The following is a 494,133-nucleotide window of genomic DNA, read 5'->3' as shown; positions in this document are numbered from 1 at the left end:
ACTTAAAACAACGTAACGGCAGAGACAGAACGAGCCCAAATATCTTAACTACAGAAGCCGTGAGAGTGGGAGGAAGGATGGTCCTCTGGGTAAAACACTGGATTAGGCCTCAGGGTTCATTTCCCGGGTCTGCCACTGGAGTTGCTTATTCTCTCTGTGCTTCAGTTCCCCATCTGTAAAATGGGGCTAATCATATTCCATTTCTCCTACTTCTTGTCTGTATTTTTTTGGCTTATTATCTCTTAGGGCTTAGCTGTGTGTTTGTATGGTACAAGAAGGTTCCTGCCCCCCTGCCTGGCAATTAATTCTGCCCCTAACCACCAAATCAGTCCTGTCCTCCCCCATCTTCATATCAGTTCTACTCCCACATCTGTTTGGCACCCCACCCCCAGCCTCCCGTCTCCTTGTCCTGTAGCTCCTGGAGTTCTTCACCCTTGTTCCCAGGCTGGAGCAGGCTGAAGTGGGGTCCCCCTTCTTCCTTCCCCAGCCAAGTGTAGCTGGGGCGGGGAGGGAAGGGAATGGAGCCACTCTGAGCTGCTGGGCTCTTTCTGTTCCTTCATCCGTCTTCCCTCCAGTGAGAATGGTGTTGGATTGCTGAGGGGTGGGAGAGAGATCGCTGATGGATTCCTGCAGCAGGCCTGAATGGCTGCTCTACCCTAGGAGGCAGGCAAGTGGGGAAAGCAACCAGTGAGAGGTTAGTATGAAAACTATACACTCCTCAGCAACACAGTTTGTCTCCTAGAAATTGTATTTCCTGGGCATGCAACCCATTTTGACCTGGCGCACTTCAAGCTCTAGTTGGGGTCTCTAAGTGCTACCTTAATATAAACAAATAGTCACAAATAGTGTTGTCTTTCTTCCCATAAGGAACTAGTTACTATAAAAGCTAGACAAATATTTATCAAAGAGGGTTCAAGAACTGAAAGTTTGTCTTCATTTTAAAGAACAAAGAGACATGTTCAAATTCTGATGCAATGGCTGCAAAAAGGTTTATTCAAAAATTTAAAATGGATGCACCTCACAGTATATGTAATTTCATCCTTTAAACCAGAACTCAGCACTACTCAGTACACTGCTCTTAATGAACATTAAAAAGAAAATAAATGTAATAATTAGTACTTGAATTTTTCTCAAGCCTGTCTCTACTTATTGTTCCTCTTGAAGCTGTCAATCTTCATAGTGAATGACAGACAAGCAAATATGTTAGTGTAAATTACCTTTTCAATAGCCAGTCCTACTGTAATCTGCAGGGATTTTTTTCCTATCTCAATAAAAACTCACTATAAAAAGACATTATGCTGCAGTGTCTACATCTCCCTTAATCCCCTATTAAACCTTTTTTAACACACATATTAGTTGATTCCCAAAAACACTTTGAAGTCTTTTAAAACCGTGGATACTGGCTCATAAGAGGCTGCTTCAAAAGCCAGAGCTCTCATATTCATGCTGGAAAATCTTCCTTTAGCACCTAGATCTTTTGAACTGGTTCCATTTTATATCTGCAGCAAAATACAAATCTAAATAACATCACTGCCACTTAGAAAATATTTACATACATTGGCCAGATACTCAGCTGCTGCTGGGGATGTAAGCCAGGAAAGACTATAGTTCTCTGCTTTTATCGGTTATTTGCAGTGTTGTTGTAGTTGCTTATCAGTTATGTTATTTGTTACACATATGTGGTGTTAGAAATACTGCTGCAGTGACCCAGAGGTCTGTGTAACAAAGATCTGAGTTTCAGAGTAACAGCCGTGTTAGTCTGTATCCGCAAAAAGAAGAACAGGAGTACTTGTGGCACCTTAGAGACTAACAAATTTGTTAGTCTCTAAGGTGCCACAAGTACTCCTGTTCTTCTTTTTAAAGATCTGAGTGGTTTTTCTCTACATTTTATGTATTTTCAAAGCTATTAAACTAATAAAAAAAAAACCCTCTTAAAATGCAGTCTGACGAGGCAAATACGGGATTTACATGGTCAGTTTTAGAGGCCAGGCAAAAATTAACTCAGCTACTCACTCTGTCCTTTTGCCAAAGCTATTTTGAATGTAAAAATGTTAATAGCACGTACTTAAGGCACTTGGACATGATCAATTTACTGGTCTTTATGATCTATATATTCACTTTAGTACAACAAAGAGGGAACAGATAATATTGCAAACTTCTTGATAAGAATGTGAATGAGATTAATGAGGAAAAAAGCCTTGAAATTTCTTCCAAACTAAGGGCCTCAAACCCATTCCTGACTAAAGACCTCTCTGCGCTGCCTCAACACAAATAAATAATAAATAAAACAAAAACTACAATAGGCAAAATTTTGCCTCCTACAGAATGCTAGGGAGAAGGCCTACTGCCTAGAGGCATTTTTGTTATCTGGTCTTCATCTCCTGTTCTTCCCTGCACCCGGCAGCCAAATATTGCTTGATACTTGCATGGGTGCATTAGAGGATAGAGGAAAGTGCTCCCTGCACCTTCATCCCCCTCCCACACACCTGCATTGTGCCAACTATGATTTCCCGTCAGATATATACATCAGAAGGAGGCTGGGGAAATTAAGCCTGTGTGTGACATTAGTCTTGCCCTAAGCAGGAGGTGAATTTTGATGCCTTAACAGCTAGTTGGGACTTTACATCTCTATTCTCCAGATTTGAAGGATGCCTGACCCCACACATCCTGACCTTCAAAGTCACATCCTTGTCACTTTATCCTCACGCACAATTATTTCAAATTTGGTGACAATATATACCTCCAGACCAGTGGCACCGCTATGGGCACCCGCATGGCCCCACAATATGCCAACATTTTTATGGCTGACCTGGAACAACGCTTCCTCAGCTCTCGTCCACTCATGCCCCTTCTCTACCTACACTATATTGATGACATCTTCATCATCTGGACCCATGGGAAGGAGACCCTGGAAGAATTCCACCATGATTTCAACAGCTTCCACCCCACCATCAACTTCAGCCTGGACCAATCTACACGGGAGGTCCACTTCCTAGACACCACCATACAAATAAGCGATGGCCACATTAACACCACCCTATACCGAAAACCCACCGACCGCTACGCCTACCTTCATGCCTCCAGCTTCCACACCAGTCACACCACACGATCCATCGTCTACAGCCAAGCACTGAGGTACAATAGCATCTGCTCCAACCCCTCAGACAGAGACCAACACCTACAAGATCTTCACCAAGCATTCTGAAAACTACGATACCCTCACAAGGAAATAAAGAAACAAATCAACAGAGCCAGACGTGTACCCAGAAGCCTCCTGCTACAAGACAGGCCCAAAAAAGAAACCAACAGAACTCCACTGGCCATCATCTACAGTCCTCAGCTTAAACTTCTCCAACGCAACATCAGTGATCTACAACCCATCCTGGACAATGATCCCTCACTTTCACAGACCTTGGGAGGCAGGCCAGTCCTCGCCCACAGACAACCTGCCAACCTCAAGCATATTCTCACCAGCGACCACGCACCGCACCATAACCACTCTAACTCAGGAACCAACCCATGCAACAAACCTCGATGCCAACTCTGCCCACATATCTACACCAGCACCACCATCACAGGACCTAACCAGATCAGCTACAACATCACCGGCTCATTCACCTGCACGTCCACCAATGTTATATATGCCATCATATGCCAGCAATGCCCCTCTGCTATGTACATTGGCCAAACTGGACAGTCACTATGCAAGAGGATAAATGGACACAAGTCAGATATCAGGAATGGCAATATACAAAAACCTGTAGGAGAACACTTCAACCTCCCTGGCCACACAATAGCAGATGTAAAGGTAGCCATCTTACAGCAAAAAAACTTCAGGACCAGACTCCAAAGAGAAACTGCTGAGCTCCAGTTCATTTGCAAATTTGACACCATCAGATCAGGATTAAACAAAGACTGTGAATGGCTATCCAACTACAGAAGCAGTTTCTCCTCCCTTGGTGTTCACACCTCAACTGCTAGCAGAGCACCTCACCCTCCCTGATTGAACTAACTTCGTTATCTCCATACTGATTTCTACCTGCCTCTGGAGATTTCCATTACTTGCATCTGAAGAAGTGAGGTTCTTACCCACAAAAGCGTATGCTCCCAATAATTCTGTTAGTCTTAAAGTTGCCACAGGACCCTCTGTTGCTGACCCCACACATGTTTTCTATGTTGCTGCATCTCCTCTCTGCCCCTGCACATGTTGAGCATTAACTTACTCTGCCTCATTAATTTCACTGGGACTACGCATGTAAGGATGGTACGAGTGCCTGAGAACTGGCAATTCCTAGCTGAATGTTAATTCAGAATCAGCAACAGTAGTGATACAGGGTCATTTCTCAACAGCTGCAACATACAAGACCTTGACTTAAGAGGCAACCACTGCCAGCAAGGTAATATGATCGAACCCACTTAGGCACGTTTGAAAATCCCAACAGATATCTATCTGCATCCGTAGGCCCTAAATACCTTTGAAAAACTGGCTGTTAGTCTCTCTCTGTCCCAGTTCCCCACCTGTGAAATGGGGATAATAGTACTTTCTACCTCACAGGGATGTTGTGAGGTAAATACAGTAAAAGGTTGTGAGGGACTCAGATACTATTGTAATGGGGGCTATTTAGGATATGCCTACACTGCAGTGTAATCCCTAACTAAATGCCTGACCCTGTGCAATTCTGAGCGTAATAGATGCTACTGTTACACTGAGCTTCTTCAACTCCCATTTCAATCACTAGGAGGTGAGTGCCCATGCACCATCTTGAAAGAGACACTAAGGACCGCCTAGGACTAGGGCTTTCAGAGGTTCTCAAACTTCATTGCACCATGACCCCCTTCTGACAACAAAAATTACTACGTGACCCTGGGCAGTGGGCAGGTCAAGGGTGGAGACAGAGCCCTGCTTCTCCAGGCCCCAGCAAATCTAACGCTGGCCCTGGCGACCCCATTGAAATGGGGTTAGAACATAAGAACGGCCATACCGGGTCAGACCAAAGGTCCATCTAGTCCAGTATCCTGTCTACCGACAGTGGCCAATGCCAGGTGCCCAGACGGAGTGTATCGACAGGCAATGGTCAAGTGATCTCTCTCCTGCCATCCATCTCCATCCTCTGACAAACAGAGGCTAAGGACACCATTCCTTACCCATCCTGGCTAATAGCCATTAATGGACTTAACCACCATGAATTTATCCAGTTCTCTTTTAAACGCTGTTATAGTCCTAGCCTTCACAACCTCCTCAGGTAAGGAGTTTCACAAGTTGACTGTGCGCTGCGTGAAGAAGAACTTCCTTGTATTTGTTTTAAACCTGCTGCCTATTAATTTCATTTGATGACCCCTAGTTCTTGTATTATGGGAATAAGTAAATAACTTTTCCTTATCCACTTTCTCCACATCACTCATGATTTTATATACCTCTATCATATCCCCCCTTAGTCTCCTCTTTTCCAAGCTGAGGAGTCCTAGCCTCTTTAATCCCTCCTCATATGGGACCCGTTCCAAACTCCTAATCATTTTAGTTGCCCTTTTCTGAACCTTTTCTAGTGCCAGTATATCTTTTTTTAGATGAGGAGACCACATCTGTACGCAGTATTCGAGATGTGGGCGTACCATCGATTTATATAAGGGCAATAATATATTCTCAGTCTTATTCTCTATCCCCTTTTCAATGATTGCTAACATCCTGTTTGCTTTTTTGACCGCCTCTGCACACTGCAAGGACATCTTCAGAGAACTATCCAGGATGACTCCAAGATCTTTTTCCTGACTTGTTGTAGCTAAATTAGCCCCCATCATATTGTATGGATAGTTGGGGTTATTTTTTCCAATGTGCATTACTTTACATTTATCCACATTAAATTTCATTTGCCATTTTGTTGTTCAAATTTGAAGTTCATCAGAGTCTGCTTTGGTCTTAACTATCTTGAGCAGTTTAGTATCATCTGCAAACTTTGCCACCTCACTGTTTACCCCTTTCTCCAGATCATTTATAAATAAGTTGAATAGGATTGGTCCAAGGACTGACCCTTGGGGAACACCACTAGTTACCCCTCTCCATTCTGAGAATTTACCATTAATTCCTACCCTTTGTTCCCGGTCTTTTAACCAGTTCTCAGTCCATGAAAGGACCTTCTCTTTTATCCCATGACAACTTAATTTACGTAAAAAGAAGAACAGGAGTACTTGTGGCACCTTAGAGACTAACAAATTTATTAGAGCATAAGCTTTCGTGGACTACAGCCCACTTCTTCGGATGCATATAGAATGGAACATATATTGAGGAGATATATATACACACATACAGAGAGCATAAACAGGTGGGAGTTGTCTTGCCAACTCTGAGAGGCCAATTAATTAAGAGAAAAAAAACTTTTGAAGTGATAATCAAGCTAGCCGAGTACAGACAGTTTGATAAGAAGTGTGAGAGTACTTACAAGAGGAGATAGAGTCAATGTTTGTAATGGCTCAGCCATTCCCAGTCCTTATTCAAACCGGTGTTGATTGTGTCTAGTTTGCATATCAATTCTAGGATAGGTTCCTGGGTTAGTGGTTTTGTTCAGTGATGTGTGGTTGCTGGTGAGTATTTGCTTTAGGTTGGGAATCTCCCTAACATCCTCAGCCGTGAAGACTGAAGCAAAGAATCCATTTAGTTTCTCCGCAATGACTTTATCGTCTTTAAGTGCTCCTTTTGTATCTCGATCATCAAGGGGCCCCACTGGTTGTTTAGCAGGCTTCCTGCTTCTGATATACTTAAAAAACATTTTGTTATTACCTTTGGAGTTTTTGGCTAGCTGTTCTTCAAACTCCTCTTTGGCTTTTCTTCTTACATTCTTGCACTTAATTTGGCAGCGTTTATGCTGCTTTCTTTTTGCCTCACTAGGATTTGACTTCCACTTTTTAAAGGAAGTCTTTTTATCTCTCACTGCTTCTTTTACATGGTTGTTAAGCCACGGTGGCTCTTTTTTAGTTCTTTTACTGTGTTTCTTAATTTGGGGTATATATTGAAGTTGGGCCTCTATTATGGTGTCTTTAAAAAGCACCCATGCAGCTTGCAGGGATTTCACTTTAGTCACTGTACCTTTTAATTTCTGTTTAACTAACCCCCTCATTTTTGCATAGTTCCCCCTTTTGAAATTAAATGCCACAGTGTTGGGCTGTTGAGATGTTCTTCCCACCACAGGGATGATGAATTCTATTGTATTATGGTCACTATTTCCAAGCGGTCCTGTTATAGTTACCTCTTGGACCAACTCCTGCGCTCCACTCAGGACTAAATCTAGAGTTCCCTCTCCCTTTGTGGGTTCCTGTACCAGCTGCTCCATGAAGCAGTCATTTAAAGTATCGAGAAATTTTATCTCTGCATTTTGTCCTGAAGTGAAATGTTCCCAGTCAATATGGGGATAATTGAAATCCCCCACTATTATTGGGTTCTTAATTTTGATAGCCTCTCTAATTTCCCTTAGCATTTCATCATCACTATCACTGTCCTGGTCAGGTGATCTATAATAGATCCCTAATGTTATATTCTTATTAGAGCATGAAATTTCTATCCATAGAGATTCTACGGAACATGTGGATTCACTTAAAATTTTTACTTCATTTGATTCTACATTTTCTTTCACATATAGTGCCACTCCCCCCCCCCCCCGCATGACCTGTTCTGTCCTTCCGATATATTTTGTACCCTGGAATGTTTGTGTCCCATTGATTGCTCTCAGTCCACCAGGTTTCTGTGATGCCTATTATATCAATATCCTCCTTTAATACGAGGCACTCTAGTTCACCCATCTTATTATTTAGACTTCTAGCATTTGTGTACAAGCACTTTAAAAACTTGTCACTGTTTATTTGTCTGCCCTTTTCTGATGTGTTAGATTCTTTTTTATGTGAATGTTTATCATCTGATCTGGCCCTTATATTATCCTCCTCCATCCTCTGCTCCTGATTATAACCTGGAGATTCTCTATCATTAGACTCTCCCCGAATGGGTTGCAGCCCACTTTGGGGTCCCGATGCACAGTTTGAGAAACGCAGTGTTAAACATATCACAGCAAAAACAGTTTAAAGTCCTTTGGATAATCTAACCTGCCACTGACACAGAGAAAGCAGTGGATACTGATACTGAACATGTCCTGTCTCTGCAATACTAGCTCTTCTACTTTCTAGGCTGCAACCGCCCTGGAAAATTTAGGACTTGTAATTCAACATCATTGCAGCTCCACCAGTGATAACAACAACGGCAACTGCAGTGTAGACAGGACTCAAACATTTTTATCACCATGTTGTGTCACCCTGCTGTTGTAAGAGCACTCTAATATCTGTATATAGGCCAAAAGTGACTCGATAAGGTGGCAGTTGCTGGCACTCAAGAACATGCAGCACAGTTCCTGGGTGTTGTAGGACTCAAAGCTTGTTGTTGTACACTACAAATGGTTTCCTTTGCAAAGCTCTTTACAGCAGCTCCCCATACCTACCATAAGGAGGGTCAGATGACCACAGGCAAAAGCACTGTGCCCTATCTACACTACAGACTCCACTGCAGCTAACACTGATGAGGATGCGGTAGTGCTGAATATTGGATCCTAATTTTTCTAGGGTGGATAAGGCCTTAAATATGATATTCAACATTCCCAAAGGAATAACAATTGAAAATAGATATTCAGTCTACTCTAATCTGTTGTATTCATCACCCATTACCATTATAATGTTCTTGTTTTGATTATATTTTGATTATATTTAATTTAAAAATATGTAAGGCTCTCTCACACTCATATATATTTACAATTGTATAGTTACTTTATATGGTTACTTTGGAAGGCCTCTCTTATTTGACATGTTATTTGCTCTTTTTAAGTGAGTGGATATGTACCTCATGTTTTAGGAATCTGCCTACGAGATATAAATCCAGCAGAGAGAAACCTGTAGACCAGTGATCACCTCCTCGCTCCCTTTTCATGTTTTTACCTTTGACAGCTAAGTTCTCACTGATTCATTGAGTTGGATATTTTTCTTTACCACTCTTACAATTTCTGGGACTGTCATAATCATCTTTGTGGTTGGTGCATTATCGCTGGCATCGGTGAACATTTCCAAGGCCCCATGTGGATTTTCTATATTACCATATCCAAGTGAGTCATTCCCCCACCCTGGTTTCTTTATCAGTTGCTGCTTGTGGTTCAAGTTATACATCTCTCTCAGACTCTCTTTCAATCTCCTTGTCATTCAAAGCTCCAGGGAAAGCATTCATACCAACATTGTTCTACATTCATATCTGAGAATGTCTTCTGACCTATTACCATGCTGTAGAAGAGGTGATCATCCTTTATTCTGTAACCTTTAATGAAATTATCTGTCTCAGCCTGCAAGAACTGTTGACATCTGTGCTTTTAGAAATGTAAATTGCTGACATTATTCAGTTCAGTTTCAGGTGTAACAAAATATGATTCAAGACATTTAAGACTTTTAGAATAAAAATGATGAAATAAATGTCACCATATTAACAGTATATGTACCACATTTTTAGCCAATTGTTCTAAGTTTGTAGATACAACCATCATCGTTATATCAGTAACAATTAATCCTGTGCAAAGTGGGTGTAAAACACTACCAATTCAGAATGGTAGCATTTTACTTTCACTTCACACTGGTGTAAGTGATTCAAATGTTCCAAGGCAACAGAGAATGAGATCCATAAAATCCGTCCCTGCAGAATTATCACTGTACAGTCAGTTTAATCAGAAATGTAGCTACTATTTAAATTTTTACTAGTTCTGGTCAAAAAACGTGAATTTGTACAGGTAGCATCGTGTGAAAAGTATTTGTAATTGTGAGTGTAACACCTCAGGGGCTGATTACATTTATTCCATCTGGGCTTCGCTCCATTGGTGAAAATAAAATTAACAGTACTCCCTAGTCTTTGTCAGAACATAAGATATCTGTATATAAAAGACCCATTAAAAATGGCAACAATTACTCCACAGTTTGGTTTGTGGCACAAACATGTCAAAATGGGCATTTTTTGTGTAAACTAAGGATTACAACATTGTTTAAATGTATTGTTTGAGCTTTTTGACTGTTTTTTGTGTGCTTATAAATGGGACATATGTTGTCCCTGTATAAACTGTATTGGTGGTAGTATAAAAATATCAAGATTTGTTTTTTAAAGAGACATTTCCCAGTGACGCATGTATAAATATGCAGAGCCATTTACAAGGTGATTTTTAAACTATTAATTAAACAAGCCATTAGTCATCCAGCCATTTACAGAGTTTCCATACTGTACAGGAAGCCTAGCCATATTAATGTGCTCGAGGCTGTTAGCATTTGCATATGTAACACCGACAGACCCCGGCCGGGGGCGGGAGGGATTGAACCTCTGGAGCTTAGTGCATGAGCCTCTACTGCATGAGCTAAAAGCCAACTGGCGCTTCGCTAATGCTGTAGAGCAGACTCATTATATCTCTCTCAGAGTGGTCTCAGTGCCATTAAATGGGACAGAACACTATACCCAGAAGGTGTCTGGGTTACACATACTCAGCCAGTTTAAACAGTCTGAATTTTAGGGGACTCAGTGCCAGTTATGCACATAGCAAAAAGGTGAATCTATCCTTTAGCTAAACACTAAATGCCACATATTCCTGTTGTGCTAATGTTGTACAGGTTGGTAACCTTACACAGACAATCCAAACGCAAACGATAGTTCAGCACACAAACCTTGGTCTTTCAGGTATTTTACAGAAATCTAATTCATGAATAATCTGCATTTATCTGTCTACATCGATTCCAAAGGCCAGAAGGGACCATTGTGATAATCTTGTCTGACTTCCTGTATAACCCAGGCCATAGAACTTCCTTGATATAATTCCTTTTGAACTAGAGGCTGAGCATATGTCTTTAAAAAAATCCATATTTGATTTTATGTAGATGCCTGAGTCTCCCTTTAGTTACACCAGTTTTATGCTGATTTAACAGCTTTGAAATCAGTGGAGTTACTCCTAGTTTAATCCTGCCTGTGTATATAAAAGAATATATGGGGATACAGTCCCAATTACTATAGTATCTGAGCACCTCACAGTAATTAAGGAATTTATCCTTACAGCACCTGTATGCACAAGGGAATTACTTTATTCATATGTAGCTCTTTCCTCACTCCCTTTTGTTGCTATGCTGGTTGCACAACTTTTGGGCATGCCTGTTTGTTCCAGAATCATGACAGAATATTTCAGTATGTAGGGTTTATTACTGTTAGAAAGAAAGAAAAATTCTTGCATTCCTGAAGAAATTATAGCACCACTTGCTCAGGCACTTTACTGATTTACTTGATAGGATAAGTGACTAGAATTCACTAGACTAGAGTTTGGTAGAGTTAATTCCCCTTTTAAAAGGCCCAATCATGGAGATTAGAAGCCTGATTCTTCTCTCACAAACCACGTGAAATCAAGGTAGCTGTAAGATGGTGTAAGTGGGAAGAATCAGGCACTACATTGTACTTTCGCACTCCACCAATCCCTTGAATGCAGAATGCTTCCTTCCACCTGGTCTCTGGTATTATTGCCCATGTTGGAATCATTAAGAAAGCCATCAAGATACTGTACTTTGTGCTCTGTGGGATAGCTGACTGGTTGACTGACTCCCCCTCTCATTACTGGCCTTCTGCAGTCCTTTTTCAGCTGATTTAACTAGCTGATTCAATGAAATATAAATAGTATTTCAGATAAAGCAACACCTCCTTATAATACTTTTCTAACATCTTTTCTAATCTCACTTCTGGATACATAAAAAGAACCATAACACTTTCTGATGAGTTATTGAATCCTTTCAGAAACTTGATATATGCTCAGTGCAAGGTTTATTAAAGTACGAGGGATATAGGCATATGCATTTGCAAAGCCAAGTAAATTATTCTTGTCTGTTTCAGCTTTACAAATCAATTGATCTATCACACTAATGTGTGCCAAGATTTCTGAAAGCAGGCACTCCTTTTTTGCACAGAGGTGTCCAAATATATACTGATCATTAAAAGTTCATTTTTTAAAATCAAGCTTAAGCAGCTGAACATCAAGATATCAGAACGAGTTATTATTCAGTTTTCTTATCCTAATTCTGTATTCTTTGTCTAGATACTAGTGGTTGGTACCATATAAATATCACAGACCAACAAACAGAGAGAGCAGATACAATTATCTGTCATTATATTGAGGTGGGGAGAAGTATTTTCACCAAAATCTTTGCTTAGCAAAGAAGTTAACTGTGTAGTATCCCCAGGTTCTCTCACTTCATTTTATTTATTTGCTTTCCACCACCCATCATGCAGGCTCTGAGTGCATATTTAATATTTAAAGCAATAGGCACAATTTAATAACAAATGTCAAATTAAATAGACTCCAACTTGATCATTAAATTCTTTGCCTTCATCACAGTCAGCCCCCACAAAGACAAAAATCTGAGTAGACAGATTGGCCTTACTCTATGTCCGGAAAGTCAACAACTTGGGGCTCAGTTCTGCAAACCATATTCACCTGAGTAGTTCCATTGACTCAGAAACTCAGTGAGACTTCTTATTACTTTAGCAAGGACATTTAAATGAGTGAAGTTTGCAGGTTTGAGCATTGCAGGTCTGTCAGGCCAAAAGGGAAAGCAAATAGATGTATAGATTCATAGATCATAAGACCAGAAGGGACCATTGTGATAATTCAGGGAAGTTGTATGGCCTGTGTTATACAGAAGCTCAGATTAGATTAATTCCTATCCACGAAAGCTTATGCTCTAATAAATTTGTTAGTCTCTAAGGTGCCACAAGTACTCCTGTTCTTTTTATTTGAACTAGAGCATATCTTTTATATAAACATTCAATCTGACTTTAAACTTTCCAGTGATGGAGACTGCACCACATAGACACCACAGTTCTGGGTCACTTTTCACTAAATTCACATGAATCAAATTTAAAAACAACGAAAGAATGAAAATGGGTAAATTCTCCTTGAGAGAACACAGAGTGTGTCTCTTCTATAGCAAACTGCAACTGAACTGAACACAAAGTGGCAGCTACTTCCCACAACAATCAGGTTCCTAGAAATTTAAAGGAACATTATTCAGGAAACAAAATCATAACAATTGCCCAGTGGTATACACCACAGCTAATTGCATGCTTTTCTTTTTTATATATATTTATAATTTTATATTAGTTTTCCGAATACAACAAATATACCAAAATACCAGCTATTGCATACATTTCTAAAGTACCTGTTATTTTGTCATCTGGTGTATCTGATGAATGATACATCAGATTCCCACTGTGGGGGGGCTGATTCTGAACAGTGCAAGTGTAGAGCATTGCCTGTAGAAATACAAGATGGGCAGTGACATGCAGAACAAGGAGTGTACAGGAACTCAGTCCTGCTCTGAGAATTCTTCGGTGAGACCATCTGTGTTCCTGATTAGTGACAGAAGTAAGGCCCAAAAGGAGAACACATAGTTAAATGTTTCATTATCATAAGAATCTACTCCTAGACACTATGAGGATAGGTGCACCATGCAGAATAAATAAAATAGATTGCCTTGATGTCCATATCTTCTCAGACACATCCATTTTCTGCCCAAGCCTCTCCCCTTTTTACTCTACACTTCTGAGCTGTAGCTTGTGGGACTGGATACTGCTCAATGTGAAGTACCAAGGCTACAACTTTGCCTTACATGCATACCCATGAGCATCTTGCCCCGGTACCCATCAAATACAATGTTTTGTAGAATCAAAGGCAGCTATACTATCTCCTCGCCTCCTCAGGCAGAACAAGCTGCTCAAAGGGAGTGGCCATTTAGGAGCATGTGGCCCATAGGATTCTATAACTCACGGCTGTAGAAGGCCTGCACAAAGAGATGAGGCTTGTTTGCTCAAATGGTGGTAGAACTGGTTTTAACCATATCTCCAGTAAAAGAAAATTGCAGTTAAGGATCCTCCGTTGAGAAAGTCTTTCTTCTTCCCCACAAAGTTCTATAGATGCCACTTTCTTAAATAACTTTTACATTAACATTTTTAAAAGTTGCCAAAGTCATGACAAAGGTAGAAAAATTAGTCAAAGGTAAGTTAAATGGAACAAAGGAGATTTAACATTAACATTCATTTTCAGAAGTGACTGAGTGATTTTGGGTGGTTCCATTTTTGGTTGTTCAACTTGAGATGCTTTAAAGAGCTTGGTTTTTAGAAAGTGCTGTGCACTATCCCTTTAAAGCATTTCAAGTGGGGCACCCAAAATTTCTGGTCACTTTTGAATATTTCAGCCCTCGCATTTCTCCATATATGTACTGAGAATTCTAAAGATTACACAAAGAAGTTAAGAAACAATTGAAAGTAAAATAAAGAAAGTTTACACAAGACAGTAGGATAAGTAGTGGGAAATATTTCCAAAACGCATGCCAGTGTCACTTCCTTCTTTACATGAATACAAAACACTTGCATGCTCTACATATATTGGCATATCATAATATTTTAGAAAATAATTTCATGCTGTACAGTGATGCAAAATTCATTATTCATGTGTCAATATCTTTCATTTCTTTAATCCTAGATACAGCAGTTTCTTTTGATGACCAGAGGAAGTGAACATAGTTAATGAAGATGAAAGAAAGCTGTAACTTCTATCCAAAATTCAGTGTCTATTTTTATTAAACTTTTTTTGTTTATTTTTTTCCAGAGACACAGCACAATCCCTCATAAGAATGGCCATACTGGATCAGACCAGTGGTCCATCTAGCCCAGTATCCTATCTTCAGACAGTCACCAATGCCAGATTCTTCAGAGGGAATGAACAGAACAGGCAGTCATCGAGTGATCCATCCCCTGTTGGCCAATCCCAACTTCTGGCAGTCAGAGGTTAGGGACACCCAGAGCATGGGGTTGTATCCCTAATCATCTTGGCTAATAGCCATTGAAGACTATCCTCCATGAATTTATCTAACTCTTTTTTTTAATCCTGTTCTAGTTTTGGCCGTCATGACATCCCCTGGCAACAAGTTCTCCAGGTTGACTGTGTGTTATGTGAAGAAGTACTTCCTTTTGTTCATTTTAAATCTGTTGCCTAGAGATTTCATTGGATGACCCCTGGTTCTTGTGTTATGTGAAGAAGAAAATAACACTTCCTTATTCATTTTCTCCACAGCAGTCACGATTTTATAGACCTCTTTATATCCCCCCTTAGTCATCTTTTTTCCAAGCTGAAAAGTCCAGGTCTTTTTTAATCTCTCCCCATATGGAAGCTGTTCCATACCCTTAATCATTTTTGTTGCCCTTCTATATACCTTTTCCAATTCTAATATATCTTTTTTGAGATAAGGCAACCAGAACTGCATGCAGTATTCAAGGTGTGGGCATACCAGGGCTTTATATAGTAATATATTTATATATTATATTTACTGTCATCTTATTTGTCTCTTTCGTAATGGTTCCTAACATTCTGTTAGCTTTTTTTGACTGTGCATTGAGTGGATGTTTTCAGAGAACTATCCACAAAGACTTCATAATCTCTTTCTTGAGTGGTAACAGCTAATTTAGATACCATCATTTTGTATATATAGTTGAGATTATGTTTTTATGTGCATTACTTTGCATTTATCAACATTATATTTCATTATATTGCATTTTGTTGCCCAGTCATCCAGGTTTATGAGATCCCTTTGTAATTCTTCACAGTCTGCTTTAGACTTAACTATGTTAAGTAATTTTATATCATCTGCAAATTTTGTCTCCTCCCTGTTTATCCCTTTTTCCAGATTATTTATGAATATGTTGAACAGCACTGGTCCTAGTACAGATCCCTGGGGGGACCCCACTATTTACCTCTCTTCATTGTCAAAATTGACCATTTATTCCTATCCTTTGTTTCCTGTCTTTTAACCAGTTACCGATCCACGAGAGGACCTTCCTTCTTATTCCATGACAGCTTACTTTGCTTAAGAGCCTTTGGTGAGGGACCTTGTCAAAGGCTTTCTAAAACTCCAAGTATACTATATCCACTGGATCACCCTTGTCCACATGTTTGTTGACCCCCTCAAAGAATTGCAATAGATTGGTGAGACATGTGATTTCTCTTTACAACAGACATGTTGACTCTTCCTCAGGAAACAGTGTTCATCTGTCCTGTCCCTATTAAATACAACACTTGCTCAAGGAATTCCAAGTAACTCAGCTCCCTTGGAACCAGGTTCATCTCATTATGTTTCTCTGCACCATGCAAAGAGGATTCACCCTAATTACTTCAGTATTGCAGACTTCCTCCCTTGGGATTTCCACTGAGGAAGAATCGATTTAATTTGCACCAAGGAGAAAAGAGAGAGGATACTGTGTCCACCCACATGCTCTGGTCTCTGGCCAGCATTGTTCAGTTTTGGGGGGCTATGCTGCTCCACTGCAGCCAGCCTGCTCCCCCCATCCTAGTGAAATTTCAATGAGGATTAATCATTTACGGCCAAGTTAGGGCCTACACTGCACAGTGGTGCAGGAAGAAAAAGGAAGAAAAAGACTAACCCCAATATGCTCCTCCCAGAACTTTTGGGTTTGGACTGCTAGGGGTAAAAAGGTGCTATGCACTTGCTACTCCACCCTGAGCGGGCAGGAGAGGAGATGGTGCCATGGCTCCATCAGCAATGTGCCATCCAGCTCAGCTGAGCCAATGTGTGAAAAGGTTAGTGATCTACCATGGGTAAAGGATGGAAGCAGTTAGTGGAGCAAAGGGGGAACATGGACAGTGTGTGTCTTTCCCTGAGCTGCTATGGAACAGGCCACGTACATGCCAGTCCTTACATGGTGCAAACTGGGAAACCACAGCCTCATCCTTAATGCTTATGAAAGCACGTTCAGGCGTTTGGGTAGAAGGTATCAGAGACGTGCTAAGTGTGATGATTATTCTCTACTCTTGCCCAAAGAGTGACATTTTTGGATTAGTATATTTAGAGCACTCTCCTCCACACTAAGCTCTAGCATTTAGCCATCACCTCGCTTGTGCATACAGGATGAAATTCACCCTTTCCAACACAGATCTTGAGCAAACAAGCTTGGTACAAGGAACTGAGAGCGATTTGGGAGGAGGATGGAATTCATCCTGCCAATTGGTGGGTACATTAACTAAGATATCCATTTGAAGTGCTTCCCTCTTGACCAGCCTCACTGGAGGTTATAGCCCATCTCTGCAGCATGGAATAGGAGTTCTCGTGCCCTTAACGTCCATAAATACCTTTTGGACATTAGGGGCAGGGAATTGCCATCATGCCACCTCTTTGAAAACTTCTGTGGTGCTCTGTGTCCGATGTGGAAGGTGTGAGCTTATTGCTCCCAAGTCAATGAATTATTCACCTCCTCCTTGTGAGATATTAAAACACCTTCCAAATACAGAATGTAAGAACTTATTTAGGATTCAGACAAATGAGACATTGGGTAAAATTTTATGCGGTCACCAAATTGCTTCAATACCATGACCCTAGACCTTTTGTCACTAAAATGGTTCATGGTAGTTGCCACAGCTTGTAAAATAAGTAAGTTGTACACGCTTTCCATTCTGGTCATTATTCTGAATTTGGCTCATATTAGTTCACTGTGGTCATTCAGACCAGTCATGCTTTCTCTGTATGGCACTGCCTGTGAGTCTTGAATCTCTTCTGTAGAGCTGATTGACTTTTCACATTGCCGTTTTCAGGCACCACACCAAGCTCCACCATCTCTGTCATAAGCTGTTTCTGCGATACCAACTCCCCCCCGCAACAAAACCCACTTATTGTGGTTGACCTAATGATTAACTTCTTGAGCATGTAAGAAGCTGAGGCTTTTAATCATTTTAAAGCTGCTTACTTCTATTTAGGGCACTTGTGACGTGCTGCAGAACCACACTGGCACAACATAAATCCTACCCTTTGGTGTTTTTAGCGAAGGGCACTGAGACAGGCGGAATTACTGTCTGCTTTTGCTGAAACAAGATGAAGACACCACACACTCGTGTAGAGAAGACTCAGATGCAGAGTGACCTTTTTGTCACATTAATGGACAAAAATTTGCAGTAGGAGACTTGAGTCCCTCCCCCTCCCAGTAAACAATAAGTATTTGGTGCTGAAGTTTGTTTATCTATTAGATATTTTTAGGCCATCTGGCATCATAGTTACCTAAGCACCATGAAGGGAAGTTAACAGAAAGAATTCTAGTGTATTTATATAAAGGGAAAATATTTTTTAAATTCCTTATTAGAAGGAATAGAGCCAAACCCTTACTTCACTGGGAGTTGCAGTTGCTCATGATTGGACCCAAGCAATTTTAAGAACGTCTTCTGGTGCTACTAATCAGATGTTAATTTCTGTTGATTTTGCTTGCTCTGTGATATGTACATACACACGCTTCTTTTCCCACCCCGATTTCTTTCATTTTGTATCTTTATCCACTCCTTCTCCTTCCCTGCCATTTTCTTTTGATAGTGTTGCTGCTCACAGGTCTGGGCAGAGCTGGCAGTTACTATGTGAGCTTGAAGCAGCTGACCTCCCAATATCACACTGTTCAGGACTTCCCCAGATCAAATGCAGCCCCGAATTAATTGTGAGCCTTTGAGGAGTAGAATACAGGATGTGAAGATAGCAGCTGGCCCAGAAGAGAGTACTAGACCATCATCATTCTTGTAGGATACCTGGGAAAATAGGGGCAGAACACAGCTTGGATAGGGAAGACCCTAAGGATTCAGGTTAGTTTGAGCTTCAGGTTCGTTATTTTCTCTGAACCAGTTCATCCATCACTAGTTCGGATACAGATAGGCAAGCATATATACTGTTACCTTTCACTATATTTCTCATAACATTTTAGACTGTCTGTAGCCATTAAAGATTGCATCCTATGGCAGATTTTGCAGGATTAGGGTCCTGGTTGAAACTCCAATTCATACCTTCATTATTTATCTTCCCCTATAGTTTAACCTACATGAGTTAGTCTTCACTTTCACTTTTACAAACACCCAATCTTGCTGGAGCAGGATGGCTGCTGGGTTCCACGCCAGAGCTGGTTGTATTTCAGAGGCGCTGTGAAATGATTCTTTATCCCTACAATCCGTAAAACATTCTATGAGCCTTCTGAATGAAAGGAATATGGTCCATTGGGTAGTTTAATAAACTGGGGTAGACTAAACTTGCAAATGGAGCTATTTGTACTTTCACTGGTTAGCTGTAACTGAAGTACACACAGTTCAGTGTGTTTAAATATCCACACTGACTTGGTTTCAGAAGCTTAGATCTGCAGCCCTCTGGCCACACTAATGGTAACCTGAACTGGTTCAGTTGCAATGTACTCTGCAAAGGTCCACTGATCAGGGCAGGGATTGAGCAGAGACAGCAGGACTCTCAGGAGTGGAGCAGCTTGGCTGGTAAACCTCCTATACTTCCCAATTTGGTTCTCCTCTCTGCCTATTACCAGCCATACACCCACATTTTGCATTGCACATCTTTACCTTCTGTAGAATATTCATTGTGTCAGGCAGAGGGGAGTCTAGATATTATCATCTTTTTGTTACCCCTCCCCTGCAAACAATTTCCAACTGGAATGTTTACATTTTCTCTGCCTTCATAGGCAAAGTAAGCAGCACTCCCTCCATGGGCATTCTAGCTCCAATAGAGCAAACATGTCTCCCAGCATCTGAAATGGAACCACAAATGTGTCTCTTAGCTGAATAATGGAGAAAGCAAATTTCCATACTGGGTGCAAAGTCGCAAGGCAAATTTCACGCTCACAAACCTTGGAGGATAATCCACGTAAGTGGATTCCTGTGTGTTCAGATCGTTCTTTCCAGCCTTCCAGAGGCATGAGCTCCTCTGCTAAAAGTAGGTCATACAGGAGTCCCTGTCAGCTTGCCTTCTAGATCTACCTTAGAGTGAGCTCAGCTTGTCTTCTAACTGCCTATGCCAAATTGGGTGGTGACTTGGAGCATGACTTTGTTGTCCCTGGCAGGGTAAACACTTCTGAGAAGACCCATCCAAGTGTAAACAAGAGCAGGCAGGGGACTTGTACAGAAATAGCACCTCAGGTCCTGGGATAATCCCTGCAGGGAGAAGAGAGGTCAAGCGGCAGAATGGACCACAGCAGCTTCAATACTAACAGGACACATTGAATTTCTGAAATCTTTATTATAACCTCTCATTTTAAAATATTACCTTATTGTTTGGGTTGGTTTGTTTTGTTATGTATGACTATGAAGTAGACAAGAAAGGCAAAGTTAATACCAATTGGCTCGGCTATACACAGGATCCTCTATTTTCACAATCCTGTGGATAGAGAACTAGTCACAGAAGCCTGGCTGCAGGATTTAAACTTTAATTATTAATAATAATGATACTTGTTAGCCCTGCTGGTTACAGATGTAAACTTCCTGATGTGTTCTTAATGAAGTGTCATCTTTTTGAATCTGCAATATATCCTGAAATGGTGGCTCAGCAGAGACATAAGAAGTCCCCATTCATATCAATTGGGCGTTTACTCTGAAACCTATTGATAACTTAATAGCAACACTGTTAACTATTCCACTGCTGATGCTGTCAGCAGAATCAGATAATGTTATCCTTTGCTGACCAAGGCAGTGGTAAACTTTGGGAGTTATGAAACTAGTTGCCATCAAGAGTTGCTGAGACAGGGGAACTAGGAATTCAAGCACTCACTAAAATATTAAGTCACTTCTATCTCTGCCCTCAATGGAGAAAAGATGCTAGTGCTAAAGATCCCAGTGGTAAAAACAAGTTCATTTTTTCCTAGGGGAGAAAAGCCTCTGCTGCTCCATGCCTCATTTTCTCCCAATATCTTCTAGAAGGTAGTTATATATTATAAGTACATTGAACATTTGGGACAATATCAAATTTAAATACATTCCAAAACTTCTACAGAATATAATAGCAAATAAGAAGGAAATATAATAACTCAGAACCGGAGACGCAGTGTGATCTGGTGGATAGGCAGAGCACTCAGGAGACCAGGGTTTGAGTCCCAGTTCTGCGACTGACCAGCTGATCAGACCTTGCACGAGTCACTTCACTCTCTGTTTTCCTTCCCACTCTTTCTCTGTCTTGACAATTTGGATTGTGAATTCTTTGGGTCAGGTACTGTTTGGAACTCTTTGTATGGCGCCTAGCACATTGGGGTCCAGATCTCAATGGCCACCTCTAGGAACTATTGTAATATAAATAGTGATAACAGGAACACAGTACTTGTGTAGCCTAATTACACTAATGATTAACAAAAACCCATACATTTACCGTCATGATCAAAACCAGCTTAGACTTCCCAACTACTGACTGGGAGATATTGGAGTGTGAGGTGAAATAACTCCTATACACGGGCTCAACACCTCCCAGGAACTAGTAAGCATCATACAGGCTCATGCTCCAATGTGCATAAATCAGTTACAGATGCTTTAACTAGGAGAATTATTTAATAAGTTCATCCCCTCCCCCAGAGGTATACAGCAAGAACACTAAGTCATAAGGTGTGCCAACTTTATAATGCTGTTAATTGTGTCTTTGTCTCGGGTGCAACAGATTGGTCGCAACACATCCTGATTGCTTATAATGTGGGGAGTTATAACATCAGAAGAGGCCTTCTTCACAGGCGATGTGTGAGGCAAGGTATCAAATTTCCTAATGTAGCCATTCGCTATCCAGGATCACATCATAAATCATTCATTGCCCATCACTTGGGTCTTGCAGAACTGCTGGATAATTCTATCATACACAGATAGCTTTTAGGTATGGAGATTTAATATCTCTCTGACAACAGTAGAATCCAAATCTGTGGTATTTTACTACTACTATCACTTTAATTTAGGCAACAGTACCGATCCACTGAAAAAAATTCTCATCCCAGAAACCATCAGAAATAAATTACAGCAAAGCTTAAAACCTCACCAGATCGGTGAGTGAAAGAACATTTGGCATTTTAAAAAATGAGGTTCAAGTACTAGAGTAAGTCTGGCATCATGACACTGCAACATTGTACTTCTGAAATATGTTAGACATTTCTAACTATGTGGGATATGACTTAGTACCAGCAAAAATGTGTTATCTTTATTTTTATTAGTCACATAGCATTATAAAGCAGGGCAGAAGCTGGGGTAGCTTGCCTGGAGGAGTTTTCAGTATTGTGTTCCAGAGTTTGATACATTTGAAAGAGGTCTGAAAGAAATGGTACATCAGTGACATTTAGTGGCGCCTAGAAACTATCCATTGAATGCGTTAAGGTGTCACCAACAGGGTGAGGGTTAATATCGTTTTAATCGAATGATGAGTTCACAAGAATTCTGTTCTGCCTGTATTTTATTTATTTAGATTTAAATAATAAAAAGATGATTATGTAGGCCTCGAGGCACCCTAAAATGTAATTCGTAATTCAGTAAATCCCAGCACCATTCAAATAGTACTTTCAAACAGGAACTCAGCCAGTCAGCTAACTACAGAAACTTCTTTCCACCCCTTGATCATTGTGGGAAGCGTACCCTCAGCACTCTCCTATGGAACACTCCACTGTTTTTCCAGCTCCAGTAGGTTAGACAAAGAAGGGCGATTCTACACAGCCTGCATCGAATGGCTCTGATTAGTTCATAGAAATCAGATTAAAAATATGGTGAAAGTGGGCTGTGCCAGGAGCCTTTCATTCATTCTGGCAAGCTCTTCCTTTAATGTCTCTCAGCAATGCAACTCACAGTGAGAGGCACGGGTGGCACTACATCATGCAGCAAGAGACAGATTGCTGAAGGCTTTTGCATATCAAAGCCCTGGAGTACTGACATGTGCAGGAGAGTTAGTGCATTGGGCAGATGGTGCAAAGTCACTCAAACAAGCTTCCCCTTCAGGGCAAAGATGGTGGCTCCTCAAACAACCCATTGCTCTAAATAACGTCAGGGTCTTTGTTCTTGAGGGATCAATTTTAAAAGGTCCAGCACTGCTGTTTGTGTTAGCACCTGTCTCCTCAGAGGGTCCTTTCCCCAGTAAGACAGTGTCAAGGTTTCACACACACACACAAAAATGGGAGAGAAAATTACATCCCCCCCCCCCCTTTTTAGAAGGTTATTGATCACTGTTACAAGCCTCTGTAAAAGTAAACTGAATAAAGTAATAAAAAATACAACACAGGCAACAATTCTCTCCCAACAAAAGCTGGACTAAAATGCCAGATGTTTGGCTGCCAACCTTTAGTGCAATCTTGATCAGACAACCATCTCCAACAATTTCAGTGTTCTAGTGTCATTCTTCTTATTCATTTTTTAAACTCCAGCAACGTCTTAGGCACTCAGCTGGATACAAAATGAAGAGATTTTATGCCCCAGAGAGCTAAAAGTCTAAGGGTATGTCTACCCTCCAGTTGGAGGTGTAATTTCCATCTTGGATAGACATACATACTCCAGGTCTGATTGAACTAACATGCTAAAAATAGTAATGAAGCCACGACTGCATGGACAGTGGGACAGGTTAGCCACTCCAGGTACAGTAGGAAGCCCAGGGCAAGGAATAACCTGGGGGCCTGATCCAAAGCCCATTGAAGTCAATAGACACACTGCCAATGACTTCAGTGACCTTTGGATCCGGCCCTTGAAGGGGTTTGCTTTGTTTTTCACAAGGGGCTCCCCAATTCCTTAGGCCCCTTTGGAAATCCCAGCTGTAATGTTTGGATTGGTTCACTTCTCACAGACACATGGAAGAAGCACATTTTAATGAGGGACTTAAATACAGGAAGAGGGTGGGTTGGTGAATCACAGTTGGGAGACGTTCCTTGCAATAGGGGTGGGCTGTGGCAAAAGGCCTGGAGTCAGGGAATGGAGGAAACGAATGAGCCAGGGAGGTGGCATGGTTGGAAGAGCACAGGGAGATGAGATCAGAGACGAGGGCTGGCTTAGAGTTGCACGGGGCCATAAGGCGAGGGCAAATGGCATGATTCTCCACTCTCTTGCACCTTGTGCAGTCATTTACATCTGTGCAAAGTGGGTGTAAAACAGTTCCATTTTGATCTGGTAGTGTTTCACACCCATTTTACACAAGGGTATAAAAGGCAGTGGAGAATCAAACTGGAGAAGTTTCAATTTGAGTCAGAGATTATATTATTACAGAGGTGACAAAGTGACTCTATAGCCAAAGTTCCATTAAGATTTGCATTTAAATCAGGGATCAAACTTCTTTGCTCTGTACGAAGATTATTATTTAGCTTCCTCAATTTTATTGCACTTATTTCTCAGTACAGAATCAATTTTATGAATGGATATTTACTAGTAACTTGGCTAGTTTAATTGATAAGCATTTAAAAATTACCCCTTTTTTGAATGAGTCCAAATCTTTCTTCTGATCCTTCTAGGAAAGATATCCCTGAAGTCTGAGAATTAAAAAATTGACTCAAGGATGACTCCAAAATCAAAGATATTGGCTGCTTTTCTTGATATGCAGTTTTTTTGATATATGAACAATATAACTATTGCTACTGAAATTGCAACATTTCTTACATAGTATATTTTCATCTAATTAATTTCTCCAAGAACATTTTGCAGGGACAATAGTAGCATGTAATTCACCCTCACCAGTTATTTTTGATAGAGTTGTGCAGCGTACTTTTGTAAGGTAAGTCACCTATAATTAGGCTGTTAGAGAAAGCATTCTGAGGGCCGAGGTTTTGGTCTGAATGCACTTCACTGATGTAGTCACCAGAGCTGTGCAGAGGAGAAAAATCCCATTTTACAAAGGATTTTGAAATTTGGCTTCAAAATTTTCTACAAACAAAATTCTGAAAATAATTCACTTCAGACTAATCAAAATGTTTCATTTTGGTTTTGACTTTTTAAAAGTTTTATATTATAATATGAAATTTAAAAAATTGGAACAAAAAGTTGTTTCAAACGGAAAAAGTCCAAACAGTTAGTTCTGAAAAATGTTAATATGGGACATTTCAACATTGTTGGAACTTTCTGAAACAAAATTGTGGTGAAATTGATACGATTTAACAACGCATTTCAATGTTGACAAGACGGCATTTTCCAAGTTTCTGAAGTATTTCTGACCAGTTCTTGTAGTTCTCACCAGTGCAAACCCCCAGCGTGGATGTGCTGCACCATGTACAGCAGGGCTTGCAGAAATGTGGCTTAGCTTGGTTTCAAACTGGGGTAAGTTACATTGATGCAGCACAAGGGATTGACAAGAGGGGACGGAAAGGACAATTATACCAGGTACCCCGAGCCCAGGGCCTCCCAACATTTCTGTAACTGGGGTGCAAAGGAGGAGAATTGGGAGGGATGGGCCCCATTTGGGGTCCTAATACCAGCCCCAAATGTATTTCATTGGGACTACCCAGCACAGCTACAATGGAGGTGAGGCTGGGAGCTTGGACAAGCGCAGTTATAATGCTATAGCTACACTGGGTCACAAAGCTCTAATACACAGACACCCTTAGTTACATGTGGCTAGTTACATAATTCAGCTCTTTACCGGCTGAGCGATGAGCAAGAACCTGCACTCTCACTTTTCTCCTGGATCATCGACAGCCTGCAAGAATGGAGGAGGCTGTCCTGCCCTTTTCTTAAAGACTGTAAAGAAGCGCTTTCTAAGGTGTACAGGACAGGCCTTCCTCTCTCAGCCCTATGGCAGACCTTACCCACTGTTCTTGATCATTGTCTTCCCCGTCCTCCCTTTGCCTCCACCCCACTGCAGCCCTCTCTTATTTTCCACTAATACACTATCCAGTGTAGTCACATCAATCTGTGCACGTACAGTTTTTGCAAGTATAAGAATTACACGTATAAAATGTTATTCATATAAAAATATATACATAGAACTAAGGTGATGACACTGGATTAGGCAGTGGATGGGGTGCAGAAGGTGCCTTCCTGGGCTAGGGATTGATTGAGGGTCTCAGGAGCAGAGCTGTATGGGCAACAGGACTGGGGAAATTAAGGAGCCAGTGAAACAATTAGAGCTGCTCTGTTTAAATGTTATGCTCTCAGCAGAGAGCGCTTTAACTGCCACTCATGTTTTCTTAATCACTGCTTAAAGCTATACAAATTGCCAAGCTGCTGCTGCTGCTTCTCATGAAAAGGGGACAAATCTGGAGCACTGGTGAAAACTTTCACTATTGGGAATGCAACCTTTTAAACGGAGATATACATATGTGACTAGCTTTGCAGCCTCTGTCTCCAGCCCAGGGTGCTTAGCCCCCAAATTTGATAATTTACATACATCTATTTAAAAAAAACTAGGAAATTCCTACACATAATCTTTGTTAATTCAGAGTTAACGTTGTTCCAGTGCATTTTCTCATGGAACTATAAACACGGAAAAGAAAATAATACTTCACCGCATCTCTCACACTTAACATAATGCAGGTCCCCAAGTCCATTGTCATCATAATACCCAATCTCACCAGCACACTAATACGTGTAATTTCAGTTCAACGCCACCCTTGGTGCACACATTAAAGACATGAGAAATCACCCTACAATGCACAGCTTGTAACTATATCATCTGTAATATTCTAACTGAGCATCAAGAGCACATTTGGAGAGGCGAGTGGGAGGAGGAGACTGACTACATGACATTTAGAGACAAACTGATATGACACCGACATCTCTTGGAAAAGCGCCGTTTCTTATTTGAAAAACAGTTTAGATTGAGTGCAACATGGATGGCAAGATTTAAAATTAGACTTACAAGTCTTCATCAAGGGAGAATTTAATTGCAGTGTTCAATCAGTCCACAAAATCCTACAATGACAATTTAAGCAGACAAAGTAATTCAAAACAAATCTTGAGACGTCTAAGAAGATAAAGTCCTTCTTTGGCTGAATCACTTGGTGATGATCTACTCCACACAGCTTATTTTCTCCTGTTCCATTATTTAGTGTTCTCATTGTAATACTCTCGAATCCCAATTTCCATGACATCTTCCTGTTTATTTTTTTAACAGTAGAAATGTGTCCAGAAGAATAACGACTCCCGTGATGTGCCCTGTCTCACCTGAAATGTACTGCAAGCAGGCGGTAGATCTGACTTGAGAGGGACAGACACATAAAGCTCCTCACATTTAAAACATCTGATTTGCCCTTTATTAGCATGCTTTAAAAGTGCATAACTATTGACTTCCAAAGAATACGAGACATGAAGAGAAACGATGTCTACAGTAAAAGCTGAAATGCTCTCCAGCACCTATAAAAACAAACTATCCTTAGTAGAAAACTTTATACTCTGAGTGTACTTATTTGAGAGGTATTTCCCTCATATTAGCTCAGGGTATGATCTTCAAACTAAGCCGCATTAGACCCATTCTTTTCTTGGATAGGAGACCTTCGTGGAGTCTTCACCTACTAAGGAAAAATATAATATAAATATATTTTAATTAGCTACAAGTTTGAAAGAGTCTGCAACTCATTTAACCTTGACTTCAGCAGGCTCCTGAAAGACTTGACCTGCCTGAACCATTACTTTGAAGCCACCTCATTGGAAACATGCAGAATTCTGCTAACATCCATTCTGTACAGAGCCCTGTACAAAGCAATGCTTTTAGCAGTGTTTCATTGCTCCGTCTCAATTCAAATATCAAAGGTAATGGTCATTTCACACTTAACATTATATTTATGCCCATGTTAAGATCCCTGTCACAGCAGAGCAAAGGGACCATAGCGTAAATGAAAATCTAGCCCTATTATGTTTAATCGCTTAAAATAACAAAAAAGCATACAAGTCACATTACAATTTATGTAGTACAACATAAGAACATAAGAAAGGCCGTACCGGGTCAGACCAAAGGTCCATCTAGCCCAGTATCCTGTCTACCGACAGTGGCCAATGCCAGGTGCCCCAAAGGGAGTGAACCTAACAGGCAATGATCAAGTGATCTCTCTCCTGCCATCCATCTCCACCCTCTGACAGACAGAGGCTAGGGACACCATTCCTTACCCGTCCTGGCTAATAGCCATTAATGGACTTCACCACCATGAATTTATCCAGTTCTTTTTTAAACTCTGTTATAGTCCTAGTCTTCACAACCTCCTCAGGTAAGGAGTTCCACAAGTTGACTGTGCGCTGCGTGAAGAAGAACTTGAATGCAGGCATTCACTTTTAATGTCCCAAATTAAACAAGGAAAGCCTAGCAATTGATAAAACTGCCCTTGTAATAAGCCCTGGTTCAGCAACGCACTTAAGCCCATGCTTAAGTCCCACTGAAGTCAAGTCCCTTCTGAATAGAGATAGATGCAATCATTTGCTTAAGTGCTTTGCTAATCAGGACAATAAATGGCACCTGATGTGAGCCCTTTATTTAAATATGCTTGTAATCCAAGAGAGAGACACTGAGTGACTATTGTCTTGATGTAGCAAACATTGTGGGAAGAGAGGATACCTAGCTAACATTAATGGTTGGAAACTTCCTTCTAAAAGTATCTCCCAATACATTTCAATATGCTAATGGCCATGCATAAGGGTGCACTAGTATACTTAACAAGGGAAATTGTGCTCCCTTCAGTTTATATTCATATATTGTGTTATAGGAAGAACAGTTCTGTTCTTTTGTTAAATGTTAAGCATTCCTCCCCTGCTTCTGACCAGCTGAGTTATTCCTAGTTTGGTTAAATGATTGATCTTTAGAAACCTCCCACAACAGGAGGAAAAAAATCAGAGGAAAATCCTTTTCAGTCTGCTGAGTTTTATTAGATGAACAACTTTCACGTGACACATTAGTTTCCATCTTTTATTCATCAACTAGTAATAAGCAGCTGGAACAAAAGAGAAAGGCCGGGAGATGACAATACAAAAAATGTTCTTCTACCACCCACACCCTTGTGTATGAATATAGATTAGCAGTTCTCAACCTTATAGAGCTAGAGAGAGAGAGAGTCATTTTGCCCTTGAATGGAGTCAGAGAGAGCTACAAAGTGATTGCAGTGTGGAATCCTGGCATCATATTATTTAATGTCTGCATCATTGCCACCCATCATCATCCCATATTGATGTAACGTCATGCCACTAACAGCAAACTTCAGCATCAGGATGTCACTGGGATGCATTTTGTGGGAAGGGGGAGTTGTGTTTCTCCTCTTTCCCACTCTGTTTGGAGTACTGTGTAGGGGTCGGTGGCCCGTGTCTGTTTGGCCAGCACTGTTTTGTCACAGGTGGCATGATGAGCACTCTTGTAGATCAGCACTCTACTTGCTTTGCCTAAGAAAAAGCAGTGAAGAGACCGGAGGTCAACCAGTGGATTCCGCAAGAGCTCCATGCAGGGCCCCGACTACAGCACGAGGCTGTGGACACACAGATGAATCATCTGTGAATAGTACATTTTGTACTTGGACTATTTATGTGACAAAAAATATTGGTAGCATCAACACTATTCAAATAAAATGCAGTCATGGACAAAAAAGCAACAACTAAGTGACCCTTCCAAAGAGGAAAAGAGTCAAAACCTATGCAGTTGTACAGGAAATCTAAAGACAGACTCATTACCTGTCGCCTGGTAAGAGGATGTTTTCCCCTCAAGTCCTAATGTTTAATAAAACAGGCCACCAGATTAAAGAGGAAATTACTGCTAAAAAGAACAATCAAGGGCACTGGAGGACTCTCTCTGTGACACACGCTTCTTTCTTTTGCTCCAGGTTATTTAGTATTTTTATTTCTCTACTTATCCATACACTCAGTTTGAGGCCTCAGACATTCCAAGAGACATGTTTTTCTTAATTCAGTTTTTTCTGAATAAGATGATTTGCTTTTCAAAAGAAAAATCACTCTAAAAACAGAAACTAAAATTAGACTTACCTTTACTGCCTTCTCTCTCACTTTTCTGGCTTTTTCAAGCATTATCCCTGACCAGCTTTGAAATTATACAAGAGATGTTACTGGTATTTTGTCTGCTGAAGATTCTTGAGTGCTACATATGAAAGCTTTTCCTGAACATACACTAGCATATGCAAAGACTTTATTTTCATTCCCATATTTTTAAATGAACGGGAAGCAGTAGGTAACTTATTCATCTTTAAATGTTTATTTATAAAATAGTAGTGAATTACATAATGGGGAAGGATATTGGATTGACAGCTCTGAAGACTGAAAGGGCATGTTTTCTCATTTACACTAAGGCCTTTTTATACTGCTCTGGGAGTGCCTTTAAAGTGGGAATAAATCATATTAAATGTAATTTACGCCCACCTTAAGGGCCCTTTTTTTTCCCTATTGCTGATCTCTGTGCTTTTACTTTCCTTCTTTCATCCATCAGAGCAATTATTTCATTTGTTCTAGACAAGCTTTTATTAGCTATTAACCTCTTACAAAAACACAAAGATTGACAACAGAAAACGAAGACTAAATAAAATAAAGAATAAATGCATAAATCTGAATGGCTGAATGAGAAACACAAAGAAATTGAACAATTGGATAAATAGAACAAACAAAGTGAGATGTATCAAAAAAAAAATAGTCTTCAATTACAGATGAAAGGTGACCAATATGACAAAAACTGACAATTGACAATGCATAGTCCCTAAAGACAAGAACAAGAGATAGAGAGACTATATCCAGGAACTATATGGTCGTAATAGACCTGAAAAACCTCCACTTGATATTAATCAAGTAAGCCCACCAATAATGGATGAAGAAATCATGGCAGCAATAGAGAGACTTCTGAATGGAAAAACGCTGAATTGTGATGGAATACCAGCTGAATTGTTAAAAGGCATAAACAATGAAGACTTGAAAGCTTTGTTAAAGAAGACAGGAGACTTTATAATCTATAACAGTGTTCATTTTGGGGATTTGGATACACAGTTTGGTTGTAAAGACTACAGAACAATCAGGCTACTATCACATGCCTCTAAGACATGGTGAGTTGTTGAAGATACAATATAAGGAACGGTTTCAGAGTAGTAGCCGTGTTAGTCTGTATCCGCAAAAAGAACAGGAGTACTTGTGGCACCTTAGAGACTAACAAATTTATTTATTTATAAGGAAAGATTGATAAGGAAATGAGCAAACAACCTTAGGGCCTCAAATATGAAATAAACACCATTATGAACCTGAAGCTCATACCAGAAAGATCAGCTGAAATGGTGAGAACAGTACACTCGTGTTTTATTAACTTCCAAAAAGCATTTGACAGAATCTACCACTACAAATTGCTCAACATAATAATGTCTGTAGGGATTGCTGGATATGAACTCCAAGTAATACAACAATTATACTGGAATCAGAAGGCAATTATAATGGAGATGAAAATGAAAATCTATAGTGATCAAGAGAGGACTGAGACAAGATTGTATAGTGTCACCAACTTTATTCAACATTTATAGCGAGTGATTGATTAAATTAATTGAAGAAACAGAAGAAGATATTAAGATGAATGGAAAGATGAGTGAATAACTGTGATGAAGTGGGGATTTGTTATGTTGTATGTGAGCCTATGTGAGTCTGACTGTTTTGCATGAATGATCTGTGTGCCTCGTTTCCCTGTGTATTGCACCAATGTCTAGGTGGTGGGAATAAGCATGTGTGACCTTTGTGGGGGTTGCTCCAGCTACCTGCATGGATAGTATGGCCGCCCCTTTGTAACCTGAGACCCAGGAGGGGGATGTGACGAGGTGACTCTTGGCCTGGGAAGCGAGACAAAGGCCAGAGGAGGAGCAACGGGCAGGGTAGGGGCCAGGCAACTGGAAACGAGTCGGTCATGGCTGGCTTGGAGCTCGGGGGAGGACCAGAGCCCTGGCTCTGGGCTCCCCTCCCCCCAAGATGGACTTGGCTGAAAGTCACTGATTTCTGTGCTAACAAGTTTTGTCCTACGCTGTGTTCCTGTCGACTAATAAACCTTCTGTTTTACCGGCTGGCTGAGAGTCATGTCTGACTGCGGAGTTGGGGTGCAGGGCCCTCTGGCTTTGCCAGGAGCCCTGCCTGGGCAGACTCGCTGTGGGAAGCGCACGGTGTGGAAGAGGATGCTGAATGCTCTGAGGTCAGACCCAGGAAGGTTGAAGGTGTGTAAGCTTCTTGCCCTGGAGACAGTATACTCAGAGAGAGGAGGCATGCTCCCCCAGAGTCCTGACTGGTTTCGTAGGGAGTAGTTCCAGAGCATTGCCCCAGTGGCTCCGTGACAATAACATTCACTATGTATATGACAGTGCTGTTGGCTGAGGCAGAAGAAGGTCTGATGAAGCAAGACTAGCAAGAGTGAAAGAGACATTCTGAAAGAATAAACATCTGATGAGAAGGGACATAAATCTGAATACTAAATTCTAACGTTTACAAAACTTACATTTGGTTTATGTTAAATTACAACTGTGAAACATGGTCATTCAAACAATTGATAATACAGAAACTACAATCCTTTGAATTATGGTGTTATGCAAGAATTCTGAAAATTCATGGATAGACTGTTTGCAGTGTTGTTGTAGTTCTGTTCATCCCAGGATACAGGAGAGACAAAGTGCATGAGGTAATATCGTTGATTGGACCAACTTCTGTTGATGAAAGCAGCAAGCTTTTGAGCTCCACAGAATTCTTCTTCAGGTCATGGATAGACTGTGCAACCAACAAAAAGATATTGGAGATGATTGGAACTTAGCAAATGCTAGTCAGAAATCTTATCCAAAGGAAGATTTTATTTGCAGGGCACATTTTAAAAAGTTCAGCAGGCAATGCATGTTTACGAGCTCTGTAAGCAAAAGTTGATGGCAGAACATGAGGAAGAAAAAGATCTTGGATAGACAATGTGGTATCCTGGGTGAATCAAATGGATTATTCATCCACAAAGAGATTAACAGAGGATCGTTCAGAATGGGCAACCATGGTTGGTAATCTCCAGTAATGGAGAGGCCACATAAGAAGAAGGCCTTTTTACACTGCCTAAGTGGTATAAAGGGGCCTCAGGGTAAATGAGAATCTGGCTCAAGGTGTCTACAGACTCTCTGCCTCCCCAATATGTCTCAAGTTTATTCTGGAGGGATCATCTTAATGTGAGAGGGGGATATTCTGTCTCCATGACCATTCAATCCTTAGGGTATGTTATGGTGTGGACTGAGATCATCAGACCTTTAGTCCCACTCACATGTTTGTTTGTTTGTTTGTTTGTTTTTTTAATCCTGTTACCTACAGATGATTTTTTAATTAGATTTTGTAAAATGTAGACCATTCAAATTGTTGTGGAGCATACATACATACATAAAAAACAACACCATGCTCAATTAGCCAACTGAAAAACATCCAATCAAACACAGGTCCTCTGCCCTAGAGAACCCCTGACTTCAAAGAGAGAGAAGTAACTGTCAGTCCAGGACAAAGGTGTACCCCTACTTCTATGCCCAATCTCCAAGTACCATTCCAAAATCCAGATCATATTGCCAGTCCTCTAAAGCAGTCATGTGCCTTGGGTTTCCATCATTTTGGAACACTGATTATCTATGTCACAGCCTTGGCAACACTTCCTTACATTAAACATCTCCAGCTTTCACACCATGAGTTTGAAATTGCCCTTCATCTTCTCTCAGATTATGGCCCACAGTAATGTTTTGCTCTGGTGTTTATCTGTAGATTTTCTTTTCTTTTCTATCATCATTCACCATCTAAACCAATCTGCATCTCTATCCTGTTAGATAAAAGTACAGTAGGTATATTGCAATTACAATCCTATGAAGGTATCTTATTTAGGACCATCATGCTTGGATTCATGAAGTTTCCTCTTCCTCCTTCCATCTCTAGGATGTGATCCACCCCCACCCACTCTGTGAAGGTGTCAATGTGTTTGGCCTACTCAAAAATTGCAGATGTTGCTGGAGCTACCAGAGGCACAAACCATCTGCATGGAGGTTTTGTTCCTCAATTTACCCATCTGGCTTCATGGCACCACAGGGTCTGATAAAATCCCTGTGGGTGGGTTCACATATTAGAGGAGGAATCCAGCAAGTTAACATTGACTAAAGGCATGTGAATTTTGCAGGTGATGGAATCTTTGCATTAGAGATTGATTCACCAGGAACCAGGCCCTTCTTCAGATCCCTGGCGCCTGAACCCAGTGGAATACCTACTGGTAGGCAGCCAAAGAATTTGGAGAAGGGAGGAGGGGAAAAACATGTCACAAAGTGAGCACTCCCTCATACTATGCATCTGCAGCCTTGGTTGCCGGTTCCCTCCACTCAGGGAAGATGAGGGAAGATGTGGGGCTCAGCTATTTCAGCAAATGACAACCTAAAAATAATGGCCTACAATTGACTGTAATCGTATTAGTTTGCTTTGCATTTAGATTTCTCAATGGCTGCCTTTCAGAAAGGCTCATCTATCCACTGCAATGCAGATCTTTAGACTTGCCAATTGCAATTTTATCATATAAATAAATAGTAATTGTAATCAGACGCTTATCTTGCTACCATAGAGCCTAAAGTTACGCTTTCCCTTTTCCCTTTGTAGCAGAGCCCTCAGAAGTGCTAGAAATGACATAGAGTAAAAGAGAACTTCAAAATAAAAAAACAAAGTTCCAGGATCATCACAACTCAGATTTTATTCAACAACAAAGTTGAAGGAAATATTGGATATTTTTTCCTCCCCGGACAAATGTTTCCAATGGATATTAAAAATAAAAACATCATCTCTAAATAAATTCACAATGTAATTATTTTTCATTAAATATATTTGTTTGGCCAAAGAACAAAAACAAAAAAGTTAGAACCCGTTGTACAAAAACAAAAAATAAATCCCTTGCAAACTTGTAACACTGTAACAATGATGATGCCAATTCAGATGTCTCACCATTTTCATTAATCTGTGGAAACTATTATTTTACTTTGAACCAAAAAAGAAAAAACCTTGGATAGCATTAAGCCAATTTTAGAGGCAATTGAGGCTTAGAATAGCTACAGGGAGAGAACAGAACGAGTGCCTTCATTCACAATTTGTGCTAGTAATTTGGGAGAAATATAGGGCTAGTTAAGAGACGGCGGAAAAAGAAGTTAGAAGCATTGCAGTGTTATAGTGCACAGTACAGCGAAAACCTGCAAATGACTCATTCTAGGAAACTAACTCTAGCAGAGCACAGAGGATGGAGACACTGTTGCCAATGTAAAGGATAATGACAGTGATGATGGTGCAGAAGTTTAAGCAGTTAATACTTTTCATCTTTTTTTTGGAATCAGTTGTGAGCCGACTCTTGGGATGGGCTGGGAAAATCTTGCTCTCTCCACCTTCCACTTACAGTAGCTACTTCTCTCTACCTCGCAACTTCCAGATAAAGCACCTGCCAGTGCCAGGTTTGGTTTCGTAGGCATACAGTTTGGAAGCATCATATTTTATTTAGAATACCTATTCCAGCATTAAAAATTTAAAAGTTCCTCTGATGGACGCTGCTTAGTGGTCTTCGCGTTAGCCACATCCAATGGACTGCAATTAGAAGTTAATTAAAGCAATGTAGTTTTTGGCTAGCAATGGGGGATATGGGATATGGGGAAAGGAACAGATGTAGGGAATGGAAAGAAAAGTGAGTGCTTTAACTACAGTCCATAATCCAAGGTGTGCATAGAGAAGGTGGGCTTCTCTCTCTCTTTGTTTAATCTTTCCAGTTATAATATTTCCAGTTTAAATGCGAGTTTCAGTGGGCAGTTTCAGTTACAGTCATAAACAAAATCATAGTTGCTGGGCTCCTTTGGAATTGGTGGGGGAGCATCAGGAATCTGTATATTCTCTAAGTCGAGGAGACGCAGCTTTATCTCCATGCTGAGCAGTGTGTCCAAGTCATTTCGTGTCAGGTCACTCATCATATCCTTCCCAAGGAGGGCATTCAATCCATCGGTCCAGATACAGTACTGCCATGGAAGACAAGAACCTCCATTAAGTCCAGACCTAACCTACTTTCCCATGCAAACAAATCAGTTAGTGGGGAATTTATGGTTAAAGCTCTGCGCGGATATAAAAATGTGGATCTGCATCTGCCAGAATCAACCTGCAATCCATCCCACGATCTGCTAGCCATCCTTTACCTGTATCCACGTCAGCAAGCCTTCTCAAGGGCTAGCGACAGAGGGTGCGGGAGAAGGGAGCGAGTGGGGGTGCGGGGTCTTGCAGGGAAGAGGCAGCGCAAGGGTGGGGAGTGGGAGTAATGGGCAGTGTGTGTGTGTGGGGGGGACTCAAGGAGAAGGGGTGGTGCAGAGGGGGGGGAGGCTGGGGGCCTGGGCAATCGCATCATGTGCTGCTCCCGGGTGCTCACGAGCAACGGCACATGGCAGCAGCAGTGAGTGTTGCATCGCAGTGAGTCGGAGGGGTGAGGCGCCGGGGCCCTGCCTGCTCCAATCCCCATGGTCGGAGGTGGGCCTTGCTGCCCAGGAGCCGGCAAAGTTGAAGGTAAAAACAGAGGAGAATATTTAGGAAAAGATTACAAGGCCTCTGTTAGTTCATTAGAAGATGGCAGTAGTCATATGCTGCATTTTCCGGTGGAGGTGACTGAAATATTTACCAATTTCCATGACAATTTGCCCCTAAGAGCCAACATGGACTATAATTAAATTGTTGCAGAATTTATGGCAGAAAGAACCCAACATGTGTCCAATCTAGAGGTTGAAGAGGACTACATCTTATCTAAAACATCACTCTTAACAGTAGCTGAAGCTTTGGGAGCTCTAGAAACATTATTGTTAACTTCTCTTAACTGAAGATTTTCCATCAAATCACTTCCTGGAACGAAAAAGCTTCTAAGTGACATTGAAAAATTAATCCTCAGGAAAAGCCAAATGAGCTTCTATCAGAATTAACATCTGTTTGAAAGGTTTTAGCCAGAATTTCAAATGTGAAAGCTGCATACCTAATGCACTTTAGTTGTCCTTTCTTGTGCTAAGCATCCTTCTAAGTTTATGTCTGGAAATCCCAAATACTTTGAGACAATTATTTGTGATGCTTCCACCTTCAATTTGGAAATTGACCATTATCTTCCAAGGTGTATGCTTCTTTGGGGGTTGGCTGTTTTGTTTTGCTTTTTTATTTGCACCACTGGCTCACAGGGCTCTGTCACATCCCACACCATGGATACAGCAGAATGTATAGTGTGTTATGTACCGGGGCATGCTTAACAACATTAAACTGAGAACGGGGGGATGTGCCATTCAGTAGCATAAAAGGTCAATGTGTTTGTATCCATAAACTCCACTGATGGTATGGGAGTGCGGTCAAGACTAGCTGATGATGCCTGTTGGTGTTTAACAGTCTTGATAGTACAGGCCAGGGATGTTATGCTGAGGTTAACTTGATTATTCTGTAATCTTGTATGAATGGATTATTGGTCACACAGGAGAACATTGAAGTTTTATTTGTATTCACTTGGGAGAATTACCTACTTTCCAGTGATTAAGGTAGATTGAATTAAGAAGAGGAGCTCTTACCACACCAGAAAAGGAGGAGGGGGAGTTATGAGTGAGCACAGCTCTCCCAAAACAGGAGACAAGGGAGAGGCCTCTCTCTGTTTTATTATTATTTGTATTACTGAATCGCCTAAGAGCTCCACTCCTGGACCAGGATTCTATTGTGCTAGGTGCTGGACAGACACAGAACAAAAAGACTGTCCCTGAAAATGTACGATCTTTAGAGAGGAGGGAGAGCTGTGTTCCCCACCCCATCTCACCCTTGTTTCCCCTTACTTTAACATCTACTTACCTCATGCTTATCAGGAGCGATGAAATTCAGTTGGCCATTTGAGTCATACAATATAGAGAAAGCAAGCTCAAGCACCTCCTGGAAGAACACAGTCATAAAGAAACCCATATTAGAAGTCCATAAGAAAGAGTCACACATTCACACCTTGCTCTCTTCCCTGCCAACAACTCTGAAGAAAACTGAAATACTTTACCGTATGCACCAGAATAAAATGACACTCACCTGAAATTCTACTTTGTTTCCAGCCAATACTGCCATGGTGCCAGCATATCACAAGAGACACTGACAACAACAGAACCAACACTGGTGCCAATGGGGTTTAGGCAAAGCTAAAAATCTGAAATGAGTAGCAGTGACAGTGTGGGGTTCCAACTTAGGCTAGAGTTTGGGTTTGAGCCGTGCCATGGCTAGGGTCTGAGATCAGAGACACCGAAACCTCGCGAAGCCATAGCCCCATAAGACAGATATCTCACAAGGACAGTTCGTTTTGTGATATTTGTGCCATTGTTGATGCCGGAAATCTTACAAAATTATCCATTCTCAGGAGATTTCTTCCATTTTGGTTGCCATCTGAACTAGAATGGGCAAATGTGTCCCATGCGGGTTTGGAGCCAACCACACAGAGGGAAATCCCCAAGAAGCACAGAAGGTTGCCATAGCTGATTCCTCTTCCTCCTCTCAGGGCCCACTCCCACCAGTGTAGGGGGCATTTTGGGGATGGGAGGGGTGTGTGTTCAAACAGACCTGCACTCTGGTGCTTCTCACTAACGTAACACCCTCTAGAGGGCCATTACAAACTGCTGTAACATAAAGCAGCTCTGTAGCGACACAGAGTTACCCTGAATAATATAAGGAAGGAAGGCAAAAACATGGTGAAAAGCTACCTATGTGTTTCTCCTCACGTGCACTTCCACTGTTGCCTCCAAGAATCTGGCCCACAGTATAACCACCTTCAAACTTTTCCACCACTCCACCCCCGCCTACATCTCTACCCTCATTACTTCTACTCTCACTCCCCCCACTCCTCATGTTCCAGCCCAACCTTCTCTCTTCACTACCTCATTCAATTCCTTCCCGTTGCAGATTCAGTGCCTTATTCCATGCTGTCTTCTCTGCATTGTACAGACGCCTAAATCAGGTGCTAACTCCCTACCTCTCCTCCTTTGAACCCCTTCTGAGAACTCAGGAGTCCCACAAAACCTACTGGCAATAACTTCCACCTTCCATGCTCTGCTCTTCAAAAATGCCACATCTGTGTGTCTACTCAGATTGTAAGATCTTTGGGTTGGGCAGCCAGGGTCTGTGTATGTGTGTGTGTAGAAAATCTGGCTCTTGCTTTTATTTAACAGGTCATACTTGTTGCAAGTCCATGTAAGCTCTAGAGCTATACTATAAACTCTGACACAACACTAGGTACATAAGTGGTGTCTAACAAATACTGTAATAATAAGGATAAATTAATAAGTTTCTCAATGTGGTTCACATTCTTATTTCCATTTCAAATGGTTTTAGAGAGCATATAGTGCTACAAATAAAAAATGTTAGTTCCTCTCATGCAGTAGCTGCATCTATCTGAGATATTACTGTTTTTGTTGTTCAGTTATAAAGATCTCAAATAAGTTTTTTTTTTTGAGGGGGAGGTTGGAAAGAGATGATCAGTTTTCTCCCCTATGTCTCTGAACTGGAATTTTCAAAAGAGCCTAAGGGAGATAGTTAAGCATGCAACCCCTATTGAAAGTCAATGGGAATCAAGTTCCTTTGAAAATGCCAGCCTATGTAAATAAATAGTCAGCATTTATCAACAGTGACCACACTGCTATCTAAGGTACTGTGGTATTTCCATATCCTGAAACTAGCAAGTAGATGTGGTATATCAGTTATTGCAGCATGTCTCAATATCAGTTTTTACCGCACGCTAACAGTCATTAGTGAAGTGACTAGTGTAGCCTCTACTTGGTGAACTCAGAAATATTTCCCTCCATATCATGGGCCCGGTTCTTTTTACCCCCTTGCTTCCTGGTCAGTGGCCCTATAACACTGATTGGTTTTACTGGCTCTCTTGAAAGAGAGAAGAGATGCATACAACAATTGTTCCTACACTGCTAGAAGCTACAAGAGCACTGCTTCCTACATTCACGATACTGAGGATCAAAAATGAAACAACTATAAATCTGTGGTGGCTATAGCAGATATACCAGACCAGATTTGATCACAGGTACACAGAGCCAGAGTAGCTCCATTGACTTCAGTGGAGTTACTCCAGATTTACACTGGTGTAACAAGACCAGAATCTGTATTACAAACGTTAAGTTACACCCTATACACACTTGATCTGGTTGATCTGAAACTTCAGTATCACATGGCAAAACTTCTTGCTTTCCTCAGGGTGTGGGTATTATCTCAAACTTGCTGTATTTCTAGAACTTACAAAAGGAGCTCTCTGGGTTAATTCCCAGAGGAAGCAACAGCTCCTGGCTCTACAGATGCACTCAGCTATCAAATTGCTTATAGTTCATGCAGTTATTTTCTGTTTTAGGCATGTGTCTCTCAAGCGTATTTTATTAAGAGTAATGACTGCATTCCAGAACCAAATTTACCCCTGCCCATACAAGCCTGGCCTTATCTCCTCTCAGAGTATTATCAATTACTGACATCAGAAAATGCCAAGTCGTGAAACAAAATGCGCAGGGGAGGGAGCCTGTACTATGAAGCTACTGAGTTTCCAGAAGGTCACCAACAAATCCTGTACATAGGACTGGGGCTGTGAAAGAACCAATAACAAACAGTATGATGCTCCAAGCTCAGCCTTTCTGTCAGATATCTCCTCAACATTCTCTAGCTAACTCTTCCCCTCAACTCACTACTTGGGTTGAAGACCCCACTGGTAATGGATCCAATCCCAGCTCCTGCCTATATTCCTGCATGCCATGCCCTGTAGTCATTGCCATGTCTTGCACCCATTTTGCTCTATTATCACTCCCTTCTCTCCCCGTTTCCCATGTTCCCTTGTTTGCCTTTTTGTCTCTTTTGTCTTTTTTTTGCTGGGTCTTACTTTCAATTTTTCATTCAGTCCATTAACTTTCTCATTGTTATCTCCTTTCCCTTTCTGCCTCCCTCTGAAAACCCAGTTCTCAACCTCTCTGTGTTCACTTCTCCCTTCCAACTCTTTTCACCAGGTCCTCTCTCTGTCCCAGATCCATCCTTTCTCTCACAATCCTCCAATTTGCTCCCTACTTCCAACTCTGTTTCCTACTTCCAACTCTTCCTTCCCTGCAACCATTCCTTCATCACTTCTAACTTCTCCCTCTCGTGCTCTCTCTCTCTTCCTTTCCCCTCTTGCTGAATTCTTCTCTGCCCCTTCCTGTTTTTACAAGAGGAATCAATGCTTGGAACCAGAGATGTCTCTCTCATTGAAATAGAGTGTGAACACTCTGCTTACAGTTACTAGCCACTCCCTGCTTCAGCCTCATGGGGAATCCTTTACAGAAGAGATGTGAGCAGACAGGATCAGGGGGCAGGGCAGCTTTTGATAATCAGATTTGCTACTGGTTAATTGTTATGCTGCCAGTGCCTAAGGCCAAGGAGCACAAGCGATCACATGCAGCTGAAACCACCATGTGAGTGTCCTTCCACCTCATCCTGAGTGGTCTCATGGTTCCTACAGCCCACATCACAGGTTGGGAACCACCGGCCTACTAAGCCAATGCCAGAACAGGATGGTTCCCACAGTACACTACCTAGAATGTGTGCTGGTGTTCTTGTTCTGTGATAACCAAGGTGAAATCAAAGAGAACAGATGTTTCTGAAGAATGGAGAAGAAAGTAGATTAATTTCCGCTCACTAAAAATTCTCCACAGATGGAGAAAGTAAATAAGGAAGTGTTATTTACTCCCTCACATAACACAAGAACTAGGGGTCACCCAATAAAATTGACAGGCAGCAGGTTTAAAACAATCAAAAGTAAGTATTTCATCACACAACGCACAGTCAACCTATGAAACTCGTTGCCAGGGGACGTTGAGGAGGCCAAAAGTACAACGGGGTTCAAAAAGATTTAGATAACCATTGATGGACCTATTCTCCATGAACTTATTAGCCTGGATGGGCAGGGATGGTGTCCCTAGCCTCTGTTTGCCAATAGCTGGGAATGGGCAACAGGGGATGGATCACTTGATGATTCCCTGTTCTGTTCATTCCCTCTGGGGCACCTGGCAATGGCCACTGTCGGAAGACAGGATACTGGGCTAGATGGACCTTTGGTCTGACCCAGTATGGCCGTTCTTATGTTCTTAAACCTACCACGTCAGCAAATGGAAGGGATGACTGGGGAATACCCACGGCTAGATGAACATGTCTCTCATACTTCCTGGTTAAATGACTTTTAAATCAAATACAATTCATTTGCATAAAATATATTAATATTATATGAGAGGCACAAATGAGCCTAATAGTGAGTCTTAAAAATTGAACCCAATTTAAAACGTGAGCAAGACTAAACAACCATGGATTCAAATCTGCTTCTATCAAGCCATTCAAGTTTCATATGGCATCAAAATTCCAGTTCACCTTTGTTCCTATTTATTTCTAAATGATCCCAACGGAAGAATTAGGGCTGATGTTGGCCAATGGAGAAATGATGAAGCCACTATTAAGAACATTCTGCCAATTCTATTCCTTTGTGTAACACTGTCATTCTCTCATTTAATTTTCTTTTCTTCCAATGAATACACATACATATAACATATAACAAGCACCTTAATGTGTATTCCCTTTCCCTCTCTCTCTCTCTCTCTCTAGGTCATAACATGATGAAGGTGTCCTTTCAAATCCTCTCTTCAATTGTGAAACTTCAACCTACACTCTGTGTTTTGTAAATACAAAGAAAACAGAGTTTGTGAGATTTTGATACATCATTCTCAGCTGTCAAACTAAATTGAGCTAAAATTTAGCTAAGCAGTGCTTCAATATTCTGCACAGACTATTAAAATGTTGCAGACATTGTGCATACAGTCTGTATTACACAATAACTAACCTTCCAAATTCTGTTATTCCTAAAGCAGAAAACGAGGACATGGAAAAATCAACATCATAAATGGAGTAATGACAAAAATTACTACAGTCTGTACCAAAAACTGAATTCAACAGCTATGGATGTAATTATGTTACCTATCAATTCCTGACCTCCACATCTTTGGTTAGCAGCTTTATGTCAGTCTATTGCAATTTTACCCTAGGAAATGGAGCATTACTGACTGCTGAGGGCATACAAATCTGTAGCCCTTCTATTTAGCATTAAACTCTATTTAAACACTGCTGCTTTATAAAGATGACAAATTTTCCATCACCCAGTGTATGGTTTCTGTCTTTGTTTGTGTGGACAAATGAATGCCAAGATAAGGAAGCACTAGAAATACTTCATCTATATCATATAGTTGCAACAGACAAATGCTGTTGATGTCTCAGATGCAGCAATAAGTAGGAGCTGTGTGCAATCTATGGCGTGTATGTGTGTGTTTGTGTTCTGATTCAGAAAATTAACCAGGAAAATGTTTCCTTGCTTTTTTTTTTTTTTTTGGTTTGGCTTTGATTTTCATTTGACAAGGCTTTTCATTTTCAATCAGGAATATTCTATAGTGAAAGAAGATGAGGGTAAACTCTGTATTTCAAAATGACTATTCTGCTCTATGAGCCAAATACAACTGAGACTAGTTACCTGTATGGGAAACATACTCAAACAGAGCTTCTGAGATGGTCTGTCCCTCCAGCCACCCTGCACTCATCAGTGTAGTATCTTAGAATCAGTCATTGAGGGAACAGCTAGTTTCAGCTGTCTCAACCTGTCCTCATCTCTTTCTCATTGTAGGAAAAGACCAGAGGTGGGAATGGACAGATAAAGGTACATTGCAATGGTTACGGGGGGAAGCTTTCACTGCACCCATCCCCACAGTGCCTGGCTCCAGATCTGTCTTTAATCCTATGCTTTCATGAACATTAAACACACACATTTTGTTTTCAAAATTAAACACTACTGAAGTAGGAAACCCTTTTTTAAATATTTTATGCTTCAGAATCTTTCTAAGCATCACAACTAGAGGTGGATCCAAAGCAGAACTTCAAAATATTCCTAATTTCAGGCATTGATAGATTCAGATTCAAATCCCCTGGCTAGAACCCTGTGGTTTCAAGTCAGACCCAAAGCAATGAGGGTCTTATTCCCCCACTGAAATTCATATGCAGCACAGGATGGAAGTCTCATGAATATACCTGTTGGCCAGGGATTTCCACCTTTAAAGATGGCAGAATTTTCCCAAGATCATCGGATCTCCCAAGCTCTCGTAATTGGGAATTAACTTCTCAGCAAAAAAAAAAAAGGCAAGATTTTAGCACTATGAAACCTGAACACTAGTGCTAGCTTCAGCTTCTTGAACCCAACCTCTGAAAAATATCCTAAACCTAATCTGGATCTGAACACTGCACCTCTTCTCAATCCCACTGTAACGCTGAATGCATCATTGCCTCCTTAAAATTCAAATATCACATGGCATTCTTTCATCAGCATCCATTTCACACCTGGGTTTTCTAGCACACCTCAATCTGAAATTACGATAAACTGGACATAAATTGTATCTTTGCTGTGTGACAGATGCAGTGACAGATTCATCAGAGAATATGGTAAGCACAATTTATTTTTTTAATTAGGATAATGTTTCAGCAGGTAACATCGTTAGGCCACTCATCAATAGTTATTGCTACTCTGTTAGACTCCCTGGAACCCAGCAGGAGCCAGCACTACTGATCACTTCTCCGTATGTGTTGTGTTTATCCACAATTATCACAATGCACAGATGCCATGAAAGTTAAACATAGGGTTGAGCCCACTCAAGTAGGCTTGTCTAATAATTTGACTCACATGGTCTTAGATGAAAACAGAAAAAGACAGAAAAAGAGATGAATGTGTGTGTGTGTGTGTGTGTGTGTGTGTGTGTGTGTGTGTTCACATACAAATGGATTTGCAGCAAGCCAGAATGCAGTTATTTCAGGAAAGGTCATGTTCACAGTCTTTGTACTCTGCATAGTGAACAGTTATAATAATTTGAAAGTCATACCTTGTTTTGTTTAAGAGCACCTTTCTCCTTCATGTGAGGGCAGTCCTTCCCTGTCACAACTGCTTTTATATCTGCCACAGGTACTGCATTCAAAAAAAGAAAATGAGTGTAACCAAAAAGTGTAAGAGCTGTGCTGTCAAACAAGAGGCAAAACTGATGTGTCAAAAATTCCAGCTACTATGCCATTACCAGAGTCTGCTGTGAAAAAGGAAACTAAGCAAAACAACTGAAACAGGCATCACTGAGCCTTAACATAATGGATTCAAGTTTCAAATGTCCAGATGGCAATATGAACTAGGATTCTGCATCCTCCCTCTTGTTGAGACTTTTGATGGAAAATGGATTTTGTGTAGATGTGTATAGGGTTTATGTACACTCACACCTCTAGACCAGAGATTTTCAAACTGTGGTCCACAAGCTCCATTCAGGTGGTCCACGGATAGTACCCTCTAAGGTTTAGGCCTGGGTGGCCGAACACAAGTGAATGAAGGGCTACCCACCTAATTAGTTGAGCCATGCAGGTGTGGCTCCACTAATTAGGTACCTGGACCCTGGAGAAGACGCACATGTAAGGTGAGGTGGTGGCCTGGGGGAGAATAGGGGGTAAGTGTGAGGAGGCAGTGGGGTAAGAGGAGGTGGGAGGAATTTGGACATGCAGTGTAGCGGTGGCCACAGAAAGAGGTGACTTTCCTCAGCTCCAGGGCTGCGGCAGCCAGGGAGAGATGGCTCTCCTTCCCAGCCTCAGCTCAGGGCCTGCCCCGGCAGGGGAGAGAGGGAACATCCATCACATTAGAAAGGTAAGGCTACTGATATTAAAATATGAGTTGTGTGCTTTTATTTGTAGAACAAAAAAATGTTAATTGTTGTTAAGTTTTTTTTATATAACGCTTTTATCCAAAGCATTTTACAATAGTTAGCTAATGGTACAAACAACATTTGGAAAGATCATTAAATGGTCCACCAAGACCTCAGCAATTTTCAAGTGGTCCGCGAAAAAAAAAGGTTGAGAACCACTGCTCTAGACAACATATAGCAGGGGTTGGCAACGTTTGGCATGCGGCTTGCCAGGGTAAGCACCCTGGCGGGCCGGGCCAGTTTATTTACCTGCTGACGCGGCAGGTTCGGCCGATCGCGGCCCCCACTGGCCGCGGTTCGCCGTCCTGGGCCAATGGGGACAGCGGGAAGCGGCGCGGGCGAGGGATGTGCTGGCCGCAGCTTCCCGCTGCCCCCATTGGCCCAGGACAGCGAACCGTGGCCAGTGGGGGCCGCGATCGGCTGAACCTGCCGCGTCAGCAGCTAACTAAACTGGCCTGGCCCACCAGGGTGCTTACCCTGGCGAGCCGTGTGCCAAACATTGCCGACCCCTGACATATAGCATATATCTGTCTTATTAATTTAGATATAACTTTTTTATGTTGTTTTACACTTTATTAAAGACTGGCTGCTCAATCACACACTTGTGATTTTGATGGAGAAGCTATATAAAGTTTAGAATGACCAACCATCACTGTTTTAAAAAAAATAATTTTTAAAGTAAATTCATTCAAAAAAGTTTTGAAAAGTTTCATTTGTCACAGTCTCTGCAGGAGTAAACTTGGTGAGGTCACTAGAACACAGAGATAAATGCATCTGTGCTTCAAGTGGAAGTCAATTTTCCGGCAGTAATTACATTATGGAAAATCTATATACTCTAAATATAATATGGTCAGTGAATGACAGAAAGCTTCTACAATCTATAAATAACCCATTATCTTGTGACTTTGGAAAAGGATCATATGGAGCAGAATAATAACATGAAAGTCTGTCATTGCTTGAGCCCTTAGAATCTCTAATGGAAATGCTACAGTAGAGAATGCATTTTCCCCCCGATGGACTCAGCAGCAGAACACATATTTTATGTATTATATATGTGTCTTTTCTAGCCAAGACAACAAGCTGTTGTATCACTCACAGTGTTATGGTTGAAAGGACAACACAAAATATTAAAATACAATGCCATTTTTAATGGATTTTTTTTTACATACAGTAAACCATAAGCAGCAGAAATTATTCCTGGGGTTATCCATTCAACCTCTCCTCCTTCGGTCTACTTTAGGGTTTTAAAGTGCCACCCATCACTGGAGTCTCTAAGCAACTTCCCCATAGCAAAGATAGCGATAGCCGTAGCAAAGTCCCTAGTGGACTCCATGAAGTCATTGTCACTTTTCTCTTTTTAGGGTCAACACTCTGCTTGGGGTAGGTTTTTTTGAGGGACTGGGAGGATTTGGGGAATAAAAGGGAGTGTCTGAGTTGTGAGTATCACTTATGGTGAAAAGACTTTCTCTAAACTGAAGGCTTTGTAATGTTTCCTAAAGATGGTCAGACTCTGAATTCACCTGATCTCATCTGGAAGGTTGTTCCATAGCCGGATCCTCTCTACTGAGAATTTTGGTTCCCAGATCTCATATGCTTTGCCCTGGGTTTTGTGATCTGTATTGTTCCAGAAGTATGCAGCTGTCATGGTGATTCATAAGTCAAAATTTGGTCTTTGATGTAGCTGGGGCTTGATACATTAATCGCTTTGAAAATTAAGACCATTGCCTTAAACTGGCATTGAAAGCTGACAGGGAGCCAGTGGAAGATCTTGAGCATGGGTCTGATGTGGTCTAAGCCATAGAAGAGGTGGGCAGCTGCATTCTGTGCCAGCTGGAGCCTATGCATAATCTTCACATTCAGCTTCAGATACAATCAGCCACAGTATTCCAGCCTGGATATGACCAATGCACGGATTATTGTGGCTAAATCCTCATCTGGGAGGAATGGACCAAGTTTCCTAGCAAACTGGATATGAAAGAAGGCATTTTTGAGAACTGATGGTACCAGTTCATCCAAACGTAGTGAGCAGACAAAGAGGACTCCCCTCTCCACAAGCCACCTCGGTCTCATTTTCCTTTTCCTCATCCCTTTCCCCGACTGGTTCTCCTCCTTCTGCATTGGAGAATGGGAAGAGAGAAGGACCACTATGTGTTCCCCTTTGCTCACCCGATGGCCAGTAGGAGCGAGAAGGCTTGTCCAAAGCTGGCAGTGGAGAGCACAGTAATCTTTATGTCTAGGAGAGTGTAGGTCAGTACACTCAGATGGTAGCAAATCTCCGTAGTCCCACATTATATATAGGGTGACTCAAAAACTAGGAAGTCCGCACTTGGTCACAGGTTTTGTAGGTTCCCAAAACTGGTTCTGCATGGCATGTCTTGAACAGTAGCACCTTATTATTGGGCTCTATTTACATGAGTTGGATGGTTCTCATGTTCCATTAAACTAATTCCTAATGTAATGGCTGCTGTGGTAATCCATGTGCCCCCCTGAGCATGAAAAGTCTGTGGCACTCAAGGAATGGTGGCCCTCCCTCAAATTCTGTCACTATCTAATTCACTTGGTCACCCGACATACACATTTTATGGAGGATGGGGCCCAGTCACTAGAGCCACAGTTCAAGAGTGGGCTTCACTGCCTCATCTTTCACTCCAAAGCCACTGTAATATTTTTGCCCAATTTCTGTAACTGCAGAGCAAACAAATAGCTTTTCCCAGCGCCAGTGCTTTAGTGCAGTGATCAGAAACCCTGTCCTACATTCTGACAAAGGACTCCAGTAAAAGCACGAAACACCCTTGAGGCAATTCTGTACAGCAATGAAAATAAGTGAATGTGACTGTAAAATGCTACTGTTATGTGACTCCAGCTAGGTGTGTCACTCTCCCAGGCCAGCACAAAGCAGCACCCGGACATTTTTATGGGATGGGGGCAGAACAAAGATTTTGATTTCATTATTCCAAAGGTTTGTGTTAATTGATTAATAAAAATAAATCAGTGTAAGAAGTTTAGGTTATTAAGTTACAGTAACTCCTTGCTTACCGTTGTAGTTATGTTCCTGAAAAATGCTACTTTAAGCGAAACGATGTTAAGCAAATCCAATTTCCCCATAAGAATTGATGTAAATGGGGGGGAGGGGTTAGGTTCCAGGGAAATTTTTTTCACCAGACAAAAGACATATATATAGAGTGTGTGTGTGTGTGTGTGTGTGTGTGTGTATGTATGTGTATACACATACATTAAAACTTATACTGTGTGTGTGTATGTATGTGTACACATACACAGTATAAGTTTTAATGTATGTATATACTGTGTATATACACATACATACGCACACACACAGTATAAGTTTTAAACAAACAATTTAATACTGTACACAGCAATGATGATTGTGAAGCTTGATGGAGGTGGTGAAGTCAGAGGGTGGGATATTTCCCAGGGAATGCCTTACTGCTAAATGATGAACTAGCTTTTGGCTGAGCCCTCCAGGGTTAACCCATTGTTGTTAATATAGCCTCACACTCTACAAGGCAGCACAAATGGAGGGAGGGGAGACAGCATGGCAGACGAGACAGAGACACACTCCTTGTGTGTGAGAGAGAGGAGAATTATTATCCCTGTTTTACAGATGTGGAAGTGAAGCAATAAGAGATTAAATAATTTTCTCAGGGACACAGAGGAAGGCTGTAGCAGAGTCTGGAACTGAACCCAGATCTCACAAGTTCCTGGGCCATAAGAGCAGATCCATGCCACGCATGGATTTGCAAAGACAAGATCTGGCCACTCATTTTGGGTTTCATAATAAGATGAAGCTAAACAAGAAAATTGAGGTGAACAAATCAAATGGTGGCATAAATTGACTGGAACTGCTCACATCCTTCTGGGTAGAGCTGCCATTGGATAGCCTTGAAAAAAAATACACACTTTGCAAGCTCTACCATTACTGCAGTCTGACAAACTCTTTATAGACTGCCCAGAGGTATGTACTTGAGAAGAATGATTGTGACAAGATATACCTTAACCAGAGGAGGCATGGCATACTGGGCCCATTAATGGAGCTATTTATATTGCATTGTCTTAAAAGCAAATAAGTAACATAAAAATTAACTAATAGAAGAGCCAGCACATTTACATGACTTACATTTATCCTGCAAAGAATCATGGGGAACTTCTCCCTGTGGACTTTCTTCCAAGTCTCCGTAGTGCAAGACCTTGTGATTGGGCGATAATCGACAATACCAAAATTTGTCTGATAAAATAATACATTAAAAAAGGTTATCATCTGTTTTCATCTTCATCACCAATAGCACAGGAGAAAAGTTATTCATTTCATATGCTAAACTGCAGGGAAGTAGTAGTATGTAATGGTTAAAGAATGTGTGATGTGTTTTGAAGAGGGCAAGGACTTTCCTGTTCACGATAATTCACTTAATTAAGAAGAGTCTTTGAACTGGTCCTCTTGCAGCATTTCTATTTTCGTTCAGCCACCATTTACAAAAACCAGTGTTAAACAAGAATGACTTCCTTAGTTTTAAACTCTTCCGGGAAGAGACTTGGGCTAAGGTTTTCAAGAGAAACTAGTGACTTTGGGTGCCTAACCTGAGATGCCTTTGAGGGGACTGTTTGGAAGAAGTGCAGAGTGCTCAGTAATTGAGAACCAGACCCATTTAAGATGTCTCAAATGGAGCACCCAAAAATGACTATTTACATTTGAAAACTGTGGCCCTTGCCTTCTGATATGCTTTATAAAGCGTCATGTACATTTACTGTGTTACAGAACATAATAATAATTTCCCAATGGTTTCAATAACTACATCACCAAGACCCTTATTCTATAGATAACAAATAAGTCATTATTTTATATGTCCACAAATGCATATTGTTTGTCTTTTTTCATTTTAGCCTTCTCTCGGAGCCCAAGTACATTTACATTTCTTCCCATCTTCAGCTTCTTCAGTTATTATTCCGCTTAACAATATTTGCCAAGAACTGCTACCACTACTATATGCTGGCAGAGCCAAACTAAAATACTAGCTAATGTATAAGGTCACTGCCTGCCAATTCCCTTTCTGAAAGGATAACTCCAGACTACCACCCATGTACCAACCGTACCCCAGCACCTCTAATAAACAGACCACAGTACGCTGTCAGAAATGCAATTTTGTTACACCTGAACTACGACTCTCCTAAAACTTTGAGCAAGGTTGGACAAAATAGTGGTTAAAATGCTAGTGGATCCCTAGTTGCTTGTCTACATCAGCCCTCCCATCATTTCTATCACCAGTGGAGTGGCACCCATGGTGAGAAATTTTAGGGGAAAAGGCTAGCATGGACACAGCCCCAGAGCACTATACTAGCACACTGGCTTCATGAGTCTGACATTTTTAGGAATCCTGTAGGCCCCACTGTCCATGCTTTAAAATAAATTAAACAACCACCTAATGGATTAAACATCATAGATTTTTTAAACTGTGCATGTGATTCCCCCCCTTTTAGCTATTTTTCACTGTGTATTAGCTTTTTTCACTCAGTAAATGTGCAAAGATGTTTGAAAAATAATAAATGCAAATATTTTTCCATTTATGTACCACCTTCTCCTGAAAGAACTCAGAGCACCTTATGAACTATGGTGAGAGATTCTGATTTCAGTTATACAAGCATAAATCTAGAGAAACCCCAGAGTTAATTGATTTACTTTTGTGTGCCCAGGTTTAGAGTCTCGTGCTACGTACATAAAGTGCCACTGAAACAGAGCTATCCCTGGGATGGAAGGCTGCAGGTAACTAACTCATAGTGTGTTGCACAGCACTGGGGAGAAGGGAAATTGTACTCGAGAAACCAGAAGTCTCTATGCTTACAAAAATGTTATAGGGCCTTCATAAGAGAGCAGATAGAGCCCTCAGTTTATATGGTCTTATATAAAGGACCCATAATAAACTGCTTGGCATTCAATTTATGAGTCTTGGAAGAATGTATGGTGAATGAATTCTCCCTGGATTTGAACATCTGGTTCCAGGTAGTTTTACCAGAAATGTTTCAAACCTAATGCTTAGAAAAAAATTATCCTTAGCACTGGAACAACTTGTCCTTTTCATTCATAAAAGAGGCAGTTCTATTAAATACAGTATCAGAATATAATCTCTAGCTCTAATAGCAACCCCATCTATTTATGAGACAATTTTTACAATTTTGCACAGTACAAGAGAACATAGCTAGCAATTTCTTATGATTAAAAAAATCCTTTCTTCCTATTGAAACTCAGCATGGCCTTACTATAGTCTCAATACCTTTGGGCATTGAGTAAATGGATGGTGTCAATGAAGCCAATTAGTATGAAACGTGGAGAGAATCATCAAAGACTATGCACTGGAGTTATTGAAGGAGCTAAAATGGACCAGATCGTTAACATACTAATGACTAGAGCGTTTTAATAACCTTCTTCCAGCCCCAAATATCTAAAAAACAAAAACAGAAAATAGTGAGTGCTTACTCCTTTACATTATTTTTAGGAAGCAATGGTTTTAAACTAAGAAAGCCTAGCTAGGAAGGCCAATAAAATGATTCCCAATGTCAAAAGGATAATTAAATAACTAATAATCATAGACTGCTGCTCATAGTGTGTCCAGTGCAACTCTCCAGGAGTCTTATTCATAATTGCCGCCATGGCAAAACTTGCTGGCAGGGGAAATTATTTAAATGAGACCTGCAAAAGGAACTAATGCTATTCTGTCAGCTGTATGGTTCCAATGACCATACTACTCAGGCTGAGAGAAGGGCAACCAGTATATTAACAATTGAGAACAGACTTGGTTTTCCTTTTGGGTCTTGATACCCCCATCACAGCCACAGGCAGCTGGTTTTCAGCTTAATAATAATATAATATTGGCTTGATGCACCATCTTTAGGGATCTCCGCTTTACAAGGGATCATGTTGGTTTATGGGAGTTGTGTGAAGTAGTGCCGGTGCTATTTTACTACATGGAAGGTTTAGTAAATGCTTTGATTCTGTTGTTTTTTAAACTAAAAGATAAACTAAAAAAGGACCCATGCAAAATGGTGCTAAGTAATAAAAAAAGAGAGGACACCATGTTTATGGTTAGGGCACAAGAAATGTTAAGCTGACAAAAATGCATTTTTTGTCTTCCAGCTCCAAACAAATGAAAAGAAAATACAAGTGCAAGTTCTTACTTATTTTAATCATTTTTAGGAAGAAGCAGTTTTAAACCAAGAAAGCACAGCTAGGAAGGCCTGAAGTGCTTTTAAAAATGATTACCATGGTATCCAGGTACTGTGCCAGGATTTAAAAGACTGGAAAGGAATTTCAAAATGGAACTTCAACTCTGCACTCTGAAAAGTTGTGGGTCTGTGCATATATCTGGAGAAATTTTCTCTTCCTTGGTGAAATGGTCAGATCAAAATTGGGCAGCTTGCATTTTGCCCTGAACACTGTTAGTCTTAGGCTGAGTCTGATTTCCCTTGGTAGAGATGCTCCATAGTCTAGGGCCCTTTGCTGAGATGCTGGGCACAAGACCCTTAATTTTTCATCTAATGTTATACATGCTCTGATAAAACTCTTATTTAGAATGGGTGGCGTTGTGATAACTGGGTGTACAAATTTATCCTAATTGTTAGCCTAACTGGTAAAAAGTGGGTAACGGTTCAAGAATTATCACCATGACCTGTTACATAAAACTACTTAAGAAAAGATGTGAGAAGAAGACAGAAATATTAAGCTAATTTAAACAAAAAGAGTTTACTGATACCACTCAAGGACTGTGTTAAAATTGTGACTGGTAAACCAGAGGAGTAGCGAGTCAGTGGACTAAAATTGGTGCTTTGGAAATTAGGCTTAATTGGTGGGCACATAAACAGAGGATGGATTATTCCACTCATCACCTTTTCAGGGCCCTTAAAAAAAGAGACTTTGGGGGAGAAAAATAAAACTTTTTGCCATCAGTGTGGGAAGGGTTGTTGCTGTGACACCAGACCTTGATATTCCAGTGAGGCTGTCTGATGATCATTGCTGCATCAGTGAGGACCCCAGCCTGATACAGGTGTCTTCCCCTCCTTGCATATTCCTTTTCATCCCCAATCCTCTTCCTCCTATTTTTATTTATTTTTTAAAGGAGATATCCCATCTCCTAGAACTAGAAGGGACCTTGAAAGGTCATTGAGTCCAGCCCCCTGCCTTCACTAGCAGGACCAAGTACTGATTTTGCCCCAGGTCCCTAAGTGGCCCCCTCAGGGATTGAACTCACAACCCTGGGTTTAGCAGGCCAATGCTCAAACCACTGAGCCATCCCTCCCCCCAATTCTCTCTTTCTCTCAGCTTTTCATCTGATCCTGAGATTAACTGTATTGCACAGCACCAGCATGGTGAAATGAGATGGTCCATCCAGAAATGCTCAGCCTGGGAAGGACCAGTGAAGGATAGGAACCTTACCAGACCAATCGGATGGCATCCCTGAACAGGGAAGTGAGCCAGAGTCCAGAACATCCGTTATCATAGCCAACCTGCCAGCCCAAAGCATACATCCATGACTGAGCAGTCACCCTCTATCCTAAGAACATCAACAAAAGCCATATTTCCCCGATCTTTACTATTCTATCTCTTCTCTCCCTTCTGCATCTGTCCATGTTTTTAAAAGCAGGAAAGACTCAATATTTAACAGAAATAACCCTTTCCTCCATACCAAGGAGAACTGTTCGACTGAAAAGAGACTTTAACCAGTATTTACCGTCTCCACAAAGGAACTTTAACAGGTGTTTGTTTTTCATAATCAGCCAATTTCAATGCTTTTTGCCTTGTTTTGATTTTTTTCTGTTCTTTTTCCTTTTCATGTGTTCCAATCAATACATTTCTAACCTTTGGCAAGAACTGCCTAATGTGATTCCCATTGTATTAAGCAGGCTGTATATCAAACCCAAACCTTATTTAAAACTGTTTAATATTGGATAGTTTCAGGATCATGTTCACATCTTTAACTCTTTGGGCCTATAAATTCATCTAAATTAATACAACAGTAGTTTCTGGGAGGATAACTATAAGAAACAGTATTGAGTGACAAAGAAGGGCCATGATTTATTTGTACTCACAACTACCATGCTATTAAAACCTCCTAGCCAATTCTTAAGTCTGGTTTGCTCACTCTCATTGAATTATTGATGTTATTAGGGATACCAGCTTGATTACTAAGATTACAACTAGATAGATAATAATACAGTTCTCACAGTGCCTCCATCTGAGGACCTCAGAGAGCTTTAAAAACACTAATGACCTGATCTTGGCAACAAAGTACAGTAAGTATTATTTTTCCTATGTTTACAGATGGGGAAACTGGAGGACAGAGGGCTTAAAATGGCTTTGCCCAAAGTAATTTAGAAAATTTGAGGCTGAATTTGGAATAGAACACAGGTCATCTGATTCCCAGTCCTCTGCCCTAACCTTAACTATTGTTCCTCTCTAGACTTGTAAACTGGAAAAGGTTAAATCCACTTATTTTCCATTGGCTCATTTTATCATCACTTTACTTCACTAGGCCAACTATCCCCTGGGCTTAACTCACTCCTGGGTGTGTCACTGGGTAGAATTTGCAGTCCCATCCCAAAATTCATCCCTTGGGGAAGGACAGGCATCTATCCAGGCTGGGCCAGGTTTAACTTCACTGGGTTTATACTCAAGCAGTACGTCTTCGGGTGCTCTAGCCCAGTATTTACAGCTGATGGAATCTTCGATCTTGCTGGCCCCATTCACTTTGTGGTTTGTACTGAGTGCTTCAGATTCACAACTACTGCTGTGACCCCCTTCAGGGCATATTTTCTGCCACAGGGGGCTTACAGCTTGCCACTAGAGGAAACTGGACCAGTTAACTGTACTTTTTCTATAAAATCTGAAAAAAAAACGAACAATTAAACATCCCTCTTCCAAGTATATGGCAGCTGGTATAATTAAGTAGAGTTGCTAGAGAGTCTTTGTTTAGAAACCAAGTTTAAATGCTCTGATTTTTAACCGTCTAAACAATTTTTTTTGCTTAAAATATTTGATCTTCAAACAAGAGCAGCAGGACCCAGTTAACTAAATGGCATCTTGTATGCAGTGTTTTTGTAGCCATGTTGTCCCAGGATATTAGAGAGACAAGGTGGGTGAGGTATTAGCTTTTATTGGACCAACCTGATTTGATGGGAGAGACAAGCTTTCAAACACAGAGCTCTTCTTCAGATCTGGGAAATATACTCAGAGTGTCACAGCTAAATGCAAGGTGGACCAGACTGTTTAGCATAAGTAGTTAACACATTTCAAGGGACCATTCAAGGTAAAGTGGCCCATTAACCCTTCTCCAGTCATGGGTAGAGGGAGGGGGAGGTAAAAAAAAGTTGGGGGGGAGGGTGTTTAGTGGGTATAGCTTGTTTTAATAAACCATCAATCCAATGTCTCTACTCAGTCCATGATTTTTAGTATCTCGCAAAGTTACAAATTTAAGCTCCCAGGCTTTCTCTGTTGAAGTCATTGCCAAACACATCCATTTCATTCTCACCCATAACAATTTTACATTCAACAACAAACACTTTGTTCAAACCATGGGGGCAGCCATGGGTACTAGAATGGCTCACCAATAGGCCAACCTCTTCGCAGGCCACTCTGACAAAGAATTTCTGGACAAATGCACCAAGAAACCAACAATATACCTGAGATACATTGATATTTTCAGCCTCTGGATATATAACCTAAATTCCCTCATGGATTTCCACTACAACTTCAACAACCACCACCAATCCATTATACTTTCTCTAGAACACTCCCATACTAACATCAACTTCCTGGCCACCATGGTCAGCTTCAACAATGGAACTCTTCAGACAAGTATATACAAGAAACTCCTGGATCACTACACCTACCTTCACAGATCCAATAATCACCCCGAACACACCAAGAAATATGTTATCTACAGCCAGGCACTCAGATACCACAGAATATACTCTGAGGAGAAAGTCTGGGGTATACACCTGAACACATGTAAAACTGCCTTCACCAAACAAGAACATTTCACCAGAGAAGTAGATCACGTCATAGAATGGGTCACTCAAATACCCCGAGAGAATCTGCTTCAATACAGAAATAACCCCCCTGCACACCTCTAGTAAATACCTACCATCCCACATTGGCACCCATACAGGGGATCATCAAACAAGTACAACCCATACTCAATGGGAGCCACATCCTGAAAGAAATCTTTCCTCAACCCCCACTTCTGGCCTTCAAATAACCCCTCAACCTCTCCACATTGTCATCAGAAGCAAGCTCCCACAGACCAAGACACACCAACTTAAAGTGGCACCAGACCTACCAGAACAACAGATACAACCTGCAGACCCATCTCCACTGCTATGATGATCAACACCCTCCCCACACAACACAGTTTTCAAGATCCATGGATCCTACACATGCCTATCACAATATGGTGTACCTCATCCAGTGCACTAAATGCCCCAATAACAACTATGTGTGTGAAATGTGACAATCACTATGCTCTTGAATGAATGCACCCTGAAAAATAAGAGACAAAAACATCATATCACAAAGCACTCACTCAATATCTGACCTCAGTCTTCATCCTCAAAGGAAACCCGCACCACACCTTTAAAGACAAGCCTGGGAACTTAAATTCATCACTTTGCTAGATACTAAAAATCATGGACTGAATAGAGACACTGAATTTATGGCTTATTACAAGTCTATAACCCACCTAACCCTTACCTCCCCCCCCCCTCGCCATCTCCTTTTTCTCCTCCCCTCCTCTGACTTGAGGGGTGTTAATGGGCCACATCACCTTGAATGGCCCCTTGAAATATGTGTTAACTACTTATGCTAAACAATCGCTGTGACACTCTGAGTACATTTCCCAGACCTGAGGAATTCTGTGTAAGCTCGAAAGCTTGTTTTTCTCACCAACAGAAGTTGGTCCAATAAAAGATATTACCTCATCCACCGTGTCTCGCTAAACGGCATCTTACCACTTTATTAAATTTAGAATACCAGCTCTCAAATTGTAATCCGGGAACCATTGGTGAGCACTTGCTGATGGTCTACATAGTGTTGGCTCTTCACATGGTGCTGTTTCCAATTGCACTAAAGGCAAATAAGATACATTAAATCGTTTCCTAATATTACTGTTCCATGTAAACTGTATGCTGTGGGTGCCATAACAGTGTTGTATGATTAGGAACAGGAAAGGAAGTGGTCCACATGGTCACAAACAGGAGAAGAGGTGGCCCATGATCCAAGTTTTATATTGAAATACGATCCACACTATAAACGATTAAAGAATCCTTGGGCAAAAAATTCACACCAACTACAGCCTGTGGTCTTGTAGTGCTATTAGAATACAGGTAACTAAATGACCATGCGCATTTCAATATTGCTATGGGTAGATTCACCATTTTTCTTTTCAATGTTTTGAATTTATATTCAAGTACTTTTTCTCCCTCTGTAAATGGTCTTTTTTTATTATTTTAATTAACCTGAATATTTAGACAGAGATCACTGTGGCTCACTTTTATGTGAGCCTTAATTAATTGATTTGCAGAGCTACTTGAGGTATTAGGTTAACCAATTACCCCACAACAAACTCTCAGATTTCTATTTTTGCATTTTTATTTTTATAAAACAAGAGTAGGTGGAGGGGGCTGCCTGTGGAAAAGAGAATGCTGCAGAAACTAAAAGGAAAAAGGATGTGTTTTGAATTAACTATTTTCAATTAACACTGATTCATCTCTCCTCCTGGTTAGTGGAGACATTCAGCACAAACTGCAAAGGACTTTTTTCCCCTTTAAATTCCTATTGCTGGTCCCCTTTAAAAACATGCTGTCCCTGCGTTGTTAATTTCAAGGGTTATATAATCAGGCTTCCTATTCCATGCAAAAATTACTACCCAAGAGTCTTTGGCTGCAGTACATAGTTTCCCACTTTATTAAGATTCAAGAGAAATCGCATGTTATTAAAGACAAAAGGGCATTTATTCCAAAATAATGCACCCAACAACATGAACTATGGGTGTGCTGGGTGACAATGGTAATATATCTATTATGCCCAATAAAACTCACCTACAGGAAGGCTTTTCTACTACTTAGCTCCACCGGAAATAACTTTGAGAGTTATTGAGTGCTCTGTGGGATTTTGCTTGGCTCTCTTTCCCTTTCTTTCCAGGCTAAACTATGGGAGCAGACAGATCACTCCACGTTCTCAACTGGCTAACTCCCAGACAATAGTCACCATTTTAACAAAATAGTGATTCACGAAGCATTACGATCTGACATTACACAATGGCCTAAGAGTGCACAGTCTGTTTTTCCATTTCATTCTTCTTTGTTCAGAAAGTCTAACAAAATCAGAATACTAGTACAGGCATTCCCTTGTGAAACATACCAGGTAAAAGGTCTCATATTGTTTGGAAGCTTTTAGGGGTAATATATAGGGAAGCAAGCGCTCTCTCTCTCTCTCTCTCTCTCTCTGTCAACAGGCCCTTCAAAGGCCCTGCTAGGGCAACAATCAAAGACTTCTTGATATAGTGAGAGAGCTCATGCTGTTATGATAACCCCATTTTCAAGTACACAAGTCAGTGATATGACTGTAGATACTCCATATTCCATTTCAAGACCACCCCACTGAGGCAGTCATTGGCTTGGAGAATTTCCAGCTAAATCCAAATTTGAAAAAGATTGACCCCTCTAAGAGTGACAAAGTTTGCAAGCTCTCTACTCATTATTTCTTAAGACAATTCTTTCAACCCACTGTGACTAACCATTTGTATCCTATCACCTGTTCAGACAACAGACTTAACAGAAGTTTGCTCTGGAGTCTTTATCACAGAATAATGCCACTTAATTATTTTTTAAATAGCAATTAAATGGTTTTAGTTTCTGATGGGTGGCCTTGTTAAGATACCTCTTTGCACATTCTGCAGACTTGGAACATTTGCCCCAGGGGTTACATTAAAATAAATCATAAAAAGGATGCATCGAGATGCATGCATAATAAATCAGAGCAACTACATGACCTTACTGTTGTAACCATTGTCCTTATTCCTTACCGCCCCCCATTGTTGCTGGGTTTTTGTTCTTTTTCCAGTTACTTATCTTGTTAAGTCTAAACTTTCAGATTTGTGGAGATTGGCTCAGCTTGTGTGCACACAAGAGAGGTGAGAAGAAGACTCATGGAGGCCTCCTCACTTTGCACTCATTATTATTAGCTATTTGTTTTGCAGTAGCACCTAAAAGCCCCATTCAAGGAACCAAGGCCTCATTGTACTAGGCACCAGAGGCACACGTAACAGCAATGCCCCTCTGCCATGTACATTGGCCAAACCGGACAGTCTCTACGCAAAAGAATAAATGGACACAAATCTGACATCAGGATTCATAACGTTCAAAAACCAGTTGGAGCACACTTCAACCTCTCTGGTCACTCAATAACAGACTTAAAGGTGGCAATTTTGCAACAGAAAAGCTTCAAAAACAGACTCCAACGAGAAACTGCTGAACTGGAATTAATTTGCAAACTAGATATCATTAACTTTGGCTTGAATAGAGACTGGGAGTGGCTGGGTCATTACACGCATTCAATCTATTTCTCCATGTTAAGTATCCTCACACCTTCTGCACATATCCTCACACCTTCTGCACTGTCCAAAATGGGCCATCTTGATTATCACTACAAAAATAAAAGACATTCCCTGTCTCAAATTGCTTACAGTCTAAGTAAGCCCATCACGGTCCTTACTTTTTACTGGGCACAAGGTCTCTGTGAGTTTAGCATCAACAGCATTATTAGCTTCCTTGATACCAGCAGGCCCCCTGTGTGGGAGGAGGAGCATATGCAAGCACCTTTGCAAAAGGTGGCGTAGAAGCTGTCCCTGAATCAGTAAAAATGTATGCTAGAGTTCCTGATGGAGCGCAGTGGAGGCACCCCCCTTCAAAGTGCAGAAGTATCCTAAGGGCACAGTTATAACCCATAGATAAGTCAGCTCTTTGGGGGAGTGGGGTGGGTTTCACTCACGCCTTGAGCACTCCATTGCCGTCTGGTCGTGGTGCTGCCATTCTCTTTGGCTACCAGTGTCCCCCTGCAGGCTGTCAGCGGGCCTCTGTGGGCCTTATGTCACTTGGCCCTCTGGCTGGGCCCTTCCGGGGTACGACAAACTCAAAAATTAGGAACAGGTCCTTGCACATCAGGGCCAATAATAAACAACTAGTTTCTTACTCTTTCTGGATTAGATTCCCTGCCAGGGATTGAATCAGCAGAGTTCCTTCTTAATCCCAGCCACTGACTATGGCCAGTAACAGTCCCTGACCCAGCCTGGTTCCTCTGGCTGCAGCCTATGGAGCATCTCTCCTTGCTCCTCTGGCTCCAGCTAGGAACTGACTTGTGGACAGCATTTATTTCAGCCTGCTGAGTCTTGATTTGCTGTTGCTGGTCCCTAGCGGTTCTGACTGCCGGAGGCCAAATCTTGCTGGTTTCCCAAAGGCTGCTCTGTTCTTCACAGAGAACTGTTTCCTAGGGTGGGGTGCAGCAGAATAGTGGGGCCTCCAGTAGGGGGCCACAAAGGCCTGGTACACCCAGTCACCAGGCGGGACCATGTCTTTTATTTGCCTGCAAAGTAGCATGCACACCTATGAATATGATACTAAAGCCTAAATATGATACTAAAGCAATTAATTTGATTGTCCAATATAGTTCTTTGCAAGGCATGGTGCAAGGAACTTTTTGACCAGGAGCTGGATTTTAAACTTGTGTAAATCAGTATAATTCTGTTGAAGTGAATGGAGCTACATCAATATACACCGGCTAAGAATCTGGCTCATGTTTTTTTGAACTGACACTAGTTTAAAACAATCCATTACTTAAAGAACCCAAAATATTCCATCTTTCCTTTAGAGATTTGCTCAAACAACATTTTACCCAACCCTCTTTCCTCTCTCCCTCTCCAAAACTTTGGTGGTTCAGATAAAATGGATCCCCAGATCCAAACAATCCCAGGATTATGGTTTGATTTAGTAAAACCAAAGCCAGGTAATAATTGACAAACCAAAGCAAGTCTCCTTGACCACTCAGCAACTGCGCAGAAGATGCTGCTGAGAATGTACATGTCACATGTCCCTATGGAGCTCTATAAATATTTATAATGGCAGACTGATGGGTTTTTTTTTCTGAAAATCCTGTGCAATGGGTTCATTACATATTATTAAACATTACGATTATAAAGATTTAAAGCTGAATGACTTGGCCATCTTTTCTTCATCTTCATTTTCATCCTGGAAAATTTTCCAATTTGCAGTTTTCCAAAAACATCCATCAGCTTTGGTTAAGGACAGTGTACTGCTTATCTTCTAGGATGAGAATATTGCCGGGACTATATTTTATGCACAGAAAGCTGACTTTCATATCAATCTCTAGTTCTCAAATATTTATCTCTCTAGATTTACTCCTAGCTTTTATAGCTTTCTAATTCATGTTGCATTTACAGTAAAAATAAAAGTACAGAAATGTGAATCTCATCTAAATGCGGGTGGGAGTGGCCAGGTGTATGGAGGCAAATTTTGGAACCAACTTTGGGTAGCATGTTGAATCCACAGTTTCTCTCCTGAACTTCTGCTCCTGGGGAAGAAGGAGGCTACTGTTAGGGGAAACAGTGATGTAGAGTGTGGTTTGGTAAAGTGAGCTGTACAATCCAAAACAGAGCAATGGTGCATGTGGCTGAGAAGAGAGCTCTTCTATGCCTATCATTTATTCATCCCAAGGGGCACAGGTTATGGATTTGAGTGCTTTTTAAAATCTGCTAGCTTTTGAAATATTTAAGCATCACATTATATTTAATGTAAATGATCATAAAAGAAGAAAATTAAGGACAGGAAGTAAGTAGAGAGGGGTGGTGAGTTGTGCACACCACAAGTAAAAGTGATGGGCCTTTGATGAGGTATATAAATAATTAGTAGCACAATTTAAAAGCAGTCTTTTAAAAAAGAATGTTCAGTTTCTGAATACCACAGTAGCTGGGTGTTATTAATTTACAACCTTATTTTCCAGAGACAGGTAGATCTTTTGACTTTGTCATCAGCAAGATGCCAGAAGATTAAGAGAGGGTGCAAGGTATTTAACTCTTGCTGCAAAACCATTGCTTCAGATTTTTGTCAAATGCTGGACCTAAAATGACTGGACTTATTACAAAGTTCAGAGTTCATATGAGGAAAATTCAAAAATTCCCACTGAAGCATAGGACACTCAAGAACGAAATTAACTAAAAGATTCCTTGGGTAATTCCTTCTAAGAAAAGTCTTCATAGTTGGATCTAAACACTAATACTGCCAATAAGTTATGCTCCTGAGGTAAACTAGAATAGAGAAAGAACAGTGAAATGCCAGACTATCCAGGCCTGAGCAGTACCTTGTCGCCGTCGACTATTGAGTTTCCTAAAGCAGGTGCCTTCGACAAGTCGGTTAAGACGTTGCTGTTTGATCAGCTCTAAGATTTCAGGCTGAATCTTCTCTTTTAGCTCCCTGGAACAAACAAAACAAAACAAAACCAGGCACTTTTTAGATTTATTCACGTATCATTTTTTCTCACTGAGATAGACAGTGTCACAAGAGACTCAGCTTGATTTTGGGGATAGTAGTCTTACTTCAGCACCCAATCTGCTTCAAGGAGGGAAGTTGTCTAGTGGCTGGCATGCAGGAATGGGAGGTCCTATTCACATCACTGTCAGTAAGTCAGTATATGGCCTTAGGCAAGTCATTTAACCTACTTGTACCTCAGTGAAGCCATCTATAAAATAATACTTAGTATCATACATCACACATGTGATGCACCTCACAGGATTATTATGATGCTTACTTGATTAATTGACATAATCAGATGCAATGTTCTATGAAAGTGAACCTGTTATTGTTATTATTTAGTATAAGAGAGAAAAGATCATGCAAGTTATACAATCTGAAACACCAAGAGAAAATAGTGAGCAGTCCCAATTCCAGCTCAGACAAAATAATAACTGATTATACTGATTGTTTTTATTTCTATATCACTCTGTGAATTTACTACCATATGGAGTTTATTGAAAAGTTCTGCAGGTTTTGATACTAATGTGTATCTAGCGTTAAATGTTGGTTTCAGACACTGTCATGAGGATGCACAGGTGACTGAATTCATTGGCTATCTCCTTACTTAGATTCATTAAGAATACATAAAGGAGAGGTTTAAACATCAACTTGACAGCAAGTCTAGTAAGACTAAGATGTAACTGAATGTGTAGGGGTGTCATAAAATATGAAGTGTGTCAAGACCGTAATTTTGGGTTGCTGTGTGAATAAAGTAATACCAGACATCATTGTGTATAGCAGTAATCACAGTTGAGACTCAGGAAAGGAGTGCGATTGTAGAGGTAAATCAAAATTCCTCCCCTCTGGAAAACATCAGACTTTCCATCTATGTTGATTGCCATGTTCATGTATTACTTCATCTCACATGCCCTCTGCATGCAGAAACCCCACTGAAATCATAGCAAGTTCTGTGTATAAAGATTGCGCCCTTAATCAGATATGCCACAATCCTCCCAGGTACCAGTTAAACGCTTATGTACATTGGAACAGGAGTTCTTGATGCACAATCTGCTGTATATTTACAAGCTGTGAAAAATTTATCCATTCAAATATCATGTGACTAGAACTATAGAAACAAACAACCTTTAGAAAGTATTTTATTAGTACTCTTATGATTATTTTCAAATACCATAGTTTTCCCACTGAGAGCCCTAGTATGAATATTCTGCATGGTATTTATATACTGTCAAAAAACTTTAGTGCTTGAATAGGTTTCTTGGTTTTCCAAGCTGGCTAACTTCTCCATGCTCTTTAGGAAAGAGATGGAGAAAAGGCCCCCAAATACAACAGCAATGAGACACAATCTGGATTGGTTTAGCAGTTCTTTAATACAGTGTACATCTCACTGAAATGGCCTCAAGTGTTAGAGCACAGTATAAAGAACAGTTTGATATTTATGCAGTTCAATCCAGAAATTGGATAATTATCACTAAAGTGCACAGAATCATAACACTATAGAAATTAGACAAGAAAAACCTAAAACGGTCATCTAGTATATCCTAGTCCAACTGGTCAAGCTCAGTGTTCCTTCGTCGGGCCAAGGACTGTATAGTGCTTGACACAAATCGGGGGTCGTCTAAATAATAATACCTGAGAAAAATTAAATAATTCTTATTTATCCACTGTCAAACAGGTTTATCAGGTGGCTCGCCGAATATAGAGAGCACATTGTCTCTGCTCTGAAAAGCTCACAGCCTAAACAGACAGCATGCAGGCAAGGCACAGGGGAAATGTGGACTTACAAATTAACAAGGTGATAGAAGTGATGTGAGCTAAATCCCACTCCCCTCCCCTCTGAGATTGCAGTTTTGCCTTTCATTAACTCCCATGTTTCCTCCTCTTCCCCTCCCCCCGTTGTTGTTGCCCAACATAAACCAGAGGCAGAGAATGAATTTGAATGCTAGCCAATCCAAAAATAATCCTCAAAAGTGGCTCAGTATCTAAAGGCTTTCTTGCCATAAGACAGAGGGAGGAGGGAGCCTTCTCTCTCTCTACTGGTATGGCCTGCAACATTGCAGTATCCAAATGCCCCACAGAGAGAAATACCCTGTAATGCTGAGAAGGAGGGATAGCTCATTTGAGCATTGGCCTGCTAAACCCAGGGTTGTGAGTTCAATCCTTGAGGGGGCCACTTAGGGATCTGGGGCAAAATCAGTACTTGGTCCTGCTAGGGAAGGCAGGGGGCTGGACTTGATGACCTTGAAAGGTCCCTTCCAGTTCTAGGAGATAGGATATCTCCTAGTTTTTACAGATGGGGAAATTTGGCATGTGGAGATTACTCGGGAGATTTTCAAATGCATAAAGAAGAGCCGGTGCCCAATTCTCACTGATTTTCAATGAGCCTTTGAAAATCATCCTCTAGTGACTTAAGCCTAGATCCTTTGCCTTTAGCATGAGACCATCTCCCCTCCTGCCTGGTCAGCCTTCACCCTAGTGTCCTCAGCAGTGATGGCCAGTGTAAAATTGTTCTCTACCATACTTTTTCCAGTGCTTTGTCCAACCCCGATTTAATTTTCTTAAGCAACATGGCACCAAGTACTTCCTTTGCAGGTCTATTCCAAAACCTAATTCATCTCACTGTCAGGAAGGCTTTCACTCTTACTACTTTCAGATTATATAAAATGGGGTGGGATACACTGAGCAATCCTGCTAATTACTACCCACGGACCTAAATAAAGGACATTATTCTCTGAAGCATTTACATTTCCTCAATCACTGAAGTCAGTGGGAGTTGAGGGAGTTCAACCATTGTAGGGTGGGCCCAAAATCAGAAGAGCCACTCCACTTACTGGCAGAAATATCTCACCCTGCCTAATTTGAAAATCAAATCTGGAGAGCAGTAAGAGGAACACAATTTTAAATATATTTTGGGAACATTTTTATCTTATGATTTCAGAGTAGCATAAAATCCAGTTTGTGCATGGGGAAAGGGCAAGATAGCAAGGAAAATATGAGGAAGGGATAAAACAGCTGATTGCGTTTTAGTTTCTACTACATTCCAGTGATTTAATAATCACAAGGGTTAGGGGTCTGGAAAGGATAAAACACTTGAGAGAGCCAAATAATAAGGTATCACTAACTTTATGATTCTCCCCATTGGTCTCAGCACACCATCAGCTACTTGCTTGTAAAGCACACATCTTAGCTACTCATAGCTCACAAGATCTTTAGAAATTATTTTAATTTTTTTTAAAAACAACAGAGGATTTTTTAGTACCAATTTCATCTGTCTCTAACCCTGTACCTTTCCAGCTCCCAGCTCAGATTCCTTCCAATCAGCAACAGTCACTTTTTCTAGAATTGGGTATTTTATAGTCATTTAAATCATTATAACACAATAGAAAAGTAATCCCAAAGCACCTTTCATCTATTACATTGTATTCTCTCCTATTCATTAATGCTTCCTGAACAGTTGTTATTGACACTTTCCAGCCTAGCAGAAAATTGTTAAAGATAAAAGAAAGGTATAAAACCCAAATCCCTCCAAATGTTCCCCTCTGTGTTGCTGACTTACAAACAATCCGTCCCTTACAACTGCTTCATTTAACAAACTCTCCCTAAGCCATTCCAGCCTCCTCTTAAACATCATAATTTTACTTTTTTATTCACCCAGCTTTACTGCTATTTAGTTTGCCAAAGAAATGACCTAATGCTTTGCATAGCAACACGATCAGTAGCACGGGGCACACCGGCGATGGGCAAACTACGGCCCGTGGGCTGCATCCGGCCCTTCAGACATTTTAATCTGGCCTCAAGCTCCAGCCAGGGAGCGGGGTTGAGGGCTTTCCCTGCTCTCACATGCAGTGGCTCTCGGAAGCAGCGGCATGTCCTCCCTCTGGCTCCAACGCGTAGGGACAGCCAGGGGGCTCTGCACGCTGCCCCTGCCCCAAGCACCGCCCCCGCAGCTCCCATTGGCCAGGAACCACGGCCAATGGGAGCTTCAGGGGTGGTGCCTGTGAATGGGACAGTGCGCAGAGCTGCCTGGCTGCGCCCCCATGTAGGAGATGGAGGGGGGACATGCCGCTGCTTCCAGGAGCTGCTTGAGGTAAGCGCTACCCAGAGCCTGCACCCCTGACCCCCTCCCATGCCCCAACCTCCTGCCCCAGCCCTGATCCCCCGCCTGCCCTCTGAACCCCTTGGTCCAAGCCTGGAGCACACTTCTGCACCCCCAACTCCTCATCCCCACCCCAGAGCCCACACCCTGAGCCAGAGCCCTCACCCCCTCTGGCACCCCAACCCCCAATTTTGTGAGTATTTATGGCCCCCCCATACAATTTCCATACCCAGATGTTGCCCTCAGGCCAAAAAGTTTGCCCACTCTTGGGGTATACCCTTCCATCTTCTTTTCTTCTTCTGCTAGCCTTAATCCTATCTATATGGGGTCAGCACTTTTAGTCCTCCTTTTCCATTCCAATCTGTCTTGAAGCAGTTCCTCAGAAACTCCGCGGCTAATCAAATACTTTTGTATGAAATTCATCCATCTAATTTTGGATCTTCCCAACCCTTCTCATACTCTCTGCTTCTAAATTTAACACCCAGTTTCCTATATATTCTTCCGAACTTCTTTTCACATGCCCAAACCATCTAAGCCTGAATTTCTCTCAGCTTTTCTTTAATTAATTCCACCATCACACTTCCCTTAATTCGTTCATTTCAAACATAATCCAGCCTGGTAACTTTGAGCATCCATTTTAACTTTTCCACTGTATTCAAGATCTGCTTCTGTCTCCTCCTCAGTGCCCAGCATTCAGAGTCATACAAAAATGGATTTTGTAGATCTTATTTTTCAATTTGATAGGCACTCTCCTATCACAGATCATGTTGCTCACTTCCTTCCATTTAGTCCATGCCTTTCCTGTTCTGCTTACAAATTCCTTGTTGATTTCATCATTATCCTTTACTATTGAACCTAGGTTCTTGAACGTCCGTACATTTTGGTAATGGGTGGGCTCCCAGACTTAGAATTCCATTGTTTTACTGCAAGGTATCAATGAATCTACTGACCACATAACCTGTTTTATTTCTGCTGATTTTCATGCCATTTCTTTCAAATACACACCTCTATTTTTCTATATCTTCTTCACTTCCTCTTCGCTCTCCTCCACAAGTACACCTCTACCTCGATATAATGCTGTCCTAGCAGGGCCGGCTCCAGGCACCAGCCGAGCAAGCTCGTGCCTGGGGCGGCAGATTCCACGGGGCAGCATTCCGCCCAATCCTAGGGTAGCACGGCCGCTTTTTTGTTTTGTTTTGTTTAGCGATCCGGCCGCCCTGTAGGGGCGGCAGCATGGAGGAGGGGAGCGCCCTGCTGGGAGTGGGCTGTGCGCTTCATCTGCCCCAGCTGGTGCCAAGACTTCAGCAAGCCCAGCAGGGCAGCCCGCGTCCTTCCCTCTCCGCCGACTGGAGCAGCGCAGAGCCCTCCCGGCAGGCGGCGCAGCGGTCGGGGCCACGTGGCGAGTGCCCCGCTGAAGCCCTGGCCGCCCCCCTTCTTTCTCTCACCCCTCGCTCCCTCCCCCGCCCCCTCCCCCACGCTAGCCGGGGCACGTCTGCAACGCAGGGAATCCCCCTGCACCCTGGCTCCGGACGCACCGCAGGTTGTTTTTTTGTGTGTGTTTTTTTCCTGCTTTGCCGCTCCAGCTGTGCCGCAGGGGTTTTTTTTGCTTTGCCGTTCTGGCCACCCTGATTTTTTATTTTTTATTTTTTTTTGCTTGGGGCGGCAAAATAGCCAGAGCCGGCCCTGTGTCCTCGGGAGCCAAAAAATCTTACTGTGTTATAGGTGAAACAGCGTTATATTGAACTTGCTTTGATCCACCGGAGTGCACAGCCCTGCCCACCCCCCCTACCCCCCCCGGAGCACTGCTTTATTGCGTTATATCCGAATTCGTGTTATATTGGGTCGCGTTATATCAAAGTAGTGGTGTAGTACATCATCTGCAAAAAACGTGCACGGGGGGGGGGAGGCACTCTCTGGATGTCTTTTGTAAGTGCATCAAGCACCAACATGAACAAAGAGGGGCTCAGGGCAGAGCCTTGATGTGCCCTGACTCTTACTCATAACTATTCTATTTCTCCATTTGGCTTTTTAACTGTGGGTGCACTCTTCCATAGCCATTCAAAAATGATCCCATTCAAACACACCCTGTTTTCCCATGGATTTGCTGTTTTGCCAGAACTGGAAGTAGATAAGACTTGAGCTCTGATGTCCCAATAACACTGTGACCTTAGGGAAACAAATTCCTCCTTGCAAAACTGAGCTAATGCAATGATGTGAGTCTAAATTAATAACTAAAATAAATAATAATAATAATAATGCCACCATTCCCACTTCAAACTCAAACAAAAGTTGATTTGGAGCATTGTAGTCCAAAAGTTTGAAGAGCTATAACTTCTGTATTTTATATGTGGGAACATCAGCAAAAAGGCTCCTTCATGCTGGGCAATGAATAGTTACCATCCATTAGCCACATCCTACTACAGCTCTAAATAAGGCTACTGACTTTATATTCAGTTGTGAACAATTTCTTTCTAAGTATCTGCAATTCTTTAGGTCTCTGTGGAGAACCAAAACTACCTTCTCTGGCTTGTTCTCTCTTTTACACACAATGGAGTCATGATTTTGTACTTACGTTATTAGTGGCATCTACACAATTTGTGAGAGTTCCGTACATGGAGCCAAATCACAGGGGAAACAAAAAGAGCACTTTCCCTTCACAATCAAGAATAAGTGATCAGAGATGTAATCAAAATGGAAATTCATAGAATTTAAATCACCATGAATACAGTCATGATTGTTTGAAAAGCTTAGTTATTTATTTCTTAAGCTTAACATTTGTCTTGGATCTGAAATGAGTTTCTTTAACATTTACACTGCTTTTAATTGTATCATGGAATGCATTCATTACATTTTGTGGATGCAGACTTTACACTGTGACAATGGCTAGCCACACTGATATTTGGAATCCGAGAGCTTGTGCTGCACTAGCAAATTTCACCATGGTAGGCCAGGCTCAAAGTGAATATAAATAGTTGACAAAAAGAACAGGAGTACTTGATGGATATGCATCCGAAGAAGTGGGCTGTAGTCCACGAAAGCTTATGCTCTAATAAATTTGTTAGTCTCTAAGGTGCCACAAGTACTCCAGTTCTTTTTGCGGATACAGACTAATACGGCTGCTACTCTGAAACCTGAAATAAATAGTTGACTCACTGGGAAAGCGAGGAAAACAAGAAGCTTTGGGGACAGGTGTAGCACCACTAAGCTGCTTTGAATCTCTGGGTGTTACAAAAGATTGGCAAAGCACTGCTTTGAAGTGTAAGGATGCAAAGCATTTGTATTCCAGTTTTGAACTGATGCAAGACTACAGATGATATCAATTCTAACTGGGTTCTAGGTCCTAACATTCTAATAATCTGAAGACATAAAAGAATCATTGTCCCTTTGATTCCAGTTAGTATTATTAAAGTTTGTAACTCTCCTTAGTTTATGCTTTCACTATTGTCCTGTCCGAGAAAGGCCCATGGAGTTTGCACATAAATGTATTTTTGCGGATAAACCAAAACCATATATGAATCCTTTTGAACTCCAGAGTGATGGAACTGAATTACCTAAATACAAATCCATCTTTACAGTTTCATCCCATTCAACTTCAAATGTGGCCAACGTTTCATGAAATTTTGGTTTAAAATGATGGAACTCTCACAGTTTCTCAGCTGATCATCTCAAAAGGTTTCTGTTAGTCTGGGTCAAAAGACATGAGATTTGAGCACCACTGAAGATGAACCTGCCCTATGTCAATAGTTTGGCTTCAAGCCCTACCCCAGTGCAGATCCGAAGTCACTTCCATGGCTCATCTTTAGGATTTTCACATATAATGGAGATGCAGACATTTTGAGAAGCAAACACAAGCTATAATAGAGATACCACAACTGATACATAGCATTAGACCATATGGAATGAGTATTACACTGCATATATGTTAACAAGAAATCACCTAGAAATAAGTAACTGTACCTTACTAACATCAAAGATAAAACAAGCAAAGAAAAGATGACACTATCACGCAAACACTTTTTTATGGAGCCAATTTATACTGCGGCTAGTGCTCTGGGCTATTTCCCTGGCTCAGAGAAGTGATATTTTGAATCTTTACGGGGCATTGGACAGAAGACAAAATTTCACCTTAAAAAAATTAATGTGCACACACAACCACACAAAGCATGGAAATGGCAAAGCATCATTTGCTGCAAATAAGTCATGCTAGGCCCTATAGGGATTAGCCAAATCTGTTATAACTGAACTCAAAGAAACAGTTGAGATTCCCAGCAGAAGAAAGCATATGCACTTCAATCAGAGGCTATTCCACTGCTTTTGAGCAGTGCTCCCTGGGCAATTTTCCCCCCGGGTTCTCCCTGAACAGTTCACAAATGCTATTCACATTTGTTAGTCCTTCCATGCAAGAAGTGACTTAGAGAGGGGACAGTACTTACAGAATTGGACGAGACTGGAAATCTTCCTGGTTCATTCTCTCGGATTGACGGATTTTCAAAATTTCTGTGTAACTTAGATTCTGAAGTTTACTTTTGAATTGGTCCAGAGAGCTAGGCTTGGTAGTGAGTGCTCTCATTATTTGCTCTTTCACCACCTGCATTACCTGTGGACGAAAGCAAGAAAGTATTATTTTTTTAACTCTTTGGTTTTGATTTCAAATAATATTCCAGTGTATGTTGCAATTAGATGGTGTGGGGAACAGGAGAATTTTAATAATTATCCATAGTGATCACAACGCAAATTTTGCACCATGGACTGCAAAGGAGTTAACCTCTAATTGGATGCCACATATAACAACAAGGGCTCAACTACACTACAATAAATAATCCTCTTGGGGGACCCACTTACAATACAGTTATCTGCTAATACTGTTAAAAAGCAATTCCTGCTTCCTAGTGTGAATGGGACTGTCACTGTCTTACAGTACCACGCTATAGTCCTGCTTTGGCCAAGGCCATAGCCTGGTTTGGGGACAAAGGAGTAACAGAAGGTTGTGTCTCTTCTACATTATAAGATAGAACTACATTTTAATCATGTAAGGGGAACCAACCAAACAGAATGCCCCAACACAGTTTTTATCGTAGAAAATGGTATAGTCTGTAATAGGGTGACCAGTGTGAAAAATCGGGACAGGGGTAGGGGGTAATAGGCACCTACATAAGACAAAGCCCTAAATATCAGGACTGTCCCTATAAAATGGAGACATCTGGTCACCCTAGTTTGTCACAGTCCTGAGACTGAATTCGCTTCCTGGTTTCTGCCAACTCAGCCCAGGCTGTGGGGCCCCTTCAGAAAGTCTATGTGGAGACGGAATGCAACAGTGCAAACTGTTGGGGGTCTGGAGCTGGATGGATAGCTCACAAAGCTGGAGCGCATCCATAAGAAGGGCTTTATGGCACACCTAGTGGAGTTTAAAGCTGCCCTCCCCAGCAGAGGGCAGTAGCAAAGTCTGATAAGTGCAGTACTTTGCTCCACTCTGTATTGCATATGGGGAGGGGCGCATCTGATATATATATATGCAGGTATAACTGCTGTGTGATTATGATGTGCTTTTCTTTTCCATTCCAGTTTTCTCCCCCTTTGCCTTTCTCGAGACTATTTGGTTCAACCACTCGAGTTTCAACCTCAGCCTAGAGGGTCACTGATCTTCACACTGTCTCAGGCACCCATTACTTATTCACAAGGAGTAGAGTACATAGCGAAGGAAATGAAGCTAGTAACAAAAGAATATAAAATCAGGAGAGGGTGATCAATTTTCTAAGGTTGCTATAGGATTGCTTTTGAAGCAGTGCCATAAAAAATGCAGACTAAAGAATTAGAATGAAAGATGTCTGTACAACAGAGAGATATCTACATATTAACTATGTTGCTAGGAGAAAACTGTTGAGACACAGTTAACTTAGGGGATTTGTTTGGCACCAGTACCCATAAATATATATCACAGATTGATCTCTCTCTCGCTCGCTCTCTTTGCTTCTTTCCTCACTGCTGGTACAAATAACATACTTTGAAATGCTTATCTGATTCTGTCTTTAGGTGGAGTGGGGGGGAAAAAAAAGTTTATCAGACTTAAAAAGATTTTTCTCCCTCACAGCCAAGCCAGGCTGACAAGGAGGAGGAAATAGTAACATTCAGCCCAGATCAAAGCAGATCTGTGATAGGAATTAACATCTGGGAAAAGAGGATAGAAAATATTCTTGCATAGTTTTTTCTTTTCTTTTATTCCTTCGTCTTCACTAATATTTCTAAAAATGGAAGCTTGAGCCGTTAGCAGACCACGCATTCTGAAAAAGTTCCTTTTCCCAAATGTGTGTACGTTATTGTTTTAGTTTCACTGCATCAACCTTGAAACTGTCATCATCTGAGCTGTGTTTTTGACGTTCATTTCTTGAGATGCAACATCCCTTTTAGACATGAGCTATATACTCATTCTAGTCTTGCTACCAGGTGCAGTAAGCAAATTGAAGCAATTAAAAAGAGATAAGAAAAGCTCTCTATTGCATGAACGGCACACTCCTGAGCTTTTTCCAACAATCCACTTCCAAAAGATGATGATTTTTTCCCCCTCATAATTCTCCCTCTTCAATCAGGCACAAGTTTACATTTCCCCATCTACTTCCAAAGGGTCATTTTCTGCTGCCCTTACTCAGAGGAGCACTTTACTTTGAGTATGAACTTGCAGAGTAATAGACTACTCTTCATAAGTTTGGTAGACTCTGGCCCAAACAAAGTAGAGGGTCCAATCAATCAATCAATCAATCCACACATTTTAATATCCCTATCATTGTGGTATTTGGGCTATATCTATAAGATTTTTTAAGGATAATTCATCAGGTAAAAATATCTAGGATTCTTTATTCCATGTTTCAGCTGCTGTTCCTTCACCACTTATAGCGATGTTTGCTTTCAGGTGACTGCTGTCTGCAGTCCACCAGATAGACCTCTTCTAACTGGTTATTCTACTTAGCTTATTGGCATGGGGTGAGTGATTGATTTGGTTGTCTATTTCAAAGAGGATGTCTGCATGCTTTTAAACTGATCATTTAAGAGGAACAACTTTTCTCATTGGCTACATTCACAATATAGCTAACAGATTACGCAAGTCGAAGTATTAAATATGCCATCCCTGGCTACTGATTTTACATTACCCCAGAAATTAAATGTAAATGAGCATATTATCACGATGTTTGAACACGAAGAGACTGATCCAAAGTTGATGGGAATCCTTGCGGTGACTTCAATGGGCTTTGGATCAGGCCCTAAAGGAGTTTCTGAAGTCTAATGAAAAAAATGTCCATAAAAGAATAGCCAGAAACTGATGCTCCTAACGTAAGGAACAGGTGTACTGCTTATTCATAAACCCATACTAGACAGACCAGGTTCCATCTGATTTCTGGTTCCATCTTTCTTTTTCTGTCTTCTTGGCAGCAATTATAGCACCAGTGAAGGCAAACATGCCACCCCAGTTCAGTTTTTCCAATGAGCATGAATTTGGCCCTGGGTATCCCCTCTATTTATCAAGATTGTTACAGGTTCTAGTTGAGCATCTTTAACATAAAGACCTCAGATAGAACATGGTTTTAAAATACTGTAGTTAGCTCAGCTCTTATAGGCCCAATGCTGGACTGTTCACTGCAATTGATTTTTACATCCAACCAACAGTCATGATTTCTGCACCTCGTACTACGCAGTTGCTAACCTTAAAGTATATTTTCAAATGTAGATACTTAAAGTTAGGCACCTAAATAAGTGGTCTGATTCTCAAAGATGCAGAGCGCCCCCAACTTCCATTGAAGTGGAGTGCTCATCACCTCAGAAAATCAAACCATTAATTTAGATGCTAAAGTTGCAAACACTTACACACATGCTTAACTTTAAGACTATGAGTGATCCCTGTATTTGCAGTAGCTGTTGTAATGCAAATAATGTGTGCGTTTTCCAGTGCTATAATCTTGAAAGCTAACCAGAGGAGAATTGTTAAAGAACAATCCAGTCCTCTTTGTGACACCTTTTCCCCCATCAGCACAAGACGGCAGACTCAACAGGCATGCCTTAAAAACTAGTGCATGCCAGAGCTAAGCCATTGCGGCGATTATCTTCTTTTTAGTGTTAGTTGTGGAATGGTATTTAACAAGTCAACCTAAGTGCCACAGATGCTAGTTGAGTCATCTCCCTAGCATTGGGAACCACTGCCAAGAACTTCTTATCTGCTCAAAATCTCTAAAGCTGAGTTGCTAGCTCTTGATTACTGCTGCTTGGTAGATTAACTGCTCTAAGCTTAGGATCAACACATTTAAAAATTGACCTTACAGGTGTAATTAAAGGAACTCTTTTCCTCAGTATTTCTTAGGATATATCTACACTACTAGACCTATAGTGACACAGCTGCAGCTATGCCACTATAGCAATGTGGTGCAGACACTTACTACAATGATGGAAGGAGTTTTTCCATTGCTGTAGTAAATCCACCCCCTTGAGGGGAGTAGTTAGGCTCATGGAAGAATTCTTCCATTGACCTAGCAATGTCTACACTGGGGCTTAGGTTGGGTTTAACTACATTCCTTGTGTGTGAATTTTCCACACCTCTGAGCAACATAGCCAGGCCGACCTAAGTTTTAAGTATACACCAGGCCTCCATGTTGTTAAACATAAACATTATAAATGGTGATTGCAAATGCATTATATATTTTTTTCCCATAGGACATATGCAAGATTAGATTTTGAGGGGGAACATTTTCTCCATCTTGTATCCTTTTCGTTTGATTTTTTCTAGACTGATCCCCTGTTATGTGGTGAGGCAGAACTATGAGTTGGGCAGTTTGCTAAAGGTGGTCAACTTAACTGAGGCTAGTCAAAGAGTGGTAAAAAATTAAATATATTTTTTATGTTGTGGAGCACAGTGACTTAAGCCCAACTTACTTATCTGGAATGAGATGGCAGTGCCTTTCATGTCTATCGAATCTAACCTATCTACTGGATTTCTAAGTTGGCCATTACTATGTTATCTAACTTCATATACAACTTTTTAGATAGCTCTCAACATATCCTTGTTTGACGTCATCTCTGTCAAGTCACATTTTGATTACTTCTATCTTCCCACCACTCTTATCTTTTTCTCTTTTGTTCTCTCTTATCTCTTGGCATCGGAATTTATTTCTATGCAAAATAAAGACTATCCCATTCAAGTAGACAGATCAGAAGTCTGAACCCTTTGGCTTTACCGTAAGGGCTTGTCAACACAACCCCACAGGGCAGACTACGGAGGTATGCGTTGCAGCATGCACTGATGTGTTGCACCGTAACTACCCCCACATAGACCCTGCTAGCATGAACTAAAAGGTACCTAGTTTGCGTTAACACAGTCCTGTTTGAAACAAGCCATTTAAATATCAACACTGTTAACTTTTTCAGAACTGACCGTTTTAACAGAAACATCCAGCATCAATGCATCAGCACATGTGGTAGTTGTAGAGATGGGGTGGGGTGGGGAGGTTGAGGGGCAGGGGTGATTGCTTCCCTAAATCAGTTTTTGTAAGTATAGAAATACTGGCATGAAATTACAAAGGTCACAAGGATAGTTAGCAGTTTGAAACTTTCCACATAAAATCGACAGCAGTAGAGACTTCGCTATTGCTGTCGATTGCATATGGAAGGCACTCAGGACACTAAAGAAATAGGTGGCAATATAAAATCCAAAGATAGACGCCTGATAATTAAAATCTATGTATTGATTGTTTAAATCAAATACAGAAGTATAACTATCCAGAAAAAGATACAGGCCCAGATTTTCAGAAGTGACTATTGATTTGGGGTTCTTTGATTTTTGGGTTTTTAACTGGACACCTCTTAAACGAGTTTGGTTTTCAGAAAGTGCAAAGCTCCCACCCTCTTAAAATCTGGCCCCTTCTATGTGTCTCAAGTTAACTACTCCAAAACACAGGTACCCAAAATAACTGGTCACTTTTTAAAATGTAGGCAACAGTATAAATAGACAGTGCCATAGCCTCAGAGTTCTTCAAGGCTGATCTCTCTCTCCTCAAGTCTCAGCTCCAGGATTCATTCCTCAAATGAATTTCCTGTCCTCTGCCCAGGAGGAGAGTAGAGATTCCTACCAGGGGGTAGGAATGAGCATCTATTAGCCTCCTTTTCTATGCCTACCCTGGACAGGGAGTGGTGAGGAAAGATATGAGCTTGAACACGAGGTAAGGAGAACAACTGTTTTGCCTTTCAGCTCCTAGGGGCCATTCCTGAGGATGCTGAGCAGTAGTCTCCCCTTCCTGCTTTTTCCATCTTTCTCTGGTCTTATCACTCACCAGTGACAGCTGCTTCCCAGCTCTATGAGGCGCCAGACTGGACAGAGTGGCTGGGGATAGGAGGAGTGAAATTGTTGCTTGGCAGAGATCTGTGGAAGTGGGGGAAAATGAACAAGTACATTTCTCCTCAGATGTGGGCAGGTGGGAAAAGAGGCTCTATAGCCTAAGCACTATGCAGAAGATTATTTTGAGAATGAAGCCAGGAGGGAGTTGGAATTTAGGTATTCCTGGTGGAAGTAAAGTAGATCGCTTTGCCATTGCTATGTCTGGGTGTTCTGTAAATACAGTTCAGCGGAAATGGACCATTAATTGCTGCACTAGACTCATTATATCCCTGACCTACAGCACATCTGCAGACAAAGGAAATAGTCTGCTGGGAACTAAACACATGGCTTGGTTTTACATTTAATTTCAGGAGTACAATCTACTGGCTGCACTGACACATTTTCCTTGGTGAACACATATCTGCACCGGTTCTCTTGGAGACCTCCAATCTATTTATAACATTGTTTGGGGATTTTTTGGTTGATTGAAGTCAGAAATAGAAGCAGAGGCATGGACTCTGAGGAATAGCAGCTTGAATATGATGCAGTAAATGACAAAAATACGGGAAAAGGATTTCTAGGAAAGAAGTGATGTGGCTGGAGAGAGAGGGAAGGAAGATGACTTCAGTAGTGGCACATTGAATAGATTGAAGGAGGCAAGATAAGAAGAAAGAAGGCTGGAAAGAAGGGTATAGCTATGAAGAAGAAGGATGGCCAGGGCGGGGACAGGGGTGTAGAAAGGTGGAATGTTGTTATTGCAGCAAAGCTGTTACAGCTGCTCAGGGCTTCGGTCCTTGGAGCTCCAGTGTTATCAGCACTAGCAGAGAGTGCAGCCTGCTAATTCAGGAGACCTTGATGTTACTTATACGGAACAACCAGAGGCATGGTTTGGTGACAACGGCACTTAGCTAGGTTTATTGCCCTCAAGTACATTAACAACCTGGCAAGGAGTGTCTCAGTCAGCAGCAGCAGTCTTTGCTGTCCCCTCAGCCACACAAAAGGTTAAGGCAAGGTCTCCTGACATGTATAGATTAAGACAAACAACTGGAATAAACAATTTACATACCATCTTACATGTTTTATGACATCTGTTTGTTACTCCCCCTTGTACCTTTTTCCTGGTATTGCAGACAAAACATCCCTATTCATTATTCTGTAAAACCCTCTTATCTTGTGCTAGATTGGAGTGTATTTGTATTGGCATTCTGGAATGTATTTACGCAACTATTTAGTGCCTAGTACTTTCTAGGAGTACTTATGTTTTAGCAACGCTAGCAGCATCTTTGCCAAGTTTATGTATCAGACAGTGAACTTTAATACATGGCCTGACTTTCATTCACAGCCTCTGTTTCAGGCCTAAGGTTTTGCACTAGGACCAGTGCTCCTCTCTCTTTACTACGAGAGGTTTTAGCACTATGGATTAGCAAAATAAGGATGGAATCTGGTTTATATTAAAAGAGAAAGAAACCAAAGCACCAGTGAAAGATCAGATAGGGTGGGAGAAGGGTCAACGATATGAGAAGTCTGTGAACCTGGGAGACAGTACTACAATGGAATTTCAATAGTGACAGAGCAGGAAAGCAGAGGAGAAGGATCTGGAGAAGAGATAATGGAAGAAGATCAAATGAAAGGAAACAGAAGGGACAAAAGGAGGAGTAAAGGAAGGGGTAAAGGGTAAAGCGTGGGGGTCAGGAGACAGCCAATAGAAAAGAAATATCAACAGAGACTGGGATGAAGGAGGACAGAGTGAAACTAATGGTGGAGAAGAGAGAAATGAAAAAAGGTGTTTAAGAATGTGTGAAATGCAGGACGAATGAGACTAGGAAAAGGACTTGAGAAGAAAGTCATCAGCAGGAATCTTGCAAGAACTAATCATGTGAGTTTTCATGCATTTTGGTTCAAAAACTGAGAACAGCTCACAACATTTTGACAGAATTGAATCTGCACACAATCTGGCCTCAAAACTCATCTAAACATAATCTGAATCATCTGAACAGCACTTCCTGAGTGCATCTCTGATTTAAATAGGAACTACTGAGGGATGAGAAGCATCTTTCTTTACATTTAATATGTACAGAAGGAGATGAATATTTGCACCAAAAATGAGACTTAAATTGGTCTCCTTTTTGTTCATCATGCCCCTGGAGCAAGTGAGGCAAGAGATGACTCCTGAATGACAAAGCTTTTCTGCCCAAGTAAAATAATGTGCAAAGTTAATATGACGGTCTCTGTAAAGTCACTTGTTAGTTAATTGAAATCTTAGTTCAACCAAGATTACATTATTGCTTTCAGTATCTGACAAAGGCCCCTGGCAAAATAAAACATGCACAAATCATTTGTGGGTGGCATTTAATCCAGGGCTTTTCACTAACAAAATGTGCTTAGCTCCTCAAACAAGTTTTCAAGGAGGGAGAGGAGATGGAAAAGAGAGAGAGTGTGAGAGAAAGGGGGGGAGGAGGAGGAGAAAGAATGTCTACACTTTAATTTTTAATCATGTTTTAACATGTGATAATTAACATGCTGTAAATTCTAATGGAGACAAGAAACAAATATTTAGGTTAAACATGACTAGAAACAAATATTTATGTCCTAGAACAAATATTTGTGTGGTGCCTCCATCACAATTTACAACTGTCTTAGTAACCTGTTAATTAATATATGTTCAAACAGGACTAAAAGTTCAGCTATAGATTTGTGTACTCACAGATTGCTAGTATTGGGGAGGGATAGGGAGGAATAGGCAAACTTTTAAATCCACAATATCCTATATTAACTTAATATAAAAAATAGATACCAAAACAAGTTAAATTAAAATTAGAGGACCTGGTACTGTTCTAAATTACACTAGTTTATACCCCAACCAACTATTGAATACAACTGTTTAGAAAACAGAATTTCCATCCCATGGGAAAATCTGATATTTTGACTTTTGTTTTTGTCCTGAAATGGGATGCAAAGTTGAAATACTGAACATTCTCGTGGAATGAAAAGATCCAATACAAATTTGATTTAGGAATGTCAAAATGAAAAATTTCAAAAGTTTCAAGTGAAATGAAATGTTTCATTCCAAACTGTCAGCATTTTAGACATTTCCAGATGTCTAAATTATGATTAGAAACAAAACATTTCATTTCAAATTTTCTCATTAGAAAACCAGAAAACGTAATGAAAATGGACATTTTTCACACTTTTACAAAACTCCATATTTCATCAGGAAACCTTTTTGGTAAAATAATTTTGACCAGCTCTGTTAATGAAATGCAGATACTCTGGGGTTAACATTGGCATAACTGAGAGCAGTACCAAAGCAGGAATTTCAAATTAAATGCTCACATTTCAGCTTTAATTTACATGAACAAGAGAAAAGTGACAAAGATATGGCTCAAGGATGAGCTGGCAGCCCTCTTTAAATTTCCTGACCTTTGTTAATATGCATCATGGCTTAAACATTTTTTTTTTAATTTTGTTATATTAAATAGAGGAAACCTTCACAGTACATAATAAAGTGTACCTTGCATACTTTACTAGAGAGAATGGAATTGTGTCTTTGGATTGAGTCCTTTGTCCAGTGTACATACGGATATGCCTTTGTGAAGAAACACAGCAGGCGAAATCATCAGCGGATGTAATTTGGTGTAGCTCTGTTAAATTCAATGGTGCAATGGCAATTTCTATTAGCTGAGGATCTGCCCAAGGTTTGCAAACTACAGAGTCAGGTATTTGCAAAGCTGTACTATTTATCTGGATAAATTTGTATTTTATTATGCATCATATTTTCTAATGAGTAAGCAATAATAATTCTTAGGTAAACACCTATTTTAATATTCAGATCACTGAAGAAAGCAATGAGCTAAAAAACTTGTCTACAGAGTACCAATTCCTTAGCACTCTTCCAATTAACAGTTTAGTGTTTTAAGTGATAGGTGCATCAATGTTATCAAAAGGTTCATTCAGTGCTGGAAGAATAAAAAAATGGTCATAAGAATTAATTAAGCCATTTATAAAATATATGAAGCAGTGAATAGAGCAAATCCATTCTGACTAGTCAGATCTTAAATGTGTCTAGAAAAGCTATTATTATCTATTGTATAAATCCTTCTGAGTTCACAAATTACTGACCTGGCAGATCATAATAACTGTCTTCAAGGCTGGTAAAGCCCAAATTCTGATTTCAGTTGTTGCACATGTGCAAATAAACCGATATGCTAAAAATCTTTAGGAAATTATTTTAATTGAGAAAAAATCCTAACAAACATTCTCTCTGGGGCAGGGACCATCTTTTTTTACTTTGTATCTGTACAGTGTCTAGCACAATGAGGTTCCTGTTCCCTGACTGGAGTGTTCAAGCACTACTGCGTAACATAAATAATAAATGACAACAATGCACATTAATTATTTTGCCCCTTTGTATTAAAGAACTTAAAACAGGAATACAGAAAGCAAAGCCTGTGAGGCTATTCTTACAAGAAGAAATATGGTAACAAAGTTGCCATATTCTGCTACAAAAACTGCATGAGCTTTTGTGGTTTAAGCTGTGAGACCTGTGAGTTTTTGATTGTTGGGGATCCTGAGGTCTTTTTTTTTTTTTTTTTTACTCTCACACACAAAACTCCCGCTGAAGTCAATGGGAATTTTATCAAAGAAGAACTGAGGAAAAATTTCAGGATTTGGACTAAAATGAATTCATTTTCCACAATGATTTACCCCCTGCTTTGATCCCCAGCATTCCAGTCTCAGTTGACAACTTCTTCAAACGCAGTTACATCCTGGAACCAGTTATCATGGTGAGTTCTAAACAGCTGGACAGAGGAGTTCATAATCTCAGTGATGAAAGACCTTTAGCTATGGTAACAGGAATGGCATCACTGTAACAAAATCACTGAACTTATTCCATGTTGTAAATCTTGACACCTAATAAGTCTGCAGTCTTTCATTCCAATAACTTGGGGCTACTTGTTGTGTGTCTTGGGACAGGAAAAATCTTTTCAGAATTCATTGCAAGCCATTTGTTTTCCTTTAAAAGGATAATGTCAACCTATGTAGGCTCTAAAATGTAGCAAATTAAAAATAATCAGTCTCATTCGGAAGTTCCCCTAATGCCTCAGATGTAATTAAGCAAAGTTATATATCAGGATTTTCTTTTATTAACTGTCGTGGGTTCACAACGATTCAAACAGCACAGGTTGTGCTACAGTGAACATGTCCCATGTGCATATACATAGTTCAGTATTTCTGTATGGGGCGGTGTGCAAGTGGAGTCAAATGAACTGAAATGCTATTGCTCTTCCTGCAGATTCTTAACTGTATTGTGAAACATGAGTACAATCAAGAGCATGGCATATAGTGAAGCCAATGGGCTCCATAGAGCAGTTCTACTGTCTGAGCCCTGGTCTACACTGGGTGGGGGAATTGATCTAAGTATCCAAGTTACGCAACTTCAGCTACGTGAATAACGTAGCTGAAGTCAACGTACTTAGATTGACTTACCGTGGTGTCTTCACCACGGTGAGTCGACTGCTGCTGCTCCCCCGTCGACTCTGCTTGCGCCTCTCGCAGCACTGGAGTACAGGAGTCGACAGGAGAGCGCTCGGGGGTCAGTTTATCACATCTAGACTAGACCCTGAGGGTACGTCTTCACTACCCACCGGATCGGCGGGTAGTAATTGAGCTATCAGGGATCGATTTATCGCGTCTTGTCTAGACGCGACAAATCGATCCCCGAACATGCTCCCCGTCGACTCTGGAACTCCACCAGAGTGAGAGGCGGAAGCAGAGTCAACGGGGGAGCCGCGGCCGTCGATCCCGCGCCGTGAGGACCCTAGGTAAATCGATCTAAGATACGCCGACTTCAGCTACGTTATTCTTGTAGCTGAAGTTGCAGATCTTAGATCGATCCCTCCCCCCCAGTGTAGACCAGCTTGAGTGTTAAGGAGAAGGGCCAGGGGAATTTATATGGGATGCTGCTTGGAGTGCACTGGAGCTGGAGCCTGCAGAAAGTGTGTATGTTCTGTACATTTGACCACACAATATATCAGAATGTGAGATGACAGACATTTTTACAAATACCGGGTTTTAATACCTCACCCTGCATCCAGACTAGGGCTGTCAAGCAATTAAAAAAATGAATCGTGATTAATCACATTGTTAAACAATAATAGAATACCATTTATTTAAATATTTGGATGTTTTCCACATTTTCAAATATATTGATTTCAATTACAACACAGAATACAAAGTGTACAGTGCTCACTTTATATTTATTTATTACAAATATTTGCACTGTAAAAAACAAAAGAAATAGTACATTTCAATTCACCTAATACAAGTACTGTAGTGCAATCTCTTTATCATGAAAGTTGAACTTATAAATGTAGAATTATGTACAAAAAAATAACTGCATTCAAAACTAAAACAATGTAAAACTTTAGAACCTACAAGTCCACTCAGTCCTACTTCAGCCAATTGCTCAGACAAACGAGTTTGTTTACATTTACAAGAGATAATGCTGTCTGCTTCTTGTTTACGATGTCCCCTGAAAGTGAGAACAGGCCTTCGCATGGCACTGTTGTAGCCGGCATCACAAGATATTTATGTGCCAGATGTGCTAAAGATTCATATGTCCCTTCATGCTTCAACTTCCATGCTTGAAGAAGACATGCGTCCATGCTGATGATGGGTTCTGCTTGATAATGATCCAAAGCAGAGCGGACTGACGCAGGTTCATTTTCATTATCTGAGTCAGATGCCACCAGCAGAAGGTTGATTTTCTTTTTTAGTGATTCAGGTTGTGTAGTTTCCGCATCGGAGTGTTGCTCTTTTAAGACTTCTGAAAGCATGCTCCACACCTCGTCCCCCTCAGATTTTGGAAGGCACTTCAGATTCTTAAACCTTGGGTCGAGTGCTGTAGCTATCTTTAGAAATCTCACATTGGTACCTTCTTTGCGTTTTGTCAAATCTGCCGTGAAAGTGTTCTTAAAACGAAGAACATGTGCTGGGTCATCATCAGAGACTGCTATAACATGAAATATATGGCAGAATGCAGATAAAACAGAACAGGAGACATACAATTCTCCCCCAAGGAGTTCAGTCACAAATTTAATTAGCGCCTTATTTTTTTAACAAGCATCATCAGCATGGAAGCATGTCCTCTGGAACAGTGGCTGAAGCATGAAGGGGCATATGAATGTTTAGCATATCTAGCATGTAAGTACCTTGCACCACTAGCTACAAAAGTGCCATGCGAATGCCTGTTCTCACTTTTAGGTGACATTGTAAATAAGAAGCAGTCAGCAATATCTCCTGTAAATGTAAACAAACTTGTTTGTCTTAGCAATTGGCTGAACAAGATTTAGGACTGAGTGGACTTGTAGGCTCCAAAGTTTTACACTGTTTTGTTTTTGAGTGCAGTTATGTAACAAAAAAAAATCTACATTTGTAAGTTACACTTTCACGATAAAGAGATTGCACTACAGTACTTGTATGAGGTGAATTGAAAAATACTATTTCTTTTGTTTATCATTTTTACAGTTCAAATATTTGTAATAAAAATAATAATATAAAGTGAGCACTGTGCACTTTGTATTCTGTGTTGTAATAGAAATCAATAAATTTGAAAAAGTAGAAAAACATCCAAAACTATTTAATAAATTTCAATTGGTATTCTATTGTTTAACAGTGCAATTCATCGTGATAAATTTTTAAATTGCAGTTAATTTTTTTGAGTTAATCGCATGAGTTAACTGCGATTAATTGACAGCCCTAATCAAAACACAACAATCAACCCAAAAACTAAGGAGATCCTGGCAGACAAAAAATGTCATCTGTTTGTTTTGTATCTCTGCTCTTCATTGAAAAACTTAGAATTTTTTTAACCATTTGAAGTTCTGATTCCTTCCAGAAAAGTGGAGTGGCACAGATTTGCATTTGAGTGTACCTCCCCCCACCCAATGCACACGTGTGTGAACACAGACATGGACACGCACACACATCAGTTCATATTTACTATGGTAGTCATTTTATGGTAAGTAACACACTACTTTTTATCGCCTTCTGTTTCTTCCATTGCATATTGGGCTCTCTCTGCTTTCTCTTTCTGGACTTATGAAGTGTCCCCAAGAGCATACTGGGTAATACCAAATATCACAACACAAACCATGCATGGAGACACATCACTTTGTATTTCAAGGAAGAGACAGGCAGGGGAAACCCTTTTAAGTATGGTATTATTGTACTGGGAAAAAATATAAAAGAGCATTGCAATACACTGTGTGGCAGCTGTGAAGTGGGAAAAAAGCCAAAAAACACAGCAGAGAAGGGGAGGCAGAGCTGCATTGGTTGTTTCCATAGAAGAGTGAGATAAGAAGCCAGAAGAGAAGGGAAGCTGGGGGAAACAGCTGTCTGAAGAGCAGGGGGAACCAGATCTCAAAGCTTCACCTGCTCTACTTTAGGGAAGAGTTGCCCGCAGTTGTTAAAGGGAAGAGCAAAACCTCATGTCATTTCACCTGCCATCAGCATCCATGTCAAGGAGCCCGGTCTGCTGAAGACTGACTAGTTTGCCTGTCAACCATCTGCTCCCCAGGGAATCATGTATTTTGGGAGAAAAGGGCTCAGCATGCATGTGCACTCTGACTGATGTGATGGGTTTCAGTACTTTATGAGAGACAATAAAAATTGGATTAATTATTTTAGAGACAGAGAGAACACAAAACAAATTAATCCACAGCTTTTGGTTTATCAGTCCTGCAAGGAGGCTTAACAAACTTTCCTTCTCCTGTGGCACATCATTAATCATTGCCAAACTAAACATGATCTCAGCACGGTTGGTGGTGCAGCTCACTGCCAAAACCTAATAAACAAACAAGAATGATGGCTGTCGGAGACACAGCATGCAGAGAAGGGTAGACAGTGAATTTGGGATTACATTTTTACTTTGATGGAAGGTAAAAGGCTGCTGCTGCTTAAGGCAATACAGCTGACATCAATTTCCAGATCCTACATGAAAAATAAAGGACTCAAGTATTTTTTGCACTTGTTAGACACAGGGAATGTTATTTAACCAGGGTGAAATTCATCTTGGTGCCCCATATGTAAATCCTGTAATAGGGCACTGCTGGTGGAATCCATGGGCAGGGTGAGGGGCCATGGGATCCATGACAATATAATGGTCTTAATTCTCCACCCAAATTATTGAGAGAGAACCTGTGTTGCTTCCTGGTCCTAGGACTGAGGAGGTATTTCTTCATTACAGCTACTATGTATTCATCAGCATAAAGCCCGATTATCTGGGCTCCATAGAGTGAAGTGACTTTTTCCCTTAGTGAATTTGGTATGTTTGACTGGGGTAAATGTGGCTCAATTGTGGACATAATTTTAACAAAAAGGCAACACATTGTGAGCTTACATCACTTGTGAATTTCTGAGTCAGAGGTCTGGAAATAACAAAATGGCTACTATTCATAGTTCTGTCCTGTCTTACTTTGTGACCTAGGGAAAGTCACTTGCAGCTACACTGTGCTATGCTTTACCCATCTGTAGAATGGGTATAATAATATTTACCATATCTAACCCACAGTAGTACTGTAAGATTCACTCAGTGTTCATAAAGCACTTTGCGATCATCAGATGCAAAGGATTATGTAGATTTGAAATAATATTTTGCTTTTGTTCCAATTTCAGAAGCTGTCAGATTGGACTCCAGGAAAAGAAAAGCTCTTCAGGAAATCAACAAACTGTGCTAATGAAAATCCATGGGCAACACGATATCCTTCTTAAAGGTATAGAAATACTGGCATGAAATTACAAAGGTCACAAGGATAGTTAGCAGTTTGAAACTTTCCACATAAAATCGACAGCAGTAGAGACTTCGCTATTGCTGTCGATTGCATATGGAAGGCACTCAGACACTAAAGAAATAGGTGGCAATATAAAATCCAAAGATAGATGCCTGATAATTAAAATCTGTGTATTGATTGTTTAAATCAAATACAGAAGTATAACTATACATATCTAGAAAAAGATACAGGCCCAGATTTTCAGAAGTGATATTGATTTGGGGTTCTTTGATTTTTGGGTTTTTAACTGGACACCTCTTAAACGAGTTTGGTTTTCAGAAAGTGCAAAGCTCCCACCCTCTTAAAATCTGGCCCTTTCTATGTGTCTTGAGTTAACTACTCCAAAACACAGGTACCCAAAATAACTAGTCACTTTTTAAAATGTAGGCAACAGTATAAATAGACAGGGCCGGCTCCAGGCACCAGCTCAGCAAACAGGTGCTTGGGGCGGCCAAGGGGAAGAGGCGGCACATCGGGCTCTTCGGCGGCAATTCAGCGGCGGGTCCCTCGGTCCCTCTCGGAGGAAAGGACTGGCCGCCGAATTGCCACCGAAGAAGAAAGCGGCGCGGTGGAGCTGCCGCCGAAGTGCCACCAATCGCGATCGCAGCTTTTTTTTTTTTTTTCCGACGCTTGGGGCGGCAAAAACCCTGGATCCGGCCCTGTAAATAGATCCCTCCCACTAATATCATCTTCAAACACTGGTAGAGTGGGCAGCACGAGTTTGGAGTTTAGATAGCGCTCCATTATTATTTCTTTAAAGTACAATATTTTAACATGTACATTGGGATGTGCAAAATGTTATGATTAATTAGGAAAACTTTCCTGGACCAGAAATGCACATATTGCTTTCTTCAGAAAGGAGACTACTAAAAGGAAGGCAAGCCAGTGAATACTTAGACTTTAATAACACGTTTCAGAGTAGAAGCCGTGTTAGTCTGTATCCGCAAAAAGAACAGGAATATTGTGGCACCTTAGAGACTAACAAATTTATTAGAGCATAAGCTTTCGTGGACTACAGCCCACTTACATGCATCCGAAGAGAAAACTATGGGGCAAATTCATCCCTGGCATAATTCCACTAAGTCAACTGAGTCACACTGGGGAATAACTCGATCTCATCTTCAGAATCTAAGGAAGTCTTCTTCCCAACTTCCACCCCTTCAAAAAAGAAGAAGAAGAAGAAAAAGATGAAGAACCCAACTCAGCAATGCACATGGCTAACTGTAAGCATGTGGGCAGTCCCACTGAAATCAGTGTTAGAGTTAGGCATGTGCCTACGTACTGTGCTGAATCTGGAGCTTAGTTAGTCCACAGTTCAAGAATCTCCATATCCTGATCAAGATGAAGAACAATGATCAGTCAATTGAGCTAACACATCTGGTTGCACTGTAACAAGGAGCCACAAACAATTTGTGCAGAAGGGATTCAAGCTGACTACTGGTATTCTCTCTGCTGAACATTCCTAGATATTCCATCATTCTCACTGGCGGGTTAAGGAAGTGAAATGTTTCAGGAAAACAAAACAAAAAACAGTTGAGAACTTCTTCAGGAGCAAATCTAATAACTTTGGAAAACAAGCTGCTTCTACCTTAGAAATATTTTGTGTTCATTAAACACACACACACACACACACACACAGACAGTACAATGTGTTATTAAAATGGAACCCTCTCTGTATGAGCCATTTCCATTCTACTTTTCAAAGACAAGGAAAACTGAACATTTGGAAAATATTTTAAAATATGGAATTCATAGGGTGGGATGCTAACAGAGAAGCCATAGATTCAATGTCAAGGCTTGGTTTCTCTCTTCGTCACCAATAGCTCTGGTTCTCAAGCTGTAATTAGATAGTCCTAACACAGTTGTGAATATAAGGCCTGAATCTTATTTCACTAGCACCAGTGCAATTCAGGAGGAAACTTCACGTAAGCTAATAGTGTAAAACTGGTGTAAGTGAAAAGAGAATCAGACTGACAGGGAAAAACTCTCATTGACTCAGTGTAAGTTGGGTCTGATACAAAGGCAGGATCAATATAGAACTTGAGCTCTAAAACAGGGAACCCAAAACTCCTTCCCTCTAACTTGTGGATCCTGTTTTCCAGCAGAACCCTCCTCTGTTCCCCAGAAAGTGGCACTGATGCCCTGCGTTTCATACCTGGCCAAATTTATCTCGACTCCATTTACTGATGGGGGGGAGGGGAGGAATCACAAAGGAACTCTGTCACTTCTCTGAAATGGAATTAACAGATTAGCATTAAATTAACTGCCCATGTCTCTGTCGGAGCTACTTTTGCATTAGTGTACTTGGATTATCAGCTCTATGGGCCGAGACCATATTTCTGTTGTGTGTGCGCACAGTGCATAGTACACCGGGGCCCTGATTTCTGACTGGCATCACTACTGCAGTACAAATAATAAATAATAACAACTAGAATAAACCAGTGAACCAGGCGTGATGTTTTTTTAACTTAAAACAAAGTACTGGTTTAAAGTACTTAAAAAAATAAAACCAACCCACACCAATCTGGTAAAGTCTATTTAAATACTCCTTTGGTAAATGTGATATAGCTTTTAGAAAGCTTTCACTTTTTTAAAAAGAAAGATTTCACACTTTAAAAACCCCACATAGATACAGAACTATTATCAGCCTCCTCCTCAACACACTTTAGCAGAAGATTTATTTATTCCTGGGGTTTTGGCAGATTTCAACCCACCTATTATTTGTCATGTTCTTCCTTTTTGGTCAATTTGTCATTTTAATATTTTTTTTCCCCTCCAGACCCACTTCTCCTCAAAATAAAATAAAATAAAATAAAATAAAACATGAACAAAGAATAATTAGTCAAAAAAAATGCCAAGAATATTCAATCATTTTAACATTGTGGGTTACTTAGAGAGAAAAAGAGTAACAGCAGCAGAATATCAAGCCATGGTGTTCTCACTGTTGGAGCAGTTCTGGGAAGGCTGAGGAATTTTTTTTTTTTAAATCCCCATTTCAGATTTATTTCTCTTGACTTTTATATATTTGTCAACAAAGAGAGTCATAGAGTTTAAGGCCAGGAGAATCTACCAGATCATCCAGTCTGACCTCCTGTATATCAGAGGCACCAGCACCACTCAGCACCTGCACACTAAGCCAAACAACCAAAATATTATCGCCCCCTGCAGACTAGATTACTGTGTGCATGGGCAGAGAATAGGGATTGAGACAGGAGAATGATTGAGATATACCCAGTTAATCCTGGCAAGTTACCCAAACACTTGCTATAGAGGAAGGGGAAAAAAGTTCCAAGGTCACTGCCAATCTGACCTGGAGAAAATTCCTTCCTATCTCCATATATAGTGATCACTTAGACCCTGAGATGTGAGCAAGAACCAGCCAGCCAATCACCTGAGACAGAAAATGCTTGGTGCCACCTCAGTGTCATGGTCATTCCTGATGCCTCAGAAGAAAGAGATAGAAAACACAAATCCACAACAACCCCAATAACTCTGAGATGTGTGGAGGGAAATCTCTTTATGATCCCTGCAGGTGACCAACTGTAACCCTGAAGCATGAACTTTCAGGGACATACGACATCAACCAGAAGTAAGCCCCAGGGGCTGCTGAGCCCTGCACCCTACCATCACAAGCTAACCTGTATTACAATCATAAATATGTCCAGCTCTCTATTTAAACTCAGTTGTTTGCCCTCACAACTGCTATTGGTTGTCACCCCTTCTTCCCACCTCCACCCCAAGTTGAGAACATGCTGGTAAGGAGGTGGAACACATCATCAGTTAAGGCTAGGGACAGGAAAACAAAATAGCATGGAGCCCAGAGCTGCTCCATGCATGGAAGTGGTGTCAGAAGCTGAAAGGAGGCAGTCAGGCAGGAGACATGAGTTTGGCGGAGAGGCTGAGGAGAGTTATTCTGGTGTTCACTGAGGACTCCTAGGCAGGTGGAAGGACCTTCCCTGTGCTCAGGGGAGGGGAATGGAGGCAGCATTCTCTGTTTTGGTGTGTGTGTGTGTGGGGGGGGAATACAGAGGTGTCAATGCTGTAAAGGGCTTCACTTCATCATCAGTGTACCTTGTGTCTGATTTAACAAACCCTCTGGTGAGTGAGCGAAAGATATTATTGGAACAGACTAATGTCAATCTATGCAAATTTTATCTATAAAATTTACATCCCTGAGGAAATTATTATTAGGGCATGTTATCTCTTCAGAAAGCAGATCCCCTCCAACGTCAGTAGGCAGCTGAGTTAATGAAGTAACAGGGTTAGCTGCTATAACAGCTGTAACATTGCATGCACAATGCAAATCAGTCCACAAATCACTTACATCAGAATGTGGCAGGCAAGCAGCAGCTGTATCTGACACCCTTGATAGCTTCCTAAGCAGTGATGTGATGCCAGCGTTGTTCTCGAAGGGAGCTCCCACAAGCATATCCTCGCCCTGGCAACACGTTCCTTCTGATCCAAGTTATCAGCATCTTCCATATAATGTCAATCTAGCCCCCAGTACCTCTCATTTCCACCCTAGTTCCAATCCCTCTCACCCAACACCTCATGCACACAAGTGAACACACTCTTACATTCTAACAAACTGCAGTAGGCCACATGACTTGAACCTCCCCATAGCTTACTACATGTTCCCTTCTTCATATTCTAAACCCTCCTGGTAGCTCTCCTCACTTCCCCCTCCACCTTCCTCTAAGGAATGGCTACAGGGATAAAGAGAATGTGACCTGGGGTGGGAGAGTCCCCACAGCCTGCTCTCAGTTGGGACATGACAGACAGGTGCATCCACAGGGACTCCCTGCTCCCAAGTGGTGAAACCACAACTGCAGAGATGCCTTCAAAGTCTGTGGCTGCTTTACCCACTTGGGCACCAGCACAGCTTGGGAGGGAGTGCTTCCCGCAGTGGGCAGGGAAGAGTATGGAAGTTTTTAGTGACCCTTGATGTTCCTTTCTGCCAGCGTGCTCTGATGCTAAACCCTCCTCCCCTGCTGCTCCCCTCTTATTTGATCCTCTTCCCCCTTCTCCTCCAGGTGAAAAGTAGCAGGGAGAGCAAACTTAACTGAGAGATCAAGTGGAGCAAAGACAAAGAGCTTTTAACAAATCCCTACCCCCTGTGAGGAAGAATTTTTCCTGAAGTAATTGTGCCATAACTGCCTGTCTCAGGATTTCTTGCACCTCCCACTGAGGCATCTGGTACTAGCAAAGATACTGGACCAAACAGGCCACCTACAATTGCAATTCCTAGGGACTACCCTATTTCTGCTAACTCATGGCTGTAGCTGCTCTTGTCAAAAAAGTACATTATGGAAATATTTAAATGAACTGCAATCTTCTGCTGCCCCTGACCTTTACAGTTATTTCTGTTCTTCTAAAGCTATAGGAATAGAACTGAGCCATATTGTTTACCCCTCCTTTACAAATTATTTGGTACAAGGCAAACTATCTGTCCAAATGAACTTCAATTCAGAATTTGGGAAACTGCCAATTGCTAAGATATTACCAACCCGGAAGAGTTATATGTGTGTAATAATGTTGCCATTTAACTCTTCCTCCTCCTGACCTGCTCCCCCTTTTTAATGTAAATTAATATTTTGAATTATAGGACTATAAACATGGGGGTTACAGATGTGTGTTTTTTCCCCCCTTAAACATGAGGATTGTGGGTGTCTTAACAGGACATTCAAATCCTGTATTTGGATGCACCAACTGGTATTTATACACATTTTACATAGTGATTGCAGAGCTCAAATGTGTGATATTCAATGTGGATGTCCTATTAAGGTGCCTGCATTTGAAAATTGGCCTTCTTGTGTTTATTATGCAAACAACATTTCATTCAAGGTTCTTGCAACAAAAATCTCTTCCTAGCAAAGAAGTTTGCAGACTGCACTGCAGCTTCTCTCTTTCATTTTCTTTGTCCTGCAGGAGTGAAATCAGTTTAGGTTCCACTGGACAGCAAACAGAACACAAGATAGGACAGACAGCTACCTGCTGAAAGAGCCCCAGAGAGAAACCTGCCTGGTGGAGGATGTCGCTCTGAGTATAGTGACTGGAAGCATCAAAGAGTGCAGATGTCAGGTTTCCATCTTACCAAAGACACTTCGGTGATTAGGTTAGTTTAGTGATTATAATTCAGTGCAAATGTGTGCATGTACACATGGGAGAAAAATCTGTTGTGTGTGAGTACTTAGCTAGCTCCCTGAAGCTGTCTATATAGCTAGGTATATCTAAACACAGCACCACAGAGAAGAAATCCATGCGATAAATGTATCACATTCATAATTTACCACTCACCTTTGACATCATCACCTGCCCTCTGCCCTCTAATCCATCTCCCTTTGGGCTTATTCTAAAATCCCAACTCCACAAACAGCTACCAACAGCCTCTATTTTCTTCTATAAAGTCAACCTGACAGAGAAATGTTTCTGCCTTCTCCCCTCAAATACAGCAGGCTCCTTCACTCCCATACATAAGTAAATAACCAAAGAAAACATTTACAAAACATGCCCATGTCCCAAGATGGGTAAAATTCAGTCCTGGGCTAGTCGCAGGTAAAATAAAAAAAAAAGTATCACAGCTTTAAATCTCCTTATCTCACAGTTCTGGAAGGCTGGAAACAGGAAGGTCAATGCCATTGGAAAAGGGAGATCCCTACCAGCTCCAGAACCCACACTGTACTCACTTCAAACTATGCAGCATCATGAGATGCTGACATTTAAAACGGGAACATTTTTCATGTACAGAATGTTAGGTCATTCTCGGAGTTGTTTTACGTTTATTTGTTTTCATTTCTCTTTCCCTCTGAACCTTGGTCAATTGGACTAACGGTAACTAAGGAAGCCTAGTTTTTTTAGTCCCAATAAACTCTAGTTCATTCCTGAAATAGTTTTTCTCTAACATACATGCTCTGTTATAGTCACTAACTTGGGAATAACCTGTGTAATTCACTTGTGGCTTTGCCACTGGTAGTGGGGCTATTCCAAACTCACGCTGACAACACTTTTATATCACACCATCAAGTATTCCCTATGTATAACACATAGGTAGAGGGAAAGAAAGAAAGAAAGAAAGAAGCTTATCTGTTCATTCTTGGCTTTACCATTCCCAGGGGCACATCCTTAGTGTCATATAATGAAGACTAAAGTCCGCGGATAAAACCATTTTTATACTTTCAGGATCACAGCAAGCATATTTCATAACTCTCTCAGTATGCTTGAACATTGCTGAAAATGTAGTGCAGCGAAGCAGTTTTTGGCCTCATCTACAGTCAGGAATTGGCCCAAATAATCCATCAGTGCCCAGTAATCGGTGTAATCTATGCTTAGGAGTCAATTGGTGCTTCTGGCTCCTAAGTGTACACAAGGGGAAGTTGAAGTTTGCACCAACTAAGCTAACTGGGGTTTAACATTGATTACACGTAGCAGTAAATCTCAGTTAGTTCAGCTGGTACAAACCCCTTACTGTAGCCTTGTTTACATAAAGGGTATGTCTACACATAAAAAAAACCAACCAAACAAAAAGAAACATACCCCACACGGGTCGACTGACTTGGGCTCTCGAGACTCGCTGCCATGGGGTTTGTTTTTGCTGCGTAGATGTACCATGGGGGTCATTGCTAACACAGCTGCAGTACTGGCTGAATTGGGGTTATTACTGAATGCAGGCAAGGCTGTAGAATCTATAGGTAGTGTACTACTTGCATATACCGGGAACTTTTCTTTCGATCACATCAGCTCCCAGGTAGGAGATGCGATAATATCAGTGCAAGGATGACAGCAGTGAAAAATCCATCTCCTTTCGTCAAGGTTAACTGCTTAACCCGTTTCCTGATGATGGTATAGAACCTTGCACGCAGTTCAGTTCTGTAGAAAATAGCTCTCCCGATCACAAGTGAGCTATGCCAACCCCTTTTCACAGTGTTTTATAGGGGCAAGTAGCTTCCGTTTGATTAATGAAATGCCAAAAGCAACTACTGAAGCCCCACGGTGGTTTTGCCATCCATCCCAATTATAGCATCAGGAGCAAAATCTCTCATTCCTTGCTGTCAGAAAATGGGCAGGTTCAACTCAAGACACTGAAGGAAAGCTGGGAAATATGTTCATTATCACACAACTTGGGGAAAAAAGGCACCGTCAAGAATATGCAGCTAGGCCATTCTGCCTGTTACTACAGAAAAATTACCTACTCGTAATTTTGTCCCAACAAATGGATGCAAGCGCTGCCAGGCAGCAGCAACATTGGTTTAATCATAGTCTCTGGAAAATTAAACACTCTTGGTGCCTGTGATAGATTTCCCCCTCCTCCCTGTCCCTTGCTCGCTTCCCCAACCACAGTGCCAGAGCAGCTTTCCTCCTCTGCAGCACAGTGAAGAATGGAATACAAATGAATGTTTTAGACTCGATAAATCAATCTTGTTTTACTCACTCTTGCTTCCTCTGCTACTTTCTCTTAGAGCTTTCATCCCTCTACTGTCCCCATCGCGCACACACAAATATTGCTTTGGCTTGGCCAGAATGTTGCTTCCTTCCTCCTTTAGTACACAACAAAACAAATTAACCTCATCAATATGAAGCTTCCCACAGTTATCTTATGCACTCTGGGTACTACTACATCATCCGCCTTCATACTGGCTCCTCTCGTGAATTCGGCTCCCACTTGGGTACAATGGATGGTTATTAATTGTACAACATATTCCTGTCCACCCCAAATAAGATTTTCTTAAAACAAAGCAAAACAAAAACAACTTTCAGCAGAGACTAATCAGGAAACACCTAATTAGCTAGCTCTCCCTATTCGTAGGATGCATTCCAATGTGCGATATCTTCCTAGACAGAGACCTGCGAAGTATGGCTAACCTGGCTGCAAAAACATTGTTAGTTGGTCCTCTCTACATAGCAAAACAACCACAGTAGGATCTGGTTGTGTGCTGTATCCTTGTGTAACCCACACACTGTCTGGGTGTGGTGTTCTGTCCTATCTAGTGGTTCCGAGACCACTTAAAGAGAGAGATAAAATGAGTCTCCTCTACAGCCTTAGCTAACAGCCAGTTGGCTTTTAGCTCATGTACTAAGCTCCAGAGGTACCTGGTTCGATCCTGCCCACCAACAACCGGGGTCTGTCGGCGTTACACTTGCTCATCACTGACCCACCTTAAACACACACAGTTAGGAACTATGAGTTAACCATGTCATGTGTGGAGTCCATCTGTGAGCCGAGTCAACTCTGGTACAACCTGGTTACAAAAACTGAGTAAAAGGTTTTAGAATACGTGAGACATAACTGATCATTCACTTTTTGCCAGGCATTATGAAAAATGGAATTAATATCACTGGAAACAGAAAGCTGCTGTGTCTGGATGGATAGTGAAATGGGAACTCAGATTCACAACTAATAAAAGAAGGGTTTTTTAGTTGTTGCTGCTTTTTGGAAGGAGGAGGCAGTGATTGATGAAGGACAGAAACTTGATAAATAGCTGTTCTCAGCTGATGCGGGGTATTCTGCATCAGATATTCTGGGCAATGCAGAAGCAACCATTCCATCCATCAGATATTCTGGGTAATGCAGAAGCAACCATTCCATCCATTTATCAACATCCTGTATCTCTTTTTCTCAAAAAACAAAACTACTACTTCCCCTAATACAGCTGACATTTAAATGAGAATGAAATATTATTCAGAGAGGCCATGCTTATTTTTTGAGAGCTGAGAAATAGACTATGTACAACCATTTCAAGGTAACTTGGTCTAGCAACTCAAATTCAGCTCCAGGCTCCCCTACGGGATTTAACCCGAGCTACTAACCCGAGTCCTTTAAACAGGAAAGTAAAGTAGAGATCTGCTGCAGTGCTTCATAGGCACCCTTGACTGCGTCACAAACAGTGAAACATGATGCTCCATTATATTTCAAGCGTATTTTTGCCCCTAAAGGTGCAGGTGTCCCTGCATGCCCTCTTGAGGCCTGATGAGGTGCTGCAGGTGTGCCCCACCTTAACTTCCCCTGCTTGGGGTAGCAACAGATTCTCTTTCTCAGTCCAGGGGAAAGGAGAAACCAACACACACTAGCAAAGGAACATGTATTCTTTTAATAAGACTTCAATAAGGCTGCATGGTTGCTTCGGGAAAAGGAGTAATTACGATAAACAGTTCATAAGGTCCTGATGTCAGAACCCTGGTTCAGCTCCCAAACTGAAAGTTCACAAAACAAAGCCTTTGGTTAGGATGGTGTCCTACAGCTGGAGAGAAAACCACCACCACCCACCACAGCCCACATGGTTTCTACTCCCCTCTCTCTGAGGCTTGGTCTACACTACCAACTTAAGTCAGGATAACTACATTGCTCAGAGGTATGGAAAATCCACATCCCTGAGTGACGCAGTTACACCAACCTAAGTCCTAGTGCAGAGAGGGCTTCTCCTGTTGACATAGCTACTGCTTCTCGAGCAGGCGTACCCTATGCAGAGAGGAGAAGCTCTCCCGTCAGCAGTAGGTAGCATCTGAGCCGCTGCAGCGCTGTAAGTGTAGACAAGCCCTCGCTCAGCTTCCTCTTCTTGTTTATATAGCTCATCTCTAGGGCAGAGCTGGGCCACTTTGTTTACATAACAGGCTGTCCCAGCTGAAGGCTCTGGCCTGTCCCTTAAAGGGGTGAAACACTCCTTCACACTGTCCCATTATTTTGGTAACTACTAGGAGCGTCATGAGAACAGGAAACATCTGGCATTTACCACATTTTCATATATATCACAGTATGCTACACTATGGGTATGTTTACACTGGGGAAAAAAAGAGTCCGTTCTTCACTCAGATTAAAATAACAGTGAAGAAAGACATGGCAACTCAACTTTTAACTTGGTCTAGCAACTCAAATTCAGCTCCAGGCTCCCCTACGGGATTTAACTCGAGCTACTAACCCGAGTTGCCATGTCGTCATTGCTATTTTAACCTGAGTTAGCTAACCTGAGTTAAGAACATACTACTTACATTTAACCATTGGAACTTATGGATCTTAACAATGGTAGAAATATTTTTATTTCCAATGTTTTGTGGATGCATATTTATTTTGCTGATATCATCTGAGATACTTGCAATAGGAAAACATTTCTATTAAAGTAGAAGTGAATTTGTAACTTATTCAGAAAAGTGACTTTGCAAAAATGACACTGAGGCCCTAAAATTCCATATATATTGTTCCTAGGGACTAGAGTTACAAAGATATTTAGGCACCAAACAAGTGAGGTACCTCACTCCCATTGATTCCCTTAATTGCAGTCCTGCAAACTCCACCTGGAATCTGAAAGTCAAACTGAGCTGTTTCTGAGTCATGCACAGCCAACAACTAATGTTCTGCAATCTGAATCTGGTTCTCCATTCTACTGATGATGTGCAAGCACGAATAGAGTCTGTCTCACTCTCTCATAATTATATGAGCTTTGTATTGCTAAAAGGAGTAAACAGAAAAAGGAGTACTAGAAAAATAACATTAATAAATAAGAGGCTATGACACTAAATACACAGATGTAGGTCTATTCAGTAAGGTGGTGCTATTTTTAAATACTCATTTTTCAGAGTATAAATACACTAGCTCTAGCATTTTCTACTGTGAACATTATAATAAGCTGGCTATATTTTCTGCTGGGGTAAATTAGCACATTGAATACAATGGAGCTACATTTACCCCAGCAGAAAATGTTGTCCAGTTTGTGTTATGTGGGTGAGTTAAATGTTGGAATGAGAATCTTATAGTTTGCATTGCTGTCAGAAGCGTCAGTTCCACCTTGTGCAACTACTGTGGGGAAACTCTATAAAACAGGGGCAGAAAATTATCCCACCTCTTTACACTCAATTTTAATGTTGCATGAAGCATAGCTTGTTGTAAGCATCGTTGTTTTCACTGAATCCTCTACATTTTGATGTTTGCTGCTCATTGAGATGAATGTGGTGAGGAAGGCTGACTTTATCCCTTTGCTGTTGTTACTGCTATTGTTTGGAGGTGAACAGTTTTCTGTGAGGCTGCGTTAAAAGGATAGTGGTATATAACTTGACATAGGAAAGACATTCTTTGTATAATCTCAAATCCATAGTCTGCCCAACTGCTTGAGGAAGTAGAAGGGAGTACTCTGTCCACAGTTATTAGGTCTATCAATCAAATTAGCATGACACCGCAATCTTCAGTGTTCTCAGTAATTTGGCACATGATTCCTAGATTTTAAGGCCAGAAAGGACCATTAGATCAGCTAGTCTGACCTTCTGTACAATTCTGCCCAGTTACCCCAGTACCTTGTGTGTGACTAAAGCATCTCTTCCAGAAAGGCTTCCAGTCTTGATCTGAAGCCATCAAGAGTTGGAGAATCCACCACTTCCCTAAAAACTTGCAGTAATAGCAAGCTTACCTGTAGGGCCTTCAACAGTGATGATAACAATACACTGATGTTAAAGTGCATCCACTGCAAATTCCTTTGGACATAAGTTTGCATTAGAAACTTATGGAGTATGTTATGTTATGCAGCAAAACATCCTAAAATGGAATATAATAAGAAAAGCAAACCTATAAAGCTGAAGGCCAATCATTTTGCAAGGTCAGACAAAATGAACGGATTATAATGAGACAGATAAAAGGCAATTATAATGCATGTATTGTCTATGCATATCATGAACTGTATTCTCTAGTTGGACAACCAGAACTCAGATAAAAGCAGCACGTTATATTGCACCATATTTACATTCCATTCATAATACTCTGCTGAGCAAACAGCAGGAAGAAGATGCCCTGAAACCATGAGAGAACATCGATGTCAGTTTTAGATTGTAGTCTCATCCGTAAAGATTTTGCTAACAGAAATGTACACCTCTTGCCACACCCAAACTGCAAATGCTAACTGTGGTCAAACACTGCAGTCCTCCTATTGGGCTACATCTGTTTGAAGAGCTCAGAGAAATTAGACTATGATATGCTATGATGCTAGGTGACTGGAAGGATATCAGTGACCAGGTTTCTTGATCCTGACAGCTGTTATGGCTGAAGAAATCTACGATGGTGCAAAACATTTATTTATTTATGGCTTTTCATCAATTTTCATAACTGATTTTACCCCAGCTATGTCATTCATTTCAATACTTAATATAAAAACTCTCTAACCCCTTTAAAAGTGCTGGAACTAAAGGTGCTGGGGTGAGGCAGCACCCCGCCCCGTGGCTTGAAGTGGTTTCAATCATACGCAGGGTTTACAGTTTTGTTCAATGGCTCTCAGCAGCCCCACTATACACATTGTTCCAACGCCACTGAACCCCTTCCATCTTATCACCACATTTACAATGTGCTGCAGAATTCAAAATCAGCAACATCAACAACTGTATTGTACCAGCAGTCAGGGCACTGGATTTAGAGTGTGGGGATATTAGGGATGCATCAGTCAGATGGGATTTGTTCTGGGAAGGCTTTGGCAGCAGGCAAGAGGGAATCTGATTGTACCATTTGTGGAATGGTGTTAGTAACTATTATTTCTATTTATTTTATGACCATAGCACTTGGGAGCTCTAGTCATGGACCAGCAGTGTCAGATTAGCCACTGGGCCAATGGGGCCTGTGCACAGGGGCCCCGGCCAATTGGGGGGGGCCCAAAAAATGGTTGCCCCTGCGCCCTCTCCCCCCTCCCCCCAGCCTGGCGCTCCTGCTGGGGAGTGGGCTCAGAGTGGGGGGGCTTCCCCCATCCGCCCAGTGCTCCTGCCGGAAAGTGGAGTTGGGATGTGGGGGCTTGCCCTGCTCCACCTGCCCTGCACTCCTGCTGGGGAATGGGGCGAGCCCTCATGCCTTGACCCCATTTCCCCAGCAGGAATGCCGGGGCAGGGGTATGGGGGGACTGCAGGTGGAAGGGGTGGGGAGGGGCTCCCCATTTGCTTTGGCCACAGACCCCACAAAACAGTAATTCACCTCTGCGGACAAGCACCCTCTTGTGATAGGTACTGTACAGACAGAGGCTGATCAGGAATCTTCTTACTGTTTGGCAGATGGAACAAAGGGACACTGGGGAGCTGGCAGCTAAGGAGGGCAAGTTTCAGGTTATTGTTAATGGGTGGGAGGTTCTCTGTCCTCACTCCTGTGAATATGGGGGCTCAGATGTCTCCTTCTCCAACCCAGAGAAGCTCCCACCACCATCTCTGTCTCTCTCACAGAAAGGTCCATGTATTAGTTTGTACAGCATAGAGTAATTCCTGCTGTCTGATTTGTCAGGAATCAATTTAAGAACATGCTCTGCCAGGCCACACATGGTCACAGGCCCTCTGGGAAGCAAACAGCTGATTATCCACAAGGTCCCACACATTTCATGATTGGAGCCTAATTCTATGGCTATGTAATTGCAAAAGGCCTGAGTTATATTATTATTTTCTGTACCACATATGCAGTAGTATTATTTGGCTAGAACAGTGGTTCCCAAACTTGTACAAGGAAAGCCGCTGGTGGCCGGGCCGGTTTATTTACCTGCTGGGTCCGCAGGTTCGGCCGATCACGGCTCCTAGTGGTTGCGGTTTGCTGCTCCAGGCCAATGGGAACTGCTGAAAGCAGCAGCCAGTATGTCCCTCGGCCGCGCCACTTCCTGCAGCTCCCATTGGCCTGGAGCAGCGAACGTGGCCACTGGGAACCGCGATCAGCTGGACCTCCGGACGCGGCAGGTAAACAAACTGGCCCGGCCTGCCAGGGGCTTTCCCTGCACAAGCGGTGGAACAAGTTTGGGAACCACTGGGCTAGAATAACCATAATAGGGATTGCTAAAAAGAGAAAGAATACAACTAATGCCACACTCTACTGTGGACTATTGAAATTCATTGAGATTTTTAGCCTGACTGAATTGTATACACCTAGACGTGAAGATAACTTTCCGTAGTATAATTTTCAATAGATACGACTATGTAGAAAAACGGTCATACTTGGTACATGTACACACATACCACATGGAAGGCCAAATTCAGGTGCTCTTCAACTTTTAGCCACCAATGGGCATGTATGAATGCTGTAAAAGTGGTGTTACTGTGGGAACCTATTCAGATGCAGATGTGCCCTATGTAGACCCTTCCATCCCAAACAAATTCTTCTTACCAGGACTCTGAGCAATCTGCATAAAAAGTAGGGCATCCAAAATGGAGCATTCATGCTAAAACATGCTGCTTATGCCTGCATCTGGCCTGCCCTGAACTGCCCCCTTCCACAGTCTTGCTCACAGAAGACCTGTAGAATGTTAACTCATGTTAACTTACTGCAGGTTTGGAGGAATCCAGATTGCCCCTCAAGAGTTGTGACCCACTCAGCTGCAATTTTCCCCGTCACATCTGCACACACAGAAGAGATGGTGTGAAATTGGCCAAAGATATATGGACAGTGTAACTGATATCAGATTCTTTGTAACTCATGGGGAGAAAAGTAGCTCTTTAGTCTGGCAGTGTAATGGTATGTCTGAGCTATGCTGTACATCTGGAAGAAGCATGAATGAACTGATTTCCCTCTCTCACAAACAACATAAAGAAGAAGAAAAAATGAAAATATACTCAAGAATTCCCACCATTCCCACTTATGCTTTATCATATTCCCCCCCAAAAGCCCAGAGATAAACTCATTTCAGTTCCCAGAATCTTTTCTGAACCAATCCAAATCCACAAAAAATTAAATCTACAATCATTCATTACTTGTATGTGCAGTAGCCCTTAGTGGCCCAATCAGAATCAGAACCCCATTGTTTAGGCACTGTACAAATACATAGGAAGACATGGTCCCTACCCTGAAGAGTTTCCCATGACTGCATGGTGCTGCACTTGGGCCTTCACAGAATCAAAAAATGTAGGGCTGGATGGGACCTTGAGAGGTCATCTAGTCCAGCCACCTGTGCTGAGGCAGGACCAAGTAAACCTAGACCATCCCTGACAGGTGTTTGTCCAACCTGTTTGTAAATCCTTCCAATGACAGGCAGATCACAACCTCACTTGGAAGCCTATTCCAGTGCTTAACTATCCTTATATGGTTAGAAAGTTTTTCCAATATGTAACCTATTTCTCTTGCTGCAGATTAAGCCAATTACTTCTTGTCCTACCTTCAGTGGACATGGAGAAAAATTGATCGTCATCCTCTTTATAACAGCACTTAACATATTTGAAGACTATTATTAGATCCCTCTTTACTCTTCCTTTCTCAGGACTAAACATGCCCAGCTTTTTTAAACCTTTACTCATAGGTCAGGTTTTCTAAACTTTTTACAATTTTTGTGGCTCTCCTCTGCTATCTCTCCAATTTGTTCACATCTTTCTTAAACAATGATCTGCTTTGTAATCTGATTCTATAATTCTCTAAATCTCCAAAGAGACAATGTACACAGATGCAATAATAAGACTAGGCAAGCCAGCAGTAATAAAGTAAATATGTTCATAAACAGAATCTTGCTGAAAAAATAAAATATCAAAAATCACCTACTGTACAGTGATGCAGTATGGACATAAGAATGAAACAGAAGGATTTCATTCAGGAGACTAACATCTTATAATAATGTTCAATATAGATAAGGTATAGTTCTATTCCTGGCTCTGCCACTGACCTGCTGTGTGACATTGGGCAAGTCCTTCACCTCTGTCTTCTTGCATCCTGGTCTATTTACATTGCAAGCACTTTGGGGCACAGTCTCTTATGTGTTTTTACAGCGATCAGCACAATGGGGCCCCAATATCAGCTGGGACCTCTAGATACCACCATTATATAAATCATAATGAGAAGGCTTCAGGGAGTCCCTCTCATGCTCATATAATCAATCTAAAGGGCAGAAAAAGGACTGTACGGTGGTGGGTTGGAAAGCAATTGCTTGGAAATTTCTGCAGTTGTCTTCTGTGGTCACACGTAGGATGGGCTTTTAGCTATTCTATTCAACACTCCTAGCATCAGTGCCTTAAAATAAGACTGTATTTAGATAAGAGTCATACTGTTAAATCCCTGTGCAGTGTGCTTGGAAAATGTAGAGGTCTGCATTATAATCAATACAATGTCTCGCAAAGTAAGTTTGGAGAAGAGTTGTTGCCCACATCTATTTTACATGAGATGCTGATACATAGCGCAAATGTCATTGTAGATGCCATTAATATACCTAATGCTGGAGAGCAACCTTTTCTGGTTAAAAGCCCAGAAGCTACTTTTTGTGTGTCTCCCCCCCCCTCCCCATATAGCCTTGACAGTCCCTATACTGAGATCTTCTTCTGGATCTAGTGCAATGCCTTGAGCTAGTCATAAGTGTTGCTTGAGAAGTAGGGATTGTATCATAACCATGAACAAGTATTTAAAGTCTCTAGATACTAAGGGCCAAATTTTGTGCTCAGATGCATCTAGCTACCCTGGATTTGAGTGGGAGTTTAACTGGAGCTACTCACATACTTAAATGTTTTGCTGTATTGGGGCCTAACAGCACACATCCTAGGGCAGAATTAGGACTTAATATATAGGATGTAATAAATGAAAGGGGGTAATAACTAGGAGTAATGGAATGAAAGTGAAGAAAGGAATGTTTACGGCTGAATACCAAGAAAAGAATTTTAGACTGTGCAATCATGTCCTAAGGCACATGGAAAAGGTCACATGGCCTGGGTCATTTAAAGATGGACTTGACAAATTGCTGTCAATTGCTCTATAAAGAACAATCCTATTCTCACAGAGGGTCGGACAACATGACCTAAGAGATCTTTCTGATTTATAATTCATGTAATTCTACCCCATTAGGAGATGTAAAAAATATTAAACGTAGTAAAAATGTAATGCATTATATTCCTCTTTGGATGCACACCCAATTTAATGGGATGTCTCCCAGGGAACCAATTTTGTACCACAGCCAATAGCAACATCCATTGTTTAATTGGGACAGATTTAGCATAAATTCCACTTAATGGACACACATTCAGCCAATGCAATTAATTGTATAAAAATGGCACGAAATTCTACACTCTGGATTTTTATAACAGAATCTGCCAAATACAGAGTACAGGAAAAATAAAGGTAAAATAAAGATAACAATACAATGATTTCTCGAATTTTAGTTTTTATTCAGCAAAGGGCTATAATTTTGTCATCACCTGAGGTCTTTTTAAACCTTATTTTCAAGGGCCTCTCCACTTCATTGGTGCAGTTGCTTAACCAGGATGATAAACTGTCCACTGGTGCACTCCAGTTTAGAAGACATTACTTCATACTGCAAGAACCATTCCTGTCCTATTTTCTGAGCCTTGCCATATTATAATCTCTATATGGAGTGGGAGGGGGGGGGGAGTGGCTGCCTCACTGTGACATCCTGAGAGATGCATTTAGATTCCAATACAGTAGCTTCCAGTAACACTAGCTGAACTATGTAAAATGATCCCATTAATCATGCCTTCTACAGCCTCTTGCTCCTCAGCAGGAAGAATTCTTCCAAAAAAAGGAAAAAAAAAAAAAACCCAGTTCATTTAGCCTGGAGACATGGACAACTGCTGCTATTTTCTGTAGTTGCAAAAATGACAGCAGGCTCTGGCTGCAATCTGTTAAGTGCAGCTGGATCTAGAGCCTACATAAGAACGATGTTATTATAAGCCTTTCTAAGACACCCGCCCTGGTAACAGCTAGGTGCCATTGCATAAATAACATGGAAGTACTTCAAAACAAACTCTCCTCCCCTCATAGGGATAGCCATATAGACAGACCACGTGCCATGAATTCCATGTCGTCCACGTGCCATGAATTCCATCCTGTCTCCAATGTCCGGTACTTACAGGAAGGTTGATCATAATGCAACTAATTGGAGGATTTTTTTTTAATTCACAGGTAATAAACTAATTCCCTGCAGCCTGATGACTGACAGATGTTAAATAAATAATCTAACTCATTTGTTAACCTACTCATCATATCTCCTCTTTCCCTCAAGAAGCTTTTTGTTTGTCCTTTCTTCTGATCATCAGTACTGTAAGATATCCCATAGGATGACTGTGGAGTACAGCCTTCTTCCTTATATGGCAGTCAAATCAGACTATGAAGAGGGACAGATTTTATGCCTCTGAAAGACAAGTGGGCTATGGAAATAGAGCATCCTACTTCCTTGAGCACCTGAAACCCAAGCGGAGTATGGAAATATGGCACATTACTGTAAAAGTCCTCTGTTTATAAAAAATAAAATACACACACGATTCCCCTTGAAATAAACTCCAGTATCAGTGTGCTGGGCAACCTACATGGCTATTTATCTCTGGGCCAAATCCTGAGAGCTTTACTCATTCAACTTTTACTTGGGGTTTTGTTACACACAAAACTGTACTGCTTTAATGTTAAAAGGGTGTGTGGCAGGGCAGGAAAGCCATTCATCAGCTCCTGCCCCAGGGGAATAGATTGGGGCTGGGTAAATAGCCAGTGCTTGTCTGGGAACTGCCCACACCTACCAGCCTTATTAGCAGGAGCTAAAAGGCTGGGAGGAAGTGGAAGAAGGGGAGAGGGGGGCAGAGACCAGGAGGGAAAAGTCAGGCTCAGAGGGAGGAAGGAGCCTACTAGTCTGTTGCTGGTCAGGCCTGTGCAAGGCCAAGCTGTGTAAATAACCTGTAAATATAGTGGGAAACTGGTGGTGGGGAAAGGACACAAAATAAAGAGCATGGGTGTTGCACCAGCTTGAAGTGTCCTTGAGCCTTTAAGGAGTCGAGCCACAGGGCCGAATCCCATGGGGCGCGGCGTGCATCCCATTAGAGGGTGGACACAGTTATACTCATATAAAAGTGTTTATACTGGTATGACTTATTCCCATAAATTAAATTCTACCCCCATAAGAGAAGGGTAAGAAGCTATACTAGTATAAGGCACCTTTATACCAATATAACTGCATCCATGGTAGGGGTTGTACTGTGTGGTAGAAAATCACACATTAATTGAAATAGTTAAATCGGTACAAAAACTGTTCATAAAACAGACTTGTTTCTATTCAGCTTTCATTGGTTGTGATGGGAATTTTGACCAAGTAAGGAACACAGGATTTGTCCCTTTCTTTTCAAGCATAATAATCAGTTGCTGCATTTATATCTACAAGTATATAAAAACAAACCAAAGTGTTCAAACCTGGGTATTGAAAATCCTATGCTCCCAAATCCACTTAGGCACCTAAACAAAAGTGGCTCAATTTTCCAAGATACTGAACAGGTGACTACAAGTCAGGTCCTTTGGCTTCAAACAAACCATTTTTATTTAAGTGCCTACATTTGTAGTTAGAAGCCTAAACTTCAGACTCCCAGGTTTGAAAATTCGATCCCTACTGCATAGCTTTAAGTATACATGAGTATATATAAAATCCTGGAAATACCAGATCTTCTTAGTTGTCAGTTCTTCCCTCATCTATCTTCTGATAGCCTATTCTTTCTCTCTTTCTTTCGCTGTTATCAGTTTTCCATCTGTCTGGTTTCCATTATTATTTAAAAAGAACAGGAGTACTTGTGGCACCTTAGAGACTAACAAATTTATTTCAGCATAAGCTTTCATGGGCTACAGCTCACTTCTTCAGATGCATCAGAGCTGTAGCCCACAAAAGCTTATGCTGAAATAAATATGTTAGTCTCTAAGGTGCCACAAGTACTCCTGTTCTTTTTGCGGATACAGACTAACACGGCTGCTATCTTGAAACCTGTCATTATTATTTAAGTATATCATTTTCATACTTACTTTCCAAAGTAAATTACTTTCAATTTTTAATGACATATTTACATTAATGTATAATTAACTATGTATTTCTGATACTTGGTGCTTGTGTGGTTTAGAAAATAAATTATGGTAGACATTTCATTGTTAACATGTCTCAAAACATATTAAAATGTAATTAAATACCATACTGCAAAATCAGTTTTTCATCCACATTAAAAACATCCTACACATGATTGCTTTTCAAATTACAAGTGAGCCATAAAACCAATTTTATAATGAATATGTAAGAAAGAAAGAGGAAGCGAGGCAGTGTGTGTGAGTGAATAGAAATGACCCACCCTGACAGCCTGTAGGGTTGCCAACCCTCCAGATTGTCCTGGAGTCTTCAGGAATTAAAGATTAATCTTAAATTTAAGATTATGTCAGGATGAAATCTCCAGGAATATGTCCAACCAAAAGTGGCCACACTAGCCTCAACACGCTTACTCATTCCCACCTTACCAAATGCACCTCCTTACAGATCACTTGAATTAAAACCATTAAGGGGAGAATGAGCTGTGAGACATACTAAAAAGGTAAACACTCTCAATTTTTTGTTTCCATTATACAAGCTAACACATGGGACTGCCATTGTCCTGAATGTGAGTAATTTAAATGAGTGAATTAGAAATGGGAAGAGTACTTGAGATGAGTATGTGAAAGAAAACAATTAAATCCACCTGCTGGTATTTCTTGTTCTGTCTTTTCCCTTTGTAGAATTTCAACAGCAAAGCATTGCATTTTATTTCCTTTCAAAAATTTGTCAAGCTAAATTTATGCTATCACCACCATCCAGCTCTCCCCCAGTCTCCATAAATAACCAACTCTTGGTTGCCTTGTCATTCCTGCACGCTAGGCTCAAACTAGAACATTAAAAAAGCAGTAACTTCATGGCTGACAATTACACACTTATTTTTCAAATGGCAGAAGTGTGAAGAAAAGTCACCAGCCATACTGTCCACCCAGTTTGAGCTCTGTTGCCATAGCATTCTACTACCCTGGGATCTAACAACATGTATGTCCAGGTTGGCACTTTCCACCCTCTTTCTAAGAGGAACAGGTAGATGAGAATATGTCACGCTGCTCTGGCTCCCCATTCAGTCCTGGATCCATCCAAAGTCCTGGTCCGCAACTTCAAAGCCTTCAATAAGTTAGGCCCAACAACGTAAAAGGACAACCTCTTCTTCTGCACCATTTAAAGAATACTATGATTAGAAGTTTTAGTGCAGCTGATGATAGGCAGAAGAAAGCTTGCAGGAGTTAAAGCTATTTTTGATAAAGGGCACCCAGTCATGGAACTCTCTCCCACAGAAAATTGGGATTTATCCTGTTTACACGTGCTGCCTCCTTTAGAGCACACCGCAAGGCACATCTGATTGAACAAGCAAACCTTTCCGCAATAAAGGCAGCATTATTCTGAGCAGTGAGCTCTCTTCCTAAGTATCTGCCCTGAAGAAAAACCACCTATAGAAATCAGCCCCAGTGAGTGTGGAGAGAATATAGTTTTTTCAGGATGACATTAAAGTTCTAGCATTTGGCACCTACATGCCAATGTGACACTGTGTGCCTCAAAGTAGAACCCTGGAACCCCCATATTCACTACTGTGATATGATTATATGATTTGTACAATGCATGCCTTGTGAGGTATCGTTTGAGAAGTCTTGATCTGTTGAACATTAAAATCCTGTTGAATTGTATGTACTATCATTGTATGTGCAGTCAGGAATTATTGCAATATGTATTACTGAAAGATGTTGTGAGGTTGGGAGACGCCCACAGCCAACCTTTCAGTGGCAACAAGGACCAGCCAGACATGTCCTGATGTCCCATTAAAAGGGAATCTACACTACCAACGGCCATCCCAGAGACTTCTCAGAGAAAGCATGCAGGCAATGGAGATTGTCTGACCAAAGGGAGCAGCCTGACCTCCATGCCACAGCAAGGATCTTTCTAGCAGCTAGGAGAAAGTATAAAAGAGGGGAAGTGACATCATCACTTGGCCTCTCTACCCCACACCCACATCTTGACACCTGGAGGAATGTCTGGAAGAAAAAGACTGAACTGGGTAAGAGGGGTCCCAGGTAGTAAAGGGAATCTAGTCTGTGTACTGAGAAACTGTAACCTGCTTGTATAATCTGTCAGGGTGAAAAAAGCTGTTCAATTCAACTCTTGCTTAGACTAAAAGTTTAGGATTTAGAAAGTGTGTTTACTTTTTATTTTCTTGAGATAACCATATCTGACCTTAATGCCTACCACTTATAATCACTTAAAAATCTATCTTTCTGTAGTTAATAAATCTGTTTTATATTTTACCTCAAACAGCGTGTTTTGGTTAAAGTGCTTGGGAAATCTCAGCTCAGGTTAACAAGGGCTGTTGCACATCCACTATCCTTTTGTTGGAGTGGTGAACTAGATAATGTGCTTACACTGGCCAGGCTTCTGACCAGTGCAAGATGGTACAGTTCTGGGGTGCAAGGCTGGGGAGCTGGGGGGAATTGGCTGGAGCCTCTTTATTGATGGTTCATGCGTGACTGGGAAATTATTCATGTAACTCAGTTTGGTGTGTCCCTGCCTGTGGATGTCTCAGTAAGTGCAGTGCCTGTCAGAGGTTTGTAGCTTGACATCAGCATTACAGTGTCAGAGGCAGCCCAGGTTGGTAAATTTGAAGGGCTCAGCAGTCCCACAGCGCAGGTTGCATCCCGGGGACCCCATCACAGGGGTAAATAGTGCACTAGAAATACATGGAGAAAGGGAGGGTAAAAAGATGCACATTTGATGCGTTGGTTACCCGTCTGCATCACAGTATATATGGCAAATCTTTAGCATTTATATAGCACTTTTTATTACCAATAAGCTTTGTAAATTTACATTTAGAGCTGGTCAAAAACATTTGAATTTCAAAATTTGTCAATGAGAAAAGTGGCAACATTTTCATGAAAATTTTAGGGAAAATTTCTTATTTTTTGACCAGCTCTAGTTATGCTACAGTTCTGACCAGCCATCTCTCATCTCAAATTTAATTTTAAAAAACTTTCTTGAGACTCTTTCCTGGCCACCAGGTATTTCTCCCCTCCTTTCTTCATGTCTTCATGCCTTAGCCAACACTTACTGGATCTATTTTATACTGTTCTAGTTAGCATAGAAGTCTAATGTTCCAAATGAACTGGAAACTTTGAATTTTCACTGTGTTCAGTGTAAAATATGGGCTGGACCCTTTGGGGCTGTCTCTGCTTCCAAAGTGAGGACAGAGTGGATAGTCCCTGGTCATTACAAGGAGAAGTGACTGCACAGTCACTCTTTTTAACCTTAAATGCTATTAAAAATTCAAGAAAAGTCAGATTTTTTTTTTTGCCAGTTCATTCATTTGTTGAGAAAATTACCTTTTTTTGCTAGATTTTCCAGAGCTGTGAATATTTTCTCTGCTATAGATACATGCACCACTGTGCAGCAGGTTACAGCCAGTCTGTGTTTTTGGAAATATTAAACTTCAGACCTTTCCATCAACACACAGTTTGAAAATAGCTTGCTCGGGGCCAAAAACAGTGACATCAGCATTTAGGCCTCTCAAATTCTGGCTTCATCAAATCTGCATTCTTTTTTAAAAGTTTGATATTAAGATTTGAATTTTAAATAAATAACGGCAATTAAAGTGCAAATGTCACACTGGCTCAAATAATAAATAGATTCAATTAAATGAAAAAAAAAATTCTTTTTCTGTTGTTGAAGGTGTCCAGACATATCCCTTAACAAAACTTAAAACAATCATAAGTAAGCAACTTGCAGAAATTAGTCAAAGAAAAACCAATCGCATAAATCTGTTTCCACAGAGAATTTTAAAGGGGAAAAATGTGTAGCTTTGAACAATGTTAGAAAGGCTAACCATGGCATAAAGACCTAAGGGGTTCCATTCTCCTATTGAGCCATAAAACCCATGAGCTTTAATGGAATTACATAAGTAAACTTCCTCACACTCATCAATATAACACTCATCAGAGGACAAAGTACACGATTAAGAAATGCAGCTCCTCGGGTTTGCTTGCACTTCTTCGATGTGAACAACTTTTCCAGAACATTAATGTACAAAAGGCTCAAACACAAAGGCTTTGGGTTTGTATTCATTTTGTCCAGTTTCTGGGCAAAGTTAACTACTGAAGTTGATTTTTTAATTCAGCAATATGGTTCAGATACGTGGAAAACGCGTATCTTTGGTAATTTCAAAAGAGGAAACAGTTTCCAGGATAGATCTTCTCGTGGGTTATAATCATGCCAGGTGCACACATAATGTAGACATTCAAAGCATACAAAGGCTTGTAAACAGCAGAGTCTAGAAGCTATTTATTATTATGTAAATACTTTTCAAATAACTTGATGAATAGATAATCAACTAGCCTAAATTTCAGCCTTTTCATCTGGGTTTTACGAATTCAAGGTGATCTAATGAAGATGCATAAGTCAAAATTTCTCTTACATACAAGAAGTTTCAGAAACCTCAGAAAAATGGCCATCCTGTCTCTATGACATTTATAATCCAGATATAGGGCAAGGGCATAGGGTACACATTAGACATGTAGGTCAACGGCTCATCACAAAACATCTTAGCTAAGAAACCACGATGATGTTCCAGTTGCACAGTTTAATCTTAACATGACTTCTCCCTTCTTTAAAAAAAAAAAAAATGAAATAAAGGACAAAAATCAACTCTGGATTTGAACCAGAGCAACCTGATTTACTATGCAGTGCTTGGGAGGCAGTGTGCTTTTAGAAATGGTTCAAAAGGTTGGGGGTGGATCTGTGAATAAAACATTGAGGTGGTGGGGTAGGGGGAGGAGCAATACTCAAAATGATTTTTACTCACTTTGGGGTAAAGAAAAGGTATGTATTCTACTTTCTAATTATACATAAGAACGTAAGCTTTGTGAAACAATCTCGTGAGGCAATGCTAAGAAAGCCAGTAAGCGAAGCTTTGTCCCTTATCACACAATCATCATCAAACTCATAGGCTCATAAACTTTAGGGCCAGAAGGGAACATCATGATCCTCTAGTCTGACCTCCTGCACAGAACCTCAACCACCTACTCCTGTAATAGACCCCTAACTTCTGGATGGGTTACCGAAGTCCTCAAATCATGATTTAAAGACTTCAAGTTACAGAGAATCCACAATTTACACTAATTTAAAGTTGCAAGTGACCCATGTTCCATGCTGCAGAGGAAGATGAAAAACCCACAGCATCTCTGCCAATCTGGCCCTGGGCAAAATTCCTTCTCAATCCCAAATATGGTGATTAGTTAAACCCTGAGCATGTGGGCAAGACGCACCAGCCAGATACCTGGGAAAGAATTCTCTGTAGTAATTCAGAGCCCTCCCCATCTAGTGTCCCACCGGAAATATTTGCTGCTAGCAGTTGCAAATCAGCTACATGCCAGTTTCATCATACCATCCTATCGCAACATCGGTATTCATCCAGAATTCATTTAGACTATGGGTTTTCTCAGAAGCTGGCTTACTGCCACAGTAAGTCCTATGGCTTGTGTTATATAAAAGATCAGACTAGAAGATCACAATGGTCCCTTTTGGCCTTGGAATCTATGAATCTATAAAAAGTACAGTCCCCCAAAAGACAAAGTTTCTTCATCCCTTATGTTCAGTGATTTTACTCGGCAGAGTTACTCCGAATTCATACTGATGTGAAAACAGAATATTTTTAAAAAAAATAGAAAGGAATTCATTTAATATTTGAACAGTGCAATAATTGCATGTTAATTCTCATTATCTTTTATACATTCAGAAAAATGTCAGACTCACCATTTTTACATAATACAAATGTGAGCCATTGTTTGGTAATGAATGTAGCTTATTGTCCTAATGGAAACAGGGCATTTCTGGCTCCATATATGCATGTACTACCAACTGTCCTGTGCATTCTTCACATTATTTCCTTGGGAAGTTGAGTGTATAATGTTTGTCCTTCTAAACTAGCTGTGTGTTACAGTAAGTTAATGTCTTCCTAGGTTAATCACTATTCAGCCTGTGTACTTATTAAATATGTTGCCATAGGCACTGTAATTGCAGAATTGGGAGATGAGCTCTCACTTCTCTGGAGCTGGAAAATGATTATTTTTATGTTTGAGAAACAAGATGGGTGAGGTAATCTCTTTTATTTGGCATACACTTGTCCAATGCAAATGAGGTTAGAAGGATAAAGAAACATAGTGTCTTCTATCTCGTCTAGAATTTCATTGCAGAAACATAGTCATTGTGTACAGTTTACTTTATTGATATACGTGAAATAATTGCAGAGTTTGGGATAAAATACAACATGGTTTTACAAAAGGTAGATCGTGCCAGACCAACCTAATCTCCTTTGAGGAGATAACTGATTTTTTAGACAAAGGAAATGCAGCAGATCTAATCTACCCGGATTTCAGTAAGGCATTTGATTCGTTCCACATGGGAAATCATTAGTTAAATTGGAGAAGATGGGGATTAATATGAGAAATGAAAGACGGATAAGGACCTGGTTAAAGGGGAGATTACAGTGGATCATACTGAAAGATGAACTGTCAAGCTGGAGGGAGGTTACTAGTGGAGTTTCTCAGGGATTGGTCTTGGGACATATTTTATTTAACATTTTTATTAATGACCTTGGCACAAAAAGTGAGAGTGCGTCAATAAAATTTGCAGATGACACAAAGATGACACAATATGGAGGAGGACCAAAATATCATACAAGAAGATCTGGATGACCTTAAAAACTGGAGTAATAGAAATGGGATGAAAATTGAAAGTGCACTTAGGGACTAACAATAAGAATCTTTGCTGTAAGATGGTGATTTATCAGTTGGATGGAAGTGATGGAAATCAGGGGAGGAGAAAGACTTAGGAGTATTGGTTGATCACAGGATGACTGTGAGCTGCCAGTGTGATGTGGCCATGAAAAAGGGTAATACAGTCCTAGGATGCATCAGGGCAAGTATTTCCAGTATAGACAGGGAAGTGTTAGTACCATTATACAAGGCACTCATGAGACCTCATCTGGAATACTGTGTGCAATTCTGGTCTCCCATGTTTCAGAAGGATGAATTCAAACTGGAACAGGTGCAGAGAAGGGCTACTAGGATGATCAGAGGAATGGAAAACCTACCTTACAAGAGGAGACTCAAAGAGCTTGGCTTGTTTAGCCTAAGCAACAGAAGGCTGAAAGAAGACATGATTTCTCTCTATAGATAATCAGAGGGATAAATACCAGGCAGGGAGAGGAGTTATTTAAGTTAAGTGCCAATGTGGACACAAGAACAAAGTGGTATAAACTGGCCATCAATAAGTTTAGGCTTGAAATTAGACAACAGTTTCTAACCATCAGATGACTGAAATTCTGGAACAGCCCTCCAAGGGGAATAGCGAGGACAAAAAAACCTGATTGGCTTCAAGAATGAGATTGATAAGTTTATGGAGGGGATCATGAAAAGCATCCAGTCCTTGGGAAAGCTGGGGCCCCAGCCCCATCAATGGTCTTAAAGATCAAATCAAGGACCATAAACTGGATTTAGCGATAGACAGGAAGTCACAGTTCAGTGAGTCGAGCAACAGGGCGATGTGTTCTTGCCATCCTGTGTTAGCTGGAAGATGGCTGCTGCATACTGTACCATCTGAAGATTCTTTGTGTCATTCACTTTTATCCCCGGCCACAATATTGTGCAGTAGTCAGGTTTGGAAGTAACAAACATACAGATCACAGTGGTCAGGACTACACCAAACACTTTAGATGGTAGAAGTCACTTCTGCCTACTGATAACATCCTCGAATAATCCAGGAGGACTGCTTTGATGACTGTAGAATAGATGGTCTCAACTGAGAACAAAGCCAGGATTTGGCTAGTTATTCACAACAATTACCTCTTCCCACAAGCACTGCTTCTAATTTATCTGGATTAAGTTTCAACAAACTATTCTTCATCTGGGTGCTTAATTTCACTCAGGCACTGAGAAAGCCGGGTAATGGTTTTTTGGCATGAAGATGAAGGAGGAAAGGTGACTAATCTGTATCCTGTTGGCACTGGAGTCTATGATGATTCATGATCTCACATTGGGGTTTAACATACATGTTGAAATGGACAGGAGACAGTTCTCATAAGATTCCACAGGCAAGTACTCACGAGACAGAAGAACAATTTCCCATCTTAACCTCTGATTTTTTCCTGCACAGTGTTGCCAAGGCACCTCAGTACTAGCCTGCATCAGTTCTACTGTTGCAATTCCAAATTTCTCCTGAGACTGCTAATCATGTTGTGTCCAACTGTGATGGTTTTGTATCATGGACCAATATCTAGTAAGGATCACAAACTCATTTTCTCTTATTTCCTAAACAGAAAAAGATGTCCAACCCTACATTTTATCTATGCATATGTTCATTAAGGCAGATCCTTAACAGATCCAACAATGGAGCTATTACAATTTACAGAAGCCGAAGATTTAACCCATTGTTGTGAGGAGTTTGAGCTTGCTTTCTTTGAAAACGTGTCCCTCGCACCTCCAATTTAGATTAAAAAAAAAAGAACAGAGTAACCAACGCAGTAAAAATACCAAGCAAGGGTAGAAATCTCCACTCAATCTTATGTCACTACGCAAAATCATCTTCCACATTGTTGTAAAATTAAATACTGTGAATGCTACTTGAAACTAGATTGGGAGGAAAATGTTAGTTCGCTGGAACATCAGTCAACAAGCCCCTAATTAGAATGAAACCATTATTAATGGCATCACATTGTGTTATATTTTTACAAGATGCATTTTTCTTTTGTCTCTGACGAGACACAGGCTGGTATTTTATCCCTCTGAAGAAGCTTGTGACAGAAGAAGTGAGATTTCAAGAGCGAGAGAGAGAAGAGTCTGACTTCAGGGATGGCTCATGATTATCTAGGTTACATTAAAATAACATATTTATACAGTGCGAGAGAAATATCTAAAGAAACTAATTGAGATGTTTTCAGGAACAGTATGATACATGTAGACTAAAAATAAATATTTATTTTTATCTTTGGTACATCATACTTGAGTCATTTCAAAGTTTATGGCCATCACAGCATCTAACTAGCCACAGAAGCTGTCATGTGCTGTCAGAGCTGAAGAAACTTTGGAAGACATGATGTTTTAACAAGCATGAGCAAACCAACATGAAGTGGGCTAAAAAGAAGGGATTGCCTGGGTATAAAGCCAGATGAATGTTATTTTATTGTTGGGCAGTCTAACATATCATGATGAGAAAGAACAGCTTTGGATAAAATAAAAAAACCTTTTCTTAAAGGATAAATGTAAGAATTCCTGTTACCTATTTACTGTACAGAAAACTGAAAATCAGTGGAGCACAGGAAAAGTCTGCCAGGAAATGAACAGCACTGGTCCTTTAGTCCAGTAGTGTGTTATCATAGATTGCATAGAAATTTCTTCTTGATATTCTTAATGAATTGTGTCCTGGCACAGGAGGATTAACTACTTTAACGGCAGATGCTATCCTTACTTATAGAAATGTCAACTACTTTTAAATATCTTACTAAGCTATTTGCATACTAAGCTATTTGCATAGTCCAGTCTTTTCAGTCTCTCCTCACATAGAAAGCTCTCTCCAATTTCCCAGATGACTAATTCTTTCTGATTTGACCATTTCTATTTTTACTAAATCTATTTGAGATAGAGGGATGAAAAGTAAACTCAGAATTTAAAGTAAGGATGTACCATTGATTTATGTTTTTCTATGTTAAAACTATTTTTCTCTGTGGGTGAAAGACTCATTAAAACAACAGGAGATGCTAATATAAGCCTCCATCCAGCAAAGCATTTAAACATGTGCTTAACTTAAAATACAGTAAGTAGTCTGACTGAAGACAATGGAACTACTTACGTTTAAACTTTAGCTAATGCTTATGTGCTTTGCTGTACTGAAGCTTAACTGATTGCAGGAGAAATCATGAAACTGACTATACACAAATTGCTGAAATGCACAAAGTAAACAAACCTGAAAAATTATTTTAAATAAATCTTTCAATGAGAGTAATATTGGATGTCAGTTACTGAAACACATTCGGGGAGATGAGATTTTTAACTTTATGGTCCCTTTAAAAAAATGTTCCCAATTATTATGTTTGCAAAGAAAAGCTTACATTAATAGTCTGGTGGTGGAATGTCTGACCCTGAAGTCAGAGCTGAACAAGAAATTCAGACTGTTCTGCAAAATCCTAATGATCTTTTATCAGACCAACTTCTGATAAAGCTTTCAAGCCACACAGAGCTCTTGTCTCTCTCACCTACAGAAATTGTTCCAATAGAAGATATTATCTCAACCACCTTGTCTATCTAATATCCTGGGACTGATACGGCTACAACTACATTGCATTAAACCTAATGGTGACAGTTTAAATGTTATGCCTATTTTATTGCTGTTCTTTTCTAGGTCATATCCGGCTACTTGTGGGATTGTGGACAGAGTTTGCACTTGTGGGCAAGGACTAGGGTGGAATACTAGGTTTCTGTACTCCAAAAGTCCAGCCTCTCCCTATTATTTTACAAAATCCTTTGAATTTCCTCATGCTTTTTTTCTTGCCCCCTTCATGTCTCAGTGGCCTGGACTCTTGTGTACCACAGGGACAGGCTCTTTCACATTACCCAATATAGATTAGGTAGCGTAGATATGCTCTTCCAGGCTTCTGGCCTAAAGAAAACATAGAGTTCCACCTTGCACTTGCTCATTTATTATTAGTCTTTTTGACTCCCCCCCCCCCACCTTCCAATTTCATCTTTCATGTTCTTAATCTCCATCTCTGCTTGCCAAAGAAAAATGGTGAACAGGCACATAGCTCTCAGCAGGAGCTGCAGCAACGTTCAGAACAAAAGCTGACAGCTGTGCTTTTCTACACTGAGCACATTGGGTAAATCAATACCCCAGCAGCCCTGCTGCCATCTGTGGAGTTTCTGGAGCAGACGGGTTATTTATAGAAACTTGTTTGCGCAAAGCCAATATTTACCTGTCGGTACTGTCGAATTTTGCAATCCATCTTTGCCATTTTCATGGCATTACTGCTTTTCATGTCAATTGTGGACTTTTTTCTAAAGAAAATACTGTTGCATTTTTTAAATATGTCCCCTCCCCACAAGGGCTGGTTATATTAATTGTACAGTACGAGTGCATCTGGCTTGCATAGGGCCTTTGGGATCCGCCAACGTTGCTGTGAAGTTAAAGGGCGGTCAAAGTTAAAGAGTCTAATTCAGTCTTCTTGTTTCTGCAGCAGCAGTTCCACAACATTCCCCTGCCAAGGCCAGGCTGAGATTTTATGTGAAAACCAGGAGAGGCTGCTCTGCTGAAAATCTGGCTGGTACTGTTACTACCATGTATGCAGCCATTATCTTCTGCATAAGCAAAGGGGAAACTTTCTTGGGAAAAACTTCCACATTTGTCCTTAGACAAAATCTACAGCTGTTAAGTTGCAGGAGTGAAATGAGTTGGTGATCTCAGTCCAGTTCCTCACAAATAGGTGTGTCTACATCACAAAACCACGCAACTGTCCCCTGAGCAAGCAGCTCCAGCAGCAAGACCTAGGACTAAGTGGACATGGAGAAGGAACTAATATCTCATCCCTGTAAGTAGCCCATTAAGGTCAGGGTTGAGGCAAACTGATGGGGCAGCGAAGCTTGCTTGGATGTTCTCTGTACTGTCTGCTCTGTGGATATCCAAAGGACTTCATTTCCCAGAGCCTTTTGTGCTCTCTGAATTCCCTTATTTTTTTTTATTATTATTTTTTTGGGTAAATCAGAGATGAAGATAAATGGCAATCAGTATGCAACAGTTTACTTTTGATTACGTTATGTTTCCAGTTATATTCAGCATAAATGCTGTCATCAGTGCTGTAGTAGCTAAGGTTTTAAAACCAGTTCCTGAAAGGACTTCAGTTTCAAATTCAAATGAGATACCAGAAGCCTGAAGGTAAGCATTCTGCACGATCACCTGTTCACAATCTTTACATATACCGTGAGCTCACAGACTGGGGCTGGATTAAGAAGGGGAGGGTTTAAGATCAATGAAGCATTAAGGAGCAATAGCAGCATTTTTCAATAAACAGTTTAAAGAAGTGACTGTCAAGTCAGTGACCTCTGGAGCAAATACTAATGTAAATAGGACATTATACATATATTGCAGTGTAAGATATATGTAAATGACAGGAGGTAACAGGTAAACAGGGACAGTAGAAAACCACAATAAGGTCTTTCAGGAGAGTTCTTTGTTTTTGTTTTAATATTAATTATAATAAATTATTTTACTTAGACCAGGGGTTCTCAAACTGGGGGTCAGTACCCCTCAGGGGGTCATGAAGTTATTACATGGGCAGTCGTGAGCTGTCAGCCTCCACCGCAAACCCCGCTTCACCTCCAGCATTTATAATGGTGTTAAATATATTAAAAAGTGTTTTTCATTTATAATGGAGGGGGTCACACTCAGAGGCTTGTGATGTGGAAGGGGTCACCAGTACAAAAGTTTGAGAACCACTGACTTAGACCAATGCTTAATGGGGAGGGAAAGAAGGAGAGGTGGAACAAGGATACTTCTCTCCCTCATTACATAATTTTCTCCTCCGCCATGATTCTCAGAAGGGACCCACTCGTGTAGAATGGTTTCGGATTGCTTTTGAATATTGTTTAAAAAGCACGTGAAAGCCACAACACGAGGCTTGTCTGCTCTTAGACAAGGTCTATAAATTGCCCCAGGATAGATGTTAGAGCGCTCACAAGCAGGGCCGGCTCCAGGCACCAGCCAAGCAAGCTGGTGCTTGGAGCGGCAGATTGACCGAGGCGGCATCTGCCCAATCCTAGAGTGGCTCGGCCGTTTTTTTTGTTTGTTTGTTTATTTGTTTGTTTTTTGCTTGTTTCGCTCTGGCCGCCCTGTAGGGGGCGGTGGCACGGAGGACAGGAGCGCCCTGCAGAAAGCCCGGCAGGGCAGCCCTTGTCCTTCCCTCCCTGCCGACTGGAGTGGAGCCCTGCCGGCAGGCGGCGCAGCACGGCGGTAGGGGGCCGCGTGGCCGAGCCCCGCTGTAGCCCTGGTTGCCCCCCTTTTCTCTCGCCAGCTCCCTCTCCTTCCCCCGTAGCCGGTCCCCCTGCACCCGCGCTCCAGCCGCGCCGCAGGTGTTTTTTTGGTCTGTTTGGTTTTTTTGCTTTGCCGTTCTGGCTGCCCCGTTTTATTTTTATTTATTTATTTATTTATTGCTTGGGGCGGCCAAAAAGCCAGAGCTGGCCCTGCTCACAAGAAAGCCACTTCTCAAAGAAATGGAACTGCGTACATGACTTTTATCTGTTGTGTGAAGTGGGGATGTGGCATGTCAGTACCTGCCTCTCGTAACAAAGCAGAGATGTCGAATTATGAAAGATGCCATTTCTAGCACAAAAATTATACAGCACAAGAACTCCTTTTCCTCCTTGCCATCTCTCTAGTCTCCTGTTCTAGGCAACTGTGGATGAACCAATTCTTACTATCTGCAGATCTGCTGTAGAGCACGTTATGTGGACCAACAGATGAGTGTTTATGAAAGAAGATGCCCACAATTCACACACCACCCACATAGCTTCCCAGTTTCTACCTTCCTAGGCTCCTTAACTCACTCGCTCACTCGCTTTAGAGAGTACAATCCATTTTTTTTTTTAAATAACACAACAATATCTTTCTAATCAGAAGGGTCTCTGTAAGCAGAACTGGGACTTTCACACCACTTCACAGAATGTTGCTGCACTTGAATTCACTCTTAGTGGATTCCACTCTTGTGCCAGGTGGATAGAATTGGTCCCTTTCTGTGCTAGGAGGGCACAGCCAATGTCTGCCCCTGCTGCATCAGAAAACAAAGCCAAGCACCATTCCGAGCAGACTATGCTAGTGAAGCAGCATCACAGACATTTAAGACAGCTAATGATGTCAGAGATGGTAGCAGGAAGTACAATCCCTGAAGTGAAGAGACAAAGTCACAGTGACGGTAATGAGGAGGTACCGCACACACTGAGGGTTAATAAAAGACAGTCCTGGACTAGAGCCCGAGTCATCTGGCATGAATCTAGACCCTAAGAATTTGAACATTTTTGTTACTGGACTCCTCTCCAAATTGTTCAATTACAAATGACCCACTTTACTGGGACAACAGATGCCAATGTGGGCCTGGCACCTTTTAGCCTTTCCTAGCATTTTCAGTTTGCATACTCTGAATTATTTTTTTTCTGCTAAAATGGGGGCTTAGAACAATCTGAATGCTGCTGAGTAATATTTGGCTAGAGTGGTAACAATTTGAAACCATGTCCTACAATACTGGGGTGACTGAGACGCCACGGAGGTATGGCTTATGCTCTAATATCTGGACTAATTCAAAACCAGAGGCCACGTCCCAAAGTCCATACTCAAAGACCATATCAAGCCATGCATCAAAATCCTGCTTAAAAACAGATGGCACAATATGGCCAACTTTCATTGTTTCAATAAGGGCTGAGTTAAAATCTGACCAAGGACCTTCTTTCGGATGTGGCCTGAGCGGCTTTCTCTCAAGATGCCAAAAGCAACTGGGAGGAAGGATGGTCCTGTGGTTAATGCACTGCATTGAGGCATAGGGGATGTGGGTCCAAAATTCTGGCTCTGCCACATTCTTTTTGGATGAACTTGTGGCAAGTCTCTGAATCCTTCTCTGCCTCAGGTCCCCATTTTTACAGATGGGATAATACTTCCTTTCTTCCACCCTTTATCTATCTGATTTATTTAGATTAAAAAAAAATAAATGGAGATATCCTATCTCCTAGAACTGGAAGGGACCTTTCAAGGTCATCGAGTCCAGCCCCCTGCCTTCACTAGCAGGACCAAGTACTGATTTTGCCCCAGATCCTTAAGTGGCCCCCTCAAGGATTGAACTCACAACCCTGGGTTTAGCAGGCCAACTATAACATGAGTAATAATGAGAAGTCCACTTAACAAAGCACTTCCCAGATCATTTTTTTTTCTTTTCTAGAATGAAGCTGGTTTGGACCTGCAGATTGGCAAGAGAGGGTTCAACACCCCAAATATGCTACTCATCTGCTTACCTCTAAATCAGAAACAGATGAAGTAGTTGAATGATTACAGACTTGGCCAAGTGTTCCAATACAAAAGAACAGACAATTATTTAAACAAATCAAGATTCTTTTGAATCCATGGAAAACATATTAGACATTAATACAGCCTTTGACAGCACATTTCATAGCCTACCACTTTTTAAAGACATGCTGTACAATGGATACTATAGGTTGGCTGAATAATCAAACAGTTACACCAACAAACAGATGAAGGAGCCCCAGGAAAAGGAAAGAGAAAGAAGAGGAAAGGGTAAGAAGAAGAAGAAGAAGAGGAGGAAGAAATACAAGGGAGATATAATAAGGGTGACCATTGTTTTATGGACAGCTTGATGAAGGAGGTTACTTTAGTAGAGATTTTCAGAGAACTAGGGTTACTGTGGGCCAGATTCTGACATCCTTACTCATGTTGAATAAATAGTATCTTATTCCACCCAGAAGTCAATGGCACTACTTGTGGACTACGGTGCTACTAAGTGTAAGTAAACGTATCAGAACCTAGGTTCTTTTGTTCTGAAATGTATTGAAATCTAAAATGCAGAAAATTGCATGTGGCATTTCAACATTTTCTACAAGGGAGACTTCTAAATCACATGGTTTAATTCCCCCTCAGCTCCACCCCTACATCAGACAACATTCTCCTTCCTGGCCAAGTCTAAACATTGGCAATAAATGTCGCTTCAAAGGGAGTAAACAATGAGCAACGAAACCCTCCCAAAGAAGCCAAAACAATCCATCCGATCATATGGGTAGGAAACTGAGATTCTCATCCCCAGGCAAGATTCACCAGAGCAATGTGCTGTCCACTGGCAGAGGCAAAGGGGGTAATAAGGGGCTCAGTGCTCATTTGCAGCCATTTCTGCCATACCTGTGTGCACCAGTGTGGAGAAGCTAAGAAGTGCAGAGCACCTTAAGCTCCACTATCCTGAGAGAAGCAGAGTGTGGGTCCACACTATGGATGCAGTACATTTTTATTAGACACATATGTCCAAAGACAAAAGGAATTATGGAAGTTCAGCATGTCTCAGGATCAGGCTCTGAGGGCTAAATTTGTATCTGGGGTAACTTCATTCTCTTCAGGGGAGTTGGAGCTGCAGCAGAGATGAATTTGGCCCTGAGAAACAGCTGCAAAAGGTCAAGAGAGTGTATGAGAACAGTAGAATGGCTCAGAACTAAGAATAAACAAAGACCTATGTAAACTTAGATTAGCTTGAACGTCTCCCTTCAGTAGCTGTCTTTAATAGAACCAGTGGGTGCCTGTGGTAACAGCCTTTCTCTGCTTTTCCTTTTCCTATACAGCACCAGTCTGGTTCATCAAAGCAGGAGCTAATCTTTTATTTTACAATCTTAAATAAGTTTAATGTTATATAAGTTGAAGTTTTAAGACCTTGAAATATAGCCCAAAAGATCTGGTTAAGCAACTAAGTTCTTGGAGATTTGTTCACCCTTTTTCTCTTTTTAAACAAATTCTATAAATGTATCCTTTAGCTGGAGAAGAATTACATTTTTATGAAGCTTCTTTATGTTTTCTAGCTAATTGTTTCAGTTGTAAGTTGGCAAGCAATGTTCATGTTCCAGAAAGATAAAGCTGTCAGGTTCTAAATGTAACTGTATACTTCAGGCTTACCAATGAACAGCATCCATTACTACATCAGCTGCTACCATTAGGTAGGAAAAAAAGGTGAGAAGTGCAGAAACCTCAAAGGTCTACCATTTTTCATGCTGAGAGAGCTCTTCTTCCCTGTTATATTTCCATCTTCTTCTTTCTTAAGCACCATTACTTCACCAAAAAACAAAAACCAAACTAAACAAACAACAACAACCTGAGATGCAGTAGTGTGCTTGTAAGGACCTCCTGATGCCCACTGGCAGAGGGCACAGGGGTACATAGATCCTCAGGGATCACCAAAAGAATGTCAAGTAAGGTATCTAATGAAAGCCTGTGTCACACTGCTCATCATAATCACTGCAAGATGCATACATGGGAAATATGTGAGGAGTTATGTACATATGCTGAAAATTATGTTCTCTGGCCTTGTATCAATTATCCTGCTGTCACAGGAGCGAGCGAACGGGGCCATAACAGTGGAGCTGCTGAGGGCTCCCAGTGCTGCCATAGGGCCGGTGACACTCGATGCCTGCAGGCACAAGGTGCAGGGAAGGCTGTGGTCCTGGCTGGGGTCTCTGCTCTGCCCAGCACCTTTTACCTGCAGAGATCGGGTGTCACCAGCTCTGCAGCAGCACAGGGAGCACTCTGCAGCCCCATTGTCACATCAGTGAGTGAGCAGGGCAGAGCAGAGACCTCCAGCCAGGAGGAGGAAGGTATGCCCCAGGCTGAAGGGGAGGCCACCCAGCTGCTGACTGGCTCCTGCCCCCTCAATTATCCTAACTCCCAAACATCTGGATAAAATTTGTGTCCCCCAGCTAATTTGGATGGACTGTATTTTTAAATGTACATATACTTTTAAATGTCTCATTAGTTTTTAATGGCTCAGATTTAGGGAGTCAGATGGGATGATCTGCTTGTCTCTTCTGGCTTTAAACTCTATGACTCCATGGGTAACATCCTCTACAGGCAGGTTATATCAAAATTGACCACTCAAGGGTTTCTTGTATCTCTCTGACTAATTTGGTGCCTGACCCCGTGCCCACTGGAAGTCAGTGGAAAACCTTCAAGAGCAAATCCCTATGATTACTCCCAAACTGCAGTGTATTTATACACGGTGCTACACATTCGCTTTACCACCAGCCTAGCTACTAGTTATTTCTAAAGCCCCATGCTCTACTAGGTGCCAGGTTAAACTACTCTCTATTTAAAGACTATGAAGAACAGTGTTGGATCTTGATGAGACATACACCACTGACCACAGAGGGTTTGGATTATCACTCTTGTAAATCGGTGGTTAAGTGTTCTGAATTACTACAGGATTACAAGCAGAGCAGATATAATTTCATTCAAGGACTGAAGTGCTGTTGTCAAACAGTCAAACACACTTTGATCACCATGTCCATCTACCCTGAAAAATGTACATAAAGTATCAGAAATCTATTCTGTTCCATCTTCTTTTCTTTTTAAACATACAACATAAACCTTGTATAAGAAAAAATCTTCAGAACTCTGTACTGTTTTTAGCAGGGAAATAAAATGAGTTGAATGGCTTTGTGGAAACTGTATTTTTTATCATTTTATTTATATTTTTGGCTGTATTAATATGCTCATTTTAACTGAGTTCTTTTCAAAAGATGCTTTTAAAAAAAGACAGGTTAGAAAAATGACCTTGTTTAAGTTTGCAAAGGCAAGGTTTGATAAAATAACCGGTAACGATAGAGATCTATAAATTTCGGAGAAGTTTGCATTTCCAATAATAACCATGCATTTTGCATTAGTAAGGAGCCTTCCAGGACTGTAGGGCAAAATAAAATTCATAGTATTAACAGATTATTTATAGCATTTACATTGCATTTAATAAATGCCTTTTCTCCTTATCAAGACTTACAAATCCAAATGCCTTGATTGCCCTCTTCTCCCTTGTGAAGCATGATAGATCACTTTCATAGACCTCTACAATGGAGTTGGACATTTTAAAGCTACAGTAAAAGCAACTTCTGTCCCTTTCAAAGGTACCTCACCTACTTTACCTAAGGGCTTGGTTCTGCAACCCTTTTTCATATTGGCTAGCACTTCCCCATGTGGGGAATCCCCTTGAAATCAAGACTGTTCATATGAATAAGTACTACTTAGCACAAGTAGAGATCGTAGAATCTGGCACTAAGTAAGCAGTTCCTAGATAAAAATGAAAGCTGATTTATCCAATATTAACTTTATTTTGACACATCTGTGTCTCTTTTGTGGGATTCTCTAATCCATTAAACACTGCCCATTGGGACCATTGACTAACAATGTCCACACAAGGGCTATTTACGTTGCTAATATGATGGCTGTCATCTTGGCCAACACACCAGGGTTTAGTTAGAACCGGTGATCTCCACAGCTACAAGCATGAGCCGCTATCACTGGAGCTCAAAAGCCAGTGCTCCATAACTGGGGCCATAACAGCCTCATGATCTGCTATGCAAGCACAGATGGGGCACCTGTAACACACACTTATCAGGGGGTTATACTATCACTAGTTTGGTCAGAGTGGTTTTAAAAATGGTGGAAAGATTTAAAAAAAAAAATGTCCCCAGGGCTTTTGAGGCTTTGCTTTAGTGATCATTATTTGTATCAGCTGATTCAAAGAACAAAAACCTCACACTACTCTACTAGTGTAGGCTGCAGGTCAGAGGAGTTCAGGTGCAGGCTTTCAGCAAGAGCTCTACTCATTCATTATCTACCAAAATTATTGCTTTTTTTAACCACTGACTCACGGTGAGCGCCTCAGAGTTTTCCTTTTGCTTTACCAGAAAGTGCAGTTTGACATTCTGCACCCCGATGTCTGTTTTCCTCCACAGGACAAAAGGCCTTCACTAAAGATTGTGGGTAAAATCCAGTCTCCACTAAAGTCAATGGGAGTTTTGCTATTGACTTCAATGGGGCCAGCCTTTCACTCTGGGATTTTTGTTTTGTTTAGGCAACTCCAGAATCCATATCCCGGCTCTGATGTGTGTAAGCACCCTGATCCCCTAAACACTCTCCCCTTACCAGTGCCTCAGACATAAGTAATTTGCACTGAAGTTATACAGGCACTTGTGGTGGCTAGAATACAAGTGCATGATCAAAAAGGGTCAGAATTCAGCTCCAGGTGTCTGCATATGGAAGAGGAGGTCACGATGAAATGTACGCAATTCTACAATCACAAGAATTATACAGCTCAACCCTACAACAAACGACAACAACCTCTGGGATCTTCAGTTCAATAATCCGTTTAAATCATAACTCAGACTAACTTCTGGAACACGTAGCAGCAAATCCTTAGTGTTTAAGTTTAAAAGTATATATTTAACTGTGGTGCTTTCTTATATTTTTCAGGATGCAAATCTATCATACATTTCTCCTACTGAGAAAAATAAGTCTTATCTACTTGCCAATACTCAATATTGCCAAACAGTATTTAAAAAAACAAGTATTTCCTCCTGGGGTCAGGCCTGATAGCACACTGCTCTGTAATCCTAAAAGCTGTCATACAACCAGCAATTTCTTTGTCTTATAAAATCAGTGACAAAGTGTTGGTGCTCAGGTTTGTACCACTACACTGCCTGATATTTGCTCCAGTGAAGAAATTTCTATTTAAAAGTTTTTGGCTTATTGCATATATATTATATTAAAAAATCACCGTCATTAAATTCACAGGGCCTGATCCTTATTCAGGCAAAACTGTTACTAGCATCAGTGAGAATTTTGTCTGAGCAATACTACAGATCAGGCCCACTACTCTCAAATAATGGTAATCTTGCATGCAAGATTTATGGGGTGATTTATGGGTTTGTGCAATATATGAGAATCAATTATTTCATCAACTTTAAGTTCCGCCTATGACCTGGCTATTTGATTAGAAACCAGCACAATTCCACTGGTTTCAACCATAGAGGAGACCTACATTAAGAACACACTTATCTCGAAACCATGTTGTTGCCCTTTGGGTTTTTAGGTTAAATCAAACCTGGAACTCAAAAGGAAGACTCAGAGAGTGATAGCCCATAAGAATCAAAACAGAAGAAAACATTTGCACAACTACTATGAGTGGAATCCAGAGAGTTTTGCAAAGTTCTACTAAATTACTATTTAAAAATGGTTTATTCTAGCATTTAAAGACAGAAAAATCCTGGGCCAAACTTCTACATATAACAGAGCCTAAAATCACTGCACCTGTGCGTGCAAATTGGAACTTTTGGCTCAAACTGTGTTTGTGCATGTCTGCTTATCTTATCTGTGTGCGAGAACAGTCATGTGCGTAGAAGGGTGGGATTTTATGGGCATAACATACATTGTGTAGGGTTGCCAAGTTTGGTTGGACATATTCCTGTCGCCCTTTTCCAGGTTCTGGCAAACAAAGCTAGGGACACCAGCCCTTCCCCTTCCTGGCTAATAGCCATTGATGGACTTATCCTCCATGAACTTATTTAGTTCTTTTTTGAACCTTTGTTATAGTCTTGGCCTTCACAACATCCTCTGGCAAAGAGTTCTACAAGTTGACTGTTATGAGGAGTAAATAACACGTATTTACCTTCTACACACCAGTCATGATTTTATAGACCTCTATCATATCCCCCCCTTAGTTGTCTCTTTTCCAAGATGAAAAGTCCCAGTCTTATTAATCTCTCCTCATACTGAAGCCATTCCATATCCCTAATCATTTTTGTTGCCCTTTTCTGAAGCTTTTCCAATTCCAATATATCTTTTTTGAGATGGGGCAATCACATCAGCACTTAGACCAGGGGTTCTCAAACTGGGGGTCGGGACCCCTCAGGGGGTCACGAGGTTATTTCATGGGGGGTCGCAAGCGGTCAGCCTTCACCCCAAACCCCACTTTGCCTTTAGCATTTATAATGGTGTTAAATATATATAAAAGTGGTTTTAATTTATGGGGGGGGTCACACCCAGAGGCTTGCTATGTGAAAGGGGTCACCAGTACAAAAGTTTGAGAACCATTGATCTATCCCTTTCTTAATGATTCCCAAAATTCTGTTAGCTTTTTTGACTGCCGCTGCACATTGAGTGGATGTTTTCAGAGAACAGTCCATGACTCCAAGCTTTCTTAAATGGTAACAGCTAATTTAGACCCCATCATTTTATATGTATAGCTGGGATTATGTTTTCCAAAGTGCATTACTTTGCATTTATCAGCATTGAATTTAATCTGCCATTCCCATTTTGTTGCCCAGTCACCCAGTTTATACTCCCTTGAGATATAAATTAACTTCCTATATATTGGGATTAGCAGGCTCCACAGCGTTGCTGAGTCCCACTCTCACACAGGCGGGCAAGAAAGGTTGGGGACGAACGCAGTCTCGACTCTATCCTCAAATGCGCCCAGTGGTGTAGTTACATCGGTGCTTTAGGAAGCATGAGCTGTGATTGGTTTAGACCTGTCACAGGTCACACTACCTCCCCAGAGCAGCAGGGAAACTGTGTGGGGAGGGGGGTTGGGGGCGAAGGGGAAGACTGACTCCCTGAGTTGCTCCAGAGACAGCACAACACAACACTGCCCTTTACTATAGGTTAGATCACAAATCGATGATCCAGCCCAAAGATAGCATCCGAGTGTTATCACAGTACAATTTCGAAGGATATCTAAAACCTTTCATTGTTTTTTCCCCCCCAATTCTGCAAAATTACCTTGGGGAGGCTAAGAAAGAAAGAAAGACACGGTCACATCAGCTGTATCTTACCCTGAAGCTACTCCATTAATTCTTAGCATCCGTGGATGCATTATTTTTATAAGTGTGAATCCATTCAAATCTTTTCACTATCTCCCCCACTTTTAGCCATTCATTACTGTGGGTGCCAGGATAAAATGGCAATGCTACAGACATGGTTTCTAATTTTCTTTTTATCAGCTGTAATGGTGTCTGGGTAGAAACCTTTTCTGAAGTGCAAATTGGAAGTGGATCCATAGGTCAGGCTGCAAGCTTACTTATATTCGAAAACCTCACTTGAAAAACCTTTTGTGCGGCATCAAACATGCTTCAGGATGTGAATCTTGAAACATATACCTGTAAAAGCTTTTCTCAGCATGATGTTTCACATTATGAGGAAACTAAAGTACAAAAAGAAATGAAGACGACTAGACTGTGGTTCCTAGCTATATAATGAGCACTTTCTTCACTACAACAATAGCACTGACAAATGCAGTCCACCAATTCAGATTCAAAGTACACTGTTTGACACATTAATTTGACACTGGTCTAATAATAATCTTCTTTTTATCACATTACAAGATTGAATTAGCACAATACAGTAGAGCCTTGACTTTCCAAATCCAAGCTAACCAAAGTTCTTGATTACTGAAAGTCACATATGTCGTGTCCACGAATTTGGCATGTTTTTATAGGCATTACACTTTATGCATTGAATTAATTAAATGGATGAGCCTGGCAGAGTTCATACTGTAAAGTCTGCAGGAAAAGGGCTCTCTCCTGCAGAGTTTGCAAGCTCTGAAGCCTCTCCTACTGAGCATATAAATTCTGCAGGTTACTGGCACCCAGGACCGCTGCTTATCAGCCACTTTGCTTTTCTAAATGAACATCATGTCCCTCATTATTTGGGGGCGGGGAGATAATTGAATTTTTATTATAAGTGAATGCGTATACTGCACTCAGAAGTGTTGTGAAAAGGGAAATAATGCTATCGGTCTATCTCTATATGGCCTCCATTACTAGAACAAGTTCTTCAACCTAGATCTCCTGTATTTTAGGCTAGTGTCCTCAATGATAAACCACACTTCCTCTCATACAAGGAGGCTATCGCTGCTGCTTTGCCAGCTATGGCAGTATTTGCCAACTATAGGCATAGTCCCTCCGGGAAAGGAGGAAGGGCACTAGATGGTGGAAGGCAGGGCAGAGAAGAGGATCAGTATGGGTGAGGAAAGCTGTAGGTCCCAGAATCACCCCTCTCCCCTACAGACACACTTCAAACATGCTACCACATCAGCAAGGAAAGCAGATGAAAGCTCCCAGACAGTTACCCTATGTCCTAATATTACTTCCAGGAGCGGGAGAACTAATATAAAGATGGCTACACTGCTTGATGCTGGTACTACTGCTGTCCTCTTCCCACCAAAGAGCAGCATTTCCAGTTAGAGAGGGGGGACGTATTACACTGTTCTACACACTGACACCTTCTCCTTGCTGCCATCCATTGGAACCTCAGGACGGGATAGGGGAACTCTAACATTTAAGGCTCCGCTGTATGATAGTGCTGCCTCCTGCTGTCCATCACAGTCCCCTCAAGAATGCCAGTGCTGGTTGGGAGGATGGAAATAGGATTATGTTATATGTTGGAAGATGCATGTTGTGGATGGCAGTCGTTTTATTTATTATTTATTGTAATATTAATTAATTATTATTATTTAGAAGGGGCTGTGGTTTGTTTTTGGGGGTTTCTGGATCATTGCAGGAGGGTAGGGAAAAGTAGCATTTTTCTTTTTGTATCAAGAATCTGACTCCATTCACACTCTCTCTCTCTCTCATGTGAATGGGGTTTGGGATGGGCCTTTGGGTGATTTTATAAAAATGTCGGTGTCTGATGTGTCAACAGCTGGGAGTAACTGGCCAATAAATCTCTTTGTGAATTAGTGGGATGCCAAAGGGAGTGGGGCTGACTCTGTGGCGATATTCTTTGCCTTCCCATCGTAAGTACATTTTTTAAAGGATCTGATGCATATTGAGGAAGATGGCCCAGGGCAGCTGCTGCACTCTTCTGAGATGACCATGGACCAGTTAGGCCACCACACAGCACTGAAGGCATTTGTATGTTGATCAAAAAGAAGGTGCCAAGTTGACTGTCCACTAGATATGGGCATAATCAGACCTGGTAATGGTTACTGGGGTCATTCTGGATGAGTCTTACAAGGAGGAGATAGATGAACTGTTTTAGAAGCCTCCCTACCTCCCAAAACCCTCAAAGAACCCACTTCTGTTCTCATGCTGGTATAAATGAGAAGTAATTCAATTGAAATCAATGACTTTACTGTCAATTTATGAATTTTACTGTAAAACCTGTGTCAGATGGGAATCGGGCCCTAAGTGTAAGAGAGAAAGTGGGTGACATGACTCGAACTTGAACATGTATGTTTATACTACACAGTTCCAAATCATTCTAATTTGTATTGTAAGGCTTGCTTTTAAACCCTCAGGGTTTAAGATCTCTGTAATTGAGAACAGTCAAAAGTGTTCTTTTCAGAAAAAAAAACATTAAGTGGATACAATAAAATTAAAACACCGGGATAGGGTTAAGTGTGCTTCTAAAGTTCTGTGCTTAGCTGCACTCTAATTGCAAATGACATATGTGAGGTAAGCAACATGTAACTTCTCTTTACTAGATCATTCCTGAACAACTGCCAAAAATCTTTTTGCATGCCACCTAGAGCTTTAAGACAATGCAGGAACAATGGCAGGTCTGTAAAATCTGCCAGAGTTGACAGTTCCTATTGTTCAGAAAACTTTTGTGAAGCATAGACGTTTTCAGATTAATGCTGCAAAATGCTGAACAAAATGGGTGTCAAGCTAATCGATGGGCTTTCATGATTCAATCTTTTGTTTTCTTGCTGTTCCATTTTCATCCTGTGCTGACTATTTCTCGGTGTGCGCGCGTACACTTGTATCTGTGCGCAAACACTATTCAAGGTGTACTTGCGTGTTTGGAAGGAAAGGAGAAGAGGCATCTCTCTGTTATTGGGCCAATATTTGAATTTGGACACGTCGTCTTAGGTCCTCTCTCTCTCTTTTTTTTTTTTACTGTAGATTAACTTTTCCATAAAAAACTTATTTTGCACCACAACAGTAAACAAAAAATAGAACCCGCTTTGATTTGAGGTTATCATCCATGGCAGTTTTATTCAGAGCAATCTGTGATTTTATGTTCCCCACTTACCACCTGGCAAATGGAATTTGGCTTTACAGGTGTGCCAACTTATTTGATTAACAGGGTGAAAATAAACAAGAGGTAGGCAAAAATGATGACACTGGTGTCTTTAGCATCAATGCAGTGAACAGTTCACCTGGGTTCACAATGGCTACAGTGTTTCCACTGAAGTGAAATGAGGGTTACGTTCCAGGGAAAAATGAAATACTCCAATTAAAAATCTTTAACTATGTAAAAATATACAGAAACTGTGTAAAATCTACAGCCATCTGCTCTACTGTTTCTCTGTTAAAGGAAGCATCCCTTCTAGCCTTCTGCTGTATTTGCCCAGTAAAGATTAATGTCATGTAAATGAGGCTCTACAAGTGTATGAAGAACCACAGAGAAATGGTTAACACAGTAAAAGCACATATCTGAAAGCAAGTCGAGTCAAGTCAACAGCTAGAAGCAATTTACTGTACAATGCCTACTCCATTTGGTTTTGTATTTATTTTAAGGTGTTATTCTTGCTGCAGGAAAGGAGAAACAATTAAAGGTCTTTGCAATAAGGTCTTACAGCTCATCTCCCAAGAAAAATGTAAGCAAAAAATGTGGGCCAGATTCACAGCTGGTGGAAACTGGTATAGCTCTATTGAAAACATTTTTTAAAAAAGACACAGGAGCCCACTGAACAAAGTGTTTTCCAAGTCTACCCAGGAAATTAAAGCTACCCCAAGATGGCATCCTTCAGCACTGTATGTCCTGATTGCTGCCAACATGCCACAATCCTCACTGAAGTCCACCTGCTCTTCTCTTGCTGGAATCCTTATTGTCTGAGACTCTGACATTGTTTGCTTACACTCTAATATGCAGCATGCCTCTACTGACTGAAAACAACTGTTCTATATACCATAAAGGCCAAAAATCTAATTCAAAATGGATCTTTAATTTCAGCACTGATTTTTCTAACTCAGCCACCACAGTGGGTTGAAGCCATAAGATAGACTGCTATGATCCACTACCCAAAGCTTAGCAATTAAAGGCTCTCTCTCCCCACCCCCTTCCTTTTATCTGCTAATGTACAGGGATAGACAAGTAAATAAATCCCTTCAAACAAGGTTAGGGAGATATAGGAATTCTGTCAGTCAAACGGTATTTGGTTAACGATAGTGACTGAACTTGACACATTTATATTCTGTTTGAACTACATTTCTGAAGCACTAGCAAGAATTCAGATAACATTTTAGCACTGTAATAACCTTACAATATATTTCTCTCTAACCCAAATATTATCAGTCTTAAGACACAGCAGAAAGCAGAAAGCCATTGTTTGATTGAATTTAAGTGTGTATTTCAGTGCCTGTGAAAGGTGGTCAAAAGGACAGCCCTGGAAATTACAGCACAGGAGAGGTACACTCCAGGCAGTACACCCAGCTGTCCTTTCAATCAAACATGCCAAACCCGTGAATAAAATATAGAAATTTGGGTTGTTTTTGGCTTAATTGGCTTGTGAGTTGCTTGTTGGCTATTTTTGGCTTGTAGCTTGTTTGACTTGTAGCTTGTTCCTTCTTTTTTTTGATCGGCTCCCAGCAAGCAGGGGCAAGGGGCAAGCGGGGCAAGAGAGAGTCAGGGGTGCACAGTGGGCCCACCACAGTCCCAGCCTGCACACCGGGGGGATCTAGTCACAGAGTGTTGGGGTTCTTAGGACTGGCTTGTTTTGGCCTTGCTTTGAAATAGGATTAGCTTCATTTTTGGCATATTGTTAAAGTTGGGGTGCTTATTTACCACGTGAAAGTTGGCAACTGTGCTTTCAATGTGTCTCAGCCCTGACACAGAGGGACCACCTCTAAGATTGTGAGTGGGCACCTCTCTCTGCTTAGGCTGTCATCTGTGATGATGTTTTTAGTGATGCAGATGCCAATATACAATAGATGAATAAGCTGCCTACTAGCACAGCAGATACATTATTCTCTCCTTTCCAGGATTTAGTTTTCATCACTTAGTGCCACTTAGCATTGAGGGTAAGTTCCCCAATAATGGACAATGGTTGCAAACATATCATTTCTCCCCTTTGCAAAGATCAGGAAAGTGACTTAGTTTGTAGTCAAATTGTCACAGAATATCTGGGGACACTATTTTAATAAAAGATGCCCCAAGGGTCACTGGTAAATGTAGAAAGCAGCGACCAATACTGTAATGGTCAAGAAGAAAAAGAATTCAAACGTAACCTATGGTCTTCTGGAATTAGCGATGAATTAGCTTAAACGTCCACAAATAATTAGAAGAGCCAACTCCACCTTTCATTAAGAGACATCTTGATTGTATTAATATAATAGAATCGTATGTTCTATATTTAAAAAAATCATTTTCAGAGAATTCTTGAAAATTACACACACACACAATATATATTTACAATATATTTCTCTTTAACCCAAATATTATCAGACACACACACATATTCCTTTTCTAGCCACAACATCCTAACCAGGCTCTATTTCAGGAGCGGCCAAACTGTAGCTCTTTTACCATTAAAATGCGGCTCGCGGAGCCCCCCAATATCCCTCCATTCTCCACCTACCAGATTGGGGGGGTGGAGGAAGCTCAGGACTTCTGCCTTGCAGTGGGGTGGTGCAGTAGGGACTTCTGCCCAGCAGGGAGGTGCGTATCAGGGCTTCTGCCCAGCGAGGAGGGGTTCTTGGGGCTTCTGCCCTGTGTGGCGCACCTGCCAGGGCTTGGGGCTTCAGCAGGAGCAGGGCTGAAGCCTCAGCAGGAGCAGGGCTGAAGCCTCAACCCCCGGCTCCCGGCAGGTGTGCTCTGGCTCTCGAACTTCTGAAGATTGTCATATGTGGCTCAGAGGGCCAGTAAGTTTGGCCACTCCTGCTCTATTCCTTTCATGAAAGGAATGAGTCTTGTACAGTACCTCTGCCTGCCACAATATGTGAGGAAATATCTAGAGAGCAAAACTGTTCAGTTTAGCAATGTCTGAAAAGGAGACTCTTGGGATGAAATTTTCAGGCAGCAGTGTAGCAACTTAGGCTCACAGTAGTTCTTAGCATTGGGAAAGGAAATTGTGTGCTTAACTCCTCACGTACACACACCATGCTGAACATGGACCCCTAGAAGCAGCTTCATTCTGTGTTTCCATTAGGTTTGGTTATGATTTCTTCCAAAGATCATGGCCAGATATAGCCACAAAGGAAAACATTTGTTGTTTCTAGTTTCATCCTCTCTCCTACGTGCTATCCTGACCCAGATAAATGAACTGCGCACAGTGAGAGTCATCCAAGAGCTTTGAGCAGCAAAGCTCTCAGTCCAATGAGAAGTACCTGATCAAATATAAACAAGGATGGGTCAAAGGATGGGACGGTGTAACCCCACTGACTTCAACGGACGGATGAATTTGCTCCACTGATTCTAACTGTGCAGCATCTACTTAACAGGATCTAAACTGACGAGTCACAAGAGGCAGGAGAATCAAGTTCCAATGTATGCCCCCACCTGAGGAAAGACGGGTACTCTCTGTGCTTGCCCTGCATTCACTTGCTTAGTGAAGAAACAAAGATCTCTTTCTTGTCTCAGAGTTTACAAATAGAAGAGAGCTTGCCACTGAAATTAATTTTTAAAAATAACTGAAATAAAGGGCAGTAAAGGCATGATTCACTATGTTGAAAACAGTGATGGATGATCAACAACTAATGGTTGTTTTTGGCTGGATGTCTGAACTAGTGCCTTACAGATTATTATAATAATGTGCATGCCGACAGTACAACGTTGGTGACCACACAGGGGCAGCTCCTACTTCTGTGCCTGCAGTTTTCTATTCCATGTAGTTTGGGGTAAGAGATTCACTTTCTTTATTAAAATAGAGAAACAGTCTGAATTACCTAGCAAAATATAAAACCCTTCCATATACTAATCCTAATTAGGCTAAATGATAACCCAAGGCAATACAAACAGCTAATAGATAACTACTGTACGTCTGATGTCTAGAGACATTAATAAAACCATATCTAGCTAGATGTGAAACGAACAAATAAAAAGCCCCTCTTTGTGCTATTTACAGTTGTTGCTAATCTGCCTTCCTCTTCCTTGGTGGATAAACTATTTATTGATCTGTTCTCAGACTGAAATACCAGGATAAGTATACACAGAGATTTACTTACAGAGATCCTGTAGTTCCATCGTTCCCGATGACAAATTTGCCTCCTATACTACAGCATGGAAATGACTTAATGCTTTCTGTGGACGGAACAACGTGCTTCAATAGCAGATGGTCTCCGATGAAGCTCTTTAATGAGATCCGTTTTCAGTTTAGCTATGTGAAAGGAGACCCCCTCCTTTGCACACCTTTGCCCGGTGTATACTTCAAGTCCAAAAGAATAAGCATGTAGCTTTGCTTATGTTTAGAGTGTTGGAGCCCAATTGTGCTCCAATTGGCAAGAACATAGGAAACAGCAGCCAATCACAGCGAGCCTCCATTTCAGGGAAACTCCTGCCCATTTATTTAGCATCTTCAGAGACTATATTTTCTAGGAAGAGCGCCTCACTTCTAGTATCATAAAGGGAAAAATAATAGCTCCCTGTCTCTGTATCTCCCACTCCATCAGCCCTCCTGCTATTTTTTAGGGCCTGGCAATTGTCTAGGGAGAGTTCAGACTCATATCCAGCTTCCACCTTGCTGGGAGAAGAGGAGGGGAGAGCGCCTGAGCTTAACAATTACTGATTCCATCACCATGGAAACAGACTGGATGCAGCGAGCTAGATTTGTGTAGAACATCTGCTGCCAGACTCATAATCAACTGCAATCTCATCTTTTTTCCACTCTCACTACTTATTTGATTGAGAGTTTGCTTTCTCCTTACATATACCCTGGGAAAACACACACACGTAGTTGCTTTCCCTTTGCATACACACAATGTTAACGCATACATGCATATACAGACACAGACATATATTTGCTTCACCTCTACTAACATATACCATGAGAACCTGCACATACATATACGGAAGTGCACACATACATATATGTATGTGATGTGTACTGGCATGCCATCATGTACATATACACTGAGGGATATACACATCTCTAGCCAGACAGTATTGCTTATATATGTATACACAGATTGCTGATCTTAATGATATTTTGGGTTTGATTATTCATTCTATCAATCACAGGACAAAAATAGATGCACAGGCTATGAAAATGTTAGATTTAGCTTCCCAGCTTTTCTGTGGGCCCCAGGAAATATATTACTGTAACACTCGCATGCAAACCCAAACCAAGAGGATCTACAACCTGACCCTGGGCAATTTATTTCTACTGCTCAACTTTCGGAAATAACATTATTTTATTAGTGGTTTATAGGCACCTGTATGCCTCTTTTAATGACCTGCTCCCCAAATGGTCTTTAACATCCCCTACCTTAGCCCCCCAAGCCTTGACTCCAGGTTCATACTCACCATCCTGCCTACATGTTCTACTGTCAACAGGAAAAACCTTCATCTGCCATGTGGATTGCAATTCAGAAATATGGGTCATTCCTATCCAGCCCTGGAGCAGAAGGAGTAAGCATTGCGTGATTTGGGGAAGTAAAGTGGGGGATACAATGGGGAAAAAAAGAGGAATGATGGTCCAGTGGTCACTAGCCTGAGACTTAGGAGGCTCAGATTCAATGTTCTGCCACTAACTTCTTTGTGACCTTGGGCAAGACACTTAGCCTTTATGTGCTCAGTTATTGAGTCTGTAAAATGGAAATAGCAGCCCTGCTGTACCTTACAGGGGTGTTGCAAGGATTAAAGATTGTAAAGTGCCCAGACATTATGGTAATGGGGACCATATAAGTACCTCAGCTACACAGAGATGGAAACACCTCTCTGTCAATATATTTACATGAATGTGTTTGAACTTACTAAACAGAGAAGAAGAAGGAAGGGGCCCGTTATTTGGAAAAAAAAATACTCAAGTATTCTACAGAACCACTGTATTAAGTATTGTAAATGGCCACGTTTAAGAATCATCTGTGCTCACGTCACTAGGCTGCAATGCTGGCACATAAGCATTCATTTTAGAGAAAACAAATGCTTTTTTAATCATGCACAACAAACTGGATTTCCTATGGATTAGGAGCAACTTTTCACATTTCATTATCTTTTCTCAGCTTTTGTGTTACTAGATATTTAAAATAATGCAGTCAGCTGCTTTCTTGAGAGTGAATATCTTTATAAATCATTATCCAGCATTCTTGTCATTTATGGTCACTCTTTTAGTTTTGAAACATTAAATTGCAGAAGGCAGCCAATTTGCATTTTGGGGGAGGGAAGGGCTAATTTATAGCCAGATTTGTTAACCATCAGGGTGTGCTGAAAAAGCCATCTTTATTTCTCCAGGCATTTGGGATGAGGTTAGTTTGAGGGCAAGGGAAATAAAGTGAAAGGTTTATCTTATTTATATGCAAGCAAATGTACACAAGCATTGCAATTGTTTATTTTGTTATTTGTTGTTGTGTTTTATGGACTATGTGGATTTAAAGCTTTGTTACCACTAAGAGCTTAGGATAGCTACATAGAATAGAAACAAACAAATAAATAAAATAAAATAAAATGCAATACAAAGAAGGATCATACATCACAGTCCCAGTGAGCCTCTGCACAGTAATTTTGCTTTTAAGGCAATATTAAATTGGAGAACTTCCTAATCAGATGAATAGTTCTTTTTGCCAGTACTGTGGTATGATATACAGAGTGCAAGACCATTCATTCATGCTCAATCTGCTTAACAAATCACCATCACAGGCAAAGATGATGATCAATATTGTTTTGAAGTATAGGGTGAACCCTCCTTTAGGCTCAGTTTCCATACTCCTTGGTCATCTCCCCAATCCAACTGATTTCATGCTAATGAGAAGAAAGAGCATCACTGATTAAGGTGTTTGTTTGGAACTCAGGAAATCCATGTTCAATCCCTTCTGTGGTACAGATTTCCTCTGTGAGCTTGTGTAAGTGACTTTGACTGTGTCATCTTAGCTTCCTTCTCTGTAAAATGAGGATAATAGCACTTCCCTTCCTCACAAGCATGTTTTGAGGATAAATACGTAAGATTATGATGTGCTCAGATATTATGGTAAAGGGGGGCCATATAAGCACTGGTGACAGATGAACTATAGGGCTCCAGGGATGCAAGACCAGACCATTGAACCTATATAGAACAGGCCCATACAAAAATCAAGGTGAATCCATCAGGTCAAGCAGACACAGCAAACAGAAGTTGGGAAAAGATATTTTGTTGGTAGGAAGAAGTGGAATTAGAGAACAGCTGCATTCTCCCCATAAGACTGTGGATTTCCAAGTGAAAATTCACATGGAAGTTACTGCACGTTGACTCAGCAGTAATTATCATCAGTATTGTCTTCTCACCTTACAAGAGCAGGTTAGTACAATCAACAGCATTACATCTCCAACTGGTGCTAGAAGATGTTTGGAGCCTATGTGGCCTCCCAAAGAAGATAGACATCTACTGGGATGGGGTCTTCACAGACTTCCAACAGAATCACAGCAGCTGTAGTTTCTCTGTGGTGACAAAAGCTCCTTCTTTTCAATGGGATGATTAGCTGATAACTGCAAATTCTGGGTGAATGTTCTACCCACACGATAGTCTATTTGCAAGGTTGAAGCATTCATTCTAGAGGCAAACCCATATCTTTCTTTTGAGTCTCTACTCCCTCAGGCAGGCATTAATAATTAGGGCCACAGAAAATATTTAAAAACATATCAAAAACCTTCAAGTCTGATGATTTTTCATTCAGTTTGATTTAATGACTTTTTCTCCAAATTCATGAAAAAAATGATTTTTTTTCCTCTTGAAAATGGGCCAATTTCTTTTTACTAAAATTTTTTTGCACACTTTTGATAGTGTTTTTTACATAGAAATATGTGAGCTATCCCACAAAAAGCCAATATGGGAAATTTTACATATACAAGACAGACAGACAAAATTAATTTTAGGTTATATATCACATATATTGCCTCCAGACAGATATACAGTGTGGTTTGTAGTAGGACTGAGAAAAAAATAATATGCACATTGTGTGTGTGTGTGTGTGTGTGTGATATACACACACCCCTTTGCAAATCAGATTAGCCTGGTCTATAACCATAGCTCCCAGTGAAGTCAGAGGGAAATGCAGAGGCACAGAACATTTAAAACTCATGCCTACTGTAAGGAGATATGATTTGCTGTTTGGAGCACACAGCACTTTCCCCATTGAGATAGAATCATCTTTATCATCCTCTGACTCAAATGTACCTCTCCTGGAGATTACTGTATTTATAATTTGAGGAGTATGTAAGACTGCTCCTGCATCACTGGTCCTGCACACCCCTTCCTCCAGTTTGCTCAGTTGTTGCATCTTGTATTTCTCTATCTTGCTTAAAGTGCAGCCTGAGAATCAAATGTAGCCTACAGAGTTCTACAATGCAGCCCTGACCCCAATACCGAGATGTGAGGCAAAGAGACTATTTTTTTCAGCATGTGGTACTTCATCTTAATCAAAGCTGCCTTCCTTTCAGATGCAGGGGCTTCTAGCCTCCATAAAGTGCACCTCCATATTAAACAAGAATTCCACTAGTTTTATACAAATAAAGCTTGACCTTTGGGCTCCTGAGACGTCGGGCAATATCTGAAGACAGACACACCTGGTCTGTCTAGTAACACTGGGACTGCAATGCTTTTTCATCTCCTCTGACAACTAAGGTCCTCCAACTCAGCAGAACTTAGCACAGAAATCAATTATGCAGTGGCTGGGGGAATTGACAAGATCATCTGTTAAGTCTTTTCCACCTCTAATGTCTATGATTTATATGAAAGCTGGGAGGTCGGCAGCAGGTGGGCTGGAGAGTCATGACTTTGGGGTTCCAGTTCCAATTCCAATGCTAACTCGTTGAGACACTGAGGGCAAGTCACTTCACCTCAACATCTCTGTAAAATGGAATAATAATATTTGCCTCACTAAAAAAGGGCTTATGTGGGTTTATTAATGTCTGCAAAGTTCAGATATCTATTCTGAAATGAAAAATGAAAAATCATAAACTATAGATATTAATATGCATAACAATTATAATAGTGGAAGTTTTCAATTATGCTTGGCCAATGCAATAAGCAGCAAATATACCCTTCAACTTTTATAATTTGTTGAAGTCACATTCCTCTACAAACGTGGTTTCACTACTTAGGATCTCTTTTGCAAGATGATTCCTGTGTAACAGGAGTAGGAAATGAACAGACTTGAAGAAATAAATACACCAGCTATCAAGTTGATCCAAAATATTTACATGGGAAAATAAAAATGAGAACCTCAGGTTTAAAAAACAGAGTAACCAAAATCCATAAAATGGTGAATATTCCTCTTTGCAGTGGTTAGATTTTAAGGTCAGTGGCTTTTGATAAGAAGTATTGGGCACAGCCTGGTGACAATGACACCTGACCTTAGGACTTGAAATATCAAATGTTTATCTGAAAAAGCAACTCTAAAATGTGATTTAGGTTTGTAAAGGCCATACACAAGGGCAGTTTTTTATCCATCACCAAAAATAAATAAATAAATATCACAAACCAGCCCTGCAGCTCTCTGCAACCTATAAATCTAGTCATCTCAAATATATACCATATACAGTGGTGATTCCAGAACTACAGATCAATTATACATCAAGCCAGTGCATAAAAGATAGCTGAAGAATTCAGACCATCAACTCCAGAATTTCTATAGGTAATATTTGAAGCATAAAATTGCAAGGCCAACAGAAATGATCTCTGGGGTGTTACAAAATATAAAACTTCCCCTCTCTGGGGGTGTTACAAGCCAGACTTCTACACTTGGGTTTTTCGATTCAACCAACTATATAATTTTGTCCAATGCCAAAATACTTAATCACCTTGTCGAGAAGGACTTCCACATCTGTTAATCAAGTTAGAACTTTCCTTCTTTTACTCTCTCTGCTTTGAACGCATTTGGCCAGCACAGAAGTAATCTTATACTGCTGCACCCTCTGCCAACAATGGTCTACGGGGCATCTGGCTTTAGCTGCTCCCCTAACACTCACTTCACTAACGACAAAGACTGAATTTACCTCTGATGCAGAGAGTCCAACTCCAAGAGCATCCTTTAAGGTTCTCTGTTAGCATGAGGGGAAGTGAGCAGCATACAAGGGTGCTATTGATGCATTGATGCTGTTGCAATGAAGGGGAATAAAATAGATCTTTGCTTCCTACCACTCACCCTCTCCCTCACATGTGTATTAAATTGAATACTTGGCAGGAAGTGTGTATACGGGTAAATGCTAGCAGAAATATCAACTGCTCAGTATTATGTTATGCTCATCTTCTATCAGAACGTGTTGATGTGATCTCTACTTGGTCACATAAAATAATAAAAAGACGATTTATGGGTCATTTGCTTTTTATATTTTTAAGAGTAGATACGAAAACGAAAGGAGAAAATAATTTAATAAAATGCTCCCAGAAATGTCTATGCTAAACTAATGATTCTGGAGCTACCATGCTTTATTGTGTAAATAATCATGTATGTGTTTTTAATATGTGAATTACATAAAGAGATACTTGGGAACTATCTAAAGAGGAGATTATTCACCCCAGAGACTGCAGCAGTTTGTGTGTCAGTGCATCTGCCATGCAGCCACATTAAATCTGTTCAATTCAAAAGTCTCACATTTTTTTGTTGAAAGGGGAAAAAAGTTACTAGTGTGAAAATGTTTACTACCCTGAAAATGCAGTCTTAAGTATTAACCTAATATAACATTAAGAACAGTGGGCCAGAGAACATCACTGAAAACCTTTTAACTTCTACAGGACTTGTAGGTATTTATATGAGTGGCTTTGGAAAAACTAGCATTTTGATTTACTTTTTGTTAAAATTTGAACATTTTCTGATCTCGGCATTTAAAAGCAACAATCACATGTACAGCAGCCTTTGGAGAAAGTATATTAGTATGATTATGAAAATTTCATTAATAACACTATATCTTTCCATAGTGCCTTTCATCAGAGGATTTAGCATCAGTGAAGCCTCATCAGACCCTTACAAGGTAGGTAAATATCAGAACATACACGTAGAAGAGGGGTAAACTGAGGCACAGAAAGGTGACAGGGCTTTTCCAAGACTAAACTTAATGGCAGAGCTGGGAATAGAACCCAGAAGTCCTGATGACTAGTGTCTTGTTCGACCATTAAATAACATTGCCTTTCTAGAACAGCTCAAACTACCCTACAAATCTATCTGCCTTCCCCCCAACCTTGGGAACAAAATTAAGCTGAATAGAAAATAATGTAATTCACTGCTTATTACTTGCTTGCTTCCTTAAATTGGCAATATTGAAGGAAAAGTTTTGCATTGAAAATATGAATAAAAAATGGTCACACAGGGCAATTACCTAATAAGCAAATGTGCTCTATTTTTCAGACTACTCCCAGCATAGCAACATTCATGTATATGTATATGTAAATGTGCATGCTTGCACACACACACACACACACACATATATGCACACATGTGTGGCATACACACATGAATGCAACACATTGCATATACATATACACCTCTACCTCGATATAATGTGACCCGATATAACACGAATTCGAATATAACGCGGTAAAGCAGTGCTCTGGGGGGACGGGGCTGCTCCGGCAGATCAAAGCAAGTTTGATATAATGCGGTTTCACCTATAACGCGGTAAGATTTTTTGGCTCCCGAGGACAGCATTATATCGGGGTAGAGGTGTACATGAGTGTTGCTCTGTGCACTCACATAGTAGTCTCTTTTTTAAATTGCTTGTTGTATCCAGTGTTTTAAATGGAAGTTCCAACCAGGCTAGATGGGCTGGGGGAACATCAGGAGGAAAAGCTTCAGACTCTCCACTTTGGAAAGAAGAGAAATGGAGGGGCACTGTCTGGATGTAACAAATCAACAACAAAGACACCTGTGAAAGGAAAAACTTAACAACCTATTTTGATTTCACAGAATTTCAAATGTATATTATAAAAATAATGAATGACAAGCTCTGAAGACCAAGAGGAGATTCTGAAGCTCTGAAAGTGGCAACCTACATAATACCAGTAAATAACGCACCCCTGACCCCAACATACCCTTAGCCAAAAAAAAAAAAAAAAAAAAAAAATTAAAAAGGGAAAGAGTAAGCAACTTCCCACCTTCCGTTTTGCCTTGCAAATACAACTGCTGACTGAACAGATAGAACTATACTCCATTTTTATTCACGACTAAAGTTTTTATGGGTATAGTATTCTACCTGCTTCAAAACATTTCAAGTGACTACTGAAACTGTTCTCTCTCTTAAGACTAGTAGGAAGGACCAGCTGTTGGAAAGCACTCACTGAACCTTCTCTCCAACAAACATGTCTCACCATTTAGCCCACGCACCAAGCCCAACTGTGTGTGTGTTTTGGCTCATTTCGTCAAGGCTATCCCATCTGCTCAGAACTTCCTTCCAGTTAATGAGTCTTCCTCTAATTGATCTTCCGAATGCTTTTTACTTCTCTCTTAATCATCCACATACTAAACATGCCATCAACGCTGCAGCATCACCATGCCTGCCATCACAGAGACAAACCCCACCCTGCAATTCACTCCTCTTAAATCAAGCTCTCCCTCAAAGCATAAAGAATGGGGCTCTTTAGAAGATGCACACTGTATTCACAGCCACAGGCATTGCCTGTCAGCTGTGTCATGTGACTATATGCCAATATGAGTTTCCTCAGGAGAATTTTTATTTTAATTCAGAGGATAATGGTTCTGTTGGCAAAGCACCAAGGAGCCCATTACAACCACCCTGCCTTCAGTTCTTTGCTGTTCCTGACTGCTAACGCAGGCATCAAAAATTAAAAATGTACTTGCAGGGATCTAATTTAATATCATCCGTTTTCTAGGAAGATTTTACTCACCACTCTGTGGGTGTTTTGTTGTTGCTACTTTTTCCATCCTTTCCTCTGTATATAGTAGCGAATGCATGCTAGAACAGTTCTCTGAGAGGCACTATAAAATCAAGTTTTGTTAACAAATACATTTCACCTAAGCACCAGCGGTGGCTCTATGTTTTTTGCCGCCCCAAGCACGACAGTCAGGCACCTTCGGTGGCATGCCTACGGGCGGTCTGCTGGTTACGTGAATTCGGCGGCGTTTCTGCGCATGATCTGCCAGTCCCGCGCCTTCGGCGTACCCACCGCCGAATTGCTGCCGAAGCCATGGAACCGACAGACCTCCCGCAGGCATGCCACCAAAGGTTGCCTGACTGCCACCCTCACGGCGACCAGCACACTGCCCCCTGCGGCTTGTCGCCCCAGGCACGCGCTTGCTGCACTGGTGCCTGGAGCCGCCCCTGCTAAGCACCATATCAAAGATCTCTCAACTCAGAAGGAAAAATACCAAAACTGTTGGGCCTCCTAAGGTTGATTTCAATTGATTTTTGAAAAAGAATAGTACTCTCTAGATTTTCCATAAAAGTGCTAGATATTCAAGACCCAATAAAGAGACCAAGCACTCCAATTTTACCTGGAAAGTCTTGGTTCTCCAAATGATGTCACAGTGTCCTTGGAATTTCCACTGGGAAACCTTCATCTATCAGCATATCTGGGAATTTTATAACTACAAAATGTATATTCCAGACACATTTGCTGCACCACTTTGAAATGTATTGTACACCCTTTTCACTCTCATCAGGTGGCAAGTGTTTATTTCACGATTGTTCAAAGCAAAAGCTTGTCATAAATGAGCCAGGCGACACTGCAACATAGGTCTGATAGCTCAATGACCTGAGACTAGTCAGTCAAAACCCTCTTTCTGGTACTTCAGAGAGATAACATAGGAGAGAGAAGATGGACACCTGGCAGTTGCTCTGGCCCTCTGTGATCATCTATACAGTCACCAGAAACCACAGAGAGGAGGAAAGTCAGAGACAGAAAAACAGAACTCAGCTGTTTTTTAAATTATTCTTTGCTCTAAGTAGAGCCTTTCCAACTCAGATGCAGCAAATCAATGAAAGCAACTAGAATGCAGAGAATTTGAGTATATTGTTACCCTAAAAAGTAACATTATGGAACTGTGCTGACATATGATTGTGAAAATGCAGCTATCTGAATACCAAAGCATTTTACCAGAGTCGGCAGGCATAATAATCTTAGTGAAACAGACACAAAAAGGTCAAGGCCACACAGAATCAGTGGCCAAAGTGGGAGCAGACCCAGGTTTTCTTCCTCCAGGTTCAGTTCCCTGTAGATTGGAACACAAGCGTATTTACAGCACTTGGTCAATATCTTTTTATCTGTTATATTTCCACTTTATACTGTGTAGGGCTGCTTTAAATCCATCAGTGCCTTCATTTATAAACATTTCAGAATTGGTAGAAAAATAATTTTGAAGAGGTTTCAGTCTTCCTTAACTGCTCAGGGGGATATTTTCAAAGCCATATGCCGGGAGTATGCCACGTGACTCCCATTCATGTTAAAATTAGAGCCACCAGAATAAACCCCATATGCTGCTTTGAAAAAGTACCTTGGTGTGTCCACAGAAAATTTCTGCAGCTTAATGGAACCTGCACATTTTCTTCTGCCTGTTTTTCTTTCTCCAGTCCGTGAATATATTTTTAGCAGCTCTTAATTTTCTCCCCGGTAATACTTTGCACTGTTTTGAAATATGATGTGCTGCTGCTCTGATTCCTGCGCAGCCCTGTTATTCTAATTGTCAGTACAGCTGTAGGTACAGTATTTGCTTTTAAAATGTATAGCTTCCAATAACACCCCTCTCTGAAACAGTAACAACTGGTTGATCCCGTCACCCTCACTGATCCGAGCTAGTCCAAGGGTCTGCTCCTGCAGCCCTTACTCGCCTGAATAGTCCCACCTACTCAGGCCAGGTGTGTTCACAGTCTGCAGGCATCAGCCCAGCCTTCACAATGCATTAACAGAGTGTGGTTCAGCTAGATGGAGTCCCTGTCTCCCTTTGCATTTGCAATACCTTATTTGCACCTACCATCAGGTCATCGAGAGATGGAAGCACTCAGATTTCAAGGCCCCAATCCTGCAACCAAAACTTGTGCCCACATTGAGTCCCACTGAGAACAATGGGGTTGTTTATGGCATTTGCAGGATCAAGTTGCAGGATTGGGGTAGTTGTGAGTGTTACTGGCCCCAGCATGTCTCGGTGGTAACAGCAAGCGTTGCATATACTGCCCTTAAGCACACATCTAAATATTTGTCATGTACAACGATAATCGTCACCATCATTTAAAAATAGAGAAAAACGAACATTTTAACTTAATTTTTCATTTGACAGCTCAAGTTCTCTAATCTTTCCTGCTTGGGCTGTTATGTATGAAGGATAATGTACTGAAAGATTATATGACTGCCATCTCTTAGTTTTCTCCTCATCCTCCTCTTTGCTCTCCAAATCCCAACATATTATCACTTTGCCAGTTCATAACAAAAATCCACCTGACTCTGCATCTATAAACTTCATTGCTTTTAAATGATATGTAAATAAAGGGGGGAAACCGGTATCTATGCTGAAGGTGTTGCCTCCATGAATCAAGTCCTTGCCTACCAATGGATGTGTGCTGTCAGACTAAGTAAAATGAATGTGTTAGCCCTCTGAAGGAGGATAGTCTTGTGGACAGGTGATATGGGTTCAGTTCCCAGCTCAGTCCCCTGACTTTCCATGTGACCTTCAGCAAGTCACTCGATTTTTCTTTGCCTCAGTTCCCCACCTGTAAAGTGGGGATAATGATACTTCTTTTCTGCTACTCTTTGTCTTGTCTACTTAGATTATAATCTGTCGGGGTCAAGAATTCTCTCTTAATATATATGTTTGTACAATGCCTAGAGGAATGGGGTCACGATGTCAGTTGGGGCCACTAAGCAAATGTGCTACAAATAAATAACAACAACAACTTGGGCTGGAAACACAAAGGGCAAACTACAATAGAAATCATTAAAAACATTTACCAGCTGTGACAATCTGTACCCCTATGTTTAGCCCTTTTACGGGACTATGATACATTTCATACACATTGTACCATGTGAAGTGTCATCTGAACACTCAAAATTTGCTGATCAGTATTGTCCTGGTAAAATATGTATGTGGAAACATTGGATGTAAAATTATGAGATTATACTGCATTAGATTACTAAAATATTTTCCAAGTCTGGGGAGCAGTCACAAACCAGTTCCCCAGAGCTAAAAAGCTAGCCGATGCCTCAGCCAGGTGTCAACAAAATCAAATGGACCATCATCTAGTCAAAAGGCCATTCTTTGGGAGGAAAAAGGGTGTGGGCAAAAAATCTACATCTTGAAAAAGAAACAGCTGTGTAGGGTTCCCATCCACACAGACTTTTTGTCTCCTGAAACTCAGCTGGAGATGATTCTTGAAGAAGAGAAAGAACTATAAGAAAGAAGAGCAGGTGCCCCAAAATATCTCTCCTTGTCTCTCTATCCACAGCATCAACACCACCTGAAGAACAAGGAAGCAGAACTGGACTGGGGGAGGAATCCTGACAAAGAAATTCAGCCAGTAAGACTGGTGAAACGTGGTGAGAGACGCTTTGCTTTGAATTCACTCTAGCTTGTTAAGTAGGCATTTGTTGTGTTTTATTTTTATTTTCTTGTAACCAATTTTGACTTTTATGCCTCATTACTTGTAGTCACTTAAAATCTCTCTTTTGTAGTCAATAAACTTGTTTTATTGTTTTATCTAAACCAACGTGTTTGGATTGAAGTGTTTGGGAAACTCCATTTGGGAGAACAGGTTTTGTGCATATCATTTTCTATTAATAAAATGACAGACTTTATATGAACTTGTATTGTCCAGGAGAGTGCTGGGAAGTACAAGATGTACATTTCTGGGGGGGAAGTCTGAGACTGGGAATTTGCTGATGTTACTCTGCAGTGTAATTCATGGAGTGCTATAGCACTCAGACAATATAATTGGGAGTAACTTACTTGCTGCAGGCTGTGTGTGAGCAGACCAGGAGTGGTAGCTCTCACAGCAAAGCAGTGCAAGAGGCACCCTCTGTTGGAGAACTGAGGGCACACAGCTATTCATTGGTCCAGATTATATCCTGGGTAATGTCACACCAACCTTTACCATACATGTGCTATATAAGTCTCCTCTTCTAAGTGTCAGTGAAAACTGATCTCAGATATCACCATACAGTAACTTGGGACATGCTGATATTCTAATGGTGATTACTGTATCAGAGGGAGAATCTTCTCCAGAGCCTGACCTGGAATTTTTGGACAGAACTTCTCTTGTTGTTGGAAAATGCTGATTTGTCAAAACAAACTTTTTGTGAAAATGTATCAGTTTTGACAAAACCTTCATTAGAAAGGTTTCTTAGGTCCTTGATGGAAGTTCTCATCAAAACCAGACAAAGCCCCCAGAACAGGCCAGTAGTAAGGGCAAGCACTGGATCAGGCAGAGCAAGCCCTTGAACCTGGGTCTTCCATGTGAGTGCCCTAACCACTGGGCTATTCTGGGGTGGGGTTCTTACTCTCTTCCCTCCCCCCATCACATGAGGAATGAAAAATTCTGAAACCTCAACATTTTTCACAACCTATAATTCTTGTTTTCTGGCCAGCTCTACTCTTCTTATCTTCTTTAACGTTTGACAAATTACATGATATTGGCTCATTCTATTTTTTTCTGCCTTGGTTTTAAAAACACTTGGTTTTAAATAAACAGTGATTATTTATGTATATTTCATATTGAGCAATGAAACAAGTAGTTTGTAAATGTGTCAATCTCCAAAAGAGGAAGCCACTTCTAAGCACAGCCAGCATGCAAATTGTACAATTAACTCAGCAAAAATTAAATTAAACTACTGCCAGTCCCCCATTTGAATTTGGTGATTGTATGTCCTCAGGATAGTGGTGTAGCAGAAAACTAATGAGAAAGTCCTGGCTATCGTCAAATCAACAACAGATATTGAAGTGTTACTATAGTACTAAAATCAAGAAGCGTAGAGAAGGAAATTAGAATCATCAAATTCTTTCACATGGTAATAACTAAAGCAAATTGAGCAGCTATAAAACATTCTGTTCTTCTTTATAGCTTAAAGGCAACAAGGCAAAGAAAAACATACTAGTGCAACAAAGTTTTATATAGAGATTTTCATTTTAAAAATAAAGCAAACTACTCCCAACAGTTTTTCTGTAGCTGGTACCCATTCACATCGTGCGTGTGTGCATGTGTCTAAGGTTTATTCACTAGCTCAGTGGCAAAATTCTTGTCCTCAAACAAACATAGTCTGCTAGTACAGTGCATGTGGAGTTGGGCAGGAAAAAAAGAATTCCCAATTTGATTTTTTCATTATTAAAAGGTATTGTTTTTATTAGTGCATGTAAGGGACACTTTGCTTGGTCAAGTGCCCAGGTTCATATTTAGGAAGAGGAAATTGTAATGTTTGCTTGATTTTGTTTTTTTTTGTCTTTTAACTTAAATAATGCCCTTCAGTTTCCTTTCAGTAATGAAAATACATAGCTGCAAGCAGTCCCAGTTGTTCAGAACCCAGGGACTGTGGCCATTAGTACAGCCTGAGGGGTTTGTTTTGCCTTCTATAACTAGAGGCCATTGAGCAGAATAGCCAATAGACTAAATGAGAGTACCTATTGGGTGGTGAAAAGGGTGGTGGTGGAAAGAATCAGTTTGGCGGAGAAAGCTGGAATATGGGACTTGGCCCTCTTCAGCAGAGAAAGTGAGAAAAAAGCCACAGGTTGTGAGAAAAGTCCTACCATTCCTCCCTCCCCAGCCACCTGGATGAGCAGTAGCAGCAAATGGGCCTCTCTCAGCCCCTCAAGATGACAGCCACAGACCGGGATAAGTCTGTTGGGAGAAAGGGGTCATATGGGGGGGGGGGGGGGGAGAGGAGAAAGGGAGCTGGAACAGAAAAGCATCTGAATTTCTGAGTGTTTGTTCTGAATCCCACATTTGAAGTTCCTCAATCACTAGTTTATGTGTATTTTTTTTATAACATCACAAAATGGAGTTTAATAGGGAGGAGGAGTTACGAGCTGAGCATTCAGATTAAAAGTAACCTAAAATCCACCAGGATGGGTGCACAGCTCTTTGGCAGTTTCCATACGCTGGCTTAGCTGGAGAAGAATCCTTGGAAAAGAATCTTAAAATGTTGGCAACTATGAAATTGCCCTCTTTACTTCTGTGTTTGCAAAAATAATGATGTCCCAGAACCCCATTTGGTGTTTTTCAGACACTCTTCTCACTATGAAGTAGACTAAAATAAGTCTTAGATGGTTATTAATATGCTCACACTGTATAGGGATAAACTGGCTTTCCAATTTCCCTAGGACATTTGGTCAAGCACAACAGGACAAACACTTATTCTTATAAAACGTGCCAGTGGATTTTGAATATCCATACAGTGCAGGCATAAGCTTGGTTTATAAGGGCTAGCTCAGTGGTTTGAGCATTGGCCTGCTAAACCCAGGGTTGTGAGTTCAATCTCTGAGGGGGCCACTTAGAGATCTGGGGCAAAAATCAGTACTTGCTAGTGAAGGCAGGGGGCTGGACTCAATGACCTTTCGAGGTCCCTTCCAGCTCTATGAGATAGGGATATCTCCATATATTAAGGCCTTACCATAAGGACCCATATTAACAGAAGGGCAAAGGAAGGAGTGCTGAGTTTGTCTTGTTGGGACCTGAAGATTAAAGCGCTAAGGGGACAGCTACAAGTGGAACTGAGGGTGTGATTTCTAGCTCACATCAGACATACTTGCACTAGCTCTCATGGAGCTCTGGCAGAGCTGGTGCACTAAAAATAGCAGGGTAACCATGGTAACACAAGCAGTGGTGAGCGGTAGCACTGGCTAGTCACCCAGAGTACAATCTCAACCGGATCCCCTGGGTATGTACTCAGGGTGACTAGCCCATGCTACTGTGGCTACACTACTATTGTTAGAGAACTAGCTCAATGAGAGGTAGTGTGAGTATGTCTATACATGTTGGCAATCACAGCCCTAAATCCCAGGTTAGATGTAGCCTAAGATACACCTCCAGAGTGAATCATGTCATAATGCAGTTCAAACCATGTGTGGAATCTATTTCCCTAGACACTTGTGATCCAGGGACCTCTTGATACCAACTGGCAGCAGGAATAAGGGATGTATATGGGTTACAGGAATCCCCTGGGTCTGGTATCTACATTCTAGTTCACCCAGAGGAGTCAAGTGAGGTCTCTAATAAGTCTAGTATCAGAGGAGTAGCCGTGTTAGTCTGGATCTGTAAAAAGCAACAGAGAGTCCTGTGGCACCTTTAAGACTAACAGATGTATTGGAGCATAAGCTTTCGTGGGTGAATGCCCACTTCGTCGGATGCATGTAATGGAAATTTCCAGGGGCACGTATAAATATGCTGGCAAGAATCAGTCTGGAGATAACGAGGTTAGTTCAATCAGGGAGGGTTCACTCAGGGAGGTTAGTTCAATCTGCAGAGGACCTCACCCTCCCTGATTGAACTAACCTCGTTATCTCCAGACTGATTCTTGCCAGCATATTTATACGTGCCCCTGGAAATTTCCATTACATGCATCCGACGAAGTGGGCATTCACCCACGAAAGCTTATGCTCCAATACATCTGTTAGTCTTAAAGGTGCCACAGGACTCTCTGTTGCTTTCTAATAAGTCTGTGCCACATTGGTCATCAATCTCACTGCAAAACACATGTACAGATTTCATGTTAGAAGTTATGTCTGTACTCTGAAAATTATGTTCTTCAGGTCTGCGTCTAGGGCCTTGTTACCAATAAAGGTGAAAAACAGGCTCTCTTTCAGTCAAGAAATGTTTGTCTGTCTGTTTATGTGTAAATTAAGTATTATATGGTTCACAATGGGCCTCCACTCATAAATCTGAACCAAAAGCTAACGAAGGATTGTGAAATCTTCAAAGAGAGGAAATTAACAGGACAAGATGAACAGCAGGAGTTATCCTGTTTAGGGGTTATACAATGAACTTTGGAAACTATAATGGATGCATATGACCCACTAGACAGTCCTTCAATCTATGAGGACAAGGGGTCAGCGGGCTTGATCTTGTGAGAAGGGGGATCTCAACCAAACTGGTTGAAAATGATGGGGAAAGAACTTGGGGTAAGCTTTCTTGTAAGAGATAGAGGAATACCTCATTAATTAAGTTTAGTCTCTAGCAAGTGAGTTATAATCTTGTTTTATCTGTAACCATTTGTTTCCAATATTCATACTCACTATAACTTGAATCTCTGTTCTTTGACGATAAACTTATTTTTGTTTTCACTATAAATATATATAAGTGCTGTGTATACAGCAGAGCTGTGCTCTAAAAGTGCAATGTACTGATCTTTTAAGAATAGCAGGCCTGGTAATTCTGTGTTTAGGTGGATAAGGGGCTGAACACTACAGGGAACACTCAGAGGACTCAGGGGTTGGTGTGCCCCTATTGCTAACCTGTATGTATATATATATATATATAGAGAGAGAGAGAGAGAGAGAGAGGGAGGGAGAGAGGCCTTTCGGGGCCTGGAAGACAGTGCTTGTGTTGCCAGAGGCAGGTGGTTTCAGGGAGGTGATCCATAGCAAGCACAAGACAAATACAAGATTTCCTCATGCTATGGGCAGATGGTGGTGAAGTGCCTCATAATACTGGGTACCCTGTGAAATGTCATAGCACTTCAGTTCCTTCCAGTAGTAGCCTACCAGCCTAACATCCTTGATGCAAGTAGAGACCTTGAGCATTTCAGTTTTCATAGTCATGTTTTTTACTGTACTTAACTGAGGCAGCAAGTTCTTTAATCAGAGATTCTGGTTTCTATTCCAGTGATATTAACAATGGGATTGGTATTCATTTCTGTACTGCCTCTGGGCTCCAAGGCAATTCGCCCATGCGACCTCAAATTATTTGTCCAATGCTGCAGTCACGACTTGCACAATATTACATTGCCCCTTTAAGTACACTGACCCCACTCTAAGTACATTGCCTTTTTAAGTAGATCAGGAAGTTGAGACAGCAGCAGCTGCCTTCAAGCTCCCTCTGTCCTGAGCCCTGTTGTGTCCTTCCCCTCCTTCCCCCGCTCTATGGAGATAGGGTAAGCAGGTGGCAGGAGCAGGGGGGAGGGGGACACCCTGATATTAGCCCCCTTCCTTCCCACCCAGCAAGCAAGAGACTCACAGGAGCAGCTCCAAGGCAGAGGGCAGGAGCAGCACATGGCAGTGGGGGGAGGGTCAGCTGAACTGCCGGCAATTGATAGCCTGCTGGGCGGCTGCCACACAGGGAATTTAAGGGAGCAGGAAGCTGCCAAGCCACCCTGGTTCCAAGCCCCAACCCACTAGCTGCAACGGGCTGCTCTTTCTGCAAGCAGTGGACAAAGCTGGCGGCTGCCAAACAACATTATAAGGGAGTATTGCACAACTTTAAATGAGCATGTTCCCTAATTGATCAGCAACGTAACAACAAAACAACGTTAACTGGGACGACTTTAAGTGAGGAGTTACTGTACTGGCTTTCTAAGACTGCAGATAATTAGACTGAATCAGTGAGGAGATGTGAACAATTCCCATTTTGCTCACTGGATTAACTCAGAAGCTCATCTCTCACTCACCATGTCTCTTTCTATCCTCCAGCAGGCTACACTCATTTGTCTTTATCGCTTTGAAGGCTCACCAACTCTGCTTACCCTGGTGCAATGAGTCATCTAGATCATCTAACTGGTGACCTGCTGCACATTTTGTCAAACACAGGGCTGTTATCTCCTGTTCTAAGAATAGGGGGAAACAGCAGTATCTCTAATTGGCAAATGTTGGCTTTTTAATGGCAACCGCTGTATTTGATCAAGACAATACAAGAGATGTAAATTTCAGATGACAAACAAGGACACTTGTATAAGGACAAAAGGAAAACCTTGCTTTGTTTAAAAGAAAAAGCCATCTGAATGATTTTCACTCCCGCTCTTCAACCACAGTGCTGTTTAGATTACAATTACTTAAAGTGAGCCAATAATAATTTGAGTTCCTCTGCTACTCTAAGATAGGCTATAAAAATCTCATTGTCAGCTACATCATTCATCATGATAACCTCATTTCAACTGAAAGAAAATCTCAGACGTCATTCCTCCCCCCCCTTTTTTTTTATTCGCCTATAATAAGGTCTATAGTCTAGGGAGCTTTCAGGCTGAACCCTGCATTGTGATTTACAAAATGAAAATCTGGAATTATATGCTCACTGACATTTACATCAGCAGCAATTCATGCAGCAAAAAGCCATATGCCATGCACCTCTGATTTAACCAAATTATGGAAACATACATTACAAAGAAGAAATACAAATTCGAAGATGAGCGGGGTTCCCACGATTTGATTTTTATCATCACTTTAAACAGAGCATGACAGTGGCAATATCACAACATGTTTTGTTCGGGTGACAGTTTTAGTTAGTTTATATCATTTCACTGACTGACTGATACAGCTTGCATGAAAGTAACAGAATTTCTTCCAATGCCAAACATTTTTATGGAGAGTACAAAAAAGCATGGTTAGTAGTTCACAGTACAATCACCCTATTGAAAGCTAAGGGTGTTTATTGGCCCTATTTGCACCCACAGTGATGAAAATGAAGAGTGCTTTGAAAGCATGAAGAGGCAACAGTTTTTTTAAATTGCCATCTACAGGGTGTTAAAGCATGTATGAGATCTACAGTAACAAATGGTCTTAATTATGGAATGAAAGAGCGGAATCCATTCAGTCAGGGGAATCCAGGCTTTTAGAAAAGGAGACCCATCATCAGTTTGCAAATATTCAACAAGACACTTGTGTTTAGTCTGAGCTGTGTTGCATGATAGAAAGAAGGGGGAAACTAAGGCTAGACCACTGTAGTTCTTATTAGAAAATGAATAATAAACCACCATAGTAAAATAAAATCAGACACTTAAGCAGCAGGATGAAATAAACCTAAGATACTGCATATCAAGAGCAGAGATTTTTATTTTATTTACCTAGATGCTTTGATTGTAATGAATGTTTTGTCCACCCAGACCCTTTTGTTCCCTGCCCTAGGCAATCTCTCTTTTTCTAGGCAGCGCCCAAGCGGGCATTCATTCACCTCAGAGGGCAGAGGTGATCCACTGGCGGGGTGAGGGGAAGATATGCAGGGTCAAGTGCCAACACAGCATCTGCTCGGGTGGGAAGAAGAAGGGGAGGGGCCAGAGCTGGAGCAGAAGGGGCTGGACCAGAGCCATGCTGGGATGCTGCCTGGGAGAGCGCCTGGCGGTGCCGGCGGCGGGCTGCCCCCTGCACAGCCTCGACTACTGGGGCCAGCGGCCGAGCGAGCTGGATGCTTGGAGTCAGCCCTTGTCCCCGGAAGTTGAACCTGGGCAGGAAGCGGGCGGCCACTGCTGCCCCTCCCCAGCCAGGCTCTCGCTGAGGCAGCTGCTATTGTACATGGAGCAGAGAACAGGAGTAGCTCCGTCCCACTCCCTGCCCAGGTCTGGCTGCTAGGGAGGGAAGCCAAACATGCCAAGGGAGAGCTGACACAATGGGAGGACAGAGTGTCCCATCTCCCCCCACAGGTAACGTAGGGCGGGGAAGGGGCAGGAAGAGCCGGGGGGGGCCCTGGGCTGGGGAGGAGATGTGGGGAGGTCACATGTCCTCCCCTTTAGTTGGTGCCCCTCCCCCCACCCCCTGTATGGGGAGGCACCAGTCGTCTATGTCTGAGGACCTGTTTACACTTCAGCACTATACTGGTGCAGCTGTGCCACTGTAGTGCTTAGTGAAGACGCTATCTACTCCGACAGGAGAGTGTAGGTAATCCACCTCCACACCCTGAGGGACGTAGGTATACCAGTTTGTAGTGTAGTTTGTAGTGTAGACCAATGCTCAGTCTTCTCTTCATGCAAAATCACCTTTTCAGTGGAACACAATTTTTGATTTTTAAAAAACAACAATAATATGATGCCTACTGAAGTATTACCTTGTCTCTCTGCACTTCCTGTTTGCAATGTAGTTGAAAGGTGAACTGGAAAGCAAAGTAAAAGGTGAAAAACTGGCGCCATTGAAGTCAATAGCAAAACTGCCATTGATTTCAATGGGGCAGGATTTCACCCTTAAAATGTTTCCCCTGTAACAATTCCTTCCTGATAAAGACCTAAGTGATTATTTCACTATATCCTCTCCCATCCTGCTGCTCCCTTCATAGAATATTTCATAGAATCTCAGGGTTAGGAGGGACCTCAGGAGGTCATCTAGTCCAACCCCCTGCTCAAAGTAGGACCAATCTACAACTAAATCCCCAAATGGCCCCCTCAAGGATTGAGCTCACAACCCTCGGTTTAGCAGGCCAATGCTCAAACCACTGAGCTATCTCTCCCCCTGGGAGGACCTTGGCAAGGTCTTTGGATTACATAAAATAAGGAGCAACACAAATCTGTAACCTGAGCTTTATTCTTAGCTCCTTATCCTGATAAAATGATTCATGTGGCTGTACCTTACAACTACATGGAGCTCCCATGAATTCAATGGAACTCCATGCAGAGGTCACATAACGTTCTGCCTCCATGGATAATTTTACAGGATTATTGCATTAATCAGCATCCCACTTACTGCACAGCTCCAGTAGCCTGATGTGACACCACTATTTTAGGACGCTCTTCCAAAGATTACAGAGCCATCTGGCAAAGAGAAGGAAGTGAGCACATGATATTTTCAGTGTAAAAGCTAGAAGTTTTTTTTTTTTTTTTTTTTAAGAAGTTATGAGCTTGCCTTTGTATATCATAGTGGGCAGAAAAGGGCCAGCAGTTTTTTTTCTTATTGCTTCAAAGTACGGCTGTCAAGCGATTAAAAAAAGTAATCATAATTAATCGCACTGTTAAACAATAATAGAATACCATTTATTTAAATATTTTGGATGTTTTCTACATTTTCAAATATATTAACTTAAATTACAACACAGAATACAAAGTGTACAGTGCTCACCTTATATTTCTTTTTGGTTACAAGTATTTGCACCGTAAAAAAACCCAAAAGAAATAGGTTTCAAAGTAGCAGCCGTGTTAGTCTGTATCCGCAAAAAGAACAAGAGTACTTGTGGCACCTTAGAGACTAACAAATTTATTAGAGCATAAGCTTTCGTGGACTGCAATTAATCGACAGCCCTACTTCAAAGTTCAATTTAAATGCTTGATATGCATCCGAAGAAGTGGGCTGCAGTCCATGAAAGCTTATGCTCTAATAAATTGTTAGTCTCTAAGGTGCCACAAGTACTCTGGTTCTTTTTCCAAAATAAATAGTATTTTTAATTAACTTAATATAAGTACTGTAGTGCAATCTCGATCATGAAAGTTGAACTTACAAATGTAGAATTATGTACAAAAACCCCTGCATTTAAAAATAAAATATTGTAAAATTTTAGAGCCTGCAAATCCACTCAGTCCTACTTCTTGTTCAGCCAATCGCTCAGACATACAAGTTTGTTTACATATGCAGGAGATAATCCTGCCCGCTTCTTGTTTTATAATGTCACCTGAAAGTGATAACAGGCGTTCTCATGGCACTGTTGTAGCCAGCGTGGCAAGATATTTACGTGTCAGATGCATTGAAGATTCATATGTCCCTTTATGCTTCAACCACCATTCCAGGGGACATGATTTCAATTACAACACAAAATACAATATATATGAAAATGTAGAAAAACATCCAAAATATTTAATACATTTCAATTGGTATTCTATTGTTTATCAGTGTGATTAAAACTGTGATAATTGTTATTAATTTTTTAATCCTAATTAATTTTTTTAATTATGTGAGTTAACTGCAATTAATCGACAGTCCTACTTCAAAGTTCAATTTAAATGCTTATAATCTCAAAAAACCCAACTCAGTTAACTGTTTTTAAAAACAGGAATGCATTCTTTACAATATTAGTTGAGGTGGGGTTTTCTAAAGGGGCCTAAAGGAGTTAGTTAGAAGAGGATGAAAAATGTTATCTATGTGACAAGTGCCTTTGATTTGAACAACCCCAAATTTTCAGGTAAGAATGTTGAAATTTTAATCTGATTTTTGCATTCTGACCCATCTGTAGATACAAGACTGCATCTTCTCTACTTAACTTCCTGGTGCCTTTTGCAGTAATTGTCTTGGTTTGGCAATATAGTGGGATACTGATGTAGATCAGAAAGATATAGAGAAACATAGATGAAGTTATATACTAAGCTATTTTAAAATGAATAGCTGATAAAGGATACATTTGCTAAATGGATAAATTTCCAGTGCACTAAAAGGGCAGATTTAATAGACTATTGACCAGATGTGAGAAGAAATTTCTTAAATGAATAGATTTACAGTGTAACATACCAAAGTGCATAGTTTAAAACAGCAAAGCTAATGGAATAGATCTGATAACCTCACTGCACCCAATTATAGTCTAACAGGTTTCTACTATTCTTGAATAGTAGTTTTCAATTAAAAAACTCATGCTTTGTATATACGCCATATAGTAGACTTGTAAAATGAGTTATAATTGCCAAGAAAATGTGTTTAGCTAACTTCATGCATTGCACAATTAATAACAATATATTCATAGCAATTATCTGTTTCCAGTAAAAATTAATAGAGTGCTAATAGCCGCAGGTGGGTTAATTTAATTTGCACTAATCTGCCAGAGACTGAGGTATACAACATTTATTCTACAAGAGAATTATCCATTTTGCAGTCTCTCTGACCAATATAAACAAAGCATTACCAAATGAAATTCTAATCAGGCTAACAGAAGGGTATAATCATTCAGCTACCCCAACATTTTCCCTAGTTAAATGCAAACATTTCATTTCTCAGGTCAACCCAGAAGAAATTACAGTCACTGCTTCACAAATGTTGAGATGCCCATAAGAAAACAATAAACACTTTTGTGAACAGCTGTGAAGAGCTACTTAGCACACCGCTACTAAAAAGAAAAGCATGTTCTGCACACTGGATTTTACTTTTCACTTTTATTTTTCCATTACCTATTTTTTTCCCTTTCAGGTGGCAATGCAGGTCTTTTAATGTTCCCTTTCTCCTTTAATTGTCTCCCCAAACCTCATTCTGGTACCTCTTTCTGGCCATCCATTAAATGACTGGTTTCCTTCAGTAAAGGACATAAGCAGTTACTGTGATTCAGGGCCTTTGAGGGTCCTGGTAGATAGATGAAGGATTGAAAGACTTTTGGAACCAGTTGGGGATGCTCCATAAATCTAGAGTCAGTGTGATGCAGTGGATTGGGCAGTGGGTGAGCAAGGAGTGTAGTCTGGAGATCTAGGTCTATACCTAGTTCTGCAATTGATTTCCTATGTGATCTTGGGCAAGTCAGACCTAAAGAAGAGCTGCAATAAAAGATATTTCCTCACGCATCTTGTCTCTCTTGGGCAAGTCACTAATATCCTTGTGCCTCTGTTCCCTATATATAAAATGGGGATAATACTTCGCTAACTCTGAACAAAACCTGCTAAGTATTATTACTACTAGTCAGGGCCGGCTCCAGGGTTTTTGCTGCCCCAAGCGGCGCAAAAAAAAAAAAAAAAAAAAAGCCGTGATTGCGATCTGTGGAGACAATTCGGCGGGAGGTCCTTCGCTCCGAGCGGGAGTGAGGGACCGTCCGCCAAATTGCCGCCGAATAGCTGGATGTGCCACCCCTCTCCGGAGTGGCCGCCCCAAGCACCTGCTTGGCAAGCTGGTGGTTGGAGCCGGCCTTGCTACCAATAAAGGGAATCACTCGAGAGTGATACAAGACACTTTCTCCTCTTTTTTCAGTGTTTTGTGCTGCCCTATGGAAACAGAGTGAATGTGAATTTGGACATAATGTCAAGCGGCATTTAGAAGGCCTGGTCGGTTCTTGTTGTTATACTCATGAAACTGGAATTCACCAAAAAGTCCAAAATAAAGCCCAGATTTCAGACAAAGTCTGTGAGCTCCACACAGTTTATCACCATTCCAACCACACACTGTACCACCTTCTTGCCAGAGGATGCATCAAGGCAGATGACTGAGTGCTTGCCGTAGTGGCCCCAGACTGATGACTTCACTCTCCCTGGACATCTCCCATAGTCCCTACTTTCAAACAGCATTTGAAAATACTCTTTTCCCAAGTGTTCTCTATTCATCACAAGTAGTGCTGGACAAAAAAAAAAAAAAAAAAAACTTGCTTCCCTCAGTACACTGCTTACATAATTATTCACTTTTAAATCCTGCTCTTGAACAATTAGTCATATTCTAAACCTGTCCTTGAGTAATTATACATTCTAACTATGCCTACAACATGAAGTCACTAGAGAATCTGAGAAAGAAGCAACATAGTCCTTTAAAATCCTCACCAAGCAGAGAAATAATATTTTTCATTTTTATACTATGCTCATTGTCTTTTCTGTTATCTTGTCATAGAACAAGGAAAAATGTTCAGAGTGTTGGAGTGTGTCAGCAATAAATGTCATTTGTGGTCATCAAATGCCTCAGTGTTTGCTTTGGTATTTAATTACAGGATTCACAAAAGGTATTTATTGCTTTTATCTGCTGCCAGAGTGAATGTTACCTATTAAATTTACTATTGCCCAACACAGAGCACTGTTTGTTATATGTATGCCTGCAATATGTCTCATATGATTTATGCATGTTCTTAATATAATCTCATAAATTATCTATTTATGCCCCATTCCTGCATTGGGATCTAGTACCATGGACTACCACTGCCAGTGAGACATCCCAATAAAGTACCAGGACTCCTCATGGATACACAGGTCTAGGGCCTTATTGTGGTTTGTCTGGTAGAGTAACTTGAAATAACAGTTCTAATTGAACTTTGCAAAGTTTATAGCATATAGCATTATTTGGCAATAAAAATATATCTTCAGTATCTGAGAAGGATGACCTCAAATGACTACATGGTAAAATGTATTAATTATATTTCTGCAATGAGGGAAAATCTTGAGAATAAGTATCTTAACTCTTTAGTTAAAATAAAAGTTATAGTTTTAGTAATTTATTAGATTTCCTCCTGCAGCAGTTGCTTCAATCAAAGCAGGAGATGTGAGGACTTCAAAAGCTTTGGATTTTGGTGGTCCACGGCTTTATCTTGGGAAGGTCATTCTGTCAGCCTTCTTGAAATGATACAGTCTACACCTTCATTACCACTAGAAAATCTTAATTGTGAATACACTACAACAGATTTACTCCTTAGAGCAGTAGTATGAATTTTCTTGACTACCTAGGTGCTGTGGTTTCTGCAAGAAGAGACTTTTTATATATTGATTGAGAACCATTTGAGGTCAACAATAAGTCCAGGAAGACTCAGGATTTACAATTCCAATTGAACATGAACCTGCCAAGAAGCCTTAAGTAGGGCAGTCTGATGGATGAATGTTCATGCAAGACAACCAGACAGATCCCTCTGAAATGCTGAACTGCCTGAGTTTCAGTCCCTGCAAATTATTACAGCAGCTTAATACTTTGAGAAAGTGTTTATATTTAAGAATAAAAATAGTTGATTTATAACCAGGATTCTTGTCCTGAGGGAGAAAAGTTCACAAGGTATGGTTTTATTGGGGATGAGAGAGATTTGAACAGGAGATTTTGGCATGCTAATCACAGTTGGTTCTGGAGCCACCAACTTACATTTAGACTCACAGCTCTCAAAAGTCCTTAGAATCTCATACTCAACATGGATGTGACTCTGTGTGTGGAGGAGGGATGGCCTCAGGGGGTTGCTCACAGGGAAACTTCATGGAGGGTGCATATGACAGACATGAGGGAGATCCATGAGATGCATATGTACTAACCTACTCTGCTGTCAAATTCACTAGCTCACATGGCCAACTGCTCCTTCAAATGGCCAGTGAATGCAGGGGGTTTACAAAAACCAGGATGGTGTGACCCTGTTTACTACTCACTGCTGGGGTGCCTCCTTGTGGCTCATCTGGGGATTAGCTCTCAACTGGTTTGACACTCCCTTCTTTGGTTGCTTGCCCCATAGTGTGTGTGTATGTCTCTCTCTCTCTCTCTCTCTTTCTCTCTCTCTCTCTGGACTCCAGTTACTAGTTTTTGCAGTGAAGACACAGTCTCTGATGAGATGGGCAACAAAAGGCCAATCAGCACAAGCTGTTGTGGTGTGGTAGGTTTATGTGATCACCAAACATCTTTTACATAGGACACCAAACAGCCATCTCCCATTTAGTCCCTACTGAGCTAGATTTAAACCTGCACCCCGTTGATGAAAGGTTCTGTATTCCATTACCAATCCCCTGGACTAACTCAAAAGTGCCCCCTAGTTCACTCACATTAATCTCAAACCTGTTAGTAAAACTGAGACACAACCATCACATGTACCAATATACAACATGAATGATTACATACAGCTAGGAAATATTATATTTACAAAGGCACAAACCATGCCGCACTTTTACAAACAACAGCTGATGACATAGCATGCTAAAGGCTCTTTGATCACCTGTGCACTCCAAAAACAAGACAGGTTTCAAGTAAAATGGAGTTGTTTCCATTTGCGGGTCTAACTACATCTTAATTTTTCAACAATACCCACCAGATATAAATAATGTAAGCCCTAAAGTATGTCATAAAGGCACAATATAAGTTTAGCTGCCTGACTGAATTATTCTATACAGACTTCTACCTCTGAAGTTTCTGAAAAAAGGTTACAGTTGTAATGGTAAGATCCTTCTTCTTTAAGATATGAAGAACATTAGAGTCTCTTTCTAATACATGCGTGTATAATGGCCAGGGATGACAAGAAGTTTAATGAGGGAGAGTTTAAAAGAAGAAGTATGAGATCTTACCGATCTCTTTGAAAACACACAATAGAATTCTTCAAACCGTATGCTGCTATTTAAAAAGCTTTAAAATTAATGAACAGTGATGGAATCTCCCCAGCATGGAGTGTAGTGGCTGGATTTCACCACTGAAATAAAGTCTTTACCTATCGTTTACTGAAGCCTTAAAAATAGACTAAGGAATCAATGGGAAAGTAGTGGGGAGTTCCCAACAATTCGACTTCTAGTAGTGAGGAGGGATAGCTCAGTGGTTTGAGCAGTGGCCTACTAAGCCCAGGGTTGTGAGCTCAATCCTTGAGGGAGCCACTTAGGGATCTGGGGCAAAATCAGTACTTGGTCCTGCTAGTGAAGGCAGGGGGCTGGACTCGATGACCTTTCAAGGTCCCTTCCAGTTCTAGGAGATAGGATATCTCCAATACTAACCTTTCTATAGTGTGAGAGGTGGGGAATAAGTCTCCAAATGTGCACACAAGCTAGGCTGTAAAACTTCTTAATACCTCTAGAATGTCCAATTTACTTTGATTAATCAAAATTTAAATTAAAAGAGCTATCCCTTCTTCATTATGATTAAAGGCCACAGAGTAGCTCTCAAGCAGAAACATTAGGTTCCAAGAGCCTTACTCCAGTATACTGAGTTTCCAACTGAGTTTGGGGGAAAAGAATTCCACACCTCAAGTGATTAACAAATGGTATGAAAGTGGTACTTTCAGACATTACCAGGATGATAAAAGTTATTCAAACTAAAAAGGCTAAGGCTTATGAAGATAGAAAGTGAGGAGAAGCAATTTGTCACATATGAGAACAAACTGCATCCTTTGGGGATTGCTCGGTGCTGTCTCCAAAGAGGCACTCATCTGTAAAAGGAAGGGCTAAAAGATCCTATCCTTTTAAAAGTTTAAATAGTACATTACAACAGAGAGGCAACTGCGCTTGGTTTTCCAAAGAACCTCAGAACAATGTAACTGCTAAAAAATAAATATATTAATTTTCATCCTCCACTGAATCTTTTCGGGGACTGTCTGTTGTCAGAAATGAGACTGCCCTATTACACTAATCCACTAGGATAACTAGTTGTACATTTTCAATTCAGTGTGAGAGCAATTACATACTAAATCCTTATTGAGCTGGGATGATAATATAGCTTCAGTGATCAACATCCATTCATAAACTTGTTAAATATAGTCACTTATTATGATGACCTCTTAAAAAGTGTTGGCATCTTTATACACGTGAATTAAATTTTCAAACTATCCAGTGAATTGTCTTGCTGAGGCATTTTTGGGTAGTAAATACTTGGCGAGTCAACTACAGAAGTGTATTAAGAAAATCCCACACAAGAATAGTGTGCTTTTTTATGAGGATCCATTCCTCCCCTTGCCAGAGCATACGTCCTCATTGGCAGCTACCTGTATCTAAAAGATGGCCAATCCACACTGTGTCCTGAAGATCCACCACTACTTCATCGAGGGAATCCTGTTTTTCCTCACTTGAGCAGCCAACCCTCTTTCAGCTACATTTCAGTTTGGCATTAGGCATGAAGCATCCAAGTCTAATGCCAATAAGACTCTGTGTATTGAACACTGGAGCTGTTAGAGGCTCCAGTATTCATTCTCCATCAACTTCTCTATTCCCAGCCTTGGGCAAGAGTATCAAGAGCCAGTCAAATGGGCCAGCAAGGACGAGGGTACCTGCTGGCAAGTCTAGCTGAATATAGAATTCCAGACGTCAGTGCTCAAATCTCTTCTAATAAGTCTTAGCATTGCAAGCTTTGTTACTTCAAACTGCAGCTGCTGACATGCACAACACTTAAAATTGCAGCAGGATCATGTCCACTTTTGAATAATTTACCATTTCAGCACTCAGGTCACCCAAATGAAATGAAAGGATGCACAGAATTATCATTGTTGTACTCTCCCTGCATTATTTACAACCTTCAGGGCTGCAGCACTTCAGAATGGTATTAACAATATAAAAAGGCAAAGTTTCCCCTCAAGCCAGATTTATCGCATTTATCTTGAGAGTCTGCCATGTAACACAACTGAAAAAGGTCAGAAAGCCTCCACAGACCCTCCCATCCACTGCTTTTTGATTTCTCAACATTGACATGCAAGGGATTTACACAGGAGAAACTCAAGAGAAGTAATTGGGAGAGTAATGTATAAACCCCTTGTGCCTCAGTTAAGAGCACACATCCACGTCTTAGAACTTTGTCAACTAATTTCCCCTCTCTTGCCTTGTTGAAGTCTTCAGAGGTTGCCCTCATTTCCTTCCACGTTTTATTCAACAGCTGGATGCAGATGCAGAAAAACTCCTCAAATGATCTGTCGTGCGTGAAGAACATGGGGTGGAAATCATTGCAGGTCTCACTGGCTAAAGACATAAGAGAAGGGGAAAATAAAATATTAACAGGCAGGATCCAAACTGGAAAAAAACACCCACATCTGGAAAATACAGTAATTCCCAGGAACTGTATTTCTAATCAGGATAGAAGTGTAAACACGCCACATTGGAAAGCCAGCCCTGGTCTGCAACGTAAAAGTAAATGAAAGACAGTATAGAACCTCTTTGCAGGAGAGGGAAACTAGCTATTTCCCTGGACGGTCTCTCAGAGTGACAGCAAATTGTTTGTGTGGAGTTTTACCGTGCAGGCTAGGATGAAGAAAGTCATAGACAAAACTCCAAGCCTAGTCATCAAAAGAAGAACCTGCCCCACTGTTAGCAATATGTACACCAAAGCTATGCTGACTAAGAAGTGGACACTGGACCCAAGCAGTAAGAAGATAGAAAACCAATGTCTGATCAAAGAACAAGCTCCGCTAGCAGTAGCCGATGAGTTCCCGTTTTCTATGGCGGTATGCCAAGGAGGTATCAGAGAAAGTGATTTTCTATGTGAAAATGTAGAGATGATTAATATGTTTCCATTTATTTTAGTTGTATAAACAGCTAACTGGAGCCCTGTTCCACATATTGACAAAGGTTTTTTTAAAGGAAAAACTGAATAAAAATTTTCTCTGTGCAATTCTCTTCCACCCTAAAGTCAAGCATATGCTTAAAAACAAAAGAAAAAAAGAGAGATGAGAAGGCCTGTGAGACACAAAAAAGAAGAAGATATTCTGCCCAAAGAGGTTGTTCTCTCCTGTGGGACTTACTGAGCTATGGCCAGATTTTCAGAATCTGAGGGCAAAACTGAAGGCAATGGCAGCTGCTGGGAGTTCAGCACTTTTGAAAAACTGTCCACTGGTGGACAAATTTCCCCAAAGGACATTTTACCACATACGCTGCTGCAATTGACGCAGTTTCCCTCACCATGCTGCTGGCCAGTATCACAAAGACTATCGGGTAGTCTGAGCCCATCCTTGATACATCCATCCTTCATCTCAATTAACCTCAGCTTTCCTCCACATCAACAGCCTCCTAATCTTCCCTCATTAGCAACTCACAGACTCTTACCGCAGCAACCTCACCTACCATCAGGAACAAATGAGTGGTGCTTAGATAAGCAGCCTATGTGACATATTACTAGAACAGTCACATCATGTACCCTTTGGGCAAACTGCTTCCCAACCTGTGCTCCCATACAGGCCTCACTATCCTTAGTAACCTCTTCCTCCCGATTAAATTTGCCAGACTAGACATAAAAACTCTTTGGGGGTATCCAGACAGAACTACCTGACTGAGAGATGCCCAATGATGAGGAACACATGCCTCTTCTCCTGGGCCTGGCTCCTCTCCTGATACAGCCCCTTGGGAGTGATGCCTCTTTTCAAAACCTGTCTTTCTATTCGGTATGTATAATTACCTTTTCCATGGCAGTTGCTGCTGCTATAGGAGCACATTGTGCATGGAATTACTTAGTGCCTCAAAGAAAAAGGGTCTCTGATCTTTCCTGAGGTGCAACATTCCAATTATGGAGGCAAAGCTTAATCGCACACATGAGGTTTAATTGTAATGTCAGATTAAAATCTAATCAATTTCTTGACTATAGAGCTAGGGTCAGAGTTAATTTAGGAGTTCAGGTCTCATTCTAATCAAATTAAATCCATTCATTTCCAAGGCTGTGTAGTCAAGGGGGAATTTGGTCAAGGCAGCAGCTCAATTTCTGAGTAAGGCCTCAATCCCTTAAAAAAATAAAATGCCAGTGGCCTTGTTTTCAGAGCACCTTCAGCTTCCCTTCATTTCAATTGGAGTCATGAGTGCCCAGCATTTCCAATTATCAGGCCTTCAGCCTGTAATAAGGGCAGTGGCACAACAGAACAGGTTCTCTTAAGTCATAAAATATTATAACGATGAGGAGAAATAAAATAATGTCAGGCAGAAGAATACAGTCAGTGCCTTCAGACCATGAAACAAGTTAGTCACCAAGAGATATGCTGGCCTCTCTCTAATCCTTCTCAGAGCCCAGGCTAATCAAAGTTCCTTCTAAAAATAAATACATCAATACATCAAAATTACTGTGAAATTTATCCATTCGCAGAAACTTGATCATCAATTCCCAGGCATGCTCCTCATAATAAGAAGTACCAAGCTGTAGTCTTATTTTTATTGTAAAAAAAAAAAAAAAAATTGGGGAATGCCAATGTTCTTCTAACTAGTCAACAGACTGCAACTTTCCTACATCTTTTCAACCTAGAGAAAGAGTAAAATTAACTCCTCTCAATCCAAATGGGGCAACTCAAATCAATCAGAAGACCAGCACTAATATGTCTTAAACCATGCTAATCCCAACTAACCAGACTCAAAATTCAGAACTGCATCATGAAGAGGTTCCTCAAAATTTCCATAGACATCCAGATGGTAGAAAAAATTCCACGCTGAACTTCAATGACACTTTTGTTTGTCTGGAAAACGAATGTAAAACTATCCGGTTTCATGGAAGAGCCTTGAATCAAATATTATTATTAATATTTGGTAGTGTCTAAAGACTCCAACGAAAATCACAGCCCATTTTGCTAAATGTTGTATAAGTGCATAGTAAAAGAGAATCCATACTCCAAAGAGCTTTAAACCTTGTGGTGAAGACATTCAGCCATGGACATCTTACTTCTCTGAGGAGTGGGCAAATTTAGAGAGTGGTCAGTATTACTATGTAATATTTTGCACAGCTCTAAGTGGCAAGCTGAAACGGAGGTTCATTGTCAGACCAATTTGGGGAACATTGCATGGAGCCTACTTGTAATATTCCTGACCTTAGGCACAGCACTGTCAAACACATTTCTACTAGCAGGAACTAGTCAAATTTATTATTAAATAAGAACACACAAATATATGGCTACAGCTCAGGGACATAAATCATCATGGTTACTTATCTTTGTTGAATGTTAATGTTATCATCATGCCTATGTTTCTCTGAGACCTCCTTTGAAAGACAAATGAGAAGGAAAATCTGGTCTGTATAAATCAGGCTAAGAATTTGCTAATTCTCCTTTCCTAGCAAAATTCTTATACCTATTTCTCTGAGCTGGAGCTTTGTGTGCCACCTAATGAGATTCAAGTAGTCCTTCAAACTTCTAGTTCCTGAGTGTGACTTCAGGAAAGGAAGTGCAGTTAATGTACTGATCAGAAATGGCACCTGAGAAAACATAGCTAATTTCTGGAAGGCAATATTTTTATGCCTGCTTTTTCAGGGATTCACCCAAGTACATGTTGGCTGTCTATTTTAAAAGACATTTAGGCTCCCCAGATTACTCATATTTTAAATAGATTTGTTATGTTACCTTTTGTTGCCCCTCTCTGAGAAGAAAACAACAGAAAAAATGAAAAAAAAAATCACTTGTCCCTCCTTCCCCTCCTCATTTCTGGAACCCTCTTCTCATCAGAGAAAGAAATAAAATCAGGGCAGGGTTTTTCCTGATGCCACTAAGAATAGGTTGATCTCTGAATGTTCACATCAACGTGCTCTTGGAACGACAGTGTTTACAGTATGTTGTGATGAGTGTCTGACGTGGAGAACACTACAGATTTAAATTTCAAAGTGGGTATAGATTGCAAGAAGTTCTGCATCCAAGACAGTTCCTGGAAAGGATGAGTGAGCCAGTCCAACTGGCTGGAGTGTCAGCTTTTCAAAACTCACAAGCATGAATCTAAGGCCACTAAGTTGAGCAGAAGGTGATACTGGTATTGCACTGATATATGTAAGTTATATGGTTACCACTTAAACATACAGGTTTTTTTTTGGGGGGGGGGGGGGGAGGAGGGAAATTGACTGAACCTCTTCCTCTCTCTTACAAAATTCCCAGCACCCCTTCACCTTGAAAAAAAAAAACACCAGAAGTTTTTAATTATTATTGTTTTTAGCAATACTGGAAAAGTAATAGAAAGAGAAACAAAGAAAGAAGCAGGCACTGACAGAGCAGCAGGGCCTAATGATAGGGCACTGGATTCACACTCAGAAGAACTAGGTTCTATTCCTGGTGCTGCTGCTGGCCTGCTGATGGACCCCCCCACCCCCATGCCTCAGCTTCCCCATTGTAAAATAAGGATAATGATAGTCACCTCCTTTGTAAAGTACTTTTGAGATCTACAAATGAAAAACGCTATATAAAAGCTAGATATTAATATTACTACTACTACTACTATTATTACATGAAAATGAGCTTTAAAAATGAGAAACATATAGGCCATTATTTTCAAAATCAGCTCATGATTTTGGGTGCCCAATTTGGGACATCTTTAAGGGGCCTGTTTTTCAGAAGGCAGTTAGCACTTTCAAAAGGGGCCAAATTGTCTGAAAGTTCTTAGCAGGTATGAAAGCCCAAAACTGCTACTTACTTATGAAAAACTTGACCATATTGCACTATGGACTAAATAAGTAAGAGAGTCCATCTTCTATTGGAGCTATAAAAATCAACAAGATCAAAGAAAATTAATAATCATGAAGCATGATTCCTTTAGTGTAATAAGTAGTAGAGTGGGGGGAAGGGGAAAGGTCCATGAATATTTGTGAAAAATTAAAAACTATTTCACTTCAGTTGTACTCATACACCTTCTGTGCTGATTTCTGTGAAAATTTCAGTGGTAGTTTTACCTCACACAAACACTTGCCATAAACTAATTTTAAATTTACACATTCAGCGCACAGCATGACGATAGATATCTCAAAACCCCTCACAAAGTCCTTGCACAGAGACAATTAAACAAGCTAGACAAGGAGTTCACTTCACTCATAATGGCTAGGACCACATTCACACCCCATTGCTATTGTAAATGTAGGGAGAGTGAAAATTAAATTCTGCATCCAAGCAATAAATTGTGCACGTCTAATTTTACTAGGAATCTGTGACAGTCTGTACCCCTATGTTCACCTTTTTTACAGGACTATGATACATTTTGTACAAAGTATGCCTTGTGAGGTATTATTTGAAAACTCATAATTTGCTAATTATTATTGTCCTGGTAAAATATCTGTGGCAATATGACATGTACAGTTATAAGATTCCTCTGTATGGTATTACTAAGACATATTCCAAGTCTGGGGGAGCAGCCATAGATCAGTTCCACAGAGACAAAAGGCTAGTTGACGCCTCAGCGAGATGTCAACAAAATTGAATGGACTATCACCTGGTTTAGAGGCCATTCTTTGGCAGGAAAGAGTATGTGGGGAAAATCTAAATCTTGACAAAGAAACAGCTGGGGGATTCCATCCACACAGACTTTCCATCTCCTGAGCCTCAGCTGGAGATGATTCTTGAAGAACAGAAACAGCTATAAGAAAGGAGAACAGATGCCCCAAATTATCTCTCCCTTTCCCTCTACTCATGGTATCGACAACACTTGAAGAACAAAGAAGCAGCATTGGATTGGAAGAGGGATTTTGACTGAAAGAGATTCAACCAGTAAGCCTGCTGAAACATGTGGTGAGAGACACTTAGCTTTGAATTTACTTCAGCTTGTTAACTTGGCATTAGTTGTGTTTTACTTTTATTTTCTTGTAACCAATTCTGACTTTTGTGCCTCATTACTTGTAATCACTTAAAATCTACCTTTTGTAGTTAACAAACTTGTTTTATTGTTTTTATCTAGACAGTTTGTTTGGATTGAAGTGTTTGGGAAGCTCCTTTTGGGACAGCAGGATTTGTGCATATCATTTTGTATTAATAAAATGACAGACTTTATATGAGCTTGTATTGTCCAAGAGAGAGCTGGGCAGTACAAAATGCACTTTTCTGGGGGAGAGTCTGGGACTAGGAATTTGCTGGTGTTGTTCTACAGTGTAATTCATGAGTGGCTGGTTATAGCATTCATACAATATAACTGGGTGGCTGTGTGAGAGCAGACCAGGAGTGGTAGCTCTCATAGCAAAGCAGTGTAAAAGGCACACCAGGTTGAAGAACTGAGGGGACACAGCTGTTCATCAGTCCAGATTGTACCCTCGGTAATGTCACAGTACCTTAGACAAAATATGTGAGAGCCACAAAATAAAAGGTTGAAAAATGTCATACTCCAATTTATCTGCAACCTCTCCCTGCACTGCTATCCCCCTGAAAGATTCAAAGCCAGAGTGCTTCTTCAAGCTCTTCTGTTGATGTTAAGGATTATAAAGTCACTGTGTCAGGAATGGAAAATAATACAATATGATTAATCACATGTATAAACTCAACTTGGATGGTAACATGCACAATCAGTCCACAAAATAAAATCTGAAGATTTTATTGAGTACATTTGGATAATGAATACATTTGATAAAGCTGCTATATGATTGCAGATATTCCAAGAGCAGAGGTAGAGAAGCTAATTTAATCAAATAAATGATTCACTCAACCACATAAATAGGATCACTTGACATTAATGTTATCTCACTTAAAAGGGGAAAGAGGGATACCTTTTATAATAAGTCATTCTCTGCTTATTCCAAAGAACTCATCAGGTTTATCAGAAAAATACACTGAACTTTCCTCCAAGATGTAGAAATGATTGAAGAGCTGGAGCTGGATAATTTGTTTGAGAAAAGTCTCAACAATCAATCAATACGTAACTCTTATAATGTGTTTGTCATCCATAGATCTCAAAATGTTTATAGAGGAGATAAGTATCATTATCCCCATGTTACAGATTTGTACAGTGGTTAGAAAATGACTAGGACCTATAGAATCTAGTCCAACTGTACTACCATGACATTGCCTCATGTTGGGCATGACATTTAACCTTTTTCAGGGCTTGTCTACATGGTGAAGTAATGTGCTGTAGAGGGGTGTGACTTCTAAAGTGCACTAATGTGCTGCACATTAATTGGTCTGTGTAAACTACTTTAACATAGTGCTGTTTAAAACAGCATTATGTTAACACGCACTAGGGAACCCTTACTGCGCATTAGCACGCTCTACACGGACCAATTAATGTGCAACACATTAGTGTGCTTTAGAAATCACACTCCATATAGCACATTACCCCAAATGTAGCCAACTCCTTAGTGTCTTCTCTTAGTTTCCTGCTTAATAAAATGGAGATAATACTTTAACTGCACAAGGGTGTTGTGTGCTTAATTGACGTTTGTCAAGTGCTGCAAGATCCACGGGTGAGAGTTGTAGTGTGGGCAACATATACAATATACACTCTGCATCATTTTCTAAATAATATTTTCCAATAATAAAAGACAACATGAAGAGCAACTAAGTCTCACTAGTCCTCTCAAGAGAAGGGAGTATTGTAGTTTTTGCTTCTCCTTGAAAATGAGATATAGCAAAAATAACTACTGTCATGACCATTTTTACCCACAATATTGAAAATTCTCTCAATACACAGAGAATGTAAGAAGAAGTGTGCCTAATACAGCAGAAATATTGCAATTTGTCAGGATATCTACAATGCTATTCCCTACAGTCTACAAGCAGTAATTTTGAAGTGAATCTTTTGCTACATTTCTACCAGATGACAGGGAAAAAATGTAATTTAAGGCAAGGAAAGGTCATTGTGACAGGGCTACAAGAGCAATGCAATAATGAAGTAGTAATATTGCTGCCAATTGGGTAATTTTCTTTCCATTAAACAATACTGCTTAGAAGACTCAAGTACTATTAGAACAGAAGCAACTGAATTTTTTCTTAGGCCTTGGCTACACTTACCAGCTAGTTCGACGGCTGGAAATCGAAGTTCTGGGTTCGACTTATCGCGTCTAGTCTGGACGCAATAAGTCGAACCCGGAAGTGCTTGCCGTCGACTGCGGTACTCCAGCTCGGCGAGAGGAGTACCGCGGAGTCGACGGGGGAGCCTGCCTGCCGCGTGTGGACCAAGGTAAGTTCGAACTAAGGTACTTCGACTTCAGCTACGTTATTCACGTAGCTGAAGTTGCGTACCTTAGTTCGAATTAGGGGGGGTAGTGTAGACCAAGCCTTAGAAATGTACCGCATAAGATAATAACACTTCAGCCTCAAAACACAGAGCAGAAAATATTATAGACAGATCAGCTGCTTTTGTTAAATCCAAGTCAAGAAATAATTTGCTGAGGTTTTTTTCTGTGTGGTACGAAGCAAAAAGGATAAGATTGCTCAAGGAACTAGCTTTCAACGCTGTAGACCTGGGGCCAAGTTCACAGCTGATGTAAGAAGATACCATTCCATTGGTATCCACAGAAATGCACTGTTTTACATCAGCAATGAATTTGGCCCATTGTTTCAAATTCGCAGATGCAAAGTGTGACAATCAGGGTCCAGAAACCACCAGGGGAGAACAGAAGGTTTAAACTCCCCAAACAAGCAGTTAAACTAACTTATTGCTATTATGTCATTGTACTATAAAAATATATCAAGTATGGTCCTGTATGAAAGCTTGTAATGTTCTGAAGTTGATGGTCATTATGAGAAACGTATATAGCCCGTGGTTATGAATTTATATATTCCAGCATGTAGAAAACTGCTCTCGGGAGGGCAGTGAGCAGTCAAGCAGGTGGCAGGAGTAGGGAGCACCTCCCAAGCCAGGTGTTTACACAAAACCAGGTTCAAGTAACTATCCATTGTCCAGCCGAGGAAAAGACAATGATGGACCATTAGAGACAACTAGAAAGACATTGAGACAACTGAAATGGAAAAGAACATCTGGGCTGTCAAGCCAAGAGAGAATTTCCCCATTCTGAATAACCATGAGTCACCATGGACTAAGGGTAAAAACTAGAGGCTGGCCCATGGCAGCTTACTTAGGGTCACGGGGCTCAGGTTAAGGGTCTGTTTAATTGCGGTATAGACAATCAGGCTCTCTCTGGAGCCAGGGCTCTAGGACTCTGCAAGTTGAGAGGGTCCCGGAGCTCAGGCTGCAGCCCGGAGCCTGAACAACTACACTACCTAAGAACAGCCATACTGAGTTAGACCAATGGTCCTTCTAGCCCAGTATCCTGCCTTATGATAGTTGCTAATGCCAGGTGCTTCAGAAGGAATGAACGGAACAGGCAATCATTGAGGGATCTATCCCATCATCCACTCCCAGCTTCTGGCAATCAGAGGCTAGGGAGAGCCTTATGTTTGTTTTAAACCTGCTGCCTATTCATTTCATTGCATGACCCCTGGTTCTTATATTAAGTGAAGGGGTAAATAACACTTCCTTGTTCGTTTTCTCCACATCATTCATGATTTTATAGATCTCTATCGTACCCAGTCTTTCCAAATTGAAAACCCCCAGTCTTTTAAATCTTTCCTCATATGGAAGCTGTTTCATATCCTTAATCATTTTTTTGTCCTTCTTTGTACCTTTTCCAATTCTAATATATATATTTTTTGAGATGGGGTGACCAGGACTGCATGCAGTATTCAAGGTGCGGGTGTACTGTGGCTTTATATAGTGGCACTATGGTATGTTCTGTCTTATTATCTATCCCTTTCCAAATGGTTTCTATCATTGTTCGCATTTTTGATTGCTGTGCACATTGAACGGATGTTTTCAGAGAACTATCCACAATGACGCCAAGAGCTCTTTCTTGAGTGGTAAAAGCTAATTTAGACCCCATCATTTTATATGTATAGTTGGGATTATGTTTTCCAATGTGCATTATTTTGTAGTTATCAACAATGAATTTCATCTGCCATTTTGTTGCCCGGTCACACAGTTTTCAGAGATCTCTTTATAACTCTTCACAGTCTTTGTTGGACTCAACTATCTTGAGTACACTGCAATTAAACAGTCCCTTAGCCGGAGCCCTTGCAAGCCCAAGTCAGTTGGCACTGGCGTGCTGTGGGTGTCTAACTGCAGTGTAGACATACCCTAAGAGGGGCAGGAGGAAGAAAAAGCCTTCTAAAAGCAGGTTTGTAACTGAGGGTTTTTTTATTCAGAACTCAGGGCCCAGTTTTGGGCAAAAGGCTGTCCATGAATGCTGGATCCCTCTGATAGCTACGAGTTATGATGGGAAACTATTTTAAGGCAGTAGGTAACTAACTATAATTATTTTCTGTGCAACTTGTATACGTTTGCTTTCCCTGACAGTTTCATCTATGAATCTGTGTTTTTTCTATTAAAGAAGCTTTTTGTTTATTTTCATCCCAAGAAGGTCTGTGTGTGTAAGCCATGTGGAACGTGTAAGCTGGTATCTGGGGGGCTCGTTTCATGCCTTCGGGGAGTGACGATCCAGAGGAGAATGGCCTGGGTGTCTGATAATTAAGAATTTGGGGAGGAAACATTTGGGGAGACTCGGGACTGGAAGGCAGTTGGTGTCACCCTGAAAAGAATAACAGGGCTGGTGAGAGACAGGGTGAGACCTTGTGCTTGAGGGAAGGCTCAGTGGTGTCAGGGATCTGAACAAAAGCTGCACTGCACAATGGCCCCCAGGGTTACAGGACAGGCAGTGACAGAGCCTTTATTAGTCTGGGTGGACCCCAAAACAACACCAAAAAAAGTATGAATGTCATTTGATTCTAGTATCCATTTCTCATCAAAAAGGCACTACACCCTGGCTATCACTATAAGTGCCTGCCCAAAAGAGGCTTAGAACCAAAATAGCTAGGAGATTAGTACACCAATCTGCGTGCAGAAGCTTGTGCTGCCTTGCACTATGGTTGGCTTAAGACAGTGCTAGTGGTGACTCATTTCTACCAGCACTAAAGTTACCTACACTCTTATTTTGGAAATGGTTAAACAGAAGACGCTCCATGGGATAAACTGAGCCTTCTCCTCAATACTATACATAATATTTGCGCCACAAACTGTACCAAAATTACTCAGAAAAACCTGGGGTACAATGGGTGTCCAACTACTAGTTTGCATTGGCTGAAAAGTGTGTAACTGTACTAGAATGGGTCTAAAATAACTAGCATGGCGCAAAATGGCAAACTCACACTCCTCCCCAAACATTTCACACAGACATTTCTTTGAACCAATGGTATTTCTGATTAGAGGAGTTACAGAGAAAATGAAGGGGCAGTATATACCCCTCCAGCATGTAGCCCTTCTGCAGCCATAAACATCACCTTCATTTTGTCTGGGTTAGGATTCAATTTCATCCAGGCAATGGAAAACAAAGATGCTGTGCACCCTCATTTTGTCATACATGAGACACTGAGCTGCATGATAGCCCAAATCACCTCACTAACTCTCCCAAGCAGCTTAACATGCACCTTGAGGATGGGTGGTGGCAGACTAGAACCCTGCCCCCGAAGGATTTAAGGCAGATGAGTGATTGTTCAAAATCTCCCTTTCTGATAGCTTAGGAAAAAACCATCACAACAGTAAGCCCATCTACCCCACCAAAATGAAGGTGACAGGACCAGCAAAGGTCAAAATCAAGTCAACGTAACCTTGTGATCAACAGTATCAAGACTGCTGATAGACTTAAAACAATTAGCACTGACATCTGTCATATCTCTGTTACTAGGAAATCAAAGGATGAAATCCCTGCAGTCTCCCTGCTTTCCCAGACCCAAAACAGAACTGAAAGAAATCAAGGAAACCAGAAGAGTCTACAAGATTAAGCTTGCTTGGTAAGAAGAACTCACTTTACAGAGATCAGTAAATGTTTAGAACTAGCTGAACCAATCATATTTGCAATGGAATTGAAGACTTAAAGTTCTAGTTCAAAATTACAGGCAGCAAAAAGAAATCCTAAGAGCAAAGAAATTAAGATCACTGAGAATACTAGAAATTCACATGTGATCAGAAAAATCAAACTGATAACACACAGAACCAATGTCATGTTGATAAGGGCTTCCCCTTAACTTCAAAAGAAACATTTATAGTTTTGTTCGTGATGAAATAAGAGGCACTGGAAATGAAGAATGCTGTATGTGCCTCTGTATTGTGTCACGGCACATCATAGAGATCAACCAGGAAAGTACTCAGTTCCCCTCTCCACCCCCACAGTACTCCTGGAATGAAAAACACTTATAAATAACAAATGCAGTTTTAAAATCCAATGTTGGAAACCAAGTTTTGTTTTCAGGGACGAGGGAGCATTTCATTCAGATTAGTCACACTCTTCTATGAAACGGAGAGACTTTTAAGAGTCTGGAAATAAGAATGACATGTAAGGACTTTGAGTTGCTTTGTCTTGTCAAGATGAAAGTCTGTCGTGAAGAACATTCAAACCTCCAAATATTTCCTGTCCTAACATCATTTACAGTACCCCTGAATAAAAACATGGAATGACCACAACCAATTAGTGGAAGAAACCACCTGAGGAGTTTGAATTGCTCTTTTTCCCTTTGCAAAAAGTTACTTGCTTGGAGCAAAGTGTTCGTGTGACACTAAGTCCCCTGTGCCAGTTCCTCAGCTAGTGTAAATTGGTGTAGCTTAGCTGAAGTCAATAAAGTAAGCAGATTTACACCTGCTGAGAATATGGCCCTATGTCTTTATACTGAAATTTTTGTTTGCAATTACTCTGGCTGTGAAGAGCTCTGTGTAAGCTCGAAAGCTTGTCTCTCTCACCAACGGAAGTTGGTTCAATAAAAGATATTACCTCACTCACCTTGGGTCTCTAATATCCTAGGACTGTCATGGCTACAATACTGAATACAATGATGAAAAATTGTCAGACATACTCTCTGCTATGGGCTGCGAGTATAATAGGCCAGGGGAGGCTAAGTCTCCCCTGAAGCAGCCACCACCGCCCCGCCACCGGACGCCTGGGCTGTGGTGGCCACACCTGCACCCCGCCTCTTACCCTCCCTACTCCGCACCTTTCCCAAGGCCCCCATCACCTGCTGCTGCGTGGTGAGTTCCTCCTCTACTCCACCCCACACCTCCGCGAGACCTCCACCTCCCGCTGTGTCCCTCCTCTCCTCCCCCACCTGCTACTCACTGTGTTCCTCCTCACCCCCCAACCCCTGCAGAGTGGAGACGGAGTGTAGGCAGAAGAGACGGGACAGGGAGCTAGCCTCCCACAGGGGAAGCTTCACCTGCCACTCTCTGCAGAAATGCTGATATTGGAGATGGGGGAAGGGTGTGACTATTAATGTATAAGGTAACTTGACAAGTTTTGCACACTTAAGCAGAAGGAGATTAAAAGTTAGGATGGCCAACATTTCAGGAAAGAGATTGGCCGGATGAGTTCTGGTGGTGACTTTGTCACTAGACTACTTTGCAACAGATTTTAGAGGGAGACTGAAGGACTGATCACAACAATGTCTATGCCCAAATTAGGGTTAAAGTATAAATACAGATTAAGGTATTTATTTTGATATCATATGTGTGTAGGGTGACCAGATGTCCCGATTTTATAGGGACAGTCCTGATTTTGAGGGCTTTTTCTTATATAGGCTCCTATTACCCCTCCCCCCCCTCCCCAATTTTTTACACTTGCTATCTGGTCACCCTACCTGTGTGCCTGCAAATCAGGAACATCCCTTGTTTTCGAGGCATGTCCCAATGTCACTGTCAGTTTTACAAATTACAGTTTTCTTTCTACAGTTTGCATGAACCTCATTATTGTGTCTTTTGTTCTTTCCATAATATACGTAACATGAAGGAATTGCTGTGGGATCCACCTAGCTGTGTTTAACAAGCACATACAACATGAAAGGCCTAGCTAATACAGAAACACTGCTACTCTTGGCAGGATTCTAGTGGCTAATAGAGGGCTCACAAATTATTTAAGGGGATACTATTCAGTTCCCACAAACTGCACTCACGGACTGGCCACCTGCAATTGCTGCTTGCCATAATAGGGGGCAGAATTGAGCATGCATACACCAAGGAAATCACCTTATCAGGTTTATCACGTGTTGATACCCTACCCCCTTTCTAGCAACCCCCCCCCCCCTTTCCACATCCTTTAAGGGAACAAACCGTCTACCAGCTATAGAGACAAATCCACTGGATGACTGTGAAAGTGAGGGAAGCAAGTGGGTGTTATGAGCTTTCATAAAGAGTTGCACAAAGGAAGCCATTTTCAGTAAACCACCACCACCTTTACTGGTCCTACAAAATCCATGAACAATGCTACCTATTTTTAAGTGCTATCTACTAGTACATTTTCTATTTACTATTTACACATATACAGACACAGAGCACTCTTGTAAGACTGGGGGTGGCTGGATTGCATGACCAAGAACATACTCCTTTTTCTTTCCCCCCCGCTCCTTTGTAAAGCTTCTTGATGGACACCAAAGCTGTCCCCTATGTGCCCCCAATACCACTTCATCCCAGGATAAGAGTGCTGATCTTTCACTTCGAAAATCTGATCGCTCTAGATAGCACCAGCCTGCTTCTTCCCCTTCTGAAGGCACTCTTATTGAAAAGTGTATCCAGTTATGTGTAATTATCCATTTTCTTTATGATTACATTATTTAGATTCCACCACAGGTCACAGACCATGACTCTCCAAAGTCCTTCTGTAAGATACTTCACCATGAAGATATTCTGATTACCATTTCAAATCATGTTTTGACCCCTGAGAGAGAGACAGTTATGAATTCCGCCATAAATAGGCTGGCCACCTGTAAGTGAACCCTAAAGGAAACTGTGGATATCAACCAGCAACACAAGAATTGTTCTCATAAATGCTGCATAGAATTAGGTGATTTAGAGATTTTTAAGTCCAGTTAACAATATCTTCCACCCTCTACCTAAAGTCCCAGCTAAAAAGAACACAATGAAAAAAGACAGTGTAAAACAGAAAAGGTCATTGCATAAAATAACCAGTGAAAACAACAAACTGATAACAAAAAAGTCATTTTACAAGTGAGCAACTGCAGGAGAATCACAAGCAGGAAAAACAAATGAGCAGATGGAGAAGGTACCAAACAAGCCATCAAGCCAGGAAGGAGAAGAACACAAGGTACATCCTTTCCCTAAAACATTAGTTCTCAAACTTTTGTATTGGTGACCCCTTTCACAAAGGAAGCCTGAGTGCAACCCCCCTTATAAATTAAAAACACTTTTTTATACATTTAACACCATTATAAATGCTGGAGGCAAAGTGGAGTTTGGGGTGGAGACTGACAGCTCGCGACCGCCCCCCATGTAATACCCTCGCGACCCCCGGAGGGGTCCCGACCCCGTTTGAGAACCCCTGCGCTAAAATTATTCAGTCACCTCTCTAAAAACAGTTACAGTGAATTAGATACAAACTCTCTTACTATATGGAACCTACAGCCATAAATCCTTCATATTTCTATGGTATTGGTGTTGGCATACATCACATAAAATACATGTCCCTCGATTAAGCCCTGTGCTAGGCCAGCGGGGGTAAGGCCCCCAGTATGGGGATATTGACAACGTGTCTGCTTAGAGTCAGCCAGAGAAGCCCCACAAGTGTATGGGAACATGGCCAGCACATCTTGGAGATGATTCAGTATAAACCTAAAGTAGCTCCCACCAGAAAGGCTCCTAGGGTAGTTTAAAGCTGCCCAAGCACAGGTGCCCTCATTGGGTTGAATCATCCCCCGGATATTGTCAAAATATCAACAGGATAATAGAATGCAAAGTAGAGAAAAGAAAATGAATATTACTATAGTAATGTAAGCATTCTAATGTTTAGTTTCGGGAAATCTCCCACCAGTCTCATCCTAAAGCATATGTGGATTCTCAATGTCTAAAGTCAAATATGGTTCTAAGCTGTGCTCAAACAAGAGTGAAAGAAAATCTGCTTCCACTCACTACACCATATCGCTTTGAAAATGTGCGTAGTGCCATTGCCAGATAATAGACCAGGGGTAGGCAACCCATGGCACACGTGCCGAAGGCGGCATGTGAGCTGATTTTCAGTGGCACTCACACTGTCCGGGTCCTGGCCACCGGTCCGGGGGGCTCTGCATTTTAATTTAATTTTAAATGAAGCTTCTTAAACATTTTAAAAATCTTATTTACTTTACATACAACAATAGTTTAGTCATATATTATAGACTTATAGAAAGAGACCTTCTAAAAATGTTAAAATGTATGACTGGCACGCGAAACCTTAAATCAGAGTGAATAAATGAAGACTCGGCACACCACTTCTGAAAGGTTGCCGACCCCTGGAATAGACACTCTGCTCAAGAAGAGTAAATTTAGCACCATCTTCATTTTTCTTTCCCTCCTTCTCATCCTTCATCACAAGAAGTGTTATCTTGAAAATGCCTTTTTTCTAAATGGATTTTCCCCCCGGTATACTCTTTTTAAGGAAAACCTCTTGTGACTGGTTAGATGTTGGAATGATATGGGCAGATCCTTTGCAAGATTCCCCATTCGGCTGTCATTGCACTAAAAAGTCTCCCCTGGAGTATGTTCCAGGGCCTCTGTGAGGCTAAATTATGAGATTATGACAATAGTGAACTAGTGATTAGAATGGAAGGTCAACCCTTACATTTTCTTGTGAACGCTGTCAGACTTAGAACCCATGTCTCCCGGCCATAAAAAGCCCTAATCTAGAGTTCACCACTGCATCTCAGTTCTAATTTGCTCAGTAGCCTCTGGAAAATTACAGTGGCCTAAACTGAATTTTGCCACAAATGATCTCAATCTGTAGATCACATTTTTAGTTAAAAGCCAGGCTGGCAGAACAAAACACACACTGCGAAAGCAGACACTTGAACATATACCTGATTAAAAATCTCTACTCACAAAGCAGGAGAATGGTGATGGGATAGAGATCAAACCTCCTGCAAAATATTTAAATTAAATCCTCTGCATACAGTTAGCATGTTTGGACTGTCATCATCCTTGAGATCATCATCATCATATTAACTACTTATGTAGCGCTTTACATCTTCAAAGGGCTTTGCGAACAACAACATTAGAAGAGCATTAACTCTTCAGATGTCAATCCTAATCTCCTGAAAGGGTTGTAGAAAATCAAGCTAATTAAGCAACAGGTTTAACTGCCACAGAAGCTTTTTAACTGCAGATTTCCACAAGGCATATTGAGTTCAAAAACCCCTTTACCAGTGTCTTTTACTTCATTCATTAGAGCAAACTCAGCCTCTTGCTGCCTGTGGATGGTATGGGACAGGTAAAGCTACTGTTGTCAAAGTTGATACTATAGAAATGTTTAATTAGGCTGCAATAGTCCTCTACTTCATTGTATTCACCTTCTTCATAGGTTACAACATTAAAGCAACATTTCAGTCATCTTACTGCAACAATTTAAACAAAAATTATATTTTAATCTGAGAAATACATATCTATTGCTTCAGAAGAATTTTAGTGAGCAAGAATTTCTAAATGAGTCCTGCTTCATATACTGGTGAATATTAACATATGTAATTCATTACAATTCCAGTGAATGTTTGGGAAGTTGGGAGAGGAGATGAAAAGAGAATTCTAGAGAATGAAAGAACTGGAGAACCAGAGATCTGGTTCATGTTTTGCAACGCAGCAGGATCAATTTCATTATTCTAAAGTCATTCCTAACATACAGGTGACTAGTCTATCCTACAATAACTACAGTTATGGCAATTCTACAGTATCCCGTCAGCTTGTTCCATTGCTTAACTAGTCCCAAAGTTTTCTTCTGACATCTGACTTATACTTTCTCTATTGCACCTTAAGCCCATTATTTGTTTTGTCTTTGTTGCCTAGAAGAACTGTTCCCAGTCATTGTTATATCATTCCTTTATGGGTCTGTAGACAGTTATGTCTGTACTGGGACCAGTACTATTCAACATATTCATAAATGATCTGGAAAAAGGGGTAAACAGTGAGGTGGCAAAATTTGCAGTGATACAAAACTACTCAAGATAGTTAAGTCCAAAACAGACTGCAAAAAGCTACAAAGGGATCTCACAAAACTGGGTGGCTGGGCAACAAAATGGCAGATGAAATACAGTGTTGCTAAATGCGAAGTAATGCACATTGGAAAACATAATCCCAACTATACATATAAAGTGATAGGGTGTAAATTAGCTGTTACCATTCAAGAAAGAGATCTTGAAGTAAATGTGGATAGTTCTCTGAAAACATCCACTCAATGTGTAGTGGCAGTCAAAAAAGGGAACAAAATGTTGGGAATCATTAAGAAAGGGATAGATAATAAGACAGAAAATATCATAGTGTCCCTATATAAATCCATGGTATGTCCACATCTTGAATACTGTGTGCAGATGTGGTCCCCGCATCTCAAAAAAGATATATTGGAATTGGAAAAGGTTCAGAAAAGGGCAACAAAAATTATCAGGGGTATGGAACAGCTTCCTTATGAGGAAAGAATAATAAAATTAGGACTTTCCAGCTTAGAAAAGAGACGACTATGGGGAGATATGATAGAGGTCTATAAAATCATGACTGGTGTGGAGAAAGTAAATAAGGAAGTGTTATTTACTCCTTCTCATAACATAAGAACTAGGAGTGACCAAATGAAATTAATAGGCAGCAGGTTTAAAACAAACAAAAGGAAGTATTTCTTCACACAACTCACAGACAACCCGTGGAACTCTTTGCCAGAGGATATTGTGAAGACTAAGACTATAACAGGGTTCAAAAAAGAACTAGATACATTGATGGAGGATAGGTGTCAGGTGCCACTCTGTACTCTGTAATATCTGGCCAAGCCTAAGAAGGATTGGACCTGTTTCTTTGACACTAGGACAGGCCACTTTTGGATACCATCCACTTTGGCCTATAGGGGGTTGGTAGTTCCTTGACCCACCTGGTGTCCAAGGTAAGTCACTCTGTTTAGGCCTATTTGACGCTTGTTAGCCTTAACAGTTAGTCCTGCCTCCCTTATGCGCTCGAAGACTTTTTGCAGATGCTCCAGGTGTTCTGTGTCAATGGAGTGGTATGCCCATTCAGTCCATCCTGGGGTGGCTGAGAACATCAGTGTGAAGCTAGTGCACAGCTCCTTGATCTGCTGTCGCTGCATACGTCCAAGGGTCATGGAGAGGTCACCTCTTCAACACCACCATCACTTTTTCCTTCGTAGTAGACACCTTCAGGACACTCAGCGTCATCTCCTCCCTGGGCTGTAAACTGACAAACCTTTAATTCTCTGGAATAAAAGGGCTTTAGAGAATTAACATGGTACACCATAGGCTTTAGGTTTGAGGTGGGGAATGCTATGAGATAGTTAACAGCTCCCAGGTGCTCTTGGACCGTGAATGGCCCTTCCCACGACACTTCCATCTTCTGGGCCTGGAGCGCCTTCAAGACCATGACCTGGTCCCCTATTTTGAAGGAATGCTCTCTGGCATGTTTATCATACCAGGCCTTTTGCTCTTCCTGAGCATCTTTTAGGTTTTCTCTAGCAAGGGCTAAAGAGGTTCGGAGGGTGTTTTGTAGGTTGTTTACAAAGTCCAGAATGTTATTTCCTGGAGAAGGCATAAACCCCTCCCATTGCTGCTTCACCAACTGTAATGGCCCCTTACCCTCGCGGCCATACACAAGTTCAAATGGTGAAAACCCTAAACTGGGATGTGGTACAGCCCTGTAGGCAAAGAGCAACTGCTGCAACACTAGGTCCCAATCATTGGAGTGTTCATTTACGAATTTACATATCATGGCCCCCAAAGTTCCATTAAACTTCTCCACCAGGCCATTTGTTTGATGGTGGTAAGGGGTGGCAACCAAGTGGTTCACCCCATGAGCTTCCCACAGGCTTTTCATGGTCCCTGCCAGGAAATTAGTTCCCGAATCTGTAAGGATGTCGGAGGGCCAACCTACCCTGGCAAAAATGTCTGTTAATGCCTGGCACACACTTTTAGCCTTGGTGTTGCTTAGAGCTACTGCTTCTGCCATCGGGTGGCAAAATCCATGACAGTCAGTATGTACTGCTTTCCTCTGGGTGTCTTTTTTGGAAAAGGACCCAGAATATCCACAGCTACTCGCTGAAATGGAACCTCTATTATGGGGAGTGGCTGGAGAGGGGCTTTGACCCGGTCTTGGGGTTTTCTCACTCTTTGGCACACCTCACAAGACCGGACATAGGTAGAAACATCTTTGCCCATTCCCTCCCAGTAGAATGACTTCCCCAAATGGTCTTTGGTCCTGTTCACCCCAGCATGGCCACTAGGATGATCGTGGGCTAAGCTCAAGAGCTTTACCCAGTACTTAGTTGGAACTACCAACTGTCTTTGAGGATGCCAGTCCTCCTGGTGTCCACCAAAAAGAGTTTCCTTGTATAAAAGTCCTCTTTCTACAACAAACCGGGATCAGTTAGAAGAACTGAGAGGCGGCGAGTTGCTCCGTGCCACTGTCCAAGCTCCCTGGAGGCTTTCATCTGCTTCCTGCTCGGCCTGGAACTATTCCCTTGATGCTGGAGACATCAGTTCCTCATTGGATTGTGGACTTGGGCTTGGTCCCTCTGGAAGCAATGTAGGTGATGGGGCTGTTTCCATTGACTGTGAACCGCTCTCCGCTGGTGCACTATGTTGTATTTCAGGCTCCTGCTGAGCCTCTTGCATAGGTTTATCTACTGCTGCCAGTGCAGGCTCGCTGGTACCCTCTGGCATTGGAGTTGTAGACGGGGTTGCAAGCGCTGGATTCAGTGCTGGCAATGGTTCTGGTGCTGGTTGCTCCGCCAGTTCCAGTTCTGGGACTGGTTCTGTCTGGGTCTCTGCGACTGGATCCACTACTGCTGTCGCAGACATTGGCATGGGGACTGGTTCTACCACCTCAGTCTGGATCTCTGATAACACAGACTGGGCCCTTGTAGAAGGTGCAGGAACAGAACTAGGTGTGAAGGTTTGCTTAGCCTGGCTGTGGGTGACCATTCCCACCCTCTTGGCTAGCTTCACATGGTTGGCCAAGTTTTCCCCCAGCAGCATGGGAATGGGATAATCATCATAGAATGCAAAAGTCCACATTCCTGACCAGCCCTTGTACTGGACAGGCAACTTGGCTGTAGGCAAGTTTAGAGAGTTTGACATGAAGGGTTGAATTGTCACCTGGGCCTCTGGGTTGATGAATTTGGGGTCAACTAAGGATTGGTGGATAGCTGACACTTGTGTTCCAGTGTCCCTCCACCCGATAACCTTCTTCCCGCCCACACTCATGGTTTTCCTTTGCTCTGAGGGTATCTGGGAGGCATCTGGGCCTGGGGATCTTTGGTGTGATTCTGGTGTAATGAACTGCAATCTGTTGGGGTTCTTGGGGCAGTTGGCCTTTACATGCCACAGCTCATTACATTTAAAACATCGCCCAACTGACTGGTCACTGGGGTGAGGTGGGTTGCTGGAGACTGGTGTGGTGGGATGATAAGGGGCTTGGGGTTTTCCTTGGGATGTGGGTGGGGCCTTGGGCTGCCCCCGGTGGTAAGGATTTGTTTCGGGTTGCCCCTTCTGATATTTGCTCCAACTGCTACTAGTTTTTTTTCTTTTCTGCCACCTCCACCCATTTGGTTCCGATCTTCCCCACCTCGATTACAGTTTTGGGCTTCCCATCTAGGATGTACCTTTCTATTTCCTCAGGAGCACCCTCTAAAAACTGCTCCATTTGCATTAGGAAGGACAGATCTTCCAGAGATTTAACACTTGCTCCTGATATCCAGGCATCCCAATTTTTTACAATATGGTAGGTGTGTCAGGAAAATATCATGTCTGGTTTCCACCTTAGGGCTCTGAACTGCCGATGGGCATGCTCGGGTGTTAGCCCCATTCTAATTCTGGCCTTGTTTTTAAAAAGTTCATAGCTGTTCATGTGTTCCTTAGGCATTTCAGCTGCCACCTCTGCTAAGGGTCCATTGAGCTGCGGCCTCAGCTCCACCATATACTGGTCTGTAGAGATGCTGTACCCAAGGCAGGCTCTTTCAAAATTTTCTAAGAAGGCCTCTGTATCATCGCCTACCTTGTAGGTGGGGAATTTTTTGGAATGGGGAGCGGCACCGGGTGAAGGATTGTTAGAGTTATCTGGTAGACCCAGTGTAGCCCTTTCCATATCTAAGCGCTTCAGCTCTAACTCCGTATCCAAGCGTTTCATCTCCGCCTCTGCCTCCAACCGTTTTGCCTGTTTTCTCTCCTCTGTGTCCAACTCCAAACGCTTTAAGGTCATCTGTCTTTCATGTTCTCTTTGTCTCTCTTCAGCTTCAAATCTGGCTAATTCCAGTTTTTTCTGGACGTCACTTTCTGTCATCCTAGCCTTTCTGCACTTAGCCTAGCTTAACCTGAGAGCTAGAAAAAAAAAAAAAAAAAACAGCTTGTGAATTCCCTTGCAGGACTTAACTACTCTGCCCTGAGGCAGAGAAAAAAACTTCCAGCTGCTCTCAGCTAAACAAAAAAATAAATACATAAAAATGTCCTTTGAAAAAAAAAAAAAAACTTCCTGGCTTTCAAGCAGCCAAAAGAAAAAATGTTTTTAAACTCCTCAGGTCTGTACTTCTGGTTCAAAATGATCCCACCACGCTGTCACCATGTCAGGGTTCCCTCCCCACTCTGAACTCTGGGGTACAGATGTGGGGACCCACATGAACCCCCCCCCCAAGCTTATTTCTACCAGCTTAGGTTTAAAACTTCCCCAAGGCAAAAATTCCTTCCTTGCCCTTAGTATCGCTGCCACCACCAAGTGATTTAAACAAACATTCAGGGAGGGCCACTTGGAGCCCTATCTCCCCCAAAATATCCCCCCAAGGCCCTACACCCCCTTTCCTGGGGAGGCTTGAGAATAATATCCTAACCAATTGGTTACAAAGTGAGCACAGATCAAACCCCCTGGGTCTTTAGGACACTGAAAAACAATCAGGTTCTTAAAAGAAGTTTATTTAAAAAAAAAAGATAAAAGAATCACCTCTGTAAAATCAGGATGGAAGATAACTTTACAGGGTAACAAAAAGATTCAAAACACAGAGGATTTCCCCTCTAAGCAAAACTTTAAAGTTACAAAAACAGGGATAAACCTCCCTCTAGCACAAGGAAAATTCACAAGCTAAAACAAAAGATAATCTAACGCATTTCCTTGCTATTACTTACTATTTCTGTAATATTAGATGCTTAGTTCAGATATGGCTTAGCGAGATGTATTTTCCCTGCCTTGGTTCCTCGCTGACCCAGAGAGAACAAAGGAACACAAAACAAAAACCTTTCCCCACAGATCTGAAAGTATCTTCTCCCCTCATTGGTCCTTTTGGTCAGGTGCCAACCAGGTTACTTGAGCTTCTTAACCCTTTACAGGTAAAGGAGGGATTTTATGCTACCCTTAACTGTATGTTTATGACATAGGTCCATCAATGGGTATTAGCCAGGATGGGCAGGGATAGTGTTGCCAGAAGTTGGGAATGGGTGACAGGAGATGGATCACTTGATGATTACCTGTTCTTTTTACTCCCTGTGGGGCACCTGACATTGGCCACTGTTGGAAGACAGGATACTGGGCTAGGTGGATCGGGGATAAAGCAGCCCTGGAGAGGGCTGCAGCAGGCTGATTGGGAAAAAAGCCACAGCTGTGGTCAGCTTAATCGGGGCCCAACTGGGCCTTATAAGAGGGCTGGGGCCAGAAGCTAGGGGGCTAGCCTCAGAGAGAGAAAGACCTGGCTGCCTGGGAGCTGAGCAGGGTACCTAGGATAGAGCAGTGCTGGTGCAGGGCAGAGGGAGCTGGGGAGCTCCAGCCTAGTAAAACCCCAGGCTGCAGGCCAAGCTAAGGGCCCACAAACAGGTACTGGGGCTGCAGAGAGGCAGCCCAGATAAAGGCAGAGGCAACAGGTCTAACCCCCCTTGCTGATGATAAGTGGTATACGGACTGCAGTCTGCCCCAGTGAGTGGGGGCTTGATGGAGACTGGCAGTAGCCATTGAGGCAAGGTGGGAATAGGGGGTTGGGGGTTCCCCTGGGAGGGGAGACCCAGAGTGAGGGGGCACTACAGTGGGCAGAACCCCTCAGCAAAGTGCACTGGGGTCCAGGAGGGACACGGGGGCCAGCAGCAGGTGAGACCTCAGCCGGCAGAGGGTGCTCCAGAGCTGGAAAAGAGCTAATTCCCTGGACAACCAGCAGGAGGTGCCACGCCGGTGAGTCATCACCCCGCCACGGTCTTATTTTCCAATAATAATAAATAATGGCAAACGGAAAGAAAAAAAATAAGGTGTCCTCAAAACCTAAATGAAATACAAGTCAGGAGCCTTCAGCTGAAAATTCTCTTGATCAGATCTTAGCTTTATTTGAAATGGGTGTTAAGCTGCTTAGAAATTCTCTCCCCTTGCTGAGCAGACATTTAGCAATTTCAAACATGGAAAATGAAACTCATCTCAGACCAGAGTTTTCATTGCCTCTGGATTTCAATTCAAATTAGTTCTCAAAATTCAGCACAGGACATCTTGTTTATATAAAAAGTGTTATCCCAGACAAGCCTTGAAAGAAATGTTGTAAGGAAGATATTGTATATTAGCCCTTGGTTGTGGTTTTTTTTTTTTTTTTTTTTTAAATAAATCTAAAGCACTAGCTTACCACATTTAATCACATCCTGGAAAAAGCAGAAAATCACTACTCCATCTGCCAGGAGGTCTTCAAATCTCTCTTGACTGAAACTAATCAGCTGTATGAGTAACCTGTATAGGTAATTTGCAACTACCAAAACCTTTAAAAAAAGAAAAGATTTAGAAGAAAGAAAAACCTGCCTCCCAGGCTGCTGTGACAACTTAAAACAACAATATTTTAAAACAAAATAAAATAGACAGTGTTAAATGCCTCATTGAGAAAAGCTGCAATATCCTTCAACACCAGATGGAGAAGTTAGAAAAGATGGTTTCAAAATGGCCAGTGTGTCATGTCTGGGGGAAGAAAGTCTTTGTTAGATCAACCCCATAACAAAAAAAGAATAAGGTTCAATTCCCCTCTAGACAGGGGCGCTGGAACAATCTGTATGGCAGGGGTGCTGGGAGCCACTGAACCAAACTGTAACCCTTGTATATGATAGAAATCACTTCAAGCCAGAGGGGGCAGCAGCACTTCCAGCACCCCTAGCTCCAGCAACTATGCCTCTAGGGTTGAAAAAAACATAGCGGAGACTCATCTACTAGCAGACTAAGGGCATGGCTACACTTGCAGGTATAGAGCACCGAGAGTTAAACCAGCCCTTGGAGACAGCAGCAGGGAAAATGCTGCCGTATGTTCACACTGGTAGCTGTAAGCGCACTGGCGTGGCCACATTAGCAGCTCTTGCAACACCACAGAGAGCAGTGCATTGTGGTAGCTATCCCAGTGTGTAAGTGGCTGCAGTGTGCTTTTCAAATTGGTGGGAGTGAGACAGGCCATGTGTTGTGTGTATGTTGGGGGAGAGACTGTGTTTTGGGGGGCAAAGAGTGTGTCAGCATGTTGTCTTGTAAGTTCAGACAGCGGCAGAGGGAAGGGGGAAACCCCGACATCAGCCCCCAGCCCCGCCTCTCTCTCACACACACACACACGCACAAACGCCTGCCTCCACAGCAGGAGCATTCCACAGTAATGGTTTGCTTTGTGTCCTGGAGCAGATAGCATGCCAGCTGTCAGAAACGGAGCTTTGAAAGGGGAGCCGAGTTCAAACCAATGAGAAGAGTGGCCACTTGACTTCAAGGGATTATGGGATGTTTCTGGAGGCCAATCACAGCACAGTAATGCAACACATCATCCACGCTGACACCCAGGCGTTTCAGCTGGGGCGCAGCAAGCTTTATGCTCCTCGTGGAGGTGGATTACCAGGAGAGCTCCAGCTGCAGGGTCCAGGCTCTCTACATGCCTTGCCAGTGTGGACACCTGAGGAGTTAGGGTGCCCGGGGCTGATTTAATGCGCTCTAACTTGCAAGTGTAGCCAAGACCTAAAGCCACTATTTTGCCAGAGAATTCAAGCTCCTATTAACACAGCATTAAGGCATCTTCAGTGGATTTAATCAAAAAGTTAACCCAACATACTACTATTTTTTTTCTCATGCCTGGAAGATACGAGAGAAGGTTTTTTAAACTAAACCTGGCTATAGCCCAGGTTTCTAAGGGTACCGCTACACTGCACACATCTTACAGTGACATGTAGAATACACACAGTGCAAACACCCCTCGCACGGGTATAAATAGCAGTGGAGGTGGTGAGGCACTGCTTAAGCAAGTAAAGACATGGTTGAACCCATCCACTTTGGAACATAAAATAGTCCAGCTGAACATTTGTCACTGCTTAAGCAAGTAAAGATGTGGTTGAACCCTTAGGGTATATAGTCTACATGGCTCTCTACACACCCAAGCATTGCCTGCCAGAGCCTTTTACTGACACGTGTAGATACATGTAGCCTTGGACGCCCACAAGTTCAGACTAACAAAAGCTTCTGACAGAAAGCTTTTATCTGTAGTGATACTCCAAGTGAGAGTATAGTTCAAAATCACCCCCGCCCTTTTTCCCAACACGTGTTCAAAATAAGTAGTGCTGTTATCTGAGCTGATGCCCGATTTCCATGATCTCTCAGAAATATTAGCCCAGCTATCCAATTTGGAACATAAAATAGTCCAGCTGAACATTTGTCTTTGTAACATATTGGCCTAGTGCATAAGATCCTGACACCATCTAGTGGCTGGCCCCAGTGACTATGTGGCACCCCATCTTCTCATAGGTAACAGATCTCTCCTTTAAAAGAGCTCTGTGTATTTGGGGCCGAAGGTTCAAATCCCTGCTGACACTTCTGGTGTCCATAGTATAAGTGGCCACAATTCATTTACACTTGGAGAAAGACTTTAGGTCAAAATGCTTGAATTTCCATATGGATCCATAAGTATGTACCCAAATATGCACCACAACAGCAGTTTGTTATTGATTTCAATGGGAGCTGCAAGTGCTCAGCTACCTTGAGAATCAAGTCACTTTTATTTAGGTGCTTGAATGTGGATTTAAGTGCTTTATTTTAGGCACCCACCTATGAAAATGTTACACCTTATTTTCCCCTTATATAACTTCTCCCACATCTGCACACAGGTCTCATATCGGAGCAATTATCCTCCCACAGGAGCATGAATGCTTCCCCCTTTCACAAAGCCCAGTTAGCATGGCTCCTGCTTTGCCATCAAGCGTCACTGCGGAGTTAAATGGTGCTTAACCTACTCCCTGGAAAAGAGGTGAGCAAGAGATGATGACGTTATCTAAAGGAGAATGCTAGAATTTATAACATTATTGGCTTTATATACAACATGTGCTCATGAATAAGGAGGAACATGCCATTTTTAGGATTCTGTGGTAAGGGACAGTTGCAGTTAGCTCACCTCCCATCTCTTCCCTCCCAGTACTCCTGCCTCTCTCCTTCTTTCTCCTGTCCCTCAACCTGAGTGGCATACCTTGCTCTTCTCCTAGCATGCAAGAAGCCCAAACTCTTCACCCATATCATCCAAGGTCCTATGCCCACATCAGAGAACACAGCCACTAGGTCACTGCATGAGTCCTTGACCCTGTCCTGCTCATCCTTTGCACACTGGCTCACCAATGTTGATTCCTGACCAATCAGAGAGAGCCGCAAGGACCAGCAGTAAGGACAGGTGGCTCATAAAAGGAGGATAAATTCCCATCTGGGAGGAGTCAGGGCCAGTGGGCACATGTCTAGGTAAGATTCCTGACCTGGCATTACTCCCAGGGGCCAGAAACCCAGCATTCTCTTGGCACAGATCCCCCATCCAACCCTTGGGAACTGCCCAGTGTTTAAAATAGGTAATGTTAGCATAAGACAAAGAAGGATCCAGATCAGAGATAAAAACATGTAGAGAGTGTGCTCCATATTAATGGTGCATGGAGAACTTTGGGTGAAATCCTGGCCCACTTAACACAATGGCAAAACCCCATAGAGTTCAATAGCACCAGGATTTCATCCTCTGTGTTTAATGATGGAAGAGAAGGCTAAATTCTACTTTACACATGCTGTATGAAGCATCTGGAATACATAATTATTAGTAAGCTCAAAAACAGCCAATTGTATGTAAACGGTGAGAAGTGCCTCATTTTTCCCCAGGTAATTTTCAATCCTTCATTTACACCTAGATGCTGTATGTGATTTTTAATGCATCCTTCCTCTTTCGAAAAGAAAGCGATCTGTTGGTTATTTACTGGATACAAGCCATTTCCATGATTCAGACCCTTGTGCTTGAGAAGCAGACACAATAAACCATTAGTCAAGGCGAAAGGTAGAAGAGGATCTGATACAGATTTCGCAGAAGGAAACAGCATATGGCATTAGTGGGCACCTATAGAGACCTGAAAAATCAAGACATTTTAATGAAGAAACTAGGTAAGACAAAGGGAAGGTAAGAGATTTTCACGGACCCCACTTGTCTCTGCTACCAGGATACAGTGAATCCTGCAAAACATTTCCAGAGGATGCTTTTCCTAATTAATTCAAAGAGCTAATACTAGAAGGCAGGGAGATGATTCAGATAAAAACTTTGGATTAGAAAAGACAAATATCAAGTAGTCCTTTGGCAACTGTGTGTGAAGTGTTGCATTAATACACTGCTCTTTGTACTGGAATTTTCCTATCTGTGTATTTGCTTCTGATTCAGTGTGTTGTTGAGCCTAGAGGAAATGCTGAATTCTTGCAAACATGACATGGTCTGATATTTTAAAAGCTACTATATTTATTGCAGTACTTCCATAAGTCCTTTTTAAGTTTAGCCCTCATGAAAGTGAGGAACTAATCACAGCAACAGGAGCCAAACTACACGGACCCAGACTGTGACACCTTTTATTCACATTGGAATAATACCTTATTCCTTATACAGTCCCATAATTTGCCCTATCAGGCGAGTGTCTAGTCTTGGCATTGGGTTTAGGCGAGCCACTTGTGTCAAAGATCTTTGTTATCTGTCTTCCAGATCCAGCTGAGTCTACGTTAGAATTTTTCTGTGCTTCGTGTTTTGTATTCAAAGGAGTGCCAATGTCATCCAGAGAAACTTCTGTATCCCTCACATTTATGTCACAGTGACCATTCCCCCTACCTAAGGAGGGATAACTTCAATACCATTTCCAAAATAAAAGCTGCTGCAGATCAACACAGGGATTTTTCCTCCCCAGCTGCCAAGCTTACTGAAATAGTAAGTGGTCTCAGCACCGGCATAAAGAGTCAAACCAAACCTTGAATCATTATGTTTCCTCTCCAATACTGAAGGGGCCAATTGAAACATTTCAATTTTTTAAAGTTGCTTCCCTTTCAAAGTGTTTGAAATTTTTCATTTTTAAAGATTTTTTTTTGCCAATTTTGGGGACTTTTTCCCCCAAAATGTGTCCCAAACATAATCAAAATTGTGTGTTTATTGAAAACTTAGGACTTCAGTAAATGAAAAACACTGATACTTTCCCCAATGTTTTTGATAAAATATAAAAAGCACAAATTTGTGAGAAACAAATTTCAGCAATGTTAAAATATTTCACACACAACGTTTTTTGAAAAATAAATCCCATTTTCCATCAAAAATACTGTAATTGTTCTGATAAGGACTGTTCAGTGGCTTCCAGGTTATTTTTAAAATCATCTATGTAACACTGATTGATTTGAAACAATATATATACTTACTATTGACTGAATCAGCAAGTCACTAGGATCCTGTTTACAGGTGCTTTTTAAAGGAAAAGTCTTAAATGGGGGAGGGAGGTAGCATGCAAAAGCATTTTAAACCACCACTCTTGCAATTATTATAAACTGTAACACCACAGATTTCTCTTATGTTTTGACAGGCCTGTGCCAGAGAATCTCTCTCAGAAGTAGAAATTTGTGTGATGGGAGGAAATGCCTGAAAGGTACCAGTAGCAGTTAGTGAAGCAGGAGAGGAAGGAAGAGGTCTCTGACTGCTGTACAACTGACCTTGGCTCTGCCTGTGATGTCCTGAGAGAAAGAGAAAAATACAAAAGCTAATGGAGGTAATTTGTCAATATGCAGCCATCAGCTTGAGCTGTCTGAAGACTATATTCATCATGGGTACACCTAGCCAATGGAGCTCTGAAAGGTACACCTTCTGCATTAAATGTCTTGTCTTGGTTGATTTTAGTATCTACCACTTCCCTAAAGCGCACAGGGGACAGGTTCATCCCCTGGGCCCACCTTCACAGGATGGGATTTCACCCCGGGAAGGGCAGATGGCAGTACAACTGTCATCCTCCCTCGGGTATTCTGCCTGAGGGGGCAGCTTTTAAATCCAAACAGGGCATCACTGGAAGGTGCCTGGATAAGATGATTTTTCCAAGCTGACCAACCCTCAATCCCTGCTGAGTCGGCTCTTCCTACTTTTGGATCTGCAGGAGCTGTTACCAAGCCTCTTGATAGATCAGGATGACTGGTGGCTTGCATCCCTCTGTCCCTAACTTGGTAATCTTTCTGCAGGTGTAAGTGAATTTGGATCTCCACATTTTTCAGATCCAATGGAATACAAAATGTTCTCTTTTCTTACTGATTACTACCAAATACAAGGGTGAAACCAACCATCTTATATTCAGCTAGAAAGAAACTACAACCAAAATGGGATTATTTCATAACCATGGACATTTTCTAAAGGTTAAATCTTCAGCTGTGTAGTCCTTTGCACCGGATTATTTTAAAAACTGTAATAATAATAATTGTACTTTTGAAGCTATGATGCTCTGATTGGCTATAGCTCAAAATAGGTCTAAACCAATTGGGACAAGGCAAATCAATAATGTTACAGTGAGTAACTGTCACTCCGTTGCACCAACATCCATCAGATAAAACACTTAATTGTACATCAGTCAATTGATACAAGGGAAATAGAGTCATTGTTAGTATAGAACCACCGGATCAATACCTCCTGTTTCAAACACAAACATCTCTGCCTGGCTCTGACATTAATTACCCATAAATGTCTCAGGACTGATGTATTAGCAAGAAATCATTATCCTGTGACAGGATTTTTGTATCATTGGCATTCTCTTTTAACCCTTACACGGCTGACCGTACCTCTCACCAACGTCAGGCCTGATCTACACTCCAAAGTTAGGTTGATGTAAGCAGCCTTGTGCTTTGACCTACTTGTGCATGTGTTTACACTTCAGTTTGTTTCATACCGATGTAAATGCCCTGCTACAGCGATGCAGTAACACCACCTCCCTGAGCGGCACTGGGCCATGGTCGACGTACGGAGGTCAATTCAGTGTGAGTGTAGACGTTGCATTACTTATGTCAACCCTAAGAGCCCTCCAGCAGCTGTTCCACAATGCCTCAAACACATGAATCCAGAGTTGATCCTAGACATGTGCTGAACATGTCATTAAAAAACGTCCTGCATGTTTTATCTGCAGCTGCTGCTGGTGCGCCCTTAAGGAATTCCCCCTCCTAACCCACAGAATGCCTGAGCCAGCTAAGGAGGAGAAAGAAGAGAGCTCAGATGACATGTTCAATGAGATCCTGCAAGCAAGTGCCGCATCAGACCACAAGCAAAGGGTCTGGAGGGTGATAATTGTAGAGAACCTGGAGGAGGAAAGAGCAGACAGGAGAAAGGCCCAGGAGTCCCAGCAGTAAAAGGAGAGGGAGTTTCACCAGGACATAATTGAGCTTCTCTGGCAACAAACAGATGTTGCAGACTTTTGTGGACCTGCAGGTTCAACAATCATGGGCTCACCTCCCTTTGCAATCTATGGAAAACTCCAATACAGCACATCCCTATGCCCCCCTGAACATTCAACATGGCATCAGGGGCTACATCTTTACCCCTATCACCCCACACCGGGGAGGGGGGATATTAATGACAGCTTCATATACTTTTGGTTGCCATACTTGCTGTAAGTGTAGATAAAATGGGCATGTATGTTCTTTCCTCTTGTATTCCATTAATTTATTAAGTTTTTAATGTATTTGCTTTTAACTTGCAGAGATTTTCCTTTGCACTAATTTTGCTACTGAATAAAATTCTATTATGTGGAAAATAATTCACCTTTATTGGTTCACAACATATGCTGCAGAGTGCTTAGAAGTTTTGAAAGCACCCTCTTACTTGTTATTGTACAGCGCTAATTTGGTTCTTTTCACAGCTCTGTAAGTACCAGAGGATTATGTGTCCTGTGTTTGCAACGCTTATGACCATAGTTCAGAGCTGTTCAGGTTCCATCTTTCTGTCAGAGGAGGGCTGGGTGGGATTTTTAAAAAAGGCACAACAATTATGGGATATAGATGACATTATGGGATGGAGAGAGTTGCACGCTGGGATACATACCCACTGTACTCTGCATTGTGCAACAACACAAGCACTCCTGGTGCTTAAGTGCTGTGCCAACACAAGGAGCTAGGTATCGGCCAAGGGGAAGGGGCGGCACGTCGGGCTCTTCAGTGGCAATTCGGCAGCGGGTCCCTCATTCCCCTCTCGGAGGGAAGGACCTGCCACCGAATTGCTGCCGAAGAAGAAAGCGGTGCAGCTCAGCTGCCGCTGATGGCGATGGCGGCTTTTTTTTTTTTTCCGCCGCTTGGGGCAGCAAAAACCCTGGAGCCGGCCCTGCTTCTAGGGTGACCAGACAGCAAGTGTGAAAAATTGGGACAGGGGTGAGGGGTAATAGACACCTATATAAAACAATGTCCCAAATATCGGGACTGTCCCTATAAAATCGGGACATCTGGTCACCCTACCCCCTTCACTTTTACTGCTGAAAACTGATTTTTATCAGAAATAGAGAATCATGAAGCTGAGGAAATTATTTACATTAAAGGATGGAATTCCTCTGGCATTTTAAGTTTTCTGCATGAATGATTATTTTGTCTTCCTCGTTTTGGGTGTGTCCCATACACTGTGTCCCTTGGAAGGAGGAGAGGTATGCTGGTAATCATGCATCACCCCTGCTTTACTATACTGAGTATGTATTTGAAAAATCCAGACGGAGCAGCCAGTGGGCTTTCCTTGTAGATACCTGGAATGCTTGGCCGTGGCCCTGCAATTAATTAGCAATGACCCAAGAAGAATATAAAGACTGCTGAAACTATCATTATCCCAAAAGTAAATATTTTTGCAGATTAGACATTTACACCGTTAATAAATGCTAGGCGACATTATTTGATTGACAAGACGTTATATGAAAGTGTAATATTTATTTTTTGTTTGATTTAGTTATTGCAATGAATAAGTAGCAAAAATTGCCAACTCTCTCGGTTTTATTACAAAAGTTGCAATATTTGATGTTTTATTTAAATCCCCAGCTCATAGAATCATGCAACTATGTGAGAATTTCAGCATTTCTTTTAAAAAAAGCTTCTAGTTCTCACGAATGCAGAAAAAGGCTTGAAAAACCGAACCCTAAAGTAGCAGGCAAATTAAAAAGAACCCCACACATTTATTAGTTTAGAAATCTCATGATTTCTAAGCCGATCTCATAATTCTTGCATGCTTAAAACTGGCAATATTGCACCTATCCTGAGCAGTGGATGCTTTTGACATAATTAAAAGTACAGTGATAAAAAACCCAGCAGCCTCTCTAAAACAAAGAAAATGCACCATAAATAACAATCAAACCCAAATATTCTCCAAAAGCCCTCACAAACTACGGACCCTTATCTCATTGCCCCTCTCCCCAAAAAACTGCAGCACATTCAGGTTCTGGGTTCAATCTTTGAAGAGTACTACATGGAATGAGTCTAATTCCGACATGACAAATGCATGGACCACAGCAGCAAGGTCTGCATCGAAGAGAAACTGTCTTAATCTCCGGACCAGATGATGATGAATAAAAGCTGTTCTGGTCACTGCTGCTATGGATTGTCTAACAACAGCTGGGGAATCCAACACCACCCCCACATTGCAAACAAATGGTAGGCACACATCCTCAATCAAGGGGGCAGGAATAATTCCTTGCGCCATCTTTCAGTTGCTTCCTCCACCCTGATAGCATCATCTCAGACTTACCCAGATTGGTTTTTGGAGAGCTAGGCCTCCTCCCTGCCCCAAACATATGAATCCAGAGTTGATTGTAGGCATGTGCCCAACAGGTCATTAAAAAATGCCCTGCATTTTTTGGTCCGCACTTTGTCTGCTCTTATCTCCTCCCAGCAGCCCACTGGTGTACTGCAATTCCCAACTTGAAAAATTGACTAAGAAGGGCTCAGCGACCTCTGTGCTGAACCTTTGAACCACTCATCCCCTTTTTTCCCTTCAATTCTTGAATGCACAGGAGCCTTCTGAGCTCTCCGAAGTGACAAACTCCCTGGGGCAGCATTCCCTAGCAGCTACAAGGAACCTTTTGCAGCCTATTGGCAAGTGGTTACATCCCTGACTTGCCCAGATCCTCTAGATCAGTGGTTCTCAACCAGGGCTACACACACCCCTGGGAGTTCCCCTGTGGTCTTCCAAGGGTTACATCAACTCACCTAGATATTTGCCTAGTTTTACAACAGGCTACATAAAACGCACTAGCAAAGTCAGTACAAAGTAAAATTTCATACAACTTGTTTATTCTGTCCTATATACTATACATTGAAATGTAAGTACAGTATTTATATTTAAATCAATTTATTTCATAATTATGTGGTAAAAATGAGAAATAAGCAATTTTTCAGTAATAGTGTGCTGACACACTTTTTTGTATTTTTATGTCTGATTTTGTAAGCAAGTACGGTAGTTTTTAAGTGAGGTACGCAAGACAAATCAGACTCCTGAAAGGGGTACAGTAGTCTGGAAAGGTTGAGAATCACTGCTCTAGATGAGGGTGTGTTTGGAAGTCTGCCATAGGACACATCTCTTAAGACACACAAGATTCTGCAAAACGTATGTCAAGTTCTGAGCTGACCCGAGCAAAAGCCCATAGAAGTCACTGGAAGTTTTCCCATTGACTTCAATGGGCTTTGGATCAGGTCCTTAATCTGTATGGATTATACGTATTTCAGGGCAGGGACTGTCTCTTATTCTGCATTTGTAAAGCATCTAGCACAACGGAGATCCTGGTTTTGGCTGGTCCTTGAGGTACCACTTGAAAAATAATAATCTATATTGTTCATTTTTGTTATTTCAAATGCTATCTAAAAAAATGTAGATCACATAGAGTAAGTCGAAAACCATTAATATTACAATATAAAAGTTGTTTTAAGCATTAAATTATGAATTAAACCCATCTAAAGAATAGGAAAAAAGATTCTGTATATTTCAGGTCTGACCCAATTTAGTAACTCCAGACCACACTTTTAATAGGTCAACAAGAGACTCTCTGCATGTCTCTTGTTCTTTCAAATATAATAAGCTGCATCCAGCAAATGCAAGAGCAAGCAGTTTTTAATCCCGAAAGAGATAATTAGAGAACATGATGTGTAAACCCAAACAGGAAAAATATATTTAGTATTATTAAACATTGCTGACTTCTCCTGTTTAATTCACAGGTTTCCGACATTTCGGCCACAGTCAAACGGTAACACAGAGAGATAGCCCTTAAATCTTGGAGAGTAGCAACAAGCAAAAGTTTTTGCATGGTAGTGTCTGCTCAAGCTTGTAAAATACAAGTCAGCAATGGATGCCTGCAGTTTCTATGGCATTTTCTTTCATTTCATACTGCAAGGAACAATATAACTGTTATTGTACCCAAATCAGTGTTCCAAATATCACTGAATGGATATAAAAGCCACTTGTCTATGTATGATATCTTTAAAAAAAGAAAGGGGGGAAAAAAGCCTTGATTTATAATCATTCAGTTCTCCAAAATTTCAGATGAACCCTTTTTTGCACTTTCTGGGATATAGGGCGAATCCCATCTTTTCCCTGAAACTCAACAGGCCTCTAGATACATGTTTGCCCTTTGTACTCCTCCAACCCCCCCCCACCAGCCCAGAAAGGAAAAATATGAATTAATTAAAAGGCATGGAAGTCTCATTGAATTCTGAATAAATTATTAATGTGCTGCCCAGACCTTCCATATTTACATTCCCCTCCCACTGCAAAATTTAAACAATTCAGTTGTTTATTTGCTTTTCATTTCAGCTCATATGCAGCCAATTAAAACTGCAAGCTAATTTGAGAGAAATTATAAAAGGGACTGAACGGACTCATTGTAACAAGCCTGAAAAAAATATGAACTGCTTTATAAATACTTTAAAAACACAAGAATATTTGTTTGGCATTGAGCTGATGAATGAAATGTTTGCCAAAAATGGGCAATGTGCATGCACTTTTACTGTTAGAAGTATAGAGCAATGAACTACAAATTTAATGCAGCCAAGAGACGGGTTCAATGCACTAATAGGCTTCTCTAGTGTACTGCTCTGTCCATGCCTACGCTCCATTTTCAAATCATGTTCTGTTACACTATTTAGAACTGGCATCCAAGTCTCTGCAACGCTAGTTTGATGTAACTTCTGTGGGATTTGCATGAACCAGGGCTGCACAGAGCAAAGTGCACAAAGAAGTGATGTTTCACTATTTTGTTGCATGCAAACAATGGGTAGCAATCAGTCACCAACACACACATCCATTTCCAAGCACATAAGTACAGATCAGTTTCCTGGTAAAGGTATCGGGTTTTGACAACCACAGGTCATTTATATATGAATAAATTAAATAGAACCAGATTCTGATACCACCCATATACTGAACAGAACTTTATTCTGGGTTCAGTCATGGTTTTGCCATGAACTCTATGGTAGGGGCAACACGTTGCTGCACAGTCCTGAAAGCAGCCCAAACTGCACTCTCCTTAGTCCCAAACTCTTTCCTGATCTCCTGGCTGCTCTGGGGCGTGAGTATGGTGTACTGGGTAGATTTCTGGCAAAGTGTAAGCTCAATAAAATGGTCGCATAGCTGCACGGCTGATGCATAGCAGGGGATAGAGTCAAGGCTGCACCTACTCACTGTCCTCTTGCACTGGGGAGGGGCATATCAGCTTTGTGGAGCCTACATCCCCTCCTCTGCTGCTACTCACGATGTGGGTAACCCATTATGCCTCTGTGCCACTGTATAGTCTAGATTAGAACACAATTTGGCGCTCTGTGAATGCCCCAACTGACTTCAATGAGACTGTTGTGGAGTAAGGTGCTACTCAGTGGAAAAAGGAAGATAAGGTGTGGCCCATAGTATTGTGGCTTTTTGAGTTTCATTTGTTAACAAACAAGAATTGGTGGCAGGTGGCAGTCCGAAAGGTCCACCCCAGAGACCTTCTACATGCTTCCCAAGATACACAAGCAAGGGAACACAGACAGACCCATCTGTAATAGTGTCGTCACTTGCCTCTCGCGAGCACCCCCTTTTCTGGCTGATGTTTTCTTTGGCAGGTTTTCAGTGACTCAGCCCTCTGGCCAAATCACATACCCTGTCCCCCCTTCTGGGATGTACAGTCTCTAGTTCTTGCTCATGGCCCCGGTATGGGAACATAGCATCAAGGCTTCCTCCGTAGAGACACTGCCTTCTTTAACAGCTCAAAAGGGGCCCATCTCAGTACCCTTGGTTGGTGTCCTTTCAGCAGCCCGCCCTGGGCTCAGTCTTCAACCAGACCAGCAGGGCCCATCATGGTACATCACTGTCCATGGTCCTGCTACTCTTCCAGCCAGCCTTCCCTGGGCTCAGTTCTGCCTGCAGTGAGCTGTCCACGGGCCTGCTGCTCTTCCAGTAAGCCAGGCACCCACTAGTTCTTCTTCAAGCTCCAGGCAGCAACTGACTGCTCTGCCTTTGCTGCTGTCTTTTATATAGCCCTCTGCTCTTTTCTGGGGTGGGGTGAGGCAGAGCAGCAAGGCTTCCAGGAATGGGCCTCTGGACCTAGTCCACCCCATCACACCGTCACATCCAGCCCTGGCACTCTTACTGAATGAATAACAGCACACATAGAAACCATCCTCAAACCACTCATATGGAAAGGGCCAGTTTCCTCCAGGACATAACCAACTTCCTTCAGAAACTCTGCAACATTCTCAACCTCCCTTAGAACACCATCCTTGCCACCATGCATGTCACCTCCCTGTACACCAACATCCCTCACAATGATGTCATCGTTGCCTGCCTCAAATATCTTCAAGACAATGGACAACACTCGATATCCACCCAAACACATCGCCAAACTCACCTATTTCATCCTCACCCATGACAAATTTTACATTCACCAACAAACACTTTGTTCAAACTATGGGAACAGTGATAGGTACAGGATGGCTCCCCAATATGAGCCACCCTGAGGAAGAACTTCTGGACAAATGCACCATGAAACCAATGACATACCTGAGATACATAAATGATATTTTCCATCCTCTGGACAGATGACCTAAACTCCCTCATAGATTTCCACAACTTCAACAACCACCACCTATCCACCATACTCTCTCTAGAACACTCCCACACCAACATTAACTTCCTCAACACCATGACCAGCTTAAACAATAGAACCCAATAGACAACTATGTACTAGAGACCCCTGGATCACCACGCTAACCTCCACACAGCTAGTGTGCACCAAGAACCAAGAAATCTATCCTTGTGCCTGGCTGCAGATAGCGAAGTCCAGGATATATATGTGAACGCACTTAAAACCATATTCACCAAACAAGGATACTCCACCAGAGAAGATTGCATCATGGAATGGGCCATGCAAATACCCTGAGAGAACCTGCTTCAATATAGGAAATATATATATATATATATATATATATATATATATATATATATATATATATATACACATACACATATGACCGCACATCCTTAGTTATCACCTACCACTCCACACTGGAACCCATACAGGGTATCATCAAACAATTACAACTCATACTTGCTGGAGACCACACCCTGAAAGAAATCTTTCCTGAACTACCTCTTATGGCCATCAGCCTCCCAAGCTCATCATCAGAAGCAAGCTCCCCACAGACCAGGACACACCAAGTCAAAGCAGCTCCAGATCCTGCCATAACAACAGATGCAAAACCTGCAGACATATCTCCAGTGCTACAATGATCAATAGCCCTCACAACACACCTTTCAAGATCCATAACTTTTACTAATGCCCATTACAACATCTGGTATACCTCATCCAATGCACTAAATGCCCCAGTTATAACTTTGTGGGTGAAACCCACCACTACACTCTCGAATGAATTCACACAGGAAAATGATAAAAGACAACAACACCATAACAACCATGGACAAACACTTTTCATAAAATGATCACTTCATATTTGACCTCTCAGTCCTCATCCTCAAATGAAGACTGCACAATACCTTCAAAAGATGAGCCTGAGAGCTTAAATTCATAATTTTTCTGGACATTAAAAATCATGGTCTTGGGGGAGGGATAGCTCAGTGGTTTGAGCATTGGCCTGCCAAACCCAGGGTTGTGAGTTCAATCCTTGAGGGGGCCACTTAGGGATCTGGAGCAAAATCAGTACTTGGTCCTGCTAGTGAAGGCAGGGGGCTGGACTCGATGACCTTTCAAGGTCCCTTCCAGTTCTAGAAGATAGGATATCTCCATTAATTATTATTATTATTAATAAAGACACTGGATTTATTGTTTATTACAACAAACTGTAACCCATGAACCCCCTTTTTTGTCCTATGACTGCAGAGGAGTTAATGGACCACTTCACCTTGAATGGTCTCTTGCAACATATCTTGACTCCTTATACTGAACAATCTGTTCCACCTTGTATTTCACTGTGACACTCCGAGTACTTATCTCAGACCTGAAGAAGAGTCTGTGGAACTTGAAAGCTTGTCTCTCTCACAATAGGAGTTGGTCCAATAAAATATACTACCTCACCCACCTTCTCTCTCTCTCTCAAAAAAAAAAAAAAAAAAAAAAAAGTCAGTGACCTTCTCTTAACTTGCCTAAATGTTTGCAAAATGCATGTTAACAAAATAGCTGATTTTAAAAATGTATTGCCTTTCATAGGGCACATTGTAGCACATAATAAACAATCATGCCATGATATTCAGTTTACAGTAATATATTAAAAGTATTCTATCAATGGATTCTACACAGAGCACCAATAGGTTCACATCCTATATTTGTTGGTCAACAAATTCTACCCAACAAAAAGTCATTATCATTAAAGTAGCCATGAGAGCAAAACTCAAGAGGTTAGTGATTTCATCAGAACTCAAGAGTTACATTAGTCACCGCTTTCCTTTATGTTTTATACAGTGTGTTTGAAGTTCCATTAGGGTTTTAGCAAGTTTTTTTTCCTCTCTTAATTATGGATACAGGAACAATTTTGCATACCTGAGATTGTTAGAGATGTACAATGGCACAAGAAAGAAAAAAAGATCAGACCCAGTGGACCAAATGCTGATCTTTGAACCACTGACTGTAATGGGAAGTGTGCAACCATATATCTCCAAGTAATCCTGAAATTTAATTTAATTGCTGAAAATTTAAGCAATATAGTTTTACTTAAAAACACTGAAGGAGCAGCTTGTTAGTGGAACTTATGGGACCACTTTTCTGGTTAGAGACTGAAAAACATGTTTTCAAACCTTGCAGCTTTCCAGAATAGAAACTTATATATAGTTAAAAACATAGACCTTGACCCTGCAAACAGGTATGTGCTTTTCTCATGTGAGTAGATCCACTGAAATCAATGGGACAGCTCATATGATTAAATGGAGGAGGCTTTGCAGGATCAGGGACACAGTGATATCAAGTTTCACTAATAAATGAAGGAATATTGACGAAGGAAGGTTTTTAAAGTTAGTATAGAACAGTAAACAAAAAGGATATGGTTATTTCAGGAAGCATTCACTAGAATAACTTGGAGTTTAAAAAGGCAATCTATATGAAACAGGGTTAATTTCCCACTCATTATGACTGTTATTAAATGGTCTTCTCTGAATACCTGGAAAAATTCTTTTTCTCTGACTGGTGCTCCAATAATAGTTATTAAATGCTGTATTTGTTTTGTCTCTGCCATGGCTACAGACTCAATTGCATTATTTAGGGCAGTATCATTTGAGTGAGAAATCCATTATTCACTTTTTTTCCCTCAAGTGACATTTCAGAAGTCAGAACTGGTATTCAAAACTTGTTTATAAAACATAGCTGGGTGAATCATTTTCATAACACTTGCTCCATAATTTTACTCCCATCTTCACCTCTTTCCTCACCAGTGAACTTCATAACCCTAGGGGAGGAAGAATCCACAAATATGATTTCCCTTTACTGCATTTAGCAATCCATACCCACGCAAAACATATTCACATACACAATGTATATAAATGAGTCCCCTAGTGGAGTTCAACTGGTGCTAGGGGCCCTTGTACTGTTTTCCTCACAGTGGTGGGCATTTCCAAAAGTGTTATAGTGCCAGGTGTAAGGGTACACTTCTCCACAGTCCATTTTAAAGAGGTTGCAAGGGCGAGAAACATGCAGTATTATAATTTCCACTGCTCTAGGACAAAATTACTCCTGGACATATTACCTCAGTCAATGGAGACAAAAGGAAAACATCCGAGCAACGTGTTTATTGATTTGAGCACAGTCAATACCCAGCTTTATTGGATCTCCCGTCAAAAATACTTCAAGCAGGAAAACATCGGTTTCTTTGGACTTGTCTACGCCACAGACTACAGGGGTGCAAATTGAAAAGTACATCAGAGTGTTGTGATCTTAACTGCCCCATGTGGATACTGCTGGTGTGAACTAAAAAGTTCCTAGTTTGGGTAAAAATAGTAGTCTTACAAACTAGATACCTTTTAGTTTGCACCAGCAGCATTCACACAGCGCATTCTGCACACAACACTTGGTGCGCGCTGCAATTCACACCCCTGTACTCCGCATTGTGGCACAGTGTAGACATAACTGTACACAAGCTAGAAAACCAAACCAACCCTCCTTGGTTTCATGGATTTACTTGGATGAGAGAATTTATTTTTCCTGGGTTCCAGCTTCTCTAATTAATAGATCTCCATTTTTGAATAATTATTTAGTAGGCTCAAGTTTTTAGAAAGAGATTCACTGTCAGTTGATGAGCTTGCCTGTAAAATCATCATTTAATCATTACACAAGTTGTTCATTCACCTCAATTTCCCATTTCCTTTAATGCTCTTAAAATGTGTGTGTGGGGACACCTCCAAAATCAAAAGCAGAATCTCAGGTGAGATCCCTAATATACAGTTCTTTATGAACCTACAGTGTCTTCATTCTCACTGTATTTGCTTAGAGCCCTTTGGGGAAGGAATTCTGTTTTCTGAGTATTGCTTCTAGCTCAAATTATTCAGTATTTTTTTCTGTCAATATTACTTTTCAAGTCTATATTACCTTCCTCTAGAGTCAATGGCTCAGTTGTGCTTTCAGGCATAGCCCAGCACTGTGAGCAGGGTTAGTTGGGTTACGTGACATTAAAAAGACATGTTTTAGCACAAACTTTCAAAACAAAATTCACCTTCAGGTGAAACACTTGGAAGATTTCAGACCAAAAGTTGAAAGTTTTAGAAAGGTCTAAGTGGCAGAGGGGTCAGAAAAGAAACACACCGCCTTAACTGTAATAGTCATTACTTCTGCAAGCACATAACAAGATAAGAAAGGCCATACTGGGTTAGACCAATGGTCCATCTTGCTCAGTATCCTGTCTTCTGACAGTGGCTAGTGCCAGACGCTTTAGAGAGAATGAACAGAACAGGGCAATTATTGAGTGATCCATCCCATCGTACAGTCCCAGCTTCTGACAGAGCTCTGGAGAGCTTTTGGGGGACCCAGAGCATGAAGTTGCTTCCCTGTCCATCCTGGCTAATAGCCATTGATAGACCTATCCTCTATGAACTTATCTAATGCTTTTTTGAACCCAGTTATACTTTTTGCCTTCACAACATCCTCTGGCAAAGACTTCCACAGGTTGACTGTGCATTGTATGAAGATGTACTTCCTTTTGTTTTAAACCGGCTGCCTATTAATATCATCAGGTGACCCTGGTTCTTGCGTTATGTGAAGGGGTAAATAACACTTCCTTATTCACTTTCTCTACACCAGTCACGATTTTATAGACCTCTACCATATCCCCCCTTAATTGTCTCTTTTCCCAGCTGAACCCTCCCGATCTTTTTTAATCTCTCATCATATGGAAGTTTTTCCATGCCTCTAATCACGATATGATTGCTATGGTAGTGAGCGCGTGTGTGTGTGTGTGTGTGTGTGTGTGAGCACCATTTCAATGAAAACTGTAACAGAAGCAGGTCCCCAACAGCTGAGGTTCAATTTAGAGATTCTTTCACAGCACTTGCCTCGAAAACACCTGGCCTCTGCCATCAACTGCCAGTTCCAAGAATGCGATAAATTCACCAATTAAAAGCCACACACTGCCACATTTTAAAAAGTTTCATTAGTTGGCTAGAATTCATCAGATCAAGCTGGCAAATTACATTGTCCAATAAATCAACTAGAACACGAAAGCATCTTACATTAGGAAAACAGCCTTTTCGCATGAAATGATTCTTCCCTTCATCCTCCCAGTGGCTATGCTGACATTATTTACTGTTCCTGCTGTGCCTCTCCCACACCTGCTGATCTTGGCATCCTATTCCAACTAGCACAGGTTAATCAGATTTCTACTCCCACCATCAAAAACCTGCCAGTCTTTCTATCACTCTATATCTACTCAATTCCACTTTCATTCTACACAAAAGCTATGTCAGCTTGCAGAAATCAATATCCCATGCCAACAGATCTACTAAGATTTCCAAACAAAACCACTTTGCAAGTGGGAGGTTGGAGAAGAGAGAGAAAATAAAACTGAACAGATAAGCAGCCTCCTTGTGTTGTTCTATGTTTCGTCAATAGGTATTACATCATATGATTAGCACCCTTGTCCCTCCTCCCAAAATATATTCCCAGCATTCCTGTTTGTATGTGTAGGGCTATTTGGGATATTTTCATATATATACCAGGGGCTGCTTGTTGAAGTGACAAGATTACAGTCTCACTAGCCAAGATTAAATGAGATATTGTCAGACCCATGCATCTTCCCTGAAAGTGATGTCTCAGCAGTAAGATTGCAACTCCGTCATCTTTAAGAGCTGCAGTGTTAAATTCTTCCTGTATGAAAAAAATTGCACGTAAAGCAAATGTATTACAAGGAGAGTGAGAATTTAAAAAAAAAAATTGCTAAACATATTTGTGACAGGTTGGATCACAGAAACCCCCTTGGGGCTGCCAACTGATGTGTCAAGACTACTTCTGCCCCTGCTTTCCCTGCCAGCGTGGGACTCCAGAGCTTGCCGGCCACAAACACAGACCCAGCTCTGAACCACGTCCCACAAACCGCAAGCTTAATTGAAAGCAGCTTAAGAAGTGTTCCTGTCTTTAACACTCCGATGCCCAACTCCCAGTGGGGTCCAAATAAATCCATTTTACCCTGTATAAAGCTTATACAGGGTAAACTAATAAATTCTTCGCCCTCTATAATGCTGATAGAGAGATATGCACAGCCCAGGTATTAATACATACTTTGGGTTAATTAATAAGTAAAAAAGTGATTTTATTAAATACAGAAAGTAGGATTTAAGTGGTTCCAAGTAGTAACAGAGAGAACAAAGTAAATTACCAAGCAAAATAAAATAAAACACGCAAGCCTATGCCTAATACAGTAAGAAAACTGAATACAGATAAAACCTCATCCTTAGTGGTGTTCCACTAAGCTTCCTTTTACAGACTAGTCTCCTTCTATTCTGGGTCCAGCAATCACTCTCTCCCCCTGTAGTTACTGTCCTTTGTTCTAGTTTCTTTCAGGTATCCTTGGAGGTGGAGAGGCTATCTCCTGAGTCAGTGGAAGACAAAATAGAGGGGTCTGCCATGGGCTTTAATAGACTTTCTCTTGTGGGTGGAGACCCCCTCCTCTTTCCTATGCAAAGTCCAGCTCCAAGATGGAGTTTTGGAGTCACATGAGCAAGTCACATGTCCATGCATGACTCAGTTTTTACAGGCAGCAGCCATTGCCCACATGCTATCTTGAATGTCTCCAGGAAGACTTCTTATGTGGATTGGAGCCTTCCAAGATCCATTGTTCGTTAAGCGTTTTTTGATTGGGCACTTAATTTGCACATTCCTTTCTCAAGAAGCTGACCAAATGCTTTACTAAGGCTACTTAAAAATCAAGCAAGTACACAGCCAATATTCATAACTTTGAGTACAAAAATGACACATGCATACAAATAGGATGAATAGATTCAGTAGATCACAACCTTTACAGAGATATGTCACATGGCATATGTAGCATAAAACATATTCCAGTTTTGTCATAGATACATTCATAAGCATATTCCCATAAAGCATTATGGGGCACAACGTCACAATATTGACCTAAATTTTCAAAAGTGACTAGTGATTTGGTGATGGGGGGGTTCAAATTGTAGGTGCTCATCTTGAGACACCTCAAAGAGGCCTGATTTTCAGTGGGTCACTGTTTGACGCTTTCTGAAAATCAGACCCCTTTTTAAGGTATGTCAAAGTACCCAGAATTGAGGCACTCAGGATCATATCACCGCAGCAGGTTTCCACTACAAGCATTACACACGTGTGGGAAACCCACTTGCCCCACAGTGAGAGCCATTATTGTCCGCAGATTCTAAATTTTATTTAGAAAAAAGTTTCCAGCATTATGATTGCATGAGTCACCTTTCCAATGTGAATCTAGGATCTTGTGGATAGCAGTGAAAGTGACAAGATTCCTGTTTGTTTCCTTTTGTGCCAGCAGCAGCAGCAGAGAAAGGGAGCAATTCAGGGGGAGAGAAGAACTCAAAAAACAAAGCTGGGAGGAGTAAAATAGAAAAGACCCCTCACTACGACCTCCCTCAGATCAGCCAGGAGGCTCTGGTGTGGGAGGAAGAGGAGAATGTTGGAGCCATCTCATCTCTCATCTCCCTTTTGGGGTGGGTGGGTAAGAGTTTCAAATAAAGATACTTACTAGCCAGTGGCTCTGAAAAAATGAAGCCCATAAGCAAAGACCAGCACCTTCCTTTCCCCAGGATCGAAGAGTTGAAGAAGCTTAGCATCTCACAAAGACATTGGTCCTGGATGGTGGGGACACTTAGCTTAGTTTTGTCCTTTGGCTATTAGGTGCTTGGTCATTTTTTCAAGCCCTATAAGGGAAGGTAAGTGGGGAAGAGGATGTAGGCAAGATATTTGGTGTTTTTTTCTTAAAGTCCCAACTCCTGGAGCCATGTGATTATGTGGGACTCTCAGCTTTCTTTAAAAAATAAAATAAAAAGGCAGTTTCTAGCCCTCATGGTGGCAGAGAAGAGCTAAAAAATGTTAATCCTAAAGGCACAAGCACCTAAAGGCAAATAAAAAGAAATCAAAACTGATTATTTTTAAATCTCATCATTTTATGCCAATCTCTTGGGTTTTTTTGGAACTGACTCATGATTTTTGAATAGTTGGGGTTGACAGCATTGGGATAGTTAGAAAAGAGAAAGTACTGAGAGAGATTTTGAGCAGGGATTGGGGAGGAATGGGAGAGAAAAAGAAATAGAGAGGAGGTAGAGAACATAATGCAAGGACAGAAGAGAAAGAAAGGTGAGGAGGGAAAAAAACAGAAGGATAAAGAAGAAACAGACACTGAAAACCATGCAGGAACAGATCAAACATGATCTATTACAGGAGAGAAAAGTGGAGTGAGGCCAAGAAGGGAAATAAGATTGAACCCAAGCAAGAGATATCATGTTTCTATTTAATACATTTTTAGAAGTCAAGTCATAAAGAGTAGCAATTAACTACAGCACAAACAACTGTTTTAGAGATGAGAAGAGCTTTGTGTAAGCTCAAAACTTGTCTCTCACACCAACGGAAGTTGGTCCAATAAAAGATATTACCCACCTTGTCTCACATGAAACTTTGGCATTTTTGAGTACTTAACCATGTAACCTTAATATTCCCTTAATGAAGAGTTTTCCCCAATCCTCTAAAGCAATATATATATTATAAACATCTCTCTCACTCAATTTTTTATACACAGAGCTCTCCTAGGGTATCCTAAGATGTTTCTTTTAGGTTTCATTTTGCAAGGCATTTAAAAGTAAGTATACTAACCATGTATTCAAAGGAAAAGAAAGGACTGAGACACACATTGGGGAGGTGAAGTGGGGGGGCAAGATAGGATGAAGATCAGCAACCAACAACAAAAGTAGAAGGACTGGGCTGGCTTTACATGTTCCTAAAAGGCTTTATTTTACCCTTTTCAGTTGTGTATGAAAATTCAGGTGCCACACTAACAGAGATGGAGGTGGAAGCCCTCTATGTTTATCCACTGGGAACCGTATTTACAGCATAGGACAAAGCAGTGCAAGATTCCCAATCCTGCCCTACCAGTATGGCTTGTGGGGTGAAAGGGCAGTTTCAGTCTTTGACCCCTCTGCTGAGACTGTCAATGAGGGAACTAATTGTGGAAATTTGTTTATGTGATATGAACCTTACTCCGCTGGGAACTGGATTCAGACCAAACTATTATGCTCTAATACTGGGGTTCTCAACCTTTTTCTTTCTTTCTTATTCTTCATATAAAAGCCAGGGCCAGTGTTAGGGGGCAGCAAGCAGGGCAGTTGCCCGGGGCCCCATGCCATACGTTAGGGTTACCATTCGTCCGGATTCTGCCGGACATGTCCAGCTTTTTTGAGTTAAAAATAGCATCCGGGGGGGAATTTGTAAATGTCCAGATTTCCCCCCCATGCAGAGCGTGCGCGGCTGACAGGGCAGCCGGCCGGATTGTGCCACTCACATGGGGCTCTAGAGCCCCTCCTCTGCTTCCCCCTCCTCTCCCCTGCAACTTGAGACCACTCCCCTCCTCTCTCTCCCTCCCCCTCCCCCCCCCAGCATTTGCAGATCGCCCGCCAGCCGTTCGCCTCGGGCCTCCGGCAGTCTGGAGCTCCTCCCCTTGCTCCTGCTCCCTCTCCCCTGCTGCCCAGCGCGCCGCTCCGCAGCACTCTGTTCTGAGCGGCACGGTAAGGGGGCCAGGGGTCGGAGAAGGGGCAGGGAGGTTCTGGAGGGGGCAGTCAAGAGACAGGAGCAGGGTTGGATGGGTCGGGAGTTCGGGGGGGGCTGTCTGGGGGTTGGGGGTGTAAGGTTTTGGGCAGTCAGGGTACAGGTAGGGTCCTATGGGGCCAGTTAGGGTGGGGGGGTCTCAGGAGGGGGCAGTTAGGGGATAAGGAACGGGGAGGCTTAGGTAGGGGGGGGTTCTGGAGGGCAGTTAGAAGCAGGGGTCCCAGGAGGGGACAGGGAGCAGAGGGGTTTAGATGGGTCGGGTGTTTTGGGGGGGGCTATCAGGGTGTGGGGAGTGGTTGGATGGGGTGTGGGAGTCCCTGGTGTCTGTCTGGGGGTGGGGGTGTGGATAAGGGTTGGGGCAGTCAGGAGACAGGTAGGGGGTAGAGACCTAGGGGGCCAGTTAGGATGGGGGGAAGGTCTCAGGAGGGGGCAGTCAGGGGACAAGGAGCAGGGAGGCTTAGGTAGGGGGTGGAGTCCTGGGGGGCAGTTAGGGGCAGGGGTCCCAGGAGGAGGCAGTCAGGGGACAAGGAGCGGGGGGAGGGTTGGAGGTTCTGAGGGGGGCGGGAAGTGGGAGGGAGTGGAAGGGGCAGGGGCAGGGCTAGGGCAGGACGGGGGCAGGGCTCCTCCCGTCCTCTTTTTTGATTGTTGAAATATGGTAACCCTACATACGTGGCCCCACAAAGCTAAGTTGCTCAGGTTTCAGCTTTAGTCCCAGGTGGCAAGGCTCAGAGCCCCGGGCTGCAGCCCTGCAGGGCGGGGTTTCGGCTTTCTGCCCTGGGCCCCAGGAAGTCTAACATTTGCACTGCTCGCAGCCCCCCACTCCTGGTTGAGAACTGCTGCTCTAATGCCTAACATAACTGACAGAGATGAGTGATCTAACTTCTGTTTTTCTAGCAGTAGATCCCAAAAGATGGGATGTGATTTATACACACAGACTAACCCAATAATACCAATGAAGATTAAGTGCCCATGTCCTCAATCTGAGGACAAGGTTCTGTATCTGACCAGGCAAAGACACTGTAATTAAAAGAGACCATATCTGTGAGAATGGTAGGTAGGTTATTCATCAACGTTAATTTATTGTCACTGAATAGATTCTATCCTATCTGAAGGCACAACACTTTTTGTTCATACACCAGCAAAACATTAAATACATGTTCTTTAGACCACATAATCCAGAGTACAAACAGTAATCAATCTGCTCAAAGTGCATGGAGCTCATGGGACCTCTGATGGGACCGTAATGAAATTCAAAAGAACATTAGGAGCACAGGTGGTAAAGGGAAAAATGCTGCAGACTTACTACTGGGAATTCTCATAGCAGAGCCAGAGTCAATGCTATGAAATGCCAGAGTCATAAAACATAAACAAACAAACAAATACTCTATTACTTTTTTTATTTAATTTATTCTGCAAACAGACAGATATGAATGAGTGGGAGAGAGAAAAACATTTACTTCCCCAAATTGTTTCTGGAGAACCTTCTTCTGCAATAAAATGGATGACACCAACCCAGGTTCTTTAGCACCGCCTGCTCCTATGGACGTCCTACAAGACTCATGAAGTATTTCATTGTAGATGTCAGTGAGAATCCCCTAATATTGAAGATCATATACAGAAGGGTATCACTTTAAATAAAATTATTTTCCTGTTTGGAGCAGAGAACATAGCAAAGAATACACTCTTCACTCCATCTCAGGCTCAAAGTGCTACCATGTGACAGCAATCATATGCCTGAGTTTACCAGTAAGCAAGACGCAGCTGAGGGAGAGCCGCTTACTTTAGAAAAGCTATGCAAAGAAGGCGACATCACCCTAACTCTTATTTTCTCTTCCAAGGTGATTACTCTATTTTTGGACTCCTTTTTTCTTACTTAAATCCTAATAGGAGTCAAGACTGGACAGAGTAGGAAATCTGTTTTGTTTTTTTAATTTTGCCACGCATGACCTTCAGAGCAAGTACTCTGGAGTGGTTAGGAAATATGATTTTGAAAGTAGTGTGAGCAAATGCATCCCTGCTATTGAGTTGATTTACAGAATCATGGCCTTTGAAACAAGCCCTTGGTAAGAGGTATATAAAATAGACCTGATGTCCCACAGATTTTATACTGGTGTAACTATGTTGATTAGGATTTAAATTTTTACTGAAATAGTTATAGCAGTACAACTGCTACTGTGGACCAGTTCTACCAGTATAAAGGTGCCTTATACCAATATATCTTATTCCTCTTCGTTTGTGGTAATAAGCTACAGTGGTATAAGAACTTTTATACTAGTATAACATTATTCACACTAGGACAGTCGTGCCTCTAACTATAATCAGAATATGGCTTCCCTAGGGCTATACTGGTATAAATAAAAATAGTACAATTTGTTTTGTAGACAAGCCCATAGAGTTTTAGATTCTTTAATCTTTTTTCTCCTTTAATAAATCTCAACCCCACCCCTATCCCACAAAAAAATTTAATTCAGCAACTTTATTGTTTTTGTATCCATGAGCAGCTCATATTTGCCTTGAGCTTGTTATTCAAATTTACTTTACAAGTTTGTTTTTCTATTGTTCAATCACAAACAGTTTGCAGCAAGCATGCACACTGTGATGGCAAGTTGCGATAGGTCAGGAAACTCATAGGATATTGCAACAGAGGGTCCTGTGGCACCTTTGAGACTAACAGAAGTACTAGGAGCATAAGCTTTCGTGGATAAGAACCTCACTTCTTCAGATGCAAGTAATGGAAATCTCCAGAGGCAGGTATATATCAGTGTGGAGATAACGAGGTTAGTTCAATCAGGGAGGGTGAGGTGCTCTGCTAGCAGTTGAGGTGTGAACACCAAGGGAGGAGAAACTGTTTCTGTAGTTGGATAACTGTTTCTGTAGTCTCAAAGGTGCCACAGGACCCTCTGTTACTTTTTACAGATTCAGACTAACACGGCTACCCCTCTGATCATAGGATATTGTTTTTTTTTCCTGACTGGATGAGTCCATAGATTTTACTATCAGAAAGAGGATCTTGACAAAGCCACTGGGGCTTTACAGCTCCCAGACAGAGAGAGATGAGAGCTGAGATCTCCATGAGATGACGATAAATTGTAATCATTTATTATCTGAGCAACAAAGATATTGCATGAGGCCCAGACAAATGAGATTAGTGTAAGGTTTACTTTTAATTTTCTACCACAAAAGCAATGGTAGTTGTGTGTGTGGGTGTATGTACACACTTGAGCCTGGTTTCTAAATGTAAAGTCAGACCTTTGTCTAGCCTGGTTAATTGCCTCTATGCCAAGACTCTGGTGAGGCATTTGGGGAACACCATCCCTCTGCTGTGTCAAGCAGTGTCCCATCCGGTATAAAAATATACCACTTGTGATGTACCTGCCCAAGCATCTAAAAATTTGTTTTTTTCATTTGTACTGGTGCAAGTAACATTCAACCACTCAAAAGTTCAAATAAGAGAAAAATAAGAGGGGCATGAGCACATTTAAGGCAATTTAATTTTTTTAAACTAGAGTGAATAATTAAGGGGAAAACATTTTTTGCAGTACTTGCTCAGATTTAGTCAACAATAACTGTTGCAGTTTTACCAAAGCATCTAAAAAAACCATCATTTAGCACTGACAAGTAGAAGCCGTTCAAATTTTGTTTTAATCTTCAAAATGACTGGTAGCTGAAAATACTTCTAATCTCTTCAAGCTGTCACCACCCACCTCTGGAATCTGGGGGTGGAAAGGAGGTGGAAAGAGAACGCTGATGATGGAGCTGCTTGGTTATTTATTCATTGTTAGTAATAAAAATAAAACTTCCAGTATGTTTGAGACGATCTGTAAGGTCCTGTCTATTTGAGGACAAGTTGATTTCTGTTAGTTGTTGAACAATGCAAAGCGATGCTGTAACTACAGTACTCTTGGAAGACCAAGGAATATACATTCTATGGGTCTTGTGCTTCTAAATCTCTTAGGTGTGTTTGAAAATCTCCCCACCCACACACACACCTTTCTGTCAGTAGAACACTACACTGCTGGGTTCTATGAGTGTTGCCAACTCTCATAATTTTATTGCAAGTTTCATAATATTTGGTGTTTTTCTTAAAGCCCCAGCTCCTGGAATCAAGTGAATACATGAGAGTCTCAGTTTCTACTTAAAAAATAAGTAAATTTCTGGCACTCATAATTGCAGAGGACATCTGCAAAATGGGACTCAGGTGTATTCTAAAGATTCAAAAACCAGAATATATAAAAAACCCACATTTAAATTTTTTTTTTCATGATTTGTGAATGTTTGACTCATGATTTTTGAATGCTTGGGATGTGGCAATATTGTCTACCTCTAATCTGGTCTCCAACCTATTGGTCTCCAATCTAGAAGTTAGTCAGAGAAGACTGAACATTCTGCTCTTTAGAAAAGCACAATATGTACATTTTAAAAACCTTTCCTAGCTCCAATTACAGTACAAATTACTGTCAGACTGAAGTAATATGAAACCTTCAATTAAAAATATTCTAAGGCAAAACATTAAAAAAAGTCCATTCTTAATTAAATTAACTCACTCCCCTCCTCCGCCCAATACAATTAAAACATTCCATTGGCAATGTTGGAAGCACCAAAATAAAACCAAGCCCTTAATATTTAACTCTGTGAAATTTTAAACACAGTCAAGGTTCAGCTCCCTAGCTGTCATAGCAGCTTGCTATAATTACCCCTAAAGGCCATTTGATTTGATAATATATTCACCACTACATTACATTTACATAATGTTTTTCAATTATCTCTTAATATGCAAATATTAGGCTAAAGACGGGAGAGGCAACTCCAGTGCTCCTAAAACCTAACAGATACTATTTAAACAGAGAAAAAATTACTTTAACACAACATTATGACGGCACAGTTAAAAGAGAGAGTCTGGAAATGCAAAATGTTGAAAGTAGCTACAGCAGCCAGACTGCAAATCATGTATTTTTGGATGTGTATTTAAAAATTAAATATTCTATTTTCAAACATAAGAAAAATATATTTTAAAAATGCTAAAGAAAATAGGCTGCCAAACTCTTCAAAACTAAAGAGTTAGAATTCCTGACTGTAACAGGGAAAACTTGCTGCCAGTACTCATCTCTGAATAGCACTTCTCTGAAGTATTCCTCCCAGACAATCCTCTGAGATTTTTGAATAATGCTAATAAGAGCACAGCAAATGAAATATCAACATGTGCCCATGAGGTATCAATTCACCTGGCCTCTCCAGACCATGTGCTTCCCTTATCACTGGCTAATATATGAAAATTAAATGGCGTTTCCGGCCCTGCAAGTAGATTGGGCCTCACTGCAGTAATTCACACATGGCCAGTCACTGCCTACCCTCTTTGCTACTTATGAATGAAGCTGAATTCTATCAGCATTTTCAGCTGGCAACTGCAGGAGATGTATTCATATAATCAGCTTATACCGCGTATCTTAGTGAATAATGGCGATTGAAGGAGATGAAACCAAAAGACATAGGGCTAAATTGTGTTTAAACTTTAATCTCTCCTTTTTAAACGTGTATATATTATTCCTCACAAACAAGAACAGTCACTTTGCTCTGCCAGCTGAGAGCACAGAGACATGCTTTCTTCCACAGTAGTAGTACTGTCATCTCTTTGAGCACCCAAGCACGACCACCTTCTATATTTTATAAACAAGAAATAAGTAGCCAACTTGCTTTTTAAGCCCTTACTAGGGCTGGTTGAAAAAATTTCATCAAAATTTTGATTTGATGGAAAATTGGGTTTTTGAATGTACAAAAATTCTGGCAGAAAGTGTCTGCTTTTCTCAGAAATTTTTAACTTTTTATTGGAAAACCAAAAACCTGAAAGTCAAAAAATTTTTACCAAAACCAGTTTTCAGCTGAAAATTTTTGGTTTTCAAATGAAAAAAAATCAAAATTTGCAGTGGAAAGACACGCATTTTACAACCAGCTCTAGTCTTTAGTACTGCCCCAAATCACCGGGGTTTTTTTCTTTTAAAAAAACTTTGCCATCTAGTCTGTGAAAAATCCCTTCACTAGCCCGACTATCCTAATAGCAACTCTCCCATGCTATGATCCAGCCTCTTGGTTAGATATTTTTTTGAAGGCAAAACTTCCTGTCTAGGGAAGGCTAGTAGCATACCTCCCATTTCCTGAAAGTTCTAATTCAGGCTGAACTGAAAAGTTATGCCTACCCTAGAAATCCTGCCATGTTGGACTTCCACTATCAAACACGGCTCCCTCTTCCCCACCCTAAACTACAGCTGAACAAAGTTTAGCCACTAGTGTGGATGAGGATAAAGTGTATTCCACACCAGATATAGAAAGCTTGCTGACGGCTCAACTGAGGAAAGTTGGAGCATACTTTTTGCATTAAAAGATGAACATATGCACCTTATATGGTTACAAGTCAATAATTTTTTTTTATAAATGAGATAATTGAGTAAGTACCAGGTGATTAAACAAGCAACAAGCGGGTTCAGCTTGTCAGCTGAGGATGGTCAAAGAGAGACAGGAGGAGAAGGACAAAGACACACAGGATCTCAAAGATGTGAGATCTCTCCCCATCTCCTGCTCCGTGCCTTGGGATAAAGCCTCATGCTGTGAGGAACAAACACTTGAAAACACACTTTTAACAACTTTCCAAATAACAGTTCTATTTTCTTCTCATATCCCAAAGCTCGCACGGGAGCCAGAATTGCATCTCACAGCCCGTCTTCGGACAGAAAGCGTGTGTGTATGTGTGTTTGCATGTGCGCATCAACTGATATTCTCAACTGACTACTGTGAGAGGCTGCTGCAGTAGGTAGAAGATAATTATATCCCTCAAATAACTTATCAGCATAGCGAGTCATACATCTAATATTTATCTAGGGTGCAGGTGTGTTTTGGTCTCAGGCCCAACAGATTGCAAGAAAGAATTATGGCTCCTTTGGGTTTGACAGCCTGTCCCCAGTGTGTGTGTGCACCAATTAATGTATTTGGAGCCACTTAATCTTAGTCTGTGAAAAACAAAGACTGATAGGGAATGCAAAGAAAAGAAAAACAGGTTTATAATAAACTGGAAAACTATACACATTTTGTGATCCGACTCCAATCCTCAAAAAGATGGACTGAAATCTTGAATCCACTGAAGTTTATGGCAAAACTCCCATTGACTTCAACGAGGACAGTATTTCACCTAAAATCTCAGTTTTGACACACAATGTCATATTTATATTTTCTAATTGCACATGTGACTACTTAAAGAAAATAGACTTTTTGTTATGTGGCAGTAAAATTAACATTTCTTCTTTTTTTCAGTAGTAATACTGGAGTTACATGTTGAAAAGATTACATTAAAAGTATTTGTTCAATTTGAGCGCGTAGTATCATGGGAGATGTTTATGATCCAACTTCGGTGTGAGGGGATATAAGTGTCCAACAGTAGGATAGATTTCTTGCCACATATACATTGAGTGTCCTTAAAAATGCACAATTAAGCATTTAAACAGTTACTGTAACATTTGTGATAATTCCCACCTATGCACAAAGAACACCATATATCAGTGGTGGGCAACCTGCTTCCCGCAGCTCCCATTGGCTGGGAACGGTGAAGCATGGCCACTGGGAGCTGCGGGAGGCCATGCCTGCAGACGGTCAATGTCAGCAAAATGTCTCGCGGCCCACAATCAGATGACCCTGACGGACTGTGTGCGGCCTGCAGGCCACCACTGCCATATATATTGCAAACAATAAAAGCTATAAAGGGCCACTTTTTATGGATGCCCAGTGTGCTCTCTCCTTTGATACTGTTCACTATAAACCAAAGCAAAATAAAAAGCCACATGACACTGCTTTTATTTTACTGATCCAGCAATATTGAAACTTAAGATGAACATAAACATCTTTAAGATCTGTAAAAGCCTGAGGGTCTGTAGCTTTCTCTTGTCATGGCTAAAGCTGATCTATTGATCCCTGAGAAGGGCAAGTGAAGTTTAATTGTTAGAAGCTAATTTTTCTTAAGCTTTTCATTAGGAAGAATGTCTGAACAGAAATTAAAGTGATAGATGATACTTCAAAATGCACTGCAACATCAATGTCACAGAGTTTAAGTATCTGTCCTAATTGTTGTACCATTCTCAGGGTACAGCTCCAGATTTTCAGATTACTCATCTATATTAGTTTTACTTGCAAAAACAAAAAGATGTATTGGCAAAGAATTATAACAACATTTGTACAGTTAAGTTGGATACTTCAGAACTAAATGATGCCACAAAAGAAAAGATAATTTAAGGAAAACAAATTAAGATTTTGTTAAAAACCTTCAGAGGCTTATACTTTGGTCACGTTGATACATGTGTTGCATTAGCTTTCTGGGAACTATGAATGATCACTTTGTCCCAGTAAAAGTGTTCACACAAAGCAAATTTCAAAAGATACATGCATTATTATTATTTAATGGATTACAGTAACACCTGGACACTAACTGATATCTAGGACCCATTCTTCTAGGCACTTTACAAAGGCAGAGTAAAAGACAGCCTCTGCCACCCACCCCACCCCACATGCCTAAATAGATAAGACAGGCAATGAGTGGGAGAAAAGACAGATTATGATCTCCCTTGTACACATGGGGGACACAGAGATTAAGGGTCAAATCCAATGCCCATTGAAATCAAGGAGTCTTTCCATCAGTGTCAATGGGTGTTAGACCAGGCTGCAAGTGACTTGCACAAGGTCACACAGGGAGTCTGTGGCAGGAATTGAGTATATTAGCATTGGCTCAAAGTGTGTGTGTGTGTGTGTGTGTGCACGTGTGAGTACACACACACACAAACATATGCAAGCATGCACACACACAAAAATATGGATGCAGAAGCCTTCTCACAGTCATCAGCTCAAGTAACAAACAATACCATGTGACTCCTTTGATCAATCACAAATAAGCACAATAGTTTGAATTTTAAATATTCATAACAGACCCAAGGGACTGTCTACATGCTTCACAAGATACACAAACATGGGAATCCATCATATCTGGCCCATGGCATTCTTACGGAAGGAATAGTAGGGCTCTCATTCTCAAACTACTCACCACACAAAGAGCCAGTTTCTTCCAGGACACCACCAACATTCTTCAACAATTGTGCAACATTAACAACCTCCCTCAGCAGACTCTCCTTGCCACCATGGATGTCACCTCCCAGTACACCAACATCCCTCACAATGATGTCATTGCTGCCTGCCTCAAATATCTTCAAAACAAATGGAACACACTCAGATATCCACCCAAACAAATTACAACATTGTTTTACGAAAGGCAGATCATGCCAAACCAACCTGATCTCCTTCTTTGAGAAAGTAACAGACTTTTTAGATAAGGGAAATGCGGTGGATCTAATATACCTTGATTTCAGTAAAGCGTTTGATATGGTACTGCACGAGGAATTATTGGTTAAATTGGAAAAGATGGGGATCAATATGAATATCCAGAGGTGGATAAAGAACTGGTTAAAGGGGAGACTGCAGCGGGTCGTACTGAAAGGGGAACTGTCAGGTTGGAGGGAGGTCACCAGTAGAGTTCCTCAAGGTTCGGTTTTGGGTCCGATTTTATTTAATCTATTTATTACTGACCTCGGAACCAAATGTAGGAGTGGGCTGATAAAGTTTGCGGATGACACAAAGTTGGGAGGTATTGCCAATTCGGAGAAGGATCGGGATATCCTGCAGGGAGACTTGGATGACCTTGTAAATTGGAGTAATAGTAATAGGATGAAATTTAATAGTGAAAAGTGTAAGGTGATGCATTTAGGGATGACTAACAAGAACTTTAGTTATAAGCTGGGGACGCATTGGTTGGAAGTAACGGAGGAGAAGGACCTCGGAGTCCTGGTTGACCGCAGGATGACTATGAGTCGGCAATGTGACGTGGCCATGAAAAAAGCTAATGCAGTCTTGGGATGCATTAGGCGAGGTATATCTAGTAGGGATAAGGAGGTGCTGCTTCCGTTATACAAGGCACTGGTGAGACCTCATTTGGAGTACTGTGTGCAGTTCTGGTCTCCCATGTTTAAAAAGGATGAACTCAAACTGGAACGGGTACAGAGAAGGGCCACTAGGATGATCAGAGGAATGGAAAACCTGTCGTATGAAAGGAGACTCGAGGAGCTCGGTTGTTTACCTTAACCAAAAGAAGGCTGAGGGGGGATATGATTGCTCTCTTTAAATATATCAGAGGGATAAATACCAGGGAGGGAGAGGAATTATTTCAGCTCAGTACTTATGTGGATACGAGAACGAATGGATATAAACTGGCCGTGGGGAAGTTTAGGCTTGAAATTAGACGAAGGTTTCTAACCATCAGAGGGGTGAAATTTTGGAACAGCCTTCCGAGGGAAACAGTGGGGGCAAAAGACCTCTCTGGCTTTAAGATTAAGCTAGATAAGTTTATGGAGGGAATGGTTTGATGGGATAACGTGATTTTAGTTAATTAGTGAACAACGTGCAATTGCTGGTAAATTGTATCAATGGTCAATGAGGGTCTGGCTGAAGAATCTTGCCTGCATGCTCGGGGTTCTACTGATCGCCATATTTGGGGTCGGGAAGGAATTTTCCTCCAGGGTAGATTGGCAGAGGCCCTGGAGGTTTTTCGCCTTCCTCCGTAGCATGGGGCAGGGGTCGCTAGCTGGAGGAGTCTCTGCGACTTGAAGTCTTTAAATCACAGGATTTGGGGACTTCAACAGCTGAGTTAAGGGAAAGGGGGTGGGTCAGCTTTTGTGGCCTGCATCATGCGGGAGGTCAGACTAGATGATCATAATGGTCCCTTCTGACCTTAAAGTCTATGAGTCTATGAGTCAAACACATTGGCAAATTCATCCATTTCATCCTCACTCATAACAATTTTACATTAAACAACAAACACTTCGTCCAAACCATGGGAACAGCCATAGATACTAGGATGGCTCCCCACTATGCCAACCTCTTCATGGGCCACCTTGAAGAATTTCTGGACAAATGCACTAATAATGTATCTGAGATCTGATATTTGCCAGCCTCTGGCCAAATGACCTAATCTCCCTCATAGATTTCCACTACAACTTCAACAACCACCATCCATCCATCATACTCTTTCTAGAACACTCCCACGCCAACATTAACTTCCTCGACACCATGACCAACTTAAGCAATAGAACCCTACAGACAACTATACACAAGGAATTCCCAGATCACCACACTAACCTCCACACATCTAGTATGCATCCCGAACACACCAAGAAATCTGTTATCCATAGCCAGGCACTCAGATACCAAAGAATGTGCTCCAACAGAGAAGTAGATCACACCATGGAACAGGCCACTCAAATACCCCAAAAGAACCTGCTTCAATACAGGAGGAAAAAATTCTCTACTTGTCACCTACCACCCCACATTGGAACCCATATGAGATATCATTAAACAATTATGACCCATTCTCGATGGGAACATCATCGTGAAATGAATTGTTTCTGAACCACCTCTTCTCACCTTCAAATAACCTCCCAACTTCATCATCAGGCCCAAGGTCCCCCACAGTCCAGGAGACATCAACTCAAAGAGGCACTAGACTTTGCCATAACAACAGATGCTAAACCTGCAGTTACATCTCCACTGTAACAATGATCAATACACCCCATAATATAACTTTCAAGATCCATGGGTTCTGCACATGCTTGTCACAAAATGTGGTATACCTCATCCAGTGCACTAACTACCCCAACAACAATTAGGTGGGTGAAATGAGACAATTCCTCTTGAGTGAACTTGCACAGAAAAATGGTAAAAGACAAAACAGCATATCATCCATGATCACTCCATATCTGATCTCTCATTCCCCATCCTCAAAGGAAACCTTCAAAAGACAAGCCTGAGAACTTAAATGCATAACTATGCTAGATAGCAAAAATCATGGACTTAATAAAGACACTGGATTTATGGTTCATTACAACGATCTGTAATCCACTAAACCTCCTTTGTCCTATGACTGTAGAACAAACAATACCCACTTCACCTTAAATGATCTCTTGCAACATGCATTAACTTCATGTCTGTTCCACCTTGTATCTCGCTGTGACACTCTGAGCTGCTTTTCCAGAGTTCTGTGTAAGCTCGAAAGGTTGTCTCTTTCACCAATAGAAGTTGGTTCAGTTAAAGATATTACTTCACCCATCCTGTGTCTTTAAAAAATATCAAAATATACTTGTTGAATAAATTCATACCATCTTATTGAAGTCAATTATTAACGCAATCCGGTCAACCAAACCACTCCTGAGAGGGAATCCCTCTATTAATGCACAGAACAGTTACTGCATAGGCATTCGAAGTGCAAGCTTTCCTGTAGCATCCTACAAATGTGTCTGAAACTTGGCTTGTGAAGACTACATCTAATGGTAAGTGGTAAATTCATATATTTCATGTCCGGTGAGTCCTTGAGACTAATAATAAGGATGCCAGTTAGTCACAGTTGTGCTGCTGGTTTCTGTGATAGGGAAATCAACCTACAGGGGACAGGATATTATTTTCAGGGCTTGTGAATTCTGCAGATTTTGCTGTGGAATCCATCCCTCAGCCTCAGAACCGTGCCCCCGAATCCACGTATTGTTAATTATTCCACTGCTGATCATTTTAGGAGAAACATCCGCTGACATGTTTAGCCCACAATCCCAAACTGTCTCCCATATCTCCGCAGGTGCCAAAAGCCCCAACTGTCTTCTACCCAGCTGTAAAAAGAAAACTCTTACTCATTGTGAATATAAAAGTCTCTGGCGTATCAAAAATAGCATTACAATACATTTAATGGAATCATTAAAACAACACAGGGCTACTGTACTGAGTGTGTTGTTCAGTATGATATTTAATTCATTAACAAGCTATATTTACTTTAAATGAAGCTGCATCAGACCTTCCAATCTGCCATGAAAAAGTGTTGTCAAATCCAAGAATCTTACTATAGATTTTAGGCCCAACTTGCTGCAGAATACATGGGGCCCTGACTATTTTTATTAATGCTGTACTCAGAAATTAATCACGTAAGTGAGGAAAGAAGGTCCAGAATGGATTTCAAGACAATTTTGCTTTGAAGTCCAATTTGCATAGCATTAATCTTTCATGCAGCAGTGAGCAATGGGCAAAACTTAAAATGTTCAAAGATTGGTTCAGTTAAACACCAAAAAGTTTGGCTGCACGTCTCAGCTATCTGAATCATTTTAATGTGCAGAACCACAGTAGTCATTTCACAAGCCTAGATGCTACTTTAAGATTTTCGTTGCTTCCTTGTTCTGGGCAGGCCAGAAATATTGTGAAAAGAGCTTTTCTTGTTGTACTTGCATTACCTCTTTTTTCTATCCCCAAAGGAACCAAGAAGTGCAGAGGTGCACAAGAGATAAAATAAAAAAAGTTAATTCATCTGATGCTCAGAAAAGGTTCAGTTTGCAACATGGGTGACATTTGGGGATCTTATTCCAGTCAAACCTGTATCCATGGCAATAATCAGATTTCTTTCAGCTGAATATTTCCATTTGTTGGACTATCTGTGTTGACATTTATTTTATTATTTCTCCTGATCTATTTTTTTTTAAATACAAGATAAGAGAAGCCTAAACTACTGCTCCTGGGACTTGTGATAATATTTAAAAATACAATTGTTACTATTTAGCATGCCATCAGTTTCGCCAATGGTTTGGTAGAAAATAAACTTCCGTCCCAACATTCCTCATGTCTCTTCTTTCTCCAAAATCCAAGGAGAATAGATTCATAGATGTTTAAGGCCAGAAGAGACCATCATTTAGTCTTACCTCTTGTATCATACATTTCAGACGGTTACCCCAGCACTGACCCCAATAAATTGTGCTTGACTAACCATATCTTCCAGAAACACATCTAATCTTGATTTGAAGATAACGAGAGATGGAGAATCCACTCCTTCTTTTGGTAATTTGTTCCAGTGGTTAGTCCCCTGCATGGTTAAAAATGTGTGCTTTTCTTCTAATTTGAATTTGTCTGGCTTTAACTTCCAGCAATTGGTTCTGTTGTGCCTTTCAACACAAGATTAAAGAGCCCTTTAGCACCTGGTATTTACTCCCCAGGAAGGTACTTGTACCCTGTAAACAAGTCACCTCTTGGTCTTCATTTCTGATAATCTAAACAGACTGAATTCCTTAAGGTCCTCACTGTAAGCCAATTTTTTCCAATCCTCAAATCATTTATGTGGCTTTTCTCTGCACCCTCTCCAATTTGTTCATGTCCTTTTAAAAAATGTGGACACCAGAACTGTGTGAAGTATTCCAGTATCTCCCTCACCAATGCCATTATACACCTCCCTATTTGTCTCGCTGCTCCCCCGCATGTATACAGCCATGCATCGCAATAACCCTTTTGGCTACTGCACTGCAGAAGGGCTTTGCAGTGTACCCTAAAGGTTAAGAGTTAGAACAAGGACAGGAGCAAGTTCCAAAGCCAAGGGCCTCTCACAGATAAAGCCTTATGGCAGCTTGAACAGCTCTACTGACCACATGGGAAGAGAGGTTGTTTGCTTAAATATATATATATATATTTTGCCAAGATTCAGCTCAGATTTTACTGAATCAACTCTCAGCTTCACCTTAAAAGGTATGAGCATATTTATTGTCCCTATAATCAACTGCTAGTAATAAATGTCCAAAAGTCCCTTAAGAATTATGATCAGCTTAGAGTGCTTTGTCCCTTCTCCTGACCATTGTAATGGCAGGAAACATTTTGTTCGCATTACTGAATTACTGTTGAATTGTTATTACTGGAAGGTGTTAGATATCATGGTGATGGGAACAACAGGATAGACTGATAGATGGATGGATCAGCAGGCACTGTAGAGTCCCAGTTAAAGTAAGGGGCCATAGATTCTCTCCCCCCACATCACCTAACCATCCTTTACCCCTCTCAAGTGCCCACCCCAGAAGTCGGACCCCATCCACATTCACTAGCCCATGAGCTTCTACACCTACCTCTCCAAATTTGAGTGAGTGGAACTTGGTGTGACGGGTTGGATCACAGAAACCCCCTTGGGAGCTGCCAACTGATGTGCCAAGACTACCCCTGTTCCTATTTTCCCTGCCAGCTCAGGACTCCAACACCCTGTCTTGCTGAGCCAGACACTCCCATCTGCTCCAACACAGACCCAGGGTCTGAATTACTTGCCCCAAAGCTGCAGGTTTACTTGAAAACAGCTCACAGAAGTGTGCTTGTTTTTAGCCCTCAGATGCCCAACTCCCAGTGGGGTCTAAACCTAAATAAATCCGTTTTACCCTGTATAAAGCTTATGCAGGGTAAACTCATAAATTGTTCGCCCTTTATAACACTGATAGAGAGAGATGCACAGTTGTTTGCTCCCGCAGGTATTAATACATACTCTGAGTTAATTAATAAGTAAAAAGTGATTTTATTAAATACAGAAAGTAGGATTTAAGTGGTTCCAAGTAGTAACAGACAGAACAAAGTAAGTCACCATGCAAAATAAAATAAAGTGCGCAAATTTATGTCTAATCAAACTAAATACAGATAATCTCACCCTTAAAGATGCTTCAGTTCGTTTTTTCCTCAGACTGGACATCTTCCAGGCCTGGGCACAATTCTTTCCCCAGGTACAGCTCTTGTTCCAGCTCAGGTGGTAGCTAGGGGATTCTTCATGATGGCTCCTCTCTCTCCCTCTTTGTTCTGTTCCACCCCTTTATATATCTTTTGCATAAGGCGGGAATCCTTTGTCCTTCTGGGTTTCCACCCACCCATTGGAAAAGCACCAGGTTAAAGATGGATTCCAGTTCAGGTGACATGATCACATGTCAATCTAAGAGTTCATTACCCACTTGCCAGCACACACATATACAGGAAGACTCACAGGTAAAACACAGCCATCTGCAGACAATGGTCCTGGTTAATGGGAGTCATCAAGATTCCAAACCACCATTAATGGCCCACACTTTGCATAATTACTGTAGGCCCTCAGAGTTATATTTTATATTTCTAGTTTTAGATACAAGAGTGATACATTTATACAAATACAATGATCACACTCAGTAGATTATAAGCTTTGTAATGATACCTTACAAGAGACCTTTTTGCATGAAGCATATCCCAGTTACATTATATTCACTTATTATCATATTTTTATAAAACCATAGAGTGCACAACATCACACTTGGCACACAGGGTTGCAGCCCACTCAGGTTTGGTCTGGCCCAAAAGTGATCAGGCCACGGCACAAGTACCCCCCGGGCTCCACGGCCTATGGGATGGATGAACAGAATGAATGCAACATAAAAAAGCAAGAAGTAGGATGCTGAAGGGTTTAACTAATTTACCAGGTTAGACTGACATAACTAACAAATCCAAGATGACATGGGCACCTGATCTATTTTCCCTCACCTTCCCTTATCTATATAAGAAAATTGCCATCTTACTGTCATACTTTTATTGGCTCATGTACAAATTTCATAGCCTTATGAAAATGTAACTGAGGGAGGGAACGTAAGAACAGCTCCATTTTTTTCATCTCTGCAATATTTCTGGGGCTTTATGTTGTTCATGTTTGGAAGAAAAAACATATAAAGTTACAAGCAAGAAAAAAGTTTAAAATGTAGCTGTAAAATCATAAAATTACAGCATTTGCGGTATCAGGTCAGAACAAATGGCGCATCAAGTCTCATATGCTGATTTCTTCAGTGGCCAATATTTTCTATATCAGAGAAAGACTTAAAAGAAAAAAAATAAAACCGTAATGCACATTGTTGATTGTGCATGAAGAAAAAATTGCTTCCTGACCCCTGAAGCAATCAGCTTACTCCCTGAAGCATGAGATTTGATTACATTCATCTCAGCAGGCATAACCATGCAGACTACTCTACACCTCCTAACCCCCCTACACATTTTATTTGACAAAATGACACTGGATCTTTAAGAATTTCTAAACTCTTTCAGTTCTGCAGCATGGAAATCCGTTAGATTGGACAACAACTAGAGAGAGAAAGCCAAAAGCCTGTATACTAACGGTATCAACTCCAAATCAAACGGGTATTAAAATTGTGACAGTCTGTACCCCTATGTTCACCCCTTTTATAGGACTATGATAAATTTTGTACAAAGTATGCTTTGTGAGGTATCATTTGAAAACTCATAATTTGCTGATCATTATTTCCCAGGTAAAATGTGTGTGGCAACATTGCAAGTAAAGCTGTAGGATTCCTCTGTATGGTATTACTAGATATATTCCGAGTCTGGGGGGAGCAGCCAAAACCAGTTCCCCAGGAACAAAAGGCTAGCCAACACTTCAGCCAGGTGTTAGCAAAATCAAATGGAGCATCACCTGGTTAAGTGGCATTCTTTGGTAGGAAAGAGGATGTGGGAGAAAATCTACATCTTGACAAAGAAACAAAGAGTTCCCATCCACACAGACTTTCTGTCTCCTGAATTTCATAGAATCATAGAATATCAGGGTTGGGAGGGACCTCAGGAGGTCATCTAGTCCAACACCCTGCTCAAAGCAGGACCAATCCCCAGATGGATTTTTACTCCAGATCCGTAAATGGCCCCCTCAAGGATTGGACTCACAACCCTGGGTTTAGCAGGCCAACGCTCAAACCACTGAGCTATCCCTCCCCCCTTCAATTTGAGATGATTCTTAAACAAGAGAAAGATCTGTAAAGAGGAGAGAGGAGATGGCTGCAGGATTCTGCCTCTCTCTCTACCCACGGCATCCACAACACCTGAAGAAGAAAGGCAACAGTTGCGGACTGGGGAAGGGATCCTGACTAAAAGTCAGTAAGACTGCTAAAAGACATGTAGTGAGAGAGACTTTTCCTTTAAATTCACTCTAGCTTGTTAAGTTAGGAGTTAGTTGCAATTTACTTTTATTTTCTTGTAACCAATTCTGACTTCTATGCCTCATTACGTGTAATCACTTAAAATCTACCTTTTGCAATGAACAAGCTTGTTTTATGTTTTTTATATAGATAGTTTGTTTGGATTGAAGTGTTTGGGAAGCTCCTTTTGGGATAACAGGATTTGTGCATATCATTTTGTACTAATAAAATGACAGACTTCATGAGCGCTTGTATTGTCCAGGAGAGAGCTGGGCAGTACAAGATGCACATTTCTGGGGGAAAGTCTGGGACTTGGAATTTGCTGGTGTTGCTCCTGCAGTGTAATTCATGTGTGACTGGCTGTAGCACTGTTGCAGTAGAGCTGGGAGAATGTGAGCTGACAGCAAAGCAGTGTAAAAAGCACTCCAGGTTGGAGAACTCAGAGCACATAGCTGTTCATCAGTCCAGAATGCACACTGGGTAATGTCACAATAATATACTGGCACTTAAAAAAAAAAAAAGTCAAGAAAAAACAACCCTGTAAAATGATCAAGATTAGCACTAATGCACGACTGAATGGAATTCACTGCAATTAAAAAAACAAAAACAAAAACACACAAAAATCATATCAATGAGAAAGTTGTATATTTAACACAAGCTCTAGGATGATATACAGCATGAGTGATATAAACCCAGGTGGTTTGTAGTAAAATTTAAGTGCAGATCTGTTCAATAGACCCTAACTGCCACCCATCAAAACAATTAAATGGAAACATTGAGTTCAACATCTGTCTCTTATTGCCACTTACTCAAAAACTACTCTAAGCCTGGCATGACTTACTACAGAATTACTCACACATAGAAGGTAGGCTTATAAATGGCATTAGAATGTAAATCTGGTACCAATAATGAGAAAAGTCAGCACAAAAACTGCCTTCATAATATATACCACTGCAATCCTTAGTTTTCATTTGTACAAAGACTCATGTACGAGTCTGGTGTCTTCTTGTGAGTGTCAACATGGCAGTTGCACTGTGTTTAATATCAAGTTTCAACTGAAATGTGGAAAACCAGCAACAAGCATTGAAAAGGGTGAAGCAATTTTGTATAAAAAATAAATACTAGTAGTAATTAATGATGCAAGAGAAGGGGCTATGGTCTAGTGGTCTGAGCACAGGATAGCAAACAAAGAATTGCTCAGTTTTCATCCCAACTCTGACATCAATTTCCTCTGTGGCAATAAGCAAGTCATTTAACCTGACTGCCTCAATAAAGTTGGGGATACCACCAATTACCTGCTAAAATTGGGTTTGGTGATGAAAAAGTTATCGAATGTTTGTAAAGCGGATCAAAGCAGAGACATGTTGTACAAAATGCTTAACATAACATTCTTGTTACAGAATTTTGCAAACCCCATATCTCCAACAAATTTCACTACATCCAGATCTGTTTTTCTATCTGAAGTGCCCAACAGTCTCCCTCATGAAGCTTCATTACTGAAGGTTAAGCTTTCTTCAGGACTCCCACTTTTCTCAACCTCAGTTTTACACATTTTTGTAGTATCCCCCAAAGCCTTCAAAAACAGGGTTTTAACTATACCCAGTTTATATTTCAGAGGTTGGGTCCTTCAATAGAAGAAGCAAGTAACTAAAATCACAGGATCTCTACCACAGGAATCCATGCAAGATTAGTGAGATGCCAATGACACTTGTGCTTCCATTGTCACAGTAATTTGCAGGCATGCTTCCCCCAGGTCCGACTGGCAAAGTCCCCCGGGGAGGAGCAGTTTGCTTTCCTCTGCAGCATGGGGCCTGGGTCACTAGAGTAAGTGGTGGATTCTCTGTAATTTAAAGTCTTTAAATCATGATTTCAGGACATCAGTAACTCATCCAGAAGTTAGGGGTCTATTACAGGAATGGGGGGTGAAGTTCTGTGGCCTGCAATGTGCAGAATGTGACTACATTGGCACGATGGTCCCTTCTGGCCTTAAAGTCTATGATGTACCCCGCAACACTTCTGGGCCTTCCTTGTTATACTGTGTATTGTGGTAGTACCAAAAGGCTTACTCGGGATTGGAACCCATTGTGCCAGGTGCTGAACAAACACAAAGCAGGACAGGTCTTGCGGGGTTACCGGCCTATGCTATGGCATTGGGAATCAGAATGCAGCAAAAAGACATTTCAGGTTCAATTCATATTTGGTCACATGTTACTTGTATCTAAGATGGAAGGAAAGGGGGTGAGAGAGGGTGCCCAAGACCCCATGGCTGGTGGGGAAGGAGTGGGGATTTCAGTGTTCTGTCTGCCCTTCCTGCCTTCTCAGTTAAGTCTATTTGGGATGATGTATGCATGTAATGTGGACCACAACAATGTCGGCAAATCCGCTACTATGGGTGTGTCACGAGTGACTCATGGAACGTGAGCAGGATTATCACAGCAGATTTAGGGGTGCTACTGTATGATGGCACCCCACAATGCACAGAACCTCGTGTGTGGGGGGGAGGGAGGGAGAGAGAATCTTGGTTAGATAAGACCTTCAATTGATTTGCCCACCTCATCTCTCTCTTTCCAGGGTAACTTGATAGAACACACATGGTACCATAAGACAGAGCTATCCCAAGGGTACGAAACTCCCTTACTGAGGAAATCAAAGTTACTGCAGGCCTTATCAGGTTCAGGTCCAACTGCAAAACCTCTCTCTTAACCTAAACTTTCCCACAACAACAGCTGTAATATAAGACTAGTAACTAATGTGAAATATCCTCTTGTATCACAGCCCCAGTCCCTATTCAGGACACACTGAGGCCAATGGGTAAGAGGGACAGACAGATACCAATCTCGTTCTCTTAATATTTCAGCTACCCTGTTTTGGAGGACCTGATTTAGCAAAGCACTTAGCATACGCAGAATTTTAAAGCATGTTCTTATGCTTCATTGATTTGGGATTTGGATTTAAGCATATGCTTAAGTGCTTTGATGAACTGGAACCTAATTTCACAAGTTGTCAGTCACTTTGAGAATGAGACCAAATAAAAATTCAGATCCAAAAGCCAAACGCAACGTATGCACTTAGCCTTCTCCTCAAAACTCTGCTTGGAAGAGTGGGGTGCTTTAAAAAAGTCCATGGGACTCACATATTTAATACAGTGGAGCAAACAGAAAATAATCAGAGTCAAAAAAGCTGCTAGGCTGTCCATTATTTATGAAGAATGATTTATCAACTTTGCATTTTAAAGAAAGTTTCTACCATTTAATATTTCAGGAGCAGAAAATAATTCTTCGTGCCTTTTAAATGATACACTTTAGAAACTGTAAAAAAAAATCCTGCGTTCCAATACAATAATGGCTAGCTCTGAATTTCTAAAGAAGAAACAGTTGCAGCCTGAATGCACATTTTGAAACACAAAACATTAACTGTGAGACAACCCTTGCCCTAGACGGTAACTGCTGATTTTAAGACTACAGATCAGCAACACAGCCTCTATTTTCAATTGAAAAGGAAAGTTTCCGTACATGTTCTCCTAAATGTCAGTTCTAGTTTGTACTTCTCAACATAATAAACCAAAAGTGGTACTTGGCTGCTAACCACATAGGCTCTGACATATACAACTGCATATGTTGTTTTAGAGTTTGTTTGTTTTTCAGTTAATGTTATAAGATACTATATTTCATTATGGCTTTGTAAATGACCTTATAATTGTAATTTCACATAAACAACCATATTAAAAACACTAAGACTGCACAGTTAGATACTCAAAAGTCAAGAACTGTCACAGCATGTTCAACCTTACCCATGTGCATGCATTACGAGGCAGTATTTAACTACACAATGGGCCAGATCCACAGCTGGTGTGAATGAGTGTAGCTTCATAGAAGCAATACACACCAACTGAAGAACCGGCCTAATGCTTTTTAATACTAAACCTTGGCTACATAACGTACACACTTACAAAAGAACCCCTGTGCAAAATACACTCTGTGCAGAATATAGTTTTCAACAAGTTGTAACTTGATCAAAGCAAAACCAAATTTCACTAGGATATTAAAAGGAATTCCCCGTCAGCAAGAGCTATTTCTAGGTAAACACACACTTAAGCTGTACAGCTTCTCAAAAAAGATGATAGGATTTGCTGTTTAATTGTTATTGCTGGGAGGTACTAGATATACTAATGTGACCAACAGAATAGACGGATAGATCAGCAGGCACTGCAGAGCGCCATTCAAAGTGAGGGGCCATAGATTCCCCCCCCCCGTATCACCTGACCATCCTTTTCCCCTCTCCTGCCCAATAGCTTGACTCCACCCCCCAACTCTAGGTAAACATTAACTTTCTGTCTCTAGTGGTACAGCTCCTCCACAAAGGTGATAGGGTTTTTTTTAAGATGCCAAAAATATATTTTCCCCTCCTTTATCTTCATGCTCAAATAGGACTGACAATAAACTTTTTTTAAAAAACCAAAACAAAACAAAAGCTTACTCATTCTGGCCCCCCAAAGACCAGACATTGAAAAATTTTGAACTCAAAAGGTGAAAGCTTCCGGAAGTTACAAGTCCCTGAAATGAATGGTACCATACAAGATGGTGCCCATTCTAATTAGAAGCCAACTCCCTGCTGCCCACCCAGACTCTCTTAACCTTTGCTTCTCTGCCCCAAACATTCTATCCCTGACACCTCATATTGCCCACTTTTCCCAGGTTTGTATCTCTTACTGCTCTCTTTCCCTGCCTTCCCTGAATCCTTCCTCCAAAACGCGCTACCAAATATGTATTAGGTTTTTTAAAAACCTCCTCAGAATTAACACAAAATTCTTTATTTATTCATTTTTATTAAAAAATACTTTTAAGTGAATGGAAACAAACAAACCAACCTCACAATCTTTCTGTTGTAATGCACCTCTTCAAACAGGGTGCTAAAAAGATTGACGTGGAATGGTGACATCACCATTTGAAGGAGCTATACTAATGATTACTGATGTTATTGTGCACTGGCAAACAACTGAGTGGGGAGAAACCAGGATATAAATCATGGAAAATCATCAAAACGTATTATTTCCCCCCAAAAAAATTTAGCAGCAGAGACTTCATACAAGCCAGCAGTTGCACATATGAAACTCTTCAGTCTTATATCCTAGCCAGTGGCAGTAAGATTATTCGGGCGGGAGACACCCATGACAGCATATCCAACTATAATTGTCATGTCTCTTCAGTCTTATTACAGTTGTTCTATAACAGTCTGTAGTCTGAACTATTCATTTACTAATCCTTTTCTACTGTTCAGTGGGGGTTTTTAATGCTGGACTTCAAAACTGATACTATGTTATTATCTTGGATGCATACAGTCTAAGCAGCTATTTTGAAGGCTTTAAGTGATGGGCCAGCACAAGGCTAGTCTCTGCACAGGGAAGAATTTCACCTTTCTCTTCGCATCCTGCTCTTAAAAGCATTAGATGAAGTATCAGCCAAATCATACTTTTTAAATTGAACTTCTGATTTATGTTGCAGAGCCTGTGGGAACAACCACCAAAGTAACACTTATAACCATTAGCTCTCGCTTTTCTGACTTCCTCAGTTTTGTTGCACACTGCCGCAGTGGGCTCGGGGGCAAGAGGAAAGGAAAGACTTCATTAGCATAGAAAATGTAGAAAAAGAATGTGTGCGGTAGAAATTCAATGGCAAAGTTGTGCTGCCAACTTGGGCTGTATGGAAATGGAACTTGTGGCAATGTCTGTTGGCAAAGACAGGAACGATAATAATACTGATTTGTAACCGAAATGATACACAATGCACTGAGTCATACATTGCTACACTATACTAATTAAGAAATGAAAATGATAAATGTAAACACAGAGAAAAACTATATAGGTATAGTACTCAAAACTAATTGTAAACTGCTTGAAATTATATCATTAACTTTCTACTGTAATTTTGTTATTCTACAGTGCACTATTATAGTAAATGATGTATGTAATAGCTGACATTTATGTAGAACTTTAAATACTGTAATGTATTTACAAACTATGGGTTTACTTGCAGGTTTACACCTTACGAGCCCCTAGGTACAGCATCTTCAGCACACACACACACACACACACACCCCCCTGCCTACAGCTGACCTTTGTGTTTTCCGTAAAAAATGAAACTTTTAACCCACTTTTAACTTTTAGTCACCCCTAGAATGCCAGCACCCCTAGGCACATGCCTACTGTGCCTAACTGGAAATCCGGCCCTGCATACTTGTGCAAATGTACATGTGTAGCCTCGTTAAATCAGTGGAACTGCTCACATGAGAAAGCATTCAGCAACCTAAGTAAGGGCTGCAATATTGAATCTTTTATGTGGGGAACCTGAACATCACCCCCAAAATGTATCTATCTCTGGATAAAAGCTGACAACTGTCCAGCAGCACATAGCAACCCTGTACAATTAACAACAGCATGTCAAGAATATAGTATTTTATTCAACTGAAGAGAAAATTTAAATAGGAAGAATGTAATTACCCAAGTTAGAATTGCCCTAGAACACTGGAGTTACCACCATAATCATGCAAAAGTCAGAGGATCTTTCAGTGACCACAAGTAGCCAGGATCTTGATATTATCTCTCAACCAAAAGACAGTACCCTCCAGCGGCACAGGGTTCTGGAAGTATCTTGCTGGGGGCACCGGTTCAGTATGGACTTTGAGGGGACTATGCCACCTACTGAATCATAACACCAACAGATAGCTAGTATAATAACCCTAATGCACTAACAACAGCCTGGTTAAATGTCTGAAAAGATTTACAGTCAGGATGCCCATTTCCCATATTACACCCACACTCAGTAATGCACACAATTTGCCAAAAAACACTGGAATTAATACAGCAAGTTGCAATTGGTACAATACCCAATGTATAAGCATATACAAAACAAGATCACAATGGCAAACGCTTCTACTGAATCAAACGTATGTAGCATTCAATCCACTCTGAGACTACTGGGGACCCATGCGTCACCACCAGAAAAATAGTTTGGGGACAACAATGAAAAGACTCACACAGATCTCCATCTTAAACTGAAACGTTTGGTTAAATAAACAGGTTAGACTTACGTAGTTCTCCTACTTTCAGGATTTCACACAGCATCTTTGTCAGCTCGATGCTACTGCGGCCAAAGGGACATTCATGTTTGTCTTCTCGGCTGCTGTTTTCCAAGACAATCTGAAGTGGAAATAAAAATGGAAGTTGATTTATTTGGACAACATGTGTGTTGAAGTAATGTCCTCTATGCTCAGCATATACAGTGAACATCTGATTGTCTTAGTAATTTAAATCACAAAGTCACTTTGTTCTCATAAACTCAGGATTTTCGCCCTAGATATTAGAAAAATAAATAACATCAAGATTATTTTGGGGGAAATCTGTGGAAAGAAAGGAAGATATGTTCTGATCCATTTTACTGCTGCTGAGCTAAACACAGCCAATGGTGCCCCATGTTCAAACACGCCCATTTCTGAAGCACTGTCATTCCAATAGAACATTGTTGCTCTGGTTCCAGCTGTACATGCAGAAATCGGAATAGAAACCAGTGGCAAAGGAGCTGATCATTTTTACATTTAATTTTGTGTGTGCTGTGAAAGGAAATTAGATTTTTTAAAAAATAAATAGAACTATTAAAAATAAGAATAAGATTTACACTTGGGTTCTGGGTCCATAAAGGCCTATACCCATAAAGCCTATTTAAGTCATATGAAAATAATAGGGTATGAAGATGTGCTTATTGTATCTATAATGCAGGTTAGATTTCAGTAAATTATTCAGGAACAGTTCACTATAAAGGCTACAAATGTAGCGCAACCAAGCTCTACAAGTCTTTTGGGCATCTGCTACACGACAGTGCAAAAGCCGTGGAACACAATTTTTTTTTTTAAATAAATTCTGCACTTTGTGAAGTTATGTAACTCTTATTTTGGACAGCGCCATCCCAACCATTACAGATGGTCTAAAAATATCATTGTATAGAGAATAGAATATTATTTATGAGAATACAACAGATTTTGCATAAACTGGGAACGACTCATTTCTCATTTTGACTGCAACAAAAGCAGGACAAATAGGGCCTGAAAATGAAAGAAAACAAAAATTAATTCAAAACAGGTTTCCACTAAGAACTGGGCTTGTGATAACAAACTCTCGTACCAGCTTTTAAAAAAGAACCAACGCACAGGTCCTAAATAGCTACTGCATGGCCGGAGGAAATTATACTCCAAAGCAGACTTTTCGTAAGTAACATAGTACCTCAGATGATCTCTCAATTTACTTAAGAAACAGGTGTTCAGATACTGCTCTCTATTTGGTGAGATTTCTTTTTTCCAGCTTGCTTCCCCACCGTACCCTTACCTGGAAAACCTTTTTTTAAGATGGCATAGGAGAATTCAAAATGGCTTAATCCCATAGCTGCGAGGCAAACCAAATCCATACTTTTAAAAAGACTGAAAGGCAGAAGTTTAGGACAAAATAACAAACATAACACTATCTTATTTTTCAGACATGGAACAACTGGGGATTTTGAGGTGGAGGGCCAAGAATGGGTTCAGTATTGAACACTGTTAAAACAGTTAATTAAGAAATAAATCTTAGAAACAATATTTATTTGTACATTTAAAAAAAAAATCATTGTAAAGCCGTTAAGGCTGGCAGACATAACGGAATCACAAAAGCAAGAATTGAAAAGTTAAGCCACGTCACAGAACACAACTTCTATCAATAGACACATATCTTACCACTAACACAAAAAACATACACCATAGACCACAACCGTAACTCATCCCTTACATGTCACCATCAGATGTAATGTATAGGGTATAATACCAAGCTTCCAATAACCATTTCTCCACACTACCTCATTGAACACCATACAATGGTGAGAAGGAATAGGAGACGCAATTGGACTGCCCTGCCCATTATCACCTCAGACGAAACCATGAGCTGAAGCAAGGGTGCATGCATGGACCAACAGACACTACTACTTTCAAATTCTCTGGCTCCAGATGCATGGCGTACATGCATAAACCCTCAGTGAAATACAGTAGGGACCATCACTTGAAGAACAACAAAAGGCTACCATATACACGGGGGGGGAGAGTTATGCTCCATTTTAAGGACATTTCAGAATGCAACCTTAACTGCGGAGAGCCTCTGCAATAAGATGTGCCTAATCAGCAAGTCTCAAATCAATCAATTTATATTAACCGGGAAAAGACATTCCACAAAAAATTAAATACAAAAGCAATCCCTTTACTTCAGAAATCTTCCCACAGGAAGAGAGGGGAAAATGGGTTCTGAACTGTCCTCCAAAGATCAACAGATTCAGGCTTTGTCAGACAAGTGGAGGGAAACACATTCAACTCTCAAGGGATGAAATCTTGGCCCCATTAAAGTTAATGGTAAAAGTTCCATTGATTTGAATGGAACCAGGATTTCACCTTGCTATCTTAGGTATTTCTGAAGCACCTATCACCTTGCCCTTATTGGAAAGTCTTATGGAATGTAACAGAAAATGTTTTCTATGGCGATGAGTTAAAAACAAAACAAAAACACCCAAATGCTGTAGAATTTGATAGAAAATAATAATCCCTGCCATAGAAATCTATATGATTGCTTAAAACCAATCAACCCACACCCTAACAGAAAAGATTTCATTCTATAGGTTCTTACAACAATTCCTATTGAATCGTAATGGTTTTATCCCTATTAAATCCTATAGGACTCTTCCACAAAGGTGGTATTTAATAGATGGGTTAAAGAATCACTAGTATGTCCTGCCACCTGCCTCCTAATATTTAGTCTCTTAGCTGATGTGCCCTAACTGATCTCGAACAGCATCAATGGTATGTGAGGAGAAAGGCCTCTGAGTAGTTCAATGCTCTGCTAGAGGAGTTCTTTTTTCTGCTAGAAGTTTAGGATGAAACCATACCTAATTATTCAGTGCAATACCTGAATAACAGCTGTACCAAATCAAAGAAACACCTCTACAATTTTTGTTTTACATTCCTGAAGCCACCCTTCAGGAACAAGTGAACATCTCTCCACTATGCATTCTGGATAAGTCATCCTGTTTTAGAGCCCTTCTCATAGGAAAAAGTGATCTGCTACCCAGGGGTGGCTCTATGTATTTTGCCGCCCCAAGCATGGCAGTGAGGTAGCCTTTGGCGGCACGCCTTCTGGGAAGTCCGCTGGTAATGCGGATTTGGCGGCATGCCACTGGGACGTCCGCCGGTCCCACGTCTTCGGCGTACCCACCACTGAATTGCCGCCGAAGCCATGGGACCGGTGGACCTCTCGCAGGCATGCCGCCAAAGGCAGCCTGACTGCCACCCTCATGGCAACCGGCAGGCTGCCCCCCGCAGCTTGCCGCCCCAGGCACACGCTTGGTGCGCTGGTGCCTGGAGCTGCCCCTGCTGCTACCAGACCCAAGTGCTGGAGATAGGATAGAATGATACAAGCCAAATGCAATGCTTCATTTCACATTATTGAAATCACTTGTTTTATTTTTCTCTCTCATAATAAAAAAGAAAATCTGCATACTGGAGCGAGGGGCTGTTTTGACACAGATTTAGATACAGCTAAGGAAAGTGGGTAATAAAATCAATGCAGAGAGAAAAATGAAAGTGGAGGGGGAAAAGGCACTAGTTTTAGCAATATCACTGCTTCTGGCAAACACATTTTGTTGAATTTCACATTAACCCAATGTGTTAACATTTCATGAGTGCATAAATATTTAATGGTAAAACTGTATCTTCATATAATGTTAAAGCAGAATTACTGCAATCAATAAGAATGGCTGAGAAATAGTTGAGGCACTGTGTACTACTATGCACCAAATTAAATGGCAATTTGAGTAATCAATATGTAAAGCAGCTTCAGAATGCTCCTCTTTCTCCTTCCATTCAAGCATCCATATTTTCACATTTTCTGTGCAGAACAAAGAAGACATGACACATAGTAAGAATTCTGCAAGCAAGGAAAATGGAAAAGGCATAGCTGCAGTTAAACATGTGGATGTACATTCTACAGTTACAGATACTGATCTTTAATAAGCCACAACTACCGTAAAAACCAGCTTTTATAAACAACCCAGGAGAAATAATTCCTAATCTTGGCAATAGATTTAAAACATAGATTTAAAACATTCATTAGTATATCTGTAATACACTTTTCATAACTTAGGAATACCATATCCTGATGCAAAATAAAACATGAATAAAATACTGCTGACAAAGGCAGTATCTTTGTTTTATCTTTGTTTCCCTAAGCTCTCTGGTTGTGAAGGGGACAGAAATAGTCAGTGGGCAAACAGGTTTCTTTAGCAAGTTGCTCAAAAACACTAGCAGGGAGAGAAACATATCTAGGAAGTAAATACAAATCTAGACCAAAAATACTCATCCACCTTTGTATTCGATTTTATAACTTAGCTTGATGCATGATTCTATCTGTTTATTTGTTCCTCTAAGAAAAATTAACAGCCAAGGTGTCACCAAACCCACATAATCCTTATTCAAATGGGAATCCACAGTTAAGATATAACTCCTCTTGGCTTCATCTCAGCCACGAACTACCTGGCCGCTCTCTCCTTTCCTGGCATGGTACTACCTCCCTCAGTGTTTTCTGATGTTTATTATTTGCATTGTGATAGCACCTAGAGGCCCCAATCAAGGATTTGGTCCTCCACAATTCTAGGTGCTGTATACACATTTAACGAAAAGACAGTCCCTACTCCAAATTGTGGGAGTGCTGCATACTGCTCAATCAGTTCTCTCCTTCATTTCCTTCTATTGCCAGCCCCCCATTATGGTAACAATGTATGGTATACACATAATGGCTTCATCTTTTCTTGTATAAGAACATTTCAGTAAAGTTCTGAAAATTTTTCACTGGACCAAGGTAGTTTTCTGACCAGTCTTTTAACTGCTCCAAGGAGACTGAATTTGTTTACAGCCTCATAATTACTACAAAGATATTTAGTAAAACATTATCTGGTTTAACAAAACACAAGTTATGAAATTTAGAGCACAGGCTGGAACTCCAAACCTAACCCACCACTGTTTTAAGTATTTAAACCATAACTGGGAAATGAGATCAGCTATTGTTCAGAGATCACCACCCCTACACTGAGGCACTGTGAGGAAAGTTAAGACAACAGCTACGTGCAGTGCTCACATATTAAAAAGGATCCAGGGTGGAGAAAAAGGTAAAAAGATATAAAGAGAAAGAGGCCAAGGAAAAGGAAGAAAAACTACAGGGGAGAGCAAGCAGAAGAAACAACATGAGAGAAGAGACTAGGAAGTGCTCAGAGGAAAGAAAAGAGAACTACGAAGAAACAACAAATAAAGTAAAAGGGGGAAAGTATAGCTATGCAGAGTGGAGTAAAGCTAGAAAGGAAGACAAAATAAATCCTAAGAGGAACAAGTTGAAGATGTTACTGAAAAATAAGAAAGTAAGAATGGGTTAAATAAATGTGAAAGGGCAAGAGGAGACAATTTTTAAGAAAGTAAATGTTATTTACCCCCCCTTTTTTTTTTAGCATTCCCACCAGTAATATTCTATAGCTAATTAAGGGGCAGGAATTGGAGAAGATTGTTGCTGCAAATGTTTGTCTTACTCTTTTATAATGTATTTTTCAAAGTTATTTCATTTGTGCCACAGCAAATACTGCTTCCCCACCCTAAATTTCAATCTTTACTGTGGGATGGAGGGGAAAGTTTCCAAATACTTACTAAACAAAATCAAGGTGTGTGAGAGAGAGAAACGAAGGCCTTCCTTTACATTCGCAAATGGTACCATTTCAGTCATCAATTGTCAGCAATTGATATATCTGACCTGGTGTTGACCATTGTCTACACTTACAGATAAACTTAGACAGCAAAGTCAACTAAACTGATTGTTTAAATGATGCTTCTTTCCACAGGGTCAAAGCTGGAAATGACAGACATTTATCCAGCAGTTGTCTGGGAGGGAGACAGGATGCTTCTCCAGTAAACAAGAATGCTAGACATCCAACAGCCACTCACCCAACTACAGAGGATAACATAGCAAAAACTCAAGCCTCATGCCAAAATCACCGAGGTATAATGTAAAGTTTCCAGCAACAAACAGGAAACAAAAGTTTTACTTAATAACGGTTGCTGGAAACTTTACATTATTCCTTGGTGATCCTTCATTGAATATCATGCCATCGGAGCACGATATGGTCCCTCAGTATTGGACAGAGAAATATTTTTCATATCTGATCATAACATAACGTTGACCTAGACAAGGCAAACAGTTTATATGTTTTCAATTGACTTTTTATTAGTAACTGAGAACAAAGCTATAAAGATGGGTACTGCCTTCATGATTTCAGCCATCAAAATACAGAAGGAAGAAATTGGCAGCCAAATATTTTCCTTCAATTTTAAGAAATAAATTTAGCCAGTCCCCTAGTCCACACATTAAGGATGACATTGGCTCAAAGAATATTGCTTCAGAGCAATTGTTGGTGGTATTTCTTAGATTCCTGCACTGAGCTATAAGTTTGCTAATACCACAGAGATTCATTATGACTGGGAATGAGATACAGAGTGAAGGACTACAAGATCCAGTACAGCTACAGTAATATAATAAATCCCAATGTAGATGCTTTGATAGGCATCATGGCACTATCAACAATGAATATTTCTCTACACTTGTTGTACAATAATATAGCTAAGACCTACTTTTCTTGCAGTTTGTGACAGGCAAACATCAAAAGGAAATGGTGGCTAAGATAATAACCCTCACCAGATCCCGTAGAAGCAATCTGGAAGTACAGTAACTCCTCATTTAACATTGCAGTTATGTTCCTGAAAAATGCGACTTTAAGCGAAATGATGTTAATCGAATCCAATTTCCCCATAAGAATGAATGTAAATGGGGGGGTTAGGTTCCAGGGCAATTTTTTTCACCAGACAGACAAAAGACTATATTATATACATATACATATACACATACACATACACACACACACACACATACACACACAGTATAAGTTTTAAACAAACAATTTAATACTGGTACACAACGACGATGATTGTGAAGCTTGGTTGAGGTGGTGAAGTCAGAGGGGGGGATATTTCCCAGGGAATGCCTTACTGCTAAATTATGAACTAGCAATTGGCTGAGCCCTCAAGGGTTAACGTGTTGTTAATGTAGCCTCACACTCTACAAGGCAGCACGAATGGAGGGAGGGGAGACAGCATGGCAGACAGAGACACACACCGTGTGAGAGAGAGAGAGATGCACATTGCTCCTTTAAGTACTGCTGACCCCACTCTAAGTACACTGCCTTTTAAAATAGATCAGCAAGTTGAGACAGCAGCTCCTGCCAGCAAGCTTCCTCTGTCCTGAGCCCTGTCTTGTCCCCGCACTGCTCTATGGAAATGGGGTAAGCAGGGTGCTGGAGTGGGGGGAGGGGGACACCCTGACATTAGACCACCTCTTCTCTCCCCCTCCCCTCAAAGCAAGGAGGAGGCTCTGAAGAGCAGCTCCAAGGCAGAGGACAGGAGCAGCACATGGCAGTGGGGGGAGGGACAGCTGAACTGCAGGCAATTGATAGCCTGCTGGGCAGCTGCCACACAGGGAACTTAGGTGAGCGGGGAGCTGATCGGGGGACAGCTTTGCAGGACAAAACAAAAACCTTACTACTCCCAGGGAAAGGGATTTGGATCACCATCTGTCATCCAGGGAAGGAGAAGCTTAGAGTGGTAGGCCAGGGGACTTGGGACCTCTTATTCAAATGACAGGAACAGAGAAAGGCTGATCAGCCCTCCGGGAAATAATCTCTCTGATATAAGGAACTCAGCTGAAAAATCTTGCCTTTAATGAAAGGAAGCTAAGGTTAAACTACTGGACCAAGTTAAGTGCCATGGGTGGTAAGTCTGTGATGGAACGCCACATAGGGAAGTTGGGTGCAGAATATCCAAGTGGATAACTGAGGTGTTGTGTGAGGGATGTCCTGTAGTCTGCTGCTCACAGGAAGAGCTGTCAAACGGAAGGCATGGACCACCAATATGGTTAAGCAGCCTTGAGACAATGTGAAGCAGTCCTGTGGAAAAAATAATATGTGATCATGTAACTGAAGACTGTACCATAATGCACGCGCACCAGGGGTCCAAATTAAAGTTGATCATATTTGAATACCTTAAATCTGGTATTTCCTTCCTTTTGAGTGCTTGACCTTGCAACCTTAGTAACTTAGTGGGGGTTTTCTCCATACTTGTGTTTTGTATGGAATGTTCAGTTTGGCGCCTGAAAATTATGAATTTCTTCATATTGTTTAGTATTGAGCAATGGATACGCAGTATAATAAAATCGAATACTGCAATATTAGATGCTAATCTGGGATGTACCTGTAATTGTTCCACATGGACAGTGCTGCACAGTGAATGATTCCAGACTGAAAGAACCTTTCTGCTTTCTGCCAACAGAATGGCATGCAGTACAATTTCAGAACCTTTGATGCTGCCTTCACATTATTCCTGCCAAATGTACATGAATAGTAAATTCCTTTTGTAGTGAAGCAGGGATTTTTCCCTCCAACTAAACCAAGTCACTCTAAGAAAAGTTTCACAATAAACAGGAGGTCCAACCACCACTTCACCTTGAAAAATAGGATCAGTGCCTCTCTTCACTTCCTGCAGGCACTGAGGGTACTGGTGGTTGGAGGAGAGCCTTTGCAACGCCATGCAGTGTCTCCTCTTTCCCCCTGGAGCCATTGAAACAATAGCTGGAGCCAGAGTTTCCTCCTTCCACCAGTGTTGAAGATAGGGTTGCCAGGTGTCCGGTTTTTGACCAGAATGCCCAGTCGAAAAGGGACCCTGGTGGCTCCAGTCAGCACCATTGACTGGGCAGTTAAAAATCCGGTTGGCAGCACAGGCAGGCTCCCTACCTGGCTCCGTGTGGCTCCTGGGAAGCAGCCGGCATGTGCGGCTCCTAGGCATAGGGGCAGCCCCGGGGGCTCCGCATGCTGCCCTCACCCCGAGCATGACACCTGCAGACTGGGCACCATGCAGAGCCCTCTGGCTGCCCTTCCGCCTAGGAGCCAGATGTGCCGGGAGCTGCCTGAGGTAAGTGCCACCCAGAGCCTGCACCTGCTCCTGCATGCCAACTCCCTGCCCCAGCCCAGAGCCCCCTCCCGCACCCAAACTCCCTCCCACAGCCTGCACCCCACATCCCTTCCCACACCCCGACTCCCTACCCCAGCCCTGAGCCCACACCCCCACCTGAAACCCAACCCCCTGCCTCAGCCCTGAGCCCCCTCTTGCATGAAAACTCCCTCCCAGAGCCTGCACCCCACACCCTCTCCCACACCCTAACTTCCTTCCCCAACCCAGAGCCCCCTCCTGCATCCCAAACCCTTCATCCCCTGCCCCACCCCAGAGACCGCACCCCCAGCTGGAAGCCTCACCCCCCCCCCCGCACCCCAACTCCCTGCCCCAGCCTGGAGATCCCTCCTGCATCCTGAACCCCTCTGCCACAGCCCAGAGCCCCAGAGCCTACACACAAGCAGAGCCTTCACTCCCTCCCGCACCCCAACCCCTTGCCCCAGACCTGAGCCCCCTCCTGCACTCCAAATCCCTTGGTGCTAGGCTGGAACCACCTACTGCACTCCAAACTCCTCATCCCCAATCCCACCACAGAGCCTGCAGCCCCAGCCCAGACCCTGTACCCCCACCCCACCCCAACTCCCTGCCTCAGCCCCCTCCCACACTCCAAGCCCCTGCACCCCATTGCTGTGATAAGGGCATTAGAAATGTCTATCAGCGCTTCTCAAACTGTGGGTAAGGACCCCAAAGTGGGTCATGACCCTATTTTAATGGGGTTGACATGGCCAGCGTTAGACTCACTGGGGCCCAGGGCTGAAGCCAAAGCCTGAGCCCTGCTGCCCAGGTTGAAGCCGAAACCCAAGGCTTCAGTCAAGGGCCCCCACCCCCATCTGCCTGGGGCAACAGAGCTCCAACTCCGGTTCCATACGCACCCCTCCCTCCCCACCCAGGGTCATGTCATAATTTTTGTTGTCAGAATGGGGTCATGGTGCAATGAAGTTTGAGAACTGCTGGCCTAAATCAGTGTTACACACCTGTTGGGTGGGCTGCTAGATAGCACCAGACTAGCTTAGAGGGTTAAGAGGGTGCACGGGGCGGAGGACAGGATTAGAGTGAGTGATAAAAGTTATACGACTCCATATACAACACATACACATCGCAAAACTCTGCAGAAACAGTAGCAGGTGGCCCCCAAAAACCACCCATCTTCTTTCCATGCTACCATTATGGCACCCCAAGGACCTGATCCAAATACTCCCATCAACTTCAGTGAGCTTCGGACCACGACTCAATTTAGCTGGCAGCTCCCAAGTATTGGGCCACACGTTTAATTAGCAGCCCATCAGCCCAAGCTGTTCTCAGCTCCCACAGAAATCAGCTCAATCCTGCAGACACAAATGGCTGTTCCCAACCCTCAGAAATATGTAGCCTTCTGGTAAGTGAGGGAACAAGGAGGGGAAACAGAGCTACTGAGGGGGAGGAGTGTAAGATGTGAAAAGAGTCAGAAGGGTGAAAGAACAGAAAAAAAGAGTAAGAAACAAAAAGGAACAGAAATTAAAAGAAAGACAAGGAGTGGGGGAGAGAGAGAACAGGCAAAAAAAAATGGAGAAAGAAAATAATAGGAGAGAAGGCAATAATATAAAAAAGGTTTGGAATCAATGACCTGGGTAATAGGCTGTATATATTAGAAAAACAAATGCAACAAAGCTCACTTTTCTTATCAGCTTTAACAAAATGGAAATAAATTATATCCCTTTCCACTCATTTTTTTTTGGGGGGGGGGGGGGGAAGGATTACAGGAATCAAATTGAATTTTACTTCAAAAATGCTCAAATTATATGGTGGACAACTCATTCTGATCAGGATGTAATGAGTAGGCACAAGGAGACTTTTGTGAATTGGTGGAAGGATGTGTAGGAAGCCTCCTATACAACAAATGTATGGGTTATAAAATACACAGTCTGACTGTGACTCAACCCATTGAAGTTATGAATGATCTTCACAGAATGCCAGCAATGTTCATCTGCATCTTTGTGGCTCAGAAATGACACCTCCTCCTCCCCCAAAATTTTTGAAGGCTCAAAGATGAAAAAAGAAAAGTAATAGCTGAAGAAACTGCCTGCCAGTAAAGTGTATACCGTATACATAAATAAGGTCATAGCAGTATATTACTCCTTTGGATTACCGGACATAATCCTATTGACTAACAGTTTGTGCTATTGCTCTCCCACCTGGTCAGTAGTTTTTAAACTACCAATGGTGACTGGCCAGCAATTCTCTGAGACATGGTCAGATGGGCCCTGTGAACTAACATATAGAACAACAGTTCTCAACCAGGGGTCCAAGGCCCCCTGGGGGCAGCGAGCAGGTTTCAGGGGGTCTGCCAAGCAGGGCTGGCATTAGACTCACTGGGGCCCAGGGCAGAAAGCCAAAGCCCCATCGCCCCATCACCTGGGCCCCCAGCTGAAGCTAGAGCAGCTTAGCTTCATGGGGTCCCCTGTGGTGTGGGGCCTAGAGTTGCCAGGCATCCGGAATGCCCGGTTGAAAACGGACTCTAAAAGGGGTCGTTAAAAGTCCTGTCAGTGGCACAGCGGGGGCCCCGGGCTCCATGCAATTCCTGGAAGTGGCTGCCAGGTCCCTGCAGGTCCTAAGTACCACCCCAAATACCAGCTTGGCAACTCCTGTTGGCCAGGAACTGCGACCAATGGGAGCATGCAAGGGGTGGCACTTGTGGTCGCAAATGCAGCACACACCACGCAGAGCCGCCTGGCCTCCCATCCGCCTAGAGGCTGCAGGGACCTGGCATCTGCTTCCTCAGAGCTGTGGTAAATGCCTCCAGGACCCCACATCCCCCCCACCCCGAACCCCTGGCCCAGCCCAGAGCCCCCTCCTTAGGGTTACCATTCGTCCGGATTTACCCGGACATGTCCTCCTTTTGTGTGCTAAAAATAGCGTCCGGGGGGAATTTGTAAAGCACTCACAATGTCCGGGATTTCCCCCTCCCCTGGCAGAGCAGAGCGAGCGGCTGGGAGGGCTGCAGGAAAGTCCCGGGCTGGACTCCGGAGCAGCTTCCTCCTCCCACCCCCCCCTCCCTGCATTCTGAGCCGGCCGGCAGCTCCTCCTCCTGCAGCCCGCTCCGGCAGCCCTGTGCAGGGCCAGGGACCGGGTTTTGTGTTGTGCTGGGGAGCTCAGCCATGTGTCCGGCTGGCACAGAGCCCAACACCCTGTTCTGAGCAGCAGGGTAAGGGGGGGCAGGAGAAGGGACAGGAAGGTTCTGGAGGGGGCAGTCAAGAAACGGGTGGGGGCTTTTGGAGGGGAGTGGAGAAAGTTTTGGGCAGTCAGGTAGGGGGTAGGGTCCTGGGGGGCAGTTGGGGGGGGTCTTAGGAGGGGGCAGTTAGGGGACAAGGAACAGGGAGTCTTAGGTAGGGGGTGGGGTTCTGGAGGGCAGTTAGGAGCAGGGGTCCCAGGAGGGGGCAGTCAGGGGACAAGGAGCGGGGGGTAGGGGGCTGGGAGTTCTGGGGGGGAGCTGTCAGGGGGCAGGAGTGGGGAGAGGGATCGGAGCAGTCAGGGGACAGGGAGCAGAGGGGTTTAGATGGGTTGGGAGTTCTGGGGGGGCTGTCAGGGGGCAGGAGTGTGGAGAGGGATCGGAGCAGTCAGGGGACAGGGAGCAGAGGGGTTTAGATGGGTTGGGAGTTCTGGGGGGGGCTGTCAGGGGGTGGGGAGTGGTTGGATGGGGCGTGGGAGTCCCAGGGGTCTGTCTGGGGGTGGGGGTGTGGATAAGGGTTGGGGCAGTCAGGGGACAAGAGGCAAGGAGGCTTAGATAGGGAGTGGAGTCCCGGGGGGCAGTTAGGGGCAGGGGTCCCAGGAGGGGGCAGTCAGGGGACAAGGAACGGGGGGAGGGTTGGGGGTTCTGGGGGGGCGGGAAGTGGGAGGGGCAGGGGCGGGGCTAGGGCGGGGCTCCTCCCGTCCTCTTTTTTGCTTGTTGAAATATGGTAACCCTACCCCTCCTACACCCAACCCCCTCATCCCTGGCCCCACCCGCAGCCAGAACCCTCACATGCCCCTCCGCACCCCAACCCCCTGCCCCAGCCCAGAATCCCATCCTTCACCCCAAACCCCTCATCCCCAGCCACACCCCAGAATATGCACCCCCAGCCCAGAGCCCATACCCTGTTCCACACCCCAACCCCTTGCCCCAGCCCAGTGAAAGTGAGTGAGGGTGTGCAAGAGTGAGCAACAGAGGGAGGGTGGGATGGAGCGGGGCCTTGGAAAAGGGGAAGGGCAGGGGCAGGGCAGGGATGTTCCATTTTGTGTGATTAGAAAGTTAGCAACACTAGTCAGCCCCCAGGCAATTGCCCTGCTTGCTACCCCCTAATGCTAGACCTGGCTTTTATATGCAGAAAAACAGTTTTGTGGCACAGGTGGGCCATGGAGTTTTTATAGCACATTATGGGGGGGGGCTCAGAAAAAAAAAGGCTGAGAACCCCCGATACAGAAAATTCATTGAGGTTAATTCTAATACAAAGGGATAGCTGAAATAAAAAAAAACCTGGAGAATTTGGAGCATTTGAACTGTTCCACACATGAGCACGTTCCCTTGCTCTTCTGCTGCTTTTGACTCTTGGCAGAGCAGTAAAGAGGTCACAAATAAAGTAAGTAATAATAATCACCAGATAGTCTCAAGGGAGGAAGGTGCACCCAGCAGCACTTTGATTATACACATGTGGTCAGACCCTCAGCTGCTATGAACTGGCACAGGTCCAGTGACTTCAATGGCGGCGTGTCCATTTACAACAGATGACAATCTCATCCTTCATCTTTAAATGGATCCATGTAACAAATTTGAAAAAGTTGCCATTTACAATATTTACAATATTTATTTTACTTTCAGACATAAGCCATCATGAGAGTCTGAGAACAAGACATATATTATTGAAAACAAGACAGAATAACATCACAGAATATCTAAAAGACAGTAAATGGAATCCACTGTGATCTCAGTCTACTGCGAGTCTCTCCAGCCAGAGCTGCTAGTCAAATCAATACCACCTTGTGGTCAACAGCATCAAAGGATGGCAAGAGACCTAAATGAATCAATGTGGACAGCTTTCCTTTGTCCATCTCAAATTGGAGATCATCAGCTAATTTGACCAGTACAGTATTTATATGTTACATAGGCTAAAAATCTGATAAGAAACTGGAAAATTTAGTGATGCCAGAGTTACCTGGTATTTTGCCTTTACTTAAGGACACATTCATGATTTCAGACAATAATGGACTCAATACCTCCCCATTTGATTTTACTAAATACGAGAAACATGGTTCCAACTCACAAATAGCCACACTAAGGTCCCATCACCAGCAAAACTAGTTGAAACTCAAGGTCAATGGAGCTATATTTGTCTCCACCAGACACAATCTGACCCCTGGGAAACAGCAAGACGCATCAGAATCTGACTGAACACAGTCAAGAAAAAATACAAAGAATTCATCGAACTGTACATCGTCCAGAACAGAAGCACTAGAAGAGAATCACAGAGATGAGAACCCTTCTTTGCCTGCATAACAGCCACAACATGTCGCATTTGACTTGGCTTGGGAGAACAATGACCAACAGTAACACTCTATCCTCCCTCTCACGTTTGCATCTGTTGCAGGTCATCGGTATGCCAAGGTGATCTGTGAAGATGATCTATGGGAAGGCATCATTTAGAACCCAACGTATCAGTGATGAACAACAACAATCTTCATATTCTACTAGCTCACAAATACAGAAGACTACAATCCCCTATAAACATCTAGAACCATTCTGGTTCCATTAGTCTCCAGGGATAGACTAATGAAATGGACATTCCATTCATTACATCAATACACCTCTACCCTGATATAACGCTGTCCTCGGGAGCCAAAAAATCTTACCGTGTTATAGGTGAAACCGCGTTATATCGAACTTGCTTTGATCTGCCAGAGCGTGCAGCCCCCCCCGCCCCCCCCTCCCGGAGAGCTGCTTTACCCTTGATATCTGAATTAGTGTTATATCAGGTCGCGTTATATCGGGGTAGAGGTGTATAATACACATAAACAAAGTAAGTCAGATACAAAGCTGTATAGTTCACTCCTAATTGTATCTTGTAAAAAACAATCATGGTTTCAAATAAAACAGCCTTGTGCTATGGATCCTGTGGGGCCGGTGCCAAATTATTATGAATTGCTGTGACTGATGTGAATGAATGTGGTAAACATGAGTTGGTATGACTTGGTACGCCTGAACTTGCTAGAGGATTCTGGGAGCAGAATTCTCTTAGCATTAGATGAATGATGTGAAAAATTATTGGAATTGCTGAAACTGCATTTGAATGGTTAATAACGGCTCGAGCTGCCTGTATGTTTCAACATCGAACTTTGGAATATCAGCCAATGGGGATCAGCTCACAAAGTAAAGAAGACATAAAATCATGGGATCAGTGGGCTTGGTGCAAGCTGATATAAGTCAAAATGACCCTTTCTGGATGACATCACGCTAAGGGCTTAAGCAAATGATTAATGAGAGGGTAAATGTTGATTGAGCTTTGGTCTGGGTCTGTTCTACAGCCCCTCCTTCCAAAATATTAATTAGAATATACCAGTAATAAACGCCCATTGAGCATATTTTTGGAACATGAGACTCCTTTGACAACAAAAGGGTATATATGCTAAGCACAGTAAATTAGCTAAACTAGTGTTTCCCAATTAACCTGTGAGACAGAAGTCATCAGGGTAACCGAGACCCTGCCTCGAGGGACGTTTGTTGGACTTTAGAACCAGAGGTCATCAGGGTAACCAATACCCTGCTTCAGGGGGCCCTTGACAGACCAAGTACCTGAAAGGGGATAGAAGAGAAGAGAAAAAGTCTCCATCTAGAATTGGTAGATATTCCTGCTTTGTTTGCCAATCAGGATACTGTGTAAGGCCAACATAGTTACTGAGGGTTTAATGCTTGGGGAGCTGAGGCTTACTGGGGGAAGATGTTTGCTATGTAACCTTACCTGCTTGTGTCATTCTTTCTCAAATAAATTACCGTAAATTAAGCATACTGTACCCGAGTCTCTCACTGGTACTGGTAATATCCGCCCAGCTGTGGGCCATTAAATATCCATTTCAACAGATCCCAGACAAAGCAGTGAGGAAGCACAAGAAATTATAACCACAAAAAAAGGCTTTTCCAGGGGCCACTTTTTACACTAAGGAAAGTTTCAGCTCTATAGTACTGCAAGTTAGTTATAGGAAAATGTAATTCTAATGGAAAATCCCTGTATGGCATAGTATATGTTTAAATGGTAACAATTTTATTTAAAAAAAAATATTAGAAATTGCTGCTGAGGTGGTTTGGGTAGGGTAGGGAGGAACTTGTCTGCTCCATAAGAACAAAAAAAAAAAAAAAGATTATCTGTCACAAAGCTTTATTCCAATCATTTGCTTTACTGTTAACTTTAATTACACACTATGAACTGTCCTGTAATTATGCAACTTGGGAAACTGCCAATTTTTCCTTTTGAATGTTAAAAGTTCTTTAATTTCTTTCAGAGATTCAGAATTACTTCCATCAGTGAATACCATATATTACATGACTGCACCTTTTAAAAGCAGAGCATCTAAGAATTGCAATGGATTTTGCAAGTGGAGCATGAAAAACTGCTGTGTACTTTACTGAAGTCACTGATATCACCAAAGCCATTCGTTTAAAAAAAAATTTAAAAAAAGAAGGAAAAATGATAATTCCGCAGCAAACTTAAAAAAAAAAAAAATCCAGAAGGTAGCAAGGAAACCATATAATTAGAGACAACTGTGCTTTCTTTATACTAAACAACCTTTTTCTCAAGAGACCCCCCAGTCACGTTAAATGGTAAACAGACAGTGAAATTCAATGACAATTAACATAAATGTCCAAATGAAAAACCCACAACCAGCTGAAAAACTGACCTGGGGTGGAGGAGAAACAGAGTTGTGTAAACAAACTATTTATTCTAGAGAGATGTCTCTTGCTGAACTGTAGCCAGCGGAAGGAGGAAAGGAATCAAAAGGCAAGAGGGGAAGGTTGTTCAACTTTATTTGTTTTTAATTATTTCTATTTCAGAATTTCCACAACACTGTTTTCTTTCTTCTTTCAAGATACAGAGTTAACCACTCCCTCAATCTCCATCTAATAGCCTTGTCACCTTCTGCCATCTAATCCCCTAAACTTTGAAGGCCCTTTTTTATTCAGTTCACTAGTCCTCCACCCTTTTATCTCCTTCAAGTATCTACACCAAAACCTTCTGCAAGGCCTCAAGTCTTAATTGTTCCCTCTTAGTCCATGTCTACACTACAAAATTAAGTTGATCTAATTTATATCAGCATAGCACTGACACAGTAATTACATCACTTGCGCGTGTCTACACTTTGCTCCTTGTGTCAGCGATGCACATCCTCACCAGGACCGCTTCTATTGATTGTACTGTCACTGTGGGGAATTGTGGGATAGTTCCTAAAAAGCCAGTAACAGTCGACATAAGCAATGCAGTGTCTACATGGACACAGTGTCGACCAAACTACACTGACTTTCACTCTACGCCGCTCATGGAGGTGGAGTTATTAAGTAGACGTAGGGGGACAATTACGTTGGCGGGAGTGAAATTTAATTGTAGACACTTACATAGTTAGGTCAACATAAACTGCCTTAAGGGTATGAAGAAAGGCTGAAGGAAAGTAACTGGAAAAAGAAATTCAGACTCACCCTCAAGATGTGTGCATCAACATCTTCAGCAGCCATATGTTCTTATCAGTACAGCCCTGCCTTCCTTACCCATGGTCTTTGGCCATAGCTCTCATGCAGTTTCTCGCAACTAAGGGTATGTCTACACTGCAGACAGACACCCACAGCTGCTCCTGCCACCTGAGTCAGGCTGATGGGATTCAGGCTGCAGGGCTGTTTAATTGTGGTGTAGATGTTCCGGCTCGGGTTGCAGCCCAAGCTCTGGGACCCTCCCACCTCACAGGGTCCTAGAGCCTGGGCTCCAGCACAAGCCTAGACATCTACACTGCAATTAAACAGTCCTGCAGCCCAAGCTTGCTGCAGGTTTTTAATTGCATTGTAGAAATACTCTAAGACTAGCGCCATAGGGTAGGGACTTTGTCTTATTTGTCGGCACTGTGGCACACCTGTTTATAGTGCAATACACTTGTTAATTGTGGAATTCTCTTGCTTTAGCTGAAGGCAGAGAGAAGGCGAGGTGGCATTTTTGGGCAGGAAAAAGCTTGAACATTCTGAGCACAGAAGCTAGAGATTTTCAGTAGAGATGAGAAAGAACCATACAGCGATTATGTAAATCTCTGCACTCTGACAGGCTACCCTCCATTACTAATCAGAATACAGAGGTTTGTATAATGTGTGGTTAACTATGGACTGAACAAATGTACAGTGATTATGCAAATCTCTCTATTCTAACAGTCTGTTGGTTGTAGCATTCTCCTCTGATGCTCTCCCCACACACGCACGCCACTTATTACATACTATTTAATTTTAAACAGAATTGCTTCTCATGGGAAGGAAGGAATCAGGAAGATAGGAGTGGGGCCAGATTATTAATGTTGGGAACAACAAAGATTTAGAGGGAGAAATACTGGGAACCAGAGGACAGGAGGCAAGTGGAAGTAACAACAGGGTAAAGGTGGGCAGGTGGGGTGAGGAATGCAAAAGGAGAAGGAAGCAGAGGCAGGTGAGAGCCACGTAGGCAGATCCAATAGGGAGCTGGACAGGAGGAGCATGGCCTGCTGGGATATATTATAGTGTCTGTCAGCCACGGTGGCAAGGAGATGAGAGACATGAAAGTGAGCTGTTTGCCTGTGATCAGAGTTGCAGCACTCCGGGAGCACTACAAACTTTTGATCTTAGATTTGTTCAGGTATGCTGCTTAAAATGGTGCACTGGAACAACGCAATTCGGTGGGATGAGTACTCTACTAGAAGGATGATCTTGTGATTAAGGCACTGGAATGGAACTCAGAAGTCCCGGGTTCAATTCCTGGATCTGCTACAGACTCTCTGAGTGAGTTTGGGAAAAATCATTTAATCGGTCTGTGCCTCAGTTCCCCATCTATAAAATGAGGATAATAAGTACTAGCTTTCTGGGGTGTTGTGTGAATAAATTCATTTATATGTGTAGGCACTCAGATACCCTAATAATGGGGACCATATAAGAAGATAGATGGAAGGACAGACATCGCTCGGTGAATGGCAATGACTAAACTTGGGACAATTTTAGCAAAACTTCTACATAGTGGAAACAAGCTGAACCAGCAGGAAGGGGTTAAGTGATATTTAAATAGAGGTTAATTATGTGTGAAATGCTAAATCCCATTCTTGATATAGTTACTTGCAAAATAAAGATAAATATAAGAAAAATAAATGAAATGTAGTGACTATATATATTCAGTAGAAAATTTCCCTCCAATTTTAAAGTCTATTTAGGTTGCTTAAAAATTATGATCTCCTCTCTTAATTGGGATCATAGGCTGTCCATTGGAGTGCCCCAGTAAAGAGTATTATACTCTAGGGCTGAGATTTTCAAAGGCGTCTATGAATTTCAGTGGGAGTCGGTTGCCTAATTCTCTTTTAAAAATAAAATAGATTTCAACATATAGTCTCTTAGTTGTGTTTCTTTTAAAACCTACTTTCTAATAAGTAATAATGTTTCAATTTCTTTTTTTCCACAGAGTTTAATATTCATTGCACTCCATGTTACTGCTGTGTTCTTTAATGGCCACATTAGATCTGGGCTGAGAGAGGTCTTTAAAGGGCAGATCTTATTGTCTCTTATTATGGTGACATTCTGCTTATGGGTCATCATTGGACTAGATGTCAGCATGCCCTTTGCAAACCTCTCAAGGCTTTGGCATTATTCTGTTTTATGCAAAGCTGTAGGTTAATGAATATCATTTAAAATTCACTTTTAAATGGAGCTTTCCACATACCATATTCCACTTGGAATTTTTTTTTAAACTAACAATGATATATATGCCTATTGTTTTTCTTCTTGTATTTAGTCTTCTTTAAATAGGTCTCTTCTTCTCTGCAATTGTGCCATTTAGCTGTGCCAACTATCTCAGGAATATTTAATGACTTTCTGGACTTCCACTTTATTGATTTTCTCATCCTCCACTCACTTGTAGTAGGTAGGCTTATAGAGGGCAATATATTCAGTTTCAGGAATATAAAGATCAGGATGTTCATATGCTGAGATTATTGTCTTTTAAACGCCTCTATATATAAGGAAACAAGATATAACTCATTGCTATCAAACTGTCTTTAGAATAACTAAGGTAGGAGGACGAGTGGGCAGGAACTGGGGGGCAGGAGTGGGGTGTGCAGAGTGAGTCATGCTCCGGCTCTCCCTGCGTCCAAATGAAATACATAATTTCTAATAGCTTCCTAGCAGAAGTACCTTAATCCCTAGGACAGTGTTGATAAGGTCAGTTGACAAGGCGTATTAGACACACTAGAGGAATCTTTACCTGGGGAGATAAGGTCAGTTTTTGGCAGGGTTAATGGAATGGCGCCGGACAGAGAATTCTGCTTCTTGAGAAAAAAAAGAAAGAAAATCTGCATATTTTTTACAGAATCTTTCAGATTGTACTCCATACATAACACAGGGCATAAACTTATTTTCCCCCTTCCTTTGCAGGTCATGCTACAAAACATAAAGGCCATTAATACTACTTGAATCAGACATACAACACTGGAGCATTCACACGAAGCTTTCACAGAAAGCTGTGGTATTCTGTGCCCTGTGGCTTTCTGTTCAGTTGTTAATTACTCTTTGGGATGTCAGGATCCCATCTGTTTTCCTGGAATTATGATTTAAAAATATGAAATAATCTGTGTGAGCTGTGAAACTAAAATGTGTGAAGTGGGAAAGAACCCTTACCCGGATATATGCATCCTGGTGGTGTTTGGCAAAGTACAGCATGTTGTCAAGGGCTAGCATTCCTGGAGGGGTTTGTGTAAAATCCATTGCTGGGTTTACATGATTCTGTGAAAAAGATAAAAGGTTTACATTATAAATATCTGCACAAAAGCCATCAACCTCATTATTATTATTCATTTGTATTACCATACTGCCTAGAACCCCCAGACACGGACCAGCACCCCACTGTACTGAGCACAGCATAAATACAGACCAAGGAGATGGTCCATGCCCTGAAGAACTCAGTCTAAAGACAGTTATTATCCCTAGCATGTTAATCACTTAGTTCTATAATTATACAAGGTTGACTTTTCAAATGCAGAAATGACTTAGGAGCACAAATCCCACAGAAAGTCAATGGAACTTGTGCTCCTAAGTCATCGAGGTGCTTCTGAAAATCCGGCCCATAGCATTATTTCTTACATTTAATAAACATATGTGAATAAATACATATGTGTATATACTGACATATACCGGTACGTCTAACAATACAATACCTATGGCAGGGGCTCTCAACTTTTTTCTTTCTGAGGCCCATCCAACATGCTATAAAAACTCCACAGCCCACCTGTGTCACAATAATGGGTTTTCTGCATATAAAAGCCAGGGCCGGCGTTAGGGGGTAGCAAGCAGGCCAATTACCTGGGGGGCCTCATGCCACAGGAGCCCCCGCAAAGTTACATTGCTCGGGCTTTGGTTTCAGTCTCAGGAGGAGGAGCTCAGGCTTCAACCCCATGTGGCAGGGCTTCGGCTTTCTGCCCAGGGCCCCAGTGAGTCTAATGCTGGCCCTGCTTGGTGGCCCCCAAAACCTGCTCATGGCCTCCCAGGAGGCCTCGGACCCCTGGTTGAGAACCACTGACCTACAGGACTATATCAAAGATGTAATGAAGATGAGTGAAAGTTACTTAGTTCAGTAGGTAATGCTTAAGATAGATTAACTGTGTTGGCTCTCATAACCTTCTCACATGAAGGGTCACGAGGAGAGCTATGCAAATTTTAGCTGCTTCACTTTGCAAGGGTTCTTGTAAGCATATTCTCAGGTTTCTGAATTTCTGCACATCTGAATTTCAAATTTGTGCTTGGGGTTTGAATGAATCCAAAAACTCTCAGCAAAACACGGTTGAAACCAGATCAAACTTGGCAACTTCCAGACAAAACTGCAAAAACCTTTAATTCCACATGCTTTGGATGTAAAACCACAAATCTGTGTAGGTTTGCTAGTGAATCTTTTGATTAAGGAGATATGAAATGTATGTTTTAAATAAGTTCCATGGAATTCAAGGCTTATGTAAATGTGAACATTTGCAGAGTTCTAGACAACAGTACTTCACAGCTCTTAAAAGTAACTTTTTGAAGCTTCTCACAAAGGATAGAATCATAGAATGTCAGGGACCTCAGGAGGTCATCTAGTCCAACCCCTTGCTCAAAGCAGGACCAATCCCCAGACAGATTTTTGCCCCAGATCCCTAAGTGGCCCCCTCAAGGATTGAACTCACAACACTGGGTTTAGCAGGCCAATGCTCAAACCACTGAGCTATCCCTACCCCAAGAGCATAAAACTATCTGAAATTCTTATTTTTCATTACACACAGTGTCTTCAGGACCTCCTTTTCAGTGTTTTTGGGCTTGTCTGTACTTAAAATGATGATCTGTGCTGCTGTAGCACTTAAGTGAAGACATTACCTTCGCTGGTGGGGTTCTCCTGTTGGTGTAGGTTCTCCAAATCCCTGAGTCTACACCACGGGTTAAGCTGGTTTAACTGCATCACTCAGGGTTGTAGATTTTTCACATCCTGCGTAACGTAGTTATGCCAACCTAATTTCCTGGTGAAGACCTGGCCTTCATTTCCAACATTCTAACATACAGAAATGTCCCCAGTCACTCAGAAACAGCATTTCCATTGTACACGACCCAGCTGAAAGAGGTTTTAAAAGTGCATTTATGATCACAAATGACCCAGAATTCCTATTCCACTAATCGACTCCCTGTGTTTACTCAGGGTACATCTACACTACCCGCTGGGTCGGCGGGTAGCGATCTATCTATTGGGGATTGATTTATCGTGTGTAGTGCAGACGCGATAAATCGATCCCTGATCGCTCTCCCATCGACTGCTGAACTCCAGCAGTGCGAGAGGCGGAAGCAAAGTCAACAGGGGAGCCGCGGCCGTCGATCCAGCACCGCGAGGACGCAAAGTAAGTAATTCTAAGTTGATCTAAGATACGTCGACTTCAGCTACGCTATTCTCGTAGCTGAAGTTGCGTATCTTAGGCTTGGTCTACACTACCCCCCCTAATTCGAACTAAGGTACGCAACTTCAGCTACGTGAATAACGTAGCTGAAGTCGAAGTACCTTAGTTCAAACTTACCTTGGTCCACACGCGGCAGGCAGGCTCCCCCGTCGACTCCGCGGTACTCCTCTCGCCGAGCTGGAGTACCGCAGTCGACGGCAAGCACTTCCGGGTTCGACTTATCGCGTCCAGACTAGACGCGATAAGTCGAACCCAGAACTTCGATTTCCAGCCGTCGAACTAGCTGGTAAGTGTAGCCAAGGCCTTAGATCGATCCCCTTCCCCTCCCGCCCCCCGTGTAGACCAGGCCTCAGTCTCATCCACTTACTTCACTGATTTTACTTCTGTTGGCCCAGAACAGCCAATAAAGTTTTTAGAGATTGAGATGGGATTCTACTCCTTTTCTCACATCAACAGAATTGTTAACTAATTTCCATCTGGAGAACGTCTTACATGTAGATGTATGTGAATAGAAACACTAGCAAGAGGAAACTACACAAAAATAGTTATCCTGTTGCTTTAAGAGACAGACTGAACTTGAGTCAGGCTCACACCTCTAGCCAGGGACAATTACCACACAAACCTAGATTCAAACATTTAGTTATTTTATGTTGAGTAAGGGGCAGGTTAATCAAAGGGGCATTTGAAATGCTAGATTTTAAAGAGGGATCTGGGAAATTCCTCTGGAACTAGATGAGAAGCAGGAAGGAGGAAAGGTTACAAGATATAAGGGACAATAGCCTTTGTATGGAGAATTCAGACTATTACAAGAGCTGTCTGAAATTTTTCAAAATTCAAATTTTTTCAACAAATTTTTCTTTGAATTTTAGAATATTGATTACAAATTGGGGCAAAATTCTCAGGACAATTAAGTCCTGCTTTTCACCAGCTCTAACTATTACACTTTCCCCCAAGTGATACATCTGAGCAAATATTATATTGTTGAAATGCTGGTATAAATAATCTCAACTAGCGTTCCTGCTACAGTAGCGAATTCTTTCTCACCATTAACATCAAAAATAGTCACATACTATGAAGGACCGTGGAAGTTGACAACAGGGGAGAGAAAACCAGGCGACATGACTTAGGGTGGTTGAAAAGGCCAGATGGGGAAAAGATGGGGGAAAGACGGGGATGTGTAACACTCATTGCCCAAAAAGAACAGGAGTACTTGTGGCACCTTAGAGACTAACAAATTTATTAGAGCATAAGCTTTCGTGGGCTACAGCCCACTTCTTCAGATGCTGCATCCAAAGAAGTGGGCTGTAGCCCATGAAAGCTTGTGCTCAAATAAATTTGTTAGTCTCTAAGGTGCCACAAGTACTCCTGTTCTTTTTGCGGATACAGACTAACACGGCTGCCGCTCTGAAACCACTCATTGCCCAGATAGTGATATCAGCTAAATCTAAAGGGAACATACCTAGATGAGCTCTTCAGAATTCCTGAATAGGAGTATGTCTAGATTGCAATAAAACACCACATCTGGCCCGTATCAGCTGATTTGGGTTCAGACTGTGGGGCTATAAAACTACAATGTAGATGTCTGGGCTCAGGCTGGAGGCTGGGCTCTGGGACCCCGGGATGGGGGAAGGTCCCTGAGCTCAGACATAATGTAGTCATAGTCCACAGAACACATCTTGGGTATGTCTACATTGTAACAAAACACCCACAGCTGACCTGTGTCCGCTGTCTTGGGCTCAGGCTGTGGGACTATAAAATTGCAGTATAGATGTCCAGCCTGAGCCCAGATATCTGCTTTGCAGTTTTATAGTCCCACAGCCTGAGCTCAAGTCAGCAGACACAGGCCAACTGGGGGGGGTTTATTGCAGTGTAGACATACCCAAGATGTGTTCTGTAGATTGATTCCAATGTTTAAATCTGATCTCTCTGTGTTTTTAATACATTTTGTTTTGATTCAGACCTCTTGAATCTCAAGGCTCCTTTACACACTTTTTTTTAACCAATTAGTTAAAGTGGCACAACTCCCCTACAATGGGCACAGTAATACCAGTATAAAGGAGCTTATAGCACTATAGCTTATTTTGGTACATTTACGGAATTAAGCTATACTGACATAAGCTCCTTTATACAGGTATAACTGGAGAGGGGTTGTGCCACTTTAACTATATCAGTGTGTAAATCAACAGGGTTAAAACTGGTACAAGAACTGCATATAGACCTGCCCTGCTGTTTGGCAAGTTCACACAGACTGCAATGGGAAGGCAAATCAGACTTCCACCTGTAAGAAGAGGTAATGAAAGCAGCGCGTCTGGAGCCTACCCTGCCTGGGACATGCATTAGGGAGTCCTCTCCCGGAAGGTATGTCCCTGGCAAAGCTGGGTTGGGCAGACGCACAGGAAACATCTATGTACCCTGCACAATAACTAAGTTTAAGGGACAAAATATAACAGTGAACATCTCAGCTGCACCTTCTCTACACTTACAACACTCTATAAGTGGAGCAGAATGATGTGCAAGCCATAGGGAACACAATTTGACCTTCAGATCCCTGGCTGAGTTTGCAAAACGGATAGTTGGGGGAGGGGGACATCTTTGCACTGATAAACTAAGCACATTTAATAGGAAAGGAAACTGCGCAATGCCATTTTGACAATCGTTTTTCAGAGTATAACTGCATTTTAGGTTAAGTGCTACACACAATTCTCTTCTCTTTGTCTTTAGCTCTAGGGTAGACAAAATGAATGTGGATAAAATACCCTTTCTTGGCAAGCATACAGTATCAACACTAGACCCAGTCCATTTTCTTTAGCGGTTAGCATTTCTTTTGTTGGTATCTACAGTGTTAAAACCAACTAATAAGAAGTCTTATTGAAGTCAACTTAATAAACATAAGTTAAATACAAATAGCCTATATAGATCAAATTTCTAGCCTGGTTCTGTGATCTTAAGTGACATGGAGACCACAGCAAAGAAATTATATAAGCAAGAGAAATCTCACCATGGCTCATTTCTCCAGACAGTGTCTCCTGGCACTGCTTGTTCAGTCAGAAAGCCAGACCTCCATCACTCATCATGTCTCTTTTGTTTGAGTCAAGCCCATATGCCTAACTAAACCGTGGATCCTAATTTTTAAGTTCTCTCCTCCTATAACACTAGGACCCTCAGCGGCTGTAAATCACAGATCAGTGGAGCAATACCAACTGACAACAGTTGATGGAATGTACGGCTTGTATGAAACAATACATTTTATTTTCAATTCTTCAGCAAATCAGGAAACAAAATAACTGACATTTTATTAAAACATAATGATCTCCTTCTCTGAACATGTTTTGAATGTTTATGGTTGAAAATATAAATCCCTCAAAAAGAGGGTTTAAGATAAAGTTACCAAACTAAACTATCTAAAATATTGTCATGAATAATTTAAAAAGTATGCAAGCCCTCAATCTATGACATAATTTATTAAAAACATGAGTCACGATGCCCAAGGGCAAACGAACTGCATCTGTTTAGTATAAAGTCTGGTGAATTTCACTCATTGTAGAGAATCAAGAATGGGAAATGCATAGGGAACTGATTTGCTTTGTTGTCTAAAGAAGTTTAGTTCATTTGTAACTTTTTCATAGCAGACTGAAGAACAGTTACATATCTTTCAGTATCTGAGCAGCATGTGCTAACTATAGCTACTGTACTATATATGCTAAAAAATCAGAATCATTGAGAATTTGCTACACAGCCACAGATTTGGGCACAATGCTGTCTAGATATGCCATCTTTTGGAGGGGATGTAAATCCCAAATAGAAATGTGTGGCTGGAAAAGACCTTGAGGGGTCATCTAGTCTAGCCGCCAGCACTGAGGCAGGACCAAGTATTCCTAGACCATCGCTGACAGGTGTTTGTCTAACCAGTTCTTATAAAACTTTTGTGACAGGAATTCTATAACCTCGCTTGGAAGCCTATTCCAGAACTTAACTGCCCTTATTAGAAAGTTTTTCCTAATATCTAAACTAAATCTCCATTTCTGCATATTAAGCAGATTACTTCTATTCCTACCTTCAGTGGACATGGAGAACAACTGATCCCCATTCTTTTTATAACAGCCCTTAACATATCTGAAGACATATCAGGTACCCCCTCCATCTTCTTTTCTTAAGATTAAAGATGCCCAGTTTTTTTAACCTTTCCTCACAGGTCTAGTTTTTCTAAACATTTTATCATTTTTGTTGCATTCCTCTGGATTGTCTCACAATTTGTCCACATCTTTCCTAAAGTGTGGCACCCAGAATTGGAGACAGTACTCCAGCTGAGGCCTCACCAATGCTAAGTAAAGCAGGACAATTACCTCCCTTATCGTACATGCAACACTCCTGTTAATATACCACAGAATGATATTAGTCTTTTTTGCAATTGCATCGCTTTGTTGACTAATATTCAATTGGCTATCCACTATGACCCCTCAATCCTTGCCAGCAGTACTACCACCTATTCCAGCAGTACTACCACCTAGCCAGTTATTCTCCATTTTGTACTTGTGCATTTGATTTTTCCTTTCTAAGTTAATCTTTACTGAATTTCATCTTGTTGATTTCAGACCAATTCTCCAGCTTTTCAAGGTTGTTTTGAATCAGCCATGGTGTGGACACATGGCTCTTTTACCTGTATAGAAGTCACGGGCAAAGGTCAACAGTTGAAATTTCTGTGGCCTCTCATACCATAAAATAGCAATGGCTTTCCTTTCACTAAAACCATTTGAAAACATACCATAGCAAACAATCCTGCACTGGGTGGGGGCAGGATAGCCTGATAAACAAACGTGAAGAAATTTCCACCTTAATTCCTATTATTCTAAAAAGACAGAGGAGATGATGGGAGAGATGAAGCCTGCGCGTGTATATGAAATGCCACATTCTACTTTTTCCTGTGGTGGTCACCAAACTATTAGGATTCAAGGAGGGAGGAATACTGGCCTTGGATTCAGGAGATGTGGGGTCTATTTCCTCCTCTATATCAGGCTCCCTGAATGACCTCAGACAAGTCACCTGGGGGAAGATCTTCTCCTGGCTTCTTGTGGCCATAAAAAACCCCACAGCATGTTTCACAAGATTAGAGTTATTCTGGATAAACTCCAATTGGAGTAATTACATTCAACCTACCTAAGGTAATTATAGTTGGATAAAACATTATTTGTTTTCCATCCTAAACTGTTGTATTGTGCTACTGGTTGCTTTTTAAAAGCAGCCACCTTCCACCCAAGAGGTGGATATATTTCAGTGTCAGAAGTATTCTCATACATGGCATAATAGTGTTTTTGGCACAGTGTAATAATGGTGTACAGTCTATTGGCAATTGTTGACTTTTGAATGGCGACCTCTATTTCCTTATTTTACTCCTAACTACGTTCTTACATTTCTTCATGCTGTAGTGTATAAGCAATGTTAAATTTGAATGTGGGCGTGGGGTGTGTGTGGAGCCTTGCAAACTGGCTGTGAGAGGTGTTGGACCCCGTTACCACTATTCTCCATTTGAAGACCAGACTTAAGTTTTCCCCAGCTCAAAGGGAACACAGGGAGAGATGGAGGACCTTGAGTCTCCCCCTCAAAGACCAGCAATAGGGTTGTGTCCAGGAAAGAAGCTGGAGCCTCTTGGGAAAGTCATTATATAGTCAGAGCCTCACAAAATGTGGAAAGCTTTTATGTAAGAGTCCAATCTGGTGAGTGCTTACCTGAACGAAACTACTAACCCTTTAAAGTTGAATGTTATCAGTTATGACTGGAGGTGGCTCAAAGTTTTCCACAGAGAAAAGAACAGTATTTTCTGAAAAATGTTGGTGAAAATTACCCATTTTTTGGCTAGCACTTGCTGTGATTTTTGTGAGACAGAACTGGTCATCTGCCCCAACCCTGAATAGCTTCTACTATACGTTCCCTCTTTCTTTTATATCCAAACCAATTCTCCAGGGATAGAAAGGAAAACAGGATAATCAATTCACATAAAGAATCAGACATTCACATAAAGAATCGGACACATCAGAAAAGGGCAGACAAATAAACAGTGACAAGTTTTTAAAGTGCTTGTACACAAATGCTACAAGTCTAAATAATAAGATGGGCGAACTAGAGTGCCTCGTGATAAAGGAGGATATTGATATAATAGGCATCACAGAAACCTGGTGGACTGAGAGCAATCAATGGGACACAATCATTCCGGGATACAAAATATATCGGAAGGATAGAACAGGTCATGCAGGGGGGGAGTGGCACTATATGTGAAAGAAAATGAAGTAAAAATCTTAAGTGAATCCACATGTTCCATAGAATCTCTATGGATAGAAATTTCATGCTCTAATAAGAATATAACATTAGGGATCTATTATAGACCACCTGACCAGGACAGTGATAGTGATGATGAAATGCTAAGGGAAATTAGAGAGGCTATCAAAATTAAGAACCCAATAATAGTGGGGGATTTCAATTATCCCCATATTGACTGGGAACATTTCACTTCAGGACGAAATGCAGAGATAAAATTTCTCGATACTTTAAATGACTGCTTCATGGAGCAGCTGGTACAGGAACCCACAAGGGGAGAGGGAACTCTAGATTTAGTCCTGAGTGGAGCACAGGAGCTGGTCCAAGAGGTAACTATAACAGGACCGCTTGGAAATAGTGACCATAATACAAAAGCATTCAACATCCCTGTGGTGGGAAGAACATCTCAACAGCCCAACACTGTGGCATTTAATTTCAAAAGGGGGAACTATGCAAAAATGAGGGGGTTAGTTAAACAGAAGTTAAAAAGTACAGTGACTAAAGTGAAATCCCTGCAAGCTGCATGGGTGCTTTTTAAAGACACCATAATAGAGGCCCAACTTCAATGTATACCCCAAATTAAGAAACACAGTAAAAGAACTAAAAAAGAGCCACCATGGCTTAACAACCATGTAAAAGAAGCAGTGAGAGATAAAAAGACTTCCTTTAAAAAGTGGAAGTCAAATCCTAGTGAGGCAAATAGAAAGGAGCATAAACGCTGCCAGATTAAGTGCAAGAATGTAATAAAAAAAGCCAAAGAGGAGTTTGAAGAACAGCTAGTCAAAAACTCCAAAGGTAATAACAAAATGATTTTTAAGTATATCAGAAGCAGGAAGCCTGCTAAACAATCAGTGGGGCCCCTTGATGATCGAGATACAAAAGGAGCACTTAAAGACGATAAAGTCATTGCGGAGAAACTAAATAGATTCTTTGCTTCAGTCTTCACGGCTGAGGATGTTAGGGAGATTCCCAAACCTGAGCCAGCTTTTGTAGGTGACGAATCTGAGGAACTGTCACAGATTGAAGTGTCACTAGAGGAGGTTTTGGAATTAATTGATAAACTTAACAGTAACAAGTCACTGGGACCAGATGGCATTCACCGCAACTTCACATTCGACTCAAATGTGAAGTGGCGGAACTATTAACTAAGGTTTGTAACCTGTCCTTTAAATCGGCTTCTGTACCCAATGACTGGAAGTTAGCTAATGTAACGCCAATATTTAAAAAGGGCTCTAGAGGTGATCCCTGCAATTACTGACCGGTAAGTCTAACGTCGGTACCGGGCAAATTAGTCGAAACAATAGTTAAGAATAAAATTGTCAGACACATAGAAAAACATAAACTGTTGAGCAATAGTCAACATGGTTTCTGTAAAGGGAAATCGTGTCTTACTAATCTATTAGAGTTCTTTGAAGGGGTCAACAAACATGTGGACAAGGGGGATCTAGTGGACATAGTGTACTTAGATTTCCAGAAAGCCTTTGACAAGGTCCCTCACCAAAGGCTCTTATGTAAATTAAGTTGTCAAGGGATAAAAGGGAAGGTTCTTTCATGGATTGAGAACTGGTTAAAAGACCGGGAACAAAGGGTAGGAATTAATGGTAAATTCTCAGAATGGAGAGGGGTAACTAGTGGTGTTCCCCAAGGGTCAGTCCTCGGACCAATCCTATTCAACTTATTTATAAATGATCTGGAGAAAGGGGTAAACTGTGAGGTGGAAAAGTTTGCAGATGATACTAAACTGCTCAAGATAGTTAAGACCAAAGCAGACTCTGATGAACTTCAAAAAGATCTCACAAAACTAAGTGATTGGGCAACAAAATGGCAAATGAAATTTAATGTGGATAAATGTAAAGTAATGCACATTGGAAAAATAACCCCAACTATACATACAATGTGATGGGGGCTAATTTAGCTACAACAAGTCAGGAAAAAGATCTTGGAGTCATCGTGGATAGTTCTCTGAAGATGTCCGCGCAGTGTGCAGAGGCAGCCAAAAAAGCAAACAGGATGTTAGGGATCATTAAAAAGGGGATAGAGAATAAGACTGAGAATACATTATTGCCTTTATATAAATTGATGGTACGCCCACATCTCGAATACTGCGTACAGATGTGGTCTCTGCCTCTAAAAAAAGATATACTGGCACTAGAAAAGGTTCAGAAAAGGGCAACTAAAATGTTTAGAGGTTTGGAACGGGTCCCATATGAGGAGAGATTAAAGAGGCTAGGACTCTTCAGCTTGGAAAAGAGGAGACTAAGGGGGGATATGATAGAGGTATATAAAATCATGAGTGATGTGGAGAAAGTGGATAAGGAAAAGTTATTTACTTATTCCCATAATACAAGAACTAGGGGTCACCAAGTGAAATTAATAGGCAGCAGGTTTAAAACAAATACAAGGAAGGTCTTCTTCACGCAGCGCACAGTCAACTTGTGGAACTTCTTACCTGAGGAGGTTGTGAAGGCTAGGACTATAACAGCATTTAAAAGAGAACTGGATAAATTCATGCTGGTTAAGTCCATTAATGGCTATTAGCCAGGATGGGTAAGGAATGGTGTCCCTAGCCTCTGTTTGTCAGAGGATGGAGATGGATGGCAGGAGAGAGATCACTTGATCATTGCCTGTTGGTCCACTCCCTCTGGGGCACCTGGCATTGGCTACTGTCGGTAGACAGGATACTGGGCTAGATGGACCTTTGGTCTGACCCGGTACGGCCGTTCTTATGTTCTTAGGTTCTAATTAGCTCTGAATTGCTGGTGCACCAAAGTTAAAATCTTTCTTAGGTAAAATGTGAAAATTAGATTGGCATATACATGGCCGCTAGTTGATCTTTGCTCAGGAAGAATTCTGAACAGAGATGGCATGAATGTTGCAAGGTATATGGTATATGGTACATTGACATAATTGAGTAGGGAACATTTCACAGTGACTGACTCATTCTAAAAATATCAGTGAATACCATGCCCCATACCTGAGCCTTTTCCTAATTACTTCCCACTTCTTCTAAACAAAGCATTTCCAGATCTTCACTTTAACAGAGTAATTATTTTAACCAACAAATATGCGTACACAGAAAGTACTGCACAGAAAATACATTTGTGAGGAGGTAGTCGATTAAAGTTCTTAAGGAGGAGCAACCGAGACTTTTAATTTAACTGTACCATATTTAAAGAGGTTAGGCACAAGTTTCACAATACAATTTAATAAGATGGGACAGCGGTATCAGGATTTTTAACCGCCGACATTCTAGAAAAATGAAACTGAGAAATATCAAAGAGAACATTCTCTTTATTATCTCTCAAAATGTGTATTTTGATATTACCAAGCTTTCTCTGATTTTTGCATTCTCCCACAGTGACATTGTAGAGAAATGGAAAATTTACCTGGAGGACTGTTGAATAAAAAAAAACAGCGTATCTCGAGTCAGATGTCTCTAAACTCAAAATTCAAGAGGCTCGTTTACCAATTAAAATTGTATATTTTTATAATCATTAAAATACTTTTAGCATGAGTCATTAAATGATACACGCACAATCTAATGAACTCCCCTATGTTTCTATTAGCTAAAATTTTAACATAGACTTGCAAAATTGTTTGCCCACTTGCACAGGGTTTTCAGGGCGGATGGAGGGCTGGAGGTGGTTTGCTACCAAGTAAAACATGGTTCGTTTTTTCAGTATCACCATGCAGGTAAAGGGTGTACCTGGGCTGTTAAATTTTTATGACGGATTTGTAAGGCTTATTAATAACATGCATATGCTACTGTCTAAAAATAAAACTTACTTGAATAGATCTAATGCATGTAACTGTCTTTCTTGACAGATTTTGGACTCATCAACTCAACAGACCGGTCAATCTGCAAAGAAATTATGACCTCCCCCAACATCTCCTTCCTCTCAAAGCAAAACAACCCCCCTCCACACCCAAAACAAAAGTATTTTTTTCAAATCTGACCCCCCATAAACCTCCAAAATCATTGGGCCAGATTCTCAGCTGATACAATTCAGCATAGCTCCACTGAAGTCAATGGAGGATCTGTCTCTTTATGTAATTCTTTTAAGAAAAGAGACAAGTTTATGATCAGCATTTCAAAACTGTTAAAGTTATGCTTGCGTGACCTAAATAGACCACTAGAGCCATCAGATTAAGCATAGTCGTGCAATTCAAAGTGCAGTATTGCATGGGTTTCTGAGTTTAGCTAATTACATTTTATCAGCATGTTTTAAAGCTCCCATGTGGCTCCAGTTCAGCTGTACATACAATTTATACAATAGTTTTACTGTTCCACTGAGTGAGCTCTCTGGATGTGACACTCTGTAGCTAAAAGTAGCACCCTGGAACCACCATATTCACCACTGTGATAGGATTCTGATGTATTATGATTACAAAATATGCCTTGTGAGGTATCATTTTCAAGTACTGATTTGCTGAACAATAATATCCTGTTAGATTATATATACTATCATTGTATTATGAGGTATTGCTATATATATATGTTACAGAAATATGTTGTGTGATGGGAACACCCTCAACCATCCTTTCAATTACAACAAAGGAGTTGTTATAGGCTCATCAACACCCAGTGCACTATCCCAGAGACTTCTTGGAGAAGGCACACATGCAATGGAGACTACTTGACCAATTGGGATGGACTGACACCCCCATGTCACAGCAAGGATCTTTCTAACCACTGGAAAAAGGTATAAAAAAAGAAACAGTAACATCATCACTTGGCCTCTTCCCCCCAACCCCACCCGGAAGAAGGTCTGGAAGAAAAAGACTCTGAACTGAGGGAATTTGGTCCCAGGCTGGAAAAGGGTCCAGTCTGTGTACTGAAGAACTGGAAGCTGTGTGTACCATCTGCTGGGGTAAGAAAAGCTGTTTGATGCAGCTCTTGCTTAGTCTAAAAGTTTACGATTATGAATGCGTGTTTATTTTTTTTATTTTCCTAAGATAACTCTTTCTGACCTGAATGCCTACCACTTATAATCACCTTAAATCTATCTTTTTGTAGTTAATAAACTTATTTTATTCTTACCAGTGAGTTTGTCTAAAGCGCTTGGGAAGTCTGCTCAGGTTACAAAGGCTGGTGCACATCCACTTTCCTTTGACAAAGTGGCAAACTACATAACAAACTTACACTGGCCAGTGCAAGATGGTAGTTCTGGGGTGCAAGACTCGGAGCTAGGGGGTATTGGCTGGAGCCTCCCTATCGATGGTTCATGAGTGGCTGGGAGATCATTCATGCAACTCAGTTGAGTGTGCCCCCTGCTGTCAGCGTGCAGTGCCTGTCAGAGGCTCGTAGCTTGACATCAGCATCACAGTGGATAGGTAGCACAGGTTGGTGTGTAAGGAGGGCTAAGCAGACCCACAACACAGATTGCACCCCAGGGAACCTCATAACACTGGGTCTTCATTTCTGAGAGTACTGGCTCTTTTAAAAAACAGAACTTTTTAAAAGAAAAGGAACAGAAAATGGACTTTGTGCCATTGCGCTGCCATGTCTTCTCATTTATGATATAACTCCTAATCACCTCGCTGGGTTTCTTTTAGAAAGCAGTTGGCTGACTTTTAAAATCTGACAGGCACTAAGCACTCCATCTGAACTGGTGGCTTTTTGATATTTAAAACAGAACAGGTTTCAATACAAGTGAGATTAACATTTAAGAAGTGGATACAGCTCATGTAGTCTTATGATGCTTAAAATGAATCAAGGGTTCATCTCCATTACAATTACTTTTCCTCTCTTTGGCTTCAAGAAGCATCACTAAACATCTCAGACTCCACCGAACTCAGCAGAGTAGCTAAGACCTGGCCTACACGCAGTTTTTGTGCAGGTATAACTACTTTAGTTAGGCATGTGTTGACACTAATACAACCCCCTCACGTGGATGCATTTATTCCACTATAAAGGCACCTTATACCAGTATAGTTTATTCCCCTTCCCATATGGGAATAGCTATATGATATAAGCCCCTTTAGACCAATATAGCTGTGTCCACACTAGGAGGTTGCACTGCTTCAACTATACTGTTATAAAGTAGTACAGCTTTTGTGTGTAGACAAGGCTTAACATATCAATCCCTCTCCTGTCTGAACTGAATAATTAACAGAGGAGGATGGGGAAGGGGGCGTAAATTAGTTGGATCCAGGGGGATTTTCCTCCATGTGTGTCTTAAACTACATTCTATTTGCTTTAATCTGGCACATCCCTGAGACAAAATTTGTTCCTCAGAGATATGTTTACAAGCCAATGATTAATGTAAACATCCAGACAGAGAGAGTTGTGCCTGTTTACGGAAGGGATTGGGAGTGTGGGGGATGAACTCTGACAGAGGGAAAGGGATTCCCTAGTCTTCCCTTCAGTACAAAAACATTCAGGGTTTCCTCTCAGCTTTGATTGTGATCCCACAAACTTGAAGCCAATCGGGTGTAAGGAAAACAACAATAATGTACAGGACGTCACACAGATATCCAGCAGGATTGCAACTGAGCTGAATTCTATGTAGCTTGAGCCCTGTCTGCCTTAGAGACTGCCTCTCTCCCTGTGCGTGTCTGAGGAAAGTTGCTCAAGGACACAGCTATAACACAAATCCTCTACCAGAGAGATATGTCTGCATATATGGTTCAGTAAAGTTGTAGTTATGCATTGTGATGCATTACAATGTAGTTCCTAAACCCTCTCCCCCGCCCCCCCATCACCACCACCACTACCTAGTTTAAATGGCTGTTTGGCAGGAGTCCTCAGTGCTAGAATTTACTTTGACCCCTAGCACCAATTTGTGTATAATACAAGGCCTATCTGTTTTTGCAAGCTTTTCCAAGGGAAGGGAATGGGGTCGAGTAGAGGTCTGGAATGGATAGGCTGGGCAAGAGTCTTTTGTTGACATCGAAAGCCATTTGTAAAATGTTCTGTTTCATTATTCTGAGTTTTGAATGTGCAGTAAAAGATTATTGATTAGTGCATTGTAAAAGTATAAACAAAACAATCCGAATGATAAATCATTCCTCATTCTCCCATTCAAGCAAATTTATGCTACAGAGCTTCGACCCATAAGCATATCTCAAATGACCACTAAAATCACATCAGCTACTATGCACAATATGAGCTGAACCAAGGATGGAAAACTAAAACACATACAAATATTTTGAATAATAAAATGTATTTGGCTTCCCTATCTTAAAGGCACATTGAAAGATTCTTTGCTCTGGTCCCAATCTGGCGTTCTGTTTCACTTGCTACAGCTGATGCTATCAAAAACATGCAATAGTAAATAGTTACTATAGGTGAGAATATCCACCATCCGCAGTAGCAGCAGAAACAGAAAGGGAAGAAATGAGGCAAAATTATTTTGTTTTAAACTACATTTATTTACAATATTTACGTGATCATAATGAACAAGAACTAAACCTGGGCACAACCAAAAAAAGGAAGGTTACTTAATTTATGGTAACTAGATGAAAGGGTTCATCTCCATTTTGAGATGCATGGTCCCTAATGGTATTTACTGTGAGATGAGCACACGTTCCATGCACCTGACACCAGAAACTCTTCAATAGCAGTATACAACGGTCTGTGCCTGCTCCCTTCACTTCTTTGTGCTTGGAATCAAGGGTCTAAGAGGGTGGATGGGGGGAAGGTCTCTCCATTTCCTTCTCTTCCACAAATCAAGAGAGGATCCGAGCAAAAGGGAAGGAGGGTGGATGGTGAATACCCATAGGGATCATACATCTCCAAGAATTCCAGTTACTATAAGGTAAGTAACCTTCCTTTCTTCTTCGAGTGCTGGTCCTTATAGGTACTCATTGGGTAGATTCCCAAGCAATGCTCATTGAGGAGAAGGGTGCAAGGAAGTGCTCTGAACCACAGATCATAGGATGGCTGAACCAAAGGACGCATCCTTGGCAGAAGCTTGAATGAGGGCACAATGCCTAGTTAATATATGAATGGAACCCCATGCCGGAGCTGGAATTCCTTGCATGGAAGCTACCTAAACAGCCTGAGCTCTTGTGGAGCAGACTGTGGAGAAGGAAGTCCCATAAATTCATAACAGGTGGAAATCCATGTAAACAGTCTTTGGGAAGAGATTGCTTCCCCTTTGATTCTATCAGTGATGGTGATGAATAACTTTGGAGACATCCAAAAAGGCTTTGTCCTGTACAGATAAAAGGCTAGAGTCTTGCATACACTAGAGAGTGGAGCCTCCTGTCCTCTCTATTATTGTGAGGCTTTAGTTAGAAGATGGGCAGATGAATGGTCTGATTCGGGTGAAATCCAGAAGGGACCTCAGTGTTCATCTTTGTAATTAAAATGCAATGATTAGAATACCTTTTATGATAACACTGGTGTTTTCTTTTAAAGAGGAGGAAGAAAATCATTAAATGGATGTATGAGAAACTACTGCAACAAAATGAACATAAAATAATAATAATTAGAATTTGCCTGTGGTTATGATTCTATCAGGAACTCACAAGGGAAATATACAGGATATTGCTGCACTTCATCACTCAGACGATTCTGGGTACAATTTTGAATCGATTAATCCTCTCTCTCCCTCCACCCCCCCGCATTTGTATTGTGGTAGCATCAAGGAGCCCAAGTGATGGACTATGGCCCTAATGTATTAGGCACCATACAAACAGAACATAAAAAAGACAGTAGCCATTAATGCAGTGAGTTATTCTTTTCATAGAAGTGAATGGACTCTGATGATTGTGATGAAAGTGGGTAGAAAGGTGGGGATACTTGATGCAGATGTTCTAAGCTAGTAGAGAACAATGAGATTCGTGAAACACATCCAACACCAGTAAATTAAAAACTTGGCAGAAATCTTATTCCCAGCTCCCTTCAGAGACCTCTGCAAAATAAATGATAGTTGTTTTTTTCTTTGGCTTTTCTTTTTCAGCAAGCTGACACTGCAGCTGTGTGCCAAAGGAATGGGTCACGTTGTATTTGGTTCAAATGAAAGTTCAGAGATGTGTCAGCCTTGTGCTTGCAAATATTCCACTTCAAAATGAATCGGTCATGTGAATTTACCAGGTGCCTAGGAGACACACATAGTAGCTGTCAAAACTCAGCACCAGGCGACGAAGTTAAAATGTCATCCATGGCTAGACATATGGACCCAAAATCCCAAGGGTAACAAAGTGTACTGGCACCACAGAACTGCGATTTACACAGTGCTATTTGTTTTATTATCTGTAACCAGGTCAAGCTTCCAATAACCAAGAAAGACAGACCGAAAACTATCCTATAACAAAGTAACTGTCAACAACTCTGATATCCTATCTGTGGTCTTAAGTCATTATATGAAGTTAATAGCTCTACAGTCAAATCCTTGTCTCCTACCTAAGTACAAGCAGCCAAGCTTAGCACGATAAGGGGTTGCATGGGGATTGGAGGAAAGGATACAGCTCCTACTCTTGGAGCAGTAGTCTTGGAGCAATCACTACTACAGTCCTGAGGTGGCAATAGCCTGTGCCCATCCTGCACACACGTAGTCAGGGGGTAAAGGCTGGTGGATCCATTTATTACTGGATTCAACTAGCCTTACCTCCAGTTCTCTCCTGGCCCACTATACGAGAATGCAGAAAGCCCCTTGAGCAGAGCTTGGCTCTGCAATAAACCTTTTGCATGGAGTCACAGCTGGCCCTTTAAGGCAAGATAGGCTCAGCCTAGCCTATGGCCTAGCAGTTACCCGTCAGTCCTGCTCCTTGATTTAGACGTGTGGAGGCAATAATTGATCCCAGTTCATTGTAATGGAGTTAGAGTGACTGACCTCACCTGCAGGGGACTACTTAAAGTGGAACTCAGCTGAGGGGAGAAGACCTGGGAGAAAGGAGTTGCCCCTCATTCTGGGAGAGGTCTGGGGTAGACACACTGAGAAAGGCCCCAGGGACAGAACTGACCCTTGTGGTAGGTAATTGAAAGGAGACAAAACCCAGGGGAGCGACTGCAAAGGAGGCAGGACTCTCCTTGGAAAGAAACCCACAGGGGGCAGAGTTAGGACCTACAACAGGTGAAGGAGACCCACAAGGAGCACAGCAGGCTCCGTGGAAGGGAGCCCTGAGACAGGGTTTGTAATTGGAAGGAGAAGACTTCAGTAGTGCAAGGTTTAGAAGAATTATTTGGATTTGCTTCAATTTTCATCTGGACCTTCTGCTTACCCCAAAAAGAGACTGAACTTTCCGTGACTTGGCCGAAGAGCTGAGCCCCAGGAGACCCAGTGAGAGGCAGACAGCCTGCAGGAAGTACTGGAGCCAAGGACACCAGCAACATTACACATGGATACAGAGTCGGCTCCAGCTTTTTTGCCGCCCCAAGCAGCAAAGAAAAAAAAAAGATAAAGCCGCGATCGGCGGCACTTCAGCGGCAGCTCTACCGCGCCGCTTCATTCTTCAACGGCAATTCGGCAGCCGGTCCTTCCCTCCGAGAGGGACCGAGGGACCTGCCGCCAAATTGCCGCTGAAGACCTGGACGTGCCGCCCCTTTTCATTGGCTGCCCCAAGCCCCTGCTTTCTGCGCTGGTGCCTGGAGCCGGCTCTCCGTGGATACAAGAGTGAGCCCCCTGTACATGGACTTCCCACTTTGGGAAATGGGAACCACACCATTTCTCCTATACCTGCAGCCTTCTCCAGACATGAAGAAGGCAAGATTTGTTCTTAAATTTGGGATGCTAACAGATAGTGGGTGAAACACCTTTCAGAGGAGTACATTTCATCATCTGACATAGAAGATATTTAACTAAGCACATTCTAAAACTACAGCATTCGGAACCTGGCCCTGATGTCGTTTTTCCTCTTTGTTAAGTGCTGAAACAGCCTTTCCCAATGCACCTCTCACTCTTCCCATTCTGTTAACTATTGCACAAGCCATAAGGCGTTGAAAGTTTGGGGGGTGGGGGCACTATCTCATCCTGATTGGAACTCTTCAAAAGTAAACATGGTCCAAACTATACATGGTTGAGTTCTTCACATTCCTCTAATTTTCAAGGGGATGGGGGAGGCGTGTGCATTAAACCATGAGTGTGTGTGCGCACACGCACACACACACACACACACACACACACACACACACAGAGGGAATTACATAGGCCTTGAGAAGATTTGGATAGTTGCAATATTTCAATATAAGTTAAATTTACACTCATTACAGGAATCAAATATTTGGTAACTATTAAGCTGCATTACAATTTAGTGTGGAAACGGTTATGAAAAGTAAGTCTTGCAAGACAAACAAGGTTGACACTCCAATTAAAACAAAAGAGATGAAATTAGGTGTAACTGGCTTTTTGGGACCGGTTTCATCCTCTTACCTGTTGCTTCTGCCATTTCTGGAGGATGCAGTATATCATATCTGGAAAGATTTCCAAGATACATGCCTAATTCTAGAGGTTAGCATGTTATTAGGTGCTTAAAGAGATCCTCTGCTGCAGCACAGCAATTAACATTTCTATTATTGATGCATTGGCAAACTAAGTAGCCTTACGTCTCTCATCTATACGACACTAAACTATGCTATAACGAAGTTAACAGAACGCTGTCTTCCCCAATGAGATTGTAACCATGATGTAGATAAGAAATGTGTGGTAAACAACCAAAAAAGAGATGCATTTGAAATGGCATAAAAAGGTATATGGCTCATATGTAGCAAAAGAAATATCCTAATAGCCCTATTTATTTATTTATTTTTGTTACCAGATATTTGTTTACATCAAAGGGGATCTTCATGTTTTCCTCATAATCCACGATGGGAAAAGAAATGAAAGATTCAGCAAAAATAATGGTATTTTTAACCCTGATCAAGAGACTATTTTTCCTTTCATTAAAAAACACACTATAGTTTTGACCTAATTTTACATACTTCCCCCCTGCATATTCATAAACAGCCCTAAAATGATCAAATAACGGATTAAAAAGAATTCAAAAGATTGGATTAATCAGATCCAGTTCATTCTTGTAAAGACACAACCACAAATACGTCATTCTGATTATTTTAAACTTCATCTTTCAAATAACAATAATAAGGTCACAGAAGATTGGCAGCACATCCAAGTTTCATACTATCAATTCTCTTTTTGTCCAGTGTCTCTTCTCAACCGAAGGAACATTAAACTGACACCAAAATGAAATAGTCCATCCCTCTATGGAAGGCTCAGCTAGCAAGGATTCATCAACATTTGCTGAAAGACTGGTTGATTCATATTAACAATTTACATTACAAATTGTTAGTTGTTCATTTCCATCTGACAAACAAATCTGGTAAATTGCACACAGCTGTGTGGTAAACAAGAACAATGGTTTTAACATATGGATTTGCTGACCATGATTACTGGTCACAGTGATAATATTATCGGAGCCATAATGCTCTCTTTACATAATTATTGGCTCAAAACCAGCACCACAAAGCTTTATTGTTGGAGAGTCATACAGAAGACAGTCATCATCTACCAGAAGAGGGTGTCAGATTTCCTGTCTATAAAACCTGTTTGTGAATTTTTTTCTAAGAGACTTTCTTCCAACTACTAAACAGCACCAGTTCCCATGTGTCCCTTTACTGCTGGTTAGGTCTGTCTTCACAGGAAGACACACTGTTTGTGTGGATTTACTAGTTCACTAATGATTTTATCACAAGCCTCACAATATTTGGTGTTTTACATGTCTACATTATGTTGTTAAATCAGACAGACAAAATGAAATCAAAAGAATTCAAAAATAAAACAGAAACTCAACTTCAATGCAAAGCTAAATCCAAACCCCACGACACAATTCTTTTAAAAGGTATCACAACAAGCAGATTCTGGAGACCAGAGGTGAAAGTAAGCCGGTTCGGGCCGGTATGGCATACCGTCAAGAGCTGGTACGTTCTGCTGGACTGGACCGGCTTCCCCAGGCCAGCGATTTAAAGGGCCAGGGCTCCCACCAGCGCCACTGCCAGAGCCCCTGGGCGGCGGAGGCAGCTCAGGGGCGATTTAAAGGGCCCTTTAAATTGCCCCCAGCTGCTGCCGCTACCCCAGGTGCTCCGGCAGCGGGACTCGGGGCGATTTAAAGTGCCTGGGGCTCCGGCCGCTAGAGCCCTGTTGCCGGAGCACTGGGATAGTGGCAGCGGGGCTCTGGCAGTGATTTAAAGGGCCAGGGGCTTCCGGCCGCTGCTACCACAGCGAAACCCCGGGCCCTTTAAATCTCTGCCAGAGCCCCTAGACCAGGGTAGTGGCAGCAGCCGGGAGCCCTTGGGGCTCCATCGGCAATTTAAAGGGCCCGGGGCTCCACTTCAGTAGCGACAGCTGGAGCCCTGGGCCCTTTAAATCGCCCTCTAGCCCCAGGGCTTCCAGCTACCTCTGCAGCTGGTAGCTCCAGGGGTGATTTAAAGGGCCTGGGGCTCCCAGCCGCTGCTACCGCAGCCAGCGCCCCAGGCCCTTTAAATCTCAATTTAAAGGGCCCAGGGATTTAAAGACTCCACCTCTTCCGGTTGAGGCCTAAAAGAAATGGTATCAGGCTAATTTGCTTTCTAACAAGCTTTACTTAGCAAACAGGAGAATTTTGCTATCATTCACCTTTATTTTTAAAAACATATTATTTTGATAAGACAACTGGCAACATGATTTCTGCTAGTGTTCAACTAAGAAGTGGCAATTTACAGCAAACAAACAGTGGTTCTTATTCCTACTATGCTTGAAATGATTCTGTATAACAAATGATAAGTGAATTGTTCAAGGATGTCTATGCAGAATACTAATCTATTATGGAGTTACTGCCCTCTAGTGCTAGCTACCAAAAAATAAGTTTAATACTTGCTTTTAAAATGGGATTCTGCAATTTTGCTAGTAATGTGTGCAATACAAACAGTGATATCAATTATTTATATTAGAAGCTATATTAAAGCTGAAATTCTAAGGCACGAATGGAAAACAATCCCGAAATATTCTCTACACTATTACTTCCTGTAATGCAATAATATCAGCAGTAAAATCAGAAGCATTCAACTTCCCATAACACTGTGAAGAAGGGAATGTGACACACAATAGGATGGAATTGCACACCATATTTCCCATAGCTCATTGATGCTAAAATACTCGTCTTTGTTTTGTATATTATAAAATGGACACACATTTTTAATTAGGAAACAAAAAGCCCTTTAAGGGCTAGTTGCAATATGGATCTAGAATGTGAGATTACAGAATCCAGTACTGAGGTTATCAAATCCAGTATAGATCATGCACCTGGTCAGTACGCAGTTCAGTTGCCCTGAAATGAATCTTAATTAGTGACATCATCCTTGGGTTCATCTTATCTATAATCATCCTTTGTATCGTCTTATCTATATTTTCTTTCCCTTCCCACATTCTATCTTTCATTTTCTCACTTGTTTTTGATTTTGTCACCATTGATTCTGGTTGCAATAAAAAGCCCAAATATTCTGAAGGCAGGGGGCGTAACAATTTCAGAAAATTAGACTCCTTTAAAATGACTCAGATTGAACACCCAAAAATGAGGCACCCCAAAACACTGGCTACTTTTGAAAACCTTGGCTGTTGAGTAAACTACCTCTGAAAATATGTTACTACAGTAAATGGGGTAAAACAGTGGACAGTACCCTCCTCAATACCTTCTCTACACCCAAAGGAGAGAGCACCAGTTTGTATTGAATAAATTTGTTCACTTTGCCAAACTTATTCAGCACTCAGATAGTCTGATGTAATCATAGTGTAACACATGCATGATTTGGCTGCAACTTGCCAAGGGCTTTACAAATGCACCCCAAGTTCCTTCTTCCTGCTGCAGAAGTTTATTTCTGTTGCCACTGGGTCTGAGGACAGAGTGACTCAGAGGCAGGGATAGGAGAAGGGAAGCAGTCACCAGCTTGACCTAAGGCAGCATCACCAACAATTCTCCTTAATATTCTCCAAATAAGCTGGGCTCTGGGGGAAGCTACCTGCTGGAGGGGTCTTTTAGAATGCATGGGAAAGGAATGCTAAGTGGAAACGCTTAATTTGTGAAAACAAAAAGCTCTTCACCCTCCCACAACACCAAATGAACAGCACAAAATTAGCATGTTTCATCACTTCATGCAGAGATGTGAACTAGCTGCTGAAAGCAAAAGAAAACCAGGAGAAAATGTATAATTATGGGTGGAACCGGGAGTGCCGCCTAAAGTAAAGGTCGCCCGACACCTTCCATTGTAAGACACTGTTCAGGGGTCTTCCATAGCCTAAAGTTTGAGGACTGTTTCAGCTAAAACTGTTCAGCCATTTCAGAGAGCAAGATTACAGACAAATGTTATTTTGCTCATATTTAGAGAATTCTTACAACTGTTTTATTAAGAAGCTCCATTGCCCACATACTTGGGAGTAGGGACTTAAAATTTGGCAAGGGGTCATCAGAAATCAGGTATGCGCCTTTGGATGTTCCCATGAAAACTTAGCCAAATTTGGCCAAGTTGTAAGTATTTGGATAATTTTTCAGTTTTTACTTACTCAGTAGGGCGGTGGTCGGCAACCACGGCCCGCATGTGGCCCATCAGGGTAATGTGATTGCGGGCCGTGAGACATTTTGCTGACGTTGACTGTCCACAGGCATGGCCCCCCACAGTTCCCAGTGGCCACGGTTCTCTGTTCCTGGCCAATGGGAGCTACGGGAAGTGGCGGGCCCCAGGGACTGTAGAGACTTGTTAGAGTTTGGCAGCTAAATTCTCCAAAGCTTCTCTCTGCACTGAGCATACTCCAGCTTCTCTCAGCAACGAGTGCTGACCAGAATGTGTATGCACCATCCCCATAGACAGATAGGAGCAGAGAGGGAATAAGAACAGAGGGATAGGAAGGTTGAATAGGAGGAGATGGACAGGAGCCAGGGTGAGGGGGAAAAGAACACAGGGGTCAGGTTAAAAAAAAATACTGTGATCATGTAATTAAAATATACATCATTATGCATATGCACAAGGGAGGTGAATTAAGGTTGCACTGGCAGGCAACCTTAATCCTGGCATTTCCTAACTTTTGAATACTTGATTTTGCAAACAAAGTTATTTTAATGCAGGATTTGCTTAATAAAATGTAATATACGTTAATGATGGAGGCTGTGCCTTTTGAAAGGTGTAAGACATTATCTCATAGTATTCGATGTCAGAACTACTTAGTGCTCTACACTTCAATCTTTACTCATGCTGAGTAGCACTTGCTCACATGAGTCTTCTCACTTAAATCAATCAGTGGGATTATTCATATGTTACTTGGTGTCCCTACGAATTGCAGAATTGGGCCCCTAGTTTTTGTTCTCCATCTAAACAGTGCACAAGAAAGCAAAACACAATACTCTGCACCCAAAACTATGTGTATTCATTTATAAAGGATAGCATATACTGAAAACAGTGGTCACCTTAAAAATACTGTCAGTTGCCTTAAATAAAGCAACTTTAACCTCAGTCATTGCCGAATTTCCAAAATTTACTACAAGGAAGACCTAGAATAGTGCAAAATCTTGAGGTACAGTTAATTAGTTATCGAACAAAATGGATACGATTTTAAGGCATACCACTGTACATATGCAAATTTAAACCTTGCCATATAGAGTTTAGAGGAGCAACCTCTAGTGGTCAGAAAGGTAGAAACCAAACTATGAGCACTTTTTTAGTCCTATCTTAGTCCCATTGCGCTGAATAAGATAAGAGCAATACTGGGTGTTAAATGGAACTTCAGTGACAGGAGAGAAGAAGGTGGTCTGTTTTTTAATGGCCAGACATCATATCATTCTCAAAATAAATCCTATATAAACTGCAGAATACTTATATCTGCAAGCCACTTGCTATAAAGAGGCATGAGATGAAAGTCCTTTAAAACAAAGTCACTTTGGGCAGTGTCTGTGACTTCCTCTATATTGTATAGTGCCCAGTATATTATTAGTGATCAATAAATAATTTTAAAGATATGCTGATCTTAGAGAAGACAAAGGCTACTTTTCTTGCAACTTTGTGCTGTAAACATGGTATGTGTTTGGCTTCTGTTTAAAAGGATGTTAAGTTTTGCTGAGTAATCTGCCTCCCTCAGGACAGGCAACCAAACCGTTCAACTTTTTTCTTTATGTAACTCCCTTGGGGTTTAGAAAGCATGGCCCCTTTAAATCTTTTTACTGAGGGAGGAGCGCTGATTGTTCCAGAAGGAGGAAGTGCTGTTGCGGGGAAGAGAGCAGAGAGAGAGAGGAGAGAGGTCAGGGAGTGTGTGTCTAGAGTGCCAGACAGAAAGGCTGGAACAAGCAGGCCCTCAGAGAGTGAAGCAGCCGAGAACCTACCTGAAGCCTGGGAGGGACAGAGCAGCTGATCGGGGACACCCCAGGACAGGATCCAGGAGGAGCCCTGTGCCAGGGAGAAATTGCCTGAGAAGGGCAAACTGGAGCTGGACCCAGTATCACTGCTGCCCAGAGCTGCATGGGGCCATGAGCACTGGGGCTTGTGACTTTGCATTGGGAATAAGGAGGGAGGCTGTTAGCTAGTTAAGTGGGGAGGTGGTCGCTCTGTGTGGCTTTGCAGAGAGCAGCAGAAGAGGGCACCGGAGGGGTTTGTTGGGGAAAGTTCACTGGTGCTGAAGACAACCAGGAGCACCCAAGACTCACCACTGGACTGGAACTTTGCCCAGGACTCCTGAACTCTGTGTGCAGACACATTGCTCAATGTCTGCCCTTTCAGATTGTGCAGGGTTACCATATTTCAACAATCAAAAAAGAGGACGATGGGAGCCCCACCCTAGCCCCGCCCCTGCCCCTCCTACTTCCTGCCCTCTGACTGCCCCCCTCATAACCTCCAACCCCCCCCACTCCTTGTCCCCTGACTGTCCCCTCCTGAGACCCCCCCCATCCTAACTGCCCCCCTAGGACTCTACCCCCTACCTGTCCCCTGACTGCCCAAAACCTTATCCACACCCCCCACCCCGCCAGCCCTCGCCAGAACTCCTGACCCTCCCCCTGCTCCCTGTCTCTTGACTGCCCCCTCCAGAACCCCCCTGCCCCTTCTCTGACCCCCTGGCCCCCTTACCGTGCAGCTCAGAACAGCGTGTCGGGCTCCACACGAAGCCCGACACGCAGCCGCGCTCCCGCACGGAGCGCATAGCCCAGTTCCCGCCCTTGCAGAGTGCTGCTGGGCGGCTGCTGGGCAGCAGGGGAGGGGGAGCAGGGGGAAGAACTCCAGACTGCTGGAGGCCCGTTGCGAATGGCCGGCGATCTGCAAATGCAGGGAGGGGGCGGGGGGAAGAGAGAGGAGGGGCGTGATCTGAAGCTGCAGGGGAGAGGAGAGGGGAAGCAGAGGAGGGGCTCTGGCTGCCGAAGCCCCATGCGAGTGGCTCGATCTGGCTGGCTGCCCTGTCAGCCTTGCCACGCTCTACATGGCGGGGGGGGAAGGGGGAGGGTGGAAATCTGGACATTTACAAATTCCCCCCGGATGCTATTTTTAAACTCAAAAATCCAGACAAATGGTAACCCTAAGACTGTGCTACCACTGGGCCTGCGAGGCCTTGTGTTGAATGCAACCCTGCTTTACCTCTCCTCCTATATTTCCCCCTGTTGTTTTTCTCCTTTCATCCCTCTGTAACTAAATATTTCCCTTTCCTATATTCATTGTACTCTTCTGGTGTGTGTGTGTGTGTGTGTGTGTGTGTGTGTGTGTGTGTGTGTTCACTCTGGGGGGTATGGAACAGGTGCCCCAGGGTGGAAGGGACTTTCTCTGCTGCATTCGTGCACGTGCCTTCTCTTGGCCAGAGCTGCCTGCCAAGCAGACTCCATCTTGGCCATGAGGGGGTTAAAGTTACATTTATATAAGGTGGGCAAATCAGCACAGTTTATGTTGATTTCCTTACTTCAGTCTACTGTTTTATTACCAGTGCAGTGTGTTGATGTATAGATGAAGCATACATTTTCCATGGAAGCTCCCGGATAGTATGCTGTTTGATGGGATAGGCAGAAGGGATCTGTGCATTTGGGATACTGAAACTATCTCAGCCTGTCCGGTAAACAGCTTGTATTTCTGCCTAACCGCACATATTTTGTAATGGTGCCCAGAAAGCAAAAAGCCATTTATAAGACAGGTAATGACAAAATTAGGGAAACTGAACGAGGGGTTGACACATAGCATCCTGGATTAGAATTCACCCATTACATATCTAGATAGGTCAAGGAAGCGGGGACTTCTTAAACTAATTCAGTTAAAACATATTGGGCTAAACGGTTATACTGTAAATACTCAGCTTTTGAGCCAATAAAAGTATGGTACAGTGGTTAGTGCAGAGAACTGGGAGTCATGAGGCCTGGGATCTAGTCCCAGATCTGTCACTTGATCTCTCTGCACTTCATTTACCCCACCTATAAGATGGGGTTAATTCCATCTATTTCACTAGGGTCTTGTGAAGTGCTCTGACATCCCTAGAGGGCACCATGGAAGTGGAAAGTATTATTAATATATAAAAGGGAAACACAATGATTTTTTAAATAAAAAAAGAGTATCAGTAAGTACACAAGCAAATATTCACCAGACCCATCATGTGGTAACAAGTGGCTGACTGTGTGCAGAGGCACGGGAGGGAGAGGAGGAACTGTCCCCCAACCCAGTCCAAAAACAACCACAACAAAAAAGCACAATGCCTCCTGTGAAAGACTGGGCCAGGATAAACACAACAAAAGGTAATCAAAGAAAGCTTTCAATCCTTCAGTGGGTTAAACCCTACCAGTAAGTGTTTCTTTCCCCCTATTTCTTTTCATCTGGAATAAGAAAGCAGGTAGTGAAATGCTGTGTGTTACAGCTATCCAAGTAAGAAAAATGAAGGGAGCAGCAGAGGTCAGGCAGTAGGAGATCGGCATGACAAATGGGGAGCAGCCATGTTCTGTGACAGTGACAAATGCTGTTTCTCCAAGCAGAACAGCCTATGCGAAAAAAAGCAGGCATGTAACTGTACACCCATGCACACTGAGACTGACCAGGCATTACTCTTTGCAACTCATGTTTGTCTGAATCATTTAAAAAGAACAAGTAGTATTTTTGGGTCACCTATTTCTGCTATGAACAGCTGTTTTTTCCTGATCTGTTTCCAATGAAGACCAGACCTGAGCCTTTGGCTGCTGCTTATGCAACACAGGACCAGCAAGTTGTGGACATGGTAAAAGAAAATCCTTCCAGCTGCTTTGTGATGAACTTTTAAAATTCCTGGCTGCAAGAGATTTAAAAGGCTGAACTGATGACATTGAATCCCTGTCTAGCTCTAGCCACGCAACATGAAGGCTCTGTAATCAAAGTCACAATGGGATATCCAACCTTGCTCACTAGTAGGAAAAGTGGGAAAGTAAATCAGATCTGCTGTGGCTATTAGCTCCAGAATAGGCTCGGTTAGATGCTGACTTTTTCTTTCTACTTCTCAGTTTGCTTTTGATAATAGCAATACTGTAGCCAGGGCAATTCTGGGGATTAACACACTTCTCTCCAGAGTGGCTGAAACCGCTTGGTCTTTGGCATTAGGCCTCACAAAGCACCCAACACATGATATAATCTTCCAGCAATGCACTGCTTTCCCTGCCTGATTGCATAACATGAGCAAACTGTTCCTTACACAGACCAGTGTAAACAGAAACCTCACTGATTGCCAGTGATAACATAAAACAGAAAGTTTTTTGACAATTTATCCTATGCCACTGACAAACTCCCAGTCAGCCGGCTCCAGACCAGACCCTAATCTCTGTTACCACAGTGTAAATCCAGAATAGAATCCATTGATTTCAGTGGAGTTACCACAGACTAAGAGCAGGGTAACCAAGGTCAAAATCAGACAAGCTACATCTATAATGTACATGCCTAGAAAACGTCTACTTGGAAGAGCTTCAAACAACCAAGCACAATGATGCTGCACATCAGAGCCAGTGCTGGCACACCAATGTTTTGTGCTGGTGAGAGCCTGTGATTCTGGATGTTTATTGGGTTGCTTGGTGGGGGCGGCTGGAAGAGGAAATACAACAGCAATAAGCCTTTCATGGAACATAAGAGCAAAATTCACTCATAAGGTTTTGGGGGGGGGCAAGGGTTGGGTGGAATACTGCTAGTTAAGATATATTAAAACTCTGCATGGGAAACTAATTCACTATCAAGCTGTAGTTAACAGAAAAAAAATTACAGAAAGTGTGAAGATGGCAAGTTTTACAGATTACTGACTGTTCAGCATTTTCATGTAAGTCCTTGGAAACGCAAGTCTCTTCCACTCTCAGAGTTAGCTTAAATGGTTTGCTTTCACCTACACTCATAATTAAACTAGGGCAGTTAACCAAGTGCTTCTGACAACAGCTGTCAGTGATGACTTTATTTCCTATTGTAGATAAGGCCTTAGCTTAGTCCCTGAAAAGTCTGGGTTAAAGAAAGAATTGGAATGAACTACTTAAAGCACAAGTGATATGTAAAGAAGAACATTAATTATTCAAAGATTGAAATCGATTATAAAGCAGCCCTGAAAGATAAAACAAAAGGAGGATTCTTGAATCCCAACAGGGAAGATGGAAAGGCCTTTTAATTCCATAAAGTGATGTTGCTTCAAATTGCACCCCACAGAAAAGATATAGATCCCAAGTTGAACCACTCCTGAAAGCCTGACAGAATTGTCACCTGATTTGGAAACAGGCTCCCAGAGAATGGAAGGGAGAGTAAGGACTTCACTGAGAGTAAGACTGGGTCTAATGTGATGTCATCCACATCTTTCTCCCATTGCCTATCCCAAGAAGGGGATTTAAATAAAGCATCTCTTCTATTATAATATGAGAATTGTAAGTATTCCCAGGGGATAAATAATGTAGCACTCCCCAGCATGGCAAGATGTTATTGACAGAAGGAAATGTCACCGAACCATAAACAAGACAGCCAGAAAAGACCACTGAAACTATCTAGTCTCACTTCCATAAATTTGATTTTACACCAGCTTCCAGATTTCACTCCTAAAACCACAACTCCCCCAAACTCTTGTTCTCGGCTTCCCCAGTATTATAGCCCATAATAAGACTGTGATACTTCAAGTGCCAAGCCTCTCGTGTTTGGCAAGAAAATGAATGGTCATCTTCCACCACCCAGCAATAACTACTACTAAACCACCACCAAGTTCTCTCTCCTTGCCCCGGCTTTTTCTTACTCCCGTTGGCCAGAAAGGCACCGCGTTTTGTTTAATAAACAGCTGCCATTAGCTACTTCAAATACCCAGTAAGGGGGATGCGATTGGATTGACATTATTAACTTGAGACAGCTGTAGGATCTTGAATTCAGCTTCCTGTTAAATACTCCCACAAGGCAGGGCATCTGACCCCAAAGTCTTGCTCAAAATTTCCCCAACTTACTGCTTAATTGACTGCAACTAATCTGCTCCATACAAATTGTCCAGTTGTCTGCATTGTCCTTTAACTAAATGTTTTTCTTTTCTTCACATAAAACTAATTAGCAAAGGCTAACAACTATGACAGAGGGATCCTGAATTGTTCAACTAGAGCGACATTACATTTTTAATCAGAAGATATCAAAGAAGAATTTTATTTTACAACAAATAACATTGCATTTTGCATTTCTGACCATATTTATTTCCATTAATTTTAGGTTGCAGCAAATAAACAGTAATATCTTAGGAGCTGTTTAAACTGATAAAACATACATAGCACTTTCTCAGTCCAAAATGGCAGCCTACAAGTAACAACACTGTAGAAGTAAGAGTAATGAATATAGATAACTCTGGTTGAAGAATTCAAGTTCAATAAACAGTTGTTTAGTCCTCATTCATTTATGTTATATAAAGAAACAGAAAACATTTAGCTAAGTGATGATGTTTTACAGGCAGGGCTAGTAGCGCTGCCCATTATTAAGGTTGTCTAACATTTTCTATTATAAGATCCTGTTTTCAGAGCTTTTAACTTGGCCAAACTTGAATCATTTGCGCTGAAATTTTCCATTATGGGTGTCTGCCTCAGGTTGGATGTTTCTGGAAAATTTCAGCCAAAGCAGTTGAACTATTTCTGAGAGTAAGGCTGGGGGAAATAAGTTGCTTTTCTCATGTTAAAAAATTCTGGCAACCTTTTCTTTAATAGTTTTAACACTCCCATGCTTTGGAGCAGGGACTGGTGGGGTGGGCAGGCTGGGCCTGGGATCCAAGGGAGAAGAGGGGTACATGGAGAATGGAATTAGGAACAGTAGGTATGTCTACACTGTAATAAAACACCCACAGCTGTCCCATGTCAGCTGACTCAGGCTCTCAGGGCTCGGGCTGCAGGGCTATAAAATTGCAATGCACTCGGGCTGCAGCCCAGACTCTGGCACCCTCCCACCTAGCAGGGGCCCAGAGCCCAGGCTCCAGCCCGAGCCTGAACAACTACACTGCAGCTTTATAGCCCCATAGCCCAAGGCCCGTGAGTCTGTGTCAGCTGACGGGCTAGCTGCAAGTATTCTATTGCAGTGTAGACCTACCTAGTTCCTAATTCCATTCTCCATGTACCCCTCTTCTCCCTTGGATCCCAGGCCCAGCCTGCTCACCCCACCAGTCAGTCCCTGCTCCAAAGCATGGGAGTGCTAGAACTCTTAAAGAAAAGGTTGCCAGAATTGGAGGAATAAGGGGGAAATTGGTTTGACAAGGAGATTGGGACTAGGAGCCAATGAGGAAATTAGTAATTGTGTCTTCAGAGCAGGGTTTGCATAGTGTGCAGTAAATAACAGATTGGGCCACACATTGAACAATGAAGATAAAACAAGACTCATTAAGTCAGCACCATCCACATAGTATATAAAATATTATGCACAAAAACCCTGGTATATGTGTGCACACATTCTATACAATCAATGGCATATATAAAGACAATGGGAGCTGCTGCATGATGAACAAATCTGGCCCTAAAACAGAAGCTGGTAGTATCCTTAAGAATTGTGGCCAATTTAAATGCCTTGGAAACTAGCTAGATCCAGCTCTTTAAGCAAACAAGCATATTACAATCTCTCGTAGATGGGCCTGAGCTAGGCATGCTTTAAAAAGATCTAGACAGCGTATGAATGAGTGTGGAAGATACCAGCTTTTTTAGCAGTATTTATTGCCCAGTCTGGATTACAAGGATTAAATGGACTCATATGCATGAGGGTAGAAATGCGGGTGTTGGATGTTAATATATAATAACCTCTTCAAGCTTGAGGAAATAATGTCAATGGCTTGTGAAATTAGGACCTATTTTATCATTACCCATATATTTGACTTGGGCTTTTATAAATATCTGACACTTGACAGTATTGTTTCCATCTTTTTATTTTGTTTAAATATTTTGAAACTGTGGAAAAATAATTATTGCTATCAAATGTTTTGCTGCCAGAAGTAAATCTTGTTTGCAATGTTACTGCCAAAAACAGATAAGGAAGGACAGAAATAGAATTCAGACAATTGCTGAGTACTTAACTTGCAGTAGGCTAAGAGAATAAATCTCTAAGATATATTGGATCTTATATCTTCTGATTGGATCATGTTCTTTTGGTTTACTGTTCACTGTTCTGTTGAACTTAATCAAGCTTATATTATTTTAAACCTACCTTTACTAATAACAAGCCACCCTTCAGACCATCATGAACATCTGGAATGTGGCCTTCTGACTATAGGGTTTTACAAATGTTATTGTAAACCTCTGAAGCCATGTGTATGTTGTACCTTCTATTTGCACTGCCTTCACAATAATGTGGTAAAGCTTTTTGACATGCAGAGACACAAAACGATAGAATGTCTGCACTCTAAATACAGAAAGGGAACCAGCTATACAGGAGAGAGTCAGTGATGAGACAAGCTTTTACTCTCCCCATCTGAAAGCGTGTTTGGTCAGTTTGTGAGACAGAAGAAACCAGATCTTCCTTGGTACACAGATGAACGCTCCCAGGACCTACACCAGGGGACAGGGGGCAAAGCATTCTGAGGTAGAATCTCTGCCAACAATCTGCTCCCTTTGTGCCAGACAGGCAATGCACAGGTAGCGGAAACCTCCCACAAATCTCCTGTAGACACAGATCCGATGGATCTTCCTACTGCATCTCCGTCCCCTAGTGCTTCCGAAAACAGAGAGGGTGGTTTGGCGGTGGGGTGGGATAAAGTGGAGAGTAAAAGAAACCAGACCACTATGCACTCCAGCAATCCCTAGCTGGTCTATACACCCATGAGGATCATACACAACTACAATTTCCCCATGCAGCAAGTTCAGCTGCACCTCTGATAACTGTACATAGCAGCAGAGGGCAGCCTAGAAATTCCTCTGCCTGCAGCACCAGGCAGTCTGGGGGCCCTGAATTTCCACTGAATCAGGCTTTTTGAGTGCTCTTATTTGCACCAAAATCAGTGGAGATGTACCCACTGATGCCTAGAATATTTCCTGAAATTTTGGAATTGATCAGATATGGCGTTCAAAAGCTAGACGGACAAACGTCATCACGTTGAGTATCAGACCTGACTTCTCTCAGCCAATTACCAACCTTGAGTGTTCAGAATTAATAAGTTAGGTCCCCAGAATCATGGGATTTTCTTAAAAAAAAAAAAAAACACTTGAAGTTCTTTTTATTTGTATTTTGGCTTTTGAATATTTAGGGTTCATGTTTTCAATCTTATCTCCACAACGATGAGGGCTAGACAAAACATTTTTTTTTTAAATTAAAACTGAGATTATGGTGAATTCACTTGACTTCAGATTCTATGACTAAGAAAAATGCTAAATATCACAAAACTTAACCTTTCTCACACTGTAGATGCATATTCAATTTGTGGTCCACTATAACCGCAATCCCTTCCAGCAGTTTTACTGACTAGCCAGCTATTCCCAGTTTTTTATTTGTGCATTTGATTTTTCCTTCCTAAAGTGTAGTATTTTGGTTTGTCTTTATACAAACAAAGAGGGGAGTAATAACCAAACTACCTACAGTGACCAACAAATTAAAATACTAACTACATTACATGGCAGTCCTCTGTTTCTGGAATGAGGAAAGGCGTTATATGTACATATACATTTAGACAGCAGTTTAATCAAATTGTAATCTGGATCTAATCCTGGTCCCACTGAGGTCAACAGCAAAACTCCTGTTGATTTGAATGGGTCAGATACTCTATACCCTTTTGCTGCATAAAAGAAAAGGTCCAAAGGATTTAAGAACCAAAACACAGGAGTCTATATTTAAATAAAACATTCTGCCCGAACATTACTGTGTTCATCATTTGACATAACTAGAAACTGAATATATGGATAATAAATCATGCCATAGATCCCTTTGATAGTGTCTATATACTCAAAATACCATTAAGAGTAAGATAATTGTAGGACAGATTTGGAATTAATAGTCAACAGTACATTTTCTCTTGCTATAACCTTTACAGTCACTAATTCACACTGGATTCACATGTGCTAAAGCAATAATATGGCTCATATGTTAACAGAATTTGCAGGGAACAAACAGAAACTAAAGTGTGTTGTGTTGACTAACTTTCCATTTAAACTAAAGGGAAGGAAGTAGCAGGAATGTCAGGCTATGCTGGAGGTCCCTGATTTCAGACTGTACCATAACAGATTTACTGATCAGGATTCAACAGGTTAGAATAACGCCTGGGTTTCAGCAAAAATACTCACAATAAATCCAAGTTTTTTATAGTCTCGGGTATACATAGATTTGCGTTTCTCAATACTGCCACTGCTGTTGTTGGGTTCAGACTCTGCATCGAAAGCAATTCTTCGGAGTTCAAATATAATATCCCTCTGAGCCTGAGGGGGTTCAAAAAGGGAAAGGTCAGTTTTAAAAAAAGCAGAGAAATGTCTCCTGTTTTGAGTCACAGCAAGGAACTACAAAAGAATGTCTCAAAATGCTGCGTGCTCTCCAACCCCCAATCTTACTTTATCAGAATATAATTTTAAGCAATTAGACAGATGGACATACAGAGTGACTTTGTGTCTCCCTATTTCCTCAAATCCTCACAGTTGAGTAATTTCATTCCTCAGAAGACTCACATGTCCTGACAGACACTTATCAACTCAATCTTGCAAGGTTGCACTCCAGCTCACACTTAACTTTAACCATGTGTGTATAACACCACTGAAGTCAATGGGATAACTCACGTGCTTCAAGTTTCAGTTTGCGCTCAGTGTTTTCCTGGATCCAGGTCAGAGCGTACTCAGAACCTTGAAGGACTGAGCCCTAAGCATTCCTCTCAGTAACAGCAGATTTTTGTTACTAAGGGGATGACAGTGTAGCAGTAATTTCAATTCATATCAATGCTGCACATCTGCAGCTCATCAAGATTATCTTGTGCCAGTAATATCTGTTTTGCCATTTACAGCTACAGTGCTGCTTTGGTTGATGATGTAATGTGTGATGTGTACCACGTAATTGTGTGTATCCTTTTTCCTTCTGAGTGAAGAGTTGCAGAAACTATCCTGCGTCTATATGTTGAAAGAAAAGAGAGTGCACAATGATCGCTGCGATGTAACCATGTATAATGCTGTCTCTTATCTGTGGAATACCCTAGCTATCCCAGTTTCCCAAACCAGCATATTGTCTTCATTCGAGTCCCTCTTAAAAACCCACTTCTTCTATATAGCCTGCATGAAGCTCCTTTAAAATTAAAGAAACAAGACCTGAAAATCTTTCCCATGGCATCATGACTTCTTTGAGTCTCTTTTTTCAAACTGCAAGCTCTTTGGGGCAGGGGCTATCTATTTTTGTTTACTGCGCAGCACCAAACACATTGTTGGAGCTAAGTAATATTAAAAACAATTATTGTTTAACCACAACAACCCAAAATTAAGAATGAACTAGAGTTACAGGGTTATTTAACCATACTCCATCTACATCAGACACTTTTAATTTGAACATTTGCTTTAGTTCTACATAAATAAATTCAACCAAGCATGACTACACATTTCAGGTGGTTCTGATAAACATTAGAAGAAAAAAAATAGACTGACGCTGATCTGGATGTTGTACAGATTTAGCTCAGGATGATGCCAAATTCAATTGATGAACCTCAAGCTCAAGAGACAGGGGTCTGAGAGGAGTAAACTTGCCAGGTTATTGTCTCACTTTTGCATAACAGAAACCAGTTTGTGCAGTTTGTTTTTCAAACAAAAAATCTGGCCTTAATTTCAGACTCCCTGGAAAATGGGTCTTTATAAACACACGTGGGATATCCGTGACTGCTAAGAAGTGCCACTTTGATTAATCTGCCTTTCCTGGCTCTAAAGGCTAAGCTTGGCACTACATCTGTCCCCTTATTGTTCAGACTGGATTGTGAGAGATGCTTACCTGGTCCTGTGGATCCATTTTGGTCATCATTCTGTCCTCCAGAAGGTTAAAGGTGAGCACTTGCAGAACATAAAGCTGGTGCGCCATTTCATTATTGATGGCCCTCTGGGCCCTGATAACATGCTGTGAAAGGAAGATATTCAAGTGAATGTCACCTACTCTTTTCCTATCACTGATTCCCATCAGGTGGGCTCAGGTGTTTCCATTCCTGTATGTGTTTGATGAGCAGTGGTGTATGCATACTGTTGAAGGGAAAAAGGCAAGCCCGATACTAGTAAGGTGGCTAGGTACACAGGTGTTCCATGGGCTGTGATATTAAATCCTATCCCTTAGTAAGGTTCCTGAAAGCAGTGCACAGAGTCCTCTCCTCCTGCCCTCTAGCTAGAGCATGTGCATACAGAGAACAGAAATTAGCAGCCAGGTCATCCTTTTGAAGAGCACTCGCTTCAGAAGGGCACATGCAAAGAGTGCATTTAAAGAAAGAGTGATGAGAACAAGGTTTCTAAGCAGAAGAGTATTCATGCTGCTGATACAGCTGTCATAGTAAGCCAGTTGCTGCAAGGGAATCAATTACAAATGAACCACACTCCTACCTCTCTACCAGATGATCTCATTCTATATGAGGAAAATGGTTTAAAATTAATTAAAATTAGAATGAAATGCCCATAAACAATAGAGAAGTCACCAAAGTTACAATGCAGGTGCCAAAATGATGGATAATTTCTAAAGTCACTGAGGTACACAAAAATGCCAGGGAAGCTAACTAGATTGATATGATCTCCATCCCAAGGATTTCTGTAGAGGGTGTAACCAGAGGTCACTAGCCCAGTAGTGCATAAGGAGAGAAATGGGCATAACCACCAAGACGGTGCTACTCAGTGGCAGCGCTAAATAGGATGTTTGCTGTCCTCTGCTACATGGCATTGGAACATTTATGCCAGAGAATGAGTATCTGGGATTGTTACTCATGTAAATTTGACAGCAGGGGTCAAAATCTAGCCTACTATGTATACAGCCATTTAGGAAGGAAAATATAGCCTTTGAAACTGAAACAGTCTGCTTTTTCCACACTGATCGTTTAAAGAAAAAGAGAGGTGTGAGGGGGGCAGGATCTCCAGATTGCCAAATCTGCCTAATGCTCACATCTATGTCATGTCAGATACTACACTAGTACAGTTTAGAAGAGCCCTGATCTGGCTCTAACTATGGTCAGTGACAAAACTCCCCTGGTCCTCAATGGGAGAAGGCGAAGGAGAAGGCTCTTTATTACGTTTAAGTCCACTTTGAAACATGTCTTGTGCATCTTCCAAACAATTATTTATTACCAGCAATAATCTAACTTTGGCAAACTGTGTCCCATTTAAAATCTCAAGATATGTGGACACAAAAGAGTTTTCATATTGTAAAATCATCTATACACATGATGCACAAACAGGGATAGGGGCTGATTTTGAGAGCCATGCAGCACTGTGTACATTGTTTGCTTGACAGAAAGTTCCCAACCCTAAAGTTTGGGTTGCATTACTAATCAAGGCCACTGCAGATTTTTCAAATCCCTCCTAGTCTGCAAGCTAATGCTCATTTTCTCCAAAGGAAGGGAACCCCAAATACTGCATTTATTCATTATTATATCTTGGTAGAGAAATGACAATTTATGCATTGGGGAAATAACCTCTTTTCCCTTTTGGACGGTCAATTCTGAGTTCATTCAGCAGCAGAACTACCTTATCTAGCAAGCCACAAAACATGTGGAAATACAAAAACAACTAAAAGACCATAAACACGAATAATATATAACATACATCCACCAAAATGGCAACATGTGTTTTTCCCCCTGTGCTGGTAAATAAAATCTTTGGGAACTTTATACTAATACTTACTGTTAAGATGATAGCCCGAAGCTGTTTTTGTGCCAAAATGTTTGCCATCTCCTGTTTTGGTAAAACACAAAGATTTAGCTAAAAGCATGTATTTCAGTGCAGCTGTGAGAAGAACTCTACATTCATTCCTGGGTGTGTTTTAGTACTGAATATCAGCAGTATTTCTCATTAAGAAATTAAGTGAGAGGCCTCACAGTGACTGCCTCAGCTGATCTTTTATTTTTGTTTAAATTCAGACCACTCTGAAAATGACAAAAAGGAACAAAGAAAATGAAGGGACTGGAGGCCATACAGTTTCTACCAGGGAGCAGAACATTTTGGCTATCCAAAAATAGCGATAAAAGGATGGAACAGTGATTGAGACCCAATATATATAATATGGGGAAAGTATTTAACATACAAGTATTCTAGCAGAGAAAGACAGGAGGAAGTCGCATATGTTTCTACCTGCTAACTGGGACTTTGAAAATAAGTCGTAGTGAATCAAGATGTGCATATGTGTATTAGACTTTAAAACAGCTGAAAACTAACGCCTTACCTTAAAGTCAACAATTAGCCTGAGTTACTGTATCATCACTGCAAATCAAACTTCTCCCCACTAAAAACTGTTCCATGTTGGTGGGGGTCTTAGACAGGGACCCTCCGTTAAAATCTATAGCTCAGTGGTTTGAGCATTGGCGGGGCCACTTAGGGATCTGGGGCAAAAATCAGTACTTGGTCCTGCTAGAGAAGGCAGGGGTCTGGACTCGAGGTCCCTTCCAGTTCTATGAGATAGGTATATCTCCATATATGTTATATTACTTTATGTTTTAATTTAACTTCTATTTTTATCTTTAACCATTCAGTAACCACCAAGCACACATCTTTGATTCAACATCCATTCTTAAGCAAAACCATCCAATCTCAGCTATTTAGCTGCATATCATACTGTTGGACCTTTATGTGTTGTAATGGTCTCAGTATTTATAAAGTTGCCATTGCAGAAATATCTAGACAACAGAACCGTAAAACTCTTATTTTCCCTTTATTCTTGTTTGTATATATATACATTTGCAGCTCTTTGATCTTTGTACACACATACACACACACACACACACACTCTCTCACACTCTAAAATTTCATTCAAAAATATACTATTAAATTACATGGGTAAAATCTTGTGCATAGCTACCTATACACTGGTATTAGCATTTGGACATTTTGGGCCACTGCTGTAAATTTTGTCTATTGCTATTATTAGCTCATCTGACATTGTCTTACATAATATAGCACAACATATCACATCAGTTCTAATGTTTTATAGTTCAAAGAAACTATCTTAATCATAATCCATTGTGATTCTGTGCCATTATAATTGATTCAAAATACTGCTCATATTCAGAAAAACTAAAAAAGTTTTTGCAAATGGGTTTGCAAGAATAAATATTAATAAAAGCTAGCCAAGTTGTATGTTTATATTAAAAATCTATGCAAGAACACAGAAAACAGGAAAAATTATGACTGAAATAAAATATGAGAAGAAATGGATAACTGCAGAAAGGATACGTAAGCAAGGCAGAAGCAGCATAAACAAAGGCTGACTCTAGCACTATTAGAAGAGAACCTACTTGCTCTAACACAGAAAGAAAGTGTTAACTTACAGTCAAAGGACAATCAAGGATGTTAACAGTGTTCGCTACATCAAGCTAATGGTATTAGGTCAGAGTGCAGAAGGGAGAGGTGAGAAGGGAAAAAAGTGATTGAAGACCAGAGAATCTTTGTTAGAGCTTTATTTTTATTTCTATTATATTTATTTCTATTTCTAAACAATTACTCCTTCCATGAGGAATACATGGAAGAATCCCTTCTCCATCCAAAGGAAAAATCATGGAATCGTTTAAAAAAGTGGGATAGCAGCATGTCCACTTTGCCCTTCGAATCTTTTAGTTTCCCGATGTAACACAACTGAGATGTTACTTTTATTGGGACCTCCTTTCGGATCATTGTTTGTCCCTCCTACAATGGGTTATGGTCCATTAACAAAAATGATTCTTACTGAAGAAAATCACTCTCTGACTCCAGCAGAGCTGCACAGATTTACTCCAAACGAGTGGCCTACGTTTTAGAAATAAATTCTTGAGGTCTTTCATTATTACAAGATTAGACAAAGTTCTCCATAGTAATCTTCAGCATCACTTCTTAATACACTGGAACTAACAAACAATAAAACTATACATTTCAAAAGAGTTTTTTAAATGTGTCATTTTGTGCCTCAAACACTTTTGGCTTTCTTCTGCTATTGCGACAAAGTTCTTTTTTTTTTAAAAAAAATAACCATTGTCCAGCATTATCCCTGATAGGAGTAAAGTAACAAGGGAGTTTTCCTTTCAAAAACTTTGTTTCTTTACATTACAGAGCCAGACAAAAGAAAATAGGATAGTCACAAGTCACTACTAGAAAGTTAGCTATATTTTTTTATTACAGTGTAGTCAACTAAACAGAGTTGGATCCTCATACTGCAGCTTATGGGAGTTTGCCAAAGCCTCGGGCATTGTGCAGCATTTTTATATAAAATTGTATGGTCCCTTTGAGGAGTTTGCAGTGCAAATTCTGGCAATCATAAGTTTTCCACACTTTCCAGTTCACAGCACTACACCTGCTGTGTTATTGATATAAAAGTAATATAGCATCACACCGTGAACCCAGGTGTAAATTCCAAGCCACATTCTTCACAATTGTTAATGAAATCCTTTGTACTATTATGCCCAGTGTGGTCTGGTTTTGAAAATATGATTTTTCAGTTCACTACTTCACATACATCAACTATCAGCAACGGCAACTGGACCTGGAAATCCAAGTCCAAGCAGCAAAACAATTAAATGAACTATGATTGCATAACCTCATTATTTTGCCTCAGAGATGTAGAATGCAATCAAGGTTAGCCTTTAAACCTATGTTAAAGTTAATAGAAACTTTCCCTTTCTTGGATATATGGACTAATACTTAACCACAACACATAAAGGGTCAAGGTTCTGACCACTTAAACACTTTAAAGACCCCAGGAAATTTTCTCCAAGTGGGGATGTTAACCCCAGCCTCCTGGCCAAATGTCTAGTCAGGTAATTATTTTCTACCTACCAGAATCTCCCTCTGCAGTTTCATTAGGTTGCAGTGGTGTTCTTCTCTATACATTATGTAATATTAAAGACAGCAAGGATCCACTACAAAGCGTGGCTACATTCCTATGTATCCCTTAGCACCCTCACAGGAGTGTTGTGAAGCTTAATTAGCATCTGCAAAGCACTTTGAGATACTCAGTGCCTTTCAACTATAGGAGAGCTGATTTCAGAAGCATGCAGCAACTTTTCTTTTGACTTAACAGAGACATTAAATTAAGTTAAAAAATGAAGGAAACAAAAAACTTTCCATGAAAGTTACATTGAAAAATCCACTTCTTATAAAAAAATGATTTTTGACTCTTTCTAGTATTTTGGCACTTAAATAATTGGCCTGAGTTTCAACAGTGTTGAACAAGCAGCACCTTCACATCAGATACCAGTGATGTGTCTCCACTAGAGTTCCTGCCATTATTACCACTGGGGAGAAATTCTAAGAAAAGTATCTAGTAGCCCAGGCTAATATCTTAATAAACATAATGCACCTGCTCCCACATACCAGACATTACACTCCATCTCCGTTTAACATGGAGCAGCAGTCTTGAAATATTTCCATTGTAGGCTTCTGAATTTTAGCACTAAGTTAGCTAAGTGGAACATTATTACAGTTAAGCAACTCACACATAGACATTTTGTTTTCGAGCTATGATATAAAAAAGGAATTCCCCTTTTAAACAACAATCTGAAAAAAAACAGTTTACAAAAAAAGAGTATGATGTTACAGAGTGTGTTGGCAAAAATTTCAATGCACTAAATAACCACAGCAGTAAATGTAAACACCAAAGAGTGCAGTTTCCTAACACAATCAATACAGTTTATCTGAAGCTAAATTACATCAGAAAAGCTCAACAGGCCTGATTCACACCAGTGAAAGGCAGAAATGACTTCACTAAACTGTATGGAAGTACACCAGTGTACAATAAGCAGGTCCCATATCAGCTCTAGACAATGGTAACAAAAGTGCGAAGGGAGACCATAGCAGAGATGTAGATAAGCTGCCAAAAGTAATCAGACTCTGCTATAGGTCTGCAGATGAACATCAAAAACCAACAACTCACCTGCCTCTTGTCATCAGGTGCTTTAAGGAAAAGTGCATTTATTACTGCAATCGTGTAGGTTTGGATTTCTTGATCTGTCCTGTGTGGAACATGATTGTAATAATTATGGCAGATGGTATATGGATACAAGCTTTAGAAATTATTTTTTTCTTATTGTGTTATCTGAGAACAGAAAATTAAGCTGAAGACACAAAATATTCAGTAAATAAGCCTGCTAATCAAGGATTAAAGTATTTGTATGTAATACACATTTTAAATTAATAGAAAGCTCCTGAATTTATCTAACACCCGGTATTACTGTAGACAGCGTTTGCTTAGCCATCCAACCATTATTTATCCAAAGCACACACAATTTAAGAAATTTTTCCTTCCCAACCTCACCCTCAGCAAGGGATGCTGTTCTACCCTACTAGTTTTCCAACAATGGTACACAAATGGATCCATCTGCATCCTAACATTACTCACCATTAATGGGGTGTCGGCTCCATTTCCCCCCTTCCATTCAGCCATATAGAAGCTACTACACAACCAGTTTAGCCAGAACTGGTGATATACAATGGACAATACCACAACATCTATTACAAGTTGTTTGGCCATTGTTAGCTGAGGCTGAATGTAATCTATCTCAGAGACTATATGTAAAAGCTGTTCTGTTTACAACTCTAATTTTAAACACAGTGCTCGTTCAAAAGTCATTATCTAGGATACTCACCCCTGAAGATGTGGGATTAACTGGCCAATTGTGATCTCCTGGGCTACCTTCTGGTACAACTCATGGCTATTGAGCACCATTGACTCCAGGATTGCTAATGACCGTTGCAAGATAGAGATGTCCGCGGCAAATTTGTTCACATAACTTGCTATCTACAAATTTAAACATTTGATTAATTCATATCTTGTTTACATGCACAGGGAAAGGGAAGGGGGGAAAGGCTGGATTCAAAAGCAGAAGGGACAATTTGTGTAGATGCTAGTTGTTAGATGTGCATAAATGAATACTAGGAAAGTATCAACCAGTTGTGTTTATTAACATCAGAATACATTGAAGCAAATAATGAGCCAGATTCTCAGCTGATGTATAGATTTGTTTAAATCAATGGCGCTATACCAATTTACACCAGCTAAGTATCTGGGCAATGTTCAAACATCACATGTTGTATGAAATCACCACTGAAAAATTGTAAGAGGATGTTTTGGAAAGAGCGGGGGAGGAATATTTTATCCTTCCTAACGTAATAATCCAGCTTGGGCATTTTTTATCTTTTATTGGACCACTTTCTGTTGGTGAGAGAGACAAGCTTTCGAGCTTACACAGAGCTCTCCTTTGGCTCACTGGTAGAACAACAGCTGGGCAGAAGTGACTAAAGCAGCAGCAACCTTCCCAGTGAAAACTGCCTTCCTCTAGCATAATCTACATGTTTTCCCTCTATCATCCCATGACTTCCAGTGCAAAAGAAAACCAACCTCACTCAAAACCTATCTCCATCTTACAATTTTTAATTGAGCCGGCATGGCTGGCTCTAAACGTGGTTTGCTTCCACGTGCATGATGGTAAAAACTCCTAGTAACTACTGTCAGCTAATAAGTGTTTCATCCCTACTGCAGGTGGAGGTCAACACACAGTTGTCTTCTTGTAACCAACTCAGCACACTGTTTTTGCAGAGTGACTATCACACCCCTCCCCATACCTATGTAACCAGTGTGGCTCTGCAGCAGAACGTGTTAGACTGCATCATCCTGCATGCTGCTGATGTACTGTGTACATGTCCTCTAGGAACTCTGCCTTCTGCTGAGGACCTATGGGAGAACAGCCCAGATTTTCCCAGAATGCACGGACATAAGCATGATTAAGCAGAATGATACCTGAAGATGCACCAAAGTTGTTTTGATAGCCAAAAAATTGCTCCATGGGGACAAACTGAATCTTACAAGCAGTAACTGTTAAGGTGATTGTGTCTCTAATCAGTTACAAAATCATGGTTAAAAGCTATAGCATTGATAAAGCCTTAAGTTTTGTGCTTGTGAAATTTTGAGTGGAAGCAGAAGGAGGAAAGCAGCTATTTTTGTACAGGATTATTGTGTGCATTGTAGGCATCGAAACAAAGAGAAGAAAAAAAATCTGCTATGCTGCTGCTCCTGCTACAGTCTCCCACTCCCACCCTCTACCCCATTACTCGCTGCATGAGTTTGTGCTCCTGCAGATGACACAGTGGGTGTTCCTCAATCAGTAGTCAGTGGGGTGACCACTGGTCCAAATGTCTGTTGTGAACTTAAATATCCCCACAGTTCTTTTATTGAAAGGCACTAAGCTGAATGCCCATATTTTTACCTACTTTGCATTAAAGCAAGAGGAACATGGGATGCATATGATGGAATTTAAGTCAGGCAGCCAGGATACAAAGATCAACATTGCAGAGAAGTGAACACAGGGGTAAGTTGTGGAAAGTATAATCAAGTGACAAGAGTAGGAGCAACAGAAGAGAGCTAGCCTTTGTCTATACTGAGATTTCAGCCATCAGTGCAGCTGCATCAGTGCAAACCCCTAGTATAGACATGATTTACACTGGTATATTATGATTTACATGGGTCCCGCTTACCATGCATGGTTTCAAACTGGGTAAAATTAATGGAGATATCCCATCTCCTAGAACTGGAAGGGACCTTTAAAGGTCATCGAGTCCAGCCCCCTGCCTTCACTAGCAGGACCAAGTACTGATTTTGCCCCAAATCCCTAAGTGGCCCCCTGGTGCAGCTACACTGGTGGCTGAAATCCCATTGTAGACAATGCCTTAACTAGGGTTACCATATGTCCGGCTTTTCCTGGACATGTCCGGCTTTTTGGTCCTCAAATCCCCGTCCGGGGGGAATTGCCAAAAAACCAAACATGTCCTGGAAAATGCCGGCATCCCTGCCCCAGTCCCCGGCTTACCTGAGCGGCTCCGGCAGGCTGCGAGCTGCAGGCGGATTCCCTGCTGCGGCCGCGGCTGCTATTGCTCCCCCCAGACACCTCAGCTCTGTATAGCTGAAGAGCCGAGCTGCCCGAGCGCTACCAGCTTCATGGTTTGCCGGGCAGCCCCCAGACCTCCAGACCCACTGCGCCCCCGGCCGGGCGCTTCCCCAGCACAGCCGGAGCCCGGGAGGGGAAGCGCCCAGCCGGGGGCGCAGGGTCTGGAGGTCTGGGGACTGCCTGGCAAACCATGAAACCGGCAGCGCTCGGGCAGCTGTTTCGTGTGGCTGGGAGGGAGGAGGGGGAATGCGGGGCACTCAGGGGAGGGGGCGAAGTTGGGGCGGGGACTTTGGGGAAGGGGTGGAGTTGGGGCGGGGAAGAGGAAGGGGCGGGGCCAGGGCCCCGTGGAGTGTCCTCTTTTTTAAAACCTTAAATATGGTAACCCTACCTTAACCAAAACTACTCTTCTGCTGCCCAGCCAGAATCCCTTTTCGTTGTTGCAAATGTGCAGCCAGAGCATAACAGAATGGTTTGCACACAGAGGCTGCATCTACACTACACTCCACTGGCAGTAGAAAGCACACTGTGGTGTGTAGCTACAAGTGTCAGTGAAAGTCTCTAGCAGCGGAGAAAGACTTCAGCAGCTCCCCACTCCCAGAGCCCTTCACTGCAGTGAGGAAAAGCTCTGGCAGGGGAGAGACAGCTGGGAAAGGTTGCTGGAGTCTTTCCCTGGGGCAGAGGAAGGGTTCCAGTAACAGGGAGTCAGCAGGACACTAAAAATAGCAGTGTACATGGGAAGGCACTGCTTGGGGGAACAGAGAATCGTGTGGGTATGTACTCGAGTACATACGCACACCCTTCACACGTATCTTTACTCAACTTGCTTAAGCCATGCTTCACCATCTACACTGCTATTTATATCCATGCTTGGTGCACTACATGCATAGGTACACTACATGCCACCCAAAGACGAGTGCAGGGTAAGACACACCCTTACAGACCAGTCATATGCTGCAGTCATCAAAAATTTTGCTGAAATGAAACATTTTGTACAAAGCAGTGAATGTTCATGGAAACTCCAGACACACACACACACAATTCAACTGGTTTTAAATTTCCATAAAAGATTTCACAGCTCTGTCTAGCTCATGGGTGAATTAAGGGAAACTGAGGCATGGAGATTGAAGTCCCAGTTAATCAAGGCACTTAAAAACATGCATAACTTTAAGCATTTGAGTAGCCCCACTGGGGTGCTGAAGTGCCTTGCTGAATCAGGTCCTAAATGTCTTGTTTAAGAGGACACAGGAAATCAGGGCTTTCGTCCCATCACCAAATAGAAGGGGGGAAAACAAATGGCAACTTTAATTGCAACAGAACTGTGACAGAAGGCAAAAAGCATCAGGTCCTTTAAACAGCAATCTGTTCATTAGTTACTGCCTGGAACATTTTGATGTCAGTATAGATATTGAAGGAGCTGATATGGTGTGGTTCAAATGCCGGTCCTCCTGCAGAATAAGTTTTTCAAGTTATTATCTTATTTTCAAATAGAGGACTGTTATTATTGCATTTGACTAGCGAACAACAAACTGTATGTAGTAAAAAAGACAGCTATTTTTCCTGGTGCCATCCTCTTCCCATGCAGCAAATTTTAGAAAAGGAGAGTAAACAATTCAACGGGATCAAGGGCATCCACATTACAGAGAGTTATGAAACAGGCATGATATTTATAGCTTAAAAGTTGTTTAAAATGTCTTGAATAGGCTGAGATTTTCCCAAGATGCCTAGAGGATTTTGACACACAAATACCATTGATCATCATGAGAACTGTACATACAAATCCTTTAGGTGGCTTTGAAAACCTCAACCTAAAAGAACTGCAGTGTCAGCAGTGTGAGAGAAGACAGCAGGCAGGAGGGAAAGGACTGTTGCTGACACCCAGTACTGGAAGAAAGCCATATGCAGAGTATAAAAGATGGTGAAAAATTATATTATATAGGCTATTTTTTCTCGTGGTATAAAAACTTACACATTATAAATATAGTATAAGGAAAAGACATTTTTCTCTCCCACTGAAATTAATTTCTTTGAAAACATTATTTGGACAATATGAATTATTCTTTTAATACCAGTTTGAATGACACCTATTTCAATGCAACCGTATGCATTCAGATGTTGGAACTTGCATTGCATTTAGCTTGTTGTTCATTCTACATGACTAAGACAATGTAGAGGTTCCTCTAAGTTTTCTTGAGGCTTCTGCCTTTGAAGTTAGATGTTTTTTCACTTTAACTTTTCCCTTCCAGCTTTGCCTCCGTCTAGTAGAGAAAAGCTCTTCACAGGGGCAGGGCTGACGTGCCCCCCTAGCTTAGCAGTAGATCTTCAGCCCCCATATCTGCACTGTCAGTGGTCACGCCAGCCCACCAGCAACTTCAAAGGGTCTGGCTGGTGCTAGTGAAGCAACAGATTCCCATGAGAGAGAAGGAAGGCCCTAGCCCTGATCCCTGGCATGCACTGAAGGTGATGGGGGCTCCACGTGGGTGCAGAGGTCCATATGCACATAATACATTGCACGGCTGGGTCGTAACTATGCACCTTTCCTGCATCTCTGCTTTTCTCCTTCTTTTCTATTTTCTCCCCTCTCCCATTCTTCCTTATTCTTTCTATTGATCCCTTCTCTGTTCACTCTTTTCTTCCTTCTCCTTGCCAGGATGGCTGAGTTAGGTGCCTCACTAGGCAGGAACACATTTTTAATAGGTTGCCCCAGGGCATTTACCGATTAGGAATGTTGGGCCCAGAATACATGGCAGACATACCAATATCAGGCAGTGCACTTGCTAGCTTTTCCTGTAATTACTTTGTATCCTGCAGGGCAAAGGAAGAGGTTGGATAAGAAATTAATTTTATTTGGTTGACAAGATAGCATTTGTGGGCTTTGTACTCATTTGTTAGTGGGCTCTTCCAAACACAAAGGACGTGTCTTATATAAGTCTGTTACAAAACAGTTGCATTCTATTCTTTATAGTGGAAAAATGTAAAATAAAACTACCAAACCTATAAGATTTTTTAAAAACAGAAAAAGATATGCAGTAAGACATATTCAATAACTGTTTGGAAATCTGTCTGTAAATATCTATGTCCCAGACACTTAAATAGGACACTCCACCTTGCTCAAAAGTGACACTATCAGGTGATGAGTGACAGAAATTCTGTTCTGGGTTAACCATGTAACCCAACTGACTTTAATGAAGTTACATGAGTGCAAAAGAGCACATGTTGGAGCCCATATTTTTAAAAATCAAATGTCTTGACTGCTCACAAATAATAGTTTTGATTATGAAAATTGATTTTTTAAATTCTAGTTCTCTTTTCACTGTTCTGCTTATTTCCTTTTTTTGTATTGATTCTTTCAGCTTGGACAGTGGAACTAAACTTGTCAGTTTCACTTAGGCAATAGTCATTTTCTAACGAAATTTAGATTGCAGACACTGCAGGGAAATGTCTTTAAGAAAGAAAGAAAAGTTTCCATGAGATATTTTAATATTATTGCTACAGTTATTATTTTGTGAAAATATTACTATTCATTTTTAGTCTTTTTATAAGATTATTTTGGGTCAAGTTTATCCCAATAGTATCTTTTTCATGAGACAATGTCATCTTAATAAAAACCAGCTCTACTTTCTTTCTTTTTTTTTTTTAAGGTGTTAATATTTTAAGCAACACACGATTACTATAAATGAAAAAGATTAGAGGGGGAAAACACGCTTTTTTTCAGTTTGTTTAATTTGTGCATTTAGCAGTACTTTTGTATAATCAGTGTCACTGTTTCTATTATATCATCAGTTTTCCTGGTTTGTGTGGGGAGAGAAAAAACATTTAAAACAAGAACATTTGATTATAAAACAAGAGAAATTAGCAGGGTGACTCAAGAGCAGATGTAGGTCCCAAAGCTACTTTTAACTCACTTTAGAGAGAGAAGGTGGGTGAAGTAATATATTTTATTGTATAAATGATGTTGGCGGAAAAGCCAAGGTTTCCAGTTACAAACCATTCTTCAGAGTCCTTTCATTTCAGTGTACAATACAACCAAACAAAAAAGGAAACATTCTGTCATTGTTCTTGGTTCAAGCCAAAGGAAGGCCTTGTCTTAAGTTTAAACTTTAGCTTACACTAAGTTGATATAAGGTACAATTAAGCCAAAGTGAGTGTCCACATAAGGGACCAATTTAACTAAAGTCAGTTTCTAAACCCATTTAATAAATCAATATCATTTTGTCATGTATGTAAGGCTTAAGAAAGGCAACACAGACTTGATCCTGTTCCACTGAAGTCAACAACCGTGAGACTTCAGTAGAAGTAGGTTCAGGCTCCACAACAACAAAAAATTTAGTCTGAAACAGCCCTTCTCCCTCATCCCCCACACACGCTTTCAGAGACATATTTTGCTGACTTAATTACTATCTACCTGAATAAGAACATTTCTCTCCAAATGCTTAAAACTAAACACACAAACTGACATTAAAAACATGCACTGTAGGATAGAAATTTACCTTTTTAATGAATGCCACCGAGAATGTATCCCATGATACAATCCCATGATCCATCAGCTCAACAAATGCAGTCAGTGTAAAGGACAACATATCTCCAAAGCTGGAAGAGACAGGAGTCATAACAACAGTTACCAGTAATGCAGCAGGGCAACGATAAAGGGAACAGTGGCAGGAAGCTCTTAGAAAGGCAAGACAAAAAAGCCAGAGACGTGTTAAGAGGTAGAAAGCAGAGCAAAAGAGGCCATGCAACCAAGATACTCCACAACACGTTAGCATTGGCATCAAAGACTATCTCCTGGAAGAGACCAACTCTCATTTGTGAGAAAACTTCATGCAAAGGCCAAGAAAATCACCCAGTGCAGATTAAACCTCTCTTTTAGTCCACATTTTTAGAGCTGAGGGAGGAAATCAAGCTGAGTCCTCCTTTAGCAAATGAAGTGGACCCTCCCATTTGAATGTCATCTCGCTTTTATACCAATGTGTCAGGTGTGTTCACAGAAAGTTAGTGAATTGTTAATTCCTTCTCTTCACAGGAGACAAATAGAGGAAGTATTTAGAAAGAGACTACCTGTGATGTGCAGCAACTTTTCCAATAATTAATATTTAAAATCTATTTACAGAAGGAAGTCATTATTTAGGTTGCTCATAGGCAAAATTCTACCACCCTTACTCCTGCTGAGTAGCACCTCAAGAGTTGTCCACTGCAAAGTTGCACCAATTTAACTGAAGACGTAATTTAAAGTGGATTTAGTGAAACCAGAGCAAAAGGCTGTGTGGACATTTGTAAACTGAATTAATATCAATCTAATTTATATCAATTCATGGTAAGTCAATTAGGAACAGGGTTAAACTTAACCCAAATACCAGACTAAAATAAGTGTGTCTACACAGGATTTTGTCCCATTTAACTTTCAATTTAAAAACTGATTTAAGTTAAGCCAGTTAACTTGTGTGCAGTCAAGGCCTGGGTGCATCGGCAGCCCTATTGGTTTCAGAGGGGCCATTCATAAAGTAAGGGACTACTCAGCACGAGTGGTCGTGGCAGAACTAGGTCCTAAATGAGGTGACATGATCCTTCAAGGTACTGAGCACTCTGCCACTGATCCAGCAACATACTGAAGCATGTGATTAACTTAAAGCACAAGAGCATTCCCATTGACTTCAGTGTGACTTCTCAAGCACTAAAAGTTAAGCACATGCCTAAGAGCTTTGCTGGATCAGGCCAACATGGTCAGCACCATTCAGAAATGAGCCCAATATCCTGGTGGCAGTTAAGGGAAATTTGATTCATAATCCTTACTGGTATATTTGTTTTGTTTTACAAATCCTGCACCAACTAAGACAAATTGGTTATCATCTGCTCAAAAGGGAGGATGAACCTGATACCGAGGAATGAGACAAAGTCTATAGGAAGGATCACTGTTGCAACGAGCATTCATTGTTTACTGGAAAAATTGGGGACTTCCGTGTTAATCTAGCATTAAGTGGTATTTTAACTTATCCAAAAATATAAAACTTCTATCTTTATTACAGCCTTAGGTTGAAATATTTGAAGGACATTAGTTTTTAGGTCCATCTTGCATCTCTTACATGTGCTTGCTTTGGACAACTTTTTGTCCTGTTAAATATTAAGTGCTTTTTCAGAGCTGGGGGACTTCACCTACACAATTAAAAAAAGAGACAGCATAGCTCCATTGGTCTAAATCTAAATGGCTCCATCCTATTGCAGTGACATTGTAAAATTAAAGAAATATCTTACAACTTCTTAGTTTTGTGAACAAGTAATATTCTAAATACTATTTAAAGATGGAAACCAATGCAGAGTTCAGGTAAACATCTGTGAAGGGAAAGATTTTGGAATCCCTTACATTCCCAAGGCCTGGTCTACACTTAAAATTTAGGTTGACATAGCTGAATCAGTCAGCAGTGCCCAATGTAACTATGCTGACTTAACACCCAGTGTAGACACATTCTACCATCAACCTACCTACTGCTGCTCGGGTAGTGGTGTTCTTACACTGATGGAAAACCCCTTCCATCAATATAGGCTATGTTTACACTAGAGGATTATGCTGGCATCGCTACAGCAATCTATTATAAATGATTAGTAAATCTAGGCTACATTAAATGTAAAGGCCTTTGCCATAAGAAAATATAAAAGAAGATTGTATCCTTCTGTTGCTTCTTTATGTTGTATAAATAAATTCTGGTAGATTGTTGACACAGAAAAACGTAGAGGCAATATTCTGCTTCCTTTTTATTGTAGAAATCCACATCTTATCTACCCTGGGAGACTCTATAGCAGTTGGAGAGCTCGTGAAATTTTAACATCACAAAAAAGTGGAAGATGAACAATTGAGAAGAGCTATTTAGGTCACTCTGTTTAAAGTTCTTTGGGGTTTGGTTTTTTGTTGTTGTTTTTTTGGTTTTTGTTTGTTTATTTGTTTGCTTTTGGTAACACTTATTCAATGCCAATGCCTAAAGGGCACTTGGGAGAAAGATACAGTTGTTAAAGATTCAGTACACCTGCCTCTCCAATTAAGGTGTGAGCTCTTGTAACACACATCTCCAAGAAGTCCTCCACTAAATCACAAAAGATCAGATTTGACATTTCTGAGTAAAAAAAAGCAAGCAAAATTCATATTGAACATAGTAGCTTCATTTAGCTTAAAGTTAAACCAATTTAATGACACCCTAATTCTGAATGAGTGTCTGCACAGGGGTTTAATAGGATTTAACTACTCTACTTTAAATTCACACCTTTAGTTAATTTGGGTTAGCTTTCCTGAGTCCAAGCTTGAGTGGCTTCCCGAGCTCGGACTCAGGTGCAATACCACCTGTCCTGCAACGTCCACATTGCTATTTTTAGGATGCTAGCTCAAACTAAGCTAGTGCAAGTCTGTCTACCTGAGCTGGAAAGCACACCTCCCAGCCGCAGTACTCACATACCCTAAGAGGGAAACCCTCTAGCTTGAGTAACCAAGCTGTGTGTACAGGAGAGAACCTGCTGGGATTAGAGGAAAGAATTCAGCCTTACAATTGCAATATCCCCAGTGGTAGGTGGAATCTACCAGCCCCTACCTCCAAAAAACCTGTTTGCCAGATTGCAAGGACGCACAGAAGAGAGAGAAACCACTGCTGTGTGGCACAAATGGAGGGAGCATCCTTCCAACATAGGCTCTAAGAATCCTGCATGATCACCAAAACCATACTAGTTCTGCCGAATCCAGTGCCGGCTGCGCCTGCGTGGGTGGTGGAAGGGACGGGTCCCCAAAATGAAAAACATAAACAGTGCTTCATGTAATGAGTCTGCATTCCTCTGAAACTTTGGAAGTTAAAGCTAACACTTGTTAACTACAAAATTCTCATCCTGCCCCACTAGGTGTCACTATAGCACTTCAAATAATTACCGGAGAGGCAAAAAGAGCTCTAATGTTGGAACTAAACAAGTAGAAATAAAAAATAAAATCCATGTCAACATAAACATACATCAGTAGGAGCATAATATTATCAAAGTATTGAACAGCCACTGGTAAGCTTAACAGATGAGCATCAGAAATAGAACAGCCAAGCAACGAAAGCAGTCCCAAGAATAATTAATTGGCAAGTTAAGATTTGAGCAGTGTATTAAAGCCTGGATCATCGATTCATTTTTTTTTTTTTTTTTTTTAAGTTTACAAAAAATGGTTAACCTTTGCAGGTGGAATTAACTTAAATTCCCAAGCAAAATATAAACTTAGTTTCATTATTTTATACTAATACATTCACACAGACATATACACTCAGACCATTAAGAGAGGCAGATAGTATAATGGCTGCAAGAAACTTCATGGAAATCCAGGTTTGTCCAGAACAGTAATCCAAGAGAATAAATAGCATATGCCATCTAATACAAAATCTCATCCCACCAGTGCTTCATTCATATTGAATCAGTAGGAAGAAGGATCTTTTTCTATACACATTTGTGCCAAGATCTTTCAGGACTATTTTACATCTCATGAGGCACAACCAGACCCTTTCAGCCTTTGCAAAATGATTTAGCAATCTAGTGTTAATTCCTGATGAAGATGCTGTTAGCGTATGCCATCACAATAAGGATGATATAGGTTTTCTTTAATGATCAAAGACTCAGGTAAATATAATCTCCTATCCTGCTAACACTGAGATTTTAATGAAGACTGAGATCAACAAAATTACACCACTCTGTTGATGCAAGCTGTACCACTCTGTTGATGCAATACTGGATGGTATTCATTCTGAACTTTGATCTTTGCCACCTAAATCCCAGCATGTGATGCACCTATAGGTCCCTTACTGAAAAGTCAGTCAACCATCTTATTATTTGAGACTTTTTTTGTGCATATCAGATCAAAATCTGTGAATCATTTTACTTTCCTGAAAATTTACTGCATTCTCATGATTATGAAACTGAAGAAACAATTCGAGATATTTGGTTTTCCCTGCTAAGAAAATGAAAGGAATGTTTCCCTCCTTTTTCTCCACACACTCATGTTACTATTATGTCTACATTAGAGAATCAACTATGGGCAAAAACACTAGTTACAATATGTCACTCTTCGCACATGTATACATGATGTGTCTGAGATTGTTAAAGCTGTCTAAGGAATTTGGATTTCCAATTAAAATAAATTAAAATTAATGGGAATTGGACATCTAGCCCCTTCACCCCCAGACAGCTCTATATTCACATACATACACACTGGAACAATATATTCCCACCAGGCATGATAATGCTGTGATGGAAAGCTACTGAGATCTTTTGATGACTCTTTAAACTAAGGGCTTGCCTACACTTCAAACACTACAGCATCACAGCTGCAGCCACCTACGTCAACGGGAGGGATTCTCCCAATGGCGTAAGTAATCCACCTCCCTGGGGGGTGGTAGCTAAACTGACCGAAGAATTGTTCGGTCACCATAGTGCGGTCTACACTGGGGGTGAGGTTGGCTTAACTACCTCACTCAGGCGTGTACATTTTTTCACAGCCCTGAGCGATGTAGTTGGGTCAACCTAACTGTTTAGCGTAGACCAGGCCTTAGTGACTCAAAAGTGTTTTTGCTGTCATGTGGACACAAAGATAGCATTATAATGCATAGGTGGGGATGTATCGAGTCATATGATCTGTGGTAAGGGTAAAAGATACATGGACAGGGTTGGACATTAACTGTTAATTGTCACTAGTGGCTAGGATACCAGCTCACCAAATATAGCGGCTGGGGGAAATTCACTTGCCCCTCAAGACAATTCTAGAAGGGGTGGATAGAAGCACAAAGGCAGCACCAGAAAGGCAGTTGATCTATACCTGGGATGGAGGGAAGGCTGCAGGGACAATAATTGCTGTAACTCAAGAGGAGGCCAGGCGAGGGAAGCAAATCCATGACTCAAAAGCCAAGGGAAGAAAGGTACTAATTTCAAGCCCTGTATAAAGTACTTGTGCTTACAGTGGAGTACTGAGCAGCTCAGGAAGTGTCAGTCTTATCTGCACAGATCATGAGCCTGATTCTGTGCTGACTTGCACCTTGTGTAATCATTCTCAAAGTGAATGTAAACTGCTACCAAACGAGACTGATAGCCCTTCAGACAGCCACATTGCACAGGTGAGAACTACTAAATAAGGTGTGAGGCAGTTGGCAAGCGTTTTCTGTGGCTCATAAGCTGCATGTGGCTCTTTTACAGTTAAAAGGCAGCTCCGGGAGCCACCCATACACCCAGGGCCGGTTCCAGCATTTCTGCCGCCCCAAGCAAAAAAAAAAAAAAAAAAAGAGCAATGATTGCGATCGGCGGTGGCAGCAATTGGAAAAAAAAGCCGCGATTGACGGCGGCAGTTCAGCAGCAGGTCCTTTGCTCCTAGAGGGAGTGAGGGACCTGCAGCCCCCGAATTGCCGCAGGTGCCGCCCCCTCTCCCTTGGCCGCCCCAAGCACCTGCTTGTTAAGCTGGTGCCTGGAGCCGGCCCTGCTTACACCCCCCATTCTCCGCCTACAAGACTGAAGCTTGGGGCTTTTGACCTGCGGTGGGGTGGTGGGACTAAAGGACTGGGAGGGAGGGGTTTAAGGGATTTAGCCCCACGGATGGGCATTGGGGCAGAAGCCCACACCCGGGCAGGCCTCTCCCATGGGGCAGATTGTGCACGTCTTGCGGGAATCCAACTTCTGAAGATTATTGTATGCAGCTTGGAGGGTCAGTAAGTTTGGCCACTCCTGCAATATAACAATATATCTGTGCAATAGCAATTCTGCAGTTATCACAAATCATATTTTTGTGCCCACCAAGTACCAGTGTAATAGTACTTTGAGTCCAACTTCTCAAGCTTTCAGTACAAAGGATTAACCATAACGCTACCAATGTTAATCTGCCGGCATCTTCGAAAAAAGTATTACTTGTAACACAGCTAGGCTTGCGTCTTACCTCTCCATTATAACCTGGGGGCTTGTCTATACTTGGAAGTTAATTTAGATTAAGGAAGAGTGTGAATGTAAAGCACTATAGCTATTCCTGAATAACTCAACGTGTAGACACTCTCATTCCAGAATAAGACCTCGTCTAGACTACAAATGCTTTGCTGCTGTAGCTATACCAGTTGAGCCTCCTAATGTAGACACAGCTTACACCAAGAAAAGGAGTTGTACTGCCAGCATGGCTAAACCACTTGTACAAGTGATATTTAGTTATGTCGACAGAAGCCCTCCTCTGTCGGCATAGCTCAGGGGTGGGCAAACTACGGCCCGGGGGCTGCATCTGGTCCTTAAGACATTTTAATCCGGCCCTCGATCTCCCGCCGGGGAGCAGGGTCAGGGGCTTGCCCCACTCTGCATGTGCCGTGGCTCCTGGAAGCAGCGGCATGTCCCCCCTCCGGCTGCTACGCACAGGGGCAGCCAGGGGGCTCCGCAGGCTGCCCCCACCCCAAGTGCCACGCCCGTAGCTCCCATTGGCCATGGGCCGGTGCCTACGGACAGGGCGGCCCTGATCCCCCCCTCCCACCCTCTGAACCCCTCTGTCCCAGCCCAGAGCACTCTCCTGTACCCCCAACCCCTCATCCCCAGCCCCATCCCAGAGCCTGCATCCCCAGCTGGCGCCCGCACCCCCACCCCCCTGCCTGAGCCTGGAGCCCCCTCCTGCGCCCTGAAATCCTCATTTCTGGCCCCACCGCTGAGCCCGCACCCCCAGCTGCAGCCCTCACCCCTCCCTCACCCCAACCCCCAATTTCGTGGCATTCATGGTGCGCCATACAATTTCCATACCCAGATGTGGCCCTTCAGCCAAAAAGTTTGCCCGCCCCAGGCATAGCCGGATCTCTGCTGGAGGTTTTGTCAGCATAGCTATCGGTTAGGTGACACCCCTGACCAACATAGCAACATAGGACAACAAAACTTTGTTGTGTAGATCTAGCCTAACAATTCCTTGTTCTGGTTTAGTATAATCTGCTTTGTGGATGGGATTCAGGACTTATTCAGGAACAGGAATAACTTTATGTGTAGACAAGCCCTAACCCCATTGCTCTAGGACCAACAATTTGAGTGCAATCCAATATTTTACTCAAAAGTGTTGGTAAACAGGTTTTGAAAATAAAATAAAGGCAGTCAATAGGACTCAAGGGACACAGGAAATTAAACCACTTCTCAAAAATATTCTCATTCAGAGCAGAAAATTATTATACAAGCCTTGCAGGGCAACAGATCAAGTTTTAATAGTGTCACCTTTCCTAAGATGGCATGTACAAGTTACTGTCGGTAACAAAATGAGGTAGCGGCACATTCTGAAATAGCAAGTCTACTTGTTAAGCAAAAATGACTCACTCTTTTTTAATATTAGTTTTTTACTTCTTTGAAGTAACTAGTCACGAAGACAGGAAGGGGAGGCTGTGTGTGACACAAGGGGCCTCATTCTTTTTGAAACTTTGGTTTGTTCATTTGGGCTCTAGGATTTTTAACTTCTGATCCATTGGCCCTATCCATATCAGTCTGCTATCTAAATGAAAACTGCAGCAAGTAGTTGGAATACTTTAGACAACAACACAAATATTTACTCATTAAGATTATACATATTGTACATTAAAAATGAATTAGGAAAACAAGTCCTAGAAATATCTATCCCTCTTATAGTGAATGGTTCTAGTGCTTAAGAGCTGACATACAGAGACAAATCCTGTTCTTCATAGGAATAGAAAAATGTAGGATAACTGTATCAATGTATTTTACACTGATGCAAGCTCGTGTAGATACGCTGTGCTGATATAAAGTGGGGCTTATGCTGGTGTGACTTAAATAGGTAAATTATCCAAGTAAGCCACACTGGTGTAGGCCCCTCTTTGCACTGGTGCAGCATATCTACATTAGAGGTTTGCACTGATGTCATAAACTCAATGCAGTTACACCTATATGAATTTCTCCAATGTAGCCAAGACTTAACTCTCACAAGTTATTGGGACTACTAGATGAGTAAAGCTCATCTACATTACAAATATAACGAGTCAGCAGACCAAGCTGCAATATAGTTAAAAGTCCAGGGCAGTGCTTTAGCCCTGCTACAGGGACATGTTTAGAAGCTGGGACAATCACATAAGCAAATGCAGAGAAGCCAAGTAGCGAGCAAAATTTAGACCTTTGTCAATACTTCATCAAAATAGACATCCTGCTGGGAAATAGACTGAGGCACAGTAAGTGGATCTACTCATTTATGAATGCAGCAGCAGCATTTATTCATATACAAGTGAGAAGAACCAAATATCCCCCTGCATGAGACACATCGTGCCTCAGTACGGTTGTGGCTCCTAGAATTTTAAGGCCTTCTCACTTTTCATCTGTTTCATTCTAGAATCTAGTTTTCATGTTAAGAATCAAGGCTTTTTGTACTGGAATGAAAAATAATATCCTTACATTTTTACATGGTTTGTTTTCTTTAAAATGTTTTAATTAGCAATCATTTAACCATAGATGTATTAGAAGTTTCTTTACAGCAGCTTTGACACCATGATTTACCATCCATTCCAATGGTAAGCTGCATTTCCTGTGTGATAAACTACACCAAACTGTCAAGGTGGCATATCCATGACTAAGTGATTAATTAGACTTTTGTTTAGTTGTTTAACTATATTTGACATTTTAATTTTGTAGCCCAATATAATGATTACAATACCTTTTATGGCCATGATTCAGCAAAGCATGTAAGCACGTGCTTAACTTTAAACTAGGGCTGTCAAGCGATTTAATAAATTAATCACGACTAATCGTGCGATTTTAAAAAATTAATGGCGATTAATCACGCTGTTAAATCATTTATTTAAATATTTTTGGATGTTTTCTACATTTTCAAATATATTGATTTCAATTACAACACAGAATACAAAGTGTAAAGTGCTCACCTAATATTTATTTTTGTTTACAAATATTTGCACTGTAAAAAACAAAAGAAATAGTATTTTTCAATTCACCTAATACAAGTGCTGTAGTGCAATCTCTTTATCATGAAAGTTGAACTTACAAATGTTGAATTATGTACAAAAAATAACTGCATTCAAAAATAAAATAATGTAAAACTTTAGAGGCTACAAGTCCACTCAGTCCTACTTCTTGTTCAGCCAATCACTCAGGACAAACAAGTTTGGTTACAATTTGCAGGAGATAATACTGCCTACTTCTTCTTTACAATGTCACCTAAAAGCGAAAAAAGGCGTTCGCGTGGCATTGTTGTAGCCGGCGTCGCAAGATATTTACATGCCAGATGCACTAAAGATTCATATGTCCCTTCATGCTTCCACCACCATTCCGGAGGACATGTATCCATGCTGATGACGGGTTCTACTTGGTAACGATCCAAAGCAGTGCAGACCGATGAATGTTCATTTTCATCATCTGAGCCAGATGCCACCAGCAGAAGGTTGATTTTCTTTTTTGGTGGTTCGGGTTCTGTAATTTCCGCATCGGAGTGTTGCTCTTTTAAAACTTCTGAAAGCATGCTCCACACCTCGTCCCTCTCAGATTTTGTAAGGCACTTGAGATTCTTAAACCTTGGGGTGAGTGCTGTAGCTATTTTTAGAAATCTCACATTTGTATCTTCTTTGCGTTTTATCAAATCTGCTGTGAAAGTGTTGTTAAAGCAAACATGTGCTGGGTCATCATCCAAGACTGCTATAACATGAAATGCAGGTAAAACAGAACAGGAGACATACAATTCTCCCCCAAGGAGTTCAGTCACAAATTTAATTAATACATTATTTTTTCAATGAGCATCATCAGCATGGAAGCATGTCCTCTGGAATGGTGGCCAAGGCATGAAGGGGCACATGAATGTTTAGCATATCTGGCATGTAAATACCTCACAACACTGGCTACAAAAGTGCCATACGAATGCCTGTTCTCACTTTCTGGTGACGTTGTAAATAAGAAGCAGGAAGTAGTATCACCCATAAATGTAAACAAACTTGTTTCTCTTAGCAATTAGCTGAACAAGAAGTAGGACTGAGTGTACTTGTAGCCTCTAAAGTTTTACATTGTTTTGTTTTTGAGTGCAGTTATGTAACAAAAAAAATCTACATTTGTAAGTTACACTTTCATGATAAAGAGATTGCACTACAGTACTTGTATGAGGTACACTGAAAAATATTGTTTCTTTTGTTTATCATTTTTACAGTGCAGATATTTGTAAGCAAAATAATAATATAAAGTGAGCATTGTGCACTTTGTATTCTGTGCTGTAATAGAAATCAATATATTTGAAAATGCAGAAAAACATCCGAAATATTTAATAGATTTCAACTGGTATTCTATTGTTTAACAGTGCAATTAATCGCGATTCATTTTTTTAATCGCAATTAATTTTTTTGAGTTAATCACACGAGTTAACTGTGATTAATTGACAACCCTACTTTAAACACAAACAGTCCCATTTGAAGTACTGGGACAACACGTGATTGAGATAAGCATTTAACCAAGGCATATATTATGCTGCAGTTTTCCTTTAAACGGTTATCAAAATCCCACTGGTTTTATCATTACTTGAGACTACCAGAAATTCAAACTGGAATGATTATCAATCTTAATTTTATTCCACCAACATCAAAACACGCAAAAGCACTCCGTAACTATTAGTAATCACACAAGCCACAGACTTAAAAAGAACAAAAAGGAAGTTGCTTGCTCAAATTAAAACAGCAAGAGCCCCCTCACCACAGTTTTAGTCGTTATAGAAAAGAAGCATCCATTGCACAAGCAAAGCAAAAAAAAAAAAAACCCATAAGAATCTTTGACAGGTAACATCAAAGAGCAGAAAATAGAGGTTGAAGAGCTGTTGAATCAATAAACGCAGATGTACTTAAATATAAAATTAGCAGGAAGGCCTGGAATCAATCATGCAAAAAGAAGAAGAGGTGTGCAAGACGATGTTCCAATGAGGTTCTTACCAGGGCTTCATTATCTTCTGCAATTTCTGATAGCGTCTGTAAAATTTAAAAACTTCCATGTGAGGAGATACATTTTAATACAAAAAAAGGACAAGTTTAACAACATTCAGGGATTGACACATAGTATAAAGGGCAATAAATTACTGGCACTTATTCAGAAAGGAAATAGTTCATATTTGGTGAAGGAAAGGGCTTTAGTTAATTCAGAATACCTTTTAATTATCTGGCCTGAATACTTGTTTTAAGAAAGAAAGAGAAAGAGAAAGAAAAAAGGAAAAAGTTTCCAATGAAAAAATTAATTGAGCATACATAGATCCTTTAGATCCTATTTATCTTTTCATTAGGAGTGCCTGGACAGCCTACATTACTGTGCATAGTCTTACAGATTTCTTTGATACAAAAAGAGTTCATTATAATAATACACTTAAGACATCTTCTGTATTAAGGTTGCTATAACATGAAGTCAGTTCTCAGAAAGCTCGTTTCTTTTACCCCCTGTCTACATTACAAACAAAACTCAATCATAGAAGACATGGCTAAAAATTTTGGTGTAGATGGGAGGTAACTGGGTTGAAATCCTGAACAGCCCAGGACAAAATCCTGGCCCTGCTGAAGTAATTAGCAAAACTCCCATTGACTTCAGTGGGGCCAGGATTTCATCCTAGGTTTTTAAACATGGCTACAAGGACATGGTGAGGTCATGTCTACACAACAGCTTTAAGCCACGTGGGAATTAGTTTCCCTGAGTTATAGCTGTAGTATGCAGGCAGAGACTAAAGGTGGGTCTGTGCTTCAAATGTAGGTTCAAATTCCACACACCTAAATTTATAGGTATCCAGATCCAGGGTGCTGGATTAACCCATTTGAGGAAAGGAGGCCCCAGCTGCGAAAAATGTACAAATGTACATACAGATTCCAAAAGTCTGGCATCAGGAGGATTCACTTTTTGCCAAGCTCTAATTCTAACCTTCATGATAACATCACCCCTGTAACAACTTCCATAACACTTGGTGCCTATTTGTGGAGGGTGGTTTATGTACCACAGCCAAGAGGGTTTTGTTTAGACATTTCCTATTTTTTCAGAGACATGCAATACTGTGCAGCATTAGTGAACCAGAAATTATGGCATCATATTACTATATTTAGGAAACTGCAAGCTCAATATTAAGTGGAGGGAAGAGAGAAAAGATAATAAGGAACATTTCAAAGTCACGGTCCACTAATCATGATTTGCAAATCATCATCCCAGTAATAACCAGTTCCAGAAGTGCTGATTATGCCACTAAGCAAGCTAAGGTAAAGAAGCTATGAATGGTGAGATTGGCATCCAAAAAAATAATAATCCTCACTGAATCCAAAGAGCAAATTCACCTTCTTCACCCCAGCTATATTCCCAAATCTTGTATGCCAATTCTTATAGAGAACTCTTAATATTTGCAAATCTCACTACCCTATCTTTTTTATCCTTTCTTTGGGGGTAACTTTGATTTGACATAACAATGTTCTCCAGCATTTGTATATGGCTATACCATATCACAAGGTCTGAATTAGTCCAAGGTACTTGGTCACCCAGTTCTGTTGTCCTTACAGTGCATTCACAACTTATTCTACAGTCATCCTCTAAGAAGGCAATTTTCTATGATGAAATGGACTAGTTATTCCCATGGGGCCAAACTTACACTCTGTAACCTATTGATTAAAAGAAAAAATACAGTTAAGTCAAATTTATGTCATAAGGGGTGTTAGTTGGGTCAGGACTGGGACCATGGTTATCTGCTACTTTGCCTCTTCTTCTGATGAATGCTAACATCCTAACTGCTTTCAACCAAACACTATCCAATTCCATGCAGTAATATTTGGAACTTCAGTAAGGGGAACTTTGATGATATACGCAGCAATAATGCAGGATTACCTCTCCTTCTTCTACATCCTAATTTGGAAGCGTATGTTTCCTCTACATAAACGATATGCTGTACGTTCTACACATACTGCATCAGTGTGTTGATTGTCATATACCATTTTTATATTATATCATCTCACAAGTCCAACATATAAAACATGATATTTACATAACATTCATGTACGACTTTTCTTCTATGCGGTTTCTCCATTTCAGTCACTCAGGTAAGTGGTTTTGGGGGAAGAGTGAAAATTGAGTGCCTTCTTGAGATAGCTCACGCTCTGTCCCAAGCAGGGCACTGCAGGAGAAATGCTTTGAGACACTTATATTAAAGAGTTACATCCTAGAGCAGTGGTTCCCACACAGTTGGTCCTGACCCACTGGTTGGCCATGGGAAGGGTTTAGGTAGCTCATGTGTCCCAGTGGCACGCCCGTCCACCTGCACTCTTCCTTCCCTGGGCAGTCACATAGAGAGTGGGATCCAGCCAGCAGCAGTGCAAAGGAAGTGCCTCCAGATCCCACTCTCACATCCCTTGGGCAGCAGCAACCCAGAGGAAGCAGCAGGAGCCAGCAAATGGACAGTCAGCAAGGAGTACGGCCTGGCTGCAGGGAGAGAGTGGCTGGCTGGGGCTGCAGGAGTGGGCAGGGCTGGGGAAGCAAGAGCCGGGGGGCTGGGGATGAGGAAGCGAGAGGTGGGAAAGGGAGAGGGGGAATCAGGGGCAACAGTCAGTCCTCAAAAAAAGACAAAATGCAGTTGGTGTGTCACCTGAGTAAAAAGTTTGTGAATTACTGTTCTAGAGGAAGCATGGTCTTGTGGCTAAGGCACTGCATTTGGACTCTGATACCAACTTTACAGACTTCCTCTGTGACTTGGGGCAAGGGACATAAAGTTCCCTGAGCATCACTTCTCCATTTATAAGATCTCTCTAGATACTCATACGGCTCTCAACAGTATCTGAGCACCTTCCAATTGTTTAAAAACAACAAGTGTCTCTCTTGATTTTCTTCCTTCTGGTCCTTCCTGAAATATGGGGGTTTGTTTGTGTGTTTGGGGGGGACAGGTGTTAAGCAATGTGTTTTGCATTTAGTTCTGAAAGTGGTGAGGAGTCGTTCTCATCTGTTGAGGGAGTGAGTGCCATCACTGAGATGCTGTTTCTGTTAAAGTTCTCTCCCCAACGTGATTCCACCTACTGCTCGCCAGTTTCATTGTTCAAGTGGAATGTATCTCTGGTGGCAACTTGTGGTTATGGAGAGTGGGGTGGCCTAATGTGGAGGAGTCAGAAAAAAGATTCTGGATTATTGTATCAAAGGTGTCATCCATGTGGATGTCGGAAGTCTACCATAATAATTAGTTTTGTGAACTTCATCACCATGTCAGACAGCATCTCTATCAATTCCTCTGGGAAGGCTTTCGTGTTTTAGTGTTTGTAGAGAAGCCTGAATTTGGAATTCCTAACAATCTGTGGGTACACCTAGCTACCATTACCAGGGGAAATGGAGTTCCTGCGGTGATGGAAAACCCTTCTGTCGGTGTAGGAAGAATCTACACTATGACACTATTATGACATAGCTATGGCATCATAGTGTAGGATTCCTGTTTGAGAGAAATCTTCCTGCTTTTCAGCCTGGATGGGAAGAGAATGGCTACTGCACTCAGAAGTTTGTCCTCCCTAGATATGGCCCTGTGGTGGACAGAGGATCCTGGAGAGATGAGGTAAGCCAACACTGTCAGTCACCCAGGTTTCTGTAATGACTCACTTGATCTGGTCTGCATCACTGATAAAGTCACATATGGCAAAGATCTTATTGATCAGGAAGGCGATGCGGTCCTGATATTTGTCTTTTCTGGGAATGTGCTGTTTGCTGCTTGCACTGGAATGGATGGGAATAATACTGTCTTCATACCTCACAGGAGGGTTGTGAGGGTAAATTAATTAATGTTTGTGAAGGACTCATAATAACTGATGAGCAGATAAATCTATCTATCTATCTATCTATCTATCTATCATACCAGTTTCTATAAAGGAAAAAACTCAAAGTGAATGCCAACATAATGTAAAAGAGCGAATAATGAAAGGTTACTGGTTTAGACATTCTGCTACCACAATATGTTCAGTGTTTGGCCTCGAAGGAACTTTGTGATAAATTTCTGGCTGAATCCCAAAAAAACAGCAGTTCCATTTGGAATTCCCCAACCCACACAAATTTAATTCTTGCTGAAAGTGCATTGTAATATATGCCAAGAGTAGCTTCCAGCTGAGACAAACTTAGCACAGCTCCTACTGGGTCAACTGCCTTTTGGCTCACGTGGTAAGATTGCTGCCTATGAATCAAAAACAGAGTCCTAGCCTGAGGGCTTTTCTACACTTGAAACACTGCAGCTGTGGCGCTGTACCGCTTCAGTGTAGACCTACCTACACCAACGGGAGAGGTTCTCCTATTGGCTCTGTCTACACAGGGGGCTAGGTCAGTTTAACTATGTTGGGGGGGGGGTGGATTTTTCACAGCTGGGTTGACCTAACTCTTTAGTGTAGATCAGGCCTCAGCGGAGGTAATCTACAAGACACACAAATGCTTCATCTACGCTAAGGAGTTTTTGTGAAAATTTCACACCATGGGTAATGCCAGTGCAGCTCTATGGGGGTTAGCAATATCAAGAGGGCTAAAACAGACACGTCTCCTGTGGCTGACAGGGCTTGTACACACTACCACTTATGTCAGTACAATTTATGTCACTCAGGGGTGTGAATAAGCCACCCCCTCTGAGCGATGTAAGTTACACCAACCTAAGCACCAGTGTGGAACAATGCCACGTTGGCAGGAGAACTTCTCCAGCCAACATTGCTAGCACCTCTCGCAGAGGTGTTTTATTGTGCCAATGGGGGACCTCTCCCGTCGGCATAGAGCATCTTCACCAGACATGCTACAGCAGTGCAGCTGCTTCTAGTGTACACTAGCCTTCAGTGTTTTTAAACATCATATGTCTAAACATGCTCGCCTCAGAGTAGGTTTAAACAACACTGGGTTAATCACACCAGGCAGGGGTCATAGGACTAGGAGTTTCATCTACAGTATGGCTCCAACTTTGTGGAAAGCCAGTGTTAGGGCAAATGGACATTTTTCACAAATGTTCCCTCATGTAGGCAATAGAGCAAGTACAGCTACTGGACAGATGAAGGATCCGCTAAACCAAATTTAGTCTCTAGATGGATTTTCAGGCATCACATTAGGATATCTCCATTTTGGACATCAGACACCATTTAAAATCAAGGGGATAATTAACTGCATTTCAGAAATGTTTCTCGCTCTGGTAACGCTTACCATTTTTTTAAACATATGGTAAGATGTTTTTAGTGGCCACAACATCCCAGTTCCCGGAAAAAGCCTTCACCACATACAAAACAAATGATATTCAAGAAACCTATGCAACATGAAATACTGTTGCCTAGCAGCCCCAAAACCAATGAAAAATATTTAAGTAACTGGGGGGGGGCAGGTTTGTTTGTACCAATTCCTGTTTAATATCATACTCAGAATTTGATTACACTCTGATCAGGAGGTCAAACTAAGTAATAATTTGATGTTTGAAAAAAAAAATTACTACTATAACATCAGCACTTCCACTCTCATAAAAGCCAAACATCTTCAGACGCCAACCAGCCATGCCTGTGGAAAATTGCAAATCCTGTGATTTTAAACTGGTCTCATCATTTTCCTCAAATTTTAAGTTTCATGCTAAGAAACAGCCTATTTTTCTATTTTTCATTGTGAGGAGTGTTCAGAAATTTAAAGCCACTGCAGTGTTTCCCTTTTCACAAAGTATCTTCCTCCCCCCCCCAAGAGGCGTGAATATCAACACTTAGCTAGGGCCATTTAAATGCTAATGTTTTTAAGTATGGGCAAGGTAAGAAAAACAACACTGAAGTCTATCCTGGGATCTATGGCTACAACTACACTGCAGACAATCACACTGAAGTAAAGGCATTTAATAGAAAAGCATGATTTTCAGTGCTCTTCCGCCCCTTTTTTCAGGGTGTGCTCTTTGCTGACTCAGTCTTTAAAGTGGGCTTTTCCTGTTGCATACAATGCCTAGGTTGGAAAGACACCAGGAAATAAAAAGGAAAAATTCCAAGCATGAAGCAACCTGGGAAGAAAAAAACAATCCAGACAAAAACACTTTCCTAGTTTGTAGCAATTGTAGAATGAAAAGGGGCACCTGGCTCTTTTTATTTTTCTTTTCTTCCACTACTACATCCCTATCATTGGGGGGGCGGGGGGGGAGAAACGGGACGGGACGGGGGGGCGCCGCTGGATATTGTGGTTTCCTTTGTGAGCATAATGCACCAGCAGTGTAGAAACCACTTTTTTCCCCCAGTGTTGTCAAACAACACAATCAAATCATAATTCCATATGCAGTTTAGATGGGATTGAACCATGTGTTACCAAATCATGCTCTCACTTGGACTTTGCAGGGCTTTAAGCATTAAAACAAGATTTGGTCCCATCTATATTGCAAGATGTGTTTTAACTGTGTTTGGAGATTCCTATGTGGAAGTGTGTCATCTGACAGGTTTTATAAAGAATGTAAGACATTTCCTTGCTGCTTTGGCTCAGGTGTCTTTTGTGGCACATTGTGGATGATTCACCAAAGAGGGTAAGAACAGGAAAAATTCCATACTGATAATTTTTATAGTTTTCCACTGGCCTTGTACATAATACCATGTGAAAAGTGAGCTAAGAGGTATAATTTAGCACTGTCTTCCGAAACTAGGTCTTGAACAATATGATCTGTTTAATTTGTGCTTAATGGATGCATGATTGTCACATAGCTGCCAATGCTGTAGCTGCATAAAGAGTATGTCTGACTTGCTCGTTGGAAGATTTCTCTCTCTTTAAAAAAAAAGAATAACATGAATAACAATTTAGAAATCAATTCAGATTAATCTGGTCTGGCTGCATTTGTGATTTCCAACAGGAAAAAGGCATAATTCCTCTAATGCAGAAATTGAAGCAACTTTCCTCTTCTTCCCTCCCACAAACCAATTACGTCCCTATTCATGTAGCGGCCAGGTCTACATTACAAAGTCTTGCTGACATAGCTATGTCAGTCCAGGGTGTGATCTCTGACCAGCATAGCTGTGTTGGCAAGAGCCTCTAGTGCAGATGCAGTGATATCATAATAAAAGGTTTTGCTGATAGAGCTTATTTCACTCGGGGGGTGCTGGCTGGAATAAGCTACAGTAGCAAAAGCACCAATAAGCCACATCCACACTAGGAGCTCTTTGCCAGTATAATAAGCCAGTATAGTTACACTAGCAAAGCGCTGCTAGAGTAGACCTGGCCCTAGATGCAACAATAAATTAAACATAGTTGCTGTCATCCGTATCCTACCACCCAGCTATGTTGTGAGCATGTTCCCTGGCATAGACATTTTTATTATGTACAACTCAGAAACACTCCCTGTTCTCAATGGCAATGGAAAATGCTTTAGAACTATGCTGTTAACACAGTTGTTTCTAGCACAAAGGCAGGGTTGCCAACAGCAAGCATGCAAAAATCATGCATCTGGCCCCCCAAATCATGAGATTTATTTTAAAATCTCATGATTTTAAAGCCATAGTAAAAGCCTGGCTCTTTTTATTTGCTTTCTGACTTTTCAGCCTTTAGTATTCATGTTTTCAAAAGAGCTAAAAACTTTTTTTTTTTAAATATGAAAGCTGATTCCAGGAGCTGGGGCTTTAAGAAAAAACACTAAATATCATGAGATTTATTATAAAGCAGGAGAGCTGGCAACACCAATGCTATTTGCTAAAATACTGATTCTGGGCTAGATTATGGGATACAGTAGCCCAGGGAGAGGGAGGGGGAGGGAGGTTTTGTGGGTGGGAGGGAGACCACATCCCAGAAGGCGCAGCAAGGAGACTGTGCCTGGCTGAGGCACAATCTCTTTCAGACAATTTTGCTTCTGTTTCCTCAAGTATAGGGGTGCACATTTTGCACCAACTATTAGGGCAGCTCAGAGCCAGGCGGGGGCAGGAAATTGTTGCATGTCTTGCTTAGGGTGACCAGATGTCCCAATTTTATAGGGACAGTCCTGATTTTGGGGTCTTTTTCTTATATAAAAACAACAAGGAGTCTGGTGGCACCTTAAAGACTAACAGATTTATTTGGGCATAAGCTTTCGTGGGTAAAAACCTCACTTCTTCGGATGCAGAAAAAAATGTGAGGTTTTTACCCATGAAAGCTTATGCCCAAATAAATCTGTTAGTCTTTAAGGTGCCACCAGACTCCTTGTTGTTTTTGTAGATACAGACTAAAACGGCTACCCCCTGATACTTTTCCTTATATAGGCTCCTATTACCCCTCACCCCAATCCCGATTTTTCACATTTGCTGTCCGATCACCCTAGTCTTGCTTCCTCCCTTCCCTCTTTTCAGTGTCCTTTTGCCTAAGGGCGAACAGGAACAAGTAGTCTCTTGACCCTATATGTCAATTCCTGTGCATCAGGATCAGGACCTGCACATCCCTCTGTGGCCAAGCACAACCTGGGTTTCTTGTGCACGATAATATAGTAATAAAACCTACTAAGAAATGCTATGTACTAGATAGAAACAGCTCATTTTAAAAAAACCCAATAACTTTCCCTAGCATATGAAGAGTCTGAAGTCACTTCTTGTTTATGCATGTGTGCAGTCCTTTTTGTGTACATAGACCAAAGTCCTAGAGATGATTTGACACCAGGAAGCCTAGCGTTGGTAATCAGCATTTACTTGTTGTGGGGGGTATGAAGTACCCCTTTTTACAATCCATCTGCATCTTAAAAGCAAATACAAGAACGCTTTCCAATGTCTTGATTTTGTTTGGTAAAAATAAACAACGTGCAGCATACTCAGAAAGCCTAAAAGAGAAGCAAGCTGAGCATTCTTACTGGAGCATAAGCACTTTGCCAGCTGCATCAATCAACCTGAGTGAGATGGACACAAGCCGTTTCTAGACTTGCTACCACTCCACAGCTACTGTAAAAAATATTGGTATTAACCAGATACACTTGCAGCTTCATTAGGGCCCTGTCCACACTAAGATCAGACCGCTGCTAGCTACAATATTTTAATCTCAGCACACACAGCTCCTACGGCCCTTTTATTCCAAATGGTGTAGTGGTCAGAGAGGAGATCTTGACAGAATTCTGGTAATTATACAGTATGAAATTAAAAAAAAAAAATAGAGGAAGATACAAAACTCTCCTGAATGTTTACTATCCAGTCTCGATTCATCAGAGAGTATGTAGCAAAATGGTCATTTTAATTTTCTTGAACCAATGCACTGTATACATGCAGTGTAAGTAACATGTTGGGATGTAAGTGGGAGACACTGATAACTCCTGTCAATGATTTTTATTTTAATTACACCAGATTAGCAAGACATGTACGGCTACCTGGAAAATCCAGGGGTATCCTAGTCAGTAAAACATGGACTCAGAACTATCACTGAAGTAATGGAATGAAGGACAAATAAGCCAGTGTAAATGGTGCAGGACTCCTCATTGGCAAAAGTGGCATGAACTCCAGACCTTCACTGTGCCTGTCTGCTGAAGGTTAACAAGGGTTTTTTCTTCACCACAGATGGCCTTGTCTACACTGGCAATTCACAGTGCTGCAACTTTCTCGCTCAGGGGTGTGAAAAAACACCCCCATGAGAGCAGCAAGTTTCAGCGTTGTAAGGCGACTGTGTAGACAGTGCACCAGCGGTGGGAGCCACGCTTTAACGTTGCCAGTGTAGACTAGCCCAAAGTTAGCTCGAGGTATAACTTGAGCATTGCCTCTAACTTGAGTCTCATCCACACACAAAACACTTTAACTCTAGTATGGTGGTGCTTTAAACTAGAGCTGGCTGATCCATCAGGGGATATACTCTAAAGCTCAAGTTAGCACAACTCATCAGCTGCTAGCACAACTACGCTATAGCGTGGATGCAAGTGACCTTTACTTCAGCAACCCCAGTCCTCTAATGCCTTCCCATAATTCCCCCAGACAAGGTCTCCCACAATTCACTGGGAACGTATTCCTAGAAGTCTTAGTGCCACACGCGAGTGAGTGCTGCACTAGCATGGACATGGGACCTCAAGTGTGATTTTGCAGTGAGGCTGCTCTCACTCAAGCTAGGCTAACTCAAGAACACGTAACTCAAGTTAACTCTGCAGTGAAGACTGATCATCAGACTCACAATGAAGATCAAGATGGTCAAGATTAAAGAAGAACAGGAGAGCGCAAGAGAGACCAGGAGAATGAGTGCAATGTGTGTGTTAGGTTCAGAATTTGCCCTTTCCGTGTTCACCAAAACTCTAAATTAAGGTTTTCTATTCTTGTGGCTATTAGGCATGATCTTACCAAGGATTTACTGTATAAAATGACACAGTATAAAACTTGATCAAGATGCACTGTGCAGTGCAGATGTCCTTGCTCCACAATTACTCTCACCTAACCAAACTTTAAAAACAAAATCAGACGGCAATCACTCCAGTCACCACTGCAAATTGCACATGCTCCGATGAGCTAAACAAGGAGGAAGAATACAGTGAGCAGTTATAGGTCAACAACATGTGAATCCATTGGAAACTCTTTGGTCCTGATTCTCTGCTCTGGCACACCAGTTTTAGGGTTTGCCTACACTGGGTATTTTTGCACCAGTGTACCTGCATTGATAGAAACAACAAGGAGTCTGGTGGCACCTTAAAGACTAACAGATTTATTTGGGCATAAGCTTTCGTGAGTAAAAACCTCACTTCTTCGGATGCATAGAGTGAAAGTTACAGATGCAGGCATTATATACAGACACATGGAGAGCAGGGAGTTACTTCACAAGTGGAGAACCAGTGTTGACAGGGCCAATTCAATCAGGGTGGATGTAGTCCACTCCCAATAATAGATGAGGAGGTGTCAATTTCAGGAGAGGAAAAGCTGCTTCTGTAGTGAGCCAGCCACTCCCAGTCCCTATTCAAGCCCAGATTAATGGTGTTGAATTTGCAAATGAATTTTAGTTCTGCTGTTTCTCTTTGAAGTCTGTTTCTGAAGTTTTTTTGTTCAATGATAGTGACTTTTAAATCTGTAATAGAATGACCAGGGAGATTGAAGTGTTCACTTACTGGCTTATGTATGTTACCATTCCTGATGTCCGATTTGTGTCCATTTATTCTTTTGCGGAGGGACTGTCCCGTTTGGCCAATGTACATGGCAGAGGGGCATTGCTGGCACATGATGGCATATATGACATTAGAGGATGTGCAGGTGAATGAGCCCCTGATGGTGTGGCTGATGTGGTTGGGTCCTCTGATGCTGTTGCCAGAGTAGATATGGGGACAGAGTAGGCAACGAGGTTTGCTACAGGGATAGGTTCCTGAGTTGGTGTTTCTGTGGTGTGGTGTGTAGTGGAATTGACACCTCCTCATCTATTATTGGGAGTGGACTACATCCACCCTGATTGAATTGGCCCTGTCAACACTGGTTCTCCACTTGTGAAGTAACTCCCTGCTCTCCATGTGTCTGTATATAATGCCTGCATCTGTAACTTTCACTCTATGCATCCGAAGAAGTGAGGTTTTTACTCACGAAAGCTTATGCCCAAATAAATCTGTTAGTCTTTAAGGTGCCACCAGACTCCTTGTTGTTTTTGTAGATACAGACTAACACGGCTACCCCCTGATACTTGACACCATGCAAGGCACTAAATTTAGCCGTATGGAGTGGAAATCCATCAACCTCAACAAAAAACTTGCACAGATACAGACAGACATCATCTTCCTCTCCAAATGCAAACAGATGGACATCATACCAAAAGGACTGAAGGTAAAAAATCCATTGCAATCAACATACTACACTGAGTATGGTGAGAGACTGTGCCACACACTCTCAAAGAAACTGAGGAACCACCTGATCAGCATCCTGTACAGCAGACAGGAGAAGATCAAGAATGAGCTCTCAGAACTGGAGACTCTCATACAATACCAGCCTTCTACACAAACTTCCACGTGGCTGGACTTTACAAAAATGAGACAAGCCATTTACAATGCACACTTCACTTCTCTACAGAGGAAAAAGGACTGTAAGCTATCTAAACTAATACCTGCCACTGGGGGCTATAACAATGGTACCCTCAACTCATCTAACAACATTGTCAATCTTTCCAACCACACACTTAGCCCAGCAGAAGAGTCTGTCCTATCTCGGGGACTCTCTTTCTGTCCCACCATCCCCACGAACATGATACAGTTCTGCGGTGATCTGGAAGCCTACTTTCGTCGTCTCCGACTCAAGGAATATTTTCAACGCACCACTGAACAGTGCACTGACCCACAGGAACCCTCCTACCAACACTACAAGAAGAAGAACTCTGCGTGGACTCCTCCTGACGGTCGAAATAACAGACTGGACCTCTACATAGAGTGTTTCCGCAGACGTGCACAGGCTGAAATTGTGGACAAACAACATCACTTGTCCCATAACCTCAGCCGTACAGAACGCAATGCCATCCACAGCCTCAGAAACAACTCTGACATTATCATCAAAGGGGCTGACAAAGGAGGTGCTGTAGTCATAATGAACAGGTCAGATTATGAACAGGAGGCTGCCAGGCAACTCTCCAAGACCACATTCTACAGGCCACTATCCTCTGATCCCACTGAGGAATACCAAAAGAAACTACACCATCTGCTCAAGAAACTCCCAGCTACAGTACGGGAACAAATCTACATGGACACACCCGCAGAACCCCGACCAGGGGTATTCTATCTGCTACCCAAGATCCATAAACCCGGAAACCCTGGACGCCCCATCATCTCAGGCATTGGCACTCTGACAGCAGGATTATCTGGCTATTTGGACTCTCTCCTCAGACCCTATGCTACCAGCACTCCCAGCTATCTTCGAGACACCACCGACTTCCTAAGGAAACTACAATGCATTGATGTTCTTCCTGAAAACACCATCCTGGCCACCATGGATGTAGAAGCGCTTTATACCAATATTCCACATGAGGATGGACTACAAGCTGTCAGGAACAGTATCCCTGATGAGGCCACAGCAAGCCTGGTGGCTGAGCTTTGTGACTTTGTCCTCACCCACAACCACTTCAGATTTGGGGACAACTTATACCTTCAAGTCAGTGGCACTGCTATGGGTACTTGCATGGCCCCACAGTATGCCAACATTTTTATGGCTGACTTAGAACAACGCTTCCTCAGCTCTCGTCCCCTAATGCCCCTCCTCTACTTGCGCTATATTGATGACATCTTCATCATATGGACCCACGGAAAGGAGGCCCTTGAAGAATTCCACCTGGACTTCAACAATTTCCACCCCACCATCAACTTCAGCCTGGACCAGTCCACACAAGAGATCCACTTCCTGGACACTACAGTACAAATAATTGATGGTCACATAAACACCACCCTATACCGGAAACCTACTGATCGCTATACGTACTTACATGCCTCCAGCTTCCATCCAAGACACATCACACGATCCATTGTCTACAGCCAAGCCCTAAGATACAACCGAATTTGCTCCAACCCCTCAGACAGAGACAAACACCTACAAGATCTTTATCATGCATTCGTAAAACTACAATACCCACCTGGGGAAGTGAGGAAACAGATTGACAGAGCAAGACGGGTACCCAGAAATCACTTACTGCAGGACAGGCCCAACAAGGACAATAACAGAACACCACTGGCCATCACATACAGCCCCCAGCTAAAACCTCTCCAGCGCATTATCCACGATCTACAACCTATCCTGGAAAATGATCCCTCACTCTCACAGACCTTGGGAGGCGGGCCGGTCCTCACTTACAGACAACCCCCCAACCTGAAGCAAATACTCACCAGCAACTACACACCACACCACAGAAACACCAACCCAGGAACCTATCCCTGTAGCAAACCTCGTTGCCTACTCTGTCCCCATATCTACTCTGGCAACAGCATCAGAGGACCCAACCACATCAGCCACACCATCAGGGGCTCATTCACCTGCACATCCTCGAATGTCATATATGCCATCATGTGCCAGCAATGCCCCTCTGCCATGTACATTGGCCAAACGGGACAGTCCCTCCGCAAAAGAATAAATGGACACAAATCGGACATCAGGAATGGTAACATACATAAGCCAGTAAGTGAACACTTCAATCTCCCTGGTCATTCTATTACAGATTTAAAAGTCACTATCATTGAACAAAAAAACTTCAGAAACAGACTTCAAAGAGAAACAGCAGAACTAAAATTCATTTGCAAATTCAACACCATTAATCTGGGCTTGAATAGGGACTGGGAGTGGCTGGCTCACTACAGAAGCAGCTTTTCCTCTCCTGAAATTGACACCTCCTCATCTATTATTGGGAGTGGACTACATCCACCCTGATTGAATTGGCCCTGTCAACACTGGTTCTCCACTTGTGAAGTAACTCCCTGCTCTCCATGTGTCTGTATATAATGCCTGCATCTGTAACTTTCACTCTATGCATCCGAAGAAGTGAGGTTTTTACTCACGAAAGCTTATGCCCAAATAAATCTGTTAGTCTTTAAGGTGCCACCAGACTCCTTGTTGTTTTTGTAGATACAGACTAACACGGCTACCCCCTGATACTTGACTGCATTGATAGAGCTACCCTGTTGCAAACCTCTAGTGTAGACATGATGCACCAGTAAAAGAGTGGCTTAGTGCAGCTTATCCCTGTTTGAAAGCCCTGTCAATGAAAGCCACTTTTTATATCGGTGTAGTAGATCTACACAAATGCCCAGCCTACACACAGAGACAAGGTGGATGAGGTAATATCTTTAATTGGGCCAACTTGTGAGAAAGACAAGCTTTCGAAATTACACAGAGCTCCATGTAAGCTTGAGAGCTTATCATAGAATCATAGAATCATAGAATATCAGAGTTGGAAGGGACCTCAAGAGGTCATCTAGTCCAACCCCCTGCTCAAAGCAGGACCAATTCCCAGCTAAATCATCCCAGCCAGGGCTTTGTCAAGCCGGGCCTTAAAAACCTCCAAGGAAGGAGACTCCACCACCTCCCTAGGTAACGCATTCCAGTGTTTCACCACCCTCCTAGTGAAATAGTTTTTCCTGATATCCAACCTGGACCTCCCCCACTGCAACTTGAGACCATTGCTCCTTGTTCTGTCATCTGCCACCACTGAGAACAGCCGAGCTCCATCCTCTTTGGAACCCCCCTTCAGGTAGTTGAAGGCTGCTATCAAATCCCCCCTCATTCTTCTCTTCTGGAGACTAAACAATCCCAGTTCTCTCAGCCTCTCCTCATAAGTCATGTGCTCCAGACCCCTAATCATTTTTGTTGCCCTCCGCTGGACTCTTTCCAATTTTTCCACATCCTTCTTGTAGTGTGGGGACCAAAACTGGACACAGTATTCCAGATGAGGCCTCACCAATGTCGAATAAAGGGGAACGATCACGTTCCTCGATCTGCTGGCAATGCCCCTACTTATACAGCCCAAAATGCCGTTAGCCTTCTTGGCAACAAGAGCACACTGTTGACTCATATCCAGCTTCTCGTCCACTGTGACCCCTAGGTCCTTTTCAGCAGAACTGCTACCTAGCCATTCGGTCCCTAGTCTGTAGCAGTGCATGGGATTCTTCCGTCCTAAGTGCAGGACTCTGCACTTGTCCTTGTTGAACCTCATCAGGTTTTTTTCTGCCCAATCCTCTAATTTGTCTAGGTCCCTCTGTATCCGATCCCTACCCTCTAGTGTATCTACCACGCCTCCTAGTTTAGTGTCATCTGCAAACTTGCTGAGAGTGCAGTCCACACCATCCTCCAGATCATTAATAAAGATATTAAACAAAACCGGCCCCAGGACCGACCCTTGGGGCACTCCACTTGAAACCGGCTGCCAACTAGACATGGAGCCATTGATCACTACCTGTTGAGCCCGACGATCTAGCCAGCTTTCTATCCACCTTACAGTCCATTCATCCAGCCCATACTTCTTTAACTTGGTGGCAAGAATACTGTGGGAGACAGTATCAAAAGCTTTGCTAAAGTCAAGAAATAACACATCCACTGCTTTCCCCTCATCCACAGAGCCAGTTATCTCATCATAGAAGGCAATTAGGTTAGTCAGGCACGACTTCCCCTTCGTGAATCCATGCTGACTGTTCCTGATCACTTTCCTCTCCTCTAAATGTTTCATAATTGATTCCATGAGGACCTGCTCCATGATTTTTCCAGGGACTGAGGTGAGGCTGACTGGCCTGTAGTTCCCCGGATCCTCCTTCTTCCCTTTTTTAAAGATGGGCACTACATTAGCCTTTTTCCAGTCATCTGGGACCTCCCCCGATCGCCATGAGTTTTCAAAAATAATGGCTAATGGCTCTGCAATCTCACCCGCCAACTCCTTTAGCACCCTCGGATGCAGCGCATCCGGCCCCATGGACTTGTGCACGTCCAGTTTTTCTAAATAGTCCCGCACCACTTCTTTCTCCACAGAGGGTTGGCCACCTTCTCCCCATGCTGTACTGCCCAGTGCAGCAATCTGGGAGCTGACCTTGTGCGTGAAGACAGAGGCAAAAAAATCATTGAGTACATTAGCTTTTTCCACATCCTTGGTCACTAGGTTGCCTCCCTCATTCAGTAAGGGGCCCACACTTTCCTTGATTTTCTTCTTGTTGCTAACATACCTGAAGAAACCCTTCTTGTTACTCTTAACATCTCTTGCTAACTGCAACTCCAAGTGTGATTTGGCCTTCCTGATTTCACTCCTGCACGCCTGAGCAATATTTTTATACTCCTCCCTGGTCATTTGTCCAATCTTCCACTCCTTATAAGCCTCTTTTTTGCGTTTAAGATCAGCAAGGATTACACTGTTTAGCCAAGCTGGTCGCCTGCCATATTTACTATTCTTTCTACACATCGGGATGGTTTGTTCCTGCAACCTCAATAAGGATTCTTTAAAATACAGCCAGCTCTCCTGGACCCCTTTGCCCTTCATGTTATTCTCCCAGGGGATCCTGCCCATCTGTTCCCTGAGGGAGTCAAAGTCTGCTTTTCTGAAGTCCAGGGTCCGTATTCTGCTGCTCTCTTTTCTTCCTTGTGTCAGGATCCTGAACTCGACCATCTCATGGTCACTGCCTCCCAGGTTCCCATCCACTTTTGCTTCCCCTACTAGTTCTTCCCTGTTTGTGAGCAGCAGGTCAAGAAAAGCTTTGCCCCTAGTTGGTTCCTCCAGCACTTGCACCAGGAAATTGTCCCCTACACTTTCCAAAAATTTCCTGGATTGCCTGTGCACCGCTGTATTGCTCTCCCAGCAGATATCAGAGTGATTAAAGTCTCCCATGAGAACCAGGGCCTGTGATCTAGCAACTTCTGCTAGTTGCCAGAAGAAAGCCTCGTCCACCTCGTCCCCCTGGTCTGGTGGTCTATAGCAGACTCCAACCACGACATCACCCTTGTTGCTCACACTTCTCAACTTTATCCAGAGACTCTCAGGTTTTTCTGCAGTATCATACCGGAGCTCTGAGCAGTCATACTCCTCTCTTACATACAACGCAACTCCCAACAGAAGCTTGTCTCTCTCACCAACAGAACTTGGTCCAATAAAAAAATATTACCTCACCCACCTTTTCTCTCTAATATCCTGGGACAGCACAGCTGCAATAACATTGCATGCAGCCTGCATATATACACACTTGAGCTTATTTTAACTAAGAGTATAAGGACACACTTAAATCAATTTAAACCTGGCTTATATTGATTTAGCTAAATTTGGTCACTAACCAACAAAAGCTGAAGCAATATTAGCCAATTTAACAAAAAATTATTGAAAAGTTATTTTAATTAAACCAGTACAGCTTGTGAGTATAGATCAGCCTAGGGTTTGTTCTACTGTATGTACATCAGTGTGTAAATCTCTAGTATAGACAAGTAGTATAGACAAGTCCTTATGCCAGTGTAAAACTGTTGTGAGGGAGTCCAGAATCAAACCCTTTGTATCACTAGCTGGATTGCAAGCAGTAATCTAAAATATCCACGCTGGTGCCCTTCACAGTATCTGATAGAGTGACAGCAAAACACTCTCTGTAAACAGCACCTTTCACCCAAGGATCTCAAAAGCCCGTTGCAAATAGAAACTATTAAAGCACTACTTAACAGTGTGATGCACCAACTGGTGGGGGGTCTATTTTGAACAAACTTCAAATAACTGCCTATGCCCATGAAGTCAATAACAGAACTCTCAGTTACTTTACTGGAACAGGATAAGGCCACTTCACACCGGTAAAAATGGCTGACATTTTCCAAAAGAGTGTAAAGGAGTCAGGTGTCTAACACCTACTGACCTATAAAAATCTTTGAAAATCCCATCAAAAATGAAACAAAAATTAAAGACATAAAATTAAAACAAAAGGAAGTGGATTTTTTTACATTGTATCAAAAAGTATACATTTAAAAACCAGTTATCAGTTGTCACTATTTAACAGGAACCTTAGGACCAAAAGTTTAACAAATGAAGCTTGTTATTTCAGGGCAATGAAGACCATGTTGATTCCTGGGCTTTGTGGCACAGAAGTGACTCGTGACTTCCTAAGATTTCCTTTTCCCTTTGGGGAAACAACACATTTTTACAAGGTTTCATGTGATTACACTGATATTGTTTTAGTAGCAGAGGACTGTTCAAATACTGCTTTTCATTTTCTTATGTTCATTTAGTTTTAGGAAGTGAGGAGTGTTTACTAATATTTCAAGCTAAAATAGTGTGTATGAGAGAGAGTGAGACACAAAACTGGTGGAAACAAATGTTACAGTTCAAGCAAAATACTTACTCTGTGCCACTTTCGACCATCTGCGTTAGGAGAGAGATACCATCTAGATTTATAAATTCCTGGGCAAACGTAACATCCCGTGAGTAACTGGCTAAGTCTTTCAGTGCTTCTAACTTGGCATCCATACTAGAAGATTGGATCCTCTCGTGGAGCTGCTGTGCATTTTGAGCCTCACCAGAGACAAAAGAGAAAAAAAAACATTAAAAAAAACTCCTCAAACTCTTAGTTATAAATGTATTGTGTAAATGATGTATTGGGGCTCCTAATTTCTCCGAACGGAACGGATTATTATTTGTATTGTGCTAGTACCCAAGAGCACCGTCTTGGACCAGTATCCCTTTGTGCTGGGCACTGTAAAGAAACAAACAAACACTGACCAAAAAAAAAAGACAGTCCATGGCCCAAAAAGGTTATGTACCCTTAATATGAAGTGTGATCCAAACAATTAAAACTACCCCAAAAAGCAAAGTACATAAATGTAGTTTCTTTATAATTAGGACAATGGCAGTTCTTTTCAATCTACATTTACTCCATTCAACGCACTCTTCCATCACCCTTAAACAAAAATATATTATCCTACTCCAGATCCTATGCAGAGCGCACATAGTACTGATTTCTGTTTCTTCCGCTCCTTTCCCTACCTTTTTTCTTTTGCTTTTTCTCAGTTTTATATCCATGGTATTTGTATTTCCAAAGAACATAGGAATGATTTCCTCCTAAACTATATGACGTTATCACACATACATCATCTTATATCACTCAATTGAATCACATATTAAAAATATCCTGCCCATCAATGTTTACCTCGCTGATGAGAAATAATGTGAAATCTGACAGGAACAGAAAAAATAAAGAGCTAAAGGGATTTTTTTTTAAATTAAATTGTCCAGAAGCCACGTAAATCTGTTTTGCATAGTTAAGCAAATACTTTAAAATACATTCATCTCACATTTTCAGTCAATGATCCCAGAATAACAATTACCTGGATACAATGTCCAAAAGCTTCAGCTAACAGCTAACCAATCTTTCTGCTATTGATAGAACCTTCCCTGCTATACTCAGATGCTTGTAAAATTCAATTTCCTACAACACACTTATGTGCATTGACTGAAGCGTGAATCTGAAGCAGTAGCCCATTAGGAAACTGAATTAGTGGTAAGGCCTGGCACAGTCACTCTCTTTGATATTATATTTGCACTAGGGAAAGCTGAATTTGTTCTGTCTGACAATTTCTTTGCTATGTAATAATTATTCTACACCTGCAAGTACAATGGCTTTTCAGTAGGTGCTGTGAATATCCAGGTTTGAATGTATAAGGGAATATTTTTGAACAGGAGAGATCGGAAATGATAAAGTACATATTGGTTTTTATAACCTTCTATTAATCGATTTCAGAATGCTTGATAAACATTAATAAATTAAACCTCCCAACATCCCCGCCCCCCCAGGAGGTAAGGAAGGATAATTTTCCTCCATTTTACAGAGGAGTAAATTAAGGCACACAGAGATTAAGTGACAGGTTCCAGAGTGGTAGCGTGTTAGTCTGTATCAGCAAAAACAATGAGGAGTCTTTGTGACACCTTAGAGACTAACAAATTTATTTGGGCATAAGCTTTCGTGAGCTAAAACCCACTTCATCAGATGCATGGAATGGCTAAATCGACCCCCAGTGGATCGATTGCTGCAGCATTGATCCATGGTAAGTGTAGACATACCCTTAGATACAGCGCACAGGGGTTTGCAAAACTCACACCCCTGGGCACTGCAGTTATGCCAACCTAAACCCTTGGCACAGACTGGCTAAACTGGCAGAAGCATTCTTCCATTGACCTAGCTACCGTTGCTTGGGGAAATGGAGTTACTACAGTGATGAAAATACCCCTGCCGTCGCTGTAATACGCATATACACTACAGAGTTACAGCGGCATGGGTATGCCACAGTAACTCCCATAATGTAGATAAGCCCTCAGTCTCCATGACTGGTACATCTGGGAAGGATGACTAGCTGCCAGCATGGAAGTTTTGCAAAATATTAATATTTCTCAGAACAAATTTAACTTCTATGAGTTGTTACCCACTCTAGAATAGACATTTTGGAGGGTCTTCAAAAGTATTACGTCAGCTCAGCTGAACTCACTTTGAAAATGGTTTCAAGGACATCATTAAGCATGTTACTGAAACAAACCACCCTCAGAATCTATTTAGAAGACCTTCACTACTGCTGCGCGAAGAGGGTCACAAACTAGGATGTTAGGGTTCGTCTACATAGATATAACCAACAAATTTGACAAAGATCATTAAAGGCAGTTACAAGACAGGATGGTTGGTTGTGTGAATGGGGCTAGATGTTGTCGTAACTGTGCTTTAGTAAGAGTTGAGATCTAGTCTAATAGTCCATCTACACTGCAAAACTACTATGTTGGGGGATCACGTGGTAACTTGATAATGTCCTGACCATGTTTTTTTATGTCAGTTTGGTCTTGCCTGTGTGGATAGGACCAAAAACAGTTACAGAAATTTGCTGCAGCCTTGTAAAGGCCAAGTTTTGCCACTGACTACAGAGGGGCCAAGATTTCACCCACGGCTGTAACAGTTCTATAACATGGTTGCAATATAGTTTGGTCCTTTCTACACAGCCAAACCATGATGTAACCTAGCTAGGATATAATACTAGTTAAACTCAGTTTTGTCTGTGTAGATGGGAACTTACTCATGTCCTCGACTACATTTGTCTACACCAATGTTAATGCTACACCAGCAGTAGTGCAACAGCAAAAGATTTCCTGAAAAATGAATGTGGACAAGGCGTAATAGGCCAAAGGTCAAAGTTTCTAGGCAGTGGTGCCTATGGTATGTAAAGCAACCCCCTGGACGTCTGTACATCCAGAAACCTGCATTCTTTCTGCCATCAGAAGAGAGAAGAACTGGTACAGGCAGATGAGATCTTGATTAGAGAATAAAGAAATATTTTTCTTAGCAAAAATATTGGTAATTGTCTCGTGGCAAACGTAATATTTGCTATTGACATTACGTGCCACATGGATGAAAATATTGCTGCACTGAACAACACGTAGTCCTCAAAAATCTCCTAGTTCTTGTTGCCATAGTGCTCATATGTGCTCTTACAGAATGCACAGTCTTGCTGAACAATGCATTAAAATGACACCCAGATGATGCATGCTGAGTGGTTACCAGGGTGTTCTTTTAATGATTTATAATTCATCAGTGGATGGACAGTAGAGAGCATTGCTCATTAAAGAACAGTAAAGCTGGCTACCACATGTCTGTTCTTATTAAAATATGATCCAGGTAGGAATAAAAAATAAAACCCTTTTGAGAAATATGATGAGGGGAATTAACCAGAACACTGCTGTTCCAATAAAGTAAGGGTTGTATTAAAAGCTCTCCAGTTTTGAAGAGGAGGAAGCGGAGGAGGAGAACAGGAAGCTTGTAAAATGCACTCTGTCAAAGCTGGAGTATTTCAAAAGGCCTTCAAGAAGCCTAAAATATCTGTCTAGTCTTGTTCAAAGGACAGCCAGGATAGGCTGCACTGTCTGAACTGCAGTGTTTAAAAACAGAGACAGCTTGACAGGACTGTCAGCTTTAAAATAAAAAAGAAATGATCTAAGTCCAAGATGGGAATTTGCATAGAAAACCCATCAACCCTTTGGAGATTAGAAAGTCCTACAAAGGGTTCCACTGACTGCTACAGATAAACAGCTACTGTACACTGCCTAAGCATTCCTTCTGGCAGAGGAGGATACTTCACACCCTGTATCTTTAAACTTTGCAAACAATTAACACACAAACTTAGGCCCTGTCTACACTGGCAAGTTTCTGCAGGGCCGCCTGGGGTGGTGGGGGTGCGAAAGGGGGGCAATTTGACCCCACAGGGGCCCCCATAAGAGCTTTTCGGGGCCCCTGGAGCGGGGTCCTTCACTCGCTCCGGGGGCCCCGGAAAACTCTCGTGGGGCCCGGGCCTCCGGAGCTTCTTCCGCTCCGGGTCTTCGGCGGCCCACCGAAGTGCCCTGAAGACCTATGGCAGGGGGTTCTTCCCCCTGGGACCCACCGAATCCTCTGGGCGGCCCTGAGTTTCTGCGCAGTAAAACAGCTTTCTGCGGTGTAACTCCCGAGGTGCACACACTGCCAAGCCCCTTAGTGTGCAGAAACGGCATAGTTGCAGCGCTGTAAAAAATCCACCCCGACGAGAGGCGTACAGCTTTCTGCGCTGGGGGAATAGCGCTGTGGTGCCAGTGTAGACACCGTGGTCGATTATAGCACTGTGATTGGCATCCGGGAGGTGTCCCACAATGCCTGTTCTTAGCTCTCTCGTCTCAGGTTGAACTCTATGGCCCTGCCCTCAGGTGACCAATCGTCATCCCCACTCCGTAAATTCCTTTGGAATTTTGAAAGTCTCCTTCCTGTTTGCTCGGTGATGCGTGCAGTGGTCTCAGCACATCTTTCCAGGTGGGCATGCCTGCTCCACGCACCAGGCGATCCTCCGCTTGGAGCACTACTGAGCTGCTGGACCTCATTGGCATTTGGGGAAAGGAGGCTGTCCAGTCCCAGCTGCGCTCCAGCCGTAGGAATTATGATACTTACGGACAGACTTCACAATGCATGACAGAAAGGGGCCATGACCGGGACACACTGCAGTGCAGGGTCAAAGTGAAGGAGCTGCAGAACGCCTACCACAAGGCACAGGAGGCAAACCACTGCTCCAGTGTTGCGCCCACTAGCTGCCGGTTCTACAAAGAGCTGGACGCAATACTCAGTGGTGACCCCCACCTCCACTGCGAAGACCACTGTGGATACTCTCGCATGCCAGTCGAGAGTGGACTGAGCCAGGAGGAGGAAATCTTGGATGAGGAAGTGAAGGGGGACCCAAAGGCACAGGATGACTACCCTGGAGGAGCCTAGCCAGTCACAGCTGTCAGAGCTTTGCGAAGTGCAAACAGGAGAGGAGGCCCCTGGTAAGTAGATTTGATTTTGTGAATTACGGAAGCGAGTTGTTGGGGGCAGAAGGGTTGCAGAAAGCAGCCTTTTCTCTGTATGATGCACGTACCACCACATGCCTAGTTTGAGCGGCGGAACAGGCTGTTGATTGACTCCCTCACTTCACGGGAATCTGCTTCAGAGATCTCCAGGAAACTCTAGTAGAGATACTGGGCCATCCACTGCCGCAAGTTCTTTGGCAGAGCTGTTTCGTTTCTTGCCCCATTAATGGTAACTTTCCCGCGCCAGTGAGCCGTCATGGTTGGGGTGGGAAGGGGGGAAAACCACTGTTGCACACAGGCGAGCCGCATAGGGCCATGGCGGAAGGCACAGTCTTGGAGAAAGACCCTCCCCTGACTCCCTGCTCACCATCAGCAGCGAGACCCTCTGCCATCTTCCCACAATTCTTAGTGGCAGAAGAGGAAGAATTGCTCTGTGGGATAGCTGCCCAGAGTGCACCGCTCCGAATACCATTGCAAGTGCCGCAAGTGTGAACACGCTATTGCGCAGGCAGCTGACAGTGTGAACACACAAGAGCAGTTTCCCTTCAGCACTCTCTGAGTGGCGCTGTAACTGCCAGTGATGTAACTCTGCCAGTGTAGACATATCCTTAAGGAAGAGGAAGAGCGTCAGCCAGGGAAGGAGGTTGCAGAAATTCTGAATCCAGACATTCTCAAACATTAATGCACTCTGGGTGAAATCCTGACCCTACTGGCTTTGATGGCAAAACTCTCATTGATTAAGCTCTTCAGGGCAGGGACTCTTTATGTTCTTTACAATGCTTGGCACAATGGGGTCCTGGTCCATGACTGGGACTCCTAGACACTAAAGTAATACAAATAATAATAATGGCAAAACTCCCATTGACTTCAATAGGGCCAGGATTTTAGTCTTTGTCTTTTACAACATAACTTAAGAAACATATCATGAAATACAAGGTAGTGTACATATTTCAGCTTGCTATGCAGATAAATTAATCACATCATTCCCACTGGTATAAACAAAATCAGAATGTCTAATCCCCCTAGAATAACAATGTGTACAGACCATTATGAATTAATTTAGAGTATTTTACACCAATCAAAGCAAGGAAATTCAGTCTTTAGACTGCTACTTCATCCATAACACAACCCCATCATACTCCAGAAAACAGTGGATGATTGGACATGCTATATAATCTGCATTATATGCAAACTAAGCCCAACAAACCACGTAAAACCAATTGGCATTCTACTTCTACTAAGCAATGAAATTCAATTGAAAGCTGCATGGGCAAATGGTTACAATTTTTATAATAATACTTAGCTATTAGAACTTATATATGCAAAGCCCTGTACAAACATAATCCACAAAAGAGCTCTGTGAAGTATGTTAGGATCAGTGATAGTCATTTAAAGATAACAAGCCTGTGAGAAGAGAAGATACCAGTCCAAAGCTACAAAGTGAGTCAGTGGTAAAAGTATTATAGATGTAGTGCACAGGCACGGAAAAAAATATTTAAAAAGAAGTTTGTGCACATTCAGTAGCTACCTATTAAAATTTTAGAAAAGCACACAATCCAAGGGTTTGGTTTTAGGTTTTTTGGTTGTACTTACTATTTATAACATCACCTTGGAAACTTGAAAAATGAAACTTATCCTAAAAATAGCTTCTCCCTTCATCACATGCAGAAAAACACACCAAAGTAGCTCATTATTTACTATTACAGGGTTATATAGGACTTTAATTCATAATTAAAAGATACCAATGATTACAAACTTGGGTTCTAACGAGTAGCCCCAGTAAAGTTAAGTTTAGTGTTTGCAAGATCAGGGCCTCAGGGTCTGATCCCCAGCCCTTTCCCCATTGACAACGTTGGGCCTATATGAATAAGCAAGGACAAGAGATGGTCAAAAAAAGATCGCCAATCTCTTTTTTGTGTGTACGATCATATGCTCTAGAACCCCAAAGGGAAAACAGGTGGTCTGAACTCTAAAGAACATGCAGCTGGATCAACTGGTTGTATACCATGTTATTGCGTATAAACATATAACAAGTAATGTCTTTTATGAAAACTTGCGATGTTCTGACCTTGATGGTCACCAGGAGATGGGTACACAGTTTACGCTTATAAACATATGCACGTACATATGTGAAGAACATTTTAATTGTAATCATGGTGCAACTACAGCTCCACCTCACACTAGCCAGGGGAAGCAATCAGGCAGGGAGGGGCATGAAAATAACTCCAAGCACTTAGCATTGTACAACCAAGGGAAAGGCAACGATGGACCATTAAAGTTAATGGAAAGACATAGAAACTGAAAAGAAAACCCCAGTCTTGGGCCTTGGCTACACTTGCGAGTTACAGTGCAATAAAGGAGCCCCGGGCACACTAGCTCACTCCCCCATCCACACTGGCAAGGCACGTAGAGCGCTCTGACTCCGCAGCTACAGCGCTGCTGGTACTGCACCTCGGCGAGTGGAATAACATTTGCTGTGCCCCCGCTGGAGCGCCAGTATGAACGAGGTGTTGCATTAGTGTGCTGTGATCAGGCTCTGGAAACGTCCCATAATCCCATTAAGTCAAGTGGCCACTCTTATCATTGTTGTGAAATCGGCTGCAGGAATGCGGAAATGCCGTTTGAAAGCTCCATTTTGGAGAAGCCGGCTGCTTATCAGCTCCGAGGAAAAAGCAAACATTTACTGTTTGCTTTGAGTGAGAGAGAGAGAAAGGCAGGTGGGGGGGGGGGGGAGAAGGGGGGTCTGAACTTACAAGACAGCATGCTGACATACTCTCAGTACCCCAAAAACCCACTCTCTCTACCCCCACATACACACAACACACTCCCTGTCAAACTCCACTCCCCCCCCCATTTGAAAAGCACGTTGCAGTCACTTGCATGCTGGGATAGCTGCCCATAATGCACCGCTCCCAATGCCGCTGCAAGTGCCGCAAATGTGGCCACACCAGTGTGCTTGAAGCTGTCAGTGTGGACAGACTGCAGCGCTTTCCCTACTGCGCTCTACGAAGGTGGGTTTAACTCATAGCACTCTACATCTGCAAGTGTAGCCATGCCCTTGGAAAACTAAGGAAAGAGGCAGTTTCCCCCCTCTGTATCCATAGTCCCAGAGAAAGAAAAAAAAAAAAGGCAAACCCTGTTGAAAGAGAAGGGGTTTATTATGTGAGAAGGCTACCCAGAAACAGAGGGCCAGCAGCTAAGCAGGGTATTGTCCATGAAACACTAGATACCACTACAACAGAGGGCACACTGGAAAACTATTAAGAGGCAATGGGTAACTTGTATTAGAGAAGGGAATTTAGCCTATATAGAAGTGTGAAGACTGAGATTGCGTCTTTATGGTTACAGTCTGTGTAACTTGTGTTTGCTTTTTGACTTTTTCTTTAGTTTTACTCCAACCAGGTCTCTGTTGTGCAGTCTTGGTGGAGTGTGCAGCTGGGGGCAAGCTTCATTCCTTTAGGGTGATGAACCAGAAGGGAAAAGTCCGAGTGTCTGGTAGTTAAGAATTTAAGGGAAAGATTTGGGAGGACTCAGGACCAGAAGAGCTATGGAGTAACTAGGTGGGTGGAAGCCATGGGGAGACCTTTATGTCTGTAGGCTGGCTACCCATGTCAGAGCTCTGAGCCATAGTTGCACAGCATTAAGGCACCCAAAGTTACAGGGCAGGTGATGGCCTGGGTGAACCCCAAAACATCACAACATGATTTTCGAAGACATTCATGAAAAAAATGTGTTTGTCTTTGTAGAAATGTTCACAGAAAAGGATAATTATTGTAAATACTTGTGGGCACATGTATTTTCACAATGATACTTGTGCAAACATGTATTTGCATGAGTATTCATGCTGGAAATATTAATGCAGGCATCCTGAAAGCTATTTGCGGGTTCAGGAGTCATCCAGTCAGGTAGCCAAAAAAACAACCTCATGTGACAAAGGTGGCTAATCCCACATCACAAATAGCATATTATTAAAAGCTAGTACATGGATCAATAATTATGGTACAGTTCACAAGCAAACCATATGTTTGTATAAGCCATTAGTTGAATCATTTTGAACAAGATAATACACAGATATCCAATGCTGTTTGTGAATAATTAATTAACTGATACATGGACTAGTCACTTAATTTGTGTGCTGCTAATATTTTACCTACCTCTAGTAAAGAACAGTCACTAGAATAAGGGTTTGCAGGATCTGGTGTATAAAATATACGCATGAATGTTCACAAACAGTAGCAGATGCCATTCTGCTTACTGCATGGGAGGACAGACAACTGTGCTTTAGGAATATTTTCACACTATACAATGATTATAACTAAGTTATCCATCTACACACCCATCACTAGAACAAAAAAATCCCAGAATGGGCAATCCCAGACAAACTGACGTTTCACTCTCATATAAATCCATATAAAAAGATAAATGCTGGATAAGATACATAAGTTAATTCCATAGAAACGTAACTGGGCACAGGGTGAAAATGTGTCATGTAAAATGACAAAAATACTATATAGTGCATACCGAGATAGTGAGGAAGATAATAGGAGAGTCAAGAAAAATAGGAAAGATAGAAAGATGAGAGCCAAGATAATAGGACAGAAATTCAATCTATGCTCAAGTAACCTAGGAGACAGAGTGTGTGAGTGTTTTAAAGAGGCGGCAAGGGGAAGCATTGTTTAGGGAAAAAACAGTCCTCAGAGAATCACATGAGACATGAACTTTGCAAACAGATCTGAAGAAACAAAGAGACAGGTCAAATTCCCAACAGGTCTGACAATTCACATTCACAAAGTTCCAACTCAGTGAAATTGCAAATTGGCAAGTCATAAATCTCTAAAGGAGACGGTTTATAAGGGATTTAGCAATGTGCCAGGAATTACTGCATTGACAAAGTGATCCTATAATGATTTAGAGAAAAGAAGCCAAAGTCTAAAAAAGAACAAGTAGTCTAAATCTGTGATAATTAAAAGAAAAAACACTGTACTTATACTTATGGTTTCAGATTTAATTTAGAAAAAAAAAAAAACCCTCACTATCCCATTTTCAAGTGTTTCTGGCTGTAGGGGATAAAAATCAGAAACTCACACCTGGAAGTGAAAGCATTGTGTAAGGGTGGGCATTTGCCCATGGAAATGGAGGTTACTTACCTGTAACTTCAAGATGTGTGATCCGTATCTGTATTCCACACATGGATACGCATGAACACCATGTGCCTGAGTCCAGAATTTCTTTCAAGCAATGTCCATTAGTCAACACACATGTTATAACTTTCTTCATGCTTCCAACTGAGGGCATGAAGGGTGGTGCTGGCCAACATCTCTCCAGTTTCCCATTCTTACTGCAGTGTACCCAATCCACAGCAGAGGGGACAGAGGGTGGGTAGTGGAAGACAGATAGGGACCACACATCTCAAAGAACTTCCAGTTACAGATAAGTTGTGATGTGTATTCCAGATGTAAGAAATTAACAAGGAGTAGTCAAACTGGGGGTGGGTTCAGTGAAACAGAAGTGATAGCTGAAGGTAGCACTGCTGTCCCCACAGCCGTATCCACAGTTGAGACTGTACCGTGATATAATGTCTCATGAAGGTATGCAAAGAGCTCCACATGGCTGCCCTACATATTCTAGTCTGAGTATGTCTCTCAGAGATGCAGCTGAAGTAGCTTCCCGCCCTGGTGGAATGAGCCTTTATCCCTTTAGGGATGGTTGGGAGGATGCCAACTAGTTGGTAACAAAAGGTGATGCAACCCAAGATCCATTTAGAAAATCTCTGCGCGGATATATATTGGCCTCTTGATCATTCTGCTATGGAAACAAATAGTTTAGGTGTCTTCTAACCTCCTTTGTTCTTTGCAGATAAAAGGCCAAAGCCCTCTGGAAGTCCAAAGAATGCAGTCTTTCTTTCTTCTTCCAAGGCATGTGGTTTAGGAAAAAAATACAAGTAATTGGATGACCTGACTCTCATGATATACAAACACTACCTTGGATATGAATCTGGCATGGAGGTGCAGTGAGACCTTTTCTTTATAGAAGGTGGGCCAACCTTAAGTACTCCCAGTTCACTGACTCTTCTTGCCGATGTTATAGCTATCAGAAAGGCCACCTCCACGGACAGACGTGTCATAGAGCATGTAGTCAGTGACTCAGAGGGAGTCTTAGTGAAAGATGATAGAACAAAATTGAGATCCCACTGAGATACAAACTTCACCACTGGTGGAAAGGTTCTGAGAATTCCCTTCAAAAATATAGTTGTGACAGGATGTGTCAAGATCGTACAGTTATCATCTGGAGGATGGAAAGTGCTGATTGCTGCTAAATGAACCTGCGGGGAACTGAATGCAAGATCCAAAGACTTATGGGTAAGTAGATACTCTAAGATATCAGGGATTCCAGTGGAGTCCAGAGACAAATTGTGTTGATGAGCCCAAGTGGAGAAACACTTCCATTTAGCTGAGTAACAGCTTCTTGGCCAGTTCACAGTGCCCCAAGGTCAAACATATTTAATGAATGTTCTCTTAAATAGGGGCTTCTTAAACGTTTTCATGGAATGACCACATCCTAAATTCAGTCTTGTGGACTTGCATCTCACCCTGCCTATCCACTATTAAATGGCTGACTTCCCTTTCCATGCCATTCTGGTGACAGCTAATAATTCCGTAACGGTAAAGCAAGTTTATGAAAGCATTAGTGTATTTTTAGCTGTATGTAGCATAAGGGTTTTGTCCACTCTGCAGAATTACACAGCTTACAATTTGCTTTTCACAATGTCTCATCCACATGTTCTGTTGTTCTCAGCTGGAAACAAGGAGGAAGGACAGATATGTGGCTAGCCAGTTTCCCGGGGCAAACAACATGGGCTCAGTGGGTCCTGAGCCCACAGACTGGAAACCTCTGCTCTATCTACCTTAGGTACTTATTATTGTAGTACCTAGAGAACAAAGATTTTCTTCTAGCACGCGTACATGGAAAGCACCATTAATCTGTAAATTTTGAAGACTACAAAAATGCCATTCATTAGCAACACCCCAATCCTTTAAAAAGGTCCCCCAAACCACAGCCACGGTTTTAAAAAAATGTAAACATTTGAGTATAACACACTGGAATTGGGTTAAAAAAAAAGTGAATGCTGAAAACTAGAAGGTACCGTGACTCCAACATAGAATTGATGGCATGGGTACTTTTTGAGGAATTATGCAGGCAGTTTGTGTGGTACTCTTTGCTGACACATCAACACAGATTTTGCTTGGTTTTATGGGATTACAATTTTAGGCAACAGGGATGTCAGGTCCCCCTTTTCAGTGAGATCGATGTGGATTGGTGCTTGTTTCCCCGAAAACCACAGAGATTGGGAGGTGTTGAGGAAGTCCCCACCTCGCCTCTTCCTGAGGCATCCCAGGAAAGGGGGTTAGATTCACAGGGAAGCCTGAGCCATCTATGAGACCAGGTAGCTTCCTAGGTATTAGGTTGTCCTGGGTTGCAGGCCATGATATACCTTGGAAGTAATCCAGGCTCTGAGAGGGCCTTGTTCTTAAACTATTGTTAAGCTTTGGGAATGTGATACTCTAGAACTGAGCATGAAAAAAAGAAGGCATGTGACAGAGAGAGTACCTATTGCCTTCTCCCTTTTAACTGCTGCTGGACAGGTCACCTTGTGAGAGGTTATGCTCTCATGGAACAAATAAAGTTCCATTCGCTTGCCCCAAAATTCCAGATGTCTATCTGTGTCCTTACTGGGCCCTTCAATTCCCTATTTCTACCCCAACATATCTGCAATTTTGCTATTTGCATGCCCAGTGTCTGGTAACTGCAAACATCAAGTTGGGTGGGGTGGGTGTGAACAGAGAGGTCTGCATGACTTGGTGAATTATCAATAAGATACGGAGCTTTTCATTTCTTTACTACATCTTATAATCCAGACTAGATTTCCCTTACCTGAAAGTTACTAAGCGGTTCAGTGGCCTATGTGAAATAAATTAATGGTCTCGGACCAGGTCCTAATAGACAGGGGTTCACATCACAAATCTTCCTCTGTAACTGGCACCCCTTTTGGCAGCCACATCAGAAGCCAAGGATTGAATGGACAGGACCTTTTTCATCCCTAGATTTGATCCCGTCAGAACATAGTTGCGGTTGTTTAAAGGAATTGCTTTGCCTGGGGACTGAAATTTCCAGAATACTGCATTGAATCTGCCGTGGCTACCATGACCAGACAAACTCAGGTAAGCTGTTTTAGCAAGATAGTCCATTGGTGATGCAGGATGGAGACAGTTCTATTGCTGATACCCATGCTACAGATAAACAGAGGCTTTCAATATGTGGCAGTATAGCTGAGAGCCCAGAAATGGGTCATGATGGGGATCTGGTGGGTCCCACCCACCAGCTGAGAGGGAGTGGGATAAAAAATGCAAAATCTCACAGTCACTAGAAACCAGGAGAGGAGATAAGAAGGAGCAGTTCACTCAGTCCTCCTCTCTCTCCCCTTCTGTCATCCCGACCCTATCACATGCCTTTAACCCAAACATAGTAGAGTTCTCCCCATCCTGTCCTCCATCCTCCCTCCCAGCTCTGAACTCTGGAGCAGACACAAGTTTCTCTGATGGAGGCATTGGTGCCACCTTAACAGACTGGAAGCTGTGCCACCTTGGAGATGAGTGCTGTGCAAATGGGGGGGGGAGGGGAGGGAGAAGAGAGATTAGACAGAAGTACCCAGCAGCACCCACCCTAATCCACAAGCCCCACACCCAGCAATACCAGCCCTCCTCCAAATGAGTGAAAACCCTACAAATCCCACAATCCTTTGTAGTTGGATACAGTAGATCATGGGCAACATTTTACACCATTGTGAAAGTCACAGACCCCAAAAAATAGAGAACCACTAATTCTCAGTCCCTTCCACGAGCTTCCAAATTCACTACAAGAAAAAAATTCATAGTAATCACCTCAACCAAACCATCATTATGGGAGACTGAAAAAGTTTAAGGAGAGTGAACAGAATGGTAACTTACTGGAGAGGTTGTTAATCGAAGGATTGCTCCATTTTTAATTTCATTGCGATTCTGAAAGAGAAAATCCAAAAGGTTTTACTCCCTCTAATTACAATCAGCTCACACAAAAGGTGCAACATGCACAGGATAAAATACAACATTAAACCAGCAACAATGCTTTGTCTGTGTAAGGGGGTGAATGCCTCCCCACTGCATAATATGGTAAGATACACAATTTCCCCCCTTTTTATGCAAGCTACCCATTGTTCAAGCAAGAAATACAAATATATATATTTATTGTTCATATGAATTTTTAACAGATTTGAACCATTTTAAGAATGACTTCATATATTGCAGAATTTAGCTACCATTGGCAATTTCTAAATATTTCTTTGAAATATACTATAATAGACATAAATAACTGCCAGTAATGTCTGGCTCTAATCTTGTGCTGCATAGCTGAGGAGTTTGTAAGATTGCTGAAACCTATCATTAAACATCTGCAGCATTTAAATGTTATCCCACTGGCTCTTCATTTTCTAGAACAAGAACATGCTGACAAGCCACTGGAACCAGCCACTGAGCTCTGCCACCACTATTTTGCACCCACCCTCCAACAAAGATGCTGAAGGGTTAATAAGTCAAACTACATCACTAATGTTTGCAAATTCAAATATACCACAAGTCATTTCTCACATAGTTGGCAGAAAGAGAAGGGATAAGATATTTTCTTTTGGGTAAGCTCATATAAAATGTTAAATTAAACTAAGATGCCTGCAGGAAGCAGGAAGCTAAGAATCTCGTGACAGTTTTTGCAAGAGTATGGGTTAAGCCAATCTCCTGTCCAACAATCCTCTTAAAAAAGAGATTCTAAAGCCCAAGGCTGCCTATGAAGTACTACCAAACATATAACAGCACATTTGCCTATGTAGCACCTGACCCAAAGCTAAATTGATGTCAGAACTCCCAATGAACTTCAGTGGCCTTTTGATGAATCCCAAAGTCTCATTACTACCAATATTTACCATGGTATTTTGTAACAAGCTTTGGGATACCTCCAGTGTAAACCCAAATTCTGTTAACACATTTATGTTTTTCTAAAAGATATGCTCTAGTTCAAAACGGAATTTTTTTTTTTTTTTTTTTGGTAAATTCTATGGCCTAAATTATCACAATGGTCACTTCTGACTTCAGAATCTGTTAATCTCTTACTTTGAGACATTGTTTTAACTTTTTAAAATGTTATATTAATTTTTTAAAATCCAGCAACGCATGATTAATCAATCTGAGGTAAGGGGTAAAACAGTGATCCTGAGTTACTATAACTTCAAAATGCAACAGTTTGATTGAAAAGAATAATATTATCATTTTATCTATTTCTTTTATGAGAATACAGAGCAACAAAATGTAGAAAAGAGAAGAACATTTCAAATGACTACAGTATAAAGTGTTCCAAAGGTTGCTGGTTGGGGAGGATGGACCTTTTTTACCTTAAAAAAAAAAATTCCCCAACTCTTCCCACCCCTATGCAGCTAAACAACAAAATAATATAAATAAGATACATCCAGCTTGAAGCCAAGGTGAGTAAACTGGTCACTAAATAAGGTACAGGACATGGTCTCTCTCCTGGTATTCAGAGCCATTCATGCGATTGGCTCTAGCTACATCAGAGAGATCACGTCTCCATCCACAACATAAATGCAGAACTAATTTCTTCAATTTTGCTTTCCCCACAGTAATATTTTCTCTCTCTCTCTCACACACACACACACACACACACACACACACACACACACACACACGTAAATAAACATCCCTATTTCTTCTGCAGACTTGGAAGGGGAAGGTTATGTTTGGGAGGAGAGGGGGGCAGATTATTCATGTTATTTCTAGTTCCAGACTAGGTACTTGAAAGCTACTCAGATATTATGGTGTTGGGGGCCACATAGGTTAAATAGACAGATTAGGTAAATATTTGCCTAAATAAATGTCAGCCCACATTATATAGAGTTGTACAGAAAAAAATGAACCACAATGAGTAAGAAGTGACAGGAGAGATTTTGGCTTGACCTTCCTGCCATGTTCATTTATCTGGCTGGGTCTATACTAAGATTTTCAGACCCCCAATTCTCAATAGGCGGTGGAAGTGGTAATGTAGACAAGGCTCAGACAAGCCATCACACCTTGCTCAGAGTAGAGTACAATAACATTTTCCTATACTACAGCTTCCATCAGTGCTATCACTGTGAGCTGTTCTCATTGAGAATTAGCAGTCTATAAAATCCTTCTGTAGACAAAGGTTTAAGGGGAAAAAAAATGATGCCCTTTTATTTGAATGCATCCAAAGCATCAGTTTTTTAACACAGTAGGCTGGCGACACTTAAAAGGGGTTAGCTTCTCCCCAATCAAAAATCCAATTTTGTTTATCCATTCTAAATAACGACTTGAAAAGTCTGCAAGGAAACAATCTGTAAGCACACAATTAGACCAAGAGGATTTTCTACATTAACTGCATGGTGCAGTATTCAGTATGCCAGTTAATTTCAACAACTATGTTTATACACAGCTAATCTGCTCAGTGGTAGAGAGAGTGTATCTGGGGTTCTTATTCAGGAAAACAGAATGTCATTTAAACAGAACATCTTGGATTCTGGCATTCATGTTCAGAATACAAGGGTCAATGTTATTTAGGGTAGGATAGGCCATTATCATCTAGGATGTAAAAAGTCAATTTGTTTTCCAAGGTATTTGGAGAGCCCTCCCATCAATCTCTGTTTCACACAGACACAGCAAATTCATAAACAACATAATTGTTAGAACAATAGCTTATTCCTGGGCTGTGAGGAGCCTACTTCAGAAAAATATGCTAAAGCACTTCAATATTCTACAGCAGCCAGTCAGATTCTTTAAAACAGTCACCCGGACACTAGGCGACAATGATGTCAGTGCCACAAATGTAGTAACTTAGCTCCCTCCCAGCCCACCTCCCACTAGGTCTTGGGGGTCAACTGCAGAGCCAGTAGGAGCCACTGCATAAATAACCAAAGAGGGTACCTCTGGACAAATTCCAGAGAACTTTCTACAGTTTTGACTGGATTTTCTCATCCATCGCCATAAAAACAAAATTTGAAAAGGAGCATTTGTGGTTAATTAATTATTTGTATTGTGGTATTACCTAGGAGCTCCAGTCATGGGTCTGGACCTCATTGTGTGAGGCACTGTAAAAAAAAAAAAACCACACAAAAAACAAAACAAAAAAAACCTTTGCTCTCTTGCCCTTCCTTTCCTTCTCTTGCATTAGTTGTGGGATTCCCTCCCCTCTCCATTCCCCTCCTCCCAAAGGTGCTGAGCACTCCACCTTCAGCTGAAGTCCATGAGTTGTGGGTGCTCAGTACCTTGCAGTATCAGGTTCTTTATTCTGTTCCCGACTTTCTATAGGCCTTCTCCCCAGTTCTGTCTCCCTTTACTGCCCCCACACCTCTTGTCTCCTCCTCAGTTCACCTCCTCCTCTCCCCACCGAAAAAGATTTTAAGGGCACCTGTGTCTCAGCTTTATCTTTCCGCTTCTTACTGTGCCCAAAACACAGGCACCATGGACACATCAGACTTTTGATGAAGTAATAGTGTTTAAAAAGTGGGCCTAGGAACATTAAAAGAGTCTCCTAACCATGGATAGGGACGAAGGTATATTCATTTCAATTCCAAGATGCCATCAAAACAGCCAAGCCAGCTAAGCAGAGCTTTGTGGGAAGAGCACTTAAGAAAACCTACCAAGAAAGTCAAAAGTTAAATGTGTCATGTAGCTGTCCTCTCACTTTTATAATTATTATATCCACTGAAATGCATCACAATGTGACTTGCTGTAATTGGTTGGAAGGGAATGTGCTGGGGGTGGTGGTTCATTTTTAAAAAACAAAACCAAAAAACGTATTTTGGGAAGGTCCGGGAGCTTTGGTTCTTGTGCTCAACATTTCATTTATTTTTAGATTCACACAAATTAGACATGGGTCTGTCTAAGATGGCTCTTTCTTAAACAGTAGTTAAGCAATCCAAAAATATTTTAATCACACATTTACATCCAAAATAATTACTGTTTCTTCATTTTTGAAGTTTTTAAAAAAAAAACTTACTAAACTTCTTCTCTCCTTAAATGCCACAAAAGAGTTTTCATTTTTAGGATTATGAGATATATTTTAGTTCCCATCTCTGTAACATTTTCTTTGTCCAAGCTGAGCACTTTGCAAGTAGTAAACAAATATATACATTCAAAAATGTTAGATTTAAATTGTTTAATTCATTTTTAATAACCTATGGTATTGTTTGGCAGGAGTCATCAGGTGGTGAAGCTATACATAGTCTCAAGGTTCTTTTTCTTGGCATCTGACCACTGTTCAGTCTTTGAAGCAATGCTTGCATGGTTATGTTAATTTTGTAATTAAGTTTCTTTGGAGGTGGGGGAAAGAGCTGTGGCAAACAATAGAATTTGCTCTCTGTATTAATCTGTCTAACTAGAGAGAAATTTTTGTTGCTCCCTGGAAACCAGGCATTAATAGTTTGGCTGAGATTCCAGAGTTGCTGATTCATGATTTTGTCATGAGTCATGATAATTATGGTTTTCCTTAAAGCCCCAGCTCCTGGAATCAAGTGGATATGTGATGATTTCACCCTTCATTCTTAAAAAAAAAGTTTCTAGCACTCATGGCTGTGGAGAAAGCTTCAAAATGTGGCCCCAGTGCACCCTAAAGGTTCAAAACGCAGAAGGCAAATAAAAAGAACACCAAATCTATTGTTTTTACATAATCTCATGATTTTTGGTGAGACTGACTTGTGATTTTTGAACATTTGGGGTTGGCAATACTGGATTCCTGAAAGAGGGGATTGTCTGTGCCCTGTTTAACCACCTCTGTTTAAAGGCTGGTGTATACACAGAGTAAGAAAATATCCAAACTTACCATCACTGATAGGTAAGGAATAGGAAGGCCCTGACATTTGATATTGCTCGCTCAGCAGAGGGGTGACAATATTAATAGTAATAGAAGTACATTTTTAAACATGTATTTTTTAAAGATACCAAAAGCAGTTATTTCTGACAGATCTCTAATATGAGGGTGAGTGTGCTATGTACAGCAAAACTGTTATATTTAGAAATTCTGTAGTAGATATAGAGGTAATAGTCTATTCTATTATTGGAAAAGTATTTTTATCATTTAAAAACAGTGCCTCCTCTACAGTCTTGTTAATTCAGAGATTTGATTCAGGTAAGCTCCATAGAGTTCAGGTCATGTTCAGTGTCCACTTATTCTCCCAAAATAAGTCATTGTGGTATTACACACACAATACAATGTTCCATTTGTGAGAATGCTCAACAGTATTTGCCAATAACTTAGTTCTACATCAGCCTAGATAACTCTCCTAAAACGCTACGAGACTATGGTGTCTAGGGGGAAAAAATCATTCTAGCAGACTGAATTTACAGACATTTAAATTTAGAGTATTACATTTAATGCTTTGGCCAATGTTATTGAAATCCCTGCTGATCCCTTGAACTGAGGCAGTCTCTAATGACTCTGGCCAGACTACACCTGCATTCAGTATTGGCCCAGAAAGTAACAGAAAAATGTACACAAATTCAGAGAGGCAAAAATGATCAAGCAGCTGCAGAGAATGACTTATGAGGAAGAATTAAAAACTAAAGAAGTTGACTCTATATCTCAAATAGAATCCTGGAACCCCCATATCACCACTGTGATATGATTATGATATGGTCGGTACAAAGTATGCCTTCTGAGGTATCATTTGAGAAATCATGATCTGTAAAACATTACTATCTTGTTGAATTGTGTGTGCTACCTTTGTATCTGGAGTTATGAAGTTTTGCTATGTGTGTGTTACTGAAATATGTTGTGGGGTTGGGAGACATCCAAAACTAGCCTTCAGACATGCCAACCCTGTGGAAAAAAAATGCAGAAATTGGGCTTGGTTTTGGCTTGTGAGTTGCTTGTTGGCTAGTTTTTGGCTTGTTGCTTGTTTGGCTTGTAGCTTGTGGCTTCATTTTTTGATTGGCTCCCGGCAAGCAGGGACAAGGGGGGAGAGAGTCAGGGGTGCACAGCAGGCCCACCACAGTCCCAGACTGCACACCGGGGGGGATCTAGTCACATAGAGTGTTGGATTCTTAGGGATTAGTTTGTTTTGGCCTTGTTTTGAAATGGGATTAGCTTGATTTTTGCCATATTGTGAAAGTCGGGGTGCTTATTTACCACATGAAAGTTGGCAACTGTGCTAGCCTTTCAGCGGCAACAAATGAGCAACTAACACTGGTCAGACAGGTTTCAGAGTAGCAGCCATGTTAGTCTGTATCCGCAAAAAGAACAGGAGTACTTGTGGCACCTTAGAGACTAACAAATGTATTTGAGCATAAGCTTTCATGGGCTACAGCCCACTTCATTGGATGCATAGAATGGAACATATAGTAAGGAGCTATATATACACATACAGAGAACATGAAAAGGTGGAAGTTGTCCTACCAACTCTAAGAGGCTCTTGTAGTTATTTGTAGAAATAACTCTTGTAGACTAAAGAAAGGCGTTAACATCGCGTGGGCCCCCGCCCGGCACGCCATGGAGGAGCTATCCAGCTGCCGGCCGGCTTACCCTCGTCCGTCTGCGGAGGTGCGTGGGGGCAGGGGGCATGCCCCGGTGGCTGGCCTGTGGCACACACCAAGCCGCCATTACCCTTTGGTTGCGATTAGAGGGGGGGCTTTGGAGGGGGAGGTTAGAAGTTGGCCAGGACTGCTAAGCTCTGCCTGCAGTCAATCTTAGTTGCATCAATGCCCATGTACACCAGTGAAAGAGCAGCTAGGAAGAGCTGACACTCCTCCGCAGCCTCAAAGGCCAGCTCGGACTGAACGTAGGAGATGGGGAGCACCGGGCGGAAAGTTTTGATCATGGCTTTGAGCGCCGCCTTCCTCTCCCGCTTGGCGAACTTGTCGATGAGGTAGCCGGACATGCAGGGTGTCTGACGGTAGAGCCTGAAGAAGCGGTGGTAGTTGGACAGGGCCCAGGTGGCGCGCAGGGCCAGCGTGTGGGCCACGCAGGGGTCCACCTTCAGCTTCTTGGTCAGGTAGGCCAGCTCCATGGTGATGTCGCCGGAGTTCTTGGTGAAGATGTAATAGAGGATGCGGTAGGCGGTGAACTCCCCCACGTTGCCCGGCAGGTTCTCCGCATAAAGAGACTTGAGCTGGGTCTGGCACTGGTTGAATTCCTCATGATTTCCCTTCTCCAGCGCTATCCAGGCGTGGGTTTTCCAGGCTCTCCGAGCCGGCAGGGTCCAGGCTGTTGATGGACAGGATGAGGGGCTCCAGGTGCAGCTTCTTGGAGTGGCCGTGCTGGAAGCGGGCCGCCCGCCGCTGCTTCTTGAACTCCTTCTCGGGGTCCTCGTAATCCATGGCGTTCTGCCGGCGGTTGTGCTTGGAGGGGCCCTGGTCATGCCTTTTACCCTTCTGCATCCTCATGCGGCCCCGGTCCATGCGGTCCATGTGCCCCCCTCGGCCACGGTTTTTCGGCGCACTCCTGCGGCTCGCCAGGTGGCAGTCGGTGCCAGAGAAGGAGCTGTCGGAGTCCGAATGGGAATCACTGCGCCGGAAGTGGTGGCTGGGCGAGCGAGAGGACAAGCGGGAGCGGGAGCCGGCGCTGGAGGACGAGCTGTTCTCCTTCATGAAGACGTTGCGGTTCCCGAATTTGGTGGGGAAGCTGTTCCCTCGGGCCCGGCTGGCCCTGCCACCCCCACTGCGCTGGGACTGGGAGCCCACCGCACCGCCCCCACTGTTGCCCCTCTGTTGCTGCTGCGACAGGCCAGCCGGCATGGGGCCCCGGGGAGCGTGACGCAAAGACAGTTGCATCTGAAGAAGTGAGGTTCTTACCCACGAAAGCTTATGCTCCCAATACTTCTGTTAGTCTTAAAGATGCCACAGGACCCTCTATCAGAGTAGCAGCTGTGTTAGTCTGTATCCGCAAAAAGAACAGGAGTACTTGTGGCACCTTAGAGACTAACAAATTTATTAGAGCATAAGCTTTCGTGGACTACAGCCCACTTCTTCGGATGCATATAGAATGGAACATATATTGAGGAGATATATATACACACATACAGAGAGCATGAACAGGTGGGAGTTGCTTGGACCCTCTGTTGCTTTTTACAAATTCAGACTAACACGGCTACCCCTCTGATACTTAACTCTTGTAGTGATAATCAAGATAGCCCATTACAGACAGTTTGACAGGAGGTGTGAGAATACTTAACATGGGGAAATAGATTCAATGTGTGTAATGTAACTGGTCAGACAGGCATTGATGGCCCATCAAGAAGAATCCACTCTCCCAGAGACTCTTTCAGAGAAGCACTTACACAATGGGAGCTACCTAACCTCCATGTCACAGCAAGGATCTCTTTAGCACCTGGAAAGAAAGTATAAATGAGGGTCAATGACATCACCACTTGGCCTCTCTCCTCCTCCATCTCAACACCTGGAAGATCATTTGGAAGACAAAGACTTTGAACTGGGAGAGATTAATCCCAGGCTGAGAAGGAAATTCCGCCTGTGTCAGAACTGTAAACTGCCTGAAACATCCAGCGGGGTGAGAAACTGCTTGATTCAAACCTTGCTTAGTCTGTAGAATTTAGACAAATTTATTTTTATGTCTTATACAACCAACTTTGATCTCTGTGCCTGCTATTTATGATCACTTATTAACTACAGAAAGATAGATTTTAAGTCTGTTTTATATTTTACCTAAAACCATATGGTTTTGGTTGAAATACTTAGAGAATCTCAGCTCAGGTTAACAAGGGCTGTTGCATGACGACTACCCTTTGTTGGTGTGGCAAACTAATTAATGAGCTTGCAATGTCCAAGGCCATTTTGAGCAGTGTAGGACGGTATATTCCTGAGGTGCAAGGCTGGTGCCTCTCTCTCTATAATTCATGTGGGTTTAGAGAGCATTCATGCAATCTAGCTGGGTGTAGGTCTCCACATGCTGATGGCTGACTGATCACAGCACCTGGAGAAGTTTGCTGCTTATCACTGGCATAGCATTGAGAGAGACAACCCGGGCTGGAGAGTTAAGGGGGCACAGTTGTCCCACAGTTCCAGATTGTACCCCGGGGATCCTGGCACATATATATTCAGCATCTAAGGCATCATGCATAACATTAGCACCATATAGATGATAATAATAAACAACTAAGTAGAGAACAAAACTGTATCAAATATTTTAAAAGATGCAAACACCAAGGAGAATGGGTTGTTTTTTAAGGTGGTACAAGAAAGCATTATAAATAGGCATGATGGAAATTATGTTTTTTTTTTTTTTTAAGGAAAATTTAGGGTGAACAAAAAAATTCTAAGAAGTGATCTCTCAAACTGCAGAATAGTCTGGCAAAGGAAGTAGTGGAAACCCCACTGCTTGAGCCGTAGACTGGACAAAGCACTAGACAGTATACACCAGGGAGTATATTACAGGGAATAATGCTGAAATGGCAGGGGAAAGAACTAGATAACCTATCAAGTTACTTCCATCTCTAACTTCCATGCTGTCTCACACTTTCATATTATCTACAGATGCTAAGGAAGTTCCAGGCTAAGCACTAAATCAGAAACCCCTGCTATTCAGCATGTTTGCTTACAACCCAGAGGAAAGAGATTAATGCTGAAATGAAAGACTAAAAACTACAAAAGGTTCGTTTCTTGTTCTATCTTTTACATAACCTCCCACACACAGCGCTTACAATAGTATGGTGAATTTCACCAGAATATACAATTACAGGTTCTATTCAGAGAAAAATAGGTCAGGAGCAAAGACACCTTTCAGACAGACCGAATACTGGTTACTTAACTATATTCCCATTCACAAACAATAAGAACATTCCATCTGTAAATGGAGCAAGGGGCTGGATGGGGGAGGATGAAAAGCCAGGTGAGGACTGCACCATTTGCAAAACAATACAGAAGTAAAACGTTCTCAAAATAAATGGTGAGAAGCAATGCCTACTCCATTTTCAAATGAAAATGAACTGTAGGAGGCATGAAAGAAAAAAAAAAGTGGGGCATCTTCACAAGTTTCAGAAATAAAAGTTTAAAAGCAATGAAAATATGACTGAATAAGAATTGACTGTACTCAACATGAATGAATGAAAGTTCCCTGCATTTAAAGACAATATGAAAGTTACATCAGCTTCATCAATATGTGTTGAGTTGTAGTCACTAGCCAGAAGGGCATGCAGCACATTAATGACTGCAGATTAACCACTTTTTCCTCCACTTTTATGATTGTCTACAAGTTTGTACCAATTGAGTTACACTGTTGCAAACTTGTGGGTAGACAATCATAAAAAAAGCCATTTGAAGAATGACTTGTTTTGGTTTAGTTTATACCTGCTACTAATCAATTTAAATTAAACCCAAATAAAATCATCAAACTCAGAATGTATTTTCACAGCCTTATTGCACAAGTTTAACTAAAGGTATATCTTCAGTGCAGCGTTAGCCCAGGGAATAGGCAACCAGGTCTGGGCACCCAAGATAACCTAGCCCGGATGTGAGCAGCCACAGTGCAAAGCCCTACTCAACTCACTGAGTTTTCATTGATGCTGTACTTACCTGTGTATGTTGTTAGGACTTTAGGAGCATATCCCATGTTTTTTTGTGCTGCAATAAACTGGGCCATTCTATGGGTATGCTGGCCCTGCAACTGGGAGCATGCCACCAGGCCCAGGCAGACAAATGCACTAGCTCTGCTCGATCTAACATGCTAAAAATAAAGAACAAAACTGCCATGCTGGGTCAGACCAATGGTCCATCTAGTCCAGTATCCTGTCTGAGATAGTGGCCAGGTTTGAGAACTTCAGGGAAGCATACAGAACAGGACAGTTGGAGTGATCCATGCACGTCTTCCCCTCCTGGCTTCTGGCAGTCAAAGGTTTAGGGTCACCTGAGCATAGGGTTATGTTTTTGACCATCTTGGCTAGAAGCCATTGATGGATATATCTTCCAGAAACTTATCTCGTTTTTTTTTTTTTTTAACCCAGTTATAATTTTGGCCTTCACAAAATCCCATGGCAATGAGTCCCATAGATTAATTATGAGTTGTGCAAAAAAAGTCCTACCTCTTGTTTGTATTTAACCCGCTGTCTAATTTCATCAGGTGACCTATGGTTTTATTATTGTGGGAAAGGGTAAATAACACTTCTCTATTCACTTTTTCCACACCATTCATTATTTTATTAACCTCTATCATATCCCCCCTTAGTCATCTCCTTTCTAAAATGAACAGCCCTCATCTTTTTAATCTCTCCTCATACTGATCGGGGGCTAGATGATGACTGGCAGTAGCGACTGAGGCAAGGTGGGTTCTGGTTTGGGGATGAGGGGCTTGGGGTGCAGGAGGGGTCTCTGAGCTGGGGCCAAGGGGGTCGGAGTGTAGGAGAGGGCTCTGAGCTGGGGCAGGGTGTTGGAGGGGGTTTAGAGGGTAGGCGTTCCCTTGGGAGGGGAGACCCAGAACGAGGGGGTACTGTGGTGGGCAGAACCCCTGGCAAAGGACACCAGGGTCTGGGAGGGACATGGGGCCAGCGGCAGGCGAGACACCGGCCTACAGAGGGTATTCCGGGCTGGAAAGAGCTAATTCCCATGACGACCAGCAGAAGGCGCTGCGCCGGTGAGTCTCGCCCCACATCATCAATAAGTATCAGTAACTGGGATTATTTTTTCCAACGTGCTTTATTTTGCCCTTATCAATGTTGAATTTCATCTCCCATTTTGTTGCACAGTCACCCTGTTCTGTGACATTCCCTTGTAAATCTTCGCAGTCAGCTTTAGACTGAATTATCTTGATTAATTTTTTATCATCTGCAAACTTTGCCACTTCACTGTTCATGCCCTTTTCCAGATTAATAACACCACATTGAACAGCACAAGTCCCAGTACGGTAGCCGGTAGCCGTCTGAACACTGTGGTACTGCAGGCAGAATGGGCTAGCTACCTGAGTATAAGCCCGCCTGACCCCGTAGGTCCATACACAGTGGGTTAGCCCTAGCCGCCACTCATATTACAATGTCCACACTGCTATTTGTAGCATGCTAGTTCAAGCAGAGCTAGCACATGTGTCTACCCAGGCTAGGAGGTATGCTCCCAGCTGCAGTGTAGATGTACTCTATGGCCTTGGCTACACTTGCAGATGTACAGCGCTGTAAGTTAAACCTTACTTCGTGCAGCTGAGTAGGGAAAGCGCTGCAGTCTGTCCACACTGACAGCTGCCCAGCACACTGTCGTGGCCACATTTGCGACAATTGCAGCGCTATTGGGAGCTATGCATTATGGACAGCTATCCCACAGAGCACCTTTTCCCATTCTGGCGCCATGGGTTGTGGGAAGGGGGCATGGGTGCAGGGAATTCTGGGTCCTGTCCCAATCCCATGATGCATCGCTTCGCATCCCAGAAATCCCTTTGTTTCCGTCCACCTTTGGTGCCATCTTTTAATGGTTTCTGTGCAGCGCGATCTGTCTGCGGGAAACGGAGTCCAAACTGCTGAGGCGTATGCTGACAAGTCTCGCCAGCACGTCATGTTTGGCTGTCGAACTATTCCTTAAGATCCAAAATGACAGTGAGAGTGAGGGTGAGGAGTCCGACGATGCTATCGAGCCACGTAATGCGTACGACACGAAATTGCTTGTGGCATTCACAGACATGCTCAGCACCGTGGAACGCCGCTTTTGGGCTTGGGAAACAAGCACCGAGTGCTGGGATCACATCATCATGGAAGTCTGGGATGACGAGCAGTGGCTGTAGAACTTTCGGATGAGAAAAGCCACTTTCATGGGACTGTGTGAGGAGCTCGCCCCCCACCCTGCGGCGCAAGGACACGTGATTGAGAGCTGCCCTTGCAGTGGAGAAGCGGGTGGCTATTGCAATCTGGAAGCTGGCAACTCCAGACAGCTACCGGTCGGTCGCAAACCAGTTTGGAGTGGGAAAGTCGACCGTTGGAATCGTGTTGATGCAAGTTTGCAAGGCCATTAATCGCATCTTACTCAGAAGAACTGTGACTCTGGGTAACGTGCAGGAAATAGTGGATGGCTTTGCACAAATGGGGTTCCTTAACTGTGGAGGGGCAATAGATGGAACGCACATTCCTATTCTGGCACCACCCCACCTAGGATCCGAGTACGTTAATCGGAAGGGGTATTTCTCTATGGTTCTTCAGGCGCCTGTGGATCACCATGGGCGTTTCAGTGCATGACACAGGCATCTTTCGGAACACTTGGCTGTTCAGGAAGATGCAGGCCGGGACTTTTTTCCCAGAGTGGAAGATCATGGTATGGGGAGTTGAAATGCCCATTGTGATCCTTGCAGATCCCGCTTACCCGTTAATGCCGTGGCTCATGAAACCCTACACAGGGAGCCTTGACAGCAGCACGGAACGGTTCAACTACAGGCTGAGCCGGTGCCGAATGACTGTGGAGTGTGCCTTTGGCCATTTAAAGGGCCGCTGGCGATATCTGTATGGGAAGCTGGACTTAGCCGAAAACAGCATCCCCACGGTTATATCCATAATATTTGTGAAGGGAAGGGTGAAAGCTTCACTCAGGCATGGACCTCCGAGGATCAACACCTGGAGGCTGAATTTGCACAGCTAGAGAGCAGGGCTATAACAGGGGCCCAGCGCGGGGCTGCAAGGATTAGGGATGTCTTGAGGGAGCAATTTGAGGCTGAAAACCAGCAGTGATATCTGGTGCCCTGCCCGGGAGTGAAGTGCAGTGGTTCCAATCTTTAGGAATCAGTGTCTGCTAGGCAGACAAGCAGACTTGCAGTGCCTGTTTATTTCCTGGGCTAAGGAGTCTTTTACTTTATGCAATAATAAGAATGTTTTCAAAGCCAAAGAATCCATTTATTGAAAAGAAAAAAAAAATTATTTATTGAAAAGAAACAAGGGGGTGGAGTGGGGAACAATCCAATCACAGATTTGCGTATGTCCTGTCTGGTGTGCTGTGCAGTGAGTGCTGCACTTCACGACAGCTATACTGCATGGTGATGGGGGTTGAGTGCAGAGGGTACAGGTCATGGTTTTCAGGGCTGGGTGGTGAAGATACTGGTGTTGGAGGCAGCGGGTGGCGTGAAGAACACGGAAGTTTGGGAAAGTCGGTTGGAGGTGACAGTGGGGCACAACGGAAAGAGTTTTGGGACAAGGGCTGTAGGGGGGGGTGGCATTTGCGGTACTGCTCCTCTTTCTGCATGGCTAAGAGCTCCTGGATAGCGTCTGCTTGGCACTCCAGGATGCTTATGAGCCTATCAGTGCTTTGCTGCCGGTGTGCGGTGCTTTGCCACCGGTGCGCTGCGTTTTCCTGGCGGATCCTGCTTTCTCTCTCCCTCCAGTTCTGTGCTTTCTCATTCTCTTTAATAGATTGCCGCATCACTTCTTGCAGCATGTCTTCTTTGCTTTTTCGAGGTCTCTTCCTGAGTCTTTGCAGTCTCTGAGCAGGCAATAAGAGGGACGGCTGAGGTCTCAAGGTTGATGCAGCCGTATAGGCAAAATGCAACATTTAGCAGAAGCAGCATTTTTTATACCAGACAGATTAATGATTCCCCCGCAATTAAGGAGTAGAAAACACACAGGGTATACACAATAGCATAATTTTCCCGTCCGAAACAGAGCACACACAACCCACGGGAGCCCCAAAATGGTGAGGGGGACTGATTGTTTCAGGGCTGCACTGTCCTCTGGGTTTCTGTGCCTTGGGGAGAGCCAACAGCTTCAGGGGACACCTACACTGAACACTGTCCCAACATTTTCCACAGGAGTTCATCCTGGACGATATCTCGCTGCTGAGGTGACCTGGGAAGCAAGGGAGGGTCTTCTACTGCAATGCAGCTTCCACCCTGGCCCACATGCAGCTTGCCTGTGTGCAGCAATGGTCCCCCCACCCCTCGTGGCACAGTGGTGCAGACACGTTAGCCTGGCTGGGACAAGGACCACGGTGGCTCTCCCGATAAACTTGCGCAAGCGCATTGCACACGTTCTGGATGAGACATTTGAGGAGATTACCGAGGCCGATTACCGCGATGTGATAAACCACATCAATGCACTATTCCGCATCAAGGCATGCATGCCTAACCCTCCTCTCCCAAAGAGCCCGCACTGAAAAAATTCCTTCCCGGAAAAAAAAAAACGCTTACCGGGAACCTGCTCTTCTGTTTGTCCTCCACCAAGTACCGGCTGCTGCGACTGGCTACCTTTCTCCTGGCTCGAGAAGAGCTCCTGGCTGCATGGCTCCAGCGATTCCGGGGTGTCTCCATCCGGCCCACCACCATCACCTCCATTTTCCTCCTCCCCCCCCCACCCACACCGGCTCTGAAGTGTCCATGGTGATGCTCGGAGTGGAGGTGGGGTTAACCCCTAGTATCGCATCCTGCTCTTTGTAGAATCGGCAGGTCACGGGGGGAGCACCCGAGCGGCCATTTGCGTCGCGGGCTTTGCGGTAGGCACTCCGCAGCTCCTTCACTTTAATCCTGCACTGCAGGGCGTCCCGGTCATGGCCCCATGCCATCATGTGCTTTGATACCTTCCCGAAGGTATCGTAATTCCTACGGCTGGAGCGCAGCTGGGACTGTACAGCTTCCTCCCCCTAAACACTGATGAGGTCCAGCAACTCGCCATTGCTCCATGCTGGGTCTCGCTTGGCGCGTGGAGGCATGGTCACCTGGAAATATTCGCTGATAGCACTCCACACCACGCCGGGCTGAGCAAACAGGAGGCCAGGGCAGTAGAGTTTGAACTGATGATCAGAGTGGCTAGAATAGGCATTGTGGGATACTGCCGAATAATTCTGGAGGCCATTCACAGCGCATTGGGCGGCCACACTGGTGCCGCAGCGCTGCAGGAGCAGCGCAATACTTGCTATACCTCTCGGAGAGGTGGAGTACATGCAGCGCTGCAACCATGGAGATACAGCCCTGCAAATCCCTTGCCAGTGTGGACGGGGAGTGAGTTACAGCGATGGGGGAGCCTTTACAGCGCTGTATCTCGCAAGTGTAGCCAAGGCCTATGATTTGTTCCCAGTGAATTGTGGAAAAACTTGTTTGTCCTGAGCACAGAGGGGAAACTGTGGGAAAGCACTGGAGGACTATAAGAATGGGAGTGATTCAGCCTGCATCCCTTCTGCAAAGCAGGCAGGTTACCAGTCCAAACAAAAGAGGAACCCGGGCTCTAACCCACACCCCTAGCCAGCCAACAAGCCTGGGGTTAAAGCACCACTAAACTCAACTGAGAGGTCTGTGTGTGGATGGGAGGAGGGTTAGGAGCAATACCTAGCTAAGAGCCCAGAACACATACCCTAAATCATTTTCAAAGTTCCTCTTAAATGAAACTGGTTCAACATTGTGTGTGTAGATAAGCCTTGGTCTCCTGAAGTGCTCCACTCAGTTCTGATGCTATATTGTGGAACATCACAACTGCTAAACACCAAGTGAACATGGGTCTAGCCCACAAGGACGCAAGCAGAATCAGGCCCTATACCTCAATACCATCATATGCAGGAATACAAAAGACTCATCATTATGGGCTTGATTGTCACAGCTCTTGCTCAGACATGTAGGGTAGTAAAGAAGAATATAGCATCCATATCCACCCCTCCCCCTTACTCTCCTGCTCAAGATTGTGACTCTAGCCACAGGGGAAGGAAAGGAAGACAAAGCGGCTACTTGACTGACATTCTCTATTTCAAGTAAGTGCGTGGTGAGGGGGCAGAAAGTGAAAAGAGCTTTCTCCCTACTCGGCCCTTCACCACTTGCCAGCCGGAGTATCTGGCCGGGCACACTGCAAGGAGTAAGCTGCACCAGGATAAGGAGCAGGAGAAATTTGTGACTGATCCTGGATGGTCTTCAACAACAGATCCACTGTTTTAACCCTCTCTGTTCCTTATGCAGGGCAGATGGTAAAGTTCCAACCTAGCCTTGTATCACTATGTAGAATTGCACTTCTAAGAACCAGCGATGGATAACCATCTATGATTATCACATAATCACATTCTTTTACATTTAAATTAACTTTAACTTTTTTTTTTCAAAATAAACCTATTTAAAATTAAATTTAAAATTGACAGCTATGTTAAGTCCTAAACTACATATAATCTATTAAAATCAACTGAATTAAATACCAAAAATAATATTAATCAGTACACATTTGCTGCCAAGTTTTAAAGAAAGTCAAACATTTGAAGTTAATGGCTGAGTCCTGGAAGACCAGTTGTTGAAGTGCTAAACAAGCTTTGGACAGCAATAGCCTCCTCTGCAGGCGCAGAAAGAATATTTTTTATTTCAGTTTATGCAACTAGTTCAGTTCAATGACTATTTCATTCAAAGTTGAAAACCAACTAGGAGTTGGAAGAGCAGGAAAGCTTGTTTTTCTCCTCCAATATATGAATAAAAACTTGTTGAGAAAGATCTACAGGTTCTAAAATCTTGAAGGTCATGGGGACCAGAAATAGGGTTCCTAACTTTCTGATTTTAGAAAATTGAACACCATTGTCTTGCCTCCTGCCCAAAGCCCCACCCGGCCCCGCCCCTTATCCAAGCCTCCTCCCCCCCATTAACTCCATTGCCCACTCCCTCTGTCACTCGCTCTCCCCCCACCCTTGCTCACTTTCTCCGGGGTGTGGCAGGGGGTTGGGGCATGGGAGGGGGTGAGAGCTCTGGAAGATGGTCAAGAACATAACCCTATGCTCAAGTGACCCTAAACCTCTGAATGAATGTTGGGGGGGTGAGGGCTCCAGCTTGTGGTGCAGGCTCCAGGGTGGGGCCAGAAATGAGAGGTTCAGGGTGCGGAAGGGGGCTCCGGGCTAGGGGAGGTGATTGGGGTGCGAGAGAGGTGAGGGCTCCAGCTGGAGGTGTGGAGCCAGGGAGGAGGGAGTTGGGGCTCGGGAGGGGGGAGGTCAGGGCTAGGGCAGGGGTTGGAGTGTGGAGGGGGTTCAGGGTGCGGGCTCCAGGAGAGAGTTTGGGTGCAGGAGGGGGCTCCGGGCTGTGGCCAAGAGCTGGCGCAGGGGGTTGGAGTGTGGAGGGAGTGCAGGCTCAAGGAGGGAGTTTGGGTGTGGGCGGGGTCTCAGGGCTGGGGTAGGGGTTCAGGGTGTGGGCTCTGCATGACACTTACATCAGGTGGCTCCTGGTAACAGCCAGCATGTCCCTCCGGCCCCTAGGTGGAGGCGCGGCCAGGCAACTCCGTGCACTGCCTTCGCCCGCAGGCGCCGCCTCCACAGCTCTCATTGGCCGTGGTTCCCAGCCAAAGGGAGTTGTGGAGTCGGCGCTTGGGGGGCGAGGGGAGGAGAAAGCACACGGAGCCTTCCTGGCCACCCCTGTGCCTAGGGGCCGCAGGGACATGCCGGCCGCTTCTGGAAACCATGCAGATCCAGGTAGGGAGCCTGCCTTAGCCCTGCTACACCACTGACTGGACTTTTAACAGCATGGTCAGCGCTGTTGACCGGAGACTCCAGGGTTCCTTTTCAACCAGGCGTTCCGGTCGAAAACTGGACGCCTGGCAAACCCTAACCAGAAACCATGAGTTCAATTTACTAATTAGAGAATACTTCCTTTGTTTAATAAATTAGTTTAAAATTAAATACAAAAGCACCTGATAAACTTTTTTCTCTTATGTATCCAGCACATTTAAGGTGATTTTATTTAACGGATAAAAAATTAAAATTCTGGTTTTATAAATTTTTAACTGATTTTGAATTTCCATCTAAATAAAAGATTGACAAAAATTACAAGTAAAAAGTAACCATCATCTAGTATACAACAAATGCATCATTCATCATTTTCTAACGATCAAAAATGTAGAAATTTGTAATCTGAATAAAAGCTATATGATTGGTTGAATAAATGTGTATGGCTATAGTGTGTCCTCCTGCTTAGCAAAAAGAAGCACCATATTTAGCATAAAGGTTACATTTAATTGCAAATCAACGTGTTTTAATGGTTACCAAACAATGACAATCAACCTTTCTTTAGGAAAATAATTAATAAATTAGAAATACAAAACATGATTAATATCTACGATTTAAATCAAGGTTTCCTGCATGCTCACTTAAATAATGATTAAAACTGATTATTTTAATTACTTTGATTTAAATCAATCCACCCTAATAAGAACTACAGCCACCACCACCACCACCCCCGTCTCTCCCAAAGTTTATAAGGGTCTCTTTTTTTTTTTTGTCCAACGCCTAGCATGATGCATGACTGGGGCTCTTAGTAAGTACTATAATACAAATAAATAATAAGTCTGAACTATTTTAAGTACCTCCCAGTTACAAAAAAACTTTTAAAAAAATTGCAAATAACTGAATAAAACCAATGAAGAGGTCCCTTAAAATACTAGTTAAATTTTTGTGATTAAATTTTGGCACTATGTATAGGTAACTTACTTTCTTCTTACTGTCTTCATAGCTTCCTACATTTTAATAAAAACTGCTATAACATGCTTTCTTTTTTTACATTTGTATTTTATTTATTTTTTTCCCAAAAAATAAGAACAGAAAACAAAGCAAGAAAAACAAAATAGTAAAAGAATGGGTAGGGAGGGAAAGAAAAGAAAGCTATTATGCTGGTTTGTGGCACAGATATTACAGGCCACACCAAAACCTGGGACCCAAACACTTCTGGATCCAAAGCCTCTCCTTCTTCATTTGACCCATCTCTAGTAGGAACCCTGGCTGACCTGCTAAAACTTTGCCCTTACCACCGATTGAGAAGGTTATTGTTAATCTTTTACACTGATTTCTCCAGTGACTCTATTTCATTTTGTTATGAAGTTAGAAAAGCCATGTGAACAGAGAGCCGTTTGGAGTATGTGTGGTTTTAAGGTGACATGAGGAAATAAAGAACAGTTTCAAAGCTAGGAGTTCCCCCGGGGACAACCAAGGCACAGATGTGCTGTTCATCACATGAAAATGAAAATATAATTGTGAGCCATGTGTTAACAGTTCCATGTTCATAACATTTTAACATCAACATTTCCTATTATTTGTAACCAGTATGTAATTGAAAGGCCATAAGTTAACAAGTGACCAGCTCATCAAAGATATGACCTGCACATAGACTTTTGAATATCTATACAGGGACAGTTAATCTTTGCCAACAGTGCAAAACATTAAACTTGTGCTTTAGTGATGGCCTCTCATAAGAGGTCTGTGTGTCACCCAGCATGGCGGAGTTAAACTGCTCACTGCTGTTACCTATCTATTCTTCATTAGGGTACTAGCTTCACTGAAGAACACAAGATTATCATGACCTCTGGCGTTTTCCCTGCATTCACTTTGGAAGCAGCATCTTACTAAGCAAAACATGGTGAGACCATGTAGAAGTAGACCAGGTAGAAGCAGCCTGTATAATCATCTCTTTAAAGCGTGCATCCAGCAGGCAGTGGTAAACAGTGAACAACATTAATAAAAGTCACAGACGTGTGAGTAATACTGGTGGCATTTAATGCTCTTCTCACTTATTTACGTGACTCAGAGTCAGACACACTACATTTTTTCAGCATGGAATAAACAAACTCATCAAAATCTTCCTTGCAGCACAACCCAAAATGTTCTAAATGACAGTCTCTTCCCACCCAAAGCATGAATTAAAAGCAACGAAAAGCTAGCAAACTTTCTTCTGAACCGAACAGAAAAAGCCCAGAGCAAATCTTCTCCAAGACAGAAACATGAAACCCACCAAGGGTAGAGGTTAGAGCTGAGCGGCCTGTGGAAATGTACCCCTGATTCTTTTCTTCAAAGAAGCCTGTGTATTTCTCAAACCTTGCTTCTTAGAAGCCTTCTGCACATACAGTACTTATGTGTAAACAGTCAAGTTCAGTCGCGCCTCATTCTCTGGAAAATGTGTGTCACAATTAAATGTAATGGGCAAAGCATTCCCATTATATAATTCAGGAGGGGAGGAAAAATATCAGCCATTTCCTAAATTAGTTCATTCAATAGTTTCCCCCCTGGAAGCCTTTGAAGTGTCTATCCGTTTGAATTTTAAAAAGAAAAAGAAACAAGAGGAAGGAGGAAGGTCCTGAAATGAACTGAGGCATGCACAGAAGGTTGTCTGGTATGACTTAAACAGCTAAATGAAAAACCGTATATATGGTCTGTATATATATTTTTAAAATAAATTTACAAGCAGTCCCTGGAGATTGCTAAATTTAGTCTTTCTAAACACTTTACTGTGTCATCAAAGTTCCCTTCCAGGTTTTTCAGTTTGTTGCAGGGAGGGAAAGAGTGGGGTTTATTAAACAAAAGAAAAATAAACGTAAGTCCCAACTGGAAATACATGAAACAGCTCTATGACAAAGCATCTTCCCAACTTAACAGAAGTCCATGCAACCTGGGATAAAACCAAATTGCTTTGTACACTGCACAAATCCTTGTACATTTGATCTCACAAACACTGCTCACTAGCATGGATAGCCTCATAAGTAAATGCACATGCTAGTAAGCGCTGCAGTCACAATTATTGACTGTGAGGAAGATCCTTTGTGATTATGTTAACACCTTCAGTTTGGCCATCACCATTGCCAGGACACAGACACAGAGAATGGTGTTTCAAATTAAAACAGACACTAACACCAAGAAAGTCAGTCAGCACGTACACAGTGAAAAATCAAATTTCAAAAATATCCACATAAATCTCTTGCAGTCTATATCCCAGTCAGACATCTCTTTATATATAAACATGGCATAAAACTAGAACTGGTCGGAAAATAGGTTCTGTCTACTCACCCAGAAAATTTTGACTTTTCAGAAAAAAATCCAAAACCTAAATATTTCAGCCAAAATCAAAAATATATTGATTTGGAAATGCCACTGTGCTGCCTCATGCGAGTTGTCATTCAGGTGCCTCGTGCTCCCATTCTCCTCTATTGGCCAGGTTCCCTGGTTAGACTACATCTTTCATGATGCACCATAGTCTTCCTAGGGAATAGGAAGTGCATCATGGGAGATGTAGTCCAGCCAAGAAGCCCAGCCCATAGAAGTGCGAGGGGACACAAGGCACCATGTCACATATCTGAATCAAAATATTCCAGAAACTTTTCTGGTGTTCAAGTGTTCCGTTTTTCAATGAAAAATTTAAATTTTCTTTGGAAAGCAGATGCTTTCATTTGGCCAAAACCGCAAATTTTTACAAAAACAATTTTGACAGAAAATTTTAACTGACCTACATAAAACCCAGCCAAATCATTTTCACTAAATAAAATAAATAAAAATACATTATTTATAATGATCAATTTAACACTTTGACATTGATTAAGACAGTATCTAGAGATATTTATCACTTGGGAATTTAGTTACATTATTTTCCTGTGTGCAGCCCAGTTAGCCTCATAAATAAATGTACATTAAATTAATGGGAGTCTTCCCACTGATTTCATTGAATTCTGGATCAGGCCCTTACTGCACAGGTTAAGAGTACTGCCTTTGTAGCAACATACCAACTGCATTCTTTAGGCCAAATTCATCTCTGTTGTCATTTCAGTGAGCTCAGCAGAATAACACTAGACAGGAATGCAAACCTTTGAATTGTTTAAATGAGTGTATAACGCTTAATTAGGAAGTTTCCCATTTTTATTATAGTTACAATTAATTACAATTTAAGCTCATGCAATTACATGTTTTTGTGAACTGCCCATTGGCATGGCATCTGGGCCCCAAAACAACTTAAACCAACATCACACGTGCAAAGCTGGAGCAGAAGTACAGCACGTAGCAGTGAGGTGACAAGTATTACACAGTCCTTGCAGCTAATTTCTACTAGATCAGTCACTTAGAAAAAAGGGAAGTGGTGTACTGAAGCTTTCTTTAGCCTTCAACAAAACTGTACATCTTACATGTTTTAATTTCCTCTATGCTGCTTCCCAGTGAATATGTACACGCACAAACAGCAGCAGCAGAGGGACTGAATGTCTGAAGACTAAATGAGCTTCATAAACATCAAGACCGTGGGCACCATCAGAACTCTTATTTTACATTTTAAAACCAATTACCACTGTAATTCTGAAAACAAGGAAACAAATTTTAATGAAAAAAAGTCATCAATAAGGGCTAATTTCTCCCTAACTTTTATGTTCATAGCTAGTTTATGCAGTTAGTTAACGTTTATATTTTGCGCCCCTGCTCTCCCTCTGAAACTTGGACTCTTCCATGTAGTCACACAGTATACTGTCAGGTTCAAAATATGACAGCACCTCTAGCCCCCGTCAATTCACCCTGCCCATTTCTTCTCTCCCCCTCACCCCAAAAAAACAAAACAAAAAACAAAAAATGTTTAAATAATGGAAAGGTTTGCACACAAACCAAAATAAGACAACAAAATTCAGAGATAAGACTAACTGTATCCTCAGTTGAACTGGCTCCACAAAACAGAAATATGTAAGATCAGTGTGTGAGGTTGTGTACCACATGTATTATAATACTTCCTTTATGATAATTGCCGCCTGAACTGCGAATTCCTTGCAAAAAAAGGTGAATCATATTGTTCAGCAAATATTTTTTTGTCTCCACTGATTTTATATTGTCATGGGTTGGGCTACACCTCATTGAAACTGCTCTCAAAAATAAAGTCCTTCATTTAGGACAGTTATAAGAAGCCATTAAGCTCCTTAATGGGATCAGAAAGCAGAAACAAAAGGGACCGCCCACCAAAACACTGGCATATGTCATCACCCAAACCAAAGGCACTTGTGAGGCAGGAATTTCAACTATGTGGGCAGAGGGGCTTCACTGAGTATTGTTTTAGCAGAAGGGTGTGCTCTATGCTTAGGGTTACCATACGTCCGGATTTTCCCGGACATGTCCGGCTTTTGGGGGCTCAAATCCCTGTCCGGGGGGAAATCCCCAAAAGCCGGGCATGTCCGGGAAAATCAGGAGGGAGGGAGGGCTCGGCCGGGGCCTCTTTGGCTGGGGTCGGCGGTGCGGGGCCGGGGCCGGGGCCGGGCCGGGGTCGCGGGGCCGGGGGCATGGTGCTGGGCCGGGAGCCGGGCCGGGCACGCGGTGCCGGGCTGGGGTCCAGGGGCGCGGGGCCGGGCGGGGAGCCGGGGGCGCGGGGCCGGGCCGGGCCCACGGGGCCGGGAGCCGGGGGGCCGGGAGCCGGTCCGGGGTTGCAGGGCCGGGGGGGCCGGGCCCGGGTCGCGGGGTTGCGGGGCCGGGCCGCCGGGGACCGGCAGTGCTGGGCGGGCCGGGGGTGGTTGGCCGGGGGTCGGGGCCGGCACCCCAGGGCCCGAGCCGACCCAGGCTGGAGCCACAGGGGGGCCAGCCTGGGCCGCGCCTCCTCCCCTTACCTGCTTCAGGCTTCCCGCGAATCAAATGTTCGCGGGAAGCAGGGGAGGGGGGGGAGACTTTGGGGAGGGGGCGGAGTTGGGGCTGGGGGCGGGGCCCCGTTGAGTGTCCTCCATTTGGAGGCACAAAATATGGTAACCCTATCTATGCTGAGAAAAGCAGGAGAAAGACCAAAGGAGAAGGTAGACAGCAAGGCAGCACCAGACATGGAAGCACTGGAAAAAAACTAAAATCCTGAAAGAGTCTAGCAACTGTGGGCAAAGTCAAAGAAACTGTCTCCTGTTTGAATTCTCCTGTATCCTAGCAGATAGGACTTTGAACATAAACAACCAGGATTTCATCAAAGACAGAGCTTGCTATTGTCAATTGACTATCATCAATTTCACCTCCTAATGGAACCACCACGCAGGATACTGAATTTTAGCTAACCACTCAAGCCAAAAAGGGGTAACAATGTGTAATCATCTACATATTGTGCTTAAGTCTAACCAGGGTTAGATGGCACAACGGTAAAAATGTCACTGATGCTACCATTAGTGCTATCATCTTTATTTTTCACTGATTTTAGTGGCAGTGAAGTAGCTCTAAGTCTAAACAGAATTTGCTGCAATTAATTGCTCTCAGAAATATTATTTAATTAAGAAATCAGTTCAGTACATTGACCATCCTTGCCTAATGGGAAGCTTCACTAAAAAAGCACTCAGATATTTCAATTACACTCCTGTATGTTATGACAGTGTTTCCAGCCAGAGTTTAGATGACGCAAGCCCGACCCATTACAACCTGGTTGGTCCAAGTACTCCAAAATGAAAATTTAAAATTAAAATTTTCCTCTAAATTAACTTCAAAACCAGCCTGTTAGTGCAATAACATTTGAAATAGAATATGCAAAAAAGTCATGTCAAATGGTTTACCTACCTTTTCTGTGATATAGAAATTGGAACTATCAGCATGTTGCAGTGCATAATATTCATGGTTCACAAGAGACCACCTTAAAAATATGAAAATATATGAATAAGAAAGTGAAAGAGAAAAAAAGAAGCCTCATTATTGGTGTTTATCAAGAGTCCATCTGTCTCATGTACTGTCCTATCTATAGATTTCAACATGTCCACTCAACAATGAGAAAAAACAATCATACATCCAAGGAGAAGAGAGAAAAGTACAAAATCCCCATAACTCATTTAACGGAATATTGTTCCCTTTCTCCTCTCCTCCGCCTCCCTCCCCCCCCCAACAATTTGAAATGGAGAGCCCTCAACTTGACCACTGAGTGATAGAAACAATGCAATAATATATTCCTTCAAATCCCAAGGTTTAAAACACAAAAATAAATCTTCTGATCACGTTCCATTACATTAATATCAACATTCAATATAAAGCATTTTATGAAAACAAAATTACTTTATTACAGATAAATCCTAAATGGTAGTTACATCATAGTCAAAAACCAAAACAACAAACATTCCAGAACAGTCCCATCCTACAACACTACTAAGTGTAGTTTCCACTATAACAAGTAGGATCCACTGAACTCATTATAACAGATGTGTGCCTATAATATCAGACCATTATGCTGGAAAACTCTCTGGGCAGGAAGCTTGTCTTGGTGACTCCTACAGCACCAGGCACACAGATTGTCATTAACAAATAAAAAAACAGTACTACAAAAATCTACATGCCTTTTACTATATTTTAGCTGTAGTTTAATGAACTGTAAACTAGTTTCTGTCCTTCTGTATCACTAGTTAAAAATGCATTAAAAGAGCATTTTTTGCAAACATTAAACATGCTGTTTAAATATTATAATATGTCAGAGTTTATTCTGATTGTTAAGCAATTATTATACCAGGTTATGTTTAACATTTCACTTCCGTGCTGCTTGTTTCACGGATTAGGTGTTTGCACAACAGCCACCAGGCTTAGAAATACAATTCACAGTTTATGTTTCTTGACTTGTGAACTGAGAGAGATGCTCAGTAAAGTGGTTGCACTCTACAATTAAAATTCATCTCTAAAACCCGTACATAAGGGGTGTGTAGGTTTTGTGATGGCTTTCTGCACAGAAATGAGTTTTACCCCTTAATAAAAACAGAGGACCAAGTTAAAGCACTTTTTAATCTTCCCAGTACACAGTTTTCAAGTTGAATTTAGCTGGCCAGTGGATTTTGCAAATTCTAAGGGCATGGCTACACTTGCAGATGTAGAGCGCTGAGAGTTAAACTGGCCTTCGGAGACAGAAGCAGGGAAAACGCTGCTGTGTGTTTACACTGTCAGCTGCAACGCACTGGTGTGGCCACATTAGCAGCTCTTGCAATGCCACAAAGAGCAGTCCATTGTGGTAGCTATCCCAGTGTGCAAGTGGTTGCAACATGCTTTTCAAATGGGGCGGGGGAAAGTGGAGTGTGACAGGGAGTGTGTTGTGTGTATGTGGGGGGAGAGACAGTGTGTTTTGGGGGGCTGAGAGTGTGTCAGCATGCTGTCTTGTAAGTTCAGACAGCAGCAGATCCCCCCCCACACACACACTCACAACAACAGCATTCCACACTAATGGTTTGCTTTGTCCTGGAGCAGATAAGCATGCCAGCTGTCAGAAATGGAGCTTTGAAAGGGGATATCCGCATGCCTGCAGCCAATTTCAAAACAATGAGAAGAGTGGCCACTTGACTTCAGGGGATTATGGGATGTTTCCAGAGACCAATCACAGCGCAGTAATGCAACACCTTGTCCACACTGATGCCCGGGCATTTTAGCCGGGGCGCAGCAAGCTTTATGCTTCTCATGGAGGTGGATTACCAGGAACGCTCCAGCTGCAGAGTCCAGGCGCTCTACATGCCTTGCCAGTGTGGACACATCGGGAATTAGGGCACCCGGGACTGCTTTAATGCGCTCTAACTTGCAAGTGTAGCCAAGCCCTAAGTCTGAAGATAAAACCTTTTTGAAAATCAACTTCAGAATTTAGGAAAGTCATCACTAGGGATATTTTATTTATCTTGCAGAAAATCTGTAGGTCTGTTATTTATTTTATGCAGTGTTGTAGCTGTGTCAATCCTAGGCTATTAGAGACACAACATTGGTGATCTTTTATTGGACCAACTTCTATTGGTGAGAGAGACAAGCTTTTATGCTTACACAGAGCTCTTCTTCAGGTCTGGAAAACAAGGTTCCCCAAAGCTTGGTCTCTCGCCAACAGAAGTTGGTTCACTAAAAGGCATTACCACAGCCACCATTTCTCTCTGTTATTTATTTTAAGAATCAAAGGAAATATAGTATCAGAACTTACCCATCGCAAATTTCTTTTATTATTGCAGACAGTGGTTTTTTCTGATTAAAAAAAGAAGGAAAATTCACTGTTAGAACATCACATCAGAGCAATTAAATAAACATTTTAATTATTTCACTGGTTCAGTTCAATAATGCAAGCTAGTAGTACTCAGTTTTGTTTACTTTTTAATATTTAGCTTGATAACATTAAGAATTTTTTGGGTGTTCCGGGCAGCAAATTCACAAAAACATTATTGCTACACATTAGCGTGATTATCTTTTTGTCATAACTGTTTAGCATTAGTTGTCAAGATACATTTTACCACCTTTACTCCTACAGCATCAATCAGGCTTGTGCGGGGCTGGGGAAAATGAAGAGGTCTTCTATAAACACTGCATCTCATGGCCCAGCAAAAGCAGAAAGTTCAGATTTCAGCATGAGCATTTTTCAGGAATGATGCATGAAGCAAGCAGTAAACAGTTTGATATTTTTTAGGCTATGTTTGTTGCTTCCAGATATCAGCCATGTGTGATGACAAAACTACATTTTGATTAGGAAATTCAGAGAACAGAACATAATGTTTTCTGCAATGCTCCCTCCTAAATACATATTGCTTTCTCCAATAAACATCCGCTGAAAAGCAGTAAGATTCCAGTTGTGTGAACTCTGCTTTGTCGTAAATATGCAACTCAACCATTTTGTGTGTTGCCACATAGCTGACTACAGTGGGTTTTCTTCTTTCAAATCCCCAAATAGAAGGAACACTATCTAGTATGGAGATGTTGCAACACCCTGAATGCTGTTATAAACATAGCACATGTGTTTCCCTAGAGGAAACAGCATTGTCTGGAAGAAAATAAGTCTTTGTCACTTGGAGAAAGGGGACACAACTCACTTCTTGAACACTACCATTCCTCACCTCCTCATTACTGGCTGGCTGCACAGAGTACAGCGTCAGCTGCTGCTTCTGAAAAAAAGACTGTGGGTAAAATTTTCAAAAGCACCCAAGAGATTTAGCAGCGTAAGTCCCACTTACTTTCAATGACTTAAGGTATGTCTACAATACCAATTTTTTTCTGACACAACTTGCACCAGCATAAAGCCACTGCACTTAGTATATTGCTTGTGCGCATGCATACTTCACTCCCTGTGTCAGCACTGCACATACTCACCAGGAGTGTTTGTGTTGATGGGCAGTGCAGGACAACTCACCATCATCCAATGCACTGTCTTTTGGAAAGTTTTATGGTGGGAAGAAATGAGTTGTGCAGGGGTGACTGCAACTTTCTCCACCTGGACTAGATGACCTCCTGAGGTCCCTTCCAACCCTGATATTCTATGAATGCCATCTCTATCCCATAATTTTCATACTCAAACCCAAGTGGGACTTGTCACTTTCCACCATCTCTAATAGAATCATGGAGCCTGCACTATTGTTCTGAATGTTGCAAGCACAGGACGCACAATCCTCGAGTACTTGCAGAGCCACAAGGAACATGATCATTTCCTGAAGGGCAGATTGCTGGAGGACAACTCAAGGTTGCTGGGACGTTCACAGAGCAGCTGCAAATGGCGGAGTGCTGCTTCTAGGCCCGAGAAATGAGCACCGACTGGTGGAATTGCATCGTAATGCCGGTTTGGGACGAGTATGGTTGCAGAACATTTGGGATGTGCAAGGCAATATACCTGGATCTGAGTATTGCTTTTGCCCCAGACCTCCAGCACAGGAACACCAGAATGAAAGCTGCACTGATAGTGGAGAAGCAAGTGGTGACTTCACCATGGAAACTTCCAAAGCCATAAGTCAGTGGGAAATCATTTTGGAATTGGAAAATCCATTGTGGAGACCATTGTCATGCAAGTATACAGGACCATTAATCATCTCCTGCTACAAAGGACTGTGACTCTCAGCAACATGCAGGACATAGTGGATGGATTTGCGGCTATGGGACTCCCGAACTGTAGTGGAGGAATAGATGTCATGCATAACCCTATTTTGGCACCAGACCACCTTGCCACAGAGAACATCAACAGAAAGGGCCATTTTCCTATGGTTATGCAAGCACTGGTGGATTACTGGGTAGGCTTCACTAACCTCAACATTGGCTGGTCAGGGAAGGTGCATGATGCTCACACCTTTAAGAATACCGGACTGTTCAGAAAGCTGCAAGCAGGGACTTTCTTTCCACCCCGGCGAGGTACTATTGGCAATGTTAAAATGCCAGTAGTGATCGCAGGGGACCCAGCCTACCCCTTACTCCCCGGTTCATGAAGCTGTGCACCAGCCACCTCGATAGCACCAAGATTCATCTACTGGCTCAGAATGACAGTTGGATGTGCTGTTGGTAGATTGAAGGGATGCAGGCATTGTTTACTCACAAGATTGGATCTGTTAGAAAATATCCCAGTGGTTATAGCTGTCTTCTGCATCCTGCATCATATCTGTGAAGCAAAAGGGGAAACGTTTCTGCTGGGGTGGACGGAGGAGGTGGAGTGGCTCTCTGCTGAGTTTTAGCAGCCAGACACAAGGGTTATCAGAAAAGCTCAACATGGAGCAGTACAACTCAGAGAGGCTTTGAAAGAGCACTTTAACAGCGAGCCACACTAATGTATTGTGGAGTATTGTGCTCTACCTGCAGTGTGGGGGCCTGTTAGGAATGGTGTTTGGTGTACATTTGTGAATAGAACACTGACAATGCACCTAGTCATTCTGTGGTGCTTGCTGTCCATTTATGATTATTACACTGTGTTTGTCACGAAGCCTCTGAATTGTGTCACACTGTCCAGAAACAAGTCAGTGGGTGCTTTCACTACTGCCAGTCATTCCGCAGCATACGTTGTGAACTAATAAAGATGAATTATTTTCCAAGCAATAGAGTAACGAAAACATTTAAAAAAAATCTGTGCAAGTGTAACTCTGACAGACCCTGGTCGTCGGCAGGCGGGATTGAACCTGGGACCTCTGGAGCTTAGTGCATGAGCCCCTACTGTATGAGCTAAAAGCCAACTGGCTGTTAGCTAAGGCTGTAGAGCAGACTCATTTTAGATCTCTGTCTAAGTGGTCTCGGTGCCACTAGATGGGACAGAACACCACACCCAGAAGGTGTGTGGGTTATACAAGTTAAAAGCAAATACATTAAAATCTTAATAAATGTATAGAACAGAGCTTAAAGAAGGGGAAGGAACATTCATGTCCATTTTTATCTACACATACATCATATGTGGCTCCCACAGGTCAATATTTGTGAAGATGTGGTTGTCTTTAATGTCCGCCAGTGTGCAGTGGTAGAGATAGGGATGCGGCCCTGGATGCTGTGTACAAAGTTGTGGGGAGGGGTGTGTAGGGAGATGCTTTATTATAGTTCTCCATGAACTGCAAAGGGAGGCAAGCCTGTGACTGTTGAGCCTCTAGGTTCACATGAGTCTTCAGCATCTGCATTTGCTGCTGGAGAAGCCCCATTATGTCTTGGTGCATCTTCCTCTCCTCTTCCTGATGGGACTCCTGGGCCTTTCTCCATACAGTCTGCAATATTCACTCTCTAGGCCCTCTGTTCACAGTCTGATGCAGCACTGGCTTGTAGGATCTTGTTGAACATGTCAGCTCAAGCCCTCTTTTTTCTCCTCCTTATCATGCGTTCTACGGGTGTGGAGGGGGAACCCCTCAAGGCCACAATGGCAACAGCTATAGATAAAGCACACAGAGCTAACACTGTCACTATAATCCCAATGGAAAGGGAAAGTTAAGATTCAGTACTCCCTTCCCTTGCTCCCCTAAAGTTTTAAACAAGACATGCTTATTGACACTTCTGCTTCGGACTGCTTCTGCATACCACCACTCACAGCACCAGCCATGGTGAGTATGGCCTGTTGGGGTGGGGAAAATGAGGAGGGAGTTGGTCAATTGCATGAAACTATGATATAGGGCAATGGCACTGAATACTGGCACCCTTTTCCACAAGCAATGGTGATTTTAGTTGGTATCTCACTCCTGAGGATAACGAAGGTGCAGAGAGCACAGCTGGTGGTGGTGTCCTGAAGCCAAGCAGGACCCATATGCCATTAGCCTATTTATTGCAATGTTGCTAGCTGACGTTACCGTTGATTGGCATGGAAAAGTGTCCTGCTGCCGAAGAAATAAGGCTGCCATCCCTAGAATCCTTCGGGAGAGGATTGCAGAGCACCCCTGTGAAAATTGCATTGATATCTCTCAGGAGGACTCAAGGGACATGCCTGTGTATGTAAACAATCTGCTCCACCTGGCCCTCCTACCTAACTCTACAGAGAATGAAAAGCAAGTAACTCTACCTCTCTTTGTTGTACTGCTACCTCTTCTAGTACAAGTAAATGAATGAAAAGTCGTTTTGATGTGTCCTGTTAAGTTGGGGGTGCAATCAAACATCACGGCAATGGAAAATACATTCACACACTTACCCAAGGTTCCTTCCCCTCCATCAGGCTCACCCATGCTCGAATGCCGGGACTGACTGCATTGTGGTGGAGTCTCAAACAGGTCCTGGCATGCGGCATAGCTGGACCCCCTGGTCATACGTCCTCTATCCTATTCTTCTTCCTCTTCACTGTTTATGCCAGGGGCCTGTGACTTGGGCTCCTCAGAGGTATCCACAGTGGACTGCAGCATGGTTATACTTTCTCCGCCAAGTATGGCATGCAGCTCTTCGCACAAGTGGCAGGTCTGTGGCTCAGCACTGGATCGACTGTTCGCCTCCCTGGCCTTCTGATATGCCTTCACTTTCATGCGGCACTGCTGCTGGTCCTTCTCCTGCATCCCCTGTTGTACCCCTTCTCCTGCATCCCCTATGCAATCTGCTCGCAGAAGTCCACATTTTTATGACTGGTCCATAGCTGTGCTTGTACAGCCTCTTCTGCTCACAGGCCCAAGAGATCCAATATCTCCTGTCTATTCCAGACTGGAGCATGTCTGGAGTTGACATGGTCAGTTGGGCAGTTGCACATAACAGTGGAGACCTGCTAGGTGTGCTCACCAAGCTAGACAATCAGGAAAAGTAATTTTAAAAATTCATATGGTTTTAAATGATGCGGCAGGAAGGGAAGCTTTCAGGCTCCATGACCCTTGGGCAGTGGAGTTCACAGGTGTGACCAGAGAGGTCACTGTTGGGCACTGGTGGACAGTTTCTCTAGGACTGTTAGAGTTGACATAGGTACTGCAGTGTCTACATCCACACTGTGTTGACCTCAATATATTGACCCTGGCTCAACACTGCTTGAGGAGTAATGCAGAGTTTATATCAGTGGGAGACAAATTTAAGTGTAGACACATGCACAACTAGGTTGACACAAGGTGGTTTACGTCGATCTAACTTTGTAGTGTAGACCAGGCCTTAGGCTCCTATACATCTAAAAGCTTGTCTACACACAAAAGTTGTATTAGCATAGTTGAAGCAGTACAGCCCCCTAGTGTGGTCATATATTGGTATAAAGATGTCAACCTTAAAATTTAGGTCAACAAAGCCAGGTCCATCAGGGGTGTGAAAAATCCACACCCTTGAGCACCGCAGCTATGCTGAGGAGCTAGGTCAATGGAAAAATGGTTCCATCTGCCTTGCTATTGTCACTCAGGGAGGTGGTATTCCCACACCGACAGAGAGACCCCTTTTGTTGGCATAGGCTGTGTCTACAATACAAGGTTACGCCTACGTAGCTATGCTAGAATAGTCTCCGTAGTCATGCCCATAGTTTTGCCTGTCTGGGAAGGGAAATAAGCTACACCAGCCTAAGGTGCCTTTATATAAGTACAGCTGCATTCACACTAGGATCAGGGGGTAGCTGTGTTAGTCTGTATCCACAAAAACAACAAGGAGTCCGGTGGCCCCTTAAAGACTAACCGATTTATTTGGGCATAAGCTTTCGTGGGTAAAAAAACCACTTCTTCAGATGGACACTAGGAGTTGCAGTCAGATAGCTATTTCAGTTTTGTTTTTTTAAAAGACCCATAAATGAAATAGTTATACAAGTACAGATAACATCTGTAGACCAGGCCAAAGTCACTTTTGAAAGTGGGGCTTTTGTCTTTGAAAGTTTTACCCTACCAGGTTTCACCTGCCCTTCCCACCATCTCAAACAGTCAACTAAGGGCACAGGACTTTACATATGCGATACTCTCGCTTATTCCTCCATGAATTTATCTAGTTCTTTTTTGAACCCTGTTATAGTCTTGGCCTTCACAAGATCCTCTGGCAAAGAGTTCCACAGTTTGACGGTGCATTGTCTGAAGAAATACTTCCTTTTATTTGTTTTAAATCTGCTGCCTATTAATTTCATTTGGTGACCCCTAATTCTTGTGTTATGAGAAGGAGTAAATAACACTTCCTTATTTACTTTCTCTACACCAGTCATGATTTTATAGACCTCAATCATCTCTCTCCTTAGTTGTCTCTTTTCCAAGCTGAAAAGTCCCCGTTTTATTAACCTATAATTTCTATAATAATATCTGTAATAAAATCTACACTATGTATTATATTCTCCATACTCACTTGGTTGCATGAAATAATTTGATACTTGAAACTCAAAACTTAAGAAAATAAAGAGGCAACAAGAACTTTAAGTAGCGGTTAAAAAGGAAGGCACGACAATCTAAAATTTAAAAAGTTGATACAAATCGCCCTTCAGGCTTCTGCCACAGTGGGGGGAAGGAGCATTATTATAACACTGAAATCACTCAATGGAACTTAGTTAACCATAATGAATCAATAAATGGGACCCTTCTGGGACACACATTTTATCTTATGCTTTAGCCACTATCTAGCATTTACAGTAATTTGATACGTACTAGTAAAAGGGGCTTTACAAATTAACAACTTTACAATAAAAACTATTGAGATCCTAATTATCCTTGCATCCTTCCCCTGAGGTGCCTTCCCTATGAATAACTCTGTGGACAAAATTCCTTTCCCCATTTCATACTATAGACTGTGACCAGTGCAAATGTTCACAGCTGTAAGCAATAGGTTGTTTAAAAACATGTGACGGCTGCCACAACTCCCTCTGTGAAATCGCTTCAGTAGAGTTACATAATTCATGACTGCAGAGAAGACTTTGGCAGACAACACATCAAAAGTGTCATGCAAATACTACAACGCACACTGCACAGAAGACATTCCTCTACCAACAAAGGAGTTATTTTCTTTGAAATGACAGATGGGTTAGCAAGTAACTTCACTGTTCTCTCCCAAGAATCCCTTAATGTCAAGATTCCTCAGGAGCCTTGCTATTAAGTGCTGTATGAAGAATCTCTATACTTGGACCAACATTTACAAGACAGCATTATTTAATGTATGTAGAGTACTTTGTGATAGACAACAAGTAGAAGCTATCTTAGTTTTTATTTATTTATTTATTTATTTTTAACCATGAAAGAGGAGATAAAAGGCTCCTCTCCTCTCTCCAGAATCAATCTATTTCCCAGGCTATTCTAGTGCAACAGTTTGCTAGTCTAGCTGCAAATATTTACCTGGTGGGGATCATTGTTTTTTTCGATTATTTTTATCCCAACCCAACTCCAGAATCAGTTTTATTGTATTCAAATATAACTTTTATTGGACTTACAGTTCTGAAAACCAAATGTGTTGCGGGAGTGGAGGCGGGTTTAACCACCGCTTACAAGGACATTGCCCAAAATCTATATTCTATACAAATTCTATAGTAGGAGCAAAATTTTGTATCACTGTTTGGTTCATTTTAGCTTTTGACCTCTCTGGCCTTGCCTTCACTGATGTCTTTAGGCATGTGTTAACTCACACATGTAACAAACCTAATATAAACAAGGCAAACTGTAGTTTTAACATGTTTTAACTTGTCGAGGTCAACTTTCATCCCCCTTCCCCAAGGGTCTATACCAACCAGCTCACATATGAAAACTACAACTGTCTTGTATATGCTATAATTTTAACACCTTGGTTAACATGTTAGGAAAAAGGCGTCTTTTAAACCCAGGTAAGAGCCTGGGTTAATTGTGCAGTGAAGACATACCCTCGATTGGATAGATATAGCATCCACAAATGGGTTTCCACTCAGGCCAACGTTGAACTACATCTCTCTTCTACAGTTCAGCATGAGCTTGTTTGTATCACTTTTGCCCTTGTTGTCTTTGTTCTTGGGATAGACTAGGGACTTCGGTTTCCCTGGCTGACACCATTCAGCACAGAAAGCAAAGGAAAGCCTAAACACCCTTCTCCTGTTAAGTAATATTGAAGCCTATCCCAGGGAAACAACAGACGCCACACATCTGGTTAAGAAAAGACATCACAAAAACAGGAAAACATAGTTCACTGTTGATCTGTACATCTGTCGGAAAATAAAATCTCAAGATGGTGAATACAGCATTCTGTTAATTATGAACACTGCTACTGCTAACAAATCTTTTGGTGTTTAAGACATTTTTGGTTATTGTAATGCAGGAAAGGCTTATTCTCCCTCATTCCCATTAATACAAGCTCCACACATCACTGTCACATAACTGGGACTATAGATACAGAGGTTTAGTACTTTGGCGACTGGGACTCAGGGGACCTGGATCTTCAATCCTCTGCTTTGCTACAAACTTCCTATGAGACACTGAGCAAGTCTGTACCTCAGTGCCTCATACGTAAAATGAGGACAAGAAGTACTTCACTCTTCACAGGGGTCTCACATTAGGGGAGACACTCAGATACTACAGTAATGGAGGCAATATGTGTAACTGAGATAGATATTTGAAGGAACAGAGTACATTTCCTCTTGCCCAGGGGTTCTCAAACTGGGGGTCAGGAACCCTGAGGGGTTTGCGAGATTATTTCATAGCAGGTCGTGAGCTGTCAGCCTCCACCCCAAACTCCGCTTTGCCTCCAGCATTTATAATCGTGTTTAATATATTTAAAAGTGTTTTTAATTTAGGGGGGGGGTTGCACTCAGAGACTTGCTATGTGAAAGGGATCAGCAGTACGAAAGTTTGAAAACCACTACTCTTGCCTTTCATTTTGACCTGTAAGTCAGCCAGCTTCCCATACCCCGCCGAAAAATGCACTCTCCACTTCTTTATCTCTGCTTCATTAGAAATGAGCATCACCCCCAGATCATCTGCATTAGGGTGATGAAGAAGAAACCAAATCTCATCCCTCTCTCCAGAAGCCAAACATATTACAAAACAAAACACTCAAAACACAGAAGGATGAACTCCTTGCTCCAAATCTTGATCTCCTATCAGACCACAAAATGCCCTCACTGGCTTCTCAAGCACCCTGCTGCCATGTACCTAAGGGATGATAGGGAAAACATTTATAATACCCAAGTAAGATATACCTGAGTGAGTTATAGCACTAGTCTCCCTATTACGTAAGTATGCACTACAGAATTATACTGTAGTTACAAATGCTACTTTAATAAATTACAAAGTGGTGAGGAAACAGCTCCCAATTACAAACTGGGGGGAGGGATAGCTCAGTGGTCTGAGCATTGGCCTGCTAAACCCAGGGTTGTGAGTTCAATCCTTGAAGGGGCCATTTAGGGATCTGGGGCAAAAATCTGTCTGGAGATTAGTCCTGCTTTGAGCAGGGGGTTGGACTAGATGACCTCCTGAGGTCCCTTACAACCAGGACCGGCTCCAGGCACCAGCCGACCAAGCACACGCTTGGGGTGGTGGGGGGCGCTCAGGTTTTTGGTTTTTTTTGGGGGGGGGGGGGGGGGGTTCGCTGGGGCGGGTTGTTTTTGTTTTGGCGGCTGGGGACACTGGGGGGGGGGATTCGGCAGTGGTGCTCGGGGGTGTGTGGCGGTGCAGTGGGGCGCTCCGCGCGTGGGGGGGGGGGGGAGTGTTTGGCGGCACGGCGCTCAGTGTGTGTGGCGGCGGGGGGGGGTCAGCAGTGCGGCGCTCGGTGTGTGTGGCAGCGGGGGGGTTTGGCAGCGGGGGGGGTGTTCGGCGGCAGGGATCGGCAACGCGGCGCTCTGCGGGAGGGGGGTTGGCGGCACGGCGTTCAGCAGCACTCCGGGGGGGGGGGGTGTTCAGCTGCACGGCAGTTCGCGGGGGGCTGAGGGGTTCGGCGGCGTGGCGCTTTGCAGGGGCCTGGGGGTGTTCGGCAGGGATGTTCAGTGGTGCGGCGCTCTGCGGGGGGCTGGGGGTGTTCAGCGGGGGGTTCGGTGGCGCGGCACTCCATGGAGTGGTGGGGGCACGGTGCTGAGGGTGTGTGTTATGGCAGCGCGATGGAGGGCGGCACTCTTTTTTTTTTTTTTTGCTTGGGGCAGCAAAAAAGTTAGAGCCGGCCCTGCTTACAACCCTGATATTCTATGAAAATTCATCTCTTCACATCTCCACTGTACTGAGCAATATGCCTTTGAACATTGTATGTAACAATGATGCAACTGAGGACTGTGTGGCCAGAAATTCTGGTAATTTACAATGGGAAAAGGGATTAAATACACTAATTTAAAAAAAAAATGGTTATTCTCTTTAGTAATATGATTCCAAAAGTCCTGGAGAGAGGTTATAATTGAATTATAAAGTGCTTCTGGATGTTCCAGTTGGCCAGAATGTGAATGAGACACCTTGTAGTTAATTCAGCCACACATATATCCCCAGGAATCTCATCACTATGCAAAAACTCTTCTCTTAAATATAGTAGATGCTTAACTTTTAAAGGAGGCTACTGCTGCTTCTAAAAGAGAACCGTTCCAGTGTGTCTGTGTCCAGCAGCTTCTAGTTATGTCCATCCCTTATCTTAAAGTGCAGTGTCATCACCTGATATGTTGCAAATGCGAGGGTTATGCTACAAGTTTTCAGTGGGAATTGTGGTGCCAACAAACTCTCAGCCATCAATTTTGCCTTCGTTCTTCTGAAAAATTAATTTGTGTGGGCTGCTGTAAGATTTCTTGTGTAGTGGTGTTAAGCTCTCCCGTCGACATAATGAAACCAGCTCAACGAGCGGCAGTAGCTACGTCGGCATGAGACAGCACTGTGCACACAAGTGCTTATGGTGCCAAAACTTATGTCGCTCGGGGGGGGGGGGGGGGTTTCACACCCCAAGAGACAAAAATTTTGCCAACATAAGTGCTAGTGTAGACATGGCCTTCAAAAGCATTCCTGGGTATTGCCTATGCTGCTGATTGTGAAGGAAGGGCATTAGTATGGAAGTAATGCTCTATCAGGGACAGAAAGGGACACTTTTACGAGTGAGGGCTCCCTCCCAGGCCCACTATTGTAATAGCACAACAGGGTTTGCATACATATGATTCTTTCTAGGATATAAGGCTGAAGAACAAGAGCCTTCAGCACTGCACCACGTACACTATTAAGTACTATTTAGTAGCAGAAGTATCCTATTACCGCAAATCTTGCTAAGTTAATTATTACAGCGTTTGATTATAGCTTGTTGCAGGGTGGTCATCCCGCTCCTGTCCTGAAGGATTTAAAACAGCCCTGGGAGAGGGCTGCGGCTGGGGAAAGGCTGATTGGGGAAGCAGCCACAGCTGAGGCCATGCCCCAATCAGGCCACAACTGGCCCTATAAAAGGGCTGTGAGCCAGGAGCTCAGAAGGGACAGACTCTCTCTCTAGCTTTTGAGAGGGAAGGACCTGGCTGCCTGGGAGCTGAGCAGGGAACCTGAGGTGGAGCAGTACTGGGGGAGGGCAGAGGGAGCTGGGGAGCTCCAGCCTAGCTAAGCCATAGGCCGCAGGCCGAGTTAAGGGCCCACAAGGGTACTAGGGCTGCAGAGGGGCGGCCCAGGAATAGACAGAGGCAGCTGGTCCAAGCCCTCTTGCCGATGAGTGGTTTACAGACTGCAGCCTGCCCCAGTGAGTAGGGGGCTAGATGGAGATTGGCAGTAGCCATTGAGGTAAGGTGGGGATAGGGGGTTGGGGGCTCTCCTGGGACAGGAGACCCAGAGCAAGGGGCTACTGTGGAGGACAGAACCCCTGGGCAAAGGGCACCAGGATCTGAGAAGGACATGGGAACAGCGGCAGGTGAGACACTGGCCTGCAGAGGGCGCTCCGGGCTGGAAAGAGCTAATTCCCAAGACGACCAGCAGGAGGCGCTGCACCGGTGAGTCTTCGCTCCGCCACATAGCTCATTAATTTTAAATGCCATGCTGTTTTACTGCAGCCCACCTCTATTACTGTTGCCCCCTACTCCATTAACTTCTGCCTCCTCTCTCCATTTAACATAGTAGACAAAGGGGTTATTTTTGTCAGTGAAGAGGTCCCAGCCATGCACCACTGGAAGTTAGTTCACAGCCAATCAGAATGTGGTTAGAAAATCTGCAGCCAGACCCTAATAAAATTTAATACTTGTCTGTAATGTTATTCTTATCCCGAATGGCTCTCTGCCACCACAACTCTTCTAGCTCTAACCACTACAGCCCCACTAGAAGAAAGGAAATAATATTTTCCATCATCCATTCTAATTGAACGGTGATTGATTCCTGATGTTAATTATACTGTACAGTCATGCATTGAATTATATCTTGCATATTAAAGTATCTGGACCACCCTTTCCAAAAGGTTTTGTTGTACCATGGCTGTGTTCCGGAAAAAAGAAAAGAAAAAGGCTTTCCATTATTCTTACAAAATAATTGTTGCATTAAGTGAAAGAGACATACAATTTCCTTATGAGTGCCACTAACAATCCCTTCTCGTATTTAAACGACAAGTGTTTATTTTCAGTATATATGCTGTTTATTGCATTTCAGTAAGGTTGGACAATGAAACTACACTGGCCAGTTTCCACTTTATCATCGATTTCATTTTCTGTTGTGTAAAATAAAAAAAGTTCACTGAATTGGAAAAAAAAAATCACTTAAATCATTAAAACATTTATAATCTGTGTTTAAAATCTAAGGGCCAGACTTGGGATGGTGTAAATTGAAATAGTGCCAATGACTTCAGTGAGTTGGTTTTAATGGAGCTGTGCCAACTTATACTGACTAAGGATTTGACCCTAAACTGGTGACCTAAAATTACTTAAGAATCCCTTTGGAAAAATATCTCAATTGTCACTTTGATTGTGAAGAAGTACAATACAGCAACTCCAGACATCTCAGAAAGAGAGAAAATCCATTGACGTTATATTCTACCACTTTTATCAGCAATACTAGCCAAAAAATAAAGAAGTAGCACACTCCCAAAACTCAGGAAACTACTGTGAAAAGTTTAGCTTGTTGACTAGGAAGTCAAGGCTTAGAGAAGGCATTAATATAAAGCAATACATATGGTTCCTGTAATGTGCTTCATTACATTGTCAGTAAGAAAACCTCACTTGATAGTGTTCCTGTCACTTTTTCCAATTTTTGAAATACGTCAAATTAAATATTTTTTATTCAGGTTTCCTACTCATATGATTACAAATGTAAAATATTTTATATCTGGATTAACTTCAAGAAGTAAAAAGGGATTCTCCAAGTTTATACCAGTGTAACCAAGAGCTGAATCTGTCTCCCTATTTAAAACAAAATAATCTATTTATCAATCTGATTAGTAATAATGCAAACACACACTGGTAGCTCGTCAATGACAGTTTTGGAGAGCTTTGTAATGCCAGTGGTTTACCAAGTTAGGAAGGAAGATTTCACTTGTCCTCTACAGTGAAGTATTTAAGAAAAAAAAACAAAAAACCCTCACACATGACAATGAGAGAGAGGTAACATTATCTGCTAAGCAAAAGTATTCAAACAATTTTCCATCCTTTTTTCCATATTTTGGGCCATATTCTGATGTGTTCATTGGTGTTGCAGATTTGCTTTGATGTATCTAGCCAGTGATACACATTCCTTCTTTTATTTGAGTGTAATAAAAATTATATTATCAAAATGATATTTCACACATTGTACCTATCACCTGTGCACATTCCCAGTGCTGCCCACGACTGCTTAGTTTAAGACCCACTCATACCAAAATGTGAGAGATCAGATATTTTCCGTTACTACATTTTAGAGAAGAGTGAAGCAATCTAAATCTTTTTTCACTTTTGGGACACAATGTTTAGAAGCGAAAACAACAACAACAACAACAACAAAAAACCAGTAAAACCCACCAGAGCATGAAAACTTGAGGGTTCAAATTCGCAAACCCTGACTGGCCAGAAACTCCCACAGACTTCAGTGGGAGTTTTGTATGTAGAGGACTTGCAGGATCAGCCCTACATTTGATTGTGCACTGTGGGATGCTTTCATGGAACGGCCATCTAACTCTTCCAAGAAAAGCATAAACTTAACCAACACCAAAAGTGGTCAAGTGCACAGATCTACAGAGAATTTTTTCTGTAATCTTTGTCAGTCATGATTGATTGATATCAATAGCACTCAAAATTTGCTTGGTATTTTCCAAACACAGAAGGCAGCACAGTCCCTGCAACAAATTGTTTAAGATCAAGTCAGTTGCATTCCTGGCAACAAGATGGTCTTGTACTTTTAAAATACTACCTTGTCTTGCAAGAAAGAAATGTGTTTGGTGGGATTTTAATTCTTGTTTCATTTATATAACCTCAGGGTTATTCAATGAAACTCACCATCAGGTAGGTGGAGTTTTTAGAGCTTTTGGAGGCAGTGTGGTCTAGTGGATCAGAAAATGGACGGTAATTCAGGAGAACTAATTTCTATTCCTGTCTCAGTCACTGTGTGATCTTAGGTAAGTCATTTCACTTCTCTGTGCTCCTTTCCTTTCCCACCCTTTGTCTGTCTTGTCTATTTGCATTGCAAGCATTTTGGGGCAGGAAGTATTTTACACAGCACATAGTGCAATGCAGCCTCTAAAAATCAGGCTGCTATTGCTTTGACCAATTTTGCAGTACCTTTTTTGTTGCAAATGCCAACAGACACTTGCCCGATAGCCCTATACTCCAATGGGACTAAAAATAGTGTGAAACAGATCACAGGGAATGCAGAAGTTAGGACCCCCATTTAGCAGAACATTTTCAGCATGTACTTACATTTCCTTCATTTCAATACAACGTAAAGAATATACTGAAGTGTTTGGATGCATCAGGACTTAGGTGCATTGGGGAAAACTTTCAAGGGTTTTGTTTTGTATGAAATACTATTTACTGAAATAATAATTATCTGCTTTTCACCCTGTGATATTCTATACAGGTAACAACCTGTATGATTCATCTAGTATGGCCCACATATAATATATTATGAAAAAGGCCACTTTTAATATTACTAATATGTATGATAAACAATGCCACTCACGTAATATTTACATATAAGTTACTTAAGTTTTGTTCCACATACATTTCCACAAAAGGTTTTCCCGCCATAAGTTTAATGTCTCTCTCTAAATACTGCCTTAAAAACAGTTTGTTACTGCACCCCTTCAGCTCCCTTCTACCACACCCTCAAACGTATGACGTATTTTCCTCCCAGTATATGTATTTGAGATATTTACTCAAAGTCCCCTTGTTGAACAGGACACTGCCTATATGGCATCTGCATAGAACTGCAAAATTCTCCTGTTTGTACAGTATATTACCATTCAGGTATCCAGACTTCAAAGCTCACTGCAGCTATTTATGATGGAAATATTTTGCATTCACCTCATGGTTTTTCATCTGTAGATCTCAAAGCACTTTGCATCAGGATTTAAGCATCCTTATTATAATTTTACAGATAGAAAAACTGAGGCACAGCGAAGTTAAACGGGTCACACAAAGAGAAAAAATGCCTCTTTTAAACACCTGCTAAAAAACAAACAGCCAAACGTATCAAAACACCAAACCGAGCAATACAGCAAGAAGGTTTGCACTATTTATATGAATCCATACTGTTAAACATACAGGTGCATCTAAGTAAACATGTGTACACACTTTAACATATATATCTATATTAGTACATAGAAATAGGCACTTACTTGATCAATTTCCATCAACTTGGGGAAGGCACCTGGCCATTCTATAGCCACCTTCACTGTATCAGCAGGAGGCGGCATTGTAAATACCGCTGTTCTTCAAAGCCAGTAAAACTGGACACTAAATATTGCAGAGTCTCTCTTTCATTCACACCTGCAGGGAGGGAAAGAAAAATACAGCACAGTTCAGCCAGAATTCTAACGCTGCTTTCATTTCCTATGTATTGCCTGGCTCAGCAGGTGCATGAAAATATGTCTGTGTCAGAGAGACTGCGAATATACATATACCAAAAGCATAAACATAGAACAATGCTACCGCACACTGTACAGCTAGCCAGCCTGTTAGAAAGATGGCTGAAGCACTGGAATGTACTGTGAATAATAGTCATGCATTGGACAGTTTTAAATAGAGAAACTATTTTTAAATGTTATTAAATACGGTTAGTGAAAAGCCACAAACTACAAGGAGGCTGAACATTACATTTCACTTCTGGAGACCCAAGGAGCCTGATTAAATTTCTGTTAAAGCTTGCACTCAGCTCTCCAGAAAGAGAGATTGCCCAGGAAGTTATGGCCAGGAAACACTGTTTCTCTTAACTATAGCAATGATCTTCTATGTGTTCACAAATAGATCACTGTGCTATAGCAACCAGGATGTCAGGAGGAAGGCAGAATGCACAGCGTTTTTTTACACACACACACACACACACACACACACACACACACACACACCTCTCTCACCTAACAGATTCAGAGAAACCCATGTACAGAAACTCCTTTCTACAATACAAACTCAGAGCTTGAATTTGTTAGCATGTATGAATATTTATAGCATACATTTATAGCATATGTAACACTGCTCTACAGCCAAAATGCTTCTGAAATAAATGTAGTCAAACTTTACTAATTTTGGGTCACTCAGAACGAAAATGATGCTTAAAATTGTTGATTGGCTCTAGTTTTCAAGATATGCTATTGGGTCAGTATATACGACCCTTGACTTGGGAATGGCGGAGGATAAGTGAGTTATAAAGGGAAGGGATCTCAATTTAAACCAGAAATGACTAAAATACATCTTTGACTGGATCTATGAATAAATCTATGACTGGGTTTGGACAGTACTTGCTTTTTAGGCAAAACAATGAATGATGCAATCTGAAGCTGGTATTGCGTCATACATGATATGAATTGCATCATGTTATTCCTAGAAGTCATGGATGATGCAATCATAATGAAGCTTACATCACTCTGCTGAACAAATTGCCCTATATCAGCTCTAGAAATCATACAGTGTCGTGCTCTCTTATTTGTCAGTGTTTGATTTTGCAAAGGGACACATTTCTGTTTAGCCAAAGTGAGCAGAGATGCCTCGTACTTGTGTGAACAGTGCAGATAACTTCTGCTATGTTTCTGGTGAAGTGACTTTTGCATCACAAAAGCACAGTATAACCACTATGGTTAAGAAAGCCTATCACCTTTATTTTGGCTGCAAAATTGGAGATCAGGACAAGAGGTGGGCCCCACACATATGCTGCAACACTTGTGCAACAAATCTTCGCCAGTGGTTGAACAGGAAAAGGAAATCTATGCCTTTTACGGTGCCAATGATTTGGAGAGAGCCAACAGATCATACCAGCAATTGTTACTTCTGCATGGTGCCTCCAGTTGGGAAAGGTGTGTCAAAGAAGAAAAAGTGGACTGTGCATTATCCAAACATTCCATCAGCTATACGCCCAGTACCCCATGGAGAAGGACTGCTGTTTCCTGATGCACCAGAATCATTCTCCCTTGAGTCAGATGAGGAAGAGGAAGAGGAAGAGGATGAAACTTCTGGTCCTGAACCATCAATGTCACAGGACCCACATTTTCTCCCATCCTCCTCCTCTGAACCACACCTCATAACACAAGGTGAACTGAATGACCTTGTCAGGGATTTGGAACTACCCAAGAGTAAAGCAGAGCTGTTGGGCTCCAGACTACAGCAGAGGAATCTCCTGGCAGGTGATGTTAGGGTTTCCATGTTCCGTGACCGTCAAAAGGATCTTGTCCCATTCTTCTTCATGGAAAGTGATCTTGTAGCCTGCAACAACATCGATGGTATGATGGCAGCTCTCAACATCGTTCACGATCCAGATGAGTGGAGACTGTTCATTGATTCATCGAAGACGAGTCTTAAAGCTGTTTTACTGCATAATGACTATCTTTTTCCATCAATTCCAGTTGGTCATGTAGTCCATATGAAGGAAACCTATGCCAACATGAAACAACTTTTGAGGTGCATAAACTGTGAACAACATCAGTGGCAGCTTTGTGGCGATTTGAAGTCTGTTGCTCTCTTGCTTGGTCTGCAGACTGGATACACAAAGTACTGCTGTTTTTGCTGCGAATGGGATAGTCGTGCAAGAGATTCCCACTACATCAAGAAAGATTGGCCACTCTGAAAGTCATTGGAGCCTGGGAGGAAAAGTGTTCAGCATCCACCACTTGTTGAATCAAGGAAGATTTTGTTACCACCCTTACACATCAAGCTTGGTCTGATGAAGAACTTTGTCAAGACCATTGACAAAACACAAGCAGCTTTCAAGTACCTCCATGGAAAATTTCCAAGGTTAAGTGAAGCTAAGATAAAGGAAGGTGTCTTTGTTGGTCCTCAGATTCGTGAACTTCTCCGAGATGATACATTTGACCATGCACTGCATGGCAAGGAAAAGACGGCATGGAAAGCCTTCCAGTTAGTGGCAATAAATTTTCTCGGAAACAACAAGGCAGACAACTACAGGTTGTTGGTGGAAAACCTCCTCAAGGCATACAAAAGCCTTGGTTGCAACATGTCACTAAAGATACATTTTTTGCACTCTCATCTAGATTTTTTTCCACCGAACTGCGGAGCAGTGAGCAACGAGCACGGTGAGCGATTTCACCAGAACATTGCAACAATGGAGAAACGCTATCAGGGAAAATGGAGCCCATCAATGCTTGCAGACTATTGCTGGACAGTGACAAGAGATGCTCCATTTAATGAATACAAGAGACAAGCCAAGAAGCGCCGAGTAGACACTGAATAGGACTAAACTATGTACATAATAGTTTTTTGCCTTTTGTTTCATAATAAATTTTATTTATATAACCCTTTTGCTGATTTTTAAAGTGTCACATAAACAGGACAGGTGAAATATTATCATGTAAAGCAACCACATGAAAAGACCTAGGTTTACAATTCATGATTAAAACTCTACTATCTACACAATATACATAGACATAAAATGTAAAAACTTAAATATCTTAGAAACAGTAGCCAATCAGTTGTTTTAATTGTCATATTTGAATTCAGCACATCAAAATACATAATAAATAGCACATTTTATCTCTGAAGCAGATGACTTCTCAAAAATTGTAGACCAGTGTAATCAAACAGTTATATATGTTGTTGCTGCTGTGGAAAAGAATTAATATCAATAGGCTTTACAGCTAATGGCGTGAGATGTGAGTTCTGAGGGGAGGAGAACCCAACTATCAGTTGATATAGATTCTAAGCTTTATTTCTCGTTTAATTTTTTCCTTAGATGTAGTAGCAAAGATCATCTTCAAGAAAGTGAACTGACACAGAATTGTTTTCCTGAGTCTGCTGAAAGCAGCTTCAATGCCTCTACCACAGCTTAGTGGTCGCAGATCAGGGACCGGCAGTAACCAAGTAATCTTTTTCCCATAACCTGCATCCTTCACCCCATCCCCTTGTATGTGACATTCACACTTGTCTGTCAAGTATATCATTTAGATTGTAATCTCCAAGTCTTCTATATGTACTCAGTGAAGAGGCTTACACTCTTGTTGCTGCTATAAAATACATTATAAACAATACGCTTTCCAAAAAGGACCTAAAAATGGAGGGTGGTCCCCTGGAAGGACAGCACTGCCCCACCCTCCTTCACAATAGAAAGGAGAGGTGCATACATGTATAGAGACAGACACACACAGTAGCCATGAGGGTTGAGAAGAAAATATAGAAGAAGGTGGAAGTTGGGAGAATTTCAGACACCTCATAATAACAGGCAAGTACAAAAATGGAGTTCCTGAACACTCCAGTAAGAACTCCTGCACCCTCCCATACCAATCAGCTGTGAACGGGCGGATAAGCTTCTCACCAGAGCACTACTCCACACCTCTTTGGGGGTGCTGTACACCTGCCCCGTCCCCACTCTTTTTGACTTTTCTTTCTTGAGAAGGTTTATTCTTCAGGCTAATGTCTGGGCCAGTTTTTCAAACCCTGGATGTTCTATTATTGCATACCCTAAAAGGTACTAATGGAACATTTCATGAGTGTTAACGTTTCATTGTTGCCAATGACAACAACATCAATATCAACAGTGTAACTATTACTGCATTGGCAGGGACAAGCACCATGGCAAAAACAGAATTGAAATCAAAGCAAAAAAGACAATGGTTGGGGTGGAGGGAGAATCATGAGGCTTCTTGGGGGGGAAAAATGGAGAAGTTTGGTGATATTTCTACCTAGGTACATACAGAAACCCGCTGGGGAGGTTAGAGGGATCAGGATTAAGCACAAGCAATCCTGCCATGCACCACTGGTGACAAGAGACAGAAAGATCCACTTTCTTCTAACACCACACAAGGAATTAGAAAAGTACAGACAAGAGTTATATACTGAAGTTTTTTCTCCTGCTCCCTACTTCACTGTCAAGCTTCTGCCTAAGACTTTCCCCAGCCTCCCTATTCTCCCTGACTTCCTGTTACAGATTTAAAGAAACAAAAACATACCAATTTTATAAACAGGGCTGTAGAAGAAGGCATACAAAGCACACTCCCCACTCCATACTTACATGTGAACACACTTTGTAACAGGAGATGTGGGAGCAACTCACGGTACAATCTCCTCCTCTCTGCCTATGAGATTTAAAGGGAAGGCAACTCTCAGTCTGATAATCCCCTTGGGGGTCCAGCTAATTGTAAGGCCAGCCATGAAAGTTGGGGAAGTTTTGATTCATGATTACTTCTAAGCAAAACAACATAATCCAGCTGTAAATCTACAGATAACATCCACTTATGTACAAATGGGGAAATTGACCCCTGATTTTACTTTATTGAATCCTGGTCCATCTTAAACAAGCCTGTCGAGGTGTGAAAGTAAAACACACAGGTCGCCTTAACAACCGTTTTTCCCTGCCGCTGTTCTTTCTGAAACCAAATTTAGCTTAGGAAAAAAACAAGGCCCTGTGTCCAATTTATTGTATAAAAGCAAAGTCCACAGAGATTTTTAGAAAACACCTTATCGTGACTGATTTCTAATAGAAGTTGGTATAGAACAATCCCCTGCATAACCCAAATGTTGGAATCAAATCAGTTCATAAAGACAAAGGGGAATATCTTCAGCTGTTGTAAACTGATGTTTGAAAAATTATGACAAATTAGCTCATTAAAGTGCAAATTCTAAAAGTTAAAGCTATACCATACGTTGTATATTCCTTGAAGAAAGTATGATACATTTCAAGCAATGTATGTTGTCCTTCGGATGGTCTGCTATGTTATCTTAATGAACTCTGAAGCTGGAAATCAGAATATCCCTCATGTAATGTTGTGTTGCAAAATGCATTGGATCAGACACTTAAGCACCCAGTTTACCTGCCTGGCTCTGAGAGATTAACTCAATATACGAGCCAGTACAGCATAAACTCCATGACTGTGCCAGTGACTTATGAATTATCCTTATTTATTTATTTTTTTAAAACCACACATAAGCAGATTGCACATGAAACACCGGATTTTGAATTTGTAAGAGATGAGTTCCATAGGAGAATGTAAAATAAATAATATTTTGCATTTCTATTTTGCCTTCTATGCAAAAAAATCTCAATGCACTTTAAATAATTAATATTTATAATTATCACTCTGTCTGTGTGAAGTAGGAAGTATTATCCTTATGTTACAAATGGGGAAATAGAGACTTCAAGAGGTCATGTGACTTAACACCTACAAGAAGTCTATGTATGGCTGAGGACAGAACTCTAGTCTCCTGACTCCCACTCCTGGGTTTCATCCACCACCAAAAAAAACCCACCACATTTCCTGTCTTTCACATGAGAGAATTAGTGGTCAAATATTAGTGCAAGCTCACTTCACCAACAAGAAAATTAAAGGAGTTAAGGATTCAAAACCAACTTGAATTTGAGAGTTTAATAAAGTGTTTGACGCTTTCTCAGGATGCCCACAACTGTGAGGCACCATGTTCCCACACACACACACACACACACACACACACACACACACTGCACCACCTGTGTGTGTGTGTGTGCGCACTCGAGAGTGTGTGTGTGTTTGAGAGAGAGAGAAAGAGATTGATTTGCTGGTGCTAAACTGGGTGTCAGCTCTCTTACACCCCCCAATCTGTTAACCACTCAAATAATCTCTGAGCTTTGCTAGCCCTTACTTCGCCTTGCAGGTTAACACTTGGTGTACCCCAGTCTCTGAGCTCCTCTGATGCATCACCATGGAGCGTCCAGCCCCAGTCACTGGGCACTCACAATAACTCGGCCTTATGACAAAGATCAAGTGTGTAGTATAACTCCCAGGTTTGCTATTTTCAAGGGAACAGCGTACACACAGTTTCACTGGCACAACTCAGGATCAGGTCCTTTATCACACCACAGAGATATAGTTATAATGAAAGAATCAAATTTATTATCAAAGATTAAGATACCAAGAAAGGATAATGGAAACAGAAATGATCACATATAAAACAGAAGTATAGCACACTTCTTGGAGTCTAAACTTAAGGTTAACAGACTAAAATCCATGTCGAAAGCAATTTCTCACCCAGGACAGGTTGGGATTCCATTTTCATGCATATAATCGCACAGTGCTGTTCCTGTCCCCCAGTTATAGTCCAAATATACATCTGCAATGCATTCCCAAAAAAGGCTTTTCTCCCCCCCCTGCTGTTCTCCTCTTCCTGTTAAATCTGCATTTAGCTACACTGGTGCTTGTGAATGAGACAATGTTCAATTTACATTTCAACAGATGGATGAATAAACATCTGTGGTCTGGCAGGAAACCCGTTTCTCCACTCTGCTGGGGAGTAACACCTTGATACAAATTTTAAGAACACATTGTAAGCACACAGACATAAAACACTTAAAATATCATCAGTACATACATCATGACTAGTGTGATCCCAGCCTCCCACTGAAGATTCCACATGACACTCTTTACAGATACTATGACAGCAATGTGTTAGGTGTAGCAAGTTTGTCAGGCCTGACAGGTGTTGCTGACACAGAGTACAGGTTTCAGAGTGGTAGCCGTGTTAGTCTGTATCAGCAAAAACAACGAGGTGTCCTTGTGGCACCTTAAAGACTAACAAATTTATTTGGACATAAGCCCATGAAAGCTTATGCCCAAATACATTTGTTAGTCTCTAAGGTGCCACAAGGACTCCTAGTTATTTTTGCTGACACAGAGTAGTGAACCCTTCATCAGTTGGGACCAATGGGCCTCCTCTGTGTCACAAAGACTACATCTGCACTAGAAGCACGACAGCAGCAACTGCGCCACTGTAGCACTTCTGGTGAAGACCTCTAAGCCGACGGGAGAGAGATCTCCCTTCAGCATAATTACTTCACTTCCCATGAGAGGCGGTACCTATGTCAGTGGGAGAAGCTCTCGCTTCGACCTAGCGCTATCTACACCAGCGCATAGGTAAGTATAATTTACGTCTCTCCGGGGTGTGGATTATTCATCCCCCTGAGCAACATAAATTTAACCAAAGTAAGTTCTAGTGTAGACAAGGTCTAATTGCCTTCTATATATTTTTGATGTATAAAATATTCAAGAATCACATGGATCTGGGCCAGGTGACCACTTTGGAATCAATCCCAGAAAAGGTTTTTCCTCGGCCTTGCTCAAAGAATGCCCTGGTACAACCAGCTGAAGAAATGTGAATAAGAAAACATGACTCTTCATCTATCTCTCCAATAACGGGTAAGATAAGCACATAGTGGAGTCGCACCAAACTGTATACAAATCTGCCATTTATAAAGAGGAAGCGTGACCTGCTCTTGGGATCTTACATAACCACATCTTGTCAAATCTAATCAGCTTCCTCTGCTGAGCTCAAGAGGCCAAGGCAAACAAAAACTAAGTGGCAAATTTAGCTGAAAGGTCCCCCAGGGACCAAGTCTGATTAACAATTTTAGAAAGATAATCCAACACTAGATTAATATACCCAAGAGAGTTATTTCTGGATTTAAACTGCATTTCTGAACAGCCAACTCTGAGGAGTTGTAATATTTTCTGCTGCCTCTGACAGAAGGCAAAATAGTGCACTGAAGCCAGAGCATTGGATTTAAACTTTATATACATACAGAGGCTTTCCTGCTGCTCCCTTTGCTTTGGTTATGCTCTCAGTGCTATTCACCTCTGAACCTGAAAACACACACAGTCCCAAGAGACCCAAGTCCATAACACTCACAGATGCTTTGACACAGTGGAAGACAAAACCAATTCAGGATCAGGGTTGCAGCAGCTGAGGGGCCAGGACATTTACCTCTATGGAAATGCCCGCTCAGGGACCTTTTGCCCCTTCTCTGCCTTCACCCTGATCACTGGCATTCTAACATACCCTCTCATAAGGTCTGATCCAACTTCCACTGACTTCACTGGAAAGATTCCCATTGTCTTCGAAGGGAGTTGGATCAGGCCTGTGATTTCCAGAATAGGCCATTTCTTTGACATCACATTGACAGATCCACATCAATAATCCATTCAAGAGGAACCTGCAGTCTTCTGTGTGTTTAAAAATCACCACTTCTTCCATAATCTGTGTTTCAGGAGGGACTTGCATGAAAAGAAGGTGATTAAGTACAATGGCAGGGGGAGAATTTATGTAGTCAATGAGACTGTTTTGGAGAGATTGAGGATGATGAGTTACATATCACTGGGCTGATTTTCAGATAATTGTATTCCTTTTTCCCACCCCCATGCACACAGCACTCTGACTTTCCAACACTACTACATAGATCCATTCTGTGGAGGATATATGGATGTGATGGGGTGTTCACACCACACTAGCCTGGAAAGGGTTAATGACACACAGAACGGGCAAAATAACCTGATAGGCCACACCTATGGGAGGATTAGGCTTTATAAGCAATCCCTGATTGAGGATAGAGCTCCCCTGAGCAAGAGGGGCTGGTATGAGGTCAAGCAGTGAGGGCAGAAGGAGGAAACCAGCAGTCACTCTCTGGGCTTGGAAAAGTAAAGAGAGGAAACCCAGGGAGAAAGAAGTCCTGGCATCCTTGCCATGAGGAAAGGGTTTACCCAGAAAGGTGGAGAAGAAAGCCAATGGGAGGCAGAGTAAAAAGTATCCCCAAGGAAACAGAAGCGAGGTTAGAGATGGTCAGATCTTGGCTGCTGATTGTAGGGTCCCTGGGTTGCAACCTGGAGTAGCGGACAAGCCTGGGTTTTAGTACCACCCACTGGGAAGTGGCACAAGATTGTTGGAAAGGTCAACCAATTAGCAGATCCAGAGGGATGTTGAGACCCTGGGAGGATGGACTATATACTGACCTAGACAGAAGGTTGAGTCACAAAGAAAGAGTATCCAGAGTCCTCGAGAGTAGGGCCTTGGCTACACTCGGGACTTCACAGCACTGCCACGGCAGCGCTGTGAAGCGCGAGTGTAGTTGCGCTGCCAGCGCTGCAAGAGAGCTCTCGCAGCGCTAGATGTACTCCATCTCTCCGAGGAGAGCAGTATGCAGCGCTGCAGGCTCTGATCACACTGGCGCTTTACAGCGCTGCACTCGCTGCGCTCGGGGGGGGGGGTGGGCGTTTTCACACCCCTGAGCGCAGCAAGTTGCAGCGCTGTACAGCACCAGTGTAGCCAAGGCTTAAGAGAGGCTATGGAGTGAGTGAGCAACAGGGCTGATCCCCAGCAGTGAGAGAGCCCTGTTACAATCATTCAGTCCTAAACTAGAGACAAAGGAAGGTTTCAAAGTGTGATGTAAAGGTGACAAGATATCAGATGAGCCTGTACTTTTGGGGGTGGGGGGCACTGTTTTTGTTTATGTTAGGTATAAAGAAGGCCTGACAGATTGGGGACTTGAAAGAAAAAAAATTAACACCCCACCCCCCACTTTTTTTTTTTTACACTGAAATTCATGTCCTTTCTACTCAATGTTTCCAGGACTACTGTGTGGCTGCATAAACTACAGAATCTCAAATAGGGGTAAAAAGGCTATATTACTTCTGCAAGCATGACTGAAGTGCTGTGTCTAGTTCTACTGACAAGGATGTGAGTAAACTGGAGAAGGGTCAGAGAGGTGCCACCAGAATGATTAAAGAATTAGAAAACATGTTTCACAGTGATCGACTCAAAAAGCTCGATTTGTTTATCTTAACAAAGAGAAGGTTAAGGGGTGACTTGATCATGGTGTAGGCCTGATTCTCATTTACACGAAGAGACTCTTTATACCACTCAGGCAGACGAAAGCAGCTTTAGTATAACTAAGGATCAAGCCAACTGCCTAGAGTAAGAAGGTTGGGGCATACGTGGATAATGTCAGAGAGGTAGGGTGGAACAAGTCCATAGGGAGCTTTGCAAATCAGGAAGGCAATTTTGAATGGGATTCAAACATGAGTCAGAAATCAGTGGAAACAACAAAAGGGTGGGAGTATTTACATACAGTCCCATTTTCTGGCACAAATGTGTCTAGCTGGAGCATGTGGGACTCCCTGAAGTTTAGAGCAACTAGGGATATAGGAAGAGTATATAAAAAGGAGAAGCTATTACAGTCGAGATGCTAACTGTTTAAACTGATTTCAGAGTAATTTGTTAGTCTCTAAGGTGCCACAAGTTCTCCTGTTCTTTTTGTTTAAACTGAATTAGTTCCCTTTGGCGGATCCTGTTAAGGATGAATTTTGGCTGCATTCCAGTTGGAAAAGAATAAGATAAAGGTCACTTACGATTCCAAAATTTCTTGCCAGAAGCAAAGTTAAGGAGTGGTGTCAAAGATGTAGTACAAAGAGGACTCTTTACCCTGGTAGAGTCTCCGAAGCATTCAGTAATGCAGGCAGGAGCTGCCCCTCAGAACAGAGAGATAGACGGGAAACAAAGATCACAGAGTGTGGGAGTCGAAGAAGGTATCAGAGTTAGGAGACAGCATGACAGGGACATAATGTCTAAGGTTGGAAAAAAGCAATCACCTGTCCTTCAGGGGAAAGGTTATATGGAGGAGAGAGATAAGTACAGAGCCAGAGGTACTCTGTAATGAATGATAGGAGGGGCAGATCCACATCACTCACCAGAAATAAAAGAAAAGAGAGATTGGTTAAAGTTAGAATCCTTACTGGAGACACCACCCTCTTGCTTCCAGCACTCAAGGAGAAGAGAGATTGATCGTAAGTATTAAAAGTCACTCTGGAATCAAGTGCCAAGAGAGAAAAAAAAAAGGTTTCTGTGACCTACAGTATGATAATGTCAACAGCCATCTCGCAATATTGCAAAATAGCTGACTCCTGATATCATGAAGGCTATGTTTGTGGAGGTGTACTTGCCTGTGCTGTAGGTTAATATCCATTTCTCTCTTACGGCTATTGAAATCAGTTCACCAAAACAGCAGCCAACATTCACAAAACCGTAGGATAATAAAAATGTAGGGCTCGAAGGGATTTCAAGAGGTCATCTAGCCCAGTCCCCTATGCTGAGGCAGGACCAAGTATACCTAGATGTGTGTTCCTGAATCCTCTGAGAGGAGCTTGGTCATTTTGGGTATGTCTTCAGGGCAGGTGAGAGTGTAACTCCCAGGCCGGCTAGACAGACTTATGCTAGTGGGGTTTGAGCTACTGTGTTAAAAATAGCTGTGCGGACATTGTGGCTTGGAGCTTGAGCTCTCAAGCCTCGAGCTCCAACCCATGCCGCAATGTCCACACAGTTATTTTTAGCATGCTAGCTCAAACTCTGTTAGCTTAAACCTGTCTAGCCAGACCAGGAGGCACACTCCCAGCTGCAGTGGGACATACCCCTTTGCAGCTAGTAGAGCAAACAACAATTTCTGATTCTAATCACTAAGGCTAAGATTTTTGTCAGTGTTATTTTTAGTAAAAGACACAGACAGGTCATGGGCAATAAATGAAAATTCCCGGAAGCCGTGACCTGTCTGTGACTTTTGCTGCTGCAGCTCCATGGTTTCCCCCACCACCATGGCTGGGAGCTGTGGGGTTCCCCCTCTGCCCACAGCAGGTGGAAGCTGCAGGGTTACCATATTTCCCAAAGAGAAAACAGGACACCCCCAGCCACTCACCCAAGGGATCCCCTTTCCCTCCCTCCACCCATGTGCAAGGCTGTCGCCCGTTGCTGGAATCCTGAGGAGGGCCCCCTCAGGAGCCTGTCACCTGTCGCTGGAAACTTGCAGCGGGCCCCTGTCGCTGCTGTCACCTGCCACTGGAACCCTGCCAGGGCCCTGCTGGCTGCCAGCTCCTGAGTCCTGCAGCCCCTGGGGCTGAAGCAGAGAATGTCACGGAGGTCTCTAGAAGTCACAGATTCCATGACCTCCGTGACATAAACATAGCCTTACTAATCACTTAGTAAAAAGCTTAGCTGCTATACTAATGCAGGACAATGTCAATAACCATGCAACAATGCTCCTGTGTTCAGATAGGACAACCTACTCCTAGCACTTGGTGACTTTGGAGGTCCTGAGTGCAAGAGCTTCAACAAAACAAAAAGAGGAACTATCAGTGGGAAGCATAGCAACGACAGCACAGAAAACAACCTGACACAGTCAATATTAAGTAAAAAGTTAACATGGGTTAAGGCTACATCTTTTTGTAGCAGCAGATCCAGGCATTTTAGTGTGGGACTCTCCCTTGACCACGTCCCAAATGAGAGAACCTCCCTAATCCTGAGGCAATGACACTCTAAACAAAGTCAGGTCCCAAAGTCTTGGCCTGCCCTTAATTGTAGAATGCTATTCCTTTCCAAACCCACAAACCTCTAGGGGTGAGAAGCTGTACAGCAAAGCAAACAGCCCTCTCCAAACAGTAATGTGGCTGCTGGAGGCAGCTCAAGAACAACATAGCCTGTGCCCTTCCCAAGTGACATCAAGGAGTATCCACTCAAGAATGCTGCCGCCTTTAATAACAGCTCAGGCTGTGAGACTTCAGAGGTTAGAATCAAACCCTTCTCTTCTATGATAAAATTCTGTATGATCACACAAGCCAGGATTGCAGGTCAATAGTTCACTGAGTGGTCTCCTCATTTTTCTTTTAAACTAACCTCAATATTACAAATCTTGATTGGCCATGGGGGGAAAAGTGATGGAGTCACTTCACCACTCTGTGCCTCAGTTTCCCCTCTACACAATGGAGATAATGATACTGACCTCCTTTGTGAAGCATTTTAAGATCTATCGATGAAAAGCTTGATATGATAGCTAGGTATTATTATGATTACTTCTGTTTCATCAATGACTATTTTTTGATGAAAGAACAAAAATTGTTAGGATACACTTTCTGTTTTGCTGGTTATCTAGTTTCTTCCTTTTTAAGAGTTATAATTACAAACGTCCCCCACACCCCAACTACCACTATAGTTAATGGAGAGCAACTGATGAGGGCAGAGCTATGCTTCCCGGTCTCCAAAACTGGCTGAGGTTTCTGCTATAGTGTCTCAGGAATTATGATTAGTTTTGCCAAGAGTGCTCAAAACAGTCAAAGTTTCCAAACTGGCTGATGGAGGAACCAAAGAACCCCTCCTCCCGCACTCGAAATTACAGTCAGAACATTGAGGACTAGATTGTGCCAGCACATTATTCTGAAGAGTTACTTGTGGCAATTTCCCTCTCAGAAGCCAGAACATTAATCACTGATTGCTAGTACAATTCAACTTGGATCAAAACAATAAATTAATACGAACCAGCTCTTGTTATACCTTTACATATAATAAAAACAAACAAAGTGTAAATGATTTAGTCTATTATTCTCTTGATTTCAAGTAGGGTTACGACCAAATATTTTACCTGTTTAGAACTTAAAAACACTGTACAGGACACACAGCCCTCTACAGGAGCAGATAAGAGTGACAGTGCCCTTGATTTACAATGGTAAGTATGTGTTTTGAAATTATTATAAAATAGTAAAAATCTAGCCCCATGATCGTTGAATGTTAACAATATTTTAACATATACATGACTGCCTAGAATTTCACCCTTTGCCTATGCTGCCTACCAAACTGAAACCCTTCTGCTCCAACAGCACAGGACTCGGCCATTTGATCTACAGGAGAATCTCCATAAGCTGTACAAAGATTTATGATAGATTGAGCTTTGGGATTCCATTCAGGAGTGGGAAATGATGCACACGCACCCACGACCTCTCACCAGCTTATTATAATATATTTAATTAATTTAGTCCTTTACTTATAATTAAATCTAGTAGTAAAGACAAGAGTATTTGGACAAAGTCTTTGGATATTTTTAGTATCAGAGGGGTAGCCGTGTTAGTCTGAATCTGTAAAAAGCAACAGAGGGTCCTGGGGCACCTTTGAGACTAACAGAAGTATTGGGAGCATAAGCTTTTGTGGGTAAGAACCTCACTTCTTCAGATGCAAGTAATGGAAATCTCCAGAGGCAGGTATAAATCAGTATGGAGATAACGAGGTTAGTTCAATTAGGGAGGGTGAGGTGCTCTGATAGCAGTTGAGGTGTGAACACCAAGGGAGGAGAAACTGCTTCTGTAGTTGGCTAGCCATTCACAGTCTTTGTTTAATCCTGATCTGATGGTGTCAAATTTGCAAATGAACTGAAGCTCAGCAGTTTCTCTTTGGAGTCTGGTCCTGAAGTTTTTTTGCTGTAAGATGGCTACCTTTACATCTGCTATTGTGTGGCCAGGGAGGTTGAAGTGTTCTCCTACAGGTTTTTGTATATTGCCATTCCTGATATCTGACTTGTGTCCATTTATCCTTTTACGTAGTGACTGTCCAGTTTGGCCAATGTACATAGCAGAGGGGCATTGCTGGCATATGATGGCATATATAACATTGGTTGACGTGCAGGTGAATGAGCCGGTGATGTTGTAGCTGATCTGGTTAGGTCCTGTGATGGTGTTGCTGGTGTAGATATGTGGGCAGAGTTGGCATCGAGGTTTGCTGCATGGGTTTGTTCCTGAGTTAAGAGTTGTTATGGTGCGGTGCATGGTTGCTGGTGAGAATATGCTTAAGGTTGGCAGGTTGTCTGTGGGCGAGGACTGGCCTGCCTCCCAAGGTCTGTGAAAGTGAGGGATCATTGTCCAGGATGGGTTGTAGATCACTGATGATGCGTTGGAGAGGTTTAAGCTGAGGACTGTAGGTGATGGCCAGTGGAGTTCTGTTGGTTTCTCTTCTGGGCCTGTCTTGTAGCAGGAGGCTTCTGGGTACACGTCTGGCTCTGTTGATTTGTTTCTTTATTTCTTTGTGTGGGTATCGTAGTTTTGAGAATGCTTGGTGATGATCTTGTAGGTGTTGGTCTCTGTCTGAGGGGTTGGAGCAGATGCGATTGTACCTCAGTGCTTGGCTGTAGACGATGGATCATGTGGTGTGACCGGGGTGGAAGCTGGAGGCAAGAAGGTAGGCATAGCAGTCGGTGGGTTTTCGGTATAGGGTGGTGTTAATGTGGCCATCGCTTATTTGTATGGTGGTGTCTAGGAAGTGAACCTCCCGTGTAGATTGGTCCAGGCTGAGGTTGATGGTGGGGTGGAAGCTGTTGAAATCATGGTGGAATTCTTCCAGGGTCTCCTTCCCATGGGTCCAGATGATGAAGATGTCATCAATATAGCGTAGGTAGAGAAGGGGCATGAGTGGACGAGAGCTGAGGCAGCGTTGTTCCAGGTCAGCCATAAAAATGTTGGCATATTGTAGGGCCATGCAGGTGCCCATAGCGGTGCCACTGGTCTGGAGGTATATATTGTCACCAAATTTGAAATAATTGTGCGTGAGGATAAATGGACGCAAGAGGATAAATGGACACAAGTCAGATATCAGGAATGGCAATATACAAAAACCTGTAGGAGAACACTTCAACCTCCCTGGCCACACAATAGCAGATGTAAAGGTAGCCATCTTACAGTAAAAAAACTTCAGGACCAGACTCCAAAGAGAAACTGCTGAGCTCCAGTTCATTTGCAAATTTGACACCATCAGATCAGGATTAAACAAAGACTGTGAATGGCTTTCCAACTACAGAAGCAGTTTCTCCTCCCTTGGTGTTCACACCTCAACTGCTATCAGAGCACCTCACCCTCCCTGATTGAACTAACCTTGTTATCTCCATACTGATTTATACCTGCCTCTGGAGATTTCCATTACTTGCATCTGAAGAAGTGAGGTTCTTACCCACGAAAGCTTATGCTCCCAATACTTCTGTTAGTCTCAAAGGTGCCACAGGACCCTCTGTTGCTGGATATTTTTAATGATCTGATGATTGCCAGGGTTAGTATTTTGAGAAAGGTAACATCATTTTGTGAAGTTGCTTGGGAGTGAAATGACTGCAATTCTTGGTTTCTGAGTTTAGCTTTCCCCATTTAAGTCTTGCTATTGCATGTAAAGGAAATCACTGTTTGCTCAACACCACTCTCAGAAAGTCCACACAGTGAGAAGCATTTCAATTGCATTTCAAAATGAAGTTTTCAGCTGAAGTGGGCATGTCTGAGCTTCATAAGGGATAATAGTGGCTTGTTGAAAAATGGTGTAATTGTGTGAAAATGGATGAAAGATGCAATATGATGAATTGTGAACCAGTTTCCCTCTCATTTCAGTATTAGTTTAACATCAGAAGGTCTCTACTGGTCAAACAATAAATATGTTGTTTAGCTATTAAACAAACTATTTGGAGCAGGACAGAAAACTCTTTGCAACCTCCAGCAGTGGGCTCCCTTTAAGATAAATAAAGTCACCTTGCAGCAAAATGGTAGCTCACAAGCTTCAGTCTGCTTTTATTTTTATTTTTTTTAAATACCCAAAACACATAAATACTATTCACAGTTTGCAAATGGGAAGCACGAGAGTTTTCACAAAGCTGCAGTGAACATCTCTACTAGAACAATACTCCACTTTCTTTTTCAGCACCACATTGACCTTAAAGGCAAATCACATGCCATGCTCGTGGGACCATGGAAATGAGATATCAGTCTTTTTGGGGGCCTGCTATTCAGAAGTGCCAAATACCCACAACTCCCATTCAAGTCACTAGACTTAGCACCTTTTAAAATTAGGGCCTGAGTGTATCTTCCTGCTAGTGTAAAATTGTTCCTCGCTATATATTCTCCAGTGCTTTGTCCAGTAGTTTTAAACGATTGCTTCGAAGACTACTCCAGTCCAATGTCTCCACTTAAGACATTTTTCATGATAGTCAACCTACAGGCCAGATTTTCCATTGCTCTTTCCTGCATTGGGCATAGGAAAGGGGTGGGGGTAAAGTAAGGGAGATAAAAAGGTAGTTTGAAGCCACCTTTGCATCTCCCAAATTCTGGGCTGGGCAGTGGACCTGCCTGGCCCCAAGACTGCTCCAAGTCCATGGCTGGTAAAGAACAGCCAGAGTGCAACATACGGCAGGCAGACCTCCTTCCGTGCCTGTCCTGCCCATTACTGGGGGCTGTGAGGAAGCCCACCAGAGGGTTATTATATGAACTCTATGCCAGGTACAAAACCCACCTTCTGACAGGGGATTTGTGGGCCCTGTGCAACACCAGAACAGGGGCGACATAGGACAGAATCTGGTCCTACATTTTAAAAACAATTTTTTTTAAGTCTGCAGTACTGTATTTGTGAAACATATAAACACCTTGAAGTGTATAAATAGTGCATTGCCTGTACAATTTTGTTACTCTGAACAAATACAATCATGCAAATGCATTTAATGCCGAGTGTAGGATAAACTGAGGAATAGTGATAAGTTGTATGTTGGTAAGTGACAGGTCAATTGCTTTCCTCACTGCAACAAAGTCATCGGTGTATTCCTTCTATCTGACCTTATGCAGTTTCTTATTTTTCATGTGTCTCATACAGTTATTCATCACCTTACCAGCAGATTGCTAAAAACAGACAACAATGTTTGTTCACAAAGTGATAAGGCAAAAACCAACTGAAAACAAACCTTATGCCCATCAGCCTCCAAGCTTCCTTTTCTCCACAACACTGATACCAAGAACAAATATCAAGCATCCTCAGTAATTATACATGTCAGAACTCTATCTAAATGGATAGGAAGTTGGGCCAGTGCTTAGAACTTTAGCCTGGGATCTGGGGAATCTTGCATTCTATTTCCTAACCTGCCACAGGTTTCTTGCATGATCTTGGACAAGTCACACAGCCTCTCCAAAATGGGAATAGCAGCACCGGCCGATGTCACAGGCATGTTGTGAGGGTAAACACATTAAAGATTGTGTGGTGCTCAAATACTACAATCATGCACCTCGCTGGGAACACACAACATGAGCACTATGAGATACTGCACTGGCTGCCTAGTGGTTTCTGGATAGAGCTTAGTGTGTTAATTTTGCTATATAAAGCCCTAAGGGTATGTCTATACTGCAAAAAAACACTGCAGAAAGTCTCAGAGCCCAGCTCAACTGACTTGGAACGGGGGGGGGGTTAAATATAACAGTGGGCTCGGGCTGGGGGTGGCCTCAGAGCCTGAATGTCTATTCTGCTAATTTTAGCCCTGCAGTGCAAGCCCGAGTCAGTTGACCCAGGCTCTCAGACTCACATTTGGGAGGGGGCGTCTTCCTGTGTAGATGGACCCTAAATGGTTTGCCCAGCTGATAAAGTGCCTGTCTCCCTGTATCTCACGACCATGAGTGAGATCAACCGATGGTCAAGTTTGATACACATCATCAAAAGAAAGCCAGGGTAGCAACTAAAGTTTTCTTCATGAGGAGAACTAATCAAAACAGTCTGCATTTTGTTGACCTGAAGACTATGATACACTAGTCGTGTATTAGGGAGGCTTCTGAGGCGTGATCAGGGAGCAGGATTTTGGGTGGAATGAGAGCAGCTATAACAGTATTTTGTTGCTGAATTTACTCATATTTTAATATTTCCAATTGTATTATTACCCCGTTGAATGATGTTCCTATTGGTTGGAAGTTTAATTGCCATCAGGACACCTGGGGAATGTGTCTAGGTGATTTTTTTACACTTGAAATCATAACAAATAAATGTCCCAAGCAAAGTGGAGGAAGCCCCATTAGTGGAGTTGTTTACGATTAGACTAAAAAAGCACTGAAGGGAACAAGTCTGGACTCTCTAATTTCGATGGTTCTTCAAATAAGCTGTTTCTCTCCCACCTCCAGAGCATCTGAGGCACAGGAAGATGAATCTGAGCCAATCAAAATGCAAATATTCCGTCATGGCCCAGCGAGCAACTGTCACATGCCTATTAGCCATGTTCTTTGCTCTACTTTAATTTAGTTTTTAAGCATTTGGTATGGATGGCCTTACAATTTATGTCTTGGTTACTGAACATTGTCATAGGCTAAGTGTCTCCCACTTAAAAAAAACTGTCACCTGGCTCTTCAACTCGATGGTCATTATTGGCAACTGTCTCATCTTCAGCACAGCATATTTAACAGCAGACCATTATTTTGTGTCGGTACCTCTTTCCCACACCAAGTGATCTCTTAATTATAAACTGAAATTAGTGCACGCTGTTGCCTATCCCCACCCTTTTGCTTTCAGTTTTTTAACATACTGTAGTGGAAATACAGACATTGAAACAGACAGCCCCATGGCAGGAAAGGTTGTCTGTTGTTTTGAAAATAGAAATACCACAGCAAAGACCAAGTTGTAACAGCAAAAAAATGACAGCAACATTTTCTTATATAAGGTTATAGAAAAAACTGATCCATGCTTCTTGCAAGAGGATGCATCCGTTCACAACAAAATGAAATGAACTTTACTCAATGAATTAACAAACATTCCTGCTAGATTACTCCTTTCGTTAAAACACGCCGATAATTTCCTTGGTTCAATAACTAACCTATTTTAAATTGTTTAAAAAGAAACAAACACACACCTCTAGCCAAGCCAGCCACTGTTCATACCACAGGCTTAGTCAACGGTTTTAAATCTTTGTACTATTAAAATGAAAACCCACCATGCCGGAGATTGGAGGTTACTTCCAGCTCTCAGCAGAAAACCATAAACCCTTGATGAGAACGTTGTCTCTTTGAATGACTGTGTGATGATGCATGCGGCATGGCTATTAACTTAAATGGCGTGGGTTGGGGAGGGACAGAAAATCACAAGGCTCTGCTATCAGGTTGGGTAACTCTACATTTTTCATTTTAAGCTTGCAAAAAAGAAATATAAAAGCCAGTAATGATACTAATAAAAGCTGCTTTCAAATTTTTTAGATTAAATCTTATATAAAGCTTGATTTGACCCGGATTTTGGTTTTGTTGTTGTGCTTTTTTTAGTATTTAACCTGCAATGTGTACATTTAAAGTAAAATGGTGGGATGGGGAGAAGTTAGTCACTTGTGCTTAAGAAGCTATTTTTTTCTGCTCATATATCTTTAAAATGACTATGGCTTTGAGAAGGGATTAGTTCTTGATGTGCTTTCATTGCTTTTTGTATTTAACATAAAGGTTTTATATGATCAAATCCTTAGAAAGATCAGCAACTGTAGGGCGTTTCATTGAATTTTATTACTTTTCTTCCTTCTCTCCTGCTTTCAAACAATGGGCAGGGAGTTGAGGAGTGAACAGTTGGATTTTTTTTTTTTACTGGAGTTCCTTTTAGCTAACAATCCAGACAAAATAAATTCAAATAAAATATTGACCCTAAATCCGAGCAATACGATTCTGTCCTCTGATTTTTATTCATCTCTCCTCCACCATTTTTCTCTGCTGTTTTGTGCTCCTTATCAACACTCAGTCTCCCAGCAATCTTTCTCCATCTCCATAATTTTTCCATTGTCCCACTTCACAAAATACCTCTCCCTTTTCCTTTTTTCTGGGGGGAGGGAGGGGAGAAGAAGGGGGGTACCTAAAACCCCTATCCTTGCCCACCCAAGTCAAAGCCTGGCCCAGGGATATGCAAACAGTGTGAGAAGCAGGATGTGATCGAAGAAATCAGCAGTTCTCTATGTGATTCTCAGATCCTAACACATACTAGTGAAACTAGCATCAGCAACTGAAAATTCATGAACAGTTGGGACATTGCAGAAGCTGAACATGTTATCTCTTAGATGGATTCCAAAAAGGTGAACAGTTCAAAGGGGAAGCTGATTTCTTAATCCAGCAGCTTCTTTCAGCAATTGTGACAAAAGGAAGGCAAAAGCTCTGAACTGTTTTATTTTTAATTTTTGTTTGAAATTTCCTTTCCTTGCAGGATCACACCAGGGTGTTTCCTGGTGTTCTCCTCTGAGCAGGCAATTTTATGTTATTGCTGCTTCTGAGGAAGCACTATCAAGCAGCAGGCAGGAATCCCTCCTCCCCGACCTCTGCTCCCACCCACCCACACACGCAGTGGGATTGTCCCACTGGCAAACTTCTACGCCCTTACTCTGGGTTCTTTGAAAAAGCACAACATGTATCTCCCCAGACTGTGCATGCAGAGAACTGCCCCCTCCTGCCAAAACCCCTATACCCAGACCTGGTGCGGGGGAGCAGAATCAAATGCAGTCTGCCAGAGCAAAACTTCACTTTTTTAAATGGCTGCAAATTGAGATTTACATTACTGTATACACCCCACAGTATTATTATGCACATGCTTTTCAATGAAAATATAACCCCAAATGGAAATGCTTAAGTACCAGCAATAAAGGGACTAATTCATACACCCCAGAGAACAAGTGGTGAACAATGCACGCTCAGTAAGATTTAGGCTTTATCCCTTATTAAAATAAAACCACGTGCCTGATCTCTAACCCTCTTTGATTTATTAATGTTTTTGTTTTTCAAGATTACAAAAGTAATGTGGAACAGAGGGCTTTAGAGGAATATTTATCATCCAAGTCCTATGTTCCAGATATTAAAATATCCATCAATCTCTCTGTCCACAAAATATAACTATATTTTTGGAGGATCGACAGGAATTATATTTTGAAGGTTGAAAGCAAAGTTATGCTGCTGCAGAAAATAAAATACAACCTCCAAAACTTGAAGCACAATCATTGCTACTATACAGCTTGACTGACATCTGACATGTCAATCTACCAAAATTCCAATTGTCTGTGAAAGATATTAAAACAAAACAAAACCAAACAGGAACATTTTCTCTTAAAAGGTCAGAGATTAGCGATTCTTAAGGGGCCATACACACAGGGCTAAAGTCGAGGAACAACCATGAACTTTCAAGTGTGATCTCTTATGTTATAAATTGTTTCCCTACACCAGAGCCTTTTACACAATTCAGTCTGGATTAAGGTCACAACTAGAATGGAGTCTTATCTTCTCAGCTGAATTCCATCCCTGCAGACATTTATTCTACATAACAAAATTTGTCACAATTTCCATTCTCTGCTCAGGAAACTCCTAGCACTTGAACAATAGGCGGAAGGGGTGAGGGGGAGGTGGCAGGGGATATTTCAGGTCCGAATTGAAATGCATAGACAAGAGCTGGGAAAGGATGCGTTAGGGGAGTCGTTTGCACGCCTTCTCCCTTCGCTGTGCATAGGCTTGGAAGTATTGGATTTTTAATCTGTAAACATCACCCTACACCTGCAAACGAATGAAAAAATACTTCCCTCAACAGTCAAAATTTACAGATAGGCACAGATAGGCACAGTTGACATGTGATGTTGACAATTTGTGTTAATGGCTATAAAGCTCTAACTTTTTGAATCTCAACATTTACTGTTGTTAAAAAAAAATTGTCTGCCCCTCCATAATTTCCCACAACTGTGAAAATTTAAATCAATAAAAATTGAAAAAAAAAGCTTTAAAATAAACCTTGATATTATCTATCAAAAATGTTTTTAAAAATGGAATTCTGCCAATCCTAGCTATGCAAAATAGACCTGCATCTAGCACCTGCTATCTATTCCTTATAGCCCTTTCAGGATTCTTAAAATTCACATTCAGCAACTGCCAATGGACCTTGCTTGGCTGGGACTGTTCTAGATTTTATGAAACTTATGAGGAAACTGCTGTCTCAGACAATGTCACAGGACCATGGCAATTGGCAGGTACCCAAGGCCTGGACTAGTCCATTGTACATATGCTTGCTCAGTGGGCTGCCTGCTTCCTGGATTGCTTGTCCATATGGCAATGATCAATCTGCCAGTTAACATGAGCAAGGGAGGACTGAGCGCTGCAACAAGGGAGAGTTAGTTGTTTAAATGAAGAGAAAGGGGAGTACTCAAAGGAGTTTGGACCAGAGGTGGGGGCGGGTTTGCCCTAGGGTGACCAGACAGCAAGTGTGAAAAATCGGGACGGGGGTGGAGGTGGTAATAGGAGCTTATATAAGAAAAAGACCCTAAAATCGGGACATCTGGTCATCCTAGTTTGCCCCCCATGTCCTCAGACCTCCCCCAACACCCAGAGCAGGCTGTTCTTCTGAACACTTGTGCCATTTGAACCTACAGGGAAACAAAAAGGGGTAGGAGCATTGCCAAAGTGAATTAATTTACAAATCTGACTGAATACTGGTAGAAAAATGTTTTGTACTATTTGCCTAGTTCTGCTAGGGTGCTTAAAGTGGGTAATAGCACAGCTAGTGAGGGTAAAAAGGAGAGGGATTGAGATTTTCTTTTTAATTTACATTCACTGTGACACACCTTCCTAGTGTCTGATTTACATTTAGAAAGCTCTCTGCAAGGAACAGATTTAAAATGAAATCTTATGTGCTTAAAATAGTAAAGTAAAATCTTAGGACACCAGCAATCTTTGGGCACCAATTAAATGACTTCTGGAGCCCACTGACCATTCCAACATCCTAATTTGCCATAGGAAAAGTATCCCATCACCAAATTGGCCCTATGGACTAGACCAGGGGTTCTCAACCTGGGGGTCGGGACCCCTCAGGGGGTTGTGAGGTTATTACATGGGGGGTCGCAAGCTGTCACCCTCCACCCCAAACCCTGCTTTGCCTCCAGCATTTATAATGGTGTTAAATATATATATAAAAAAAGTGTTTTTAATGCATAAGGGGGATCGCAATCAGAGGCTTGCAGTGTGAAAGGGGTCACCAGTACAAAAATCTGAGAACCCCTGGACTAGATCTCACCAAGAACTTTCAAATACATTTCATTTGAAGTTTCTCTGATCAGCTATCTGTCAGATAACTTGGCAAAATAAAGAGGGGGGGAGGCTAAAAGAATTTTCAAAAATATAATTAACACCCCACCCCCGCCAGTCACATATCTCAAAGTAGCTTATCTGAAACAGCTTAAATTTGGGCAAAAATATCATTTTTAGTAACCAAATGTGAATCTTTTGCAGTGTCAAGGAGTTTGTTTTGTGTCAGTGAATCAATATTTGCAGGGGGGGTGAGAGGATGAAAGCAATAAAGTCAGGCGTATAATGGAAAGTTTCAACCTTGTCCAACTTTCTTAGCATCAAATACAAAAATGACATAAAAAGTTACTGCTGACATTGGAGGGGCAGCTGCATTATAAAAGGACAACACTAGCTGTCTAAGGAATTAAGATTGCAGCACTGTTGTAACTGTCTTGGTCCCAAGATATTAGAGAGACAAGGTGGGTAAGGGATTATTGTTTATTGGATCATCTTTTGTTGGTGGAAGAGACAAGATTTCGAGCTGTACAGGCCTGACAAAGGGCTCTGTGTAGCTCCAAAGTTTGTCACTTTCTCCAACAGAAGTTAGTCCAATAGAAGATATTACCTCACCTACCTTGTCTCAAGGAATTGAGAGACAGGAGACAAGATCTGAAAAACTTATAAATTTAAATAGGAGTCCATTAAGGCCCTGAACCTGAAAGTACTTGCTTAACTTTAAGCATATAAGTACTCCCACTGAAGTCAATGGTACTACTCACATGTTAACATTACCTACATGTATAAGAGTTTGTAGTATTAGTTACCTAAGGACCTGATTCGTATTCTGCAAAGCACTTTAACACATGGCTTCAGTGGGATTTAAGCATATGCTTAATGACTTTGCTGAATTAAGGCTTATGTGGGCATCTGATGCCATGAATGGGATATCTCCTGAATACATTTAATCAAATGAATTCAGTTACAAATGGAATGACTCTGTACGTCCTAATATTAGGATACTCTCCCATTTTAAAAAACAAAGACATTTGTAAAGAACAGACAAATTACACACACACACACTCACTCACTCCAGTTTATTCTTTTAACTCACAGGATACAGCATGCAAGATTTTTTTTTTTATAGTAATTACACTTTGAACAGTTATTCTAAAAATAGCGTTTTTGGTTTCCAAATGTAATGGGTCTAATCCTCCACAGTTGTCAATTGGCATGGCTCTATTAACTTAAACAGGTTCACACCTACCCATTTACACCAGCTCAGGATCTGGCCCATAGTCTCTCAACAGTGGCTTTTACAATTTATTCAGTTTTAAAGCAAAAAGATTATTTTGCTAACAATTCACGAGGTGATAGAAAAATCAAGCTTATGTTCTTTCAGACTTATGTATTATCACCATCTCCTTGACACAAATGAGGTATATTTGCCTCCCACTGCATAGGAAAGATAGGGAGTATGGCAAGAAACCATCGTGGCTTAACTAGATCTTAAATGTTCTAAAAATAAAATAAAATAAAATAAAAAAGAGAGTCCTACTTTGGGTTTCATATTTTAGATCTGTTTTTGTACATCAGGCTTTCCACATCTTAATCCTGGAAGAGCAATTATAGTGCAATACCAAGCAATACTTTTACAGCAGTAAATTAAAGAGGCCTAACTCGTGGCCACAGCTGCGCCCTGTTATCTGTACTGTGTCACTTTAATTCAGAACACAAACTCCATAATTCTTTAAATTGTTACATGCTTGTCAACCACAACAGCAATTAATGTGCCTCTGCCAGGATGTACCATTTTAAAAATCCCCACAACACTGCAATGTGAAAGTAAAACAAAACCAGCCACACCCAACATTTTATTTTACTTTAAAAAAAAAAAAAAAAAAAAGAGAAGGACATTTTAAAATCTTCATAGAAAACTCAAAAAAAAGCAGCAAAGCTGGTCACAGGAGTGATCACAAAAATCAAGTTTGAAAATTGATTCTAAACCCATGAAGCTCTGTTTACAGAAGTAATCCCATCAATTCAGTGAGACTACCTATGTGCAAAGGTTTTGCAGGATGAGGCCTTAAATTAGTGAAAAGCAAACAAAAACTAAATTTATTGATTTTAACACACATTTAAACTCCTTTGTGCCAGAAAAATAACCTTGTGTTTCTTCCCTTCCCCACATTCCGATTGTTCAAGCCATTAGTCAACAGTTTGGAACGTACCTACAAGCCCTATTTAAAAAAACAAACAAACAAACACAGTTGGCATGACATGAGGAATAAATTCCTGAAACTGGCAATTGTCAGACAGGTAAACAATATCTTCCCCGCGACCCTTTTTTTTTTTTTTTTTTTGGGTGGGGGGGGGGGAGAGGGGCAAGGAGGGAGTCCAGAATAGAGATGGGCAAATAACTGATTTTTCAGTTTGGGAGCAGCTTGGGGGAAAAAAAAAAAAAAAAACTTTCAGTTTGGGCTGAACCAAAATGGAAAATTTGAGGTTTATTTAGTGAACTGAAAAATGTCACTTAATTTACAATACTCCACTATTGATTGGGCGAGAGTGAGTGAGATAGACTCTATAGCCTGGTGGTTAGAGCACTCACCTGGGGTGGGGTGAGGGACGTTCCAGTCCCTTTTCCAATGAATAAGTAAGTGTTTATAACAAAGTAGAACTGCTTCAGACAGGAGACACACAGAGATCCACTACAGAATAGCCTATAGCCTCGTGGATAGGACACTTATCTAGTAGTGAGGAGACCTAGGTTAAAGTCCCTGCTTTAGAGGGGAGATTCAAACCTGGGTCTCCTGCATCCCAAGTGAGTGCCCTAACCACTGGAATATTGGGTCTAATGGGGACACCCCCACCATCTGCTCACATGGTTCCTAAATCTCCTGGTCAATCTATCCTGAAAATTGAAATGTTTCGTTTTTATAGAGTTGAAATGGTGTGTTTCAACATTTCAGAATATTTTTCTATTTTTGTTTCAACCAAAACAATTAGCTGAAATAGATGCAAATTCACAAACTGTTTTGGTCAACCCGAATCTGCATTTTTCAGTATTAAAAAAAAAAAGTTTAATCTAAAAACTTTCACCCAGCACTAGTCAAGAATCCATTTGGGTTTTCATGAAAGCAAGGGACTGTAGTATCTGCAGTGAACAAAGACAGCAATGATGTAGTCAGGAGTTATGTAAGATTCCATTACCTACAATATATTTCTTAGCTGCAGCACCTGTTGTTTCCTACATAAGAGTTGCACATTCCAAAGATAGAATGTCTCTATCTATACCTGTTTATAACAAATGGATATTAAGATGGCTTTGATTTCACAAACGTGAATATGATTGTATATATGAACATTTTTTATACATTTGAGTAATCTAAAACTCAACAGATATATTCCCCACCTGTAAAGTTACTCACACATGTGTTTGTGAAATCAGGGCCTATATGATTTTTAATATCACAGATCCATACCATATTGGTTTTAGGACTTTGGATTTTAATGATCGTATGAGCCAAAAGTGTAATGAAATTTTTAAAATTAATGTATGTTAAAATTATGTTACAGGTTTGCCCTGCACTACAACCAAAGCATGGCAAATGAGAATTACAGCTGCCATTCAAGTCATCAACTAGTCCAGTTGTTTTTAAATATTGCAGCATACCTGGGCCCAATCAAACACCTACTGAGGGCAATGGAAAGACTTCAGTGGGCATTGAATCAAGCCTCACCATGGTAAAATATTCAGAGATGGATTTTATATTGCATTTATTTGTTTCCCTTGTTTAAAGGTTTTATCATTTTCAAACTATTTGCCTTTTGGCTGAAGTTTGATGATCTCAGTGAAAAAGTGAACCTTTTTGGACATTTTAGTAAAATTCAGGTTGGCCACTGTCGAGATATCTAAGGCCATGTCTACACTACCACTTATGTCACTCAGGGGTATGGGGGAAAAAAAAAAAAGTTTGCCAGCATAAATGGTAGTGTGCCCAGCTCTCCCATCAGCACAGAGCGGCTACATGAGAGATCTTACAGTGGCTCAGCTGCATCAGTATGGCTGTGCCGCTGTCAGCTCTCTAGTGTAGACATAGCCTAAGTGTAAGTAACAGAGTTTTTGGATATCTTTCAGGCAACTTGTGCTTAATATATTCAAAACAGCCTTATTTTAACACTACAAACTTATCAAGCACTTAAAGAGTCATACACATATGAGTAAGGATTTGCAGAATTAAACTGAGTTCTTTCGGGGAGGACTGTCTTTTTATTTTTGTCTGTGTTTGTACAGCACCTAGCACAAGGGGTCCTGGTCCATGACTGGAGCTCCTAGGCACTACAATAATATAAATAATAATAATAATGATAGTCGTCCTTATGTATACAAGTAGTTCCATTGAAACCAATAGGTCTACATGTGAGACTATGGGTTGCAGGACCAGGCCCTTAATTCTCAAAGAGAACTAAGTTGTATATGTTACAAATCTAAATGCATGAATAAAAATAAAAACACTCTCTGGGGTGAATATCAATCCTTAATGTGGAAAAGTCAGAAAATTCAAAGCTATGATTCCCACAGCAACCATAATGGCCCCATGTGTATATGTAGTATTTTGCATTCTTTCCTAGAGACCCAATGAGTGAATTCTTAAGGGCTTATAAAGAGTTTATAAAGAATGCAAAATACTACATACACACATGAGGCCATTATGGTTGCTGTGGGAATCATAGCTTTGAATTTTCTGACTTTTCCACATTAAGGATTGATATTCACCCCAGAGAGTGTTTTTATTTTTATTCATGCATTTAGATTTATATAAATAAGATTTTTAAATAAATTGGCTATTTTATATTCTAGGCACCTTAACCATAATGTTACATTAGCAAAAAAATGTTTACATTAGTTATATTAACCACATGGGAAAACACACTGACTTTTTATTGTACTATTTGTTTTCATTCATCGTCTCAAGTCATATTTAAACAGATTCACAACTACTACAGATGTGTTTTTTTAATTTGCATCACAAGGCAAAACCCAGAAGTAAACATTACAGAGAGAGAGTTTAAAGATGATTAAAGTTTTAAAGATAATCACATTGAAGAAATATTGTCCCATAAATCTGTTCTTTTACATTGATAAAGGCCCTGATTCAGTTGGATACTAACCAAGTGTATAATTTTACGACCAGGAACAGCCCCAGTGATGTCAATCAAGTGTTTTCATGGATTGGGGCCATAGGTTCTGACAGAGCACAGGCTTACCTCCCATTGAAGACAATGGGATGTAAGCACATGCTTAAGTCACAGTGCTTTCCTGAATATAGGACTTGAATGTTTTGAAGTTAAAACATTTCCCCTCCTTCCAAAATATTTTCCTTTTCTTTTCACGTTAAGAATAAAAGATTCTTATGCTCACAAGGAAAAAAGACAACTCCTTTTACAACTTCACCCAACAAGCAACCCATTCTGCTGCAGAAATAACACCTCTAGCTGTAACAAAAACAAAAACTTCATACCGCTTCAAAGTGAAGACCATTTTAGACTTTTTAAATAGTTTCTGATGCAAAAGAAAAAAAAACAGTAAAACTATCTCCAGCTTTATTTATACTTTTATTCTTTATGTTTTGCCAGCCCTTCAGCTTTCTTCTCTCTCCTTGGGAGTATTTAGAGATTCCATTAGTTCAACTTAAGTTTCACATGTAGCATATTTGTAAAACCACTTAGATCTTCCCTTAACAATAAGCCTAACATGCTGGCATGTAAGAAGAACAGGAGTACTTGTGGCACCTTAGAGACTAACACATTTATTTGAGCATAAGCTTTCGTGGGCTACAGCATGGCATGTAGTTTTCTGAAAAACTTGACTCTTCTAAAGAAAAAGTTCTGTTTAGAAGGACGATAAAATAACAACATATGCATGGGTAAGAGGGGGATGCAAGAAGCAGAATAAGTGAGGAGGGTCCTTGCAATCTGGAGCCTAAAACAGGGAGGAGCTTGAATGTAACAGCTTGCTTTTGAGCAGCCGCTCGCATGGGAAAATGCCGATTGAGGCAAACCATCTCACTGCTATTGGCATGGAACCCAGGGAGAGATGACACAGTACTGATTACCCTCTCATCTCCCAGGCATGTCACAATGTGACCTAGGTAAAGAAAGGAGGCAGCAAGACTGACTCACATAGCACACATCACTGGCTGATGAGGGCTTGGGGCAAAACCCTAGATTTGGTGGATTTAGACCAGTCAGAATCTTGCTTCAACCTCGATTGACAGACTAAGTAGAATCACAGTTGGAAAGATAAAGAGTGAGCACTTCAGTTATTCAGCAATCTCCAAAACAGTTTGGGTTTATCCTTGAAAATTTTCCAGAGTCCCATTTCAGATTAAAACTTTATGACTCTGTAATTGTCGGTATTCAGGAGAGTGCTTTCTACACCATCTCTATTCTGCTAGTTATGTTGAGACACATTATAAAAAAATTAGAAAGTCAGATGGCTAGTAGCAAACCTTTTGCATTTTAAACTATGAGTCAGAACTGCCTTCTCAATTGGCAGGCAGTCTTTTTCCATTAAAGAGGACTGCCCATTGCTCTCATTACTTAACAAAAAATACAGAGCAGTTATTTTGTGTTTTGCTAAATATTTGGTATGGTGCCTTTCTCAAAAAAATAATACACAAAACAACAACTCTAATATCACAAAATTGTTGAGGTACGCTTAAGTAGGTCACCAATCTAACCTTCATTGTTAAATTCTTTCTGTATGAAGTGAATGCTATTCCATTAGCTTACTGTGGTAGCTGATCATAATCTTGTTTTATTCATAAACCTGATGCCTCCTCCTTCCCAAATATGATAATTGAGATATTAAATTGCTTTGTGTTTTTATCAGTAACCAGTGTTCAGTTCTGTTTCAACTATTTCATGTCCTGGTTGTCCCAAAGTCACTTTCGAAAAGCTAGTTTCAGTCTCAGAGGGCCCTTTTTATCTGTTATATTAGGCTAATTGGTAATCCCTCTTTTCATGGAAATAAATTCTAAAAGGAGGTCACTTTCCTGAAAGTTATTATGACCCAAAATGCTATATCTTAACTATAATAAGTGAATATGCTCTTTAAAATAGACCAATAGATCATGATTCAGGCCAATAATGTGAATATGAAATTAGTCATTTTTGAGAGTTCAATCCTGCAAACACTGAGTCCTTACCTCACATGAATGGTTCCACTGATTTCAGTGGCACTACCAGACAGCGCTACTCAGATGAGTAACCGTTTGAAGGATTGGGCTCTAGAATAATGTCATGAGGCAGGTATACCCCGTCACCACTTCAGGGAGTTGGGGTGGGGAGGAGGGAGTTATAGCCCCGTAGCAGAGTTCAAATAACTGCCCTTTTCCTCAGGGTAGTATGACTTAATGGCCAGAGTCATTAGTTCCGGGGAATTATGGCCCAACAGCTAGAATCAATAGGACCACCCTTGAATGCAGGACGGTATGGCACAGTGGCCAGAGTCAGTGGGACTGCCCTTAGCTTCAGGGCAGCCTTTATATGCAGGGTTATGTGGCCCTTTCAGCGGCGTGCGTATCCACCACTGGGTCAGTGGGGATCTGTCCAAAACATGCTGACTTGGTTCCCGGCTCCACAACTGGATTTATGTCTGATTCCCCTGGGCTACTTCATACCCTACCTGCCCGCTCTGTAGTCCGCAGACCCTCTGGGTCCTTGGGGTCATCAGCAGGCAAGGCCCCTGATGACAACTTCTCCTCATGGGCTTCCACAGCCAGCCGGGTATTTGCCTGGGTTTCAGTGTGACTGGCCTCTATGGTCTGGGGCTCCGATAGCTCCCAGCCAGGAGCCTGCAACACACATCCTCTCTACTGCAGTCAGAGCAGACTGAGCTTGACTGCTTCCTTTTATACTGAGATTCCAGTTGGAGCATGCCCAGAAGGGGCGAGGGTACGGTGACCAGATGTCCCGATTTTATAGGGACAGTCCTGATTTTGGAGGCTTTTTCTTATATAGGCACCTATTACTCCCCACTCCCGTCCCGATTTTTTACACTTGGTGTCTGGTCACCCTAGGCGAAGGGGCCTGGCTTCCTCAGCCCACAGTATTGGGTTAACCCCTTCCTGTCCAGTGCGGGGCAGGTATACCCTGTCTCCAATCATTTCAACATTTTTCCTGCTTGATTCTGCAGTGACAAAATGTATTCTTCCCAGCCACAGATGCTCAAAACTTTCCCTTCTCTGTGATAAGATTCACAGATGTAAGACTTTTACTGAGAGGCACATAACTTTCTACTGAAGAAAAAAAAAAAAACAATACTGGTAGTACCTTGCATAGTATTGCCATCCACAAACATTCAAAAAATCTTGAGTCATGCCCTCCAAAATGGGATTTATTTTTAAAACTCAGGATTTTTGAGCCAAACTGTGCTCTCTTTATTTGTCTTGTGGTTTCTGAGCCTCTAAGGAACCCTCGGTCACATTTTCAAGATTTTTATCTGCAAACATGAGGCCTAGAAGCTTCCTTTTTGAAAAATGAAAGCTGAGATTCTGATCAAGTCACTTGCTCCAGGAGCTGGGGCTTTAAGAAAAACACCAAATATGGTGGCATTTGCAATAAAGTCATAGGAGTTGGCAACTCTGCTTCCATTCAGAAACCTCAAAGTCCTTCATGACTTGACCAAGGATGTGTGTCCACTGCAGAGTTAATTCGGTCTCTTATCAGGATGTTGCCCCAAACCACCTCTTGTCTGCATACAAAAACCTCTCACCTGAGTTTGATGCTGCTTTAAACCCAGGCTGGATGGCTTGGTTGGGGGTATAGGCTAAGCGGTGTTTCTCAACCTTTTTGAGACCAAGGACCGGCTTGCTGCCTTCCTAAACTGTCTCAGGGAAATCTCAGGGACTGGCATCAATCCACGAACCAGTCATTGAGAAACACATGGGTGCCACTTTAACTCGCGTTGGTAACCCACCTACGCTTTGCAGAAAGACTGCAAGCTAAACCGCTTGAATGCTGACAGTTCTCTACTAACTTTCCCCAATACCTTTGTGTGCCTAGCGACAAACAAGCTCTTCCACAATTCACTGGAAAAAACAATCGCAATGCAGCTTTACTCACTGCAGCACAAAGAATCAGGGAAATGACCCCAGAAGTCCGAATGACACATATGGGTGATTGCAGCATCAGTAACTTGGGTATGGGTTTGAAGTGTGCCTGCTCACACTCAGGCTAGGCTAAACTGGGGGCTTACTAAGACCTGAGTGCCAATCACTCAAGTTAACTATGCACTGAGGACATATCCTAAAAATCACACAGCAAGCTGTTGGCAGAGCCTAGAATACAAACCATGGGTGAATTCCTAGCCACACTGAAGTCAATGAGACTTTTTGCTTTTGGCTACCATGGGCTGATAATTTCATATCTCGTGAGCCCCAGACTTTTGCTATGGCCATAAGACCCTGCTACTTACAAATAGTGAAAAGAGTGTGGAAGCAAAAGGGTAAAACACACATGCACCAATGAAAGTGTTTGCATTCCTGATTTTCTGTTTAAGATATAACAGATTCTGAAAATGACTAAGAATTTTATTCATAAAATCAGCCTCCACTAAAACAACTCAAAGAACATTCAGCATGGGAAGTTCTTCTGAACAGATTAAATATGGGTTGTGGTAAAATCATACATTGTGTCCAATAATCCTAGAATTTACATTTTGCTAGATTCTCACCTCATTGTTCACATTACAGAATGACCAAGGGAATATCGGCCATTTTGTTATCCTTAAATTATATATTTAAAAAAATAGAGAAAAGGAAAGATAATTTAAACAACTTCAGGGCAAAATTCTCCTCTCAGAGCTGCCTGACAGATCTCAACTTCAATTGACATCAATTGGATATCTGCTCAAAGCATATTTTAACATGGTTTTCTGAAATGGTGCTAAGTACAGTTTGTCCTTGGCTGTATTTGTAGTAAAGCTATGTTCAGCACCAATTCACCTACACCACCTGCAGATGTTCATTATCAGCAATAGGTAATTTTCCTAGCATAGATCAGCCCAGAGAGAGAGCAGAAAACCAAAGTTGAGCGCCTAGTGATCCAAAATTTAAGAGCTGGTATCTCAAAAATGTAGCCCTTGGACTACTAGAAAATGTTTGTCACAGAAAAGATGCTGTGAGCAGGTATTTTCATTTTTAACATATAACATGGCAACATGATAGGTTAAATGCATATATTTCTGCAAAGTACACATATACAGTGTATGTATGTGTGTAGCTACTCACATTTATAGACACACACACTCCCCTCTACCTTTATGGAAATAAATATTTTGTTAGGCAAGATCATGATCTCATTCATCCTGTACACATTGGCAGATTTGTCTGTGAACACCAATGCCACTCTTCCAATTATATGGTTTTAAAAAAGTAAACGAAAAATACTTCAGTCTCTATAGCTGCTAATCCCAGATTTTTGACTCAAAATTAAAATTTAATAAAAAAAAACCTTTCTTCTTTTTAAAGTTTCTTTTCTAAGCATTAACAATAATTACATGCACTGGGTATTTAAGAAAACAGTTCTTTTAAGGGCTTAGCATATCACCAGAGAATGTACCATCTTTTATGTATTCAGTCTCCTCAGCCTTGAGTGATTTTACATATCTTTTTCATCCCCTGTAAACCCAAAAGGAAAAGGAAATCACATGTATATGCCAATTTATTTTTTAATGTATGGAAACAATTCTCTAACTTAAAATGTTTTACTTAGCATTAAAACAATATGTGTGTTCAGTTTAAGACATCAAACAGTTTCTAATTATCAGTTTTGGACAATGTGCTATTCTGTTTCAAGTCACATGTAACTCACATAAACTCAAACTGGTCAGAAAGGCAAGGCATTTAAAATGCATGCTTGACATACTTTGTTCAACTTGGTATGTTTCAGCTGGATGTGGGTGAGAGTTAAGGGATTGGTTTATTATGGATTTATTTATAAAGGCATAATTCCACCATTCACATCCTCATATAGCAAATCTGCCCACTACTATACTATCACCTACAAGGAAATGATATACCAGACACCACCATTCTCCATATTCAAAAGGAACACTTACAGACATTGTCTGTCTACTCATCTAGCAATGTTAATGGCTCTGAATGCCTCACACTGTAGTGACATAATTTCTTTTGGAACTCTTTCAAGTCATTCATACATAACATTTACTATTCCCAAGTAGCACAACTGTATTACTGAATTTATATTAGGCACTACACTCAGGCCTTGGCTACACTGGCACTGTACAACGCTGCAACTTGCTGCGCTCAGGGGTGTGAAAACGCCCCCCCCCCCCCCCAAGCGCAGCGAGTGCAGCGCTGTAAAGTGCAGTGTAATCAGAGAGTGCAGTGCTGCACGCTCGCTCGCAGCGCTGCAAACTATTCCCCTCGGAGAGGTGGAGTACATACAGCGCTGCGAGAAAGCTCTTGCAGCGCTGGCGGCACGACTACACTCGCACTTCACAGCGCTGCCGCGGCAGTGCTGGGAAGTCCCAAGTGTGGCCAAGGCCTCAGTTTATACCAAAGGGTCAAAGTCCCTGCAATTCTTACCATATTAAAAGGTTGGGTTAGTCAACACAAGCTCCCTAAGGCCTTGTCTTCACAGTTAAGTGTGTTCTTACTGCAGGGTAGTTTTACCATGAAATCAACCATGGGAAAGTGGTATAATGCTGTCCCTGCCTAGCTACCTTGTGATAAAATCTACAGGTCCCTTGTCTTCACTAGAAGAACTATCACACATTAGTTACCTCACCATAAAAACCAGCTTTATAGTAGTTAAGACAAAGTCTAAGAAGATTTTGGACCTCTACTTTTGGTTACAAATAAATAATAATAATATATACCCAGCTGTCATATAGTGATTCTCATGAGTAGATCTCAAAGTGCCTTACAAAGGAAGTATGCATCATTTCCCAAGGCATAAAGCAGTGAAGCACCTTGCCCAAGGTCATAGATTCAGAGATTCAGAGAGTCTAGGACTGGAAGGGACCTCGAGAGGTCATCGAGTCCAGTCCCCTGCCCACATGGCAGGACCAAATACTGTCTAGACCATCCCTGATAGACATTTATCTAACCTACTCTTAAATATCTCCAGAGATGGAGATTCCACAACCTCCCTAGGCAATTTATTCCAGTGTTTAACCACCCTGACAGTTAGGAACTTTTTCCTAATGTCCAACCTAGACCTCCCTTGCTGCAGGTCACCCAGCAGGCCAGCAATAGAGCCAGGACTAGAACACAGGTCTCATAAGTACCAGTCCATTAGACCACAGAGCATCTTCACTTTGTGCTAGTAACAAAAATTGTGATTTTTAAGTTCAATTTCACAATTTGATTTCTCTGAGCGTCAGTTTCCCCATTTTCATCTCTTAAAACCAGTGGAAGGATTCCATGTAAGACTTTACTCTTCTTTATCTGCCATTGCCTACATTGATAGTTCCCTGCATAAGAGCCAGTTTTAGTTTGTCTTTTTGTCTGTTTTCAAATTAAATTAGCCATCCGCAGAATCATAGCGGAGAAGCTGAATTCTCCAAATCTTCCTGTGGCATCACCTCAACTCAAGCAGATGCTCAGGTGCTGTCTTGCTCGGGGGGGTTGGAGAGGTAGTAACAAGACAACATACATACAGTAGAACCATGCTAATTCAGCTCTATCTTAACTTCAAACCCCATAACACAGATACTGGGTGTATAAAGGCCTAAACTATAGAGGAGCCTACTCTAAGGGTATGCCTCCCAGCCCAGCTTGACACTCTTGGGCTAACAGGGCTGTGCTAGCACTCTAAAAATAGCTGTATAGACAGCGCTTTGAAGTTGCAGCGTGAGCCCTGCTAGCCCAAATCTGTTGGCCCAGCCTCGGAGGCTCGCTGCCGTAGGCTGTGTAGCCATGCCTCTAAAGGCCCTGCATTTACTGCAGGAAAAAAAAGGTGTGTTCTTAACTCGAGTTAAACAACTTGAGTTAAAATCTTAGTGAAATCAAAGAAACAAGGTTGATGAGGTAATATCTTTTACTGGACAACCAAAGTTTCTCAAATATCCTGGTACCAACACGGCTACAATAACACTGCATACAATAGCGAAATCAAGACATTTGAGTTAGCAAATCAAAGTAAACCTTAGACTTCCCCAGTCCTTAACTCAACCTGATAACTCACGTGAAAACTACAAACTGACTAGTCTTCACTAGGATTTTAACGCCAGTTAAGAACATACGTTTTTTTCCCCATTATAGTGAAGGCAAGACAACCAGCAATGTCCTTCCTCTTCCCAGCAAAGATTTAATCACAAAGAGATCTAAGTGAGGTCTCTTGTTATTAAAATTTTATTACTGTAGTGTATTGTAAAAGAATGTTGACTAAGCTTTTAGAAGCATCACCATAATTAAAACAAAACTCTGCTTGTCAAATAACCAAACAAAATTCATTTTGTAATGCACCATCACTGCTCTTTTGTTAATTTGCTAATTCACAATAGATTTCCCAAACATTAGTATACTGACTCTAAACACCAAAAGGTAATCACAGATACCTCATATATTCTTCATTCTTACATATCATATTTACCATTGCAAATATTGGAAAATATATACAGCTCTAGACTGGCTTTTTAGTTGCAGTCACATCAAAGTATGCTCTGCTGTCTCTGAATCAAAGTTAGAAACATCCATCATTATCTATATGCAAGTAAAACTTTCTTACACACTTGTATTGCCCCCCCCCCATTTAGCACACAGTATTAAGCGCCTCACAATATTTATCATCACAATATCCCTGTGCGATAGGGGCACCTCTGCGGCACCTGGCATTGGCCACTGTCAGAAGACGGGATACTGAGCTAGAAGGACCTTTGGCCTGACTAGGCAGTATTTGCTATTAAATCACTAATAAAACCAAGTACAGTAGGTCATCATAAAACACCAGAAGGCTTCCCAAGTGTATGAAAGGCTGGGAATGTAGAAAACAATATGCATGATCAGTATTTGAATGGACAATCTATATAAATTTCCTCAGCTTCAGAGGAATCATACAGATATGAATCAGATCTTCCGCTGTCTACAGCTAGGATCAATCACACAGAGGCCATACTGACTTCCCAACAGTCCCGCCTTGATTGTTCTGGGCATAATTCTAGGTCAGAGAGAAGCTGGAAAGGTTGGATTTCCAAAATATATGCAAGTATATTTTGTAAGGAGCAGACACCCACTGATTATTGAACATAAGGGGAAGCAGACCTGGGGCTGAAAATGAAGTTGTAAATCAGATAAATATATGTAAATTCTCAGAAGATATGCTTAGCATTCATGGGTGTTAATTTAAAAGGACAGAGCCTGATCTCAGTTACTCCACACTTACACTGGAGCAACTTCCCTGAAGTTAGTGGAGTAACTAAATTTACACTGGTGTAAGAGATCAGAATCCAATGCATACATTTGAAATGTGTATGCAGTGTTTATATCACTCCACTGCAGATTTTACAGTATGAGCACAAGACACTCCCAGAATTGCTCCATATGCATAAATATCAAAATATTGCTAGGCCCTTCCTCTCTTCACCCCCCACAATCAGGTATGGAACTGACCCCTGAACCTTAAAATACTGCATGTAATATTAAAAGCTTGAATACAGCCAACATCAGAACCATATCTGCTGCCATCATATTATGAAATGAGCCTAGAACACATGCAAGTCTATAAATCAAACCAGCACATGATAGGGGCATTGGAGTTGGTTGGGGAAGCAAAATTTCACAAGTTGTCCCACTGTGCAGATGACCGGCACAAGGCCTATGCACCTCTCAAGCCTGTCTGCTGGCTCTTTGCACAGAGATGGATTTCCCCCACCTCGGCCTCAAACACATAGGTACTTAACTTTAAGCCTTTGACTAGCCTCATTGAATTCTATGGGGCTACTTCTGTGCATAAAGTACATGTGCAAATGTCCACAGGACAGAGGCAGGATTGTAACCTATGCCTAGGCTTTATATAGAGCTACCTGGAAAATGGAGATGAGGAAGTGGATATCAATTTTGTTCTGCTATTCACTGAAATTTAGTTTTGATGCAGATTCTCCCTATTAGCTCTAATATTAGCTCAGTTTTAAGTATTTTACTATAATAGTTTGATCAAACTTTCCACGTTCCTTCTTTTCCTCCTTCCACACCTATCCTTTCCCAGCTTCCAGAGAATCATAGAAGATTAGGGTTAGAAGAGACCTCAGGAGGTCATCTAGTCCAACCCCCTGCTCAAAGCAGGACCAACCCCAACTAAATCATCCCAGCCAGGGCTTTGTCAAGCTGGGCCTTAAAAACCTCTAAGGATGGAAATTTCACCACCTCCCTAGGTAATGCATTCCAGTGCTTCACCATCCTTTTAGTGAAATAGTTCCCCCCCCCCCCCCCCAATATCCAACCTAGACCTCTCCCACTGCAATTTGAGACCATTGCTTCTTGTTTTGTCATCTGCCACCACTGAGAACAGCCTAGCTCCATCCTCTTTGGAACTCCCCTTCAGGTAGTTGAAGGCTGATATCAAATCCCCCCTTACTCTTCTCTTCTGCAGACTAAATAAGCCCAGTCCTCTCAGCCTCTCCTCATAAGTCATGTGCCCCAGCCCTCTAATCATTTTTGTTGCCTTCTGCTGGACTCTCTCCAATTTGTCCACATCCTTTCTGTAGTGAGGGGCTCAAAACTGCACACAATACTCCAGATGTGGCCTCACCAGTGCCGAATAGAGGGGATAATCACTTCCCTCGATCTGCAGGCAATGCTCCTACTAATGCAGCCCAATATGCCGTTAGTCTTCTTGGCAACAAGGGCACACTGTTGACTCATATCCATCTTATCATCCACGGTAATCCCCAGGTCCTTTTCTGCAGAACTGCTGCTTAGCCAGTCAGTCCCCAGCCTGTAGCAGTACATGGGATTCTTCTGCCCTAAGTTCAGGACTCTGCACTTGTCCTTGCTGAACCTCATCAGATTTATTTTGGCCCAATCCTCCAATTTGTCTAGGTCAGTCTGGACCCTAGCCTTACCCACCAGCGTATCTACTTCTCCCCCCAGTTTAGTGTCATCCACGAACTTGCTGAGGGTGCAATCCGTCCCATCATCCAGATCATTAATGAAGATGTTGAACAAAACCGGCCCCAGGACAGACCCTTGGGGAACGCCGCTTTATACCGGCTTCCAACTAGACATCGAGCCGTTGATCGCCACCCATTGAGCCTAACGATCTTTCTATCCACCTTATAGTTCCTTCATCCAATCCATGCCTTTTTAACTTGCTGGCAAGAATACTGTGGGAGACCATTATCAAAAGCTTTGTTAAAGTCAAGATATATTACGTCCACCGCTTTCCCCATATCCACAGAGCCAGTTTCTTCCTTTTTCTATTTCCTTTGCTATCTCACCATCATTCCTTCCACCTCAAGTATCTCATTCCCTCTTCCTTTCCATCTCAAGCCAATTTCCATGCTTACTCCATCCACCCACTAACAGAATACTGGTCACAATGAAGCCGTGTCTCTTCTTTTCTGCTCATAGAACATCACCCTTCCCTGTCAGTCTCCATGATCAGGAAAATTAGTTGTGTCACTCCTCTTTACCATTCTCGTGAGCTGAATAGTTCCTGTCCCTGTGTGGCACAGAGATAGGGAAGCAGAGTAAGGAACTTCATTCACCACAAAGGCCAGAGTGAAATGAGAGATTTCTTCGCTCCCCTCCATGCAAGGGAGAGGTAGGAATGAACAAGGGAGCGTCTTTCACCAGTCACCTGGTGCCTGCTAATACTACTCTTTTGGAATAGAATCAGCATCAGCACATCTTACTGTGGTAGGCTGCCAATCCAGCGCTTATTTACATTACTCCCCTCCTCCACAATAGGCTCCATACTAGCATTCTCAGACCTCTGTACCTGAGATTAAACAGCTCCAGTAAGAGGAGTTGGAGATAACCAGTCAGTCAAAACAGAAGCCCTAGCACTGTAAGTGTGTGTGTAGACAGAGCAGCAAAGAAGAATGCAGAAACAGTGCCCCCGAATTCCCCTTGTAGCAACAGGCCTGTACTGAATTTATCCACATAGGACAGATGGTGGCCTTTAATAGCTGAAAGGCATATTGCCATCCCTACAATACTAGATCAATAATATTATATATTACATCTTAGTGAAATGACCAGCCTAAGCAAATTGTTGTGTCAAAATATCACAGGATTGTGGGAAAACTCATGAATGTCCTTGGTTCATAATCCAGTGACTAGTATTTAGGCACCAGACTTGTAGCTGCAGACAAAACTGTGTAAGCTTTACTTTTCTATGTGGATGATAGATGTAGATGATATAAGAAATACTTTTCAGAGTGGTAGCCGTGTTAGTCTGTATCAGCAAAAAGAATGAGTACTTGTGGCACCTTAGAGACTAACAAATTTATTTGAGGATAAGCTTTCGTGGGCTAAAAGCCACTTCATCGGATGCATGCAGTGGAAAATACAGTAGGAAGATATATATATACAGAAGACATGAAAAAATGGGTGTTGCCATACTAACTATAACGAGAGTAATCAATTAAGATGGGCTACTCTATACTCAAATAAATTTGTTAGTCTCTAAGATGCCAAAAGAAATACTAATGTAGATGAATGGTATAAAATCAACCAATTTGTCTATTATATTACTATGTTATTTAAGTGCCAACACAATGTGAATGGCACTCTACAAGACACAAAGAAAGATATCCCCAGCTCTGAGTAACTGGTGCTCATGGGCATCCTGGAACAAGTGAATCTTAAGAACTTTAACATGGGGCATTAAGGTGCATGGTAGGTCAGTACTGGTAGGGCATTCCATGCTTAGGAACAGCACAGAAAAAGACACAAAGCCAGGAGCCAGAGGAGACAAATTGGACCTCAAGATTGGTATTGCTGGCAGAGCAGGAAGGAATGTAAATAAGCAATGTGTGATTTTTAGAGGTGGAACACACTTCTGAAAAGCTTCTAAGGTAAGGGCAGGAAGCGGAAACTTAAAACTAGGAATAAGAGGGTGGAGGCTGACATCGGGGAGAAAAATAATCTTAAAAGCCATATTGTGGAGCAATTCAAGGGCAGGCAATATAGGTATGCACGAGGCCAAAGTAATGAAGGAGAGTAACAAATGGGAAAACTTTTAGTTGTTAAGAGTGAGAAGAGGAGTTGAATTTTTGATAGTAGGGGAAAAAAAAAAAGAAAAAGGCAAGATTGGTTTCTAAAATTATTCAACCGCCCTCCCCAGCAAGAGTTTAACATGTTGCAGTTCTTTATACAGTTTATACGTATCTCAGCCATGTGCCCCATTGGCAATATTAAAACAATGCTGTTACAGATGGACTTAAAAAAGGTGACCATTGTTTTCCAACATCCTCACCATATCTTAGACCTTGAATTAAATATTTAAGATTAAATAAATAACAAAAACATTTGTTTGTTTGTTTGGTCTGTTAAGACACTCGTTTTTCCTCTTAGTTGGTGCTACTCCAAATAAGAAAAGAAATTAAACATACTACTGGCAACAAAGCAGTTTTTCACAACACGGTTTAGCACACCGGCTTTTTGTGAGTATACTCAGAAGCAGCGCACTTTCTTCTTGCTACATATGACAGAGGAGTTTATTAATCAAGAATGTTAGACCTATGTGAGAACATGATCCATTCTCAATATTGTTACCACAGAGAAGTAATGGAGAGGTGCCAGACTATTAAAGAGGTCATTATTCTTATGAAACATTAAATTAAAAGTCCTGTCTGTCTATGTAAAAGCTTAAGTAAAGGCTCATGGCAATTTAGAAAACAGAAGTTAACCCCAGTATCATGGGCAGCACTTCTCCTTCCAATATAAGAGGTTCAAGTGTCCAAGGTTGTGAGTGTGCGATTATTGAGACCATAATAACTACTAAGCAGTCATCTCACTATCCTCATTAATTTGCCAAGCCCTTTTGTGGCTCTTTAATATGAAAGGTGTTATTCAAATCTGTTCTAGCCATGAAATAATCCTATTTACCAGTAAATATAAAACTCCAGTATGGTATATGAAAGCAATACGACAGAATTGTCCCCTGGCAATATTTTAAGGAAGGAAAAAGCGACGTGATCATCAGATGGTTTTAATCCAAGCCACCCAAGTGGGATAAGTTTGAAAATTTTAAAGATGAATATTGAATTTTTAATTTTTGGGGTATTTTTTTCTTTTAAAGAGAGGGAAATGCCTGGAAATGAAAATAAAAATGAAGTGGTCAATTTGAAATGCTATTGCCACGAATTGTGGAAGTTAATTTTCCTGGCAAGTCTGGAGCCTGCAGCACAGAAAACTGACAACACACACTACAGAAGCACAGTTTTCTCCAGACAGAGGGATCTGACAGCTGGTCCTGTTCAAAACAGTAATGCAGCAGAAGTTTCTTAAATCAGGCAACAGAAGCGTCCCTAATCAATATACAGTAAACGCCCATTCTCTGTGCTAAAGGGTTTTCAGTTTGTGACCTTGCACTCCCTCAACATTAGTAACTATTGCTAGTTCCACAAGCGAGAGCACACAAATTCCCATGATTTACAAAACCAATGGAGAGAGGTCAAATCCAGATTAAGTCAACTGGAGGAGTAATACCCTACACAAAGATTAGATAATAAATGTATTGTTCTTTCTCCCTTCTCTCCCATCAAGCAGTGGATACAATACACTCACTGGGCTGGCTCTGGAAAGCAAAAGGGAAAGGAGATGGCATTGTCTGGTGGACAGGAAAATGGAGTTGGACTCAGGAGACTTGGGTTCTCATCCTCACTCAGCCGCTGGCCTGCTGTGACACCTTGGCCAAGTCACTTCACGACTCTGCTTCCCTTCCAGCCCTTTGTATGTCTTGTGTATTTAGAGAGTGTGTAAGCTCTTTGGGGTACTGACTCTCTTTCACTAGGTGTTTGTGCAGCCCCTAGCACAACAGGGCCTCAATTTTGCTTGGAGCCTCTAGGATCAACCATAATATAAACAAAAATATTCATTTAAATAATGAGAAATGTTAACAAGGTTTAATTAGTTAATAATCTTTAAATACACTAAACTGGAAGAGTAGAAGATCACAATCGCTGCTTTATGAGTCTTTTCTATCAACATCTACACAGAAAATTTTCAATACACAAATAGTTTAGAAATGTTTTTTAAAAGCATAGTAGTTAAGTAGGGACTGTCACCCTACCCATACAATAGGCTTATATATAAAATTTAACACACACACACACACACACACACACACACACACACACATCAAGATCATGTTTTTCACAGTTTCCCTTGCCAATTCTACTAATTATCCAATATTTAGGTTTAAACATATGTTGTCTCCCTTGCAGTGAATCCTTTCCTCCTACGTGGTGCTGCAGTGAAGTCACTGCGCTGACTTTAGGCCCTATTCTGCACGCTCTGAAGTCAGTGGGTGTTTTGCCATTGAATTCAAGGGTACTGGGACCAGACCCTGACAACTCAGTGACTGCTGTAGTAGTGAGAAATATTTGTATTTAAATGAGAGCTGTCAAAAAACAGAAAGGGAGATTAAAGTTTTCAACAAAGTAAACTGCATTGGTATGAATGTTCTTTTGCCACGGCTGCCTTCTTTAAACTTGCTCTAATAATTTTGTATTCTGAAAGACTCAAAGTGACACATATTAAATCATTGGAACAGCTTTCACTAACCCAAGGTCCAGGTCTAACAAGACCTTAAGGACACTAAGGACACAGCCACCTTAGCAGACAGAGTAAACGGCAATATCTTGGATTCAAGTGAGTTTTGTTCTCCCTATCACCCCAACAAAGCGATTACAGATAAAACGCTTCTCTCTCCATAGTTCTGTCTATCTGAGCTTCTAATCTCAGGATTCTGCTAAATTTAATTTCTCTATGTATGAGCAGTGCACAATAGAATGGCATACTGGGGAGAGCACAGTTAAAATCAAAAGGAGAGACAAAGGGATATTAAAAAGAAAATTCAGGAGAATAAAAACCAATCATTCAAATCTTTCCATGCAGAAGTGCTGCATACTGCTGGCAGTGGAAAGTCTACTTCAGTCAGCCCATGTCACGCTGACTTCCTTCTAGTAAGAGCTCCAGGACAGATCACAAATATAGCTGTGTTTCATTAGCTGAGAGTAGCAAAGGACAGGGTTTAAATGGGAAAGACAGCAGCCTAAAATAACTGAATTAAATGAATGCTAACCCACAAACCCAGAAAAGGGGTATAATATTCAGATGGCCACAGAATTAGTAACTCAGAATTAGTGTCTATAAAAGATAAATAATCCTGCTATACAAGACTGCAGTTTAATATAAGCATACAGCATCACTTGAAAGAGGAAGAGAGATCGCCTCAAATACTTTTCCCTAGTAGAGAAACAAATTCATGGGCTATTTACAGATATCAGTAGATAGGAACCACATCACTTGACAGTCAATGTACCTACAGGACTAACATTACAAATTAATTTGAAAAAAAAAATCATATATATATACACACACACACAAACTCTCACCCTCTCTCTCTCTCTCTAACTGACTTAAAAACTGGATTACAATCCTTGAAATCAAATTAAACAAGTGTGTGTGAATTTAACACTGAGGCCACTGAAGACCAAAACTTTAGAAGTTATAGCAGTAGCAGGTGTGTACAGCCTATAATTCCATGTTTGGAATGGAACAAACCCCACTGGGCAATCTACTGTAGCTTTGGTTTGTTACTTTTGTTTTATTAGTGGTGACCATGCAGAATTTAGTCAGTGGATTTGCTATCTAAACAGGTCACTGCTAAACTTTGGTGGCAGTCCCACAAACGCTTACAGCAACTATACCTCAGTTGCAGTGAAGCAGAATCAATAAAGGTATTTATGGAGACAGCCAGAATGAAAATGCATATGCCAAACTGAAGAGAGAATTAATGTGAATGCTTGGGAAGAGGAGGGAACCCCACAAAAGGAGGAGACTGAACTACTGCACATGTTCTTTTCCTAATGTTGAAGCAGCACAAACAGGTACTGCAATTATTCATAGGCGAGGAAAATTCTAAAAACAAAACACACACCCCCACCACCCAACTGAGGCTGGGGAAAGTGAAAAGCCTATCCTACCCCTCCCACCCACCCATTTCCCCTCTCTCCCAGTGAAAGTATCAGAGACCTCTCCTCACATTCTCTCCAGCAGCCAGAAGGCTCCAGAGAGAGAAACTCCCCACTGTACTGGGCAGAAAGCTCTAGTTTAGATTTCTCTAGTTCAGAGAAGAGACTGTTGTCTTCCTGTGTGTGCGAAGAGTGTCTAGCACATTGTGGGCAGTACTAGAATACAAAATAAAATAATAATGATGTAGGAGAAAGCTAAAAAAAAAAAAAAAAAAATCTCCTTTTCTTATCCAGCAGCTGAAGAGGATAACACTCCAAATTTATCAGACACCTGCTAGCCAGGGGCTGATATGAAAAATGGAACCTCAAAGTACAGTCCAGGGGCGGCACCTCAGAATAAATCCCCAAACTATCCCCCATTGTCAAAAGCCCAGGATAGTGAGGACAGAGAGAGAGAGAGTTGGATATCTCATTAGCCTGTTGCCGTAAGAGGTAGGTGGCTCCCTCAATAAAGGTCAGCTTTCATATCTTCCTCAGGCTAGTAGCATCTGGTAAATGTTTCAAGCCCTGAGCACGTGGATGTCTATGGTGTCAATTCTTACAGACAAGAATAAAACATTGCCATCATATCTTTAATATCTGATATTCTTTAACAATAGCTCTTAGGGAAGTCTCACTTGAATCATGGCCCAATTTTTTTTCTGCGAGGAAGGAGGGTAAGAGAGGCTTTAAAAAAAAAAATCAAATATTGCCAATAAGCTTTGTTTTATTTACATTTTGAAATACCAATGAAAAACACTAATTAAAACTGCTTTATTAAATGAATATGACAGATTCCAGCTTCCACCTTTACTTCTAAAATCTCTTTGGTGAAGCTTCCCTCCAATAAAGGGTTATTTGAATCTTTCTAATGTTTCTACAAGCCTCATTTTAGAACTCCCACCGGACACACAGCAAGGTCCTTCCACGACTTTGTTAAAACCTTCCACATTAAAAGCGTCAGTGATATTATTCCAGATTACTCCAGGACTTTCTTCTTTTATCATGTATATTCAGTTGCGCCAGACTGAACACAAGTGGGTACAGATTAAGTATTTAAATTCACCATACTCATTCCAGTATGAGTACCAAAGAAATGCCTATGGATCAGTAAAATATGTTTTTAACAGTTTTGGTTCTGGAGCTTTTAAGAAGCAAATGCCAAAAAACAACATTTTTTTATAAAGCTGAGCAGGAGAAAATTATGGGCCCAATTTCTCATGTACACCATGGCCCCTTTATACCATTGTGGAAGGATATGGCAACCGTTTTTAGCACAAACTCCTCCCCAACTGCCAGACCTTCCACTTCATTTTTCTTTGGAGAACACTGGAAATCTCCTTCTCTCATACTCTTGCAGGAGCATGAGCATGTTTGTGTGTGTGTGTCAGTCAAAAAATATGGGGAGGATTCAAATTCAAAGTGTTTATCGCTCTCCTTTCCTCTCCTCAATTTAGCACATTGCTAACGGGTGCTCTTTTTAAAGCTCTGGCAGACTAGCACTTTCCTGTCAAGGAACAGGAAAATATATACCTGTGGTTCTCTTTTTTTACCTGATACCAACTATATTTCACAGTTTTGTTGCCAAAATTTTTCCATTCAGTGTGAGTAAAACAGCATTTTTGGTTAATATTCATACACCTCTACCCCGATATAACATGACCCGAGACAACACGAATTCGGATACAATGTGGTAAAGCAGTGCTTGGGGGGGGGGGGGGGGGGAGGGGCTGCGCACTCCAGCGGATCAAAGCAAGTTCGATATAACGCCGTTTCACCTATAACACAGTAAGATTTTTTGGCTTCCGAGGACAGTGTTATATCAGGCTAGAAATGTACTTCAGATAAATATCTAAATAACTAAATCTAAATAACTTTACAGCTGTGGCTGTTCTCATGGTAGTGTGTTTTCATCATAGTTAATTTCACTCTGTCTTTGTGATCTTTCTTTTCATGATTACAGATGTGTTATATTAAAAGAGAACAATAAATCAAACTGACCAGTTGGCAGACATTGTAGTGGTGAATTTGATGCAACACTTGGCTCTTGGAATAGCACAGTTATATGTAAGACGATTCCAGGAGTTTATGTGTTTTATATTACATTGTTTCAGTTCCTACCATCTGATCTAATGCTCAACACTGAAATGGACTCAGGCCAGAAGGCCTGTTAACTAGCAAACACTGAAAAAGGAGACAGAGAACCAGCACTGGAAGTTTCCTCTAGATCAGTGGTTCTCAAACTTTTGTACTGGTAAACCCGAGGGCCGGCTCTAAGTTTTTTGCTGCCCCAAACAAAAAAATTTTTGGCTCCCCCCCCCCCCCCCGCCTAAAACCCTGAGCTCTCACCTCTCCCCCCCACCCGCACCCCCTGCCGCCCCAGCCCTGGGCTCCCCCCACTAGTGCTGACTCTGTCCGCTCCCCCCTCGCCTCCAGCCGGTCCAGCGCTGGCAGGGTCGGGGTAAGCAGCGGGGCTCCCGGGACACGCTTCAGCCCAGGGTCCCCTCCAGCCAGGGCTCCCGCCTCCAGGACTGGCCGGGACCTGGGAAGTCAGAGCCAGGGGACCGCCCCAACAAGGGGCTGAGGAGCCAGGGCAGGGTAGCCCCAGAGGGAGCGGAGCCCCAGAGAGCAGGATGCAGGCCCCGCAGGGCAGCGCCCCCCCCTCTATGGCCCTGCTGCTGCTTCTGGCTGCCCTGCTGCAGTTCCTGGACGGCTCGGGCCACTTCGCTCAGCCCCGGCTGCGGCGCCGGGGGGCGGCCGTCCTGCGGCACCTGCAGGCGGCTCCGTGTGCCCCGCGGGGCGACCTCCAGCCCGAGTGTCTCCCACTCGGAGCCTGCCCGGCCCAGCCACAAGGTGCAGGCGCTGCTCCCCACGGCGCGAACCGCAGCGGCCCCAGGGCGACGCGCTGCTGCTGCCACAGCCAGCTCTAGGCTTTTGCCGCTCAAAGCAAAAAAAAAAAAAAAAAGGTGGCCAGAATGCTGCCCTTGAAAATGTGCCGCCCCAAGCATGTGCTTGGTTTGCTGGTGCCTAGAGCTGGCCCTGGTTAACCCTTTCACACAACAGCCTCTGAGCGCGACTCCCTCATAAATTAAAAACACTTTTTATATTTAACACTATTATAAATGCTGGATGCAAAGTGGGGTTTGGGGTGGAGGCTGACAGCTCGCAACCCCCCCCATGTAATAACCTCACAACCCCCAGTTTGAGAACCCCTGCTCTAGCTGACACAGTTCTTACGACTAATTTTCTTATACTTCTCTAACTTCCCTTGTATTCTATCTCACTTCTCTGACTCCCTTTTTCTGCATATACATTCACAATGTAAACAGGTGGCTTCCTCCTTGGTGCCCCCTCAGGGTTGCCCCGCAAGTGACCCCTCGCCTCAGTTTCCCTCTGGGCTAACCCAAAGGATTCCACTTCAGGCTCTTACTTAAAAACTGGCCCCCAGGAGGGGTCTTGTATTACAACAACATACTCCAAATAGCCCATTACAAAAGTCCCAAAACAGGCTATATCTACCCAGGGCATGTAGCTCTTGTTCTCACCATACTCCAGTGTCTTACTCACAGCTAGGCTCCTTGTCCGTCCTCTGCCAGGATAGCCATCCCAGCCCTTTCTTGTGGAGGGCAACCTCACGCTTCCCAGTGGGAACCCCCACAAGTCTCTCTGCTGGGACCATCCTTGCCAGGGGAGCATCCTTCACTGCCTCTCGCCCTCTCGCTGTTTTGGGGGATCCAACTCTCCAGCAAGGAGTCATCAGTGGATAAGCCCCTCCATTGCTACCACTCCCTTCAGCCCTCTGTGGCCCTTGGCTCCAGCTGAGAGCCAGCTGCCATCTCCCTTTGCTGCTGCTCCTCCTGCCTTCAGACCTCCCCAGCACAGTCCTCTCTCTAGCTTGGGGACACCATCCAGCACACCCCTCTTTCTATTCCCCTGCCTTCAGCTTTCTCCCAGGAACCACCTTCTGTCTCTGACAGTTCCCATCTTCTACCCCCCTCTTATGTCTAACTCCTGCCTGACTCTGTCTGCTGTGACTCCTGACAGACCTTTTATTGCCTCATCCTCTTAATTGCCCAGCTGGACAGGGGAGCTGAGCCCAGTTTCATTTAATAGGCCAGCTACCTTTTTACTCAATCCTTAGAAGCTAAGCTTCTCACACTTCCTACTTCCCTCAATATAACTGCTGAGGCTGGCATATCAAAATATTAAAGTTCATTTTGACCACAACTACTATTCTCAAAGCAACATACACAATCCATCTTCTATACAGCAGGAATCCCTTCTGGGAAATCTCAAACCCACTCAAACAGTGTGGGTTTGAATTTCCCAAAGAAACCCAAGTTTTACCTGGTGCTCTCCCTACAATTCAGTGATCCACTAAATATACTTCCCCAATCAGCCAGCCTACCAAGTGTTTTCGGTGAACTGAAACAGAAAAAAGACTAAGCTACGGAGTGACTAAATATTTAAAGTGTCCCCCCAAGGTCATGTCTAAAGAGGACTTTAAACAAAACCTAAGAATGGCTGGTTAAAATAATACCTGTTATCATAAGATCCCATTCAGCCAAAGGCCAGAAAAACATTCCCAATTTGAAAAAGTTAGCATTTGCTACTCTTACAATCACATCAAAAGGCTGAATAAAAATGTGTATAAAATAAGACATTTTATAACCTTAGCTCCCTTCCCTCGCCCTTTCCTTTCTCTGTGCATACATGCATGCACACACAATTTATTATATAACTGGAGGTGTCTGTGCTTTAGGTTTCCTTCAGTAGTTTTCCTTCAGTCTAGTTTACTAGGATTGTTCATCCTTTTATATTTCAGTTCATATTCTGTCTAAAACTCTTTACGATATTTTTCTCTCATTTAACCCCATTTCACCTTCACTGTTCTCTCCCTATTCCCTCAAAAAAAATCTGTAGCCAAGGTACGTTAACACCTGTTGTACATGCCATCCACCTGCCGCAAGGAGTGGAGGTACTTGATGGGGGCAGCAGTGAAAGAGGACAGTCCCAGAAGCGAAGGAGGGAGACACTTGCTGAAGGACACTAGGTAACTAATCTTTTCGGGAGTCTCTGGTACCCACTGGCCAGTTGCAGGAGAGGTGTGCTGACTGGCCAACATTCCCCAGGATTTAACCTGGAGCAGGAACCACGTGGAACGTCTTTCAAATCCATTCCAGCAGCCCCACACTGAACTAGGAATGGGAATCTGGCCTGACAGATGTTATGAGTCTAGCCAATCACTGGTTTGGGGATCAGGAAGGAATTTTTTCTCCCATGGGCCAACTGGCAGAGGACCAGGGAGTTTTTCACCATCCTTGCACCACCTTCGAGCAACAGTAGGTTAAATAGGAAGGCAGCACTGAGGTACTTAGGTTGAGCTGTTAATTTTTTGCAGCTTGTGGCCAGTTACAAGTGAGGTTAAAAGGATAAAATGAACGGTTTCCAGAGGTAAAAGACCTGGGATTTTGGTGATGGGCCTTAGGATCATGGGAGAGGATAAGACCTTGTGGCCCTCGTGGCCAAGGTCCCCACCCTTCTGCACCATCTGCCCCTCTCATGGCAGGGGAAGAAGCTAGGACTCAGAGACAGCAGAGTCCTGGTGGGTTAGTTTGAGGAGAGCCTACCCCAAGTTACAGGTTATACGGTAAGGAGTCCTGTAACCATCGCCAATGGAACCAATTAAACTGAGGTTCAAAAACATGAATGTAGACAAGTGGCTTTGCTCCTCTGCTTAGCAGTTAAGCTCAAATACACTTTTGGAGGGTATTTTAATTTCTGTGATTTTTACTGTTTTTTAAAAAAGAGGTTTTTACCAAGCTAGTAAAAGTTAATATTGTTTTTGGAAGTGGATGACCGAGTTGGGATGATAAAAGAAAGAACTACTTAAAATATAACTTTATTTATCATGGTTCAATCATTTTTCATGAATTTTAATGTTTTAGTGAGGTATAAAGGCTTAAACAGATGTTTGATTAAGATGATTAGACAGCTATTACTAAGCTTCTGGGTTTTCTTATTGGCCTCTGTGCTAGAAAATCTGCAGATTGCATTCAGGAATTTCCATTAACACTCTGTACACCAGTAACATTTATACAAGACTTTAAAAATAACATGAAATATAACAGTAAACAACATATTATACATCTGTTCTTCTTTTTCCTTGTCTTAGGCCTTATCTAAGTGATAAATTTACATCAGTTATACTGGTCTAACCCTCTGCATAGACAGACTTATAAAAGTGGCTTTTTTCAGTTTATCTGAAACCAACCCCTCAACAAGCAACATACACTAAACTGAAGAGGAAAAAAAAAAAAGACACTCATACCAGAACAAGAGTGTCTATGTGGGGGGTTTCCCATCTAGATAGGCCCGAAAGGATGGAGGGTCAAATTGCATCCTCTCTCATACCCTTTTTCTAAACTAGGGGAAAAGTCAAAAGAGTAAATGTGATTTTAAAAAGCCCACACTTATTTCACTTTATTCACAAGCAACCCCTCTTCTACTCACAATCTTGAAACTAGATATTTTCTTTTAAAATAATAAATTATCAATCCATACAATAGAAAAGCTTGCTTCTTTAGATGTTTTTTGAAAGGTATGAAAAAAAAACATTTTTTAAAAGCAGCGACACAATCCAGGGAATTATGCTCCAATAACTGCATGCCACAGGCATGTTGGCAAGTATGAGGCCAACAGCAGAGGGCTTGCAGCGTTTGTGAGTAATCAGACTTTGACTACATGCCTCAAAACACACCTGAGACACACAATATTGCCATATAATGCATGCCCCCTTTGGGAGTTTACTACTACTATGGCATAGTAGTCCAGTGGATTTATTTAAATAAATAGGTGGTAATCCAACACTACCTTGTAGTAACCCACACATTTTATTAGATACCTAGAATGTCCGGTGAGACGGTAAGTTACCTTTTTTATTTTTTCAAATGCTTGGATTAAAACCATCAGTCCTGAAGTCTTCAGACCCTCATGCTAAAGAACCTGGTCTACAGACGTACTGAGCACCTACAACTCCCACTGATTTCAACTCCCACGGAGTTGCAGATGCTCAGTTTCAAGCCCAAATTGAACTGTCACCCCTTGCATTACAACTATAAAAAGAAAAATAAGACTAGACCCACTGATTTTAGCCAAATTACAATTGAGACATGTTCAGTCTCCTACATACCAAAGAGTATTTATGAACAGTAACTGTAAAATGGCACTTTCACACCAGCAGATCTGATCCCTCTATATATTTCAAGGCATATAGTTTTCTCCACTATTTATTCTTGCTGCAAAGAGCAAACAGTGTGTACTGCAATGAACCTAGTTATATATATATATATATATATATATATATATATATATATATATATATATATATATATATATATATATATATATATATGCGTGTGCAACATCAACAGAATTACTAATGAAAACTCTATTCCTGCCAAGACTCAAGTGTATGCTTAACTTGAATCCAATGGGCAAAATCCTCATCCCTCACTCCAGCCACTTCACACTGGGCAAAAGATCCAGAGTGATGTAAAAGGGGCTCTAAAAGCTCAGAAGCCGACTGTGGAAGATTCCCCCAATCCAGGCACCATAAAAGACAGCCATAATGCTGACCTCTAAGGACCGTCTCACAAACCCTGGGTTAGGAGGCACCAAGGGAATATCAGGGATGGAGTTACAATGACAGTACCCTCCATTGTGGAGATTCTGGGAAGTGCTGTAGCTGACAGGGTAGCCTACCTTAACTTACCCATGCTCCTGGCACTAAGTTACAACAGAGGCCTCTCCACCTTCCAAAACAGCCTAAGAGCGGGAGGGTGCAAGGTGTCTGAAAGCAGCCTTAGCGCCCCCGGCTACGAGTTCTGTGCTGCACCCAATGGGACAACCTATATATGTAAAGAATCTTTACCTTGAGGAGTATAGCTGTATAAGACACCCATCACACAGCTCAATTAGGTCAGTTATTAGAGAGGCTATTTCAGCCAGAAGGGCTCTATCTTGACTTTCAGGTACTGGACTGAAATTGTACGGCTGGCTGTTAGGGAAAACATCTTTTTACTTGTCCACAGAACAAATACAATGTGAAAGTCCTCGATTAAAAACATAGAACCCCATGATTTCATTCTTCCAGGCATGCTCTGCAGAATGGACCTATACTAAATGTACTAATTCTACTCTCTCCCCTTTCACTCTTTCTGGTTTCCCTCCTCCCTCAACCCCTCTCACCTCTATCATGGTTTTAAATAGCATTTACAGTTATTCAAATCTTCCATTATACTGCCAATTTGTCCTTGGTTGCCTGTTGGCTGCATCCCCACATCCACCCTAAACCAATCAGAACCTTTCAAAAGCAGCATTTCAATGATCCCCTTTGTTGTCTGGGGAGGTAGGAAGGCCAGGAGAACGGTTTTATAAAGAGGATAGACATCAGCCCTTTTGAAATGAAGACAAATCCCCCTACAAAAGGGCAGGTAACAGACTGAGTGGCAATCAGCCAGCAATGAGCACCTGCTCCTCCTATATACCTGTAAGTGCACTGCACAGAAGAAGGGGGAAAATATTATATTGTGAAACCTGCAGATCTCAAATAATCCTCCAGCAACTCTACCCTATTTCTGCAGAAACAAATGTTGGGGGCAAATGCTTGTGATCTCTTGTGGTAATTCATCCCAACGTAATCTTGCTCTCCTTTTGACAGCAGTACAACAAATGCCATTGTCAGTTGCAAAAAGATAATGAGTATTTTTGTCAAGTAAAAATGACTGCATAATAGAATATGTCTTTCTGCAAACATTTCAGCAACCAAGCTCATTGTGTACAATGAGAATAATAATAATAATAAGGAAACTGCCTTTCCGAAAATGAACACATAGTTACACTAAAAGCAAAGAATCAATGACACTCAACGTGAACAACATTATTCGATTTTAGTGGCATGTTAATGATGTTCAAGCAGATAGCTTGTTTCCTTCTGGTATCAGTATCGTTCTGCACGTAGTAAAAGTTCTGTCCCTTTGAAATCATCACGTATGTCTCCTTAACTTTCATTGATTGCTTGTAATCTTCCATGAGACTACGGTACTTCTGTTCTCTGCGGTTATTAAAGAACCCATGACACTTTCCACAAGATTTGGGGGTTTACTCTCATGTCTTGCATCATATTTTCCCAGCCAGCACTCTTAAGCACAATACAATCAACTAGCATTACTTCTCTGCCTAAACAGGAGACTGGTGTCACACCTGTAGTGGTCACTAAGTGGAATACAATTTAAAAAAAACCATTTACTGCGCAATGTATCTGAGAATCCTGTTACTTCCTACTGATGTAACTCCATTGGACTGAATGAGAATTTGATCCTAAGATAGGGTGACCAGATGTCCCGATTTTATAGGGACAGTCCTGATTTTTGAGTCTTTTTCTTATATAGGCTCCTATTCCCCCCCCCCCCCCCCATCCTGATTTTTACACTTGCTGTCTGGTCACCCTATCCTAAGAGTAAGAAAAGACTATGATGTCCCAGATGCCACTGTATTGTAACTCAGGATTAACATTTGTTTTGTTTAATAGTGATCATACTGTGATGCTGGCAGACCATGTGCCAGCTCATGCCAAAGCCCCTAGGCCTCACTGAACACTGACAAATGCATAGCTGGAAGCCAGACTGGCTCACCTGTTAGCATTGTTAAAATAGATGTTAAGTTGATAAGAATGTGTTTAGTCTCGATGAACTGCTTGTAGGTTGCTGCATGTATTAATCTCACTTATAACATCTATAGCCATAGTATAAAGGTATACTGAGTATTTGCATTGTAAACCTTGGTAATTTTGTAACCCACCAAACAGGAAAAAAGCATTAATGAACGTAAAGTGCTCATCCTGCACATAAGACAGACCACTGAAACCAAATGAGCCATTGTGAAACATAAAAGGACAGAGACTTTGTTGACTTCCCATACACTGGAAGAGGAGACAGGCGCAGATACTTGTTCCATTCGTTTGAACTCTGGGGGAAGGGAATAAAAATGCCTGAGGAGAAGGAACTGTATCACTGTGCTACTCAGAATTTGGAGAAGGCAGTATTTCTAAGCATATGCAAGGGATCCTCAAGCTACTTGATTTGGGGTAGCCCTAAAGGACATATAGAGCATACATATATAGCAACTACTATCACTTTTTGAAAACTAAGACTGTAACTCATCTGTGGGTTTGTATTTTTACCTGCTTTAACCTTGTAAATAATGCATTCTTTTTCTTTGTTAGTAATTTTTTAGTTATAATAGGATTGGCTACAAATGTTGTCTTTGTTGAGAGATCTAAGTTACTGCTGACCGGGACTAATGAATATTATTGTGATTTTCGTGTAAGGGACCACCTATCACAAAGGCAGACTTGCCTAGACCACAGTATCCAAGTGGAATGTCTGTGACTCCATGTGAAGGTTGCTGTAGTGTTTGAGGAGTTAACACTTGATATTTGGTTGGTGAAATAAGAAGAGAACACACAACCAGTTTGGTGTTTGTGCCCTGTTTCTTACCAGTCTGTTTGAAGCTGGCACTCATGATCATGAGCCACTCTTGACAGTATAATACAGTATTTAGTGTGTGAAATATTTTGGAATCCTTTGGGGCAAAAAGCTCCATATAAAAATATTACAGACTTCCATTGTAGAATATCATTCTAAACACACATCCAACTCATGTCATGAAACAAAATTAACTATGAACACAACAGGAAAAAGATCAGAGATGAATACGGTCTCATTTTTAAAAAATGACACCACCTTGTTGAGCTCAGGGTACAGCTGTTTGTCCTCAAATATTAAGTTTTGTGACTACAAAAAGCATGGAGAACCTGAAGAACTCATGTTCATCAATTATATCATGTTGCCCTTTAATATGCAACTAAATACAAGCTTTGGTTGTAAAATGAAATGCTGTAGTCCAAGATACAGCAGAGTTAGATATAAAGTTATTAGTTGGTATAATGTATTGTCAACTTATTCTTTTAGCACCTTTCCTGTCAGTGTGACAGACCTGTTTTGATGCCTGCCCTTGGAAGTTAATGGAATCTGAGTGTTTCCAAAGGGTGCTGGGGCTAAATATCATTCCTCTGACAGGCCATTCCATCAATGGGTCAGTGAAAAGTTTATAACGATCTTTTGCTTTCAGCTATTGACGAAATGTCTCTGAGCTGTCCTCCTCTTACCTGCTTTCACCATTGTGCATCACTGTAGCTTGTACAATCTGTGATAACTGAAGGAGAAGGGAAGATTGCTAGATGCTGGTGTCAGACATCATGTGCTGAACATAATAGATTGTGTCAAAATGATTTTTGAAATCTTACACTGTAGTTGTGCTGGAGGCCTCCACCATGGCTTTCCCCAACTCACAATCAGGGGATTTGTTTATTCTGAGTACTGAACCACCTGGTTGATCTAAGCTGTCTTCATTAAGGAGTAGATGAGAGTCCATTCCATTGTGCGGAAATTTCATATTACACCTCTACCCCAATATAACGCGACCCGATATAACACGAATTCGGATAGAACGTGGTAAAGCAGCGCTCCGGCGGATCAGAGCAAGTTCAATATAACGCAGTTTCACCTATAACGCGGTAAGATTTTTTGGCTCCTGAGGACAGCGTTATATCGGGGTAGAGGTGTATTTTGTACATAAAGTCAAGCAGTTTCAGACTGAGCCATCTGCTTTTGTGGATATAGGTCAGAACCTGCTTGAGATTAGGCCAGTTTTGCTCATGAAGTATTAGGGAAACTTCAAGCTACAACATGTACTTTGAACCCATGTCCCTTCTGGTGAAGACCAGTGGAGAAGATCTGGATCCACTGTTGGTGCATTAGGGAGGGAAGATTGCCTTACGGAGCTTCTCTTAAGAAAGCTGTTGTACAATTGCTTGCAAAAATATCACTCAATGTTTGCAATCTGGCCAACTAACTGCTAATATTTAATCTTCCATTTCTAGTTTAAGATTATTTAGAAGGATGTGGTGAGTCTAAATTTCTGGCTGCCTCAGGTCATTTTGACTTTTTTTTTTTTTTTTTTTTTTTAAAGTATAGAACAGATCCAGGCACTGGTAGATATTCTCCGAACAACAGATCAAGATCATGTGTCCATGCTGATACTGTTAAGTCTATCAGCTGCTTTCACTCCCATGGTTCATGCGCTGTTCACTCACTGGTGACCCTGAACTCGACAGACAGACCTTCAGTGGCTTTGTTCTTATCTTTTTGATAGGGTCTCAGGCTACATGCTGGAACCTATCAGAGAAGCTTTTTAGTTCCAAGATCTCTTTCATGTGGGGGTGCAGAGCATTCTCTAAATGTTGTCTCCCCTCTTGCCCAGCGTGTATGTGGAGCTGTTGAGATGCTCAGTTAGGAGACATGGGCTACAGTGTTTTCAATGTGCTAATGACACAGCTCTATTTTTCTCTCATCAGATTTGGTCAGTGCTGTTTAATGCCTTTACCCCATGCTTGACAGATATTCATACATAAATCAGGATTAGTGGTTCACTCCGAATAAGACTAGTGGAAGCAATCAGAACTGTGGCAGATAGGGGAAGCAACTGGAAGATGCTTTAATTGAGGATTTGTGCCTACCATTCATTACTAGAATTCTCAATCTGGGAAATTGTTGGATTCCTCTCCCTTCTCCCCAGCCCACTACTGTTGAAGCATTACACGGTAGCACTGGCAAGGACGACTCTTGCCCCCACCCCCACTCCCTCCCAGAGACTGCAATGGTCTTTCAGATGTTGATCTTTCTACTAATAATCCATGTCTTTGTCACAAAGATTACACTGCTGCAATGCAGGTTACACTTTAAATTAACCCAGAACTTAAACCTGGAGCATAATGCATTAGCCCACTCAGTGAGCACAGAGTATATCACTGCAAGCACATGAAGCCAGTACTCTGGGGTCTGCACTGGCTATCATTCAGTTTCCAGGGGAAGTTAAAGGTGCTGCTTTTGATCTATGAAGCACTAGAGAGCTTGAGACCCTGCCTGTCTCATAAACGGACTCTCTCTTTCTGCTATCCTGCCATGGCTGGAGCCCCTTTGATAGGGTTACCATACGTCCTCTTTTTCCCGGACATGTCCAGCTTTTCGGCACTCAAACCCCCGTCCGGGGGGAATTGCCAAAAAGCCGAACATGTCCGGGAAAATGCTGCCCAGGCACTTCCCCTCCCGCGGCGGCTCTGCTCCTCCCCTGACTCTTCGGCTCTGTTTAAGAGCCGGGCTGCCCGAGCGCTACCGGCTTCGGGCAGCCCCCATGCCTCCGGACCCTGCGCCGCTGGAGCCCGGGAGGGGAAGTGCCCGGCTGGGGACGCAGGGTCCGGAGGCAAGGGGGCTGCCCGAAGCCCAAGCGCTACCGGCTTCACGGTTTGCCGGGCAGCCTCCAGACCCTGCGCCCCCGGCTGGGCGCTTCCCCTCCCGGGCTCCAGCTGCGCTGGGGAAGCGCCGGCCGGGGGCGCAGGGTCTGGGGGCTGCCCGGCAAACCGTGAAGCCAGTAGCGCTCGGGCAGCCCTTTCCGCGTGGCTGGGAGTGGGAGGGAGGAGGGGGCGGAGTTAGGGCGGGGAAGGGCGGAGTTGGGGCAGGGCTGGGGGTGCGGAAATGGGCGGGGCCAGGGCCCGTGGAGGGTCCTCTTTTTTTATTTGTTAGATATGGTAACCCTACCTTTGATAGAAAAGAGAGGCAGCTACCGAAAAAGCATTTTACCTAAGAGGCCCTCCACTTGGATTTCACCCTCTTTCACAGACTATAGCTGGCAATAGCCCAAATATGGTGACCTTCAGGGCATCGCTATAAAGCCCATCTCTTAAGCTAAGCTTTCGAGGATGGAGGTACATGATAAGGTCAGGTAGTTGTCAATGAAGGATGGGGGGTACTGTTCAGGCTCGACCTTCATCTCTGGTTGGTTAGTTAATTATTTTCTAGTTTTGAGGCAAGGGAAAGCTACTGGTTTTATCCTTTATGCCACTTTATTTTTAATTACTAAGGTGCCTAGAGGCCAGAATAAACAAAACACTTTTCCTTTATATTAATTGTGCACTGCAATAAGCTAACAAGCCGGCAAACCATGCTATCTCTAAAATGACGGAGATATACAACAAACTGAAACATATTGAAAAATCACAAGGGGTCTTAGGAAATATTTGTTTCAGTTTGAATCCATACATATTGCTACAAAAAATGGGCAGATAAAGGCAAAGCAATTCACAAATTAATTACCATTATTTAGATGAGTTTTTCATTAAGATTTCCCCCTTAATTTGAGAGCATGAAAACTGAGGATGAATAATACAGACAGATCTTTTATCATGAAGCTCAATTTTTTCTTCTTGAAATTTCTTTATTCACCATAAAAATATACTTTAATTGAAAATTTTACCTTGTCAGAGTGTGGAACTCAAATGATGCAGAAAGAGAAAATATGGGATGATGCTGTTTTGATCCCTATGGCATATGGCCCAGGAAATCAACTTAAATTTTTGTAGGATTCTACCATAAAACGACCCAGGATCGTTTTATTTATATATTTATTTTTAAATAGAACTTGAAGTTCCAGCTATAGCACACTTGGATTTAAAGTTATGTTAAAGCTGTGTTTTTTCCCCTCTCCATCTGAATATAGGTATTTTTTTTTAATACTTCTCCCCTTTCCATATATGTGTTTTCTGATTCATTCTAGACTGCAGGATGGATGGAGTCATTGAAACCTCTACCTTCCAGGATGCCTTACCAATTGAGCTATAGTTCCCCAACAAGCTAAATGCCTAAGGAAGCTGAGGAAAAAGTTGGTTTTAGCAGGCTGGACACTAATAACGTAAGAAGTCACAAATCAGAAGCATTTATGAGAGGAACCATGCACAATACATCTGAAGGCACAAAAAGAAAAAAAAAAGACTGAAATTGATCAGCAGGCTAGAAACAGAATGTCTGTACGGGCTAAGATAAGAGGGAACACCCAGGGAACCATTTACACTGGACACAATAACAGTGGAGAAAATAAGTCTGGAATGTAAGATGAGGTAAAGAGTAAGTCGTGCATGGGCAATGTAAGCTATACAGGGATTGGTTCCAAGCCAATCCCAAAACATGTGATGCAATGTGTAAATGTAATGTAATGTGTAAATGTATATATAAAAAAGGTGTTTGCTTTGTAACTTCGCATGTGTGGTACACCCTATACTTTTGGGTATGATCAACTCAACGTAGCTTTGCTGTATGTCAGATAAAAAAACATGAATGATGAGACTGGAGTCAAACTGAGTTCTTGGGGAACAGAGTGGAAGAGTTTTCATGGGAACATCAACATAGCAGTGTTCTAACTCAGATTCCATTTATCTGGAGCAGGTAACATATAGTTTATTATAGGTGTAGCTTTACTGTCTAGGGGCTTGTCTACATTACCTGCTGGATTGATGTGCAGGGATCGATCAAGCGGGGGTCGATTTATTGCATTTAGTCTAGACGGGATAATCGACTGCCAAGCGCTCTCCCATCAACTCCGGTATTCCACCAGAGCAAGAAGCAGAATCGATGGGGGAGCGTCAGCCGTCTACTTACCACAGTGAAGACACTGTGGTAAGTAGATCTAAGTATGTTGACTTCAGCTACGTTATTCACGACAGCCCCCCAGTGTAGACCAGGCCTAGGATTACAACCCAGCCATTTAGCAATGGCATTGGAAGGGTTTAAATATGAGGAAGTTAGTACCACGCTGGAGAAGTGGGTTAAATCAAAGGGTGGACCAGAGAAGTATTAGGGGAAGACTGGGAAAAAAAAGGAACTCCAGAGAGTGGTATTAGATTAAAAAAATGCTTGGCAGAGCACAGCACAGGTTCATTAAATGCCATAAATAAATTAATATATAAATAAATAAATAACTAATTGGCATAACACAGCAAAGGTCTGTTGAATGCCACAAAAATTTTCTCTGGCCACTGCTGGAAGACAGGATACTGGGTTAATTGGACCATTGGTTTGACCCGCTATGGCCATTCTTGTGTTCCAAAAAAAAAAAATAGGGCCCATTGGCAGGCATTAAAAAATAGCATCTGGGGGTTGGGGTTTTTTGGGGCTTTATTTAAAATCCAAAGGGGGGAGGGGGAGCCCAAACCAAGGCAGCACTTTCACAAGGATGATTTCTGCTGACTAAAATTTTACAAAGAAAATTGCCATCTTAAAGAATGAATAAAAAAAACATAAAAAGCAAATCAAGGTTGTAGAGGAGAAAAACTATTTGCATAAATCCAGAGTAAAAAGCAGCCTTCCTTCAAGGACTGTATTTAGTGAGTACTTTGCAGGCAAAGTGTACTAAGTTAAGAAATGAGTGCAAAATACATAAGAGATAAGCTTAGAGCCGCTAAGAAAAAAAGTTGGCTGAGAAATGTGTTACTCTGGGAAATAAGATAGAAAAGTTACAGTCCCAGAATTTAATGGGGGTCTTAGGAAGTCTGTCATTAAACAATGAAAAACTGAAGGGCGTGATTTAAGAATAAAGTATGTGCAGATAAAAGTAGCTTTTGCCCAAATTAACACTGCAGAGCTCAGAGGGGACTAAATAAATAGTCAAGGATAGTGAAATGTTAAAAAAAGGCTTGGTTCAATACCCAGTTTTGGTAGTATAACTCAGTGTAGTCATACCTGGTAACATCAACAAATTATGCAAAGGTGAGGTCAGGTGGTTACAACTACTACCACTATGTCAGGGATAATCAATTTTTTTTTTTCAAGGTTTAAATTTCTGGGTCAAGGTATAGTCAAGGTCCAGACTTCAGAGAAAATAATAATGATGATGATAACATTAAAAAAAAAAAAAAAAAAAAGATTTCAGGGTTAGTTCAAAAGTGTCCGGAGTCCAGATTTGGCCCACAGTCTGCCTATTGAATACCCCTGCACTATGTCATTCATCCCCCATACACACAACCCAGAAGCTCTTCCAGTCATCCTGAAGGAGATGGGCCTTCCTAACAAATGCGTCTATATATAATGAATTATGCTGGCTGCTTCAGATAAACAACTTAAATCAGATTGTTGTTGTAACTATAAACAATTTAGTTAAAATCAGATTGCTGAGACATAGAAGGAAAAGATGGAACTGAAAACAGCAATAAAACTAAAGGTTGCTAAAATACAGCAGTGATCAAAGCCCAGGCCAAAAAAGTTCTCAGCTGTAAAAAAAAAAAAAAAAAATCACACAAAACTTGTTCAAAGCTTAAATATAAAAATTAAAATTTCAGTGTAAGTTGTAAGCAACTTAAATGAGTCATCTCTTCATAACTTGCAACTTACACTAAAAAATTTTTTTTTGAAAGTGTAAAACCATCTTTAAAAAAACAAAACAAAAAAGTTCAAAACTTCAGCTAGCAAATGGTAAGCCAACCAAGTTTAAAATATTTATTTAGTCTCTCATAATAAACTGCTTATAACAGGGAAAGGGACCACAAAATTTCAAAAACCACTTATTTAAAAAAATGTAAAATATACATGTAAAATAAATTAGCTTTTAAAAAATTCCACCAAAAATCCATCCAAATCTTTTATTCAAGCTTGCAAAACTGACAGACTCTCTTTATTCGGCAGCCAGCATCTCCTAGCAGCCTTAATTTTGTTAGTTAACCCTTCAAGTGTCTCGATGCTTTCACAAAGTTGAACCTTTTTTTAAATTAAATGATAAATATTAAACATAAAATAAGTAAAAATAAAGACAAAACCAAAATAAAAAATCTAAATCCCTTTGTCAATAATAAAGCAACTAAAACAATATATATTTCTAAACAAATAAAAATTAAAACTAAAGTATACTACTACTTAATTTAAATCCTTTAAAAGCTCAAAAAAGGCCATAAGAGCTGGGTGCTTTAAAAGCAAAAACCAACCTATATTTACACAAAAATCAGTAAATATAAAAAAATAAAGCCCCACTACTAAACTCCTATTCAAAAGTTTCATCCAAATTCTATTTTCTTTTAATCATAGGACTGGAAGGGACCTTGACAGCAGTACCGAATTTATCATGGCGCCAGGCCCACAGTCCAAAGGGGCCCCGGCCCGGCCAGCTCTTCTCCGCTCCCTCCCAGCCCCCCGTGGGGGCAGAAGCTTAGTGCTGCCAGCTCCGGATGCAGCAGGGCAGGCTCTGCCAGCAGCCAAGCTCTCCCCACTCTTTCCCCAGCGTGCTACGTTCCCTCCCCCCTTCCCTCCCTGCTGCCGATCAGCTGCTTGCCAGCAGGAGGGGGGAGGAGGAATGGAGCCGCAGCACGCTCGCTGCTCTGGGGAGGGGGAGGAGGAGAAGAAGAGGCGGGGCCTACCCCCTGCAGCCCCCTACCCCCCACACACACCAGCCCCCTGCCCTGACACCTGGACCCCATCACACCTCCCCAGCCTCCTGCCCCCCCACACACACACAGCCCCCGACCGCCCTAACCCCTGCACCCCCCCCACACACAACCCCCTGCCCGCCCTGACTCCTGCACCCCCACACACACACCCAGCCCCCTGCCCGCCCTGACCCCTGCACCCCCTCACACCTCCCCAGCCCCGTCCAGCCCCCTGCACTCCCCCACACACACCCAGCCCCCTGCACCCCCCCACACCCAACCCCCTGCCCTGATCCTTGCACCCCCTCACACCTCCCCAACCCACCTGACTCCTAAACCCCCCCACACCCATCCTGAGCACCAAACAGGAGCTCCTGCACCCCCCGCATTCCCACCTGCACCCCTCGCACCAATCAGGAGCTGCCCCAGGTAAGCGCTCCACACCCCAACCTCCTGCCCCAACCATGAGCCCCCTCCTTCACCTTAGCTCCTGGCCAGACCCCGCACCCCAACATTTTTTTACAATATTTGGAAAGATCATTAAGTGGTCCGTTGAGACACCTCCATGATTTTCAAGTGATCTGTGGAAAAATAAGTTAGACTACAAGAACAATCAAGGTACCTCACTTTATTTTCATTTACTTGCTATTACTTATAGGAGGAGGATGAAAAAAAAAAAAAGAATGAAAAAACGGGGGCGGGGGAGCTGAGAGAGAATGTTCTTTTTCCTGGCTGGGTCCCAAGGAGGGGCCCCAAAAATGAAGCTGAGCACAGGGCCGGAGGGCCCCTCTAACTCTAAATCCAACACTGGCTGTCACGTCACCTGGGCTGGGGATACTGTGTCAGCTGATCCCCAGTGTCTCCAACCTACCTGGGCAGTACAGCAGACATGGCCCTGCCCATTAGCTCTTCTCCACTCCCTAGCCCACCCACCCCTTGCTTCCCACCAGTGGCGGCTCCAGGCACCCAGTGCTCCAAGCGCGTGCCTGGGGCGGCAAGCCGCGGGGGGGCATCCTGCTGGTCCCTGCAAGGGCGACAGTCAGGCAGCCTTCGGCAGCTTGCCTGCGGGAGGTCCACCGGTCCCCCAGATTTGGTGGCAATTCGGCGGTGGGTACACCGAAACCGCGGGACCGGCGGACCTCCCACAGGCACGCCGCCAAATCCACGGGACTGGGGACCTCCTGCGGGCACGCCGCCGAAGGCAGCCTGCCTGCCGTGCTTGGGTCGGCAAAAAAGCTAGAGCCGCCCCTGCTTCCCACCACTTAAGGCTTAGCCCCCTCACTTTTAAAAATGATTGCTTGCCCCTCCTCCCCCCCCCCCACGGCTTTTCTGGCACCCCTGTTGCCACGTATCCAGTTTTAGACTGGAAACGCCAGTAGAAAATGGGACCTGGGTGTCCGGTTAGCAGTGCTGACTGGAAACTAAAAGTCTGGTTATAGGAGTAACCACATTCCCCTCCGCTCCTCCCACTCCCAACACCTACACCAGAGGGCTGGAAGAGAACCTGTCCTGCTGCTGCTGGATGTCATGGAGTGTGGGGGAGTCAGGGTCCTGCACCCCCCACTTCCTGCGATTCACCGTGACTCTCAGCCAGCCAGTAAAACAGAAGGTTAATTAGAAGACAGGAACACAGTCAAAGCAGAGCTTGTAGATGTGGAAAAGAGGATCCCTCAGTCAGGTCCGTCTTGTGGGGAAGGAAGCCCAGACACCAGTGCTGGGCCTCCCTCCGTTTCCCCAGCCAGCTCCAAACTGCAACCCCCTCCAGCCCCTCCTCTGTCCTGTGTCTCTTTCCCTGGGCCAGGAGGCCACCTGATCTCTTTGTTCTCCAACATCTTCAATTGGCACCTCGCAGGGGAGGGGCCCAGGCCCTCAGTTGCCAGGAGACAGTGTGTCAGCCATTCTCTGTGCAGACAGCATCACACCTGCCCTCTAGGGCTCTGCAACAGTCACACAGCCTTATCCCACCACCTAGATACTTCAGAAATGCATAGGGGAAACTGAGGCACCCACACAGTATTCAGAGAAAACATTAAGAACATTCCCACTTTGTCACACTGGAGGAGGGGCAGCTCAGTGCAGAGAGAGACAAAGAGAATGGGCTAGAACCACTGAGAAGGTAGGTACCCGCTCGTGGGCATGGGTGTGTGGGGGGGAATCCTGTTTACCCCTCCCCAGCCCTGCTGCGCTTGCAGTTTACCCCTGGCCCCTCCCTTGCTCCAGGAACCAACCCTAGCTCCCGCCCTACTATGCTTTTGCCCCCAGCCCCTTTTACAATCATTCCCCGGAGGGCCCACAAATATGTTTGGAGCCGGGCCCACAAAAAGTTAATCCAGCCCTTCTTGAGAGGTCATCTAGTTCAGTCCCCCAAACTCATGGAAGGACTAAGTATTATCTAGACCATTCCTAACAGGTGTTTGCCTAATCTGCTCTTAAAAATCTCCATCATTGGAGATTCCACAACCTCCCTAGGCAATTTATTCCAGTGCTTAACCACCCTGACAGTTAGGAAGTTTTTCCTAATGTCCAACCTAAACCTCCCTTGATGCAATTTAAGCCCATTGCTTCTTGTCCTATCCTCAGAGGTTAAGAAAAACAATTTTTCTCCCTCCTCCCTGTAACAACCTTTTAGGTACTTGAAAACTGTTATGTCCTCCCTCAGTCTTCCCTTTTCCAGTCTAAACAAACCCAATTTTTTCCATCTTCCCTAATAGGTCATGTTTTCTAGACCTTTAATCATTTTTGTTGCTCTTCTCTGGACTCTCTCCAATTTGTACACATTCTTCCTGAAATGTGGCGCCCAGAACTATACACAATACTCCAGTTGAGGCCTAATCAGCGCAATGTAGAGCGGAAGAATTACTTCTCGTGTCTTGCTGGACACTAATTGGACATGGGTGGGACCTCATTTCTTGGGAGACAGGATTAGGGAATAGGTAAATGGGTCAGCAGGCTGGAAACAGGCTGTAACTAGCTAAGATAAGTAACACCCAGAGAACCATTTTTACAATGGACGATATAACAATGGATAGGATAAGCCTGGAATGTAAGATGAGGAAAAGAGTAAGTCGTGCAAGGACAGTGCGTGCTGTACATAGATTGCTTCAAACTGAATGAGTCAATCCCAAACGTGTGATGCAATGTTTAGTGAATGCAATGTAATGTGTAAACATATACAAAGGAAGAGGTTTGCTGTGTAACTTTGGACGTACGGCACATCCTGTACCAACTCCTATACGTGAGTCTCATCAACTCAATGCAGCTTTGCTGCATGCCAAATAAAGGAACCTGAGTAACGAGACTTGAGTCGAACTGAGATCTTGGGGAATCAAGTAGAAGAGGTCTCGGGGGAACACCACAACACTATAATAGAGGCTCAAACTAAATGCATACCGCAAATTAAAAAACAAAACAGAAAACAGAAAGAGGACCAAAAAAAAAAAAAAAAAGACACCCTGACTAAACAGAGTAAAAGAGTTGGTCATCCTTTAAATATTGAAAGTCAAACCTACAGAGCAAAATAGAAAGGAGCATAAACTCTGGCAAGTCCAGTGTAAAAATACAATTAGGCAGGCCAAAACAGAATTTGAAGAGCAACTAACAAAAGACAAAAACTAACAGCAAAAAATTTTTAAACTACATCAGAAGCAGGAAGCCTGCCAAACAATCACTGGATGATTGAGGTGCAAAAGGAGCACTCAAGGAAGACAAGCCATTATGGAGAAGCTAAATATTTATGATCTTCACTGCAAAGGATGTGTGGGAGATTCCCACACCTCAGTCATCCTTTTTAGGTAACAAATCTGAGGAACTGTCCCAAACTGAGGTGTCAGTAAAGGAGGTTTTGGGATAAATTAAACAGTAATAAGTCACCAAGACCAGATGGTATTCACCCAAGAGTTCTGAAGGGACTCAACTATGAAATTACAGAACTACTATCTTGGGTGTGTAACCTATCATTTAAATCAGCCTCTGTACCAAATGACTGAAGGATAGCTAATGTAATGTAATGCCAATTAAAAAAAAAAAAAAAAAAAAGTCTCCAGAGGCGATCCTTGCAATTAATGGCCGGAAGCCTAACTTCAGTACCAGGTAAACTGGTTGAAACTCTAGTAAAAAATCCAGAATTAGCAGACACATAGATGAACATGATGCGTTGTGAAAGAATCAACATTTTTTTTAAAAGGAAATCATGCTTCACCAATCTATTAGAACTCTCAGGCATGTGGACAAGGGTGATCCAGTGGATATAGTGTACTTGGATTTTTAGAAAGCCTTCGATGAAATCCCTCACCACTGGTCTTAAGCAAACCAAGCAGTCATGCGATAAGACAGAAGGTCTTCTCCTGGATCAATAACTGGCTAAGACAGGAAACAAGGGTAGGAATAAATGGTCAATTTTCACACTGGAGCGAGGTAAATGGCAGGATCCCCCAAGGATCTGTACTGGAACAAGTATTGTTCAACATGTTCAAAAATGATCTATAAAAGGGGTGAATAGTGAGATGGCAAACTCTGCAGATGATACAAAATTACTCAAGATAATTAAGTCCAAAGTTGACTGCAAAGAGTTACAAAGGGATCTGACAAAACTAGGTGACTGAGTAACAAAATATCAGATGAAATTTAATGTTGATAAGTGCAAAGTAAGGCATGTTGGGAAACATAATCCCCCCTATACATAAAAAATGATGGGGTCTAAATTAGCTGTTACCACTTAAATATCATGGAGTCATTGTGGCCAGTTCTCTGAAAATATCTGCTCAATGTGCAGCAGCAGCCAAAAAAAAGCAAACAGAATGTTAGGAACCATTAGGAAAGGGATAGATAAGACAGATAATATAATGCTACTATATAAATCCATGGTATACCCACACGTGGAATACTGCATGCAGTTCTGGTCACCCCATCTCAAAAAAATATATATTAGAATTGGAAAAAGTACAGAGAGGCGCAACAGAAATGATTAGGGGTATGGAACAACTTCCATACAAGGAGAGAGAAAAAAGACTGGAACTTTTCATCTTAGAAAAGAGACGAAAAAGGGGGGATATTACAGTTGTCTATAAAATCATAAATGGTGTGGAGAAAGTGAATAGGGAAGTGTTATTTAGTCCTTCACAGTATACAAGACTCAGGGGTCACCCAATTAAATTAATAGGCAGCTGGTTTAAAACAAACATAAGGAAGTACTTCTTCATTCAATGTACAATCAACCTGTGGGACTTGTTACCAAGGGAAATTGTAAAGGCAAAAAGGATAACTGGGTTCAAAAAATAATTAGATAAGTTCATGGAGGAGAGGTCCATCAATGGCTATTAGCCAAGATGGTCAGACATACAACCCCATGTTCTGGGTGTCCCTAAACCTCGGACTGTCAGAAGCTGGGAGTGGACAACCGGGAAGGATCACTCGATAATTGCCCTATTCTGTTCATTCCCTCTGAAGCATCTAGCACCTGCCACTTTCAGAAGACAGGATACTGGGCTAAACTCACCACTGATCTGATACAGTACAGCCATTCTTATGTTCCTATATTGTTTATACTATTCTGCACCACAGCTATGTGAAAATGATACATTTTGTTTGTTCAACATTTCACATGTTAATTTTCATTATTTTGTGACTCAAATTTTAGTTTCTAGTGAAATTCCCACAAAAATGATGATTTTTTACATTAAAAAACAAGTAAAATTCTAAATTTCCTGCACTTCTTAAAAGAAATTTGACCTCTTTGCTCTAAACTAGGACAATCTTTCAGTGAAAGGGGGCCCAATTTCACTCAGAAATCTTTTTTCTTGGCTCTTTACACATACACCATAAAGAGAAGAACCACAGGATTTTGCAGGTTTTGCCACAAGCATAGGTCATTTTTGTGAATTTAAAGCAAAGTGGGGAAAACTCAGATTTTGAGTGTTTTGTGATTTTTCCACAAACTTCTACTATGCTGTAACTACTGCTGTTAATCATGGCCACTCTGCCCTTTGCTGACTAATAAGAAGCTGTCTGTTTCAATCTTCATACTTTCCAGGGAGGGGAGATTTACAGGAACAAGAGAGGTGTACATTCAAGAGGGGATTACCAAAGAAGATTCACATAAAAGGCACAGATTAGACTTAGACCCCACATCTAGATCCTGAATTTTGTGAGCCTAGCAAGTAAGGAGGGATTTGCGTCTGGCTATTCCTAGGGGGGGAAGGTTGATATGAGGAATGCACTTGTAACACAAGGATAGAGTTAGACAGTAGTTGTGTGACCTGGCACTTGACGAGGGGAAAAGCAAAAATAGGAAACTGAGGGAGAAGTGTGGGGGGGGGGGGGAGTCCAGTATTTTGAACGCCTACTGGCTGAATGACATATTGAATTTCATTTCCAGAATGAAGAGACTAGTACTTATATTTTGGGGTGGAAAGAGGTTTTAAAGAAACCTTGGTTTGGCTCAGTGCTTGGACATTTTGTAGCTCTGAGCCAATACTTATCAGGTTTCAATTTCCAGCTGAAGCTATGACTGTTGCTATGAAAACTAGTGTGTGACTATATTCCAAAAAACAAAGTGATGAAAAGATGCCATTGGAATGTAACAAATATATGCAACAGCGCTAGGAGTAAAAATTGCAATATATTACCCTGTATCGTAACCATGTCTCTTTCTTTCTGTAAGTGAAGAGACATACACGGCAACTCACCACCTTAATACAGCACTGCCTAACCAGAACACAGAGGATTTTAGTATTTATGAATTTCTTATTTCTATGGCATTTAAGAGCTATATATTTGTGTATACCTCAAAACATGGAATAATGTTTTAAAGAATTATCCTCAATATGGGCACTATAACAACATTGCTAGAACTAACTTGAGTTATTTTTATGATCCTAACTGGAATCCAGCACCCCACAAACCCTGCACATTTTTGCTGGTGTGAATTGTAGATGCAGAATATTTGGAGAGAGAATAACATTTTTCACTTTAGATACAAAATACATATCAAAATATCTAGACTGGAATCTTCATCATCAAAGCAGTGTCCAACAATAGGTAAAGGGACACTGCCAACTTGAAATCTAATCAGTTTCTTAAAACAAATAAAGTCGTCATTTCTAGTAAACACACCTTTTCTCTCCCCCATCCCCTTATACACATACACACACACACACACACACTCACTCTCCCTACCAATTTTCGTGGAGGTTTTTACAGTTACATTTTCTTATTTCAAAATGTTTGTGTGAAATATCAGGGAAACTGACTTAGGCCCCAAACCAGCAAACATTTTACATAAGCATTTAACTTTCAGCATATGAATAAAATGACTGGAACTACTCACATGCTTAACATTAAGTATGTTTGTAAGTGATGGCAGAATCAGGGTCTTACTGATTATACCTGGGAAGAGTGAAACAGCTAAAGCATTGTCAAATGTACAATTGAAAAAACACCTCTAAACATTTTCAGTTATGGTAATCTTGGGAATTACTTGCAAAACTAAATACAAAAATTAAGGCTGGCATGTGATTTTCATGTGGACAGTGTTGCTTTATTGGGCTGTTGGCATATTTTGCATTGTTTTGCTTTTATCTAACTTTAAAATGTTGGATTTATTTGATAAAAAGGACATTTTGTAAATTTCACAGATTTAAAGATAGCTCACGAGAATGTATTTTTTGTCAATATTTGCAACTTCAACAATATATGCAAAAGACTCTAGGAAATGAGATCATCTGCCCAAAACAGGCACCCATTGATATGTGGGGTTTTTTTTAAAGGGAGGGTGGGTTTAGAAAGGATCATGCTTGAGGAATCTAAAGTTTCCTCTTAGAAACACTGACCACGTCTCCCTTGTAATTAAAACAAGCGTGAGAAGAAAAATAATGGTTTAACATGTCTGTATTAAAGTTACAGCTAAAAATGGGATGATGTAACATTTCACAGACTATTCTGTACTCCTAATGTCTGTGTAATAATAATTTGAGCTGTAGATCCTGAAAGTACATAGGCAACATTTGTGAAGATTCTGCAGTTAATGCAAGAACCATATGAGAGAATCTCTGGCAAATACTTAATCAAATTACCTAACTGGGGAACTACTCAAAACTAAAATATCTTCTAGAAAAATGCAAGTGGGTTAATGCTAATAAAACTTAAATGATGGCAAAAATGCTATTTTGAAAGATGTATCAAGGATATCCAAGATGGAGCAGATTGTCTATCTGGTAGAAACAGCTGCATATGAACAGGTAAACTATAGAAAATAAATTAGACGAATCTGAAAGGATTTGGAACCCATTTTTGAACCATTCTTGCTGAAAATCCATGGGCCAGGATCATAGATTGTTCTATTGTGTGTGTATGCAGGGGCGGGGGGGAAGGAGGGCCCAAACAAAATACTTGATAAATGAACATCTTAACTGTAGAAGGTAATACAAAAGCCTGTATCCAGTGATGCAGGAATGGTAGGGGGTTGGCAGGAGTGGGGTGGGGGAGAAAATGATATAGGGAGATTCTGGCTTGCTTTTGCTTTCATTTTTTCACATCTCCTCCTTCAAAACACTTCTTTCCTGTGATGCCTACAATAAACTTGACAGCAGCTAGGCTGCTGGTGTGCTGATACCACTGCCTATTATACTGACCAGTACTGTCTCACTGCTTTGTTGTACTCCCCTGTCTGTCTGTATCCATATGTCGTCTCTGGTCTTATACTTACTTTATGTCTACACTTAAAAAGCTACAGCGACACAGTTGCGGTGTTGCAGTTGCACCACTGTAGCGTTTCAGTGTAGACTCTTAGCCCTGGTCTATGCTGGGGGCAGGGGGGGTGGAAATCAATCTAAGTTACGCAACTTCAGCTACGTGAATAATGTAGCTGAAGTTGACGTACTTAGATCGACTTACAGTGGTGTCTTCACCGCAGTGAGTCGACTGCTGCCGCTCCCCCATCGACTCTGCTTGCGCCTCTCACAGCGCTGGAGTACAGAAGTCGGCGGGAGAGCACTCAGGGGTTGATTTATCGTGTCTAGACTAGACACGATAAATCGATCCCCGCTGGCTCGATCGCTACCCGCCAGAAGACATACCCTTACACAGCAACAGGAGGAGTTCTGCTGTCAAGGTAGTTAATCCACCTTCCCAAGAGGCAATAGCTAGGTTGACAGAAGATCTGTTGATCTTGCACTGTCTACATGGGATCTTAGGTCATCTTAACTACATCACTCAGGGGTGTAGATTTTTCACACCCCTGAACAATGTAGCTGGGTCGATCTAATTTTCTAGTGTAGACCACCCCTTAGATTGAAAGCTCTTTGGAACAGGGGCTCTTCTCTTTGGTTTGTGTTTGGACAGCACCTAGCACAATGGGGTCCTCCTGGTCCATAACTGGGGCTCCTAAGCACTATTGTAACATAAATAAATAATAAAGGGGCAGGTAGGGGAATGAGGAGGAGGAAGCCATGTTAACCAAAATTTAGTATCTTAGATCGATCACACGCCCCTCCCCCCCCAGTGTAGACCAGACTTAAGGGAGAGGAGGTGGGCTTCAAAGCCCAAGCTCCAGCTCGAGCTGCAACTTCAAGGTGCTGTCTACATAGCTATTTTTAGAGCTCTAGCGGAAACCCCACAAGTCTGAGTCTGTTGACCCAAGCTGGGAGGCTTACTGCCATGGTCTGTGTAGATGTACCCAGAGGCTGCATCTATACTGACAGGGCCGGCTCCAGCTTTTTTGCCGCCCCATGCGGTGAAGTAAAAAAAAAAAAAAAAAGCTGTGATCGGCGGCACTTTGGCAGCAGCTCTACCGCACCACTTCACTTCGAGAGGAAGTGAGGGACCTGCCGCTGAATTGCCACCAAAGACCCGGACATGCCACCCCATTCCAATGGCCGCCCCAAGCACCTGCTTGCTTGGCTGGTGCCTAGTGCCTGTATACTGACAAAGAATGTACACTAGTATGTGTAACACACACCAAGTATTCTCCATTTCCAACTAGACAACTCCAAAGGAAACTCAACCACCATGGTTTGTCTTGTCCACTAGAACTGGACTGAAACTAACTCATTGTACATAGAGCAAATGACCATTCTAAGGTAATGGCTAAGAGCAGAGGTTCCCAAACTTCTTCACAGTATGGGCTATCTCTTAGCAGAAAGAGTCCCTCAGGGACACCTCCACTCTCATTCACAATTAATTGCACAGATCTCTTTTCTTTCCACTAGCCATCAATAACATCCCTATTGCCACTACAGCAGTTGTTTATGTGGAAAATTGATACCAGAAAATATTTAATAAATTTATAGCTGACTTTTAATGCTGTTTGGCAGACAGAAGCAAGGAGAAAGAGCAAATAGCATGTGACCACCCACCTGTCCATGGCACATCAGCAAGGCTCCACAAACTAATGGCGATCTAACTAACAGACCACAGTTTCAGAAATCAATGCCTTAGTACTAGACCTGAACGAGCAAGAGAGGTAAAACACATTACCAATTCCCTGTAGCATTCAGTTCCCAATTCTGTTCTTAACAGCAATTGGATAACAACAAGGAAATTTAATATTAGGGCTGCCAACCTATCCATAAATCACTCTTTTGTGTCTTGCAAAACTTGTGATTAAAAAGATCACATACAGCATAGACCCATGCAATAGCTTGATTCAAGCACGGAGACTTGAACTTCTCTCTCCCCCCTACAAGTGGTCCCTTCAGAACAGTGCTGACGTACATTGGCAGGGCAATGTGGAGAAGCTTGCATTGCCACTGCCTTTTCTGTGGATGAATGGCAGACGTCAGTCTCCAGGATTCTTAAAATCTGTTTTACAGGAGTATTTTTTTAAATAATTTTGTAAGGACATATAACACACATGAACCTAAGACAGACAAAAAGGTTCATTGACTGTAATTCAGAGATTTATAAGGCTCAAAGATACAGTTGTGATTATCTGGTCCAACCTCCTGTATAAATACAAGCCATAGAACTTCCCTGAATTAATTTCTGTCTGAACTAGAGCATATCTTTTAAAAACATCCAATCTTGATTTTAAAATTGCCAGTGATGGTGAATCTACCACCACCGTAGTTCCAAAGTTTGTTTTAACCAGTGAGGTAATTAATGTGCCTTATTTCTAGAATGACTTTGTCTAACTTCAGGATCTTATTGTACCTTGGTCTGCTAGAGTGAAATGCCCTCTATTATCAAATTTCAAATTTGATTATTGTCAAATATCTGTTCCCCATATAGGTACTTATAGACCGTAATCAAGCCATCCCTTAACCTTCTCTTTGTCAAATTAAACAGATTGAGTCTATAAACCATATTTTCCAATTCTTTAATCGTTTTTGTGGCTCTTCTCTAAACCTTCTCCAATTTATCAACAGCAAAATGTATCATTTACTTCTGTGATAAAAGGGGCACAACTTGGGAAGGAAATTTTGTTCGATGGCTTCATCATAATCTCAAATAGATCCTTATCAAAGTCACAGAACCACAAAAGACTTTAGTGCTATGATTGACAATCTACTCAACAGAGGTGAGGCCCCATTCTGGAAATACATACTGTATGTCAGCGTGGAGGTGGACTGGAAGAGCTGTGTGGGAATGCTTGCAGTCAGTTATTGCCAAGGATATCAGTCTCTCACTTTCACATGCACTAAATACACATCTACTAAATTTAACGAAAGAAACATGTAAATGTTCAGGCATTGTCTGTGTCAGCATGGAAAACATGAAATCACATCCCAACACCTCTCAAAAGACTGAACTTCATGGCAAAGAAAATATGTGAGCTCAAACCTTATAATCAAAGAGATTTCTATTAGGAGAGTAAACAAAGAGCGGAAGGAAGGGTGGAGCATCAGCACAGTAGATCTGCAATTTGACACAGAAGGACATTGCTATAAGGAAGTGTCATACATGCAGCAGTATTTCAGTAACAGTTAAACCTCTAGTAGTACTTACTTTTTCGGTTATACGCTGGTAGACAGCATGTAATAAGTTAACAGTAAGGGGAAAAAAATCAAATCACCTCTGTCAGTAAAATGAACACAATGCAATTCACTTAAATGCTAAGAGGTGGAACTGAGTAGATCATTGTTGAAGTATTGTTTTGCATCAATCTACTGCATTTCTAAAAATATTTTTCCATATATAATCTATAAAATATATTGTTAAACTGTAGGTACTTTCATTGATAAAAATACAATTGTTCTAGCATAGATCAGTAAAAGAGTTCACCTAGTCAGCCATCAAAATCCATTCAGCTTTAATTCTATCATATTTTTCCTAGCGTAATTCAACAACTTCTGGAAAATTCAAGATCAAGAGGGTAGAAATCCTCAATTTCTTTCTGCTCCTCATAAAGGAAACTCGGACAGCTACATTCTTACCTAAACTGCAACCTACAGAGAAGACATAAATTGAATGATGCTGCACTGTGATTCTCAAAAGGATTACAAAAAGTGATTAACCTATTTAAATGCACAGCCTCACTGCCTGGAGAAACTGACAGTTATGTATATCTCTAGATTACTAAATCAAATGAAGTGATCAAAGGGTTACACTAACTGCAGTGTCTGCCAACTGTACCTGTTTGATACAGTTAATGCAGCAACATGATGCTAACCTTTAGTATTACCCAACTAACCCAAGTGAATTTTAAAAGTTGCTGCAAGATGATTTAATCACTCCCTAAAATGTGTGTTGTCACACATGCTTCCTTAATGCTATACCACAGGGAGGTTTACCAGTAAGTTACCTCTAGTTCTCTTTCTCCTTCCTACCTAATTACTATTACACAGTCAGATTACAGCAGTTAGGTATACCACTAGAATTAAACAGATTTTCCATCATGGAACTGGGTGGTTTGGAAAAGAGAACACTTTTGATCCACAGAGAAGTTGAACTCAAGGCTTAGAGTGAAATGAGTTTTATTAAAAAAAAAAAAAAAAAAAAAAAAAGCAGGTATTTTTCTGCACTGGAGAAATACTCAGCATGGGTTGAACTACCTAGTAGATATGTAATTGCAAAGAAGCCAATTCGCATGAACACTGAATGATCTCTAACATCTAGAAAGAACATGGTCTGGTACCCACTGATGAGACAGATAACCCAGTTGCCTACCCCACATCCCAGTTGTGAATAATAAAGGATTTAGTTCTAGTTCTCTCTCAACTTTTCCCTTGATAAGGATTTTAATAAGGGACACTCCGACAAGCTAGGCTCAAAGTCTAAAGAAAAATGAGATACTTATGAACATATTTCAAGTGTAAGCATGTGTGATGTAAATACAATATCATGAAGCTCAGATTATAGACAATATTGTCTATGCTAAAGAAGTTAACACATGATACACTTCTGGCACTATTACCATCTTTGGCTCTCTCTTGAGGGTGTTTGTCCCACATTTCACCCTTGGCAGGTTAAGAGATAGGCTTATAAAAGTAATAATAAAATATGGCTCTTCTAAACTGTACTGTTATTTTTCAGGAACTTTGAAAATTTGTCTACATTCTCAGGGGAGAGCTGGACGGTTGTGTTAGTTCTGCAAGGGAAAGATATTCAAAAATAAACTTTGTACGGACTTGAAGCCAAAAACCTGAACACTCCACTTCTTGGATTTCATACCCGCTTGGTTTAAGGGGTTGTATGCCATGGCTATGCATAATTCCCAGCCACATTCCAGTACAATAATTTTATATGAAAATGCATCCTCAGTCAGATCATTTTTATTGCTATGGGTACAGATCTTAGAAAAGGCAACCCCTACTGAGAGCTCTTGAGAGTAAAAGTTCTTGGCAAAGGGAAGAGGCATGAACTCAGAAGAAGGTGACTAATTAACAACAATGAAGGAAGGGCTGGACTACATGCAGAGTTGCACTGCTTTAACTTAAGGTTTCTTTTTAAACTCATTTGGCACCAGCCACTCAGTTCGGTTTAAACCAAGCTTATTTTAGTTTATCTTGTACAGATTAGGAACGGATATAAACTAAACCAAAATGAGCCATTCTTAAACAGAAAATAAAAACGAGCATCCATTCTTGTATCAGCTTAACTAAACCAGTACAAGTTTGTGTGCAGGGAACCCTTAATCTTCAAGCTTCAAATATATGATCGGGCTGGGGGGGAAAGGAGAGCAAGAAAAGAATCTTAGTTCAACCATCCTCCTCCACCAACATATTAAAGAGCACATCAAACCTTCAGAATGATCCCTTCTATGCATTAGAGCTACATGCACAAGTGACATACTAAATACCCACTGATCTGCAGACAGCCTGTGTTTGCCTGAGTGCATTTGCAGAGTACACGCAATTGCTAACACAGATGTTCCCAACCCACTTTATGAGGTCAACGGTCTGTAAGACCAAGTTGCCACGACCCAGCACTTTGGAACAACAGGACCAGCAGAGAGGGATCTGCGGGTGGCTGGAGACACATCAATCAGCAACACCCCCCTCCCCCGATAAAAACAGCACACACGCACTAAAGCCTCCTGTTTCTGGAGGGTGACGGGATGGGGCAGTTGGGGGAGGACTGGGCAGGGATGAGAGGCAGACGGGGAGCAGGTAGTGTCACGGGAGCGGGGGGCGCGAAGTGGAAGGGCAGTTTGGGAAAAGGGGGCCGGGCTAGCGCCTGAGGGAAAGGAGCGAAGAGCTGCTCCCACCCCCACACGCAGCGCCCGGAGCTGTGGAGGCAGAGGAGCGCGGCGCTCGCTGCGGCTGGGGCAGCCGCAAAGGGCAGGGAGGCTGCGCCCCCGCCCCCGCCCCGCGCCCTCCAGGCGGCCCCGGCCGCGACACGGGGCAGCCGGGCGCGCTGACAAGCACGAGGGAGGGAGGCTGCGTTTCCTCTTTCGCAGCGCGGTATCAGCCGAGCCGCTTCCCCCTTCCCCAGCCGCCCCCAGCACAGCCGGGGCCACGCTCCTGGGCTGAGCGCCCCCCGAGGCGGGCCCGGCAAGAAAGCGAAGGGGGCACGTCTCCCTCCAGCCCACCCCGCAGCCGTCACCCCTGGCCAGGTGCGGGGTCTCCTCCTGCAGCCGCCTGCCACCCCCCACACAGCCAGCATCCTACCCCACCCCCTCCTCCCACCGTGCCGCCCTCACCCCAAACCCTGCCCGCGCCCCAGCGGCATCTCCACCTTAGCCCCGTCCCTCCAGCGCCCACAGCAACGTGCCCCCCACTGCACTGCCAGGGGCACCCCCTGCCGCAGCGCCCCCCCCAGCACCTCTCTCCCCGAGAGCCTTCTCAGCACACCGTGCATCCGCCCCCCGCAGACCTGCCCAAACGGAAACGAAAGTACCTTAAAAATCCAGGCACCACCTTCACCCCCAGCAGCCAAGTGCAGAGTGGAGCCGGGGTGAAGTTTGCTGCCCTGCTGCGGCGAGCGCCTGGCAGCTCCGCTGCTTCCTTTCCCCGGCCCGCGCCTCTCCCACCATTGAAGTTGGGCTTTTTACCGCTGCTGTTTTGGTGTTTCTGACTCTATCCCATCATCAGACTCAAACACACACTCTGCTGCTGCTGCTCTCACTTCCTCTTCCTTCCTCCTGCTGGCCACACACCCAATTTGCATCTGCAAGAAGCCCCAAGATAATCTGCGAAGTATCTCTGAAGGAATGGTGAGTATTTACCAGCACCTGCAAAATAGGGAACAATCAATTGTATGCATCTTTTACTTTATTCATTGAATCCTTTGGATTTTAAAATCTACATTTTTCCACGCTACGATTATATGACTCTTCCTACTATCTCCATTTTGTGTATTTAAAAAAAAAAATCACTAAAAATATACAGAATAAAAAAAGAGAAACTCAGTACTTTTCCTCTAACATAATTTTAAGAGGCTTTTCATTGTCTCTGTCCCTGATGAATAATTTTGCAACTGATCCATGCTCTGCAGGCAGCAGTGCAGAAGTAAGGGTAGCAGTACCGCAACCCTCCCTACAATAACCTTGTGACCCCCCCCCCCCCCCATGATTCCTTTTTGGGTCAGGACTCCTACAATTATAACATTCTAACACTTCAGATTTAAATAGCTAAAAACATGAAATTTACTAATTTAAAAATCCCATGACAGTGAAATTGACCAAAATGGACTATGAATTTGGTAGGGCCCTAATTATCACTCAGAACCAGAGCCGTCCCTAGGGTATGGTGAATCAGGGTGACCGCCCCAGGCCCCACGCTTTGGGGGGCCCAGCACTTTGTGAGGAGGTGTGCAGGAGGAGAGGGGGGCGAGGAGGAGCACCTCCTGCCCAAGGATCAGTGCCTCCCCCTCCCTCAGCTGTTTCATGGTGTCTGGAGGCACTAGGGGGAGGGAGAAGGTGCAAGGGCACACATGCTCAGAGGTGGGGCAGAACAGAGCAGGGGCAAGAGCAGGGCCTTGGGGGAAGGGGTGGAGTGGGGGCAGGGCTTGGGCAGAGGCGGGGGGAGCACCCCCTGGCAGATAGAAACTCGGTGCCTATGTCCCAGGTCCCGCACCCGCCTAGGGATGGCCCTGCTCAGAACTTCTTTACTCTCAGTTACTATGATCCATGACCACCTAGTAACCTCTCAGCTGTCTCTGTGTGGAACACAATTTCCACTCAAAAAAGGATAAGCAGGATTCAGATTATCCTGCTACTTAGCACAAACTCCTACAGCATGAGCTAAAAGGAGAAATCTCCAAGGTTCAGGAAATATGACACACAGATCTGTAGTTCAGATTCCAACCAGGAGAGGGCAGTAGGACTCAGACGCATTATGATATATTTTATCAAGAGATTAGTAATTTTGAGTGCCCAATTTAAGGGACCTTAACCCAGCCTGATTGTCAGGAAGTGCTGAGCTCCCACTGTCTGACAGTCAGATCCTTTTAAGTGTCTTTAGACCTCCCAAAAACTGAAGCACCCAAAAATCATGAATAACTTCTGAAAATCTTAGGTTATAGCTATTTCTATACATAATTACAAAACTCATCCTCAAATATCAGGGGTTCTCAGGAGCTCAGATCTTGCTTCTGAATCCAGAGGCCACCTAAGAATTTCACCTTAGTTCCTGTTAGAACTAGTAAAATATTTGTTAATTATTTGTATAATAAAGTTTATTATTTGTCAATAATTATTTGAGGAAAAATGCCAACATTTGCAACAAACGCTGGTGCCAATACTACAAAAAACTTACATATGGGAATATGTCACTTAAATTAATAGTACCATTTATTTCACCTGTATAAAATTGCTTGCAGACTTGGACCCTACAATCACAGTGCTAATGCAATCAGGGCCGGCTCCAGGCACCAGCTAAAGTGCCACCAGGTGCTCGGGCCAATTCCAAGGGGTTGCACTCCGGCTGCTATTGGGGCGGCACATCCGGGTCTTCGGCGGCAAGTCCCTCAGTCCCTCTCGGAGCGAAGGACCTGCCGCCAAATTGCTGCCAAAGAGTAGAGTGGCGCGATCGCAGCTTTTTTTTTGTTGTTGTTTTGGTTTGGTTTTTTTTTTTTTTTGCCGCTTGGGGCGGCAAAAAACCTGGAGCCAGCCCTGATTGCAATACACCAGCTAATGTTTATTTGCACCATTGTCCTTGAAAGAATCACACCATTTTAGGCCCTCTACATCAACTAGAGAAGATGGCGGCCTGTCCTTTGGAGAAGGAAGTTTTACAGTCACTGTTACTATGAAGTTCTGAGTGATAATTAGGGCCCTACCACATTCACAGTCTGTTTTGGTCAATTTCACAGTCATAGGATTTTTAAATTAGTCAATTTCATGATTTCAGCTATTTAAATCTGAAGTGTCACAGTGTTGTAATTGTAGGGGTCCTGACCCAAAAAGGAATTGTGAGGGGGGTTGCGGTACTGCTCCCCTTACTTCTGTGCTGCTGTCTGCAGAGCTGGCCCCTCAGTCAGCCACTGCCACTCTCCGGCCACCCAGCTCTGAAGGCAGCAGCACAGAAGAAAGGGTGGCATGGTATGGTATTGCCACGCTTACTGCACAGAAGGAAGGGTGGCAATACCGTTACTCCCCTAAAATAACCTTGCAACACCCCCCCGCAACACCCTTTTGGGTCAGGACCCCCAATTTGAGAAACGCTGGTCTCGCTGTGAAATTGGTATAGTATAGGGTAAAAGCACACAAAAGACCTGATTTCATGTAGGGAAACCAGATTTCATGGTCCATGATGCATTTTTCATGGCCGTGAATTTGGTAGGGCCCTAGTGATAATGGTGTGCTAGAGCTGACTAAATAATTCAGTGTGAATTAGTCGATGGTACTGAGTAAAAATTACTGACACATTAAAATGCCAAATTGCAGGTCTAGGACCATAAACTGTACTATGAATGACAGTGATAGTGATATCACTGGCCAGATCATGCCTCCAAGATCAGCACATGGAAGTTCCCTTCCACATGTGAACCCTACCCTTTCCATGTGGAAAGGAATGACTCATCTGCCTCCACAGCATTGTCCATCCTTTCTCCAAGTCAAGACCTCACAGAATGAAAGTGTTTTGCAAGGTTAGGATCTGTGGGGTTTGAGATGATCACGTTGAGCAAGCTGGGAGCAGGGAATGGAGAGTACAGCAATGGGAGGGGCAGGAAAGCCTGTGGCTGTATTGTCTTTCCCCTTGCCTGCATTGTGGGAATACCCCACAGCCAAAGAGAGTCTCAGTAAAGCCATGATACTCCTCACTGAGACTTCTTTCCTCCCTTGGCTTCTCCCATGGTTTGTTACCTCAAAGAGGGGGGAGGGGATTTCTGGCCTGATGTTTGTAACCTGAGGGTGATGATAGTTGTTTAGTACAAATTTTAGATTAACTTTAAAACTAAAGTTTTATTATTTTTTTGATTAAATTAGGATAACATTTTAAAACTATAAAGATACAAACCAGATGTGAAAAAATGCAAATATAAAGCCCCAGACGTATATGTTCGATTCATATTTAAGTCATGTAATGACATAACCAGAAAGAAAAGAGATGGTGGAAGGGATGTAGAGAAGAGAAAAGGGAATTATAAAACCACCCCAAGAGTCTCTTACTGCTGCTCTCTTATCCAAGAAAAGAGAACAGTCAATACTAGCTGAATAGGAATTCACTGTTGCAGTTGAAAGATGTTTTGTTATACAGGGATGGGGGTGGGGGGGGCGCGGGGAGGAGATGTTCTCTGGATTATCCACAGATCAAGTACAGCACTAGCAGCAGGAACATAGTCTTCCTAAAGGTCAGCAAGTATACCTCAACTCTGACTTGGAAGGAACGCTTTTGAGGGGCAGGAGTGCTTCCCTTCCAATGCTTATTTAATCGCTGGTCTCTTTGCTGTGTCCGCCACCTAGGATGACCAGACAGCAAATCGGGACAGGAAGTAGGGGGTAATAGGTACCTACACCTCTACCCCGATTAACGTGACCCGATATAACACAAATTCGGATATAACGCAGTAAAGCAGTGCTCGGGGCGGGGGGGGGGCTGCGCACTCTGGTGGATCAAAGCAAGTTTGATATAATGCGGTTTCACCTATAACGCGGTAAGATTTTTTGGCTCCTGAGGACAGCGTTATATCGAGGTAGAGGTGTATATAAGAAAAAGCCCCCCCAAAAATCGGGACTGTCCCTATAAAATCGGGACATCTGGTCACCCTACCGCAACCAAATTGCACATCAGCACCAGTGATGATAGTAGCTTTTGTGCACTAGAGTGACTCCCATTGACTTCAGTGGGCTTTGAATCAGCCCCTAAGAACTGGACTTGATATGTTTGCTAAATATTTCTGAAGAGCCAGAAGAGGGAGCAAGGGAGCACAGGATTTTGAGACTGTGCATTTTATTTTATGTGGGTATTTCTGCCACAACCCTAAAAATAAAGGCAAAGATTTTCAAATGACTTATGATATTTGGTGCCCAGCTTGAGACACAGGAGAGGGACAGAGGGCAGGTTCTCGGCACTTTCTGAAAATCATCTCAAGTTGGTCATCCAAATACTGAGGAATCCAAAATCAATAGTTACTTTTGAAAATCAATGCCCTAGGTCCTTGAATGTCTGTATCAATTTTAAAGATCTCATGACAATTTGTGTATAAGTAGGGTTGTCATATACAGTTTTTCTTGTAATCACTGTGGTCCAACATCCAGCTTGCTGCCTTTCAGTTCCAGAGATGGAGGAATTTCAGTGGTGCTGTATGTATATAGATTTTGTCCTGTAACTCTTCACTCCCATGAATAGTCCTTATTCACGTGAGAAATTTCATTGTCTGCATAAAGTAAGGATTTGCAGGATCACAGCCATAATTTTTAATGCACGCTGGGGTTCAAGCTGCTATGTCAAATGGTATCATATTCTTACTCTTTTTTAAAAATCACAAATAAATGACTATCTTTTAGTGCTTTGACCATGCTAGTTGCTTTGTCTAAGAAAAATATTTTTGCACCTAGCTTAACAGATTTTAAGATAGACAAAATAGTAGGGCCTAAATTGCTTGACCGTGATGGCAGTAATTCCAAAAAGAAGCTGCTTATGGAACTTGAACCTCAGTTCCTAAGTTGTAGTATGCTTACAAATCTCCATACATGCTGAAACCTCCCTAAATGAATGTTGTTGGTTCAGTTATACAAATGCATGTTAAATTAAGGGCTTTTTAAAATCAAATATACTCTGAAGCCTATTCTGAGTAAATCCATTTCAAAATTATATGTACTCCCATTTTAACTCTGCCACAGTGTTGACAGAGATATGCTTATGCATAATAAGTATTAGGGAACAAGTTACGGGATGTGCAGAGCAGCCACTTTTTAAAACACATAATAGATTTTTTAAACTAAACAAAGAAAAGCCCAGTCTCCATTTACCTCAGATATTTTTATAGTGCCATTCCCATACTATCTAGGCATAGAATACAGTAAAATTCCAAAAGCAAAAGATAATTGCTTAAAAACAACAACATTGTTGCTAGGTGACCAACAGTCTTCATACCCATCACATCATTTACCAAATCCAAGCACATACAAGCAAGGAAACAAATAGTTAAATCATAACTCTTACAGTGCCCGCATCATAAACATACATTACTCTCCTATCAAGTAGAAAGACAACTCTATGAACTGCTTTTACGGTTATGCATTCAATAAGTGACAATGCAGCTATCAGGAGGTTATAAGTTAAGTAGGTCCCACCCAGTCTTTTCTTATACCTGCTTCCATGTCTTCCAGGCAAGTGAAAGACTCAAGGAGCTCAGTCTATTTTGCTTACCAAAGAAGAGGTCAAGAAGTGACTTGATCACATCTATAAATACTTACATGGAAAACAGAAATTTAATAACAGAGGGCTCTTCAATCTAGCAGACAAAGGTTTAAGAAGACCCAATGATTGGAGGCTGAAGCAGACTACAAATAAGGAGAGTTTTTAACAGTGAGGTCAATTAACCACTGGAACAATTTACCAAAGATTCTGGTGGATTCTCCAGCACTGGAAAATTTTTCCCCCCAATCAAGACTGGATGTTTTTCTAAAACACAGGCTCTAATTCAACCAAAACTATTGGATTTGAAGAAGTAAATCAGGAAAGTCCCGTGGCCTGTGATATGCAGGAAGGTTAGACTAGATCATTTTGGTCTTAAAAATATATGAATCACATCAGTTTAGATCCCTTAGAGTCAGACTCTCTAATGCTGATTTAAAGACATATTACTGACCCAGCCTTCACTATCTTCACCTTTCGATTTGGCCAAACAACATGGGGCTACACAGTGCTACACTGAGTGTAGCATTTATCCCAGTAGCAGCATCTATTCCACAGATGGAAAGTGAGGGATAGTTCATAGATAATGTGTTTGTTTTCCTTTCCATTCCAAGGGCTCAATCCAGTGCCACTGAAGTCAAAGAGAGTCTGTCTATTGACTCCGCTGTCATTGATTCAGAGCCCAAGTGAATAGTTGGGCTGGAGGGAGGCAGTTGATTATTGATATTTTTAGATTACAGATGGTTATCAGGCTGGCAACTTTCCATTGCACCTACCAATGAGCGCAATAATGATTATTCCTATATGATATGTCTAACACGGCAGTTGTCCAACAGATATATAACAATGTAGGGATTTTATCATCTCCAATAGCTGTTAACAGTTCTTCACTGCATATACAGAACAGCTGGCAAGAAGCTTATCTTCTTCATGCTATGTTGCCATCCGTCATTACTGTTTATCAGCTAATATTTTGAAATGTGTACTATGGAGGACAAAAGAAATGTAATCCTTCAACAGCTATGAATTTCGGGACTTGGAAAAGAGCAGCAAGAGAAGAGCACTGAGGAGAGACAAAAACTCTTCAAATCACCCTCTCAAAGTGAATGAAGTTACTTGCTTGATTTTCTTTGTTACGTCTCCATCAAGCCATGGCATTTCATCCATTTGCCATGTATTAAAACTTCAAGATAAAGCTCACCTCTTGTTCTTAACCACATTTGAGCATCGGTGCATTTTTACCTTCATTTTTTCTTTTGTCATATCCGGTGGAAGGATAATTGGAAGCTTATAGTGTGTTATTTTGAGGGGATGCTGTCTAGTAAATAGGATATAGGTTCTGAGAGTCAGGAGACCTGAGTTCTAATCCTGGCTTTGTCACTAACTTGTTGTGTTATCTTCCACCTTTTGTCAGTTGTGGCCATTTAGATTGAAAGCTCTCTGAAACAGTGATTGTCTATCAGTGTGTGTTTGTACAGGGTCCCTAGCTGCTACAGTAACACAAACTAATAATAATCCTATCTTGTGAAGAAACAGATTTTATTTTGACAGATGTTTCTACTAGTTAGCCCAGTTTGTAATTGTTTTTACTTTCTGGTTAATTATTTTGATAGTAAATGCACATCAGTCTTACTTAGACTGCTTGCTTCTTTCCCAGATCGAAAACCTTCTTGAAAGTGCTCCAATTTTTCAGTCACTCGTGTTGCATGTAGTTTAGTATTTGACAAATGCTTGACATTTTTATCAAATCTGTATACCGTATGATGGATGTAGTTGAGACTTGAAGCACTGTGTAATCAAATATTATTGGGGATCGTCACAATATTTAACACTGCTTCTGTCTTTAGTAGTAGTATTTCTTATTTATATTGTAGCACAGCTTAGAGTCCCCAAACTCAGTATGGGCTCGATTGTGGTAGGCCCTGGACAAATATATGGTATATTACAAACATTGTCTCAAAGGACTTCCAGCTAACAGATATATGAAACAAACAAACAGGCATGGAGAAGGAGGATGGAGTAATAGTAATAATAGGGAGTTTTTTGCATAGACTAGTTTTGTGCACAATATGCAGCTAATCAGTAGCAGTCAGTAATCACCTACCACGGCCCAGCTCTGCCACCTTTACTTAAAGTGAGTAATACTTTTCTCTAGTAGTAGTCCCATAGAAATCTTACAGCTCTTTTGACAGATTCATGATTTCCTTGCTGCTGAAGCATACATTTCTTTCTGCCGTCCATTTTACTCTTTTCATAATTTTAGTTGATAAGCAGTAATTGCTGGTGGCAACATACCATGAGGAGGATAAGCTACCTGCCAGAAGTTATGTTATCTTGCTGCTCTAATAATTAGTTGATTGAAGTTAATGGTTAGTGGAATTAATTCACATGAGTAAGTGCTACTCAACATGAGTAACAGCTGCAGAATTATGTATTGTTTTGAAAATGCATTTCTGCATTTGTACTTATCCTTTCTCCCTTTTGCAGTTATTATTCCATTATTATGAAATGCCCCTTTGCCTGTAAAATATTTTGCTCTGCTGTCACATTTTATTTTATACATTTCTTAAAGGAGAACATTCATGACTGAAAACTACTGTCCATACCAAAGACATTTTCAAGGCTACAGAGTTTGTTATAATGTAAGGAGTGTCCAAAATGTCTTAACCCTGACACACACATTAAGCTACAACATTGACACAGAACAAAAAAACAGGTTGGGCAGCAAAGATTCTAATTCTTTATTTAAATGCTGCACTTCAAGATAAGTGACCCTGCAGTGTTGCTATTAGGAGGACTTTAAACAATAAAGGCTGTGTGTTGTCAACTTTTGCTGAACTGTTTGTCACTGGAGGGTAAAGTTCAAGGTTGAGGCACGTATAATTTAGATTACATCTTCCTATGTTTTGACATGAATGAGGTGACTCACTGTTTCCATATTATCCTGTTTGGCACCTGATGTTTTCCTCTTACCCCACCTCCATCCCTTCAGCTACTTTTTGCCCATGCCCTCCATTTTTAATTTCTTTCCATCTGCCATGGTTACATGTGCCATGTCTGAAATGAATCTGAAAGTTGCTTCACAAACCTCAAAGTACCTTTGTGCATCTAAATGATTGTCCTCAAAAAGCTACTCCATCATTTTTTTATTGATAACATGCTGTTGCCATCTGAATCCCAATTTTCCCATATACTCTTCGTTAAATACATCACACCTTCTGTTTGCAGTGGTCATATATTCCAGGCCTGCCTTCTCTAAAGAGGAAGATAGTTTAGTTGTCGGAGCATAGACTTGGCAAAGAGAATGCCAATGTTCTGAACAGGCTCTGACATAGGCGCCCAGATACTTAGGTGCCTAAGTCCCAGTTTTAGGCTCCACTGCAATCCACAAAACTCCTGTTCCTGCCATCTAATCCTGTGGGTGCCTAAACTCACTCAGCATCTCCATTCCCACTGCAAAAGTTCCCTAAGCATCTAGGTTTCTACCTCTGGGCATGCACACTGCTGCCTCACTTTAGAAGTCCAGACACCCATCTCCAGCCTAAGCCTCAGCACAATCCATGAACTGGGGGAAGACAGGTGTTTGTCTGCCTATTTTCCCTGCAGGGCCTGATTTGGTTGGCATGCTCAGAGCATGCCCAATGGATCAAACCCCATTCAAAATCCAGGAGGAGGAATAGTCCTCTGAACTTTCCCAAAATAATTCTTTGGGCATATCTTTTAGAAAACATCCAATCTTGGTTTTAGAATTCTCAGGATAGAGAATCTACCACAACCCTTGGTAAATTGTTCCAATGGTTAATTACTGTCATGGTTAAAAATGTACACTTTATTTCCAGTCTGAATTTGTCTAGCTTCAGCTTCCAGGCACTGGATTCTGCTATACCTTTGTCAGCTAGATTGATGAGTCCACTATTAAATATGTCCCCCATATAGGTAGATCAAGTAACCCCTTAACCTTTTCTTTGTTAAGCTAAATAGATTGACCTTCTTGAGTCTGTTGCTATATGGCATGATTCCAAATCCTTTAATCATTCCTATGGCTCTTCTCTGAACCCTCTCTGATTTATTAACATCCTGCTTGAATTGTTAGCACCAGAACTAGACACAGTATTCCAACAGTGGTCACACCAGTGCCAAATACGGAGATAAAATAACCTCTCTGCTCCTACTTGAAATCCCCCTGCTTATGTCTCCCAAGATCACATTAGCCTTTTTAGCCATAGCCTCACACTGGGAGCTCGTGTTCAACTGATTATCCATCACGACCCCAAAATCTTTTTCAGAGTCATGGCTTCCCAGAATGGAGTCCCTCATCCTGAAAGTATGGCCTACATTTTGTATTCCTAGATGTATACCTAAGTCACATGCTATGAATTCTGTTTTCTGATTGGTTGGCTTAAACAGCAGCAGTGCCTGAAGAAATGCTTGGGATATTGGATCTGTCAGGAAAAAGGTAGGAAGCACTGTAAGCAGAGAGAGAGCAAGAGACACCAACTGGCAGCTGCTGTTTCCTGCATTCCTCTCTGCCTGGAGCTGATGCTTGCTGGCTTCCCCTTTTCTCCCTGATGATGGTGGGGCTAATGGCCACCTTCCTTATCAGAAGCTCCTTGATGCTGTGCCAGCAGCATATTTGTTACTGTGCCACTGTAAAGAAGGTTCTATAGAGCAGTTGATCCCCCTCAGCTTAATATCTGGCCATACTGCAGACTCTATGTTCCATATTTTGGACTGGGGAAAAATATTTTTCCCCCCCATCGAGGGACATTGCTACTGCTTGAGCATCCTTCCTCTCCCAGCTGCTCCTACTAGGAGGTCGGCCAGTTGTTTCTTTGGAAATCATTAACATTCACGAAGAAAACTCAATTCACTTGTGATTTTTAAATGGACTTCAGCCCTCTTACAAGCTTCTTTACCCATGCTCTCATTCTTCACAAGGTAGCTTTTACCATCCAGGTAATCTTCCACCCACTATCTTGTTAGCTCTAACTTCATTTGTACATACATATTGGCCCTGAATCACCACTACTCTATTCCATTATTATTATTATTATTATTTTTGCTAGTGTAACTTCAATGGAGTAAAGCTGTGTAAAACTACACTAACCCAGGGGTGAATCAGGCCCATTGTGTACAGCTCTTAAGTTTCCCTGCCTAATTTCCAAATAGCGTACTGATCCATTTCTTCATTCATATGCATTCGCTTTTAGTGTCATACCTATTTTCTCTGCTATCAGTAGCTTTGTGCTTCAGATTACAAGCAAAATGAGGAGAGAACTGTGCAATAGGAGTATCACATCCTTCTAAATAGAAACCGGAACCTCCTGGGGGAGTCCCAAAAATGGATGTAACATAGGAAATACACACTGGGCCTCATTTTCTCTTTCATTAGGCTAACTACACTCACTTCAGTGGAGTCAATCCTAATTAACGCCAGCATACATGAGGGCAAAATCAGTCCCTTTGTAATTATACTAGATTCTTCAGGGAGTACCTCTAAATATAGTTTTCCCCTCACTTTTCCTGCCCAGGTTTATCTGGACTGTTTATCAGCTATCACCACATCTCACTTGCTCTTATCTGATAAGCATATTTGTATGAACCCTCAAGCTTTTTGATGGGACAAAAAAGTAGTTGTTGTTTCCTAAAGGCAGCAGCTCTGTGGTGCACACTCTCCTCTTGGAATCTTTTGTCCCTTATCTCGTAGTCAGAAAGCTGTTTTGACAAGAACCAGGTGATTTAATTTCCCATTGTCGTTGTTTCTATCCTCCTAAACTCCCCATTCCCACAACTCGTTTCCATCCCATTACATCAGCTTCAGATTGTGATACTTACTCACCAGTAAACAGCAAGAAGGAAGCATCACAACATGAAATCCAACTGAGTCCTTTCTACAACTGCTCATTTAAAAAAAAAAAAAAAAAAAAAAAACCATCTTTGTGCTCATCCTACGCATGGGTAGGAGCATCGCGCTTTGTTGCCATTTGGATTCTTCAGGAGGTATTCTTTCATTAATGGGATTTCAGCCAATCCCTCTGGCAGCTGCTTGGTTATCAGATTATTTGGACAGTGCTTGAATGGATGAGCATATACTACAGTTATCTCATTCAACACTGCTTCTCTGGATTCTCTTGTGAAAAATGTAAATCTCTCCTGGTCAGCTGGGACAGCCTGGATTCTCTGTGGGGCTGGTGTATCCGTTCAGAGTTCTCTTGGTAATGCCTTTCTGAAAGCAGCTGAGCACCACCTTAGACAGACAGTACTGAAATCCTACAGACACCCATCAGGCCACCTGAAAAGCACTTCACTGCTATACGTATTGGGTCTAATTCCGCTTTCTCATACACCAGTGCCTCAAGTGGAGTTACTCCTAGTTTTGCTGGTATGAAAGGAGAATGAGAACCACTGGGTTGTAATTAGAGGCCTTAACTTGACATGACTCACGCAATCTTGTGTATAGATGTAGCATAACCCGCAGCCATCTTGTATGCTCAACCACTATAAGCTGGATACAAAAAACTAGTGTCAGTAGAATTTGGCCTTGGTATAGGCAGACAGACAGAAAAGTACCAGCTGCAGCTCTACTAACAAGAGATAGTGACTAAATTCACAAAGTCATGAAAATGGGGAGAGAATAGAAAAGCTCAGCTTAAGTTTCTTTCTGATAATAAAAAGTATCTGCTCTTGCTGTTGCTAGAAATATTGTTGTAGCCAATTAGGGGTTATTTTAAATAGTTAGTGTATTTTAAAGAGGCAAAGAGTCACAGGCTACTGCTGATTAAGCAATGCTAGCCTGACAGTATATCCCACTAACAAAGCATAAAGACAAGTAGGCCTTGAGAAGTTTTTACTAACTTTGAAAAACACAAAAGCTAATGAGTAGGAACTGCAGTCTTAGGCATGTGAACCCCTCTATAGTGATATGATGTACAACGATTGGTTAGTGTTTTTGCATAGCTACATTTTAAGTAAAATAGTTGGGTATGGCATATATAAGAGAAATCCTCTTTTAACTATTTATAATGAGGGTCAAAAGACAAGCTTGTTGGAACTTAACTCTGGGATAAAGCTCAAAACCAAAGCTGCTAGAACTTTTAAACCTCTGCATAACCCTATGCTGCAGAAGCCAGAGCCCCAACCAAGATCAGTTCTTGACTGGCCAGACAGATGTCTGTCTGTCTTTACTGGAAGTGGTGAGAATGGCATGTGTATTCTACAGATTCATTGTTTATTGCTAATAAATACACATATATGTTCAAGGATATTCACTATGTGAAGGCTCTTTCATTGGGCAAAGGTCCCACTAACCCAGGGGTGGGAAAACTACAGCCCGGGAGCCACATCTGGCCCTCAAGCTCCTGCTGGGAAGTGAGGTCCGGGGTTTGCCCCGCTCCAGCTGCGGAGTGGGGTTGGGATCTTGCCCCACTCTGTGCAGCTCCCAGAAGCAGTGGCATGTCCCCCTTCCAGCTCCTACACATAGGGGCATCCAGGGGGCTCCGCACACTGCTCCCGTCCCAAGCGCTGCCCCTGCAGCTCCCATTGACTGGGAGCTGCAGGGACAGCGCCTGTGGACAGGGCAGCACGCAGAGCCACATAGCTGCATCTAGGGGATTCTGCATCTGCAGAAAAGGACCTAGGGGTTACAGTGGATGAGAAGCTGGATATGAGTCAACAGTGTGCCCTTGTTGCCAAGAAGGATAATGGCATTTTGGGCTGTATAAGTAGGGGCATTGCCAGCAGATCGAAGGACGTGATCATTCTCCTCTAGTCGACATTTGGTGAGGCCTCATCTGGTGTACTGTGTCCAGTTTTGGGCCCCACACTACAAGAAGGATGTGGAAAAATTGGAAAGAGTCCAACGAAGGGCAACAAAAATGATTAGGGGACTGGAGCACATGACTTATGAGGAGAGGCTGATGGAACTGGGATTGTTTAGTCTGCAGAAGAGAAGAATGAGGGGGGATTTGATAGTGGCTTTCAACTCCCTGAAAGGGGGTTCCAAAGAGGATGGATCTAGACTGTTCTCAGTGGTACCTGATGACAGAACAAGGAGTAATGGTCTCAAGTTGCAGTGGGGGAAGTTTAGGTTGGATATTAGGAAAAACTTTCACTAGGAGGGTGGTGGAGCACTGTAATGGGTTACCTAGGGAGGTGGTGGAATCTCCTTCCTTAGAAGTTTTTAAGGTCAGGCTTGACAAAGCCCTGGCTGGGATGATTTAGTTGGGAATTGGTCCTGCTTTGAGCAGGGGGTTGGACTAGATGACCTCTTGAAGTCCATTCCAACCCTGATAGTCTATGATTCTATCTCCGCTTAGGAGCCGGAGGGGGGGACATGCTCCTGTTTCTGGGAGCTGCTTGAAGTAAACACCGCCCAGAGCCTGCCCCCCGATCCTCTCCCATGCCCCAGCCCTGATCCCCCTCCCGCCCTCCGGACGCCTCAGTCCCAGCCTGGAGCACCTTCCTGAACTCCCAACCCCTCATCCCC

The 494,133-nt window shown here is 41.8% G+C and overlaps 1 protein-coding gene across 9 annotated transcripts; it reads right to left on the bottom strand.

The window, feature by feature from the left end:
• Positions 1-26,685: 26,685 nt before the first annotated feature.
• Positions 26,686-480,038, bottom strand: ELMO1 (engulfment and cell motility 1). Of its 9 annotated transcripts, none has more exons than XM_054019255.1 (22): positions 479,743-480,031; positions 399,689-399,839; positions 383,865-383,905; positions 381,500-381,572; positions 356,246-356,296; positions 342,244-342,413; positions 323,510-323,545; positions 312,092-312,191; positions 305,310-305,461; positions 304,598-304,676; positions 300,385-300,435; positions 298,505-298,627; positions 296,836-296,967; positions 261,617-261,721; positions 240,667-240,775; positions 167,881-168,017; positions 71,717-71,880; positions 63,018-63,130; positions 49,725-49,832; positions 44,735-44,817; positions 37,629-37,706; positions 34,477-35,791 (listed from the first exon to the last, which is right to left on the bottom strand). In XM_054019255.1, exons 2-22 carry the CDS (start codon positions 399,764-399,766, stop codon positions 35,591-35,593), a joined length of 2,184 nt encoding a protein of 727 aa, XP_053875230.1. In that variant the 5' UTR covers positions 399,767-399,839; positions 479,743-480,031; the 3' UTR covers positions 34,477-35,590. The 9 variants fall into 9 exon arrangements, with proteins under 9 accessions (XP_053875235.1, XP_053875234.1, XP_053875230.1 ...); XM_054019256.1 differs by lacking the exon at positions 479,743-480,031 and adding an exon at positions 408,318-408,332; XM_054019257.1 differs by lacking the exon at positions 479,743-480,031 and adding an exon at positions 400,167-400,182.
• Positions 480,039-494,133: the final 14,095 nt, after the last annotated feature.

This window comes from Malaclemys terrapin, chromosome 2, assembly GCF_027887155.1.
Source record: "Malaclemys terrapin pileata isolate rMalTer1 chromosome 2, rMalTer1.hap1, whole genome shotgun sequence".
Taxonomy (NCBI): domain Eukaryota; kingdom Metazoa; phylum Chordata; order Testudines; family Emydidae; genus Malaclemys; species Malaclemys terrapin.
The sequence above is the reverse complement of the archived record's forward strand: the minus strand, read 5'-3'. Positions and strand labels throughout refer to the sequence as shown.

What these genes read in the sequence shown, in the direction of transcription:
- ELMO1 (XM_054019255.1), bottom strand. Translation starts at nt 399,766, where the DNA reads ATGCCGCCTCCTGCTGATACAGTGAAGGTGGCTATAGAATGGCCAGGT. An exon ending in ATAAAAAACTTGGATTTATT is followed by an intron (nt 261,722 to 296,835) that starts GTGAGTATTTTT and finishes TCTTTTTCACAG; the next exon opens with AATCATGTAAACCCAGCAAT. An exon ending in CAATAGTCGACGGCGACAAG is followed by an intron (nt 49,833 to 63,017) that starts GTACTGCTCAGG and finishes TTATTTTATCAG; the next exon opens with ACAAATTTTGGTATTGTCGA.